Source organism: Dermochelys coriacea, chromosome 2 (assembly GCF_009764565.3).
Source record: "Dermochelys coriacea isolate rDerCor1 chromosome 2, rDerCor1.pri.v4, whole genome shotgun sequence".
Classification (NCBI taxonomy): Eukaryota; Metazoa; Chordata; order Testudines; family Dermochelyidae; genus Dermochelys; species Dermochelys coriacea.
Window position 1 is genome coordinate 16,510,151 of NC_050069.1, and position 576,716 is coordinate 17,086,866.

General features: G+C 42.6%; 6 protein-coding genes across 32 annotated transcripts; 3 read left to right on the plus strand and 3 right to left on the minus strand.

Annotated features, from left to right (window-relative positions):
• Window positions 1-15,012: 15,012 nt before the first annotated feature.
• On the minus strand, window positions 15,013-68,322 carry CCN4 (cellular communication network factor 4). Of its 2 annotated transcripts, XM_038391287.2 has the most exons (5): window positions 67,874-68,322; window positions 23,712-23,991; window positions 20,266-20,523; window positions 17,170-17,363; window positions 15,013-15,347 (listed from the first exon to the last, which is right to left on the minus strand). In XM_038391287.2, the coding sequence occupies exons 1-5, from the start codon at window positions 67,919-67,921 to the stop codon at window positions 15,048-15,050; spliced, it is 1,080 nt and encodes a 359-aa protein (XP_038247215.1). In that variant the 5' UTR covers window positions 67,922-68,322; the 3' UTR covers window positions 15,013-15,047. The 2 variants fall into 2 exon arrangements, with proteins under 2 accessions (XP_038247215.1, XP_043363246.1); XM_043507311.1 differs by lacking the exon at window positions 67,874-68,322 and having other exon boundaries at window positions 23,735-23,978.
• Window positions 68,323-136,442: 68,120 nt separating this feature from the next.
• Window positions 136,443-343,618, minus strand: TG (thyroglobulin). The gene is made up of 48 exons (XM_038391414.2): window positions 343,555-343,618; window positions 342,298-342,406; window positions 340,963-341,060; window positions 339,489-339,692; window positions 337,293-337,452; window positions 332,704-332,810; window positions 331,158-331,301; window positions 329,856-330,041; window positions 325,935-326,993; window positions 323,505-324,092; window positions 321,003-321,245; window positions 320,436-320,573; window positions 319,016-319,093; window positions 316,081-316,193; window positions 312,755-312,866; window positions 310,136-310,336; window positions 306,604-306,813; window positions 305,335-305,489; window positions 303,337-303,493; window positions 298,226-298,450; window positions 290,068-290,217; window positions 287,302-287,472; window positions 281,479-281,601; window positions 279,623-279,738; window positions 278,487-278,595; window positions 275,029-275,226; window positions 271,653-271,820; window positions 269,074-269,139; window positions 267,912-267,992; window positions 265,397-265,534; window positions 263,365-263,541; window positions 262,289-262,400; window positions 260,723-260,802; window positions 259,859-259,996; window positions 255,320-255,385; window positions 243,893-244,027; window positions 241,959-242,123; window positions 241,171-241,393; window positions 237,495-237,588; window positions 228,550-228,709; window positions 219,590-219,789; window positions 182,105-182,269; window positions 181,002-181,169; window positions 162,489-162,670; window positions 157,283-157,390; window positions 140,897-141,037; window positions 139,873-140,063; window positions 136,443-137,401 (listed from the first exon to the last, which is right to left on the minus strand). The coding sequence occupies exons 1-48, from the start codon at window positions 343,616-343,618 to the stop codon at window positions 137,280-137,282; spliced, it is 8,298 nt and encodes a 2,765-aa protein (XP_038247342.1). The 3' UTR covers window positions 136,443-137,279.
• Window positions 193,053-217,666, plus strand: SLA (Src like adaptor). Its single transcript, XM_038391415.2, has 8 exons — window positions 193,053-193,300; window positions 198,579-198,672; window positions 205,028-205,127; window positions 207,329-207,415; window positions 208,742-208,845; window positions 210,605-210,736; window positions 213,904-214,036; window positions 215,282-217,666. The coding sequence occupies exons 2-8, from the start codon at window positions 198,594-198,596 to the stop codon at window positions 215,499-215,501; spliced, it is 855 nt and encodes a 284-aa protein (XP_038247343.1). The 5' UTR covers window positions 193,053-193,300; window positions 198,579-198,593; the 3' UTR covers window positions 215,502-217,666.
• Window positions 343,619-354,173: 10,555 nt separating the features above from the next.
• PHF20L1 (PHD finger protein 20 like 1) lies at window positions 354,174-442,240 on the minus strand. 25 transcript variants are annotated; one of them, XM_043507313.1, is made up of 22 exons: window positions 442,016-442,236; window positions 439,782-439,895; window positions 422,665-422,836; window positions 421,306-421,390; window positions 420,167-420,255; window positions 416,792-416,854; window positions 412,425-412,632; window positions 411,650-411,778; window positions 402,748-402,830; window positions 398,840-399,092; window positions 396,598-396,783; window positions 396,189-396,395; window positions 385,364-385,582; window positions 385,115-385,171; window positions 382,957-383,061; window positions 374,633-374,797; window positions 374,020-374,201; window positions 371,876-371,975; window positions 364,354-364,549; window positions 362,786-363,158; window positions 357,923-358,088; window positions 354,174-355,921 (listed from the first exon to the last, which is right to left on the minus strand). In XM_043507313.1, exons 2-22 carry the CDS (start codon window positions 439,862-439,864, stop codon window positions 355,779-355,781), a joined length of 3,264 nt encoding a protein of 1,087 aa, XP_043363248.1. In that variant the 5' UTR covers window positions 439,865-439,895; window positions 442,016-442,236; the 3' UTR covers window positions 354,174-355,778. The 25 variants fall into 25 exon arrangements, with proteins under 25 accessions (XP_043363248.1, XP_043363250.1, XP_043363247.1 ...); XM_043507315.1 differs by having other exon boundaries at window positions 411,650-411,775; window positions 439,782-439,887; window positions 442,009-442,236; XM_043507312.1 differs by having other exon boundaries at window positions 439,782-439,887; window positions 442,009-442,236.
• Window positions 442,241-453,186: 10,946 nt separating this feature from the next.
• TMEM71 (transmembrane protein 71) lies at window positions 453,187-471,935 on the plus strand. Its single transcript, XM_043507337.1, is given in 11 exon segments — window positions 453,187-453,232; window positions 455,451-455,547; window positions 456,221-456,281; window positions 457,790-458,002; window positions 464,533-464,705; window positions 466,351-466,392; window positions 466,395-466,532; window positions 467,607-467,682; window positions 469,914-469,975; window positions 470,178-470,235; window positions 471,104-471,935. Coding segments are annotated over 10 exon segments (987 nt in total). The 5' UTR covers window positions 453,187-453,232; window positions 455,451-455,501; the 3' UTR covers window positions 471,222-471,935.
• Window positions 471,936-482,746: 10,811 nt separating this feature from the next.
• DNAAF11 (dynein axonemal assembly factor 11) lies at window positions 482,747-540,644 on the plus strand. 2 transcript variants are annotated; one of them, XM_038390832.2, is made up of 14 exons: window positions 482,747-482,881; window positions 489,772-489,939; window positions 498,306-498,383; window positions 498,945-499,117; window positions 504,256-504,488; window positions 508,301-508,492; window positions 515,387-515,464; window positions 518,613-518,678; window positions 522,070-522,139; window positions 523,340-523,435; window positions 530,382-530,467; window positions 537,808-537,925; window positions 538,434-538,475; window positions 539,162-540,644. In XM_038390832.2, the coding sequence occupies exons 1-14, from the start codon at window positions 482,872-482,874 to the stop codon at window positions 539,231-539,233; spliced, it is 1,482 nt and encodes a 493-aa protein (XP_038246760.2). In that variant the 5' UTR covers window positions 482,747-482,871; the 3' UTR covers window positions 539,234-540,644. The 2 variants fall into 2 exon arrangements, with proteins under 2 accessions (XP_038246760.2, XP_038246759.2); XM_038390831.2 differs by lacking the exon at window positions 482,747-482,881 and having other exon boundaries at window positions 489,753-489,939.
• Window positions 540,645-576,716: the final 36,072 nt, after the last annotated feature.

Below are 576,716 nucleotides of genomic sequence, written 5' to 3' on the forward strand. Positions count from 1 at the left end.
GGCAACTTTGTAATTGATAAACATAATATTCAGTGACTGTAAATTTAACAATGCATGATTCTGCATCTTGGTGTAACCTACTGATATCTCCAGGTTATCTTCTTTTGGAAGTAAGTGGGTATGGCACCTTTCTACCACCCACAGGTTTTCATAGTGTTCAGTTTTTCTTCTATACATACTGGGACAGTCTTTCATTTGCTTTGATACATATTTGCTACACCACAATTCTTATGTAGCTATGAAAAGTGAGATACTGAGTAGTTAAATAACAAGTGGTAATACCTAAATATTTTGGGTAGTTCTTGTTCAGAAGAACAGAACTTAATTTAGATTATTCCACATTGACTTAACTTAGTCTTGTGCAGAGTTTCCATGGTGGTTGGTAGAAAGAACAAACATTAAAGAGAATAAAGCTATTGTGTAAAGTCTCAAGTTTTCTTAATGAACTATTTGTATTTATTTCAAAACAAATAAATTTGTAAGTTTGCAGTGTCCTGTGTCTTAATCCTGTATCCTGATCATTTGAGGTGATTGCACTTTATCCTTTCCACATGCCTTAACTCTCAGGCTTGGTTTACCCTATCTGCTATCTAGCCCCTCCATAGCTGACATATACTGCTCTACATTTTCATGAGCATAGTATCTACTTTCTAAAGCCATCCAGTAAGTGTTTTTAGTATCCCTGCACAGTAGGGTGACTATATATACATCCTATTTTGGCTGGGACAGTCCCTTTTTTGGCAAAATGGGGGATGCAACCACTAGTGGGGTGTGGAGGAACATTCAGGTGGAGGAGCAACAACCCCAGGCCTACATGGGAGGGCTGGCTTAGCCTAGGTCCGCCCCAGGTGGGTGGGTGGCAGGGGGGCTTGTCCCATGCATGTGGGAAGAGGGGGGCACTTGGGCTGGCTCCACCCACTAGACAGGGGGCCTCAAGCCAGCCCGCTATGGTGTCCATTTTCCATTTAGAAAGTCACCCTACTGCAGTGTGCTACTTTATACTGGTGTGGGAGGGTTAAGGCATCCTACCCTCTTCTGAACTATCCTGGAGGAAGAACAGATGAAAGCCCTAGAGGTAGAGTGAGCAGCAAAGTTCTTCCCAGCTATTCTGACAGGATCTGGAAAAGTGATAACATGAAGTGCAGGGATGCAGCATCAGAGATCATTCTCTTGCTTCCCTTTCATTTTTTCTAATGCTCCTAGAATTCATTCTTCCTCCCCTTCAGGCTGCCCAGCCCTATTATACATTAGTAAACTAGCAGGTCTGATTCTGGATATAGTACAAGAGCAACCAAGGAGTAGTTGTGAGTGGTTCAGTCATGCTGAAAGGGCATAACAAGTGGGGTCCTGTAGGGGTTAGTTCTGGGTCTGGTTCTGTTGGATATCTTCATCCATGATTTAGATAATGGCATAGAGAGTTCACTTATAAAGGTTGTAGACAATACAAAGCTGGCAGGGGTTGCAAGTGATTTGGAGGATAGGATTAAAATTCAAAGTGATCTGGAGAAATTGTCTGAAGTAAATAGGATGAAATTCAATAAGGACAAATGCAAAGTCCTCCACTGAGGAAGGAACAATCAGTTGCATATGTATAAAATGGGAAATGACTGCCTAGGAAGCAGTACTGCAGAAAGGGATCTGGGGCTCATAGTGGATCACAAGCTAAATGAGTCAACAGTGTAAAGCTGTTGCGAAAAAAAAAAAGCAGCAGCCATAGTTCTGGGATGTATTAGGAGTATTGTAAACAAGATTCTTTTGCTCTACTCTGCATGGATTGGTTCCCAGCCAGTGGGACCTGTGGGGGTGGCACTTGGGCCAGGCACAGCCTGCGGAGCCCCTTAGCTGCCCCTATAAGAGCCCTGTGGAGCCATGATGCATGCGGAGCAGGGCAAGCCCCCAAGCCTGCTCCCCAACTGGAGCACCAGAGTGGGACAAGTCTGAGACTCTGCTCCCCAGCTGGTGCTTGAGGGCCAGCTGTGGCCTCTGGGCTGTAGTTTGTCCACCCCTGGTCTAGGTAATACTTAATCCTGCCTTGAGTGCAGGAGACTGGACTAGATGACCTCTGGAGGTCCCTTCCCGTTCTATGATCGTCTTCCCCCTTGTCTATTGTCGCTGTAAGCTGTTCAGTGCAGGGATTGTTTTCCCATGTGTAGGCATAATGGGGACTTTAAATGATCCCACACCATACGTAATACTTCAAATTTCTAATTTGAGGTCCTGTTGACCAAGTGCTCCACAGAAGTTGAATTCCACAACACCCCTGGGGGAGGGAGATGATGTTGCCACTTTATAAATAGGGAAAATACTTGGCCAAGGTTACATGGAAGTGAAGCTGGGAGTGGAATACAGGAGTCTGGACTTGCATTCCCTTGGTGGAGATCTGGAGAAGATCCCCTTAGTCTCTCTTTCTCCCCCCCCCACCTCTTTGCAGGCATAGGACAATGGTCTTGAGTGCTGAACTACACTTTCCTCAGTCCTATTGATAGACCTGTCCAGAACATATCTCAAATACAGCTTCCTGTTAACTAAAACCTAGGTCTGTTCTTAAGCCAATCTACACCCAACTCCATTTTAAAACTAATCAGAATTGTGTATTTTTCTAGGGCACAGGATGTTAGACATTGAGTGTCTACTGCAGAACTCTAGTTTTATTCTGCAGTGTAGTGGCATCATAAAAGTCACATGAAGCCTGAATTGGAGTCATTCTCCCTGGGACAGTCATGACCTTCACACTCCATTGAGGAGCAGCCCCTGCAAGCTCTAGTTAGCAGTGGAGTTCAAAAAGGATACGTAGAGCGAGCGTTTGACGGAGGAGAGCTGAGGAAATATTGATCAAGTTCAATGTGTGCAGGTTCTGTAGAGAGAACTGAAGTAGGTTAACAGATGAAGGGCACGGGTGTGTGTGTGTTGGATAAAAAGAGCTTAGTACATGTTGGATAAATCGACTGTCCTTGCATGGGGAGTGATTTAAGGATCAGGATTTTCAATAGATGGATTTTCAGCTTTGCTCTGACTTTATTTTGGTCCCATTTTTTTCTCCCTCTGATCTAAGTATAAATGATTTAAAAATCATTAATGTATCTGAGCCCAGTAACAACATTTCAGGCAGCAGTGATTAGACAGCATGGACCCTAAGAGTAGGACTTGTTTTTTAATAACCAGTCTATAAAACCTGAGTATGAATGTGTGCCAAACCATCCTATGAAAGAAGGGTACAAGTGTGCCCTTCTCTCATCTCTTCCAGGAATGGGTAAACACTCCTACCAGGTTTCAGAGTAGCAGCCGTGTTAGTCTGTATTCACAAAAAAGAAAAGAAGTATTTTTGTGGCACCTTAGAGACTAACAAATTTATTTGGGCATAAGCTTTCCCAGGGAGTATAGTCTGCCTGTTAAATAAAAATTAACTGCTTGACTTTAAGACAAGCAGGAAGTTATCCAATCCCTCTTGCAATATAGAGACCTCAGGGCCTCTATGATGAATGACAACTTTGCAACAAAAGCACTCATTTGGTAAGGAACAATGCTGAACTATATAAAGAGCTAGGCTTGATGCTGCTGAAGAACTGTAGATGTTAGGATGAGTTAGCACTTGGATCTCATATTAGGGTAACTTACAGATATTTAATCACAACCTGAATCAACATGCACTTTTTCTTCCCATAGTTCTTAAGTAATTTCTCATGATCCTGCTCCCAAGTCTCTGCTGCTGTACTTGGGATCCTTCTTTCACATCCCTACTTTACAAATTGTGTCGCTAGGGTGAATTTTTGTTCAATATGTACAGAACTAAAGAATCATCCAGACTCAAGATTTTTGAAAATATTGATTTTGGGTGCCCAAATAAACATGCCTTAAAGAGGCCCACCTGAAGCATCCAAAATTGCCAATCATTTTTCCAAATCTTGGCCAGAGGACTTTTCCTGTTGAGTTACGGCAGAATTTACCTAGCTAGCATCTTATAGTGATATCGGTCCTACTACGTTACTAAGGCTTTTAGTGTGTGTCTCAGGCATTAATGCCAGAGTTGGTAGATGTCAGTTTTCAATAGGCACATTAGCCAATACTATATATTTAAATAAATTTTCTTCTAATAACTTTATGGCAGGATGCAACTACATGTATACAAAAATTGTAGGTGTTCCCCAGTGCTTCTGAAAAGCTTAAGTCACTAGGAGAATGTGCCTTTCCTCTGATTAACAGATTTTGGGACTGGCCTGTCAAAGTTTTCTTTGTGTTTTCAGACGTTTAGTAGAGCTGGTTTAAGAAGTAACAGTCTCCTGCTCAAAGAGGACAAACTAGTCCTTAGGTGACTTATTCTGTGAACTTTCCTTCAGCAAGTCTCTTGTGGTGTAAATCAGCATACTGGGGTGGGATGGATCTGACTTTGTCTGAAAAATGATGAATTTCCTCTGTGATCAACTGCAAAATGTTTCCGGGCCCTAAGAGTGAAGGTGTGTGGTGACTCTGTGAAAGGGTTGGTATGTAGTCAGCTAAGACTAAAGTGGTACAAAGGGTAGGATATAACAATTCCCCAGTGCTGGTCTTCAAGTGACTTGTCTTTACTCCACTGAAGGTCATGGCGTGGCTTTTGAATGCATTTTAAAATATGTTTTAGGGCCCCTACCTGGAGCTCAGAAGATGTTTGCTCTGTGTTGCTTGCCTCATGGGAGGCAGAGGTTAGACTGGCTACTCCAGTATGGGGGTTTCCTATTAATTCACTTAGTGCTCCACTCTTCCTGGCCAGTCTCCAACAGTCCATTTTGGAATAGAAGCAGTTGTAAGAAAGGAATAAACTGGGATTGGGATTTGGGAACCACAGGGGAGGATCTTACCTGAAGAGAAGCAGTAAAAACTTTGACACAAAATTCCCCCCCCCCTTCCCAGCAATCCTTCCATACCTGCTACCTGACAGCACGAAAGGCGAATGTGGCCCTGGCAGGCTCACTGACAGCTCTGTCATTATGCTAGTTCCCAGATACTATACTGAGGGGGCCCATGAAAGATATCACTGGTTGCCATCTGGGGTAGCTGAGACATCACACTTTCTCTCCACACTCAGGAAAGGAGAGGCATTATCTCTGAAATTTGGGGGTGAATGTTGCTCCCCCCCCAGGGCCACCCCTTTGGAGAATTCTGAATAGATTTTTGGCCCACATTTCCCACTCTGTCCTTTTAAATGCAGAACAGTAACAGGAGGGCATGAGTTGCTACCTGGCTCCTGTTGACACAGCAGAGTGTGTGTGCTGAAGGGAGCTAGTGTACATGTTGCTGCAGGCCAAACAGCTGGAGAGCTCCAGTTCCAGATAAATAACCTAGATGTGATTTTTATTAGTGTCACATGTTGCTGTGAGTGATGGGCCAGGCGGGAGAAGCAGTTTTCAGTAAAGCTGCTTATTTTTCTCCCTGCTGTTTGGAATCCTCTTCAGGTCTGTCCGATACTTCTCAGGCAACAAGCAGCTGTTGCAGCATTTGACATGGTTTTAGTATGTTCTGCTTTCAGCTGTGCTGTCCCGTAAAGTTGTGATTCTAGCATGTATGGGTTATAACTGGCCACTGCACTGCCCTGTCTCGTGTGCATTCTGCTTTCCTGGCATCATCGTCTAGTACGTGTTACTGATGGTCTCTCTGCAGACCGGGCCCCTGCATATGTGAACAGTTGTTGCTGCCACAATAGGCAAGGTTTTAACATGTGGATATGGTATTTCCCCTGAGCCATATGCAGGTTTTATGTTTGATAACTAGTGACCCCTATGTCTGATATTTAAACAACTCAGAGCGTGTGCAACCCCCCCCCACACACACACACACAACTGCTGACTAGTTTCAGAGTAGCAGCAGTGTTAGTCTGTATTCGCAAAAAGAAAAGGAGGACTTGTGGCACGTAGAGACTAACACTGTGCTTGCTTCATCTGCTGAACACCCTAATCAGTTTTCTGCAAGTGGGCACAGGGGCTGTCTGACCGGCCCAGAGCCAATTGGACTATAGAGGAGACTTGCTGAGTCTTTTGGAGTATGGTCAAGGAAGCTTCCCCCCCACTGGAGCTTTCCAGAGTTAGGCATGTCTGGTGATGGAGCTCTTATCTCAGGTTAAACCCAGCCCAGCCAGGGCCCAAGGTGTTGGGGCTGTTGCGAGCTGGGAAGCTGAGATGCCAGTGGGACATGGCATTCCTGGGCCTCAGCCCAGTGCTGCCAACCTCTTTGATTTTTTTGCTGACTGGGCTACTTTTAAAATGCCTTAGCCAGTTAATCCTGAAGTGGCGACAGGTAACTTTTTGGCTTGAGGTGAAATTTGGGCAATTTTACCTAACTACCTGCTGCTCCCCGGTTCCTGTCTGTTTGCTGCCACCTGGTGGCCCTATAAATGAGCAACCATGAAGGTGCTTACACAGATGGACCAAATCCACCTTCCTTGCCCAGCAGAAGCCATGTGACACATACACTGTTTGGCAACAGAGTCCCTTTGGCCATGGCAAAGTGAAGAAGATGAAGAGCACAGTGTCCTTTCCATGTAGCTGAAGCTGGTGGATAAAACTCCCCTGTCATTTCACAGTGTGGGAGCCAGTGGGGAGAGCAAGACGTCTAATGGGATGGGGATGGTGGGGGTGGGGGGGTCAAGAGAATGTGTGGGGCAAGAGGAAGCCAGAGGGAAGTGGCTGGGACAGTGTGGGGAGCTGAGGATAATACGAGGATAGGGATCTGTGGGGACAAGGGAAAGGTGCGCCAGAGAGGGAGACTATGAGAGGCACCTGACTGATGGAGGAAGGGAGGGAGGGAAAATCTGGAGGTGATCAGTATATGGGAGCAGCTGTGGGACAGGAGATTGTGGAGCAACATAAGGGGAAATGGGACTGGGCAAGAGATAGGGAGGGAGGAAGTGACTGGAAGATTAGGGAAGGAGGCTACAGAGCGATAAGGAAAGCACCAGCTCCCCTCCTCCCAGAGATTAGAAGAGGGGAAATTCCTCTGAATATGTAGTTGGGGAGCCTGCAATTTTGGGCCTGCATTTCAGGTTGACTCTAGAATCAGAAAGGATCAGCCACAAACGGGAGGTGGGCTGCTCCGCACAGAAGGCTCAAAGGGGAGAAGGCAGGCATTATATAGACTGCTTTAACAGCCACAAGGTTCTGTGCCTATCTCGGCACTTTGGGTGGGAATCTGACTGGTAAAATTTGAATGCTTGGTCCTGACAATACTGGCCTGGATGAAAGTTCATTTTGCTCATCCAAAGAGCCCCTCCCAAGGCTGTTCCTAATCCACACTAATTATACTATCGATGTGGCTGTGCTCCTTTTTTGTTTTAACTAGTTGTGGGCTCTGCAAATAGAGAGTTTTACCAGGTCATGTTGTTTTAGGTAGTATTTTTGTGTTTTGTTGTGGTTGTGTTCATTGAATTTGTTCATTCTGAGGATAGTGAGTGATACGGATTGTGAGCTCTTCTGATAAATGCTGGTCTCATGTGCAGGGCTTAAATTCTTGTAATTTCCTGGAGGCCTCCTCTCCCCCCAACATGCTATAAAAACTCCTGGGGGGGTTGAAAATATTTACTGGAGCTCCACTCGGGTCAGCTCCTGCTCCGTCAGTGGGCCCTGCCCTAATAAAAACAATTCATTGTAATATCATTGGAAGCATGAGGATCGGGATCCCACTGTCTTAGACACGTGGGGTTTTTAGCACATTTGTGACAGGCATCGTTTGGGGAAACAAAATCTAAACGAAATTCTTGTTTTGCGAGGCAAGCTGAAGAAATGAGATAGCTCAGTTCTGTGACTTCGAGAGACAAGAATAAAGCCTTGATCCTGAAAAGCTATCAGCATGTGGGGCTTGATTCCCAATAGGGTGACCAGATGTCCCAATTTTATAGGGACTGTCCCAACTATGGGGTCTTTTTCTTATATAGGTTCCTATTACTCCCCACCCCCGTCCTGATTTTTCACATTTGCTGTCTGGTCACCCTGATTCCCAAAGACACTTAGGCTTGGTGATCCTGAGCTTTCCCACGCCTAAATTTTAGGTGCTTAGAAAAATCCCTGGGATTCACAAAGCCCGAGTTCAGCGCCTCGGCTCCCTGTACAACAAATGGGGAGAAACAGGCACCTCAGAAGGGGAGTCGCAAAAGCCAGCACCCTTGGAGGCTCCCCCGCCTAAGGTAGCTGCCAAGCCAAGGGGTGTACGCCAAGCTCTGCCCCTTTCTTAGATAGGCTCCCAAGCCTGGGCTGGAGGGAGGCACCTCCCACTGCTTGGGATTCTCAGCAGCAAACCCTCTCTTGGTGTGAGGTGCCTATTCCATTTTACCAAGGGTGGGGGAACAGAAGGCCACAGTGGCAGCCCTCCCCTTCTCTCTTAACTTTAGCCCAGTGGTTAGGGTATTCACCGGGGAGGTCGGAGGTCCCTGGTTCAAGTTCCATCCTCCACCTGGGAGGGAGAAGGGATTTCAGTTGGGATATGCTACTTCTCAGGCAGGAGCTCCAAGCACTGGGCTATGGGCCAGTCTGCTGTGGTGGTCTCAGTCTCTCCTGTTGAAGCTGTTCCACTGGATAAGCAATGAAAGAATTGTTGTGATAGAGAGGCCACTGTGCCAATGAGTTTTTGCACTGCACATGCTCTGAGGCAGAAATACAGGCACCTAAAGAGATTTTACTGCAAAAAAAATGTTGGGGGTGCTCAGTGATTTTAGGCACTTGTGGGCTCAGGGGGGTTTGTGAATCCTGGTGGGTCCTGACTCTGGGATTTAGGCACCTAAAGGGGCAGTGAGACACTCAAGTCCTTTTGCGAATCTTCATTTGAGCAGCCTCATTTGGTTCAGTGGAACCTTATCACACGCATAAAATGTGACAAGTGTGTCCCCCTTCCCAGAGACAGGGTCTCAGCATGCAAAGTGGAGATGACCCAGACTCAGGTGGCTTCCGTAATCTCGTTCAGATGTGGCCAGTGAAACAAAAGGCCGGTGGCTGTCAAATGGAGGCCACACGCTTTGGGGGCTGCCACGCGTCTGGGAAGGAGAAGCAGCGGACAGCTGTTTCTCATCTTGTCTGAGGAGCTGACAGACAAATTTGCTGAGAACCTAATAGTGACAGGAACAGTAGTGAAAGTAGCTGAGAGACAGCCAGGGCTATGCGTTCACTGTCTGGGGAATCAATTCGCTGGAGCAAGCTCCAGGATCGGTTGTTGCAAGGCAGTTCTGCCCACCCCAAATGTGGAAAAAAAACATGGGATATTTAATACATTTAGGTCTCTTATTTGTATTGTCTTATTTGCAGTTCCACCTACGTGGTCCAGACATCGAGCAGGCACCCATTGTGCTGGGCGCTGTGGCACAGTGCTGCTTGGTTGCTGTCTGGAGCCGAGCCCTCAGGGCGTGTTTTCATGCTTTTCCTTGCAACTACCAGATGTCTGGGCTTTGACTATGACAACGATCCACTGAAGCCAAAGCTGCCTTGGTTGAACAAATGAATTAATAGAGTCTGCAAACAAAACCTGGGGGGAGAAACTGAAGCTGCTTCTTCATGTGAACATCCAGACGTTTTCCACCGTTGGGGTGCCTGCACCTCCACCCCCATGTACTTGAGATCAGACTCTTTTGATCAGTAAAGCTGGGTGGAAGTTTTCCAGATGAATAATTTATTTGAGGGGAAAATGCAGCTTTGGTCAACCTGAAACTATTTGCAAATTTGACATGAGTAGTTTTGGCTGTTCACAAACTGGGCAGAGAGGGAACTGAGGGGTGATTGGGCAGTGCAGGGCCAACCACCCCTCAGGTCCCTCTCAGTGGCTGTGAGTCAGAATGCCCCAGTGTGCACCTCTCAAGGCCCTTTCTTTTGAACGTTAGTGTAAATACATGGGTCCCATCAGTTAGCACTAGTGTGTTAGTTCAGCTTGTCCATTTGTCTTTCATCGTGGAGTGATTTTGTTTGATTATTGGCCAGAAGATTTTCCCTGGTATCATGGTCAAGCCTCAGGCCTCAGCTTTTCCCTCTGATGGTGACCACACTAGTTCATGTTTCTGCCTTGGGGAAGGTTATATCCCTGAAAAGCTCCATTTGTAAGTTTTTTCTTACAAGTGCCCAAAGGGCAAGAGAGGTGGGCCTTAAACTCTCCCAGTTAGCTCACTCTGTGCGGCCTTCCTCTCATCCAAGCATGATGCACCCCTCCCCCTGCTCCCTCCGGACCATATCAGTCTAAGTCCACAATTGCATCAGTGAGCTCCAGATCAGCATCGAGGCCCATCTTCTAAGCCGGCCATGATGGGGACTCAGGTAGCCACATCACTCCTCTGGGGAGAGTGGGGACAAAGATCCATTGGAAATTCCCCAGCAAAAAGAGATTCAAAGTCACTTCCCACTCCAAGGGGACTTCATGGAGTGGGATGGGCACTGCTGGAGCCCCAAGGGTGCAGAGTACATCCTTAGCACCATCTCTGGCACCATGACTTGCTGCCTTGGATACCAAGCCATTCACTGCCCTAGTACCACTCACTTCAGTGCCAGTCCCTTTAAACCCAATCCCCAGGCTCCCATGCACCTTGACAGGGTTTGTTTCAGCATTGTTCACTTCAGCCCCACCCATCCTGGTGCAGTCTCTTCCTGCATGGAGATTTGTGGCACCATCGGTGAACTGAGGACCTTCGTGGTACCAGGAGATCTACATGTGATGGCGGAGCTGGCATTTCTATTAATCTTCATGGTAAGGAATACTCCACCCGTGGTGGTGACTGACACTGCTCCTGGGGTACGTACCACCATGCGGTACCATTGGTACCAGCTAGGACTCATGCTGTGGTGAAATCAAGGCCCTGAATTAGGACAGCTCCTCCTTTCGAGAAGGTGCGTTCCTCCTGTGTGTCTGATACCCAACAGCATTATATATTCTGCAAGGCACCCTCCCTCTTGAGTCTTATGGCTTGGAAAATGGGGTGAGAGTGTCTATGCCTTAAGGAATATTAATAAAAGATATTGCCTCACCCACCAGGTCAGTCTAATATCCTGGGACTGACACGGCTACAACATGCCTCAGTCATAGAAGTTATAGATATAGGCATCTGTCCTCATACTGTCCTCCTTGGCCTCCAAGCGCTTTTCCATAGAACAGTCGCTCCCCTGCAGTTCCCCTTGGTTTGGGTAACCTAGCTCGCGATGGGGTGGGGATGGTTAGTAAAAGCTGGTTTTGAGGAGAAAGGTGACCAAACTTCGCACAATAATGAGCTATGTCTGTAGTTAAGTGCCTTCTCTAGCGTAGGAGAAGTGTAAATCTAAATATACTAAGTAAATAGCTTCTTTTAATTCTTTTTTCTGTCTGTTGTTAATAAATCTTGTGTGGGGATTGCAAGTCATTCCTCCCTAGTAAGGAAAAGCCCTGCACCCTCGAAGGGGAGGTGTCGAAAGGCATTATGGAGCCCAAACTACACACTCAGGCTTGGGCAAACGGTAGGGGCTGGGTTGTCCTGGCCCAGTGACATGTATTGTACAAGGAAGGAGACACATAGATACAAATCAAAGGGTAGTTGGGGCATGAGGGGCCTTTTGCTAGAGGAAAGGATCCCATCACATTTTAAGTTTCCTGAATGATTAATTTTTTGTGTGTCTTTCATTTTGGGTCTTTGACACATGACACCTCACAGTTGGGCTCAGCAGGTTGAGAGGTACAGAAGAGAAGGAAGGAACAGGACAGATGTATATGTTTGTGCATACGCACACACACACGCTTTCTAAATGCTTCTAAATAAGGAGGCAGTTGTGTATTAATTCACTGTTTTTGCAGTTATTTATTCCCTTTAAAGTGTAGCTGTAGCATTTCAGCTGGGAAAACACACACCGTGTTGTACAGCCAAGTCCTACATTTACATTTGTTATGAAGCTAGCATAACTCAAAGGCTTCTTGACCCCAACCAATTGCACCTTCCCAACAAATTTCTAAATACCTCAGAAAAATGATACATACAAATACAGCTCTGGCAGTTCTATACATAATGAAATCACAGTTTGAAATTATATATGTGTATGGACAAGGCTGTGCTTGGATTTAATTTGTAACACTGAGCATTCTAGTCCCATCATTTTAATACGCTGCTCTTCTTAAAGTACCTTGCACATTTTGGTCTTCCTAAACAAAACAAAACAAAAAGCAGGGCGTGAGTAATCAGTGGCTTAATTTAAAATATCGCTTAGTATTTATGAGCTCTGTAACTTCCGACATTACCGATATACAATACAATGCTAGTGATCATATTACCGACAGAATGCAATGTGCTTGCATTTTAATTATGTAACACTGAAGGCCCAATCAGAGAGTCAACAGCAAAGATCAAACCTGGGACCTCTGGAGCTAAATGACACATGTCTGTTATCCAAAGCTGTAGCAGGCTCATGAATCTCTAGGTGGCCTAGCCACCACTGGAAGGGGACAGAGCGCCACTTCTAGCAAGCAGGGGTTACAATCCCATATACATTTCACAGTGTATTTAAGTTATAATTGACTCAGTGCAAAGGCACCTTGTTTAAGTTATATATTTGGTACTTTTATTTTTGCATCAGATATACTTATTGCTTTAAATGGTTCCAAACCTCTGAGGCTTGTGCCTTCAGTCCTTACAGAGGTAAAGCGCCCACAGAGAGTGAGACATCACAAATTTACTGACCTCAAAGCCAACCGGAGGTTTGCTGCTGACGGCAGTAGGAATAGACCCTCAAATTCCACACACACCCCTCCTCATACAAGCACATGAACATCCATGGATTATGTGCCTGGAGTGAACAGGGTTTGGGCCAAAGGGCCTTGTCTTTGGCCTCCCCCAGCACAGAGTATTTTAGCTTTATCTTTGCTGTAGAACGAAGCACCAAAAGAATGTTAGCACCAGTTCAGAGATTGGTATTTCCTCCCTAGTATTATTATTGTGTTATTTGTATTACTGTAACACCTCGAGGTCCCAACGGAGATCAGCATCCCATTGCTGAATGAGGGCACTGTATAAACATACAGCAAGAGTCAGTCCTGCCTTGAAGAGCTTACAGTCTAAATTAACTAGACAGACAAAGCATAGAGAATAAGATTCTTGTTGTTCCCAGATAGGGAAACTAAGGCACAGAGAGATTAAGTGACTTGTCAAAGGAAGTTTGTGGCAGAGGCAGGACGTGAACCCAGTCTCTGCACCACAAGGTTAATATTTCTCTCTGAAAGTATATTAGGAGAAGGCCTCCATCTCAAATCACAAATGGAGTTTACCTGCTTCCACTATTATTCTCTCAATTGGTACAAATGAAACACAGAATTGTCTTGACAAAAGCTCTGTGGCTGATAGGCATTCACTTCACTTGAAAACGGCCGTAACCTGGAGATGATGGTCGTGTATCAGTTCACAAGAGCGTCTTTCAGCCATTGATGTAAACAGTGCGTCACGTCCACTGCCAACAGTTCATTCTGGCATCTCTAACGTTTAGCTCATCACACTATGAAAAAAAGTTAAACAAATGCACCCTAGAGCATAATTCTGGTTACGTTATATCCCTTGATCATTTTGCCTGGTCGCTCTCTTTGCCACTCTAAGTGTCTAGGAGAATATGTTATGGTGCACTATATGTAAGTGTGTGTATATATCCACAAACAAGCGCCCAGGGTTATGGACATGGTTTTACAGATTGGCCTGAATCAGAACACTGGATTCAAACTCTCTCAGACTTTGGAAAAGTTTAGCTCCTGATCTTCACTTCATAGCTCAGGTACATCTAGCGTGAGGGATGACCTAGAAGCCCAGCCACAAACCTCTTCACCCCTTGGAGCCATTTGGATAGGGTTCCATTTCTTGGCTCTGGCCACCCTGCGTTATAGCACCATAAATCTTTTATGCTACATTATGGAGTTTTAAGTGGAAAAATGCATGATCATGTGGGTCTGGTATGAAGGTTCATGAGCACTGATTTGGAATGATTGGCACAACTCACACCTGCCCCCCATCTCTCCCAGACAGCAGCCCTTGCAGTCACTGAGTTCTAGGACTCCGACATTTCTGGGTTCCTAGATATTTCAGGGGGTGGGGGTGGGGATGGGGGGGGTAGAGTGGCTCTTTGCATCTGCTCCCCAGCTAGTGCACCCATGCAGGAGTCAGGGGCATGTGGGCTAGTTTTCTGGGGCTGGAGACTCAGAGCTAGAAATGCCAAAGTAGCACAGCTGCACCACTACAAACAACCCCTCCCGGCAGCATAGGCGGTATCTCATCGGCTTAGCGAATCCAACTCCCTGACAGGTGAAGTCTGGAGGAATGGACAAATTCTACACTGCGGGGTTAGGTCAGCATAACGCCACTCAGGGGGGATGGATTTTTCACATTCCTGAGCAACATAGTTAAGCCAACAATTTTCTAGTGTAGACCAGGCCCCAGTGAAACCTCAGAAAGCACTAATAGAGGGGTCTATAAATTAAAGAATGATTGACTGCTAAGGAGAACAGAGATTGCGGCTAATCCTCACCTCCTATATGGACCAAATGTATGGACCAAATCCTTAACTCTTTACCCTGGCAGAACGCCTATTGCAGGCCAATGAGAGTTTTTCCAGAATAAGGGTTAAGTAAAAATAAGTGCATCAGGATTTAGCCCAGTGGCAAGTGAAAAGCCAGCAGCAGCACCTCAGCTGGTGTAGCTTGTTATAGCTCCATCAGTTCGGCTGTAGGATCTGCCCCAACAGCTCTGGCTGGGATTTGCAGTGGGTTGGGGGCCAGATTTTGTTTAAAGGTATTTAGCTGCCTAGCTCCCATTATTTAAAAGCCTCTAAATATAGTGGGATAAACAAAGGAGACTTAACTCTGACTTTGTGAAACAAAAGTTACATTGGCACTGGATGGAAGATTCTCCTTTATTTTAAAACCTCTAAAATCAGAGCAGGTTTCAGAGTAGCAGCCATGTTAGTCTGTATTCGCAAAAAGAAAAGGAGTACTTGTGGCACCTTAGAGACTAACAAATTTATTTGAGCACCATAAATTTGTTAGTCTCTAAGGTGCCACAAGTACTCCTTTTCTTTTTGTAAAATCAGAGCAGTGGTTCATTCCAGCATTCGGCCAATTTAATTTGCTATTTCAGAGTAATCGTGGTAATGTGCCAAGTCAGCAAAGATGTCATTGGGGTTCTTGCAATTCAAGTTGCAAAAGCAGGCGTTGATCCACAAGATTTTCCGGAAAAATCCAGTTCCATCCGGGCACTCAAACCTCACTTCAATAGTCTTCGATTTGTATGGAGAGCAGCACCTGTTGTCTGTGCAGACACCACAGTATTTTGGCCTGTATGTACTTTTGCTCACACAGCCTGATATGGTGTAGTTCATTGGTTCGTCTGCCCTATACACGGCCAAGCATTTCTTCCCAGGCTAGATTGAGAGAGAGGACAGAAAGAGAGGCAAAGATTAATTTTCATTGCTGGGTGCTCCCAGATACTACTTTGTCCCACGTAGGCAGCACTTCCCTGAGGGTGGCAGTAAAGATGGTCAAAAACAGAAAACAATTAGTGAAAAATATTGATATTTCCAAATGGTTTCAAATTCACAGGATTCAAAACAAGTTTGCATTTAAAATATGTTTTTAAAAAAATTCCATTTTTTAAAATTTATGATTCTCACCCATCCCCCAGAGAGTGATTAAAATGAATAATGCCTATGGTCCATTTCTTTTTGTTTTTTCATTTTTCCCCCTTCCTTTTTCCACTCCAATTTTTCTAAACTTCTACTTTGGAAAAGTAACCATTTTTTTGTTTTTTTGTTTTTGTTTTTTTTGCTTCTCAGACACTTTTCCAAAGTTGGAGAAATTTTGGAAATTTTGAGTAGGAAAAGAAAAACACGAAGAGACAAAAAACACCTCAACGCTCCTCATTTTGAAAATTTTTCTGCTTTTGAAAAAACAAATTTTGAGTCAAAGCTAAACAAGCATTTGTTTCATTTTCCCACAGAAAACAATTGAAAAATTTAGTCAAATGATCTTTTCTCATGAAAAAGCAATGGGAAAATTTCTCGTACTGATAAATTTCTACAAACTGTAATTAGAAGTTAGAAGTCCTTGCCCGCCATGTGAGGTTAGCATTGCCACACCAAATACCACCCTATGCAGAGAGCCAACCGCCTTTCAGTCCTTATTTCAGCATATGAACATAGGCACTTGCCAACGATTGCATGTTTTTTGCAACATTTCTCAAGGAAAAAAAATACATATTTTGTTTGAAGCCATTTTAAGGCCCCAAAATCTAGCTGCTCAAAAGTTGTTCACAAAATGGCAATTTTTGCCTTGGAGCATAAAAATCTTTTCATGTGTTATTGCAAAGACAAATCTTCAGTGATGAAACGCTGACAATTTCTGCTAAAAACTAGGGCCGTACCTCTCGTGTGTGGAAAAAAATATTCACTGCTCGTTTTGATTTTCACAACACAGAAAAATCAAAGTAAAATGTAAAATCCCCTCTAATTTCAAGGACTTTTAACTCCATCGCCACCCTCACACACACACACTTTCTCACAGAATATTCCACACACCTGTCTCCTGTAGGTGCTGCAGATTTATATGCATGGACTTGCAAACTCACTCGTGACAGGCTGGATGCTTCCAAATGGCAGAGTTTACACCAGTGGTTCTCAACCTATTTACTATTGTGGGCCACACATGTAGATGCCTTTGTGCTTTGTGGGCTGCACTCACACAATATATATACTACTTGTACGGCCCTGAGGATGTCACATGGGCCTCAGCTGTGAGCTGATTGGGCCGCAAGTTGCCCATGGGCTGTGGGTTGAGAACCACTGTTTTACACCTACAGAGAGCACTGCATCATCACTTTCCAGCTAGCCCAGTCATGGGCACATCTGAACGAATGACTGGTTTGCTGTTGTCATCTGTAGGGAGCTCCTGGCGGAAAGCAAAGCAATCTTCCCGCAATGGGAGTTATTTCCATCCTGCAATGGAAGAATAGGGTTCCTACTGGTCCAGGGAGGAGAAATTACACTTATCTGCACTGGCCAGAGTGTATTTAGGCCACAGGCTGCAATTGCTAATCAGCAGGTCAGTGTTTCCTTATTTCCCATCCCATTCATTGTCAGAAGATCCAACTTATTACACTCTCCAGCACATAGCTCTCAGAGCCCTGCACCTGAGCAGAGAGGGGAAAACAATCAGCAAACTAAAAGGCGAGCTGTGAAATGGGCCCACCTTAATGTGTTTGTGTATATCCACCTCACAGGGCCGCATGTTGCAGAGGCGACTCTCTTTCATGAGCTGGCACTGGTCGTTGTCATTGGAAATTCTCGTTGATATCCCCAGTCCGCAGGTTTTTGAGCAGAGGCTCCAGGATGAGGTGTGAATAATGCAGTTCTTCTGCCAGGATTCATTCTCTCCTTTGTAAGCTACAGACCAAAGTCATATGACATCATTTTACCCCACAAACATCATTTCTAAGGCTCATTCTAACTGCCAGGCCAATACACTGAATGACAAATCAAATGAAAAGGGCTCCGTTTTCCTGCTTAGCTCTGTTCATTCATCCCATGTGACCTCCTAGATTGTGACTCTTTGGGACAGGGATTGCCTCCTTTATTTGTCTGTATAGCACAATGGGGCCCTGGTCTAAGACTGGAGCTCCCACATTCTACCACAATATGAACAATTAACAATGGAAACATGCACCAGTCGGTGTAGGAGTGAGATGAGATTTGAGTTTATTGTGAAAGTTTATTTCTGTACTGATTCAGCTGACTCAGGGAATGGTCCACAGTCTTTGTGGAGGGCTGGAGTAGCCCAGAGCCTTTCAATTGTAGATAGGGATGAGGGAATAGTCCACAGAGAATTTAGAAGGCACTCAGATTGACGAAGGGGTCAGGGTTTAATGTATTCACAACCATTAGCTCAGGTTTCCACGCAGTTTGCAGAACTTGGACTGGTCTTATCTGTAATTCAGTACAGCCTCCAGGTCCCAACAGAGAGAGAAGTCCCATTGTGCTAGGTGTTGTACAAACATAAAATAAGAGACAGTCCCTGCCCTGATTAATGTATATTCTAAATAGACAAGACAGACAAAGGCTGTATTAGGAGAACTAAGTGACTTGCCCAAGGCCACACAATGAGTCGGACAGAGGCAGGATTTGAACCCAGATCTGGAGACCCATCCAGAACCTAAGTTACACTTTTTGGTAACTTAAGGTTCAAGCCTAAATCAAGGTTGTTTGATGAAGAGGAAGGATTTCCCAGGGGTTAGGACACTAGTCTAATCCATATAAAAATCATGACTCAAGTCCTTGCTCCAGCACAGACTTCCTGTGTGACCTTCAGCAAGTCCCTTAGCCTCTCTGTGCCTCAGTTCTCCATCTGTACAATGGGGATAATAGCACTATGCTACCTCACCGGGTGTTATGAGGATAAATACACTGCTAACGACTGTGAGACGTCCAGCTGCCATGGTAACAGGGGTTATCGGTACCTAAGGTAGCTTTGGGCAGTCACCTCTCTGCCTGTTTTCTCAGCTACCATGCTTTAGCTAGGGCTCATACTTTCCAACCTTTTATGGCAGGATGCTCCATACACTCCAGAGAGCAGGTTAGTCAGACATGGTGATGTTGCAGTGCAATGGGAGTGTGTCACAGCTACACTGCTGCATGTGTCAGGGTCAATTGGAGGGGGGAGCCCCATATTGTAGTTTAGACCCACACTGTCCCGAAGTCTGGGGGAGGAGTTCAGATTATGAGGTGTATGTTAGGCCACTATAGTGATAGGCACCAATCCCCATCCAGGTTTCAGAGAAGCAGCCATGTTAGTCTGTATTCGCAAAAAAGAAAAGGAGTACTTGTTGCACCTTAGAGACTAACAAATTTATTTGAGCATAAGCTTTCGTGAGCTACAGCTCACTTCATTGGATGCATTCGGTGGAAAATACAGTGGGGAGATTTATATACACTCACAGAGAACATGAAACAATGGGTTTTATCATACACACTGTAGGGAGAGTGATCACTTCAGATGAGCTATTACCAGCAGGAAGGAGGGGGGAAGGAGGAAAACCTTTTGTGGTGATAATCAAGGTGGGCCATTTCCAGCAGTTAACAAGAACATCTGAGGAACAGTGGGGGGTGGGGTGAGGGGAGAAATAACATGGGAAAATAGTTTTACTTTATGTAATGACTCATCTACTCCCAGTCTCTATTCAAGCCTAAGTTAATTGTATCCAATTTGCAAATTAATTCCAATTCAGCTGTCTCTCGTTGGAGTCTGTTTTTGAAGTTTTTTTGTTGAAGGATAGCCACTCTCAGGTCTGTAATCATGTGACCGGAGAGATTGAAGTGTTCTCCGACTGGTTTTTGAATGTTATAATTCTTGATGTCTGATTTGTGTCCATTTATTCTTTTACGTAGAGACTGTCCAGTTTGACCAATGTACATGGCAGAGGGGCATTGCTGGCACATGATGGCATATATCACATTGGTAGATGTGCAGGTGAACGAGCCTCTGATAGTGTGGCTGATGTGATTAGGCCCTATGATGGTGTCCCCTGAATAGATATGTGGACAGAGTTGGCAACGGGCTTTGTTGCAAGGATAGGTTCCTGGGTTAGTGGTTCTGTTGTGTGGTGTGTGGTTGCTGGTGAGTATTTGCTTCAGGTTGGGAGGCAGTCTGTAAGCAAGGACTGGCTGTCTCAAAATTCAGGGCTGCATGGCTTTGGAATGGCCTGTTTCTGGGTATGTCTACACTGGAGTGGGAGGTGTAATTTCTGATCGAGCTAGTGTGCTAAGAATCGGCGTGCAGCCATGGCAGCGCGAGCGGCAGGAGGGGCTAGTCGCACGTGTACAATTCTGTCTGAGACCCTAGGCCCCTGTGTTGATAAACTCTTGCATTCTAACTCTAAGTCTGAATGTGACATGGGCAGAGTTAAATGAGGAAGCAGTCTATGGCACTTTCCCAGTGCTAGAAGTCTTAGCTTCAGTGACAGCTCCCCCCTTCCCTTCCCCCCCTCTTTTGCTGTGGTTAATGCAATTGTCAGTAGCATTGTTAATGCAATTGCAGAAACCTGTCCAGCAGCTGTGCTACAGGGTTTGAACACAGCAGTGGCCTGCACGTAACCCACTCTGCAGGGTGAGTTACACAGCACTCTCTCTGCTGCCTGATTCACAGAGGATAGGAGTCTGCTGCAGCTGCCAACTAGGGGGACTTAATTTTTTAGATCAAGCTGCAGAGGCTGACACTTTAGCTCTGGCAATCCCGGGGTTCAATTCCCCGTGATGACCAAGGCGATGCCCATTACCCACACACACACTCTACCTGCAGAGGAGATATGTCGTGGAGATGTCTTCCTGATCTTCTTTGAGCCATCACAGATCCACTGCTCGCAGCACTTGCCTGCTATCTTAACTTGCTTTGGGTTTGGGCACCAGACGAGCGGGGGGCGTGAGTTGGTGCACAATGGCATACAGCCCACAGCCCCATTAATGCATGTGCAATTGTACTTGCAATTGGGCTGGAAGGTCTCTCCGTTCTTATACCGGATTCCATTAAGGACACAGCCCACGCCCACAATTTCTGAAAGGGAGAGAGCGAGAGAGAGAGCGAGAGAGAGAGAACACCATGAAAATCATGAACGGTATTCAGAATAATTAGTTTCTTTAATGGGGAACTCCCCAGACTGACAGGGCCAAAATTTAAGTGCCAGCACCATTCTGCTGCAGAACAAAGCAGGTCCATATAATTTTAGGCCTTATCATCACTAATAGGGTAGCTCCCCCTTATGAAGCACAACTGGGGCAGTTTCCTTCTTAGAGGTCTGAAGAACATGTTTTATTCCTTGTTGGATCTGCCAGGAGTCACACATGGATGCACGGAGCTTTTCTTTGAGTTTCAAGTTCCCCTTACAAACAAGCAAACAGACATAAAAGGACTGTAATAATGATCCAGGGAATTGCAGCTTATGACTGCAAAGCTTATGACTATTGATTGCTCTATTATTTTATAAGACTTGAAGGAATTCCTAGCCTGAGAGTCAGGAACAATAGAACTACTGAGTTTTACCTGGCCTCATGAATGCTCCGCGCAACTTTTACACAAACAAATCAATACGGGTGCTCTTGGAAACAGGGCTTGTGAGCCTTTGGGGCAAAGTTCTGAGTTTGCAATGAAAAGCAGACTTAGGCATGTTATGGGCGCTCTCATTCTGTAATGAAGGCTAGCTCTACAAGGCTCTGACTGGAATCAACTGGCAGTCAGGGGCTTGTAATACAGTAGCAACTTAAAGCTGCAATTTCATAATTAGTCACAGGGAAGCAGTGTGCTACATAAAGCATTGCTGTCCCCCTTCTAGTCTCTTCATTGAGGAAGATATTCTTGCACTGGAACGATCAAAAAGTTTTAAGGTTGGTTAAAGAGGGGCCTGAACTTCAACTGCCAGGTGATTTGAAACTTTAGATTCACATTTTGCAAAAGCCTCTTATTTTTAGAATGGATTGAACAAAATCCCTGAATCCAGCTCCCGCCCCAATTTGAGTTGTTTGAAATCCAAATGCAGATTCAAGATGCTGTCTCCTGTGCCCACTTGCAGTTGTGAAGAGGGTGTTTCTGAGTGAAGGCACAGAGACAAATCTCAGGTTTCAGAGTAGCAGCCGTGTTAGTCTGTATTCGCAAAAAGAAAAGGAGTACTTGTGGCACCTTAGAGACTAACAAATTTATTAGAGCATAAGCTTTCGTGAGCTACAGCTTATGCTCTAATAAATTTGTTAGTCTCTAAGGTGCCACAAGTACTCCTTTTCTTTTAGACAAATCTCAGTCAGAGAATTCCAGTGATACGCTGCAATCCTTGCATACACACTATCAGGAAGCTGGGGTTTCAATTTGCTGGGGGGATTTGTTGCAAACCTTTTCTCTACATGATTTATGCAGGCTCACACCGCCTTGTACCCCTCACACTGAGAGTTTCATTTGGAGTGATCCCAAAGCTCAAACAGAAAAACCCATCCAAACCCTCAGAAGCTTGAAGGTTTTGACTTGAAACCACATGCAGTCACTGCGTTTTCCATAGGTTTCACCCCAAACCTCAAACTCATCCCAACACCTGTATATCTCCTTCAGGTGTTATATTATTATAAGATTATACTATATACATTGGAGGACACGACCAGATGCATAATACTCTCAATAAGCAGGGACAGATGCTGCTGCTGAATAAGGAGCTCTGCATGGCCTTTACATATAAGGGCCAATTCCTGGAACGTGCTGAGTGCATTCAGTCCCTGGGGCCCCCAGTCCTCTGCAGGATCGGTCCCGAAGTGTATTCGCTGAAATGCATGGAGAATGGATAGACAACCCCAAATAAGGAAGCAAGTGCCTTGAGAGCAGGGAAGGAGCCTGAAAGGAGTGTGAAGGCCCTTAAGGGAATTGTCACATGAGAAACCGCTGTGTCCTAATCTCCTTGATCAGCAGGAGACCCCTAGCCTCCCGCTACCTGGCCAGCCTCGGGATTTTCAGGGTCCCTTGAGAGACTTGAGTTGGGACCTCAAGCTGCTGAGGGTGAGGAATCAGGCCAAGAGATGACTGCCTCTCTGATCCTCTTGGCAGGGCAGCAGGCTGCATTCTCCTTTCGGCCCCCCTGGCAGGGATGAGTGGTGGGTCTCCCTATGGCCCACAGTCCCAAGCATGTGGCTGTATTGCTTTGGTCTGAAGCCAGCCATGTGTATCTGCTAGCCAGTCAAGACATCTTCCCTGCCTACTCAACACACTGAGCATCACCTACCATTCCAGGGAATGGAGGAGCATACGGCTGTAAATCGGAGGGTAGGATTGAGCCTCCAAATGCGGTGTCCTTCTTACCGCAGCCACAGCCAACTCAAAGAGCAAGACACCAGCAGTCACCTCTCAGCTGACCAACAGGCTGGAGAACCAGCAGATCTTTTTCAGGGGCAGGGGGAATGGAAGGTTTACAGTCAAGTATATCTTGACTTTAGTAAGTCTTTTGATACTGTCTCGCATGACCTGCTCATAACAAACTAGGCAGCATCGATGGAGCTACTATAAGGTGGGTGCATAACTGGTTGGAAAACCATTCCCAGAGAGTAGTTATCAGTGATTCACAGTCAAGCTGGAAGGCCATATCGAGTGGGGTCCTGCAGGGGTTGGTCCTGAGTCTGGTTCTGTTCAATATCTTCATCAATAATTTTGAGAATGGCATAGAGAGTACACTTATAAAGTTTGTGGACAATACCAAGGTGGGAGGGGTTGCAAGTGCTTTAGAGGATAGGATTAAAATTCAAAATGATCTGGACAAACTGGAGAAATGGTCTCTTGGGGGAAGGAGGGATGCAGACAAAGGCAAGGGTCGGGGGGTGCAAGGAAAAAGTCTGGGGACCACTGCGTTAACCTCTGATGAGAGGACAAGAAGCAATGGGCTTAAATTGCAGCAAGTGAAGTTTAGGTTGGACATTAGGAAAAATTTCCTAACTGTCAGGGTTATTGAGCACCTGGACAAATTGCCTAGGGAGATTGTGGAATCTCTGTCATTGGAGGTTTTTAAGAACAGGTTAGATAAATACCTGTCAGGAATGGTCTAGTTATTATGTAGTCCTGTCTTGAGTGCAGGAGACTGGATTAAATGAACTAATGAGGTACCTTCCAGTCCTACAAGTCTATGATTCTCTGTTAATAGACAAGTCTTGGGTACATTCAGAGCAATAGGAGGTGCCAAAGCTGTGTATCTAAGCCAAAAATATACATACATCACTTACGTGCACATACTCCTATTTCGTACCTCGGTCTGTCTCCACTGTAGTCACAGTACAAGCCCCTATGGAAGTCACAGGTATCAGCCTCCGTGCAATTCTCTCCAATCTGTTTGGCACACGCCTTGCAGCACTCGCAGCCATCGGTGATCAGGCTGACCCCTGCCGGGCACCGAGGGGGCCACTTGGGACACTCGCATGGCCACTTACAGTACTGAGTCCGTGTGTAGCCCTCAGTCACGACGGTGACAGCAGGGGACATGGTCGTGGAGTCCTGGGACACGGCCTACAAATGAACAAACAAGGCTCACAGTCCTTTTGGGAAGGGCTTTGAAAGGTTTATCCACTAATTAACCCATGTCAAGTTCAAAGGGACCGAGAAGGACTGAAGGGGTCACAGCGAAGAGCTATGGAGGTGAACCTCATTTGGAGAGCAGCCACCTCCCTCTTGTTGAGTAATCTCCATTACCAGCCTTTGGTAGAGAGTCAGGAGTTTGGAGAAGCACCCAGCTTGGATGGCCTTATCTGAGTGATGCTCAGCCTTTTCCACATGGAGATCCGTCTCCTACCCAGCTGGGATGTCTCTCCATTTAGCAATTGGAGGAGGGCAAAGAGATTGTTGACCCCCTGACACCTCTTCATGATCTGAAGGTCCAGGAGCCCTGGCTTATCTGAAACTCCTGGGCCTGTTTCTGAGGACAGGCTGGTCTCCTGAGATCCCTGCCACTTCTCATTTACAGTCAGGCTACAAATTGCCTCTTGTACAGTATTTCAAGACTTCAGCCTCAAATACGGACCCGCCGTGAGAAGAGCATTAGCTAGCAAGACGGAAAGATACGTTCATTCCTTCTCCGTTATCCAAACATTTGGTTCTTGTTTTACCAAGCTGGTTCACCCATGCCAGTCCATGAATTCTTAGCTCCCCCCCACGTCCCAGTTGTAGAACAAGTCACAGACAATCAAATTCCTTGGCAGCGTCCCACATCTATGTGGCTTTGATTTACGCTAGCTCTAACATTTACTTTAAGTCCTATGGGTGGGGTCCATGAAGGCACTGAGGCACGTAAGTCCCATTGATAGACACCTCTGCGATTCACAAAACTCTGCTTCTGCTGCTACTTGGCACCCAAGTTTTTCCTCTGGGCATGCCTGGGTGCCTATCTCCTGCCTGAGCATTTGCACTGCTTCCTCTCTCCAGGCATCCAGACCTATCTCCCACCTGGAAAAATGGGTGTTTGGCCAGTGTAGTAACATGCAGAGGCCCAACCTGGTAGGCAACAAGCCCCCATTCGAGCTTTTAGCCCAGTGGGAAGGGTATTCAGCCAGGATGTGGGAGATCCCCTTCCCCCCCTCCCCACAGTTCAAGTCTCCTCTCTTCAAGAAGGGGAGAAGGGATTTGAACTGGGCTCTGCCACACCTCAGGTGAGTGCCCTAGCCATGGGGACTATAGGATACTATGGTGTAGGGCTCCCTCAGTCTTTCCTATTGAAGCTGTTCCACTTTAGCTAAACAAGTCAACAATTACATATTATTTGGGCTAGTGAAAATGACTATGTAGGCCAGCGGTTAGAGCACTAACCCGAGAGGTGGTAGATCCTTGTTCAACTCCCTTTGTCCCCAGAGAAAGAAGGACTAGAACTGGGAGTCTCCCACATCCTAGGTGAGCACCCGACCACTGGGCTAACGGCTTTACAGAATGCTGTTCCCCACCCCCACTGTTTTGTTTTGGGTCCCTCACACAACTTGGGTGGCCAAAAGCCTGTCTTTCCCTGGTTCAGGGGAGGCACCTCCCTGCAGACTGGGCTTACGTGCCTATCTGCATGAGATACACGTGATGGCTTTGTGGAGCGCAGTCTGAGGTGCCTGTCTCTCCCCATTCCTTGCATTGGGAGCCTAGCTGCCTAACTCAGGCTTTGTGGATTACACTGGTTTCCTGTGATTTTCTAGGCACATGAAAGTTAGGCGCTTTGATGCCTGATTCCTTTTGTGGAGCTGGGCCTGTGTGACTTAGACCCTTATTCATCCGTGTCGGTGTCAAAAATACCATAGGTGTATTGCAGCCATCTCTGCCTAATTGTGATTCACACTGACATCAGGTTGCTGTCACAATTGCATATTCCTCTTTGATGGGCTCTTGAGGCACTCACACTGAGGGTGCCTTGTTTTCTCTTTTCTCTTTTTTCCCTAAGGCTCCACAAACAGCCGCTGGGACATTAAAGAGGTGAGCTTCAGCCCTTGCCACTCGGCACATGGGTGAAATGCCCTGCACATCGGAAGAGACAAGTATCATTGTTTGCAGAGCTCCCCAAGTTGCTGGCATACACAGACCTCCCAGAATGGGGCATGCTGAGGCAACAGATCGTGCAGTGAAAGTGCTGCCAGGTTCCATTTCCCAACCTCCCCTGTCTTACAGGTAAGAGTTGAACCAATATCCTGTAAGTGTGTAAAACTGAGAGACCGTAAGCCTCCCCACAGCCAAGAAGAGGAGGGTGACATCACTTTCCTCAAGCAGGAGAGGGGATGGGGTATGGAAGAGACGGGTATAAATCTTGACACTGCCCTATTATATATTGACGTCTCACTGCAGTAATATAACATCATGTTGCAATGCGATATCTGGTTGTCCTGAGAGTATGGAGGGGCCCTCTGCTACTACAGTAGTTGAATGTTTCCTCAGCTGTTACAATGTGGAAGATCACTGCACTGAGACACAATCAGAACAGGAGACAGTCAATGAAGAGACTATGAAAAAGTGTTTGTGCTGCAAAGTTTAGCCTTGAGAGACTGCTGCAGGGTGCATTAAGGGCCGCTATCCTACAGAACTTTAATGACAAGTATCTAATATATCCCAGCCTGCTGTACTTTCCATTTGAAAAGATATATTAATTATCACTATTGCCAACACTGGCAATTACAGGAGTTCCAAATCCCACTCAACCCTTTGGTAAGGAAATTCTGCATGGCTGTCTGTGGGCTACAGATTGCTCCCTTCCTTGCTCTGCACACGGTGGCTTTGTAAAAACATCTCCCATCAATCAGAAATGGACAAGCTCCTTTGGGCCTGGCTGTCAGTGGCCTCTAAATCCAGCCTCCGTTTGTGCACAGGCCAATTTGCAATCGCTTTCCAAGTAGCTCGACACACAAATGTGCTAGTGAAAAAGTGCAGGCACGTGCACAGAACGTCACTGGCACAAGGGAAGGGCAGGGTAAGGAAACCAGGCACTTGTGCTCACCTAGCCTAATGAGAGAAAATCTTTTCAAACAAGAGAAGTCTATTTGCATTGTTTTTAATCATTAGAACCATTAACAATCAAATCCAGATATAAAAAGAAACTATACAGCAATTTAATGAGCGCATACTCACGGCACAACCCTATAAGCAAATGCATTTGCAACGACTGCTGCCAAGCTATTGCTGGTTTAGACAAGAGTGAGCCAGCAGATTGGCTGACAAAGGTTGCACCCTGTGCAGCTATGAAACTACAGCTCAGTGAACATAAATAGCAAAGGCAAAAACAAACAAAACCCCTCAAACCATAGTTCTTCTGGTTTTAGTTCATAGAAGATCATGTTTATGTTATAATTTGTGCACACACCTCCCTTGTCCCCCACAGTGAGGTATTAAAAATGTCCACCTCTGACAATACATATCACACTGGGGCATCATAGTTTCTGGCCATCCTTTGGATAGGAAATAACTGGGGTGGCTCCTGGCATCAGGTGTGAAGATGAAGTATATGTAATTGTTTGCTCAGAGGCCAGAAGTAAAATACAGATTATGCTGGAATTCCTTCAGAGCTCTAAGAACTCCTTGTTTCATTAGTGTGCTGGAAGATATGCTTTAGTGGTGGGTCTGAGCACAGGCTACAGTTCCTGGGATTTGGAGAGGCTATGCCAGATTCAGGAGAATTTATCCACAAGGTACGTAGATACAGTAGAACCTCAGAGTTACGAACACCTCGGGAATGGAGATTGTTCGTAATTCAGAAATGTTTGTAACTCTGAACAAAACGTCATAGTTGTTCTTAAAAAGAAAAGGAGTACCTGTGGCACCTTAGAGACTAACAAATTTATTTGAGCATAAGCATCCGACGAAGTGAGCTGTAGCTCACGAAAGCTTATGCTCAAATAAATTTGTTAGTCGCTAAGGTGCCACAAGTACTCATTTTCTTTTTGTGGATACAGACTAACACAGCTGCTACTCTGAAACCTGATGGTTGTTCTTGTAGAAGTTTACAACTGAACATTGACTTAATACAGCTTTGAAACTTTACTGCACAGATGGAAAATGCTGCTTCTAAACATCTTAATTTAAATGAAAGCACAGAAACAATTTCTTTACCTTGTCCAATTTTGTTTTAAACTTTCCCTTTATTTTTTAGTAGTTTGCATTTAACACTGTACTGTACTGTACTGTATTGGCTTTTTCCCCCTCCTGCTGCTGTTGCCTGACTGCATACTTACAATTCCAAATGAGGTGTGTGGTTGACTGGTCAGTTCGTAACTCTGAGGTTCTATTGTAATTCCTCACAGGAAGAATAACTGTAGTATCAGAACACACTTCCAGTAAGTGATAGTACCGGACATACTGGAAGACCATTACGGCTCCCCCCAAAAGTGTCTGAATGGTGTTCTGGAGCGTTCCATCACTACTTGAGCCTTGAATCAGAGTGTAGCCCACACTAACGCATCCGATGAAGTGAGCTGTAGCTCACGAAAGCTTATGCTCTAATAAATTTGTTAGTCTCTAAGGTGCCACGTGTACTCCTTTTCTTTTTGCGAATACAGACTAACACGGCTGCTACTCTGAAAACTAACACAATGTAGTTCTGTCCCCCTATAATGGCTAGCCTGCCAAGTGAGGTTTAAAAGTCTGCTACTGGCTTCAAGTTAATGGCTCTGGTCATGCTTTCACATACACAGGTCCAAGGTTTGAGTCCTGTAAACAACCTGGTGACTGGGTGAAATTCTGTGGCCAGTGTTACACAGCTGGTCAGATTAGATAATCTAATGGTTCCCTCTGGCCTAAAATGCTAGGAATCTATGACCTGACCAGGGGAGTTGTGTCTTATATGGAGAATTGAACTGCTGTGAATCTCTGTCACTCAGGACAACACTTCAGAGACATTAGCAAACTCAAAGCTCTATCTGTGGTCTAGCCAGAGCCACCTTGCGTTAGCATGGGTTGCATCACCACCCCACATACATTAGTGGATTTATCTTCACAACATCTTTGAAAGGTACTGGAGCATTATTAACACCCCCATTTTACAAAGAGGGAGCTGAGGCAGAGAGATTGAAGTGATTTGCTCAAGATCAGGCAGAAAGCTGGCTGCCTTTCTTTTGTCAGCACCTTCACCACACAATTGTCTTTGGAAACCGATTTACTGAACTCAACCTTATATTTACAGTAGAACATCAGAGTTATGGATAACAGAGTTACAAACTGACCAGTCAACTGCACACCTCATTTGGAACTGGAAGTACAGAATCAGGCAGCAGCAGAGACCAACCCCCCCCCCCAAACCCAAACCCACAAATATAGTACGGTACTGTGTTAAATGTAAACAACTAAAGGAAAGCAGCATTTTTCTTCTGCAGGGTAAAGTTTCAAAGCTGTATTAAGTCAATGTTCAGTTGTAAACTTTTGAAAGAACAACCATAATGTTTTGTTCAGAGTTAACGGACATTTCAGAGTTATGGACAACCTCCATTCCTAAGGTGTTCGTAATGCTGAGGTTCTACTGTCGCTGTAATACTCTGATTACCTTTCCCAACCTGAAGAAGAGCTCTGTGTAGAAGAGCTCTGTGTTCTCACCAGCAGAAGTTGGTCTAATAAAAGATATTATCTCACCCACTTTGTCTCTCTGGAGGCTGATGTCAAACAACAGAACAGGTATCTTCCTCTTATTGCCCCAAAACACACCTCAACCTTACCATGGAAGAGCCAGCTCTGGGCATCAGAGAGGAACTCGGCCTCCAGCTCGTTCAGTCAGCTACTGCAGCAAGTTATCTATAATGCATTTAAGCATCTATTCAAATACACATCCCAGTAGCAGTTGAGAAATTCAAAGGATGCCATTCAATCCCCACAGTGGGGGGCGGGTTTTGTGATGCAGATAGTGACCCCACTAATAATGGCTGTGGCTAAATACTGTGGATAGTGACACTTTATGAATACCTCGACAGACAGAACTTCTTTCACATACGCCACCCCACAGGCATCATGATGGTTCTGACTTTCATTCTTTGCCATATTTTGATTTAAAAAAAAACACAATTTCAGATGCTAGTTGAGCTTTTAGAAATCCCTTCATTAGAACATCAGTACATACGGTGTCCATAAGACTGGGTTACGGAGCGATTCAAAAAGGCGGGCTAAGGGATGAGGTTGACTCCAAAGTCCCAAAGGGCTGAGTTCTTTGTCATCTATACTCTGGAACACCCAGAATGCCAAAATCAATTTCTGTTTTCAGCTTTCAGTCTTTAATTTTGCATGATTACGCTCCAATCCTGTAGTCTGGGAATACGCCATCTTGGATGCACAGGAGAAAATATTTCTAACACTAGTTATTTATGATCACTTCTGATTTTATTTCTTCCAAGTTACCAGCCTGTGCTCATGTAAGGAAAACACAGGGCGCCTCTCACTCTGTTATGGCTGATAATTCTCTGTTAAGGTCACTTGTGACTTCTATTTGGCAGGCTCCAATCTGAACTGCCTTTTGCACCTGCAGAGAATAACACATCTCCGGCACTCAGCAGCTAGCTATTTAATATGTACCCATTCCAGGAGGGAAGAAAGAGAAGATGATAAGTGATAGCATTACATGGCCACAGTCTCAGTGTTTATAATGGCCAAGCATTTTTACGTACAAGTCTTATTTAAAGGAATCAAGTAGATGGCAACTGTTCAGTGGTATGTCTTACATGCTGGCATTGCTTTTTACCAGTTCTCTAGGAAGCACGGTTATTGAAAGTTAGTTTTGTTTTTGAAACCTTGAAAGTCTGAGTTATTGTGCTGAAACTGCTGTATAGCTTGGCTTTCAAGCCAGTCACAGCAATAACGGGTGGCTTTTACACCAAGCATAATGAATCTCCAGCCTTCTTTCTTCAGTAGCAAAGTCCCAGGTTTACTGCTGTATCATCATTTTGCTTTCAGTTGTTATGGCCTTTTAAACAAGTTTATTCCCTCAATTGCCTCTGTGTTGCTTGAGGTGTTCTTCTTTCATGTTGTTTTTTCTAGAGATAAGCCTAGACCAAACCCTGAGTCACATGGGAGACCAATGAGATATAACAATCTGCAGTGCCTCTCGATCATTTTAACAAGGGAAGGCTGTTTACCTAAAGAACATTAATACCTTGCACTTACTGGGAAAAATCCTCAACTAGTGTAAAGTGGGGGAACTCCAAAGATCTCACCCTATATATGTAGCCCCTTTCATGGGAAGATGTCTAAACACTTTAAGTACATTATTTCAGCCTTGTAATATCACTGTGAGGAAAGCAAGACTTTTTATCTCCATTTTACAGATGGGGAAATGGAGGCATAGAAAGGTTAGCATGACTTGCCCTAGATTATATTCATATCATTGACAGAGCTGAGACTAGGATCCAGGAGTCTGGATGGATCTTGTCAGTACCCTGCTCAAATCACATCCTCATACCCCACTCCTGTTTTGCTCCTTGGGATGTAAATGTTAAAAACCATTCAGAATTTACTGACACTCCCTTCAAGGTGCAGTTTGTTGCTCTAACAGGAGGATGTTGCCAGAGCTACCTGTGAATTTTATAAAGACTAGATAGAGGTTCCCAAACTGGTCTGTGGAGAGCTGGCTATGTATGCATTTCCAGCTGTAGCCAGGTAATATTTATAGTAGGAATTAGTAGATAAAGGGTAAGGAACCAATAGCAGGAACTCAAGAGACCTGCAGACCTAGACCTATAAGAATAGTTTACACAGTTAGCATAAGGCCTTATAGCCTGAGTAGCAATAAATTAGCATGAGTAAGTAAACCAATGGTGACCTTAAGTCACAAGATGGCACAAGAGTTTGTTTATTGTTTTGTAATACTCATAAATGCTGCAAACTGCTGGTAGGTAACCACAAGAAGGCAGTTTCAACCAGTTTAGAGTATTTTGGGAGAGGAATATAAGCAGATGCTCAGCTGTGGGTAATCACAGTAATCCAATTGACATCTATGTTAATAAGCATAAGCTAATTAATATACTAACCTATAGAATAAGGACTCCCCAACACTATAAGGGTGAGGAAGGTAAGATATGGTAAAGGATGGAACAGCTATACATACATATGTATGGGTGACAACAAGGCCTATAGAACATCTGGTCTCCAATACAGCCATTGGAGTTCCTCACAGACATGCCAGAGTCGGACTAGGATCTGTCTCAACCTTTAGCACTCTCCCAAAGGATAGAGTGAGCGTATACATGTAATGGTGCCGGTCGCTCTTACAGTGTTATATTATCTCATTTTACGTGTTTGGGTTGTTTAACTTATTGGACTAATCATTGTCATAATAAAACTTTCACAGATACAAAAGGTCTGCTGTGAGTGTTGTTGTCATTGCTGTGCCAATGGGGCTGCCAAAGCAATAACTCTGATAATACTGGGCCTGATCTTGAGACAAGACCTACCAAATTTACAGTGTGCTACTTGAGCAAACTAAATCAATAACCTAATCAATAAACAACCAATAGATCAGGCAACTAAGCTCATAAAACATGGCTGCTACTCTGAAACATTTCTACTATTCATTTTCTATGTAAACACTTGCTATAGTTGATAGAGGACTGCTATGGGATCGGAGAGGAGGTGGTCCGGGCAATCACAAGTTGAAGTGGTAAATAGTGGGGTATCTCATAAAACTGTGGACCCCACTATAAAGGAGTTTAAGACTCCCAACAGAGACTATTCATTTAATTGGACTGATTTGGGGTTGGATCCTACAAGTCCTTTGACCTACAGAACTCCTAATGGGAGGAGCATTTGCCAAGGGCTTGCAGAATCAGGCCTGTTATTAGTTAAGACATTACTCTGTATTCCTCCAAATTTGCTGTCCTTAGTAATTATGAAGCAAATAAGCCTGGGATTTCAAACCATTCAAGATAGCAAGGCAAGTGAAACCTCAAAAAAGGTCCATGTTTTTATGCTCCATATCCACTAGTCACCACATACAGTTGAATCGCAGAGTTATAAACACCTCAGGAATGAAGGTTGTTTGTAACTCTGAAATGTTGGTAACTCTAAACAAAACATTATGGCTGTTTTTTCAAAAGAGTGCAGCCAAACGTTGATTGAATACAGCTTTGAAACTTTACTATAAAGAAGAAAAATGCTGCTTTCCCTTTATTTTTTTAGTAGTTTACATTTAAACACAGTACTGTACTGTATTTGGCTTTTGGGGGGGCGGGGGTTGTCTCTACTGCTGCTTGATTGTGTATTTCCGGTTCCAAATGCAGTGTGTGGTTGACTGGTCAGTTCATAACTCTGGTGTTCATAACTACGAGCTACTATTGTATCCCTTTTCTATTGGTTCCACCTAGTGGAATGAAATATCCTAAAATATATGTGCAGAAAGTTTAGTTGAACCAGCTGTAACATGATGCAGCAGCTGCAAGCCAGGTCTTCAGTGATTTAGAATTGTTGAAAAAGCACCACATCCCTTCTGTACTCACGAAATTGAATGTTTCCTAAAGCTGCCCTGACTTGGCCTCTCTGGAACAGGGTTGCTCCTTGGAGTATTAAAATAGACAGACTGGTCAAGCTACTTGATGACATAATATGTCTGCAATTCAGCAAGCTATTACCGTGACTAGAGTCTCAACCTCTCTGCTCAGGCAACAAGGTGGCCACAAGAGTGCTAATTTTGGTGGTGGTTGGGTGATTTGAAGGCTTATCTCTTTAGTCCATCTGCTCCAAGGCAAGTACAATCCTTTAAACCCTGCTAGGAAAGGAGTAACTGCCCAAACACAGTCCTAAAGTACACTGCTGTGATTCAAAACTTCTGTCTCTACCAGCTGCCTTGTGGCTGTCTGACAGCATCAGGAGGCAGCAGTCCCAGATTCCCCAGTAATGCTTGGTGGATCTCTGGAACATTGCATCTATACATATACACCCAACTACTAAAAGTATGTTGGAGTTTGCACTGAGTATGAGGAGGGCTTTGATCATGACACACCACACCAGTTACACTGTTAGGAACTTAACAGAAAAGCAATACAAATAATAAAATAAATACTAAGAAACTTGTAAAAGCTAAAGAATGAAGGATGTTTCAGTAGGACTATACAGCTCACAGAATGTCTGAGAACCCTACTGGCCTAGAATCAGTGGAAATCTGGCTTGATCTAAACCAAGAACTGAAACCACACACGGACAAAAAGAAAAAGAAACAAAGCAATTGGAGCTCTCCATTACTTAGCCAGCATGACTGGTCTCAATATATGAAGGTTGCAGGTTCAGCCCAGAACAGGAGGAAAAGCCTGGCAGCACATAACCCTGAGTCCCTTCTTTCCCTACTAACATTTAAAATTAAAGACTTAGATTTCCACTTCCAATCTATATTTGCAAAGGAGTTTGTGTCATTATTCAAAACAGGGAAAGTGACAGATGTCATAGAAAACAAGACAGCAAAGTCACAACTTAATTACTTTCTAAAATATGTGCATTCGTATCTGACACTGATCGATGCTATTTTTTAAACATTTGTATTGATTTGGGTGAAACTTCAGGAAAGTCTGTGCTAGGTAGGGAAAACAATTTAGTATAAGTGTATCGCTATCTAAGGGCCTCTCTAGTTGATATAGCGAGGACTCAATCATTGTCATCATGTTTTACTTATAGACTAGCAACATTTGCATTCACTCCCACAGTCAAGGAGCAGAAGAAATAACATGTGACTTAGCTGATCAATCACACAGCATGAATAGTGAATTAAAAATAGTGACCACTCTAATCAATAATCATAGCAAATTGGCTGCAAACCACTAGAACCTGAAATATGTTTGTATAAACCTAATTATGTAAAATAATGAATATGTTTGGAGCAGTTAAAATCTGACCTAGGATGATTTGAAAACAGAAAATGGGGTTGAATGTGTCAAAAACAAAACAAAAATAACCTCATCAGCCCCCCACCCCAACCCAAGTTGTTAACTAGGAAGAACTCATCAGCTACACCAGTGATTAAGGGTGAGACTGAAGGCACGAATGTAACATACCCACAGATAACCCCCTGCATCAGTATTTACAGCAAACTTAAACAGACCTTTTCCACACTTGGTGCCAAAGACACTGAGTAGTGTTCCGCGAATCAAGTATCACATGGCCAGTTTACATCAACTGTGCATAAACACAAGAGTTCACTTCACATTCACATCTGAATGGCTCAGGGCAGCTTGGTAGTTTCAAAAGAGTGAAAGATAAAACAGAGAACACATCATCGAGGATACTCCTCCTTGAAGAGGCGGCAAAAAGTCCTGTGGCACCTTATAGACTAACAGACTTATTGGAGCATAAGCTTTCATGGGTGAACACCCACTTCGTCAGATGCATATAGTGGAAATTTCCAGAGGCAGGTATAAATATGCAAGCAAGAACCAGGCTAGGGATAACGAGGTTAGTTCAATCAGGGAGGATGAGGCCCTCTTCTAGCAGTTGAGGTGTGAACACCAAGGGAAGAGAAACTGCTTTTGTAGTTGGCTAGCCATTCACAGTCTTTGTTTAATCCTGAGCTGATGGTGTCAAATTTGCAAATGAATTGAAGCTCATCAGTTTCTCTTTGAAGTCTGGTCCTGAAGTTTATTTGCTGCAGGATGGCTACTTCAAATCTGCTATTGTGTGTCCAGCGAGGTTGAAGTGTTCTCCTACAGGTTTTGGAATATTGCCATTCCTAATATCTGATTTGTGTCCATTTATCCTTTTACGTAGAGACTGTCCAGTTTGGCTGATGTACATATCAGAGGGGCATTGCTGGCACATGATGGTATATTACATTTGGGACGTGCAGGTGAATGAACCGGTGATGGTGTGGCTGATCTGTTTAGGTCCTGTGATGGTGTCGCTGATGTAGATATGTGGCAGAGTTGGCATTGAGGTTTGTTGCATGGATTGGTTCCTGAGTTAGAGTTACTATGGTGCGGAGTGTAGTTGATGATAAAAATATGCTTCAGGTTGGCGGGTTGTCTGTGGGCGAGGACTGGCCTGCCTCCCAAGCCCAGTGAAAGTGAGGCATCATTTTCCAGGATGGGTTGTAGATCACCAATGATGCGTTAGAGAGGTTTTAGCTGAGGACTGGATGTGATGGCCAGTGGAATTCTTTCTTGGGCTTGTCTTGCAGCAGGAGGCTTCTGGGTACATGTCTGGCTCTGTTGATCTGTTTCCAGAGCCAGATGTGTACCCAGAAGCCTCCTCAATGAGTGAAGGGCTCCCAGGGTACCATCTAGGGTGATCAGATGTCCCGATTTTATAGGGACAGTCCTGATATTAGGGGCTTTTTCTTATATAGGCACCTATTACCCCTCTCCCCCGTCCCAATTTTTCACACTTGCTATTTGGTCACCCTAGCAAGGTCTGAGTGAGGGAGTCTCTCTACCGTGGGGGTAGGGGGAAATAGGATAGGGTCTGTGGGGGGGTAGGCAGGGTCCATGTGAGGGAGTCTCCCCTGCAGCAAGGGGGGGCAGAGTCTCAGGGATTATCCCCAGGAAGGAGTGGGAGGCCGCACTCATTGAAAGACCGCGGTGCCTGTGAGGCGCTGGTTCCCCCAGGACTTGGGAGGCGGTGGCTGAGATGCCATCTCCTCTGCTCCGGCTCCACTGCGTGCAACCGGCCAAGTGACCCCAGCCCAGCCTCCTCCTTCCCCACCTGACTCTGGGCCAGGCTGTGCCTGCAGATTGACATCACTGGCTGCCGCTGCTCAGGCCTGCCTCAGCTCGGTGGGTTTGCTGTCTCCTGTCTGGACACTGTGCCCCCGTCTCAGGGCTCAGGGCCGCTGGCAGGATCATGTAGTGTGAAGAGCGTGGAATGGATTTTATTATGATTTTGTGACTATACACATTGGCAACTTCTTTCTCTGAATATCACTAATCAGCAGTGGAAGTCGCTAGTTTTGTTGCAGGTCATTTTGGCACTTATTTCCTCGATAGGGAAACCAAAAAGTCTCTAAGTCTAGCAACAAAATCATTAAGTTAGCAACACCATTTACTGCATCTGGTACACAAGGCTGGTTCCTTTTTGTTACGCCGTTGAAGAACAGACTGTCAGGTCACGACATGTCCTAACCCTGCAACCTTTTCATGGCAAAGTTGGTTCTGTTACTCTGACAGCAACACAAGGCCAAAACCACTCAGGCCCAGAGCCTCCAAAAGAATTTAGGAACCTAATTCCCAGTGATTTCAATGCCAGTTAAGCACCGAACTAAATACTGTGGAGGATCTGGGCCTCATCGGCTATGTGGAAGTCCATGGTGATCTTATTATGGAAAATTAACGCTTAGCACCCCCCCAGTTTCCAGGCAAATGACTCTGGGTGATTTCAGAGGGCTGGGAATATGTACAGAAGAGTGGGGACATGTCTGTATTCTGTGATTATATACAGGAAACTGGGTGCCAGGTAGGACAGGAAAAGGAACATTTCTGTGGTTAGCAAGGTTTTTTGGGGGAGTTGAGGGGGCAGGGTAGACCCTGCGAGCTAAGCAGTGAGGTGGGTTGACCTGTATTTCAGAGGGGAAGCAGGTGAATGCTGCAGCTAGGAGAAAAGGCATGTCAATGTGTTTCTGTGGGTGTAGTGGAAGAGGTTCTGGCACTGGGTAGTCCAGGTGAACTGCAGTGCATTTCTAGGTCTGTATTGGGAGCTTTGCTATTGACCTCAAAGGAAGTAGGACCTGGCCCATTTCAGTGGGCATTGGATCTGGCTCTTAATGCACAATGTTGCCTGCTGACCTGGCTCCAATTTGGACCCAGGACCTAGAGCTGAATGTCATTTATTATTTGTATCACCAAGGAGCCCCAGTCATGGACAAGGACTCCACTGTGCTAGGTGCTGCACTAACGCAGAACAAAAAATGGTCCCTGCCCCACAGAGCTTACAGTCTAAGTATAAAAGACATTGGGTGGTTATAGACAGATGGATGGGGAGCATAAGGAAACAATGAGGCAATATTAGTCAATATGAGGCAATATTAGTCCGCACAACTGCTGCCAAGCTGTTGTTAACCACAGGAATAACGCTAATTACCAACCTGCTGAGCTATTTGACATTATTAAACTGTAGGCAATGCTGAATGCAGGACAGCTTGCTTGCTGCACATGCATGAGCATCAGAAACAACAAACTATCAAGAGATCTGGATGAAATACAAAGATATGGAACTGTAAAAGGCCAATATCGCTATAGAGATTTCATTCTCCTCTAGACACATGTTCCACCAGTCTGAGATGCTGAGGACCTTATAGAAAGGGATCCAGACATGAAACTCCAGAACCCTCAACAGTCTGTAAATTGGCAGATTCCAAAGCCAGTCACCCAGTAGGTAAGGGGCAGTCGCATAGAGTTATCTGACTTCAGATGGCAACAGGATTTATCCTAGCTCTGCACTGTACACTGTGCTAAGTAGAAGGGACAGGGAGAGGAGAGAAGAAACTGTGTCTGTCTTTACTGAAATGAAATGCTCACTAAGCTGAGAAAATAAAATCACTTATCAACCCAGTCATTAATATTTCCATGGATTTGATAGCAATGCGCAATTAATTTCCAATAGCATGAGCTGGGAAAGATATCTATGTGAAAAATGCAAGCGAATGCTGGGAAGTATTCATCCCTACTGGAACTCATCTATTTAAAATGTAAGGATTACATATGTTCAGCTGTTTGCCAAAAATATTGCTTGTGCTGGCACAAGCACTGTGGCCTCAGAATTCTTTCACATTTTCCCAGAAAAGTATCCTTGCATATTTTTCTAATTGTTTAGACAGAAAGAACTTGGCCATTAAAAAGGAGACTAGATGCCTCCTACAGGTTTTCCCAATAAAGAACAGCATTTTATTAGACCACGGTCACCTAAAATTCTGTGGTGTCACTGGCAAGTTGACAGCCATATAAAGGTCACACCTAATGTGCATATGAGATGGAATATTTTATGTGCTAAGAACATGTAAGTTTCTATCTCTGGATTTGTTTGGTTTATGAGCTCATCTGGCAAAATCAACAGAGATTATAAGATATTTGCTTTGCACAGTTTATTTATTCAGTAACAGGATGACTGTCAGATACAAGTCAATTGGGAAAGTCTGAGAAGCAGCAAAGAAAAGTCTCCAGTAGGGATGGGTGAATCATACACTAAATGTGGAGAGCCGCACAAACTTTGGTGCCATTTGGCAATTCAAGTATTATGAATAGGTTACAAATGCCCACCTTAAACCTGCCAAGAACAAGAGATTGACGAATGAGTCAGTGGCAGATGTTGGGTTTCCCTCCTAATTCCAGCTCCAGAACTTGACCACATGGCTAGTTTATTGGTGCCTGGGGATCCTTTGCACAGTATTTATGTGCTGCATTTACTTCTCCCTTTGTATTGCAATCATTGCCCCTCTCCAGTTTCAACAAGCCAGAAGAATTATTCCTCCAGATCACCCTGCCAGGTAGTAAATCATCAAAGCACCATCTAGCACCATCCCCTCATGCAATACACCCTATAAAGTTGTCTAGTAACTGCCTATTATCTTATTCAACAGCAGAAAAACTACTGGAAGGATGCTCTTATAGCTAAAACATGTGACAGGGAGTCACGAGATCTAGTTGTCATTCGAATCTTTGCCGCTGATTGGTTATGTAACCTCAGACAAGTCACTTACCCTTCTTGTGCCTTTGTTTTTCCATCTGTAAAATGAAATAATACACGTCTACCTCCCAGGACTAGGGCTTATTTTGGTTACATCTTCCATTTGCTTTGAGATCATTAATGGAAGGTACTAGACTAAACTAGTGCAAAAGTTACTATTGTTCAGCTACTCAGGGGCCGCAGTAAGAGCAGAGGGGGAAAAGGATGATCTTGTGATTAAGACACTGGACTGGGACTCAGGAGACCTGGGTTGACCTCCATCATAGTCTTCTTGTGAGACCTTGGACAAGTCAATCTCTCTGTGTGCTTCAGTTTCCCAGTTGTAAAATGGAGATAATACTTCCCTATTTCAGAGCGGTGCAGGATAAATCAATGCAAGTTTGTGAGATATTAGATATTACAATGACAGATGCCATCTAAGCACCTATCTAGACAGATATTTCTGGGGGACTGACTGACTGAGGATATTACACATTATCCTGGCAAGAATCTGGCATAACCACAGCTGCAGTTCCTCAGCTGGTTTTATAGACAGCATATGGTATGTCTACACTGTGTTTCAAAACCTGCAGCAATGAGTCTCAGAGCCTGGGTTTACAGATTCAGGCTTGCACTCTGGTGCTAAAAACAGCTGTGTAGTCAGGTGGACTTGGCCTGGAGCCCTCCCCAGGCTTCAGAGCCCAAGCTCCAGGCTGAGCTGCAATGGCTATGCAGCAGTTTTTAGTGCCGTAGTCAGAGCCCTGCATGCTCAAGTCTGTAGACCCCAGCTCTGAGACTCGCTGCCACAGGTTTTAAAGTGCAATGTAGACATACCCATACAGAACCAGGCTCATGCTTGAATATTATGCCAGTGCATGCATGCACCAATGCTCCACAGCTGGACTGTAAGCTGCATGGGGCCGGGATAGTCTTTGTTTTCTTGGTGTGTAGCACAATAGGGTCGTGGTCCATGACTGGGGCTCTCAGGCACTCTGATAATGCAAATAATAAATAGCTTGCCGTTTAAGAGAGCTACACAAAGAGGAATGTCTGCCTGGCACAGGCTGTGCATAGATTCTTCCTGGATCCCTAAGAATAGCTGCTGTCTTTGGGTCACCAATAGCCTCGCTCGAATCCTGGCTGAGGCAGTACTCAGAACACAGCAAGTTCTGCCAGCAGCAGATGGAAACCTGCCGCCTGGTTAAATCTGCTCCAGTGGGTGTGGTCAAACACACGAAATTGGGAAGGTCTGGCCTCAGATTTTTTTAAAAAGCTTGAAAATACGGACTGAGCTGCCCCTACTAGGAGTTGAATTTGTATTTTTTAGAGACTGGAGAGATGCTTAAACCCCTTTACTATCCTCAACAGCTTATATACAGATACATTCAGTCTCTCTCCCCAGGGCACTCACTGCTAGTTGCAAACATGCAGAATGCCTGATTCAGGGTATCATTTTTATGCAGAATGGGAGATACAGCAACTAGCCGAATGTATACTTACCACAAAGGCCCTGAAATTCTCTGCTTTAAGCAAACAGCAGAAGGACAGAAGGTGGAAAACATGCCTTAAAAACCAGCAGTGGCAACTTTTGTAAGTCAGACAGTAATGGGAAAGAACACAAGAAGCCCGCTGGTCAAATAAAGGGAAACAAAACTATTTCAGTGTTAAGCTATTACTCATTGTAGGTCCCCTTTGGGGGGGGACATGTTTGTGTTCTTCCATAAAGCACAATTGCAATTTAATAGACTGCCTGCCTTATCCCCATGCCAAAGACATCTCAAGGCCCTTTGACAAAAGATGCACAGGGAGTAGAAACCAAAAGGAGTCTGCAACTCCTAACTCAAAAGCAGCAGCTCCTTTGGGATGGGAGCTCCAGAGGGAGACCTGCTCTGTGGGACAGATATGACAATATTCTGGACAAACCTTATGGAATTACATTAAGTCTTCGTGGATTAAGTATTTTAGGAGTCCATTGTACTGTTTGTGTGTTATTGTGGAGTTTGTCAAGCTGTCTGGAGTAGCTCATGACCATGAGTGCCAACCTCAGGGCAGACTGTTAAGAAGCAGGGCAGAAACCCAAACTGGTTGTGTGTTCTATAATTAGATTTCACCTACCAAGTATCTGTGAACTCCTCAAGCACCATAACAGCCTTATCATGGAGTCACAGACAGCCCCCTGGGGTACTCAGGTCTATCTTGCGACCTAGGCAAGCCTGCTTTTGTGATAGATGGTCTCTTACCCCAAAAATCATGTCAATATTCAGGTTACTCCCAGTCTCTAAGGACCAGTCACTTATCCCAGGTCAAGTGCAGCCCAGATCTCTCACCAAAAACAATGCTTGTAGCCAATCCAATAATAAACTAACTAAATATTTATTAACTAGGAAAAAGAAATGAGACTTACAAGCTTCAAGCAGAGAAACACACACACACACACACAAATGAGTTACACTGTTAGGTTTCAAAAAGTAACAGACGCTGCTATAATGCGTCAGCTCAGTATGTCCTTTAGGGTTAACCCAAACTAAACAGCTGGGGATCCCTAGCTTATGCTTAGAAGTCTTGCCCTCTCTCTGATGTCCATGCAGCATAAGGATAACAATTTCTTCTTGACAGGGATTTTTATTCCCTTCCCCCATCCAGTGTTTCTGCATGTCTCCCCTTTGTGGGTATGGGGGTAGCAATCAACAACAGGTTTTGTTCATTGATGTTCCACATTGGTTTGTCTGGCCTCCATAGGCCTTCTTTTGTTGGGCTGGAGATGACACCTCCTGTGGTAATCTAGTATTTCATACTTGGTAATGCTTCTCTCCTGAGTGTGGGAGATGCATTTTTAGAGCAAACACTTTTATAGTTACAGAGCAAACACTTAAATATTACCTTATAACATGGGGTACACATATTATAAGAAAGATTTAATACATTGGGCATCCTACAAGCATTTCATAAAATCTATGAAAATCTAAACACATTCTTATAACTCTAATATATATGTTAACAATACCAATACACATAAGGGAGACTGGTTTTCAGTTGTGCATTTGTCATTGTTCAGTGAGGCCTGGGGGTTGGCATGATCTGACACCTGGTCTGCTAGCATCACATGTAGCTTCTCTAGGAGATGCAATTAATGCAATCTCTGGGAAGTGTTAGGAAGTTCAAAGGTCTTTTGGGGACAATACATGTGAAGTGGATTTCCTACCCAGGCAATACTTGGAGTGAAGGGAATGCAAGTGAATGAAATCTCTTTGAAGCTTCACCTTCAAACCATCATCTGGCTGCTTACCCATTCGTAGTGTCTTCAAAGGCCCAAACTGGATAAATGAGTGACTCAGAATCATGAGTGTGCTCGTTCTGAGCTGAAGCTGTGGTGAACTTGTGAGCACAGGAAAAACCCCTGTGTGGGGTTTGAAAGATTCACCACCACCCAGAGCCCATGCTGGGGTTGAGATGATCTCTGCTAAGTTTATTAGCATGCATGTAGATTCTTGTATTGTTTTAATATTATTTTTCTGTATTGCTGTTACCTTCAACGAGGAGTAATGGTCTCAAGTTGCAATGGGGGAGGTTTAGATTGGATATTAGGAAAAACTTTTTCACTAAGAGGGTGGTGAAACACTGGAATGCGTTACCTAGGGAGGTGGTAGAATCTCCTTCCTTAGAGGTTTTTAAGGTCAGGCTTGACAAAGCCCTGGCTAGGATGATTTAACTGGGACTTGGTCCTGCTTTGAGCAGGGGGTTGGACTAGATGACCTTCTGGGGTCCCTTCCAACCCTGATATTCTATGATTCTATGATTCTATGATTCAGAATAAAATGTGCTTGCTTAGAAATAACTGTGTTGCTTAACTATGTCATTTACACTGTGTACCATCTCTGAAGAGAAGGCAAAACAATCTTTTGCTGGGATATCACAATTCCGTCACCAGGCTATGCAGCCTGGAAATACGTTGGTCAGAAGGGAGAGAGATGAGTGACTGCACCCAAGAGAAGCTACGGCTGGGGAGCCAGGAGCCTAGAGTGGGAGCCTTTGGTGGATCACAGAGGAAGAACACAGGTGTAAGTGCCCTGAACTGTGATCTTCAGTTGCATTAAATGTGGCATGTTTTTGTACCTGTAACTCAAGCAACAGTCATGCTCAGGTATTATTTTATAGCTGGAGGAAGTGAGGAGGAAGATGAAAGGGATGTGCAGTCAGCAAAATATCTGGAACCAAGATAAGATGGTACATCAAGAGGCCCTGAAACTAACCCAGAATCTGAGCCTGCGAGACTCAACTTGAAATTCCTTAGCTCATTCCATCCTGCACCAGGCAGAGCTGTGGCAGCAGTCTCTCAAAGCAGCTGACTTCTATTGACTATGAGTGCAGATAGATCTGTAAAACAGCATTAACATGTCTGAAACAAGACAAACCACAGGCATCCACAGGGACTGCTACACCAATTCGAACATTTGACCTTGGTGTAGTCTGGCCATATTCGTGAGATGAAAGCAGTTTTCATCACAGAAACATGGAAGCCAAATGTTAAACCAGCATCCAACTGGCACCTTAGGCTACTAGCTAGAAAGCAGCATAAGCGATCCAGTGAAACAGAGGAGGAGATGAGTGTTTGCAGATTGTGTCTAGAGCCCATAAAAGGGTTAGCCAGGCAAATGTCCAGAGATTATGGGCTCGATTCTCCATTGCCTTGCACTTTCTGTAGACATATACACCAGTGCAAAGACACTGTAACACGCTACCAAATCCGGAATTGTTCACAACTCCCAGGTAGAAGTGACAATACAAGGTGGAGGGCAGTGGAGAAGCAAGCCTGTGTTCCTGCAGCCAGTATTGATAATGCATTACATGTGGTCAGCCTGCATGCTTTTGCAAAGAGATAAGGTCTGATTCTCATTTACACTGCTCTGGCAATGTAAAGGGCTCTCAAATTGCATGTCAATGGGGTATAGGGGCCTTACTGTGAAATCAGGTCCGCTGACAAATGGGAAGGAGTTGAGTGAAAACCAGTCCAAGCAATTGATTGGCTGGAGGGATAAATTGATGAGGAAGATTAAAAGTAATGTATACATCCCTTGGCTCAGCAATGACCATGCAGTCCCGTCTACCGAAACATGGAAGGAGAAAGCTCAAGGAGGGAGAGGAAGTATGTAGGGTGTTAAAAGGCTGTATAACTAGGAGTGATGGTATTACGTTAAGCAAAGGAAGAATGTAATCTGAAAAGCATGAAATACTTCCAGATATTGATAATATTAGGTTGTGGCATAGTCTCCCAAGGGAAGCAATAGAAGCTGCAATGCCTGGAAACACCTAGAATTAAACTAGTCTAAGATACTAAAATATGTGATTAAGGGATGGATGAGACAACCAAATTAGACGTTTCAAGAAGGAAAAAGATGCATATAATTCTATGTCATTAAAAATCCCTTCACAAATACAGATGCCTGGTAACAGGAGAGAAAAATGATTCTTCTAAAGGACTTTTAGGGTTTGCATCAAGTCCCAAGAGAACAAAATGACTGTGTTGCTATGGGCAGAATCATAGAATCATAGAATCATAGAATATCAGGGTTGGAAGGGACCCCAGAGGGTCATCTAGTCCAACCCCCTGCTCAAAGCAGGACCAAGTCCCAGTTAAATCATCCTAGCCAGGGCTTTGTCAAGCCTGACCTTAAAAACCTCTAAGGAAGGAGATTCTACCACCTCCCTAGGTAACGCATTCCAGTGTTTCACCACCCTCTTAGTGAAAAAGTTTTTCCTAATATCCAATCTAAACCTCCCCCATTGCAACTTGAGACCATTACTCCTCGTTCTGTCATCTGCTACCATTGAGAACAGTCTAGAGCCATCCTCTTTGAAACCCCCTTTCAGGTAGTTGAAAGCAGCTATCAAATCCCCCCTCATTCTTCTCTTCTGCAGACTAAACAATCCCAGCTCCCTCAGCCTCTCCTCATAAGTCATGTGCTCTAGACCCCTAATCATTTTTGTTGCCCTTCGCTGTACTCTTTCCAATTTATCCACATCCTTCTTGTAGTGTGGGGCCCAAAACTGGACACAGTACTCCAGATGAGGCCTCACCAGTGTCGAATAGAGGGGAACGATCACGTCCCTCGATCTGCTCGCTATGCCCCTACTTATACATCCCAAAATGCCATTGGCCTTCTTGGCAACAAGGGCACACTGCTGACTCATATCCAGCTTCTCGTCCACTGTCACCCCTAGGTCCTTTTCCGCAGAACTGCTGCCGAGCCATTCGGTCCCTAGTCTGTAGCGGTGCATTGGATTCTTCCATCCTAAGTGCAGGACCCTGCACTTATCCTTATTGAACCTCATTAGATTTCTTTTGGCCCAATCTTCCAATTTGTCTAGGTCCTTCTGTATCCTATCCCTCCCCTCCAGCGTATCTACCACTCCTCCCAGTTTAGTATCATCCGCAAATTTGCTGAGAGTGCAATCCACACCATCCTCCAGATCATTTATGAAGATATTGAACAAAACGGGCCCCAGGACCGACCCCTGGGGCACTCCACTTGACACCGGCTGCCAACTAGACATGGAGCCATTGATCACTACCCGTTGAGCCCGACAATCTAGCCAGCTTTCTACCCACCTTATAGTGCATTCATCCAGCCCATACTTCCTTAACTTGCTGACAAGAATGCTGTGGGAGACCGTGTCAAAAGCTTTGCTAAAGTCAAGAAACAATACATCCACTGCTTTCCCTTCATCCACAGAACCAGTAATCTCATCATAAAAGGCGATTAGATTAGTCAGGCATGACCTTCCCTTGGTGAATCCATGCTGACTGTTCCTGATCACTTTCCTCTCCTCTAAGTGCTTCAGGATTGATTCTTTGAGGACCTGCTCCATGATTTTTCCAGGGACTGAGGTGAGGCTGACCGGCCTGTAGTTCCCAGGATCCTCCTTCTTCCCTTTTTTAAAGATGGGCACTACATTAGCCTTTTTCCAGTCATCCGGGACTTCCCCCGTTCGCCACGAGTTTTCAAAGATAATGGCCAAGGGCTCTGCAATCACAGCCGCCAATTCCCTCAGCACTCTCGGATGCAATTCGTCCGGCCCCATGGACTTGTGCACGTCCAGCTTTTCTAAATAGTCCCTAACCACCTCTATCTCTACAGAGGGCTGGCCATCTCTTCCCCATTTTGTGATGCCCAGCACAGCAGTCTGGGAGCTGACCTTGTTAGTGAAAACAGAGGCAAAAAAAGCATTGAGTACATTAGCTTTTTCCACATCCTCTGTCACTAGCTTGCCTCCCTCATTCAGTAAGGGGCCCACACTTTCCTTGGCTTTCTTCTTGTTGCCAACATACCTGAAGAAACCCTTCTTGTTACTCTTGACATCTCTTGCTAGCTGCAGCTCCAGGTGCGATTTGGCCCTCCTGATATCTTTCCTACATGCCCGAGCAATATTTTTATACTCTTCCCTGGTCATATGTCCAACCTTCCACTTCTTGTAAGCTTCTTTTTTATGTTTAAGATCCGCTAGGATTTCACCATTAAGCCAAGCTGGTCGCCTGCCATATTTACTATTCTTTCGACTCATCGGGATGGTTTGTCCCTGTAACCTCAACAGGGATTCCTTGAAATACAGCCAGCTCTCCTGGACTCCCTTCCCTTTCATGTTAGTCCCCCAGGGGATCCTGGCCATCTGTTCCCTGAGGGAGTCAAAGTCTGCTTTCCTGAAGTCCAGGGTCCGTATCCTGCTGCTTACCTTTCTTCCCTGCGTCAGGATCCTGAACTCAACCAACTCATGGTCACTGCCTCCCAGATTCCCATCCACTATTGCTTCCCCCACTAATTCTACCCGGTTTGTGAGCAGCAGGTCAAGAAAAGCGCTCCCCCTAGTTGGCTCCCCTAGCACTTGCACCAGGAAATTGTCCCCTACGCTTTCCAAAAACTTCCTGGATTGTCTATGCACCGCTGTATTGCTCTCCCAGCAGATATCAGGAAAATTAAAGTCACCCATGAGAATCAGGGCATGCGATCTAGTAGCTTCCGTGAGTTGCCGGAAGAAAGCCTCATCCACCTCATCCCCCTGGTCCGGTGGTCTATAGCAGACTCCCACCATGACATCACTCTTGTTGCACACACTTCTAAACTTAATCCAGAGACACTCAGGTTTTTCCACAGTTTCGTACCGGAGCTCTGAGCAGTCATACTGCTCCCTTACATACAGTGCTACTCCCCCACCTTTTCTGCCCTGCCTGTCCTTCCTGAACAGTTTATAACCATCCATGACTGTACTCCAGTCATGTGAGTTATCCCACCAAGTCTCTGTTATTCCAATCACGTCATAATTCCTTGACATCACCAGGACCTCCAGTTCTCCCTGCTTGTTTCCAAGGCTTTGTGCATTTGTATATAAGCACTTGAGATAACCTGTTGATCGCCCCTCATTCCCAGTATGAGGCAGGAGCCCTCCCCTCACAGACATTCCTGCCTGTGCTTCCTCCCGGTATCCCGCTTTCCCACTTATGATCCTTATGATAATGATCATTCTGGACTAAGGAGGTTCATTTATATGTTGGGGCAGAAAGGGTGCAGTCTACATCTACTGTACTTTCTACTCAGGTTCCATAAGGCTCCATGTCCTAAATTCCTTGTGACTGCATATGTTTCTAACTTAGCTCCACAGGTAACTTTTCCCTACAGCTTTCAGAGCCTTGCTGAGTATTTCTAGCCCATTTCCCAATTTCTGTAAATCCTTGTGTATCTGTTACATTAGAAAAACCCGCTGAAGATTCAGTGATCTGTAAGACAGTATAGAGAAAGTATGGCATGAAGTGGATGCTGCTTTAACCACTTCCTTGAAAACATGTGTTGTTTTATTTCCTAGAGATGTATCTTCCCAATCTGCTGTGTTGCTAGATCTCATAACAAGCTTTCTGTTGTCCTACAAGGATACTGATGTCGAACCCCTGTCTCTTAAAGCCTCTGATGCTGGATTTAATTAATTTTTTTGTCACTGTGTTTTAGTACATGCCAAAATAAAGAGTTAAAAAGGAAATATGAAACCCCATGTGACACTGCTCTTTGACATTACATGGGAGCAGCAAGCTGCAGAATGTGAAGCATACAATCTGCTGAGTTCTTTGCCTTTTGACTCATGACAACATAAAAGAGAACAAGTCAATGGAATCTGGGAGAGATTTTCTGATTTGAGATTCCACTGAAAATGTTGGTGCAAGCACTGGGAGATGTAAGACATCCTCTGCCTCTATCTTTTTGCAACTGCTTATTCCTTCCACAGTGCAGTTGTAGAATTAATGAACTTTAACATCTGGTGTCCCAGTTATTACTCAAAACCTGATTGTACCAGATTCTGCTCTCACTTTCACCTGGTACATCGGAAATCAAATCAACCTAAATATTCCTCCAACCCACACTGGCAAGACAACTATGGAAACACTGAATCGTTGCTGGAACAAGTTAGAAATTAAAATGAGATCCAAACATAGTTGATTGTGAAACTAACCCACTAACTTTAATGTGGTTGTCGTGACTAACTGGAAACCACCTCCCTCGTGATTCTACTTCCCTCCACAGAGCTTATCTGGTTCTAGTTTTTAAAACTAAAATGGCCTAAGAGAGGCTGTTATGTAAGAGTGTTGAGATTTATGTATCTCCTGCTGTGAGGTCTGCATGAGGCATGTCCACACATACTATGGTGGAAGTCATGTGGGTTAAAGCCATATGGACTGTGATTTTTTTTTCTGAGAACTGTGCTATCTAAAGCTGCCTCTGTAGCATGCAGAGAGCTGTTTACAGATCAGTTTTGTAATCACAAGGGGGTAAGTGTGAGGGATGCTTAGTGGCCAACCGAACTCAGCATCCCATTGTGCTAGGCATTGTAGGCACAGGTAGTAAGAGACAGGCCCTGGCCCAAAGAGTTACAGTCTAATAGGCAAGACAGACAAAGGGAGGTAGAGGAAAGTGTTATCCCTGTTGTACAGGTGGGGAACTAAGGCACAGACACACTAAATGACTTGCCCACAGTGACAGGAAGTCCATGGTAGACCTAGGCCTCTTTATCCAGATCTCTCAAATACCAATCCAATGTCTTAACCATAGGAGCCTCCTGATATAATGTAGGACTGGAAGGTATCTTCTGGGTCAGTAAGTCTAGCCTCCTGCTAATGCAGGCAGCCAAGTTGTATAATCCTGTCCTTAAACTGATCAGACTCCATTTTAAAACTAGCTAGCTTTTTTGCCCCCACTACTCCTTTTGGAAGGCTGCTCCATGACTGATCCCTCATTAAAGCCTCTGACTTGTCTGGATAGTTAGAGCATGAAGAAAAATACTCCTGCTCCTTTTCCCAGGCCTTGTGGGGACATCATTTTGCAAAAAGAAAACATGGAGAAAACAACTGTCAAGACACAGCTCTGACAGCAGGGAAAGAACATTGAGTTCCATTTTCTCTATGAAACTTCTGAATGTCATTATTAGCAGTCTCTCAGTTAAAGAAGAAACTCCCCCAAATCTCAGCTGGGAAAGGGCACTTAGTTACAAGGGGAGCGTTTGGAAGGGCAAAGCCTTTGGGTCAATGCAATTTGTTTCATCATTCGAAGTGACATTTGTCTTGAATGACATTTTTTTGGTTTTTCATTTTGGCGAGAAAACCTAAAAAAAAAAACCAATTCACTTTTGGTTAAAAATTAACTGATTTTTTGGAGCTGGGGTGGAGGGGTCAGGCACTGAACTGAAAAAAAGTCAGTTATTCCCTCAGCTTTACTAACTAATGTTGTATACAGAGGTAATGCCACCTCTCTGCTCCTACTTGATAATACAAGTCCCCTGTTAATACATCCTAGGATCACTTTTGCTCTCTTTGCTGAGCTGATGAAGTGAGCTGTAGCTCACGAAAGCTTATGCTCAAATAAATTTGTTAGTCTCTAAGGTGCCACAAGTACTCCTTTTCTTTTTGCGAATACAGACTAACACGTCTACTACACTGAAACTAGACGGGCATGTTCAGATGTTAGCTACCATTCCACTCAAAGGAGGGAGTGGAACAGAGGTACAGGCAGCCTGGTGCTGTTGATGAAGACCCATGCTGGGGAAGAGCCTTCTCATGTGTGGGTCTAGTCCCACCATCAGTAACTGTCTCCCTTTCCCTACCAGTGCAGTTCTCAGCAGGTTCCCCTTCATTTACCCCTTCACATAGGCAAGCCAATGGGAGCCACTGCTGCCCCTTAGCAGAAAGAGTGAGGAAGATATTTCTCTTCCTGTCTGCTCTGAGCATCCTGCCCATGACTTTACCAGAGCAACAGCCCCCACTCCTGTCTTTGCAGAGGCTGGAAAAGGGAATACCCAGTCTCACATGGAAGACTTTTAAAGAGCCACCCATACCACTGGGGCTCAGTACACAGCTTCTAATCTGTACAGTTTGCTACCGTGTGCTATTAGTGACACCGGCACAGGATTTTTGGTCATCTTAAATATTATTTATGGCAGAAGTGACCCTCTAATTTGAAAGAAAGCACCACAATAATCCACAAGAATAAAGACCCAACTGGGGAGCAGAAGCAAAAAAAGTCATCCATGTATTCGAAGACAAAGGACACCAACACTTTTGCCAGTGGCCGTAAAGAGGCTAAACATTCATTACATAAATATTATTTTAATGTTCCTTTGCTGTCTCAGGCAGAGAGGAAGGATGGGAGCTAGCTGGGGATTCAGGAAACCCAGGTTCGTGTCCTGGCCTCACCACAGACTTCCTGTGTGACCTTGAGCAGGTCAGTCTCTCTTAGCCTCAGTGCCCCGTCTGTACAATGTTGATAATAGCACTGCCCTACTCACCAAGGAATTGGGAGGACAAATTCTTTGAAGACTGTGAGGTTCTTAGATATTATGGTGATGGGGGTCATTAATGTTGACGATAGACGGATTGGCACAGATACACTATGCAACAACCAGTGTAAGAGGAGGTGACTCCTGCTACCGTGACTAGGATGGGAAGGTGCCTACAACACCTCTATTAATACCGGTAATATCTAGCTATTATACGGTACCTTTCATGAGCGGATCTGAAGCTCAGATTGTAAAAAAAGTCAGGTTTCAGAGTAGCAGCCGTGTTAGTCTGTATTTGCAAAAAGAAAAGGAGTACTTGTGGCACCTTAGAGACTAACAAATTTATTAGAGCATAAAGTGAGCTGTAGCTCACGAAAGCTTATGCTCTAATAAATTTGTTAGTCTCTAAGGTGCCACAAGTACTCCTTTTCTTTTTTTAAAAAAAGTCAGAATCCCTGAGCTATTTAAAAAAAAAAAGTTTTGTATCTGTAGCTACGTTGGCCACATGCCAAACAAGTAAACCCCTCTGTCTCAGTTTATACACGGATACCACTATTATACCTAGCATTCAGTTTTCTGCAAGCTAACCTGTGCAGGGTGTGATTTGCAAGGGTGCTCAGTTAACTTGAACAGAAGCAGACAGACCCAGGGTAAACACTTTGGAAACTTTCAGCTCTAGGCAAGAAGACAGGTTTCCTATCCAGAATTCCAACATTTTGTGTAGTAGCAACACTCGTCCGGGGTAGGAAACATGATGTTGCTGCCTGGCCACCGCAGCCACTCACAGCTCCACAGAAATAGCAGAGTGTGACTGGTAGGTTCTAGTAAGATGCTCATGCTGACCATGGCAGGCCTGCTCACAAAATGTGTGTGGATACCGCAATGGCAGCAGGATCATCCGTGGAACCAGGCACAGCCATCCACAGGTCTGCTTGGGCCTAATTTTTAGGCTGGAACCAGACACAAGTCCACCAAACCTGATCCAACCCCAGCCCTTTCCCCCCTGAACAAGAGCCAGCGCTGGCACCACTTCCTGCCCATGGGGCTGGCATGGCAGTGGCCACATGCCCTGCTTCTACCAGCCACTCCCCCTGCTGAGCTGCGTGTGGTGCTGAACGAGAGGCTTCTTGGCACACTCACTCCACAACACAGCAAGATGGTGGTGGTAGCCGACAGTAGTAGGACATGCAGATACTGCTCTATTGACCCCACAGGCAGGAAGAGGAGAGCCAACCCCACGAGCGTCCAATTTTCTTCCCACATGACTCATACCCAATAGCTGTAGTCAGGTCCCAGGGCTCTACAGCCATAATTAAGTTCATTTTGATATGACGAAGGTCTATGAAGTATCTAGTCCCAAAATAGTAGAAAAAAAGAAAAAAGAGGAATTAAGAGCTAAACTCCCTTTCTCTGATCTGTTGTAAGTTTGCTAAGATATTAAGTAGCACTCATACAGCTGTATCAACAGGAAGATGGATTCTGGAGTCAAACCACATTTTTAAAATTGCCCTTTTCTTTCCCCCCTTAAAAAATTAACAATGGAAATTTAAAACAGAGATATTCAACAGGAAACTCAGCAGCAATATTGGCTGTGCCAGAGCTGCCCTGAGGGGGTGGAGGCCAAGCTTGAGAGTTGTGGCTTTTGGACTGTACTCACCAGCACTGGATTCTGTTTTCTAGATTTTAACTAAGAAAAATATCTTTGTAACAGTCAGGCAATCCCACTATGAGAATTTACTGGCCTGGCGACCGGCTCAGAACTAGCAGGGGCAGGAGACCAGTACTTCTCTGATGGCTCCCCATCAAATTCTGTGGGTTGACATTTGAACATTTCCCATTTCCCAGAAAGGAGAAGGGAAAAGTTCTCTTGGATCCTTATAGAATGAATGCTGGTTTGGTGCAATATGGAAGATTTGGATTAGTATCAGACATGCCAATTCGATGCCAGTAGTAGTGTTTGCAAGGCTAACCTTTATGCCCAGAACAGACACATAATGAACAAGTAGGTTAAAACCAAGTGAGATGATATTTTGTCCTGTCCATACCAAAGAATAAATCATCAATGATCCACTATGCTAGGACTCTTAGAGTACATCTACACAACAGCTGGTAGTGAGGCTCCCAGCACGGGTAGACAGATTCATGGGGCTTGAGTTAGTGCCCTAAAAATAGAAGTGTAGACGTTGTGGGTCTGACAGCAGCTCAGGCTCTCAAGCCCACCCAACTCCCTGAGCCTCTGCCCGAGCCACAGCGTCCACACTGCTATTTTTAGCATACCAGCTCAAGCCCTACTCAGAGTCTGGGTCCCAGCTGCAATGCAGATATACCCTTAGTGCATCACTGCTCCCCAGCTCTACTAATGATGACAGCTTCAATGACCCATTTGTCCATTTCTTCCACAGCCACCTCTGGGCCTTTCTCCCAAAGCATGGCATGCCATTATTGAAGTGACCTGCCAAGACACGACCTTTCACTCATTAAGATCCACTTTCCCCCATGACTCCTGCAATACGCAAGTCAAACAAGAATTTTATTCAGAATAAAAATGACCTACACACCCACCCACCCACCCATATACACCCTTTGCCGAGTCCCCTTATAATCTCAGGACTATGATCTCTGTTCCTCCCTGCCCACCTCTATCCAATGTTTTGTTATGATATTTACTCCTTGCACTAAGCTTCCATTAACTACCCAAAAAGATGGTCTAAATTCAGTTTATCCTTATTAGTAATTAACCAGCTTCTAGGGTACAAAAGTCTTTTTCTGCTTTTCTACTGGAAATTACTTGTTGGTCCAATAATAGGCAATGTTCTTTGTATACCCGTAAGGAGGGTAATTATTCACTGTTACTTTAAAACCTACACATCTGTGGAAAATTTTAATGAAAGGCAAGAGATGCTCTTGGCTCTTGTTGGATTTATCATGAAGGCAGTATCGAATATGCATTTGCTCACTCAATTGCATGGCAATTTGAATCTATTTCCCACCTAGCCTCTCCAGGAGAAGAAATGTTTTTACAATGGGATCATTACAGTGAGAAGAATCTTAACATGTTAAAATATATTACTGTGCCTCTCTCTTTTGTTCACAGTTCATGATTTCAAAGTAGTTACAAATCAGGGGAGTTTTGAGTTTGACTTCAAGGGAAGCGGGATCACACCCCACATTAGCAGAGTGCACAGCCACCGTGCATAAGAACAGAAAACAACAGATCTTGGTATCTGAATGAGAAGAGACTGGGAGTCAGGTCTCCTGGACCTTATTCCCACTCTGTAGTGTGTCCTTGGACAAAGCAACTTCTCCTTGCCTCAGTATATGAATCATAGAATCATAGAATCATAGAATATCAGGGTTGGAAGGGACCCCAGAAGGTCATCTAGTCCAACCCCCTGCTCAAAGCAGGACCAAGTCCCAGTTAAATCATCCCAGCCAGGGCTTTGTCAAGCCTGACCTTAAAAACCTCTAAGGAAGGAGATTCTACCACCTCCCTAGGTAACGCATTCCAGTGTTTCACCACCCTCTTAGTGAAAAAGTTTTTCCTAATATCCAATCTAAACCTCCCCCATTGCAACTTGAGACCATTACTCCTCGTTCTGTCATCTGCTACCATTGAGAACAGTCTAGAGCCATCCTCTTTGAAACCCCCTTTCAGGTAGTTGAAAGCAGCTATCAAATCCCCCCTCATTCTTCTCTTCTGCAGACTAAACAATCCCAGCTCCCTCAGCCTCTCCTCATAAGTCATGTGCTCTAGACCCCTAATCATTTTTGTTGCCCTTCGTTGTACTCTTTCCAATTTATCCACATCCTTCCTGTAGTGTGGGGCCCAAAACTGGGCACAGTACTCCAGATGAGGCCTCACCAGTGTCGAATAGAGGGGAACGATCACGTCCCTCGATCTGCTCGCTATGCCCCTACTTATACATCCCAAAATGCCATTGGCCTTCTTGGCAACAAGGGCACACTGCTGACTCATATCCAGCTTCTCGTCCACTGTCACCCCTAGGTCCTTTTCCGCAGAACTGCTGCCGAGCCATTCGGTCCCTAGTCTGTAGCGGTGCATTGGATTCTTCCATCCTAAGTGCAGGACCCTGCACTTATCCTTATTGAACCTCATTAGATTTCTTTTGGCCCAATCCTCCAATTTGTCTAGGTCCTTCTGTATCCTATCCCTCCCCTCCAGCGTATCTACCACTCCTCCCAGTTTAGTATCATCCGCAAATTTGCTGAGAGTGCAATCCACACCATCCTCCAGATCATTTATGAAGATATTGAACAAAACGGGCCCCAGGACCGACCCCTGGGGCACTCCACTTGACACCGGCTGCCAACTAGACATGGAGCCATTGATCACTACCCGTTGAGCCCGACAATCTAGCCAGCTTTCTACCCACCTTATAGTGCATTCATCCAGCCCATACTTCCTTAACTTGCTGACAAGAATGCTGTGGGAGACCGTGTCAAAAGCTTTGCTAAAGTCAAGAAACAATACATCCACTGCTTTCCCTTCATCCACAGAACCAGTAATCTCATCATAAAAGGCGATTAGATTAGTCAGGCATGACCTTCCCTTGGTGAATCCATGCTGACTGTTCCTGATCACTTTCCTCTCCTCTAAGTGCTTCAGGATTGATTCTTTGAGGACCTGCTCCATGATTTTTCCAGGGACTGAGGTGAGGCTGACCGGCCTGTAGTTCCCAGGATCCTCCTTCTTCCCTTTTTTAAAGATGGGCACTTTTAAAGATATGCATCTTTAAGAGAGATTTTGGGCCATACCCGGTGTGCCTTACACAGGTAAGTAGTAGTGTTGCCATTTTTGGTTGGACGTATTCCTGGAGGTTTCATCACATGACAATCTGTAATTCCTGGAGATGCCAAGACAATCCTGAAGGGTTGGCAACCCTTGCAGGTAACTTCACTGAATCTAATTCACTGAGTAAAACAAGCAGGATTTGGCCCTTAATAAAACCTACATTCTATGTTTGCCATGAAGCTTAAACAATGTTTGTTAAGCTCCTGTGTAAGTACAGATTGTTACCATTCTAGCAAAGAGCAGACACACTCTCCCAGGAAGCACTTGTGGCATTTAAAGGTCTGGGCTCCCCTATCGCTTCTGGGACAGAATCGTCGTCTCCAAATCTAGGCCATTCATACAGCTCTCTCAAAATGCCCAGTGGAAGTGTTAAAACAATACTGTTCCCCTTGCATTTTAGAACTGGAGAGACAAGGCTTTATAGTAAGCAGCATTTTGGGGCAACAATCATCAGTTTGGTGGTTGCAGACAGCATGGATTTGTGTAATAATTTTAAAAAAAAAGGTAGGTGAAGACTCAATGGGGGAGACAGAACAGACTGTTCCTGAATAGCTGGCACAGAAACAGCAAAGGAACAAACTCAGACACTGGGAAGGAGGGGACTAAGAAGAGGCCAGATTAGGCTGTCAAATCATCCTTCACTTTCAAATCCAAAGGCTCAGGACAAATGCTATTCCAGAGCTGTTTTGAACTTGGATCTTATTTCTGTGTGCAACAGAGAAACCAAATATTTATTTTATATATATATATAAACCATCCAAACAAATGAAAGTTGACACACTGGGAAAAATATAACTATAGATTCGCCTTTGGCTTGTATGTGGCTTTTGGGACGAAATGGTTGCTTTTCGATGAAATAAAATTGAAACTAGAATACCACCTGGAATAAATTCACAAAAAAGGAGCAAAGTTGGAAAGTTACAAACAGCACTGTAGACCCCCTCCCACTTCCAGTGAAGTCAGTGGAAACAGAACTGAAATGTGGCATTTAACTAAAAAGATGCCAGATATCAGACAGCCTGAAATAAAAGTTGATAACACCAAAATGAAGTTCAAGCTAGACAAAGAGGATATCTGCCTTCCAGAGAGGTTTGTGCATGAATTATCTGAAAGGGTGACTAACGTACCTCAAAACGCTTCACATTTTTATTAGTGCCTTCTCATTGGAGGAATTCAAATCAGTTCATAAACATTTTCCAGGCATGTCACTCTTAACTTTGAGGGAAGAAGTATTAAATACCCCTATTTTATGGGGGGGGGACTGAGGCACAGAGAGGTGAACTCAGACAAGATGTCTGTGGCAGAACCTAGATTTCTCACTCTCATGCCTTACCCACAATACCAGCCTTCCTCCACACATATTTAACAAACTAAGTTGTTGAGTTCTACTAGTTGCAGAAAATAGATCCACTCAGTTGATCCTCACAAATTTTATGTGTAGAACAATGAGGAAATTGCTTTATTTTTGCATCTTGTAAACAAAGGGCATAGGAGGGTCTGAATGATGAGGGGATTAGAGCCATTCAGCACCACAACACTGGTTCAAATCCAACACAAACTGGCAACAAAAAAAAAGTTTACACCCTGATGGCTGTGTGAAATGGGGGGCGGGGGGGCTGCTTAATCCATTGCCTGTTAGACATGCGTCCACCACAATCTGCACAGGTCAGTAATGTCAGAAGGGGCCCTGGGTTAAATGTACCTGGAGATTAATTCCCCTCCCAGCACAAGAGTTACTCTAATGCCATGGTTGACAAGCATGGCATAAAAACCAAGGGCCAGGTCCTCAGGTGAGTTCCATTGAGTTCAAACAAGTTGTGCCATTTTATAGCAGCTGAGGACCTGGCCTCTAGAGTAAGTGGTCCCTCCAGGTCAGAACTGAAGCACACTGGTGGATCGCATGGATCAGTTGTGCTATGAACAGAGGTCTTCAGACTATTAAACTGGGACATCTAAAAAGCACTATATTCATAATTGCTATCATTTCTCCACTGCCCTATATAGCCATGTTCCAAGTGAATGGAAGTATCTTAGTATTTAAATGGTTAATGTACTCACAAACTTTCCCAAGGGACAGACAAGCAGCGCTGGCTATTTGTGTGTTTGTCCTAGCCTAGTAAAGAAAACTTCAATCACACGAGCATTGAGATTTTTCTTTTTTAACATAGAATTTTATTGTAAAATTGGCTATTGCTGGCTGTCAGTAGCCCACAGCAATTCATGTTGCAGTCACAATTATAAACAGAGAGCCTATGTATCGACATCTTTGGTTGTACCAGTAGTCTGTTTCTTAATTGCACAACACCTAAACACAAGGGGGCAGTATTGAGGTAGGAATGACAGAATGCTGAATGGTTTCAGAGTGGTAGCAGTGTTAGTCTGTATCAGCAAAAACAACAAGCAGTGCTTGTGGCACCTTAGAGACTAACATGTTTCTTCCCAGCTAATAGTTTACAGCCTAAGGTAGGAACAGTCAATTATTTTTTTGTCAAAGTCCAAATTTCTTGGTCAAGGTATAAGCAAGATCCAGATTCCAGATTAAAATATTAAAAAAGAATAACAATAACGATAATAATAAGTAAATAAAAAGATTCTGGGGTCCGTTCAAAAGTGTCTGGTGGTCCAGATTTGGCCCGTGGTCCACCTATTGACTACCCCTTGACTAAGGCCAGGGTTACACTTAAAAATTGTACAAGTATAATCATGTTGGTTAGGGGTGTGATCAGCTATTGCAGTATTTATACCAACAACCCCTAATGAGGATGTGGTTATGCCTTTCCATATGGGAATAAGATACACCAACATAAACACCTTTCAACTGGTATAACTGAGTCCATGGTGCAGGTGAGGGGTTGTATTGCTTTAACTATACCTGTAGAGATAAAGTGGTACAACTTTCTAGCACAGACAAGGTTTTAGAGAAAAAACGAGAGATTTTGGCTGTGCAGCCTGCATGTTCCTTTCATTCATCTAATTAGATTCTGCAGCTTCACTCCCTTAATCAAGAACACAGAGTGTTGCATGTCAGGATGGCATCACAGAAAGGATTTTGATCTACCTCAACACATACACAACCAAAAATAAGTCATGAATAGTGACTTTGTTGAAAAGCTATTGGCTCTCTTTTAGGTTTCCATAAGCGGCATTTTAAATATATATCTGCTCATTAAGCATCTCATCTGTGAGAAGCAGAAGATTTCATAGCTGAATCTGAAAGCAGATGTGTATCACATACACATTACAAACTCGGACGTCAGCCTAGGTTCAGTGAAGTCCTCAAACTTAGAGATGGGCAAGAATTCAACAGCCTGATGGCGCACCTTGGAACTTCCCTTCTCAGGGAATCCCCAGGGTAGAGGGGGCACTGCTGAAAGAATTAAATACAGACTCTGGGTTATGTTTCAGTTGGGTGAGGTATGGAGAGACATGCACCCCTTCATCTCCTGCACACCAGTTTCTCATGCCCCCAGATCCACAGGGAGGCTTCCCTTATAGAAAAGCCATGTAGAATTTAATAGGTATTAAACATACCAGGTATTACTCTAAAAGCCAATGACAGGGGTGCTGGAACAATTTGTGTAGTGGGTGTGCTGAGAGCCACTGAACTAAACTGTAAACCTTATGATGGAAACCACTTCAAGGCACGGGGTGCTGCCACACCCCCAGCACCCCTAGTTCCAGAACCTCTGGTATGATCTGGCCTTGGGTGACTATCCAAATCTTCAGTAACAAGCTAGTCAATTTCCAGGAGGTTTGCTGGTGAAGCCTATATCTCACTTGTTAATGGCCAAGCTCTGATTAATGGAATAGGGATATTCTCCTAGCTGATTTTCCACCACTTAACTCATCATAGTGGAACCCAAAAGGTTTATAGTGTAATACATTTGAGGACTCTAGGCACTGTAGCACTGGCTACAAGTTTTGTGCTATACTCCTTCCTTGCAGCTCCTAAAATTCCACAGCTGTTACTCTGTCAAACCTGGACCTCTTTTTTCCCCCACAGCCAGCCAAGCACATGTACCTGCTTTCTTGAACAGCATTTATTTTTTCCCATATGAATTCGGATTTCTCTGCCTGCTTATCAAACCGGAAATTCAACCTAGCAAGTGCAGAAAATTCCTTAGTGTGATAGCAAATCTGCTTTTACAAGTTACAGTACAAACTCAAGATAATAATTAATTAGTTATGATTTACATCCAGCAGGGTCTTGGAAGATTTAAAAACCCTCTGGCGGTACAGACAGGCATTTACCATCTCATTCAAAATAACCAGCTAATATTCTAATATATTTGTGGCAACCTAAGATATCATGGTTGTAATAATGCTAAATACAAAGACCTCTTGGAACATTACAGTGACATTGATATTAGAATTCTGATTCTCCTGCTATAAATGTAGACTCCTCTTCCATTTAAGGTGAAGGAGACTCTCTTCCAGCAGTTAGCTGTATAGGGCCATGGCATACAGTTCTGATTTGAGACAGTGGTACACAACACTAGCCAGCTTGTTACAACATAATTTTAGTGTAAAGCAAATAGGAATTTTGTTCTATTAGTTAAATGTGAAAGGTATCGTATTTTCCCTAGAATCATCTAGGCATAGAGCTTGACAAATGTTTTCAGATTTTGAAGAAATTTTCATCAGTCCCCTCCCCCTACCTCTACATAGGCTTTTACTCAAAAAGAAGTTTCAGTGTGAAAACATGAAATAAACAGGAGCATTTGTAACCTAAGAAAGTGTACAGTACATAAAGAAATCAAGCCTTTAAGCAAAGCAGAAAATAGAGTTTGATTTGGTGGTGCAATTCCTAGAGAGGGAAAAAAGTGCTGTCTCTCACACACAGCTCATTTAAAAGTTGCTACATTTTAGTCTAGATCATCCTTCTCTGAGTCATTCAGTGCAGTTTGGATCAAAATTGTTTAGTCTACTTAGATTGTAACAGTCCTGCTAGCAAGGAACATATTTTCTGAGGGGTTTTCTACAGAACTAAGCACAATGTTGTTGTTCAACTAAGTAATGTATTAAATTCAGTAACTACTGTAGGCAGTAGTCTTGTAATCTAATTCTATCTGAATACCTGGGTAAATTTGGTTAGATCATTATATATTTGGGTGGGTGGGGAATAAAGTCAATACTTCATGTCCAGTCTGGTTTCTTAGTCTGGGATGAATGGCTCATAAACCAAGAAAATAAAGACAAACCCCATCTAAAATATTTGTGATCATTCAGTGACCAGCAGGAGCAGACGTCTGCCATGTATATGAGCCATTCACAGCATTCCAGGTGCTGTAAACTTTGTCTACTTGAATATAAATGGCACTGGATTACTCTGCCATACATCCCCATCACTGAATGTGTGTAAGTCATTTTCTCTTATGACTTTTCCAAAACGATAAGCTCTTAGATTCCAAACCAGGCGGACGGACCCCTGTGCCTGCACGGAGCTTGGTGCAGAAGGCGAGACTTCCTGTGCTGAGCTGACTCAGTCCCTGATGCACTCAAGATCCTGCAGAGTTTCTTTGCACAAACCCCTAAAGCCTTTCTTTGGCCTTGCCACAAGACATCCCACAGGACGTGAACCATAGGCTTCCTTACCCACTCATCTCCCATTTTCATTCTCCTTCTAGGCTAAGGATAATGACAGACCCAGACTAATGGAAGAGAAGACGTCTTGTAGACTAACCCGGGGAGCTATTGAGAGAGGGCAAACTGATATATAGATGACCGCCTGGGGCTGGAATGTGCTAGCAACCTGAGTATTAGAAATTCGTTATTTGGATTTTGTTGCAAAATGTATCCTTAATGTCACTTTTCTCCTGCAGCTGTTCCAGCCTGAGCACTCCCCTCTCCTTTCTACTCATTTGGACAGTTAACACACACATGCCTTCTCTCCCTCCCCCACATCTGGGACAGAAGTGAGGCTCAGAACTAGTAACAGGCCAATATAGGTCTATTAAAAATAATACAGGGCAAAAGAAGTTCAGAGATTCCTGGAAACACTGCTCTCACGTCAGGAATAAGCAGCACCTCGCACATCTAAGGAGACCCTTAGGGCTTCTGGATAGAAGCAAAAAGAAAAGGAGTACTTGTGGCACCTTAGAGACTAACAAATTTATTAGAGCATAAGCTTTTGTGAGCTACAGCTCACTTCATCGGATGAAGTGAGCTGTAGCTCATGAAAGCTTATGCTCTAATAAATTTGTTAGTCTCTAAGGTGCCACAAGTACTCCTTTTCTTTTTGCGAATACAGACTAACACGGCTGTTACTCTGAAACCTGGATAGAAGCAGTAGAAGGAGGAGGCAGCAATGGGGAGAAGGCTTTTCAACAGCTTTGGGGCTAGGAGGGTAGATAAGGATCAGGACTTCCAACTCAGAACTAACAAGGAGATCAATTACCCCTGGGTATTGCAACATAAATCCCACCCTAGAAGGGAATCCTTATCAATCAACCCATGTTGGGCTACTACTGACTCGGATCCTCCATTTTTGCTTTTAAATTAAACACCCAGAAAGTGGGGATCAGGGAGCCAGCCATACTCTAAGGAAGTAGGGAGTGTGTCTCAGGAGACTTGCATTCTATTCCAAGCCCCATCACTGCCTCATTGTGTGATCTGGGGCAAGTCACTTACAGACACCTTTTTTTTTAAGAGCCCTGATTTTGAGCGCCCAGCACGAGTTACCTGATTCTCAAAGGGCTGAACATCCCTTGTCTTTAACTGAAGTTGTGATTGCACTGTTTTACTGGAAAAAAAATTCAGATACAGGGGACAGATTTTCAAGTACTCAGTACCAATTTTTGCAAAGAAGTGCAGTTCCCCTTCAGGTGTCTAAAGCTATGACTACACTACAGACCGTACAGCAGCACAGCTGCGCCACTGTAAGGTCTCCCGTGTAGCTGCTCTACACCTGCTGGCATAATTAAACCACCCTCAATGAGCAGGGATAGCTATATGGGTGGGAGAATGTCTCCTGCCGATGTAGCATTGCACACACCGGCACTTTTGTCATGAAACTTATATCAGTCGTGGGAGGGGGAGATGCGTGTTTTTCACACCCCGACTGACAAAAGTTTTACCAACAAAAGTGCTAGTGTAGACAAAGCCTAAGCAAGAGACAGGCAGACAAGTGGGCTCAGGACCCAGCAGTTCCCATTGTGACACATAGAACCAGACTCTTCAATAAGGTCAGCACTCAAAATGATGAGGGGTGTTTTTGTTTTTTGCTATTTTTTTCCTTTTAAATCTGATCCAGTGTTTATTTAAAAAAAAAATCAGACCCCAACTATGTGGTCTGGACCCTTCTGAAAACTCTGTCCCAAGTTGCCCATTTTGGGTTCCCAAAAATGAAGACTCCCAAAACCATGATGTCATTGAGATCTTTCCATGAACATGCTAGGTAAGTGAAAGCAGGCTTATTAAAACCAATCACTCTTAGCACATTTCCTCAGAGAATCTCAAGACCCCTGGAAGGAGTTCTCCAAAGAGGCACAAGTAGTCAGAGGCAGAGCTGGAAAGAGAACCCAGGAGTCCTGGCTCCCAGGCCTACCCTGCACTCTTTGCAGCTGCTACAGAATGAAGCTGAAGGCAATCGGCACATCCCTAGTTTAGGGATGGATGACAGACGTTATGAAAAGTACAAAGAAGCCCTACTACTTCTGAAGTCAATGGGGGTTTTGGGAATGGTTTCAGTAGAAACAGGACTCAGTCCCAAATGAACTTCAAGGAACCATCTCAACCTCCAGGCAGTGACATATCCCGGACTTTGCATTTGAAAGGGCAATTATTTGCTTGTGCATGTGTGTGGGCAAAAGGGGAGTTTCTAAGGCTATGACTACACTAGGGAGCTTACAGTGGTTCACAGGTTTCAGAGTAGCAGCCATGTTAGTCTGTATTCGCAAAAAGAAAAGGAGTACTTGTGGCACCTTAGAGACTAACAAATTTATTAGAGCATAAGCTTTCGTGAGCTATGAAGTGAGCTGTAGCTCACGAAAGCTTATGCTCTAATAAATTTGTTAGTCTCTAAGGTGCCACAAGTACTCCTTTTCTTTTTACAGTGGTTCAGCTGCTCTAAATGTAGCTGTTCTAAGCTGACAGCTCCTATTGACTTAACTTCTGCAGCCCCTGAGAGTGTCAGTATCTATGTTGGCAGGAGAAGTTCTCTCTCTGACATAGTGCTGTCCACACTGGCTCTTATGTCGATGTAACTTCCATAGCTCATTGGAGTGGGGTTTATTCACCCCCTGAGTGACAAATTATGCTAACATAGGCTATAGTGTAGACACAGCCTAAATCAAAAGCTTTTTAATCCAAATCAATAAACAAGGTGCAGTTAGTAGGTGCACTTTAGGGATGCCATTTACCAGGTTTCCACTACAGCATATACATTTTCAAGGCAGCTGAATAAAATAAGCTTGATTCTCGGCTGGTGTGAATCAGTGTAGCTCCCAATGGCACTTTGTCAATTGATATCAGCTGAGGATAAGACCCGTTGTCAAGAATGGAAGCATGACTGCTGTATGTACGGGGGGAGCAAGTCACTATTGAAGTGTTATTATTTGCATTGCAGCAATGCCTAGCAGACCATTGTGCTAGGTGCTGTACAAACACAGAACAAAAGGACAACCCCCGACAGAACAGCAGTGGCAGTGGAGATGCTCTGGGGTGAATGTGACAATTCAAGCTCTTCTCACTTTGAACACACACTGCACGAAATTATCCACATCCCAGGCTGTAAGCTCCAAATACAAAATTGGTGACCAAACCTGAGTTTATCTCCTTCTAACATCTGTGTTTTGCCAGGTCCCTGAAACTCATGAAATGATTAAACACTAGACAAGCTGCCAGTGAAAAAAAAATAAAATCAAATCCAGGCTGTTTTTTTCATTCAAGATTGGTCAAAATGTGGTTTCCTTTGGAGAAGGAGTCCAAGAAAACACAATCAGTTTTTCCTGCCACCAGTTCCAAATATTTTACAAATGAAAACTTCTTGGACCCAAACCCATGGCGGTAAATCCGAGAAAAAGGAGAAGGCAAAGTTACACATTACTCTTCTCAAACCACCCTACCCACAAGTCCGCTAGGGCAGCCCATAGCTCAGATCAATGGCAATGATTATGAAGATCTAGAGATGTAAAGGGAGGTTGGCACATACACCCCTGCTCCTCACAAACAAAAACCACAAAGTTAGTGTTTGGTTGGTGCTCTTTCTGCTGTCCACACCAGATATAAGTGATGATGTCCCCAAATAAACTATTATCTTTCCTGCTGCTAGCATAAGTGCCTGCTTATTTAGGGGGGCAATAGCACCATTTACTCTTTGCCCGTGGGATCTGTTTACCAATGTGATTTGAGGAAAAAAAGTCTCAAGCACACCCCCTCCCTCCTCACAACCAACTGCATGGATCACACACCATTGCACTTCAACTGCTAACCATCTCCAACAAGGCCACTTCTAACATTCCAAACCTCTGAGCAACTTCAAAGAGTTTCCTGTCCCCCCACCCCTTAAATTTTGATTGCTTTATTTCTCCTTATGTGTGGAATTTCCCCCTCCCCAAAATCATCCTGCTCTGAGGCCCAAGACAGGAAATATTCAGTCCTGTGGAAACAACAAGATTCAAATCTCATGATCCATCAGGGTTAGAATCAGAAGAAAGGGAAGATTCTTGGTCTCCCAGTGAGAAGCACAGCACTTGCGGGTCGTGTTATCAAACTCCCAAGTCCTGCCATTATAAGTCCCACTTTCAAAAGTGACAGACACTTAGAAGAATCAGTTTTGTTGCAGGTCAATGGGAGTTGGGAGGCTAAGTAGCTAAGGTCCTTTTTAAAGTTTTACCCTATGTCTAGAACAATCTATTTTAGGAAATATTTAGAAGTTTTATAGGCAATAGAGTGTTGTAGTTTTTTCTCTCTCTCCCTGTACAATTGCACTCCTAGTACTAGGAGAGTTTGGTCTTAGAAGTGGAAGGGGAAAAGATAATCCCAATAAAATGTTTAAGAACTCTCTAAAACGTTAATAAGATGGAGCAGAATGTGATACATTTACAGAATACATCCACTGTGCTTTACTGCAACCCCACATCCTCATGTGCGCTCTCATACACTGACATACCAGCCTTCGTGTCCCACTATGCTCCCGGCATTTTACCACGCTACCCCCTACGCAGGGAATACCTTCCTTGCCACAGTCTGCCAAACCCCGTTCCTTTTTCATTCAAGACCCTCTCTGTAGAGGAGGCCCATGAGAAGTAGTTATTAAAAGGAAATCTTCCCCACCTCTGGATTTCCACATACAGTCTGTCTTTGATGGGTCTGCCTTTTAGGGCCTGATCCTGCAATCCGATCCACACAATCAGACCCACTTAGAACCCCAAAGATTTCAGTGGGACACCCCACAGGCACAGGGGTCCAGCTGCCTGGATCTGATTGAAGGATCAGGACCTTGAACTGGAAGGTCTCCTGGCCAGGGACTGGCTTTACTTTTGTGGGCTAATCAAACCCAAACACGTTACCAGAAGTAAACAAACAACATTTACACATTCACCACCACCCTGCCCCCCAGACTCATGTTGTGTCTGGTTTTTAAATACAGAGCCTTTCAACATCAAGAAAGTGGATTACAACAGGTACAAGACCTGTAGTCTTCACCCACACCTACCATGAGAATGGGGAGGAGAAATACCCACTCATGCTATGTTACTTGCTCATCAAAACAAGTTTCTTGCCTTAAATGAACAGGCAAGTAGAATTTTTTTCCTAGGGTGAACCTTATATCTGTCTGTCTATTGATTTATACCATGCTTATCACCTTGTTATCTGGTCTCACACAGGCACATTAGATACACTAGATGAGTGATACTCAGACCTCAGTGGTTCAGGAGCTAAGTTAGCAATCAACATTACCCCAAAGAGCCAGATCTGGAGAGATCAGAGCCAGAAATACACAGAGAGTTTGATCGAGGCCCACTCCCTGCACAGCTGTCCCGCTCCCTCAATCATTGGCCATCGCTCTCGTTGCCAGCCAGGTGGCTTCTGCATGATGCACAGGCCAGATCCTGTGCCTTTAATCATTTTACACTGCTCTGCAAACTCGTTTGATCTCTGCTAGCCGCTTTCCTCTCCTCCCCACGCCCCTCCAGCAGGGCTTGCAGTCTGGGCTTGCCCCCCTTGATCAGTATCTTTTCTGCTCTCTTGTGTACTTGAGCTGCTGCCACATGTGGTGTGTTCTGACCCATTGATTCACTCAGCAGGCTGTTCCTCCCCACCCCCTTAAACGTTACTGCTGGACCTTTCCTAAGATACACATATTTTGTTCTTGATTCCCTCAGACTCTTTCTTAGTTCCCAATTGGCTTCTAATCCAATTCCCACAATGATGTTCCACTGACACATTTAAACTGTCAAACAGGAATTTATGCACTCTGTGCAAAAGGATTGAGCAACTTGCAATTGCTGCTGCTTTTCTGTCCTCAAAAACTGGTCCCAATTTTGAGATGGTGAAAGATTAGGGTCAGAGGGGCAGCTCTGTTCTTCTCTAGATATGTCCATTCCTGCCTCATCTCACCTTTATCCTTGACACTCTCAGATCCGATCTACCCAGTCCTTATCAGGCGGCTCTTGCATTTTCCAGCATGCACCAATTTATGAACACTAAAATCCTACCAATAATAGTTTGCAGAAAACATTTCTCTCCTCCACTTTGCCAACTCACCTGCAAAATGCTGCTTGTTGCTAGAAACCAGGGCAGAAGCCACCTCATCACTGGAAGCCAGGATTAAATACATTGATTGAACCCAGATTTAGAGCCGTTTTGTACAAAAACACCACGTTGGAAATGCAGAGCAATCCTCAACTGGCAGCCTAGCGAGTCAGGCAGATCTGCATTTTTCTCCTGGCTCTTCAAGGATTTTATTAAAGACAGATCTGACGTCAGGGCAAAGGACAAACCCTGCATTTTTCCTCTGAAGAAACTTTCCCTGCCTTCACGTCTTCTTCTTCTTCTTTTTTTTTTTGTCCCCACCTCCTGCATTTCACTATATTGCCTTTAGCCAGAGGACTCTTAAAGGGAAAGTTACAATGCAGTGGTGCATCAACCTATAATTTTAACAGAGGGTTTAAATACTCAGAGTTTACCCATCATTATGTTTATGGCTGTCCCAGGCTTGCAGGTTAGGTGGCATGGACATAAGAATCTGCAATAGTCTCGGTGATTGCAGTAAATTACCCCCCATCCCCAACAGAAAATGGTCTTTTAAAAATTCTGGTTATTTTTTTATTTGAGAGACAGGGAGAAGTTCTGGTCTTCCATCCTGCAGACACACATGGGAGGAGATCTGCCAAGTCTAATGGAACTATTTGCTGCACAGTTACCTACATGTGAATGCACAGGGAGGGTCAAGGTCTGATCCTCCACATGGCTATATGCTGGTGTCACTTCATTGATTTCAAGTAGAGATCTGGGCCCTGTTTTATACCTGTCATTTTATTGCTCTGCTGTTTCAATTCAGTAAGATTTTATCTGCATGACGAGATGTACTAGGGGTTGCCAAAGTACCCACAAGAGAGGCAGGCCCTTGGAATCTCTATTAAGTACAAACCTTCCCAGATAGGACTGACCACGCTGCCTAGGGTTCGGTCCCCTGGGTCCATTTGTCATTACTGTCTGCTCCTGGTCTGGTGGCTCCCTAGTGTGATGCCATCCCTGTCGTCTTGCTATTTTCCTCCAGGCAGAGGTGTCATTTCAGAAAAATTTGGGGGGGGCAAAGTTGTGTCAGCATCCCTAGTTCCCTCTCCCCACAATGGCCACTACTGCTCAGGAGATGAGCAGGCTGGTCCCATCCCAGAGAGGGGCAGGGAGGTGGTGGGCAAGTCCTGCCATGAGGAGTAAGGGGCATGGTGGGCCAGGGCAGTTGTCACACCAATGGCAGGCCATGGCTGCTTCCTGCCAGGTTGGTGGGAGTTGGAGGTGGGGCTGACAATACAATGATTAGGAGGCATGGCCCACCCCACAGCAGCCTCTGCAAGACCAGAAAAGACACTACAGCACCAGCTGGTGAGGAGCCAGGAAAAGTCTGGGGCAGGGAGTGGCAATGATGTCCCTGCACCAGGGCCAGGCACAATATTCCCTCACGCCTCTAACCTTGTGCCTGTGTGAATTCAGAGTCTGTCTCTTCCTTAAAGTGAGGAAGAACAGTACATGGTCAATTCATTCCCCCAAAGATGAACTAGGTTAAAATAGCTTTTACAGATCCAGCTTAAACTGACTAAAGTCAGGGGAGTTAGAATCCAGATAGCAACTCTGAGCCAGATCCTGCAGCCTTACAATTAGCACTGCCTCCACAAACCGTGCCATTCTTTTCAATGCAGCTGCAAAATGTCCGGCTTTAATGCGAGTATTGGCCCTCTGGCGGGGAGGACAGGTGTGTGTCTCAGAACATGGGGCCTAATGCCACTCATCTACACCAGTGTAAGGCCATGGACTTCAATGGTTTGCACCAGCGTATGTGAGAAGAGAACGAGGCCCAGCATCTCCATTGCTGCAGGAGTGGCCTAATCTGGGCATTGCAGGAAGAGATGGAACCCTCGGTGCACTTAAATGTGTTGTAAAAGGTGCTTTGTGCTCATGAAAGGTGCAGGATGGCCGACATGGGGCCAGGACAGGTAGAGCATGGGGACCAGGAGCAGTTGTTAGCTTCCCTCCATATGGGGAACAGATTTTCCTTGTGAAATACTAGGACACCTTGGTATACTGGGGGAGAGCTCAGCTGTCTGTGGGTTGGCAGCTGGCCTGGGGGAAATAGTTGTCCTCTCCTCTCTCCTTTTCCTCAGCCTGCTACACTCCTTCCCCCTTCCACAATGAGAGTCAGGGACACCATAGTAAAGAGTGGGGTGGGAGAAGCGGCTCGTTGTAACTGTATTAGCTACCTCCTTTAAAATTGTTATTTGTCTCCTCTGCTACCAGTTTCTAGATACAGACTCTTATCCACCTGCGTTGTTTTCCTGTTCTCCATTTTCTATGTTCTTCTCCTCCCATTCCTCATTTCAACCTCTTCTCATCTGTCTTCTCTCCCCCACTCACTATTTACTTCTCTCTGCTGCCAGCCCCACTCTCTCACCTACCCACATTCCCTCTCATCCACCAGCAACACTCCCTCTTTTCTTCTCAGCCGCCCACATTCCTTTCATTTGTCTTGTTGCATTTTCACTTCCACCTGCCTACCTGACCCAAGCCCTTGTCATCATAGAATCATAGAATATCAGGGTTGGAAGGGACCTCAGGAGGTCATCTAGTCCAACCCCCTGCTCAAAGCAGGACCACTCCCCAACTAAATCAAGAGATAAGATCTAGAGAGGAGTCCAGAATGTCAGGTCTGAGAAGGAGACCATAATCTTTGCACCTCCTCATACCTCTGAACCCTCAGCAGCAGTGCCTCTCTTCTGCTCCCAGATGTGGAGGCAAGCAATGCCAACAGCATTCAGCAGAAATGTCCTGAGTAAATGCAGGAAACAGAGCAACACTCAGCCCCAGACACCATCCTGGATTACAAAATCAGGGATGAAGAACCATTTTTGTGAATGTAACCAGTTGGTTAGGACAGGCCCCAGATATTGGGCCCATGGGTTTTCCAGGGCATTTGGTCATTCTATTAATCTCTGACTATTCATCCTGAGTGTTTCATTCTCCAGGCTCATTCATTAATTTGCATTTCTCCTGAGGCTGCCAGTGGTAATGGCAGCTTTTGTGATGTGGACACCTGTCCACTGGGAACTCAACAGCTCAGCACACACAGATCAGTGGATGGTCATCACATGGTAACCATACTTCAGTCAGAGCTTTCAGACTCTATTGATTTGGCTAGGATTAGAGCCAGTGTAACCCCATTACAGATCCCCTGGGGCATCCAGCCCCCTTACCAATATTTTCAATGTACGTGTGTGAGTGTGTGTGAATGCTTTAGTTAGCATAAGCACTAACTGGTTATGTTTATCCAATAAAACAGACACTGACTAGGAAATTCAGGTTCTCATTTAACACAGACTGCAGCAGTTCGTAGTTTGCCAAACTGCTGCCAAGAGCCATTAAGAGTTTTCATAGCTCTTCAGGCCGGGAGGGACCATTATGAGCATCTGGTCTGACCTCACATAGGCCATAGCATTTCACCCAGTGAATCCTTCCTTGAGCTGAATAACTGGTGGTCAAACTAGAGCTATGGTTTGTAGAAAAACATTTAATCTTGATTTAAAGACCTCAAATGATGGAGAATTCACCACATGCCTATCTAAGGTTATTTCCCGCCCCCCTCCTCTGAAGCTTCAAAGATTGGCCACAGTTAGAGATAGGACACTGTTTGGGGTGGACCAGTGCTCTGAGCTGGTCCAGAAAATCCTATTTTTAGGTGCTTGGCTGGTGTGTTTTGTTAAAATGCCCAGGGTCATACTGATCACCAGATTTGGGGTCAGGAAGGAATTTTCCTCCATGGCAGATAAGCCAGAGCCCTGGGGCGGGGAGTTTGCCTTCCTCCACAGCATGGAGCACGGATCACCTGATGGGATTTTCTGGACATATCCCACCTAATCAATTTCCTGCCATTGAAGGGGCCTTGGGCACTGGTGGCACCTTGATATTAACTGTTCTGTGCCTGTGGCGCATGACCCTTTAGTGTCCTGAAGACTGAAATGCTTTAGTCTAAACCACATTATTGGGTATTAACACAGTGTGTAATGGGCTGAAATTGAATAGCCTGTGATATATAGGAGATCAGACTAGAACAGTGGTTCTCAAACTTTTGTACTGGTGACCCCTTTCACATAGCAAGCCTCTGAGTGTGACCTCCCGCCCTTATAAATTTAAAACATTTTTTATATATTTAACACCATTATAAATGCTGGATGCAAAGCAGGGTTTGGGGTGGAGGCTGACAGCTCATGATCCCCCATGTAATAAACCCACAACCCCCTGAGGGGTCCCAACCCCCAAACTGAGAACCCCTGACTAGAAGACCTAATGGTCCCATCTGGCCTTAAACGCTATGAAATTGAAGTTGTTCCAATTGTTAGTTATCTTCACTGTAAAAAAAGGTGCACTTCACTTCCAGTCTGAGTCTATCTAGCTTCAAATTGCAGAGACTGGGTCTCGTGATGTCCATATCTGCTAGCTGAGAGAGCATCAAATACCTTCATCCTGTGTATGTACTTGCAAAGCTTGATCAAGTTACCTGTTAACCTTTTTTTAAATAAAATGAGTGCACTGAGTTCCTTAACTCTCACTGTTAAGTCCTGTAGTTTAAAGACTTCCACTCCTCACTTCTCTCCCTGAATGAGCAGTACAACTTTGAACTCACTTATCCATTATTCTAGATGTGTCTCACAATGAAATGGAACAAAGTGGTTAGCAAGTGATAAATCACAATGTACCTCAGATTCTATCTAGGCTCCAAAGCAGGGGTGGGCAAACTACAGCCCGGGGGCCACATCTGGCCTTTCAGACATGTTAATCTGTCCCTCAAGCTCCTGCCGAGGAGCAGGATCCAGGGCTTGCCCAACTCCATGTGTGCCATGGCTCCGTGTGGCTCCTGGAAGCAGCAGCATGTCCTCCCTCCAGCTCCTATGTAGGGGCAGCCAGGGGGCTCTGCACACTGCCCCCGCCCCAAGCGCTGCCCCGCGCATCTCCCATTGGCTGGCAACCACAGCCAATGGGAGCTGCAGGGGTGGTGCCTGCAGATGGGCAGCATGTAGAGCCACGTGGCTGCGCCTCTGCATAGGAGCCAGAGGGCGGACATACTGCTGCTTCCGGGAGCAGCTTGAGGTAAGCACCACCCTGAGCCTGCACCTCTGACCCGCTCCAGCGATCCAATCCCCTGCTCCAGTCCTCACCCCTCCCGCCCTCCAAACCCCTCGGTCCCACTCTCCTTCATCCCAGAGCCCACACCTTGGTCCCACTCTCCTTCATCCCCTCCCACCCCAGCGGGAGCCCTCACCACCCATCCACACCCCAACCCCCAGTTTAATGAGCATTCATGGTCCACCATACAATTTCCATACTCAGATGTGGCCCTCGGCCAAAAAGTTTGCCCACCCCTGCTCCAAAGCAATGATATTAACATCCAGCTCCTCCTTAAATAAGGTCCCAAATTATGCTGGACACATAACAGGTAAGTATTTTCTTGATTTTTAATCCATTTTACAAGGTTGTCTTATTTTCCTAACAAGATAGAAAAGTAGATGATGTTCTACTGATAGTCAAACGCAAGTTGATCAGTGCTCCACAGCTGGTAAAAGAAAGATAGGATTCATTAAGAACAGAGATGGAGCTCATGGAAGCCAGATTCTGATCTCAGTAGTTTTTGAATTGTAGAAGGGTAGGTCTGGAAGGTACCTCGTTAATTCATTTAGTCTGGTTCCCTGCATTCATGGCAAGACTAGGTATTATCTAGACCATTCCTGGCAGCTGTTTGTCTAACCTGCTCTTAAAAATCTCTGATGATGGAGATTCCACAACCTCCCTAGGCAATTTATTTCAGTGCTTAACCACCCTGACAGTTCGGAAGTTTTTCCTAATGTCCAACTTAAACCTCCCTTGCTGCAATTTAAGCCCATTGCTTCTTGGTCCTGTCCTCAGAGGTTAACAAGACAAATTTTTCTCCCTCCTCCTTCTAACATTTATAAACTGTTATCATGTCCTCCCTCAGTCTTCTCTTTTCCAGACTAAACAAACCCAATTTTTTCAATCTTCCCTCATAGGTCATGTTTTCTAGACTTTTAATCATTTTTGTTGCTCTTCTCTAGATTTTCTCCAATTTGTCCACATCTTTTCTGAACTATGACACCCAGAACTAGACACAGTATTCCAGTTGAGGCCTAATCAGCATGGCGTAAGGTGGAAGAATTACTTCTTGTGTCTTGCTTACAACACTCCTGCTAATACATCCCAGCATGATGTTTGCTTTTTTTTGCAACAGTGTTACAATGTTGACTCATATTTAGCTTGTGATCCACTATGACCCCCAAATCCCTTTCCGCACTGCTCCTTCCTAGGCAGTCATTTCCCATTTTGTATGTGTGCCACTGATTGTTCCTTCCTAAGTGGAGTACTTTGCATTTGTCCTTATTGAATTTCATCCAATTTACTTCAGACCATTTCTCCAGTTTGTCCAGATCATTTTGAATTTTAATCCTATCCTCCAAAGCACTTGCAATCTCTCCCAGCTTTGTATCGTTCGCAAACTTTATAAGTGTACTCTCTATGCTATTATCTAAATCATTGATGAAGATATTGAACAAATCCGGACCCAGGACCGACCCCTGTAGAACCCCCACTCGATATGGCTTTCCAGCTTGACTGTGAACCACTGATAACTACTCTCTGGAACGGTTTTCCAACCAGTAATACACCCATTGTATAGTAGCTCCATCTAGGTTGTGTTTTGCTAGTTTATTTATGAGAAGGTCATGTGAGACAGTATCAAAAGCCTTATTTTCAAGATATACCATATCTACTGCTTTTCCCTTTCCACAAGGCTTGTTGCCCTTTCAAAGAAAGCTATTAGGTTGGTTTGACATGATTTGTACTTGAGAAATCCATGTTGACTATTACTTATCACCCTCTTATATTCTAGGTGTTTGCAAATTGATTATATGATTATTTGCTCCATTATCTTTCATAGATTCATAGATACTAAGGTCAGAAGGGACCATTCTGATCATCTAGTCTGACCTCCTGCACAACGCAGGCCACAGCATCTCACCCACCTCCTACGAAAAACCTCACCTATGTCTGAGCTATTGAAGTCCTCAAATCATGGTTTAAAGACTTCAAGGAGCAGAGAATCCTCCAGCAAGTGACCCGTGCCCCATGCTACAGAGGAAGGCGAAAAACCTCCAGGGCATCTTCTAATCTGCCCTGGAGGAAAATTCCTTCCCGACCCCAGATATGGTGATCAGCTAAACCCTGAGCATATGGGCAAGATTCACCAGCCAGATACTACAGAAAATTCTTTCCTGGGTAACTCAGATCCCACCCATCTAATATCCCATCTCAGGGGATTAGGCCTATTTACCCTGAATATTTAAAGCTCAATTAATTACCAAAATCACATTATCCCATCATACCATCTCCTCCATAAACTTATCGAGTAGAATCTTAAAGCCAGATAGATCTTTTGCCCCCACTGCTTCCCTTGGAAGGCTATTCCAAAACTTCACTCGTCTGATGGTTAGAAACCTTTGTCTAATTTCAAGTCTAAACTTCCTGGTGGCCAGTTTATACCCATTTGTTCTTGTGTCCACATTGGTGCTGAGCTTAAATAATTCCTCTCCCTCTCCTGTATTTATCCCTCTGATATATTTATAGAGGGCAATCATATCTCCCCTCAATCTTCTTTTAGTTAGGCTAAACAAGCCAAGCTCCTTGAGTCTCCTTTCATAAGACAAGTTTTCCATTCCTCGGATCATCCTAGTAGCCCTTCTCTGTACCTGTTCCAGTTTAAATTCATCCTTCTTAAACATGGGAGACCAGAACTGCACACAGTATTCCAGGTGAGGTCTCATCAGTGTCTTGTATAATGGTACTAAAACCTCCTTATCCCTACTGGAAATACCTCTCCTGATGCATCCCAAAACTGCTTTAGCTTTTTTCACAGCCATATCACATTGGCAGCTCATAGTCATCTTATGATCAACCAATACTCCAAGGTCCTTCTTCTCTTCCATTACTTCTAATTGATGCGTCCCCAGCTTATAACTAAAATTCTTGTTATTAATCCCTAAATGCATAACCTTACACTTCTCACTATTAAATTTCATCTTATTACTATTACTCCAGTTTACAAGGTCATCCAGATCCTCCTGTATAATATACCGATCCTTCTCTGAATTGGCAATACCTCCCAGCTTTGTATCATCTGCAAACTTTATTAGCACACTCCCACTTTTTGTGCCGAGGTCAGTAATAAAAAGATTAAATAATATGGTCCCAAAACTGATCCCTGAGGAGCTCCACTAGTAACCTCCCTCCAGCCTGACAGTTCGCCTTTCAGTAAGACCCATTGTAGTCTCCCCTTTAACCAATACCTTATCCACCTTTCGATGTTCATATTGAGCCCCATCTTTTCCAATTTAACTAATAATTCCCCATGTGACAGGCTATCAAATGCTTTACTGAAATCTAGGTAAATTAGATCCACTGCATTTCCTTTGTCTAAAAAATCTGTTACTTTCTCAAAAAAAGAGATCAGGTTGGTTTGGCACGATCTACCTTTTGTAAAACCATGTTGTATTTTGTCCCATTTACCATTGATTTCAATGTCCTTAACTATTTTCTCCTTCAAAATTTTTTTCCAGGACCTTGCATACTACAGATGTCAAACTAACAGGCCTGTAGTTACCCGGATCACTTTTTTTTCCTTTCTTAAAAATAGGAACTATATTAGCAATTCTCCAATCATATGGTACAACTCCTGAGTTTACAGATTCATTAAAAATTCTTGCTAATGGGCTTGCAATTTCAGGTGCCAATTCCTTTAATATTCTTGGATGAAGATTATCTGGGCCCCCCGATTTAGTCCCATTAAGCTGTTTGAGTTTTGCTTCTGCTTCAAATATGGTAATATCTACCTCCATATCCTCATTCCCATTTGTCATGCTACCATTATCCCCAAGATCCTCTTTAGCCTTATTAAAGACTGAGGCAAAGTATTTGTTTAGATATTGGGCCATGCCTAGATTATCCTTAACCTCCATTCTATCCTCAGTGTTTAGCGGCCCCACTTCTTCTTTCTTAGTTTTCTTCTTATTTATATGGCTATAGAACCTTTTACTATTGGTTTTAATTCCCTTTTCAAGGTCCAACTCTACTTGACGTTTAGCCTGTCTCTCTTTATCCCTACATGTTCTGACCTCAATAAGGTAGCTTTCCTTGCTGATCCCTCCCATCTTCCACTCCCTGTATGCTTTCTGCTTCTTCTTAATCACCTCTCTAAGATGCTTGCTCATCCAGCTTGGTCTACAACTCCTGCCTATGAATTTTTTCCCCTTTCTTGGGATACAGGCTTCCGATAGCTTCTGCAGCTTTGATTTAAAGTAATCCCAAGCCTCCTCTACCTTTAGATCCATAAGTTCTTCAGTCCAATCCACTTCCCTAACTAATTTCCTTAATTTTTGAAAGTCAGCCCTTTTGAAATCAAAAACCCTAGTTGCAGATTTATTTTTGTTAATCCTTCCATTCAGTTTGAACTGAATTAGCTCATGATCACTTGAACCAAGATTATCCCCTACAACATTTCTTCTATGAGGTCCTCACTACTCACCAAAACCAAATCTAAAATGGCATCCCCTCTAGTCGGTTGAGCAACTACTTGATGAAGGAATCCATCAGCTATCACATCTAGGAAAATCTTAGCCCTAGTATTATTACTAGCACTGATCCTCCAGTCTATATCTGGGAAGTTAAAGTCTCCCATGATCACGCAGTTTCCATCAGTATTTACTTTATTAAAAACATTAAAAAGGGCTCTATCCATATCCAAATTAGATACCGGCGGTCTATAGCACACCCCAAGCACTATGGTACTAGTTTTCTTCCCCAATGTAATTTTTGCCCAGATGGACTCTGTCTTATCCATTGCATCGCTTCTTATTTCTTTACATTCTACCTCATCATTGATATACAATGCTACTCCACCACCTTTGCCTTTATTTCTGTCTTTCCTAAACAGCATATACCCTTCAATGCCTGTAGTCCAGTCATGACTACTATTCCACCATGTTTCTGTTATCCCTATAATATCTGGTTTCACTTTCTGCATCAGTAGCTCTAGTTTCTCCATTTTGTTACCTAGGCTCCTCGCATTGGTGTACAAACATCTTAATTTTTGCTGTTTGGCTTCGCTCACACTCTGTACCTGATTAGGCATGGTCATTCTACATTATCTTTCTGGGTACTGAAGTTAAGATGACTGGTCTGTAATTCCTTGAGTTTTCCTTATTCCCCTTTTTATAGCTGGCCACTATATTTGCCCTCTTCCAGTCCTCTGGAATCTCTCTCATCTTCCATGAGTTTTCGAAGAGAATCTCTAATTGCTCAGATATCACCTCAGTCAGCTCCTTGAGTATTCTAGGATGTATTTCATCAGGTCCTGGCAATTTGAAGCCATCTAACTTGTCTAAACAACGAAAAGTCCTTGTGGCACCTTTAAGACTAATAAATGTGTTTATTTAGTCTCTAAGGTGCCACAAGGATGTCTTGTTGTTTTTGCTGATACAGACTAACACGGCTACCACTCTGAAACCTGTAACTTATCTAAGTAATTTTTAACTTGTTCTTTCCCTATTTTAGCCTCAGATCCTACCACATTTTCACTGGTGTTTTCTATGTTACATGTTCAGTCGCCATTAACCTTTTTGGTGAAAACTGAAACATAATCATTTAGCACTTCTGCCATTTCCTGTCATTGTCTTTTCCCCCTCATTGAGTAATGGGCCTACCCTGTCCTTGTACCCTCTTTCTTCTAATATCTCATTGCCTTTAGTGGAGTTACTCTGCTCTTACAGATCAGAACGAGATCAGAATGTGGCTCTGTATATTTGGAGGAAAGAGGCCATCTCTGAGTTTATTGTCTCATAGAAGGAAACAGCTGAGAGCCATTCTCTGGCATTAAAAGAAGCCAGACAGGCAGCAGAGCTGCTCTTTCAACTGGGTTCCTCCAGCTGTCATTACCTTTTTGCTGCAGCCAGTCTGAGGGAGGTGGCTTCCTTCCTATTTAGTGTTTAGCTGCTTAATAGAGGGAACAGTGTAGTGCTTGCAACTGGCACTCAGTGCTGGGGCCCCTCCTACTGCACCAGTTCCAATGAGCACAGAACTGAATGGAAAGGGGGAAATTAAACCATTAATAAAAACATCAGGTAATGGCAAACAGGGGAACGAGTCCTCATCCTTAGAGATACCAAAAGGGCCTCACAGACAAGAAAATATCACCCCCACCCCATTATTATCAAGCCTGTGAGTATTTGGACAGCACCGGTCCAGCACATGCCAACATTGCATTTCAGCTTCTCAGGGATAGTAGTTATCTCTGCCAATAAGAATGTGTCCCACTGAAGTAAAGGAGCTAAAATATAGCAGGAGGGCTCTCTCATTTGCTTGTTAAGCAGCTATTTGTCAAGGAAAAAGTGTGCCAAGATGGCTATATGGGCTGGTAGCCATGAACTCCTGCATTCCTGGCTCTCTCAATGGCCTAGGCCAACTTACTTAAAAGCTGAACTTTAAAGCAATATAGATCTTGAAATTCTGACCATATTGAAGTCAGTGGGAGTTTTGCCAAGGGCTCCGAGGAGGGACAGGATGTCTCCCATTGCCCTTTACTGCTTTGTTATGTCTAACAATGGCCTCAAAGCTCGTTTTTGTTTATAAAATGCTCCACTTGTTTTTTCCACATCGAATTCTCGCTTCCCTCCCTTTTCTGGAAGGCCACCGTCGGTCCTGTGGGAGACTTGAGCAGTGCCGCCACTTGAGGTTCAACTGAGCTGCCGCCTGCCCTCCCCACAACTGGAGGCTGAAAGGATGCACAGCCTTAAAGTCAGTGATCCTACTCACTCAGGACCTGATTCTCTTCTCACAGATGCTGGTGAGAATCAGGAGTGACTCCAGTGACATCAGGAGAGTTGCACATGTATGAATCCAGAACATTGGGCCCTCACTATTTAATTAGTTCATGCAGGCAAAAACTGACATATTCCAATTAAATTGCCAAATATTTACTAACCAAAAACAGAGACTAGACAGCAGTTAGACTACATGACCCTTGCATGGTCCCTACATAGTCCCTTCTCATTCTATGGTTTTCACTCTGTATTGAGTCAGATCCCCAGCTGGTATACAGGGGCATAACCCGACTGAAGTCAATGGCGTGTTACCGATTTACACCACCTAAAGATCGGGCCCATTATTAATCACAAATAGTTCAACCCCCAAGACAGACATGTGGGATGTGGGGGGAAGGGAATTTAACTTTGTGTTTGTCTCCTGTGAAATTGTTTCTCTTTTCAGATGAAAGGGTAGGAAAAAAATGTTGACTAATCCAATGTGTTCAGCTGGAAGCCTGAAGAATGAGTGCACACATGGACACATATTCCCAAAGGTGGGCCTGTGCACTCGTCAGTGATGCTATCCCACTGCAGAATCCTACTATCCTTGAGAAAGAAATTCTAAGATGCCCAGTGTGGGTGAGGTCATCTTTTGGAATGTATAACACACATCTCTGGTATTAGCCATTTTGTAGAGCGGAGACCACAGAATCTATTAGTTCATCTGATACTTTTCCCAGCCTCTAACACAGGAATGTTCTTTAGGCTTTGGGCTGGATTCTGATCCCACACTATGGCGATCTCATCCATGCTGGTAGAACTCTATAGGCTTCAGCACAGTTGCTCCTGGCTTACCTCAGATGCGATCAGCCTCAGGCACTGGTTTCAAGTGCCTCACAGTATTACATGCAGGGTTTGTCACGGGTGCATCTGTGACCAAATGAGAGTTGCCGGCATTGTAGGTATGTCAGTGTAGCTACAAGGGTAATTTTATATTCCACATAGTTTTATTCACAAATGCCTTCAAAATAGCATAAAGAATATGTGAAGGGGTCTTCTCACTGCAGGTGGACTTTCTTGAGGCTAGGGCTGGGCATTAGCTCTCACCCCATCTGGTGCCACCTTCTGTCAGTTGCTCATGCTATAGTCCCTCTCTTTCTGTGAATCAGGGTTCTCCCTCATATGACTCAACCCTCTGGCCAGGTCACTATGCAGTGCCCTCCCCCCGCTTCTGGGGTAAAAAGGTCCCACCAGAGAAGCTGTCCAGTCCAGATGCCACCTCAGATGGTCTTCCATTCCACATCTCCAGATCCTATGCCACTTCCCAGTGGCTGGTAGGAGACCTGGGCCCACCTGCTACTTTAGATTTTAACCTGTGACTAGTAAGCCAGCTTTGCTCAGTCTCAGATCCTGTTGCAGCTTCCCTGGGCTCTTTCATACCCCACCTCTCTATCTCCTCTGCTCCCTGTGGCTACTTCACCCCTCAAGGCCTTTTCTAAGACTCCCCAGACCAGACCAGACCAGTCCAGTCCATGGCAGGGCAGGGCCGGGCCAGGCCAGGCTGGGCTGGGTCCCAGGGCTCACTCTCCTCCCTGAATCTCCTCCTTGTCTCTGGCCAACTCCCTTTCCCTCCAGGGAGTGACTGCAGACCTCCTCTCTGCAGTCCCTTCCTGCTCTCATTTCCTGTCTTATATGCCTATCCCAGCTCCTCCCCCAGATGAGTTTCAGCAGCCATTAGGCCCTGTCAATCCCTTGTTCCCCTCCTGATGCAGCATATAAGGTTAATTGGCCCCTCTTGGCCCACATTATCCCACTCAGGGCTTGTGTGGGGTGAACACCCCATTACAGACTAGAAGGACTGGGGCTGGAAGAAATAGCAAAAGCCATCTCTGATCTCACTGATCTTCCTGGGAGGCAATGTGACCTAGTGGATTAAGCCCTGGACTGGGACTCTATTTCTGTCAGTGACCTTGGGCAAGTCACTTTGCCTCTTTGTGCCTCAGTTTCCCTATATGGAAAATGAGGATAATGATATTTTGTAAAGCACTTGGAGGTCTACTGGGGAAAAGCACTATGTAAGAGCTGGGTATTATTATTACTAGTGTTATGATTTTCCATTCAAAGAGCATTCACATCCTTTAATCTAAAATGACTTGTTTTATTATGTATATTATTTATATTAAGGAAAATAAGTAAAGATATGATGGGGCAGAAATAGACTATTTGGAATGGAGCCATGAGCAGATTCACTCAGGAGGAAGATCAGCTAATGGCCACAAGCAGATTTCTACTTGTATGCAAGAGCCGGCTACAGTCAGCTATACAGAGGCTGGAAGGGACTTCTCTAACCCCAGCTGGTCAAATGTATAAATGTTTTTATTCTTAAGGGAAGAAAAAACACTGGGTCTCTGGGTCCGGCAGCAATTCTCCTGTTTGACTGAAGGAAACATAGCCTCAATCCACCTCCCTTTAATCATTTCTAAAGTCATGAGTATCCTCTGGCAGCTGGTAACCAACATCCGTAACCCAGCACAAGATTCAGCACAACTGGAATTGTGATCGAGGAGATGGAATTCCGAGGACATCACAGGTGGGACTCAGGTACAACACATGCACAGAGAAGGGCTGTGAAAGGCACCTGCTCACACTATGTTTGCCTCATGCCAATGTTTTCACTATCTCCCGTTCTCAAGCATCAAACTCACGTGGAAGGGAAATTCCTGCATCACTCACAAACTTCAAAAATTGCAGACCCAGAGGTCCATTTCCCCATTTCTGAGAAAACAGCCTTCTATTGCTACTGTACGGGGAGATTTTGGCAAACCAGTAAAGTGCCTGAAACCACTAGGCTTATTACTAAAAGCAGCCAAGTCAGCAGGCTGTAAATTAGCCAAGTCAGCAGGCTTAGCTTAACCAAGGCAGGAGGGGAAGGGGTTTTTTGGGTGCCACAGAAAGGGCAGCTTGACGCCGCATCCTTCCTGATAAGAATTGTGTTGAAGTTGCTGATACATGCATCTTAGAAGAGCAGAATGTGCCCCAGGAATGTCTATTGGGGCCTCAAGACTGCAAATTCTGGAAAAATCCACATCTGGTTAATCGATAATCAGAAGGAGCCTCTTGCTTGCCCATTGGAACTGCTTGCTTAACAAGTTTTCTTAAGGTACATGTCATTCTATTACTCATGTATAAATAAGGGGGGAAAGTTTGAGGTAGGGGGACTCTTCATGACCGGACTCTCTCTCTCTGGATGCATCTTGTGTTTCCCAGCGGCAGACGGGCTGCCGCTGTGCCACTCGAGAGCCACGCTCAGCTTCGGTAATGATCAAGGGTTGGGGGTGTTTTACTAACCTCTTGCCGACGTGTGTATAAGTGCTTGAGACTAAGTAAAGTTTAGCTTTAAGTGAAAGCACTCTTGTGTTGTCCTGTTTGTGCCAGCCATCTATTGGTCAGACAGCTGTGTCTCCCCTGATTTATTTCCTGACACCACCTAGCACAGAGTAAAAGTTACCAAGAGCTTTGGGTTGAAAGAACCCTGGGTAACACTACTATCTAATCTTCTTCTTCTTCGGCTATCCCTCAATGTGAAGATGATGTCTGCCCATGGGGTTCATTGGTGTTTTTAAGTGGCTGAGGAACCCAATTTATGCCCTGCAGATTTTCCCACAGAAGTGACAGATGTAAGCTTGGAGGAGACATAGTCATTGGTTGGACTGTTGTGCCCTTTCTTTCCTCCTTTGTCGCTTTTCTGTCTCATGAGCACCCTGTAGCTCAAGTGTTACAATACTGAAAATTCAGGGTTCAAGCTCTGACGATGATGCGTGATGGTGGGAGCATTACAGTTGCAATTTGTCCTTATCTTTTTTCCTTTAAAAGTTAATAAAAAGGGGATAAAAAGTAAATGTTATATAAATCAGTTTATGTAAGTGCTCAATGTTCTGAATTTAGAAATCCCTTTCATGTTAATAAAATAGCTGCAAAGAAGCCAGAAGTGACTCCTTTACTATAATACCTAGGGAGGAAGGAATCAAACACTGCTCTCTAAAAAATCTGCAAAGCCGTTACCTCACCCCCTGTCAAACCTCTGCTTAAAACGCACCTTTGCCATGACACCCACCATTCACTCCACAATGGCTAGGCAGTGCATGCTGACACCAACTTCTTATTCCGTTAATTTGGATTGTGTCCCCATTTACCGGGTCCTCCACCCCTTTGTTTTCTCCACCTCCAAGCTTTTTGTGCCAGGAACTGGTATTTGTTTGTACAGGACATAGCACCCAATTCTTTATCAGGGCCTTTAGCCACTACTGCAATAGAAATAATAGCTGTGCTGAAACTGACTCCTCTGTTTACTTAGATTCCGGTAGGCTTTTTTTCTTTTTCTTTTTTACTCCATGCATTCTCATTCACGGTATTCTATTCAGTCCATTTCAATGTGCTGCTTGTATATCCAGCTGTCAGTCAGGAGCTCCACGAGAATATCTGTCAGATCCAACTGCACACACTCCAAATTTAAAGGAGGAAATTGGAATGGCTAATTCAATTTAGTGCATGTGAAAGCTGCCTCATTTCGTTCCTGAGGAATCTCAGCCTTCTATTCATGCAGTGCTACTATTCCCACACTGCACCTCCAATGGGCCTTAGTCCTGCTCTGAAGCACCTCTATGACTACAGCTACACTGCAGCGGGAGGTATAATTTCCACCTCGGGTAGACATACCTGCACTAGCTTTGATCTAGCCAGTGTGCTAAAAATAGCAGTGTAGCCGTAGCTGCATGGGTCCCTCCACCTGTGTACTGAGCCTCTCAGATGGGATTGTCCTTGGAGCAGCTAGCTTGTGCTGCTGCCTGCACAGTCTCAGCTATGCTGCCATTTTTATCATGTTAGTTTGGTCAAAGCTGGCGCATCCATATTTCCACAAGCTGAAAATTACAGCTCCAGCAGCCATGTGGCCATGCCCTAAGAGAACACAACAGTCTCCAAGCCTTGCAGCTGAGACTACCAACAAGGTGGTCAGTTCTGATGGTGGCTTTCACATACTGGATCCTTGTCCATCAGCAACTGAATAGAATCCGCTTGCTCATTTCTCGTAGACCAGCAAAGAGCTGTCAGACTGGAACAACTTCCAGCCGTGACCAGCCCACGCTGGATTTTCACCTCTAGCTTGCAGGTTCAAGGATCTCTGACCCATTATCAATTCCTCTTCACCATAACGAGGTTTCTGAGAAGAAAATATTGCAAGGCCCCTGCTTCTCCAGATAAGTCAAAGGGCAAAATTATGCCGTGAGCATCACACAGAGGTCTGCTGGGGTGGTGAAGGCGTGTTATTCCTACTGTATATTGTGCCAGGGTCAATCCTGGTGCATACCTCTTCTGTTGCATATTTTCTAGCCCAGGGGTTCTCAGATGTCATTGCACCATGACCCCCTTCTGAAAACAAAAATTAGTAACACCAGGAGGCGGGACCAAAACCTGAGCCCACCCAAGCCCTGCCACCCCGGGCAGGGGAGGGAGAGAGGGACAAAGCCTGAAGCCTGAGCCCCACCACCAAAGGCTGAAGATCTTGGCTTTGGCCCTTTGGACTCCTGACCCACAGTTTGAGAACCGCTGTTCTAGCCCACTGAAGAGGAGACATGACACTCTCCTCAATGGACACCAGGAGGATGAGGCTCGGGGAACAATCTTCTCTAGCAGTGCAGTTGAAGGAAGGATCTAGCCCTAACTAATTATTGTTGCAAGGAATTTTCTTCACCCATTTTAAATGATGCTGCCAGTTGAGCTCTAGTTTGTACATATAATTACACGCACCAATTGTGCTATACACATTTTCCAAGAACCTCAGCTCAGGGGCCATGTGTGACCAAACAAGGCTGCAGGTGCAAATCATTTGCATACTTTATTTTTATGCAGTTTATACCAAAAATAGTATTTACTGGCCAGATTCATCAGGGTACTGTAGTCTAGCTACTTTGTGCTGCCCTGATGATACAAAGCAATTGCAAGTCCAGCTTAATGGGCCACTTGAATGAGGGCTACAACATCTCTGTGTTACCAGAGCAGTGCGGTGTAGCTGGTACATAGAGATGGTCATTGGCTTGCATGCCTCAAACTCTCACAAATGGATTTTGTGAGTGTAAATACTACCAACAGTGCAAACAGATGATTGAAAACACAAAGCTACCAATACTCCAGTCCTGCGTGTTTTAAAAATGTGGCCCTTGATAGCCATGAAATGACTCAACTGTGCAGGAATTTATTTTTGACTTGTAAATTTTCCAAATAATTTGCCAAATGTCTCACTTTTGACTAAAGATGGGTAAATAAATGCTGTTGGACATGCAGAGATTAGTATATGTGCAGTTTAAGGGATAAGCCCTGGAACAAATTATGTCATCAGGGCTAGCTTTTGGGCCTATATGGCCATTACAACTTCTTGTTCCATCTGGTATTTGGATCTAACATTTTGTAGCCAGAACAAAGCTCAGGATCATGAAAAGTTCATGCAAGCAAAACATCTATTACATCCTTCATTGTAATAGCTCACAATAGGTAATTACTCAGGCTCAACCCTTGCTGCTTTTAGGAGCAGGAAAATATACTGGAATAGACTTTACTTGTAATACCCTGTAATATCACTTGAGCACTGATGGGAATTATGGATGTACAGCAGAAGTGCAGACTTTGGCCAGATTGGTGAATGTGTGCTACCCATTTCGATTTGTCACTCGGAATGCCTGTCAGGGCAGGATTTGGCCAACAGGGTTTTAAAGCCATTGACACGTCTCTTTTGGTTTTGGCAACTGCCGTTGTCTGTGCAAGTCTTCTTTTTAAACTGCTTGGGCTTTGTTTTGATGCTGTGTCAGACCCTGTCCTATCAGCATTTCGCACTGGACCATGGGGGAGAAAGGCTGTGGATTGGAAAGAATGTTCATTGGGGCTTTGCTACACCCCAGAACAGGGAAAAGCTAAAGTTGTATAAGCTAGAAAGCTGAAATACATCATAATTCCTAGCTCTTCTAAAGTGTTTTACACCCATAGATCTCAAAACCCTTTGCAAAGGAGGGGAAGTATCATTATTTCCATTTTACAGATAGGGACACTGAGGCACAGAGCAGTGAAGTAACTTGCTCAAGGCCACCCCACAGATCAGTGGCAGAACCTGGGAATAAAACCATGAAAGGTTAGAAGGGGTGAACATTCTCCTGTGTAGGGCCTCAATTCTGTTCTAAATTATACCAATGTAAATCCAGGGTAATTCCATTAATTTGCAACAGTAAATGTGAGCAGAATTCCAGTGTAGGATTGGGATTTAAGTCTCAACTGGCATTACACGACAAGATATATACATATCACAGATGTAATTGTGACTAAAGATGCGCACACTATTTCACAGTATAAGTGCATGCTTTGATCTGTTTAGAAGGGCTAGGATGATCCGAGGAATGGAAAACTTGTCTTATGAAAGGAGACTTAAGGAACTTGGCTTGTTTAGCCTAACTAAAAGAAGGTTGAGGGGAGATATGATTGCTCTCTATAAATATATCAGAGGGATAAATATAGGAGAGGGAGAGGAATTATTTCAGCTCAGCACCAATGTGGACACAAGAACAAATGGGTATAAACTGGCCACCAGGAAGTTTAGACTTGAAATCAGACGAAGGTTTTTAACCATCAGAGGAGTGAAGTTTTGGAATAACCTTCCAAGGGAAGCAGTGGGGGCAAAAGATCTATCTGGTTTTAAGATTCTACTCGATAAGTTTATGGAGGAGATGGTATGATGGGATAATGGGATTTTGGTAAGTAATTGATCTTTAAATATTCAGGGTAAATAGGCCAGATCCCCTGAGATGGGATATTGGATGGATGGGATCTGGGTTGCTATAGAGGGTTCTTTCCTGGGTGTTTGGCTGGTGGATCTTGCCCATATGCTCAGGGTTTGGCTGGTTGCCATGTTTGGGGTCGGGAAGGAATTTTCCTCCAGGGCAGATTGGAGAGACCCTGGAGGTTTTTCGCCTTCCTCTGTAGCGTGCAGCGTGGTTGACTTGTGGGAGGCTTCTCTGCTCCTTGAAGTCTTTGAACCATGATTTGGGGACTTCAGTGGCTCAGACATGGGTGGGGTTTTTCATAGGAGTGGGTGGGTGAGATTCTGTGGCCTGCGCTGTGCAGGAGGTCGGACTAGATGATCAGAATGGTCCCTTCTGACCTTAGTATCTATGAATCTATGAATCTATGAATCTCTACCAGTACATTTTCACTCAGTATGGGTTTTGCAGTTTTGCAAGTTAAGTTAATGAAGGTAATAAAATCATCCATTTCAGTACGCTTGCTGATTGGCTGCAAAAGGCTAAAGAAGGAATTTTCCTTCATTAACACCCATTTCCTTCATTGCCCAATTGAGCTGATTTTCTTTGGGGAAGATTGATCTTCTGCTGGAGTATAAGATATTAGCCACAGTCAGAGGTAAGAAACTACACGAGACAAACTAATGATCTGATCTAGTAAAGCAAATCCTGTATTTGAGTGGCAATTCAAATTTCACTTCTAGATCTACTTTACATTCAGTTTGGTTGCCACATTCCCTCACTTGAACAGGATATATTTCGATATTAGTGACTATAAACCCTAATCATTCTTTGCAGCAGTTCCTCTAGAGTAGCCTGGTAATCATGAGGTTAGAAAAACACTGTTTTAAAGATGTTGTAAGAACTTGGACCTCAGCACAAGCAGTAAAATACTTCTAGGATCGGAAGGATTAATGTATAGTCATTCTCCCACAAAAACGGCATGACTGCATAGCATACGCATTAGCACATTAAAACCACAGAAAAGAAATTGTAATACATCATCACATTGTCATGTTACTAGCAAGAACTTTGGGCATCATTCCCTATGCTAAGTAGTCATCCAGAGTAAAAGAGGAGTGGGAAAGAAATAGCTGCATGCAGAAATCTACTTCGTTAAAAGTTCCTTTTTTAACTTTTCTTCTGAAAACAAAGGCGACATCATGAATACTTTGTAAAATGTAAGGCCCCATCCAGCAAGGTGCTCCAGCACAAGTTTATGTCTTCAGTGGGAATTATGCATGTGCACAAGTGATTTACTGAACTGCAGCGTAAATGAGCATGGGCTTTCATGTTGCTTATGCAAGCATACAAAATAATGGCAATTGAAACAATCTTTATGGCAATTTTCTCTCAAAGGCCCCTCCTACTCTGAGAAGTGTTCTCACTAAGGCTCTGACCAGCAGCTTGAAGGAGGAGCCCTTTGACCGACAGAATCTTATCATCTTCCATGGGTTACACATGGGTACAGGCATCTGTCCACAGGACCCACTGTATAATCTGACCCTATGGCCACATGTAACTTGGATTTTTTCTGATAACAAAAGTGGGAAATTTTATCACTGGATGAACTTCAGCCTTGGTAGCAATGGTGGGAGCGCTAGTGTAGGCAGGGATCAAGGTGGCTGTTGCCATTTTCTGTGCATGGTTGCCAGGGTCAAAGTAAGGGAGAGTGGGAAGGGAGAGTGGATAGGGAGAGCAGAGAGACAGCTCCCCTTCTTCTTTGGCTAGTGTGTTGAGAACTCTCCTTCCTGTCTCAAACTTTGTTATTAACCAATGTGTGTCATCTAATTGCTCAGAGAACAACTACATTCATAGATTTTAAGGCCACAAGGAACCATTAGATCATCTAGTTTGACCTCTTATATAACTTGTGATTGGCTAAAGAAGATCTTGCAGACAGCTATGCAAGTGATGGAGAATCCACCCCTTCCCTTGGGTTGTTTGTTCCAATGGTTAAGTACCCTAACTGTTAAAAATGTGTGCCTTATTTCTAATTTGAATTTGTCTGGTTTTAACTTTCAGCTATTGTTTTTTGTTATACCTTTCCTCACTAGGGTAGGGAGCCCTTTAGAACATGGTATTTTCTTCCAAAAAGGTATTTTTACACTGTAATCAAGCCACCTTTCTGTTAAGCTAAACAGATTTTGCTCCTTACATCTCTCCACTATAAGGCAATTTTTTCCAGTCTATGAATCATATTTGTGGCTCTTCTCTGCACCTTCTCGAGTTTTTCAGAAGCCTTTTTAAAATGTGGTCACCAGATCTGGACATTGTCCAGCTTTCCAATGCATTATATAGAGTTTAAAAATTCACAGCCCTATTTCTACTCACTACTCCCTTCTTTATACATTTAAGTATCACATTAGCCAATTTTGCCACCACATTATACTGGGAGCTCATGTTCAGTTGTTTGGCCATAATGACCCCTAAATCCTTTTCAGAGTTACCACTTTCCAGGATACAGTCCCACATTCTGTAGGTATGGCCTGATATTCTTTGAACCTGGATGTATGACCATGCATCTGACTGCATTAAAGTGCATTTTATTTGAGTGGGTCCAGTTTAGCAAGTGACCTGCCCTCACCATTTTTTAACTCTGCCAATTTTGATGTCATCCTCAAATTTTGATAAGCAGTGATTATATATTTACTTCCAGGTTATGGATGAAAATATTGAACAGAATGGGCCTACTATCCATCTCTAGAACTCCGCTGGAAACACCCCCATTAGACAACTGCTTTCTGACTTCTGTCATGTAGCCAGTTTTTAATCCATTTAATGTGTGCATCATTAATATTATACAGTGCCAAATTTTTAATCAGAGTGTCAGAGGTACTAAGTCAAACACCGTACAAAAGTCTAAGTATATCTATGACGTTATCTTTATCAATCAAACTTTTTATCACATCAAAACAAAACAAAAACAAAAAACAGCCTTCTTTGACAAGATCTATTTTCCACATAATGATGCTGGCTGGCAATTATATTCCCGTTCTTTAGTGATTGAATCCCATATCAGCTTTTCCATTATTTAAGCCAGGATTGATATTAAGCTAACTGATCTATAGTATGGGTCATTTTGCATGCCCGTTTGATTAATGGCATAATATTAGCATTCTTTCAGTCTCCTGAAATTTCCTCAGTATTCCAAGATTTATTTAAAAATAACATCAGCTGGCCAGAGATCTCCTCAGCCAGATATTTTAGGACTCTGGGTTCAAGTTATCCAGGTCCACTGATTTAAATATGGTATTTAACATCCTCCTTAGTTACAAACAGACTGGAAAGTAGTTCATCATCCTCGTGAATGTCGTATGATACCCATATATCATCCTACTTCTTTCCAAATACAGAAAATAAATAGTTTTTTAACACTTCTGCCTTTTCTGTATCATTAATCATGTTACCATCTTTTCTGCAACATTATTAATAATGTTATATCTCCATCTAGTAGTGGGCCTATAACATCTTTGGAATAAAAGAAATCCTAAAAATATGTAAAAAAACTCCTTATTGTCCTTGATCCTCCAAGCCAGGGTCTTTTCCCTGATGTCTAGCTTCTCTTATCAATTTTCTACTCCTCATAACTTCTAATTTATATTGATTGCTATCTACTTTCCCTTTTGTGCCATTTGTTTATATATATATAATTTCTAATTGTTGCTTTCACTTTCCCACTTAATTAGCATGGGCTTTTAACCAAAGAGGTCCTGTTTCAGAATTGTGAAATCATGGCTTTTTGGCCATCTAATAAACTCTTCTTAAACAACTCCCCATTTTCATTCACATTTTTTATCTTAATTTTTATGGGACACAGTGTTTCCCAGGCACGTGGTTGCCAGCAGCCAGTATGCATTTACACTATCACCATTACTACTACTGATAGAGCTAAACTGGTGGCAGCAACAGTGAGAAACATAAGCAAGAGTTTCTTAATGTAGAGAAGACCTATCACAGTAGGAGCCAACGTCATTTCCATTAATTTATCTGTGCAATTTCCAAAGGGCCAGAGAGGGAAAAAGCAGCCACCTAAAGGTCTCAGGGTTATACTGGCCAGTGCACAGGGCACTATACTGGTTATTAGGAGACCTGAGTTCTGTTCATATTGAGTTGCTGTGTAACTTTCTGCAGGTCATTTCACTTCTGTTTCCCCACCCACCTTTACCTGTTTCTATTGACAGGTTTGTGGGCCAGGAGCTGCCTCTCACTGTGTGTCTATGCAGTGCCTAGTATTATGGGTCCTCAAGGTGCTACTGTAGTATAAATAATACTTATATGCAAATAATAATGCTAAAAGAAATCTAGGAATTGTCAGTTTTGCCCTTGCCCATTCAAGTTTAATTCTGCCTCCTTGTGCATCCATCCTTGGCACTGAATGAAGCAGGGATCCAGAGGGAAAAAATGATGTGATCATATGTAATTGAAAAAATGGTATCATAATGCATATGCATAAGGGCCAAACTCAGGGACAACCATAAATCTAGCATTTTCACCTATCTAGTGCTTCATTTGCAACCTAAATAACCCTTTTTTAATATAGGCTTTTTATATGCAATTTCCTTGGGTTATTTTCAAGGGAAAAAAATCTTATATATACAACACTCCTCTGGCCCCCACCATGCATCAACATGGTCTGAAGCCTGAAGCTCCCCTGCCACAGCACAGACTGCTACCACTTGAGCTATAGGACTAAGGTTAGCTGACTGTAGGAAATGGCTGTTATCCAGGTGGAAAATGAACCATCAGGTGCATGGGAATTTACCGGGAGAGCCAGCCTGGCCTAGCATTTCCACCCCCCTCTGCAACTTCAACTGCTTCTGTGGCTCCCAATCATTTCCAGTGTGCTGCTGCGGCTGAGGCAGTAGGGTGGGCCCACTTTGTTAGAACGTTCATGTTCAGGTTGCCAACATTTCTCTGAGGAACACAAATGAGAGAAGGGAAATGGTGATTTTTAACAGCTTATGACTCAGCTAAACTTGAATGGAATTGCATAGCATAAAGAAAAGATACTTCTTTGGCCCCAGAGCTTTCTCCCTGCCATATTTCAAAGTCCTGCAGCAAACAATAGATGTGTTAGAGCTTCTAAATACAGGAGATACTACAATTCCCCTAAAATAATAATAGCTGCCGGTCCAGGTAAATATCTCTATTTACTTACTTTCTTATGTTGAATGCCCATCAACATAGTATCTGACCACACTGAATTTAGCAGGCATAAATGCAATGTAGATAGCTTAGGAGAAGAGAAGAGGGAAAATGTAATTCCCTGGCTGGGAGGTTGTTGAACATTGAGGCCCAGGAACAGCAAGTTTAGAGACGAGAGGATTATTTCTTGGCTACTCACCCACCTCTTCCATAAATCAATCACTAGTTGATTCTTTGAAAGCCAAGTGTCCCCAGAAGCCCTGTGATGTGTTGGAGCGCTCTTTAGGAAACTATTAGACACTCTGGTTCTACAGTCATTCAAAGGAATTATAGATAGAGTTTTGTATAGGAAATCTAAACTCATGGATACATTTTGATCACACTCAGTGTTTCTGTAAACAGGACTTGGCCTGAAGTCATTGGAACAAACTATGTGTTGGAAGTTCTGTCCAGCAACTGTAAATAGTATATCATCTCCTGAGCATATCTTGACGCTGTTTATGCTTTGTTCACAGGCCACTTCATATGTTATACATTACTCCTGGGAATCTCCCACTATTACATTGATGAGGTGATATTGTTCCATGTGGCTCAGAATTTGGACGAAACACATCTTTGTTAACTGCCCCTATTTAGCAGGGATAGTCCCTATTTGAGTATTATACTTGCCTTCTCCACCCTCCTCATTACAGAATCACACCATCACTGAACTGGCGTCTAGGGTCACAGTGATCCCAACAGTGGTGAGTGTAAAGTCTTCCCATAAGATCTATGGCCTTGTTGGTGTCCAGGGCTATGGCCTTGAGAGGAGGATTTTACCCTTATTCTCTGCTTCTGCCAAAGTATTCAGGGCCAATATTTTCAGGTTTGGGTGCTGAAAATGAGACACCTAAATCCATGTTTAACATATCTGAATAACTTGGTTGGTTTTGCACTGAGCAGTCACATCTTGCATCAAGAATATACATCCATAAAAGGAAATAGTACCTTAGAAATCTCTGAAAACCTCCAAGGGTAAAAATATCCAAATGTTATTATCACTAAACACAATGTGAATATTATCTGAGATACATTTCTTCCCTCTTTATGGTCTGCAAGAAGCATCCAGTGCTGTTTGAGTCCTACCACTTCTCTTGGAACAAGATCGTGGGATGAAACCACAAATCCTATGTTCAAATAATATTGAGAGACTGGCTGTAACTAGTGACACTAAGGAAAAAATCAGAACTAAGGCTTCTAATTCACTCTACATTGTTTAGGTATTGCAGCATATGGCATGTACTATATTTACAATGTGTCACACTAGGTTTGCAGAGCCCCTCAATACACAGGCATTCTAGGCAAGTTAAAAACAGATTTAATCGTAACTCTTGAGTTTTATTACTCCTGTGGGTTTAAACCAAATCCTTCATGCTATTTGAACACTGCATTTTATGTGGTTTAAGCTGGGTTTCTTTTTATAGCAATATTAAAAAGATCAAAGGAGAAGGGATAAAGAGGGAACGTTATTTAGCAAATTTATTTGGACCCTTTTTTGTTTTTTTGTCTCAGATAATCTGAGGAAAGATGATGGTCTTTTGATTAAAAAGAAAAGGAGTACTTGTGGCACCTTAGAGACTAACAAATTTATTAGAGCATAAGCTTTCGTGAGCTACAGCTCACTTCATCGGATGCATCCGATGAAGTGAGCTGTAGCTCACGAAAGCTTATGCTCTAATAAATTTGTTAGTCTCTAAGGTGCCACAAGTACTCCTTTTCTTTTTGCGAATACAGACTAACATGGCTGCTACTCTGAAACCGGTCTTTTGATTAAGGCATTGGATGGGGACTCAGATTCCATGCATTCACTATGCAGTTCTGCCAAGTGATCACCATGTGCCCTCAGGCTAGTTGCCCAAGTACATACCCAGGAGGTCTGTACCTCAAGTGGCTAGCCCGAGATGCTGCCCATACTATCCCAGCTACCCTGCTATTTTGGGGGAGCTTCTGTCTGCCCAACCTGGGAAGCCTGCTCCCAGCTGCCATGTAGATGTACCCACAGTCTCCCTTAGTTCCCAAAAATGGGAGTGATGATGCTTCTCTGCCTATAGGGGTGTTGTGAGCATGAGCTCAATAGTGATCATGAGATGGTGATAGTAGGAACAGTATAAGTACCTAGATAGTGGTTTCCTCAATATGATATTTATATGGTACCTAACCCAGCAGCAATGGGAATCTTTTCATTTCCTCCAGTGGGTATCAGATCATGCTGATAAAAGCATGACACACCTTACCTTTGTTTGCAAGCTCTTTGGCACAGGGATCATCTTTTTGTTCTGTGTTTGTACAGCCCCTAGCACAACGGGGTCTTCACCCGTAACTCGGGTTGTAGACACTACCACAATGCAAATAATAATAACAACAGCAGCACTCTCTCTCTGTTATCCCAAGTGGAGTGTTCAAAAGGTAGTGTTATATTTTGAAATCATGTTGCTGAAGGAGAACACCTTAGTTTGGCAGCCTGCTTCTGACAGGAGTATGGATTTTCTATTATTTCCAATGTACTTTTGGGTGAGGCAGGTTCTTCTTGGCAAACAGCCCTATCTTTGTATGGGAGTTTCTAGGACATCGCTCACTACACAGAGAGTGAAGAGAGAAGCTTGAATGGTTAACTGGACACACTGCCTTTCTTTAGTAAAAGCACTGGAGAAGATACTGTAGGGACCAATCCAACACTAACCCCAGGAAATGAGGTCCATGACTTTCTAAGAAGTCTCTGCTATGTCTAAGTTTTGTTAGTCTCTGATTTCTTATTCAAGATCCATATAGTACCCCACTAATAAAGTGATGAGTATAAAACAAAGGTTGGGCCATGCCACAGGGAGAAATTGTGGGTACTTCCTAAAGCACAGAGGTCTTCTGACAAATAGGGGCCATATCTCCTTAGTAGCCAAAACCAACAAATCATCCCAAGAAGCACTGCTCCCAGATCCCACACCCAAGCAGAATTTTAAGCATCCCTGTTATGTCTAAGGTCTATCTACTCTCTCTGTGGGTGGCCTTGCCTTGCATATTTTCCTCCGAGCTTTGACTCAAAAGGGTCAAGTTCAGAGAGAGCTTTAGACTCACAGGAATCCAGGAAGCTCAGAGTTTGTCAAAAACCAAATGTCATTTCATAGTAATCTGAGGGTTTACAAGACGTACAGTAAAGTGAAGGCACGTGGCCAACAGCAGATGCATTCATTTACCCCAGCATTGTGTCACTCAGGAAATCCCATTGAGAGACGACGTTGCAGCTCAGCAGCAAAATGGGTAATTCAGGTTTTTTCCTCCACAGCTACCAACCCTGGCATAATTGCAAAGCATTTCCTTCTCTTTCCTTCTTCATCCTTCAGAAAAGGGCATTGGATACTATTCTCGGAGGGAGGATGGAATATCTGTTGTGTCAAAAGAGGGGCCTGTGCATTGGCTCAGAGTTGCTCTGTGGAGTGTAAGTTTATGTAACTGTCATCTTTAAACATTTTACAGCCATTCCTCAAACAGGACAGTCTCAGTTTATACAATGAAGCTTGTAGTGCTGAAATATTTTGCATTGTGGGATTTACAACCGCTCTTCTTTCAGGGAAAGATTTAATAAAAGTCCTTGGCTCATAAGGGCCCACACGGTCTTGGGGGGGAGCCATGCAGAGTTTTGTACTGAATGAGGCCTTTATTATATAATGTTGACTGAGATTTCTGAAGATCTTCCCAGTGAACTGGGTTTAGATGACTGAATAGGGGCTTCAGCTTCAAAGCTGGGATCTGGAGGTGGGGTCCATTTTAAAGATCAGGGTTATTTGCAAGATTCAAATCTGGACCTGGGTTTTTGAACACCTCTAATGTATTGTCACATCTCTGGCTTTAGGATCATATTTCGATTCTCCTGTAGCTATCGGGGCAGAGTTATCAGAAAACCCCTCTGCAGGCGGGGATCTCAACATATGTATTATGAACAAAATACATTGGTGCTTGTAATGGAACTCTTAGCTCTCTGATGTTGTTTCCTCAGTTTTCTCACTGGCCCTCCATTTCTCTTCTAGGTCCTACTCTCCCCATGTGGTCATTTGGCTCTCCAGCCATAGCAAAAGGCCACCCCTTCTGGGGTACAACCAACCTCCTAACACAATCAATGTCCTTAATCATTCCTGGCCTTAATAGCCCTCTCCAGTCTCAACAGCCCTTCCTTGGTGTACCCCAAGCTACAGTCTTCACGTCGTTGAGTCCGGGCTGCCGCAGGACCCATTTTATCCTCCCCAGGGTAAGCAGTCCTGCAATCCTTCCCTCTGCCCATAGAGTTTTCCCTCACAACCACTTAGTGACATAATAGGGGAACCCAGCTCCTGCCCTAAATGTAAGGCTTCCCTGCTTGACAGTTGCTAGGGCCACTTCCCACTACTGCATGTCAAAATCCTCCCTCTTCTCCAGGGCTCACCAAAGAGGCCTCTCTCTATAGCCACTCTCACCCAGCCATAGGGTTCCTTCTTCTCATCCCGACCTCCTCACAAACCCTTTTCAGCCTTCTTCTGACCTCCCTCCCCTACCCCCAGTGTAGGGCCCACTAAGCCAGGTCTTGCTTTTTCCATGGTCTCTGTCAACATGAGCGTTATATACTCCTGAACTCAGTCACGTGTTCCCTATGCCTTACAAATAATCAAGATATTTAATCTTACTCTACTGACATTTTATGGTGAGGTTTCATTCCCCTTTCTGGACTAAAAGAAGTCAAACTGAATCATAGTTGTGAAATCAACAACCTCACAGCAGCTGGAGGAGCCCTGGCCAAACCGCCCCAAGCACTGGCCTGCCCACCCCAGCCACCCCCAGCTGCCAGCCAGCTGCGTGGGCTGGCCTGAGCCACCCCAAACCATCCATTGCCCCGGGCTACAATCTGGCCACTGGCTGGTCCGAGCCACCAGCTGGCTGAGCTCCAAGCTTCAGGCCACCAGCCCGAGCTGAGCCTCCGCCAGCTTCTGGGGAGGGGGGAGCAAGGGTGGGGCCTCAGGGCAGAGCATGGGCAGGGCCACGGCCTGAGTTAGGGGAGACTTAGCCTCTCCTGGACTATCATACCTGCCGCCCACAGGGATTGTGTTCATTCCTCTCAGCATCCTATGCCCAAGAGTGGGCTGGAATGTGTCACAACCAACCAAAAGGAAGAAGAAAACATTATATTAATGCAGAAAATGTAAAATTCAGTGAGATTCTTTCCATTAGTGTAAATAACTCTTCTGATAACCTCAGCCTCCTGAATCGACATTTCTGACATTTACACTAAAAGTGAGAGGAGTAGTAACTTTGGGACTAAACTGAGCAATGCCCTTCAAAATAAGCAACATTTGAGAGGCATAACTGCATGTGGATTTATACCCAAAGTGCACAAGTAGCACCTCTAAGAGTAGCAGCTAGGAACAATGGATACGAACTCCTGGCAGGTGGGAGGAAGTATCATGCCAGCGCTCCTTCACACTGCAGCTTTAGCACAATGTTCAGACAAACTAAGGATCAACTCTGTTTCCTTTATTTTTTTACATTGTGAAGTTATTGTTTGGTGGGAGCGGGATGCAGACCGTTGTATTGCTCCCGTTCTTGGATTTATTTGGGCAAGGTACTGATCTTGTTATTTGGTATTGGCATCCTTTCAGGGAATGGCTTTTTCAGACCAAAGCAGGACTCTGTTTTCTGTCTGGTCTTCAGATTATAAATTCCTCCTTCCAGTCCCACTGAGCATTCCTTTTGCTCAGTTATTATTATTTATTATTATTTGTGTTGTGCTAGCATGCCTAGAAGCTTCAGTCGCGGACCAGAACGCGATTATGCTAGGCACTGTACAGATATAGATCAAAAAGATGGCCACCTTCGCGAAGAGCTAAACAAGTAATCATTCCATCGTTTCTCTGCACCAGAGGCCTCATTCACATTTTAATATTCCATTATATGGTTCAAAAATCCCCCAAGGAGCTATCAAGACATATACCTCACAATAAGCACACCTCGGGACCTTTCACTGATGGCCCTCTTGTTCCCCTGTGACATCCTCCTAATTGTCAACCCTACACACTCAAAGTCATGAGTCAGGCCCAAACACATCATGAGATTGGTTTAAAATTCATGAGATTTAAAAAAAATAAACAACCCCTCTCCTCATCCCCAGCATTTCAAGTTTTTTTCATTTGCCTTCTGGTTTTGGGGCCTAAGGTTCATGTTTTGAAGTTTCTCTTCACAAACATGAGGGCTAGAAATGTATGTTTATTTTCAAAGAAAGCACAGATCCTCACAATTACCTGACTCCAGGAGCTGGGGTTTTTAAGAAAAACCCCAAATATCAAGTTGTTTGCAATGACATTGTGGGAACTAAAAACACTTTCCCCTTTCCTCTAATATTTGTAGAGTCATCCATTGCAATATTAAGTCTAACAGATGATCCATCCTGACCAGGTGCTGAGCCCTTCTTGTGAACTGTGGAGTGCCCTCAACCACCGTCACATGGAAGTCACTGAGCTCCTTGCAGTATAGAGTCCTCAGGGTGAAATTCACTTATGTGCAAAGTGTCAGCACTAGGAAAGGCCTCAAAATAGGGCCACACTGAGATGTAAACAATGCATAGATTTAGGACTGGCCCTCCATCACAGGGCTGAATTTCACTGTTGTATGGCAGTCTGTATGGGCCTATAAAAATTAAGAGTGGGATTGTATAATGGGGTTGTTTGTGATGGTGGGGGGCAGGGATTGGCAGCCTGGTGGGGGGGGGGTCCTTTCTGGTTTATGTCTTATGTTCCTAAAATCTCATGCTTCAGGGCTCCAGCCAGTCACCTGCAGGGGTCAGGAAGGGATTTCTGGTTTCTTTTTTTTGTTTCCTTCCTCTGAAGCATCAGAGATGGACACAGCTGGAGATGGGATATGGTCAGGGTGGGCCAGTGCACTGAGCTGGTACCAAACAGTCTTTTTTTAGGTGTTTGGATGGCTAGTTCTTGCTCACATGCTCAGGATCTAACTGATGTGGGGTAGGGAAGGAATTTCCCCTCAGGTCAGATTGGCAGTGATTTTGGGGTGTTTTTCACCTTCCTTTGCAGCATGGGGCACAGGTCACATGTTGGGATCTTCTGAGGATTTGTCTCATAGTTACTTCCCTACCTTTGTAGGGGCCTCGCGTATCGGTGCACCTCAGTCTCTCCTATTCTCTTTATAATCACGGCTCTCACCTCCAGAGTGCCTCCTAGTGTCTGAGTGCAGTGTTGCAGGGGTTCTCACTTTAGTGACCCCTTTAGTTGTTCTGGTGCCACAACAGTCTGTCGTTGTATATGGCCTAGCCCTCCAGCCAGATAACAGCTAAGTCCCTTCCCCTTCCAAGGGTCAATAGAAAAGGCCCCAGTAGGAAACCTCAAAGTCTAACGGCTTTCGAGCCCAGTCCTCAACCTCCATCAGGGACCCGTGATATTTGGCCTTTTCTCCTTCTGAGGCCCGTACCTTCCCTCGTGGTGTTTTTTTTTGTCTTGGTGAGTACCTTAGTGTTTGTTGTGGGGACAGTTTGACAGTTTGACCATGTGCTTGATTGGTTGTTTGTTTGAAAAGTGTGAATTGGGAGTGCTTTATTCCAGGTGAGCCTTGAGTGGGCCTGACTATTATAAAAAGACAGTCAACTGTGAACCAGCTAAATGGCGAACAGCAGAGAGGCTAACTGAGGGAGTTTGCCTGGGAGTTTGCATGGGGAGAGCCCACTGAGGCTTACATCTTGCCACCTTCTCTGAGTAGTTACTACAACTCCTGAGGAAGCTCGTAGAAGGAAGGTAATATGGATGGGGAGCGTTCAGCTGTTGTGATCTGCACTGGATGTGCCATGTTTGTCTTTCTTCCACAGGACAGAAGCGATGTTGTCTGTACAAAGTGCAAGCTGGTCTCCATATTGGAAGAGAAGGTTCAAGGTCTGGAGAAACAAGTATCGACTCTGCGTTGCATAAGAGAAACTGAAGTTTTCCTGGACAGACGTCAGGATATGCTTCTACGGGCACAATGTTCTGAAGATTCAGAGCAGGCTGCACAGCGGGGATAGGAGGACGGTGAAGAAATTTGGCAGCATGTGATCTCCAGAAGAAGAAAGGGGAGCGTCCATGTACCAGCAGTGCAGATACAAGTAAGCAACCGTTTTCATGTTCTCTCCACAGGTACTAATGCGGAGAGTGGACTAGATGATACATCTGAGGGAAGGGAACAGAAGGAGACTCCGCTGATTGGAAGGCATGAGATGCACTGTCCTAGGGTTGGGGGTTCCACGACCACCACTCCCAAGAGAAGGAGGTGGGTGGTGGTGGTCGGGGACTCTCTCCTCAGGGGGACTGAGTCATCTATCTGCCGCCCTGACCGGGAAAACCAAGAAGTCTGCTGCTTGCCAGGAGCTAGGATTCAGGATGTAATGGAGAGACTGCTGAGACTCATCAAGCCCTCGGATCGCCTACCCCTTCCTGCTTCTCCACGTGGGCACCAATTATACTGCCAAGAATGACCCTGAGCAGATCACTGCGGACTACGTGGCTCTGGGAAGAAGGATAAAGGAGTTTGAGGTGCAAGTGGTGTTCTCGTCCATCCTCCCCATGGAAGGAAAAGGCCTGGGTAGAGACCGTTGAATCGTGGAAGTCAACGAATAGCTACACAGGTGGTGTCGGAGAGAAGGCTTTGGATTCTTTGACCATGGGATGGTGTTCCAAGAAGGAGAAGTGCTAGGCAGAAATGGGCTCCACCTAACGAAGAGAGGGAAGAGCATCTTTGCAAGCAGGCTGGCTAACCTAGTGAGGAGGGCTTTAAGATAGGTTCACGGGGGAAGGAGACCAAAGCCCTGAGGTAAGTAGGGAAGTGGGATACTGGGAGGAAGCACAAGCAGGAGAACGCAAAAGGGGAGGGCTCCTGCCTCATACTAAGAAAGCAGGACAAACAGCAAGTTATCTCAAGTGCCTATACACAAATGCAAGAAGCCTGGGAAACAAGCAGGGGGAACTGGAAGTCCTGGCACAGTCAAGGAATTATGATGTGATTAGAATAACAGAGACTTGGTGGGATAACTCACATGACTGGAGTACTGTCATGGATGGATATAAACTGTTCAGGAAGGACAGGCAGGGCAGAAAAGGTGGGGGAGTTGCATTGTATATAAGAGAGCAGTATGACTGCTCAGAGCTCCAGTATGAAACTGCAGAAAAACCTGAGTGTCTCTGGATTAAGTTTAGAAGCGTGAGCAACAAGGATGATGTCGTGGTGGGAATCTGCTATAGACCACCGGACCAGGGGGATGAGGTGGATGAGGCTTTCTTCCGGCAACTAACGGAAGTTACTAGCTCACAGGCCCTGGTTCTCATGGGAGACTTCAATCATCCTGATATCTGCTGGGAGAGCAATACAGCAGTGCACAGACAATCCAGGAAGGTTTTGGAAAGTGTAGGGGACAACTTCCTGGTGCAAGTGCAGGAGGAACCAACAAGGGGCAGAGCTCTTCTTGACCTGCTGCTCACAAACTGGGAAGAATTAGTAGGGGAAGCAAAAGTGGATGGGAACCTGGGAGGCAGTGACAATGAGATGGTCCAGTTCAGGATCCTGACACAGGGAAGAAAGGAGAACAGCAGAATACGGACCCTGGACTTCAGAAAAGCAGACTGACTCCCTCAGGGAATTGATGGGCAGGATCCCCTGAGAGAATAACATGAGGGGGAAAGGAGTCCAGGAGATCTGGCTGTATTTTAAAGAATCCTTATTGAGGTTACAGGGACAAACCATCCTGATGTGTAGAAAGAATAGTAAATATGGCAGGCAACCAGCTTGGCTTAACAGTGAAATCCTTGCTGATTTTAAACACAAAAAAAGAAACTTACAAGAAGTGGAAGATTGGACAAATGACCAGGGAAGAATATAAAAATATTGCTCAGGCATGCAGGAGTGAAATCAGGAAGTCCAAATCACACCTGGAGGTTCAGCTAGCAAGAGATGTTAAGAGTAACAAGAAGGGTTTCTTCAGGTATGTTAGTAACAAGAAGAAAGTCAAGGAAAGTGTGGGCCCCTTACTGAATGAGGGAGGCAACCTAGTGACAGAGGATGTGGAAAAAGCTAACGTACTCAATGCTTTTTTTGCCTCTGTCTTCACGAACAAGGTCAGCTCCCAGACTGCTGCACTGGGCAGCACAGCATGTGGAGGAAGTGACCAGCCCTCTGTGGAGAAAGAAGTGGTTCAGGACTATTTAAAAAAGTTGGATGAGCACAAGTCTATGGGGCTGGATGCGCTGTATCCAAGAGTGCTAAGGGAGCTGGCGGATGTGATTGCAGAGCCATTGGCCATTATCTTTGAAAACTCATGGAGATCGGGGGAGGTCCCAGATGACTGGAAAAAGGCTAATGTAGTGCCCATCTTTAAAAAAGGGAAGGAGGAGGATCCTGGGAACTACATGCCAGTCAGCCTCACCTCAGTCTCTGGAGCAGGTCCTCAAGGAATCAATTCTGAAGCACTTAGAGGAGAGGAAAGTAATCAGAAACAGTCAGGATGGATTCATCAAGGACAAGTCATGCCTGATTAATTTAATTGCCTTCTATGACGAGATAACTGGCTCTGTGAATGAGGGGAAAGCAGTGGACGTGTTGTTCCTTGACTTTAGCAAAGCTTTTGACACAGTCTCCCACAATATTCTTGCCAGTAAGTTAAGAAGTATGGGCTGGATGAATGGACGATAAGATGAATAGAAAGCTGGTTAGATTGTCGGGCTCAACGGGTAGTGATCAATGGCTCCATGTCTAGTTGGCAGCCGGTATCAAGTGGAGTGCCCCAAGGGTTGGTCCTGGGGCTGGTTTTGTTCAATATCTTCATTAATGATCTGAAGGATGGTGTGGATTGCACCCTCAGCAAGTTTGCAGATGACACTAAACTGGGAGGAGAGGTAGATACGCTGGAGGGTAGGGATAGGATACAGAGGGACCTAGACAAATTAGAGGATTGGGCCAAAAGAAATCTGATGAAGTTCAACAAGGACAAGTGCAGAGTTCTGCACTTAGGACGGAAGAATCCCATGCGCCATTACAGACTAGGGACCAAATGGCTAGGCAGCAGTTCTGCAGAAAAGGACCTAGGGGTTATAGTGGACGAGAAGCTGGGTATTCAACAGTGTGCCGTTGTTGCAAGAAGGCCAATGGCATTTTGGGATGTATAAGTAGGGGCATTGCCAGCAGATCGAGGGACATGACCGTTCCCCTCTATTCGACATTGGTGAGGCCTCATCTGGAATACTGCGTCCAGTTTTGGGCCCCACACTACAAGAAGGATGTGGAAAAATTGGAAAACGTCCAGCGGAGGGCAACAAAAATGATTAGGGGACTGGAACACATGACTTATGAGGAGAGGCTGAGGGAACTGGGATTGTTTAGTCTGCGGAAGAGAAGAATGAGGGGGGATTGATAGCTGCTTTCAACTACCTGAAAGATGATGGATCTAGACTGTTTTCAGTGGTAGCGGATGACAGAACGAGGTTAATGGTCTCAAGTTGCAGTGGAGGAGGTTTAGGTTGGATATTAGGAAAAACTTTTTCACTAGGGTGGGTGGTGAAACACTGGAATGGGTTACCTAGGGAGGTGGTGGAATCTCCTTCCTTAGAAGTTTTTAAGGTCAGGTCTGACAAAGCCCTGGCTGGGATGATACAGTTCGGGAATTGGTCCTGCTTTGAGAGGGGGTTGGACTAGATAACCTCCTGAGGTCCCTTCCAACCCTGATATTCTATCATTCTATGATTCTAAGGGGAGGGGAATCCCACCCTCTCTACTGGGTTCCAGCTCAGGGCCCTGTTTGCGAATTAGGACTATTCCTTCAATCCCTCTGCCATTTTCCCTGGACTGCTCCTACCTGTGCCCTGCTTGTTGAGGTTTTTCCCCTAGGTCCCTGGAGTCTATTATTCCTTCCTGATGTTACTGTGACCCCTGGAGTCCCCTCAGTGACAATTGGCAAAGGGCACCACATAACATAACTCACATCAGGCCTGACACCCTCACTGTTGTCACAATCTGTATTGAAAGGGTGTCCTTGAAGTATCATATGCAAACTGGTAACATGCCGGTCATTAATATTATTGCCTGAGGTATATATGGGAAGTGTATAAAGAATGATAGATGTGTGATGGAAATTGTATTTAAAAGGTGTTTTGCAAGCACTGCATAAGTCCAGACTGCCTGAGAGAAAGGAATGATGTTTTACCTGTTTTCTCTGTCTCCATCTAAATAGAAAGCCAGATAACTCCTCAGAGGATAATGACAAATACATCCATGTAGATGGTAAACAAAGCCATCAAGCTTAACGAGTGCAGGGAGGAAGGTTGGGGAGCGAGAGGGAGGCTGCTTAATGATCACAATTGGGGATGGAGGCTGCAACCCCAGGAAGCCTTCCTGGCTCTTGAAACAGAGACAACAGATTTTGGAAAATACGAGCTGAAGGGGAAAGCCATTTTGGCACCCATCACTAGGAGGACCAAAGAGACCAAAGTTCTTGTAATCTGTCAAAGTTAGATCTTTCTGCAAAGTGGGTGAAGTCTCTGGGAACTAACTAGAGGTGAAAACCCTGCTTAGGCAAAGATTGTAACTTGCTGAAGTTACTTTTTAGTCACTAGGAAGCATGTTTTGTGTTGTTTTACTTGTAACCACACCTGTGTCTTCTGTTCTTACTTGTAATCACGTAAACCTGTTCTTTGGGAATACATTTATTCCTGTTTTATTGCAAAACCATCTCCGTGCTACGCATTAAACAGAACTGCAGGTCTTCAGCTAAACAACCAGGCTGGTAGATACTCTGTCTCTTTGGAGGCAGTGAATTTAATAACTTCTGTGCGTATCCAGTGAGAGGGATGGACGCTTCAGGGGAGAGGATTTTGGGAAGACTCAGGACAGGAAGGGCTGTTGGTGTCACCCTGCAAGGAGTAACCAGGCTGGGGAACCCAGGGTGAGGCCATTGTGCTGTGAACAGGCTGCTGGTGTCAGCCAAAGCTGCACAGCACAGAAGCACTGAGAGTTACAGGACAGGCAGTGACAGACCCCATTACCGGTCAGGGTAAACCCTCAAGCATCGCAGTTATGACTCTAACTGTACTTTATTTGTCTCTAAAGCAGCATGCCTGTCACCAGGCTGTGCTTCGCCCCAGCTCCAAAACATGCACTGCCATGCCCAGTCTCAGTCAAGGAGGTTTATTTCTTGAACAGAGGTTATCAAATACATAGACAACAGTCTTAACTCGGTCCTTGGCCCCAGGCTTCAGTGCCACCCCTCCCAGGGCTTTCTGGCTCTCCAGCTTCCGGCAACTTCTGAGCCTCTATTGGCTTTGCTCCCTTACTGGAGCAACAGCCACAGGGCTGCTTCTCTGAGCTCCCGGCCCAGTGACCCACCACAGGAGCTAGCTCCTTCCCAGAGTGGCTTTCCCTCCACAGGGCTCCTCCTATCTCAGTCCTTCCTCCACCAACTGCCTACTAGCTGCCCTTTATAAGCCCAGGTGTAGCCCAGCCCTCTTTAATTGGCTGGATTGGGCTCACCTGCTCCAGTCCAGCGGTGCTGGGTGCAGTCAAGCCACAGGGACCAGCTACCCTGTGACAATGATAGCCTAAGTGCTGTGCACTTTCAGTAACACACAATAATAGTTCTCAGAGTTCTCTGGTTTATATATATACATAAGAGTTCTATGTTCTGAAACTCAGCAGAGAAAAAAAATCTTGGCTGGGATTCCTTACCAGTTCATCATGAGTTTGACTATTTCTCTTGTGTATTTCTGAGGTCATACATCAAATGGGAATGTCTTGCTTAGGGCCAGCTTGAGACCTCTCCTGGGTAACTGCAAGGGAGTAAGACGCCCCTCGCTCCCCTGTGCTAGTTCCCACACTGCAAGTAGCTGTGCAGAAAGAGGACCAGCCCCTGTTTCTCCCACACTCATAATGGTAGGGAGTGGGCAGAGTCTTAGCTCCTTCCCCCTCCCAAGTCAGTGCAGCTGGCACAGGGTGTGGTCGCTATTGGGACTCAGGGAAACCAGGAGATAAACTGTGTTCCCTGCATCATAGCCAGCTCCCTGGTGTGTTTCTGGGGCAGTGCAGCTAAGCACTGCTCCATACACAACTACAACTGACCCCTAATGCACGATGCATGGTCTTAGTAATGTCTCCCAGCCCTGGTCTACACTAGGCATTAAGGCTGAATTTAGCAGCGTTAAATCGATGTAACCCTGCACCTGTCCACATGGTGAAGCCCTTTTTTTAACTTAAAGGGCTCTTAAAATTGATTTCCTTACTCCACCCCTGACAAGGGGATTAGCGCTGAAATTGGTTTTGTTGGGTCGAATTTGGGGTACTGTGGATGCAATTAGATGGTATTGGCCTCCAGGAGCTAACCCAGAGTGCTTCCATTGTGACCTCTCTGGACAGCACTCTCAACTCAGATGCACTGACCAGGTAGACAGGAAAAGGCCCACGAACTTTTGAATTTCAATTTCCTGTTTGGCCAGTGTGGCAAGCTGCAGGTGACCATGCAGAGCTCATCAGCAGAGGTGACCATGATGGAGTCCCAGAATCACAAAAGAGCTCCAGCATGGACTGAACGGGAGGTATTGGATCTGATCGCTGTATGGCGAGAGAAATCCATGCTATCAGAACTATGTTCCAGTTTTCGAAGTGCCAAAACATTTGTGAAAATCTCTCAGGGCATGAAGGACAGAGGCCATAACAGGGACCCGAAGCAGTGCCACGTGAAACTTAAGGAGCTGAGGCAAGCCTACCAGAAAACCAGAGAGGCAAAGGGCCGATCCGGGTCAGAGCCCCAAACATGCCGCTTCTATGATGAGCTGCATGACATTTTAGGGGGTTCAGCCACCACTATCCCAGCCGTGTAGTTTGACTCCTTCAATGGAGATGGAGGCAACACGGAAGCAGGTTTGGGGGATGAGGAAGACGATGATGATGAGGTTGTAGATAGCTCACAGCAAACAAGCAGAGAAACCGGTTTTCCCGACAGCCAGGAACTGTTTCTTACCCTGGACCTGGAGCCAGTACCCCCCAAACCCACCCAAGGCTGCCTCCCAGACCCGCCAGGTGGAGAAGGGACCTCTGGTGAGTGTATCTTTTAAAATACTATACAAGGTTTAACAGCCAGCATGTTTAATGATTAATTTGCCCTGGCATTCGTGGCTCTCCTGGATATATTCCCAAAGCCTTTGCAAAAGGTTTCTGGGGAGGGCAGCCTTATTCCATCCAACTTGGTAGGACACTTTACCACTCAAGGCCAGTAGCACATACTCGGGAATAATTGTAGAACAAAGCATTGCAGTGTATGTTTGCTGGCGTTCAAACAACATCCGTTCTTTATCTCTCTGTATTATCCTCAGGAGAGTGATATCATTCATGGTCACCTGGTTGAAATAGGGTGGTTTTCTTAAGAGGACATTCAGAGGTGCCCGTTCCTGCTGGGCTGTTTGCCTATGGCTGAACAGAAATGTTCCCCGCTGTTAGCCACGCGGTGGGGGGAGGCAAAATGTGACCTTATAACGAAAGCTCATGTGCTATGCATGTAATGTTAACAGCAAGATTTACCGTGAAAGAGTGTACCCATTGTTCTATAAAATGTGTCTTTTTAAATACCACTGTCCCCTTTTTTTTCTCCACCAGCTGCATGTGTTTCAAGGATCACAGGATTTTCTCCTTCCCAAAGGCTAGCAAAGATTAGAAGGCAAAAGAACGTACTTGCAATCAAATGTTCTCTGAGCTCATGCTGTCCTCCCACACTGACAGAGCACAGACGAATGCATGGAGGCAGACAATGTCAGAGTGCAGGAAAGCACAAAATGACCGGGAGGAGAGGTGGCGGGCTGAAGAGAGTCAGTGGCGAGCTAAAGAGAGGGCTGAAGCTGAAAGGCGGTGGCAGCATGATGAGAGGAGGCAGGATTCAATGCTGAGGCTGCTGGAGGATCAAACTAATATGCTCCAGCATATGGTTGAGCTGCAGGAAAGGCAGCAGGAGCACAGACCACCGCTACAGCCCCTGTGTAACCAACTGCCCTCCTCCCCAAGTTCCATAGCCTCCTCACCCAGATGCCCAAGAACGCGGTGGGGGGGGCCTCTGGCCACCCAGCCACTCCACCTCAGAGGATTGCCCAAGTAACAGAAGGCTGGCATTCAGTAAGTTTTAAACTTTTAAAGTGCTGTGTGGCCTTGTCCTTCCCTCCTCCACCAACCTTCCTGGGCTACCTTGGTAATTATCCCCCTATTTATGTGATGAATTAATAAAGAGTGCATGAATGTGAAGCAACAATGACTTTATTGCCTCTGCAAGTGGTGATCAAAGGGAGGTGGGGAGGGTAGTTAGCTTACAGGAAAGTAGAGTGAACCAAGGGGCAGGGGGTTTCATCAAGGAAAAACAAACAGAACTTTCACACTGTAGCCTGGCCAGTCATGAAACTGGTTTTCAAAGCTTTTCTGATGTGCACCACACCCTCCTGTGCTCTTCTAACCGTCCTGGTGGCTGGCTGTGCATAACCAGCAGCCAGACGATTTGCCTCAACCTCCCACCCCACCATAAACGTATTCCCCTTACTCTCAAAGATATTGTGGAGCACACAGCAAGCAGTAATAACAGTGGGAATATTGGTTTCGCTGAAGTCTAACCGAGTAGGTAAACCACGCCAGCGCACTTTTAAACGTCCAAATGCACATTCGACCACCATTCTGCACTTGCTCAGCCTGTAGTTGAACAGCTCCTGACTACTCTCCAGGCTGCCTATGTATGGCTTCATGAGCCATGGCATTAAGGGGTAGGCTGGGTCCCCAAGGATAACTATAGGCATTTCAACATCCTCAGTGGTTATTTTCTGGTCTGGGAAGAAAGTCCCTTCCTGCAGCTTTTGAAACAGATCAGAGTTCCTGAAGATGCGAGCATCATGTACCTTTCCTGGCCATCCCACGATGATGTTGATGAAACGTCCCTTGTGATCCACCAGTGTTTGCAGCACTATTGAAAAGTACCCCTTGCAGTTTATGTACTCGCTGACTTGGTGCTCCGGTGCCAAGATAGGGATATGGATTCCGTCTTTGGCCCCACCACAGTTAGGGAATCCCATTGCAGCAAAGCCATCCACTATGACCTGCACATTTCCCAGGGTCACTACCCTTGATATCAGCAGATCTTTGATTGCGTTGGCTACTTGCATCACAGCAGCCCCCACAGTAGATTTGCCCACTCCAAATTGATTCCCAACTGACCGGTAGCTTCTCGACTGACCGGTTGCAAGCTTCCACAGGGATATTGCCACTCGCTTCTCAACTGTGAGGACTGCTCTCATCTTGGTATTCTTGCGCCTCAGAGCAGGGGAAAGCAAGTCACACAGTTCCATGAAAGTGCCCTTACGCATGCGAAAGTTTCACAGCCACTGGGAATCATCCCAGACCTGCAACACTATGCAGTCCCACCAGTCTGTGCTTGTTTCCCGGGCCCAGAGTTGGTGTTCCACCACATGAGCCTGCCCCATTAGCACCATGATGCCCACATTGCCAGGGCATGTGCTTAGAGAGAAGTCTGTGTCCATGTCCTCATCACTCTCGTCACCGAGCTGACATCGCCTACTCGCCCGTTTCGCTTTGCCAGGTTCTGGTGCTGCATATACTGCTGGATAATGTGTGTGGTGTTTAATGTGCTCATAATTGCCAAAGTGATCTGAGCGGGCTCCATATTTGCCATGGTATGGCGTCTGCACAGAAAAAAGGTGCGGAACGATTGTCTGCTGTTGCCCTGATGGAGGGAGGGGCGACTGATGATATGGCTTACAGGGTTGGCTTACAGGGAATTAAAATCAACAAAGGGGGTGGCTTTGCGAGAAACTGAATGGCCGCCTCAAGGATAGAACTCAAAACCTCAAGGACAGAACTCAAAACTGGGTTTAGCAGGCCGTTGATTTCACAGAGGGAGGGAGGGAGGAGAAAATGAATACAAAACAAATCTGGTCTATTTCTTGTTTTGAGCCACTTCATCTATCTTTATACATCTTGCTGGCAGCAGACTGTGCAGTACGACCGCTAGCCATCATCACCTCCTGGGTGCTCGGCAGAAGACGGTGCAGTATGACTACTGGCCCTCATCTTCTGCTGGCTGCAGATTAAAAGACAGTGCACTGCTGGTAGGATTCAATCGCCATGAGATGAAACAAAGGAAATGACCTGGCTGAGTCACTCCCATGTTTGCCCAGGTGCCCGGTTAAAAGAGCACCCAGGACTACATCGACGATGGCTACCAGTCATACTGCACTGTCTGCTGCCAAAAGGCAATAAACTGCTGCTGTGTAGCAATGCAGTACCCGTCCGCCAGCACCCAGGAGACATACGGTGACGGTTAGCTGAGCGGGCTCCATGCTTGCCATGGTATGGCATTTGCACAGGTAACTCAAGAAAAAAGGCGCAAAACGATTGTCTGCCCTTGCTTTTATGGAGGGAGGGAACGGGGGCCTGACGATATGTACCCAGAACCACCCGCGACAATGTTTTAGCCCCATCAGGCACTGGGATTTCTACACAGAATTCAAATAGGTGGTAGAGACTGCGGGAACTGTGGGATAGCAACCCACAGTGCAAAGCTCCGGAAGTCGACAGTTGCTTCAGTACTGTGGACACAGTCCGCCAACTACATGCACTTAGAGCATTTGTGTGGGGACACACACACTTGACTGTATAAAAACGCTTTCTACAAAACTGACTTCTATAAATTCGACCTAATTTCGTAGTGTAGACATACCCCCAGTTCCATTCCTGATGTACTCTGGTCAGTCAGGTAACCAGTTGTCAAATAGTCATCATGAATTAATGTCTCCTGGCAAATGACCTCTTTTATATCTACTCTCTCTAATGCAGTTGTTCTAGAAAATCATTATTGGATGCTGAAATCGTAGCAGGGCCTTTTATTAGTGGATAACTTGGACTCTTGTAACCTTCCATTCGACCTAGTGTAGGCTAAACATGGGCTATACAAAGGCCCACCTCATTTGTGAGGGTGTCAAGCTACAATGCCCTTATATTCAATCCTGGCTCTGACACAGACTTCCTATGTGATCACGGGCAAGTCACTTAGTCTCTCTGTGCCTCAGTTCCCCTTTTGTAAAATGGAGAAAATAATACTTCCTTTGTTTGTTTTAGCTGTTAAGACTGTGAGCTCTTCCAGGGAGAGGTTGTCTCTTACTCTGTATTTGCACAGTTCCTGACAAAATGGGGCTCTGATTTCAATGGGGGCCACTAAGCACTACTGCAGCAAAAAATAATCCTCTACTACAGCTTCCTCTTTACAGAGCAGGGGACAGGTGGGTATTTATGTTCCTCAGATTATGCTTGTAAATTGCAGGTGACTTCAGCACCCCCTGGTGTTGGCTTGCTTGGCCTAACCAGCCCTCTATGGGTATTGTCCAGCCTGCTTCCCCAGACCATTGTCCAGAGAGGGAAGTCTCCTTGCTCCTTTCTCCTGGGTCTGCTTCCCAGACTGAGTTCCCCCTTCTGTTTAAGCAGTCCCCTCTGCAGTTAGGATCAGTCATTATAATTGTCTCCCTCACACTCAGCTGGGGGCTTGCAGTCTGGCTGAGCCCAGCTTTCCTTAAAGGGCCAGCCAATCTGTGACACCACCCTTCATTCAGCCTAGATGTAAAAAACAAACCAAAACTACTCAAACAAGGGCACACGTGAGTCTGCCCTTGGGTGACCAGACAGCAAATGTGAAAAATTGGGATGGAGAGTAGGGGGTAATAGGAGCCTATATAAGAAAAAGACCCAAAAATAGGGACTGTCCCTATAAAATTGGGACATCTGGACACCTAGTCTGCCCAGGAATTAGAACTATGCGGGCAGAGGGTTTTGTTCAGTGGACATGTATGGGGGCCCGGGAAGGGAGAAACAAAAGAGAGGCAGGGAAGGATCAGAAAGAAGGCTGAGGGCAGATATGATTCCTCTCTCTAAATATATCAGAGGGATAAATACTGGAGAGGGAGAGGAATTATTTAAACTCAGTACCAATGTGGACACAAGAACAAATGAATATAAACTGGCCATCAGGAAGTTTAGACTTGAAATTAGATGAAGGTTTCTAACCATCAGAGGAGTGAAGTTTTGGAATAGCCTTCCAAGGGAAGCAGCAGGGGCAAAAGACCTATCTGGCTTCAAGATTAAACTAGATAAGTTTATGGAGGAGATGGTATGATGGGATAACATGATTTTGGCAATTAATTGATCTTTAACTATTCATGGTAAATAGGCCCAATGGCCTGTGATGGGATGTTAGATGGGGTGGGATCTGAGTTACTACAGAGAAGTCTTTCCTCGGTATCTGGCTAGTGAATTTTGCCCACATGCTCAGGGTTCAGCTGATCGCCATATGGGGGTCAGGAAGGAATTTCTCTCCAGGGCAGATTGGAAGAGGCCCTGGGGGGTTTTCGACTTCCTCTGCAGCATGGGGCAGGGGTCACTTGCTGGAGGATTCTCTGCACCTTGATGTCTTTAAATCATGATTTGAGGACTTCAATAGCTCAGACATAGGTGAGAGGTTTATTGCAGGAGTGGGTAGGTGAGATTCGGTGACCTGCATTGTGCAGGAGGTCAGACTACATGATCATAATGGTCCCTTCTGGCCTTAATATCTATGAGTCTATGAGAAAGCCAGACACAACTTAATCAACCAGCAAGAGCACCTCACCCCCCTACCACGCCCCAAAAAGATGAGAAAGAGCACTGGGGCTGAGTGCCAGCTGAAAGGGGCTTTGAGCTGTGAGCAAAGAAACTGTCCTTTGTTGTTTAATTCCTCCTATGTTCAGGGAAATAGAAGATTGTACATTGTTTGTAAACAATCAGGATTGCACAAAGGTACCTGACTCCATCGTCAATTTCTCCTCCTAATGGAAATAACCTGTATTGTCCCAAACTTTGGCTACCTGCTTGGGTCAAAAGGGGTAACTTACATTATTTTGTATTTTTCGTCCTGCAAATCCACGCTGCCTCAGAACCAAGAGTCTTATTCTATAGGGCTCAAAAGTAAAGAGAAAATGAAATTAATCCTTTTTAGAACATATTACATTGCTGTTTTATGCACAGAAATGTGGCAGTTTTGAAAGGCCAGTTTCTTGGGACTTTCCAGGGCTGACAATATGAACTGAGTCCTGTTAGAATATTCCCTTTAAAGTAATAAAACGCTCGCATTTCTAACCCCAAAGGGTCATAAGATATCAGACCTCAAATGTATGATTATTGTCCATTCCTATGCCCCTTTATTTTCAGTTTAAACTGATTTTTACAAAAAAATTCCAGAGTTTTACAAAAAGTATTATTCAGTTTTTTTCTGATTTTCACCCTATCTTTGTATTATTCAAATATATATAAAAAAACTTGTTTTATTAGGAAAATACAATACATTGCATGAGCTATGTGTATTATGATAATACATTAGTCTGTGCGGCTATGCAAAGCTGTCTGTTGAAATAAGGCTGTGTATTAATCTAAATTAAGATACATACACTAAACAAACAGGCATGCACACAAGCTCTGAAGTGCATGCGCATCTGAACGTACTGATGACTCTCACGCCCACCAAATACACATTTCAAGCTTTTTGCAGATAACGGCTTAAAGATCTGACACACTCAAATGGGAAGAAAACGAAAATCTGTATCAAAATACATTTCAGAATACAAGGAAGTATTCAAAAGTTTAAAAAAAACAAAAACAGGAGAAAAGGATAAAATTGAATGTATCCACTGCAAATGGTGTGGCCCAATTATTAAATGTAAATATTTATAGGCTAATATTTCTAAGTCCACAGCAATGAACTGTTTATTCAAATGAAAAGTTTTATTTAGGGATTAGAGCTATATTTTTTTCTTAAACTCAGAGGTGGCATTGTGTTTTCAGTTCTGTTTTAGTTCTGCAGCAAACCACATTGATGAACAGAATTCAAAGCATTAATCTACTGAATACTTCCCCCCATCTTTCCATCCACCAAAATAAACCCCAATATTAACCCAGAAAAATTAATAGTTTTTGCACTGATTTTCACCTGTTTTTGTTATTGTGGTAAACACTGACAAATTCCCAGGAAAAAAATAAAGAAAACAATCTGAAAATGAATGGCCCTATCCATCTCACACCCAGACCTGTGTATTTTTATGTTGGATTCCGTATTTGAAGGGTGATGGAACAAGGATAACTTTTCTATGATTTTTGGCATCTCTTTGAAGCCACATCTGGAATATGAGAACAATATTCTAGTGGAGATGGGAAAATGGGCATTATGCAGGTTAGATGCCCTAAAGTTCATGAGAAATGCGATTTATCACTTAGGTCTCCAGTGATGCTCAAAGACTTCATTGTACCATACAAATAAAATTAACTATATCTAATTTATATGTAGAAAACAGCTGGTTAATTAACCTTCTGATCTTTACTGGAATGTGCTTATAATTTAAATCCACTCATGTCAAATAAGTGGCAATGTGTTGGTGTGTTTTATGACAATGCTGAATTGTCTGTAGTAGTAAACAGTTCACAGCTAATCCACACAAATAATCCTATGTTTAACTAAGAATTTAGAACAAAATCTGATCCAGCAGTGAGATGCTGCTGTCGGCATTCTGAAATGAGCAGACAGACAGACCTGTCCACCTTGATCAAAATAATTTTTTAAATGTATTTCTCACTTTGGCCTGCAAAGTTGTTTACAGGTTTCTAAGCCTCAGCCTTTAAACTAGTATAGTCAAACAGCCCATGCCAACAGCTTCTTCCACGCTGAAGAGTGTGTGTATTAGGATTGCCAGATATCCGGTTTTCAACTGGAAAGCCCGGCTGAAAAGGGACCTTGACGGCTCTGGCCCAGAAGTGGCCGGCATGTGCCTGCAGCCCCTAGGCCCAGGTGCAATCAGGGAAGCGCCGCACACTGCCCCTGCCCTGAGCTCCGGCTCCACAGCTCACATTGGCTGGGACCCACGGCCAATGGGAGCTGCAGGGGCAGCACCTGCAGGCACAGGAAGCACGCCCCAGGCAGAGCTGCCTGGCCACACCGAGGAGCTGGATATGCCGGCTGCTTCTGGGAGCAGCATGGAGCCAGGGCAGGCAGGGAGCCTGCCTTAGCCCCACTGCACCGCCCCTGGGAGCCACCTGAGATAAGTGCTGTCCAGCCGGAACCCACACCCCAACCCTCTGCCCCAGACCAGAACCCCCTCCTGTAGCCTGCACCCCCTACCATTCCCTAACCCCCTACCCCAGTCCTGCTCCCCATCCCATACCCAAATCCCCTCCAGGATCCTGCACCCCCTTCTGCACCCCAACCCTCTGCCCCGGCCCTGAGCCCTCTCCCACACCTAAACTCCCTCCCAGAGTATGCACCCCAAGCCCCCTCCCACACCCCAATCCTCTGTCCTAGCTCTGAGCCCCCTCCTACATCCCAAACTCTTCGTCCCTAGCCCCACCCCAGAGCCCAGACTCCCAGCTGGAGCCTGCACCCCTTCCTGCACCCTAACTCCCTGCCCCAGCTTGGAACCCCCTCCCGCACCCTAAACCCCTCATTTCTGGCCCCACCTTGGAGCCCACACCCCCAGATGGAGCCCACACTCCCTCCTGCACCCCAACTCCCTGCCCCAGCCCAGTGAAAGTGAGTGAGGGTGGGAGAGAGCAAGCAATGGAGGGAAGGGGGCTGGAGTGAGTGGGAAGCAGGGAGGGGGGTCCTCAGGGAAGGGGCAGAGCAGAGGGTGGGGCACGGATTTTTTATTTTGTACAGTTAGAAAGTTGGCAACTCTAGCGTGTATGTGTGTTGTGGATATACTCTGTGCTGTCCCAGCTGGTACTTTTATTGATATTAATCCATTGAGGGCTCAATCCTATTCCTCACTGAAGTCAATTTGCCTGGTCACTGCAATTATTTAAGGAAGTGGGTGTGACTGCAGAGATCAAAGGTCATCTTCCATTTTGGAGGGCAGGGATCTGCCCTTCAGGAAGCTACAGGCTGAAGTCAACCCTGGGTTCTGGCTGCTGTTGTGTTTAAATACAAATACCAAAGTATTAAATACAGGTTCTCCATGGACATCATAGTCTATGGGAGTTCTTTTCATTAACTTTGATAGGAGAGGGACTCACATTTGATATATAACTAGAGCCCCACTGTGACATTATCTGATTAAGATATGACCATGCAAACCGTTGTTGCTACCACTGTTATATAATTGCAGAGAATCTTATACAAAGTATGACACACGGCCAGAAAGAAGTAAGCAGCTTGCAGGCTAAATAACCCAAAGTCAACCTCTAGAGACATGTTAGAAGAGTATGCAAATGGTAATTAGGGCCATTCCATGGTAGATAGGCTAGAAGTTTGAAATGCAAACCTATATTGTTAGAAATTAGGGTTGATAATAATTGTATGTGTGTACTCATATCTTGTTAAGATGTTAGCCATGTAAACAGACAGTTCCTGTCTGTCACTATAGCTATTGATTCAGAGATTAAAAGGAAATATTAACATTTAGATGAATCTTGGGTGCAATAATGTCATTGTCTATATGTCTCTTTGACATTTGTGATAGATTGCCTAATGGATAAATTGCCTTGTGTTAATTTGGACAATTAATTACAGGCAATGGCTAAGAAATAAGTCTCCATAATTGCCTATTGGTCACCGAAGGACTCCAACCTGACAAAGAAGGCCTGAAACTATATAAAAAAGGGCTTCTGTCCTGATCCTTTTTATCTCAGATCTGCTTAATGCTTCATGCAGGGGAAGCTTAAACCCAAGATTGAGATCTCCAGTCCTAACCTGGAATCACCCTGAATATACAAATTGGATTATAACCTATGAACTAATTCTGAAAACTCTTTGCAACTACAAAGCTCATCATCTCTGCTATGAATCTGAATCTTAAGAATTGTACTTATGGCTGTATGTATACTTATCTTTTAACCAATGCTCTCTCTCTTTTCTTTTTAAATAAATTTTAGTTTAGTTAATCAGAATTGGCTGTAAGCATTTATATGGGTAAGATCTGGAATATTCATTAATGTGTCCTGTCCTTTGGCATTGGTAGAACTTTTTTATATGATGAATAAGATTTTCAGTAATCCTCCTCATATTTGACTTGGGTGTCTGGGTGGAGGCCTGAGGCAGAGTTACTTCAAGGGAACTGTGTTGTTGGCTTCTGGGTAACCAGTGAGGTATTGTAGAAGCTGTTTTATGCTGGCTTGGGAAATCTAAGTGTTGGAATATCCACCAGCTTTTGGGATTGTCCGCCCCATTCTTTGCAGTTCATCCTACCAGAGGCAGGATACACAACTAGGTGGGCCAATGGACTGATCTATTGTGGCATTCATATGCTTCTCTTCATGGGTGCCTGTGTCTGATGGTTATGTTCATTGCATACACACAGAGACGTTTGATAAAACATAGATCCTCTTGCCGGAAGTCTGCAGCGTAACACAACGTTATTTCTTAGAATTCAGAACGATAACACACAAGACCCCCAAAATAGAAGATAAATGCGGCTGCGTCAGGTAGTGAGGCACAGCCCACCACACCTTGCTGTAAACTGGGCTCATTCCATACTGACTCTGATCACATGCTTTCCTACAGAGCTCCCTAGGCTGCAAGCAGGACCAGGAAAAACTTCAGTGCTCTTAAAGTTATAGCTTGTAATTCCAACACAGCCCTCAATATACCACACTGGTTTGGATCCAACTCTGTTGGCTTACTGGTTTGGTCACCCTGTTGGTTACTATTTAGCTAACAGAAAGATGGAGTCAAAGAATGGCTCCAGCAATTCAGACTCTTGTTTGTCTCACACTGTACTGAAAGCCCCTTGATTTCTTTAAATGCACTGTTAATGATTGGAAATTTTGGTCCTTCCCTTCCCTTACAAGTTGTTGTAATTTCCATTTTGATCAGCCTTTGTCCTGTCTACCTTGAAACTAGAGGTTGAGATGACCCTGCTGTGACACTGGCAGGCCAGATGCCAGCTCCTGCCCAGGTTGCAGGCATTCACTAAGAACTGACAAACTCATAACTGGAGACGAGACCAGTTCACCTGTACATTAGTTTTGCTCAAAATAGCTATTAGTCTTATAAGAATGTATTTAGCGCTTAGACTCTATGAAATGCTTATAAGTTGCAGCAAGCACTAATCTCACTTGCAATCTCTGTATTCTGTGCTATAAGAAAATATGTCAGTTTTGCCTTATAACTTTGAAAATGCATCCGATGAAGTGAGCTGTAGCTCACGAAAGCTTATGCTCTAATAAATTTGTTAGTCTCTAAGGTGCCACAAGTACTCCTTTTCTTTTTGCGAACTTTGAAAATGTTTGCTCTGAACTGGTGAACCTAGGCATGAGAATCACCCTCCCCCACCCCCACCATCCAGACAGACTATCAGAATCAGATGAGTCATCAAGGAACACCGCAATACAAAGGACTGGTTAATGGCCCTATCACACCTTGGCAATGCTACGTACAAGAAAGCTTGTCCTGGGGACTTGGAAGCTGAATGAAGAAAATAAAACAAAGTCATAGGAAAATTTTCCATTTCTTTGCTGTTTGAACTCTGATGGGGCTACAGACACCAAACTAAAGCCAAAAGAAAAGGAGTACTTGTGGCACCTTAGAGACTAACAAATTTATTTGAGCATAAGCTTTCGTGAGCTACAGCTCACTTCGTCGGATGCATGCAGTGGAAAATACAGTGGGGAGATTTATATACACAGAGAACATGAAACAATGAGTGTTACCATACACACTGTAACGAGAGTGATCAGGTAAGGTGAGCTATTACCAGCAGGAGAGCGGGGGGGGGACCTTTTGTAGTGATAATCAAAGTGGGCCATTTCCAGCAGTGGACAAGAACGTGTGAGGAACAGTGGGCGGGGGGGGGGGGGGAAATAAACACGGGGAAATAGTTTTACTTTGTGTAATGACCCATCCACTCCCAGTCTTTATTCAAGCCTAAATTAATTGTATCCAGTTTGCAAATTAATTCCAATTCAGCAGTCTCTTGTTGGAGTCTGTTTTTGAAGTTTTTTTGTTGAAGAATTGCCACTTTTAGGTCTGTAAGTGAGTGACCAAAGAGATTGAAGTGTTCTCCGATTGGTTTTTGAATGTTATAATTCTTGATGTCTGATTTGTGTCCATTTATTCTTTTATGTAGAGACTGTCCAGTTTGGCCAATGTACATGGCAGAGGGTCATTGCTGGCATGATGGGTGGCAATGGATAGTGTGGTGTGGTCTGGATGAAAGCATGTATGTAGGAATAACAGTCAGTAGGTTTCTGGTATAGGGTGGTGTTTATGTGACCATCGCTTATTAACACCATAGTGTCCAGGAAGTGGATCTTTTGTGTGGACTGGTCCAAGCTGAGGTTGATGGTAGCATGGAAATTGTTGAAATCATGGTGGAATTCCTAAAGGGCTTCTTTTCCGTAGGTCCAGATGATGAAGATGTCATCAATGTAGCGCAAGTAGAGTAGGGACATTAGGGGACGAGAGCTGAGGAAGTGTTGTTCTCAGTCAGCCATAAAAATGTTGGCATACTGTGGGGCCATGCAGGTACCCATAGCAGTGTCGCTGATTTGAAGGTATACATTGTCCCCATATGTGAAATAGTTATGGGTGAGGACAAAGTCACAGAGGCTGTCTCCAGAGGCTGCCCTGAAAGACACTTTGAATTGACAGATCCCTTCAACTCTGTCACGCTTAGGATTTAGATGGTAACTCATTTGAGTGTATGCGTTTGCTTGCTTTAATCTGTAGATAACTCTTCTATTTCTTTTTTCCTAGTTAATAACCTTTGGATTGTTTATTACAAGACTGGCTACAGGTGTTATCTTTGGCTTAAGATCGAGGGTACCAATTGATCTGGGGTAAGTGACTGGTCTCTTGGGACTGGAAACAACCTGAATTTGGTGTGATTTTTGGTGTAAGGGACGATTTTTTACTAAGTCCAGTTTGTCTGGGTGGCAAGATAGACTGGAGAGTCTAAGAGGGACTTTTGGTGACTCCGTGGTAAGGCTGTTATAGTGATCCACGAGTTCACATTTGTTACTGGCATGGTGACATCTAATTATAGAACACACCACCCGTTTGGAGGGATCTACCCCTGGTTTTGACGGTCTGTCCTAAGGCAGGCACTCTCCGTCATGAGCCACTTCAAACAGCCCGTCACCTGCATGAGCTCAGATTCTGGTGCGGTGGTCAAACACGATTCCCTTCATCGGCGTATTCAGACAAAACGCTTGATCATTTCCCACTCACTTAGCTCCAGCTGAGTAACAGTGTCAGAAATTTGCACTTTTGAATGGTTCTCCCTCCCCTGGACATGTCTGCTCCGTGAAACTTCCTGCCCAATCCTGCTGCCACTCAAGCCAAAGGCGAAACTCCCTCCGTGTTCCGTGGCAGCAGGACTGGGCTGTTTGTGGGTCTATAAACATAGCAGACCCTTTCAGAGGCTTTTCTTGGCAGTGCAGGGGAAGCCTAGCTGGTTAAACCAGGCACTTCCAGATGTATCTGTCCCAGCCAATCATGAGCTGAGTATTTTCTTTGTTAGGGTTGGATCTTTTGTAGGACAGGGTGGGTATACTCCCACAGTATGGGAGTCTAGCGAGTTAGGAAGGAGAGAAGGATGCTGCGGGAGAAAGGGGGGACCAGTAGATATTTTCTGCTACATTCCATGTGTAAAAAATGCATCAGATACACAGCAACGATATAAGATCAATAGAAGGTTTAGGTAGGATTTTCAAAAGTATTCATTTCCTGGAGTTGGGTGCCTAAACCCCTTACTCACATCTCAGAATCCCACCTGTGACAGGGCAGGCTTCTCTCCTGCCCTGGGGTCCTTCACAACTGTCTTGGATGCCTCTTGCTTGTCCATCGCCTCTGCCCCCCTCCCCACTCCCCAAAAATCACACTTTGCAGGTGGGGTCATCCGCACAATTCTATCTCAGCCCACAGGTCTTCACACCAAGGGCAACTCTCGCTCTGGGGGTCCCTCCCAGTCTTGGACCCCACTTACTTATCAACACCTCAGAGTTTTCTGAATGTTACCACCACCAAGTCCCTGTCCCATTCCCTATGCAGCACGTCTAACTGCAGTGTCCTTCAACCCTTTCTTCAGGGAGAGAAAGCAGGAGCAATCTCACCAGCCAGAAACCTGCCTTCCCATGGTCTCTGCAAGCCCCTTTTTCTTTGCACTGCCTTCCTGTCCTTTTAATGAGCCTCCCCAGCTGGTGGGATAATTAGCTCCTTAGCTCATCAACCACCAGTCTGCTTAGGCAATTAACTCCTCCACCATCAGGCCTTTCCTGGTGGAGCTAATTAATCCTTAATTGATGAGAATGCTGGGTCAGCAACTGCCTTTGGGCACTCTGTGACACCACTTTATGTGGAATTATGCATTGCTGATCGGTGAGATTCTAACTACCTAAGAGTTCCCTGGAGTTTTCAAAGGTACTAATTTAATTGAAAGTCCTTGCAGCCTTCAAAATTCACCCAAGACATTTTGCCAGAGAATCCATTGGGGTGTCTGTGATTTGATAGGCCCTACAGGACCTTAAGAACTCCAACATTGTAAGTGACAGATCTGTGCCTGAAGACAAAGCACTGATAGTATGGGAGAATGGGGCATTTGCTAGCTCAGCACATTTATTTGTTTCTCTATATTAAATGTATTTAACAGTGGCACAGAATGAAGAGCATGTCCTATTACTTGTGTCACATAGTGAAGCCCTGTAACTGACGTAGGAAGGGTGTGACGAACGGGAGGGGTAGTGTCTGTGAGAAGATTGCTGTCCTAAGATGTGGTCCACTGAACTTGGCAGTGTAACATTTGGAGGAAAGAGAAGACGCGGCTCCCAGATTCCAGGTTACGCTAGTCACATTGAAACGAACAACATTCAAAAACAAAACACCTTTGTGCAAAAATATGAATTTACCCTAGGTCAAAGTCTAAATGTTTTTATCCAGGCGGGTGCCAACTATAGCCACAATAAATCAGCTCCATCCTGTGTGTGCCACACGCGAAGCAGTCAAGGTGCACGTAGTCTCTGGTATCTGTACTTGCTGTATCCGAGATTGAAAGGACCATATTGCCATGAGTTCAGTGGAATTTCCAGGATCGCAGACCAGCAGCTCATGTTTTCTCATCGTAAAGAGAAAAAGCGATCATATGGCTTGGAGTTGTGAAATGTTATGTTTCAAAGAAGGCTTAACGGCTGCAGCTGCAGCTCAGCCAAACGCCTCAAGCCAGGAATCCTGGTGTGTGTAGATTAGAACAGAGGGAGTCTGGCATGCTCCTGGCAAAGTGCATCTCCAGGTGGACGGAGTGGACAGATGAGCCACTCAAACAGCCGGAAACACTGCGTCATGTCATGTCTGTGAAAACAACATGCAGATGAATGCCCTGCACAAGGAACTCCTGGCAAGGCCACGTTGAGTGAGCCCCTTATACTTTTTTATTTTTTATTTTACCTCCATTAACTACTTGCTTAAGACACAAATTCAGGACTGATTGATACGAATTAAGCTGCCCCAACTACAGAATAGTCAAGCAGACCCTTGGCCTTGAAAGATGGATAAAGCATGAGTCCTAAGGAAAAAGCCCCTAAGGGAGGAATGATCTCTGTGGAATGAAAATTGTCCTGTGAGAGAGACTGGGACCACACTTTCCCTTATACTCTGTTCCCTAGATTGATCTCTCTGTCTCTTTCTCTCATACATGTGTCAATTTACTTTTCACCATGAAAAATTCAAACAGTGCTCAGAGTTTGAAGTATGTGTTTTGCATTACAATGAGATTTTTACAAAATAAAAGCTTAAAGGTCATGTTAAACTGAAATCTTCTGATTCAACCATTTGCAACTAGCACCTCCATCATAAAAACTCTTCACACTGCCAAGTATTTATATAAGAGAGTATCTCTGCCTCTCCTTCTTCCTCTTATTTCTCTTTCTCTGTCTTTCATGAACCATTCATTTAAACCAACACTTCGTTTTTCTTCACTGATAGACATAGCATTAATCTTCAAGGACTATAGTGCTGCGGCTTGAGCGTTTTCAGATATTTGAACATCTGGATTCCGTATGCAAAGAAAAAAACAAAAAGAAAACTTTATTGCCAGCTCTTCCTTTAAGGATCTGATTCACCAACTACTGCACAACAACCCAGAAAGTTTTAGGTTCTCCTTGCTGTTTTAGATGTTAATAACTACAGGCTTTTCTGCAGTGCAAGCAGCCTCCTCTAGCACAAGCCTTATGCTGGACTTTGGGAGCGATTCCTGTAGTACTTGCAAAAAGAAAAGGAGTACTTGTGGCACCTTAGAGACTAACACATTTATTTGAGCATAAACTTTCGTGAGCTACAGCTCCCTTCATCGGATGCATCAGCTGTAGCTCACGAAAGCTTATGCTCAAATAAATGTCAGTCTCTAAGGTGCCACAAGTACTCCTTTTCTTTTTGCAAATACAGACTAACATGGCTGCTATTCTGAAACCTGTAGTACTTGGTGGGTCTTTTTACAAAGAACATTTTGTGGTATGGTAGAACAGTGCAAACTATTCGCAGCAGGGCCATGAGAATCACAGCCTTTTGGAGGATTCAGTCAGAGACATGAAATCAACAGGTTAGAGTAAAAATGGTGTGGGGAGGTGCATAGTCATGGTCTGTTCTTCACACTGGTCACCAAGACCTCCATATCCTCTGTGGTGATTGTATTCAGGAAAGTTCTGCCCTCAAACTATAGATTCCTGCTGTAACGTGCAGGTTTTGCATACCTGAGAAAGTGGAATGTTGGTCTCTAGTGGAATGGATAAGAGACCTAATACTACTGGTAACAACTACAGGAGTGCTCCATTAGCTAGCACAGTGGAAACCTGTGGTTTTTTGGATCCAAAAGGTAAAAGTTTTAGCCCTAGCTTTTGTGGTTACAAGTGATTTACACATTAATTGGGTTTGCCATCTGCAGGCATGAATTTCTTATATAGCTGCCGTAGAAATCATGGTTCCTACCTACTACTAAATCACTACTGTTTAAATCATATCTAAAGAAATAGTAGCCACTATAGGGTGACATGCTGTCATATTCTTGAACAGTTCTAATTCCCTCCAATAGAGGGCAGTGGGGCACATATATATGAAGCTGCGTGTTACACTGTGTAAAGGCTACAAAATGTTATTTGGAAAAAGTGTGCCCCACTTCCAAAAGCAATGCCAAAAAGGGCACAGTGTCCCATTAGATACTCCCCTATAAGGAGAAGGGTAAAAAAATTAAAATAATGTTTTACAGTATCACAGTTCTTCCCAGGATAATAATAAGGGGGTTGGTGGGGGAGGGGGTTGGTGTCTCTGGGTGTGTAAGGATATAAAGATAATTAAGCACTGGAATAGGCTTCCAATGGAAGTTGTGGCATCTCCATCACTGGAGGTTTTTAAGAAAGGATACACAAACACTTGTCAAGGATGGTCTAGGTATGCTTGGTCCTTTCTCAGCACAGGGGGCTGGACTAGATGACCCCTCATGGTCCTTTCCAGCCCTATGTTTCTATGGTTTGAGATAGCTATAAATATATGTTTAAAATTGCTTTCTTATTACAAAGAATAACGACTTTATTCCTAGCTATGATTTTCCAGAAGTGCTGTGTCTTGGACGCAGGGTTAAATTATACTAGCAAATGGCAGGAAACCAGCCATTCCAGCCAAGTGCAGCATTTGAAGAGACACTGCAAATAGCAGCTAATCATTTATACCTCCCCCCGTGATCATAACAGCTTCGGTTCAAAACCATAATTCAATTCCATCACGTCATTGGGCTTGACTGCATGCATGCAGTTTTGGAGGCTGCTCTAGCATGGGGGATTTCTAACTGCCAGAGGCATAATCAGTCTGGATTGATGGCTCAGGTTAACTATTGGAAGGCTGGGGGCAGGAGGGGGGGTGTTCAGTATACTCCCAATTATCCGAATAGCAGGGAGACACCAATTTTATTCAGATAATCAGGAGTTCAGATAATTGAGAGGGCAGGAGCCATTCAGCAGCAAGTGGTCTCTCCCGCAGCCATGGGCTTGTCCTCCTCCTCACAGTCCTGGTTGGGGGGGGGGAGGTGTCTCTGCTCTATGCCACCAGGACCACAGCCTCCTTGCCCTCCCGGCCTCCATACCCTGCACCTGCAGTGACTGGATGTCGCCGGCCCTACAGCAGTGCAGGGAGCCTTCGGCAGCCCGCTGTCCTGACCCTGCTCACAGAGTCCCATGACAAGGGGCTGCAGAGGGTTCCCTGCACTGCCGCAGGTGCCATTCAGCAGCGGGCTCGTCCTTCTCCTCCCAGTCCTGGCCAGGTGTCTCCACTCTATTATCCGAAATGCCATATTTTCCGAAGCCCTTCCTCGTCTCCCTGCATGAGATCCTTGCTGCAGCATCTCATGTAGTTCCTCCACGGGGACAACGAAGGGATTCGGATAATATGGCATTTCGGATAATAGAGCAGACACACCCGGCCAGGACTGGGAGGAGAAGATGAAGGTGCAGCTAATAGGATTTTGTTTAAAGGGGAGTACACTGTACAGATACATACACCTAGCACAGCTCTTTCTCACCACTCATTTGGAGGGCAATCTGCTGCAAGCTAGGGTCTGTACCTGTCTCGCCACTGCTACCGATCTCAGCGCCCTCCTCTCTGCCGTTTGGCTCGCTCGCTCCCCTGAGAGCTCTCAGACCTGCACACACAACCCTCCCCAGATTCAGTGAGTGCAGGAGGCACGTAAGCAAGAGCAGGGCTTTGCCAAGATGCCCTCTTGCATTGACTTTTATGCTCTTTGTAGTCTCTTTGTCGGTAGCCCACTGGGTCTCTCTCTTAGCTCCTTTTGCTTCTCCCTCCCTCCTGGTCCCACTCTTATTCTCCGCCTTACTGCTCAAGGACCCAATCTTGCTCCCAGCTGATATCAAAGGGAGAATGCATCCGATAAAGTGAGCTGTAGCTCACGAAAGCTTATGCTCAAATAAATTTGTTAGTCTGTAAGGTGCCACAAGTCCTCCTTTTCTTAAAGGGAGAATTGCCATGGATTGTGATGGGAGCAGGCCCATGTTCCTTCAGACTAGCTATTTACTTTGACATCTTGCAAAAAATAATAAGCTGCATGAATTCAAGCTGATCCCAGCATCAGACACTTGCTTGCCTATTACAAGAAGCCTTCCTGAGTTGGCTGGATTACAGCGGTCATAATTTCACTGGGATGAACTATTCATGAACAGTGTCTCCCATGTATTAGGCTCCAAAAGGCTTTTCTCTCCAATATCAGCTGCGACACAGGGTTTATAGCTCAGCATCATTTTCTCTCACAAACATATTTTCTGTGGTTATTGTGGGAAAAAGATCAGTGGAGCAACAGCCCTTTAGCCTCTCAGGCAGTTTTACAAAGATAAAAATCCACATTGTGCAGTGTTTATGGTAGCGTAGACAGGTTTCATTTTCCACCCTGAAATACAGGATGTCACTCTCCAGGACTGAGAGGCAAGCACCTTTCACCAGCTCCAAATTCACTTTTTTACTAGCACCAATTTCACTTTCCCCCTCGCTGTTGGGTCAGCACCTTTCAGCAGCGCTACGTTTACTTCAGGGGTTCCTCCCCGACCCGCCATGTTATTGTGCATTCAAAGCCATCATAACATGTGGGTAAACTTTCATGACAAATGAAACAGCTGCAAAACTCAGTCGCTCCCCACAGCAGAAGCCCAGAGTAAAATTGCAAATTGTTGTCAAAGACTTTGTAGCAGAATCCTGACAGGACAGTTGTGGCAATTTAGTCTTGGCCCCGGAGTGTCACTACAGCCAACGCCAGCTCCACTAAATAGGCTGCACCATCCAGTCGCCGCATCCCTGACAAGTGTCAGTGGTGTGAAGTGGCGGGCGCACGTTTGCCTCTGCTGTCACTCTATCACACGCCCCAGCTGAAGCACAGCTCACAAGCAGGGCCTGCTGCACAGGAAACCGGTCCCCAAACCAGCTGACAGGCAGTCAAGCTACCACCTCTTCCCCCTTTTACTGCACCTCTGGCTGGGTCAGTGGTCCCCGTTGTGCCTCGTGGGGCAGCACAGGTAGAGGGCAAGTGGAGTAGTGCAGGCGGTCCCTAGCTGCCCTGTGCCTGCCACCCAACCTGGAGCAGCATTAGCACAACCAGCCCCCACCTCCTGGGGGAGGAGGGTAGAACGTGTATTTGTGGGAGGGGAGGGGAATAACACTGGGGGAGAGACATGACCTGGGGAGGAGGAGGAGGAAAACCAGACCCGAGTGAGGGCAAGTTGGGGCTAGGAAGGATTGCGAGGGAGGAGCAGAAGAGGATGGCATGAGGACGATCTTGTGCTATAAGGGGTTACTCTTCAGCAGGAAAGCTAAAGCGGATGGGACAGCCATCCAGCAGGGTTGGCTGCAGTGCTACACTTCCTGTTGACCCACAGAGACAGGAACCCACTGTGGGGACTGAGGCCAGGTCTGCACTAGACACTTTGGCTGGCATAGCAATTTGGGCTGGGGGTGAGTTTTTTAGCCTGGTAAAAGCCCTAGTGGACAGAGTTAGACCGTCATAAAAGGGCTTTTCCCCAGAGCTTAGTCTCAGGGAACTGGCATAAACTATATTGGCAAAAGTACTTTTTTGCTGCTATAAACTGCATCTGCATTAGCAGGGTTTGTTGTTATAGCTCCCTGGCAAACCTTTTCTAGGGTACACTTGGCCTGAGACAGAGAACACAGCATCAGTGCTGTGGTTACTAGTTATTGCTTCTGATTACTTAAATAGGTAAGTTGCTATCTGGGGTTGTCCATAAATTGTGTAACACTTTTTTGGTGATTTTCAAGACCCACCTACCCTTTGTAACACTGAAACAAACACACATAATTAAGGCCCCACCTTTCCCCTCTGCATTATGTAATTCATGGACAGCCCCTACCCTAAAGCCTGCCTCTGTCACCAATGAAATACTAGATGTGACCCAATGTAGTGAGGAAAAGAGCAGGTCATGGACCGGGTGGAAGGGGGAGAGAGAGAGAGAATGGTGGGGGAAAACACAGATGGAGCTGAGGGAGGGAAAGCTTGTATGGCTGCCTCCATCTTGGCCAACACCAGGATTGAACTGGTGACCTCCAAAGCTATAAGAATAAGGGCATGTCTACACTTAAATGCTACAGCAAATCAGCTGCAGCTGGGCTGTTGTGGTTCTTCAATGTAGACACTCACTACAGCGATGGGAGGGGTCCTCCCATCAGTGTAGTTAATCCACCTCGCTGAGAGGTGGCATAGGTCAACAGACGAAGTCTTCTGACAGCCTAATCTCTGTCTAGACCAGGGATTAGGTTGGCATAGCTACAGCTCTCAGGGGCGTGGCTTTTTCATGCCCCCAAGAGATGTGCTATGCTGAAGTAAATTCCCAGTGTAGACCAGCTCTAAGTCGCTACAGCTTGAGCTAATGTAACCCACACACCTCCTGGGTGTGGTGTTCTGTCCCCTCTAGTGGCACCGAGACCATTTAGAGATTAATGAGTCTGCTCTACAGCCTTAGCTAAGAAGCATGTGGCTTTTAGCTCCTGCAGTAGAAGTGCATACACTAAACTCCAGAAGTCCCAGGTTCAATCCTGCCTGCCAATGACTGGGGTCGTAGGTGTTACACTAAGAACCAGACACTCACTGGGGGTGGGGCAGGGTGGGAAAGGATCTGTAAAAGACCCTTGTCTTCTCAGATCGGACACAGCAGGGAACGTGAAACACACACTGACCAATGGGTCCAATGGGTTACACTTGTCTATCTGTAAAATGGGGATAGTAAAAACTATACCTCACAGGCAGGAAAAAGCATCATAAAGCCATGATTTTTAAAAAATAATTAATGATTTTGAGGGCCCCACTTAAAAAACCTTAAAGGGGCCTGATTGTCAGGAAGCTTTGAGCTTCTGCTCTCATCTTGGCCTTGAGACCCTCTAGATGGAAGATGTTATGAACGCACCATATATTACCATTGATTACTATTAGACAGGAGAGCCAGGCCAAGTCAGGAAAAGCTCCCACACACCTGAGATATCTCAGCCAAGGTGCTGCTTAGAACTTGGCAGCTCCTGGGGTGTAACTGAGAATGGTGAGGGAGGTGTGCCAGGTTGCCTATGGCAGCAGAGCCTGCAAGGTAAGTTCTGGGTAGCTGACAATTTGGGCCATGCTGCTCTTGCAAAAAGGGAACTTCAGGCACTCTGTCTGCCAAAAAACATTTTGTCATACTCTGGGGAGCAAAAACTCCTATGAAGCCAAATATAACATGAAGGAAAAGCTGGCAAATTAAAAAGAACTAGGTACTGTAATAGATTAAACTTGCCTGCTCCAACCCCTGCTGAAATCCATGGCAAAACTGACCGATGTCAGAGAGAGTCAGGTTCTAAATATAGCCTTCCATGGAGACCGGTGCAGTTCTATGGACTTCCAGGAGGTGTAAGGGAGGGAATTTAGACCAGTGAGTCCTAGTCTATGTAATACAGAGCCCCACTGAGAGCTAAATATAGCCTGTGAGCTCTATTTTTAATCATACTAAAATATTTATAAAGGGAAAAATGAGGTTTAAACAGGGAACTGGATTCCAAGGGGAGGTTTTCGTGAAAAAGACCCTCTCAGAGGGATGCCTGCTGTGGGAGAGAGGGTGCTGATGACGCATCAACACAGTCATAATTCCTAGTTCACAAATACAATCGATACCATGGGTGTAACTAGTGTAAACGAGTATAATGCCATTGACCTCAGTTGTGCTATGATAAAGCTCCAAAGCTAATCTATTGATGGAAAAACAGATGAGTTTTCAAAGGCTTTGTGTAAGAGCCGGCAGGGCTGGAAGGACCATGTGGGTCTAGACCACTGACATCTCCACATGAGCTTTAGGCTAAGCTTTTATGAGAGCACCCCATGAGGTTGGGCCCAGCAGGAAGTACCACCCAGCAGGACCTGAATGGCAGCTCCTCACAGCCCACTGGTTGGCTAACACCAGTACTTAAGCCAGGAAGTCATGGCAGGGAGTTGTCTGAGCAGCAATGCAGGCTGCCTGCCTGTCTTGCTTGCTTCAGACCCTGTGAGTGAGACGTTCCCAGACTTCGGCTTCTGACCCTCCTGGTTTACTCCCTGGCTTATCTTGGACTCTGACCTCCTGGTAATTGGACCCTGCCTGCCTACTGCTGCCTGGACTCCTGTGTAGCCTTTTATTTTATTTAACCTGAATTTTGTAATGTGGTATTACGCCACTGTGGGTTCAGCTCTGGTTGTTACAGTTTCAAGCTTAACAGAGTGAAAGTCACCTCTGCTACTTGCTGTAGATTTAGAGTTTCTAGGAACACATAAAGGCCCAGGGTATTGACCACACAGACATTCACCAATACATGTCTGTTTTATTAAAGTTACAATTAAAGTTATGATTACCCAAGCATATAGAAATTCTATACAGACCCATGCACAAGATACAAATATAGTTATACTCACATCCTTAACAACACTGTTACAGTCTGATGTTTCTCTCGTGGATTGATCATCAATAGAGGGGTGGTTCCTGCTGGAGTTTCCCATAGGGAGCTCAATTTTCCTAATCGAGGCACCCTCTTTTATAATGTAATTCTGACTATACCTCATTAGCATTTCTGCACATAATGCATGCTGCAGTTAGGGCATGTATTAGAAAAATATGATTACCGGGTATCTTGTAAGCAAAGATTACTCTTGCTGTTAATTTTTCACAATATCACCCATTGGTGCATCTTTTCCCATAATCTTAGGGCATCAGGTTATTCTTTGGTCACTTACTTATATCAGATGTCTTATCTCCAAGGCCTAAAATAGCTAAGCTAAAATCTTGCAGGTCTCAGCCTACAGGCCTTGTGTTTCAGTTACTTACTTAGGTATCTAATACATGATTATTCCCTCTACATACTGATGGATCTTATACTTCTATAATTCTACACCTTAACTCTATTTAACATACAATGATTATATATGACATATCATGTTAGTTAATAATAACCACACAATAAATGAACAATAAACTAAAATCAATAGCTACATCTGGCCTGTCTTGGCCTCTGACTCTCTGGTATCTGACACGGCCTGACTCCTGACTCCCACTCTGATCACTAGGTCTGACTGCCCAGGACTCAGTCATGACACTTTGTCCCTCATTTAGTCACTTCTACTTGCAACAACTGAGTGCAAAGTGGTATTGAAGAGATTTGGGGAAAACATGCCACTATTAGTTTTGCATCACCGTAGCATGGTCCTGAATGAGGAAATCCTGCCTCTGAATGCACAAGGTTGTGCATGTACATTTGAGGGCACAGTTTAGCAGGTGGTGAAAGAGTTAAGGGTTTTAAAAACTTCAGAGCATTCAGTCTTCTGAGATTATTTTTGGTGTAATTTCTCCCCAACGTGCACTTCGGATTTGAAATAGGAGATGTATTCGATACTGGGCTTATTGAGAAAATGAAGCACTTCCTACACTGCTGCTGCAGCAAAAACTGGGTTATAAAGCTGCACAGATGATCTCAATCAGAAAATCTGCATAGCCCTGTTAGTGCTGCATCCTACCGTTACAGAAGACCTTTCATCGCAAAGGTGTGATACAATTTAAACAAGGACTCAGCCACCCACCAATGGGGAATAAAATGCATCAGGACCCTCTTCTTATCTCAGGCACTCAGTAGTCCTTTGAAGAGCAAGGAAGGAGCTGATTGTCCCCCCTTCCCCCATTCTGGAGTTCTTGCTCCACCACTTCCTACATGTTCCCTCCCTTAGCAGGTGGTAGATGTGGTAGAATTCAACTTCCCATGGGGTAAGGTGACTGTGTAAGGTGCTCTCCTGCAATCTCTGTACTCAAGCAAAGCTGGTCAACACCACAAGCTGCTGCTAAGGAATCCTGGATGTGCTGAAATGGACTATAAATTATATGTGGAGATCTAACATGGGGAACTGCCCCAGTGTACTTAACTTACCCGAGCTATGAGGTAGAGATGGTCTTGAATTGAAAATGCCAGATCTGAAATTCCCTGAACGTTGGGGTGGGTTAAAATGCAGATCCAAATGATGTATTCTCTGACCTATCTCTGTTATAAATGCACTGCTCCCCCTACAAATGTATCCACTAGAGAATCAGTCCCTTTAACTTTTGGTCTCTTCATCACCATACTCTCAATTATAGGTAGCTCAGTGATCTCATCTCGTCCGATATTTCCCTTCTCACTTACTGCACTCATCCCATTGCTGGTCTCCTTTCAGTTCAGCGCTCCCATCACCTTTGCTACCACTACACCAGCCATCTAGCAGTCTGTCCAATGCTTTAATAATTGGACTCCCCCTTTTAAACTACAGTTCTAAAGCAATACATCTATAGCCTGTGGCTGACCACCCTTTGTATCCTAACTACCTCTCCTTGACTTCTGGCCAAAGGGACTAAGGTGCCTAAAACCCAGATGTAAGTGCCTAAGTCCCAGTTCTAAGCACCACTGCAAACCACAATTCCTGGTTGGCTGCTGCCAACCCAGTAGGTACTTAAGCTCACTCAGTACCTACATTCTCACTGTAAAAATTCCCCAGGTACCTAGGTTTCTCGCTCTGGGCATGTGCACTGTTGTTCCACTCTAGGCATGTGGCCATCTATCACCTGCCTAAGCCCCAGAACACCCCATGAACCCTGGGAAGATGGCATTCTTCTACCTCTCTTGCCTCTGGGGCCTGATCTGGCAGGCAAAATCTGACCATTGAGCATTGCAATGCCTGAGTCCCTTTGTGGATCTGGGCCTCTGCCCCAGTGGCTTTCACACTTTTTCATCTCTGGTGTGCATTGCAGAACACTTGTATGAATGATGAATTATACCATTACGTGGTGTAATATAGTTGTAAGACTTGGACTGCCACATCAACCAAAAGGCTATTGCCCTTGTAATGGAGAGATCCCACAGATTCTGACTATCTGTGGCTCAAAGCTCACCTCCCTGAAAAGCTATTAATAACAAGAAATAATAAATAATAAATAATAATAAAGTTTTATGCTAGAGAGCTGATCAAATTGGTTTTGAAGGAAAGGCTTTTCATTGGAAAGGTGGCTTTTTTCAGTTTAAACATTTTGTGGGAATGTTTTATTAATGCCTGCTGCAATGGTGTTTTTCAGAATCGCCACTTGACTAGGAAGAACTGGAGTGACACCCTCTAATTCACTTTACACAGGCCACTGCACAGCTGTAGGGTAAGATTTTTAAAGCCACCAGGGGATTAGGAGGCCCAGGTCTCTCTTAATTTTACATGGATTGAATGTACAAATTCCTTAATCGCACCCATAGCTTTTAGGTACATCTAAACTTGGCTGGATTAGAGCCACTAACCTAGAGGATAGTGTCATGACTTTGTTGTTTTGTCCTTTACTAGAGAGTGCTGAGTGATGGCCTATGAAGCAACTGGAACGGTTCGTAAAAGATGCCATCTCTTAGCGTGAGAGAATGGATGAGATACAGCATCCATAAGAGAGGGGGAATATGCTTAAAACAATAACACATACCAGCTTTCATAATGAGTCAAGCTGTGCTGTGCAGCGTGGTATTTTCCACACCCGACCATATGGCTAGGCTGCTAAACTTCTGAGTAAGCCATTTGGCAGGGACTCTGATGAAAAATTTAAACCATCTAACTCTCCGTAGCAGCACATTGGATCTCATCTGAGGTTTGCTGAGTTCTAGCACTGCTAGCGTGGAAAGGTCTTTTCCCAGAAATTCCCTGAAAGCCTGGACTGAGGCAGCTAGAAAACAGGGAGGTGGCGCTCACATCAGCATGACTGGGTGTCGCTAAAGAGGAATCAAGCGTGTATGTTCAGGGAGTCAGATCATCTGGGTTTTGGATTAAATCAGTGCCGTGGAAATAAAAAAAAAGTTAAAGTTGTTGGTTAATCTCTAACTCTTTTTAAAACTGGCTTCTCTCTCTCTGCCAGAATCTTAAATCTTTTTTAGGATCCCTGCTATGACACGCTCTCTGCTCAAAAGAACAGATCAGAACCAGGAAGGAGATTTATGGCTTTGCAGGTTCTCTGTGATTAGGTTTGCTTTTCATTATGTTGCCTTTGGGGAGGAGCAGGGATGGTGGGAGAGCAGTGGCATATACCTCCACAGTTACTACTGCATTAAGTCTCTGCTATGTAAATTACAAAGGATACGGGGCTATGTCTTTAATACAGTACAATTGCTGGAGAGCAGCTACAATGAAAGCAATTACAGCTGCCATTTGGCCCAGGAAAAGAAATCAGCACCTTTGCTGGCTTTCCATAATAGAATCTTTCTCAATATGCTTTACCATTGCCTAGCATCTTCCATACAAATGTATCACAGGATGTGCCACGCCCTAATAGTCAAAAACTTAAAATGCAGATACAACCCAGCCTCATGTACCCAAAGCCTGGATAACTTGTCTGTCAAATATGCTCTTCAGATGAAATTTCTCATAGTTGGGGGGTAAGTTTCAAGGCAGTTTTCACTTTTGATAAGTTGTAGATTTTTTTTCTTTTCTAGTCATGTTATGTCTGTGGGGTATTTTAGTCTCTGATCAATTTCAAATTGAAATCTGATGATCTTTACTCCTCAGGTGAAGCAATATCTTATGCTGCACGCTCTGCTATTGATTTCACTAGGGCTACTGTGGAGTTAATTACTGCTCCTCCTACATGGAGTGGGGGGGCAAAGTCAGACCTACCACTACAGTAATGAGCTACACTGTACTACTGCTCCTTGAAGTCTTTGAACCATGATTTAAGGACTTCAATAGCTCAGACCTGGGTGAGGTTTTTCATAGGAGTGGGTGGGTGAGATTCTGTGGCCTGCGCTGTGCAGGAGATCGGACTAGATGATCAGAATGGTCCCTTCTGACCTTAGTATCTATGAATCTATAAGAAGGGCACAAGACAGCACCCATTATGGCGGCAACACTCTTCCAGCGGGAATGTCTCATGGAAAGTTGATCTCAGCTCTCTCTGCTGGACAAGCGATGTATGGACTGACCACTGGGTGAGAAATACCTTATCAGACAGGAAAGAGATTTGTTCATATGTGTAAGCTCTAGACTGTGTTTGATATTTCTTACATCTATAAGCATATGTTTCCAATCCTTCTACTTGCTTCTATTTTTGAATCTTTGTCAATGGCATGTGGCCCATCTGTGACTGTTAGCAACAAATATCCCCAAAGGCCAGTGATGGGACACTAGAAGGGGAGGACTCTGAGTTACTACAGAGAATTCTTTCCTAGGTGTCTGGCTGGTGGGTCTTGCCCACATGCTCAGGGTCCAATTGACCTCCATATTTGGGGTGAGGAAGGAATTTTGCCCCAGGTCAGATTGGTGAGACCCTGGGGGGTTTTCACCTTCCTCTGCAGCATGGGGCCTGGGGTCACTTACCGGTTTATATTAGAATAAATGGTGGATTCTCTGACTTGAAGTCTTTAAATCATGATCTGAGGACTTCAGTAACTCAACCAGCAATTTAGGGATCTATTACAGAAGTGGGTGGGTGAGGTTCTGTGACATGCAATATGCAGCAGGTCAGACTAGATGATTATGATGGTCCCTTCTGACCTTAACAAAAGATAAATTTCCATGTGTTTTTTCTAAAGGAACAACCAAGTGCTGTGTGAACTGAGGTGAACCTCGTGAACTGGGAGGCATGAACACGGAGGCAGGAAATGTGTATGCACTATGAAGTCAAGGGACCAGGCACTTGAACGTACAAAGTGGGATGTACAGACAGGTTGGGACTTGTAACCTGCGGCCAGAGCGTAACTCTGGGAGCTAACTCTCTCCATAGATTTAGCAACAGGTTACCTCTGCTCTGCCCCTAGGAGTTACTTAGGCAGCTTAAAGGTTGGGGTATTCAAATTGCTGGCCTGTAGAGGGAAAGGGCAGGGCTTGCCGAGACCAGAGTGAGCTGCTCGTGTTGCCAGCAGCCAGTGGCTTTGGGCGAGTTTCCCCCGGTGAGAATGGATAAGGCTCCTTCGCACTGTAAGAGGTGGTAGCAATTCACCCTGTACCCCTTGGTGACCCCAAAGGGACACAGATACCCAGTCGGTTTGTCTATTTTGCAGAAACTTCTTGGTGCTTCAGTATAAATGCTGACCTTGTACATGGCACTGCTACTAGCATTGCATCCTCCATTAGGTTTCCTTTCATTGACTAAGTGACTTTTTTAGGGTTGCAAGTAACAAATTCTGACTTTTAGGGCTTGGTTTTTTGTTTGTTTTTTTTTGCAGTTTTATTGCACACTTACATCATAAAATACAGTTTCTTTTGGCTTAACATTATTGCTGACAGACTACTTTGCTGTGTGTCACTTAATAACGCACATATATTTACACTGAATGTTGCTGTATCTAACTTACGCTTTCATGATTGGAAAGATATTGCAGTAATGGAAGCAACTGTGCCTGTGTGCTGTGACACTGTCACACAGATGTACAATGACATGATTAACCAATCTAACATGCAGTGTGACATTCTATTTGCTGTAAGCCACCTTGTCTTCCAATGACTGGCTCTGTGGGTCTTCAGAATTAAACGCTGCACCTGGTTCTTCACTGGGACTGCTTTCCATGGATTGTTCTCCAATAGCTGTTCTGCCTGAAATCACAATATAAATAGGATTAAAATAAATGCAATATTTTTTCATTGAGGCAGCATTTGAACACAGCGGGCTAAGAGCAATATGCTTTGTCGACGACATTTTAATAACAACATTTTTATACAGATCTAAACCTCTCAGTCAGCTAATTTGCATTTAGCAGCCCACACACAGATTGTATTGCAGAAATTACAGATTCCTTAATGATAAAATTAATTATCAAGGTGTTAACATGCTTTAAGTAACTGTCACTGGAATGTAAACCTTCATTTGCAGTAATTCTGTGGTGCAGTCTTGACCCTCCTGCGTCAGAAGTGGAGGTTGCCGCAAGAAGATTATAAAACATTGTTTTTGCTTCCTGCTATTGATGTTTAAACCAATTGAGTCTACACACTAATCATCCCGGTGAAAAAACAAGTTCCTCCTAAAGCTCCTCTGAGCCTGGCCTACCAGACTGTAAATTCATTTCCCTTTCCTTCCAGAATCTCACACATCTCAAAACATTCTGGGGCATCTATAGTCTTCCCATTATACATTTAGATAGAGTGTTTCATTCATGTCCTATACTAAGTCAGCTCCTGTCGTAGTTTTCCTTTGTGGGGGGGGAGGTCCATGCTTGAATTTCAGACAGGGGCGACTAAATGATTGGACCTGCAATTTGCTGAATTGTAATAAATACCCAGTACTAGTTTTTCTAGCCTCCATTCACTGTAGTCTTAGAACCCCAAAATCTACCTGCTGTGCAGGAGGGAAAGCAGGATTGTAGTGTTATTCAATGGAATGGACCCTGTCATGCAGATGGAATTTGAAGCCCTTGCAACTATCTCTGGATACCCACAAATATTCTATGGCTTTTGTTTGCGGTTAATTTCAAGTCAGTAACATGGGCACTGGAAAAAGCCATCTAGCACTTTCCATTACACGTCTCACTTCTGGTTTTGGTGAACCCTGGGCAAACCCATGGGAGCAATCACGAACCTGAACACAAAATGTATGTGTGGGCTCACTATGAAATTCAACCCTGAAAACTCCATTGGTTGAAACACACACCATTTCAAATTCTGTGATCTGCCTGACCCCATTTGAACTGTTCCCTACATACACAGTTTGTAAACCAGTTTCAAACCAAACTTGGAAGCGTTCATACAGCTTTGGTTACAAATCATTTACAATGAAATAGACCCAGACTTTTCTCAATATGGTGCCAATGGCAATAGTAGTAATGAAATAATCCTTTGCACTATTTATAGAAAGTGTTTCAATAAATTATCTTCAAATAAAGATAATAAGACACATTTATTCCAAATATATGCTAACTACAAACAGTATGTTTCATTGTATGTTCTATGGTCTGGGTCACATAATCACCTATTTCAAGGTGGAGAACTTTTTATATTATTTCAGATTTATTTCATGGAAGTAAAATTACAGAGAGCAGCTCAGCGGTGTGTATGTTCAGCCATTTCTAACCCAGTCATGAATAATTTTAAATACATGCAACTACAAAGCTTCAACTGATTCTATATGCTGGAGGTTTGATTCTAGAAGGTGCTGAGCACTGACTTCAATGGGAGATGGGAACACCTGACAGGAGCACTCAGTGTCTTGCAGGATCAAGTTCTAGATATTGCTGAAGAAACACTGATTACTGCTAATTTGACATTTCTAGGATACACCATTTCGGGGGGGCAGTTAAAGTAGCAAAGCAGCACGAAAAATGTTCTACAAGCTAATTACACCCTATTTTTGGTTTATGGTCACCTATGGCCAATGATTTAGCCAATTCACCTCCAGTTTGGCCAAAAAACCCAGTGTTCTCTCCCTCTAGACCACACAAGTAAAAGTTGAAGGAGAAAGGACTCTGATCTGAAGATTCTGGAAGGAGTGAAGCAGCCAAAATTAGATTTAGAATGGAAGCCTGGTTATAAGCTTAACTACAGAGAGGTTATCCCACACTCCTACCTTCCCCCACCTATCTATGCACCCGCCCATATATATGACCCTCATCACTGTAGTATCTGAACATCTCCCATTAATTAAAAGATGGGGATATTCCATACCTGGGCATCACTAGCTTTCACGTTTCACTTTCACAACGCACCCAGCAATGGTTGCTATGTTTTCCCTGATTCACGTGGATAAGAATTTTTTTTCTTGTAACTATTATAATAAACCTTTATTGTAGACCATATGAGAAGAGACGGGGAACAACATGCTTAATGCAGTTGTTGTTGACATGGTTTCAACTTTAGTCCCTATTCCGCAGTCTCAAGAAAAGTTTTAAAAATCAGTTTAAAGAAAGAAATTATGCCATTACCACATTGATCAGCACAACCACGTTAGCAGAGGCAATCTGTGAAAACTATTTGGTAGCACAAAGGGAATTATGGTGTAGATAGGGCCATAGCAAGGACAGGACTTTAAACAGAGGCTCCAAGACCTACTAAGTGACAAAATATTATCTACTTACTTGTAGAAACTTTGAGAGTTTTGATATAATCAGACCAGAAGGAACATTCTGCTCTTTTCAGTCCTTTATGATTTGGCAAGGAAACAGTGAATTCCTTATAGTTATCACCATTAGCGTGTGACAGGAACATAGGCCATGGGAACACAGCTCCAGTTAATTTTCTTGAGAAGTTATGAGGATAGTTCGGATTCCTGAATGAAGAAATAGAAAACATTATTAGAAAACAATGCATAAACATCACCAGTTTATAATCTGGACAGTGTATAATGGGGATTGGTTGGCTCAAGGGACTGGAGCTTTTCACCTCTGGGACACTGAGTCAAATTCAAGCCTGGTTAGCAAAAATGTTAGGCATGGTCACCTAATAGCATTTGGTGATTTCTGATCAATTCGTACTGGACAAGCCATTCATCATACAAACACCATCATGGCTAGCATATTCACTGACCACCTCAGCAGGCTTCAGACTCAAGACAATCCTCTGAAACTCTCAAAGGGGCACAGAAAGTTGCAGTTTCCAAGTGGAGACCCCACACAAGCATCTCACTAATATTTCTCACTCCCAGAAATGGGCCCACCTGACAAGTGCAGAGAAATATTCACAGGACAGTGTGACAAAGCTTGCACAGCTACTTCCTGTGCTTCTGAAAAAGGAATCCAGGCCAAAATGACCCTTGTGGTCCCTTCTAACCCTATGGTGCTATAGTCAGACATAGCTGCCTAAAGTTGAACTCCTAAAACTGGATTTAGTCACTGGTTGCTCCTATTTATTTCAATGGACTTTATGCGTGCTCAGCACAGCTAAAAGTTTGGCTATTTTTATGTAGGTGACTGATTATTTTAGGCATCCAGATTTGGCCACAGCCTTCTAACACTACTGGCCGAAGTCTTACACATCTATATAGATCCTACTCCTGTGACTGGAGTCTATTTGAATAAGGGTAGAATTGGACCCTAAATTTGTTTTTAATATATACCCCCACCCCACAAGATAGTAGATAATACTTTAAAGTCACTCACTTACCCAGATTTTATGAAGTTGCCTATATATTGCATTATTTTTAAGGAAAGGCTCTTTTCTTCCAGAGTAAATTGTTCTTCATACTGTGGGTAGAATGGCAACCCAAAGGCATACTGAACATCAGGCAAGAGCTCCAGGCCTGAACTGAAAAATACACATACAAAAAAAGTAATGACCCACCCCGCATCCATTTACTTGTGGGGTGGGGGTGGGGGCAGAATAAAAAAATTAAAATTAAACATCATATTCAATTTTTCAATCATTAAAAAATATTAAGCTAGAGCATTCAACTCTTCTGAAAACAAGCCATAAATATACACAAACAAGGAAGTGGAAGCAAAGAGAATTTACAAGAGATTCATTCAGGAGCCTGTACCAATATGCTATAAAAGCAGTGGAAAAAAGGAAGGCACAAATTTGCTGAATTAAGGATGCAGATAAGAGATGGAGGAAGGAACAAAAAACAAAACAAAAGGAAAGCACTTAGCTGTTGCTTAAATGTTCAGTAAGATTGGACCTACTGCATAACCAGGCCTCTTCCAAAACAAAGCTCAAAGAGGAGAAACCAAAATGAAGGGTGACATGCAGTGGTGAGCAGGAGCTGGTTCGTGGAAACCGGTTGTTAAATTTAGAAGCCCTTTTAGAATTGGTTGTCCACCAAATGCATCCGATGAAGTGAGCTGTAGCTCACGAAAGCTTATGCTCTAATAAATTTGTTAGTCTCTAAGGTGCCACAAGTACTCCAGTTCTAAAAGGGCTTCTAAATTTAACAACCGGCCAAAAGTGGCGTCTTCGGCGCCGACACCGTGGGTGCTCTGGGGCTGGAGCACCCATGGGGAAAATTTGTTGGATGCAGAGCCCCCACCGGCAGCTCCCCGCCCCCAGCCCCAGATCACTTCTGCTCCGCCTTTGCCCCTGAACCCACCCTGCTACTCGGACCCCCCATCCCCCGGCTTCCCACGAATCAGCTGTTTGCACAGGAAGCCGGGGAAGGCTGAGAAGCAGGCGGCGGCTTCGCACTCAGGCCCAAGGAGGCGGAGCGGAGGAGAGTTGGGGCAGAGGGGGCCCGGGGTGGGCCACCCGCGCCACAGCAGGTAACCCAGGGGGTGCGCATGGGAACCGCTCCCCGCCCCAGCTTGCCTCTGACTCCCTGAGCCTGAGCACGAAGCTACCGCCTGTTTCTCAGCCCTCCCCGGCCTCCCGTGCGAACAGCTGATTCGCGAGAAGCAGGGTGGGGGGGCAGAGAAGCAGGGCGGGGTGGAGCATCCGGGGAAGAGGCAGAGCGGAGGTGAGCTGGGGCCGGGCACGGGGTGGGGAGCTGCCGGTGGGGACTCTGCACCCACCAAATTTTCCCCATGGGGGCTCCAGCCCCGGAGCAATCATGGGGTCGGCGCCTAAGGCGCCACTTTTGATGTTATCAGTGGGGGGAGCGGTCGCTCCCTCTGCTCCCCCCCAGCTACGCTATCCCGCCCCTAGGAGCCAGAGGGACCTGCCGGATGCTTCCCGGGAGCCGCCCCAGGTAAGCACCGCTGGGACTCCCCAGCTCGTCCCCCGGCAGGTCCCTCTGGCTCTTGGGGGCTGGGTGGGGTGGGCACCCACTAAGGTGGCCCACAAAACCCTCCTGCCCGGTTCTGGGGGCAGTCAGGGGACAGAGTTGGATAGGGCATGGGTCCTGGGGGGGACATCAAGGAACATGGGGGGTTGGATGGGGCAGGAGTCCCGGGGGGGCGGGGCAGGTGTCCTCGTGGAGGGGGGCGGGTCACGACCTCCTCGTGGCGTGAGGAGGGAACCGGTTGTTAAGTTTTTGGCAGCTCATCACTGGTGACATGGATTGTGGCATTAATGATGGAAGAATAAATCTCCGTTTATTTCAGAGACATGGGATGAAATCCTGGTCCTACTGAAGTCAATGGGAATTTTGCTTTTGATTTCAGTAGAGCCAGAATTCCACCCGTTAGTCTTTGGATTCCAATACAGGTTCTTTGTAGGGACCCTGGGGTGTAAATCTACCTTGCACTAGCCTGCCTGCCACACAGTAACTAGAGCCTGATGCCATGCACTAAACAGTTCCCTAGTGCCTTTGATCTACTTCCATTTCAAAGCGGGGTCAAAGTGCACTACTAGGGAACTGTTAGTGCCTGGAAGCAGGGTCCACATGTCCAGTTAGCATGCAGCAGGCTTGTGTGAGGTAGCTGTGCATCCCAGATTGTTGTGCGCTCTTTGTGTAGACAAGCCTGGAGATGTTTATGCAAATTTCTTTTAAACTTAGTTTTATTCTAGTTTCTTGGGTGGGGGGGAAAGGGAGTTGGTCTCTGCAGCCAAGTTCTCCTTGAATTCTGTGTGGTAGCCTAGCAAACACGCTGTAGATACCATTGTCGGTCAGATTAGGCCTTTGCAACTCTCTTTTATGGCAGTGGAATGATTTCTGCATGCAACACGGAGTGTTCCAGCAGCGACAGAACTCTGGGCAGGCAGGATGATGCCAGACTTCCAGGACCTAATAGTTTGGGATCTGTTTACTAGTATATCAGGACACCCACCAAAATAGGTTGCTCAACAGAAGTAATCTTCTAGTAAAGCGGTAGCAGAACTGTGTTCAACGCAGAACTGTGGGTCACAAATCAGAGATGTCGTTTTCCGTACCCCTTACTCTGTCTTGGTCAAATATTGATAACATCAAGGCAGTCTGCAGCAATAGGCTTTGGAGCAAGGCTGGGATGAATAAAACCTAGAGGCACTCAGCAAGATTCTATCTGTGAGTGACTGCACAAGATTGCTATCAAAAGCAGTAGCTGGGTACACAACTGAAACTACTTTATTTATGGACATAAAGTGCTGCAGCATTGATAAATCCCAGATGCTGCCTCCTCTGGAACAAGGCTTGCATTTCAAAACACCCTAGGCAGGCAGACTGAATGGAAGATGACTCTTTTATATGTCAGGGTCAGAGGGAAGGTGGTACTACTCTGTCTCCAAATTCTCTATTTCAAAAAACATCCACCCATCCTATTAAATGAAACACATCTTTGCTCTTATTTTCCTTAGTCCTATCATAAAACCTCAGTAATACTTTGCATCTGGAAACGGAATTATTTACAGATTTTTCACCAAAAAAGTAGGTCCGATACTAGAGTAAAGCATACTTTTCTTCTCCAAATGTTTATAAAGGATTAAGCAAGATGAAAGTTTAATAATTCTGCTTTAAGAATAACTTGCTTGGCCTTCTACATTTATAGCAATTTTTGGCATCAGTGCTGTGGTCAAAGTAGTAGATACATAAAGGAACCATTATGTTTAAGAAAAAGAGTCAGTTTGGAATATAATGGCATCCATCAAATCAGTGATGAGGTCGTTAAGGGACAAATTCATCCACTTAATGGAGTTACTCCAGGGATGAAATTGTCTCTCAACAGAAAACAGGCGGGTTGTTAGCCAAGGCCTCTTGCACAATTAAATAATGTTCTCTGCATTAGTAGTCATAGATATGGAGTTAGTTATGTTCATAGCAGTATGTTTAGCAAACTCTTAAACTGAGATTTAAGTACGATTTTGTTTATTGTTCTTGTCTGAAGTACTGCACTTTGGCCAGAGGACAGGGAAGATAAGACAATGTTGAAGGGGAGGGAAGGAGGGAGTGTGAGTATGTCCCCCAGATGACCAGGGAGCAAATATCTGGGGAACTTTTCTTTCCCATGGGTAAAAAGCTTCCCAAAGCCTTTGTATTGTCACTCATCACCACTGTATCTGAGCCAGAGCACTAGAGATTGCTAGGAGCAGTAAAGCGCTTGGAGATTGGGGTTGACCTGGGGTCAGCAGGAGCTCTGAACAGACAGGAAACCAGCAGCTAAGGGAAGTCAGCTGAGGCAGCCACTGACTCCCTTTGCAGTACAAATGAAGGTGGAAGCTGAGGGTTCAGAGCTGAGTGACTGTAATAACCTGTCTATAGTTTCCCTGTAATAAATTCATTAGTTCTTTCAGGAAGTATTTCTTTGCTGTCACTTCCCTTACAACACTCCCCCTTTTCCAGAGGGCTCCCCACATTAGCTCTTAACTGGCCCGCTTCCATCCTGATTTTAAGTGGGGAGGTTCAGAGCCCAGTGGAGGGTGATTTAGCGGGTACCTTTATAGGATATTTTGATGAAAGGACACACTGTAAAGAGCGGTAGCCGTGTTAGTCTGTATCAGCAAAAACAACGAGGAGTCCTTGTGGCACCTTCCAGAAGGTGTCACAAGGACTCCTCGTTGTTTCTACTGTAAAGAGCAACAGCAACTGGGACTTTTAAACAATATTTTTTTAGATGCAGACATTCAAATTAAAATATATCCCTCTCCAAACTACTGTTCATAAAACAGCACCATCTAAAGAAACCTCTTTTAAAGCAATAAATCAGTTATATGAATAAACCTCTGATGAAGAGAGTCAACTGTAATGATATATGTAATGAGTGAAATCCTGATTCTATTGAAGTCATGGGAGCTTTGCCAATGGGTACAGGTGCAGGATTTCACCCAATAATATTACTATAGTACTTTTCATTCAAGGATCTCAAAGCATTTTCCAAACATTAATCGACTCAGCCTGATAACTCTCTTATGAGAAAGTGTATCTGCTTTACAGATTGCTAAACTGAGCCACAGAGAAGCTAAGGGCTGTTTTGTACTACCTGTATTGAACTGTACCTTGCTCAGGACTTGATTTCAAAGGGAGAACTCACAGAGTAGGCCACTACTCAATATACGTAAAGCCAGGTGGCACAACCTGGCACTAAGAGACTTCCCCAAGGTCAACCAGTAATTCAGGAATAGAACTGGTTGGGGATTTTTCAATGAAATATTTTTCATCTGAAAATGCCCACTGACTCCAAAATGTATTGGCGTTGAAAAAATTGTCCTTGAATCTAAAATGGAATTTCTGGAGAGAGCGAGCGACTCCCAGAATAGCCTGGGGTAAGGACTTGAACAGGGCCGTCCCTAGCTATTCTGGGGCCCTATGCAGCCCTCCCGTGGGGTGGGGTGGGGTGGGGTATGAGCCCCCAGGCCTCCGCGGGGGCAGGTGGGGGGGCAGGGCTGGCTTGGGAGACAGAGGGGAACTGCCCCCCAGCACTCACCAGTGGCACAGCTGGGGCCGGGCCACTGCACTTCCTGCCACCAGTGAGCACAGGCCCAGCCCTGGTGCAGTCCCCAGGGGAGTGGGAATGGGGCTGTGGTGGAGCAGGGCAGGGGTTTTGGGGAAGGGGCGGAGTGGGGGTGGGGCTGGGGCAGAGCAGGGGTGGGAACCGGTGGGGCTGAGGGGGAGCCGGGGTGGGGGCCATGGGCAAGAGGCGGGGCAGGGGCTGGAGCAGCACACAGCTGCGCAGGGCACCAGGAAATTTGGTGTTTGGTGAAATTTCCTGGTGCCCTTCGCAGCTGTGCACTTTGCATATGGGTAGGGACGGCCCTGGACTTGAAGCTAGAACTCTCACATCATAGGTGAGTGTACTAATCACTGCATTAGGGCGTATTCAGTAATGGAGATCTCAGTCTGTTGCAAATGCTGAAAAGTCTAATTTTCATTCTCCCATGTGGAACAAAAACAAATGTCAAAACTTCAGAACTATTCATGAAGTAGAGTTCTTGTTTTCTGTCCAGCCCTACTAAGGGCACACAATTAGAACAAGAGAGTGTGATGCGACAGACCACAATAATTTCCTTGAGCAGGATCTTAGCTACAGCTATTGTTGCCCATTCAAATTCTGACTCATTCTGTATTATTTCCCCTTAGCAGATATGCAGATAATTCTGAACTTTATCCATGTCCAGTATCTAGTTTATTATTTCACCCTAGAAATTCATTTTTGGATTGTACAGTGGTTTGAATTTTAAATGAATGATGGACTCTGAAATGGAACCCTTCTCTTTTGTTCCTCTCCATCAAATGTTCCTTAACCCCATTATCTAACAATTTGAGCTAATCTTACAGCATTCGGAGTCACATATTCTTCTACTTTTCGGTTGGTTTTGTGAATTTTTTTTTGGTTTCTTTTAAAAATTTCCATCAGACAAAGATATAATCCAACATAAATCAATGTTGCAATTCAAAGACAATGAATTGTAAACTATTTTGCAGTCATGCTAAAGTTGAAAATAACAAGATAACCATAATTCTTTAGTGAGAACTACTGACAAACCATGGAAATAACCAGGTGAACTAAACCTAGGTCAGTAGCAAACTCACCAAAAGGATGTTTATTTGCAAAATGTCTTTCTGACTGCATTGAACAAGGATGATTAATATCATCCTCCTTGAAAGGCAGAGATAACTATTAACAGGATAGACTTAGAATAGTCTAAGCTGTATGACTCAGAACAGGACAGACATGTCTAGCAATATGTTTCCATTCTGTTTTGTGCTATTAAATTCTTATTGATAACTACACAATGGGAACAAATAGATGGGGATTTAAACTGGGGGCGAGGGTGGGGAGTGCCACAGCTCAGATAACGTGTGGATGGAATTTAGTTGATATCCTCTCCCCAAAATTCATGCCGTCTTAATCAGTGTGAAGAGCTCTATCCAAGTTTCCTGATATGGTACTAAGTAACTTATAGGCAACAAAAGTCCCCTGCTTCCCAAGCTATATTGTTTTGAACCTTGCTCTTTCGGGTAGGGAGCGTGGTAGGATCTGGGTGGGGGAAATGCAAAGCAAAGAGAGAGCGTGATAAGATGTTTGAGGCAAACATGGAATAGCAGCTGATTTGGAGAAGCTTAGATCTTCAACCCTGCCGTGGTTTTGGTTGCAAACATTGAGCAAAATCAATAGTCTGATAGTGTGGCTGACGTGATTAGGTCCTATGATGGTGTCCTCTGAATAGATGTGATCTTGGGAGACAGGCCAGTCCTTGCTTACAAACAGCCCCCCAACCTGAAGCAAATACTCACCAGCAACCATACACCACACAACAAAACCACTAACCCAGGAACCTATCCTTGCAACAAAGCCCGTTGCCAACTCTGTCCACATATCTATTCGGGGACATCATCATAGGGCCTAATCACATCAGCCACACTATCAGAGGCTCGTTCACCTGCGTATCTACCAATGTGATATATGCCATCATGTGCCAGCAATGCCCCTCTGCCATGTGCATTGGTCAAACTGGACAGTCTCTATGTAAAAGAATAAATGGACACAAATCAGATGTCAAGAATTATAACATTCAATAACCAGTCGGAAAACACTTCAATCTCTCCGGTCACTCAATTACAGACCTGAGAGTGGCTATCCTTCGACAAAAAAACTTCAAAAACAGACTCCAGCGAGAGACTGCTGAATTGGAATTAATTTGCAAACTGGATACAATTAACTTAGGCTTGAATAGAGACTGGGAGTGGATGGGTCATTACATAAAGTAAAGCTATTTCCCCATGTTATTTCTCCCCCCCCCCACCCCCCACTGTTCCTCAGATATTCTTGTTAACTGCTGGAAATAGCCTACCTTGATTATCACCACAGAAGGTTTTCCTCCTTCCCCCCCCCCCCCCCCCTTCCTGCTGGTAATAGCTCATCTTAAGTGATCACTCTCCTTACAGTGTGTATGATAAAACCCACTGTTTCATGTTCTCTGTGTGTGTATATAAATCTCCGCACTGTATTTTCCACCGAATGCATACGATGAAGTGAGCTGTAGCTCACGAAAGCTTATGCTCAAATAAATTTGTTAGTCTCTAAGGTGCCACAAGTCCTCCTTTTCTTTTTGCGAATACAGACTAACACTGCTGCTACTCCGAAACAACTCATCTATGTCACTCATGGGTCGGAAAAATTCACACCCCTGAGCCACATAGTTAAGCCAACCTAACCCACAGTGTAGACAGCATTAGGTCAATGGAAGAATTTTTTCATTGACCTAGGTACCACCCCTTGGGGAGATGGATTACAGCGATGGGAGAACCCCTCTGGTTACTGTGTCTACAAAGAAGCACCACAGCAGTGCAGCTGTAGCACTAGAGTGTGCCACTGTAGCATTCTAAGTCTGCTTTCCACAACCAAATCTCTGTACAATTTTTCATGAGTGATTTATCCTAGTATTTGGATTCTAATATCTAAACTAGATTATTAAATCTATTCACCTAAATTTGGGTTACTGCTGATTGTGTATGCTATGTATCATATTACTTTTAGATAACTAACTTTGTATTTATGGATAATCTAAGCACTATTCCCAGATGTACAGACAATCTTTTCCCAACTTATGTATTATATAACTTTTTTTAACATTAGCTTTAATAAGATATAGCATTAGCCTCGGTGGATTTAACTGCCAGCCTTGCAATCTTAGCTGGGGAGCTGAGCGTCAAGCTATGTTCTTTTCTCCTCTTGGATCATCACCAGTCATGAACGTTCTGCAGGCCAAATTATTCCCTACATGGCACGTGTGCAGACTCATTTGCATAGGTGCAACTGGACCTCTAATTGGAATGTAGTAAACAACCCTGTTGATGCACAAGAAGAAACAGAACCCTGCACAGTTTCTTGGCTGTGGTGGGGCTAACAGGAGTAAAGCAATGTACTAAGATTTATACTAGTCATTAGATGTGGATCTGCAGTAGATCTGGGGATTGAAAAAGTATCATTTTTACATAGTCCTTTGTAACAGAAGAACTGAATTTTAAGTGACTTTGCCCCAGGCTACAGAGGGAATCAGTGTCAGAGCTGAGACCAGAATTCAGAGTTCCTGGTGCCCAGCTTCATGCTCAAGGCACTAGATTCTATGTGATTAGAAAAGAATCACAGGTAATTTATGGTTAGAAGGTAACACTTTCAGACTGATTTGACAGAGCAACATGGGTGAAATCTAGGCCTCTATGAGATCAACAACAAAACTCCCAGTGACTTTAATGAAGCCAGATGTATAACTGAAGAATATGATTCCAAATTTCATTTATACGTAATGGATCACACATTTGCACAATCTTTTGGCCACTTTGAAAATCAGATCAAATGGTACAAATGCAGAATTCTTTTCTCAAGTATCGGAAATGATAAATTCCCTTCTTTGTACAGACTTCTAAATTCCCTTTGAATGAATACTGATAGATTCACGGAGAAAGAATCAGTGTCTGGTGATGACCTTGGCAGCAGCAATCTAAATCAATCTTATAGAAAAGGAGCAATCTTCCAGCACTTTAAGCATTTTGCTTGTATTTCTATGTTCATCCTTATGACTAGCCAAAAAATAAAACCAACCGCCTAGTGAAGAAGATACTAGTTGGCTGCAGACAAAGAAAAAAAAAAGCAGCTAAACATTTATAGCAACGTAATGGGCCAAATTAATCCCAGGTGTGACCTCATAGCCTCCAGGCATACAACTGGCTTCTTGTTCTCCACATATTACATAATCCTTTCAGACAAGTGGCAGAATATATAAAAGAGAAAAACATTTCTCTTGGTTCCTTTAAGGAAAATAGGAATGTATGGAAAAAACTTACAGGAATGACAATTCCTACTGGCATAAAACTGTCACCGTTATATTAAACAGGCTCAAGTGAATACATTTGAATTGCAAGAATATCCTGACCTTTCTTGTGTATTTTCCTATGATTCAATCACTATATACTATTTACTTCTAATATATAAAGTTTTCAACTATACAGTAGGGATGTACAAATTGAATCAAACAGATGTTAGCTAATGGAAACAGTGGTCCAAGACAAGAATGTGAATGTTTACGTTATTAGATTTTAATTCCAGAATGGGCCATTGTTATCATCTAGTCTGAACTGCAGCATAACATAGGCCATGGAATTTTATCCAGTAATTCCTGCATTAAACTGAGTAAAATGTGGTTCAGCTAGAGAATGTATTTAAAAAGACATCCATTCAGGTCAAGCATGCTCATGACACAGACTCTGAGGGCCAGAGCTCCAATAAAGGGCTGGGAAGATGGATGCATTTTATGCAATCCAAAATGTGGATTCCAAATGCCAGACTGCGCATATGGAAACTGAATGCTTGAAAATTTGGGACTTTGGTTGATGTGTGCAGTTTCAAAGGATACTTTTGCATTTTTTGGTCCCCCGAGACTTTTAGCTTGGTGTTGCTGTGACACTAGATTGCTGCTGTCTTCCCTGTCTATCAGTATGGCCCTACCAAATTCATGGCTGTGAAAAATACATCACAGACTGTGAAATCTGGTCTCCCCCATGAAATCTGGCTCTTGGTGGAGGGGGGAGTTGTGGAATTGCAACCCTTACTTCAGTGCTGGTGCTGCCTTCTGAGCTGGGCAGCTGGAGAGCAGTGGCTGCTGGCCGGGAGCCCAGCTCTGAAGGCAGTTCCATCGCCAGCAGCAGTGCAGAAGTGAGGGTGTCATGGTATGATATTGCCACCCTTACTTCTGCGTCGCTGTCAGCAGCAGCTTGCTGTAGCCAGAGGAGGTTCCCAAAGGTGGGACCGTGGAGCCCGGCGTATGGTAGAAGCCCAGCACATAGTAGGAGCCCTCGGCCGGGGTGCCCTGAGCCCTGCCCCTCCCCGGCTCCAGGCCCAGCACTCGTGGGGTTAAAGGTTGTTAAAGGGCCTAAAGGGGCATTGGGCTGGCTGTGTATGTGTGTGTTGGGGGACCACAGCGCCACCCTTACCACAGCACCATGGGTGGTTGCCCACCCCTAAGGCTGGCCCTGCTGCCTCAAAAGTGACGACCCCCCCGTACCATGCCACTCTCACTTCTGTGCTGCTGCTGGCAGTGACGCTGCCTTCAGAGCTGGGATCCCAGTCATCACCCACAGAGCTTCCTGCAGCTGCGGGAGGTTCCCGGAGGTGGGTCTGACCCAGCCCCAGGAGTGGCCCATGCAGGGAAAGAGGAAGTCCTGCCCCTCCCCAGCCTGGCTGGGATTAGAAACTGGATCTGCTGAGTAATGAGGCCCCCAAATCTGAACATGACCATCCTAAAGGAAGAAATTTTAGAAAAAAGATTGTATTTGGACCTGTAGACCAGATGTCAGAGAATCAGCAAAGGGACTTGAGGAGATGTGACATAGATTAGTGGGAAAGGAGGATTATTTTAGTGGAAGCATATGGGATAGATAGAAGAGAAGTGCGGTTTGAGCAGAGTAGATAATAATAGTCCAAGGGGAAGAAAACCAAGTTTTAGCAGAAGCGGTGGAGAGAAAAAAAATGATTTTAGAAGGGTTTTAGAGGGAAAAGTGACAAGACCTTGGCAAGTGTAAACGTATACTCTGATTACTGATCCTGATTGGCTAAGAACTCCACATATCCTCCAGTGTTTGTTACCATGTCCCCCTGCCCACCATCTTAATCCACCTGTTTGTCTCATCCACCTGTTAGGCCTTGTCTTGTACATAAGAAGTTCTTAGATGCAATTTCCTTGTACAGCGCCTAACACAATGGGCCTCAACGTGGTAGGCTGCTGACTGCACCTGGGCCTGTTATGCAGAAGGTCGGATTAGATCATCATAATAGTCCCATCTGGGATCATTAATTAATGAAGTAAGTAAATACATTTCTTAAAATATATATTTTAAGAAATTTATATATTCTGTTAAATATAGAATGTCTGCTTTTATTCTGTCCTATTATTGGTAAGTTTTACAGCCAACATTTGTATTATTGTTATTAATCAGAAAACCAATATACTTCACAGTTGAGAAGATTCGCATCTAAACTGAATCTGAATGAAGAACTCTTCCCAGATGTTTTATTTATGAGTATCCTATCTACTGCTACTGAAATGCAGCTAACCTTGAGTATGTAGCAGCTATTCAATAGCACACAGCAACCCACACAACAATACAGAAGTGAAGAATACAGTATCCCAAATAAAGTTACAGAAAGTAAGTAGAATGCAATTCCTGGTACAGGAATTTGGGCAGGACATCAAGGTTAACAACAATTACTCTTGTAAGAACTATTATGGAATTTTTACGGACTGTGGGACAGCTCCTAAACTAGCGTAAACCAATGTAGCTTCACTGACTTTAATGGAATTACATCGATTAACACCAGCTCATTATCTGGCCCTTTAAGTGAGAAGGACCTTGATTTTTATACACCATCTGAAAGACAGCACCTCCGGCTGCACAGTGGGCCTGAAAACCGTGTTGAGGCTTTGCTATAGTAATAATTCAATGAGAGCAGCACCACTTAATGAATCATCAACAAGCCAGATCACATCTGGGATTATATAGAAACAGCCTAAAGGGTTAATGAATAGCTTCTTTGTTGTTATCGGTACTATTTACAAAACCAAACAGACAGAATCATTGTGGTCACGATGTATTTATCCTGTTTCCGTTTTCCTATAACTAAAATTATACCCTGAATTTCTACACTCTAAACACAAACAGCACTGCACAGCTACATTCTTGCTGCATTGTTTGGAACCAATGTTTAATCTAAAGCCTTACGTCTTCTGCAAATGGTAAAAAAAAAAAAAAGACATCTGGGTTATATATTTTTGCTGCAGATCATTAATGCAGGAGTTGGCTATGCATTATGTTCCTTACTCAAATAGAAACTGAAGACTAAAACAGACACAGTGTCACGCCAAACTGAGAGAATTTTACCATATGGATAGTGATATTAGTTCACCCTCTGTAAGTCCCACTTCGTTACTTGAGAACCCCCAGCTAATGGTTTCCTGTAATTCTGCACATATATAATAAACAGAAGTATCAACTGTTCTTTCCATCTAGATCCGTGTGTTTGTATACGTATAAAATAATATAGCACAGACTATGTGTGCATATATTCATATCAAAAACATTCTAATGCAAGACAACATTCTCTTTTTACCACCATCTCTATACTGTAATGCCTCAAGCCTTCTGCAGTTATTTATTAATTAACTATAAAAAGTTTTGGGAGCCCTAATGACTTACAGTGGACCAGGTAGTGCCTTTTAGTGGACCAATAAAATATATTATCTCACCCACCTTGTCTCTCTAATATCCTGGGACTGACACGGATACAACTACACTGCATATTACAGTGCCCACACACAGAGGACTTGCAACATGTTAGACTCTGTGATTTATGCACAAGGTATGTGTAAAGTATCAAGACATATGTAGCAGGACACTGAATTTTGACTCCAGGGTAGAGTAGGAACTAGAAGACATGCAAGGATCATTGTATTGTGCAACAACCTGTTTGAGAACAGCTATCTTCACAGTATGATGATTACTGCTATCTATGAAACTTAGGTACTTATATGGTCCCCAGTATTGTCGTACTTGATCACATGACAATGTTTAATGTATTTATCCTTATAACACCTCTGTGAGGTAGGGAAGTGCTGTTATCTACATTTTACAGATGGAGAACTGAACTGCAACACAGAGAGGCTAAATGACTTTGCCCAATGTCACACACAAAGTCTATAGCAGATCAGGGAATCAAATCTGTCTCTCTCAGTCCCAGGGTAGCTCCTAACCACTGGGCTGTCTTTCCTCTCTTCCATGTGAAATTATTACAGCTTGTACAAAACACTCTGCAAGTCAATAAAGTTGAGTCGTATCATGCAGCTTCCCTGTCTCAAACATTTCCATATACTAGAGTTAGGCTCAAGATGTAAAAACTAGACACAGGTGCAAATCTGAACTTCTCATGGCTTGAAGGAAAGCTGGGGAAATAGTGAAAAATATACCTGTAAATATGTATTCAGAGATTTATGGAAAAATTTCTCATATTCTGGGAAATCTATAGAGGTAGCTAAATTATGAGAAACTGTGTTTATGAATAGTGTATTCAAATGAATATTCCAAAATGTGTCATCTAAATTACTCAGATTCAATCATTCAACTGGCTCTGAATTCTGGTATTTCCTAACATTTAAGGGTTTGACTTTGCAACCTAAATAAAGCTCTTTTAACATCATTTTTGTTTCTTTTCTTTTTTTTTAAATTAAAGCATAAGTAAAGATGTGTCTGGATCATGAAGTTTACCTCCAACCTGAACCTGATACTTGGAAGATTCAGATCTAACATTCCAGTTTGGGACCAGTTCTCATTATAAGCGACTTAGCTCCTGGCTACTCAGAGAGCCTGAGATTCTAACTGAGGAGTTCCTGGCTCCCTGTCTTGTGTTTTCACCACTAGACTACACCTTTCTACCTCCTTAGTGTCAGGCACCAGATTTTTTGTAAGTGGCTATGGGAAAGTGAACTAATAATCTTTGCTCCAACTAATTTTCTTGTATGATCTGTTCTGAACTGACCAAAAGGGTGGCACAAAGAATGTAATACATTTGGCTGGAAAGCATGAAACAAGACTGAAAGAGCTGGCTTAGATGAAGACTGGCTAACATATAAATATTTGAAGAATGTGTACTCAAGCCAGGAAAAGCTATATAAATGCTTACTGATATGGGGAGTTTGAGAAGTAGTAAATCTTGCAAATACAGGCAAGATCTCTAATGGGACAAGATGAGGGGGAAAGTTTGCTGAATCCTCCTTGATTTCTGTGGTTCTAAAACACTTCCTATAGGATCCACAAACACTATCACATCTACCCCCCCAGTATAGCCAATAAGTGAGCTACTTCCATTCTCCCACAAGATGAAACTTGCTGGCTAAATTGAGAACACACCTTCCTTTTTATCCTGCTGGGTTTTGGCGGAGTGCATCTCTGTTCCATTTGGCGTCTTGTAAAAGTCACTTATCTAAATACATTGGTAACCAGACAGAACATTGTGTGACTGTTCCTGTAAGAGTTCCTGATGAAATGATGGATTCCCAGGGAGTCAGCTCTTCTCTGCTTTAAATAAAGTGACTGTATCTGCTACAGCACCACAGTGGCCATCATCTGTAGCCCAGATCTCAGTTGGTTTTAAAATGCTCTCTGCCATGCAATCGGAAACAAATGTATTCACATCTTGTAGCCTAACTTCAGCTACAACGCTCTCCCGACCCACCAAAACAAAACCTCTACCCACTCAGCCATCCCATCTCCTCAGGGAGACACTGGGAAAAGAGAGCGCTCTAGCCACAGTGCCGCATATCTTAAAAGACACTATTGGACCAGGTGAATGGAGGACATGGAGAGAGAAAATTGCTGGAGAAACACCATGGCCCCAATTCAAGAACGCACTCTAAGCACATGCTTAAGAGTAAGTATCTGCTTAAGTGCTTTGCTCATTCAAGGTCTTTAGTAGCAATGATGTGAGAAGTTGCCTTTACTGACTCTCTAACACTTCTGGCCTGGAAAGAAAGGAACCAGGATCAGAAACCAATGCAGCGGGGTGCTTCTCGTGGTAGTGAAAAGCCCCAACCACTAGCTGGAAACTAGGCTGCCCAGCATTCACTTCTCTGGAGGGACATGTTTAAACAAGTTTGAAAATCTTCAGATAAAACAAGTAAAAGCTGATTAACGTTCATAATGTAGACTTATCCACTGTGGAAGAGGATACTTGCAGCCCAGTAGAATTGGGGGGTTGGGCTTCAGTACTTATCAAAACCATTAAAAAAATTGTTTGAGAAGCTGTTTCTAATTGGAGTTTTAACCTTTTCTTTTAAAACTTGATGCTGCTTCTCCACATAATGTGAGTAACCCCCTAGAGTCACAAAAAGGAACCCCCTCATGCTAAGGTCAGATATGCTTGGCTTAGGCCCCAATCTTGTAAACACGCACGTATGTGAGTAACTTTCCCAGTGAACTCTCAGAAGGTGCAGCCAAGGCGCAGAGGAGAGAGAAAGATGGCTTTAAGTGACTGTCACATCCCCCCAGGTTCAGCTTGCTCTGGAAACTAATGCAAACCCTGGTTAAACTATAGCATCCCAGAAGGCTGCTCTAACATATGGCAGTCTTGCTACAGCTGCCATGGGGCTGCTCTGAAACCAAGAATGGCTGCAGCACAAAGTGCTCCTGCACTGGGGAAGTTTTCCAGGGACCACTGGAGTTATTTTGTGGCCTGTTAGTGCCACCAGAGAGGTGGACAGGGACTGGTTCAGGGCCCAGAGTCTGGTGCAGTGACCTGCCCAAGGTCACACAGGTTATCTGTGGCACAGATGGAAAATGAAGCTAGATCTCCTGAGTCTCAGTCCACTGCTTTAACCTGGTCATCCATCCTCTCTAGTCGGAAGGTGATCATTAAGCTCCCCATCATTGGGCAAACAGTCAATGGTAAAGCTCCATTGACTTTCTCAGGAGCAGGCTTAAACCAATGCTGATCGCATCTCAAAATTCCACCCCTTTCCCTTTTGTGCTTTATCAAGAATCATCACCCTTAAAAAAGCAAGCCTATTGACCATGGATAACTTATGCCCATCACCATACAAAGAAGAGAAAGCTGGTCCAGTGACTTATCCAATGTAGAGCAGAGACAAAACCAGACCAGATTACCCTGGTTTTGGTTTCACAAACTCCACATCCAAACAACAAGGTAAGACAGATCTTACCTGCTCTGAGAGGAGCTCACAGGCACATGGTACATGAAGACATTCCCTCTGGAGTTATCAGCCCAGTGCTTGGCCATGTTGATAATGGGACAGGTGATAAAGTGGTCACTGAAAAGAGGCAAAGAAGTGAATATTCTCATATGGAAACATTTATTACGCAACTAGAAAAGACTTTAAATAATCTTTCTATTTTTGACAGCAGGCTTCCTCGGGTCTCCCAGAATGGCTTCTGCCTTCCTTCCCAGTGGGGTCAACGAGATCCTCTGTGTTCTCATGCTCTACTGGGAGAAGGAGAGGGCAGTTATAGCCAATGTTATTTAGAAAGCTCTAAAAATTATGCTCTTCCATGCTTAATAATGTTGCATATTTAGAATCTGATATCTCAGGAGTTTGCATGCCTAGGAAGCATTTTCTCATTGATTCTTGGCTTTCTAATGGTATAGATCTCCTATTTCTTGCTCCAGTGATTTGCAAAATATGTATTCAGTGACATTTTGTGAAAGCACTTAAATAGCTCATTGATTAAAGCTGAGTATCGCCCATTCTGAATCTCGGATCTGTGTAATTTTGAAGGGAACTTCTGCGTTTGGGAGAAGGAAAGGAACATTCATTTGGCATATCTTAAAGACATCCATTTGACACTACTTGGGGATACAGAATAGGATAAGCAGATGTCTGGGAGAGATGGTTTTGTGGGAAGAGTAAAGCATAAAGTGATTCCAGTTGCATGACAAATCTAATTTACCACATGGCTCGGAAATGTATCACATAGAAATCACCACCACACATTGCATTATATGCACAAAGACTTCACACAAGACAGTGTGTATGTATATATCCAGATCTACATAGATATATATGCATACATGGTATGAAAGTCAGAGAGTTCAATTCTTGTTCATTGCAGTGAATATGCTACTCTTGCTGCTACATAGAGCTTTTCTAGGAACTGCCATAAGTGAGCGGTGAGGGGAAAGAATAATGTAAGAGGAACACAACAATTTCTTTCTTTCTTTAAGCATTTCAACTACATGGCCCCTCCCTAGGGCAGCTATTTTAGTTCACCAGAATTTATTTTAAGTTCACAAACCTCAGCTCAGAGACCACAAAGACACGGGCTGATTGACCACAACTCTCTGTAGGAGTAACGGCAGGCAACACCCATTAAAAACTAAAGCCGCTATTCTTCATAAACCTGTAAGCATGAGGTTTTATCAGATATTTTGAAATATCAGAAGCTACACCACTTGGAGGCCATTAGTTCTGGAGGAGGATTCTGAAATCAACGACCAATAAAAACTAAATTATGTGCAGGTGGAGCAGGGAAAGGAGTCAAATATTCTAGGACAATTTTAAACAACAAAAATGAGACACTGCAACACTTTAAAACCTGTGCATCTCTGCAAACATCTGTTAGGATTCTAGGAGCAGAAGAAGCTTGGATAATTGAAAAAAAAGTTTCCTTGTGTATTTTAAGAATAGAGACAAATAGCATGGAGAGTATGTGTGGGTTTGTGTACCTTCATATAGCTCAGAAAATACTGTATAGAAAAAAAGGGTGAAACAATTTAAAGCTGGAAAAGAGATCTAAAAACACTATTCCAAAGCAAATTAAAACCAAAACCAAACCCCAGAAATATTCCTTCATCGTAATACATAGGGCATGTGGGTCACAACTTAACCACTTAGGCTTCTTTCTCATGGTCTGTGACCCCACTAGAACTTGACAGAAAATTATAGCCCCGTAACATGAAACTGGTCTGGGTTTATATATTTACCCCATTATTTTTAAACCTTTCTTCTTCCCTATCTAGCTGTCTTCAGTATTTATAAGGTATGTATAACCACCTTCTCCTCTCTGAAATGTCTGCCATAGTCTGGAGTAAACACTTCCACCCTAGTGGTTAGAACAAGGGACTAGAATTTTGGTGACCTAGGTTCTGTTATGGGACCTTCTACTTACTCACTGTATGAGTTTCCGCAACTCACTTATCTCTGTGAATCAGTTTACTCATCTGATAAATGTGGGTAATAATATCCACTCCCCCCCAAGATATTGGGTGTTCTGGGGCTTGTTTAGTATTTATAGCTAGGGCCCTACCAAATTCACGGTCCATTTTAGTCAATTTCACAGTCATAGGATTTTTTAAATTGCAAATTTCATGATTTTAGCTATTTAAATCTGAAATGTCATGGTGTTGTAATTGTAGGGCTCCTGACCCAAAATGGAAGTGTGAGGGGAGGGGGGCCACAAGGTTATTGTAGGGGGAGTTGTGGTACTGCTACCCTTATTTCTGTGCTGCTGCTGGCAGCGGCGCTGCCTTCCAAGCTCGGCAGCTGGAGGACAGTGGCTGCTGGCCGGGATCCCAGCTCTGAAAGGAGAGCCACTTCCAGCAGCAGCACAGAAGTAAGGATGGCATGGTATGGTATTGCCACCCTTACTTCTACACTGCTGTCTGCAGCACTGGGCCCTCAGTCATCAGCCGCCACTCCCTGGCGACAGCGCTGCCTTTAGAGTTGGGCTCCCGGCCAACAGCCATCAGTCTCCAGCTGTGAAGATTTGAAGGCAGCGCAGAAGTAAGGGTGGCAATACTACAACCTCCCTAAAATAACCTTGAGGCCCCCTGCAATTCCCTTTTGGGTCACAATTTGAGAAACGCTGGTGTCCCCGTGAAATCTGTATAGTATAGTGTAAAAGCACCCAAAAGACCAGATTTCACCGGGGGAGACCAGATTTCATGGTTCACAACACATTTTTCATGGCCACGAATTTGGTGGGGCCCTAATAGATAGCACATTTTGAGGCAGGCCTCAGATGAAAGATGTGACAGAAGGGAAGTTCCAACTTTGATTATTATAATGGCTCCTTGCTGAGGTAGCCATCGCACGGGCTGAGAGGTGGTGCTTCTTATGAGTGACAGATTTACCTATACAGGAATTTCCATGCTACATTCCCACAAGTTATCATAATTCTCCCCAAGTTTTTTAGCATGTTTAATATTAAGATCCATACTGGAATAAGTTGTATGTAGACACTACAGTGATTGGCACCCCATAAATATGCCAGACAGATGGATGACATGGCAGAAAAACCCAGTATAGTGGTATTCTTGATAAAAAAAACCAACCTCCAAATATCATTTCAAGAAGCAAACTGCAACCTGCCATCTACTTCTTGCTTGTTTTCCCCTGGGCCGCAATGCAAAGGCACACCAGGCCCACCCAGAGGCCTTTCCCAAACACATTCATTCATTGGATTGTTGGATCAGATTTTCTAAATTAACCTTGGCTCTTTTTCAGCTCCCTCTCCCGAGGCAGTGGCCTGCAATGCAAATGAAGGCTGACAGCTACTGAAAAGAAAAGCATGCCTCCGGTGGTATGCAGAGTGACACAAGTGGAGTACCATACTATGTAGCACAGATACTGGAAATCAAAACACTGCAGCTGCAAGGGCTCCTGTGAGCTGTAGCTCACAAAAGCTTATGCTCTAATAAATTTGTTAGTCTCTAAGGTGCCACGGGTACTCCTTTTCTTTTTGCGAATACAGACTAACACGGCTGCTACTCTGAAACCTGTAAAAGCAAGTGTGAAACAGACGGGACTTCACATTGACAATGACATAGCTCAACACATTTAACTAACCCACTGCTAAATACATCTACTTGGGAATAAGGAGAAATCTTCACAACAAATCTGTATGCTAACCAAAGATAGCAAAGAGTATATTTTGCAAAGAGGAGGGTGTTCTAATCTATTCCAATTAAACACGAAAGGGCCAGATTTTAGCCACCTTTGCATGGGTGCAGTGGAGGAGAAGGTACATGGAGGGAGCCAGGAAGTAGTTAGTGCACTAATTTAGGAGACTGGCATTTTACAAAAAGAAAAGGAGTACTTGTGGCACCTTAGAGACTAACAAATTTATTAGAGCATAAGCTTTCGTGAGCTACAGCTCACTTCATCGAAATGCATCCGATGAAGTGAGCTGTAGCTCACGAAAGCGTATGCTCTAATAAATTTATTAGTCTCTAAGGTGCCACAAGTACTCCTTTTCTTTTTGCGAATACAGACTAACACGGCTGGTACTCTGAAACCTGGCATTTTACAGTCACTGTGCACTGGTGTAAATGACTACACAAGGTGCCAGAAAATGAAGCATCAAGCTCAAAGGCTTTCTCTGCCTTAGTTTAGCTGTCTGTTTAATGGGATCAATAATACACAGAGGTGGTGTGATAATTAGTTAATGCCCAAACCTGCAAGTCTTCTGTGTATGCAGATCCCATTGTTTTCCATAGGAGAGCCATTCGTGGAGAACTTGCCAGATGGGATAAGCTATATTTTTATACTTTGATAACATACATATGAGTGGAAAGGCCAACATTTTGAAATCTGACTCTGAAAGTAGTAGGCATCTAAATCCACACTCAGCCACCTAAATAAAAGTTACCGGTTTTCAAAGTTTTTGGACTTGTCTAGTTCCTTCAAGAGCTGCGGTAAGGTGCTCAGAACCCCTGAAAATCAGGCCAGTTATTTAGATATCTAATTGTGCATGCTGGTGGCTAACATCAGTAACCTATCTTTGAAAAATGTGGCCCAGGAACTGTCATACTCTGATGAGGATCACCTGGGTGAGAAAATCCCTTCTTGCAACCAAATCATCTTTAATAGCAAAAGGTACCCTAGACAAATACTGTCTGGTAACCTTTTTGGTCTTAATATTTTTTTTACTCCAAAATGCACCTGATGCGGAAAACCTATTTTCAAAAGGGCACCAAAATCATTTCATCTCCCTCCTTTTACTAACAGCATATGGCTATTGGGGGGAGGGATAGCTCAGTGGTTTGAGCATTGGCCTGCTAAACCCAGGGTTGTGAGTTCAATCTTTGAGGGGGCCATTTAGGATCTGGGGCAAAAATTGGGGATTGGTCCTGCTTTGAGCAGGGGGTTGGACTAGATGACCTCCTCAGGTCCCTTCCAACCCTGGTATTCTATGAGTAGAAGATTTAAAATAAAGAAAAAGAAAAAAGAACCCCCAACAGCCACCCTACTATGAAATCCAGATCCTACAGCCTCCCTTTTTCCATCTCTCTATGCAGGTGCTTGTAAGGTCCTCACCACCATAGTATCTGAGTGTGTATTTGACAACGATGAAAACCCAAATCTGTTTAACCCCAAATCACACAATAGAACCCTAAAATGAATTTCTTACCGTGTGGCATTCTCCAAAGCCCGGGAAAATGATGCATAATCGGCAGTCGAGTGCTGGAGGGAATAGTACCAGGCAGCTGCATCTTCAGTGAAGGAATTAAAGTCCTCTCCTCCGAGGGAATTCTGCAGAGCCTGATAAAAGGCTGTTTTGCTATTGGCTCTTCCTTGACTTTCTTCAAATTTCTAAGAGCAAAATCAGGGTCTTTTTAAATAAACAAAAGTTAAATATTTCACAGAATGTCCTGTACAGAAGCTCAAACCCACCCCCTGCAGAATCACACAGGGCGACAGCACTCTTCATGCTGACCTCTGAACTCCCATGGGAAGGCAGAGTGCTGTCTCACACCCCTGTGTTGTCACACAAAGATGCCCCTCTACTGGGGGTTTACGGGAAGATGCAATAGGGAGATGCTGCTCTCTGTTGCATAGTCCTTAGATCTGCATCTGGACATCAAAACAGGAGGTAATTCAGCTTGGAGCTGCATTACCTCCCTCTGAGTCCTCTTCATGGCTACTACATTAGCAGTGCAGCTGTACTTGGGGCTATACTGCCAAGGTGAGGGGCAGTTCCAGGATAGAGAGGAAATCCCTTCCCCACAGATGCCCGATATATACAAGGGGGGCAACCTTCACAATCCTCCAAGCCCTCCCCCTCATGCTGGGAAGCTCCCTGCCAGGAAGCCCTCTCATGGCTTCCTCCAGGGTGAGTCAATATAGCCCAAAGAAAATGGGGGATCAAACTTCAGTTATACTAAAGAGACCACAGGTCAGATCCTCAGCTGGTGTAAAGTCAGAGGGTGCACACATGTGACCACAGGAGTAAGAAGGGGTGGAGGAGACAGGGCCAAGGCAAAAATACTCTTGTTCCCATGGGAATCCAGAGATCAGCATGCAGAGAACTGTCTCAGCCATGCCCAGTTTCCCACCCCTGTTCTTGATGGAGCCAACAAGTCCTGGAGGCTTTTTATATCTCTTATTTGGGGATGAAAAGCTTGAACCAAGATTTCCTCTCTGCAGGAGACAATTGCACAGGTGCATGGGGGCTGAAATTTGGGAAGATATTTTTAAAACATTCCAGATAGAAACATCTAATAAGCTGTCTTTATCATCATGGCTGGCCCTCCTGAAACAAAACAGATCTAAATCTGCCCAGTCAAATTACTATGGATACTTATACTGAATATTTTATTTTGTTGACCTACGTCTGGTTTTATAGATTCATAGATTCATAGATGCTAAGGTCAGAAGGGACCATTCTGATCATCTAGTCTGATCTCCTGCACAGTGCAGGCCACAGAATCTCACCCACCCACTCCTATGAAAAACCTCACCCATGTCTGAGCTATTGAAGTCCTTAAATCATGGTTCAAAGACTTCAAGGAGCAGAGAAGCCTCCCTCAAGTCAACCATGCCCCATGCTACAGAGGAAGGCGAAAAACCTCTAGGGCCTCTACAATCTGCCCTGGAGGAAAATTCCTTCCCGACCCCAAATATGGTCATCAGCTAAACCCTGAGCATATGGGCAAGATTCACCAGCCACATACTACAGAAAATTCTTTCCTGGGTAACTCAGATCCCATCCATCTAATATCCCATCTCAGGGGATTTGGCCTATTTACCCTGAATATTTAAAGATCAATTACTTACCAAAATCCCATTATCCCATCATACCATCTCCTCCATAAACTTATCAAGTAGAATCTTAAAACCAGATAGATCTTTTGCCCCCACTGCTTCCCTTGGAAGGCTATTCCAAAACTTCACTCCTCTGATGGTTAAAAACCTTCGTCTGATTTCAAGTCTAAACTTCCTGGTGGCCAGTTTATACCCATTTGTTCTTGTGTCCACATTGGTGCTGAGCTTAAATAATTCCTCTCCCTCTCCTATATTTATCCCTCTGATATATTTATAGAGAGCAATCATATCTCCCCTCAACCTTCTTTTAGTTAGGCTAAACAAGCCAAGCTCCTTAAGTCTCCTTTCATAAGACAAGTTTTCCATTCCTCGGATCATCCTAGTAGCCCTTCTCTGTACCTGCTCCAGTTTGAATTCATCCTTTTTAAACATGGGAGACCAGAACTGCACACAGTATTCTAGGTGAGGTCTCACCAGTGCCTTGTATAACGGTACTAAAACCTCCTTATCCCTACTGGAAATGCCTCTCCTGATGCATCCCAAAACCGCATTAGCTTTTTTCACAGCCATATCACATTGGCAGCTCATAGTCATCCTATGATCAACCAATACTCCAAGGTCCTTCTCCTCTTCCGTTACTTCTAATTGATGCATCCCCAACTTATAACTAAAATTCTTGTTATTAATCCCTAAATGCATAACCTTACACTTCTCACTATTAAATTTCATCCTATTACTATTACTCCAGTTTACAAGGTCATCCAGATCCTCCTGTATAATATCCCGATCCTTCTCCGAATTGGCAATTCCTCCCAGCTTTGTATCATCTGCAAACTTTATTAGCACACTCCCACTTTTTGTGCCAAGGTCAGTAACAAAAAGATTAAATAAGATTGGTCCCAAAACCGATCCCTGAGGAACTCCACTGGTAACCTCCCTCCAACCTGACAGTTCACCTTTCAGTAGGACCCGTTGCAGTCTCCCCTTTAACCAATTCCTTATCCACCTTCTGATGTTCATATTGATCCCCATCTTCTCCAATTTAACTAATAATTCCCCATGTGGCACGGTATCAAATGCCTTACTGAAATCTAGGTAAATTAGATCCACTGCATTTCCTTTATCTAAAAAATCTGTTACTTTTTCAAAAAAGGAGATTAGGTTGGTTTGGCACGATCTACATTTTGTAAAACCATGTTGTATTTTGTCCCATTTACCATTGACTTCAATGTCCTTAACTAATTTCTCCTTCAAAATTTTTTCCAGGACCTTGCATACTACAGATGTCAAACTAACTGGCCTGTAGTTACCTGGATCACTTTTTTTTCCTTTCTTAAAAATAGGAACTATATTAGCAATTCTCCAATCATTCGGTACCATTCCTGAGTTTACAGATTCATTAAAAATTCTTGCTAATGGGCTTGCAATTTCAGGTGCCAATTCCTTTAATATTCTTGGATGAAGATTATCTGGGCCCCCCGATTTAGTCCCATTAAGCTGTTTCAGTTTCGCTTCTACCTCAGATATGGTAATATCTGCCTCTATATCCTCCTTCCCATTTGTCATGCTACCATTATCCCCAAGATCCTCTTTAGCCTTATTAAAGACTGAGGCAAAGTATTTGTTTAGATATTGGGCCATGCCTAGATTATCTTTAACCTCCACTCCATCCTCAGTGTTAAGCGGCCCCACTTCTTCCTTCTTAGTTTTCTTCTTATTTATATGGCTATAGAACCTTTTACTATTGGTTTTAATTCCCTTTGCAAGGTCCAACTCTACTCGACTTTTAGCCTCTCTGACTTTATCCCTACATCTTCTGACCTCAATTAGGTAGCTTTCCTTGCTGATCCCTCCCATCTTCCACTCCCTGTATGCTTTCTGCTTCTTCATAATCACCTCTCTAAGATGCTTGCTCATCCAGCTTGGTCTACAACTCCTTCCTATGAATTTTTTCCCCTTTCTTGGGATACAGGCTTCCGATAGCTTCTGCAGTTTTGATTTAAAGTAATCCCAGGCCTCAACTGCCTTTAGATCCATAAGTTCTTCAGTCCAATCCACTTCCCTAACTAATTGCCTTAATTTTTGAAAGTCAGCCCTTTTGAAATCAAAAACCCTAGTTGCAGATTTATTTTTGTTAATCCTTCCATTTAGTTTGAACTGAATTAGCTCATGATCACTTGAGCCAAGATTGTCCCCTACAACCATTTCTTCTATGAGGTCCTCGCTACTCACCAAAATTAAATCTAAAATGGCATCCCCTCTAGTCGGTTCAGCAACTACTTGTTGAAGGAATCCATCAGCTATCGCATCTAGGAAAATCTGAGCCCTATTATTATTACTAGCACTGGTCCTCCAGTCTATATCTGGGAAGTTAAAGTCTCCCATGATCACGCAGTTTCCATTAGTATTTACTTTATTAAAGACATCAAAAAGGGCTCTATCCATAACCAAATTAGATCCCGGAGGTCTATAGCACACCCCAAGCACTATCGTAGGAGAGGCTTTACTAGTTTTCTTCCCCAATGTAATTTTTGCCCAGACAGACTCTGTCTTATCCATTGCATCGCTTCTTATTTCTTTACATTCTAACTCATCGTTGATATACAATGCTACTCCACCCCCTTTACCTTTGTTTCTGTCTTTCCTAAACAGCACATACCCTTCAATACCTGTAGTCCAGTCATGACTACTATTCCACCATGTTTCTGTTATCCCTATAATATCTGGTTTCACTTCCTGCACCAGTAGCTCTAGTTCCTCCATTTTGTTACCTAGACTCCTCGCATTGGTGTATAAACATCTTAATTTTTGCTGTTTGGCCTCGCTCACATTTTGTACCCTATTAGGCACAGTCATTCTACAGCCATTATAACCTATTAGACTAGTATCCACACCGCCCTCGCTCCTTATATACATTCTCCTACCCATGGCTGTATCCTTTCTTACTTCATCTTCTTCCCTCTCAATGCTAAAATCTGGCGTGGAGATTTTCCGGACATCTCCCATCCATCTCCCCCCAATTCCTAGTTTAAAGCTCTCTTTATCAGTTGTGCCAGCCTCGATCCTAGAAGTCTATTTCCTTCCCTACTCAGATGAAGTCCATCCCGAGAGAACTGACCTCTGTCTGTGAATGCCTCCCAGTGGCCATACATCCCAAAGCCCTCCTTATAGCACCACTGCCTAAGCCATCTGTTGACAGTCATAATCTTGTCACACCTTTGTTGCCCTTCTCTAGGAAGAGGAAGGATCCCACTAAAGATCACCTGAGCCTCAATTTCCTTAAGCGTCTTCCCCAGCCTAGCATAGTCTCCCTTGATACTTTCCAGCGAGAATCTGGCTGTATCATTTGTTCCCACATGAAGGATAATTAGGGGATTCTTTCCCGCTCCCTTGAGGATCCTTTTCAATCTCAGGTCTACATCCCTTATCTTAGCACCCGGAAGACAGCACACCCTTCTATTCTCAGGATCAGCTCTAGTTACAGGCCTGTCTATTCTTCTCAATAAAGAGTCCCCGATCACATAGACCTGCCTTTTCCTGGTGACAGTGCTATTCTCCAGTCTCTCCCCTGTTCCCTCTGGCTGCAAGTTCTTTCCATTCCTATTTTCCCTTACAATTCTCTTCAACCCATCCTGTATCCTCCTGGGGCTCATATTTGGTGTAGTCTCCCTTGACTCTTCCCCTTTTTCTATAGGGCTAGCCTCTCTTCTCTTCTTCCTTACCCTTCCACCTTCAGCCACTACCTGCTGAGCCCCTTCTTCATTTTCCAACTCTGCAAACCTGTTCCTAAGCTCTATTTCTCCTTCACTAGCCCGTCTTTTTCTCTGCCTGGTTCTTTGAGTCACATGTTTCCACTGACCACTTTCCTCATCCAGTCTCTCCTCAAAATTCCCCAGCCCTGCTTCCATCCGTGAGTCTGAGCTTTTCCCTTCAGATACCTCATATCTTTGCTCCATCATCTGCTCAAATGCCTTCCTAAACTCAACGAGACTTTCCACCTGCATCTCCAAACCTCCGATCTTTTCCTCCATCAGCTCTATCAGACGGCATTTCATGCAGACAAAACTCTTACCCGTTCCCCCCTCCAGGATCATGTACATACCACAGCTTCCACATCCAGTCATCCTCAATGTGTCTTTCACTGCAGGAGTCACTCCCACAGCTTCCTCTGTATCTGTCATCTCTTTTCATCAAACACCACAAAAAATCTTTCCACCACCCTTCATAGAATGTACCAAAAGCTACAGAAGGAATAACTGCTTTTTCCAATAGATTCACAGAAATTAGAGATGGGAAAAAAAGTCTCAAGTCACAAAATCCATCCCCTGTTGCCATCATAGGATGGTCCTTACTACTCATTCTAGTGTTCTTTCCAGTCCAGTTTTTAATGACCACTATCACGGGATCTGAAAGGCCCATAGATAATGGGTAGGTGATGGGATAAAACGCAAAGAAAAGTGACAGAGTGGTAATGTGTCCCGTTATTGCACAATTTCAGTGCAGCTTGGTTTCTTTCCCTTTTTTTCCCCCCTCTTATTTTTAGGAGGTTCTGTCATCTAATTTGTTTCCATTTCACTGAGTGAGAATTAATGGTGTACATAAGTGCACATTTTTCAGCAAGAAACTGAAACATTATCACTAAGGAACTGATTCAAAGCCCATTGAAATCAGTAGCTGTCTTTCTATTCACTTCCATGGAATATCAGGTCTTTAGGGGCTGGCTGCATCACTGCATTTCTAATGATCTGCTGGCATCTTTCACTGAAGAATTGGTGCTGATGGATTTGAGCAACTTAGAAAGGGATGAGTGGGGTAAAGAGGATAATATTTTATGGATAGTGCTCAGTCCTGCTAATTGCTGAACACCTTGCATGATCCAACCCTTATTCCATGTTTTAATTTTATATTTAGTGATGGACACATTATATTATTCAACAACTGCCACAGATGCTAAGGGAATGATGAAACATCAGGCTCATTTGCTTAGAAGAACACTTTACAGTGCTTGGCTTACAATTTTTGTCACCCCCAAAATGTCCTAAGAATTTTGGTGCCCTTGCTCAGCAGTCAGACCATAAAACTGAGTCACTAGGGTTTTGTGAGTCAGCTATCACCATGGGAACAGAGCTGGCTGAAAAATGGAATTTCTGTCTCCTTTGAAATTCTGAGATTTTGAAATTTGGTTTTGTCCTGATTTGAAAAGTTGAATTTTCCACAAAATCAAATATTCCAAAATATTTTATTTTGACCACATTGTTTTGATTATATTATATTATGTTATATTATATTATATTATAAAGAATCAGAATGATAAAGTCAAAATCAAATGTTTGGCCTTATTGAAATGAAACTTTTAAATAATTTCTCAGTGAAAATTTCAATGAAGTTGATACATTCCCACAAAACATTTCAATTTCATCAGCTCAGCATATTCCAGCAGAACAATTTTCCACTTGAAAATTTTCAGTCAGCTCTAATAGGAAATATTTTCCAAAGAGGACTTAACATAATAGACAGTAGCAGATAGATAGAAAGAAGTGCAGCCTATATCAAATAATCTAAATTCTACAAATTCTTTCAGAGCTAAGGTTTACCAAGCTCAGGAATTATAGCCTTATGGGCCTTTCTCCAGTATTATAAAAAAACTAGGTAAGAAAATCATTAAAAACCATGGGCCAGATTCAGTGGTATGTTGCTTTACACTGTTCTGGTGACAAGAAGCAGTCATAACTGCATAAGCATGGCTTAACTGACTGTTACCCTGAGTTTACAGTTTCTTTCATTGTGGAAGCAAAACTCTAGTATGTCAGTGAATTTGGCCCAATATATTATAAAGCACTTAACTGATTAGCATATGTAGAGACAAACCATCATATCTTCTGTAAGGCTAAATGTGCCTCTCCAACGTGTTAGAATAGCGTTAAGAGTTAACCTTCAAACAGAGGTGCTAAGGGGAAACAGTGTATATAATATTAGTTTTTCAAATGGCTTTTGACTAAGTCCCTCACGGAAAACTCTTAAGAAAACTTGCTAGCCAAAAGGTGAGAGTCTCAGCACAACCCTGTCATGGATTCAAGCTAGTTAAGAGACAAAATAAAGAGTTGGAATTAAAGAGTCAATTCTTATCATAGACGGAGCTTAATAGCAGGTTTTCCCCTGAGGTCATTACAGTGACTAACTCCTGCAATGGGTTCCATGCAGGTGGGGTCCTGTGCTCTTGAGAAGCCCCACTGACAGCAGATGCTGTGGGTATACAGGATTGCCTGCACAGCTCAGACTACATATATGGGATAAATGCATAATATCGCTAACTTTCCATCTATCCACCCCGTTTCCTGGCTGCGTACAGGGTGGGTGTACCAGCAGAGAAAAAGCCAGAAAAAGCCAAAACCTTAGTCCACCAACTAAACAGAATCCAAACTCCCACAATGGCTACGCATCCCTCCTGGCAATACATGTACTGTCTACTGTGTACTAAAGAAACTACGTGTACACACACACACACGACTTTAAGACCAGAAAGGATCTTAGGTCATCTAATCTGAGGGTATGTCTACACTATGGGGACTATACTGGCATAGCTACATGTTGCAGTAGCTATGCTGGCATAACCCTGAAGCATAGAGACAGTTTACACTCCCGCACGTGACAGCAGCTAATTGATGGAAGCTTTCTTTCATTGATGTAGCTGCACCGACACTAGGGGTCAGGTCAGCATAGCTATTTCAGTCAGGGATGTGTTTTTTTCCACACCACTGACAGACATAGGTATGAGGAGCTAACTCCTGTGTATCACAGGGTGTAGATTTTCACCCACTTTCTCCTTTATTGAGCTCAATAACTTACGTTTGACTAAAGCATATCATCCAAAAGGCATCTGAGTCTTGATCTGAAGACTTTAATAGATGTGGAATCCACCACTTCCCTTGGTAGTCTGTTCCCATGGTTATTCACCCCCACTGTTAAAAATGTGTGCCTTATTTCTAATCTGAATTTGTCTGGTTTTAACTTCCAGCCATTGGATCTTGTTCTGACTTTCTCTGCTTGAGGGAGATATTAGGTTACTTCAACCCACCCTCTGGCCAGTGCCTGGGAGGATGGAGCCATGGCTCCACCTCCTTTCCACCATTTCCTCAACAACTTATTAAAAAGGAGGGAAAGGAAATATCAGGTGCACAGCCTCGGCTCTCCCACCAAATACCCCAACTTTGATCGAGGTATCCCTGACAGGGCTGAACCAGTGCACTGGGGGGAGACCTTATTTCTGTATATTGCTCTGTGCAGCCTTGCTGGGACTAGTCAAAATCTAGCCCTTACATTGTGAGCTCTTCAGAGTAAGGACCATGCCTCCTTTTATGACTGGAAAGCATTGTGGGCACTAGTGGAAAGAAATTACAAATACCACCCCCACCACCAGATTCTGTAGATCTACATCAGTGGTTCTCAACCCGTGACCCAGTTAGCACACAGCTGCGGTCTATGTGACATCCTCAAGGCCACACAGGTAGTATATGTATTGTGTAGATGCCACCCACGTAACACATAGAGAACTGCATAAGTGGCTCAGTGGTAAACAGGTTGAGAACCACTGTCCTACACATTCTCAGTACTGTCTGGGGTACAGAACTCCTTGATAAATATTTCCCAAGGGCTGACATGTTACAACACCTGCTATAGGGGAAGCACGGCGGTTTACCCTTTTTTTTGCACTGTTTCATAAAACAATCAGGATCTTAAAAGAAGACTTTAAATTAAACACAAACAGAAAAAGTCTTGTCCCACTTAAGCCCTATGGTGTGGGTTTTCCTAAACTGTGGGTTTTCCACATCCCTGAGCAACGTAGGTAAACCAACATAATTTCTAGTGCAGACCAGGCCACAGGTATTTATATGGCCCTCATTACCACAGTATCTGAGTGCCTCATAATCCTGTGGAGTAACTATGCTGACGGGAGCAGCTCTAGTAGTGTCTTCCCTGAAGTGCTAAAGTGGTACAGTTTCACTGTATGTGAAGACATGCTCCAGATTAAGAAATATCTGAAGTCCCAAGGATACATAGGAGGGATGGAGACAGTGTAGTTATGTGCTGTCAAGGTTCCTTCCCCACTCTGAACTCTAGGGTACAGATGGGAGGACCTGCATGAAAAACACCCTAAGTTGATTCTTACCAGCTTAGGTTAAAAACTTCCTCAAGGTACAAACTTTGCCTTGTCCTTGAACCCTATGCTGCCACCACCAACCGTGTTAAACGAACCACAGGGAAAGAACCCACTTGGAGACGTCTTTCCCCCAAAAGATCCCCCCAAGCCCTACACCCCCTTTTCTGGGGAAGGCTTGATAATAATCCTCACTAATTTGCATAGGTGGACACAAATCCAAATGCTTGGATCTTAAGAACAATGAAAAAACCATCAGAATCTTAAAAGAAAAATTTTAATTAAAGAAAAAGTAAAAGAATCACCTCTGTAAAATCAGGACGGTAAATACCTTACAGGGTAATCAGATTCAAAACATAGAGAATCCCTCTAGGCAAAACCTTAAATTACAAAATGACACAAAAACAGGAATATACATTCCATTAGCACAGCTTATTTATCAGCCATTTAAACAAAACAGAATCTAACGCATTTTTAGCTAGATTACTTACTAAAAAGTTCTAATACTCCATTCCTGATCTGTTCCCTGCAAAAGCATCACACAGACAGACCCTTTGTTTCCCCTCCCCCTCCAGCTTTGAAAGTAACTTGTCTCCTCATTGGTCATTCTGGTCAAGTGCCAGCAAGGTTATCTTAGCTTCTTAACCCTTTACAGGTGAAGGGGTTTTGCCTCTGGCCAGAAGGGATTTTATAGTTCTGTATACAGAAAGATAGTTACCCTTCCCTTTATATTTATGACATGTGTTCAGAAAGCACTGCTAGTTCTAAACGTACCAGAACTCACAACACAGAAAATGTGTGCAGTGTTGATGTAGCTGTGTCCGTCCCAGGACATCAGAGAGACAAGGTAGATGAGGTAATCACCAACAGAAGTTGGTCCAATAAAAGATATCTCACCCACCTTGTCTCTAACCCAGAAAATGGGGAGATAAACACGGCTTGGTTCACATGCAGAAAAACAAAACATAATTCAAGTAACAACAGAGGCATCAGTGATTAAACAGCTCTCCCTTCTCCCCCACCGCAAATCCTTGACGAGTTTCAACCTTACTAGTGATTATCCATAATAGCCTTTAAGTGCAGTTAGCAGTGCTGACAAAAAATGGATAAAAATGAATGGGCATATGCACACTCCTGCAAAACAAATGCAGGTGTAAGATTCTCAGAGATTAATTGCACTTGGTAACAGGTTTGTAGAGAAGTGTGAACAGTTAGGGCAAAAGCATTGCACAATGTCCACATGACAACTCGGACACCACCATGGCAGCACAAATCTAACCCAAAAGGTGTTAACACAGGGGAAGTGCCTTATTAGAATTATCTGTAATGTGTGAGTAGTCACAGGAAGGAATAGCTAACAATTTTCAGCTACAGGGAAACAAAACCTTCACAAAGCTGTGTAACCACCGCAAGTGCGTGCCCATGTCCCCTCATGCTCTTCAGCGGTTGCACAGGGTGCGAAGCAGGGGTGCTGGAACCATTTTTATAGTGGAGGTGCTGAGGGCCATTGAATCAAACTGCAAACCCTGGATATGATGGAAACCACTTCAAGCAACGGGGTGCATCAGCTCCTCCTGCACCCCTAGTTCAAGCTCCTATGGTGTGAAGATGTCTAGAGTTCTTCATGAATACAAAATTTGTATCTGCATCCGATCAGCAAAAATGAGCCTCGGATATAAAGTGGATATCTGTGGATTAGCTAATGACCTTCAGATACAGGGGAACAAAAGCCTCACAAAGTACCCCCCTATGCTGTTCCGAGAAGTGTGCACATTTGGAATCCCTGATTTCCCTTGCCTGTGTACATGATTTCCCTCCCATGTGGATGGGATCCAGCTGCCTGTACAGGGTTTGTAAACCAGACTTGTGCTGTGCCCACTCGGGATGGAAGCACTCCCCTTTACCCTCTCAAATGTTAGGGAGCGTGCAGCAGACAATGATTATATGAACAGCATTTGTCACATTGGCATCCAGATGGGGGCACAGGCACTGCAAACAAGAGTTCAGCCTACCAAACACACACTCCATGACCATTCTACAGCTACTGATTCCATAACTGAATTCCCATTGATGCTGGGGTATGGTTTCATGAGCCAACTTAGGAGCGGTAATGCCAAAACAAAAGCTGGCACAGACACACTGTAGAGAACCATATAGTTTCTGGGGAATAATGTACCTTCTTTCCCCCTTCAAGAACAATCCCAATCTTCTCAGCACCATAGTGTCATGAACCTTTCCAGTGTTTCCTGTGTTGGTATTAATGAATCTGCCTCAGTGGTCCACTAAGCCTTGCAGAATGAGTGAATAATAAACTTTTTGGTTCACAACCACTTGGCCCCTTTGGTGGGCAAAGTATTGGGATATGGGTGCAATTAATGGCCCCTGCACAGTTTGGAAGCCCCATCTTCTCAAATTCAGCTATTATTTTTGGAACTTTTCTTATGGTAGCCACCTGTGGATAGATCAGTGTTAATAGCATCACAAACCTGCACAAACACGACCCCAAAAATGGATTTTCCAACCCTGAAATGGTTTGCAGGAGACCTACAGCTGGTGCTGCCAGCTTCCACAGGGCAATAATCACCCAATTTCCTGAGTCGAATGTTCTGGCATTGGAGGTTTGGTGCAAGCTCCTCACACAGCTCCACGAGGTGTGATTTCCTCGTTTGGAAGTTCTGAAGTCACTGCTCATCATCCCAGGTTTCCAAAACAATACATGTTCTCTTGCATCACAAGCAACGGTCCAACCATGGGCAACTGTGGCAGCACCAGCATTATCATATCTCTACCATGGGAGTGAATGAACTGTCATTCACCCTCCAGGTCAGCCATCTTTGACGTGTCAGAAAGTTCTTCCCAAATCCCATCCAGCATCTTGTGATCACCAACTCCACTGCATAAATGTCTGTCCTGTGATAAGGAACAGGAGCAGAACCACATCATCATCCCATCACTCCATGTCTTCCACCCAATTTGGTGGGGCAGGCATGATCAGGAACTGCCATGGGGAAAGGTATGGGACAGTACCAACAACACACAACAAAGTGGTTCCTAGAGCAGTGGTGAGCAACCTGTGGCCTGCGGGCCGCATACGGCTCATCAGGGTAATCTGATTGCAGTGGACGTGCTGGCTGCCACTTCCCACAGCTCCCATTGGCCGGGAACCGAGAACTGTGGCCAGTGGGAGCTGCAGGGGGCTGTGCCTGCAGACACTCAATGTCAGCAAAATGTCTAGCGGCCCACAATCAGATTACCCTGATGGGCCGCAGGTTGCCCACCACTGTCCTAGAGCGTTCCCCTGTGATGCACAGAACCCCGGCATACCACCTCTGAAATAATAGCGCTAACGTTCTGTAGCAACAGCAGCCACATGGAGGTGGGGATACACATGTGCAAGCATTATATGTATGCCCAGCACAGCGTATCGGGACATTCAGCATGGATATAGGGAACATGCATGAGTGTATATATTGGGGTGGACAAACTTATCGAGCCTCCAACCTACGACAATCTTCAGAAGTTCGAGAGCCAGGGTGTGCCTGCTGGGGATTGGGACTTCTGTGCCGTGGGAGGCACCTGTGGGAGCTCAGGGCTTTAGCCCCGCTCCTGCTGAAGCCCTGAGCCCCAGCGGGTGTGCCCCATGGGGCTGAAGCCCCTAGACCCACCTTCCCACTGGGTAGAAGCCCCTACCCCACCACCCTGCTACAAGACAGAGATCCAAAGCTCCCCACTGCCCAAGTCTGGTAGGTGGCGAATGGGAGGGTGTGGTGGGGGGCTCTGCAAGCTGCACTTTAGCTGCAGAAGAGCAGCATGCAGCTCACCCCGGTATATACAGCCAAGTAATCGAATATGTGCGCCAGCATAGACATAGCCTCGGACAACTGCCCTGGGGAGAAGTGTAAAGCATTCCAATCAGTAATACATCTGCTTCAGCTCATCAAATAAATATCTTTGTTAATATCAGCAGACAGTCAGATTCACGAGGTCGAATTCAGCATCCGCTGGGCAAGAATTTTCATGTTCAGTTGCTACTATAAATGACCACCTGAAAGGAACACAGCTCTTAAACAGAAGTTAATCAAACAAATGTTTAGCCCGTATGTAACTAATTGGTCTCTCTCGTGGCTTCTGACGCTAGATTTTACTGTGAACCGTAACAGTCCCAATAGCTGGAAGACCCAGCCAACAGGGCGTATATTTTTATGCACCCCCTGTCTGCAGTTGGCTATGATGGAAGCAGTTATTCTGTAGTAAATGGAGGAGCAAGCTCTTACCAGCTTCACTCTTTCCAGGATCCTATGACACAGCTATTTCTCTCTAGGTACTTATCTAGGTACTTCGCATACTGTCTGAGCACCTCACAAGCACTGATGGATTTTCTCCTTTCAACACCCCTGTGAGGAAGGGAAGTATTAACCCCATTTTACAGGTAGGGGACTGAGACACAGGATAGATTAAGTGACTTGCCCAAGGTCGGAAAGAAGGTCCGAGGCAGAACCATACTCATCACATCACTTTCCCAACCTGGTTGGAATATGAAGGCAGCAGGACACAATGATAATCTCCTTCCATCCATTACAAAGAGAGCAGGCCACTACCAGTTCTCATCCTCCATCTAATACAGGAGAAGGGGGTAAGTGGGAAGGGCTCTATCAGATCCTTCTGATGCAGGAGGAGGAAGAGGGAAGCAGGGCAGCGTGACAAGGCCTCCTCATGACATACTCCAGAAGGAGGGGAACAGGCTGACACTGGTCACCCTCAACACACAGACAGACACACGTAGGGTGACCAAATGTCCCGATTTTATAGGGACAGTCCCAATTTTGGAGTCTTTTTCTTATATAGGCTCCTATTACCTTCCACCCCCGAATTTTCACATTTGCTGTCTGGTCACTCTAGACACACGCTAGGGTCTACTAATGCCACTAAATGATTTTGTTGCCTGTGCTGGATTTTGTCACCAGGCTTTGATTCCATGCAGGTGATCATGGCTGTGAGGCAGCATAGCACTTTGGGCGCTGGCTGTAAGAAACAGTATGAACAGTTTGTCCTCTGTTCTGAGATAGAGGACATGCTATGATTTTGCAGCAGTGAACCCATTAGAGCTGAGATACTGAGTGTGAAATTGGAAAGCTTTGCAGCAGCTCTTCAATAAGGTATGCTGATGCCTGCAAGATAGGCTGGAACCTAGAGCATTTGAAAGAAACTAAGGACACGAGAAGGTAGAAACAGAACCTGAGCAGATGAGAATAAATCAGCAGTTATTAAGAGGCAAAGGAGATGAAAGGGAAGGACTGAAATGCAGCCTGTCTAACATAGAGAATGTGAGCTCACTGGGGCAGAACTGTCTTTGTTACATATCTGTACAGTGATTAGCACACTGAGGCCCTGGTTCTTGGTTGGGCTTCCTTGGCACTACTGGAATTATTACTACTACTAACAGTGAGGAATTACAAGGACTTTCCAAATTCTCATCTCAGAAGTCCAAGTTCTGTGTAAGTACTTAACAGGAAAGAGAAAACATCTGAACATCAGAAAAATCTGGCAGCTTTCAGCTGTCTCCCTTATTAACACCCTGGTTTGCTGCATAATCTTCTGTTAGACAACACAGTGGGATTTCACTCACTGTTTATAATTACAGGTTTCAGAGTAGCAGCCGTGTTAGTCTGTATTCGCAAAAAAGAAAAGGAGTACTTGTGGCACCTTAGAGACTAACAAATTTATTTGAGCATAAGCTTTCGTGAGCTACAGCTCACTTCATCGGATGCATTCAGTGGAAAATTTGGTGGTATTTTCCACCGAATGCATCCGATGAAGTGAGCTGTAGCTCACGAAAGCTTATGCTCAAATAAATTTGTTAGTCTCTAAGGTGCCACAAGTACTCCTTTTCTTTTTTGTTTATAATTAAGGTGTGATGCACAAAAGTGGTGGTAACACACAGGGGACTTCATTTCCTGGCCCCAGCCAAATGACCTGGGCCAAGGTTACAAAGGTTCATTCCCCTGTCACAACACAGGGATCATTATGGGCTGACTCCAGTGGTTGCTGTTACATCCTTGACCTTGGCCTTTTTAAAGTAATTTTTAAAGAATTTAAAAGGAAAACATGATGTCAAAGCAAAAGCAAAAATATCCTGAAGGGAACCAAGCAGTCACTTTGTCTCTGTTCAGAATTGTGGTAACACACTCTTTCAGGAGGTTCCTGCCAAATCCTTTGTTGTTATTTCTGAATGTATAAATGTCCTATGTTACACAACCAGCTATTGGGCAGCACTGGGGTTTACCCTTTTCTTGCACTGTTTCACAATGGGTGAAATTCACCTCTTTGCAGACAGACAGCAACAGGCCTTGTTCCACTTAAAGCCCTATTTTGAGGTCTCTGTCTTTTGGGGCTAGTCTACACTTGAAATGCTACAGTGGCACAGCTGTGCCGCTGAAGCATGTGAGTATAAACACTACCTACACCAACGAAAGGGGTTCTTCTGTCAACGTGGGGAATCCACTTCCCCAAGAAGCGGTAACCAGGTCAATGAAAGAATTCTTCCATCAACCTAATGCTGTCTATGGTGGAGGTAAGGTCAGCTTAACTATGCCGCACAGAGCTGTGGGTTTTTCACATCTCTGAGCAACGTTGGTAAATCAACTTAATTTCTAGTGCAGACCAGGCTTCAGGTACTTATATGGCTCCTCAGTACCACAGTATCTAAGCACCTCATAATCTTTAATGTGTTTATCCTCACCACACCTCTGTGAGGTAGGGCAGTGCTATTATCCCCATTTTACAGATCAGGGCTAAGACACAGAATAAGATTAAATGACGTGCTATAGGTCACGTAGGAAGTTTGTGGCAAAGTAGGGACTTGAACCCAGGTCTCCAAAGCTCTAACCTAGTGACCTAACCTCTGGACTAGCCTTTCTCTTCAAATGGAAATTAAGTAGAGTCTGGCTCTCTGCACAAGTGTGAAGTTTAACCCTTTGTGTCTCAAGAGCCCTTCCTCCCATTCCTGCTTTCTTTAAATCTCACATGAAAACTTTCCTACTGTTTTAGATTCCTTACTAAAAATATGTCGGTATCCAGCATTAACAGCCAGAATGGACTTTATCTCTGGGCCCCATGGTAGCAAGCTTCAGTGTTTTGGATCATTATGATCGAGCACTGTAGCAATGTTAGTAAGAGTTACATTGACTGTTTGAAGTTCTGTTGCCTTGGGTAACACAGGAGGTCAGAGCGGATATTCTAAAAACTCCCAGCCAGTAGCACTGCTGAGCCCATTTCTCCATTTCGTACACAACCCAAACTCCCATTAACTCAGTGGTTATGCTCCACTATTGAGCCCACTGTAAGTTTTTGTTTGTTGTTCTGGACAATTAGTGAAGAATACTACATTCCTTCTGTATATACTGCTCTGCACTGATACTCTTGCATAAATGAAAAGGAGTATTTGTGGCACCTTAGAGACTAACAAATTTATTTGAGCATAAGCTTTCGTGAGCTGCAGCTCACTTCATTGGATGCTGTAGCTCATGAAAGCTTATGCTCAAATAAATTTGTTAGTCTCTAAGGTGCCACAAGTACTCCTTTTCTTTTTGCGAATACAGACTGACCCGGCTGCTACTCTGAAATCTTGCATAAATGGTCACTGAAGTAAATATGGAAAGAGAGGAACAGACAATGAGAGAGGAAGAGAATGTCTCCAGGAAGTCTGCTCACTTGTAAACAAAAATCACTAGCTTAAAGGGAGTTTGGCATTATGGGGCACGAATGTACCTCGCTCTTGAATGCATGTGTTAATTACATAGCAGGGTAATGAAGAGAAAACTGAAAGGGACAGGCTGGATGGTTTGTTCTATCATTTCAACAGGCTGTAAGAACAGAGGAATTTCCATTAGGTAAAGGAACTATTTAACCACCGGGTCCAGTATTCTGTCTCCAATGCGGCCAATGCCAGATGCTGCAGAGGAAAGTAGAACATCCTGTAGTAGGACTATTTGTGTAATGCTAGATAATTGTCCCCAGTGGGTGATCAGTTTGTGCCTTGATGCTTGAGGATTGATAACCCTTTTCATTATTATCCTAGCTTATGTATCCTCAGATGCTATTCCTATTCATTGGCAGTTCTAATTTGGAAGCCTCCTTATAAGAAAGGGGAGGATTCACAAAACAGAAAAGCACAAGCAATAATATAGGAAATAAACCAGTGCAACAATCCATGAGCAAAAACATAAGATAGGAGTTGAAGAGGGGAATAATCTGTGAATTTTGGACCCATATCTGGGTTTAGATTCTGAATCCTCCATAAAGTTCAGCAGGGTCTAAATGCAGGAGTTTGACTTGGGCCCATCCCTAATCTAGAGAAACCCAACAGTCATATTAATATTAAAAGTATCAGCTACATAATAACATACAACAGGAGAAATGAATACTACGTGCTTTTCAGAGACCCACAATACATGCAAACTATAAGCTAAAACAACCTGGTCTCCCAACTTTTTGCCCCTTCCCTGAACTACAGTATTATTGCATAAATAGGACATATATTTCCATTGGCTAGTCAAAACAGGACTTCTTTATGAAGGACAGTGCTTTGGTGTATTTGCAGGAGTCCAATTCAAGAATTATGAAAGCCAAAAAGTCTCTCTCCTGATAGCACAGACCCTCTTTGTTAATATTTGCTTAAGTGCTTTAAGAGTTGATAGTTCTTTTGCACAGTAAATCTATGTCTACCTTAATTGCCTTAGCTCTGCTGATTAGCCCGTCTTGTTGAGAACTTCCAATGAGCAGATCCACCTTCCTAGGTCGAGAACGCTGCATGGCTGCAGCTAGAGATTCCCGAAGGTAGACTCCATCAACCACTGGGCCCCAGTACTGAAATGGCCCACTTATGGCTAGGAGCTGTGTTAAAAGGGAACAAAGAATAGTACAGTACAATCATGATCAGGATTTTCAAAAAAGTGTTCAGCTTTAGCTGTTGGGGCTATTGAAGTCAATGGTAAAACTCCCATTACATGGAAAATGTGCACTCCTAGAGACCAAGGGATTGGTAAAGAGATACAGGGCCTTACAGTGGTAAGCAGCTGGACCAGATTAGGAAGGGCTTTCCATCATTCCCAGCTGACCACAGCTTGTTTGCCTGTCTGTCTGAAATGATGAATGGAGCTGATGGTCTCATAAGGAGTAAGTGTCCACGTAACCCAGTCCAAAATCACAACTGGAAGGAACCGGTGCCCGTGCTGATAGCCTCAGCAGAGGAGCCAAGAGCTGAACAGGCAGAGAGAGTAAACAACTCTGTTGTTCCTAGCGTTGTTACTTCTAGGTTAGGGGTGAGGCCCAACGCTATGGTGTGATTGGGAAACTTGTATTGCTGATGCCTCTTCTTTAGCTGGGGGTGAAGGGTTTCATCCTCCAGGACTGTCAGCATGGCATCTTTCATACGAATTACGTTTTGTTAAGTTAAATGCAAAGCTCAGTCATCTTTTCACGCTGCCTTTTCTGCAGAGAACTCTCATGGCAACTAGGGGTCTGATTCCCATTTACACTTAGGTCAGGCATTCCCCACCCTGACAGGGATCACTGAAACTCAGTTCCAGACACGTTTACACTGCCAAAGCGATGCAAAGGAGCCTTAGTTTAAATGAGAATCAGGCCATAAGTATCAATGGGCCAAAGCCTCAGTTGGTGGATATCAGGGTAACTCCACTGAAGTCAATGTCAGTTTACACCAGCCAAGGATCTGGCCCAACTTTTAAAAAAATTCTTCCTGCAAGTTGCTGTATATGCAGCCTACATTTCAGTTATAATACACAGTCACATATATTGCTATGGCTTACCCTAGTCTGTGCATCGTTGAGAGCATTGGCAGGCAACTGGCGGAGGCAGGATACAATTTCCTCACTGCTGGATGAAGGGCATCCAAGTTCATTAGCCAGAACTGCCACTTGGTCCTGAGCTTTCTTCTCACTAATCACCGACACCGGGGAAAAAGCAGATCCTCCCTAGAAGAGAAAACAGACAACGAGTCAATTGATCCTCTCAACATGTACTTCCCTGGTGCATGATGGGAAGATGACAGAAAAAAAAATGCTCAGTCACTGACTGAAAAAAGGAATGTGCAAGAACTGCAGCATGGTTTAGAGATTAAAGCAAAGGATGGGGAGAGAGCAGGGCTGGGTGCTATTCCCAACTCTGCCACTGATTTTTGTGCGACCTTGGGCAAGTCACTTAATTTCTTTGTGCTTCAGTTCCCCCATCTGTAAAATGGGGACAATAATCCACTTCATGGCATTTTGAAACCTTTAGATGGAAAGTGGTATATATTATTACTGTGGTCTCACAAATCTCAGAGTTAGTGGAGTTTAGCTCAATGAAAGTAGTAGCCATTGCTTAATGTCACTTATTAATTATTACTTATTCCTTCTTTGTGCTACATAAGCAACCAAAGGTTGCAAACCAAGATCAGTACTCCCTTGTGCTAGGCACTGTGCAAACACAGGTGGGAATGAGCCCCCACAAAGGTCTTACTAACTAACTATCATAAGCTGTTGGCCTCTTATATCTGTAAGCACTGCAATTCCAACAATGCTAGGGGAGCGTGATATGGATTCTTCACTAGCGATGATGAAGCATGAGCAGGAAAGAAGCCAGCTTTGACTTTCAAAACTCAGGGTGAGTTTGCAGGACTAACAATTGCAGAGGTGGGGAATCTCCTTTGTACTTTAAAGCTTGATGTGGAAGTTTTTGAGATACAGAGAATATAGAACATTACAGTGCTCTTCAGAGTAGAATCAATATTTAAATCATGAGCCAAAGCCACAGAGCCCAGACGAGAACTCAGGAGTTCCTTGCTTCCAGTTCCATGTTCAGACCACTTCCCCAGACCTGTCACAGCTGGGGTTGTGTTTGGAAAAGAGCTCACTGGGAAAGGATGTCATAATGTCGTTGAGTAACCACAAAAGCCACTTATTCAAAATGGTATGTTAGCATAGCCTGATAGCATCTGACCTACAACATCAGGGCTGGAATAAGCAGTGACATGGTTAAAAATGACTCAGTTCTATTTCCAAACGTTTAGAGCAGTTTACTATAATAACTGCTCAGATGCACTTCCGTCTTTAAAAAAAAACCCAGAGAAGCTGATCACCTTTGCTGATTAGCTTTTTTCAATATAGAACAAGTTAAATACAAAACTATATACCCAGCAAAACACAAAAACAGAGGCAAAGAAAAAAAAAGTAAATATTTTTAATATTTGGTCTCTGAGAAGCCATGCATAGCAGTTAAAAACATCCACGTCCATTTCAGTGTTTCTGGCAAGCATATACATTGATATAGTAGTGAAGCATCCTGTCTGATTCCTGAAGTAATCTGTTTCCAGATATACTCAGAAAGGGACTATTGTTTAGATGCTGAGACAGTCTTGCAAGCTCGCCACTTGGATAGTTCCTGCAGATCCATTATTACTATACTCCTTAATGATTCTTCTCTTTTGTTAAGTTAAAATAAAAAACTTCAAGGATCTAGAAAGACACTATAGTTATTTATTCATTAGTTTAGTGGTAGACTACAGGAGGGCTGTAGCTAAGTAAAGAAAATGTCAAAATATCAAGAATGTAGCTTTTCTGGTGCTGAAGAAGTTACTGTAGAAAGGGATCTATGAGATGAAACAGGCCAGGGGGAGTAAAGAGGCATGGATTCTATTCCCAGTTGTGCCACTGACCTGCCAGGTGTTCTTAGAAATAATTACATGTGTAATAATCCCAGCCTTACATGGACATTGTGAGGATAATTCATTAATGATTGCAAAGCGCTTTGAAATCAGTGGAGGAAAGGTACCAGGTAGGCCAGATTCTCTAGCTTGCAGCATTGCCTGAGTGGGGCAAAGGGAGAAGAAATGGTCCAAAACTTCCCTGAGAAACCTGTGCTTTTAGTAGGGGTAGAACCAATATAACAGGTTCCTATGCCCCCTGCACAGGGGATATGATAGAGCTGAGGAGAAGCATCGTGGGGGTGGGGAGGATGAATATCACACTTCAACTATTCCCAGGTAGCACATGACTCTTTAGGGACAGTTGCCAGCAGGTGCAAGTTAAAGCAGTCCCCTGGTTGCTCTAGCTGAAGCAGAGAATCAGGCAACTAGCTAAAAGCAGCTGAGAATCTGGCCTTATGACTGCCACAGTACTATTATCACTTAAAATTGCCACCCCTGGGAGTGGAGGGTGCTTAGCACTTTTCAAGGAGTGCTCAGCATCCACTGGATGGCACTCTCTGTGATGCTGGACAAGTTACGTAACCTCTGTGAGCCTCAGTTTCCCAGTCTGGGAAATGGGGCTGATGTCAAATAGCTCTTTACAAAGGTGGGTGTTTCAATGGAGGGGGTGGATAAAGAGATACAGGCTATAATTATTAATAATTTGACTGACAGCCAGGACTGTAGTTTTGGTGCACCATGTCTAGCTCGCTGTTTAATGCACTTCAGGATTTTGTTTGAAGCAGTTCAAGGAATCAGAGTGACTACTTTTTCCCAGCAAGCTATTCCCTCAGTTAATCAGGAACCTCAGGTTTCAGAGTAGCAGCCGTGTTAGTCTGTATTCGCAAGAAGAAAAGTAGGACCTGTGGCACCTTAGAGACTAACAAATTTATTTGAGCATAAGCTTTCGTAAGCTACAGCTCACTTCATCGGATGCATTTCGATGAAGTGAGCTGTAGCTCACGAAAGCTTATGCTCAAATAAATTTGTTAGTCTCTAAGGTGCCACAAGTCCTCCTTTTCTTTTTTCATGAACCTCAGTTAATCAGGACTATTGTGTCCCTCTGGCATGTTGCTGTGGTGTGGATTCCATTGTATTAGATGTGCAACACAAACTAACTGTGGAACAGAAGCCTTCATGCTGATCTCCTGCATTTGTACTTGTTCAGGTGTGTTACATATAACAATAGACTGAACCACAACCCAGACTCCACAACTTCTCTCCTTCCCCCTCCCTCCCTCTCGTGCATGAATATCCCTTGATCTTAGGGAAACAAGGTAGGTGAGTGTAGTGGAGTGATCACCCCGCTCCTGCCCGGAGAGATTAAAAGCAGCCCCCGGGGGGGGGGGGGACTGAGGCTGGGGAAGGCTGAATAGAGAAGCAGCCTCAGCTGTGGCCACACCCCAATCAGGGCCCAGTTGGCCCTTATAAGAGGACAGTGGGCCAGGAGCATGGAGACACTCCCTCTAGCCTTTTGAGAGGGAGGGACCTGACAGTTGCGAGCTGAGTCGGGTACCTAGATTGGAGCAGGGCCAAGGGAAGGCTAGAGGAGCTGGGGAGCCCCGGCCTGGAAATCCCCCATGCTGCAGGCCTAGTGTAAGGCCAAATAGGTACTGGGGTTGCAGGGGCAGCCCAAGGGTAGGTAGAGGCAGCAGGTCCAAACCCTCCTTGGAGGTGATGAGTGGCAATTTTACTGCAGTCCGCCCCAGGGAACAGAGGCTAGATGGTGACTGGCAGTAGCCATATACTGAAGCGAGGTGGGGATAGGGGGTTGGGGGCTTCCTGGGGAGGGGAGACCCAGAGAGACTGTGGGGCACTGCAAGGGGGCAGAACCCTGAGGAAAGGGGCACTGGGGTATGGGAGGGACACAGGGTCTGGTGGCGGCACCGTCCTGCAGAGGGTGCTCCGAAGCTGGAAAAAGAGCTAATTCCCAGACATCTAGCAGGAGGCACCGCAGGGGTGAGTCTCGCCACGTTACAGTGGGGTAATATCTTTTATTGGACCAACCTCTATTGGTGAGAAAGACAAGCTTTGGAGCTCTTCTTCAGGTCTGGGAAAGGTATTAAGAGTGTCAGAGCTAAATACAAAATCGAACAGATACTTTCGCATAAGTAAGCATATTCTAAGGAATCATTCAAGGTGAAGTGGCCTGTTAACACTGATTTTAAGGCCATGATTTTTAGTGTGTAGCAAAGTTATGAATTTAATAAAGACACTGGATTTATGGCTTATTATAACAATCTGTAACCCACTAACTCCCCTCCCCCCCAGATCATTTTTGTCCTATGACTACAGGGGTGCTAACGGGCCACTTCACCTTGAATGATCCCTTAAAATATTTGCTAACTACTTATGCTAAACTATTTGTTCAGCCTTGTGTTTAGCTATGATACTCTTAGCCAAGGTCTACACTACAGAATTACTTTGGTATAACTACATGGCTCAGGGGTGTGAAATTCTCCCCTCAGCAACATAGTTATACAGACTGAAACTCTGGTGTAGACAGTGCTATGTTGGTGGGAGAGCTCCTCCCACTGACATAGCTACCGCCATTGGCAGAGGTGGAGTTAAGCCAACAGGAGAACTCTCTCCTCTTGGCTTAGAGCATTTTCACCAGAACCACTGCAGCTGCACAGATGCAAGTTTCTAGTCTGGACAAGCCCATAATACCTTTCCCCAGACCCAAAGAAGAGCTCTGCATAGCTCAAAAGTTTTTCTCTCTCACCAGCAGAAGTTAGTCCAATAAAAGATATTACCCCACTAACCTTAATGACAGGTTTCAGAGTAGCAGCTGTGTTAGTCTGTATTCGCAAAAAGAAAAGGGGTACTTGTGGCACCTTAGAGACTAACAAATTTGAGCATAAGCTTTCGTGAGCTACAGCTGATGCATCCAATGAAGTGAGCTGCAGCTCACGAAAGCTTATGCTCAAATAAATTTGTTAGTCTCTAAGGTGCCACAAGTACTCCTTTTCTTCCCACTAACCTTCTCTCTCTAATATCCTGGGATCAACACAGCTACAACCATACAGCATATATCCCTTGATCTCTCATTTAAACTGAATGGCTTTCTAGGTGCCCACCTTTACTGCATTTTCATATGGCTATTTTCAGATTGGCCAATTTTTGAGGAGGACTGGAATGAAAACAATTAACTGAGAAAGCAACTGACCAGATCATCCTCTTGGGTAAATCATCAGAACCCCCTTACTTCACATCTTAATAAGGGCTGAGTTTGCTTTTACTCCTACAGAAGTCCAAACCTTTGTTCCAAGAGCTCAGGCAATAGCTATGTTATGACTATTTAACAGAGTTATTATGGTAGCGCTTAAAGGCAAGTAAGAATAGGATCCTGTAATGCTGGCACTGTACAAACACAGAGTAGTAGACAATCCTTACCAGCTTCAAAATTAGTTGTGGCCCAGCAAAGAACTTGTGTGTATGTTCAGTGTGAAGAATGGGAGTAATCCCATTGACTGACTTCAGAGCACAGGCTAAAGTTCTGTTCTGGAGTGGGGCTATATGAGCAGGAGCGTTATGTGGGGTATTGAGTCAAGATGTGTGAAATGTTCACAGTGAGATCAGAAATGACACACAACTCACCACTAACTTGAAACACAGTTCACAAACCTTCCCTGTGAACCCGGTCCAGTTTTGAGAGACCTGGGCCACTACATGGCTTGGCATGAAAATATGACCTCTCCCCAGCCTCTGTCTTTGCCTATTTGCATTGCAACTCTTTAGGGTCAGGGACCGCTTATTACTTTATGTTTGTACAGCGCCTAGCACAATGGGGCTCCTGAGGAACTACTGTAACAAACATAATTATTAATCATCCTGTGAAATCCAGGGAAAGCCAGACAAGCAGACCCCTACATGGCCTGTGCCTGAGTTGATGAGCTCAGCTTCCCCCTTGGCACTGCAGAACTACACCCTGGAGTTTTCAGAGGAATCCCTGGACATATGGCTCCTCTGGGAGCTGTGCTCTCCACGGACCAACAGGAGCTAGTGGACGCTGCAGAGCAGAGCAGAAGCAAGAAAATCCCTTGCATTCCCTCCTGATCTCTGGGTATTTACATGCTCTGCGAGTGGGATCTCCAGCTTCTTCCACAGGGAAAACCCCTGCTCTCCCCATCCCAGCCAAACATGAAAGTTCACAGCCAACTCCGCAAGCTGAAACTCCCCATAGGTTATTCCTGCAGAGGAATTCCTGCTCCATTATATAACAGCTGATCCCAAACCACAAAATTCAAATGAAGATCCAAACTTCCCAGAAGTTTGAGGGGGTTGCAAAGGTCAGGGCCATTTCAGGGGTTTTACTCTGGAATCCATGTCTAGCAGCGATCTCTTTTCCCTTCCTCTAACAGCAGCAGTTTTGCAACAGGCTCAGTGACAGAGTTTGCTGTGCTGTTTTCCATGGTGGTGACCATTTCCTCAATCTGCTTTTTTTGATAACATTTGTATTCAGGAAGTAAGTCTTGCGCTTTGGCTTTAAACCTAATATAGGATCCAATGCTATGCCTCATGGTTAATCACTTCTTTTTCGGAGGGGGACCGTAATTCAGTAATATTTGAAAGTGATAAAATTATTTTCCCTGTTGGAGTGTTCCTTCTGAAATTTGCTTGAAGGTCAAGGGGTGGGGGAAATTCCTGTTAACAAAAGGAATTAAAATTCAAATTCACAAACAAAATTTGTTTCATCATTTCTTCATCCGCATCTGCAGACCTCAGGAGCAAATGTGAGAGCAGAAGCTGGAGACTACCCACAAAGAAGGCTTCAACTTTGAGCTAATTTTCATATTTAACAGAAATATACTATATATACACACACCAGCACAGGCCTATGATTTAAAGAGAGACGCATGAAAAAACAAATATATGTGAAGGGTCTTGCTTTTCTCTTAATCATGTTCACCATAGAAAACACTGTCTCTGTATGATTATTAATAACAACCAGGGATAAATTGGACATGGCTTAAAAAAAAGAGGGCCTGTTTAGAGAGATGCAGAAACTTTGAATGAATTGTTCACTCACACTGGTTGAAATTCCCAGTATCGCCAACTCCAAACGTTCAAACATCACGAATCAGGCACCAAAAGATCATGAGATTGGCTTAAAAATAATAAATGTGGGGTTCTTTTATTTTCCTTCTGATTTTTAAGTCTTTTTCTGGACACACATGGGGGCTAGACAGTTATTTTAAATGAAAGCTGAGATTCCCACAATCATATGATTACAGGAGCTGAGGCTTTAAGAAAAAAATGTCTCACGTATCATGCAACTCACAACAAAATCATGAGAGTTAGCAACACTGCCCCTGTGCAGACGGTCAATATGAGACCAATTCACTGTATAAATCTGACTCAAAATTGGGCTTAAATGGAATTTAAGTGACATACAGTTCTTGCTCTGGCTATCTGCACTGGGGTGGCTCACTGTGACCTGTGGAAAGCCATTTGACCTCTTTGTCAACCCTTTTGAAAAAAATAGGAACTATTGCCTCACTGAAAATGAATTCCTGCATTCGAGTTAAGCAATGCTAGCTAATATCATTGCACCCCCTACGGCCCCAGCCCCATTTACAGGAATAGTAGGAAGCATTACACTGAATGTTGTGCAATTGTACAACGGGTAACGAATGGCCATTTCAATGACAAGATGGCATTATGCTAGCCACCTTAGCCTGCAGTGTCTGCACAATAATACTATGTGCCTCATGTATGCCTGGAACTGGCAATTTCTTAAGACTGCAAACAATCACACTTCTCTTCATTCACATGGACTCTGAAAACCCACTTCTGCAAAGTCTTTCAGTGGTGAATCACCAGTGAGCTATAGCCAAAAACCTGCACTGAAAATGGCTTTTACCACCTGCACTGCAATAGAAACTGTACTCCCAGGGAGCAGTATCCCTCCATCACTGTCCTCCGCACAGCCTCTCATGCACCATGGCCTCTTTGTTCTTTTCTTGTGCTTTTGGATTAACTGTACATCCTTCTTGGACTGCCTTTTGCCCTGAGATACCCAGATTACCATTGAAGATAATGGAATTACTCTGGATGGGTATGATGGAGCAGAAGCTAATTCAAGTGGTCTTGAAGACTAAACAAGCCCAGTTCCCTCAGCCTCTCCTCGTAAGTCATGTGCCCCAGCTCATTAATCATTTTCATTGCCCTCTGCTGGACTCTCTCCAATTTGTCCATATCCCTTCTGTAGTGGGGGGACCAAAACTGGACCCAATACTCCAGGTGTGGCCTCACCAGTGCCGAATAGAGGGGAATAATCACTTCCCTTTATCTGCTGGAAATGCTCCTACTAATGCAGCCCATTATGCTGTTGGCCTTCTTGGCAACAAGGGCACACTGCTGAGTCATATCCAGCTTCTGGTCCACTGTAATCCCCAGGTCCTTTTCTGCAGAACTGCTGCTTAGCCAGTCAGTCCCCAGCCTGTAGCAGTGCATGGGATTCTTCCGACCTAAGTGCAAGAAGTGTTAATGGTTAACAGTGCCCATAGAGTGCTAGGTGTTATACAAAGAGGCAAGAAGGCGCAGCCTATAAGTCATGAAAGCTCACACGCACACATAAGTGAGGGGAAGCAGAACAGCATGTTATACAGCAGTTAAATGGCATTTGGCCATGCCCTGAAAAAAGAACGTTAAGGTCTTCCACATTCCCAGCACAGCAGAAGCGGATCTTCAAGAGGGACTTAAATGTGGGAAGAGTCTATTGGATGAGTTCAGGAAGATCACACCAAACATAGGGGGCTGCAGTGAAGAAGACACAAAGGTGATCAAGAAAGATACTAACGAACAGATGAGGCTGGGAGCGTTGGCAGATGAGTGGGATGATGTTGGGGAAATATGGTGGGTCAGAGCTAGGGATGGTTTTGCTGCACAAGCATCTGCCTGTGAACGCTGAGATTTCTGAAAATGGAAAAAAAAAAAAAGACAACGACTTTTTTCCACCAATTCTGACATTTTGCAGGGAGTAAGGTTTTCTTCTTTTTTTTTATTTCCTGCACAGCTCTCGACAGATGCCATTTTGCTAGTAACAGAGGAGATTCTGCAAAGCACAGTGTTCCTGTATCTCAAATGACTCACTTGCTGCTTGCCTGATTGTTACTCTATCAAGCCAGTAACTTTCAGTAACAGGATATGAACGCCTTTAACACAATTTACAAGCCCCCCACTGAATTCAACAGCAAAACTCATTGATTTAGAAGGCAGCACAGCCACGCCGGTATCAAATCTAATTGTTTACCATATTCATAAATATGTCATTAGCCTACAGTGCTGGTATTATCCATTGCACAGATGCAAGATGCATAGATGCAGTGCAGAATCCATGAGCCCAACCTTAGCAATCAAAAGTGTGTACATAGAGTAGGGATTTTCATTTAACTCCCTCCAACAAGAATTGATCTACTTCTCTTTAAACATGTTACCCTTGTAATCTGCCTGATTTTGGATCAGACTGTGCCCTGTTTTGGCAAGGACAGGTGTGTTTCACTCCAGCTTTGTGAATGCCATCTGTTGATCAGTGCCATATTCCTTACACAGTATGCTCTCCTGGCCCTCTCCAATAGAAAAATGTTCGTTTCATATTCAGAGTCCTTGTCAGCCTTCAAACTGCTACACTCTGTGCTAGATTCTGACTAACCCAGTGCAAATATACATGGGGAGGAGCAGGGATGATAGCCCTGTACACAAACCCTGTCCTTGCCCTTCCTTGACACAAGAACTGCACCAGGCTTGGACTGCTGTTAGATATGAAGTAGAAGGGTGAAGGCAAGACATAGCCCTGCCCCTCCACACACAGTCTGATACAGAACCTGACCTGGGCTCCTCTGACGATCCCAGAGACATGATGCTTCAGTCTGGAAAATTCTAGGAGGTGCACCTTCTGCCGTAGAACTGTGGCTTCCAGAAACAGTCAGATCCTACAGTCGGACTTTAACTGGCAGTAATAATGATGCAATGCTAAAGTAGCAATAGCTGCTGTCAAAACCTCCCTCTAAGAGCACTAGTTGTGAGAGCTCACCCTTGCAAATCCACTTCCATTGCAAACCTCCCAATCCTTTACCCTCTGGTCAAGGTAACAACCACTAGCATAGCACATAAAAATAAGGAAACTCTCCTCTAATTACTGTGGTTCAGTTTTGGCACAACCTGCTACCAGAGGAATTTAACCACTCTCCCTTGGTTGCAGTAAGTCCTATCAAACAGCTTCTAAGGCTGTTGAGCTTTTCCATCTCATTAAATGTCATGGCTCGACAATTAAATTCTAACCTGCAGCAATTCTAAGGCTGAAACATTAATCAACAACTGAACTCTAGTACGGTTTTTTAAATCCTGCCATATGACTAACATTTCAGAACCCACGCTGGTCATGAAAACAATGGGTATATTAAGCTACCTTGAATAACCTACAGACTTTTATGTATAAGCCTCTTCTACGGGTTCACTGAGTGATCTTGAGCAGGTCATTTGATAACTTTGTGCCTCAGTTTCTCCCTCTGAGACATAGGGATAATACTGAGCACAACAGAGGTGTTCTGAGGTTTAGTTAATTACTTGGTATAATGCAGTCTGAGACGTTGAAATGAGAAGGTGCTCTATGTACAGGCTTTTGTTCAACATTGTTTATGTGTTGTAGTCTGCTCAAAAACATTAAATATTTTGCAATAGGAGTGGGCTAGTGTTTGGACCAAAAGGCTGAGAATAAAGGAGGGTCTTGGGATATAGTCTGCCTGGAGCGAGACTCAGCATCTGATCTTGGGCAAAGCTTTGTGTTTCAGCCTGCCAAACTGCAGATCAAGAAAAGGCAGGACCTTACAGAAAACAAGCTATAGGCTTTGGAGGTTGAACTGTATTGGATAAATTCATTAAGAAAACAATAACAACACTTTATGTATAACTATCATAAAACACAGATTATTTTGCTCATTTTCATTATGTGATGAAACAGACCCTCGTGTTAAATACTCAAAACCTCCCTGTTTTCCATATCCCACAGAGAAAAAAGCGTCACTGACACCTTGAATAGCAACAGGAACCACATCTGTTGCAAACACTTCATGCCTTCCTTATTTCTCTCAGAGGAAGTATGTGGCCTGTTTGGCCAGTGCCGTTCTACATGATAGGGTGAAGTTCACAACACTCATTTGGCTGGCTGCTTCTCGACCTGATCAGCTAGATACTGCAGGCAACATGAAAACTCCATCATGCTTGCTCCTTTCGTGAAACATTCTGCAAAACGGAATACCATGCTCAGCATTTAAAGGTAATCATTGCTCTGATGCTTTCAGGATAGCATTCTCTGCATACTGGGCCAAACCTTCCAGTCCTTATTCAAGCTAAAGCAAGTTTTGTCCCAGTAACTAGTGCAAGATTTGGACTTTAAATATAAAAAGCCATCAAAGAGAGAGATGCAAAGGGTCCATTAGATCCTCTAGTCCCTCTCCTTGCTGGTGTTTGTAAACATGAAATGAGCGTAAATTATATATTTCTACTAAAAATCTTAAAATAAAATGAGAGGCAGACAGATGACCAATGGTGAAGCAAACGTTTGCACGCGATAACCTATGAGAAACATCACAGATAGAACAGCAGGTTCATTTTTTAAACTCAAATTGTCAGGGATTCACAAATGAGATTTCTCTGTGTTTTGCATGGTACTTGGATTTCACCACTTGTGCAAACTAGTAAAATGTGTTGTTTCAAATGTATATGTTATGGAATAATGACTGTGCTGAATAAAAGTGACACACTCCCCTATGTTTCCCAAAGATGTGTGGGATTTAGCCATACACTTCCCATGATTAATTCTTTGCAGATGCAGGGGTTTAATAAGCAGTTAATGGAGAAAAAACACCCAGCATATTATAAATGATGAACCATGGAATTCCTCGTTTGAAATGTGCTAGTTTGTAAGCAACTTCCTTGGAGAACTGGGATTAGTCATGTTCTTGCTTTGGGCAATATCTCTTGGGAGTTCTGAATATAGCTTTGAAAAATCTCTGGGAAAAAGCAGACTACTTGCAGATATGCAACACTAATTGAAGTACCCCAACATGACATTGTCTTAAAAATAGATATTGTGTGTGAAAAAAAACTGATGGTACATATATTTTGAGCCAAATTTAGATCCATTTCTGCAGGTGCAAATATTTGGTACAAAACTGTGCTCACAATTATTTGGGCCCACAATTTAGGTTGCTAAGTCCCAAGTCCTTCAATGAGCTCGATATGACCCCTGTGCCTGTACGGCGCCCTGTTGAAGTCAAAGGTGCTCTGTTTGGCACCATTTGGAGAGCTAACTGCAGGATCGGGGTCATAGGCCTTTAAATACCTGAGCTGTGGGTGAAATCAAGAAGCAAAATGCCAAAGCAACCTGAATTGTGCTTTCAGAAAATTGTGGCCACAATTATTTGCAGATGTAAGGAAGGCTATGGAGTTGGGACTGAAAATGCAGCTCTTATGGTGAAATTCAAACTTTCGTTAGAGCCTGAGTAATTGGTCTCTGTGTGGGGAAAGCCACTCCTAGACCTGCAGACAGACTAAGTGGCGTCAGTGCAGCACCTCAATGGCTACCATGCCTATGGGTTGAAATAAGCTTAATACAAGAGTTTGAACATGTTATGAACAGGACTATCTGACAGGGTTGCCTACAATAGCAGGGGGCTGAACTTGATGACCCAGGAGATCCTCCCAGTCCTGTTCCTAAATAGCAGCTCCAGCAACTCCACTTCTCTATGCAGGATATTGGCCCATTAGAGCCATGTAAGCATAGCTTCTATAATCACGCCTTACCCTACATCCAGTAGGCCTCTCTGCGCCATAGAAACATATGAGATGGGCATAGAAACCTGCCAACATAGCACATAGGGGATGGAACCCTATGTGTTTGCTCTGCCCATGTACCAAGCTTACACAGGGTTTAAATGGTACATAATGCCTGGAGTAGACTCTCCACTCTCGGGTGAATTTCAGCTAAACAATTACAGTTTCATAGGCATTTAGTTAGATGACAGAGAATCTGCTCATCCATAAGGCCACAATATATGCTGCTATGCAATTTTCTGCCTGTCGTCTAGTGGTGTATGTTATATGTAAAATTCAGGAAAAATAGCTTAGCTTATTATATCTTGATGCAGCGCACTGTTTGTAAATATATACTATTTATCTGCACTGAAGAACCATGTGTGCCACCCTTTATTTAGACTAGTGGTTCCCAGACTTGTTCTGCTGCTTGTGCCGGGAAAGCCCCTGGCGGGCCGGGCCGGTTTGTTTACCTGCCGTGTCTGCAGGTTCGGCCGATCGTGGCTCCCAGTGGCTGCGGTTCGCCGTTCCAGGCCAATGGGAGCTGCTGGAAGCGGTGGCCAGTACATCCCTCGGCCCGCGCCACTTCCAGCAGCTCCCATTGGCCTGGAGCAGCGAACTGCGGCCACTGGGAGCCACAATCGGCCGAACCTGCAGACACGGCAGGTAAACAAACTGGCCCGGCCTGCCAGGGGCTTTCTCTGCACAAGCGGCAGAACAAGTTTGGGAACCACTGATTTAGATGAATGAAATACTACCCACGGCTGCTACCCATATACTCTGGACTCCCTTGAACTTACTTAAAAATACAATTTAGGAGCTGCGGTACAATCCAGGAGCAATTTGAAAACACAAACACGTCCCCCCTGAACAGCTCCCTTCCCATTTTCAAATGTCTAGGAGGAAAGAGGAGCTTTGGAACATGCCCTAAAGTGCACAAAACGTGCCGTTACTCTGGATAAGTGCATAACGGCAAACTATATTTTCTGCCAAATGAACTGAAGTCCAAGGGCTGCTCTTTGCACTTTGGATAAGTGAATTGTGGTAAAGTCACAACTTTTCACTCACTGCCCAAATTATTTATTTATTTTAAACAACTGTCATTAGTGGCAGTGAAATTTAACATGGAAAATGTCACTGAGATATATTGTAAAAACTAGCTCTGGTGATATAAAAATCCTAGCTCTAATTGCATGAATGCACAAAACTTTACGTTCAGAACTTTTTAGTTTTCTAAACGCCAGGTTTTGCCAACTTTAGCCTCACTGAGCAGTTACCTCTGGTGAGTAGTCCCACTGATCTCAGAAGGGGCTACTTGTGGAATAATGTGACAACTGGGACAAATGGAAAGCACTACGTTAAGGGAGGGATAATCAATTGCACAAATACAAAATGGGAAATGACTGCCTAGGAAGAAGTACTGCACAAAAGGATCTGGAGGTTATAGTGGATGACAAACTAAATGAGAGTCAACAATGTAATACTGATGCAAAAAAAGCGAACATCATTCTGGACTGTATTAGCCAGACTTTTGTAAGCAAGACATGAGAAGTAATTCTTTCATTCTACTCAGCACTGATAAGGCCTCAACTGAGCATCACACATCTCAGGAAAAATGGGGACAAATTGGAGAGAGTCCAGAGGAGAGCAATAAAAATGATTATAGGTCTAGAAAACATGACCGATAAGAAAAAAGATTGAGAAAATTGGGTTTGTTTAGTCTGGAGAAGAGAAGACCGAGAGAGGATATGATAAGTCTTCAAATATGTAACAGGTTGTTATAAAACAGAGGTTGATAAATTGTTCTCCTTACCCACTGAGTACAGGACATGAACTAATGGGCTTAAAGTAAGTAAGGGAGTGGGTGGGTGAGATTCTGTGGCCTGCGTTGTGCAGGAGGTCAGACTAGATGATCAGAATGGTCCCTTCTGACCTTAGTATCTATGAATCTAGGTTAGACATTAGGAAAAAAATTATGACTGTAAGGGTAGTTAAGCCCTGGTAGTTAATTATCTAGGGAGGCTGTGAAATCTCCATCTTTGGAGGTTTTTAAGAACAGGTTAGATAAACCCCTGTCAGGAATGGTCTACAGAGTACTTAGTCTTGCCTCAGTGCAGGGGACTGGACTAGAGGACCTAGCAATGTCCCTTCCAGTCCTACATTTCTGAGATTCTAAGAAGGATGTAGAATCTGGCCATATGTTCTTGGTTTCAGGCAACTGTATGTTCTGCTAACGTGCACATTACATTCAAGAGGTATATTCATCACTATGCACAAAAGTCTTACATACAGCTCAAGTGAACAGTTTTCATTTCCAACATTTGTAAACCTGAACATTCAAGAACACTCTGCATATCTTAATGTGGGGTTTAAGCAACATAACTCCCACTGAAGTGAATGAGAGTCATGAGACTAAAAAGTTTCATATATTTAAAGATTTAGGGTAAAATTTTCATTAGGGTCTAAGTGATTTAGGAGTAAAACTTGCCGGGAATTTTTTGACATCTTTTTTGTTGGAAAATCCTGATGTGTCAAAATTGAAACTTTTAGTGGAAACATATCAATTTCAATGAAACTTTCACTGAGAAGGACTCTCAGGAGCAGGATGGAATTTCTGGTCAAAATCTGAGAGAGAGAATGGAATTTCTGGTCAAAATGAGAGATTATCTAAATCTAGCCGATTATGAGTATGGACAGCAGACTGTGGCCCCAAGATTTAAGGTGTCTTTGAAATACCTAATGTAGATAAGATAGATGAAATCAGCTTTTTCTGCACAGTTCACAGACTGTTTGGTAAATACAGTAGGCACTGTGCTATAGGATTTTGTTAGGGCCAATGCTGTCGGTTTCTCAGACTAACAGCTGGAAAGAGATAAAAATCATCTGACTTTAGGTAATGGTGTCAGGACATTTTGTTTTGTTCCTATTTTAAACAAGGCATTACTTATCTATTCTGACTGTGAAACTAGGCTGTAACATAAGCCAACGTCTGACTAATGGTGGTTCTATTCTATTCAGTTCTAGATAAGTTCTTATACCAGGTCACAAAGGAACTTTCTAGATAGGGTTTAGAAGGAACTTTTTCTACAGACAAGTTCCATAACTGCCCACTGCAGTGTTTCATGCAACTTCCTCTTAAGCATTTTGTACTGACAAGACAAGATACTGGACTAGATGGACCCTGGTTTCATCCAGTTTGGCAATTCCTATGTTACTATGGGACCTTTCAGAATCAGAAAATTTTTGAGCCATTTTTTTTTTTAATTTCTTTGAGCACCTACAGCAAGACCAGAATTGCATCAAAAGAAAACTGCAAAACAATTCTGCCTATACTTGGCAATGAAACATCAAAGCCGGCTTTGACAACAGATACGTCAATCTAATCAATTGCTTCATCACTTCAGAACTCCAAATGTTGAGAAGTATATACAAATAGAAAATACACGAGTATATATTCACCGTTTTGCTCTGACTTCCTATTATGCTAAGGTAGTGGTAATGGAAACTTTTGCTTTGTACAGTACTTCTTAGCAACTTCCCTAGTTGTGGTTTTCTGCTATTCCCCTGATAAAAGCACCGAAGTGGTGAGAGTTTAGCAAATAGATACTCAAATGCATGTAAAACATCAGCTTTCAAAAGTCAACTATATAAAAACCTGAGAGTCTGAAATTGGGTCATTTTTATGCATTGGCACAGTGGGTGCTATCCTGAGTCCACTTTTTATGTCTCCTTTGTTTTAGTTCTGAAGTGCATTGATGAAAATAAAGAGAGCAATGGGAAATACTATGAAAACAACAAGAGCCTCGGCAGAAATAAACGTGCCACCCCAAACTGGTAAGCACTTTTTAATTTCTTTGAGAAAAAAAGTTACTGGAAGCCCAGGGTACATTCATATATGCATTTTTATTCACTGGTCTGACAAATGAAAAAGTATGCTTGAGTGTGCTATGCAAGACCGGAAGTGTACAGTATAAGGTGTTTACTTTTAGGTGAGTTAGAACTCATTCTCTAGGTGTCATTTTTTTAAAAATTGTTTTTTTAAAAACAATTGCCCTTTAGTAGCATTCTTTGTGATGAGCTTCCCACAATTCAGGAGGCCCGGATCTTCTCCATAAACAAGACATTGCACATTTCGGGTGCTTCCTGTGCATGTTTTATAAAACCTATTCCCACATTTAGCTTTGCTCAGGTTTTGTTGGTTTTAATCCCAATCTGGGAATCCTAATAATAATTTTGCACTCTCACTGATCATTTCAAACGTTTGCACCAAAATTAATATGCAGTCAACTTTCCATGCTGCTAAAAGTTATATGAAGCAATGACACATTTCAAGGATGGCAGCTACCAAAGGGGTTGGGGTGGGGGCTAGGTTGTCAATTGGCCCTATGTAGACCCACAGGGAAAAAAAAATGTATAAGGCCTTCCACTATGCAGCCTGGATTGTGAGTCCGGGTGGGAGGGGGAAGATACTCGTGGCATTGCTACTCCCCACCGCAAGCAAGTAGGTGGGGAATGGGCAGAGCTCACATGCCACAATGTGCCGGCCAGCTGGTACAAGGGGGAAGTAAGCTAGTCTTAGAGAGGGATGTAGAAAATTATGCCCCCTCAGGTGCAAAAAGAGAGTAGGGGAAATAAATATGACTCTGAGTTATACTCCTTTCCCAGGGCTTCTCCAAGGATGGCCCAACTATGTGCCAGTTCTTCCTCAGGGCAAAGGATCAATCTGGCCAAGAGGGTCAGAAGCTCCAGCACTATTTTTAGCATGAGCCAAGAACCAGCACGTCTAAAGTATCGACGTTTTGGGAGCTGAGCAGCTCGGGGATTGGTAATGGCATAAGGAGGAAGGTCCCCAGTTCAAATCCAGTTTAGACTGATACTTACTGAAAGTTGTTACTGTCAGATGGCTGGGTTCGTGGTCTGTGTGAAATGAGGTGACAGTCCCAGTCCCAGTCCAGTTCTTTGCAGAGGTGTCCAACTTCCATTCAATGCCCTTGTTGGTCTTCCCAACAGAAAGCAAGAACTGAATGGCCTTGAAAAATGACCTATTCTTTCTCTCATAATCACGGCCCTTTCAGGCTGGCATTGGGGAACACTGAATGGGTAGGGCAGTGAAGTTTGCATTGTTACTGATCATGCTGTACTTGTTCTGTGGATACATCCAGGATTTTAGGGCTTGATCCTATGCCCATGGAAGTCAACAGCAATCTTTCCATTGACTGAAACAGGCATTGGACCAGGCCCTTAGTTTCTATGGCTGGCAATCCAGCATCTTTCAGACAATAAATTCACATTGCCAAAAACTGAATTTCTCCCTCAGTCGGTGTTTTAATGTAGTAAAGGGTTTCAGGATTCGGTCCACAATTTTATAACATTTTAAATAATTTGGAAAAAATGTTTCATCCTGGCTCTTTTCAACAAGACACCAGTGATGCTGAAACTGAAGGAATGAAACAGAAGGGTAAAGGAAAGAACACAGAAGAGAAAGGAAAGGCAAAGTGGACCGTTACTTTGAGTCTGACTAGCTGTTCTGAGGTGATAACCTTTGTCTTCTGATCATCAGTTTTCCCTCCCATTCAGACCTGCACTCAGGTCATACCCCTACATTTCCCCTCCACCCCCAGTTTTAGTGCTGCTCAAATGCACAAACAACAGAGGATCTTGTATTTTAAGCACAGCACTAAGCTAGGGGTATTGCGTAAGTGGCACTACTCTAGCAGGCACCTCTGAGTTACAATTCTTCCCCTGCTTCCTCCAGCCTATGCCAGCAGGATGTTGCCAATTGAGCTGTGCCAGCCAGAAAGCAAGGGTGTGGGTGTGCCAAACCTGTGAAAAAATGCAGAAATTGGGCTTGTTTTTGGCTTAATTGGCTTGTGAATTGCTTGTTGACTAGTTTTTGGCTTGTTGCTTCTTTTTGTTGATCGGCTTCTGGCAAGCAGGGGCGGGGGAGAGGAGAGAATCAGGGTGCACAGCAGGCCCACCACAGTCCCAGACTGCACACCAGGGAGATCTAGACACAGAGTGTTGGGGTTCTTAGGGACTGGTTTGTTTTGGCCTTGTTTTGAAATGGGATTAGCTTGATTTTTGGCTTATTGTGAAAGTCGGGGTGCTTATTTACTGTGTGAAAGTTGGCAACTGTGTGTGGGACCCAGGCTTTGCCCATTCTTTGCCCTTTTCTGCCCATTTACTTCAGAGAGGGAATCTGCTGGTGTGTAGGTAGGCCCAGTGTCTAGGTAGCCAATGCATGGGTGTTACAGGTATTATGTCCCCTTACTTCCATATATGGGTGCACAGTGGAAGTCACAAGCTAGTCCTTATTGAGCAGGGTAAGGATATGACTATGCTACGTCTGGAAATAAGTCTCCCAGTGTGGGACCACATACTTGTGCTAGTGGGACTTGGGCTAGCCGGCTAAATATAGCGGTGTGGCCATTGCAGAATTGGCGAAGCCTTGGGCTAGCCATCCAAGCTAGGAGCCAGGGGGTCAGGTTTTGACTTGCGTGACTAACCAAAGCTGGTGCCACAACATCCGCACAACTATTTCTAGTGCGCTACTTGGAGCCCCGATAGCATGAATCCATTTACCCGGCCGGGGAGGCCGACTTCCAGCTACAGTATAGACGTAACCTAAAATATTTCATCTTTAACTTCATGCCTCACAAGACATCTAGGGGATATAGGCACTGTTCCCTCTAAGCTGTGCGCGCATGTGCACACAGATCCTAAACCCTGTGCACACAGTGAAACACTGCACGCACAAAAATTTACACAGAAGAAATTTTTTGCGCACATCGTCTGTCAAAAATTAGAGGGAACATTGGATATAGGTATCTAAAACAACCATGCACCATGTATTTGGGCATAAATATTGTAGAGAGAGCACCCGATTCAGTGGAAATAACTGTTCTTAGATTTTTCCTTTGTAACTGTTGGACTGTTCCATTTTAGAGACTTCTTATATAACTAACAAACTGCTAAGGAAAGGATGGATTTCAAAAACCTCGCTCAGGTTTTAGTATGACATAACCAAAAGCTTTTTGGGTGGGGCTGGGCCAAATGTATCAGATCCCTTCAGAGTTTGGATTAGGGGCAGAAGCATGGGTTGTATGGTCCCTGCATGGAAGTACCAGTGTTTGAATTAGCCACTGGCAAACCCGAGAGTGATTTTGGTTTTGCAAAACCAAAAGCCAGGAAGATTTGGATCCAGATTTCATTTTAAATGGAACCCCAATGTTTGTGAAATGGGGGGGGGCAGCCGGGAGGGTTCAGATAAATTGGGTTATTTTGTACAATCTCTAGTGTAAACACAGGCACTTTAAAAGAATGTAGCTGGTGCCATGATCACACCTCCCAGTTCAGAACTAGCAAATTAATGTGCAAAATTGAAACAAAAACAGAAGACAAAAGTGTATGTCAAATAAATACAGATCCTGCAGCCTAGAGACAAAGTAACACTTCCACTGGTGCATAGCAGAATGCAAGCCACCATGTAAGCAAACAAGAAGGGCTGATAGGAACAGTTAGTTTTCCACTACATATCTCAGTATGGAAACTAAACCTTGCATAAATAGCTTCATGATTTTAAATTGTGATACTAAGATACTTTCATAAAATGCAACCAGTTTAAGCAAATGCCATTTAATTTTGAACTGTCACTTGTCACTTTGCTTTGGTAGTTCAGGGCAGCAGCATGCATTTTTCAGTGTATCAGTGTATTCTTCCCTATAATTTATCTCCTTGCATCTATTTAGTTGTGGATTGGTCCTGCTTTGAGCAGGTGGTTGGACTAGATTACCTCCTGAGGTCCCTTCCAACCCTGCTAGTCTACGATTCCTCTGCCATTCCTGAAGAGGATTCTACATTATGCACTATGTACACTAAGTCAGGTCTTGTAAGACTAATGTACAAGGCAGCCTTCTCGTGCCAGCCCACTTAACTCATTGGCACTGGCACGAGAAGCTTCTGACACCATTTACGCACATGCAACATGTTGATCAATTCATTCCTCCTTTAGAGCTTGACTCTGCAAGTCCCTATGCAGAAGAATCCTTGTGCAGAACCTAAGGTTATCCTTAAGAAACTTTACTGCTCCTAACCGCCAAACAGGGCTACTTCCAAACGTGAGGGTTTACAGGGCCAAACTCTTATAGAACAGCAATCTGTCCTTTGCTGAAGCACCCCCTAAATATATATCCACTAAACAGATCATCTCTCCCCTGGGCTCTGGTGTGAGAACAAGTATCCATCCAAAACTGATGTAGAAATTATTGGGGGTTTTTTCAATTATTTTCATTCCACCAAGGTACCCCACCCACCAGCCTCAGTAATACAAGAATAAGAATAACCTCTCTCAGCTCCTTCAAATCCCTCTTCCTCAAAGCCCACTACTTTTGGTTCACCTTCCATTAATATTATTAATTGTCATTATTACGAAGGATTATTTGTAGCGTGGTATTGTCTGTCCAACTCCCTCCTTGCCTTCGTTCATGATGCTAGCCCCAGATTTTAATACATTGTGTGGGTTTAAAATAATCTAAAGAGGAATTAGAAAGAAACAGACCTAGCAGGAAGTGTGTGTGTGCACGCAGGTGTGTGTGCGTGCGTGCAAGCGCACGCTCGTGATCTTCCTTTTCCACTCCCGTAATGCATTTTGTTTCTTGTAATCCCTTTCTGTGCAAAGATGAACTGAGACAGCAAGCGCGCCAGAGGCCAGGGAGCTGACTCTGTCGTTGTTAAATAAAGAATATTGTCGTATCACATTATTTGAAAATATGGTCAGTAGCTGTAATTTACACTGCGTTTGAGGCAATCCCCATTACAGCAAATGGGCACAAATTGTCCCTGCCAGTCCCAGCAGAGGCTGCTAAGGCCCGGGTGTGGGGAGGGGAGCAGGTAGCATTTGCACCATTATCACCCTTGCCAGCTATTTTGCCAAAGAGCAATTTTAAACTACCACCAGGGCTCCAATGGAAGTCACAATGTACCATGCCGCTCTCCCCACACCTATTTAGTGCTTTTCTGGCTGGCTCCAGGCCCCTCAGTAGAGGGCACTGCAGTTGCCTTCCACTGCCACAATCTTTCTCCACGCAGAATTTCCACCACTCAGGAAACCTGCACTCTAGGGTATATTGGAAGAAGCCAGAGCATCAAGCCCCACATCTGCACTGCGTGCAGAAAGATCCCCACTAAGAGTTTGATCCTAGGAAGCCCTGAGCAGCCTCTCACGGGGAGCTGTAGAAGCTTGGTACATTTTGGGTTCAGTCCTATGAAGATGTGAACACTTGCAGAGCGTAACTCCAGTTGCTGCAGCTTCACTTGCAGTGCAATTCTAGACTGGTGCAGGACATTCCTCCCAAACTTCCTCCTTTTTGACTTCAGTTCTCAGACTACGTTTGTGCGTGAATGAGGAAACCACACTAATTTACTTTCCTTTTTTTTTTTTTTAAATGAAAAAGCCTCTCTCTTCCATCACCACGACAGCTGCAGTGTGGGGGTAGGAGCAGCATGCAGATCATTAGTTACTCAGTCTAGTAACAAACCATAAACGTAATAGGAAGGAGACACTGATTTTCTGGTTTCCTATTATTTTATGAAAAGTTCCCCATCTTACTACACTTAAGGAATCTATTTTTGTACCTTTGAAAATATTAGTAAAGATGTATATTGCAATGAAAGATGCCTTTATCTAATATAATACATCTGATCATCAGCATTACTCATATTGTAGTTTAAGTTTCAGAGTAGCAGCCGTGTTAGTCTGTATTCGCAAAAAAAAGGAGTACTTGTGGCACCTTAGAGACCAACAAATTTAGTTAACAAAAGCTCATGAAAGCTTATGCTCAAATAAATTTGTTAATCTCTAAGGTGCCACAAGTACTCCTTTTCTTATTTAAGCCATTCACACATGATGGTATTATTCAAAGGAGGCCATTTCCTAATACTATGCATATTTATTCATTTTGCTACTTTCAGACTGAGTCTCTTATTTGCATATGGTAATTATTAAACAAGGTCAATCTGCAGAAGCTTTTGGCTAACTAGAAGTAAATAAAGATCTACAAACTTACAGGTGCTCCTATTCACACTGGCGTAGAGTAGGTTTTGAGGGTAACTTTCTGAAGACATCCACCCTAGCTATAAATTTTATAGTCTTTTAAAAAAAAAAAAAAAGACATTTTCATCTTTTCCCTAGGTCAGGAGAGCGATATCCTTGCTGTCCTCTGTGATTATCCTTCCCCGGATATAAGCCAGCCAATATTTCACACAGGAGAGAAACTACGCGTGATATCAGAGTAAGCTGTTCCTTTTTAAATTAACCCCCGATACAGTTGATGTGAGATAGGGAACAGCTTCTGGTTTATGCATTTGATGCTAGATAAATGCTGTGGTTTTTGTTTCTATTGAACAGGAGAAGGTTCAAGCCTATTGTTGCTGGGAAAACTGCTTATAGCTCAATGTGCAGTTCCAGATGGAGCACCTTTCAGGGACTTACATAAGCACTCGCAGGATCAAGCCCTAACTCCCACTGGTAACTCAGGCCACCCAGCACCGCACAGGATTGAGCGATAGGAAATTCCAGGTGCCGAGTCAATGTACAGGGCCCAGTTCTAAAATATGGGCTCATGCTGCAGGATATAAAATGGGATTACTTACATGAGACCGATTCAGCTTTGGATAGACATTTGAGTACTTAACCAAATTGAACCAATTTTAGAGTTGGGAAGGAAAAAACTCTTTATCCTTATCCAAACTTTCCCCATAGGCTGAAGGTCTTTGGACTTTAGACTCCTGTTTGGACCCTCAGATAGAGATTACTCTGAGCCATGAATTTCAGATGTGGATCCAGATCCTACTCATCACTTTCTCAGAGTTCCGAGGGATGCAGACTTGGAGGTCCCATTCCAACCCTTCCCTAATGTATTACAAACAGTTAGTCCCACACACAAAGACATATAGAGCCAGATCCTCAGCTGGAGTAAACTGAAGTCAATAGCCCTGATGATCCACTATACCCATATTTCAGAAGTAGTGGAGAGTGGCAGCCAGAGGAACTTGGCTGTGGCTCCTTGATCTTTGTCCACCCAGTCCAGACAAAAATTAGAGAAGTAACCAGTCTCTTCTAACTTTCATGAGTGGTACAAAGGACCTTACAACAGTGGAGGATCTGGGTCGTGGTGCTCTGTCAAGCATTCCCCACCTGGACCATGCCCTACCCTGGATGTCCCATAAGGGGAAGGAAACATCACTGTTGCTCACCCATGACAGTAACAAGTATGCCAAAAACTGGAACCTTTTGCTTATTCTCAGTGGGTTCTATTCACTCTCAGCCTACACTCGGGCTGGATCCTAGGCTGGTGTAAACTGGCACATCTCTGCTGATTTCAACAGAGTGATGCTGATTTACACAGCTGAGGATCTGGTCCACAATAAATGTGGTACCAGAAATCAAGGTAGAGCCCAACGCTGATTTTCACTCTAAGCACTGTGATGAACCTTCTAAAAGAACTTTCAATTTGCATGCAGTTCACAATTGCAATACAGGTACAAAAATTCAGAAAACAAATGGTTATCATTTCTGTAACCCTCTCCATTAATGACTTAAGCTTCACACCATCCCTGTGAGGAGTAATATTGCTATTGCCTTCTAACAGATGGGGAAACTGAAACACAGGTAAGTGAGGGCTTGTCTTCATGTACAGCACTACAGCAGTGCAGCTGTGCTGCCGTAGCACTTTAGTGAACATGCTGTATGTCGATGGGAGAGCTTCTCCTGTCGTCGTGGTTAATCCACCTCCCTGAAAGGCGGTAGCTATGTCAACGGGAGACACTCCCATTGACATAGCACTGTCTACGTGGCAGGATAGGTTGGTATAACTACTTCACTCAGGGGTGTGGATTTTTCAGTAGTTACACTGATATAGGTTGGTAGTGTGGACCTGACCTAAGTGATTTGCCCAAGATCACAAAAAAGTTTGATGAAAAGCCAGACACCCAGGTGTCTCGACTCCCAGTTCTATTGCTTCAGCCACCAGGCTGTCCTATTCATTAGTGCCTGATCTGCAGTTCATTGAAGTAAATGAAAAGATTCCCATTGACAACAATGGGCTGTAAATCTGTCCTATTAGACTGTAAATCTAATTTCCAATTAGACTATACTAATGCTCTGTTTCTAGCTGTACTAAAGATGTTCAATATGGGAAACTTATTTTTGACTACAGGAATAGGCTTCACTACTTAAGCAGCAAATGGAACAAATTTATTGTTTAATATTTAGCTTATTTCTGTGACCAATTTAAATAATAATGCAGCAAACAGTGAGATTTAGAAGATGAAATAATGTGAACAAAAGAAACAGATCTATGCATGTGTTTCTGAATACTCAGATTAGTTAACAAATATTGCATGTTAGCCCATTTTCTGCCTTAGCACGTTTCTAAAATGAAGGAAGGCTCCCCAAACACTTTTGACCATACCCATCTTCTTGCTTTGACAGTGAAGGAGGTTGGTGGAGAGTCCATTCCCTTACTACAGGTCGAGAAAACTATATTCCAGGAAAATGCGTAGCAAAAGTTTACCATGGGTGAGTACATGTTTTCTCCACAGCATTCCAAAACTACAGGTGCTGTTATTTCACACATACAATAGTTTATCCTTAATTAGGGGCCCTACGTACTATCATAATCCAAATAATATAACCGCCACTAACACCACCAGCAGCAGCAGCCACCGCCGCCTGCTAGAAAAATCTATGTCAAGCAGAGATGACCTGAATTAAATATCTACATCTGAATCTCTTTTCACTTTGGGGATATTTCAATCCAGATCTAAATTTAGCAGCTGTTTTTACCAAAGCAAAACTCCAGTTCCAAATACCCAGAAAAACTTCTGATCCACTTCTGGATCCAAGCTGTGAGCTTTGGGCCCATCTCTAATTTTAAGATACTGATAAAAAGATCCAACTTATAAGAATTCGGGTGAAATTTACTGCTATGCAAAAGGCCTATGCACTATTTAAGTCTCAATTAAGACAATGTGGTGGCTTGAGTGGGTGCCTGGGCTGGTCTTCTGCACAGGGGTGAATTCCCCCCAGTGAAGGAAAACTCAGTCCGAGACAAAACTGGAGTTCGTATGAAAAATAGACCAACTAGAATAAAAGGGGAACTTCAAAAGGTTAATGAGAATTCAAGAAGTGAATCCCTGCACATTAGTATAGATACTGAAGGTTCAGAGGTTGGTTATTATCCTCAGCCCCAACTGTGGAAATCCATTAAAGCATCTGCCTAAGTCTGTCACTATTCAGCAAAGCATTTTACCTGCTTAACTTTAGGCATGTCCTTAAATTCTATTGACTTCAATGGGAATTAACCCATGCTTATAGCTAAGCATGTGTTTAAGCCTCCTACTGAAGGTATCAGATACCTAACAGTAGGTGAGAGAAAATCAGCATTCCTGATTCTACTCTCCCTTCGGTAAAGCCCATTGGATTAGACTGGTGTAAAACCAGAGTAAAGTGAAATCAGAATCTAGCCTAGCATATGCAGAATAATTACACCTTTGTCCATGGATTAATAAATGTGGGTAATGATTCATAACAATAAGAGGTTTAGTTATTTAAACTCAGTGACTTTGTTTAACACTAGTAAATGTTAGTGTTTCAAATTAAATCGAGCTTGAAGGGTTTTTCCCTTTCTTATAGGGCGTTCTTAATGAAAGTACTGGCATGAGTGAGAAGAGCAAGATTTACCCCATAAACTGAGAAATAATCTTGGGAATAGTTAAGAAAGTAACTGCAGAATGTTAGTGTCATTTTTGCAGTCACTTTTCTAGCTAGTCCTGCACTTTAAGGGCCACAGGCTGCTCTCTTTCTCATCCATGTCATTTTAGAACTTCTTTTCCTGTTTCACAGTTGGTTATTTGAAGGGCTGGGAAGAGAAAAAGCAGAGGAACTTCTTCAGCTTCCTGACACCAAGGTTGGCTCCTTCATGATTAGAGAGAGCGAAACTAGGAAAGGTGAGAAAACATAACATTCCCCCCTACCCATCTTAGACTGTGGCATCTCCTTTCAACTGGGCTTTCCATAGCTCTTAATTCTCTGCCTTTTTCACTTCACACACATCAGTCCAGAATTCTAAACCTTATGTAATAAAAAACCCAACATATTGCACAGTGCAACATCTTCAGCAATCACCTACATAACAAGCAGTGCTGGAAACATGGAAAACTACATCTTTGGAGAGTTCCCTAATCACTGGTGCATACAAAACATTATTTAAACGTTGTTTATTTGGGTTGTAGCACCCAAAATGCCTCAAGGTCGCAAGGCATTTCAAACAGAAAGGAAAACCCAAAGGATGGGCAAAAGGGTCCCACCCTTTGCCTCAGTCCACAAAGATGCACAAAGGTGGGGGTGGGAGTGGAAAGGAATGCAAAAATACATAAAAAGTAACTAAACACATTTCTTAGTTAGTTGTGTGGTTGTTTGTTTTAAACTAAACGCTTGACATTTTCTTCTGACCATCCTTCCACCACCAGATTGGTTGGTCAGAAAATGGGCTCATCCCCTAAGGAAAATTTAAACTTTTTGTCAAAAAATTAAAACCTAAAACATTTCAGCCAAAACCCAAAAAACATTGATTTGGGTGGTGCCTCAGGGGAGTTATGTGGGTATCTCTCACCTTCATTCTCCTCTGTAGGCTCGGCTCCCTGGCTGAACTACATCTCCCATGATGCACAATGGTCTCCTCTCTTGCTGAGCAATACATCATGGTGTCCCTGACCATAGTATTTCATGGGAGATGTAGTCTGGCTGGGGAGCACAATTTCAGTTTTTATGGGTGTGTTTGACAAATCATCAGAGTTTTCCTCAGAAACCAGACTCTTCGTGAAAAATTTTGACAATAAATTAGGTTTTAGAACAAAACAAACTTTGGAAATTTTTCATCCAGCCTGAATTTAAAGCCCCTCACAGCAATTCCCAGCTTCAGTTCTAATAAGCGTACTCTTCCTTCCTAACATTCAGTCCCTTTCCTCCTCACATATGAGTAGCTCATTTATAAGTTGGATAGCAACACGAAGTGTTTTCATTTTACAAACACACAGAAGTTTCACGCCCAGAGGGAAGGACAGTGAACAAACTTTACTGAGTCACCTTGCCTATTTTTAAACTTTGCAAGGTGCAGGGTGATGGGCACAGTATAAGAACATGAATAGAATAGGGCCCCCTCTGGCCTGTTAAGGAATGGTATTAATGGGTTTCAAAGGGAGTGTCCATAGTAGTTGTCCTACTCACATGGCTCCGATATAGAGTTTCCAAAAAGTGCAGGGGAAGAATTAAATGGGAAAAAATCCTCAGAGCTCCATGGAAAGACAGCAAGGGGAAGAAATTAAAAACAAACAAAAAAAAACAAACAAACAAACAGGTGGGGATTTTCAAAAATTCCTAAGGACTCTAATTCCCATCTAACTCTTTCGGGCCCTTTTGAAAATCCTGCCAACAAGCATAAAGGAAAAATTGTTGGAGCTTTAGAATGACTCACCTTCAGGGATTTAAGGCTATAACGCCGACCCTTTGCTCCGTCTATATTTGAGATCTATAAATCAGAAAGGTCATTTAGCTTTTTCAGATTCTTCAAGGGCACACCCGTTACTGTGGCACCACATTTTAGAGCTGGTCTGGCTTTAGTCAGCAGCCACAGAGGTCTGTGAAATGCGCCTTTGTTTTCCTAGGATTGTGACTACTTGATGTCATTTGGTTCTCCTGTTTCTGCAGGATTATATTCATTGTCAGTCCGGCACAGGCAAGTGAAACATTACAGGATCTTCCGCTTGCCGAATAACTGGTATTACATATCTCCACGGCAAACATTTCAGTGCCTTGAGGACCTTGTGAATCACTATTCAGGTAAGTCCCTTGAGACTTGTAATTGCAGGAACACAATATGTTTCACCAACAACTGTAAGGTATCATGCAGTGCATGACTCAGGTGGGTCCTGAGACACAACTCAGGATCTTAGGTGTTACTGTAGTACAAAAATAAATAATAATCAATAAGAGAAATTTGGCTTCTGCCCACTGTATTTTTTTTTTTACTTCACTTCATACCTCAATTCATATCTCCCCCGTTCCTCCACTATTCATCCTGCAGAAAGACAGACTATCGCTCAGCAGAGTGCAGGCAGTACAGAGAGAAAGCCATGTTACATGAAACCAGACTGACAGGGTTACAGCTAACATTGTGCAATGAAGCTCCACAACAGCATTCCCCCTTCCCCCCGGAACCATGCGTCACCCTGTATTAGCTTGTTCACACCTACCATACTACACAACCTTGTTTGTATCAGTGCATGCCGGGAAAATTAGTCAGTTACTCTGTTACTGCCTTCGCTGCTTAGTTCTGGATTTATATTAGTGTAACTCAGAGCAAATATGGCCTAAGACCTCAACGTTTGTGTCATCATTATGGACTAAATTCTGATCTCAGTTATACTGGCATCAGTCCCGAGAAACTACACTGGTTTTAATGGAGTTGCACTGACATAAATCTGGAGTAACTCAGATCAGCAAGTAGTCTTATATCAAATACCACAATTAAGTAAGTGCTGCAATGACATCATATGAAAACCAGAAAAGTTTAAAATGAAAGAGGAAGGAGGACTGGAATAAACTAATCATACCATACTTGTGAAGAATAAATGGTTCTAGTCTTTCAATTAACAACAACAATGAAATAATTTAAAAGGTGTGAAGCCACAATATTTGCATAATGCTGGCCAAATTGAAATACTGTGTGTAGGCCCAAAAGCCTACTTTTAAGTAAGGAAGGAAAATGTTCTGTTTAATGACTTGTATGTTGATGTAGTAATATGATAAAAGGAATTTAGACCAGTTTGTGGAAGGAGGCAGTAATAAACTTGACAGGATACTAATCTCTTTTCTGAAGTGTTTTAGTTAGTTGATTTTTCCCTTTTTTTAAAAAAAAAAATGTATTTCTGTAAAGGAAGGACATGAGAATCTGGAACTTTATAATCCACAATGATAAACATTTTGTCTCTGAATGACTTTCCCCTCTCTGAGAATATACAAAATTGATAGTGAAATAAGTGTATGGAAACCCACCCCCAGAATTTACCAATTTACATAGTGCTATTCATTAGCACAGGTTAGAGCAGTCAAGGGGCAGCTCTACTTTGTACATTGTAATATTTTACAGTGTTCATAATGGTGAACATGTGTTGATGCTTTGGTTGGATAAATTACACACGATGGACCCGATTGTCTGCAGCTTTGTCTTTTGCATAGTCATGTACAGCAGTGCAGAGTGAGAGCAGAGTAGGTAGAAGTACTAACCAGTCAGAAATAGTAGCATTTTACACCCATGTTGTGCCCTAATGGTTAGTGCACTGCCCTAGGACCAGGAAGACCAACGTTCAAATCCCTGCTCTCCCACAATTTGTGTGTGAGACATTGGGGAAGTCAGTCTCTCTATGCCTCAGCTGCCCAACTATGAAAGGGGGATAATAGTCCTTCCCTCCCCACAAGGGTTTTGGGAGGCTATATGCATTAACGATGATGAGGTGTAAAGTAATGGATGCCATACAAATATCTCAGTTAGGTGTAAGTGACTATGCAAATGGCAAGGCAGTGCAAAATCCGGCTCTATTTCTCCAAATCAACACCCCTCTTTTGTCTGATATACCAAATCAGAGTCCACATTCTTCTACATAACCTCAACAAGCTATGTGATACAAGGTGCTTCTGAATACCAACACTTTAACAATATAACTAAATCAAAAGGCTCATACACATTTAAACGGTGCTAGAATCCTGTATGTGCTCTTCTCAAAACAGGAAGCTAATTAGGAATAGAACTAAGCTTCTCAAGAATACGGCATAGTTATCAACTTACCATGTGCATATTTCAATCCATTCTGCCCCCATGCACTTTACTGCACCAATATTCCCACTAATTTTTTACATCCATGTGCGGAATGAATTTTGGTATGTGCACCAGTATGAGGTGATGTGTGGTGGAGGTGGGCTGAGGAGTTCAGAGTGTGGGAGGGGGATCAGGGCTGGGGCAGAGGGTTGGGTGTGGGGGAAAGAGGGCTTTGACTAGGGGTACAGGCTCTGAGGTGGGGCTAGGGATGAGGGGATTGGGGTGTTGGAGGGGGCTCAGGGCTGGGGTAGAGGTGTGGGAGGGGGGTGCGAGCTCTGGGGTAGGGCCAAGGATGAGGCGTTTGGGGTGCAAGCTGCCCCAGGGCTGTGACGGGGAGAGAGGACTCCTGTCAACCCTCTCACCGCAGCAGCTCAGGGCTGGGTGAGAGGTACCTGTTTTGGGCTGCAGCAGCTCTGGAAGGCTTGGGCTGGCCTAGGGGAGGGGCTCTTCTCCCCGGCAGCTCCGGTGGATCTAGACCGGGCCAGGGGAGAGGCTGGGCCCAGCCAGAGGTGGGACTCCTCTCCCCAGAAGCTCCAGTGGGGCTGGGCTGGGCCGGGAGAGGGGCACCTCTCCCCAGGTGTGTGGCCCTTGATAGTCTGCTGCATGACCGTGCAGCTTACGAGGAACTTAGCTGCATACCATTGTTGCCACAAATAGATCTATTTTTTACTCACTATGGCTACTATTCACCCTGAGCCCAAAGCCAGCACAAGGTTCAACCACTCTCAAAATAGGGCTTAGGTGGGAGATAAGTGTGCATAGGCCTAGTATGGCCTTATGCTCAGGGGTGTTATCATTAACAGGAAGGGTGTGGTTAGCTCTAGAAAGTCTGATGCCCTCAGCAGTTACACTGGAGTTATAGCAATGTAAAAACTGTGGTAAGCAAGTAGGCCCAAATGTAAGAAGCAGCATGTTACAATAAAACAGCTAGTAACAAAGAACAAAACCACCTAACAGTATGCCATAATCCAATTCGACAATTGTATGCCACAGTGTCCAGCATCTAAATGACTACCCTACTTACCACACACTCATCTCCAAGAACGTTTAGTGGAGAAAACATTGGTGATGGTAAGTAAGACGCTATTGCGCTATATCGGATAACTCATCCTATATTGGTTTCTTCATTCAGAGGTACCTGACGGTCTGTGCTGTGCCCTTACAACACCCTGTCTTGCTCAGGGCACTAACAACAATGCAGCGAGGAACCAAGAACTGCCTGTCGTGATGAGGAACAAAAACTTCAACTGGAAAAACATTCACAGGTACCACATCTTCCATACAGCATCTGAGTCTACATGCTTATTTTCAACATGTTAAATATATACTTGCAATTACAGAAAAAAATAAAAACTATTCACTTCTGCTGATGTCAATAATAAGGCTTAAGGCTGAAATTTCCCAAGCCACTGGGGGCTTGTAACAGGGGAATTGGGCATCCAAATCTCTCAGTGACTGAACATTTCAGTCTAAGTGTTCACCGATGCAAATTTTGCTGCATTTAACTGCCTCCACAGGTTCGTCTTAGCAGCCCTATATCTGCCATGGGTAACGTGGTTGACAATGAAGTCTGCCAAGGATATTCCCCCAATAAAGACACATACAGTTTACACTGGCTGAGAATCTGGCCTACTATATCTCAGAATGAATCCACAATCTGAAAAAGCTTCAGCTTGCCCAAATTGCAGCAACACAGGCCACCATGAACACATTATCCCAGAGTTCAGCTCTCTGCACTAGCTCATTTAATACAGAGCCCAGTTGAACGTCTTTGTCATGATAGTCAAAGCCCTCCAGGGGATTTGTAGAACCATGAGTGGAACTGGAGAAAGAGGGTCAGGTTTCAGGAGGGAGAGTTTGGCATCACACCAGAGGCTCAGATAGGTACTATCAGACAAAAAGCAAGCCTTTCAGCATAGAAAACGTCTCTAGGCATGCTCAGTAGAGGATCTTTCCTACCAATCTAGCTGCCTGTAGCTAGATCTAGCCACCTGAGAGATCACCTCTCCCTCCCCAACTAGATCCTACCAAGACAGTTATTATCCACCTAACCTGTGACGCTGTCAACCAGTGTGAGAGGGGATCATGAAAGCATAGAGCTGGGCTTGGACAGAGGAAGCTACTCCCACAAGAAATAAGAATGACCATACAGAAATAATCAATTTCAGAAATACATACTCAACTCATTTCTTCAATTTAACTTTCTCTCAATAAGCTATGCAGCTCCCTCCTCTCCTCAAAGCCACCTCATTCACTTGCTCACACAGACAAAACCCACACTACTCAAGCTATTTCTCCTACAAGCTGGGAAGAAAGATTTTCATTCTTTTTTTTCTCCTGTATTTTATATACATCAAAGTTGCTCAGACATTACTGTGATGGGGGACATTTAAGGAAACAGATGAGACACAGAACTGATTACAATCAACTGTGAGCCAGGAGTTTTCTTTTATGCAACCATGTAGCACTAACAAACTAGTAAATCCAGTATATGTATTTTTTTTTTAAAGGCTGCAGATAAGTAACGAAGAACCAGAAAACACACTGGCCATGGATGATTCCTGTCTCAGCTATGGCCTCAGGGAAAGTATTGCCTCTTACATCTCTCTAGCAGGGGAGGATAACTCTTCTTTTCCGAGTATTAGAAAGAAAAAAACCCAGTCTCTCATATACACTGGAAGCAAACGCAAGAGTACCCTCCATTTACCAACTACATATTATGAAGAATGAACCTGAGACAGATGCAGTCCACAGAAAGAGAACTGAGATACAAGAGCAAACCATGATCAGGCAATCCTACCACAGCTGAAAAACACACACATACCAGCAGATGATCAAAGAGGAGATTGAAAGAAATGAAGCCAAAATTAATGCTGGTTTTGTCTTCGTATGTATTTTGAATGTTAACCAGATACTTAAAAAAAAATCAATCCATCTCAGTACTGTGTACATAAATAATAACACACTGCACCTTTAATTTGCTCATGCACAGATTATAATTTGAGAGAGGAATCTAACTAAAAAAATGATAAAGTGAAGCAAATGACTACTCAACAAAAAGGTGAAATCACTGCACCAAGGGCCAGAGCAAGGTTTGGGCACCACTTAAGACTCACTTGAGCCTTCATACTAGGCCTTATGTTGGCACCGTCCTCGAGAGAGGATATCACAGTGTTATTAGAAAAGGATGGGTTTGCTGTTCATCACCTTTTCTGCATCACTAGAAGACTCTCAGAAATAAAGCTGTTCTCTTCTGGATGCAAAGTTATTTCCATCTCTGCTGCAGAGAAATCAGGAGCTCCCTGGCTCCCGAAAGACAATTAAAACGCAGCTGGTATCTAGCTTCCAAGAACTGCTTTGACGACACTGAATCTAGACTGAATTTTGTCTTCTTGGGGGAAACAAAACAAACCAAACCTGCTCTTCGCAATGGTTTAATTCAGCTGCTGGCAATGCCAAGTGAAATCACAAGACAGAGCAATCTTGGAGTTGTTCTTCTCAGTGAGCTAAATGGCTTCAAAGTGGATACATGGTTGTAACAGAGTAGAATTCAGCTGCTCAGACCCAATCTAGTAATATACACCAGGAAGCAAAGGTTTTAAAGTGAAATTTAAAATATGTTCGGATTAGGTCCTACAGTCACAATGAGTTGCAGTATGTCTGAAATTTGTGTGAAAGTGCTCAGATTTCAAGTTAATTTTTTGAAAGCTGCATATATTTATGTACAATATTTATATTAAATGCTTTTTATTTTAAACTATAAAATAGTTTAGCAGCAACAGGTACAAGAGTTTTTTTTTCCTGAACATCTTCTGAAAAGATGCATGAAATAGCAATAAGAGAGGGGTTCCCAAACTTTTTAACTGCATAACCCCATTTTAATGAAGAATTTCCTGCCAGGACTCCAGACAGCATGGAGGATACCATTTTGAAGAGCAAAATGGCATCCTCCATACAGAGTGACCTCACACACACACACACACACACCCCATATGTGAAGTCACACCACAGAGAGGATACCATTTTGCTCTACAAAATTGCATCCTCCACACACTGTGACCTCATATATATGGTGCATGTGAAGTCACTCTGAGCACAATTGCATTCTCCATGCATTGTGACCTCACACACACTGTACATGTACAGTCATGCTGTGAGGATCAAAATGGAGTCCTCTGCATAGTGGGGATGGCCATGACCCCATCAGCTGATGGCATGACCCCATTTGGGGTTGCAACCCACAGTTTTGGAACAACTGCAATCAGATATTATCTAAAGCCATCTAGTGACCAATAGATTGAACCAACATAGACTAGAGTATCTTCTGATGCATTCGTGTCTTTTTTGTAGTCTGTAAATGAGATCACAATTTGGCCCTTTGAACCCTGATTCTCCAGCACCTTCAGCTTCCGATAGTCATTTACACCTGTAGGAATAAAACTGTACCATCCATGTACATGAACTGAGATTTTTTAAATTTAATACAGCCACTCTGCACCGGTCTAAATGACTATCCAAGGTAGGAAGCATTGGAGAATTGGGTCCTTTATGGATATTTTCTGTACTTGTCTTTTAGCACAATCTGTGTATGTCTGTATTTTTTAGATCCTATAACAGATCATCTACACTAGTGATGAAAATTCACAGTGATCTATGTAAACAGTCCATAGGCTGATTAAAAACATTTGGGAACGTTAAAATGTGAATGTAACTTACTTACAAATAGTGACCACCACAAAACAAAATGGACTCAGGAACTCTAGATGTTTGAACACTCTAATATATTGCTACTAAAGGGTCCGGCTCTTAACCAATGAAGCATATATGTGAAGCATTACCATTTTCTAAATCACGTCTTTGTATTTATTCCCCATTAAAATAAAATGTAATCGCTATTTAGCACTATGTTAAGTTTGTCGTCTATGGTAACCTGAGGGATCATTAGCATATAGGCATTACAACACATAGCTTACTAGCAAACGCCCCACTTTGTGTGTGAATATTTCAAGAAACTATTTTAATATTTACAGTACAGTAGTGAGCTGTCAAACTCATTCTAATGAAAGGGACAAGTTACATTTTAAATTACGGTTTGATGATTGATACTACAAAGTTAGGATCATATACCACCCTCCATCCACAACAGATCTCTGACTGATTAGTCAGTGTTATGCACAAAGACGGAGGAAAACTATATTTTTAGTTAGGCCTTGTGTACAACTTTCAAAAGCAGGTAAATTACTGTGGAGCATAAGTCCCAGTTCCAAAGTGACTTCAATGCACATGTCTCATCAAAAGTCCCTTGTCTCTATCAAAGTTCCACTAGTTTAACTAAAGGTGGATATTCACTGACTTAGTTATTGCATGCAGTGTAGTTGTAGCCATGTTGATCCCAGGATACTAGAGAGACAAGGTGGGTGAAGTAATATCTTTTACTGGACCAACTTCTATTGGTTAGAGAGACAAGATTGTCCAATAAAAGTTGGTCCAATAAAAAAAAGATAAAGATAAAAGGCTCCATCAAGACTCTTAATTTGATTTAAATCTTGGTCATACATTTCTTAACTCAATTCCTTACCTCATTAAGCTAAATGGATATTAGTCAGGTTTAAATAAATCAGAGTCCTCTCAGAGTTTTGCACTGGTTTAACTAAATCGGTTTTCAAATGAATTTGGTAAATCTGTTACAGAGCAGACACTCACATTTCCTGTGCTCTCTCGGGTGCAACTTTCAATATAGATAAGGCCTTGGTTATGTCATACCTCTCAACATGCCAAGATCAAAATGTGGGATTCAACATGTGAAGACCATAATGAGGGGGCAAAAATGATTCATTCAGGAAAGTTAAAATGTTTAAAGGGATTTATTCATTTCATTAAAGTAACTCTTGCTAGAAACTTAGTCTCATGGTTCCTTATTTCTGGCATAACGAATATTCACCCCTCCCCACCCCCAAAAAAGAGAGAGAACACAATATTGATGTTGAACTTTGGGATAAAAATAAGTAACTTTCCTCAAAATGAGGTAACTTGGAGTGGTACGACTCTAGTCATAGTTGAACTCACGAAGAAAAAAAATCAGTGCACTTTTAGGACCAGTGCTATTTCTGCCCTTTGTTCGCTCAGCCATTTGCAAATTCAATTATCCATTTAGTATGGAAATACTGCAGAAATTGTACATGCAAATCAACTGCACCTTTAAATCATTGTTAGTTTTAAGAGTTAACTTCAAGTTAAGATGAATGGGGACGCGTCTTTTGCTGTGTAAAAGAGTGGCACATGCAATCTCTGTCAGCAAGTTACTATTACAATCACAAAGACTAGAAACTTCCTTTTTTTAAAAAAAGTGAAAATTAGAATGTGAATCTGTCATGGGACTGGCAACATACCTCAAGGATGACAGAGTCCTTCAAAGAGGCCGGATGTTTGGCAAATCAGCTCTGTAGTCTAAAAAGTGCTGAATAGCAATGATATTTACAGAATGGAAACTATAAATTATGAACCATTTCTATGTACACACACACGAAAAACAACAGTGACAGGAATCAAAATGTCAGTTTGATTAAATCAGTCACTTAAATGGGTCTTACCATGAGTTTGTAAAATGCCTAGCACAAGGCAATCCCAATCTCAGTTGAGGCTGCTAGGTGCTATTATACAATAATATATTTTAGTGAGGCTAAAATAAAATAAAGTAAAATATATAATGTAGATATGTATAAAATAAGACCAGCAAGCACACTCCTTAGTTCTGTTAACATTAATTCACGTCTTTTCCGTTGGTATCCACTACTAAGATAGAGAGGAATGGGACTCACCATCAGCAATGCCCTCTTGAAGAGATTCGAATCTGCTGCACCTGCAAGTAGGTGGATGCTGGTAATGTCTGCCCCACTTCGATCAGCTGCTATTGAAATTTGACTTGGATCTCCTCCAAAGCTAGCAATGTTCTTCTGCACCCATTTCAGAGCCGCCACCTGATCCAGAAGGCCCCAGTTTCCACGGGCCACACTAGAACCTGTTAGACGAAATGGGAAGAAGGCAATTACTGCTCTGCAAGCAGACATGAAATACATGCGAGACCCTTGAACATTTAAGTGGTGGAATGATGCATTTTTAATATCAGGCCCACAGCTTATAGCACCTTCCTCCATGGCAGTCACTGTATAGACAACCCCCTTAGAGCTGCCTCCATTACAAGAGACAAAAGGAGACAGTTTTCAGTGCTCTGTGTCTTATTCCGTAGGGGCTCAATTTAACCAGTCATTAAAAGCAACTGGAATGTTTCTATTGACATCAGTGGGATTTAGACTGGGCACTGAATGGCAGAATGGGAGCCCTGGAAACAGAAATCTCCCCTACCAAACAGGTTAGGCACAGACCGTGACCATGTAAGCTTTTCCATTTCAACTCCGGTGTGGGGGCATCTTATCTAAGGCCTGGTGCACACTTACAATTTAATCTGACATAGCTGCAGTGCTCAGGGGTGTGGAAACCCCCCACCCCTCCCGAGCTCTGTAGCTATGATGACCTAATCCACAGTGCAGATGCAGCTCGGTCGATGCAAGGATGATCCTGCTGACCTAGCTACCGTCACTCTGAGGGCTGGGGTGTGGGTGTTCCTACACTGACAGAAAAAAACCTTCCATTTCTGTAAGCAGCGCCTACACTCCAGGGTTATGACGGCATAGCTACAGCACCATACTTGTGCCGCTAAGCCCTACTAGTGTAGATACAGCTTAAGAGCTCGGCTGCATCACTGTTACAACCAAGCCTGGGGACTCTGTGGTTATTCATTATTTGTTTGGCACTGGCAACGTACTTGGCCCTGTACCTGACACAAAGAAATGACATACCCCAAGGAGCCTAGGATCTAACAGACTTAGCTAAGGCAAATTGCAACGGAGAAGCGTCATAGGGCAGTTCTTCAGCTACCCAGTGAGCATCACCACCTAGCCTGCTTTTGTGGTCTCCTACTCACAAACACACAGAGTGTTTCTTTTGCGCCATGTGTACCCTCAATCCTCAGTTTCCAAACATAGCAGGATGTAGCACGGGTATACAGTAAACAGAATCTCCTGAACAGCTTTCGTTCATCCCCCAGCTCACCCACTGAGCTCCTCCCAATTATATCTCCTCCCTGTTACTGAGCTAATTGTCTCATTAGCCCAGCAGTTACCAAGTGTCTGCCATCCCCATTAGAATCAGGTTGTTTGGCTCACTCTAGTCAAGTATGCACCCTTCTCTGGGCTACAACAATTTCAGTGCATGGGGTGCTACAGCCAGCACTCTGTCACAAGAAGCCATGGGATGGTCTTCCCTTCGAATCCCCCCTCCCTAACCCCCCCTCACTTTATACCACTTTCACTCTGGGGGTGCAGAAGGCATTTGGTTGGGAGGCCCAGATGTGGGGGAAGGGGTGAGACTGCAGCTAGATGGAGCAGAATAGGTGAAAGAGGATCCCCAAATGCAGCATATCATAGAGAGACCATATTAGGAGGTGGAGGGGGTAGGGAAGAAAGTGGATGAGAAATCAGAGGGGCAGGCGTGAGTAAACCCATAGAGAGCACTGGAAACCCTGAGGACAATTCAAATTGGACTTGGAGACAGCTATTGGACATCCATATACTGGAACTATGTAATTTACAGTTTTGTGTACTGAACCTTTAGATTTCTAGTGGTCTGCTACACACTGATGCCGTTTTGTGTTCAGTTCAGATGCAGCCAGGTAAGGAGGGGACACACACTGTGTTCTCTGGGGGAGACTTAGTGTTGCTCTTTTTTTGCTTTGTGTCTTCCCTCATTCTAAAATAAGTAATTTAAATTTAAAGTATATGGGAAAACAAAGACAGAAAGCCTTTGAATGTGATGGAAGATTGGGGGGAGATATGGTCCCATTTCCCAGTGCAACAGAACAGTAACAGTAGTGATAATACATAGATCTTATCAAGTGCTTTTCTTCAGTAGATCTCAAAGCACTTCACAAAGAAGGGCATTATCATAATCCCCATTTTACAGATGGGGAAACTGAGGCACAGAGGGGAAGAGACTTGCCCAAGATCACCCAGCAGGTCAGTAGCAGAGCCAGGAATAGAACCTAGATGTCCTGAGTCCCAGTCCAGTGCTATAATGTCTATAAAAGGAGGAATGGAGGGGGGAAGTGTTGAGGGCATCACTGACAAGTTCTGCAGCAAAGTCGAGCCAAGCACATGAGATGAAATCCTGGCTCTGTTGAAGTCAATAGGAGCTTTATCGCTGACCTCAATGAGTTCAGCATTTCACGCATTCTCTGGCAACGTTCTGAAGATGACTGGAAACAGCAGGCTAACAATTAAAACACCATAAAGAAAAGGAGGACTTGTGGCACCTTAGAGACTAACAAATGTATTTGAGCATAAGCTTTCGTGAGCTACAGCTCACTTCATCGGATGCATTCCGTGGAAAATACAGTGGGGAGATTTATATACATACACATACACATCACACACAAACACACACACACACGAAACAATGGGTTTTATCACACACGCTGTAAGGAGTGTGATCACTTAAGATGAGCTATTACCAGCAGGAAGGGGGGGAGGAGGAAAACCTTTTATGGTGATATCAAGGTGGGCCATTTCCAGCAGTTAACAAGAAAGTCGGAGGAACAGTGGGGGGTGGGGTGGGGGTCATTACACAAAATAAAACTATTTCCCCATGTTATTTCTCCCCCCCACCCCACCCCACCCCGCACAGTTCCTCAGACGTTCTTGTTAACTGCTGGAAATGGCCCACCTTGATTATCACCATTAAAGGTTTTCCTCCTCCCCCCCTTCCTGCTGGTAATAGCTCATCTTAAGTGATCACTCTCCTTACAGGGTGTATGATAAAACCCATTGTTTCATGTTCATTCTCTCTCTCTCTCTCTCTCTCTCTCTCTCTCTCTCTCTCTCTCTGTGTAAGTAAATCTCCCCACTGTATTTTCCATGGAATGCATCTGATGAAGTGAGCAAAAGCTTATGCTCAAATAAATTTGTTAGTCTCTAAGGTGCCACAAGTACTCGTTTTCTTTTTGTGAATACAGACTAACACGGCTGCTACTCTGAAACCTGTAATTGAAACACCATGAGAGCAGCAAACTATGGATGAAACTTTTCTTCAAAGCCTCTGTGATATATTAGCAGCATGTTCCACTCCCAGAGAATATTAATGAAAATAAAAGTTGCCAGTTCATACAAAATGAATGGCTTTTCCAGCTGCATGGATTGCCATGAGAAAGAGGTTTATTTAGTAGTAACACCACCACCACACCTCTCTTTCTGCAAATGAAAAAAATCATGAATGTTGTTCTGTTTTCATTTTGTATTTGCCAGCTGGGACTTTTCTGTCTCAACGAAATTAAACCAAAAATCTACCATCTTCTATTCAAAAATAAAATACAGTACTACAGTATTTCCCAATAATAACCCAAAACATTACAGCTTAGAACGGAGATACTGCAGCTATGACTCTACAGTTACAGGATGGGTGGATTTGTTTGTTTGTTTTGTTTTTAAACTATAATAAGGAAAGGGCAGCTGAGCTAGTCGACCAGCAAGCTATAATACTATCTACAGACCAACGCCAAAATTTTCTAAATTGAGTGCCTCAAGTTAGACTTCTCAATCCATATTTAGTTACTTAAATAGGTAGCTTCATCTTCAAAATGCTGAGTATCTGCAGTTCTCAATACTTATATTCTTGTAGTATCTTTTCCTCCTGTACCCATCCTGTCCAGCCCCTTGCCATATAAAATTACAACCCTCTGGATTCCCTTGCACCCCCTTACAGTCTAACTAAAATACAATCCCAACGAATACACCTCCTCTGAGTTTGGCCCCATATAAATGTTTGGCATAACATGAATTTTACAATTCACCACTCACAGCCCTTTTGAAAATGAAAAAAATCTGAGAACATTCTAGTACCATACATTCCCCAGGACTACCCAAAGGACAGCCAACTATTCAACAGTGCCTGACAGTAACCTGATATTTTAAATGCGGGACAGTTTTGGCATTAGTTTCCCTATGACACTGATTTCTAAGAAACTGGAACTTAAAGCAATAAAAGCAGAAATAAGCAATTCCTTGTTAAATATCAAAAAGGAAGTGAAAATAATTGTTCATTGCCTATGACTGATTCACAATAGGCCATTTATATTTACCTACCTGTCTTCAAAAGCTTCATATTCAAAACTAGAAAAGCTTTAAAAGGAGACAGAACAGCCAAGAATAGCAATCTAGGTGAAAATATTTGTTCCTTCCATTGCCAAGACCAAAATAATGTATCTTTAAAATAAGGATTCATTTAAAAACACTCTGGGGAACAAATTAGTAATGGAATATGAAGCCTTCTGGTTTGTAGATCAATAGTTCAAATCCAACCCTGACCAATAGTGACTAAAGCTCTCCTCTTGTAATAGTTGTCCCCCAACATAATATAATGAGGTGCTTCGATACCACAGTGATGGGTGAAATATAAGAATCAAAATAGAATAGAACTTTAGTGGTCTCAATATAGTTCTTAAGGTGTCTACACCACAGCTATTGGCCCCTCTGCTAAGAATGACAAGGACTGAATGAGCATGGAGACTAGAATTTCTTGCCTATAGCCATGTTGGGTTGAGAGATAATGGCAGCGCAATGGGGAAAACTTTCACTTCCATAGCCTGTTTTATGATAGAGATCATAAGTATCCAGAGCTGTCAATTCAACACTCAGTTCACTCATTCTAAATATTGCTGCAACTCTCATGAGAGCTCACCTAAGGAAGTGAAATCCATGTAAATTCTTTAACCACAGAGACAGACCTAGCCACTAGTACAATGAAAATACTGCAAGGGGAATATGACCAGTTCCTTGTGTCTTGGCAAGAGTAAGACGGGCTGTGAAATGTATTTAATGAACCAAAGAACTCAAGCAAAGGATTTATGCACCAACATTTACTGTAGTTAGACCGAAGACCCATGTCCACCAGGAACTGTTTTCACTACTTTGGTGGTGGGTCTCGATATAAATCTTATGAACAATCTATTCTGAGACAAAGAACACATTCCTGAGGAACACAAGAGAGTGAAAAGAAATGGGTGTCAGGACACAGATGACTATGCCAGACACAGACAGTGACTTTAGTTACGAAGACTCCACTCCTGAGAACACTTATAAATGGGCTTCACTTTAACATCTAAGTAATCCCACTCTATCAAACTTAAAGGTAAGCACTAGCCTATTTTCATTGTCAAACCACACAACACATAATGGATTGGCTTTTTCAGATTTGTTCAGCTCTAACCACCCCAGGTGTTGTTTGTATCATAAATGAGGAAAGTTGTTTTCTAACAATATCTTTTTTTGCCTATATCCCGACATAGCTACAACAATGCCCTTTCAATATGTACAGAAAAGCAGGTGTAACCCATAACTGTGTTTTCTCTACACTCAAAGCAACCACCACGTGTATATACCCATGACCCACCTAGCCCTAGAACAGCTCTGCCACATAAGAGAGTCAGGAATAACTGCAGAGCTAGCAATAGTAAAGGCAGCTTTTTTGTTGCAAGAAAATTACTAGCTTTAACCCATTTTTTCCTGAGTTTGCAATTTATGATAAGTAAACAAAGGATCCAGAAGTTGCCTTTGCTTGGAGAATCAGAACCTTCATTTGTGGTGTTGGGCCCTTTATATGGCGTTTTAATATTCACACTTCTATATTTAGCCAGAATCAAGGGGTGAAAGCCTGGCCCTGTTGCAGTTAATGGCAAAACTCCCATTGACTTCAGTGAGGCCAGGATTTCATTCAACAAGTACTTGAAAAGGAAAACCTCCCAGAAGTTTCTATTTGGGTTGTGGGGGGGGGGGGGGCAAAAGTTCTTAGGTATCTGAAGCAGCTGGGGACCCTTCACTATAATTTTCTGCTGCTATACATTAGAGAAAAGCACCTTAGGGAGTTCTGCATTATGCTACAGAAAGGTAAAGGGTAACTACAATAGTGGCAAAGTTTCTAGCTGCAATGAATGCATGAGCTCTCCCCTCAGATTAGATCAAAGTGTGCCATTTTGGCCCTGGCCTGCAGTGAGGGTGAGGAGGAGTTGCCCTGCCCACAGGAGATATAGGAGTGATTGTACTCAGGGAGCTCCTCATGCTCCCCACTGTGCAGGAGTTGCTCCCCAGTCTCCCTAGGCTGCTGTGAAGTGTGGCCCCATCTCCCCTTTGGGCCCCCAGGGGTATGCTGAGGAAGCACCTCTGAGCTCTCCCAGAGATGGTACCAGTCCCTGCGAGAACTGGACCAAGGGGCTGGGGGAAGGTTCCTGCATTCTGTCTGCCAACACACACACACACACACACACACACACACACACACACACACACACACACGTACGTCACTGTCTCTGTGGACAGCTGCAGCAGTGGCAAAGAACGCTACAGATGCTGCTGTTCACTGGCGTCTAAGTGGTGAGTTTGTGCACTGCCCCTTTTCTCCACCGGAGACCCAAATTCTAATTCCAACTGGAATATGGGTGAAAATAGGCTTGAAGGGTTTGTCCGAGTACTGAGAAGGACATCTGACCACACCACAATGCTACCATGCAATATTCAGCCCTGCTAACAGACTCCTCTCAGGAACAGACTAAGATAAGATGAGCTGGGTTGAAGGAAGTTAGTGGCAGATGTGTGGGCAGTGCTGCGTAATGGAAGCTTGCACAATGCCTATCTACCCTGTCTAGCTCTAGCCAATATGAAGTGTCAGTTTCATAAGCATCCGGTTCGCAGAAAACTAACCATATAGTGATACTTTCCCCAGATGTAGCCCTGGCCAACCTCAGACCAAAATGCACAAGGAGTTTGCAGTGTGTGGCTCTCAGGTGGCTGAACTAAAACCAGGCATTGCTGGGGATGAGCTCCAAAAACACCTGACACCCTAGAAGGGAAATGCTGCTGTAACGCCGTACCAGGCAAAACTCAGCTGAGTCACTACACATGCAAAACTCAACCTCAGGATCATCAGAAGTGTCATGTGGCAAGGTGCAGCGGCCTTAACCAAGACCAAAGGGAAAAAGTTAGTTCCCTACTCAGATCCCCACAGATGCATAGGATAGATTATTAATTAAGCAGTGGTGGGGACTGAGGGTCCAATGAAGAAATCCAGGAAACTCTATAAGGCATGCAGCAAGGACTCAAAGGTACAGTATAAGACCAGGGATATAAACAGTGTTCTAATAGCTAGAGGAAAGAGGGACCAGAACTCCAGACTCAGTCGTTATGTTTCCTCCCCTCATCCCTTTATCCACCCCCTATTTAAAGGCAAATAAACCTTCCAGGCAAATAAGGGGAAAGAAAAATATTTTTAAGTGTTTAAAATGAATCTAAAAGACCTAATAAAAGCCAAGCCAAACAGCAGGTACCTGCACTGCTGTCAGACAGACATAGATAGGTGCAAACGTGTATTTGTGCAGGCAGACTGGGTACTTTGTCTGTGCAAGGTTTTCTGGAAATTTGGCCAAACAAGCCATCTATTTATAGGAGTTGGGATCAGTGGGCACTGGGAAGCAGAAGTCCCCAGCATTACAGAGCATGAGGAGGAAAGTGTGCTAATTTCCAGCTTGCAGTAATGAACCATGTGATTTTGCTGTAGTGTCTGGAATGGAAAATGGTAACAACTCATTGATGGACGGTATCTCCATATCTGTCAGGATAACGTGGGCGACCTCTGTTGGCTCTGTGAGGCATAGACATGGTGATAGTGAAGCTGTCTTTAAGAAAACCCTTAACTGGTCACTGAACATTATAGTGCCAAATCCTGTATAGGAGACAAAGGGCTGATTTTCAGAGGTGCCAAGCAACTACCCATCCCCATCTTTAATCTTACACAAAGTTTAATGTATTTATTGTCACAGCAGTCCCATGAAGTAGGGAAGTACTGTCATTTTACAGATGGGGAAGAGAGGCACAGAGAGATAAAGTGACTAGTCCAGGGTCACACAAAAGTCCATAGCAGAGCAAGGAACTGAACCAGTGTCTCTCAAGTCTCAGGCTAGCACCTTAACCACTGGGCCATCAACTAGGATTACAGTCAGGCAGCACTTCTGGAAAATCAGGCCCTAAGATTTAAAGCCAGAACTTCTCTTTGGCCCACTTCCCTTTATAGTAGAGCCTCAGAGTTCCAAACACCAGAGTTACGAACTGACTAGTCAACCACACACTTAATTGGAACTGGAAGTACACAATCAGGCAGCAGCAAACAAAAAAAACAAAAAACAAAACAAAAGCACCAGTACAGGACTATGTTAAATGTAAACTACTAAAACAATAAAGGGAAAGCAGCATTTTTCTTCTGCATAGTAAAGCTTCAAAGCTGTATTAAATCAATATTCAGCTGTAAACTTTTGAAAGAACCACCATAATGTTTTGTTCAGAGTTACAAACATTTCAGAGTTACAAACAACCTCCATTCCTGAGGTTTGGAACTCTGAGGTTCTACTGTACATAGAAACATCCAGGATTTTATCTGTAAATAAAAGGCAAGCTGCTCTTTTCAAATGGGATGATTGCTTTCTGCCCCCTTTTGCCTCATGCTACTCTCCATGTCCCTTTGACACAATGATCCGGACTTTCCTTGGATAGATCTTCCAAAACACTTATTCAAAGATTCTGGCTTATGAAAAGGCAGCACACACACACACACATACTTTGGAAGCAAACATTGCAGAATGTGATTGGCCTGCAGTTCATAGATTCATGACAGCATACAGACTTACCAGTGCTAAGGAAGCCGAAAACTCCGACACGGTAACTTGCAGTTACAATGATGACATTGCAGACAGAAGCTAGGTATGATCCGTCTATGACCATCCTCCCTTTCTCAGCCTCACCACTCACACCATTGTGGAAGAACAGCAGCACAGCCATGTTTCTGCCCTGTAATGATCACAGACAAATTAATGCAACAATGAGTCTGTCTGAGAATGAAAGCAACTGATACTTCTATGGCTATAGTCTCCTTCAGGTCATTGCTGTGAACCTGATTATCCTCGCTTCTGAACCATTCCAAGCAATGCAAAACTGCCTGGCAATGACACTGATGAGAGGAGAACTGCCTGCCTGGCAGCAGTCCTAGAATTAAATTCAGTTTGTTGAATGGACTATGCCATTAAGCTGAATCCAGCGTCCTAATCATAGGGCTTGTCTACATGGGGATACTCAAGAAAGTTAATCTGAATTAACTCAATGTGAATTTAAAGTGGATAAATTAAACTGTATTAAATCCCTGTGTGGATGCTCTTATTCAGAATTAAAGTGTCCTGAATTCAATTTAGCTTATCTTCCAAAAAGTGCATTAAACTAAATCAAATTAAGACCACTTTAATTCTGAATGAGAGTGCCCACAGAAGGGTTTAACACAGTTTAAATTCACACCTTAAAATTAATCTAGATTAATTTTCCTGAAGGCAGGTCTACACTTAATTCACACCCCTGAGCAGTGCAGTTAAGCGGACCCAAGTCCCCGTGAAGACAGTGCTAGGTCAATGGAAGAATTCTTCTGTCAACCTAGCTATCACCTCTCAGGGAGGTTGATGTATCTGTGCCAATGGGAGAATCCCTCCCGTCAGCATAGGTAGGGTCTAAAAAGCAGCATCAGCTCTCCCTAGGTCCTCTCTGCACTTGCTACGGAATAACTACAGGGGGACTCCCTCCTGTTGAGGCTGCACCGCTAGGGAGCAGAGAGGCCACCACAGCAGAACAGAAACAAGAGTTGGCTATGTGGTCTCTGCAAACCCTAGTGGACCTCAAATCCAGTGAAGGGATGGCTCACCTAAAGACTCATGGGATGTGTCTTTTGGAGTTCTCCTCTCTTTATGGCTCCCTTCAGTGGGCTTTTCTGCATGAGGTTGAAGCCTGGCCCTAATGTTAGGAATTATTTTCTGATATGCAGCCTCAATTTTCCATTCCTCAGTTTCTTCCCATTATTATATCCCCTGGGACCTTCCTACATCATTCTCCATCCTCTTTGCTCAGTGAACAGGCATAAACTTTAAGCCAGAAGGGAACATCATGACCATCTAATCTGATCTCCTGCACGTTGTAAGCCACAGAATCTCACCCACCCACTCCTGTAATAGACCCATAACCTCTGGCTGAATCATGATTTAAAGACTTCAAGTTACAGAGAATCCACCATTTACACTAGTTTAAACCAGCAAGTGACCTATGCCCCATGCTGCAAAGGAAGGCAACACACATACACACACCAGGGTCTCTGCCAATTTGACCTGGGGGGAAATTCCTTCCTGACCACAAATATGGGGATCAGTTAGACCCTGAGCATGTGGGCGAGAACCACCAGCCAGACACCTGGGAAAAATTCTTTGTAGTAACTCAGAGCTCTCCCCAGCTAGTGTTCCATCACCAGCAGCAGATCAGCTACATACCATTGTAGGCAGTCTCATCATACCATCCCCTCCATAAGCTCAGTCTTGAAGTCAGTTAAGTGTTTTTCCCCCCCACAGCCCCCCTTGGAAGGCTGTTGATTATAAACCTTCTGATGGTTAGAAACCTTCGTCTAAACTTCTTGATGGCCAGTTTACATCCATTTGTTCTTGTGTCCACATTGGTGCTTAACTTAAATTTTTAAGTCCTCCCCCCTCCCTGTGATGTATTTGTAGAGAGCAATCACATCTCCCCTCAGCTTTCTTTCGCTTAGGGTAAACAAACCAAGCTCTTTGAGTCTCCTCTCAAAGTACGTTTTCCATTCCTCTGATCATCCTTCTCTGCATCTGTTCCAGTTTGAATTTATTTTTCTTAACCATTGGAAACCAGAATTGTACACAGTATTCCAGAACAATTCCTTTTCTCTACTGGAAATACTGTGCCTGATGCATCCTAGGACTGCATTAACCTTTTTCATGACCACATCACATGGGTGGCTCATAGTTATCCTGTGATCAGCCAATACACCCAGGTCTTTCTCCCCCTCTGTTGCTTCCATCTGATGAGCCCCCAGCTTATAGAAAAAATATTGTTGTTAGTTCCTAAGTGCATGACCATTCACTTTGCAATATTCAATTTCATTCCATTTCTATTATTCCAGTTTTCAAGGTCATCATCCAGATCTTCTTGTGTGATATTCCGGTCCTCCTCTGTTTTGGCAATACCTCCCAACATCACATTTTCTTAACTGACTCCCACTTTTTGTGCCAAAGTAATTAATAAAGATGTTATAAGATAGGTCCCAAGACCCAATCCTGAAGCATCCCACTAGTAACCTCCCTCCAGCCTTTGGTGTTTTTCAGAGACAGGCTGGTGGTCTGTACACCAGCATCAAAACACATCTGGGGTTTGTTTTTGCCTGGAACTAGATAGCACTGGCCTCTGCTGCTGTCATTTTGTGACCAGAATTAACTAAACAGGACGATCCCATTTGCACAGGCAAAAGAGATGGCTGAGCATCTGTTTCCAGCGAATGTGTGGCCATCTGTGCAGGAGGAAACCATCACAGGAGTGTCAGTTACCAGCAAAAACAGAGGCCAGGCGCAAGTCGCAAACTGCCCTCAGCTTTCTCTAATTGTTAAGGGGTGATCTTGATTTATGAACTGAAAATGTGTTTCCACCAGACAGAGGAAGGTGCAAGTCAGTTCAGACGTTTTTTATTATGAGCAAAGTCGCATCAAGTTTGACTGGGAAATGTGCTGCCTTCATCCAGAAGTGCTGAAAAGTGCTGCTATCTCTGAATCTTCTGCATCTTCTTCTCCAGAGAAAGTGCCTAATTCAGACTGTTTCATCCCCAATTTCCCATTCAGAAAATTATGCAGGTCCTGGCCAAGGAATTGGAGGGGAGGAACAAAGGAAGGAGAGAGCAGATGTGAGGGTTTGTCTTCACTTGAAAATCTGGTCTAACACACACCACTTTGCGGAGTCATGTTAGCTAACACAATGTTCAACATCATGGGGCAAATCTTACATAACATCATGTCAGCTGGTCATAGTGGTTCCAGTAGAGAGTCCCTAGAAATGGTCCCAGTCTCACTGACTCCTCAGTTGTGTTTAAAGTCATGTTAGATAACATGACCTAATTTCCTAGTGATAACAAGGGGGAAGGAGAAGAAATGACGGGGGGAAAGCAGAAGCTTTGCTAGCAGATGTGGAGCACCTTACTGAGAAGATTCAGCCTTCAAGTATTGAGGGTAAACAGAATGCCACCCATTCTCCACATCTGCCCTACAATACACAAGGTTTAGATACACTTGTTCCTTTTCCCTATGGTTATTCTTCACAGAGAAGTGGCAAATTCCTCAGTTGGTTTGTCTTGTACATGAATCCAACCTTTTGAGAAGCACATGGGATAATCTGGGTAGTGATCCCCTGATGAGCACAGATTTCAAGAGCAGAGCTACTGGTTCTTAGTGCTGTCATCTAAAGCAGATCTTTATATTGAATTGTAGCAACCACTAATCATCTCTCCTTCACTTTTTGGAAGTTAATCATTTCAGGAGGATGCTACCATATTTTTATATTAAAAATGAACTATTCCATACAAAATGTGAGATGTGTTGTACTGTCCAGGTTCTTATTTGGTATCCAATTAATTTTATACTAGATATTGGCTATCTGATTATTTTTTAAAAAAAATTGGGAATCTATCACATTCTTTATTCTCTATCCTGAGCTACAGTCAATTAACCAGAGCCAAGACACGTGGCAGCTACATATTAGGGCAGAGAGAATGTAAGGCCTGGTCTAAAGCCAAGTGAAGCCAACCCTTTCCATGGACTCTAAAGGCCTTTGGTTCACACCAAATTTGGACCATAGGTGGAAATCTGGAGTAACTCCACTGAAGTAAATGGCAATGCTCCATTGTAAATGAGAGTAGAATCTGGCCTATTACATGCAAAACAGAAGAATACTACAGAAAACACTGCAGCTAACTGGAAAAACTGGCCAGAAGTTCCTTACACGCACAACACTAGCACCAGCCAGGATTGCCATGTGGCTATTGACCAATATTGTTTGATCAGTTCTGGTTTTGCATTTAGGAATGACACACGGATGGTCAAACTGTTATCAGTAAAACACGCAGAGAGACTTTCAAATGAGACAAGCCTAGCACAGCTCCCACTGGCACAGCTAGTGGGAAAGGTGCCTTTTGGTTCACCCAGGGGAGCTGCTGCCGCCGCCTAAGGACTCAGAGGGCTTGCCCTTGTGCTAATGTGCAGGGCACACATGCAAAGTCATCAGCTGGGGTCCACACTAATTGGCTATGCGCCCTCTAGCAGCTGGCCTTCAGCTGGTAGTCCCAATGGGCCTGATCCTGAGAGCAGAGGGTGCTCAACATTTCACAGGAGCAGATTTGTGCCTGGCAGGATTGGGCACAAAATTAAGCCTAACTCATAAAAAGAAAGAAAGTGAATGAGTTAGGACTAGCCAAATTTTTACACCAGTGGGTCCTTTGTGCCCAGTGCCAATGCCAAGACTGTAGTTTCGTGAAGTCTGGACACGTTTGAACTCAGGACAGGATAGAATGTGACCCAAAAGCCAGGAGCAGAGCCCTCCTGAATTTCAGGGACTAGGATGCAAACACAGATCTGAACTCTGCAGTTAAAGCTCACATACTACAGTGATGGGCAGCAGCATAAAACTGTCCTTACCTTCCACAACTAGGCTAGGAATCATGATCGACCTGAGCCTTGACACCTTTGGTTTTCATGAAACATGGAAAATAAAAGGCAGTTCTGACAGGCTTTCTGGAGTTCAGAAGTGTTTTCAATTATCCTCTCCACTTCACTGCAAGGCATTTCAGAAGGGGCTTGGCAGGAGCATTTTAACCCTGACAGAACCAGTCAAGTTCCAGGATATGTAACAGTCCTTAACAGGATTGCATTAGGAGCTGTGCACCACACTGACGGCACAGTAAGGCTGGGGAGGTGAGGAAGATTCTTCCCTGAAGGGTGCACAGCTGACATTAATCCAACTCTTTATTTAGGCCAGCAAAATGCTACAATAATCCCTCTGCTTGAACTGCATCAGGCAACCCGAGCCAAAAGCCAGCCCTGCTTTGCTAGTGTGACAAGCAAGGATGGTTACTGGCAGGAAAAGGAGCTCAGAAATACCAGCTGTACGTGGAAGTTTACGTGATGCACGTAACTGTGTGTTCTGCTTTCTGGGCACTGAAGCTTTAAATTTTAAAGTCCCTTCCCAGCTACAGGAGGAAGCTCCCATTTTGTGTTTCACTTCAGATGCAGCATGTTACTGTGCAAGCCACTGGGCTCGGTCTCTCTCTAGGGGACATCTTGGTTGTTTTAACTTCATCAAGACTGAAACTATCAACTATTACTCTCCGCATGTGGGTAAACACAACAGTTTACCACAATAAGCAGCAAGAAAATGACAGTCTGGGGCATATTATCCTGTTTCCACTTTCTGCTGTAAAAATAAAGAGCCTGATTCTTCTCTCCTTTACATTAGATTTATCTACGTGACATTCCATTGACCTCAGTGAAGCTACCTCTGATTTGCACCCATAAGAATGACAGGAGTATTAGGTCTACAAACTCTTTCAAAAAAAAAAAAAAAAAAAAAAAAAAAAAAAAAAACACACCACACCCCAAACCACCCATTTGGATAAGTTGGGGTTATTGTAAACACGATGCTTTCAAATAAGCCCCTGCTCTTCTGAAAGCAGTAGCTAAAAGGAGCTGGCAAGCTTCCCAAGACAATGACCTGAAGTTTTTACAAAGCAATGACTTTACACAGAAAGTTAATAACAATCTGGCGTTGCAGTGGGAAAACAGACTGTTGGCCACTTCTAAAAGATACATGAAGTTGCATTCAAGCAGCTCAAAGAATACTGAATGCAGAAATTCATGCTTATACATGAGGCACATTGCCCCCAGTCCCTGTTTACTCTCTTGTTAAAAGCTCAGCTAGACTACCCAGGTCAGTGGGAAGGTTTATTTTTTACTTGTTATAAAGATGAACTTAAAATTTTCAGTTGACAGTTTATCTGAGTGCAGAGGCTCCCGTGCCCATTTTCGGAGAGGAACACTTTTGTGATCCGTGGGCTGGGGCATAAATTTAGCACTGCTGACAACTCTCAATCCACTGCAGACCTCCCACCGACATCAGTGGGAGGTTTCCACAAAGATCAAGGGTAGATTATGGCCTGTATATAGTAACTAAACTGCTAGTCATCATCACTATTAGCTGTGTGGCATTCAGCATCACCCCCTGGGAAAAGAGCCTCGTTTTTAGGAACACTGCTATTTCTGCCCTTAGTTTCCTTCTTTTCCCCACTCTCTTTTCTCTCTCTTTCCCTGTCTTTGGCCAACTCTACACTGCAACATGTTGTTGGCATAACAATGTCCGTCAGGGGTGTGACTGACATAGCTGTGCTAGCAAAACCCCAAATACGGACACAAAAGAGAAGAGTGCATCTGTCGTTGGCATAGATAATACTGTTCAGGGAGGTGCTGCTACTGTGCTGGCAGAAAACCACCTTCTGTTGATACATGCTGCATCTACACAAAAGAGTTGTGCCAGGATAGCTATTCCGATATAGCAGTTGTGACAGATACAACAATTTCTTGCAGTATCTTTAGATCTTACTGCATTAAGTTTATACATCATTGTGGGCCAAGGGTTGTATGTAATTCCAGAGGGGAGGATGACTGCAGCCCTCCAGGAATTAAAAACAGCTGGAGGGGGGTGATTAGGCAAATTGCCTCCGTCAAATTGTAATGCCACCAGAGAAGTACCACCACCACCTGGTGAGGCTCGCATGTATTGGTTCAACAGACAAAGACAGGACTTTTGGATAAATAGCCTGAGTTTAAACCGATTCGGAGCCTTCTTTCTGATCCAGCAAATGGACAGGACCTGCTGTCCAATGGGGGCCCCAAATCCTTAGGGAAGGGTTGAAAGGACTGACACCTGCCAGAACCCAAGGCTGGAGTTGGTGTGACCTGTGTAAAGCAGTTTAGTAGGCGCACTGGTTCTTTCATTGTTTTTTAGTATGTATTTTCTATAATGCTTTAACTTTAAGAATAAACGAACTTGCTTAGAAAGGGCTATGTATTAACTTATAACTTCTCACAATTGCAGTGTTTGTGGCCTCTGAGGAGAGAGCAAAGTGCAGATGCTGGTCTGTTGAGGAAGACTGGCTTGCCAGGGATATCACAGGGTAGGGAGGGAATTGTGCAGACTGGACAAACCCCAGTAAAGAGGGAGAGACATGAGTCTCCGCTGAAGACGCAATGGCTGAAAAGCTGGGAATCTAAAGTGGTGGACCACGGTGGCGAAACACAGATCTGATTGACCCGAACTGTGACAGCTGCATCTGCAGAGCCTCTGTAGTACAGACTAGCCCTTTGTGTATCTCCTCCTCTCTGCCCACTTGCCTTTCCTGCTCTGCAGACGTACTGAGACACAGCTTAGCCAAAGCACAAACAACTATACTGTAAGGCAGAGTTCTGCACTGGCAGGAGACTGGACTAGGTGACTTACCATTGCTAAGGCTTCTCCAACTCTTACTTCAAGGATGCTATGGATACCACTTTAAACTCTTCTGCTTATCATGGTTAAAACATTTTCAAATGATTCAACTGTGACGCTAGCAGACCAGCTGCCAAGACCGGTAGGCCTCACTTAATACTGACAAATGCACAGCTGAGAAACACTCTGGCTTGCCTTTGGGTTAGTATAGTTATAACAGATATTAATGTTATAAAAATATGTTTAGTGTTTTGATGCTGTATGTATTAATCCTATTTATAATCTCTGTATCCCATGCTATAAGGCAATACTTAAGTATTTGCTCTATAACTATAAAAAGGTTGTTTTGAAACCGTAACTCAAACAGGAGAAAAAACTTCACCTAATGCAAAATGCTGGATTCCTACAGAAGGTGATATCTCCTGCCCATCAGGAAGGACTACTGAATCCATTCGGGCCATTATGGAACACAGACTTGTCAATTGCTGCTCCCCCACCCCACCCAAAGAGATTACATGCAGAAACGCTCATCTCATCAGCTTGGACTCTAAGGAAATGAGAATAAAAATTCCTGACCAGAAAGAATGTGGTTTGGACTTTAAGGGGCAAAGATTCCTAAACATAAGCAAGAGATCCCCAGAACTAAGCTGAGTTAGCCCTAATGGACATATTTCAACAGCTCTATCACCACCTGAAACCTAAGACTGCAACTCATTTATATGGGCATGTTTATCTGTTTTAACTTCGTAAATAATTTGTTTTTATTTATTAATAAATAATTTATTTTTTCCTAGTTAATAAACCTTCAGTTAGTGTATTACAGGATTGGCTACAAGCGTTGTTTTTGGTGTGAGATCCAAGGTGCAAATTGACCTGGGATAAGTGACCGGTTCTTTGGGACTGGAAGCAACCTGAATATTTTGTGACCTTTGGTGTAAAGTGATCACCTACCACAGAGTCAAACTTGCCTGTGTGGTAAAATAGACCAGAATGCCCAAGGAGACTGTCTATGACTCCATGTTAAAGCTGTATAGTGCCTGAGGACATGACATTTGTTACTCATTTGGTGAAAACTAATTATAGAACTCTCAACCAAGTTGGGGTTTGTGCCCTGCGTTTTAACAGTCTACCCTGAGGTTGGTATTCTCACTCGTGGGCCACTCCAGACAGCATGACAACAACATTTTGCTACACCATGTTCTGGTAGCTCAATACTTACAATGCTGGCAGGCACAAACACATTCAGGTACAAGCAGTCTTCACTGACAGGAGAAGATTGGTGCAGTCCATCTCCAGGTTGCCAACAACTAGCCCTAAAGATACAGGCAGTGTTCATTTTGGCTGACAAACCAGCATTACTTTTGTACTCTTGCAGCTCGTTTTATTTTGAGCTGAAGTTCAATAAAATAATTTTTTTACCCTTTAATAGCACCTTTATATCTGTGCATCTCAAACACATTCCTAGCATCCATTTAACAACCCCCTTTGGAGGCAAAGAAAGGATATATTTATTTATTTAGATTTAAAACAACAAAAAGGATGTCTATCCAATGTCTGAGGTGCCCTAACAAATCATTAACAATAAATACAACAAAATCCCAGCAACATTCAAACAGTTCTTTCAACAGAAACTCAATCAGCCAGACACCTGCAGACACTCCTCTCCATCCCTTCATCATCAGAGAGCATACTGTCAGACCTCTCCAAAAACCCCATCAAACGTGTGTTGAAAGATCACCACCATTTGGGCTATTTTGGACTAAGAGGAATCCCACATACTGAATTGCAGTCACATCTGTGCTGTTTAACCCTTTATGGACTTACAAATTTAATAAGAATGGAACTGATAAGGTTCTATAGAAACTACCCTAAAAGCCTATGGAATTATCTCTAAGTTGTTTATAAATTGTCTGGCAAATCAATATCAGGGATGTAATTCGCTATTAAATTCTTCAGGGTGGTTCAAATATATTATAGAAAAATCATCGTCTTTTGTTAAATTCTACCGAGTTTTCCCACAAGGGAGATGTGTAGCACAACAAGGCCATGCAAGAGTTTAAAACAGAAACTGAAGCAGCACATTGAGTTGACTTTGCAGGGGAAAAATCTGGGTGGGCAATATACACATTCCTCAGGTCAGAACATGGGTAGGACACAACCCTAATGAGCTTATTCATGAAAAACACCATGGTTGGATTTTTTTTTTAAACAATCACAAGTAATCAGAGGCTCATGTTTACATCTCATCAAAAATACGGCAACTCCAGCACCAGAATTCCCCTAACATACAAGAGAAGCAGTTCCGTACTGATGCAGAGGAAATAGCGCCACCTACTGAATTAACATCATAGGTGCTGCACCAACCCGCTGTTTCTTGGAGAGCTCTTATCCAAGTATGACCCAGCTCAACTGTGATAATAAATATATATGTGAAACTGGTCTCTCATATCAGTAATGTTGGCCTCCTAATTTGATTTTTTTGTTATAAAGAGACAAAAATATTGTGCAATAATGATTTACAGGCCCTAATAATGATCTGCATTATTACTTGTACCAGGAGACCTGGCAGTTTAAGGTCTGTGTGATTCTCCATGGCAATCCTCCTTGCATCTAAGTTTACAATTACGAACAGTGCTTTTGATCTTTAAACAAACAAAAGACAAAGGCTGAGATTTTTAAAGTCAGCTAAGGATCTGGACAGCCAGTTCCCATTAATATTAATGGGAACAAGGCACCCACGACCCCTCAACAGCTTTGAAAATCTCAGCCAAATTCTTCATGCTGAGGAAAGAGATGATTTTTTTAGATGGAAGCAGTAGAGGCAGATAGCCCTTACCAAACATGTACTGCAGATGACTGTACACATCATTTTGGCTGCAGTCACCAAGAATTGATGCTGTACATGTTACTGCAACAGTTTGTGTATATCAACCATACATAATCACTGTGCAGCTGAATAAACAAGCTGCATCTCATCAGATCCCTTGAGCATCTGTCAAGCTGCATGGCTAATGTGGTTACGTTGCTGACACCCACATGGCTCAGGTGCATGTTGCAACACAAGACCACCAAACACCAAGCGCTTTCGACTACCCACAAAACAGTCTCTAGTTGTATTCACTTCTTGAGTGTGTTATTTAAAGACCTTGATAACATAGATCCGAAGTACTGGAGCTATTACCTGTCCCCCACATGGCTGGCACAGGTCTGCTCTTGATTACTAGACTCATGGGTCTTGGTCAATGGTTTTTAATTCTTGGACTCTCTCCCAGAAAAGGTCAGCTGGGGCCCTTCACTGGGTCTGTCCATGTCCCTTTTATGCAAGTACAGAAGAATGGCCATACTGGCTCAGACCAATAGTCCATCTAGCACAGTATCTCACAGTGGTCAATGCCAGATGCTGCTGAGGGAATGAACAGGGCAATTATTGAGTAATCCACCCGTCTCCAATCCCAGTTTCCGACAGTAAGAGGTTAAGGGAACCACAGTATGGGGCTGCTTTCCTGACCATCTTGACTAATAGCTATTGATGGACCTATCCTCCATGAACTTATCTAGTTCTTTTTTGAACCCAGTAATATTTTTGCCCTTTACAACATTCCTGTGTTAGGCTTCCTCCTTTGTTTTTCTCAATCTACTAAGACAAAAGTCTGCTGCTCTCTGTACCAGCTGGGAATTGATCACTTTTGCTCAAGCCAAAGGTCATGTCTTGTGACAATCTCATAAGAACGGCCATACTGGGTCAGACCAAAATTCCATCTAGCCCAGTATCCTTTCTTCCAACAGTGGCCAATGCCAGAGGGAATGAACAGAACAGGTAATCATCAAATGATCCATCCCCAGTTGCCCATTCCCAGCTTCTGGTAAACAGGCTAGAGACACCATCCCTGTCCATCGTGGTCAATAGCCATTAATGGACCTATCCTCCATCCTCTCATTTCCTTCTGTGCCAGCTTCCTGTGTGTTGGTGCAGCATGGCTCAGTTTGATTGGTTTTACATGTGTTGTATGGTGCTTTCTATTTTATCGAATGTAGATGTTTTGCGCTAGGAACCCTTTTAATAGTTTAAATATATATCTACTTTCATGACATTTTTGTTGTTGTTGCTGCATTTTTTTAAACTAGTTGCCCAAGTTCAACACTTAAAGATTCCAGATGCACAGATATTTTATACAACAGTATTAGAATCTCCTGTCTTTCATTAATCCATTTATATTTGTGACAGGTCACTTTGGCTCTCCTGGACTAATGATAACTGGCTTCCCACGACAAAGATGAATGAAATCCTGCAAGGTAACATGCCCAATGCCCACCAAGCCCTCCTCTCACTGAACATCAGTCTGTGCATTACAAGTAATGTTCAGAATCTTGTATTTTACTCCCACCATTTCAATCAATATTTGTGTTTTTACAGAATTTTAAGGCGAGGAGGGACCCTTCTGATTATTTAATCAGACTTCCTGCATAGCACAGGTCAGACAATTTCACCCAGTAATTCCTGCATCTAGCCCATGACTTCTATTTGAGCAAGAGCCTATCTGTTGGATTCAATGAGTTAAAAACCAATCACCTCAAACTGCATCAACCCCCTCCAGATCTCAATAAGGCTGAAATATGAGAGATGTAGGAGAAAAAAAAAAAGAAATAAAATGGAAGCCGCACTAATTTTGGAATCTCAGTATTATTTATACTATACGGTGTACAGTTAAATACAACTTTTGGGCAGTGTGTAGTGTAGGGTGGTTTTTCTGTTAGCACCTAAATGTAATCATTTATCAACATATCTAGTCATTTATACAATGCTCATCATTATGGTATCTGAATGCCTGAATGGATTTAGAGCATCACTGCTAAATAAAGACATCACAAAACTATTCCACAATGTGCCTTCTCACCGAACCATAGTAGCATTCCAGGATTGCAGCCAAGTAAAGGGCTCTGGAGGATGAAACCGGTTCTCTGCTATTGGAGGTACTGCATATGGAATCCCAAAAAACTGGGTAACATTTCTCCACTCAGAACCAACCCGGATTACTTGGGACCTGCCGAGCAAAACTCCATGGGATGGAATGTACACGGATGAAGTTAAATCAGGTGCAGAGATGGGTGTGAATGAATCTATTTGTAGAGGGGGGAAAAAAGAAAATTGTTTTCCTTGGAAGCTTAAATCTCATTTTCAAAAGGGATTTAGGCACTCAGGAGCCTAAATCTCTTTTGAAAATGAGATTTAGGTTCCTAAATCAGTTAAGAGTTGCTGATCTTAGCAACATCTAAATACCTTTTAAAATCTAGGCCTCATGGATCCTGTCTCTTTAAACGTTAATGGAACTTAGGCTTCTAAGTAATTTAGATATGATGAAAATTTTACTAAATTATTAGGGATTTATCCTCTTTTGAAGTCTTTTTGCAGACCAAACTTATTGCACCCCACTGCTGTGATGCAACATCACAATGATGAGGATTTTGGGCTTCACCACGAAAGACATTTTGGGAGGTGTTCACATGCTTTTTTGGATGCAGAACAACCACCCCACCCAAACTGGGACCATCCCATACAAATCAGATGGGTGGCAACTCTAGTGCTTTGCTTCTACCAGATACTTCACCATTTTCCCATCTATCGGAACAGCCCCCCAAGCTTCTACAATGGAGTCTACTCAATATGGTACTGCCTTGCACTTACCTCGCCTCCAATAGATGTAAGTCGCTGGCTCCTTGAGTAAAACTCGACAGCTGTGGCCTTGCAGGCCATGTGTGCATATCTGTGTGTCAGGGTAGAAAATGCATCGTATCGCTGATGGCTGGATTTCAAGAGTAATCACTGTGCAGGACTGGTTCTTTGAACAGGCTGTGGAGAAAGCAAGCAAGCAAGGAAAGCAGATGCCATGTCTTTTGAAAATATTAGGGTGATCATATTTCCCCAAAGGAAAATGGGACACCACCTGGCGCTAGTCTGAGCCCTTCCCCCCACAACACAGGGCTGGCCCGAGACTCACCTAAGCCCTGCCTGCCCCCTGTGTGAGGCTGGGGCTGACTCGAGCTCTGCCAGCCTGCCCCCATGAGGCTGGAGAGGCCTGAACCCTGGCATTGCTGCTTGCCCTCCACACATTCTCCACACCCGTTTTTTTGGCAAAAGTGGGCATCTGTCCCATTTTGCCAACTGATCCAGTCAGTCAAAGCAAATGGGACGAATGCCCATTTTTGCCTGATGGTTGGGCTTAAAAAAGGGACTGTCCCGGCCAAAAATGGGATGTATGGTCACCCTAAAAATATCAAACCTCCCAAATAATCTAAGAGGAGATTTTTCAAAGGCACAGAGGAAAATAAAGCTCCTAACTCCCTCTAACTTTCAAATGGAGCTGAACCACTGTCTGCCATCTTTTGGCTTTGTAAATCACTCTTTCCAATGGTTAAAAGTATTTAAAAAATAAAATGGAAAAGCCCAGTAGTGCACTGCAGCTCGGAGGTATAATTCCCAGTGCCAATTGACAGATAACTCGATCAGAACTATAGCATAACACAGTAAAATGAGTAAAAAGAAAAGGAGTACTTGTGGCACCTTAGAGACTAACAAATTGTTAGTCTCTAAGGTGCCACAAGTACTCCTTTTCTTTTTGCGAATACAGACTAACACGGCTGCTACTCTGAAACCAGTAAAATGAGTGTAGCTGTGGCAACATGGCTCAAACTAGGAACCTGAGTATGTACTTAAGAACTCAAATGGGACTGTATGCGGGTGGCTACCCTAAGCCACCGCCCATACTGCTGCAGCCACGCTGCTATTTTTAGTACACTATCTCAGAGCTAGCGACTGTACATCTACCCAAGCTGGGAATTACAGCTCCAGCTGCACAATAGGAGAGATGACACTGCAGAGACAGAGAGAGAGAGAGAGAGAGAGAGAGAGAGAGACTTCTGCAGCAAATGGAAGCTTTTATTTAAACTCAGAGCTTCCCCTTCTCATATTAGCCCCTCTCCCAGGACTTGTTGGGAATAAAGGTTTATTGAGCATAGGAAGTTAGAGAGAGAAGACTTTGATATACTGTTAAGTAGGCCTTCCCATTGGGGAGATTTGTCCCTGATATTCAGGCCCAGCTTAAACATACCTTTGCTAAATTTCAACCTATTACTCCTAACTATACCTCCCCCCCACCTCCTTGTGCCATCCTAAACAGTTCCTGGAGCCTTCAAAAAGTTGTAAGTAGTTGTCACATCTAGTCTTAGTCAGTTTTTAGCCTAGCTACACATAGTTACCTTTTAATTGTTACTTATAATTTAATCCCATCAGCTCCTCAAACATTTTTTGTTGGTGTTCGTCAAATTGCCTGGTGGCTAGTAGATGCTAGAAGGTCTCTGAACATGTGAGATGTCAAAGTTATCCAAAAGCAGCTGAAAAGTATGCCACTTCACCAAATGACTTTCTGTTAGGCCTTTCATTAGGTAAATTATGTTAGGTCCCTCTTCTCAATTCAAGTAATGCTACGGTAGTGTTATATTAAAAAAAAATATATATCAGTTGTTCTCAACAAACATGCTTCACTGTCATAAGCGAGTACATCATGTTCCACAAAGCCAAAGAAAACAACCATCTTCAATATAAGAAAATCAGTTCCTCACCTGACAGACAAAAATCTCTAGCAGTGGAGATGTCATCAGAAATCTCTCTGCTGACTTGTGCAACGTCAAAGTTTAAGATGGACGGATCAGTAAGTACGGAGGAGGCATCCAAGAGCAGCCAAGAGTCCACAGGCACTATGAGACAAAGCATAAGAAAATAAACAGAATAAGCAGACAAGCACAAACTTCAGAGGGAATAGCTAGTCAAGGAGGAAAAGCGGTGTGGTGCATCAGCAGACCTTGATTTACCTTTGGGCTGACTGAGAAGATCTTGGGTAAACTTTTCAAAAGCAAACTTAAGTGACTGAGGAGACCAAGTTCCATTTTTAAATGTAACTAAGGGCCAGATTTCTGAAGGTAGTTAGGCACCTAAAGATACAGATAAGCGCCTAGTGGGATTTTTCAAAAGCACCTAAGCAAGAGAGGCATCTAACTGCCATTGAAAGTGATGAGAGTTAGGCATACAACTAACTTAAGAGCTTTTGTAAACCCCTCTGGGTGTCTGTCTGCATCGTTAGGCACCTTCATACCTTCAGTCACTTCTAAATATGGGACTTAGGTGCTTTGAAAATTTTACCCTTTGACTTATCTTAAAATTTATAAATAGCATCTGCTCTAACTCTCACTGAAGTCAATGGGAGTTTTTCCATGGATTCATAGATTTTAAGGTCAGAGGAACTGGTTTGATCCTCTAGCCTGACCTTCCATGTAATGCAAGCCATAGAATTTCAGGCAGGGATTCCTGCATCAAGCCCACAACTAAGTATGGACTTAGGATCCAACTCTTGGGCACCTGTTTTTTTTTTTGTTTGTTTTTTTAATTTGGCCCTAGTGTTTTCCACAGAAGTTTTCAAAGGAAAACACCCAATATATTCAGAATTTTTTTTCATATACAAATGGAGAAAACATATGTGGGTCCTTTAGAAACTGACATGCAGAAGTAGAAAAAAATTATGGGCCAGGATGGGCCTTTAATTACTTTGGTTTCTTTCACCAGTTCAGCAGGTTATAAAGCAGAGGGGCCTGCAAGCCTGGGACTACCCTCTCCATATAACTGTAGGGTGAAGGAACGCTGTTCCAGCTGCTGTGTTATGATTGCTGGTGAACAGCAATGCCTGCTGTTTGAGTTCACCACCATGAAAGATGCAATTTTATTGCTGTGTATGTTTAATAAAGATTGGATTTAGCCTGTTTCAAGACAGCTGGTCTGTAAAGATGGCCAGCGTTCTCCTCCTGACTCCCATCACTGGAAGAGAGCCTTTTCTAAGTTGGTCAGCGGGTTCCTCCATTATCCGAAGCACCTTATAGCTGAAAGTTTTGGTGGTTCACATAAACAGGGCTGTGACAGGGCTCCACCCTAGCAGTGAAACACCTTGCTAGTTCATGAGAAAAAGGAAGTGAAACTGACAGATTGGTCTTGTTCCACTGTTCACAGTATAATAGAAGAATTTATCTAAGATGGTATGATTAACACAGGAGAAATATCACAGCTCAGAGTTTCACCTTGACACTGCCCTTTGAACTATGTAAGTAACCCAAGAGGGGAAGGTGCAGTTTGTGAATTCAGAATAATATGTGATTACACTGGATTATTAAACCAAAATATATTTTGTTAAAAGTCCCTTGTTATTAAGGACTAATCCTGTGCTAAAGTGTGAAGCCCACATGGTCAGGATGTCCTATGGGGGTCCCGTAGGAAAATCAGACCGAATGAATTGCACCCCACTCTTTAAAGAGCTGCTGCAAAGCTATGCCGTGGCTGTCATTTCAGCCTGGAAGCTGCAGATGCTTCAGGTGCTCCTCCACTTCCACTCTTTGGGGAGCAGTGCCAAGTGGATTCATGTAGTGATGAATCCATCTACCTACCCATCCCCCTCCCTCAGCCTGTTTGCGCTTGAGCGGCACATTCCTCGCCAAAACTGCAAGCAGGGAGTGCAGGAAGAGCTGTGAGCCATATACACAACCTCCACTAATCTTCCTCCCACGCACTTTGGAACCATGCTGCTTCTCTTACACGTCAGGGTCCCTGTGCCAATGATAATGGAGGCCGATTGTCCCTAATTAACTAAAAATAATTAGTCAGTGAATTTGGTAGTGTAGTGATATTTAAGAAGGAACACAGAATTATTTCACGTTACAAATGAGTGTAGCCATCACTAGAAATACAATCAGTGGGATTCGCAAAAAGAAAAGGAGTACTTGTGGCACCTTAGAGACTAACAAATTTATTTGAGCATAAGCTTTCGTGAGCTACAGCTCACTTCATCGGATGCATTTAGTGGAAAAAACAGAGGGGAGATTTATATACACACACAGAACATGAAACAATGGGTTTATCATGCAAACTGGATACAATTAATTTAGGCTTGAATAGAGACTGGGAATGGATGAGTCATTACACAAAGTAAAACCATTTCCCCATGGTATTTCTCCCCCCCACCCCACCCCCCACTGTTCCTCAGATATTCTTGTTAACTGCTGGAATTAGCCTACCTTGCTTGTCACCATGAAAGGTTTTCCTCCTCCCCCCCTCCCGCCCCCCCCCCCCCGCTGCTGGTGATGGCTTATCTTAAGTGATCACTCTCCTGATAAGCCATCACCAGCAGGGGGGGGTTGGGGGGGGGAGGAGGAAAACCTTCCATGGTGACAAGCAGGTAGGCTATTTCCAGCAGTTAACAAGAATATCAGAGGAACAGTGGGGGGTGGGGTGGGGGGAGAAATACCATGGGGAAATAGTTTTACTTTGTGTAATGACTCATCCATTCCCAGTCTCTATTCAAGCCTAAGTTAATTGTATCCAGTTTGCAAATTAATTCCAATTCAGCAGTCTCTCGTTGGAGTCTGTTTTTGAAGCTTTTTTGTTGAAGGATAGCCACTCTTAGGTCTGTAATCGACTGACCAGAGAGATTGAAGTGTTCTCCAACTGGTTTTTGAATGTTATAATTCTTGACGTCTGATTTGTGTCCATTCATTCTTTTACGTAGAGACTGTCCAGTTTGGCCAATGTACATGGCAGAGGGGCATTGCTGGCACATGATGGCATATATCACATTGGTAGATGCGCAGGTGAACGAGCCTCTGATAGTGTGGCTGATGTGATTAAGCCCCGATTGTGAACTTGTCCCTGCATTGCATACCAGGTACAGTATACTTTGGTTTTCAACTTCGCTCGAAGCACTGAGTATTGGCCAGAACAAGAGGCAAAATGCTCAGGGGCCCAATGATATGAATCATAAGGCAAATCTTATTTTTTAAGATTCGTAAGACTTCACAGTTTGAAAGCCAGGAGGGACCATTATGGTCTGACCCTTGTAAGACACAGACCAAAGAATTTCCCCCACCAGTTCCTACATCTAGCCCAATACTCCGAATATTTTTCAAAATTATGCTCTAGTTCAGCCACAGTCTTTATTTAAAATCTCCAAGTGATGCAGAATTTACCATTTCCCTTGATAATCTGTTCCAATAGTTATTTGCCTGCACTGTTAGAAATCCCTGTCTCATTTTTTGCTAGGTTAAATTTTGGTGACTTCTTTTTTCAATTCCCACTTACATAATTTTTCAAAAATTCTGTTATTATTGTTGTTTGAACAAAAGAAGCTTTTTAGCAATGTGTCTTAAACTACAACTAACTACATGTTACATAATCATTACACTTCAATTTTGCAGAGCCCAGAGTACCAATAATCCAGTTCTGACAGAATGGAACTGGTGATCTGTCTAGCTTCAGACACAAAGCTTCAAATGACTAATTATGTTCTAACAAAGAGAGCTTTGTCTGGATTCCATTGCAAGCCAATATATCTGGTGTGCATTGCTGAGGTTGGAAGCTATTTTCACTAGGATAATTATATTTCCATAACATCCACTGTATGACTTCAGGCAAATCATCTATCCCTTTGTGCCTCAGTTTATCCATTTATAAAATATGCAAAATAGTTCTTAGTAGGCCAAATTCTGTTCCCACAAGAGTAAATCCAGAGCAATTCTAGTAAAGTGAATGGAGTTACTCTGGATTCATACCAGTGTCGAATTTTGCCCAGTATAGCTACCTCACAGCAGCTGTGCTAGGTTTATTCCTAGGGTATGTCTACACAGCGACCCATGCCAGGTGACTAAGGTTCGTGGGGTTAGGGTGGCAGGGCTGTTTCACTGTGTGTAGACTTTCAGGCTTCGGCTGGAGCCCAAGTTCCGGGACCCTTTCATTTCGCAGGGTCCTAAAGCCAGGGTTCCGGCCCAAGCCCAGACATCTACACAACAATGAAACAGCCCTGCCGCTCAAACCCTGTCAACCCACATCAGCTGGCATTGGCCTACCGTGGAGGTCTAGTTGCTGTGCAGACATACCCCAAGGGAAACAAGGAATACAAATGGCTTATTTATCTTGATTAGGTTAATGGGTAATTGATTTTATCCACCTGTGTGATATATGTGTATGTGCACGCGTGGTCGTGTGTGAAAAGGAGTGATCCAAACATTTCATTTCAGTTTAAAATACAGAGAATTCAGCAGCTGCTTTGCAACCCATATTAGGAGCAGTGCAAAGATCATACAAGCACAAACATACAAGGAGCACACATGGTGCATGAAGAGTGTCCTTTTCTAGGCACAATCCTTGTTCGTTCTTTGCCTTAATCCCCAAAGAATTGACCCTGGAATCATTCATGTATGATCCTTTCCATTTTACAGCTATGGGAATGTTTTCCATTTCTCAAATAATATCTGTCAAAATTACTTTCAGCTTTGTCTTCTCACTGTCTCCCTGCCGCTGAGTTCAAGTACAGATACATGCAAAATCATGGCCATTTGGATGACGAACATAGCATGAACTCTGGGACAAACCCCTTTAATTGCTGTGCTGTTGATCACATTGCTGTAGACTTGGCCGATTAGTAGTCCCCTTCTTTCCCCCAACTGGTAGCTAACTACCTGTGTTCCTGGTTCATTCCCACCCACTCTCCAATATGACCCAAAGAAAGGCCTTCCCAAATCTGATCTAAGCTTGTCTCATGCGGAAATTGCTTTTTCAATATCTTACAAGGCACAGAGGTCAACAGAAGTACTGCTTTGTTGAATGTACATAGTGCACCAGATGGGAGAAGTTACTATTTTATGTATAGGCTAGATGCCACTCTTCCTAACCACATTCTAGCAATTGCTTGCATTGCATAATTATAGTGGTCTGAATCCATCCAGCTCTGTAACTTTTATTGAAAAATTATAGATGTCGCATACAGAGGTCTTCTGTCTTCCAGATGTTTTATGGTTAGGGTACGCAAGGTTTAGGGTGGGATTTTCAAAAGCACTCAGTATTGTTCTCTCTCTGCTCCCAGTGAAGTCAATTATGGATTCCACTGACTTCAGTGGGAGCAGAGAGAGGTCAAAGCTTTGGACAATCCCACCCTTATGTCTGAAGTAGAGGCGCACACGCACACTGTAATGAATAGAGTTCAATTCAGAGAAAAATGCATGGTGTGCTTAGAGATGGGCATAAACCAAATCCCCGAATCTGACATGCCTAATTTATGTTAGAAAGACAAACTCTGAATTTCCCAAATGGCCCCTATATTTAAACTGGGCTAAACTGAACACCTGGATGTAAGCAATCCCAAACTTTTGGGGTGTTTTAAATTCACATCTAGAACTGAATTTTCCAAGTGACCTCTGATTATATAGTAATGGATTAAGCTGAAATCCCAAATCCAAAACCCCCTGAACTTTGGGGTATTCTGAATCTCTATCTGAATTTTGCAACAGGACCCTGTCTCTTATAGTTGTTCTTTCCCACTAAAAGTTGGCTGGTTCATTTTAAAACATAGTGGAGGGAGATTTCAAAGCTTAAGGACTTTAATGTAAACATCACTTGGGGTACACAAGATTACTGCAAGTCACTCCCTTCTACGCACAGTACCAGATCAGAGAGACTGGATATTTTCTGTACAACATGATTTTATGGTATCTGCACTTCAAATACTATGATGTTGAATTACACCACATCCTATTTAAGCACCAACATACCAATTACACAACCATCAATATCTGAGTTACTCAGACTAGACAAATTAATGGCAGATTTGCTACTATCACTATTGATACAGAAAGAAAAGGAGTACTTGTGGCACCTTAGAGACTAACAAATTTATTTGAGCCTAAGCTTTCGTGAGCTACAGCTCACTTCATCGGATGCATTTCGATGCATCGGATGCATCCGATGAAGTGAGCTGTAGCTCACGAAAGCTTAGGCTCAAATAAATTTGTTAGTCTCTAAGGTGCCACAAGTACTCCTTTTCTTTTTGCGAATACAGATTAATATGACTGCTACTCTGAAACCTATTGATACAGAGCAGCATTGGCTAGGGTTCTTTAAGAGGATTATAATGAAAGAAAGTGTCAGCTGTCTTTACTAGTGATGGACAAATCTCAAAAAATTCAGAGGTTTGATGCCATAACACTTCAAATGCTTTTCCAAAGCATCTTCCTCCTGACACTGCAACACGGAATTGAAAATCTCATGAAAATAAGTGGTCTTGCGAGATTTCTGGCTGGGAAGATCATGGGAACAGCTTTTCCCCATAGCATTACAGGGTCTCTACACCAAGGGGCAGAGCCAGGAAGAAGAGCAAAGATGCATGATAATGAAAAAGTCATCCAACCTTTTTGAACTTCAGAGTCAGTTTGGTTTGCATTTTAGAAGGTGGTTAAGGCTGATTCACCACTACCACCACTCAGAACCAATTCATTCATCTCTAACTTTATGACTGGAAAATACAGATTTAGAGGGGTCCAGAACTTTATGTACCTCAGTGGTAGGAAACAGTGAAAATTCAACATAGTTGGTGTATAGCATATGGTATATGCCTTCAGGCCCAATAGTGATGCCTCTCAGAAAATGCCGTTATTCTACTGCTCTCCAAAACCAGCTCACTGGAGAACATCAATGCAGCGTGGATTCACTTCCCTTTTAAAAATAGATTTTGTTCACATTTTTGCCAACCTACTTGGCTATAAATGAATCGGAATAAACCATTTTCTTAAACCTACCACATAATAACTATAATCACTTTAACCTACACACAAATTTGTTATTTATGGCACTGAGACACAGTAATGATGTTGCACACATGTGAAATGGAAGCAAGTGTCCTTTCAGAGGTGCCAGTTATAGTAAGTGGTGTAGAACAATAACAGAAGTGCACCAGATGTTTATCCAGTTTTTAAAAAGGGTAAACTCCAACTCTTCAAACTATGACAAGGAAAGTGCCAAATACATTGAAGGAGAAAGTTGAGAAAGGGAAGGTTCTTACCTTATCTAGACCTCTGATATACTCACAGCATTTGGAGGAAGGCATCAGACCAATTAAATTCAATAACTTCCAGGCACATTCCTGCAACTGTTTCTTGTGTAAATAATCCTTAATCACACAACTAGTCAGTGGGATAACATGTGAACAAGGATTACTCCTATGAGCAAGATTGAAGGATTGGGCCTATATTGACATGGCAAAGTGTCTCAGGGTCACCCAATTTAACACCTGCAAGTATAAGACAGGCTTTGACCATAATGGGGGTGAATGATTTTGTACAGCATGCCCAGGTTTGCACTACTGCCCATTTCTGACTTGGTGGCAGAATGCCACATATTGTGAGGCTGTGTAGCAAGGCGGGACTCACCGGTGCGGCGCCTCCCGCTGCTCATCCTGGGAATTAGCTCTCTAGCCTCCAGAGCACCCTCTGCAGGCATGTGTCCCGCTTGCCCTCCCAGACCCCAGTACCCCTTTATCTTGGGTGCTGCTCCCTGGCACTACACCATCTTTCTGGATCTCTCTTCTCTGGGAAACCCCCAATCCTCTATCCCTACCTCACCTCAGTCTATGGGTACTGCCAGTCACCATCTAGCCCCCACTCCCTGGGGCAGACTGCAGTGTACAAGCCATTCATCATTGGCAAAGGGGGGGGGGGGGTTGGACCTGCTCTCTTTGCCTACCCTCTGGGCTGCAGCCTCTGCAACCCCAGTACCTGGTTTGCCCTTGCACAGGGCCTGCAGTCTGGGGAGTTGCCAGGCAGGAGCTCCCCAGCCCTGCTCTGCTCTGTTGCCTGCACCCTCAGCTCCCAAGCAACTAGGTCCTTCTCCCTCTGAAGCTGGAGGAAAAGTCCTGACCCAGCTCCTCCCTGAACCCTTATAACAGGGCCAGGTGTGGCCTGATTGGGGTGTGGCCCAGCTGTGGCTGTTTCCCCCAATCAGCCTAGCCTTTGCTCACAGCCCCAGCCCTCTCCTAGGCTTTAACCTTTTCAGGGCCGAGCAGGTGACCACCCCTCTACAGGCTGCCTCACAGCAGTCCCTTTCCTTTCTCTGGACCAGTTAGTAAAGTGAGATGCCCTTTCTCAGCAGTGCAGCCCCAGTTAAATCAATGGGGTGGCTTACAAGGATAAGGACTATAGGGTTTCTCAGGATCAGGCCCTTTAATTTGGGGCTAATTCACAAAGTAGAAGATTCATCCCACAGCAGAGGGTCAGCACAAAGCCTAGGCACCACTTTCATCTCTGTGGGCTTCAGCAAGACATAAGGGTGCTTGCTCATGTTGGCCCTCTGCAGAAGAGCAAATTTCACCTGCTGAGAATGAAAGAGAGAGATAGGAGAGGGGGAGAAAGAAAGAAATTGGTCCCTCCATTCCCCTTGGCTTTCTGCTCTCCTGTGACCTCAGTCAGGCTGTCTCCAGCATAACATACTGCTCCCTCTCCTGGTTGGATGCTGTGGTGCATCCACATTTTTTAAACATTTGTACTGAGGTGGGAGGCGTCATGCTGATAAATGTATTCTCATGGGGCCAGTTGGACCTTACAGCCATTGTTCAGTTCTTCCTTGGGGAAAATCTCCCATTAGAACCATAGGAGATGATGGCAAAAGACCTAAGGAATCATCTAAACCATCCCCTGGCCAGTGTAGGACTGTTCCTTACTATACATTGAGGTAAGTGGGAGATTTACCTGAGTTTGTACTGGGTGGGGCCTGTTTGATTTGGCCATGAATATCATATTTCTGTAAAAAAAGACTGACATAGTATATAGATGTAGAGGTCACCATTTAAAAAATGAACCTCTATTAATGGTCACTACGTCACGGTGTCTGAAATATGTAGTTAACTAGTTATATCCTATTCTAAGTAGAGAAAAAAAAATGCAGTATCTCAAATACCACGGCGAGGAAATGTTTTTTAACCAAATTTTCTAATTTGTCAAGGTTGTTTTGAATTCTAATGCTGTCCTCCAATTGTTAGCAACCCCTCCCAGGTTGGTCATCTGCAAATTTTTAAATATCATATGTCGTAGGATCATAGAAATGTAGGGCTGGAAGGGACCTCAAGAAGTCATCAACTCCAGCCTCCTGCACTAAAGCAAAAGAATGAAAAAGGAAGCTGATGAAGTTAGGATTTCCAGGTGAAAAGATAGTTTGCAAAGGAATGGAATTTTCCAGTTTGACACTGATCTTGTTAGCTCACTTCAGTATTACACCAAAGGAGTCATCTCTGTACGTGCCCATCTGGACACCTGTTTTTCTTCCTGTTATACAGCGACATCTACACAGACCTTACAACCAAGTTTAAATAATACGGTTAATAATAAAAAACAACATTTAACCTTACACACTGCTTTAAATATCTACAAAGTGCTCTACAAGTGTTAGCTAATTCTTGTGCGCTAAGTCAGTATTATTATCCCCATTTTCCTGATAGAGCAATGGAAGCAAAGAGCTTAAATGACTTTCCCAAGCCCACACTGTGAGTCATTGGCAGAGAAGTTTAAATGTAGTTGGTTCCAGATGTGTTTCTATTATGGTATAGTAATGGAAAGCCATTTCTGCAAAGCCCCATACCTGCTGACAGTCCATGTGCATTTCTGGAAGACAACAGCTGTAAAGTCCCAACAAACAGCAGTTAAAGGGATCTCTCCATAGTCAAGATTCCATTAAAGAGATCTCTCCATAGTCAAGACAGATTGTGTCAAACCACAGAGTTTTCATTGGGATTTCTAATTGATCAATGTAATTTAATATGCAACCAACAGATCAATATTTGTCATGTTATTTCCACCATCACAGGAAATAACAAAAGAAGAAACGGTGAAAGTTCTGATTCACCACCACCCTTCTTCTCTGATTTCAAAGAGAATCTTAAAAAAAGACAATGCTTTATGTGGAATAAAATAGATTTCAACTTTGAGTTGCAATTATGTACAGTCATTACAGGCTACTGTATTCCTCTCCCTTCCATTAATCCCATAAAATGGGCTCTGCTCTAAGAGCCCACTCCCTCCAATGCCATATCCTCCATCACACTACATGCTAACATGCCTTCCTTTATGACATCCCGCCACCACTTCTTGGGTCGGCCTCTCTGTCTTCCTCCTTCAATATTGATTTGTTGGACTTTCTTACCTGCCTTACATGGTCCTTCTTCCATACACCACTCATTCATCTTAACATTTGCATTTCAGTGGAACAGATCATTTGCTCGTGTTTCTTCTTTGTTGCCAAACACTCAACACTACATATTAAAACTGGTCAAACCACTGTTTTATAGACTTCCCTTTTCATCTTACTGGTACCACTTCTCTCTCTCCATTTGAGTCAAGCATTGAGGTTCCTAGCTCTAATTTCATCCTCCATTTTCCCAGATTCTGGAACCCAGATACTTTGAAACTGTGTTTTTGGAATTGGCTACTGTACATTACAGGTTCCTGTATATCACCTGAAAACTCATTTGGATTCCCTTTATTTGGAAAAGCCTCCCCTGAACAACGTAGTAATATAGCAATTGTGAGTGGTCTATCTAGTCCAGTATGGTGTTTCTAACAATGTTTCAGGGGAAGGTTCAATAAACCGCACAGTGAACAATAACAACTTATCCAGAGGACATTTCTTCTTCACCTCATCAGTTAGTGATTGGCTTATGCACTAAAATATGAAGGTATATATCCCTTTAAAATCATCTTTAATATTACGGTAGATGTTACCATTCCACTTATAAATGATTAATTCCTTCTTGAATCCTAGGTTTCAGAGTAGCAGCCGTGTTAGTCTGTATTCGCAAAAAGAAAAGGAGTACTTGTGGCACCTTAGAGACTAACAAATTTATTAGAGCATAAGCTTTCGTGAGCTACAGCTCACTTCATCGGATGCATGAATCCTAATTCTTGGCCTCAATAATACCTTTGTGGTAATGAATTCCACAGGCTAATCATGTCAGCCAATAGCTCATCTATTTTGGTTAAATGATACATAAGAAAGAAATTACCTGCTATATCTGTACAGAGTAAGAAAAGGAAACATAAATGGATCGTTATAAAAGTGGTTGTTATGCAAAGCATGAAAAATAGAGGTTACACCTTTCCTCAATTCTTTTCTTTGCCCTAATACACTATGACACTCACCATTCTCTGGGCTACGAGGTAACAGAACAGGTGGGCACACACTGGGTATAGTATTCGTCATGGTTGCTAAAATTTAAAAAAAAAAAGAGTTTGATATAACAAGGTAAGGTAGATAGTTTTTTAAATCTAACTATATCATCTCTGAACCTGCAATATCATTTCTGGGATTTGCATATCCACAATGCAAACCAAACAGACTTTAATATCTTTGCTTCCCAAACACTGGCTGTAGGGTGAGAGCTTGTTCATATTTGCTGTTATATTAGCTCTTTTTTTATTTGCATACCAACACATCATGAAATATATAAAGATTTCCGCAAAATTTCCGCAGCAAAATAAATATTTTATCGTGGGCTAAAGCCAGAGGACTTTATTTGAGCAAATGTCCATCAGCGTCTGTAAGGCCCTCCAGATTTCAGCCACTGACTTTACACTTTCTTTTTCAACCTCAAAACTTTCATCATAATTGTTCCACTTCTAGTGCCCGGAGCCGGAACACACCTGCACAAGTGATACAAATTTTTGTCTGCAAATATCTTGATTTGCATTAACATCTGTGCAGACTTTTGTCTTGATGCATGGCAGTGGGAACGCATTAAAACTTCCTCCCCATCAAAAAGAAAAAAATGCTGCTAACTCCATTCTCTCTTCGGCTCCCCATTTTGCCTATGCCATAGGCTCCTCTCTGCAGTGCCTTTGTTCAGTAAGAAGTGACATCTTCTGTTGATGGAACTGCCGTATAATACCTAAGCCTGGAGTGAATGAAATGAAAAATCCTCTGGATTTTAACAGGGTTGCTTGTTAGTGAGAAGAAGGATGGTCAAGCAGTTAAGGCACTAGCCTAGGCGATGTGAGTTCAAGCCCCTGTTCAGTCAGTGGCTTCCTATATGACCTGAGGCAAGTCACTTAGCCTTTGTGTGCATTGATTTCCCCTCTGTAAAATGAGAGTAATAGTACTTCCTTCCCTCAGAGGTGTTGTAAGGAAAAATACATTAAAAGCTGCATATGTATCCAAGTTTGATAGTTTTAAATTATCTGCCCTCTTAGAATGACGTACCCTTTAGGAAGAGTGAATCATTTTAACTGCTATTGAATTATGTTTTATGGATGATTACAGAGACAACAGGGCACCTACAAAATGGGGACAAATCCTTTGATGTTTTTGCCAGTCAAGCTGCAAAAGACTAAGGAGGACATTCTGTGTCTACTCTGTGCAGCTGGAACACAGAAGCAGGTGTACCTTCAGCCTCCACTGGGCTTTCTGCTATGGCAGAACCCTAGAATTTACAGATAAAAAGGGACCCACTAGGCCATCTAGATTATATCCCCGCCCAAGCAGAATTGGTCCCTGCAGCACATTTTATAGTTTAAATGTTGTGCCAGTGCATGAGAACCAAACAATAAAAATCTACCAAAAAGAAAAGGAGTACTTGTGGCACCTTATATATATAAATATAAATTTGTTAGTCTCTAAGGTGCCACAAGTAATCCTTTTCTTTTTGTGAATACAGACTAACACGGCTGCTACTCTGAAACCTAAAAATCTACCATAAACCATTACTGACCAGCTTAATTTCAATGCCCAAGCTGAGTGGAATGCAGAACATAATGTAAATAGTGGATTCATTGCTCAGTTATTTCAATACTAATAACCAAAACTGTCAATAGTCACCCAGAGAAGGATTTTCAAATGCTGTTTCAGACAATTAGCTCAACAGCCTCCCTTGGAAAGAGGAGACAAGAAGCGAAAGCTTTCTATGTATTACAGAGGAGAAAGGAAACAGACTTAAAAATAGCAGTAATGAAGCAATCGGCAGTGTGATCCTGCTCTAAATGAAATTCAGTGGCAAAGTCTTCATTGACTTCAACAGGTGTGGAGCAGGACTGGGTCTTTACTCCTGTCATTTGGTACAAATACAGGCCTTGATCCACCCTAGCAGGCCCTTGCGCCCCTGTGGAGCCCTGTCTTCAGTGGGATTCTGCACAGAAGCAAAGCCTCCCTCCCCCCCACACCGATTGGATTGCATATCCAGTAGATCCTGCTATAGTAACCCCTTTTCCACATGAACAATCCTTGCATATACCTCTACTGGGCTCAATAAGGGGTGATATTAAATGGGCTGTGGTCAAACTAGATGATTTAATGGTCCTTTTTGCCTTAAACTCTATGGAACTAGTCCCACTGTAGTCTGCTTGAGTAACGCTAGCAGGATTGGGCTCAGGCATGCCTCCATTTTCTCTTAGTGTTTCTGCTGCATCAAAGAAAAGCCTGAGAAAGTGGAACCCCGCCCACATGCTGTGGTCAGCTAGTCAGACAGCACAGAGCTTGTTGCTCAGAATAATTGAATACTTTCCAAGAAGACAAAGAAAAAATAAACAATTTAGGCTCCAATGTGGTACATGCAGAACAGCCACCTGCAGGCAGGATTCTAATTAGCTTGGCAAAGCTAAAAAAGAGACTGCAAGTCTAACCGAGTTCAGTGACCCCGCCAGCAGGCAGAAATCTCCCCCCGTGTTCTCTAAGGTCTATGGAGCACATTCTTTAGGCCACACAGAGAGAATTCAGGGTGGCTGAGCATTTTAGTGTAAAGCAGGGCTTCCTAAAAACAATACTACCCCTCCTTCCCTGTGTCCCACCACCAGAAAAAAAACAAACTAACAAACAATATTTTTATGCAGAAATGAGCCTAAACCAAGATCCCAGATGTTTTCCTAAAAAGATATGCTCCAGGAATTATTTGGGGGAAGTTCTATGGCCTCTCTCTGGCTGTGTTATACAAGAGGTCAGACTAGATGATCACAATGGTCCCTTCTGGCCGTGGAATCTATAAACATTTCCAGAATCCAGGGAAGTTTGAATCCAGATCTGGAGCTGACTTTGTAGCTAAGGTCAGCCTGTCCACTTCCTAGAAAACAGGTGACCAGCAAGAGAACATTCACTCCAAAATGCACCATTCCAGGAGTGCTGGAACAATTTGTATAGTGGGGGTGCTGAGAGCCATTGAATCAAATGGTAAATCATGTATATAATGGAAACAACTTCAAGCCAGGGGGTGCAGCAACACCCCTATTTTCAGCACCTATGCACCATCCCATTACTCTACTCCTCCTTCTCCTGCCATTGCCTCACCCCAACCGAATTAGAAATTATCCTCCCCAGGACCTCCCCCCTGGAATATAAAGTAAAAAAAAACCACATGACTATAGTTTTCCACCAGATAAATGGACAAGAGGATTTCGGTGTTCCAAATTATTTTACATTTTTTTGCAATCTTGGTGTCAAGTGCACCAATATAGCTACTGTAAGCAGAGTAACTGAAAGTCATCAAGAAAGATTTTGCATTATATAGGCCATTTAGCTGTGGAAAGGTTATGTCCATATTTCCTGTGTAGGGCACTTAAATATCTAAGTGCTAATAACTGACAGCCATGTTACTTTTATTCTTTCTTGTGTTTTGTTCTCTTTCTCTAAAAGAAATGCGACTGTCACTGAATTGCTCTATAAGTAGAGAAAAAACACCATAAATTATATTTTTGAGCTACTTGGTAGCTTGAAACTCTGATTTTATTATTGCTGACTGAAAGATTTCCAGCTTTTTTATTTTTGGACAAAAAATGGCTTGTTGATTAAATGTACATCTTCCCAAGAAAATTTCCATTTTCATTTACATTTTTGATGTTTTTGTTAAAAAAAAAAGTTTGGTTTGCAGTTGTTAACCTAAATTATCCTGGTTTTAGTTTTCCGAAACGGAAAATTATGGGGTTGTGAGTTTTCTTTAAAAACAAAAAAACCAAACATATAACCCCTGACCCTAAACTAATTCAGTGAAAATTTTCATCAGAAATAATATTTAGTTTTGTTGACATTTTTTATGGAAAATAAAATAGATTTTGACCAGTTCTAATAAACTTCCCTCTTTATGTTGTTCTTGTCTTCTGGAAACACTTCCTTCACCTAAATAGGCTATCTTTTATCAATGGCTGAATTATTTCAAGGCACATTAGAAATGCGGTATTATTTGTATTTAAACTCTGGACATAATCCTGCCTTCACTAAACATAAGAACAAAACTCCCATTGACAAGACCTAGATAAGAGAGTATTGGCCTCCACATATCCCAGTATAGCTTCTAAAATTGATACGGTTTACTGACTGGTGAACCTTAGTATAATCTGGATGGTGGGAATGAAGTATGACCTTGTAACTAAACTGAGGGCTTAGACTGGGATATAAGAGATCTTTGTTCAGTTCCTGGCTCCGTCACACACTTTCTGTTTGACCTTGGGAAACTCACTTAACCTCTCTGTGCCTCAGTTTCCCATCTGGGGATGGGATAAAATGGAGATAAAATACATCCTTTGTCTGCCTCCTCTAGCTGTAGCCTCTTTGAGGCAGGGCCTGTCTCTTACTATGTGTTTATCCAGTTCCTAATACAATGGGTTCCCAATCTTGTTTGGGGCCTCTAGGCATTACTATAAAGCAAATAAATAACATTATGCAAAAGACACTCTAAATGGCAGACCACCTGCATTACTCACCAGGCTTCTGATACCAGCCAAATGGATATATTCTGACATCTGGAGAGCTGCAATCGGAAATCTGCCAAGTGCTTCCCGTTTCCTCAGAGCAGGTCTGGATTCCTAAACTGTTCAGAGTCAAGCAGAGCACCTCACCACCTACTGGGAAAATGTCCAGTTACAAAAATCACCATGACAGGTTTCAGAGTAGCAGCCGTGTTAGTCTGTATTCACAAAATGAAAAGGAGTACTTGTGGAACCTTAGAGACTAACAAATTTATTAGAGCATAAGCTTTCGTGAGCTACAGCTCACTTCATCGGATGCATTTGGTGGAAAAATGCATTTGGTTTTTTTCCACCAAATGCATCCGATGAAGTGAGCTGTAGCTCACGAAAGCTTATGCTCTAATAAATTTGTTAGTCTCTAAGGTGCCACAAGTACTCCTTTTCTTTTTGAAAAATCACCATGGTAACTTTGTTTTAAATAAGATTTTTAAGAAAATTATTTTTTCTGGTTCCACTAAGTATTATATGAAAGTTCCTTAGGCTCAGAAATCAGGGAAGGAAAAGACCCATTAGGTCACTTAAGGCCAGATCCTGCTCCCATTAAAGTTAGTGATGAAACTCTTCTGATTTCAATGGGGACACCATCAGGTAACTAGGGTTAGTTCCAAAGCCCATTCATGTCAATGGGAGTCTCTCAGCTAACTTTTCAGCACCTCTGAGAAATCAAGGGCCTAGTCCAAGGGTGGGCAGACTTTTTGGCCTGAAGGCCACATCGGGTTTCCAAAACTGTATGGAGGGCTGGATAGGGAAGGCTGTGCCTCCCCAAACAGCCTGGCTCCCTCCCACTTCCCACCCCCTGACTGCTTCAGTAAAGAATACCTGTTGATTGTGACTCATTTAAAAGCCCAAATCCTGTGCAACAGGGGTCAGCATCACATTGGCGCTCACACTCAAAAAACCTAACAGGGGGAAGAAGAAAAAATACTTCACTTTAGTACAATTGACAGCCAGTTGAAACTATAGCCTTGCTCACAATTCCGACAGGGGTGTGCCTACAGTTGCCAACATTGTAATTCAAAAATACAGAACTGTTTTCTTAGCACCCCTGGGGGGGAGGAATATCCTGTACCCACGGGGGCCAGGGGTGGGATGCCCAGTACCACAAAGGGTAGGGCGTACTAACCATGTGGCAGTTGAGGAAACCTTCCTCTCCCTGCAGGCAGGCACTCTTGGCTGCCGGGACCCAGCTCTGAAAGTGAACAGGGCTGCGCTGAAGGGCCAGGGTTGGGACGGGAGAAAGATGCGCCAGTGATTACTGCCGACTCCAGTCCTTGAGAGCAGCCCCATCTGCTTTCCCTGCCCCAGTTCTATCTGGCAGGGCAAGTGGATGAGGCTGTGTGGAGCTGCGCTGAAGGGCAAGGGTCAGGAAGGGGCTCTGTCTGGCGGCAGAGGGGGAGTGGGGCTGTCAGTCCTCCTAGGGTGTAGCCTTCTGTTCCCCACTCAGAGTCTCTGCCAACGTCCTCAGCAGAAGAGCATAACCGCTGGCTGGTGGTGGCTACTCCAGCTGCAGCAGTGGGGGGACAAGGTGAGTAGGGAGCCTGGTCCTGGAAGCCAAGACCACCTGCACAGAGCCATGTCTGCTTCCCCTGCCGGACAGAGCCCCCTTCCGACTCCAGCCTTTCAGTGTGGCCCCATCAAGTCTTCATGCCCCTGATAACCTTATTGTGCTCCCCTAGGGGGCTGCGCCCCATAGTTTGGGAACCTCTGTGCTAGAATTACATTGGTTCAGTAAATCCTGGGACCGACTCTGCATTACTACATTGTCTAATTTTACAAACTTTGTCTCATGGGAAGGTAACGTCATAATAAAAATGGTTTTGCATACTGATAATATTTTAATATGTTGAGGTATGGGATAAAAGGCATCCTGCACTGATTTAGTAGGGGACAGGCAATTTTCTATTTAAATAAGGAATGTCCCTTGTAATATGGGACTGTTGGCAACCCTAGGTCTGCAAGTCCCTAGGGTTTAGCCAATTCACTGCAGTGAAGAGTTGTGCAGATTCTGCAAACTCTGACTGCACTATCTAGTTCTTTGTATTGTATGTATAAGAGTTCAGTTGTTGTTATTTAGAAGAGTGACTGTACTGAAAACATTAGTATAGATGCATTTTGTGTGTTATTGACAACAGTTCTATCCAGCCAATCACTGATTTTGTGGTGTCGCATTATACAGACTAGATAATACAATGAATACATTATAAATTCACTTAAAATTGTGTGATTAATATTTGTAATATATTGGTTATTCTCCAAAAAAGATATACTGCTTTTTTATATTTTTAATGAATATGCCTGATCCTCTCCATTTACATGATATGGTTTTGATATTTTGGATGTGGCCAAAGTCCCATGCTAACAAAACTGAGTTGAGTTGAATCATACCCATTGGAAATGGCTTTCCCGCTCATATCAATCTTGTTTCTCACTGAGATTCCAGTGACTTTACGGAACGGTAAACGTGTGTAGAAGCTCTTCACAGTCCCTTCTAGTGTGACTGAAAAAATCAAAGGGAAAGTTACTTCTTCCTTCAAATGATTTATACTATCAAGCGAACATAAAGAGGAAAGAGAAAGCAACATTTCTATGACACAGTGGTGATTTCCCAGTGTATTGGAAGATAAATTTAGACCAACAATAAATATGTTTGACGGTTAGATTTGTTTCTACACAGGATGAATGCCCAACAGGCATTATAATGGCAGCAAGATGGGCTGATAAGTAAGGGACTCAAGTTCAGGTTCTGAATTCCCAGGCTAGCAGGGACTTGTATTGAAGTGATTTCAGTCCACTGAATTACGCAGTCCACTTTGGACTGAATGCAGCATCTCTGGATAGACTGGGAGAGTGCAGAGTGGGTATTTTATGCAGCTTCCCCTTCCCTTTGGGCTCTTAATAGAGTCAATGTTGAGTACTTCGGGTGTTGTGTTCTTTCATTTAAAACAGAGCATATTATGGGGCTGGAAGCAATAAGGAAGCTAAAAATACTTTAAACACTTTTCTAACATTTCTTTTCCCATGAACGCAATTACTGTAGTTGCCACAGGGATGTCAATGATTGTGAATGGGAAGGGAGACATCCCAAAGACAATCTCCATACTCAAATACTGTTAAGACTAGGAAAAGGTCTGAGGACTCCTGGTGCAGCTTCATTTGGCCCCTCTGACATAAATGCTAACAGGGATGCGTTATGAATATCCTTCCAACAGAAACTGAAGGGAGATCACCAGCACATTGGCCACCACATAGACATGGTGCCTTTCAGTTACTAATGTTAGTCTTTCATTGCTACTTTATGTTATTTCCAGAGCCACCTAATCTTCTTTGTTGCAGTTTATAACATTCCTACATTCCCATTTGACATCCTTCAACTTAAAAGCTGAGATGCTGATCGATGCTGCCAGGAATACAATATACAACTGTCTGAAATATACAATTTAAACACAGAAATTAAAGCTCACCAATTTTGTGATACACGGTCTGCAGTTGCTCAGGCAATACAGTCTGACAGTTTTTGGGGATGTGATTGATGTAATTATCACAGATCTGAGCCTCTGGATAGAGAATGCAGGCAAAATATGTGCTTGTGGTATTCCGAAGAGCTGTCAGCTGACAAAATGCATCTTCTTGTGCACAACCTAAGAGGCAGAAAGCAGCTCAGTTTTATAAACTTAGCTATTTGTGTTCCCCTTCTCTCCATTCCCATCTCTCACTTGTTTATCATTCTTAATATTAAACCTTTAGCACTTTGTTGAGGTGTTTATTATTGTTCATATTATGCTATTACTGTATAAGAAAAATAAATAGGGACAAATTCTGCTGTCAACTGGTGTAAACTCAGAATAATTTCTTGGCATGAGTGGGGTTACTCCAGGTTTACACAGGAAAAGCTGAGAGTAGGGTCTGGTTCACAAATCTTTTTTTGTTTTAGGCAATCTTTTTATAAAAACAGGGATCAGAACACCCAAGAAACAGATATGAGGATTTCTAAACTAATTCAATATATTAAGCCTGCAATAACAATTGCATATTTCTTCTGGTTTATAAAATAAAAAAGGCAGTATCAGCAAACATTTTCCAGAATGTCCTATGAAAAGTTTGTAAAATTATTTTTGGAGAGTTTCTCTCATACACTAAAAATGCTTTTATGCAGATTGACCATACGAGTTGCTTCCTTTTACTGGTTTACCTTGAAATCCACACCCTGGCTAGCTGCCTGCCTTCCTTGCTATAGCAGAGGAATTTTGCAAAACTCCAAGGTGCTAATGCACTTTTAAAAAAAAATACAAGAAAGAACTGATCAAGCCAGTTTGCTAATTATTGTGCTACTGGACTGATGCCCTGGGCAGTGTAAACATAGCCAGAGACGTAGCAACCCAGCTTTCCAAAATGTGGAAATATGTTATCCACCAACATTTCTACACTGCGCCAGCGTTGTTTCATAAAATATGTACTATAGACAATAAACTTGATTTGAATGATGTCTTGCAGAGCTAAATAACAGAGGGATAACAGGTGCCAGGAAGATGACTTGAGAAAACTATGCAGTGATTGCCTTCTTTATTCTTTACTACCTTTTACTCCATTTCCAGGTCACACTGTGGCTAAAAGAAACCTTTCAGGGTTTGTTTATGCATCATTAAAACAGCAAAAATGGCTGCAAACCATTTTTTTCTCATTTGCAGGTCACCTTTCTTTGGTGTTTTAATGTCTTAAAATCAGTCACTTGGGACATCACAATGGATGAACAGGCAATAAACAAACGGTCCTCTCTCTTACCCCATTGTTACCCTCACAGTATAACTTCACCGATGTCAGTGGACTTACTCTGTAGTATGAGAGGAGCATCAGACCCATATCTGAACCCCAGCATCATGGAAAACTGGAGATATTTTCACCTTTTATAACAAACATTTTTGAGCATTACTCCATGACTTTTGTCCTTTTCTTTACCTAGGGGCTAGGCATTCACTCAAGTTTTTACCAACAAGTGTGCCTACCCTGGCAAAAATCCATGTTCTGGAATTCACCACTGGTGCAGCTCCACAGCATTAATGTAGGCAAGACTCAGATGATTTTAACACGTCATCTAACTTGGTAGTAAGAACAGTTGGGTACGGTCTACGCTACTCTATAGCTTCCACTGCTGCTACCGCCAGTGGAGATGTGCCAGCAATGAGTGTGTTTTTTGCCACAGTTGACAAAGCCACTGAGCGGCAAGGGAGTGGTACCAGCCTGCCAGCTTCATCATGGGCTGGGTGGCTTCTCATTGAGGCTGACGATTACATGACTCCCATGTGAATTTTTGCGCTTTCCCTGTGAAAAAAAATCCATAAATGCTGCGGCTTCTAAACCTGTGAGGGTAACAATGGGGTAAGAGAGAGGAGAATCAGGCCCCTGCAGGTTCTAACCATGACTAGGGTAGCTATCGAAACTCCTGATTAATTATTGTTTCCCTACTAACATGTAGAATAAAAGTCTAAGATTTCTTACGTGTGAGACACCAGAGCGTTGCCTGCTCCGCTGAATACTTGTGTTTGAAGAGCCAGTACTGCTGGGATGGGAGGGAACGGCTTTGGTCTAGTTGTAACAGGCTGTTGTCCATTAGGGAAAAAAGTTCCATTACAGAATCTGATCCACATAAAAAAAAAAGATTTATTTACAATCTGGGATACATTAGGATTGTTTATATGTAAAACTCTGAATTCTATAGTGTGACAGCTGTAACCTTTTCTCAGGATTAATGTATATCCAGGTTGGTTTTAAATAGGACTGTTCCAGGGATAATACCTCTGTATTTGAATTGTGTTTGGGTTAGTATTTTATCTTTTTTCTCAAGAGTCTATTAAGGAGCTGAAATAAAGCACAATATGCTCATATCACAGCATCTCCATCAACCAGGAATTAAAAAAAATAAATGCACCAGCAAGAAATGGAAAGGCTGTTAACTTTATCCAGTCCATCTGCCTGCCATTGCAGGATCATTGCTCAAAATATCTTTTCTTGTATGTTAACCAAGTTAGTTTTAATGACCTGCAGTCATGCAATTTCCACCAGTTCCCTTGGGAAGCTATCCAACAGCCCACTATCAGCAAGTTTTCCCCAATACTTAGCCAAAATGCTCCTTTTATTAATTTAATCCATTTCTCCCAGTAATACTTCCACATAGCACCTTAAGTAATTCTTCTCTACTCCTGGCATATGCTGTCTTCAAACTGTGTAGACTGTGGTGCCTTCCCATTGTTGTCCCTGAGCTATTTTTCTCTCTTTTCAATTGTTCCCCTTAAATAAGCCCATGCAACTCTTGGGACATTTTTGTTGTTTTTCCACTGATCTCCTTCCAGTTTGTCAACAAACACTCACTTATTTGTCAAAAGAGAGGAGAAGACCACACCACACATTATTTTGGCCCTGTACAACTCCCATGTTCTTTAATCCATGAAGCACTAAAATAGTCAGCGAAAAAATGAAACACAAAACCAAAGAAACCCTAATACTTGGATCACAAATGCTAAACCTCACACATATCTCAGGCTGAACATATGCAGGGTGTTTATTGTGTCTATTCATTTTCCCTTATCATAAAATATTCAGAAATGTTGCCATGTGCTCTAAACATGATCGTGCGGTAATAAAAAGTCTCACTCTTGTAGATATTTCCCCAGATTTCTCAGTCACTCTGTATTTTTAACGGTGACCTGGAAGTCTTTTTACTTGTCAAGACCCAAGCCTTCAGTCTCGTAGGTTTCTCTGGGGCTGTCCATAAATTGTGTAACACATTAGGGGGTGAGTAGGTCCTTAAGTGTGTGTGTTTGTTTCAGTGTTACAAAAAGTTACAAGAGGTGGGTGGGTCTTGGGAAAAAAAAAATCACCAAAAATGTGTTGCGTAATTTTGGGACAGCCCCTCTTGAAACAGTAGCTGATATGACTCATCCCTAAGGCATGGTGCAGAAAGCTGCATTCCTTACATTGCTTCAGGTTTTAATGATATCCTCAGTCGTTGCAGGGAAAATGTAGAACTCAAGTCTTGGCAGTTAAATGAAAATAATTTCAGTCAATGTTTTAAATGTTTTTATTCCTCCTTTTAAAGTCTAGACCTATGGTCCACTAATCATATGGGAGCTTAGACAGTTAAACAGGAATTTTAGTTCATCTTTCATGGAAATTATATGAGGTAAATCAATAACAGTTTGCCCTGTTTTACCATTTTACCTGCCTTAAATCACACCTGCATCTCCCATAGACATTCATCAAAGCTTCACAGAGGGATTACAAGTTGGTAAAGATGAACCAAACACTGCCATCAAGGGGCCACATCCTTTTCTCAGTTACACTTGTGTAGAAACTCTAGTGACTTCAGTTGAGTTGCTTTGGATTTACACTGGAACTAACCAACAGCAGATGGCTATGGACAAAAGGCCTATGATTCTAGTTTCAGAGCTCAGGCTTGGTTCCATTAACCTCCCAAAAGTCTGTGGGCCAGAACCTCAGCTGGTGCAAATCAGCATAGTTATGTACCATTATGTTCATTCAGAATCTTATCAGAAGAAGCCAAATCCTCTGAGTCTGTACAGTTGTCATCAGAACAGGCTCTCCTCTGATATCCCAGACCTTTTGCTTCTGTCCTAGCCATGGAAGTGCAGGGACATGCGAAAATGAAAAAGGAAGAGAGACTAGGGAGAAGGTTCAGGGGGGTTCTTGTTTTGTCTGAACCAATCTGCCCAAACCCACTCATTCCCCATGCATGTAATTCAATAAAGAGAAAAACAATAGGCTTGACACCAAGCGTTCTGGGCACTCGCAGCTAAATTCTGCATTCTCCTACGTGGTCTTAAACCCATCCTCCTTGTTTGTCACATGAAATATATCAAATCTGAAGTTTCCCCTTGTTATTTCACAGAGTCATAGAGTTTAAAGCCAGATGGGGCCATCAGATCATCTAGTCTGACCTCCTCTACATCACAGGTCACCAACACCACTCAGCATATACTGCAGTACTACCCAGTACCTGGTAACATCAGCTCGGTCTGTGTTTGTAAAACAGCAGTATCACATGCAGAGGATTTCATCCGGGTAATCATATCCGAACCTAGGACACAATCAGAGCTATTTATTATTCTGTATTATTGGTATTAATATAGTGCCTAGAAGTCTTAGTTATGGACTAGGACCCCAATTGTGCTTGGCGCTGTACAGACACAGAACAAAAAGACTGCCCCTTAAGCTCATACTGATTCCAGATGCAGTTCTTTTATGAAACACACTGACTATTCATTCCTAAACAGTTTGCTGGTACTGAGTTTTACACAACAAGTTAACAAAGAACATTTTACAGTGCAATGTTATTATCTAAGCAAACAGCTTAGGAAGTTTCACCGAAGGATGAAACAGTTGTGTCAGCACTTAGCCCCTGTTTTGAGGCCAGTTAGTGTATCAGTTCCCATGTTTCAGGGTACAAGCAGTTCACCAGCTGGATTTAGGAAGAAATTCCTCTCTGTTATATATACTGCACAAGTGAATTACACTACAGGAGGCTTTACAACTACCTCCAAAGAACTGAGCACTGGCCACTGGCTGAGATGGGCACCAGATTAGAATGATCACTGGTCTGTTCTGATAGGGAAGTTCTTATATTCTGAGTGTTGGATTTTCAAAAGCTCTGGAACTGCCTTAGGTGCTTTTGAAAATCCCACTACGCTGAACCAAAATGAAGCCGCTAAACTCAGTAAATATCCATAATCAGGAAATAATCAATACCAAGGCTCTAGAAGCATGTCGCCCTATGTACTCCTAGAGCAGTAGCAAAAGAGTGTTTGGGGATATTCATGCAGTAAATCTAATGAGAACAATGGAAGCTTGCGATGAGTCATGATAATTAAACAAATCTATCTAGATATTTGCAAAGTGCTAAATTATCATGGTATCTAGGGGTGACAATGAGATAAATGGCTTTGTCTCCATAGCTTCTTGCACAGATTTCAGAAACAATGGGCCTAATTCACCTCTTGCTTACACTGATTCTACACCAGCATCATCCCAAGTTTTCTACTGGTGTAGCTCCATTAAAGTCAAATGGCTTTTCCAGTTTACACTTGCAGAGAAAGTGGCCCCAATATTTTTGGTCTTTTATTTTTCCAACCTCTTATAACTGACAGCAGGATAAAACTCACCTCTCCACAGGTAAACCCGCTGAAAGCTGCTAAAGGCTCCTTCCGTTTCTTCTGAGAGCTCAGAAGCTGACAAAGAAAGAAATGTTCATTAGTGCAATTGCTAAAATTAATTAAATGGTTTATGCTGAACGGCCAGGAAATTCCAAAACCCATTCCAAAGCTTAATACAACTACGCAATAACAATTACAGTATGACACTAAAGGAAAGATGACCTGGTAGTTTGGGTGCTAGCATATGTCTGGTGAGCCTTGTGCTGCCACAGACTTCTCGTGTAAACCTGGAGAAGTCACTTGTCTCTCTGTGCCTTAGTTCCCCATCTGTAAAAGGGGGAACATCCCTACCTCACAGGGATGTCGTGAGACTAAATACATTAAAGGTATGAGGTGCTCAGATACAGCAGTAATGGAAGATATATAAGAACCTCCACCAGATGTTTGTTGAGAAGTCATAAGTACCGTAAGCAGCATTTCTCTATCTGTCCATATAGATTCTGATACTGCACCCATCAATATAGCAGCTAAGCGCTGCAATAAGAATTTTAAATGCTGTCTAACCAGTCAAAGCATTGGTAACAGATTGTATTATAATAGTTAGCACCTTTTATCTTAAAAATGCTGTAAAAACATCAACTGACCTACACAGCACCCCACCCCCTCACCCCCCGGAAGCATAATTATTCCCTTTTGCACATGGTGAATCTTTGGCAGACAAGTTAAATCCCAAGGTCCTGATCCTGCAACGGGATCTATGCAAGCTATCTCACTGAATTCAATGAAACGCCACAGGGCCTGGGTCTCTGCCCAGACAGATCCAGCTGCAGACTGGGGTCCTTACTTTCAAAAGCGTTCACTCATTTTTGGTGCCCCAGTTTTTGGCCACTCAAGCTGAGATATTCGGGGCTGGCTTTTAGAGGTTCTGAGCATTCATAACACCACTCAATGTAAATGGTAATTGTTGGTATCCACACCTCTGAAAAATCAGGATCCTGAGAGGCAGCTAAAATTGTGGACACTTGTGATAATGCTGGGTTTAAGTTTTCAGAACCTGGTACCTGAACTACATATACATAATACATGGTGATGGGTAAAAACTGGCAACTGAACACTGTCAATATATAGTTGAGGGTACAAAAGCAGTTGCATACATTCATCTGTTTGCTCATGCAGTTATCCTGTTTAAATGTGAGACTCCATATTTTGAGCATGATTCACTGCTATATTGCTCTGCTTTTACCCAGCTGTCACTCCCGTAGAGTGGTGAGTCAAGATCTTTATGCACACAATTGACCAGTTGCATCTGCATGCCCATATTTTAAACACATAATTAATTTACACAAGCAGTTGCGGTGCCTCTCTATTTTAAAAAAAAATCTAACTATAAAAGCTGAATATGAATTTTTAGTTCCTCTAGACCACACAAGGTATCTGTCTTGCGTATCGTTGCGTATCTGTCTTGCATTCTTCTGACCTTTGTATCTAAATAAGTAACAAAAACATGTAACTGCACAGTCACAGGATCTCTTGGCTTTGAAACATGGTTTTGAGTTTACAAACCTTGAAAATTAAATTGCCATAAAATTAATTTATGCCAAGAGTTTAGATCACATGAAATCTGGAAGCAGCCATTGACTACAGTAGAAATGAGACAATGGATACCTTTGTCTTTAGATAGATGGTTTACTTGAACAGACCTGAATTAAGTGTTCAACAAAGCCCTTGTAGAACAATGTACAACAATGTGTTTTGAACTCTGTTCATTTTCATTAACACAGGTAGCCACAATAAAGTACAAGGGGCCCATCTTGTAGGTTAAGTCATAAAAATGCCAGAGCCGCCCGGTGGGGTGGCGTGCAAGTGGGGCAATTTGCCTCAGGCCCCAGGCCCTGCAGGGGCCCCCATGAGAATATAGTATTCTATAGTGTCTTCGGAGGCACTTCGGCGGTGGGTCCTTCAGTACAACCGAACACATCTGGAGCGAGTGAAGGACCCACCACTGAAATGCCGCCGAAGACCTGGAGCGCCGCCGGGTGAGTAAAAATTAAAAAGGCGCTTAATTAATTAAAGGGCCCCTGAATTGCTTTGCCCCAGATCCCCTGAATCCTCTGGGTGGCCCTGCAAATGCACCGGACTAAAGGATAATTCATAGAATCGTAGGACTGGAGGGGACCTCGAAAGGTCATCTAATCCAGTCCCCTGCACTCATGCAAGGGCTATGTACTATCTAGACCACCCCGATAGGTGTTTGTTTAACCTGCTCTTAAAAATCTCCAACAATGGAGATTCCATAACCTCCCTGGGCAAATTATTCCAGTGCTTAACCACCCTGACAATTAGGAAGTTTTTCCTAATGTCCAACCTAAACCGCTCTTGCTGCAATTTAAGCCCATTGCAATTAAATTCATTCTACTTGGCTCATACATAGCCAGACCCTGCAGTCCTTATTCCAGCAAAGCTATCACAGAAGTCAGGGAGAGCTTTCACTGAGTGGAATGGAGAAAAGGGCTGGAGGGTCTATGTGGACAGAGAGTATAGGATAATTTAGCAAACGTAATTTAAGATGAAAGAATATATTTACTTACTTCCAGCGAACTCTTGTCCTCCCAGACTGAATAAAAACTGCTGCTTTTTTTCATTGTAGTTCACCCCTTTACATATTCCATTTCCTCCAGGCTTTGAGTTTCTACTCCAGTCATTTCTGTGGCAGAACACCACATCTGGGTAGCTCATCAACCCACACAGGATAGTACCTAGATTCAATTGAAGAGAGAATTGTATGTTCGTAATAATACTTTTACTGCACCTTTGAAATCACTAAATAAACCTCAACACCACAGTGAGACTGGTAAGTGTTATCCCCTTTTTAAACTGAGATAAGTGGATGCTCAGAAAATTGGGCCAGTTTTTACAAATTTGAGTGCCTAAAGCTGAGCACCTAAATTCATGCCTAAGACATATAAGCTTGTAGCCTGGTTTTTAGAGATGCTGGACACCCACACATACCTCCTACTTTATCAAATAACATTGAATAATAATTAACAACACCCAACTGTGTGCAAGGCATTTCATAGCAGACCTAGAGAGACACACTCATGGTCTCAGAAGTCTTACAGTCTTGGGCCCTGAACCAACACAGCACTTAGGCATGTGCTTGAATGCTTTATTGGACAGGGGCCTGAATTCAGACAACTTAGGTATAAATCTTCCCCAAACTTATACCGTAAGTCAGCGGCATGGCCAGGTCTAGAATCCAGGAATTCTGGCTCCCAATCTACTCCAATAATATCTAGACTCATTGCATTCTTGGTTTGTGGCTGCTGTCATGGCTCAGACATAAAGGTATTCTACATGTACTTAAGGTGTCCTTTAATAATTCACTCACTAAGTAAAATAAGTATTTCCTACTAGCAGTGAATGTGCTAAATTTTTAACCAAAAATACCAGTCAGATCCCTGCATTTTGAGACATTATTGACCCAAACATGCTATCAGAAGTAAACAGACAGCTTCATAATGTGCAGACATTTCATAATTCTTCCACACATTCAGATAGCAAGACCTTAAACACATAAAAGGGAGGCCAACTCATTCTGACAATGAATTCATGCAAAGAGTACAAAACTATACTGGGTGCTTTTTGTTTTGTATTGTCCTTAACAGAAATATGATGGTTCTGATTCACTACTGCATTACTCCAGTTTGTGCTGATGGCAATCCAATGGTTTCACTGGAGTTATACTGGATTACACATTAGTTAATCAGGTCTGCTGTGCTGCCACTTTGTTGAATGACTTGTGACTTATACAGTAACTTCTGTGGTCTGCATCATTAGCTCTCATTTTAAAATGACATGAGCCAAAAAACTAAGCAATGAAATATATCATGAAGTTTAACATAGGAAGTCGAAATGAAAAACAAATATCAGGGTATCAATCCCGAAAGAGCAGAAATGTACTTACTGTACCACATCATAAATAAAATTGCAAGTATATTAACAATGAATTTGAAACATCAAAGGTTGTTCATCTTGGCATTTTGCACAAAAAATACACCCCAAATCTGCCAACAAAATCAATCTTGGTAAATACACTCTGTTGGACTTTCATTAATAACTTGGACTTTGTGTACAATACACATAATCCGTTACCAAGAATTAAAGTTCCAGAAAAATGCTAGCTAAAATGCTAGCCAAGATTCCTTTAAAAATTGACTTTCTTTCACATATTTATTGCTGCATGGGACACTAACATTTTTTCCATAATTATGACACGAAGGAAAGTTTATATTCAAAGCCATTGATTTGCAAAGCACTGAATTTTCACATGGCATAAATAAATCCTGTGCTCGGAATAATGAAGATGTTCTTTGGGAAAAAACAGTATTAGCCCATCTAATCAAAGACTATATTATAATGCACAAGGGGCAAAGTCATGATTGCACAGACAATCCTAGATCTGGCATTTTCTAACTTTTAAGTGCTGCAGTCTCAGACTCTATCTTGGAAAATCAGGCCCTTACAAGTGTATTTAATTTTATACCTATGAACATTCCCATTGAACTCAATGGTACTATCCATGTGCTTAAAGTTAAGTATACATATCATCCTTTGCAGAATTGATGCCTTAATAATGATTTGTTAATGCAGTTTTTTGTATGTATTACACTACAAGAGTGCATGATTCTTTAGCGATGTTCAAGACATGTTGTCTCTGTCCCAGTGAACAAACCCCATTCATAGCACTTTCTACCATGAGCAGCCCCATTGCCAAGTACAATCAACTGGTTGGAAATACAAGAAAGAGTCGAACAATTCTTGGAGAACCAGTGTTGTAAAATCAAATGCCTCAAAGAGGCCCTGATTCAGCACAGCTCTTCAGCACATGCTTAACTTAATTAAGTCAATGGGATTTAAATGTGTTTATAATAAAGCACATCCTTAAGTGCTGGTGCTAAATGGGTCAGATTGAATACCACCATTTACATCAAAAGGTATGACCTCTTGGACCATATCCCAATATCCAAGCCAGGATACACTATATTAGCGAGCAACAGCTACAGAAATGTACATTGAGTAATGAATATCATCATGACAGGTAAGCATAGCCCTTAGAGATGATACAGCAGATAAGACCATAAATCTGATTGATTGACTGACAGAGAATCAATGATCTTGCCAAGATATTTGGGATCAGTCTTGAAGTCAGTGAGATGCACTGCACAGGATGATACGTGTTTGTTTAGTGGGCGTGCTGGATTGAGTTAGTGGCCTATGATATACAGGAGGTCAGACTAGGTGATCTGATGGTGCCTTCTGGTCTTAAACTCTGTTATTCTAACTCTAGGAAGGACTGTAGGGGATATGGATAAGCAAGGGAGAAAATGCATGAGAGGACAGAATGGACAAGACTGCCCTGATCAATGTAATAGCCTTTGCACATGGGTTGGGCTTTGCACTCCATCCATCTCACTGAGTTCTAGTTTGACTCCAGTGATTATGGAGTATCTGGGAAACCATAACCTGGTGTAAAAAGTTGAAAAGCTCCTTTTCCTGCTCATAGAAAAAGGTAATCAGTTTATATTTTAAACATTTCATATTATATTTTAATTCCCCTATCAACAAACAAGTACCCACTTCTGGCAAACTTGCTGATAACCCTTATTATTGAAGTATATGCCATTTAAAAGATGTATACAAATACAGAAAGGGGATTACTACCATAGACATCCAGTGTTTAGACATTCTGCCTGCCCACATAATGGAGTGAGATTCACCCCTGGACAAAGAGCAGCCCAAGGTCTATGCGCCACTTAAGTCTCAATTAGGCCAATAGGATTTAAGTTGCACATAAGCATAGCCCTGGCCCTCTGCACAGGCACGAATTGCACCCAGTGATTTGCTTTTGTTAAGTTTCCCATTGTATGGGATAGCATTTTGCCTTTGCAGTTTGAACAATATTACCTCCATCAAGTACAACCTGGCTGAGGATAAAGCCATCACAGCAAGGATCCTGGCTGCAAGCCTGACGGCAGAAGAGATGAACGTCTGTCAAAGACGTGCCAGCTGCTGAGAGAACCACTGAGCTGTACACGCCAGAGAGCACATTCTGAAAATCCGTCAGCTCAAAGATCTTGAGACCAGATATGGTGAATTCTTGTCCTGAACAGAACAGGAAGAAAAAGAAATGAGTGTTCCAACAAGTGCAGGAGGCAAAACAATAGCCGCAGAATATCTCCAGACCTGAGCTGGCTCTATGTTTTATAATAAAAGCCCAACATAGTGAAATCGTTCTAGCCTTTAAGTTTCATTACAAATCTGAAACTCACGCTAGGTTCACCAACAGGTTTACATATTCAGGCTACCATGATCTTTCTCAAACCTCAGATAGTCTAAAACACCAAGATGCAAGGCAGAAGTCTCTGCCCAGGTTCAAGTGGGACTTGACTTAATTTTGAGCAAATCTGAGCTCAGTTTATGATTTCTGATAGAAATCAAATGAAATAGTGAAAGGAGATGTTTTGGACCCATGCCTAGCAGAACTCTGCCATTTGGGATGGTTTGTTTTGAGCTTTGGAGTTTGTGCAAGGAGTAAACAAAAAACCCACATGAACAAAAAACGCATAGGAGAGATAATATTGTGTGGCTGAATGGTACCTTACACCATGAGTAAGTCCTGTTGAAATCAATAAGATTACCTGGGGAGCAAGGTATTTCTCAGTGTAAGAGTATCACAATTTGTGTCAAAATGAGCCAAGATAGCCAAACAATGCAGTTCTACAACAGCCACAATGAAGTGACACATCAAATACAATTTGTTTTTGCCAAGAACTTTCTTTTTGTGAAATATATGTATTTCTGCTCCAAGCAGATTCTAGAGTTCCTTCTGATGAGACATTAAGGGAGACAGGTGTGAATGGGGGTGCTTATCCACAAGATTGTCTGTGCACTCTCTGTACACAGAAATGGATATTTTTAAGCAAGAGGTGCAGGTGCAAATTTTGTGTGATTAATTTAGATGTTCATGTTTGACATTAAAGATTGACTCAAACTATAAAGGAAAAGGCATCAAAGGTGCCCTATTAAGTGTGTTTGTAGGTCTTTGGGCAGTGATGAGCTGCCAAAATCTTAACAACGGGTTCCCTCCACACCCCACGAGGGGGTCATTACCCACCCACGCCCCTCGGGACTCCTGCACCATCCAACCCCCTCTGCGTTCCTCCCCCCCCCCGACCCCTGCCCCATCCACCCCCCTCCCCTGACTGCCCCCGGAACTAGGCAGGAGAGTCTTGTGGGCCACCGTAGTGGGCGCCCATCCCACTCCTAAGAGCCAGAGGCACCTGCCGGGGGCGACGTGGGGAGTCCCGGCGGTGCTTCTCTGGGGCAGCTCCCAGGAAGCATCCGGCAGGTCCCTCTGGCTCCTAGGGATGGGGGGCGTAGTTAGGCGGGGAACAGGAGGAGCGGCCACTCCCCCCATTAATCACATCAAAAGTGGCGCCTTAGGCACCGACTCCCTAGGTGCTCTGGGGCTGGAGCACCCACGGGGAGAATTTGGTGGGTGCAGAGCCCCAACCGGCAGCTCCCCGCCCCGCACCTGGCCCCAGCTCACCTCACCTCACCTCCGCCTCCTCCCCTGAATGCACCGCCCTGCCCTGCTTCTCTGCCCCCTCTCCCCCCAGCTTCCCGCGAATCAGCTGTTTGGCGGGAAGCCGGGGAGGGCTGAGAAGCAGGCGGCAGCTTCCCGCTCAGGCCGAGGGTGGTGGAGGTGAGCTGGGGCGGGGAGCGGTTCCCCTGCATGTCCCCCCCCCCCCGGTTACCTGCTGCGGCGGGGGCGGCCCTCCTCACGCCCCCCACCCCAGCTCACCTCTGCCTCCCTGGGCTTGAGCGGGAAGCTGCAACCTGCTTTTCAGCCAGCCCCGGCTTCCCGCACAAACAGCTGATTCGCGGGAAGCCTGGGGTGGGGGGCGGAGAAGCAGAGCGGCGTGGCGTGTTCAGGGGAGGAGGTGGAGGCAGAGCGGAGGTGAGGTGAGCTGGGGCCTGGGGTGGGGAGCTGCCGGTGGATGCTCTGTACCCACCAAATTTTCCCCTTGCGTGCTCCAGCCCTGGAGCACCCGTGGAGTCGGCGCCTAAGGCAACACTTTTGGCCGGTTAAATTTAGAAGCCCTTTTAGAACTGGTTGTCCCTCATGGAACAACCGGTTCTAAAAGGGCTTCTAAATTTAACAACCAGTTCTAGCGAACCGGTGCAAACTGGCTCCAGCTCACCACTGGCTTTGGGTTTGTTTCTGTTTGGTTGGTGCGGTTGCATTTATTTTGTTAAAATAATTAACTTTGTGCTGTCTTGACCTGAGAATTTAAGGAAATAATATAATTAAAATAATCAACCTAGAAACTTTCAGATATAATCACTTTCAGTCACACTTACAACAGAGCATTAGCTGATCCTGAGATATGGAATGAGGCACTACATAACATAGTAATTCTACGTGCCCACATGTTACTATGAATTTCAGCCAATGGAATTGATAATTCTTACAACATTTTGTAGTTGCTTAAAAAGGTGAACAATGTTGAGTTTTAGGCCCCAATATTTTGATATTATAAAAATGGTTTTGCTAAATCTAATCTGAATAGACATATTTTTGTGATATTATTGAAATTTTGATGACTTTTTTAAAATTTGAACATTCCCCTGAATGTTGTGTTAATACAGCACCTAGTACAATGAAGTTCTGATCTAAGACGAGGTGTTACAGTAATAATAATTAATAATATTAATAATAGTTTTAAAACTGACCAGTCTAGTATTACTGCCCAAGCCAGGAGAAATGCCAAATGTATAGAGCATAAATGGTGAAAAGCAAATTCCATTTTAATGATCTAAGGTTTTACTAAGGAGAAAAAATTAGGACAAGATTTTAATTTTGTATATGATTCTTTATAATATTGTGTCGGATTTCTGTAATTAATAAAAAGACAGAAAACCTAGGCTAACTAAAGACTCCTCATCATACAGAAACACAGAAGTAAGAGAATAGGCTAAGAATGATCAATGCCTTTCTACTCTTCTCATCTGCCGCGCCGTCTCACCCTCCACCCCCAGCCCCACATTGCAGTTACAGGGAACTAATGGTGTGGGACATACCCACCTAATCCTAAACTCCTGCTCAGCACCCCAGAGGATGGTAAAAAAACCCACTCAAGCTCCCTATATATAAATCACACTACAAGAAAATAAATCTTAATAGAATCAAAAAACCTTTATCCGTTATTTCTGGAAGACTGACAGAGGTTGTCGCGCTGCTATTCAGTGCCTGACCCTGCAAAGACTCATGCCCTTATGGAGTTGAGGCCTAACTGTTGGCAGGGTCCATTTTTCACTTTTCTAGACAACTGACTTATCAGTGGAGGTTCAGTACCTACCTTTTTTCAGATACACAGTCACTTCATCCTTCTCTTCGTTCTTCACTTTAAGCAGGCAGCTAAGATTAGCAATGCTAGTGGCAGCAGAATTTCCCATAACACCTTTCAACTGAGACAGACAGACATTATAAAGGTGCTTTAATTCATAGCCGGGAAAAGTCTATTCAAGCTTATGAAGATGATGAATTAGTATATACTGTTCATAGTTGCCACAACTCCCTTGGGGCCCTCTAGTTCTGCTGTTTGATCACAACTCCATCGGCTCAGGGCATGATTCTTTGATGCTACTCTACCATATTAACAATGACAGCGTAGTTTCGTAAACAATGAGTTGCCTTAAGAAAGTGGCAAAATGCCATCTAGCTCAAGACCCTGGACTGTAGGAATGGACAAAGATCTGACAAGTGACACGATTATCTGTTTCAGTGTTAGCATAGCCTAAATCTTTGAAGAATGGGAGTTTGTGAATGGTGATTTGGTTGGAGTTGTAGCAGATCAGCTCAGGGGAGGCAAACATCTTCTAGGAAAGACCAATATAGGTGGCAGTCCAGCAAATTTAAGATTAGTTTTCTTATTTCACATGCAATAAGGGCAGGCAGTGCTGTCTAGGAGTTAGAACAGGAGATTTGGAGCCCAGATTGTTGTGTTTTATTCCTGACTCTACCACTGACTCAGTGTGACACTCTGGACATATTAATTCATCTCACTGCCTGTCTTACTGATACTCTGATGCAATATGGGGGGGGTTGCTATTCATGACAGGGATGCAGGAATTAGAGAGCACTCTGCTGTTTCCAAAATGTTCAAAAGTGACTAATGATTTTGGGTACCTCCATTTTAGGGTGCTCAAATCAAAGCTCCTTAAAGGGACCTGATTTCTAGTGGGTGTTTGTCCAGCACTTTCTAAAAATCAAGCCTTTTTAAGGTGTCGCAACCAAACACAGAGGCACCCAAAAATCACTTTTGGAAAACCTTGACTCTCATTTCTTTGCTAACCCACCAGCACTTAACCATTACCATAATAGAACACAGCATCTAAACTGTCAGGAAACTCCCTGGCATTCTGACAATGGGTTCTCATACTGGCTATCAGTTATTGTCCATGCTATGCATTTTAAAGACGTGTCATTATTTACCAGTCCAGAAGTAGTACAGTTGAAGTTGGTTTCAGCAGCACTGTGCAGTTCACACAGCACCTCAGAACCTGGAGCAGATACTGTGATAAAGCCACATGACTCATCCGTCTCACAGTCTGAAAGCATGAAAGAAATGTAAAGGTTCACCATTTCGTTTACACAATGCCACATGTTTCCAGCTGGCTGATAGCTATGTCTTCTGTATACACAAGGACTCCTCTTACTGGATTTGAACTAGAGCCCTCAGCTATATTACAACTTGCACCAGTTTAACTAAAACAGGTTTTTTAATCAATTTATACCAATTTAACTAAACTGATGCAAAACCCTGTTTGGACACTCTTAAATCACTTTAAGATTTAAAGTTTTAATCACATTTAGCTTATATTGAGTTAGCGTCACTGGGTCACGAAGCTCCTTGAGCTAAATTGACATAAGCCAGGTACAAATTGATTTAAGTTTCCACACAAGTTTTGCAGGAGTTTAGTTAAATCAGTTTAAAATCACACCTTTAGTTAAACTAGTACAATGTGTAAAAGAAACAGGAATTTCCAGACTGGATCAGACCCCCCACATGTCTAGCTAGTCTAGTAGTCCGTCTCTGACAGTGGCCAGTTCCTGCTGCTGCAGAGGAAGGTGCAAGAAACCCAGGAGCAGGTAGATATGGGATAACCTGCTACCAGGGCTATAGACCAGGCTTTAGTTACTCATGACTGAGCTGGAGGACAAACTATCTTGATTGCTGTAGCTCACGAAAGCTTATGCTCTAATAAATTTGTTAGTCTCTAAGGTGCCACAAGTACTCCTTTTCTTTTTATCTTGATTGAGAATAGGTATGTAATGTAATGAGCCTGGCTTGTAAGAGTGCTGCGGCCTTTGCTCAAGAAACCAAAGCCGGTCAAAGGATTCCTGGCCAACTATTTCTCCATTGAATTTAGCCCCTTTTTCTTTCTCCACTTATTGCCTGCCAAGAGACTGATGCAAGACTGTTACTGGAAGTTGTTCAATGAACATTTTGTGCATAGTGTATTGCAGCCCTGAATGGTTTGGCACAAACATTTTTTTAGTAGTCAGAATTCCCTATCCGAACTGCGTGACTAGTCTCACCACACTTTCTGGGGCTGAAACACATGTCAAGTGCCTCCAGACCAGGATCCTTTTTGCTGCTCAGCCACCATCCCCCTCCACCTCCCTTTCTGTGCCTCTCCTCCTCACTGCCGCCCCTGCTGATGTTGTATTCACTTTCCTGCGTGATTTTAAAACACTCTCCTATCTCTTTCTGCCTTCTAACTCCCTCACTTCCAAACATAAAAGGGCTTGATCCAAAGGCCATTAACATTAACAAAAAGATTCCCAGTTGGTTTCAATGGGCTTTGAATTAGCCCCAAAGTTAGGACACATGAAGTGATCGTGCAAACAGAGGTAATCATGCATGAATATTAAAACTTACAATGTCCTGTGAGGTAAACAAGGATTGTTTTTCCCTATTTTATAGGTAATGTACAGAGCCAATGTACTGAGAGATGAGTGGTCTGATTTTTTAGGGGTACTGAAACCCATAGTGTCCAGCCATAGTCAACAGGAATTATGGGCATTTAGCTTTTCTGAAAGTCAGACCATCGATGACTTGTCCAAGGCCACATGGTAATTGAAAGCACATTCACAGACAGAGATGTCCTCTCTGATATGAGAGGAAGGTCAACAAACACTGTGGTCCTCCCACAGTGAATTTGCTGCTGAATGGCAAGGCAGACAATGCTAGGCTAAGGCATAGCAGTAAATTCAGTCCTTGAAAGCTGTCTTCTTTGGTGACCTCCACTGTATGCCACACACATTTGCTGAGAGCCATCCCTTACCTGAAATGCACTGCAAGAGAGCACTCTGGGAGTCTCCTTGGATGGTTTCCGAGCGAAGGATCCTAGCGTCTTCTGCACTGTAGATCAGTTTGGATTCAGGAACTCTTTCAAATTTTCTGAGCACTAAAAGGCAGAAAGCGTGGGCAAGTCTCCTGCATGTTATTTCCATTGCTCCTCAGTTTCCAGAGAAACTCAATACAGACTTGACTTAAAAAAAGAAAACTCATGGTGTGTAGGGGGAAGGATTCGTTAGTTAAATGGACAAACAGTATCAGGTTTCTGTGAAACAATCAGAAAAAATGAAAAAACGTCTGAAACAAACTGTTGCAGAACTCTCATTGGAGATATTAGATGCTCAGGGCCAGGTCTCTGTTTGGAGCAGAATGTATTAGAACGAGGCCATAAATGGGCAAGAAAGGTGACTTCTTGCTTTTCAGTCTTCAGGTTTACGCAAACTGTGAGCTCTATTTGGGGATGAGCATTCATTTTACTGTTGGGCTGAGTAGAGAAAAGGGAGCCAAGGAGTTAAAGAATAAGGTTATTAATCTGACGCATTGTGTGTACGTAGGATCTGCAACCACCCAACCTAAATGTGACCACTTTCACTGGTTGAGACAAACCTCAAACGTACAGAGAAGATTGTAGTCCCCTTTGAGTGTAAGATATTTGGGGTAAGGAGTCTCTCACCACACACAGTGTCTAGCACCATGGGGCCTCAATCTCACTTGGAGCCTCTAGGAGTTACTGGAGTATAATTAATAATAAGACTTAATTTATATCTTGTTATAACTCTCTTTGTCCCCTTGGCATGTAAACTTAGTTTTCTTTACAGATCAGTCAGTAGGTCAAAGGGAGTTTAACTGAGTCCAAGTTAATTTAACGTGAGATAAATTTACAATATTGTGTGTGTCACATCTGAATGTGGCCCTTAGCATGCAACTGGGCCCATCAGAGAACCAGGGCATCTTCCCTGTTGTTATTCTCAGATGTTAAAGGATACACCGAAAGGGAGCTACCTTCTCTCTGAGTGAAGATCATAAGAATGGCCATACTGGATCAGACCAAAGGTCCATCTAGCTCAGTATCCTGTCTGCCAACAGTGGCCAATGCCAGGTGCTTCAGAGGGAATGAACAGAACAGGATATCATCCAGTGATCCATCCCCTGTCACCCATTGATGGACCTATCCAGGTCCCTCCAGGTGAGAGGTGTGCTTGCACTGTAAATCAGTGATTGCAGTCTATAGCAGTACCAGTTAATCACTTTTCATAGCCATAAATTCACTTGTGATTTTTTTTAAAGGGGGGAAAAAAAAAAAAGAAAGCCCTGGATAGCATCCCTCCAAACCTGGTAGGTTTTTGGTTCATCAAAGCCAGATTTATTCCCATGTAGATGGGAAAGTGAGAAATAAATGCTTCTTTTCTTTTCCTCCAACTGAACATGACCCTAAAATAAAACCTGATTGTCATATTTGTCCTTGAGAGGAGGAAAGGAAAACAAGACAATTTAATTAGTCATGCTGGATATATAACAACTCCAAATAATACAATCTTGTCATGGAAGCAGAGTCCAAATCATTTTACTACACAAAGCCATTTTGCTAAAGCAAATATCCCAGAAATGGTCTTCAGTACAACAGCAAGTTCTGAAGCAACAGAAAACTGAATGTGGAAATGTGTGTGGAATATCCTGACTTTCTTTGGTCGTTAACAGAGATTCTATTACAATACAGGAATACTAGCTAAATGGAGAGAGTGATGTTAGAAGAAAAGTCACCAGCAGGTTGGTAAAACCCTTGGATGGGGTAGATTGAAAAGTGCTGGTACTGATGTTTTTACTCATTTCTTGTGATGACATGAAACACAAAGGCAATGGAGCAAATTCTGCTCTCAGACACACCAATATAAATCGGAACTAAGTCCACTCCCCTAAGAATAACAGAGTTACTACAGATTTATCTTAGTGTCACTAAGAGCATAAATTGGACCAACTTGCAAAGATTTGGAGAGAGCAGAAACTTCTCCTCTTGGATCCTTGCAAATCCTTCAGCCACTCGACAAGGGGCGGGGTGGAGGGGGAGAGGTCAGACCACAGCTCCAAGAGGTTTAAATTATAGTCTGGTTCTCATGCCAGCTAATTCCCTTGTGACCTGGTGAAATGTATCCTCCCTTTGGGTTTCCACCGGGGTAGGAGTGGGGAGATATCCTCAGAGGGTGCCAATCAGTATAGCAGCATTGACTTCTGCCCCATAGTATCTGCTAAGGTCTCTCCGGGAGTGTAGGGAATGAGCTGAGCCAGCAGCATCACCCAGTTGGCCTGACCACCTCCTTTCCTTGGCCTACCACCAACTGAGGAGAGGTTTCAGACTGATTGTCAATAGAGCCTCCCCTGGGTCTAACACAGCCAAAGCAACCAGGCATCCTGAGCTGGACTCAGCCCCTAGAGATCTGTGCATGGAGTAGCTACACATCCCTTGCACATCCGAGTGGAATAGCGAAGAAGAGAAGTTACACCAGGATCCAAGAGCCGAGCTCTTGTCCAGAAACGTCTGGATAAACCACAGAATAAAAGCTGAGGATCAATTTTTAAAATAATCATTTGGCCTCTTAAAGCAAAACAGCCAGCGCTAATTGACAACAAATGTTTGTTGTTGTCAAAGCTGAGTCAACAGATGCTTTTGATAAAACTGACATTTTCTGCTTGGAAAGAACAAAGGAGTAAGCCAAAAATATAACACCAAAAAATCCTGCACTTTAATGAGGCTGGGAAGAGGGTTGAAACGCAGGGGATTGAGGGGGGTAAGAGGGGGGAGAAAAGTTTTCCTTCTTAAAATACGATGCCAAAACCATTACACACAGAACAGTTAATTCCTTCTATTCAAATGCACAGGATGAATGAGTGTTGTCTTTATGGCTGGTTAAAAAAACAAAACTTAAACAGATTTCAATTTTCAGGAAAAAGTCAAAATAAACTACATTTTTAAAATTTTGTTTGAAAATGTTCATTAAGGTTTTACATTTTGGGATGAAAATGTTTGATGTTTGTTTAATGAATTTTTCCTTGGGGAAGGAGCTTCCCATTTTCTCTTTACAACAATTAAAAAGAAAAAATTTCCACAGGAAAAGGAAGAGAGTAAAAAAAAAAAAAGTTAGGGAGTAGTGAGACAAAAAAAAAACCTAGACACAAAAACATTTTTAAAAATTAAATACTTTATTTCATGAAAAAATTTGAAATAAAAAATGTTGAAAACTGAAAATTTTATGTTTTTTTTCAAAAATACATTTTCTATCAAAGAACCCTGCATAATGAAAAATGTTCAACCAGCCCTAACGTTAATGAATTTGCTGTTTGTTGTTCATCACTGTCGGGATGGAAATAGAACTGCACAGCTGTGTGTCATAGGCCCTGTTCTGATAACTGTTAATGAAGATTCCTTTTTAGCTCAAATGATCGTGGTCTGTACTCTTGGTGGAGGAAGATGTAGATTCCATCCATGCTGTTGCCATACAATTCTGAATGCCCATGGTTTGCAACATAGGGGGAATGAGGACACCCCAGGTGGGCCCAGATTTTGTTATAATTTATCACTTTCTATTTTAAGAAGGAGATTTTTTTTCCCCAGAAGAAAGATAGCTTAGCAAAAGAGAAGAGCTATTGGGTCAATCTTATCCACCCCCTTCCACTATCAATCTTCTCTCAAAGCAGTATCAGCCACCCCAGATTACACTGTTATATCCCATTCTACAATATAGTTAATGGAGCTGGTCAAGATGGAAAAAGTAAAAGCACCCACATTCCCCCCCCCCGCCCTATTTTTAATTAAAAAATTGGAATTTGTTTGAAATGCAAAATATGGTTGAAATTTCAAAAAAAAAAACCCAGCAAAACACAAGTTCTAGAGTTGCTCAGAAATCAGGGGGATTTTATGAAAATGCCATTGACATTTTTCCTGAATTTTAAAGTTTTGAAGCGTCAGCATTTTGAAATTTGAAAAAAATTAGATAGCTCTTGTTGTTGGTAATGTGTAAGGCTAGTACACATATCAGCTACTGGCCTCTACTGGATGGAATCAGAACTGCTTAAGCAGCAGTGATTTTATAACTGTCTAGGTGTGTGAGGGTATTTCTACACCACAAAGAAAAACCTGCAGCACCAAGTCTGAGCCCAGGTCAATTGACTCACACTTGCAGGGCTTGGGCTGCAGGACTGAAAATAGCACCACATTTCAGGAAAGATGTGGAGAAATTAGAGAAAGTCCAGAGAAGAGCAACAAAAATGATTAAAGGTCTAGAAAACATGTCCTACGAGGGAAGATTGAAAAAATTGGGTTTGTTTGTTCTCAGCATGGAGAAGAGAAGACTGAGGGGGGACATGATAACAGATTTCAAGTACATAAAAGGTTGTTGCCAGGAGGAAGGAGAAAAATTGTTCTTTTTAACCTCTGAGGATAGGACAAGAAGCAATGGGCTTAAATTGCAGCAAGGGAGGTTTAGGTTGGACATTAGGAAAAACTTCCTAACTATCAGGGTGGTTAAGCACTGGAAGAAATTGCCTAGGGAGTTTGTGGAATCTCCCATCATTGGAGATTTTAAGAGCAGGTTAGACAAACACCTGCCAGGGATAGTCTAGATAATACTTAGTCCTGACAGGAGTTCAGGGGACTGGACTAGATGACCTCTAGAGGGTCCCTTCCAGTCCTATGTTTCTATGATTCTATGAAATTCTTCTGTCAATTCCTTCACTACTAAAAATGTTCATTTCATACATCTTTCATTCAACACATACCAAAAATGTGTTACCAAATTACTGGTAGAAGACAATACCATGCCATCATTTTTTAAGTAGCGATCCTCAATAATTGCGCCATTGATCGCATGATAAAGCCCAGAGTTACAAAATTATAGGCTGAACTGATCACTTTGGTTGAGGGGGAAGTACAAGCTTTCTGGATGAGGAACATGATTGCAGATGACCACAAACAAGGTTTGGGTTGTGTGATGGATTATTTCCTGTAGTTATTAACATCTCTTTATATATGGTATGATCAGCATGTTGAAATGCTGCTTTTCCCAACTCTGTCTGTGAACTTTGAATGGATTGTCTCCTAGCCTTCCATAGTGACAATCTGTTTTATTTCATAATATGTTTGACATTCCTGTTCCGCTGCTCTGGAGGCTATATACAATCTAGTCTGTGGCCGTAGCTTCGTATCTTGGCAATAATGCAACGTTTATAAATAACTTTTTAAAAATATCACTTAAAATCTAATTATTAATCATTAAGGGAGAGATTAAAATAACTTTATGCATGCTGCAGTCCAGTCCCCTGACTTACTTAGGATCACTCATGGAGTAAGGCACTACACAACATGAGCAAGTGTACCAAAATCTGATAACAAATAGTGACAATGTGTTTATTTGTCTAACACTACAGAGCAGGTCTTATGAGAGCAACCGTGAGTGCTGTTTACATTAGGAAATCCTTCGCTCTGCCCTAGTCCTGTTACATTATACTGTAATGACTCCACCAGACAGAGAGCAAGAGATGATCATACAAACAATTTGTTAATTATCCAAGGGTACCTATGAACATACTTCACCCCCTTCCCTTTCAAAAATAATGTTTTCTCCAGTGTAGTAAATAAACCCACCAGCAGGGAGAATGGCAGGCATGTGGGATGAGGAAGAGAATAAGAGACCAGACTTATAGTTAAGTGAATTTCCATAACTTTTCAGACTCAGCTGTCCTTAGAAACCAGAATTTTGTTAAGGAGAAGTTACTTGCATAGGATCAAAGTGAATGCAATTAGTTTTCTGATACCTACCTAGGCACTGGGAATCTGTCAATGGGTGGTCTGTTTCAGTCCAGTCCAGTGTCATTCCAAGACTATCAGCACAGAAGGATTTCTTAGTGATGGGATCAGCCTGGGAAGGTTTATACTGTCCATCTTCACTGCACTGTAAACCCTGTCTGTTTCTCTCACAATCTGTGATACCTGTCACATGAAAGGGAAGAGTTGGGCCACTATGTATCTTGCATTCAGTGTATGAATAGGACAAAAACATTCTAGAAGAAATGGATGCTTATTACTGCCTGAAGGCAGGGGCTCTCTCATGTCATTTACAGTGAGCATTTCATAGTTGCCATTCCATCACTTTAAATGATTTTATTGTTATTTGCATTGTGGTAGAGCCTAAAAGCCCTAGTCATGGACCATGTGCAAACAATGGACCATTCACAAACACAGAACAAAAACAAAGTCCCTGCCACAAAGAGATTACGGTGGGTTCCTTAGGATCCTACAGCACAGGCAAGTTCTTCAGAGATGGAAGCATGTTTTTATGTGTGTTTGTGCAGTGCCAACTACAATGGGAAGCTGAAATATCAAGAACAGTAATAAGGAGCCACAAGATCTCATCAAACCAATTTGCTGCTGCTATTTTTTTTGATTCCCCTGTTCTTGGAGAACCAAGTCCTCCCAGATATTCCTAAATTGCAAAGGGCTTTGCTTTATATTTTAAGATGCTTTTCCCAGTGCTAATTGGAGCTTTTAAGGATTCAGAAGTGACCAAAGTTCTCCTCCACTCCACAAAGGAACAAATCCATGACAGTCAGGATTTCACTCTTCTCCCCGTACCCAGCCCAGCAAATCCTCAGTACTTTTTAAGAGACAGCACTCTACCTACAGCAAGCTAGAGGAGAAAGGAGAATAAATCCAAAGGCATAACATTTATTGTTATGCAAAGGGCCAGTACTAGGCCAATGTGCTGTTGAATCCCACCTCCTACTTCAGAAAATGACTTAAGTGGGATTTAAGCAATGCATATGCTTTGCTCTGGTCCACTGCACTAGAAGGAAATTCACCTACAGAGGGCAGGCCCATATATTTAAGAGTATGGTTTTATTATTATTATTATTATTATTATTATTCAAAAATTGGTATAGCCCAATTAGCTAAGAGTATTAAAGAAACCCAGTAGCTTTGTAAAATGAGAAAGCAGTGTGCATTGATGTCTGAGATTGCAACTCACTTTTTCATTAATCATAAGCTGACTGGATAAAGGGGTCATGCTTTAAGTGACAATAATGCCCAAGGAATGCATTGACTAAACCCCTCAGTTCATACACCCTGTGACAAAGCTCTGTCCTTGCCTCCGTGGGTCCCGCATTTCCTGGCAGATTTCACTAGCCTCAGAGGCTCACTGTGACCCTCCACATAACCATTCTCTCTCTAGAAACAAGGGTCACAGTCTACTGAGCCATTTTCATCATAAGCCAGCGAGGGAGGTGAGGAGAAGTTATCCTTCCTCGCACAGTCTCTGTTGTCTCCCAGTCTCAGTGATTAAACGGGGCAAAGATGGAGGGGAGGGAAGCCCAGGCCCACCGTCTACTCCGGGCTCCAGTCCAGGGACCCTAATAGTATCAGCTATGGTAACTGACCTTTTAGAAACATGACATGTACAATTCCCTGGGCTACTTCCCCCACAGCAGCCCTCACTTCCTCAAGCTCCACTTCACTCTTACCTCAGGGCCTCCTTCCTTGTGCTTGATACGGTGTGTACTACTCAGCCTCTCCAACAGCACAACTTCTTCCCACAGCTCCTGACATGCCCACCCACCCACCTGACTGACTGGGAGACTTTTAACTAGTTTCAGCCAGCCCCTGATTGGCTTCAGGTGTCCCAATCAACCTAGCCTTCTCCCTGCCTTCTGGAAAGTTCTTAATTGGCCCCAGGTGTCTTAATTGACCTGGAGCAGCTTCCACTTCTCTTAACCTGGTATCAGGGATTTGTTTAGCCTGGAGCTAATATATTTATCTCCCACTACTTTTCTATAGCCTTGCCCCGTCACACCCCATAGAAAGTAAATTTGTATTGAGAGAGAAGTTTTCCCAAGGGGCTAGTCTACTCTAACATCAGTCTCCTCACATGTGTTTTGGGGAGTAATGCAGAAGGTGATACTAATGGAAAAAGCATAAATGAGAAATATGCCCCCTTCCTTATCAATCCCAAAGAGCTACCTATACAAATAAAACCATGGGACAAATTCACCCTAGCATAACTCCTTGACTTCAGTGGAGGTTCAAACTAAACAGATACCAGCCAAAATGCAAGAAGGTCACTCCTTCAACAATTCAACCCAAATATCTTCCCCCACGTTATCAACATACCTCTGCTCTCTGCTTCTTCTCTTTTCTGCGCAAGGGCTGATACTGAAAACAAACTGATGTATTTAATCTGTGCATTCCTTTAGGCATCATTGCTTTTATTTTCATAGGTCTGTGGGCCAACAGACGCAATTCAGGTTGATTTTACTAGTGTACAAATTACTAAGTATATTGATCCCTGCCTTTTGGGCAAAAGTTGTGCTACAGAAGGGCACAGTTATCAAGGAAAGGTTTTAGTTAGGTCCTTAGAAATTTCAGTGAAGTGAACTGCGGTAGGTGAGGTAATATCTTTTATTAGAGTAACTTCTGCTGGTGAGAGAGAGAGTAAGCCCAGACCTGAAGAAGAGCTCTGTGAAAGCTCAAAAGCTCTCACCAAGTAGATACTGAATGACATTCCTCCATGATGATAATCAGGGCACTTACAATGATCAGCTCTGAAAGCTCCAGCGGAGATGGTAGTTTTTCCCACAGGACACCTGATGCACGAGGAGCTTCCTGTCTGCAATTGATAGAACCCAGGAGGACACGGAATGCATTCATCATTCTGAAAGGAGCTGCCTGAAGGACAAACAACTACAGAGGAAAAAACATTATTAGTGCTATGGAAATTCAACTGAACCTTTACCATTTCAGACATCCACACACATGTTCATAAGCAGAACACAGCTTCAGTAGACTTACCATTGACTTCAATGGGTTTTGGAGCAAGACCTTGATAAATACATGTGCACCTTAGGAGGGTTTACCAACACTGCCCCACTTAAGATGTTCACTTAAAGCCTCCAGTGACTGGAATCCAGGGAACCTATACCAGGGTCCTAATTCAGATGGGTCTAAAAGAAGACCCTCAAACCAGAGCACATCAAACTCTGATGGACCTGACTCCAAGGGTGAATATTGAGGATCAGGTCCATCTGTAATAAGATACAATTGTGGGGGCAGATTGTGAAATGCAACAAAGACTTCAGACAAAAATAGGAAAATTCACATTAACAGAAACTCTGAAAAACTCAGGGAAAAGTCACCGTATGGTAATGCTTTCATTAAAAAATTCTGGTAATGAAATTGTTGGTAAGTAGTTCCAAGCAGGAAAGTAATTGTTGGATTAAAGACAACTAACTTATTGTATACATGAAAACCACAACACAAAGATTTCCTCTCCATAGGTTAACAATACCTTTTTGAGTTCAGCATTTCAGAACAAACCAAGAACAAGTTTTCCAGCTGATAGTCTGCATATTAAGCAGATGACTAATTGTCTTCTGGGCAATCATGTAATACCATCTTTCCTTTCAGATCACTCAGACCAGTATCACCACCACAGATGAGCCTCAGACACATTTACCAGACAGTGTGTTTACTTGCTATTTCACAGCTGTTTTCCAGATGTAGGTCTCCTTCAAAAACCATCAAATGTATATTTTGGGACAATGATATGGTGCAAAATTTCACTTCTGTTCTTGCCCAGTGTGTTGACAGCAATTTAAACCTGTACCAAAGAGTAACTCTAGTAGAACATTGGCCATTACCACTATAGTCCACAGGGTGGATGTGCTGTATTTGCGTTTAATCAGCCAACATGCTGCCTTGTGAATTAACTAACTCACTGGAATGTCTCAGTGATAAATCAGAATGACAGACAGCTTAATAACAACCATCTTCCTTCATTCCTCTTCACATTTGTCATGTTCCAGTAGGAGAGTCTGGGATAGTCATGGGACTGGAGGATTCATTTCAATGGGCACCAAAGCCCGCAAACCAGGCACGACACATATCTAAAATCAATTAAGGAAGCACAAAATCCAGGAAGAGACAGGACACTCATCTCTCACGTATGTTCAGAACACCAGCCTATTTGTTCCATTTGTTAAAGAGGTTTTCCAATGTATGTAGAAGGGATCATACAAATAAAAAAGAACCTCAAGGGAAGAAACTATTTTTTTTTACTTACAGATGAAATAAAGAATCTACAAGCCATTGGGGGGAAGAATGCAGAGGATCACAGAGAGATGAGTTAAAGTATTTAAAGTTTTAAAAGGAGAAAAACTTTTTAGAACTCTCTCCTCTGTTTCTTGTTGTAGAGTCACAGAGTGAAAGTTGTATGTGCCTGATACCACATGTATGTAAACAGGCAGAGTAGATTTATGTCTGGTTTATACTCTTAATTAATAGAAGCAAAAAGTGAACAGCAAGGAAAAAAGATGAAAGGTTAAAGCAAAAATAAAGCTGTCAAGCCTGGATGTCTTTCTAAAAGATATGCCCTAGTTCAACCACAAATTACGCTCAATGAAGCAATTAATAGGTACAGTTCTATGGCCTGTGTTATTCAGGTCAAACTAGATAATCATAATAGTCTCTTTCTAGCTTAAAATCTATACATATTAACCAGGCAAGAGGAGAGCCTGAACGAAACCCCAGATCTAAACTGCAGCTCTGGACTCAATCTTTGTACCCCTAAAATGGGAGAAACCAAAACCTTGGATCTAACACTTCCATATATGAGTTTGAAACTTGGTGCTGTTCTATCTAGATTCAGGTTTCAGAGTAGCAGCCGTATTAGTCTGTATTCGCAAAAAGAAAAGGAGTACTTGTGGCACCTTAGAGACTAACAAATTTATTTGAGCATAAGCTTTCGGGAGCTACAGCTCACTTCATTGGATGCATTCAGTGGAAAATACAGTAGGGAGATTTATATACATAGAGAACATGAAACAATGATTGTTACCATACACACTGTAACGAAAGTGATCACTTAAGGTGAGCTATTACCAGCAGGAGAGCGGGGCGGGGAGGGGGGGAAACCTTTTGTAGTGATAATCAAGGTGGGCCATTTCCAGCAGTTGACAAGAAAGTCTGAGGAACAGTGGGGGGTGGGGAATAAACATGGGGAAATAGTTTTACTTTGTGTAATGACCCATCCACTCCCATTCTTTATTCAAGTTAATTGTATCCAGTGACTCTCATGAGCCGGGGGCACTGCATTCTCAATCGCAGGACCCAGACTATAAAGCAGCTCACAGGGGAAGAACAAAGTGAGACCAAGCCTGGCTGTATTCAGGTCTAGGTGCAAGAATCACCTCGTTTGTAAGCTCTTCCCCCAGGAATAGCATTTATTCTGCCCCAGGACCAGCCCACAGTGGAATGATTGCAGGGGATGTGCAGGTGAACAAGCCTCTGATAGTGTGGCTGACATGATTAGGCCCTATGATGGTGTCCCCTGAATAGATACATGGACACAGTTGGCAACAGGCTTTGTTGCAAGGATAGGTTCCTGGGTTAGTGGTTCTGTTGTGTGGTGTGTGGTTGCTGGTGAGTATTTGCTTCAGGTTGGGGGCTGTCTGTAAGCAAGGGCTGGCCTGTGAGAGTGGTCATCCTTCAGGATAGGTTGCAGATCCTTGATGATGCATTGGAGAGGTTTTAGTTGGGGGCTGAAGGCGATAGCTAGTGATGTTCTGTTATTTTCTTTGTTGGACCTGTCCTGTAATAGGTGACTTCTGGGTACTCTTCTGGCTCTGTCAATCTGTTTCTTCACTTCAGCAGGTGGGTATTGTAGTTGTAAGAATGCTTGATAGAGATCTTGTAGGTGTTTGTCTCTGTCTCAGGGGTTGGAGCAAATGTGCTTGTATCGTAGAGCTTGGCTGTAGACAATGGATCGTGTGGCGTGGTCTGGATGAAAGCTGGAGGCATGTAGGTAGCCATAGCGGTCAGTAGGTTTCCGGTATAGGGTGGTGTTTATGGGACCATCACTTATTAGCACTGTAGTGTCCAGGAAGTGGATCTCTTGTGCGGACTGGTCCAGGCTGAGGTTGATGGTGGGATGGAAATTGTTGAAATCCTGGTGGAATTCCTCAAGGGCTTCTTTTCCATGGGTCCAGATGATGAAGATGTCATCAATGTAGCGCAAGTAGAGTAGGGGCATTAGGGGACGAGAGCTGAGGAAGCGTTGTTCTAAGTCAGCCATAAAAATGTTGGCATACTGTGGGGCCATGCGGGTACCCATAGCAACATTCAAAAACCAGTCAGAGAACACTTCAATCTCTTTGGTCACTCAATTACAGACCTAAAGGTGGCAATTCTTCAACAAAAAAACTTCAAAAACAGACTCCAACGAGAGATTGCTGAATTGGAATTAATTTGCAAACTGAATACAATTAATTTAGGCTTGACTAAAGACTGGGAGTGGATGGGTCATTACACAAAGTAAAACTATTTCCCCATGTTTATTCCACACCCCCTCTCTTCCCCCCACCACTGTTCCTCAGATGTTCTTGTCAACTGCTGGAAATGGCCCACCTTGATTACCACTACAAAAGGTTCCCCTCCCCCCGCACTCTCCTGCTGGTAATAGCTCACCTTACCTGATCACTCTCGTTACAGTGTGTATGGTAACACCCATTGTTTCATGTTCTCTGTGTATATATATCTCCCCACTGTATTTTCCACTGTATGAATCCAATGAAGTGAGCTGTAGCTCATGAAAGCTTATGCTCAAATAAGTTAGTCTCTAAGGTGCCACAAGTCCTCCTTTTCTTAGTTCCTTTAGGATATGCTAAATTCTTCCTCTAATTGTTGTCTGGTGCTTAGACCTCATGGAGATAGGCATCTCAGAGATACCCCAAAGTCTGGGGATACCAGTGTTTGGGTAGAGCCTATCAGAGAGAAAGGGTTGAACTGCTAATTCAGTTGTGAACCTAGCAGCTTTTTGATTCAGACTGATCTCTGTTTGAAACAATTTTAATACAAATTACAGAAAATTCTAAATGGAAAAGGGAACTAGCATGAATTCATACCACCACCAAACACAAAAGTGACTGATAAAAAGGTGTCATGAAAGGCCTCAGATTGTCCTCCTTAAGTTAAAAGCTTTTCCAAGCTCACAAAGCCACCAGTTGGCTGTATTTAAAATTATTTTTCCACTAACGCCTTAGACAATCATGAGATTTCTGTTGCCACACTCATCAAGGTTCAATTATGAACAACAAACGATCACCTCAAATTGATATAGAACTATATCCATAAAATACTCTATAGATTAGGATTAGTCAATGTAATGATAATGCAGATAAGAGTAAACTAAGACATGGCAAACACGAAAAAAGAAACATCCATCTGCCAGCCACGAAAAAATGCTGCTATAGACATCCAATACATGCAAACCTGAAGCAATAAATTCATGGAATCCAAGGTCAGAAGGGGCCATTGTGATTATCCAGTCTGACCTTCTGAATAACTCACCACAGAATTTCCCCAAAATAATCCCTAGACATGCCTTTTAGAAAAATATCCAATCTTGATTTTAAAATGGTAATGATGGAGAATCTACCATGACGCTTGTTCCAATGGTTATTTAGTCACACGGTGAAAAATTGACTCCTTATTTCGAGTCTGAATTTGTCCAGCTTCAACTTCTAGCCATTGTATCATGTTACACCTTTCTCTGCTAGACTGAAGATCCCATTATAAAATATTTGTTCCCCATCTAGATACTTACAGACTTTAATCAAGTCACCTCTTTCTTTGTTAAGCTAAATAGATTGGAACTCTTTGAATTTACCATTATAAAGGCATGTTTTCTAATTCTTTAATCAATCATTCTTGTGGCTCATTCTCAGAACTCTCTCCAATTTATCAACATCCTTCTTGAATTGTGGGCACCAGAACTGGACATGGTATTCCAGCAGCGGTCACACTAGTGCCAAATATAGAGCCAAAGTAATCTCTCTACTCCCAGTTGAAATTCTTGTGTTGATACACTCCTGGAACGCAATAGCTCTTTTGGCTACAGCATCACACCTGGACCTCATGTTCAGCTGATTGTTCAACATCACCTCCAAATCTTCTTCAGAGTCATCGCTTCCCAGAATACAGTCCCCTATCCTGTAAGTATGGCCTACATTCTTTGTCCAGATGTCAGGAAGAAAAATGTAATGGAGATGAAAAGGAAGATTAATGTGCAGTGCATGTCTCGGAAGGAATACACTAAGCACAACAAATTCCTGAGACCACCAGAATGGCTCACTGCCATCAAGAGCTATCCAAACTGCCCTGTAGCAAGGGGGAAATGTCATGGAACAAGAGAAATAAAACAACTAATTAAATAAATAAGCTCAGGATCTGAAAAAATATTTTGTAGCTCAACAACCAACTGGACTAGAAAAGAGAAAAGAGCATGGAAAATCGCTTTCACTGCTAATTATATTTAGCATGTAAAGGTAAATCTATTGAGGTTTTGACTGAAGAATCAGCCTCAGATGGAGTTTTTTTCATCTTCACAGCACTTTACAAAGACTCCTAAGTAATAAGTTACTAATATTATTATCATCCCCATTTTACGTATGGGGAAACTAAGCCAAAGAGGATAAATAACTTGCCATAGGGCACATCTGTGATGCTTAATAGTTAGTAACCATAAACAACATATAATAGCAGAATCAGGATAAGAACTCAGGAGTTTCTACCTGCTAAATCCTGTGTTTAGAGACTCCTAGGCCATGACCTACTAGCTTCACTAAGTAATGGTACAGCTGCATTTCTAGACTAAGAACTAGAAAATGAAATCCCTATAAAAGCTGGACCATGAAGCATTTTGCCCCACTCAAGAGTTCTTTCATAAGCCCATTAATACATTCTTTTACAAAGGCAGTTGACCGTTTCTCAAGTTTGGTAGAATCACCACAATACAAAACAGGAGCCATCAAAATTAATTGTACTTTTAATGCTACAGCTAACACATATTCCTGATCTTCACTTTCTGTAGTATTTATACATGATAGGTATAAAAGGTCCACTACATTTAAAAGTCCTCCTGCTCTGTGCACTGAATTCCATTAAATTCAATGGCAAAAAATTACCTTAACACCAAGTTAAGTTTACTTGGTGGTCTGTCAGTCCCTTGCAGAATGTTGAGCTGAGCAAAATTCAGACTTCTGAAACCCAGGATATGTACAGTCCAGGCTGTCCAAATATTTTGATTACATTCCCCCAGAATAAAATTGACACCCATGACTAAAAAATGGTAGCAACTTCCAGTGTTGGATCATATTAAAGAAGTTCCATTTTAAAATCACAAATGAGTTTGATTCCCCACAATTTAAATTCCAGGGTATCACTAATTAAGAGGTCTCTTGGTCTCTTATTTTTACTGTTTCTCTCCCTCTCTGTCTGAAACTTGCAAGCTGCTAATTTTGTTAGTACATCCTAAAACAGAGTCTGTTCTCAAAGCAATACTTTGTAACAACTACTCACATAAAGAGAGACTCAAAGCGATATTTTGTAACAACAGAAACAGCACCCAGAGACTCCCCGCCCTTTTGTTGTATTTATCTCGCTTTGTTAACAATTGTGATTAAAATAGAGATAGAGGATGTATGTGGATGGACGCTTAGTGTGGACAATAACTGAATGATCAGGGAGGTGCCAGCCTAAGAATCCAGCGTCCATCGGCTGAAGAAGGCGTCAAGTGGAAACAACCAGAGGACCCCCGGAGGGCAGACTGGAATCCACCCAACAGCCTCAAGAATGGGAGAACCAAAGAACAAGATAACATCTGGCAGCACGGAGCCGTCAGGAATGTGCCATCTGCTGATTGATTAGGCAACAGCATGATGAAGCAATTCCCATAGACTGGCATAGGAATCAATTCCTATAAAAATGGACTCTAGAAAGTGAGAACTTTGGGGTCTGATTCTGCAAACCAACTTTGCAGAACCCCATCTCCTGCTCCTGCACCAGAGAATAGCCGTCCCTGCTCTTACCCTGTAGTTCTGAGGAATTTCTGTCCAGCTGGGAGATGTGGGCCCTGGGGAAGTTGGGGCTCAATGGGCCATTGAGAGTGGAGAAAGGTCAGAGTTTCTGGAGGGCTGGAGCATGCAGGAATACTGGGGGAAAATGACAGAAGGAGCAAAGTCACTAAGGGAAGGGGAACTAGGGGGAACGTGAGTCAGTGTCCAGTGAAGAAGGAGATACTGGAACCTAACAGCAGGGGAATGAGGGGGCAGAGCTGCAGTTAGGTTGTGTGTTGGCCGGGGCTGAGAGAACTTCCATCTGCGTCTTGTACTGGCTCATCCAACTCCCTGGGACTTTGCTCAGGAATACAAGATCCCAAGACTGCTGGCACCTCTGCAGCTGCTCAGTGAGCTGGATTCTATTCTGGTTCATGCATCATCACCAGACATTTTAGCAGAGTCTTTATTACTAGTGGTGGTGCACAAGCCAGAAAGAGCCTCCCCTGACTTTCAGATACCAGGCTGAACTTCCAAAAACATGATCTTCTTATTTATAAACTGAGCACATTTCAGATGAAGTCTGAGGGTCAGACACAGAATCTAATGCTGCCCTTTGCAGAGAGTCACTTTTCAGAGTGTAACTGCATTTTAAGGATAGCAAGAGTAGCATAGGAGTGGCTCCTGCCTCAGCGAAGGCCTTGAATTCATATTGGTGCTTCACACATCCCACCCATAGCTAAAGACTGACACTTGAGAAATGTGCCAATGAAAGTTTCTTGTTAATGTTCCAACTGTAACTTTGCACTGACTCACAGTAACCACAGCAACAAAGGAGGGAAAGTCAAAAGGGAACATACCACATCCTTGGGAATTTGGGATTGCTCTCCCAAGAGAGGAACTTCTTCGAAATCCACTCCTACATCCGAGCTGAACACTGGGAGATAGGTCAAAATCTTCATCTCGGGGGAAATGAATGGATGTATCTGCTGGGAACCGTCTGGAGTCCAAATGTAGCACAAAGCTACCATTTTCAATCAGTGCTACAAAGCGTCCAATGAGATTTTCCCCAACAATTGCTTTTTCTAAAGGAAAAAGAAATAGAGCAGCACACTTATGATATTGGATCTAGCTGGAAAAAAATAATACGAGGCTGATAAACTTTATACAAAAGGTACAGATAGATTCAGATTCTCCAGATGCCTCAGGGGACAGCTGACATGTAGACATCTGTATAATGCTTCCACAGTGGGGCCCCAGCCAGGTTGGGGGCGCTTGGTGCTATTTAATACAAACAATAACCAGTCATTAGTAACACCCCTGGGTAATTGGCATTTCAGATGAACAAAATTCAATGTTTAGTATTCTATCAGATTTGGGACACAGAATCCAGTTCAGGATAACATGAATTTCAGAGAGTTGAAGTTTGGATAATTAGATTTAACCTGTACACATTGTTTCAGTGGATATTGCTTTCTCTCTCCTAGAATCATAGAGTCATAGGGTTTAAGGCCAGAAGGGACCACTAGATCATCTAGACTGATCTCCTGTATATCATAGACCACCTCCACCACTCCAGCACCTGGACCCTAAACCCAACAACCAAAATTAGATCAAAGTATTACAGCCCACAGGAGACTAAGCTATTATGTGCCACAGGCAGAGAATAGGAGGGACCAAGATGCATCAGTGCTCAAGACTTCTGCAGTGTCAGGGAACCAATTAAGTGAGATATACCCAGATAATCCTGGCAAGTCATCCACACCCACATGCTGCAGAGGAAGGTGAAAAACCCCCAAGGTCCCTGCCAATCTGACCTGGGGAAACATTCCTTCCCAATCCCACCTATGGTGACCAATTAGAATCTGAGCATGTGAACAAGAACCAGCTAGCCAAGCACCTGAGACAGAGAATGCTTGGTGAGACTTCAGAGTGCTGGCCCACCGCAGCCAGTGACCCATTTCCAGCCATGGCCATCCCTGATGCTTCAGAGGAAGGAGATAAAAAAAGAAGCCAGATTACACTCGGCGGGGCTGGGAAGTAGCAAATCACTTCCTGACCTTTAACAGTGTAGCAACCGGCCTCTACTGCCCTGCAACGCCAGCATTGGATACCTATCTGTGCAGAGATGACCAAGCCCCTCTGCCCTGTAGCTCAGGATAAAGATTAATTGGAGACTTGCCTTCCAGGAGAACGCAAGTATCCTTCCCTTTCCTTTTTTCTGTGACCAAACAACCTGGCTATCCTATTGCTTCTGTAAGGACAGTCTCCTACACTAAGTATGTGTGGATTCTTTGGTTTGGATGGGCCAGGAGAGAAACAGAGCAGGGCTCTTGGAGGAGATTTTGTTTGCTAACCCTTGCTGAGAAGCTTTATGGCTTCATTTGAAATGTTCATGGATTTTGTTGCTATGAATTTGCATGTTGAGAACTTCCAAAATGGCCTCCCAATAGCTATAACTGATGCCAAGGGTGGTAATTCAGCAAACAGAAAGCATCCCAGGAGTACATTTTGTACTGTACTTGGGTTCTCCTGAATTGAGCGACAGCTTCCAGACTTTGAATCCTGGGATTTCAAAGACAGCAAAATGTGCGTAAACAGAGAGTTAGGTATGCAAAAGCGTGCATCCTACAGTAAAATTATTTTCAGCAGAGCAGCCAACTCAAATCAATCATTGTACTTCTGCACTCTTCTGTGTCTAGTTTCCCAACTATGTGCTGTAACCTAGGAGCATCTTTCTGGCTAAACTAAGTGGGAAAATTTCACAACTAGGTGCAGGCAGCCAATGACGCAATTCTGTACAGCTGGCTGCACTGAAGAGTCTGTAGTATTATTATGCTTATTCTGCAAGAACACTCTATACCTGCAGCACACGTGTATGGGTGACCCCACTTTCTTATCCATAGTCTATAAGTTATTCTGATATGAGGATGAAATTCACACACATGCAGAGGATCTACAAAAGGCTTATGCACCACTTAAGTTTCACTTATGGTTAGAGTGGTTCATATGCACAGATCTTATGCTAGGACAACAGAGGGCCAAGTGCTTATGTCCTCACTGCAACAGTTCCTTTAATTTTTACCAATACATTTTTCCAATGTTGAGATACACATTGAATCAACAGTTGTGTTAAATCCCAGACATAAAGTATAATATTGAGATCAACAGCAGGTAACTGGAATTTACCATATAACAATTAGCTCTCTGCAAATGATTTTGCCAAAAATTGTCTAAATAATTGAAAGCATGAATAAACAACTTAGTCTCTTACACATGCAGATACCCCTCTGAATTTTCCAGTAAAAAAACTATAGCAGCAGAAAAATAATCTCTAAATGACAGCTGGAGGGAATTTTCATGTAGGAAAGCAACAGAAAATCAAATCACCAAGCACATGTCTAAATTTCCTTAAGTTACAGATCATTTTAATAAGTTGCAGCAGTCCTTAGAACTATCGTATTAACAGATTTGTAACTTGGACAGAAATTAACAAACTAAATCAAGCAAAAACAAGAACACAGATACAGTGACTCCAGGAGAAATACGCCATAAAGAAAGAAGAGGCTAAAAAGAGTGTTAGGAAAGACAACAAGACTTTATATACAAAATGGCAAAGGATGCATAGATCACTGTAGCACAAAATGACATGAAGACACTCTGCAACATGACTAGACAGTTGTCGGGAAGAAAAACAATACCAACCAACCAGAGGCAATAAGGGCAACTTAAAAACAAAGTCATCAGAACAATTAAATACACGGAGACAGTACTTTAGTCAACTACTGAATGGCAAGTCAGTGATCAATCCCCCAGGTACAAAGGAAGGAGAAGATCTGGATGTCAAATAAAGACCTAGCCCCAGAGCAGAAATAGAGAGAGGACAGTCAATGACTTGAACACAGTAAATATTTTGAAAGGCCTCTTACAAAAGATATGGGAAGAAGAAAGAACACCAAGCAAATGGGAAAACGGTTATATAATGAAGCTACCAAAGAAACGATACCTCAGTCAGTGTTAAATCTGGAGGGGAATTCAATTGCTGTTTATCCCAAGTAAGGTATTTACATGTATTATTCTAGACAGAATAAAGAAAGTGGTAGATTCAAAGTTAAGACAAGAACAGACGAGGTTCTGACAGGAGACATCATGTATAGATCAAATAGTAACCCTATATGTCATTGTAGAACTGTCAGTCAAATGGCAGTCACCGCTTTATATGAATGATAGAATCATAGAATATCAGGGTTGGAAGGGACCTCAGGAGGTCATCTAGTCCAACCCCCTGCTCAAAGCAGGACCAATCCCCAACTAAATCATGAATTGTATAGCCTTTGATACAGTGGATAGAACAATTTTATGGAAGTTGCTATGCCACTGGGGAATCCCTAGATTCTCTGATCAGTGAATCATCTAAGAACTTTTGGGTCCTTGGATTCCAGTGGGATAGTAAGCCATCCTCAAGACAAAAAGAAGAGAGGAAGAAAAATGGTTGGAAATGTTTTGTAATGCTACTGACTATGTCATGATAGGAATACCTTCTTGTGAAGCTATTTTGTGCTCTAGGGATGCAGGTGAAAATTCTTCCTGTCTTCACAAACTGTACATACAGTACAGCCAAGGTGAAGACAGGAGAACCAAGATATTTCTCTGTGAGTGTGCAGGGAACAGTTACAATAGTAAGAAAGTGAAACTGGTGCAACTTTAAGTGATCTTTCTGCTCCCCTTGCAATCGTTCAGGTATATAGAATAGCTCCAGCATGAGAAAAATGGGACATTTTACATCAATTCAGGCTGAATTCATATTTTCATCCGTACTGTTGTAGTGTTCAATCATTCCCTGAAAAGCATTTCAAGACGGGGGGGCGGGCGGAAGGGGGGGAAGGGAGAACTATAGCGTGGACAGGGACAAAATGTAGTCTCAATACTCTAGAAGACTTTTCAGAATAAACTTGAATATAAAACTGAACATAATTGTACGCTGATCCACCATACGCAAACAATTTAATATTTATGTTTCCCCGAATGTATGTAAACACAAACAGACCGTGTAATTGTACGGTAACCACACAATCACTCCACTCAGAGCCAAGTTCTAAATACTTTTGAACTCTGTTCTGATCAAGCAACAGCACTGGAGGGCACATGGAGTTTTGAAATCCCCAAATTAGAAGAGGGAATTTGTGGAGGTAGGGTTGTTGGTTTTTAAATGCTGGGAATGGCATTCCGAAGCCACAGTACTGCAGACAGGCCAGCATGAGGGGCATCTGAGCTTGGAATAAATACTCTGTCTCTTGTTTCTACGTTAGTAGAGGCCAGCAGTGTCCATAGCTTCTAAGCAAGAAAGGATTGCCTTGCCCTGATTCTGTACCTGACTCGGCAACCACAGTGATGGACTGTGCATATTTGACACAGGATTTAGGATGTAAAGAGTTAGGCACGCAGATACTATGGTGATGAAGGCAGCATAAGAACCTATATAGAATACAACAGTATTGGGGAGGAAGTTTGACAACAGGTGCAAACTATGGCTTCCACCGAGTCCAACTCAAGTCATATGTAACACAGCTGTTCCCGCTGTTGGGGACATGATCAGTGCAGTGCAACAGCTGGGATGAGCCTTCCCTTGTCAGAAACACAACAGTTCTCAACACCAGCTGACGGAGGCTCAGTTGTGGAGCCCTGTTTAATAAGTATATTCAAACATGATTCCTTTTCATAGTGTAGTCACAGCCTGAAAATAGGCATGTATTGATTCTTCTCAGAGGCAAATTTTGAAGGCCTTAAACTTCAACTCCAATTCAGAGTGAGGGGAAAAACATTCCAGGACTGCCCCCCCAATGCCACTTGGCATTCCTGACAGTTTTTAAGCTCATTATTGTCTCCCAGGAGTAGGCAGAGGAGTAGAATTAACAGCCAAACAGGCCTCATAAATAGAATCATCAACGGGGGGCGGGGGGGAAAGACATACCAATATCATGTAAATCCGGGAGACCCTCTGCTGGGATGTCTTCAAGCTGAGCTTTCCACGTGATGTTCACCCCCAGTCGGTTCACACTCAAACACTCCACCAGCACAGCAGAATCATCGCAAACAGAAACTGAGCCCGGGTTTCCAAACGTATTTACCTTAATAATAATTTTTAAAGAGAGACAGATTTTAAGGTTTGCGGCCTTGTCACTCTCCCTGCTGCCTCTGTATCAGAATATTTACACAGGCCTGTGCTCAAAACAAGCATTTGACAAGAGGGGATGTTTTCAAAATCATTTAAGTCCCATTTTTAAAAATGACTTATGCACTGAGAAGCTTAATCTACGGACTTTCAGTGAGAGTTAGGCTCCTAAGTGCCTAAGTCGCTTTTCAAAATGGATCTCGGGCTTCTAGATCACTTGGATGCTTTTGAAATTTTTATCCAAGATCTTTTTTATACACAAACCAGATATTGACTCTAAGATGTATTGCGTTTACTATACTTATTGTATTTACTGTTACTTGTACCAGAATAAGAGTGCTTAACTGATTTTCCTTTGTCACAATATCTGTGGCATAGACAATGCAACACACAGGAGATTTCACTCCCTATCTAAGGTTTTTGAACTGGCCCCCATCACCCTCATGTCTGAGTAATTTCCAGTTTATATGACTGGCATGGCAAAGTTCCTAGTAGGCTCCATGGAATGTTCTTACCTTTTCTCTTTTCCGATGATACACATCTCAGCCTTAGGTAGGTGTGGGGCTAAAAGCTGGGTTCCCTGGTTGCTGAGAAACTACCACATCAGTGCCACCACCCAAGAGCTCTGGCAGAGTAGTGATTGACGGTCTGTGAGCCTCATGGGGTCAAGCACCACAGGATATGCCACGCACAGAGAATCTGCCTGGCAGCGCTCCCCGGATCCCTGATTGGTCCAGGCATGCTAATTAAGCCTGGACGGGAAACCTGGAAGTTGTCTGTGCACCTAGCTAGATCCCCAGCTGGCTGCTATGACAGACCCTGTTCCTTCACCTTGCTTTGGTTTCTGACTTTGGCTCTGATTTCTGGCTTCCAACTCCAGCTCTGATCCTTGGCTGCAGCTCTACCCACTAGACCTAACTCTGTCTCCACCCACTAGGCCAGACCACTCACACCCCAGCTGTGACAGAATTCACTGGTATTGTGGGAGTGGACTGGAGGGTGTAGGGTAATTGTTGTAAATGTCATGCTGGTTATAGTAGAAAAGGTCTATCAAGCAGGAAGAATCTGCAGCTTGACCTGAAGCTGCCCACCACAGTACAGCAACTATTTTAAGCAGCATTAATGGAATACTGTAAGTATCAAACTGGTTCATATTCAATATTTAATACTGATTGAATTTTATATTGTAGGAAACCTTAACATGTAAGAGACAGTAGAAGAACTGGAATTTTGCATACAAAATGAAATAATTGTTATGCATGGTGGAGTGAAATTCACCCCTCTGCAAAGGGTTGTCATAGTGTCTATGTACCACTTAAGCAATGCATAGGCCTTATGCTGGTCTTCCACAAAGGGTTGAAGTTCACACAGTAGAAAGGGTTAACATAAGAGAAGCATATCATAGTTAGGTGAAAGCCACTGCACTGCACATTTAGGCAAGACCACCTATGAGAAAACATACTAGTAATGAAATGAAATTCAAGAATGGTTAATTTGATCCTGATTATCAAAACAAATGTCCTAACGCTGAGACTTATTATAATGTGTAATGTTAGCTGATGCTGCATGAGTCAGAATATAATCCAGCTCACTCTTCTCCATGGCTAAAAGTCTGTATAAAGTCCTGGAAGTCTGTGGAAAAATTCAGACTCCAAATGATCACTGGGAAATTTTTGGTCTGTGATCAGCTGTAAATGGGTTATCTATAAGACCCCATATTTTTTGTCTCCACCTTTTCATGTTCAGAACATAAGATGCTGCACACTTTTTCCATCCAGAAAAAGAGAAGTAAAATACCTGAATGTGACAGAAACCAAGGGCCTTCAATGCATCTAATATAAAGATCTGGAATGACTGCAGTAAACCAGTGTAGTCAGAGCTGCAGGACTTCTCAGAAGGCAGCAATAGCTCAAAGTGTGTTTGAGCTTGGACATTCTGAAATAACTGGAGTTCTGAAAAAGAAAAAAGGGTGTTTAGTACCCTTAATATTTATGACACAACATGTACCAAAGCTGCCTTTCAAAGTTACCTAGGTGAGGGGTATAGAAAAGCCATTGACACCGCAAGCCAAGTTTTGATCTTGCATCAATCCCATTTGCAAACACTAAAATCATTCAGAACATGTTTAAAAATAAAGAGAGACAACTGCTTAGGCTTAGGGTGAAAGATGGATCAAATTTTAGATTGAGACCAGAATCCAGATCCAAATGTGTTTAACTTTTTATTTTATTTTTTTGGGTGGTGGGCCATGTGTGTGTATGTGTGTGTGTGCTGGGGTGTGTGCAGGAATGTTTGAAACCAGCATTTCAATTTGGCCTATTGTAGAGACAAGGGTCAGCTGCAGTTCCAGATCTGATCCATATTACCTCAAACTTCAGTAGTATTCAGCTTTGACATTTTGATCAGACCCCATTTTCTGTCCAAATCATTGTCAAGGCCAGTGGTAAGAAAGAACTGGCCACATGAGCTCAGAACAGACACATGCGGCTTCCAAGATTTGAGGTGATTTTTATTCTTGAACACAACAAAAACACCAAGCCGCAGACAATGAAGATGGCAATAACCTTAGGGAACAGATTGCTGCAGAAAGACACAGAAGTAACAGAGTTACTTGATTATGCAAACATTTGAGTTCTGCCAGATTCAGATATCTGGGACTCATCTGTTCTTTCAGAAGCAAGTGATTCCATCAGAGCCATTTCATGACACCCATGTCTCTTCACTTACAGAGAAAAATCTGCATGTAGATTAAATATCCATCTATTTATATCTCTATTATTACAGAATAAGAGGACTGTTCCAGGTATGGGAGCAGGTGAAAGGCAAAGATGAAGATGAGGATGAAGACAGAGAGCAAGATCGACCTACTGCACATCTTAATTAGAAGCCACGGATCTAAATACTTCCTCCTCGTATTGCAATTCAAAATTAGTACAGCTTCTGATAAATCTATTTACTTTCTCTTGCATCCTCCCTGGTGAAGGTGCAGGAACTAAACATGGGTGGCTTCTAAACATTGATCTCTGGTTAAATAAGAGAACACTCCTCTGTAGCAGCTGTACTTACTCTGACAGCTTTGAGAGAGGGGGGGTTCTGAGATCCAATGGCGACTCTCTCTATTACACAGGAATGTCACATTAGAAAAGGCGCTATGGAAGCCTTGACGACAAATCAGCTGGCACTTCTGAGAACTCTGGTTTTGATCAGAGACGTTTGCACAGAAAAGTGCTCCACTGACCACATAAGACACATTGAAAGGTAGGGGGCACTGGGGACCTGGGAAGATAGAAAGAAAAGGAACATGTGAAAGATAAAACTATGAAACATTAATTCAGGATAAACTCTCCAAATAACCCTCATCACCTCCAAGGGGAGCACACACAGTGTACTAGACCTAGGCATGTAGTTCCCACTGATGTCAATGATCTTGGTCCAATGCCCTTTGAAGCCAATGAAATGACTTACACTGACTTCAGTGGGCATTGGACTGGGCTCAGAGACTCCTGCATACATGGCTTGAAAGTATTATTTGGCCTTCATATCAATTTCATCCAACTCTCTTGACCTCTCATCAGAAAGCTCATTTAGCCAAATATAGCTTGTTTTCCCAAACACTAACTGTGTCATAGCACCTCTTCTTCATGTCACTCTTCAGTGCTGAACATTATGGTGTGGAGCGAAGAGAAGAATATCAGTTGCTCATTATCTTAATTTCCAGCTCTTATGCTACTTTACAAGTTTCCCTTATTGCACCTTTTTAAAAAATGAAGTTACTATATCTCAGTAAAAGGTCATTGCAAGGTTCCCTATCCTCTTAGTGATTCCAGATCAGCTCATAAGCCCAAAGCCAGAGGCCAGGAAGGGAGGTGGTTGCTTGCTTTACAAACTCCCAGAGCAATTCCTGAGACTTCTGGAGACAAATACAATCGTCAGCACACCACCATCAGTTCTAACTCATAATACAGGTAATTTCTATTATCACCAGTTTAACTGTGGTCATCGTAGGCATTTAGAGCAACCTCTATTAATAGCTCTTCACACAGGTCAATGTAAAACCAATCTGTTGTCTTCTGTATTGCTCTAATATTTTTCACAACCAACAGGCCACATTGTGCTCTCATCTATACTGGCCCAGTATGGTTAATTCTAATGGGGTGTACTGGTGTATCAAGAGCAGAATTTTCCCCAAAGAACCGTAAAATTTGGAGTTGTTGGCTGTACTCCCTTTGTTTTTTCTGTATCATACATAGGTTTCAGCTTGGGTCCCTCTTTACTGAGCCCAATCAGTAACTTCCTTATTTGGTCCAGCCTCCAGCTCCTTCCTCATTCTTGTTAGGCTGACCAGCAGCTCACAAGAGAAAGGGTGTGTTATCATTCTTACATGTCTGAAGCCCATTTGTTGTTGCTGGAGGAATGAACAGTGCCTTTCACCATCCATCCGGTCACTGGCAATTCATCTCTGTGGCTTAATGGTCACTAAATAGAATGTTGACTCCTCTCTCTCCCAAGCACTTTTAACAATCTACCTAGGAAAGTCATCACATCCAGGGACTTGTGTCTGAATTTACTCAGAGCTTTCTGTCTCTCTTCCCCCCCCCCCCCCGCCCGACTCCATTTATGAGTAGTGGAAAGATGAAATGTGGGTGGTGTGGAATATGAAGAATACTTGGAATTAACATGACATACACTTCAACAAGAAAATATTGGATTCTATCAAACTCTATTATATGGAGGCAGAAAATGAGCTATGAGAACCCAGATATTATGGAACTGATTGATCTAATAAAAACCATATTGTATTCAATGTGCACTTGGAAGTTACTGCTGTCTTTTCTGATATAGGAATATGGATTTATTGTACTTGCCCACTATTCATCTGCTGACAGGCCATCTTCCCATCTTGGTAATATGTCCAGGGTAGTGATAAACACTTGGGCTACTTCTCAGGCCTATTCCAGAGCTCTTAACAACCAGGAGTTACAGGCTGGATGGACAAGCCATGTGTTGGAATACAAGAACCCCCTGAACCTTCATCCTAAACTCTAACCAAATTATTTAAGTGCGAAAACATTCCATTAACGTTTTTTATCCATTGTTTTTTATTTTTTTCTGTGCTTCCAGAAATAGATGTGACAAAATTCCAGGAGAAAGATTGTTCTCGCGGTATCTTCATAGCCTGACCATACACAGAAGGTAACAGAAATCTTGCAAGAAAACCTATTCTTGTGAGATTTTATAATATGTCTTTCTAACAATTTGGGGCTGGAGAAATATCTAAATCATGAATTGTTACTGATCACTCTTGTGCCTGGAACCATTAGAGGAAAACCTAGTGGACATTGGAGCCTCCAGAATAATACTGGCACCCATGCAAAGCCTGCCAGCATCTTCGAGTGTAACTTCTGAAGTCTATTTTCAGCCCATACTCAGGAAAACCTACTATTGACCTTCAATGGGAATAAGGACAGAGAAAGGACTTCAGAATTTAGGACCTAGTTTGGATCTTCTCCACTCATCCTTTCTGCCAACTCATACTCTTCCTGGAGCTTGTCGAAAGCTCTTCCACCTTTCCCTGCAGCTCTTCTGGCACTCTCAAAGCATCCTAGCTTCCTAGGCTCCCTAAATGTCATGATTTCTCACAAGATCTCTCCTACAGAATGCTCTGTTGCTGCAATGTAATATAGTACATTTGCTTCCAAGTTTCTAAAGGATTCATCCATGTGACTAACATACATTGCAGCAGCCCTGTGTTGAAATAGTTAGATATGGGAGAACTCTGCAAATCCCAGAATCACATAGGGAATCCTAAATACTTTCTTGTAGTTTGGTCTTTTTTCAAATCTAAACAGCATTCATTTCAAAAACAGAACAAAGTGCACAAGACTATCTAGCAGGGGATAATTCTGGCTGTGAAAAGGTTTTTCTAAATCTAATTTCTGTGAATTTATCATTGCAATTTGGACCATATTATTGAAAAATGTTTAATTTGTTCCGCTTCAATTCAGTGATGGGGAATCTATAACAGTTATTGGAAATTAAGTTTATCCAAATCTCCCTGAAATCATGCTGGAAATCTTGACAGAATTGCAGATCTTTGTGGCTTTGGTGAGGCAGGAAATACACCGTGAACATGTAGTGTTTTGGCCAATATACTTTACCATCCTGGTCAAAGGCCAAAAGTAGAAATTGCAGAAATATACCTTTTTTTCCCCAGCCAGTTAAATTTTTTTCAATCCAAGGGCAGGCTGAAACTGGGCGCAGTTGAAGTCTTGGGCAAAGTGTTCAGGGTGGTTCTTAGATTAGCATAACTGGCTCATCTGTCTTGACTATTCTTTATCACTAAGATTGGCCACTGAATCCAAAAGCCCTCTCCCCTGCCCAACCTAACAAAACCCTCTGAACTTTAAGGGAGTTTGGAAAATGTGCCCAGCCTGGCTGGAGCCTCTAAATACATAGATAAATAAAAATAAATCTCTATAATAGATTGAACAGGAACCTTAAATCTCAACACAGCTAAATGTTGGGGAAGTTTAGATGAGGGTCCTGTTCTGGATCTGAACCTTGTGTAAAAGTTATTTTGACTGTTGCCACAACTCACTTTCACATGCTGGCCTTTCTCCTCTTACTCGTGTTCCAGGCACCTCCTCTCCATTCTCAAAGACACACCAACAGCTTTCCTGATCCTGGTCGCACTGCACTGGTGAGAAGTTCCCGTTGTCCCCTTCACACTGAGGGATGTATCCTTTGCCAATTTCTCGTGAGCGAACTTTGGACTTCAGCATACTACAAAAACCAGGACCTTTAAAGATAAGAGAGTGATTACAAGGGAAAGAAGAGCAGAAAAGGAGAAACTCTGAGCACCTACAGAAATGAACCTCAGTATTGTCCAGTAATTGTACAAAACATTACATCTTACCATAAGGGTACTTTAAATTTGGGGCTATTACTGAAGGAAACAGAGAGATTATAATTGACAAATCGTCATGAGACCATAGTTAAGTTTGTATCAGTATAGATATACATGGGACTTTACTATCTCTACAAAATGCTGCCATTTTGAACCATTAATATGCAAGCTATCCAAATCTTCATAAAGTGGATCTTGTATAAATAAGATACTGATGATATGGATATTTGTTCATATTTAAAACAGTTTTGCTTCAACTGTGCTTGAGCACTTTCTGTGTTCACTTTCCATGAGTACTGCCAACCTGAACTGGTACAAATAGTTGAAATCTCAAAATTTTCTTGCAAAACAATAATCAAACTTTTTTGGATCATGTCAGTGAAAATGTTTCATTTTAACAATTTCAAAATGTTATATTTTGATTTTGACCTTTTTATATATTTAACTTATTCTCTTTTTTTAATCCTTATTTTAGTATAAAGAGGCTTGGGGGGAGTAGTTTGTTTATTAGTAAGTATCAGTCAACATTAATTTCACACACCTATGAAAAAATATTTCCATCAATAATAATCAAAATTTACAGATAGTCAAAGTGAAAAAAAAATGCTGCTTGAGAACTTTTTAGAGTTTGATTCAAGGATATTTACTTTGTACACTTTGACATAGGGGTGTTGACAATTTGCGTTTTTACAGAGCTTTAACTTTTTGAATTTCAAAATCTACTGTTATTAAGTAATTAATGTCTGCCCTCTCATTGCCTCACTCACACACACCATAATTTATAGCAACTATGAACATTTTGACTGATTAAAATTTTGATCAAAGATAGACATTGATATTATCCATCAAAATCATACAAAAAATAAAAATCGAATTCTGTCAAACCTAAATATAAATTAATTAATTTTTTTAAACAAAAAGTCATTTTGAACCAAAAAAATTAATTTCTCATTTTGAAAATGCTTCATCAATTTCAAATTTTTGTCCCCCAGATTTATTTGTTTAATTATTTTGAACCTGGAGATCCATCAAAACCAAACCCAGAGTTCTGAGTTCAATCCCTGAGGGGGCCATTTTAGGGATCTGGGGCAAAAATTGAGGATTGGTCCTGCTTTGAGCAGTGGGTTGGACTAGATGATCTCCTGAGGTCCCTTCCAACCCTGATATTCTATGATTCTGTAACTCTTTCCTGCAAACTGTCTTGGTTTTGACAAATTGGCATTTTCTGACTAAAATATTTCATTAGAAGATTCCCAACAAGCTCTATTTATTAACACTAATACACACAAAAAAAATCTAATTTTAAGCTCCCAACCCAGCCAACACTTATGAATACATAACCATACACTCATGAATAGTTCCAATGAACTCAATCTCAGCTTGGGGCAAAGTGTTCAGCCTGGTTCTTACTCAAAGGAATGATCATGTATGTAAAATTACATAGATGTAAGATCTTGCAGAACTGGGAACTACGCTTGTACTCTTGCATATGTAAATTGTGTATATTCACAATCCACTGATAATGAACTGTCTGATAGCAGAAATTATTCACAAACAATTTTAGTGAAAAGAATAAATTCAAGGTTTTTGCAATCTTTTTTGTGGACACATTGCAAATGTAAAAAAAGCAAAATTTTTTAAATAAATTATTTGTAATGATTTATTCAGCCAGTAGCAAGACGTATTGAAGGCATCTTGCAATTTTTTTTAATAAAAAAACTAAATGTATTTTAATGTACTGAAAGCCCTAAATGGCACAGGCAAAAGGAACAGATTCACTCCTGTCTTTTAAAAACATAAAAGGTTCCCAGATGTCCAAATAGGCCTGTTCCCTATTCCACTGAGCTATGGGGCACAATTTTGGGGTGTCATAGCAACTGTGGAATCTCACAGGAGCCTGGAGCTTGTCCACAGATTGCCATGTAAATAGATGATATTTTGTACATCCCGTGATTTTGTGTATATGCTATTTTATACCCTTTGGAGGAGGATATTTTAAAGTTCAATGGTACTCAGAGACTTCCTCATAATTTATACCTCAGCATGAACCAAGGGGCTGTAAAATCCAGGAACCAGAGCTCCAGCTGATATAAATCAGTGAAGCTCAATTAAGTCAATTTACAACTATTGAGTACATAAGATTAAGGAGGTTGACTTGATCAAGGGGACACTGCAAGTTAGTGGCAGGCCCAGGAATAGAACCAGTCCTCTCAACTCCCAATTGTGTAATAGAGAACCTGTCAGACTGAGGCAATAAATGTTGAGTTTCAAAATGGTTTAGCCAGCAAGTTGGTGAATACCAGTACTTACACTGGGGGCTGCCATCTGAATCCTTGCTGCTCTGTTCAATTATGGCTCCTGATGTGGGATCCACACACCAAGCATCTGTGTCTGATTTCTGTAGTATAGTATATTCTCCAGTCTAAGATGGATCAATTACAATATCACTGTAGGATTATGTACTTTACACAGGGCTGTTGTTAACATGCAATGTGCAACAGAACCCACATTTCAAAAGCCTCGGCCATAGAATCATAGAAATGTAAGGCTGGAAGGGACCTCAAGAGGTCATCAATCCAGCCCTCTGCATTGAGGCAGACCATGTAAACCTAGACCATCCCTGACAGGTGTTTGTTCAACCTGTGCTTAAAAACCTTCAGTGATGGGGATTCCACAACCTCCCTTAGAAGCCTTTTCCAGAACTTAACTACCCTTAGAGTTAGAAAGTTTTTCTTAATATCTAACCTATCTCCATTGCTTCAGATTAAGCTAATTATTTCTTGACCTATTTTCAGTGGACATGGAAAACAATTGATCATCAACTTCTTTATAAAAGCTCTTAACATATGTGAAGACTTTTATCAGGTCTTTACTCAACACAAACCATGGCCAGTTGTCCTCATAAGTCAGGTTATCTAAACCTTGTATCATTTTTGTTGCTTTCCTCTGGACTCTTTCCAAGTTGTCACATCTTTCTTAAAGTGTGGCACCCATAATTGGACACAGTAATTCAGGTGAGGCCTCACTAGCATCAAGTAGAATGCTACAATTACCTCTTGAGAGTCTTATGTCTTAGTCCCATGGGGAGTGATGGGGCTTGGGGCTCCAGCCCCACAGTTCCACTCCTGGTTTCAGCCCCATGGGGGTGCCAGGGCTTGGGGCACGGGCTTCAGCTGCAGGACCTCACAGCCCCCTGAAACCGGCTCACAGCCCCTCAGGGAGCCATGGACCCCTGGTTGAGAATGTTGTTTTATGTTTCTTGTGCAAGCAAGAGTCTGAATGAATGCTTCCCTGACAACTAGCTGGGAGGGGAAATGTTGTGGTTTGGTTGTGTTTATTTAAATACTGTTTGCTCCTGATCTGCCTATATATTCAGCAGATACAGTGGTGGCAAAGTGATCAACTTTGGCTGGTGTTGGGTACAAATCTCCTTATTACTGAATGCAGGGGTAGTAAAATATGGTTGCCAATGTTGTAATTATTGTAGGAACACAGGAAAGCAGGACTGTGCTTTACCTGTCCCAAATGAGGGGGCCACCTTCAGTTGAAAGAACCTCGTTAAGCCAGGGGTTCACATGTCAGAGCCCTGTGAAAGTAAGAGGGCTGGGTACAGGTATATCCAGCCAGGAGGCTGCACTCATCAAGGGTTTAACCTGTTCCTCCCCACTGTTCAAAGAATAGAGCTAAATAGGCTTCATTAGGAGCCTCTTTGTTATGTTAAATGCTCAATCAGAGCTAAAATCACTTGTGGTAAGACTGTGTTTCTGCTCTGCCTGCTAAGAGCTAAAAAACATTGAGAGCTGAAATCACTGGAGATGGGACAGTGTTTCTGCCCAGCCTGAACAGAGCTGAACATTACTAAGAGACTGGAGTGCAGAGGTCATAGCAGAAAGGCGACTGACAGTCAGCGGGTGAACAAGTGGCTGGTGCCACTGAGAGGCAAATGAGCAGGCAGCAGGCTGGTGGAGAGGCATGACAAGAGCAGTGAGTGGGTGGCCAGCAGGGCAGCAGCGGAGAGCCGTGACGAGTAGCCAGCAGGGCAAGTGGTGGAAAGGCACAGTGAGAGCAGTGAGCAGGCGGCTGGTGGAAGCAGCAAGCAGGCGGCCAGCAGGAGCGGCCAGCAGGGTAGCTGGCAGAGAGGGGCAGTGAGTGAGTGCCCGAGCAGTGGAGTGAGTAAGGTACATCTTTAGGCCACCTGTGGGGGAGGTGAACTCTGCAGATATACCTCTGAATTCTGGGTCTGCACTGACCAAGGACAGCAACTTTTAGTGGGGTGCAGAGAAGGGTCGGGCATGTGAAAGGGACATTTGGATTGCTGGACTTAAGAACCTGAGGGGGAAAGGACACTGCCCAATCTACTTGGGAGTGGGTCTTTTACTCATGGTTTATATTTATGAACCCTGTTTGCAGTGTTTTCCCAAATTAACAGCAAACTACTTCCCTCCTTTTATTAAAAGTTTCTTTTCTACACTCAGACTCTGTGCTTGCAAGTGGGGAAATATTGCCTCTCAGAGGTGCCCAAGGGGTGGTGTATAAATTTCTCAGGTTACTGGGTGGGCGCTCAAGCCGGTTCTGTGTTGTAAGAGTGGAAAGGAACCCCTAGATATTGAACTCAGCCCTGGTTGCTCCTGGCTCCCCCTGGCAGAAGGGTTACACTTTCTAGGGGTAACTCATTATGCGCCTTTCTGATTAGGTTCCTATATGCTGGTGCTATCCTTTTGTAATTCTCTTTAGCAATTCGTCCATGTTTCCACTTTAGAAGCTTCTGATGGAGCCGTATTGGCCTCCTTTTATTCTTCCTGTTTTTCCTTTGCATCAGGATAGTTTGCAGTTGTGGCTTTAATAGTGTCTCCCTGAGAAACTTCCCGCTTTCCTGAAATCCTTTATCCCTTATATTTTCTTCCAATGGGACCTTACAGTGAAAAACATCTTCCAGTTTCATGTAAGAAAGAAGTGACAAGATGAACCACAAAAATCAAATAAAAGCTGCTCTTAAGCCCACAAGCTTGATTCAGCAGAGAAAATTGGGCCCTGCAAGAAGCAGCACTTACCTTTACAAAGAATTCATATGGAAATCCTATAAAAACCTGGGTTTAAAATTACATTTTATCCTTTGTCCCCTTCTTCAAAGCCCCATTTGGATCCTTGTACTAGAAAGCACTGCGGAGCCTGTCCTGGGGCCAGACAGAACTAATTTCTGTTTCTGAGGCCCAAATCTTCCCCTCCATTGGAAGAAATGATTGGAAAGCTCCTCTTAAAATTCAGTTAACTGAATAGTGTCATTTAGGCACATTTCTTCATTGGGGCCAGAGCAGAGCCCCATTGTCCAGAAAAACCTTCATCAGGAATGGCAGCTCAGGAGACACGGTCACCTCCCCAGCTCCCTCTGTGGAGGGTGAGCACATTAAGCCACCCTTTAAGGAGGGTGACATCTACTCTCCTTTGGGCACAGACCCCGCTCAGCACCCTGCCTCTATGCCCCCACCTGAAGGGTGATGTGAACCCCCGGGGGGGGTGTGGCGGAAGCACCTCAGGCCAGGAACTGCAACTGCCTGTGTCCTTGCCAGGGCATTAAACAAGGTGGGGAAGTCTCAGTTTGCCCCTTCCCTCCCCATCCCCCAGTTATATTCAGTTACCTCAAGACAGGAGGGGATGAACAAGTCTGCAGCAGTAGTGCTGAGCTTTGATCCGCTCTGTTTCCAGCTGGAAATTAACGCATTGGCTCGAGATCGCTGACATGATGTCTGGCCTTTGAGAGAGAAAATGCACAGCTGAATGAAGGACATAAATCTGATCTCCTCATGCCTTCCTGAATAAGACAACATATGACTAGGGTGACCACATGTCCTGTTTTGGCCAGGACAGACACTTTTTTAAGTTCTATCCATCCTGACTTTTTTGGCAAAAGTGATCAGTTGGCAAGAGCAAACAGGACAAATGCGGCGTTTGTCAAAAAGTGAAGTGTGGAGGAATGTGTGGTGGGCGAGTAGCAATGCCAGCCCCGTGCAAGGAGGAGGCAGGGCTCAGGCAAGGGGCAGGCAGAGCTTGGGTGAGCAGCAACTCCAGTCTCGTGCATGGGGGTAGCAAGGCTTGGGCAAGCAGCTTGGGCCAGCCCTGGCAGGAAGTGGGGGGGGGGCTTTGAGCAAGCCCCACACAGTGTTCCCTGTTTTACTTTTGGGAAATATGGTCACCCTAAACATCTCAGATCTCATACACATCTTCTTTGTACCCATGGTCTCAGATTGGCAGCTGCCATATGAATTTTTTGTTAAGTGTTAATTAAGTGTTAATTCTGCCTTCTATATTAGCAAACGTGGCAAACAAACAAGGACTAAGTGGTAATGGGACAAATTCATCCCCAGAGTAACTTCATTGACTTCTGGTGAGTTGGCCCAATAATCTCTGCTGGCACCTATTCAAAGAAAATCAGAACCTACAAACACATGTCTTGGAGCTGACCAAGAAACTAAATCACAATGAATGGAATCATAAGAGAAAATATTCCAGGTTTTTCAAATTTTATGTCTCCTGGCAGAAAACTCAGTATTATCAGCCATGCAATATGGAAAGACCAAATGACTTTCACCAAGTTTAAAAGTGGGAAAGTTCCTAGATATTGAAAGAATTTGAGAGGTCCTACAGAAAAGGAATGCATCTCGGATGCAAAAGAAATTATACTCTGTTGAAACAAATCTATAGCCACCTAAGTTTTCATTATTATCAGTGTTCTGCAGACCATGCCATCTGCAACTTCACAACAAGAGCAGTGATAGAATTCAAATCCATATACTCCAAAAGCTTATGTCTTTTCCATTTGAGTTACAACCCCCATTCGGTAAAGTACGTAAGCACATGATTACCTGAAAATATGTGACAAGTCCCACTGAAGTCAGGGACCTACTCATATGCTTAAAGTTAAACACATGCTTAAATGCTTTGCTACATCAAGGCCAAGAATTGTTATTTGATGTTAGCAGTAAAGGGTCTCTGAAGTTCAGCAGAGCATCCCAACTCCATGCAGTAGAGAGCAGGAGTGCACATACACATTAGCCCCGTTAATTACACTGTAGATTCAATTTCTGAGGAATGAAATAGAAGACTTCCTTGAAAAGAAAACACATCCATTCCTAAATTCTATCAAGCAAAAGGGTAAATGTAGAAGTCAAATATTGCAGATTTTTTAAAAGGGCTTCAGAAGAGATCCTGGCAATTACAGGCCACTGAGTCTAACTTCAGTACTGGACAAATCTGTAGAAACTATAGCAAACAACAGAATTATCAGACACAGAAAAACATTATTTGTTGGGAAGAGTCAATTTTACTTTTGTTAAGGGAAGTCATGCCTCAATCTATTAGAATTCTTTGAGGGAGTCAACAAGCATATGGATGAAGGGTGATCCAGTCAATATGTGGACTTGGATTTTCAGAAAGTCTTTGACAAGATCCCTCACCAGAGGCTCTTAAGGTAACTACGTAGCCAAGGGGTAAGAAGGATGGTCATCTCAAGTATCACTGATGGTTGAAGATAGGAAACAAAGGGTAGGAATAAATGGGCCAATTTCACAATGGAGAGAGGTGAACAGTGGGATCCCCCAAGAATCTGTACTAGGACCTGTGTTGTTCAACATACATATTCATGATCTGGAAAAGGCAGTGAACAGAGAAGCAGCAAAGTTTTCAGATGATACAGAATTATTCAGGACAGTTAAGTCCAAAGGAGACTTCGAGGAGTTACAGAAGGAACTCACAAAACTGGCTGACTGGGCAACAAAATAGCAGATTAAATTCAACAGTGATAAGTGCAAAGTAATGCACACTGGAAAAAATAATCCCAAAAATACATATACATAGATGGATTCTAAATCTGCTAATTGCCACCCAAGCAAGCAATCTTGGCGTCACTTGAGGATAGTTCTCTGAAAACATCTACTCAGCGCAGCAGTGGTCAAAAAGGCTAACAGTATTTTAGGAATCATTAGGAAAGGGATAGAAAATAAAACAGAAAATATCATAATGCCACTATGTAGATCCATGGGGCACACAATACTTGGAATACTGTGTCCAGTTCTGGTCACCCATCTCAAACAGGAAAGCGTGGAACTGAAAAAGGTTCAGAGAAGAGCAACAAAGATGATCAAGGGTATGGAACAGCTTTCATATGAAGAGAAACTAAAAAGAGCAGGGCTGTTCAGTTTAGAAAGAGGGGATAAAACCAGAGGTCACCCAATAACATTAACGGGCAGCAAATTTAATACAAATAAGAGAAAGTACTTTTTCACACAACGCACAACTCACCTGTGGAACTCATTGCCATGAACCAGGAACCCAATATGGCTGTTTTTATGTTCTAAATAGCCTACCAAATATTTGAGACAGACACACAGAGTTCATCTTGCTACAAAACAAAACATTCATCTTCCCTTTGCTTTCTTTTATGAAGGTTTTATAAAAAACAACAATCTTGTGTTATGCTATATGTGATTTACTAAAAATCTCAATTAAAAAAACCTAAAATATATGCATGTGTCAGCTAAGAATAGGGAAAATTGTAGGAAGAAAAGATTAACTTACATTTTGGGAAGTGTGCTGAGCGTATGATCAGAGAATCTGTAATGTAGCGTCCCCTTTCATCCACACACCAGCAGTGACCTAGGCAAGAAATAACATCAGCCGTACGTTAGAAAAACGTATGTCCCTTTCCTTTGTTATTATTATCACATGCTGATCTGAACTGCAAGAGGATTTTGTTGTTGCTGGCTGGAATACTGAACACAGCCCATATGGCAACATCATCATGAAAACAATATAATGGCTAGTTCCACAATCCAGATCAGTGAAGAGCAAGCTCGGTGAATTTTTTGGATGAATAGTTTATTCACCAAAATAATAATAATGCAGTATCTGTGAATTCAGGACAAATTCAGCTAATAGTTTCCTCCAAAAAATAGAAATATTTGTTATAAAAAAAGTTGAAACATTTAGCTTCAACGTTTTTTAAAAGAAATGTTTTGATTTTTTGCTTAGAAATAACATTTTGTTTCTAAATTTAGCGACATAAATTTAAAGGATAAAAAAACCCACAAAATTAAACAAAACAAAACCTAAAAAAAATAATTGGGGGTTGAACAAAATGTTTCTTTGCACCGAAAATTAATTTTTTTTTTTTATCAGTTTTTCATTTTGGCAAGAAAAACCAAAAAGTTTCCAATTTCTGCATCAGGGCTCTGGTTTGTACTTTAGCTGAAGATTCAGGGTATTTCTTATTTTATACGATCCAGCACATTTTGTGAAGAGTAAACCACGTGATCAGTGCAAAAACACATTGGGCTCAGTTAACTCACAAGACTTTACTGGAATCACTTGAATTATTATAGGGTAATAAGTCGGGTGAAAATTCGACTGATTGCCTGTAAGGTTTATAAGAAAATTAATTTTAAAAATAACATAAGTTCAGAATATTATTTCCGTTGTTGCTGTACGAACATGTAACACTCAGTCTGGCCAGCTGCAGTCAACAATGGGCCCAATGTCAGAGGGAAAGGGGACTCTAAGCCTAACTAGAGCTGAGCGGCAGCTGAGCCATTCCCTGCCATAATTTAGATTAGCCTAAAGACTGTAATAAATTACTTCAGGTAAAACAGACCTCAAGGGGCTACTTGATTGCCTTCCCACATCTGGTCCCCAGGAATACGCCCTACACCTGGAAGAGTATGGGTGACAAAGCCCGGTATGCCAGCTTTATGCTACCCAGGGATTCCTCATAACAGAGAACCAGAGGGGCAGAATTTGGCCAAGTATCTTCATGCTGCATCCATAGTCTTTCTCCTAGCAATACAGATATATATTTAAAATAACATGCAGCAAATATATTTTTGGTTAAGAAATAACTTGTGATGTTATTTCTTCTAATTTTATTATATTATATGTCAGTCTGACCTGCCTTTACTTATCTCAACAAGAAGCAGTGAGTATTTAGCAAATGATGCCTCACCAGTACTCTTGTAGCATTGGACCGGTTCCCAGTTCCCCAGGCCATCACACTGGGGAATGTAAGGATGAAATCCCAGGAGCGTAGCTTGTCCAGCAGAACCTTTTGAAGTAAAGTGACTCCGCCAGTAGAAATGCAAGGCTATAAAAAAAAAATAAACAAACCAGGATATTTTGGATGTGGTCAAATTCCTTATACCTATTCCTCAAATGGATGCTATTTAAAAATGCACATGTACGACACCCTACTCTATTTCCTTTATTTAGAAGGGGAAATACTACAAATACACTGGTAAATTTAATGAATGGGAAATGTCCAGATTCTAATGTCACCCATTGTGCTACATAAGAAAAAGGGTCAAGCTCAGCCCTGATGTAAGCAGTTGAAACTTCATTAATTCTGATGGATTTACATCCACTTTCAGCAAGGCCGACTTTGGCCTATAGAGCTTTAGTACAGACAGATCATGTTTGGGGCTAGTTTGTGCACTACTCCCCTTTAAGCAAAAGCCCTGTTCTCCAAAGGTTTAATTTCAATCAATTTTACCAACTTCTACTCCTCCCAACCTACTTGATTGTGCTGCCAGTCGGACTGCATAGTCACTTCCTGCCAACAGCTTTTCAGAGAATGCGATCCCTGATTGAAAGGTCTCCGCAAAATGAAGAAGATCGTTGTCTGTTAGTTGAAGTCCTTTTGCCATTAAAAAGCTCTGTCCCAAAGGAATGTGGGAGCCATTCGACGCTAGGATGAGTTGTTCTGCTTCATCAATGAACTGTATAGCTTCCTTCTTTACACTTTCACATGCACCAGGGCCTGTATGTACAGCAAAGGGTTGTTTTAGTAATCTTTATCTTACTCCAGTAAAGATTCAAACATTCATATTCAAGAGTCTCTTACTTAACGTTTCTTGTTTCTTTCTATATTTACTTTGGTTTGCATCAGTTAAAAGAAAAACCTGCTGTACACCCCCCCCCCCCGAAATAAGTGATCAGTAATAGTTATTTATTATTATTCTTTATTTGTATTACAGCATGACCCAGAATGTGCTAGGCTCCATATAAACAGGCAGAAAGGCTCAGTCTCTGCCTTGAGTCAGTTAAGACAAAGGTTGGGAGAAAGGATACAACATACAAGCTAAGTGTCGAGGGTGATGACTGGCATATGGTCTGTCATTTGCATTTTTTATACTGTGTCTTTTACTCATTTCTTGTAGACAGGCATACTATGAACAGCTTTCCATGCAAGCTTCTCTGCAGCTATATCTCTGTGTTAATCTAATATCTCCCTCCTTCCAGTCCTGCCCCCAAAACCCATAGTTGAGTTTTCATGTGCTCTTTCCCCCACTGGAAGTTTTCCACCCTTTGTCCTTTCCTCCACCCGCTTGAAAAACTAAGATGGTGATTCTAGTTCCCAGGGCCATCTCACAGCTCATCTACCCAAGTGGTGCAGTGAAGAACACCACAGCTTTGGTTGCAACATGATATACAGGTGGGCATAATCCCCAACTCCGTGAGTGCTCCAGCCCTGAAACACCCACGGGAAAAAATAGCGGGTGCTTAGCACACACTGGCAGCTCATCAATAAGCTCCTTCTCCTCACCCACAGTGCTTCTCACCTGCTGGTGGGCCCCACTGATCAGTTCTTCCCCCTCCTCCCAGCACCTCACGGCTGCCACAATCAGCTGTTCAGCAGTTTAGCGGAGGGAAGGGGGCGGAGCGAGGGCAGGGTGTGCTCAGAGGAGGCGGCAGAATGGGGTAGGAAAAGGCAGGGCAGGGGCAGGGCACAGGCAAGAAGAGATGGGTAGGGCATGGGCAGGAAGAGGCAGGGTGGGGGTGGGGCCTTAGGGGAAGCAGTGTTGTGGGGGCAGGGCCTGGGGCAGAGCAGGGATCAAACACCCCCCCAGGAAATGACAAAGTCAACGCCTGTGCAGATGGGATTTTCAAAAGCATTCCTCACTGGCCTTTCTCTTCTTCAACTGACTTCCATGGGAGTTTTGCCACTGAGTTGATGGGAACAGGGTTAGGTCACTACTGTATGCTTTTGAAAATCCAGCCCATCTATCTAGATACTTACATGGTCCTCATCGCTGCAGCATCCTACTATACCATGCTAACTAAAGCCCTAAATCAGGAAAGCATTTGAGCATGTGTTTGACTTTAATCACATGCTTAAGTCCCACTGGCCTCAAAAGGACTTAAGCACATGCTCAAGTGCTTTCCTAAAGAGGTTTGCTTTTCTGAATCAAGCTGATGGCAAAAAAACACTGAGTAATAAGAATGGCAAAGAAAATTCCTCTGACCTTACTTTATAGTGCTTTTATTTTATCATTAACATAATGCTTGTATGATAAGTTCACGTAAAAAATCGCTTTCATAACTTGCATTTATTACCTCCATAAGACCCACACCCACCTGTACTTGCTCAACTCCTTCTCATGATCTGTGTTTTGATTGTGTTCAAATTCCAAAAATGGTAACTATTATAAAATCTATTTGACCCTGGTATAAGGCTGTCTGTCATTTTTTTCCACAAAAAGGATTTGCTGTATTTTATTTCTCCATGTTATGTTCACAGCATACACACACAGAGTTAGAAACAAAACATAAATACTCTCCCGGAAAGGCTGCAATTTAATACTACATTTTTTAGAATCCAGAAATCTAACACACAACAATCAATGGAGAGAGCGAGAGAGAGAGAGGGCAGGCTGCTACCTAAGGCAGAAAGGCACAACTCAATCCATCTTGGACCCAACTGGGTCTTTTGAAGACTGACTGCAGAAAACCCAGGTTTCATGCTTGCCTACAGAGTTCCCTAGCCTGCAAGCAGAAGTAGGAAACCCCTTGAAACTTAAAGTGATAGCTTGTCATTTGAACAGTTTTCAATACACCACACTCCCTGATACTAAAGTTGGGGCAATCTATTCTTTTCCAAAAGACAGTTGTTTGCTAGCGGTGATTGTGGAACCAATGGGTCCTTCCCTGAGTCAATAAGCTTCTACTTTGTAGTTCTCTAAATGATTTTTTCTTACTGGAGTAAATAAAGAACCAGAAACTCTATCATGTTACTTACATGCTGGGATCTTGTTTGCCTCAGCCTTAGTTCCTTGCAGTTCTTCTCCCTTGCTGTCAACACACCAACAACTGCGCAGTTCAAAGTGGCCTAAAAGGGCATTGAAATCAGTGTAGGACCCCGGGTAATGGGTGACCTGACCATGCAGAAGCTGCCAGAATGTATATGGATCCAATAAAATGTTCTCTGACACAACTGTCACATTGCCCTCCAGCACTCCAGGGGGAAGAGCAGCAAAAGAAGAATACTTGGCCAATGCTGGGAAGATATTCTGGTGGCCAGCCACATACAAGCCTTTAATAAAGGCTGCAAAGCCTTGGGAAGATGATTCTTTATATTCAAGTAGTATGTTCAAGAGGTCAACAACAGGCAGAGTTTTGCCTTCATTATTCTGGGTGATCCACCTTTGGTACCATTCAAAAGCTTGCTCAGGGGGTCCATTGCACTGCACTTGTCTCCAGTTACCGTTGGTGGTGCATTGTGGGACGTAAACACTGGACAGCTGAGATAGCGCACGTGGGTCTGACAACAGTAGCTGCACCGTCTTTAGAAAAACTTGAGCAGCAGTTACTTGGCAAGCACTTGGACCTAGGGAAAGGAAAATATACATTCAACCATCTCAGGAATGCACCATAGGTATGTGATGCAAGCTGACCTGAACTTGGTTACTTTGCAAACACATTTAGAGAAATTTCTTATTGCTGCTAATGATTAGTATGACTATTTTGGGACAATTATTATTATTTGTCCCATTATTAAAAGAGGACCAAATCCTGAGGTTTTTACCCAGGGCCAGATTTTCAAAGGCATTTAGACACCTAAAGATGCAGGTAGGCACCAAATGGATTTTCAAAATTACCTAAGCAGTTGAGGTGCCTACCTGCATCTTTAGGTACCTAAATACCTTTGCAAATCTACCCTCCATCCTTATTCAGATAACTCCCACAGGAGTAAAAACCAAACCCCATAGATACCACTGGGAAAACTTGTGTAGCAAGGTCCTACTGAATGTGTTCACCCCAATCTAAAAAGAAATTTCAACTCCTAGCCTCACCTCTCCCACCAACTAAATTTTACAGCCATTTGTAGGATGTACTTTCAGCCCTCAAACAAAGCACAGATGTCAGTTTCTCTCCTTTGGAGGCCACGATTGCCAATGTCAGGGCCAAATCTCATTTTGTTAACACTTGCTAGTGGCTCAATAAAAACAGCAAAAATGTAATAGCACATCTCTTTGAGTCCAGCAGAGCATTATGAACCTAAAACACCAGTGTTCCATGCTCTCCCCTGGCTATGGTATCTGTTTGCTTCTGATTATGGGCCAAACAGGTAATAGATTGCAATCAATGAACCCCTAAATGCTGCAGGACATAGTTATTAAGATCTCTCTCCCCCCGTCTGGACCATCGTGGCAGTGATAATCTGCCCGCTGCTTTGCTACTGTTTTCTGCTGCTGAACTCTCCACAATGTGAAGCAGGTTATTCTCAATAAGGGTCTGGGCCTCTGGGACCAGCTTCCTCTGCCCATCTGCCATTGTTCGAGCCCACTGAGCTTTAGGTGTCAATATAAGACCTCTTTTTTTAGCCAAGGCCCTTCACTCTGCCATTGTATCATATTAATATAAGAGCGGAGGAGGGCTGTTATTATATTTTACAGGCTGATGCCCAGTGTCATACTTAGGCACGAGAACATTTAATCATCAGATTCATTTATGATGAAAATCACTATATAAGAGACAGGTAACATTTGACACTCAATTTTATGACCTGACTGTGGGACCCACATTAGGTGTTTTGGCCTTTGTCCCCTTTAGTGGCTGGTGCACACATGAAGTTAACGTGTTTCCTACAGCTAGCAATCGAGGGACACAGTCTTGTAGCTCAAGTAATACCAGCTCACAGTTTTAGCTCAGAAGGTCCTGGGTTCAGCCCTAGGTGGGTCAATGGCAGTTGCATGGATTATTTTGTCCCATAAGAAAAGCAGCTTTCCACCCTATTGAAAGACAGGCTATTCTGGAGACAGTGAGCAGAGCATGGACTCACTGGGTTTCATGGTGAGTAACTATAGCACTCACACTAGCCATAAGGATATCAGCAGGGACAGAACTCAGAGACATGCTCATTAACAAGGATAGAGCTCACATCCTTCTGCTCAGAATGTGCAGGCCCTACACCCACTTGTGCTAAGGGGGACTCTTCCTTATCTCTAGGAGTATTTGAGGATACGATATTCTCTGTGATCCCCCAACCATTAGAGGGCTACATGAACACGTGCTGAACCACTTCTGATTCTTTCCAGCAGAGGGCAGTGGTGCGTTCACATACTAGCCCATATATTTTCGGTATCGAATAAGAGGAGAAGCAGCATGAATAGCAGCACAATCCCTACCAAAAAATAAACCCTTCTAAAGCACCAATCCCCAGACTTACACTGCATGGGTTCCCCAGCTTTTCTTGTTATTCCTGGAATAGCCCTGCCTTCCAAATCAACACAGATGCAATTCGTTCCATGGCACTGGACTGGTAGGAAGCCTCCTTCCTTGGTACAAGAGGGAACAAACAGATCAGACCCTGCAGGTTGGCTTTGTTTCAAGCTTTGCAGACTTTTCTTTTGCTTCTCACATGCAGTGGGACACCTTGGACGTTCGCCTAGCACTCTTGAGCCTGGGACTTCCTTACCCCGCGAGTCCACACACCAGCACGTGGCTGCATAGCACTGAATTTCCTCATACCTCCCCTCCTTGGTGCACGTTGGAACAAACAAATCCATGGGCTGCTCGGTGCAATCTTTGGACTTTAAAGCTATTTTTACCACCTCACCTAAATCTTCAGCGATGTTTTCAGGGACAGAAACAACATGTTGTAAAAAGTCAAAAAATTCAGGAAATTCCAGAAGAGAAGCAAGAAATTCCACTCCATTCTGATTGTCCTGTAAACTAACTGTACGGCCAAAGCTGTCCACAAGAGGTTGACTCAAATTGAAGCTCTCTGTTTCCAGTGACAGCCCCTCAGGACGTTCTGCAAAGCTTCCTCCGTTGTCCATTCCCATCAAGCTTCCCTGCTGGAAAAACTGGCCAATGCTGAATTTCCCTCTAGTGCCAAGCGCTCCCGTAAAGTTAAACTGAATCAGGTTCTTCAAGAACTTTCCTCCAAACAGGTTTTCTTGGAAGCGCTTTGGGTTGGTGGTGAACCGAAGGGCAACTCGAGCTAATTGTCTTGATGGAAACAACCCTCTGACAACATCACTGAGGATGGATTCTAGTGCAAACAGCTGGCTGGCATCCTGCTTTTCTGTGATAGGAGATAGCAATCCAGAGTCCACAAACAACTCCTTGAAGGAAGGAGGACAAGCTCTCGAAAACCTGTCTATATTCTCTAACTTCACATCTGGGGTGTCGAATAAACTGTGTTGACTGAAGTGCCCAATGGGTCCATAAAAAAGCCTCGACAGAGCCTGCTGTCTCTCTGAGGCACATGCTTGTTCTTCACCTGGACACAGGAAAACAAGGAGACAAATATTTTTGAATTGGTGACATAGAATGAGCTGTCACATGGGGAGGGGAAATAATCCCCAAGTAGATGATTCCATCAGCAATCTTCTCAGAGGCTGGTGGGAATAGGAGGGTTTTGGGGTCGGTCTATATAAACCAGACCCAGCTCATCCTGGGGGCGGGAGGGGAGGGAGAGAGGAGGAGAGGCAGCATCCAAGAAGACAGAGAGGTGAAGGAGGGCTAAAGGAAAAACAGCCCCAGAAAGGGGCAAGAAGAGAGGCAATCACCCTGGGGGAAAAGGAAATGAGTTTGGGGAGGGTAGGGCACCAGCTGAGACCAGCCTCCCTAGGAAACTGTGGACTAGCCTGAGAGGTAAGTGAACTAATGGGGAAATGGGACTAAAGACTTTGGGTGTAGATGATTATAAACTAAATATTGACACACCCCTTTTCTAAGTACTCCTTCTCTCCCCAGTCCCAACCCCTTTCTGTGGTGGTCAGATCACCAGGCAATGGCTTGGTGACATTCAGAGCTGTAGGATTTGGGGCTTAGCTGGAGGGCCAAGTCACAGTAGTGATTGTTTGCTGAACTCCCTGGGGCAGGCGAGAACCCACCATCTCACAAAAATCCTAGAATCCACAGTCATCATTGTTAGTGTTCATGGCAACCTCTGCTGAGGCCACATAGAGACTAAACTACTATTTCATCTCTACAGCCCAAGGCAGATTTGAGGCACATGGGTGGGGTAGCTTGCACGGATCCTGCACACGTCATACCTGCTTTGCAGATAAACATTTCAGTCCTTTAGGCTACCAATCCAGCAACTTGTCCAAGATTCTCTGGTCAATGTCCCCATGCCAGACCCTCGTTTTGAACTTTTAACTCTCACTCCTGGTTCTTGTTTTTTCATTTGTTGTCCCCCAGGTCATGTGACCTTCCCCTCACCTGAGGGGCTGGGCCTTTAGCTCTGGTGGAATCCACCTACCACCTCCTAGGATTCCAGTAGGCCAGCAACTTGATGGAGGATCTGTGCTTGGTGTCCCCTTCTGGTTCCCTCATTTGCATACTCTAGCCTGCACTCCCGTTCCTGCTTTTGGATTCTCTCCCTTAATTTGTTGATCCTTGTTCTTTTGTAGCTCTCCCCTTCCTTATTTTTAGTGGCTATTTGCGTTACTTTTCGGGGAGGTCCTTCAAGGGATCAAATAGGGCAGCACCTTTCACTCATACAAAATTCACATCCCCAAAAATGTCAATAAGAAACAAATACATGCTTCTTAAATGTTCTCCCCTCCCCTCATTGAAACAAATCACACCAGCATGTAAAGAGAAGACAGTCTGCCTGACAACACACTACTGTAATATCAGAAAGTGGTAGTTTAAAAAAATGCGATGATTGTATTGCATGTGGCTGCTAGAACAGTCTCCCTAAGAATATATCCTTGTGAAAATTCCTTTTCAGTGGTTCGTTGGCAGAACCTCCAATTTCTCTGCTTAGATTTCCTGAGTCTGCCAAAAAAAATCTGCATAGCTGAGTTTCAAGCAGCCTCAAGTTATGTCACAAAAACCCATCAGCAGATCTCAGAGGAGCACAGTCAGAGAGAAAACAATCAGCCCTGCCAGATGCAGAGGCCTCTCAGAGGCTCTTTCACAGTATCCTTGCTCATCAGCCTTGAAGGCGTGCAAACATTTTCCTTTTACAGTAAGCCCATCTTTGCCTAAAGATTATAGTGACTCTGGATCATGAGTGACACCCAGAATTGATTGGTTCTTTGTCTACATGGAATAACTATGTCTAGTAGACAGAAAACTAATTTTTCCGAAGGCTGCCTGTGTTAAGCCTTTGTAGCCCCAACCCTACAGCATGAATCTGAACATTTAGGCATTTCTCCCCAGAATGAAGGGTTTTACACAAATCCTTCCCTGCCCCCATCTGACCCCTTTGACATTTTCTGCTGTCATCTTCCATTTTGGGCTCCAGCTTGATGCATTTTTTTCCTTAACGAAATCTCCCTCGTTTCATGACATGGCAGCTCACACACCTTTTCTTCATTTGCTTCTATGGGATTTGGCAACCTTCATGGTCAAGTAACACAGGGACAGAAATAGGGAACAAGGTGGCTGGAAAGAGATCAATGCAATGCACCCCCACACCAGAGGCATTACAGAAGCAATGCACCTCCACACCAGAGACATCATAGCAGAAAAAGAGGGTTAAACCACAAATGCAGTGTCACCAACAGTTGCAATTTTGTCACAAGCCTTGTGATATTGGGTGTTTTTCTTAAAGTCTCAGCTCTTGGAGTCAGGTGAATCTCAGCTTCTATTTTAAAACAAATGTAACTTTCTAGCTGTCATAATTAGGGGAAAATGCTTCAAAATGTGAACCCAAAAGGAGCCAAAATCAGGAGGTCAAATAAAAGGAATCCACCATTTATTATTTTTAAAATCTCAGTGATTCATGAATTTCTGAATGCTTGGGCTTGGCTGACAAGAGAACAGGTGCTGCACCTTTCACTCAGGGAACACTCCCATTTCAGGATAAAGGCTAGGAGAGAGGGAGGCTGACATGAGGTCCTGGATAGGGGGCCATCACTGGGTTGGGTGGGCAGGAAGTGAAGTCTATTTGGTGGTGCTGATGTTCTCTCACAGGACTGTGTATTGTGCAACTGTGGGGCCAGAGAAGAAAAAGGGGTGGAGAGAAAATAGAAGCCTGCAGGAGATTTTGACAATAACTGTAGTATTTTGTCCCAAAATCTAACAAATCTTCCAGGAGGATTGGGGAGGATACATAATGTGCATTTGTACACCTTATGTGAAAATTAGCGCCAGGAATTTATTACTATATCACTCCAATACATACCACAAGTCGGGAGCTGCTCTTGCCTCCTCGTTCCTTGGATCTCCCGCCCCTCAGGGTCCACGCACCAGCATGGCCCTTCCTGCTCACACTGCACAGGGGCATAGTCCCCATTATCCTCACAAGATGGACTATAAGCATGTCTGAAGCGAATGGCTGCAAACCTCTCAACCTCACATTTAGAGGGGCCTGGAAGAGAAATGCTGCTGGTTAAGGATGAAAAGTGTTAAGTGTTGGAGCAAATCTGCATTCTGTCCTGGTTCTGTCATGTCTGAATAACTCCTTGACAATTGTTCAGGGAAGGGCCCGATGCTTAGGTTTTTTTAAATTGTTAAAAGTTACTTCCTCAAAGTAAATGATACAGACTAAAACTTCAACACTTTTCAGCCATTTTAATAGCTATTGCATAACTGTAAATGCAGTAATTTCTCATTCAGTGGGCAATGGTGCAGGGCTACACAAGCATTTGCTTTTAAAGTGGATTTAATGGTAATGAACAGTACCAAGTGGATGGACAGGAGTATACAATCTCTCTTTATCCATGCAATGGGTCCAGAGTAGGCAATGGCAATATGAGCCAGTCCCACATTTTCTTATCCTGGGCCTGGTAGGATGGTATTTGTATTTCCTGGACAGGACAATCCCTAGTCTCTCTGCTGCAAATATTAAGAAGAATGCTGTCTGTGCTGTGGACAACTGTACATTAGGAATGGATCCGAGGCCACCAACGCATTTTACATATGCCAGAGGGTATATAATGGTCTATACCTGTAGCAGCTTTAGAGGATGATGTAAAACTCCCATCATGCACCTACCCATTTGTAGTACAGTGTCTTAGCACATGCAATCAAGCCTTTCTCTAGTGGCTGTTACGGTGCTAGAGGTGCTGAGAGTCTGTGTTTTGTTCTCTTTTGACAACTGCCATGTCTGAATATATGCAGTCAGGGTCTATTTCACAATGCTAACCACATGAGAGGGAAAAATTCCTTCTTGAGCCCAAGAGTGATCATCTAACACCAAAAATATGAAAGGCAAAATGATTTCCATGTAGCCGAAAGAATACCTGCTTCAGTACCGAGGCATTACATTCTCATCCTGAGTGTGTGTTACAAGTCCCACACTGTGCCTGGTTGGCAGAGCCCCAGCTAAAGAGGCTTATCTCTTCATTTCAAACAGAAACAGCTTATGCTTTTAGCTCTGGAGGTTTCTGGTTCAGTCCCCAGTGTGCCAGCCAAGAGAGTGGTGATCATACTTACATTCCAGAATTCTTGTGTCACCCATGCAATTCAGTCTGGTGCTACTTACATCTGAACCTGCCAGAGGTCGCTAGCTGAACCCCCAGAAACCGTCTCTGCAGAATCCGATAGATGTTGGTCTCAGTAAACGTGTGGGCAGGTTGCAATGCGGTGAAAACTGTATCATAAACTTCCTCAAGCAGCAATTCCAAGCCTGTGAGAGAAGAGAGCCTTTCAGCACAGGGGGGCATTTTAAAAAGAGAGGCTTCATCTGCCATTCATACACATCTGAGAGGTGACAGAAATGGATGCCTCCTACCAGACAAACATCAACTCTTCCATCCGTCGAACTATGAGGCTAGATGATGGACATTTGCTCACACAAGTAGCTCCACTGAGCTAAAGGACACTATTTGTGTGAGTAAGTGCCTACCTAAATGAATAAGGGCTGCATGATCTACCCCTCAGGGGCTGGGTTGAACTGCTCTGTGATAGCTAAGCAAGCTGTAACTGTGTATGGGTGACTGGACATACAGTGTAATAATCACAAAAATGAAGAGCTGGAAAGGACCTCAAGAGGTCATCTAGTCCCTAATCACCCTGATGCAGGACCAAGTAAGCCTAGACTGCCCTTGACAGGTGTTTGTCTAACCTATTCTTCAGTGATGGGGATTTCACAACCTCCTTTGGAAGTCTATTCCAGTGATTAACTACACTTATAGTATGAACGTTTTTCCTACAGTCTAATATTTTTACCTAAATCTCCCTTGCTGAAGATTAAGCCGATTACTTCTTGTCCTACTTTCACTGGAAATAGAGAACAGTTGGGCACCGTCCTCTTTATAACAGGGGGGCCCTGTTGATGGGGCCCAGGGCAGAAAGCCGAAGCCCCAGTGCATGGGGCTGAAGCCCGGGGACATGAGCTCCACCACTTGGGGCTGAAGCCAAAGCCTGAGCAACTTAGCTTTGCAGGGCCCCCTATGTCATGGGGCCCCGGGCAATTACCCTTCTTGCTACCTCCTCATGCTAGCAGAAAAACAGTTGTGGTGGCACAAGTAGGCTGTGGAGTTTTTATAGCACGCTGTGGGGGAGTGGGGGCTCAGAAAGAAAAAGGTTGAGAACTCCTGCTCTACAGGGAAGGGAGTAGTTCAGTCTCCAGGTCCATTCAGTTCTGCACCTCTCTGCTGAGATTGCTAATGAGATGGCCGGTTGGAATGGTGGCTTTCTGATATGCAACCAGCCCAGTAGGAACTGGACTATTGACAGAAGGGACTCAACAACAATGGGAAAATAACTTCTGATCACAGCTAAACTGGGCTGGGCAATGCAACTGAGAAAGATGCCAACCTGGGCTGGCCAATGCAACTGATGATGCTGCGGTCAGACATTTTCTTAATGAGAAAATGTAGCTAGTAATATCCATCCTTAGGTGATCTTGCCACAGATATGTATCTGGTACAATCGGCTGCTGTGCCTGCTCACAGATGACTCCAGCTTAGCCCTTAGCTTTCTCACTGAAATGAAGCTGTGGTCCTTGTGTTTGTTCATTATCTACCTTTCTCTGAGGAATTCTGAGTCCCATTGCTAAGACGTACCAGATTTTGGAAGGCACTTACCAGTCTCTGCTAATTCCCGCCCCAGACTGTCAGCGCAGTAACAATACCCAGAAACCTCTGGGAACATGCTTCTGAAGGAGCTAAATGTCTGGAATGCATCTGGGAACCTAAAAGGAAAAGCAGCAGGGTTATGAAGTGGAAAGTTCGTGGTGACCCTTTGACAACAACAAAGAAATCAGATTCTTCTCCAGACTCCCACTGCAGGGATCACAGCACAAAAGCATTATGGCACTTCTGGGGCTAGTTATGTCAACCCTACTCCACCGTGATCCAAATTTTAGTGTTTCCTTTTATTAACAAGGCCTTAGGCTATGGAGCAATGTGTCCTGGCTCCTCACAGATCAGGATTAGTCCAAAGATTTGCATTGCTCACTATATGCTACAAGAGTTTATACAGGTGTTTCCTCAACAAATTAGCCTAAGCACCATCGTTCTGGATAACAGAACCCAATGAGCAAAGGGCAATGAGGTCATTTCTTGGACTGATTTCAGGCCATTTTTAGTCTTGTTATTAGCACCTAATGTACTACAATGATGAAGGTGGTAGAAATGTTGACAGATAATTTTGGATCCTGGTCCAACCTTTGAAAGCGCAGCAAAAATTGTAAAATATATGTCAGTGAGGCTAACGTAATTATGAATACCCACTCATTAGAAGCTTTCCACAAAGCCACACAAGATGGCAGAAAGCCTAAACAAAGAGGTTGTTTTTTCCCCCCACATCTGCTTTCCACACTGAATTAAGCATGGAACAGCAGATAAAAACTAACACTAATCTGTTATATTATGAAAACATGGGTCAATGGATTAAAAGGAAAGTTTATTTTTTAAACGTATTACAAGTGAGACTGACTCTTATTTCTGGAGATCAAAGGAGCTCTGGATTCTTTTAACATATTCTAGTACTGACAATAGCCAGATTCCAGCAAAGGAATGATTTAAGAAGGAAACTTAATACAGTCAGAGTTGAAAAAAATATCTGTGTGATCTTAGCTGACAGATATATCAGGGCTTCTTCAAGCAAATAGAAGATACAACATTCTAGGTTCAGGCATTATGGCAAATAAAACAATTTCCCCATGTGTTAATACAATGAGATTAGCATTATACATACATGCTCATATTCCTAAATGTGATTTAGGCACACAACTCCCAGCTGTGTGCAGTTGTGTGGCAAAATCCAGCAAAGGGCTGTGAAATTCACTACCAAAGAAGTAAACAGAATCAAATAATCTAGTCAGGCTTTTCAACAACGATGGATGCTTTTATAAGCAGAAATAATGTATTACAACCTTAGATACCATGGTGATTCGTGCTGTATAAAAACGTGAGACCATGTAGATGGAGGGGTAGATACATACTGGACTGGACCCTGGGATACTGCTCAGGGATGTTGCACAAAGGCAGTTTGAAGCTCCTCTTTGCACTCCCCTGGTCCTATTGCAGCTGTATACAGGGCTGGTCCCCCATGCAGTAGCTTGTGGATACTACAGTTGGCTTGGGGCTGCTCTGACTAACATCAGGCTGCAACGTTCCAAGAGGCTAAATATACAGCCAAGTATCACTCTGGCATAGGGCTGTCTTGGCCATGCTTCCAGAAGTGAGATGGGAGGAGAGATGCAAGAGCCCCTATGTCAACTTCACACCACACATGATCACTCATACTCCATTGGCTGGTTAAATCATCTTTGGGGCCCCTTTACACTGGTGCTGCTTCCACACCCCAAGAGAGAATTTGCCCACTAACAATAAATCTGGCATGATAAAAGAAGAGCAATCAAACGTCATGCCCCAGGACATAGATGGATTGTTATTGGGGTAAGGAAGAAATTCAGTAATAAATTATTAAGGCCAGAAGGGACCTGTATGCTGATCTTGTCTGGCCTCCTGAATTCTGCTCCTGTCCCCCATGTACAGAGTGGCACAAGTGACTTGGTGCATTGCTGGTGCTTTCAGGTTCCTCTTAAGCACGAAGCATTGGTCATTTTCAGAAGAAAGGTCACGACACTTGTTCAACCAATGGTGTGCTCTTGTGTGGCACATCCTCTGTTCTTATGAGAGTAGTGTGACTAAATGCAATGGGAGTCTTCTAGTCAATTCAGGTTCTTATACTGTGCCTATCACCTTGGCATCTGAACATGTACGGCTTTCAAACAGGCTGCTGGGTAAATACATTTCTGCACATGATTTTTTTTAATAATTCAATTTGAAAATGTACTACACACCAAATTATGCCATGTGTAATGTGTGGATAGACACATGGTCATATCCTGGTATCGGTCATTTCTGTCCTGAGGTCTGAATATGACAAAATAAAATGCAAAAAGTACAGATCAGGCCTACATAAGAATGCGTCTAGGACTGCATGCACCTAGCTTTGAAAATCCACCCCTTACATTCTCTGTTCCTTTTTTTATCATTGTTCCCATTATTTGCTTGTCCTTGTCCAGCAGTGGATAATGACAAAATGGCCAAGATCTTAGCTCTCATACCATCACAAAAATGGCTGAAGCAAATGTGTGAACTGTGGCCATGTTCGTGTTTCTGTCCTGTGTATGTTCTGAGACGGGAGCAGATGTAAAGAAAATGGAAAAGGAAAGGAGATAAACATAGATTTATTGGTAACATCAGGGGTCTTGTGGGGTTTTGGCTTACATTGTTATTCATTTTTCAGTGATTCTAAGAAAGCCCCCTTTCACCATCAGACTGTGCAGCTCCAATTGTATCTACCATTTACTGACCACACCCAGTGTCAAGAAAAATGGCTGAGTTGTGTTCTGTACATCAACAACTAAACAACACAGAGAGGCAGAACCTTCATGGAGCTATGACAATTTACAGCAGCTGAGAGATCTGCCCCAGAATCTTTACTGCGGAGGAAATAATGTGGGAAGCAGAAAGAAAATAGTTCTCAGCTCTCCAACTCTTACCTTTCTATCTCTGGATTTTGTGCTGCTGCTCATCGCCACAGCATCTGAGCAACTTCCATGGAAAATCAATAGCAATAGCGAAGTCCCTCATGGACTTCTTGAGTCCCTGGCTCCTCTCCTTATTATGCTTGGAGTAGGATTTCTGGGTTAATTTTATTTATTTCCATTCTTGTAAGATTGATCTGTTTCAGGGTAATTTTGATTATTGTGGCTGGGGGGGTTTTAGGTAGAAAAGAATGTTCATGTCTTCAGTATCATTCTTAGGGTGCAAAAGAACGATGACCCAGTGGTTAGGGCACCGTGCCTTGGAAGACCTGGGTTCAAGTCCCTGTTCTGCCACAGGCTTGTAGCGTGACCTTGGGCAAGTCTCTTAGCCTCTCTCTGTCTCAGTCCTCCATCTGCACAATGGGGATAATAGCACTGCCCTACCTCACTGGGGTGTTTTGAGGATAAATATATTAAAGACTGTGAGATGCTCAGATGCTGCAGTAACAGGGTCTATGTAAGTTCCTTAGAGAGAAGGGTAGAAAGCTGGAAGTAAAAACAATCTTGCTTAGATTTATACGGTGGTAATGGAAGCTACTCAAACCCAGTCCTGAAGCCACTTTCCAAGCAAAACTCCCAATGGGAAGAACAAAATGTCATTTTAAAGCATCACTTTCTTCACACTAGTTGCCTTTTTGGTAGTCCATACCCACCAGCCAGCTAGTGAAACAGGCACATTATCTTCCACTTACCAAAATAGCCTCCTCTGACACATTGACAAATTTTCACCAGGTACTCGGCCTGCCTTGCAGTACTTTTATTTTTGCTTAAATTAAAGACCAAAACTCAGAAGAAGAAGATTCACTGGAATAAGCTTTAGCCAGAAGTGAGGCATTAGGTTTACTTTACTGCCCTCTAGTGGAAAGAGACAAGCCATGAGTCTGAAGTCATGACCATTTAGCCGCAATAGAGAGAGGCAAGCAAAACTGTTTCACAGAAAAATTGGACTCCACTTCAACAGCAGCTGTGCAAAAAGAGAGCACCCCCTCTGTGTGTTTTAATGTTTTAAAGCCCACCAATGGCCTGCTTCAGCCATGAAAAAGCCCTGGCCTCTCTCTGAACTCCTCTTTGCACCCTCTGTTCATCTCTCACTGGCTGACTTGCTGCCATGCCCTTTCATGCACCCTCACCACTGTGGGTGCAAGAGCCTCTGCGCTGCCACCCCCGAGAGCTGAAACAGCCTCTTTGTATTTTTCCTCCTCACTGACTCTGCATCTGTGTCCAAATCTCCAGTGGAAACATTTTTCATCTCTTACCCCTCCCTTCTTAATTTCTCTTTCTCGCTGCTCTGATCTAGCTCGTTCATTGCATTATTTATTTCTGTATGGTGAAGGCTGCCTTGGATGACAGACACTGCACAAAAGACAATCATACTGAGGTAGTTGAGAGTGCGTAAGGATACTCTGGAGTTCCATGGCCTGTGGGGTTGATGAGCTGGCTCTGGTTTTTAAAGCATAAATGGCTACTGAGCATATGTCTACGAACAAACATATGTCTATTCGCTTTTGGGAAACAGACGACCCATCAAGCTCCTACAGCTGGAATGTGCAAGGAGGTAATGACTCCCAGAGGTCTGCAGAATTGCCACTCAGTTGCAGAAATGTCTGCTCCTACCTGTTATAACTGTGAACAAGATCAAAGACCATCATGTCCGTCATGTTGACAAATTTGCACTGGACAGGCAAAAATTCTCCATCTGCTGAGCACTGTGGTGGGCTCCTTTCTCCAACTCCATGCAGAATGCGACGGTCTCGGATCTCGCAGCTCCCCGGACCTGACGGAAAACAAGTATCCACTCTCATGAATTCACCTTCCCACGAGTACCCTTCACCTTCTCTTTGTTAAGCAAAATAGATTGGGCTCCTTGAGTCTGCCATTATAAGGCAGGTTTTCTAATCCTTTCTAATCATGAATTGTGGACACCTGAGCTGGACACAGTATTCCAGCAGTGGTTGCACCAGTGCCCAATACAGAGGTAAAATAACCTCCGACTTGAGATTCCCCCGTTTACGCATCCAAGTATCACATTCACACTTCTGGCCACAGTGTAGCACCTGGGAACTCATGTTCAGCTAATTAGCTCCCCCATCCCACCCCAAACTCGTTTTCAGAGTCATTGCTTCTAAGGATAGACTCCGCCATCCTGCAAGTATGGCCTATGTTCTTCGTTTCCAGACACATACATTCACATTGAGAACTATTCAAAGGCATATTGTTTGCTTTAGCTTGTAGTAGGAAGAGAGCCTGAGACATAAGCCCTTGTATCAGAGGCCTGGTGTGAGGCCCGGGCTAAAGTAGTGGCCAAGCTTTGCTGATATAAAGCAAAATTAAGTTGTGAGCAAGAGGCAGGCCCTGCTCACAGGATCTGGCAAGAACAGGGCTGATACTGCAGAAATACACATTCCTAAGTAGTGCTAGGCACTCACGTAAACACATTCCAGAACGCCTCAATACCAAACACATTCACCAAAGGTAACAGGAACATGCTGACCCATCCTAAAGATAAGGTCAGGATGACAGCATGATGACTAGAAATGTTTTGATCGAGCCAATAAGTATAACGCAATAGGTGGCACCCAGATATGTCAGAGGGGCAATACGTAACTCGTTCGTATCGGTGTATAAAGAGGTATCTCAGAGGGAGTGTCTTTGGCCAGTCTAGGGGGTGAATGAAAAGTCCCACCATTCACTGAGCTGTATCTATTGTCACGGGCATATACATGCTAGTGTAATTGTAGACATTGATCCGGGGAGCTAGGACCGTGGTTTGTCGACAACAAACCTGGCCAGGTGCCTTCGTACCTTAACAGATCTTGTGGCCATTGGCTGGTTCGCTCGAGGTCTGCCGTGCCAGCTGTCTGCGCAGGGCTGGGGGCAGCACATAGAGAGAACACACACACACACACATGCAGCCAAACACCTGACAACACAGCCCAGTTTGCCAAGCGAACCACATCACTTTGTATCAGCGAACTGATAAATATTGGAAGAGTGGTAAATAATGTATGTCATCTGCAAACTTTATCAGTGATGGGTTTTTTTGTTTTCTTGCAGGTCACTGATGAAAATGTTGAATAGTGGAGGGCCAAAAATAGATTTCTATGGGACCCTCACTAGAAACACACCTGAGCAATGATGATTCCCCATTTACAATTACATTTTCAGATTTATCAATCAGCCAGATTTTAATCCATTTGATGTATGTCACGTTAATTTTATTTGTTCTAGTTTTTTAATCAAAATGTCATGTGGTATGAAGTCAAATGTCTTACAGAAGTCTAAGTATATTATACCAACATTAGTACCTTTATCAACCAAACTTGTAATCTCATAAAAAAAAAGATATCAAGTTCATTTGACATGATCTATTTTCTACAAATCCTGTTAATTTGCATTAATTTTATTATCCTTCTTTAATTCTTTATTAATCAAGTCCTGTATCAGCTGCTCCATTATCTTGCCTGGGACCAATGTCAAGCTGACAGGCCTATAATTACCCACATCATTCCATTTACCCCTTTGAAATATTGGTATAACGTTAGCTTTCTTTCAGTCTTTGGGAACTTCCCCAGTGCTCCGAGGCTTATTGAAAATCAACATTAACAGTCCAGCAAGCTCCTCATCCAGCTCTTTTAAAACTCTTGGATGCAAGGTATATGGACATGCTACCATCATCCCATGATTTGGGAAAAACAACCCTGAAATTTCCTGGCAGCCAAGCTTATGACCTGCCATTCATCACACACAAGCTTTTTATTTCCCTTTCTCCAAACACAAAATCAAATCCACATTTTGTTGAACTTCACTTACATTGCATTGGCTTCCCCGTCTGCCTTGTGCCATAAATCTCCATCCCTTCAGAGTCCACACACCAGCACTGCCCCGGCCCCACATCACACTGCACTGGGTCAAACTCCCCTGAATTCAAGCACTCTGGGACGTAGGAGATGGTGCTGCTGTTGATGTAATGACTTACCAAGATCTGCTGTTTCTGGAGCTGACAAAAGGATAAACCTACAATACCAAAGAGGCATCATTAACAGAAGGTGATTGCTGGGCACAAAACCATTTATTTTTCTAGAGGACATCTGAGTTTTCTCTGGGCCACATCGAGACCATGAATTTGTTCCGTCGCTCAGCCAGGTTTGCCCAGGAGAGTGATCAAATATTGCAAGAGAGCCTGGGATAAATTTCAGATTAAACTCACCATTCGTGGGGACCAGGGAAGGATTTATGGTTTTAGTTACCCAAGAGAAACACAGCAATTCTACCTGACATCAGCTGAAATCAGGCAACCCCTGCATCGTTCAGGTGAGTTCTACTGTGTGTTTTCAAGGGCAGATTATCAAACTGAGTTGAGATCAGACTAGATGATCACAGTGATCTCTTCTGGCCTTTAAATCTATGACTCACCAGCTAGCCTAAATGAGAATTGACCTGTTCATATCAGTGACATTACTTCATGTTACACCAACCAATGGTCTGAGCTTCAAAATCCAAACTCAGGGGGGGTGAAGCCATGTGAAGTGAAATTGTACCAGAAGGTTGGGAGTGACTAAAGCCACAACAAAGCTGTATCATGTCAATTTCCTGCTCTTTCCCATAAGAGCCTGAGGAGGAGCAAATTTTCCTCCCAGCTGCTATTAAAGCCATAGTCACTCGGTTCCTATTAAAGACAATAGGTGTTTTGTAGTAAATTCCTTCCAGGTCCTTGCACCCAACCTGACTACTTGGGTGTGGCACTGGAAGGCAGATTTAACCCTTAGAAAGTAAATGAGTAATTGTTCCTACTAAAACAAGTAATTGATCATGGAAGTGCAAAGGAAACAGTGGGAAATCCCACATGGAGCTTACACTTGCACATGCTATTGCCACATGTTACTTGTATTTTTTTTGTATGTGAAATTTTGGCACCTGCTTTTGAAAATGTATGCCCCATTTAGGCTCAAACTGTGAGGGATGGGGGGCCCATGGTGTGTTTCACCACACACATGCACACACACGCACACACACACTTTCTCCTTGTGCCCTTGCAAGGCCACCATTGATTACACTGGGATAACTCACACAAGAAGGGACTGCTCAGGTGAGTAAAGTTTGCATGATCAGGTCCTGAGTAACTTAAAGAGCTTCCGCTGAGGAAGATCAATAAATCACCAGGAGCCTGCTGTTGCTCTCATTGCTGTCAATGGCCAAAGGCCACTTGACTTCATCGGTTGTCACACTGAGATGTAAATAGCTTTTTTACCACCACACATGAAAAAAGTGATGACCTCTGACTTACAGGCTATTGGAACTCCAGTCTGTTTAGTGCCTGGTACCTCAATGCCATTGGCATCTACACACCAGCAGGAGAGGCCATTCGTATTGCACTGCACAGTCCTGGGGAGAAGACACACATCATCATTTTCTATTGGCAACAGAACTGTCCATCAATATGAAATATACCTGTCAGCAATGGGATGGTCACAGAACAAAGAACTATGTGACCACACAGCAATGGCATGAGGAAGAACTGTATTCTAGAAAGGGCTTCTAGCCTATTCAGATCTAACTGATGGGATCTCTTTGGAATTCTCACAGGGCCCCTCCTGTCTTCATTCAGTTCAGTGCCCAGCCCATAGTATGATGGGTCCGTAGCTGTGCAACCTCTTATCAGATCTACAATATGTTCATTTAGATTCAGGCCTGAGCAGCCCCAAATAGTGGGAAAGCTCAGATTCATTTTTGTAAATAATGCATTAATTTTTAATTATAGGCTTTTCTATCACTCTTGTATCTAAGCACCACACACACATTAATGGTCTTATCCTAACAATGCCCCATGAGATTGGAGAGTGTTGTTATCCTATTTGGGAGGAGTGGGAACTGAAAGACAGTGAGATTAAGGCCAAGATCTCCAAATGGTATTTAGGCGCCAACTCCCATTGATTTCAAAGGGAGTTAAATACATCTGAAAATCTGGGCCTATGTGATTTGTTCATGGTTGCACCGAAAGTTGATAGCAGAACTCTGACTGCTAGTCCTGTGCCTTAACCACAAGACTATTCTTCCTTTCTGGATCCAGATCCAGATCCGGATCCAGATCCACTCTGCACAGGTCAGTCTCTTCTCTAACTCAAATCTAGGCCAATCTGGTCATTTGAGAGTCCCAATCCAGTTGCTGGTCTCCACCTTCGCTCCAAGGAAGTCGTGAACTGTGCTAGCCCTATACCTGGTACAGATTACTTCCCCCGCACCTCGCTCCAGCTCAGCAATGCAGGCTAGCACATTGGGGGTGGTAAACCTTTGGCTCCAACCCCTCCCCACCGCATTTGTGGGAAGGAAAGTAGCAACCACATGTAGGATGCTCTCCCCTCTGTGTTGGAACCCACCAGGTGTGTTATGCAAAGGACAATCTGGCCCACCACATTTAAAACAGTCCTGTTCTTTTTTATTAATAGTAGGGACCCCACAGATAATTGCAGACGAGAGAGAGACAGAACTCATTCAACAGAGTCTGAAGCTGGAGCCCAGCCCTCCTTATCCACTACGTTGGGGTCCAATCCCACTCAGCCACAAAGCTCCCTTTGCCCTCAGTGGTACAGGATTGGGTCCCCAGGTGGCTGTCCTATCTTACCGGAACTGGCCATCTTCCAAGCACTGAGGGACGTAGACTTCTCCTTCCAAAAAGGCCTTTTCCCTCTGGAGCTCACAGGGGCGGAGAGGCTGGAATTTAGCCTGGTATTCTGCATGCAATAAACAGGGAAGGAGATGACTGACATTTCTCTACCTTCTCTACCTGTTAGGTCCCGAGCCTGGCTTAGCATCTTCTCCAACAGTATCGTCTGTGCCGTCGTTCTGAGTTTGGTTTTAAACACCACCGTGGGGTTTCCCCTTCTTTGGTGAGAGTATTCCACAGTCTAACAGAGCTCACAGTGAGGAGATTGTACCAGCTATTCCCAACTCCTAATGATCAAAAACCATGAGCTAGTTCCTCCCCCCCAAAATCATGAGATTATCTTAAAACAATGAATTTTGAAAAATGATCCATTGGGAGTTATGTTTGCCTGATGGCTGCCCACTTGGCCAATACAGCAGGGACTGAATCAGAGGCCACTGGAGCTAAAAATCTATGAGCTGCTACAGTTTGACCTAAAGAACCAAGCCTCTAGGACTTGGGGCAGTATCAACTCATATCTGCTGTGGATTAGCACAGAGGGGGACAGGTAATAAACACTCACCAGTGCATGATATTTATTTGTCTTCCAGGGTCACATTTTTGAGCTTCTCTCTGTAACTATGAGGGCTAGAAACTTTTTTTTTTTTTTTAATAACGCAAGTTGAGATTCTGGTGTATTCACATTAATGCACCAGATATCACGAGTCTCATCATAAAATGGAATAATGGTTAATCAATATGAATAACTGGGTGCCTAAATTTGAGGGCATCCTCCAGGATCCTTTGTATTTCCTCCCTGCCCCATACTTTTCACCCAAGCATCTGTGCTGGCCAGTCAGTCCTTCCAGCAGCTTCTTTTGGAGTCAGCAGCCCATGTCACACCTCCGAGACAGGTGCATGCTGACGTCACAGAATCGGAGCTTTTGCTGGCCCCAGGAGCGTGGGCCGTAGCTTGGAATCCAAGCTCAAAGCCCTGGCAGTGCAGTGACCACTGAGTCAGTGGCACATTTCTTTGGTAAATAAGATCAGTCTTGTTTCATGGTGTATTGCCCAGCGCAATGGAGTCCTGCTCAAATTCTGAGCCTGTAGGTGCTGCCATAATACAAATAATCAATAATAGGGAAGTATCAGTGCCAAGTTCTCAGGCAGAGGCAAGTGCAGCGTGGCTCCAGCCTGATACACATAAGGGACAAGAATGAGTAAAGGTAAACTTACCAAATATATTGGTGGATGCTGTGCTAATAAAGCAAAAAAGGGTGCTGAGAAGTACGGGGCCCATCTTTCAATGCAGGAGCTATGATCCCTTCTTATGCTGAGGGATCAAGACCCTGCATGCTCTGCACTAGCTTCTGGCAGACTTTTATAGCAGCCATTGTTTGAACAGGTTCACTTATGAGCTGGTAGACTGGGCACTAAATAGGGTGACTGACGCAGGTTATATTTCTAAGAAAATCTTGAGAGCCTCATTCACCTGGAACGTCCCCAGTGGATTTCTTCATCAGTCAGCTCTCCTCTCCTCTCCAGGGAGCACTTGAAAACCTAGTCACCTGAAAGGAGAACAAGCAAAACAAACAGCCAACACACAAGGGAGGAGACTGGAGGGCTTAATTTAACCCATGTGCAAATTAATTAAAGCACAAAGGACCTAGACTTTGCCGAGTGGGAGCTTAGGCTATCATCTGCTATATATTGTGTGCATCTGAACTAAATTATATAGGCTGTGGCTAACTCAGATGAATGGACAGTGCTAAGCATGTTGCTGGCAGGCAATAAGTGATAAATGTTGCAGCACAGCAAGGGATAATATTTTTCATCCCAGCTGGAAAATGTTTGGCTCCAGACCAGATGCAGTTTAGTTTCTTTTCGGGACTATACCTGTGTGTCTTCACAAAATGATTCAGTGTCAGTACAGTATAGATCTGTATCTGAAAGACAACCAGACAGACACATAACCAACACACACTGTCTGCTGTGTTACTACATTTACATAACTAAAGCTAAACCACCCTTTATCTGTCTTATCTAGTTAGAACGTGAGTTCTCTGCAGCGGGGACTGTTCGGTGCCTAGTACCATGGGGTCCAGTGGGAGTCGGGGCCTGCAGGCACTATTGCAATACAAAAAACACAGAATCAAGTTACCTGGCTTCTCTTCTTTCCACTGCCACATGCTTGCTGTGTGACCTTGGGCAAGTCACTTAGCAAAACTGAGGCAACAGAGAAGTTATCTATAAAATAGGAATAGTAATATTTAACTACTTCACAGGGGTGACGTGAGGCCTATCTTATTAATACCTGTGAAATATTATGAGCTCCTGGCACTGAAATCCCCCTAATGTGTAAATCATCATTAAAATCTGAGGACTTGCCTGTGTAATGCTTATTTCATTGGCAAGCTCTAGTTTAAGTAATTCCATTGGGACTTGTGTGAGCAGTACTGACTTTTGGGAAGAAAGGTGGCACAGCTGGGCTCATAATCAATATCAGGAGAGGAATTAATTGGCACAGGCAAGAAGGCAATGATGTGTTTTAAGATGAGATTTGAAAAAGAGATGGAGACAAAGAAGATGAGGCATGGAAAGAGTTGAGAGGAGAAGGCTCTTGCACTAGCCGGGGTGAAGATTGTATGTAAAGCAATTAAAAGGAGACTGGGGCTAACAGATGAAGGAATAAGGAGGGGAGGAAAGGGGCAAGACTGTGGAGGGTTTTAAAAGCAAGAAATGTAGTTTTGAAAGGGAATCTGAAATGAATAAATACCCAGTGGACAATATAAGGAAGGGTGAAAGGTGTACCTATGAGAATGGGGGGAAGGTTGGTGAAGGTATTTCGTGGATTGAGGGTGAACTACCTCAGGAGGTGACTTTGTATAGCTTGTGCATTTTGATGGCTTCAATGAATTTTATCCAAAGAAAGTGGTGTTATTACCTTCTGTGCCCAAGACCCAGGACATGAGGGCCAAGACCAGCTGTGACTTCTGCAATACAGAAGAAAGCTTCTATTGTCTGACAATAGAAACGCCAGCAGGTCCTGACTTTTGGGAGCAGAAAGCCGTGTAAAAGCTGACTATAGAACATACCTAGCTGAACCAGCCAGGATCACTGATGCTTCTATTACTTTTAGTTCCTCAAAACATCCCCTGGACCATCCCAGTTCAGCCAAGACTGAAACAAAAACCCTTTCAGGGATAACTGACTTGGTGAGTTCTGGCATTCAGCACCACTTGAGCAGAGCTAGATCTGCGTCAAACCCCAGACATGAATCTTGGTACAGGCATGTTCAATGGGATGCAACAGCTTGTTGGGGCAGGCGAAAGTAGTTTACAGAGCAATTTGTGCAATCCACATTCTTCAAAAATGGTTAAAAGCATTTGAAGTCTATGGCCAGCCTGAAATTCAAAACAAATGAATCTCAGCCAATAACATGATAAAAAATGGAGACAGGATGGACTGGTCCACAATATTGTCATCACCTCAGCCCTATCTCCACTGAAGATGGAAGTACCCCTTAATTTAGTGTAGAAATGATTGGGGGCAGGGGACAGGGACTGGGAAAGGGTCTCTGTTCACTGTTTAGTAGACCATATTGGCAGACTTCATTCCACGCAGTAATGATTTAGAGACCCTGGAAACAGTTTCTTAGACTTCCAATAACTATTTGCAATGACTAAATAAATATAGTGGCTCTTAAACTCTAGACTATGAGCTTTGTTGGGCAATCTCTATTGGGGTTGGGGAAGAAAGGGAATGGAAGGTGCATTGATAAGATGACTTCCTAAAACCATGAAAACTTTAGGGATTTCCGTGCAACCTCAAGTCTCCACTTGTGCAAGCACAGTTTTCCCACACACTTTCCCAGCACCAACATGTCTGTGCAGTTGTGATGGTGTCTGCATGCACAAGGCTCCATTGAATAAAAGATTTTCGTGCACGAAAAATGTTACCACCGGTGCCCAAAGGTGCCTGGCTGTACACCAGCAGTGTACAAAAAGAGGCCTTGATCTGATTACATGAGCCAAACAAAATGGGAGACTCCAGTGTGGCTCAGGGAGAACTTTGAATTTTCAGTGCCAAATGGCAATTTTGTCAAGTGATGAATACACAGTGGCTGTTTTTTAAAAATGCCATCGCTTTTCCAAGTCTATGAAACCAAACAAACATATTTATAACTGAGGAAACAGTCCTCATCCCATTCTGATGATTCCAGGGAAAGTAAAATCGTAGACTGATGTTACTGAGTACCACCTTTAAAGCTCACCAAAAAAAAAAGGAGTGGAAAGATACATACTATAGCATACTGTAACAGGCAGGGGGGAGATTTATTTCTGAGCATGAATCACTTTTCCCAGGCTCGTCAGGTTTGGTTTCATGTTGATTTTTGTTTCTGGCTATGTTTTTTTAAAATTAAGATTTCCAATTAATCCAGTTATATAAATTACAGATGATTTCTTTGTCACTATATTTCTAAACAGCCGTTTTAAATTTGAAATACAGTACAGTACTGTATTGCATAATGTAATGTTCATTTATAAGGCAATTAAAGTTAAACATGAAACATCGGAAACAATAGTAGCCTTTCTGTACATTGTAAAAGTGCCCATTTTACAAGAAACCTTTGAAGAGAGACCATCTCTTACAAGCGACCACTTTTGCTAACTCCCATGAGTGGTTGTTCTTGGTAGGTTTTACTGTACTACAATCCTCAGGAGATTAGATCTTGTGTGCCACAGGCAGAGAATCGGAGGGACTGAGGTGCACCAATGTGCGAGGCCCTTGCAATAGAAGGTAATTTAGCAAAGCTTTTGATATCGTCTCCCACAGTATTCTTTCCAGCAAGTTAAAGAAGTATGGATTGGATGAATGGACTGTAAGGTGGACAGAAAGCTGGCTAGAAAGTCTGGCTCAACGGGTAGTCATCAAAAGCTCGATGTCTAGTAGGCAGCCAGTATCAAGAGGAGTGGCCCAGGGGTCGGTCCGGGAGCCAGTTTTGTTCAACATCTTCATTAATGATCTGGATGATGGGATGGATTGCACCCTCAGCAAGTTCACGAATGACACTTAGCTGTGGGGAAGAGGTAAATACATTGGAAGGTAGGGATAGGGTCCAGAGTGACCTAGACAAATTGGAGGATTGGGCCAAAAGAAATCTGATGAGGTTCAACAAGGACAAGTGCGGAGTCCTGCACTTAGGATGGAAGAATCCCATGCACTGTTACAGGCTGCAGACCGACTGTCTAAGCAGCAGTTCTGCAGAAAAGGACCTGGGGATTACAGTGGATGGGAAGCTGGATACAAGTCAGCAGTGTGCCCTTGTTGCCAAGAAGACTAATGGCATATCAGGATACATAAGTAGGAGCATTGCCAGGAGATCAAGGGAAGTAATTATTCCCCTCTATTCAGCACCGGTGAGGCCACAACTGGAGTATTGTGTCCAGTTTTGGGCCCCCCATTACAGAAAGGATGTGAACAAATTGGAGAGAGTTCAGCGGAGGGCAACAAAAATTATTAGGGGGCTGCAGCACATGACTTATGAGGAGAGGCTGAGGGAACTGGTTTTAGTTTGCAGAAGAGTGAGGGGGGATTTGAGAGCAGCCTTCAACTACCTGAAGAGGATGGAGCTAGGCTGTTCTCAGTGGTGGCAGATGACAGAACAAAGAGCAAAGGTCTCAATCTGCAGTGGGGGAGGTCTAGGTTGGATATTAGGAAAAACTATTTAACTAGGAGGGTGGTGGTGAAACACTGGAATGAGTTACCTAGGGAGGTGGTAGAATCTCCATCTTTAGAGGTTTTTAAGGCCCGGCTTGACAACGCCCTGGCTGGGATGATTTAGTTAGGGTTGGTCCTGCTTTGAGCAGGGGGTTGTACTAAATGACCTCCTGAGGTCTCTTCCAACCCTAATCTTCTATGATTCTATGAACTGAGACATACCCAGATGATCCTAACAACTAACCCCGCATACCATGCTAGAGGAAAGTGAAAAAACTCCAAAAGGTCCCTGCCAATCTGACCTTCCCAATACCACATATGGCAATCAGTTAGAACCTGAGCATGTCTGCATGAACCAGCCAGCCAAGCATCTCCAACCAGGACCATCTCTGATGCTTCAAAAGGAGAGAGATAGGAATAACGGTTTTCCTCTCATGTATCCATTTGGTGACCCTGTGCAGTTTTTCAGATTGCCATTGTATCCATCTTTTAGCTATTACAAAAGCTAAATGTATAGAACTGTATGTATTCACACCCCTGGGTATGTCTGAAAAGGTGAAGGAAGCAGAATCCACTGGAGTTTCAACCCAAATGGGAGTGTATTAAGGAAACAGTCCAGACATAAAGAAGCAGATGCACCTCCATTCATTTCAATAAAGGTGCAGCTGCTTACAGTAGGGTCTGAATTTGGCCCAGCCCCACCATCTTTCATATTTGAAAGGCCACTTCATTTGAAGATACCCTCCCATTTTACATCTCTGACAAATTTGGTTGAAAGGAGGCAAGTATTAGAAAGGTTAAGTAGACTTGTTGCAAAGTGCTGTAACAGTAATCAATGTCTTGTCTCTCTGAACGTAATCAATGAATAATGTGCACACAAAACTAGTTGACAGGCTTTATACAATTAAGACACAGTTCCCTAATGCTCCAAAGTATATAAGCATAGATCAGCTTGTTGAAACTATTAGTTCACCAAAAGGGAGCCCAGGCACTTAACCAATCTCAATAGGCCTTTATTGTGAGTATATTAAAATGCAATCAACATTATTGCTATTATAAAACAAACCGTAAAAGAAAATACCTTGCTTCTCTCATGGAAGATTAAGCCGTTCAGTGCTGCCTCTCTCAGACCTTTCAGTGACAATGCATTGAGAGGCACTAACAGAATGGAGATGGTTGTGAGCAAGTCTGAAAAAGACTGAGTAGCTGTTTAATCACTTAATTTGCATTAGACTAGATTTTAGTTAATCAACCAATCCCTAGAAAACGGTGTTAACTCATCTACTGTTAATAGCATCCCAAATGCACATACACACAGTCTTGATTATATGGCATGTTTTGGAAGTTCATTATATTCATGTTTTCTCCACTATTCATTTTCTCCATGTACATTTCACATTTTTCCAGTAGTTATGAATTGCCCAGGCTGGTGCAGAACATCATCCAGACAAATACGCTTTTCTTTATTCTAGTGTATTTTCACCATTGTCAAGTGTTCCATACTTATTCTCCAAGTATAACAAATACACACAGTGTATATAATGCTTATTGCTAAAGAAACCACCCCCATCCCCAGTGCTTGGGACACTACATAACAAAACCATTTTTAAATATACATGAAAGCATTGTTACAAAAATCACCCTTGTTAAAGTGATTACATGGTGACTCAATACAAAAGAAAAAAGATAAAATAAAATACAGGAGCAGTGGTCATCCCCAAAATTAAAAAAAACCTTGACTTTAACAAATGCTGTCTAAAAGGAGGTAATGTCCTGAAAGATTTCACAAGGTATAAAGTGCGGGCAGGGTAGAAAAGAAGTTCCATGCTTGGGACTCCCCCCAGCAAAGATACATTGTGGTGTGAGGGTAGGATCACTACAGGCAACTGTGAGAGAACTTATATATCCATCAGGACCTGCAATAAAGTTAAGGCTGCCAAGCATTTCCATTATAAAGACCCTATTTTCAGCTGCTTATAACTGCAAACTTTAACCATCCAGGCTGAAATTCTCCAAGCCAGGGTCTCTCTGCCTCAGGCTGATTTTTTTAAACCTTTCATCAAAATAGTTCTTGTTTCTGTGATCAAGGTTACATGAAATATTGTTTTGCTCATGCTAAAAAATTCTTATAGCAGTTTAGCTGAGAAGCTCTAGAGCAGTGGTGGGCAACCTGCGGCCCAGCTGCCGCTTCCCGCAGCTCCCATTGGCCGGGAACAGCAAACCGCGGCCACTGGGAGCTGCGGGCAGCCGTGCCTGTGGATGGTCGATGTAAACGTCTTGCAGCCCGCCAGCGGATTACCCTGATGTGCCGCAGGTTGCCCACCACTGCTTTAGAGCCTCTATGCCTTGGAGCAAGGGCTAGGAATTTGGCAAGGGGGGGTGTCAGAAAGATGTTTATTGCAGTTAAAATCCACCCAAATTTGGCCAAATTACAAGCCTTTGAAAGTCACCCTGTGCATGTGCTCAGCAGAGATTTGTTAGAGACCTACCGAACAATAATCTCAGAAGATTCTGTTTACGCTGCATATTTCACCTTCACAGAACTCACCGAGCATGCTCCAGCCCAAGGCTGCAGGGGCGGAGCAGAACTTTCCCTACAATTGCCTCACACCTCCCCTCCACCAGCCAGAGGCTGATGGAGCAGCAGAACAAAGCATGGAAAACCTTCTCTCCAGTGTTTAAATGGTTTCTCACGTGACACCCAGGCAACAGGTGGAGGACACAGCCTAACTCAACTGCACAAGGCTGAGGAGCAGAGGGGTGACGGGGGGAAGCAGAGGGGAAAGAGGTGTAAGCTAGAGGATGGACAGGAGCACAGAAACAAGATAACAAGGGGAGATGCTAGCAGATGAGCAAAAATAGTCAAGTTGGGAAGTGGGGGAAAGGGGCAGAAGAGTCTGTATCCACTTGAGAATGCTCCCCTCTGAAGTGTAAAACAAAACACATGGACTTTGAGTCCCAACATTCGCTGTCTAGCAAATATCTGTGAAACCCACTTGCAATGTCTCTCATCTTCCTTAGCGGTTGGTCCAGCGAGGATAACAGCCAACTACTATTACTAGTTACTCTATGAACTCAAGTGGCAGAAGTCTGCTGTGGATTTAAAAGTTCCAACACTGCTGAGTAGCCCTGTGTGTGTCACAGTATGGCTTCATATGATGGAATTCCTTTTTGTTTTCTTTTCCCTTGTTTGTTTTTTTAAAAAAAACCCTTAAATTAAGTTAAAAAACTACATTAAAAAAACACTGTAAAAGACTGCAAAGTCAAGCATCCTGAAGTTAGGAAACGGCAGAAATAAGCTTGTGCAACCTTAATTTTGTCCCTTTGTGCACATGCATTGTGATACAGTCTTTAGTTACAGCATCACATACTATTTTTTCCCCCCGCACTTCTGCCTCATTTAGTGCACAGTGTAGATGGTGCTTTGGGAATGAATCAGAGTTGTGTAGTGAATGAGGCAGTTGATTGTAAGATGCCTGCCTCATTTTTTGAGGAAGGTATGTGGTGAATGAGGCAAAGAACTGCAGGATGAGAAAGGATAGTTGTCATAAATATAAAGGAAAGGGTAACCACCTTTCTGTCCACAGTGCTACAAAATCCCTCTTGGCCAGAGGCAAAACCCTTTTACCTGTAAAGGGTTAAGAAGCTAAGATAACCTTGCTGGCACCTGACCAAAATGACCAATGAGGAGACAAGATACTTTCAAAGCTGGGGCGGGGAGGAACAAAGGGTCTGGCTGTCTGTGCGATGCTTTTGCCAGGAACAGATCAGGAAGGCAGCTCAGAACTCCTGTAAGAAGTTAGTAAGTAATCTAGCTAGAAATGCGTTAGATTTCCTTTTGTTTAAATGGCTGGTAAAATAGCTGTGCTGAATGGAATGTATATTCCTGTTTTTGTGTTTTTTTGTAACTTAAGGTTTTGCCTAGAGGGATTCTTTATGCTTTGAATCTGATTACCCTGTAAGGTATTTACCATCCTGATTTTACAGAGGTGATTCTTTTACCTTTTCTTTAATTAAAATTCTTTTAAGAACCTGACTGATTTTTCATTGTTCTTAAGTTCCAAGGGTTTGGGTCTGTGTTCACCTGTGCAAATTGGTGAGGATTTTTATCAAGCATTCCCCAGGAAAGGGGGTATAGGGCTTGGGAGGATATTTTGGGGGAAGACGTCTCCAAGTGGGCTCTTTCCCTGTTCTTTGTTTAACACGCTTGGTGGTGGCAGCATAGGGTTCAAGGACAAGGCAAAGTTTGTACTTTGGGGAAGTTTTTAACCTAAGCTGGTAAGAATAAGCTTAGGGGGTCTTTCATGCAGGTCCCCACATCTGTACCCTAGAGTTCAGAGTGGTGAAGGAACCTTGACAATAGATCAAGACAACTGGATGACATTTTGAGAATTGGAACCGATCCTTGCTTTGCCAGAGTTCCTATGTCATTTAGACCAAAATTCACAGGTGGCCACTAATTGTGTTTCTCTCTTTTTCTAGGTGCCCACCAGGGAACATCTGGGGCCTGATTTGCAGAAGTGCTGAGCATTTACAACTATAATTGAAGTCAGTGCACCCACTGAACATATAAAGTGCTATAAAAATGCTCTGAAAAAAATCAGGTCCCAAGTGTTTCACAAGTTGGGCGCCTGACAATTTTGGCCTTAATCTCTCAATTAGTCAGTTTCCCATCTTTAAAGTGGGGTTGATGATACCAAGTTACCTTTAAGTTTATGAAAGCATTCTGAAACTACAGTGATGTGTGTCATAGAAAAGCCCATGAAGAAATGAATAATTTTGTATGCAGTGCAGGGTTTAAATGGTATGTGGTAAATATTATGCATTTGGCTACCAAACGAACGAGGATAAACAGAAATATTGAAAAGTTACTCATTCAGGGGGCTCTACCTATTCTGTGCACTGAAAGAGGCAGGGTCCTGTGGGGGTTAAAAAAAAAAGTGACACCTTGCAAGTTAAAAGACTAACACAATGCATATGGCAGAAGGCTGAATTGCATAGGCAACCTTAATTCAGACATTGCCTAACTTTTGATTACTTAACTTTGACACCATACAATACTTTACAGTAGTTTTTTATATGTAATATATATTTAAAAGTGTAGGCCCTGTCTACACCAGTGACCACCTCCCAGTACCTGCAGCTGAGACTACCTCCGGGTCCTCAGCTCATACAACAGCCACCTTTTAGGGATAATATTCTCACATCTCATTGTAACTTTGCTGTGATGGGCCTAAAGCAAGGAACCTCCTTCCTACAACTTGAAACCTCAGTCCATCTCTCTGTTCATTACATTTACAGTTATATGGTATCTCACACATGCATACACACATTGTATAACATAGCACCAGTATGTACTGTATATATTATGTAAATACTATATCCTTTGTTTCAAATTGTGTATTAAGATTTACATTTATTCTATACAGTACACACAGTACCACATTTAAGGATATGCAGCAAGTGAATAATATATAACAGTATCATGCATATCCAAAGAGCAAGTAGATCACTTTCAACAGCTGTTAATACTGTGAAATGTGTCTTAAGTAGTCATTTAAGCATCAAATTATCCTGTATAAAACATCAGGTATTTTGTTAAACATTGTAGTGGTTGCCATAAAAAAAAGCCAACATTCCTTGACAGATTCCTCAGTTATTTTATTTCCTCTTTAAATTATGGAGATGCCAATCCCTGCTATATAATTAATATTGAGTTGAGTTTTGGAATTAATATAGAGCTGTAATATCGCCAATACAATTGTGTGGTAACTGCTGTTGAAGAGACCTTTTAAATAGGTATCATTCTATAACGGATGTTGACACATTTAGTTTAGAGTTAAAATATTAATAGCATTAACTTACTTCAGACATGACAGATAAATTAGAGACTTTAGTGTAGGCATTTTTCAATAAGCACCCGGGCATGCTACTTTCTCTCTCAATGATGGTTTTATAATGAAAGTTCAAAGCACTAGTTTCAACATCTTTTGTACATAATCCATTTTTGGCACACTTTTCGATTATCTGAATCCTCAACAGGCATACAAAAAATTCAAGTTTTTTATGGTCTGTACATTATTTTAATCACTTTTTTACATTTCTGTATAGGACAGGAAGAAAAGTGGAAAATGTAGAGTATGCAGAATAGTTTTAATAAACAGTTTTACATACAGTACCTTACATATAGAACAGTGTGTTTGCAAATTTAAATAATTTTTGAATGTACAGTGGCTTGTACTCTTATCAAAAGGTAAATTCAAGTTTACTGTCTATCGGTTCTAAAATGCATTTATACAGAAAACTAGAACTGATAAACAGTTGTGAGGCATAAAATGTTCAAGTATCTTATGTCATCAATTAAATAGCCTCCTTTTAACAGTCATATTTTACAAATTCCAAAACCTGTACATACATTATTTTCAATTTTATAAACTGCTTGTTAAAAGGTAACATTTCATGTTAACCACCAGTTCTTATAGTCTATAGTAATAAAACTAGACATGTGTAGATATAAATATGTATATAGTATGTACATATGCATGTGTGTGTATATACACATATACCTACACATACATATGTAGCACTGGGTGCAGTGACAACTTACATGAGCACAGGCAAACAGAAGGTCCTGAGCTCAAAATCCAGCAAGAGCTAACAGAGCAACTAGGTTGCCTTTGGTTTCATGATGTTTTACTCACTTATGACTGAAGCTAAAAGTTTTATAAAAACATCCTAGATAACGTATCTTTGCGATATTCAATCTAGTGGTTTAGTAATTCACAGCCACAAACAAGCAGTTTTGCTGCTTTTGTCATTCCTCATCCCAGATGAGGTTGGTAAAGATTCAGAGGGCTAACACCAAGCTGAACTACCCAGGACAAAAGTGTACTTTGAATCCTGAATACTGCAATAGAACGTAAAAAAATATAAACTAGATACAATTTTGGATGGATTGCTGGCACCAGGTAGAACTTTGAAAAAAAACTCTTCATGTACTTCACTATCTTCAAACTGTCATCCCAGTGGTTTTAGTATTATTTGGCACATCTGACCACTGTTCGCCACTTAAGTTTTTAAAAGAGCCTAAGGGTGCTATAATGAGGATTTCCATTTAAAAAAAAAAATATTGATAAGGAGACCACCATATCCTGTTTCTTTCAAAAGTGAAGCAAATGTTTTCATTTTCCCCGAACAACACTAATTAGATAAGAAATAGTTCATGGACTGCAAAAGATCAGTTACCTGCCTAAAACTTTGGGGGTGGACCAACTGTAGAGAGGCTATGGATCTCTCTGTGTCTGTATTTTCACTAGCAATGGAAGAAAAAATAATTATGATTGTACATTTTTCCCACTGACATTTGAGAGTTTGGCTCTTTCTACTACCGACTATAAAATTATAGCATTTTCCATTGCAGAGATTTCTTGAACCTTCTTGTATGACCTGAAATAGAAATTCTGTCACTTCACATGTCTTATTTATCATATTGTAGACCATATCAATGTTCCTCAATATGTGACATTATAATTTGCATCTTGAATACAGAGTATTTAGCTTTTCAGTGTTAATTTCCTTATTCTAGATTTCCTTTCCTTTCTTCAAAGCTTCAGGCTAAAAATGTAATCAGCCCAGAACCAGACAAATATCCAGCTTTTTGCTGTCCTCCTGTCAGTCTTGTGGCTAATAAGAAAATTCACTGTAGAGAGCCTATTTTTATTCCTTTATTCTTCCTTTTGTCATACAGAGCACAGTGTGGCTATTTGCTGTACTTTCCCCATGTCAATTAAGAGCTGTTTGATACGTCGCTTGAGTTGAGGCAGTCTTGCAAGAGGATCTGGTGGTTCCAGCTCTCCAGTGAAGTCAAGCCAGCTTTCTAAAACTAAATCGGGAAAAATGTAAAAAAGAGTTTGATTAGAAAGGGATCTTTGGAAAAAGAGTGCTCAATCCTCCAAAGCTAGGTGTGTTGAAATGCAGTAAGGGCCATATCTTAGTGCCCTCAAAGTCAGTGGCAAAATACTTGAGGACTTCAACCCGACTAGGATTTGGTCCTAACTTGTCAACCCAAATTTAAATGGCTATTGTGCCCCACCCATGGCTCCATGTAAACTAGGTGTGTGACTGCCAATGATGCACCTCAGGATATTTCATGGCCAAACTCACTGCCCAGATGAAGAGCAACCTATCATAAAAATTCAGAATACTTACACTGTTTGTTGCTAGACATTCTGTATTTGAGTTTTTAGGCTCATACCCTTTCCAAATCTACTTCTCCTGTATGCTATTGAACATGGACCAACAACTATCCTTGTAAATGCTATCAACTTGCCAAGCCTGAGGACAGCAGGTAATCTGCATAAAATGGAGCATGCCTCTGCCATATGCATCATTAATATGAAGATGCAACTTACAGATACTCAGATCATTATTTAAATGAAGACATTTTCTGAAGAACCAAATTCAGTGCTCCATGGAAATTTTCATTCTTTTACGAAGTTTAAAGTGTTCCCCTTATTAATCATTCCAATTACCTTGATAGTTAAATTCCAGTAATATAAAGGTCTGTTAGACAAATTAGCCAACAATGTGTTGATGATACACATACAAAGAAGAGACTCCAGCTCACTGTCTCAGCTATCATGGTTTTGCGGTAGTAAAAACTCAACAGGAATAAAAGGCTGTGAAGACTCACTTCTGTCACTAACTTTAATGTATCACTAAACAAAAACAAGGAGCAGGTGATATAAGACAGCCACTTTCAGAGTGGAATCACACTAACTTCTGAGTGAATTTCAGTGCTCATAAAAAAGAGGGAGAGCAAGAGTCTAATCCCAGTTTTCTAGAAACATTGTCAATGTACATGCAATCTGCTCATAAACATTCCATCAGGGCTAACATTATTTTGTTTTAGATAAGAAATAATTAAGGACACAGTAACTACACTTTGTTCAAACTCTCTTCATTTGTGAAGTGAATCTCTCTACATGTGAAAACCAGGGCTGTGAAGCGATTAAAAAAAATTAATAGCGATTAATCAGTTTTAATCGCACTGTAAAACAATACTAGAATATCATTTATTTAAATTTTTAGATGTTTTCTATATTTTCAAATATAGGCTATGGGCTCAGAGCTTCAGACCCTGCTGCTGCGCCCGGAGCTCTGCGCTGGGGCTTCACCCTCTCACCCGACCCAGAGGTATGCAATTAACATGTTAAAAAAAAAAATGAACAGGTTAATTTTGTTTTCAGTTAACTTCAGGAGTTAACTGCAATTAATTTATAGCCCTAGTGAAAACTGAATGCATTAATCTACTACAACACTTAGTTCTATTGCATCATCTTTGAGTAAATTTGTTGTTATAAAGCCTGGTCTGCCTCCTTAATCCAGGCTATTACCAGTTAGTTTCTAAACCAAAACACAGTAAACCACAGCTGAAGATGACTTTTTTCTTCTTCCTCAGGTAACTGATTGATACTATTGCCCAAACAAATGCTATCAACTTCAGGAGATGCTGCAGATTAGTAGGCAGAGCATGGGAGCAGGAGCCTGCTATTTCATGGTCTCACTGTGTGGCCTTGGACAAGCCATGTTGGCCCAGGTTTTTGAATTATTGTTAATGCTGCATGCCTGGGCTTGACTTCAGACATTCTGAATACTCATTACCTCAGTGGATGTTGCAGATGCGCAATATCTCTGAAAAATCAGACTCTGGGAGTCCCAGAACACCCAAAATTATAAACACCTTTGAAAATCTGGGCCTTAATCACTGCCTTAGTCATCTACACGACAGGGGTAATGGGAGACTTCTTATTGTTCATTTAATGCTTTGAATGTTCAAAGCTCTATACAGATAAACGTCAATACTTTGTAACAACGTAATTACCATCAACTTCCTTTTCAATAAGGTCCATTCTGCTGGTGACTTCATTCTGTACATTCTCTATGTGGGTAAGGAGATTTAGCTGCCATTGAAGATGTGAATCCACTTGTTCTTCTGATCCTTTTTTTTCATTACAAGCACACACCACATTCCCTTCAGCAGTGTTCTTCTCCATAGGACCAACAAAAAGCAACAAAGTTAGCACTTAATAAATGCTTTATTTTCAATTTCAATCCACTTGGATTCTGGTTTTGATTACAATACTTGGTACAAATGCCCTGAATGATGGAGTTTTTAATTGTACCACTATTTTACAAAAACATAAACATGCATATTGGTATGCAGTTTTTAAGAACATTAGTGGAGAATAAGAGCAATAAAAATGTCAAACAAATGAGTACATCTAGCTTTCAGGATTACCACAGAGACAGAAGAGCATTAGCAGAAAGCACTGAGGGGCGAGGGGTAGGCATTGTTACGTTCACAAGATCTTGTACTCAGTTTAGTGCAATAGGAGTAGCGCACGTCTCACCACTCTGCTACATAAACTTCTAACTCTTAATTCATGAAGTGCTGAATGCACCAGTGAGCCATTATCCAATTCAAGCAAGAGTCCAGGATTTTTTTGTGTTTTCTGTCCAACAGAGGATGAAGTGAAAATACAAAAATGGAATTATATCTAAAATCCCAAAGTTTGCCTGTTAAATTAATTTCAAAGTTCATAGCATACTGACAGATTTAAGAAAAAAGTACATTCCTTCTTCAGACTGCTGTCATCCTGTATAACTTGCTACCATGGTTAGATCATATGGTTGGAGTATTAAAAGGGGCCACATAATTGTGTAACCAGTAACATGTATAGCTATGAGAACTAAAAGCAAATCTAATCGTTTTCTTCCCATGTGTATTATTCCATAATGTGTCAGGTACATTCCTATGAACTATCAAGTAATAGCTATGACCAAAGACAAGATACCTTATTTAACAGCTCAAAGGGATGAGCTAGAAGAGCAATTCCCATAAATTTATATGAACAGTTGATTTTAATTGTAGAATCCGATAATCCCACATATGCTGAAGCTGTCTGACTATCGGTTATTATTGCATTTCACAGACAGAAACTCAACGACAGTATTAGTTTGATAATACACTTGTTAGTCACTATCAGTGCAAGCCAGCTGCCACAGAAAAGAGTGAACAGTGTTATAAATATATTGATAGAACTGTTTGAGAAACCCACATTCTTGAGACTATTTGCATCTGAAAAGTTTTTTTTTTCTGAAATGATTTATTAAACAAAAATGTTCTCTTCTTGTTTTTCTGAAGCTTTAGAAATATGAATCCCACCAAATCTGGACTTTCCTGCTTTTGCTGATCTATGGGTGGGTCCTGGAGATGAAATACTGGGATTAACACTTGCAAGGGGGACGAGCTATTTAAGATTATGGACATTGTTGGCATAAGAACAAATGAGGGGGACCTATATGACATGTGAGATCAGGGAGGGCATTCTATCAGTAAGGGGCAGTGCAGAAGAAACATTTGGTGAAGGATACAAAAGGAACATGATGGAAGTGTGCAGGGCGGGGCAGGGCTGTGTAAAGGCTTAAGAGTCAGGAGTGAGGAAACAATGTTAGGGGCTGTCCATAAATGACAGAATATGTTTTGGTGAGACACGGTGGGTGAGGTAATATCTTTAATTGGACCAACTTCTGTTGGTCAAAGAGACAACCTTTCGAGCTACACAGGGCTCTTCATTTTCTGGTAATTTTCAAGACCTCCTCCAGCCCCCTGTAACACTTTGTAACACTGAAACAAACATGCAAAATTAAGGACACACCCACCCCCAATGTGTTTTGTAATTTACAAACAACCTATGATGTTTAAGGAGAAGCAGAACTAATAAAAGGGGACTCAACATCAGATATCATCTGAGTGTGTGAAAGAGAAGATCAGCAGAAGAACTGTGCATAGACTGGAGATGTGGAAACAAGAATCTGAAAGGCCAAAGGTTGCAGTAGTTTAGGAGGAACATTGCCAAGTCATAGTCAAGGGTTTGAGGAACAGGGTTGGAGAGAAGAACTGTAGCAAATATAGCTACTCTTGAGTTAGTTCAAAACAGTTACAAATAATTCAAATCGTGTCTCAAGCCAACTTGAAAACAGAGCTGAAATTAAAATTAGAATAAATGCAAAATGGTTTACATAGGAAATAGGGATGTAAAATCTTAACCAATAAGCATTAGTCTTACCAGTTAAACCACCTTAACCGGCCAGCCGGCCCCAGCAGCCCCACCCGCCAACCTCATTCAATACAGAATACAGTAAGGTTAGACAGACAGTATTTTATGGTGCTGTGAAAGTAGTGGAAAGGAAAAGAAAGGACTAGCTGACCCAACAGGTTCCCCTTCCAAACTTAATAAATTGTAACCAAAAGACAGTAAAGTCATAGCTGAGATTCCCAAGGAAACCTGAATTCTGCATAAATGGATATATGGATTGTTTTTCCAAGTTATGACCCTATTCAGCAATATTTCATATTGCTGCATGTGTCCCTACTGCACACACTCAATATGTAAACTATATTATTTAATAAACAATTAACTCCAAACAAGGTGAACTGTAATTTTTCATTAAAGAATATATAAAACTTATGTGCCACCTTTAAAACCAATCTATGTTTGTGACACCAGAGTACCAAGAAAAAAAAAGTAACTGAATAATTTTTTTTAATGGGGGAGACAAGTGGGTGAGTCTAAGTGTTTTATTTATTTTCAAATACTTGGGTATCTCAAAAAGCTTAAGAAGTTTTTTTTGTTTTGTTTTAAGTCCGCTTCTAGAGTAAAACCAGACACTTTCAGCCCTCCTGCCCAAATCAATGGTATAAAGAAGTTATAAGCAACCGAAAACAGGTTTAGACATGTGGGCACAACCTTTACTATAGCACAGGGGTGGACAAACTATTTGGCCTGAGGGCCACATCTGGGTATGGAAATTGTATGGCGAGCCATGAATGCTCACAGTTCTCGGCCAATGGAAGCTGTGGGGGAGGTGCTTGGGGTAGGGGCAGCGTGTGAAGCCCCCTAGCTGCCCCTACGCGTAAGAGCCAGAGGGGGGCGCACATGCTGTTGCTTCCGGGAGATGTGCGGAGCAGGGCAAGCCCCAGACCCCGCTGAGAGCTCGAGGGCCAGATTAAAAAGTCTGAAGGGCCGGATGCGGCCCCTAGGCTGTAGTTTGCCCACCCCTGCTATAACATCACTAAAATAAAATTATAGAAAAATCAGCACTGTATATATTAGATGGGATTTACATTTCAAAGAACTTTGCCTAGAACATTTGTTAGAAATCTTTACATGAGCAGAAACAAGCTTAGTTAATTGTTAACCTATATGACTGAATTCTGGGGAGAAGTCTGGAGTTAAAAAGAAAAATACAGACCAATGGTAAATATAATTAGAAATCCAGGTTTTAAAAACTGTTAAGAGACCAAAAGACAGAGAGAAACTAACAATTTGCTCTTCAACCAATTTCTTCTGTTACGAGAAAGACAACAGGTTCTGTTTATACTCTTGATTTTAAATACAGTGAATCAATCTCTCTCAAACCAATAGAATTTTTCAAAATGGAAAAAAAAAAATAAGTGCAACCACAAATTTTTCTTGAATACAAGAAATCTAGATGTACTGGAACTTCTTAGTTATATTAACAGAACAACCTCCCTGTAAGCAGAAATCCACTGTAGCTGGGTTTACAAATTAACAATTAATGAATTAAGACTATAAGAACGGCCACAGTGGGTCAGACCAAAGGTTGATCCAGCCCAGTATCCGGTCTTCCGACAGTGGCCAATGCCAGCTGCCCCAGGGGGACTGAACAGAACAGGTAATCATCAAGTGATCCATCCCGTCACCCATTCCCAGCTTCTGGCAAACAGAGGCTAGGGACACCATCCCAGCCCATCCTGGCTAATAACCATTGATTGACCTATCCTGCATAAACTTATCTAGTTCTTTTTTGAATGCTGTTATAGTCTTGGCCTTCACAACAGCCTCTGGCAAGGAGTTCAACAGGTTGACTATGTGTTGTGTGAAAAAAATACTTCCTTTTGTTTGTTTTAAACCTACTGCCTATTAATTTCACTTGGTGACTCCTAGGTTTTGCGTTAGGAGAAGCAGTAAATAACAAACACTAACTTACTTTCTCCACATCAGTCATGATTTTATAGATTTTCAGTCATATACCCCCTTAGTCGTCTCTTTTCCAAGCTGAAAAGTTCCAGTCTTATTAATCTCTCCTCATATGGAAGCCGTTCCATACCATTTTTGTTGCCCTTTTCTGAACCATTTCCAATTTCAATATATCTTTTTTGAGATAGGGCAACCATATCTGCATGCAGCATTCTAGATGTGGGCGTACCAGGATTTATATAGAGGCATGACGATATTTTCTGTCTTATTAACTATCCCTTTCTTAATGGATTCCCAACATTCTGTTCACTTTTTTGACCGCTGCTGCACATTGAGTGGATGTTTTCAGAGAACTATTCACAATGACTCTAAGATCTCTTTCTTGAGTGGTAACAGCTAATTTAGTCCCCATCATTTTATATGTATAACTGGGATTATGTTTTCCAATGTGCATTTATTTGCATTTATCAACTCTGAACTGCAACAATCTGAATCCAACTACTTCACCATAATAAGTTTCACTACATTAAACTTCATTTTAAGTGGGTTGTACTGATCCATCTGCCTACCAACAGAACACATATCACTTGATAATTCAGTAATGGGCATGCATTTCTAACTATTTTATGAGTTTGATCTTTTTAAACTTTAAGTCTATACACATGAATAATAAGTTTTACCTGCTCACTCACGCCATCTTCTTTTAAAGAATATTGTAAACAGTTTTTATCATCTGAACAAAATTCATGATCTTCCTCAAAACTACTCATATCTTCATCATCTGAGCTCACCAGGTCAGTAACTGATTTGCAGTCCTGACCAAAACTCTGTGGTTTCTGGTAACTGTGCTCGCTTATAATATACGTTTCTTCCATCTTCTGGGGTAAACTAGGAGGTGGTTCTTTATGGCTTTGGTTGTGACATGTCCTTTCAGATGGATTAACAGTATCTGGCAAAGTCACTGTTTTCTTCTCTACCCCAAATGTCACTTGCTCTTGCTCTTTTCGCACGCCTGAGCAAGCCCAAAGATGAAGATCAGGGTGATGTGTATTTCTGGAAAGAAGGGGAGAAGAAAAGTTAGAATAGAACAATCACTTTCAGCAATGAAATCTTTTAAAATCCTTATTTCAGCTGAACTGTATTTATATTAATAGGCAATTTTTAGGGGAACATAATTGCCAAATGTTTCACCCAGCATTGCTGTGGACCTCTTAATTTTGGGTAAATCCAGTATGCCCTGGTCATTTTTAATAAGTGTATTATGATAAAACAAAAACGCGAATGCTCTCAAAATGTCCAATCCTGTCAGGTGCTGAGCACTATCAACTGCCATTGTAATTGAGGGTTTCCATCGCCTGGCATGACTGGACCAGTAAACAGTAGAGTGGAAGTATAATTAGAAAATTATATAAAAAGAGAATGTTAAACATTCAGGCTTTGAAAAAATGACTGTATCCCAAATTAGCCAATCACATAACAATAATAACAATTGTTCAGAGACAAAGCACGGTCTACTAGCTAAAGTACAGCAATGGAGATCTTGGCTCTGTTCTGTACTGATTAATTGTTGGACCTTGAGCAAGTAACAACCAATCTGTGACTAAGTTTCCCCTTCTGTAAAATTGGCATAGTAATTCCCAACTTCACACAAATATTTGAGAGAATTAATTTAATACTATTTATTAAGGACTCTGAGATGATTAGATACAGGGGAATAGACTGCAGGTGGCAGATTTAGAAGCGCAGAAGTCTTCATTTCACTTTCAAACTGGAGTAGACAGATACTACTACATGCAAGTTTTGGATAAAAAATAGTCTTTAGCCTCTTCAAATATTTTTCCTTTGTCTCAGTATTCATCAACAACAGTCAATAATAGGAGCACAAATTCACATTCTAGTGTTTAATGGAGAAAACAATTACATTCCCACTTACCAATATTTTTTCCCCTCAGGTTTTGTCAAGAAGTGCAGACCCTGGATTCCTCCTCACTGAGCTGAGAGGAAGAGGAGGAACCCAGCTTCTGCCCTGTCACAGACTTAGCTCCAGAATGCATCATCATCTATCCAAAAAATTCAAATTGTGCCATGACATTTTCAATAATATACTGTCTAAATGTGTACTGATATACATTTGTTTGGTCTTTAATATAAAAATTAAGAAGAAAATGATCTTGACATACACACTGAGCTCTCACTTCCTCTATCTAAGGGTACACAGATGGGGAGGAAACACCAGACCCACACTTACTTTAGTATCCCAATCTTCAGCTGCAGTCCATGTAGTATTTCAGTTACACTATACACATCAGCCAGCAGGTGGTGTGTTGACACTATCTTTCTGGCATTAAGGTGAGAATAGTTTTCTTTTAAAAATGATAATCCACACATATGCCCATTGTTTAACCAGTCCTTATCATAAAGATATTTGGCACTCCATCTCTGACCTATGGGTAAACAACAATCAGAATTTATTCTCCAGAAGTGACAACAGCAGTCAGGAGTGCTATACTTAAAATATCTTCTGACATCCTTTCTTTAATCATGGGTTTTCAAAGAAATTCACATAATCAAGTATATGATACAGTATACTGTCCGACTGCCATAAATGACATTTTAAAAGAAAATCAAATAAATCAATTCAGTACTCAAGCGTGAGGAAGTAAAAAACATGCTATACCATGATACACCTGTGAACTGAATTTGAAACTGAATTAAAGTTGTGAATTATAATGGTCTTTTCTAAAAACATATCCACTTACTGAAAAGATAATTTAAGATACCAAGAACTTAAGATTCAAAAAGAGATGGGACATTTAAATGGATATCAAGAATATCCAGAGCTATGATAAACAACAACAAAAAATTTGAAAAGCTATTAAACCTTGTGCTTCAGGGCAAGACAATCTAACCTTTAGATCAGGATTTACAGCAGGATTCTACACTTTCCTCTGAAGTATCGCATACTGACCCCTGTCAGAGACAGATATTGGACTAGATGAACTTAGATCTGATCCAGTCTGGTGACTTCTGTTTCTATACCACAAGTATGAGTGAACCCTAAGTAACTTAACTAATCATGTTACTTTTATACCAATTTAATAATCATAAAAATAATTGTATCCCTAATTATTCCCAGAACTATATAGTGCTTTCACTCTGCAACTGTTAAAAATAGTTACTCACCTTCCTGTTACTGTTGTTCTTTGAAATGTGTTGTGTGTATCCAACACACTGTAGATATGTGCGTGTCACAGCACGGTGCTGGAGTGTTTTTCCAAGTAGTACCTGGAGGGGAGGCCCTGCTCATTCTTTGGATTCCTCATGCTCTGAACTGAGGGTATAAAGAGTGGAGTCGCTCCAACCATCCTTCAGTTTCTTTGCACTGGGATCCCAGCTATAGACTCCAGTGCCTGGAATGTGAGGATGGGCCATGTAATGGACATGTGCAACACATCTCAAAGAACAGCAGTTACGAGAAAATGAGTGTTTGCTTTTTCTTCTTCGAGTGCTTGCATATTACCATTACACTGCTGGCAACCCCCAAGCCATTGTCATTGATTCCAAGGCCAGAAGGAACCATTGTGATCATCTAGGTTGACCTCCTGTGTAACACAGGCCATAGAACCTCCCCAACATAATCCCTGGAGTAGATCTTTTAGAAAATCATCCCATCTTGATTTAAAAATGGTCAGTGATGGAGAATCCACCACAACCCCTGGTAAATCGTTCCAATGGTTAATTACTCCCACTGCTAAAAATTTACACTTTATTTCTAGTCTGAATTTGTCTAGCTTCAACTTGCAGCCATTGCATCATGTTACACCTTTCAGCGGTGGTGTGGCTTGGAGTGTCTTCAGAAGAGGGACTGTAGGACTGCTTTCCCACATTCGTGTCTTGCCTTGATGCTGCAGTAATTGCACAGTGGCTAGAAAAGGTGCGGACAGAGGACCATATTATTGTGGACATCTGCAGAGCGGCAGACACATTTCCACAAACGAAGCAGAGGCCAAGTGAACTCTTGTTGAGAGAGATGACAGCTTCTCAGGAAGGAATACTTTGGGCAGCACAGCACTTCACAATGATGGTGTTAATCCATTCAGAGAGTTGGTGCTCTGTAACAGGGTGACCTCTCATTTGTTCTGCATAGGATATAAAGATATGGGGGGAAAACCTGAAAGGGCTTTGGTCTGTCCAGATAAAAGGTTAGAGCGCAGCACACATCTAAAGCATGTAGTTTTCATTTGTCCTTCTGAGCGTACGGCTTTGGGAAAAAACCTGCAAATATATAGGCCGATTTAGGTAGAAATCAGATACCACCCTGGACAGAAACGTGGGGCGTGGCCTAATCTGGACCTTGTCATTATACAAAATAGCACATGGAGGCTCTGTCACAAGGGCATGCAGTTCCCCCATACTTCTAGCAGAGGTGATGGCCACTAAAAAGGCTATTTTTGCTGAGAGGTATAATAAGGCGCAGGAGGCTAAGGGCTCGAATCCCAAATACCTGGGGACAAAATCTTAACTTTATTTATCGGAATAAGATGAGGACTAATCAGTTGGAAGTGACAGAGGAGAAGAAAGACCTTGGTGTACTGGCTGATCACAGGATGACTGAGAGCCACAAATGTGATGCAGCCGCGAAAAAGGCTAACAGTCCTAGGATGCAAAAAAGAAAAGGAGTACTTGTGGCACCTTAGAGACTAACAAATTTAACAAATTTATTTGAGCATAAGCTTTCATGAGCTACAGCTCACTTCATCAAATGCAACTCACGATGCATCGGATGCTGTAGCTCACAAAAGCTTATGCTCAAATAAATTAGTTAGTCTCTAAGGTGCCACAAGTACTCCTTTTCTTTTTTGCGAATACAGACTAACACGGCTGCTACTCTGAAATCTGAGTCCTAGGATGCATCAGGTGAGATATTTCCAGTAGAGAGAGGGAAGCGTTAGTATTATTATACAAAAGGCACTGGTGAGACCTCATGTGGAATACTGTGTGCAACTCTGGTCTCCCATGTTTAAGAAAGATAAATACAAATTAGAACAGGTGCAGAAAAGGGCTAACTAGGATGATTCGAGAAATGGAAAACCTACCATATGAGAGGAAACAAAGAGCTTGGCTTGTTTAGCCTAACCAAAATAAGGCCGAGGGGAGATAGGATTACTCTCTATAAATACATCAGAGGGATAAATACCAGGGAAGGTGAGAACTTACTTACGTTAAGCACCAATGTGGACACACGCACAAATGGAAATAAACTGGCCATCAACAAGTTTAGGCTTGAAAAGAGTGATGTTCTGGAACAGCCTACAGTGGGAGCAGTGGGGGGAAAAAACCTAACCAGGTTTCAAGACTGAGCTTGACAAGTTTATGGAGGGGATGGCATGATTTGACACAAGAACAAATGGGTATAAACTGGCCACCAGGAAGTTTAGACTTGAAATCAGACGAAGGTTTTTAACCATCAGAGGAGTGAAGTTTTGGAATAGCCTTCCAAGGGAAGCAGTGGGGGCAAAAGATCTATCTGGTTTTAAGATTCTACTTGATAAGTTTATGGAGGAGATGGTATGATGGGATAATGGGATTTTGGTAAGTAATTGATCTTTAAATATTATGGGTAAATAGGACTAATCCCCTGAGATGGGATATTAGATGGATGGGATCTGAGTTACCCAGGAAAGAATTTTCTGTAGTATCTGGCTGGTGAATCTTGCCCATATGCTCAGGGTTTAGCTGATCGCCATATTTGGGGTCGGGAAGGAATTTTCCTCCAGGGCAGATTGGAGAGGCCCTGGAGGTTTTTCGCCTTCCTCTGTAGCATGGGGCATGGTTGACTTGAGGGAGGCTTCTCTGCTCCTTGAAGTCTTTAAACCATGATTTAAGGACTTCAATAGCTCAGACATAGGTGAGGTTTTTCATAGGAGTGGGTGGGTGAGATTCTGTGGCCTGCGCTGTGCAGGAGGTCGGACTAGATGATCAGAATAGTCCCTTCTGACCTCAGTATCTATGAATCTATGAGACTGCCTATGATGGCATGTAGCAGATCTACAACTGCTAGCAGCAAATATCTCTAATGGCCGGTGATGGGACATTAGATGGGGAGGGCTCTGATTTAATACAGAAAATTCTTTGCCACGTGTCTGGCTAGTGGGTCTTGTTCACATGCTCAGGGTTTAACTGACTGCCATATTTGGGGTCAGGAAGGAATTTTTCCATGGGTCAGATTGACAGAAACCCTGGGAGTTTTTTGCCTTCCTCTGTAGCATGCCACGGGTCACTTTCAGGTTTAAACTAGTGTAAATGGTGGATTCTCTGTAACTTCAAGTCTTTAAATCGCGATTTGAGGATTTCAGTAGCACAGCCAGAGGTCATGGGTCTATTACAGGAGAGGGTGGATGAGATTCTGTGGCCTGCAATGTGCAGGAGGTCAGACTTGAATAGATGATCACGATGGCTCCTTCTGGCCTTAAAGGTCTACAAATCTGTGAGGAAACATTGAAGGTTTCCTAGCTATTGGTACCGTGCTATGACATGGAGGTTTAGATATTGTCATGGAGAAGGCAGATGAATGGGATACTGGACCAGAGACAGATCAGGCCGAAACAGACCCTACTGTCAATGTCGATAAGTATGGCACCTGCAACAGGGCTTGTGGAGGATCTCTGCCCTTAATCAGTGGTGAGGTCAGTACTGAAAAACACAATACCTCTCTCACAGCCACATAGGCCTTTGGTATTGTCAGCATGGGTCTCTAACATGACCCTTGTCCAAGCACTTTAAGCAGTGGAGAGTGCAGGTTACTGACAGGCACTGGCAGATAACAGCTGGAGCAGGGCTTAAAAACAGGGACCTTAACATAGGCTTCCCTAGTACTGGGCAAGTCCCAGAAGCCAGCCGAATCCACAGAAAACAAAATAAAATTGATTAAAGAGAAAAGAAACATCTAAAGGATGAAACAATAAGTATCACTATGTAAAAGCTAACTAATTGCAACTTAGTTCACAAAGGAACAAAGCTGTAAACACAGAAACGCTCTCACTACCAATCACAGGAAGTAAGAAGGAACTAAAGGATGAGCGGAGTGATTCCACTCTTTATACCCTCGGTTCAGAGCACAAAGCAGCAATGGTGTGGGAGGGGTCGCCCCTACATGTGCTGCTAGTGAAAACTCTCCAGCTACAGTGCACGAGAAGTATATACACCTGTAGCATAACGGAAATGCACAAGCACTAGAAGAACAAAATTAGATGGAAACTTGCCGGTCCTTACACTAAAATGGTATGCACAGAATTATCTGTAGATAAAAGAATCAGCCTGATGGTAGCTATTAACACCTTCCAGCATAACACCCTCCATTACCCAGCCCATTCTCCCAATACAGTGTCAAATGCAGACATCCTGAATGATTCATCTCCTAGACAGAAAGAACAGAAAAGAAAAAAAAAGAAAAAGTGGAGTCGGAGGAGGCAGGTGGGCACGGAGGATTGGGTTAAACTGTGTCGTCAAATGAGTAGCTCCAAATACTTTAAAGTCAGTGGCACACACTAATTTTATACCTTCAAATGCAAAATTCAACAGTGTCGCATATACACACCAGATTATAAAACTCAAGTGTCTTACAATCAAAAACGTAGGACTGAATTTTCAAATGTCTGTGCTTAAAGTTAGGTGCCTAAGTCCATAATGGAGGTATCTAATTAAGTGGCCTATTTTTCAGAAGTACTAAGCACCTTCATCTCCCATGGAAGTCAGTGGCAGTTATGAGTACTTATCACCCCTGCAAATTAGCCCACTTACTTAGGTATTTACATATATATTTAAAATATGTATATTTTGTCCTCATTTTTCCATCTGAGAAGACTAAATTGTTACTTGAATCTCCAGATGGGTGGGGTAGTAGGTATAGGTATAAAACTTGCCAGAAAGAACTCTAAAACTTTCCTCCAAAAACATTTGTTTCTGCTCCGAAGAACTGTAAAAATGGCATTGTGAAGTTATTTTTATTGTTTCAATTACTCCCAGATCAAATACACTCAGGTTACAAGTAGAATGGTTTTCAAATTGCCAGTCCTTGAAATTCCTGCTAAAATCTAAAATTTAAGCTGTGTTTCTTCTGACTCATGCACCATCATCTGCAACAGCGATTCTACAGGTAAAATTCAGCCATTGGTTACACAATGAGGTTGCACAGATGTAACTGAATGCAAAAGTTGTCTGGCAATTTGCACTGCCTCAGGATTCATGTCCAGTGCAGAATTTTTTTTTCTCCGCGGAAAATACATTCTGCCTGAGAAGCACTGCATTTCCACCTTTCGCCCACCAGAGGCCGCTGTTGCACTAGAACAGACAGCAACTCACTGACAGGCAGTAACAGCCAGCTGCGTTCATCACAGCACCCCACCTGCAGAGCCAGAAGGCATGAGATATGGGGGGAGGGTACAGAGAGAGTGTGGCACATGGGGCTGCTGGGGGGGAGTCACAGACTGGGGTTCAGGAAGGCTAGTGGGGAGACAGACTGGGGTGCGGACTCAGGAGCTAGTGGGGTGACAGCACTGAGACAGGGGCTGAATGGGAGGGGGTGCACGGCCACTTGGGAACAGAGGGACTGCAGGTACATATAGGGACTGGGGTCAGGCACATAGGTAGATGTGCCTGACTGAATAGGAGAGGCTAGAAATCAGTCAGGGTCTGCATGAGGGAGGCTCCACAACTCCCTAATAATCTGCCCCCGCAAAATAACCCTGTTCCATACTTCTCTCATCCACACCTAACAACCTTCCAGGTTCACTCCCAGGCTCCTTCCCGCTCCCTCACCTTCTCCGTTACCCCTGACTCCTGCAAGCCTTTGCACTGCTTCTGAGGGGTGCAGGAAATACATTTCTGTATTGTAGTTTAAATGAATTACTCAAAGTTCTGTATTAATATACCTAATAAGGAATCTATTTGTAACAAACAAAACAAAACAAACAAAACCCCAACATTTCCTGAATCTTTTTTTTGTCTGTACTGTTACAGACATACTTGCTGACAGGTATTTTGAAATAAATTACTAAAATAATTGAAACTGGCATGATTATATTGTGTTATTTTAACAACAACATATGCAGAATTTTGCAGCATTTTAATATATTGTGTGTAGATTTTTTAATTTTTTGGCGCAGAATTCTCCCAGAAGTAAAATACACGCAGGGAACAGATTTGGTGAGTAGGAAGGTACTATTTTTACACAAAATAGTCACTTTTCAGAGTAGAACTGCTCTTTAAGAGCCTACTCTTTGTGGGAAGTAATTTCTCAATAAGAAAAGAGAGCACTCACTTCTTGTGAACTCATGAGAATGGTAAGTTAACATTTTGAACAAAATTTAAGAATTTAGTAACAGAAAAATAAAAGCGGCAAAGAGTCCTGTGGCACCTTATAGACTAACAGACGTATTGGAGCATAAGCTTTCGTGGTGGGTGAATACCCACTTCACCTTATGAAAGCTTATGCTCCAATACATCTGTTAGTCAATAAGGTGCCACAGGACTCTGCCGCTTTTACAGATCCAGACTAACACCGATACCCCTCAGAAAAATAAAAGTTTTCACGCAGAACCATACAGAAGCAAATGTTATAGAAGACTCATCCAGAAAAGCATAATGTATCAAACACACAAAAATAGGTAAATCCTATAGTGAGTAATGGTTTTACAATACCATCTGTTTTAGCAAAAATGTAACAAGTAAATAACAATTAATTTTGCATGAACCAGTGATTTAACTTATACCTGGTGGGTCCCTGCAGATGTAACAGATGTACTGCTCTGGAATGCTGTCCTCTAATAATCCCATACATACACTATGTTGCCAGCACAGGCATTCTTCACACTACCGCCCAAAAGAAACAAGGTAAATTATTATTTGTAGGTCAGTACTATTTCCAGCTTGTTCAAAATAGAGGGAAATAGCAGCTTTCCGTTAGCAGGCAGCTTGAGTTATGGTATCGTACTCATGCAATTCGTATTTTCTGTAGCAAAAACAAGCCATAATTAAGCATAATTTTAACTTTGAAAGTGACCCCATGGCCACAAATTCCAATCTGGAAAACAAAATTGAGGATTTAACATCTAACAATATTTTATTATAATAAAATCAAGTACTTTAGTACTAAATATTTAGTAGCTGAGCATAAAGACACTAGTATAGGACTTTGGCAAAATAGAAATATATAGCAATATATTATAGCACAGGGATCGGCAACCTTTGGCATGCGGCCCATCAGGGAAATTCGCTGGCGGACTGGGACTGTTTGTTTACCTGCAGTGTCCGCAGGTTTGGCCGATCACAGGTCCCACTGGCTGAAGTTCACCGTTCCAAGCCAATGGAGACTGCGAGAAGCAGCGCGGGCCGAGGGATGAATTTAGCCAATTCTTTTTTGAACCCATGAATTTAGCTAATTCTTTTTTCTAATTTCTTTTTAACCCCCATGAATTTAGCTAATTTTTTTTTAACCCAGTTATACTTTTGACCTTTGTAACATCCCCTGGCAAGGAGTTCCACAGGTTGACTGTGCATTGTGTGAAGAAGTAATTCCTTATGTTTGTTTTTAAACCTGCTGCATATTAATTTCATTGGGTGACCCCTGATTCTTGTGTTATGAAAAGAGGTAAATAACATTTCCCTGTTCACTTTCTCACACCATTCATGATTTTACAGATATCTATCATATCCCTATTTAATCATCTCTTTTCTAAAATGAACTGTCCCAGTTGTTTTAATCTCTCCTCCTATGGAAATTGCTCCATACCGCTAATCATTTATGTTGCTCTTCTCTGAATTTTTTCCAATTCTAATATATCACTGCAAATGCATTTATCACAGCACCCTACCTGCAGAGCCAGGAGGCATGAGATATGGGGGGAGGGTACAGAGAGAATGGGGCACATGGGGCTGCTGGGGGGGAGTCACAGACTGGGGTTCAGGAAGGCTAGTGGGGAGACAGACTGGGGTGCGGACTCAGGAGCTAGTGGGGTGACAGCACTGAGACAGGGGCTGAATGGGAGGGGGTGCACGGCCACTTGGGAACAGGGGACTGCAGGTACATATAGGGACTAGGGTCAGGCACATAGGTAGATGTGGAGTTCAAAAAAGATTCAGATGACTGAATAGGAGAGGCTAGAAATCAGTCAGGGTCTGCATGAGGGAGGCTCCACAACTCCCTAATAATCTGCCCCCGCAAAATAACCCTGTTCCATACTTCTCTCATCCACACCTAACAACCTTCCAGGTTCACTCCCAGGCTCCTCCTCTCTCCCTCAGCTTCTCCGTTACCCCTGACTCTTGCAAGCCTTTGCACTGCTTCTGAGGGGTGCAGGAAATACATTTCTGTATTGTAGTTTAAATGAATTACTCAAAGTTCTGTATTAATATGCCTAATAAGGAATCTATTTGTAACATACAAAAACAAACAAACAAAACCCCAACATTTCCTGAATCTTTTTTTTGTCTGTACTGTTACAGACATACTTGCTGACAGGTATTTTGAAATAAATTACTAAAATAATTGAAACTGGCATGATTATATTTTAACAATAACATATGCAGAATTTTGCAGCATTTTAAATATATTGTGTGTAGATTTTTTAATTTTTTGGTGCAGAACTCTCCCAGAAGTAAAATACACGCAGGGAACAGATTTGGTGAGTAGGAAGGTACTATTTTTACATAAAATAGTGTACATTCAGAAGTGCCAAGAACTGAATGCACACAAACTGTACCAACCTCACTCTTAGAGAGGTGGTCCTGCACAGAAAAAATAGAGACATTGTGTGGAATGCAACCACCTTTTTCTTACCTGGTGTATAGATAGAGAACTTTAGGGATGCCAAAAGAGCAAAAATTCACAAGAAAGATTGCAGAGCAAGTGCCTTACCTGAATCATGAAGCCATTTTCCTCATCCATTTCACAGATGCATCTAACTATTTCATTGAGAGCATCCTCTTCATCCTGAGACTCTTCAAAATTGGTTGAATCAAAGTCCTGATTGTATTCATCACCACTCAGTAATAAGCTTTCTGTGGAGGAATCATCTAAGAACTCCACATCCGAGAGGTCTAATAAAAATAAATAAATCTGAAGTTGTATATGCAAACCGATTTAACTTTTTACAAGAACATAGAACTTAGATGCTGAATGATCCTGCACTACACATAGCAGAAGTCACTCACAGATTTACTGCTGGAAGATTACACTTCTTGGTGACTTCTATTGTATAAACAGCAATGCAATGTAGCCACCTTAGAGGTAGGAGTGGCAACATCCAACCAGTGCCCAACACAATGCAGAACAGCATGAGGAGGGTAAATGTTTTGTTCAATCTGTCATGAAAGTATATATACGTTGGTTTAACAACATACAAGCATAAAAAGTTTCATATTTTTATGCCTAAAGTAAATTATTTGGCTTGCATTTGGCCTTTTTAATTCACCTTCTTTGGGAAATAATAAATTTTAAAACAAAATTTCCTACTGTTCAGCCAACCTACTTTCTCCACTCAGGTCGACAGACAGAATGGCTCTTGGATACTGGTATGATGTGTTCTTCTCTGTAAACATGCTTCGCAGAGTCAGAGAGCTCCCAGAAGACCGTGTGAGTGGAGAGGAGCACCTTTCCAAAAACTCAAGAGAACTATCTTCATAATCTGAATAATCTACAAAATTAACATGAACAATTGTTATCTGCTGTTATAGTACTCAAGAAAAAGTATGTTTGTAAGAGTTCACAAGGCCTGAGAATGACGATTATGTAACAAAGTTACAACATTATGTGCAAAAGATAAAGAACATGCATTAGTGCATAAATACCAAAATAAAGGGAAATGTATAAATATCTATATCACACAAACCCCTAAACGGTCTTATTTTACATCTGTATCAATAAGAAAAAGAGTACTTGTGGAACCTTAGAGACTAACATATTTATTTGAGCGTAGGCTTTCGTGAGCTACAGCTCACTTCATCGGATGCATCTGATGAAGTGAGCTGTAGCTCACGAAAGCTTATGCTCAAATAAATTTGTTAGTCTCTAAGGTGCCACAAGTACTCCCTTTCTTTTTGCGAATACAGACTAACACGGCTGCTACTCTGAAATCTGTAGCAATGTAAGCGATATTAAGAACATTATGGTTACCAAGTCAAGCAGCAGAGTAAAATAAAAATGTCACACGTGATTTCAACTCTGCCCCCTCTTTTATGTACATACACTACACCACACTAATTATATAACTTCTTTTTTCTCTCTTCATACATATCTGAGATTGTGAGAAAGTACCTTGTAAGACTACAAAAAGGAACGAATATTGCACTATATCTATAATCAGAGTTCTCCAATTGATCTTTGATTGACTTATCTGTCAGTTCTTTTCTATCAAACAGTATTGTGTGTATTCGACACATCTTAGAGGGTTTTCATAAATCATGCCTCATCCTCACATGGCTCTCCTTCCTTCCCACCTGACAATCAAATAGTATCCTTGTGGCAACTGCAACAGACTTACATGGAAAATAAAACTACTAACAATGAATGTTTAGCTCCTTCTGACGTGTTCTAGAAATTATGAGACCCAGTTCTTGTGTTTTTCTTGTTTTGACACTGAGAAAAAACAGGATTCTTTTTGTCTCACGTTCCTCTCCTGCTTCCCAAATTTCATGCCTACATCTGTCCAAACGTCTGCTGCTAAGATGATCTTCCTTTTCCAACACACAATGCTTGCCAAATTTTTAAAAATGTTCCCAATTAAGCCATGAACCTGAGGTCTGCTGGAGAGTTATGCGCACATCTCTGCAAATATTAGGTAAATTTTTTTTTAAAGATAAATACTTAATTTTCAGAGATGCAGAACTACACCCTTGTGCAATATTGTAACCTCCGCCCCCCACTCAATAAACTAGTAATGGAAGAACTTTAAAAAGTTCTGAGGTTTGGCTAAATATCTGGTTTTGATGTCTCTTTAAAACAATGTAATCCTCTACACAATTTTCAATCCTCTGTTTCCAGCCTTCTGCTAACTTCTACAGCAGGGATCAGCAACCTCTGGCATGCAGCCCACCAGGGAAATCCACTGGTGGGCCGGGACGGTTTGTTTTCCTGCAGCGTCTGCAGGTTCAGCCAATCGCAGCTCTCACGGGCCACGGTTTGCCGTTCCAGGCCATTGGGGGCTGCGGGAAGCGGCACCGGCCGAGGGATGTGCTGGCTGCCGCTTCCCGCAGCCCCCATTGGCCTGGAACGGCGAACCACGGGCAGTGGGACCTGCGATCAGCCAAACCTGCGGACGCTGCAAGTAAACAAACTGTCCCAGCCTGCCAGCAGATTTCCCCGATGGGCTGTGTGCCAAATGTTGCCGATCCCTGTTCTACAGCATCTCCCATACATTCTGTACTCTTGAAGTCCTGTTTCCTTCCCCTAGAAGTGATTCTCTCCATCCCTCTTTCTTCCACTTTTATTTTTCTCTCTACTCCCATCCCCAATTCATTCTGTACCTCTTCCCATCCCTGCGTCTCCTGCTGCCACCTTCTCTCCCTTTTCCCTGGAGATCAACACCACTACCTGTAAGAGTGGAGACAGCACATCTACACAGAACAGCTATGCACAACTGGCCCAAGCCTGCAGCCACAACAATCATAGGGAACAATACATGGATGGATATTATCCGAGCACAGTCAGACTACATGTCCTAGGACATGAGTTAAATAATTGTACTCACTGCTCATTACTTGAACCTTCTCATCTTCCTTTTTAAAGTATTCCACAGCCCTGCTACCACCATCTACAACAGCCCCACGCTGAATGCTTTGTTCACACTTCTCTCCTACATTCTCCCTTTCCACCATAATCCACTGTCAATTCTGTGCTTTCTTCCATGTCCCCTCTAAGCTTAGGGTAACCTCCCAGTCAACATTCCCCAAGAACCTTTACTATCCTTCACACCTACTCCCCGATACCCATGATCAGTGACAACCACAATTCCACTGAGTAATTGTGTTAATTGTGTCATCTTCTGTATTGTCCCAAGGTGCTGTGCATTTAGATAGTAACTTTTTTGCCCAGTGTCATCAGTGTATAGCAGCATATCCATCTATGATGTGACTAATAACACAGAATCCCTTGTTGCAATATATTTCATTCTTCTTCATGCTCCCACACTCTTAGGAGCGCCCATCAGTTTCCACCATTTATTTTGGTCTTGTGCTGGTCTGTTCAAGCTTCTGAGTGTCATATACTTTCTCTATTGTTCCGTGTAAAGTTGCTCTAGGTCGACCTCTTTTTCTCTTTCCAGGTGGTGTCCATATTATCACTTGCAATGGAAGTCATATTGCTGGCACCCTCAAAGCATATCCAAAATATGTCCATCGTCATCATCTTACCATATTCGATACTTTAGATTGGTTTGTTCTACTTGGAATTTCTGATACTGCAAGAATCTCTTTCCAATGGATTCTGAAGATCTTCCATAGACATTTACTTTCAAATGAGATATCTTCTTAATTTCTGTAGTAGATTTCCATGACTCTGCTCCATTAAAGAGGACAGAATTCATGCTGGTGTTAAAAATTCATGTTTTTATGTCATTGCCAATCATGCTACTTTTCCAAATCTTTTCCAGTTTATGAAAGATGTTTTCTGCTTTTGATATTCATTGCTTGACATCTAGCCTCAATGACAAGAGCTAACTGGAAATTTGAAAAGGAGTATTTGTGGCACCTTAGAGACTAACAAATTTATTTGAGCATAAGCTTTCATGGGCTACAGCTCACTTCATTGGATGCATTCAGTGGAAAACACAGTGGGGAGATTTATATACATAGAAAACATGAAACAAAGGGTGTTACCATACACACTGTAACGAGAGTGATCACTTAAGGTGAGCTATTACCAGCAGGAGAGCGGGGGTGGGGAGAACCTTTTGTAGTGATAATCAAGGTGGGGCATTTCCAGCAGCTGATAAGAACGTCTGAGGAACAGTGAGAGGTGGAGCGGGGGAATAAACATGGGGAAATAGTTTTACTTTGTGTAAAACACCATCCTAGCCACTATGGATGTAGAAGCCATCTATACCAACATTCCACACAAAGATGGACTACAAGCCGTCAGGAACAGTATCCCCGATAATATCATGGCAAAGCTGGTAGCTGAACTTTGTGACTTTGTCCTCACCCATAACTATTTAACATTTGGGGACAACGTATACCTTCAAATCAGTGGCACTGCTATGGGTACCTGCATGGCCCCACAGTATGCCAACATTTTTATGGCTGACTTAGGACAACGCTTCCTCAGCTCTCGTCCCCTAATTCCCCTATTCTACTTCCGCTACATTGATGACATCTTCATCATCTGGACCCATGGAAAAGAAGCCCTTAAGGAATTCCACCAGGATTTCAACAATTTCCATCCCACCATCAACCTCAGCCTGGACCAGTCCACACAAGAGATCCACTTCCTGGACACTACGGTGCTAATAAGCGATGGTCACATAAACACCACCCTGTACCAGAAACCTACTGACCGTTATTCCAACATACATGCTTTCATCCAGACCACACCACACGATCCTTTGTCTACAGCCAAGCGCTACGATACAACCACATTTGCTCCAACCCCTCAGAGACAAACACCTACAAGATCTCTATCAAGCATTCTCACAACTACAATACCAACCTGCTGAAGTGAAGAAACAGATTGACAGAGCCAGAAGAGTACCCAGAAGTCACCTACTACAGGACAGGCCCAACAAAGAAAATAACAGAACGCCACTAGCCATCACCTTCAGCCCCCAACTAAAACCTCTTCAATGCATCATCAAGGATCTACAACCTATCCTGAAGGACGACCCATCACTCTCACAGATCTTGGGAGACAGGCCAGTCCTTGCTTACAGACAGCCCCCCAATCTCAAGCAAATACTCACCAGCAACCACACACCACACAACAGAACCACTAACCCAGGAACCTATCCTTGCAACAAAGCCCGTTGCCAACTCTGTCCACATATCTATTCAGGGGACACCACCATAGGGCCTAATCACGTCAGCCACACTATCAGAGGCTTGTTCACCTGCGCATCTACCCATGTGATTTATGCTTACATGTGCCAGCAATGCCCCTCTGCCATGTACATTGGTCAAACTGGACAGTCTCTACGTAAAAGAATAAATGGACACAAATCAGGCGTCAAGAATTATAACATTCAAAAAACTGCCGGAGAACACTTCAATCTCTCCAGTCACTTGATTACAGACCTCAGAGTGGCTATCCTTCAACAAAAAAACTTCAAAAACAGACTTCAATGAGAGACTGCTGAATTGGAATTAATTTGCAAACTGGATACAATTAATTTAGGCTTGAATAGAGACTGGGAGTGAATGGGTCATTACACAAAGTAAAACTTTTTCCCCATGTTTATTCCCCTCCCCTCCCCCCACCGTTCCTCAGACGTTCTTGTCAACTGCTGGAAATGGCCCATCTTGATTAACACTACAAAAGGTCCCGTCCCGTCTCCCCCCCTTCCCCCCGCTGGTAATAGCTCACCTTAAGTGATCACTCTTGTTACAGTGTGTATGGTAACACCCATTGTTTCATGTTCTCTAGGTATATAAATCTCCCCACTTTATTTTCCACTGAATGCATCCGATGAAGTGAGCTGTAGCTCATGAAAGCTTATGCTCAAATAAATTTGCTAGTCTCTAAGATGCCACAAGTACTCCTTTTCTTTTTGCGAATCAAACTAACGTGGTTGCTACTCTGAAACCTAGAAATTTGAGTAAACAAAATAAATGTAGAAAATACAATGTCAATTTGATACATCAAGTACTAGCAGGCTTTCAACTAAATGAAATGGGAAATCTTCATTAACCGTGTTTTCATTTGTCCAACTTACACTAAAGTTATCCTTTCCTATGCAGTATGCATGAATGTTAATCATTTCTTTATTGCAGATGCCAGAGTATCCTTCTAGTATTATCTGTTTCACTCACTAGAAATATCTGATAAACTGAAGGTTTCAGCTAACATACATAAGGGTTTTCGAAAAAACTTTGCTCTCTATGCTCAGAAGAATATCATGTTCCACTTGTTCCAATTACAATATCACATTTCCAGAAGATATACTTGCAATTCCAAATCAATAACATGGCCTATTAGGCCTATTCAGTATAACCTGTACAGGACCCACTATAAACTAATACAAGACACCAAACTATATTCAGTTTAAATTTGTATCTGACTGCTATAACAGTAATTCTCAAATCTGTCTGCTCAAGTGGATTTGTCATCATTTTGACTATTTTTATGTAAAACTTGCATATTCTTTAGTATTATTATTTATGCAAGGTTTTACATTAATACTCTGATCATACTTTCAAAGGGCTAAACAAACAGTATTACACTTTTAAAAAATTATTAAGAAACTGGTTTAAACTATAAAAAGATCTCCTGGGCGTGTGTTCTGAATTATTGCAACTTAGGTGCTGGTGACGCTCTGCCTTTGGCTTTATTCTTAAAACCACATCTGTGGGGAAGTGAAAGCACAACTCACCCTGCAGTGCCTTACTGCCTACCAGATGAACTAATTAGGACTTACTAGACTTAACTAAATGACAGCACCTCTATGCATCTAATATTTAATGTCTCCTTGCATGCACATAAGGGGTCACACCTTTCCCCACATCCAAACCCAACAATTTGCAGATAACAGAAACTACTGAAAAGTTTATCGTTTTAAATTATGTTGACTCAGATAAATGTAGAACAGTAGCATTAAACTTGATTTAGCTGAAGTGTATACCACATTCTTTGGGATAATTTTTGCTGTACAGTGTGTTATTTGAATGAATAAGTGTTTGCTCACTTCAGAAATCTGCAGTTTATCCTCTAGAAAGTCATGGTCAAATTGTGATGAACTAGGAAGGGCTTTACGACACTATTTTGTCACATTTCTGTTTTACTATATTATAGCAGCAGCAAAGAACTGCTAAACACAAATGTTAAAGAGACATCAACAAAAGTTGTCCCATTTCCATCACTCCTCCCCCTCCCCTTTAAAAAAAAATATAATTATACAAAAATACAACCTTCCCCAGGTTTCCCTTTGTTTCATATTGCCTGCCTAGTTAGACTGTAACCTCCTCAAGAGCAGGGACTGTGTATTCTTTTGTGTCTTGAACAGTGTTAGGCACACTGTAAACAAAAAGCTGAGAAAACAGGAAATGAGGCCAGAAATCTTGTGGTGCAGAATGTAAAAAACACACTTGAAACCACATGCTTGTGAGCAGAAGTTCTCACTAAAAATCCTTGTCCTAGGAGCTCTTAAATTATTAATCCCAGAGTTTTTCCAGGAATCTTGTCTGGATTACACTAATATTTTAATCACAAATATTATGACTGACATCTACTAAGGTACACTACAGATTTGTTAATGAGGTAAATCAATCTGAGGGGCATGCCAGAGGCAGCCAATAGTTTTTGTTTTCCATTCTTCGTCTTTTATATTACAGAGAAAAGAAGAGCATATCCGAAAAACAAAAGAGCAGCAGAAAGGTAAGAAAAATACATGGTATAATCAAATGGCAAGTCCCAAGACATTTATGGTAAACAGGAATTTTTCACAAAATGGATATCTTATCACTGGGGTGAAGAAAAGATCAGAGAGTTTTGGCCATATTATTATTATTTGTACTACTATAGCACACAGGAGCCCTAGTCATAGACCAGGACGCCACTGGTCCTAGGTGCTGGACAAACACAGAACAAAAGGACAGTGCTTGCTCAAAAGAGCTTATAGTGTAAGTCTAAGACAAGAGGCAACTGATGGATATAGACAGACGGTGGAGGAAACAATGTGACAAAATTGGGCAGCAAGATAGGCAGCAATCTCAGCACATCAGCGGCCTAACCATTTGTTGCAAGCAACAAGCGAAAGGAGAGTTTCGAAGGAGGATAACGAGTTGGTTTTGCAGATGTTTATGGGGAAGCTCTTCCCATCTTGAGGGGCAGAATGGGAGAAAGCACAAAAGTGATTGTTTGAAAACAAAGTGTGGGCTATGAAGGCTGGCATCGTGGGCTGATCGGATGCAGAAGTGAACAACTCGATAGTGAATTAGAGATAAGAGGGTAGGAGCTGGCCATGAAGGGTCCTGAAAATGAAGACAAGTAGCTAGTGTTTGATACAGCAGAGAAGGAGGAGCCAGTGGTGGGATGCAAAGACACAGTAACAGTCAAAGTGACAGGCTAGAAAAATGATCTTCACAGCAGCATTCTGACTGGATATGAGCTGGGCAAGATTGCATTTGTCAAAGCCAGCGAAAAAGACATTGCAGTAACTGAGACATGAGATGATGAGAGCCTGTATGAAAGTTTCAGCTATGAGGATGAATAGGAAAAACTGTATCTTAGAGATGTTATGCAGAAAGATTTGGCAAGATTTAGACACAACCTAAATATGAAAATAAATGTAAGCAGTGAGATAGTCAGGGCTGGATGTGAAAGTGTCTGAGATGCAGAACTAGGTGGAGGGAGGCTGGAGTGGAGAAGTGTATGTATATGTCATTGGTGTGAAAATGGTAGTTAAAGCCATGAGTGGACATGATCACCTGGAGACAGAATATAAAGGGAGGAGGAGAGGAGATACCAGATCAAAGTGCCTTTGCTATGTGAAATTACAAGACCACCACCTCATTTTGGTAATTTCTGAAATTTCAGAACTTGTTTCTGAACTGTATGAATGTTCAATATTTCAGTCAGTAACAACAACCAATCAGAACCAGAAAGATAGTATTTGATCTTTATTTTTTGTCTTAATTTTTCTTAACTCACCATGCTGTTTAGCTTTCTTCTTCTTTTTCTTCTTCTTCTTCTGTTTTGATTTATGATCTTTTTCCTTTTTCTCTTTTTTCTCTTTATCTTTTTCTTTCTTTTTACCTAATTAAAAATGAATATTTTAAAATATTACCATCATCCTTGAATACTTTTTTCTTTCAGTTACCCTAAAAGCAACATTTAAATTTTAAATCAGTTGTTCCAGTCACCTGCCCAGAGTGGAATGAGTCAATTAATTTGTTCAGTGCCATGAGTATAGCCCTTGTGATTAACTGATTTTGGAACAGCACTGGGGTTCCTCCTTAGCTGAGACACCTTGAAGTTAACACAGATATTAGTGAGACTCTTCCTAGCAGAGTAACATAATTCAGCTTCTCAGTGTCAAGAAGTCAACTGTATCCCACATCTTGACAGGTAACATTGTGTAGCCTTCAGAATTTCCAGATGTGACCCACACATGAGGAAAAAAAATAAAGACCCAGTTTTAATAAAGCTTATATTTTTAAAAATGTATATTTTAAAAATACATCAGTAGTACATCAATTAGTTTGCAAGAAACAGAGTAGACAACCCATTGATTTTCCAGGTTTTGATCATGCTGTAGAAACAGGGAAGATGAGAACAGAAAGAACTCTTAATTTAAAAAATAACATCCTCTAGCAAAGCATGCTACATGATCTAGTATGGAGCTTAATGATAAACACCTGAAACTGTAGCTGCCATAAATTCTTTTAAGAACAGCTAGCTGTCCTCTCACCCAAAATTTTATCAGCAGAGTTTGTTCTGAATAAAATTAAAGTTACATTTTTGTATGTCTACTCCTTTTTAAGTACTACTGACATCTACATGTGAATGGAGTCTTTGTTTTATAATAATTCATCTGTCCCTGCTACTTGCTTCTCATGTGAAGCCATAATCCACAGCTTCTAACTTCATAGTTATTTCCAAAGCAGACAGTTGTGAGGTCAGAAAGAGGGACTTGACTTCAGCTGGAAAATAAACTCCAAAGACTGACTGTAAGATAATACTCTTTTTTGTAAAAAGAAAAGGAATACTTGTGGCACCTTAAAGACTAACAAATTTATTAGAGCATAAGCATTGGTGAGCTACAGCTACAGCATACAGTCCCACCGCCCTCCCTCCTGCTGGTAATAGCTCACCTTTCCTGATCACTCTTGTTACAGTCTGTATGGTAACATCCATTGTTTCATATTCTCTGTGTATATAAAATCTCCCCACTATATTTTCCACGGTATGCATCCGATGAAGTGAGCTGTAGCTCATGAAAGCTTATGCTCTAATAAATTAGTCTCTCAAGTGCCACAAGTACTCCTTTTCTTTTTACGGATACAGACTAACACAGCTGCTACTCTGAAACCACTCTTTTTTGTGTACATTTCCCTTAGCCACACAGAATAAGAGCAGATATAGTGAATGTTTCAATTAGAGCTAACTGGGCTTATTTCTATTCCTTCTTTTCTTCCATAGATTGATGAGCAATTCAGACACATATAGGGCTGAATCTGTCAAAAATGAATTTGTTTGGGGATGGAAAATTGTGAATCGTGGCAAAAGTGAAATTTTATGAATGAGTCCCTATCTGACCATCTCTGTAATATTTGAAGAGTGAATACCCCAAACTTCCTTAATTTATATTTCATTTTAGGAGGCATTGCATATTCTGTTGGCTACCTAGCCGTTAGACTTTTCCTTTATTTATTCCACCTCTAGGCACAAGTTAATAACCACACATACCATTAATTTAATTGAAAAAGGTTATAAAAGGTATCCTATCATTATTCTTCTCCTCTCAGGCCTCATGCTCCACCCAGTTGGTCTAGGAATGGACACACAAAATTATAGCCCTACTATAACTTACTACCGGACTTGTCTCTCTGTGTCCTTGCAATTTACACACAATCTCTTAGGCATACATTGTCACACAAGTTTATTTAATTTCCAAGACCTTTTGCATCAATTTAGGTGTTCGGGTTTCAGATTTTTTGTTTTTTAAAAGCTGGCTGCTTTATAAATATTGAAACAGCTGAGCATTTATACCTAAAAGAGCATAATAGGTAAAAAGTTAGGGACAGGCTATGTTCTTACTCTCTCAAGCTTTAGACTTTTTGCTTAAAATGTGATTTTCTGTGCATACCAAATGATGATGAGCTTTTCTCTTCCAATTTCACTTTTTTTTCAGTTTTCAATATACCTGTAGGTTTAAGAAAAACACACAAGCTTAGTGGAACCACCGCGGACGGTGTACTTTCTTGTTACTTGGTTGTAAACATTCCTATCAATACATAATTAAAAGAAAGACACAAGTAACACATTGATTTTTAAAGATGCTTTATAATTACTTTTACGGTCTTAAGCACTGGAAACAAAAAGCATTGTAGTTTACCAACTTCTGAATGCTTGTCCTTCTCAATGACCTTCTTTAACATTTTCTCCTGCAGATTCTCAAAACATTTCTCCTTTACAGGCACAGAGAACTGTATCTCTGTCCCTTCAGAGCTGACTGACGTGGAGGACCTCTTTTTTTTACTATTCCCTTTGAGTAACTTTAGACTACTGGTTAAAGGCATTTCCAGATGTAAGGCATGTACATGGGACGAGGGTGCTGAAAACAAGAAGACAAATTTACTGGGCATTCAGTAAGGATTTAATCCTGTATATCAGCATAGCAGCCAAGTCACTGGCTGAGTCAGGCTGCTGAAATGACAAGTACAGGAAATATTTTCATAATAGTGAATATATTGTTAAGTTTTGAATGCCTAGGTCTTAGTCTTACTATTTACTAAATGCTACATGCCAAAAAAAGTCTGTTCTCTCTACTTAAAAAAAAAAGAAAAAGAAAAAGAAAAAAAAAGAGATATAGATTCCAAACAGAGAGGTTAATTTCAATTTAATTCTCTCCTGCTTTAGATATTTTTTTTTCCTTTTCTTCTCTTTCCGTTACAGTGGAAGTCACTAGTAACAGTCAAGGAGTTGATGTCACCACAGTTAATTAACTGTGTCTTACTTTGAAGGGACAGCTATCTTCAATAGATTTTAGGGTTACAATGCTACTTATTAAAAAAACATCTGGCTCAATAGAAAGTCTACAACATCAAAGTTTATTGCATTCAGGAGTTATTTTTAAAAGTGGTATTCTACCTCTAATCTAATAGACGCTCATGAGGTTACCTCTGGAAATCAGTGTCCATTTAAAATCGGAATCTAAAGAAAATAAATTTGAAGTATATGTAAAGCAGAAAGATTTGTGTATAGATCAGAATTTGAAGTTACACTTGCATACGAAGAGTGCTTTGAAAGATTTACTAATCCTTGATTATTCCCTAAAGTGCTCAGTATTTAGAAAATTTTTCTCTTCATTGCAAGCTAGGAAATCATAAAACTAACTAACTGAACAGAGATGAAAAAATATTTTAATATTGTAACTCTGATATTTATTATCAAAAGCATCAAGGCAATTTTCAAATAATCAAACCAAATAAGACCCAAAGTTATTTTGATCTAAGGAGGATACCTATTTTACTCTCTGCCAGGGAAAAAATATGTTGCTCAATAAACAATTACCAGCATCACCTAGATCTCCCACCAACTTTACTAGCCAATGCAGTGCAAGCTCTAAGTCTCTTCCCTAATTACACAACAGGAAAGCTCTAGATGTAGTCTAAGGCCTCCCTGGCTAACGCTGCAAAATACTAAGGAAAATATAGCCGTACAAAATTATAAGGAGGTATCCGAGTTTTTTAAACATTTAAAAATCTATTTATCATCCTTTTCAGTTTAACAATCACTCTCACAAGAGTAGCTTGACATAATTTGTGGTTAGGATCCTCTGATGCTGAGGTTAGTAGAGTAACAGCTGTTTGGGTGTTTAAATCACTCTTTTGGGTAAAGTTTGTGTGTACACATTCTGGTAATAATTCAGGCCAAGTTTTTCCAAAAGTTATTAATGATTTTGGATATCCAATTTAAAAACACTAAGTGGGACCCAATTTTCAGAAGGCAGGTACTCGGCACTTTCTGAAAAAATCAAGTACCATTATGGAGTCTCAAAAATTGGGCCCCCAAAAACAGCATTCAAAATCCTTAATCGCTTCTTAAAATCTTGGTGTCTGACAATAATGCAAAAGATTAACCCTGCAGAAAACCTTAAAGCAGCCAGAACCACTATCTTTAAACTGAATATGATCCAAATAAAGAGGAGGTTCTTTTGGGGTTCTTTGAAGTCCCCTTTTATAGAGTTCATTACTATAAAAGAGAAAACAATTAAAGAAATTAAAAACAGGATTAAGAAAACTATGTGAATTTAGTGCTTATGAAAAGCGATGGATTGAGAGGCCTGAAAATCGAAGTCCTCTACTTAACAAAAAAGACTCGGTACAGAAAGCGGTAATGCTCTGGGGATATGTATGCGGAGAGAGAGCACAGAGCCTCCTCCTGGGCTAGTTTTCCCTCGCTAGACAGAGCTCCACACACTTCACATCAGCTTCCCCCTAGCACTCCAGCTCTTGAGAAGCCTCTTCCCTCAAGCAGTAGCCAAGGAACTTCACAGTGAACAGGCAGCAGGAGCAGCTAGGGCACTGGTACACAAAGCAGCAGGAATTACCCAATACAGAGGTTACTATGTGGAGGACCTTCCAAGCTGTCTGGTGTAAAGGCAGCTTTAGATCCCACTCCCCATCATGCACCCTGGCCAGGAGCTGGAAGCAGCTACTTGTATTGGGTAGAGGGAAGGAGCCAAAGTGCCTCTAGGTCTCGGGGTATGGCTTGGAGGTGTTTTCTCCAGTTGGTGTTGTTAAGCCCCATCCAATAGTTTGAACAGACTATTCCTGATGCCCCAATACCCTCAACACTGGCCCCAGCCTGAGCACCCACTCTGAGCAGCAGAGATAGGAGGGGAGGAGGGATACGTAAAACACCTTTTGGGTTAAGTATCCCTAATACATATATTTGTTAGCAACAGAAAACATTATCTGAACTATTTCCGCCTCTGAGCTTCCCAGCTTGTGTGTCTGTCTTGTTGGACTGTAAAGTTCTGCAGGGCAGCAAGAGTCTTCATTTTGTATTTTTACAGAGCCAGGAGCACATTGTCAGCATATAACAAATCAACAACAACGACGACAACTTCCCACATCCCATTCTACCAGCAGGCTTCACTCTAACCTGCAAGGACCACCTCTAGAGATGGAAGCTTATTTTTTAGTATTCTATGGACAATCAATACTTGGCCTCTCTGTCAAGGCTAACAAAGGTTCCAATTAGTGCTAATGTGGTGGACATGCCGCTACTTTTTTGGGGGGGGGGGGCGCTTAATGTGGGCATGTGTACTGTAGAAACTAAAATGAGATCACATAACAACACATCAGATAATCTGGTTAGGCCACTACTATTTTGAGCCAGGACATTGAGGGCTCCACATCTGAACAGTCCCTTGAATAATCTAGTCCCAAGTCATCTTCCCAAAACAGTACTGGATTTAAACTAGTTATTTAAAAACAATTTTTCTATGTCAGCGATCCAAACCTATCAAATGTCATTATTCCAAAATTACCTTAAATCTTCAACATCCTGAAATTAGACCATTAAAGCTTAAATACCACCTGACAAACTAATCAGCTGGTGACTAAGAAAGCTGGCTGATGGCTCCAGGAGGTATTTTTTATAGAAAGAATTCTGCTACAGTGACACTAATGTCCTTTCAAATAATTTACCCATGTAAGCTCCATTGCTACAGTAACAGGAAAGGAGAAGATAACACATACAGTTACACTTTTCCTAGTGAGCAACTTTATCGAGTCTTCACTTAGAGGTCCATAAGAGGAAGTGGATAATCATATGAAATAAAAGCCTAGATATACTTCCTATTAGTAATCACTACATGTTTTGAAAATTATAATTTTATTTGTACCTAAATAAATGTATTTCATAAACCTGATATTTTAATTTCAAATGTGTAAGTTATCATATCTTATAAAATAAAATGTTGATTTACACTAATAGCCATAAAATTAAGTAAGAGGTGATCATTCAGAGCCTTTTAAACCAATGTAACCAACAGAGCAATACAGTTCATAATTTAATAATTTGTACAAACTAAATACTGATAAAAATGAAACACGGTAGTGACTCTGTAAAGGAGTTTTTAATTGTCACTTGTTTCCTCTTGAGGTAACCAGATATGACCTCCTACCCACACACAGCGGCAGTGTGGGAATCTATGCAGGAAGTGCTATGCATGCTGTGTGTTGTGTGTGTACACCAAAGACACTGAAGGACCACATGTGAGCAATTGATGTCTATATCATTACCTCAAAGGTGAGTTTTGCCACCTCCATGAAATAATGGAAAGACCTATTTCAGCTCAAATATATGCAAACTACATCAGTTTTGCTGCTTTAATTATGCCAGCATAGTTAAAGCAGCATAGACCCTCAAGTGCAAATACATGTATATTGGTATAAAATAGCTTATTCTGGTAAAACCTATTCCAGTTTGAAAACCCATAGGTTCTTAGGTATTGCCACCAGAATAACTATGCCAGTTTAAAAAAATCACATCCCTTAATTAAAGATTGTAATATCTTTAAGCATAGATAAGACCAGTACAGTCAGAGCTTTCCAAAAAAATATGGATTTTGTTTTTTTAATTTTTGGAGCTTCTGTCACTCAAGTATTTACATGAAAATATATTTTCAAATACATATCATGGACATTTTAAACAGACTCTTAATTTCAATCTGTGCATGAAAACTAACTCTTTTAAAAGTTTAAAGGAGTGACGAGAACATTAAGGTTCTTGTTTGCATATTAGGAAACAGAAGAACTCCACAAAACTGACTGTAATCCTTCAGGGGACAAGCAATGGCAAAAATCATTGGACAGAAGAGCATGACTAGCAACTGGAATGAACTCTCAAAGAATGCTGAAGACAGGGGTGTAGATAGATCTGTGACCTGCTGGGAGGCTTAGTTTGCTAGTATCAGGAAACTTCCGAAACACTGGGTAGATGAGAACACTGATAACAATTCAATATACAGAAATGGCTAGCTAATCTCATTTATAGCCTTGAGTATTAAATTCAGTAGGTAGTGGTTTCTCATTCTAGCTACAGCATATGTGAAAGCTGTTGATCAATAATGAATTACTGTAATCGAGCGATCAAAATTATCAATGAATGAATTCATCTGACTATCTAATTTTGAAGGAAATGGTAGCAAACAATGGACTGGATCATTAAAAATAGATAATTGTGTTAAAGTATAAAAATTGTCAAGAGTTGTTAAATTGCAAGATAGGAAGATTGCATGTTGACGTTTGCATTCAATTTCCATAATCATGTAAAATTTGCAGAGTATAAGGAGGTTTTTGATCAAAACAAAGCCTGTATTTTACACAAGGAAATCTACAATGAAGCACTAATGGTACAAATGCAAATGCAAATGCAGGTTTCAGAGGGACTTAACAGTTTGCAGGCTGTCTCTGGATATTTGTCAGTCTCATTGAAAAGCAGACTTGTTTTAACTCACAAGAGCCAAAGACAAATTTGGAAAAATAATTCTGATAAACTATACACCTTTTCCATTACTTAGTCAACTTTAGGCTAAGCCCAGAACAAGTAGCAGCAGCTGAGATACAGAAGCTAAAAATGTAACATTGAATTCCCTCCTTGCACATAAAACTGAAGATACTGTTCACTACTCCAAAGAAGAAAGTGGTTCTGTTTCAGTTAGTGGCATCAAAATGGTGGAAAACTGTGGAAATAATGGAAGACATGACAGTTGAATTTAGAATTTTGTCAGAATTTCAAAAGAACTGCACTTTGTCCTGCCAGCTCAATATCAATCAGGCATCTTTTTAATACATTTATATTGATCAGGTTTTGAACGTCTAAGTGCTGGAATAGGCTAAGTGCTGGAAAAGCAAATAAAATTACTTAGATTGTCAGCATTTCTGGTAGGGGACTGTCTTTTCATGGTATATGTGTGTACCTTGTCTAGAATGCACAGGGGGACACCATCCCCATCCGGGGTCTCTGGGCACTTCCTCAATACAAATATTAAATAATAAGTTGACGAAAGTGTATCAGTATCTATATGCAGATACCAAAGAGAGTGGTAGATGTAAGTAGTTAATAGTCCGAGGAACTAAATTATAGTGTTCTTGTGTTTTACTTATAGAATCACAAGCTATACATTTTGGACAACATAAGTGCCTTTGCTTGAAGCATACATGTAAGAAGTTAATTGCAGAGCATGTGTTTTGCACTTCATTGCAGAAAAGCTCAATTTTTCACTGCCCTCCCCTTTGAAAAGCAACATGTTAATGGTTTGACAAAGGAAAAGCTTTGCTATAAATGAATAAATATTTAATTTTCTTTTTCCACAATTAAATATGATCTACTTCTTTTTTTTTTTTAAATGGCTTATCTCCTACACTAGAGCCAAACACTTCCAGGCCCACAAATGGCATCACTTTGTCCAAATGGCCCCTCTATCTCTAGCCTCAGAAGTCATGATAAACTTAATACATTTCAGTTTATTCAAGATGAGAAAAATAGGTACCATTTTTCTTTGAGTCTTGGGGAAATAGCATTTCTCTCTATCTAAATATTACAGGTCCATCTGCTTCTGTACATTGTGGACAATAATAGGAATACTGGTAATATCTTGCACTTTTATAGCACTCTCTATCCCAGGACCTCACTGTGCTTTATTAATATTAATTTAGCCTTATTACACTTTTCTGAGATAATGCCATTTCACAGATGAGAAAACTTATGCAGAGAGGGAGAGATAAAGTGACATGCTCAACATCAGAAATTCTTTGGCAGAGCTGAGAAGCAAACCCTGGTCTCTTATCTAACCGTAAGTCCCCTGAGACAAGAGCACACTGAACTTTCATGTGAGATCATTTTCCATATGTGGTACACTGTAATTTAGTGCATCAGGTTCATGGTAGCATGTTTGAAATTTCAAACAGAAACTCTGGCAGATTTGACTGCTGGAAGGTTATCTGTAAGTAAAACTGGCTGCCACTGGCAAGAGCTATATAGATATGCACTCTTGTCTTCGGAAGATGATTTATTGCAGACGCTTGGCAAGCAAAGGTTTTACAATACTAACAGAGAAGATGATAAGTTGACTATTTTTTGCCCTGGGTCAGCTCCTTTTCACTTTTCTCTGCCCTCATATGGGTATTAAGCTCTACTTTAGAAATCACAAAGTCTTTCACAATCCTGTTCACAGTTATGATATACACGATCACTTAATGAAACCTATCCTGACCCTGACCCACTCCTAGCAGTTTCGTGTCATCTGCAAACTTGCTGAGGGTGCAAACCATGCCATCCTCCAGATCATTAATGAAGATACTGAACTTGACTCAACCCTTTTTTTAAGATCTGAGGATGTCAAAAATCAATGTGTATTTTCTGGGGGTAGTTGAGAAACATCAGATTCAATACGTCAGCCAGTGCTCCCAACAGATTCTGAAACTGCAATCCTCCAATGGTGACATTGCCACCACTGGCTTCTCAAAGGATGTGGAAGAAGACAGCCTGAATTCCGTACAATCCATGATTTCCATATCATCGGCCATCCTCCAATTTTGACAGGATTTCTGTCTAGATTATCCTCATTCCTGATCAAAGAAGGTAACAGCCCTCAAGATGGAAGTGTGGTAAGACAACATGGGTAAAGAACTCTAGTTTTCCACAGAGAGAAGAAGCTAACAGGAATAGATGTGTCTGGATTCTAGGGTATTCAGGCAAAAAAGGAACCAGTGGTGATTGCTCCTCAAAGAGCCACATTGTCCAAAAGCTCCCCAAGGAAAGGAAATCTGCAGAAAGTGGTATGGGAGAAACCCATGTAAGTAAATGCCTATCTAGGAGAAGACCAGACCCCTTCAAAAGTGCATAAGGGTCTTCCAAAGATGAGAGTAGACCAAATGAGCTTCAAAGCCTGTTCCTGATGATGCCAAGGCTAAGTTGGGTAGCCCTTGGAAGGAAGGACTTCTTCAAAGATGAAGAAGGAAAACTATAAGGCAAACTCGAGTTGTCGGGCTCAGAAGACCTATGACAAGTCATGGATGAATATTGCACAGGAGCCAGGGGCTCCCTCTAATTCAAAAACACAGGTTTATCAGGTCACCCAAAGATGGGGTCCTCAGATCCAAGACTCCCTATGGAAGCTTCACATCCAAATAGCTCAACTGCCTCAGACCTATCCTTCCAACCATAGCACATGTGCTGTTCAGGTGGCTGGTCTGCAGCATGCCACCTAGAAACCCATGCTGGTCTGCAGCATGCCACCTAGGACAGAATCCCGGGGGCGGTGGATAGAAGGGGCAGCAGCGAAGTCCTGCAGCCAGAGTTTAAATATTAACTGTAATACCTTACCAATAAGACTGATACTTATCGGTTAATCGCTTAACCAGTTAACATTTTACATCCCTATTCAGAACAAGCACTGCCATCTCCAAGAAGCAGAATGATCAAGTCACAGACCCAGAGGTACAGATACAACAACAGGTACCTGGCACCCACGGAATGATTCCCTCAAACCTGAAGCAGACTACTTTGAATCTTATGTGGAGCCAACAAGCACTGTTAATCTTGGAGAGACCAGGATCTGTGGAAATCAGATCCATCAAATTAGCTTTCACAGCCTTCTGCAGAAGGAAGAGCTGTAAATACTCTCATATATTCTGGGCCCAAGATGTAAAAACCTCAGACAAACCAGCACACCTCAGGAAACAGTCTTCTCTGAGACAGAGTAAACAATACAAGTACTGACGTGTCAAATATTTCTCATCCACAGCACGCTTTGTTCAAAGCCTGCATTGTTTTTTGTTTGTTTTTTTTTGGTCAGGATAATCCATAGCCTGGACTAAAACCAGGCCCATTCACAGAAGCAGTTTTATGACATTCACTGAGTGAAGGAACTGTTAGTGACCAGGACCAAACCACTCAGACCATAAGCTGGTGCCAAGAGGATACTCTGCAACAAAGCAAACACCTAAAAAACAACACTAATTACACTAAACTAACCAGCAATCGCACTACCCAACACAGATTCAGCAGGAAAATCAGAATAAATAATGAAATTGTAAAGCTGATGGTCACAACACTTGCAGCGAGCTATGACAAAACAGGAACAGATGCTAGCTGGTGCGGCTGGTCCCTCTTTTGTAACCTGGCTCTGAACACACAGATTCCTTGATGTGGGGATACATGCAGCCCCAATGGACACTGCTCTTCAAAATAGTTCTGAGCTCAAGACACTGGGCATCCACATTCAATGAGTGGGTTTCTGTACAATTCTCTATGGAATCTCTAGCTCTCCTTTTTAGCACCACAACGGAAGTACGATATGAAAAATTGTTATAGACTCTGACGTACACACTACATTTCAATGCACTGGAGAATTCTTATAAATTACTGTTTGTAATATAGCACGATCAGACAAGAGAAGACTGAGTCACATGCATGAAGTTTCACTGGAGAAGTAGAGAAGAGCGTTTAAAAAATTTTAACAGATGAAAATTGGAAATATTTATGGTCCGCTTTATCTTAAAAATATATCTATTTTATAGATTCATAGATTTTAGTGGCAGAAGGGGCCATTATGATAATCTAGTTTAATCTTCTGCCTAATACAGGTCACAGAGTTTCACCAAATAATTCCTGCATGGAACTAGGTAACTAAGGCTGTGAACGGGCAAAAAAATCAACCTATGTTCTTATGTTCTATGTGGAGTCAACAGGAATCTGCATTGGGTGGTATCTTTCCAAGAGTGGGGCCATGGAAGTTATTCCATGAATATATCACTATCTACACAATGACATTTAATTTTTCCTGATAAGAATGTACAGTCTCATTTGAACACAATACTTCAAATAGTGAGTTACAAATATTTAAGAATGTTTCTATATTTTTAAAAAGAACAGGAGTACTTGTGGCACCTAGAGACTAACAAATACTAGATAGCATTAACTTGGGTTTGAATAGAGACTGGGAGTGGCTGGGTCATTACACATATTGAATCTATTTCCCTAAGTTAAGTATCCTCACACCTTTTTGTCAACTGTCTAAATGGGCCATCTTGATTATCACTACAAAAGTTTTTTTCTCCTGCTGATAATAGCTCATCTTAACTAATTAGCCTCTCACAGTTTGTATGGCAATTTCCAACTTATCTGTATGTGTATATATCTAGATCTAGATTCTATGCATCTGATGAAGTTGGCTGTAGCCCACGAAAGCTTATGCTCTAATAAATTTGTTAGTCTCTAAGGTGCCACAAGTACTCCTGTTCCTTTTGCGGATACAGATTAACACGGCTGCTACTCCGAAATCTATATTTTTAATAATTTATTGCACAAAATTTTATTTTAGAGAACAAGATGGTCTCCAAATTCATTTTTCAGAACAGTAAAAAGTTCCTACTTTTTGCATTTTTAATGACTTTAAAAGAACTCTCGGGCCTTCTATACTGCATAAGTAAACTGAATGCATGGCTTGAGTGGTGGGACCCAACTCTGGCCACCTACTACATGCAGGTGGGACCCCCTGCAGAGCCCCAGTGTGGGGCTCTACACTGACACCAGGGAACAGGTTGTAGGATCAGGGTTATAAACTTATAAATTACAGGGGGATTTTCAGAAATGCTCAACTTTGGCGTCACATATTTCTCCTGTTGTGGTCACTGGAAAAAATCCAGTGGATTTTAAATGAGAGCAGAGCTAGACCAACATTGACTGCTTTTGAAAATCCTACTCTACAAGCATTACTGTATTTTCCCAATCAAACAAATGAAGAAAAAAGTCAAATCGAGACCAGCTAAAGAAAGTTAAATTGATATTCCTAAATTTTAAACCTAAAGCTAAAAGACAAATGGGAATTCCCGAGTTTAACATTTCACAGCAAAGTAGCTCTATTGATATTTATGCTCCTTTTCAAAATTGCTGCTCTTGAACTTTCGATCCCTATCTGTAGTATAAAATCAGATCCACCTTGAAGAACATTAGAACCAAAGCACTAATGCAGTTCAAAGCTGGGAGAAGACAGAGAATCTAAAAGGATCCCAGAAGGAATGGAAGACTTGAAACCTTGTAACAGAAAACCTATCCCTTCATTTTGTATAACTGAACATATACAATACACTTACATATCCTGCAGCTATAAACCTAATTGCTTGTGAACTGAATCTCTTTACCTGATGCTGTTGTAGCTACTCTTCCATCAGTTACTGCTTTGGAAGAATGATATGTAATCATCTGAGTATCTTCCTTTTCTTTACTGGGGTACTCATTACGGAAAGTGGATTCTGTGGATAATGGTGCTGTAACTTCCAAACTACGGCTTAAGTCAAGAGGGAGACATGGTCCACGCTTCTCAAGTGACATATGAGCAACATCAGGTACTACACAAAAAAAAGAATGTAATATTAACAAAGATATATAAGCCCAACAAACAACAGTATGGGTCGCAGTGTTACAATAAACGAACAGCATATAGCTAAAGGTACTCAATGTTAGTGAAAGATATGGTGAAAAAAATGTGAAAGGTCTTATTCTTTATGATTGTTTCTCTCGGGGTGTTCTTTATTAGATTAAATACATTACCCTCTGATATTGATGGCTGTTGATTTTGAGCACTGATGGAGAACACTTTCCCATCAGTGACTGGAGAGGGAGAAGGAACTTTTTGTATAGACTCATCAGGCAACGAGCAAGTGGCTAAACGCTGTGATCTTCTTCTCCTCTGGCTATATTTGTAGGATCTAGGGGGATTCACTGGCTGTGATGGACCTAAAAAGAGATCTTTCAATGTTCATGAAGTAGAGATACGTCATAATCTTACGGAAATATTTTAAGATCTAGAGAAGGGTCATGCTTTAAATAGTTCTCTTCTGCGGAACTGCTAATCACATTGTGCTTTGTAAAAATTATTAAAATCTATGAATATCAGATGAATGTTAATGTTTGAGGCAAGATTTTGGTTTTTTGCTTAATATATTACTATATGAATTTGAGGATCTAGCCTCCATGGATATAGAGGAGGTTCTTATGCAAATAACCGATTTGCATTAAGAGGAGCCACCCCATAAATCAATGAGAAGTAGACTGCTTAAAGTTTAAGAAACAATAGGATTTCCAGTATAGCAAAATAATTGTCACAGTAAGACTTTAAAAAAAAAAAAAAAAAAAGCATGGACAGCATTAAAATAAAACTTTTAAAATAAATTCACAAAAAGTAATGGAGAGATTAGAACTAAAATGAACCACTTTCTGCTAAATTGATATTAACACCCTGATAACAGCAAATACAGAAACATTAACTGTTAATGCACTACATAGCAAGAAGTCTAAACCTCAGCACGAAGAATCTCAAATGAAGAGAAATATATGTAGATATTATAGGCCTGATTCATTAAAAAAATAAAACTTCACTTATGCATGTTTCATATATTGTACTTGGGGAAATTTACTTTATCTGCATAAATTAGAGTTTTGTAAATCATTAATTCTTTTTCCTCCTTGCCTTACCTAGACTCCTCTGTTTCATACTAAAGATTTGCAGTAGCAATAAAAATTACATTTCTATTTTAAAAAAAGTCAAAAGAGGTGGGAGCTGTTACAAACCATAATAAAAAAACTAGGTAACTAGGCAATGAAGTTACAGTTTGTTTTTTTAATGGCAAGCAGATGTATAGCTTCAGTCGAAAACACAAAACCTCCTCAAGCAAAACTACTTACCGACATTTTGGGGATATTGCAACATGTGTGGATGATGGTGTTTTGTGGGGGAAATTTATAACATGATTTAAAACCAATGATATTTATTGAGAGAATACAGAAAACTGAACTGACTCATCTCCCTCTGCCATTCAATTAAAATTTGCGACAAGTTTAAGAGACTTTTTTCTCTTCAAGAAGATGTCAACTGTAGATGTAAGGATGCAACATGTGATGAAGGAGTCTTCTTCAGGCCTTATTTTGTCACAGCTCTGGGAGTGAAGCAAAACTTAGGCTTTTGCTTTACAGAAATCCATGTTAGTTATAATTGTTGACCACATGACTTTGTCTTCTTTGAGCAACAAAGTGTCTTTAAGAGATGAAGCTCAAAACAAATCTGAAAAGGCTACACTATCCCTCTCCAGCAAAAATAAAATATAGAGAGTGAGCTTGTAATTGCTCAAAAATGTAATAAAATCATTCAAGGATGTTATGCAGCAGATAAGTTTCAACAACTCTTCTGTCCACCAACTATATCTTGATATTTTGCAAACCTGTTCCATGCTTTAAAAAGGCTGAACTACTAAGGTGTCACCATACACAGGACGACTTCCTTTATTTTCCCATCAAATAAGTTGACCCCATCTTCTCTTTCACATCAGATTTAGAGGAAATATCATGTAGTGTGAAGGACTGTGCAGCCAACAGGTACATCAAAACAGTCCACTGAAGGCAGAGTTCCTCAATGATGGAAAGGAAAGATCCGCAAGAAAATTGCACATATTTTTAATGAATCAGGCCCTTTAAGAAGAGGTGTTTGTTTTCTCCTGTATCACTAGTACTATTAGTGTGGATATTCATACAATAGAACTTAAAATCATCAAAAGCCATGACTTTCTACTACCATAAAAGTGCCATTATTACTTGCACCATAAATTCACATACCACACTACGCGACTTTACTTTTTATAAGTTTGAGCTATCCCTAATGCACCCACTTACGTTTGAATTTTTTTTATAAAAAGTAGATTCATTGTAAAAAGCAACATTAATTTACAATCAATTATTTTTCTGTATATTTCTTATGACTATAAGTAATTATGGTATTTTTTAAAATGTCTGTGCTCACTAGTTTTATTTATCACAGAAGAAGGAAGCTGAGAGACCAGTGTCAAATCCTCGACTTGTATTAACTCTGGGGAAAGTGGTGATTTAGGGGGCTTTATACACCCAGAAGAATCTCCAGATTCTTGTTTGCATTTCTTGCTGCGAGCCTTTCCTGAAGACAAAGTTGAGGATAACAGTGCAGGTTTCTGAGTGTTGGCAGAACTGCTAATATCAGCTTCATTTTTTTTCTGACTTTGAGGTTTAGGTGAAATCTCCTGAATAAATAATAAGAAATTGATACTTTTATTTCAGTTTCTTCACTGTGGTTCTTGTATTCTACTTTGATCTTTTTTAGCATCTTTAGTATTCAAAAACATTTATTCAAAAACATTTTTAAAGCAACATTTAACATTTCCAATACAAATGAAAAACAGACTCAAATGTATCAAAGTAAAAGTTGAGCAATCTGTTTGCTGTTAAAGGGACACTGCCAATGACTTTCATCCTTAAAAGTTTCTCTTCATTTCTCATTGCTTGCAATACCCTCAAAAAAAGCTTAAACACATTATTTTCTCCTACCAACTATCTAATATCCATTTGACAAATGGCATTTTGCTGTTTTTCTAATGCAATAAAACACTTTTCATGTCCATCTGTCTCTCATTATGAGCCATCATCATCAATGTTTTCAGCAAGAATAAAGAATGACTTAGAGAAGAACACTATTGCTACTAACCAGAATGGGAAGTACATATATTAGCTTTGTTGTGATCACACCACAAATCAAAAGTTAAGTTTCGCAGCAAGAGTCATCAATTTAAAATAAATATTTAGAAGTTGGATGTCATTTTCCACAAATTTACTTCCATTTTGAAGAAGAACCTGAAAAGGTTGACAGTGCCCCTTTAAGGAAAGTCTTAGAACAACAAACAATGATGAAATTTGAGCACAACTCCTTGCAGTGCTGGGAGTCTGGATTTCACCACACTACTTGCTTGTGCTAATGTTTCATGAAATCGCAACTTCTAGCACCACAGGGTTAAATAGATTGCTAACTGTAAAAAAACAAGCAGATAAAATAGGCTAAAAAAACCCACTTTTTGAAAAGCAAAATATGCTGCATTTTCTAAAGCCGAAAATGTTCACCCTTCCTTTTAATGCATGTACTGAAATATTTAAAAATAATTAATCTAAATTTACAGCAATTAGCATTTTACATTTTTTGCTAGAAGGAGGTTCTCCTAAAAGCTGAGTAATCTGTAACAGTGTTAGTACTTGCCCAATAATGGCAGCTTGTACATATCTGAACACATGACCTCAAATTTGTTCCATCTATTGCCCAGTTAAATATGCATCATGGTATTATGTTACCTAACAAAACCATAATTATGAAAGTGTAAACTTTTGTTTCTTGAATGTGTGTGCCACTTTCTCCAAAAAGATTTCACTCCACTGATGATTTCGGGGCATTTCCCAGTTTTCAGACCTCTGCACTTCAGAGGACTGCATTCTCGGTATTGAATAGAAGCTTTCTTTTACACTGGAACATGGGAGCTGCAAGTTCCAGTGGAAATATAAAAAAAGCAGCACACACTACATACTTGAAAAAGGGCACCCTTGCGTGCTATATGAATGGCATGCTCGAAGTACCACGTAAAATTCCGGTGCAAAGTGTCCCATTCAGTTATCCCCAGTTTAATCCTTGAATCAGCTCATTATACACGTGAATTAAGTGCAGTTTATTCATTTAAATAAAATATTCCATGAACTGTAGCGTATACCTATGCTGATTACAAAAGGTATTACCAGAAATTAATTAGAGCCATAACTTGTAAATAAACAATTTTATTGTTCATCTTCACATATGTGAAAGACATTACTACAGCGTCCATTACTTTCAAATTACAAAGTTATTTTAAACAAGATTTAAAAAAATTAAATTAAATATTTTGATAAGGTGCTTAACCTCTTAACAAGGACAAACTAACATTAAAAAACCTTAATGAATTAAAGTTATTCATCTAAGCAGGTCTTGCTCAAAAGGAAATATAACATTACATAACCCTAATACACTTAAATAAACTACTGAATCTACATGTAATAGTCTGAGGTTTTTGGGCTTCAGACAGTTGTAAATTTAAAAAAGTGTTATAAATATAATTTCATCAGCACAGTATGTTTTTGGCTGTTGGCCTGAATATTACTGTGTCCTGTATTACATTATTTAAAACAGACTACAAGACATTTTACCCAATCAGTATTACAGTGGTAGCAGACAGTACCTCTGTCAGCTTTGCCATTTTAGGGGTTTATAACTCGGCCATTTTAATTTACATTTGGGCTGGAATTTAGCAAAAAAAAAAATTTGAGCTCAGACACTCCCACCCCCACTTAATCAGTTTATGTTTGACTGGTTTTTTGTTTTTCTTTTCAGTTAGAAGAAAGGGGAGAAGTAGTACATTTGTTGGGTTTTGGATGCTTTGCTTTTTAAGAACTCATAACTAAAACAAGTGTTTTCAAAAATGTTTTGCAGACCATTAGTCGGTGACAGTCCCTTCTGAATTTTTTGTTGTTATTTCTAATCAACAAAGTAAAAATAGAAACAGCCGAGTTATTTTAGATTGAGAAGTTACTATTCAGAAGTTTCTTTTAATATGCACTGTAATCTATACTGTTGCATACAGTCTTAATAAATGGCAAAATCCCTTTCATTTCAATGGGACTCTGCACAGTAAGATTTACAGTGTAATGAGTCTTCCAGAAATGTCATGCTGTCAGACATTTCAGTTTTTTGCACACAAAGTATTATACAAAAGTACTAAGAAATTATAGCATCTTTAATATGCAAAAATTTGAGAAGTGGAATATCATGTCAATATATCATAAACCATTATGCAAAATATCAGTCAACGCATTGACACCTTAGTAGCTCAGAGTTAACCATTACAGTGGCAGCATTAAAAGTAGAACCATAACTTTCCATTGACAGCACTCTGGATTTGAGACACTCAGATCCAATACAGTGTCAATGGAAAAACTATAGCAATACCACCATGCATCAGGACTAACGAACCAGTTACAAAAAAACACAGTACCAAAGTTTGGGGTAGGGATTATTTTAAGAGTGTGGTGGGGCTTGTGAAGAAAAGAAGTGCTCTTTTTAGATGGTTTGTTTAAAACAAACCATTAAAAATGAAAATGAATACAAAAAAGCCATATTAAAACTACATTAAGGATCTTATTTAAGCCAACAAAAGCAAAAATATCAAGAGTTAAGGCTGCCACTTCATCCTTAGCTTGCTTTACTGTGCTTAGGTAGTCAGCCCTTTTAGCATGCAAGATCATGCACAATTCCGAGACTCAAGCAACACCTGAACACAATGGAATGAGCCAAAGATAGGGAGGCAACCTTCAATTCTTCAAATAAGTGGTTTTAAATCAGACCCCTAACATTAAAGTTTCTTTTTTGTACGTATTAAAATATACATCTTAGCAAAATGTATGGCTCATTGAACAGTTCATAAAACACACACAGTCTACAACACCAATTCTTACAATAGAAAAGAAACTTCTTACAAAAGAAGTTTTACTAGATGCCAAAAACCCTGTTTCAAACCACAGATCAAATTTGTATAAGGGTCTTTTTCTTAGCCAATTCTGAGCATGGTTCCAGCTATAAAACCTTGGGACCGCTGTTTCCTAGCCTTTGATTCCTTGGAGACAGTAACTCATTTATGAAAATTAAAGTTAACACTGTCATTTGTGTCAATTTACTTGTATGCTTCTGGCTATGCAGAGATGTAAACATAAGATCATATATTTAGTTCCCTGTTACTGTTTCTGAAGGGGCAATTTTGTTATGGATACTATGTCTCCATGGCACACTCCAGTGGGAACCTTGCAAAAGAATCAAACTCTACCATTTCATACCTGCTCCAGGACTGGAGCTGTTTCTTTGTTGCCTTCCTTTTTTTCAGCACCATCCACAACAACAGCTTTGGATGCCAACAAACCTTAAGAGAAAAGTTGCACAGAGACATTTAGAATGGGTTGGTTTTTTTATTTTATTATTTGCAATCATCAGGTTTTATGAAAAACATAAAATGTGAAAAAAATTAAACCATTTTCATCTATAAAAAGATTCTCTCTGAAACCCCCTTGTATGGAGTCTTTATTTAAAAGAACAAAACTTATGAGATCCTGCCTACAATTCACAAGCCTTGTATTATAAATGAGGATTAGCACCGGCCATTCCAATTCCACCCCCTGAGAGAAAAAAGGAGCTTTAATGCTATGACCCTCAATCCCAAAGCAATTGTGCTTCAAAACCAGGCATTCAATCAAAATACATTTTCAACCTTTTGATTTTAGGAGGTTATTTAGAATTCCTCCCTTCACTCATTCCCCCCACATTTGGTCTTTGTGTGCTTTCCTAACGGCTATAAGTTGGGCTCTACCAAATTCATGGCCATGAAAAACACGTCATGGACTGTGAAATCTGGTCTTTTGTGTGCTTTTACCCTGTACTAAACTTTTACCCTATACAGATTTCACGGGGGGAACCAGCGTTTCTCAAATTGGGGGTCCTGATCCAAAATGGACTTGCAAGGGGGTTGCAAGGTTATTTTAGGGAAGTCACGGTCAGTGGCGGATTAGCTACTGGGTCAATGGGGCCCCAGCCAATTGGGGCACCCCCATGCCCCATTCTACCCACCCAGTACTCCTGCTAGGGAACAGGGTTGGGGCACAGGGGCTTGTACCGCTCTGCCCGATGCTCCTACCGGGGAGCAGGGGAAGCCCCCGTGCCCTGACCCCACTCCCCAGCAGAAGCACGGGGGGAGGGAGATGGGGGCAACTGCAGTTGGAAGGGGTGTGGAAGGGCTCCCACTTGTTCTGGCCCAGGGCCTCAGAAAAGCATAATCCGCCACTGGTCACGGTATTGTCACCCTTACTTCTGCACTGCCTTCAGAGCTGGGCAACCGGAGAGTGGCAGTTGTTGGCCAGGTGCCCAGCTCTGAAGGCAATGCCCTACCACCAGCAGCACAGAAGTAAGAGTGGCAATGCCATATCATGCTGCCCTTACTTCTGTGCTGCTGCCTTCAGAGCTGGGCAGACAGAGTGGCAGCTGCCGACTGAGGGCTCAGCTCTGCAAGCCTCAGCGCAGAAGTAAAGGTGGCAATACCATACCATGCTGTCCTTACTTCTGTGCTGCTGCTGGCGGTGGCTCTGCCTTCAGAGCTGGGCTCCTTGCCAGCAGCCACCGCTCTCCAGCTGCCCAGCTCTGAAGGCAGCATCACAGCCAGCAGCAGGATAGAAGTAAGTGTAGCATACCGTAACACCACCCCAAAACAATAACCTTGTGGATCCCCTCTCCCCCACACCTCCTTTTGGGTCAGGATCCCTACAATTACAACACCATGAAATGTCAGATTTCAATAGCTGAAATCATGAAATTTATTATTTTTAAAATCCTATGACCATGACATTGACCAAAATGGCCTGTGAGTTTGGTAGGGCCCTGGTTATAAGTTACAGTTGCAGAGTTCCAATCAAAGTTCGCCTGTTATGTAGTCTCATCTTTTTAACAGGTTCATGCAAATCCTTTATGGATTAAACAAAACACTGAAGCATCTAACTGTTAGGTGCTAACACAAGGAAAAATCTTACAAAGGCAAGTGGATAGATTAGATCAGAGGTTCTCAAACTGTAGTCCCCGGACCACCAGTGGTCTATGAGCTCCATTCAGGTGGTCCATGTATAGTTCCCTCTAAGGTGCATGCCTGTGCGTCCGTACATGAGAAAACGAAGAGCCACCCACCTAATTAGTGGAGCTGCACAGGCATGGCTCCACTAATTAGATACCTGGACCCTGGAGAAGATGCACATGTAAGGTGAGGTGGTAGGCTTGGGGGAAATAGGGAGTAGGTGGAAGGGGGAAAGTGGGATGAGAAGAAGGGGTGGGGGAAATTTGGAACGTACAGGGCTGTGGTGGCCAGAGAAATAGGCAACTTTCCCCAGCTCCAAGGCTGCGGCTGCTGGGGAGGGACGGCCCTCCTTCCCAGCCCCAGTTTGGGGACTGCTGTAGTGGGGGAGAGAGAGCACATCCATCGTATCATAAAGGTAGGACTACAGATATTAAAATAGGAGCTGTGTGTGCTTTTATATGTAGAACCAAAAAACAATTATTATTAAGTTTTTTTTTTAATATAGCGCTTTTATCCAAAGCGCTTTACAATAGTTAGCTAAAGGTACAAACAACATTTGGAAAGATCATTAAGTGGTCCGCCAAGACCCTCAGCAATTTTCAAGTAGTCCGTGAAAAAAAAGTATGAAAACCACTGGACTAGATTACCTAATCAGAATTTTCATTCTCTATGATTTAAAAACATAAGAATGGCCATACTAGATCAGACCAAAGGTCCATCCAGCCCAGTATCCTGTCTGCCAACAGTGGCCAATGCCAGGTGCCCCAGAGGGAGTGAACCTAACAGGTAATGATCAAGTGATCTCTCTCCTGCCATCCATCTCCACCCTCTGACAAACAGAGGCTAGGGACACCATTCCTCACCCATCCTGGCTAATAGCCATGAATGGACTTAACCTCCATATATTTATCCTGTTCTCTTTTAAACCTTGTTATAGTCCTAGCCTTCACAACCTCCTCAGGCAAGGAATTCCACTCATTGACTGTGTGCTGTGTGAAGAAGAACTTCCTTTTGTTTTAAACCTGCTGCCCATTAATTTTATTTGGTGGCCCCTAGTTCTTATATTATGGGAACAATACCTTTTTCTTATTCACTTTCTCCACACCACTCACGATTTTATATACCTCTATCATATCTCCCCCCCGGTCTCCTCTTTTCCAAGCTGAAAAGTCCGAGTCTCTTTAATCTCTCCTCACATGGGACCCCTTCCAAACTCCTAATCATTATCCGATGAAGTGAGCTGTAGCTCATGAAAGCTTATGCTCAAATAAATTTGTTAGTCTCTAAGGTGCCACAAGTACTCCTTTTCTTTTTGCGAATACAGACTAACACGGCTGCTACTCTGAAACTAATCATTTTAGTTGCCTTTTCTGAACCTTTTCTCATGCCAGTATATCTTTTTTGAGATGAGGAGACCACATCTATATGCAGTATTCAAGATGTGGGCATACCATGGATTTATATAAGGGAAATAAAATATTCTCTGTCTTATTCTCTATCCCTTTTTTAATGATTCCTAACACCCTGTTTGCTTTTCTGACTGCTGCTGCACACTGCGTGGACGTCTTCAGAGAACTATCCATGATGACTCCAAGATCTCTTTCCTGATTAGTTATAGTTAAATTAGCCCCCATCATATTGTATGTATAGTCGGGGTTATTTTTTCCAATGGGCATTACATTATCCACATGAAATTTCATTTGCCATTTTGTTGCCAGTCTCTTAGTTTTGTTAGATTTTTTTTTGAAGTTCTTCACAGTCTGTTTTGGTCTTAACTATCTTCAGCAGTTTAGCATTGTCTGCAACCTTTGCCACCTCACTGTTTACCCCTTTCTCCAAATCATTTATGAGTAAGTTGAATAGGATTGGTCCTAGGACTGACCCTTAGGGAACACCACTAGTTATCCTTCTCCATTCTGAAAATTTACCATTTATTCCTACCCATTGTTCCCTGTCTTTTAACCAGTTCTCAATCCATAGAAGGATCTTCCCTCTTATCCCATGACAACTTAATTTACGTAAGAGCCTTTGGTGAGGGACCTTGTCAAAGGCTTTCTGGAAATCTAAGTACACTATGTCCACTGGATCCCCCTTGTCCACGTTTGTTGACCCCTTCAAAGAACTCTCATAGATTAGTAAGACATGATTTCCCTTTACAGAAACCATGTTGACTTTTGCCCAACTATTTATGTTCTTCTATGTTTAAGTAATAGGGACTCCAGGTGACCCTAATAATAGGACCACTGGGAAACTAGTATTTTAAAATAATGCTCGTTCTTCATTCACAAATCCATATACAAGACTACTAATATACATTTAACAACCAGATAATAGAAACAGCCAACAGTTTTAATCTGATATTCAGATTATTTTTTTTTCCCGTTTTATGCACAGTTTGTTGTTGCCCAGGCAATAAGTAGGTGTTTCAGAGCTACTTTGTCCGGGAATTTTATTACTTAATATCTCTACTAAATAATGTTGGTGAGGAGACCCAGCCCGCTTGAACATGCCTAAAGGAAAACTAGGCATGCAAGCAAGATATTTTTGACTTCAAAGTCTTCTGCAATCAGTAGCCCCAAGAAGAAGCTACTTCGTAAGAGAGGCTGTTATCCAAACTGAACAGTCTGCTACAAGATATAGGTACTGCATTCCATGGAAAATTAGATATCCTCACAACCAATTCAGAACACACTAAACTGGAGGCATATCACTTAGTGAACTCTGGGCTCTCCTAAAATAATACATTTAGAACACTGGAATACTGCAAATCCATCAGTAACCCAGGTGATTTTTCATTAAGGAGTTGTTATCAAGCTTCTGTGCCCCACAAGGATCTACTGCAAGAAACTGTATTATATTCCTTACCATGTGTGTTATATCAGTTTGCTGGATTTTTTTTTAAATTAAGCAGAACATTGTCTCCAATCCAAGATGTTCAAAGACATTACTTAAAAAAACAAATTAATCAATCATGAATTTACTGCAAAGCAGAACTGAACTAATTTGCAGTACTGAGTGGAAGTCATTAGGAGTTCATGCAATTCATAAATTAACAAATAAGATCTCAATTCTGCAGCTTGCTCAAGACAGGAGAACCCCTGCACTTATGTGGGCCCCAAATAACATGCGTAAGTGCACAGATCCTTTCATATAGAACAAGTTGCAGAGCTGGGACTTAAGTGAACCAAAATAACCATTACAAAATGTACGGTTTAATTTTACAAATTTAGTTTAAGTATATGGGACACAACTTGAAATAATGATTTTTTTAAACTGAGTTAAAAGTAGTTTTAGATATTTCAACTTCCCCTGAGTCTGGCCACCAGATTTTGTTTTTACAATTACATTTTATTTTTTTCCCCTCTCACTGTTGTGTTAAGAGAGCCAAAAAAACATCAATAGGAAAATGACTGACTACATGGAAGAAAGAGTTAAACTGACAATATACAGGATACTGGCAAATGCACAAAACACAAGCCAAAAAGGTTAAGAATATTTTCCTCTAACCTTTTAATTACAACTCTTGGGAGTTATAAGTTGATGATATCTCTTTATTTAAGATAACACTTCACAGTTATAAAAGTTCAGAAGTAATACATTTTCTAAATAAGCTAGGTCAGAACATTGACCCAAAGTTTTCCCCTATTCTCCTTCTCCTAAGGATTCAACTTGTAGGAAAAATGTGGAAAGGGAGGCCAGGGAGCCTAAGTTCAAGTAGAAGCAAAAGATACAGAAGATTGGTTGAGAGAAAAAATACTAACGATGGGAGTTTCTTGAAACAGTGCGCACGCGCCCGCACACACACACACACACACACACACACACACACACACACACGTACCTCACTTACTGGCAATGTTTTCAAGAGTTAGCTCTTTCCCTCAGGAGGGAGGCATGATTCCTGCTATCTTAGGGCAATGAATGCCATAGGGTACTAGGACCATAGTAGATAAAAGTACCCTCTGCTACTAATCATAAATGATCTGGAGGATGGTGTGGATTGCACTCTCAGCAAATTTGCGGATGATACTAAACTGGGAGGAGTGGTAGATACGCTGGAGGGGAGGGATAGGATACAGAAGGACCTAGACAAATTGGAAGATTGGGCCAAAAGAAATCTAATGAGGTTCAATAAGGATAAGTGCAGGGTCCTGCACTTAGGATGGAAGAATCCAATGCACCGCTACAGACTAGGGACCGAATGGCTCGGCAGCAGTTCTGCGGAAAAGGACCTAGGGGTGACAGTGGACGAGAAGCTGGATATGAGTCAGCAGTGTGCCCTTGTTGCCAAGAAGGCCAATGGCATTTTGGGATGTATAAGTAGGGGCATAGCGAGCAGATCGAGGGACGTGATCGTTCCCCTCTATTCGACACTGGTGAGGCCTCATCTGGAGTACTGTGTCCAGTTTTGGGCCCCACACTACAAGAAGGATGTGGATAAATTGGAAAGAGTACAGCAAAGGGCAACAAAAATGATTAGGGGTCTAGAGCACATGACTTATGAGGAGAGGCTGAGGGAGCTGGGATTGTTTAGTCTGCAGAAGAGAAGAATGAGGGGGGATTTGATAGCTGCTTTCAACTACCTGAAAGGGGGTTTCAATGAGGATGGCTCTAGACTGTTCTCAATGGTAGCAGATGACAGAACGAGGAGTAATGGTCTCAAGTTGCAATGGGGGAGGTTTAGATTGGATATTAGGAAAAACTTTTTCACTAAGAGGGTGGTGAAACACTGGAATGCGTTACCTAGGGAGGTGGTAGAATCTCCTTCCTTAGAGGTTTTTAAGGTCAGGCTTGACAAAGCCCTGGCTAGGATGATTTAACTGGGACTTGGTCCTGCTTTGAGCAGGGGGTTGGACTAGATGACCTTCTGGGGTCCCTTCCAACCCTGATATTCTATGATTCTATGATTCTATGATTCTATAATCAAATTACAAGTGCTTCTTCACACAGCTTGAATAGACTTCTCTTCAAATAGCCTCCTACTACTAGATTGTCAGTTCCTATATCACCCTCAAACCATTCATGTGCTCTCCTTGGCCTGCAAGCCCCTCTTCTTCTTCCCCTAGCTAGATCTTAAGGGGAAGGAGGAGTTCACTCATTGCAGCGTCTCAGTCTAATACCTAGCATGCTTTATCACTGCCTTAGACATGTTCTGCTGGGTACAGCAGAGTGACCTCAAGTCCCTTACTTCAATCAGGAAGAGAAGGAAAAGGACGGAAACAAAAAATACAATATAAAATTAAGGGTAAGAAGTTACTGTTTATCAAAAGAAGGTTAACTGTTAGCAATTACAGCACACTTCATCTTTAAATTCTCTATGCCGATTAGTTAATCATTAGATACTGTAATCACAGAAATCTACAGTATGAGTTGTGGGAGGAAAGTACTAATAATTTGAAAACAGATAATATAATAAACCATCATAATACTAAGATTGTGCATGCCAAATTTCAGCCTGGAATTGATTAAAGTACTAAGTGAAATCCATTCAAGGATTGTCTAGAAATCCTCAGCTAGGAGAGCGATAACTGATACCGAGTTAACAAACAGGGCTCTAAAATTCACTAGCCCATTCACCAGGGGTAACAAAAACGGTCTTTGGCAAGTAGGTAAAAAATCAGCAGCTGCAGAGTAAAACTAACTCCATTGACCTTGGGAAATGAACAGTCTTCTCCGTTTCACTTTGCAGCTATTGCTCAACAGTTCCTTGGAAGAACTGGACCCTCCCCTCCCCAAAGAAGATCTCATCTCCAGCAACTCCGGACTGAGTATTTGCTTTGATTGCTGCCAATAGAATTCCAGAAAACAGCAGAAGGAAACTGACTAAACTCCAGTCAGTCACACTGCTGCTAGTAACAACTGGACGGCAATTAAGTTGACCAGAACTATGTACATTTCACTCTGTTACTGCCTGGAAAGAGTATCTTTCATAACTGGCCTCTGTTTACGTAGTTTAGGCCTCTGGGTATTATGACACTAAAGGATTGGCTGACAGCATGGTATTTTGGGTAAGATCCAAACTAATACTGACCTAGTAACGTGGCTGACCCTTTGGGGTCAGAAGAACATTTTGTATAGAGAGCAGAGTTTTTTAAATAACTTCTGAATCTATGTGCTGATCGGGAGCCAGAGAACTGGAATGCAATGAAGGGGGCTGTGTAATTTTTTTTATTTGTTTTTATTTTTTTTTGGTGCTTCTTGATAACCAGTGGGAGGAATCAGAAGCACTGTTTGTGACTGGCTGGTGAGTTTAACTTCAGTGTTAACCACCAGTTTTGCAACTATCTACTCTCCGTTTTGCAGCCTGCCCTGACCTTGACATTTTCAGTGAGGGCTGCCCCAGGCACACCAGGTCACAGTCCTCCTATGGAAATTTATTTTGTTACTGGTTTCAGAGTAGCAGCCGTGTTAGTCTGTAGTCGCAAAAAGAAAAGGAGTACTTGTGGCACGTCTCTAAGGTGCCACAAGTACTCCTTTTATATTTTGTTACTGTACACTTGGTTACCCCTTTAATACCTATGGATAGTAACATAAGGTATACATTTTTTTAGAAATGATGAAGTCTTTTCTAGTGCTTCAGTGCATTAATAAATGTTTATGCTTTTTAACCTTTCCTTTAAGACTCTTCCTAGTCTCCTTCCAGCAATGTAATTGCCATTACTTCATAACAAACTGGGACAGAATTTTTGGTTGTCGCCAAAGCCAGTGGTATTGTTACTCCACTGATCTACTAGCAATGTTTCAGTGCGCGTAATATACACAGAATGTCACATCCAGAGCCCATGTAGATAACATCCCTCATAAGATGAAGGGAATTATACATGAGATAAAAGGTGTTATAAACTAATGAACGCACTTGTTCCAGGAAGAGGTCTATTCAGAATGATCAAGTTATCATGACATTGAATTGAAGACATAGTTCAAATCACAGACCTTACGTCAAAATCTTGGAATAGGGTTGGCTTTATTACTCTTTGTGTAGTGCTTTGAGATTGTCAAAAACAATAACTGCAAAGTATTAATATAATAAACAGACATGTACTGATCTACCGTAGCACTCTATGTACACGCATAAACATTTGGATATGTTAAAAAGTAATGATGTTCTCAATAAAAAGGTAATTTACCAGTGATTTTGTTAAGACGAGCTCTCTTTGCCTGAAATGAGTTGCCTAGATTACTTTTCCTCTTGTGCGATAATGTATTCTCTGCCCGCACAAACGCCATCTTTGGAACGTCTACTACTGGGAATCCTACTTTTAAAAGAACAGACATGGAAGAGTTCATCTACAAATTCACATTTCATAAACATTTCTTATCAACTGTAAATATTTCAATGCAAAATATATTCTAAAATGAATGAATAGGCTTTTATGTGCCATAACGGGCAGTTTAAAAGATTTACAATTAACAATATACAGAAAAATATTACCTTGAAATTTTAAGTTATAAGTTAACAGATATTAACTTTGTTGAAGTGATCAGGATTTACTGATTCAGAGGTAAAATCTAGATGACCCTTAAAACATGAAGGCATATGTATTACATTGTCTTCAAAAATATCTAGAAATCTCCATTATAACCATGAATCTTTAGAATTTTAGTTTTTAAAAACTCATAAGGGAAAATGAAATAAGAGATCTAGAAAAACAAACTTTTGATCTCTTCTGAACCACTTAGGAAGCAGAAATTTGCACATAAATCTAAATGATTAACACTGTTGCAGACCTCAGTATTGAAGTCTACTAGGATACAAACACCATCTTCCTATAGTTTAGAACCATTGGCAGTACCATTTTGCAACATGAACAAAAGAGATTCTGAGGCCAATAGTAACTGGGCAGGCAGGAAAAACAGCATTTGCAGCCTTTAGAAAAATAAGCACTAGAATATAGTTTGTACCGAACGTTTCATTCGATGTAGGCTCCTCTTCCTTTTTCTGGACTTCCTGTATGATCGTAGAGGTTGAGGTTTCTTCCTTCTTTGAAGGTACTTTAAACCATTTTCTCTCCTCTTTATCTTTATTGCTGTTTGCACTGGTCCGTGGTTTACTTCCTGCTTTGTTCTTGGCTGCTGCTGCTGCTGCAGCTTTGACCAAAGCTATCCAATCCTCCAAAAAGAAAACAAAGGTGGAGGAGCATTAGTAGCTGTTTGCGACATTCAAACAGAATCCATTTACAAATAGTGACCAATCTCATCCAGAACTGACAAGACCATTTATGTTTAGTTTTATGACTATTGCCCGTGATGCAGTAAAATGTACTTTCCAAATTGTCTACATATTCTAACTAGAATCTACCTCGTGGATTTAAAAAAAATAACAAAAACACTGCATATGGAAATTAATCTCTATGATTAGCCTTTCAAGCACTATTGTGCCCTAATAACTAATCTGTATGCTATAAGAGTTACAGAAATACAGGAACTGTCATACTGGAACAGACCATTAACTCCATTATCCTGTCTCTAGTTGTGGCCTACACTAATCTAGCTATTTCAAATGGAAGACCAATCCCTCTGTGCCCCATATATGTCTATCAAACTACACAATCCATGGGCAGGAGAATTCTTTCTAACCTAAGCCGAGGATCAGGTAATGACCTGAAACAATGGTAACTCTGGTACAATAATTTCTAGAGTAACTGCAAATACTGCTCCTACTGTATTCAATTTTCAAGCTTCATCCAATAATCTCAAATGGCTCTACAAACAGCAATTAACTGTCACAATCCACCTACAAGGTAGGAAGAGATTATTACCATTTTAGAGATGGGTAGGTAAACTGGCACACAGGGAATTCAAATGACTTGCCCTTGGCCACACAGTGCACCTAGGTGTCTTGACCCAGATCCCCTCTTCTAACAACTTGACAACTCTACCACAGTAAGCCAATTGTCTTAACATCTTGCAGCAGTGTTTTCCATAGAAAAATTTTGTTATATGAAAACAATTTTATTCATCAACTGAATATATTTTTAAACTTTTTGAAAGAAAAGATTTATTGACCATCTGACTGTTGATCTCATTAATGTTTTGTATCTGTATGTACATATGTTATGTTTAAATTGTACTGTGTGTGCATATGCATGTGTGTGAAATATGGATTATAAATATCCCTAGAGCAAAGATCAAATTTTCTTCTCTGTTTGGTGGAGACAGCACTCAGTAAGTAATAAAATATTTCCTTTATTCATTTAAAATGTGCTGAATTTAATCTGGATTATTTCCTTGTTCCTTGTTACTGTATTATAGAATATATTAAAAAACAATACCTGATTGGCTTTCACTCTTCCAATCATACTTGACTGATTTCTAAACTAAACTAATCCTTTTAATCTCTTTACATATGGAAGCCTCTACATCCAATACCTCTACCATTTTTTCCAATTACCATTCAGTGGACCTTTTCTATTTTCTGTGCCCCCTTTAAGGTGTCATGAGGACATACCTTCAGTTAAAATCTTTTCCTGCATTATTCTCTATCCCTTCTTCATACAGCCCAACTGTTAATTTACATTTCTACCACTGTTCTGCACTGAATATGCATCTCCACTGTGTAATCAACTACACATTTTGTGACAGTGATAGTTTCAACACATCAATAGTAAGCAAGGTCCCTTTTTCAGGAATTAGACAGTGATGCAAGAAGATAAGATAACTTTCCTGTGACGTTAACTGTTTCTTCTCTATGACATTACACCTCTACCCCGATATAATGCTGTCCTTGGGAGCCAAAAAAAAAAATCTTACCGCGTTATAGGTGAAACCGCGTTATATCAAACTTGCTTTTGATCAGAGCACGCAGCCCCGCCCCCCTCGGAGCACTGCTTTACCGTGTTATATCCAAATTTGTGTTATATCAGGTCATGTTACATCAGGTCGCATTATATTGGGATAGAGGTACATTTGCTTCACATTCTCCCCTTATCCTGCGGTCCCCCAGGATAAAGTTAGTTATGTATGTGTCTGAATATCACTAACTTAGAATTCACCTCCACAGATTTAGATACCAACAACTACGCATATTAAAAAGACAAAGCCCCTGCCCCAAAGAGTCTCCAGTATGAATCTCTTCTGAGCTAACCTATGATACTAACTGTAAAAATGTAGACATGTGGATCTTCAACAACGTATACTATACTCATTTGTGCCCGGTCACAAGATTGAAAAAAAATCTTTCACTTGGTGCTTCATACAGTAGCATTATTATTTATACAGCACCAGAGATATGGATGGTACCTTATAGATGGGAAAGAAAAGACAATTCTAGTAACAAAGAGCTTACAATACAAGAGACACAACATAGGAAAACAATAGTAAAAAGGAGAAAGGGAGAGATAATGTCATGAAGACACTTGTATGTATACGTATGCTGGTAGACCCCCTTCTGCAATTTATATTTAAATTTGTATTTACTTAGTGCAGTTTAGGTAAACCAGTTGATAGATGTGAGCACGTGATGGAATGTACAGATCCTTCGGTGCCCCATAGGTGGCACTGCCCGAGTGATGTCCATAAGTGGGGGTCCTGCTGAGTCACACAGTGGCATGGTGATTTGGGGGTTAAATCCCAGCAAGGTTTCTAAGGTCAGGCTTTCAAATTCCCATATGAAAGTGCCACCCTGAGAGGAGGGTGACTGGGGCTTGGTTTCTACCTTTAGTTGTACACGTGCTTTTTTTAAGCCCGGGCCATTCAAGCTTTTGGAGGTGCAGGTAGGGAGGAACCACAGAGAGACTGCATGACTAGAAGCCAAGACAGGAAGATCTGGAGACAGAACTGTCCTATTTATATTGTTCTGTGTTTAAAGACTGTTATACACAATGAAGGAAACTGTCCAGAGACTTTGCTAGTCTATTTTTATTTTGGTTGAGTGCCCTATGACAGAACATTTCATGTGTAAGAAACTAAGGGATGTATTCTTCTCTCGATAAGCACAGAAATTCCTGTTCAGAAAGAACCCATCTTCAAATGTAAGCTCAGAGTTTATTTATAACCTTTTATAAAACTTGTATAAGGAAAAATAAAGAGAAGAAGAAGAAAGGTGGACTCTAAATCTGAATGAGTTTGAAATCTTTCTTGAATTGGGATTGTTACCAGGTTTCTAACTAACAGCCAGCCACAATACTGAGATGTAGCCAGACTCAATAACCTGTCATTCAAATAATTTTAGTCACATCAGTAACAGCAGCATTTTTGGCATGCACTGTATATACAAATCCCAAGATCCAGTTATTACCAAGTTAGAACAGAGCAATCTCAAGTACAGTTCTCCTGAAATAAGTTCATCCCCAGTGCTCTGAGTAGCCATTATAAATCACTTTGTTCTGATTACCCATTGCCTTCAGAATTCCCTATGATCAAACCGCAGCAAACATGGCGGCCTCCACTTCTGAGCCACAATGTTCACCCCAAATGACCTTTTTTTCCCCTTCAGTATTTCCTCCTTGCCACTTAAGAAAGGCTTAGTTCCTTTCTTTCTCCTCCTATCCCCACTACAAACATCTTTTTAATTAACCTGTCCAGGGCTATATGGGATAACAGAGTAATAGGAAGCAGTCAGAAGATAAAGCAGCAGTTCTGGTTTTGGACAAATGGATGGAATTCTGAGAAAAGTCAAAGCAAAAAGATTTTCATAATAACTTATCATTAAGGAAATTACTGCGCTCTAATTGGTTAAAAACGGCCCTTGCTAGAGTTCAGGGACTGGCATACTGCATGACTGTATAGCAAACCATAGTCATTACAAAAATCAGATCAACTAAGCCAAACTTCAGGAAACTGCATAATAAAGAAATAATTTAGCAGGAACCATCCAGCATACCTATAAATTGACTGGCTAGAACAACTGCATTTTAATAATCATATAACTGCAACAGTGGGAAGGCAAAAAGCAGTAGCATTTCTAAAATCCATCCCTTCTGCCAACACTTGGATTTATGTCCTGACACCTCTGTCTTCAGCTATCACAACTACCACCTCTTTACTTCTCTAGCTTCCTCTTCTGGCACTCCTACCACATTACCCCTCCCACCATGCACATCCACACCCACGCACCCCTTTCTAGTTCACCGGCTGTTTCTAAATCAAGACTGGATTCCTTGCTTTCACATTCAACACCCGATACAGCTCTGCCCTACCTACGTCTCAGCTCTTGTTTTCTCCTATCATCTCTTCTTTGTCTCTGTCCCAATTGTGCCTTTTTTCCTCAGCTTCCTCTTCTTATGTACCAAGTTCCCTCCCTCTCCTTCAAATCCCTCCTCAAAACTCACTTCTTTTGGTTCGATTTCCGTCACTAATCTCAGCTCCGGCGCTATCTGCTCCCTCTCGCGCGCCTAATTATATTGAAGATAAAACAAAAAAACATGAAACAGAACAAATAAGTTATCTGAATTATTTGTAAGTGCTCCCCAAGGGCAGTTTTTATTCTCCCCCTTTTCCATTTCTTCTCTTCCCCACCTCAGTTGCATTTCTGTCTAAATTTTAAAACATAGCTAATCCAAGTAGGAACCTCTCCATATAAATAAGAATACAAAAATGTTTGTATAGTTTTTGTTTTTGCCTTTCCACCCTCACAGCTGAAACTTTTGAATACACACAAATACTGTAGTATTAAAAAAAATTACTTAGCATGTTACAAGTTCTACAGTATCACTCACTTTAAAGAGACAATGTGAACTTGAAATCACATTTCTATCTGAAAATATTACACCTATTTTTGTTACAAATAACTCCAAAGATTATTGGAGTAAAAAAATCAAAGAATAGTCTCTTCTTCAATTTACTCAATTTGTGCATTTGACAGTACTTTGGGTATAACCACTTTCACTGTTCTAATGGTCACTTTCATCACTCATGCACTGCTCTTAGGTACACACAAGAGACGACACAAATAACAAGGGGAGCAGAAAAAACTAACAAAAATGTTAATGAATGTTATATTTTATATGGACTCACTATTTTAAAGGTGATAGAAAATGAATTTGTTGGCAACTTTTAGTGAATTAAAAATATCAAAATGTTGCCTCTATAATTCTCACATCAGTTTGCACACTAATGGACAAAATTATTTTTGCACACATTCAACATTTTCAGAAAAAAATGTTGCATGTTAATACCTTACTGTTATTTTAAAAGTAATACAATTTTAAACCTAAATGCCAACTCTCTCAGGGTGGGGTTTCTATACAAGTATTTGGGGGGAGTGGGGGGAGGGCAGGAGGGGGAGAAATCACAACAGGAAAAAAGTTCTGGGTCTGAATTTAACAAATAGTATCACAGGTTCATCTGATGCATGACTTTCATATCAAATTATGTTGGGGGGGTATTCTTTGAGAAATCATACAAAAACCTATGCCTGTCCAATAATTCCTGGTAAGTGCCTTTTTTTAGAATAAAAGAACAGTTTTAGTTTGAAACAAAGCTTAATCTTAGATAACTTTGACCTTCAAACCAATCTTAGGTTGTATTTTTATTTTTACAACACAAATACTTCTGAAATAAAGATAAATATTTTTTGCCATAGCAGAATAGATTTACCTAGCCTCCTGTCCAGCAGTTATATTACTACTTAAAAAATGAAACCCAGAGCCTGCTTTGAGACCAAGAGATTTGTACTCCTGCCTCTGATTTTGGGGACTTAGAAATGTCAACTTTAATCTCATCTTTCATTTTAAATGTGAATGTTTTCTAGCCCGTGTAGAAATCAAAATTAATTGCCAAAAATACAAGTTTGTCCCAAGTGATTATTCCTCAAGATCTCCACTATAGCCACTCAGGTTTGGCCTCAGACACATGAAATCCAACACCACAAGTGTCTCAATATTTGAAGAAAAGAAGAATAATTTATTGTGTTTATAAGAGTGCCATTTGTGCTGCCATATATAGCACTAGCACTCCTACAAACTTCCTCCCAGTTATTGGCTGGTTGTTTCAACTGAGTTTTTGTTTCTCTGCTGAGAAGCCAAAGTGGTCTTTAGCTACAGAGTAGTATCTCAATAGTGCAACAGACAACATGATTTAGTGGAACAAGCAAAGGATTGAGAGCAAGGAACTTCGGAACTCTAATCCAAGCTCACTATTCTTCTTTATTCAAGTCGCAACTTCCCTGTCTAAGTTTCCCTATTTGTAAAATCAAAGAAAATAATATTTAACGTCTTACCTCATTGGGTTATACACAATTAATGTTTGTACAGAAACTCAACAGAATGCACATAACCATCCAGCAAGAGGCTGATGGTAATGTGAGTAGGGATTTCTGTGCTTAAATATTAAAAAAAAATAAAAAAAAGGATTCAAGTCTGAAGGTGCCCCAAATAATCCATTGCCTGTCCGTCTCCAAAGTCCTAACATTCTTTGCGTGATTGTCATATCATGATTTAAAGCTATCAGTTACACAGAAGCATGAACAAATTATTGTTTAAAAGGCCCTCCCATTTCTCCATTTGCAAATAGTCGTATAAAAACCAAACCCAGTAATTTATTCATTTTTATAAGTCATTTTCCAGAGCAAATTAGACATTTGAATTCTGCTCTTCTAAGTAAAAGAACAATTTCTTGAAAAATTGGGGACTATAACTATTTGCGTTTTATCAATTTACTCGTTTCTTTTTAGCAACTTTCGACAATCATTTCATTTTTTTTTTTAAATAGCAAAAATTTCTCATTACCAGCACAATTACTTTAAAAAGATTAGGAGGACTTGTGGCACCTTAGAGACTAACAAACTTATTTGAGCATAAGCTTTTGTGAGCTACAGCTCACTTCAAAGCAGGCTTCATACAAACTTGAAGACTGGATAAAACTTGGATAAAATTCCTAAGTATTTAAGTTAAAATCCTGCTATTTATCTTAGATTGTATCTCTGTATCTCATAACCTGTCTCTCTTCCTGGTTGGGTGCTACTCTCTTCTGTGACGGCATTGAGACTGTCACAGATAAAGGATTCAGAGTAGCAGCCATGTTAGTCTGTATTCGCAAAAAGAAAAGGAGTACTTGTGGCACCTTAGAGACTAACAAATTTATTTGAGCATAAGCTTTTGTGAGCTACAGCTCACTTCATCGGATGCATTCGGTGGAAAATATAGTGGGGAGATTTATATAAATATAGATATAAATTTATACAGATAAAGGAATATCTGCCCACCTCCAAAAGGTTTGGCATAGGGAGATAAAAAAAATGAACTAACTCTGAATTAATAGAAGAAGGTGGTGGAAATCTGACATTGTAACAAATCCACCAGCAGCAGCCCACTGATGGGCTATGGCCTCTTCTAAAGGGTCATAAAGACCAAGAAGGAGAGAACCTGTTAGCCCCTATGTGGTCCTGGGTTGGGACCATTGGAAAGAGAATGGTCAGGGAACAGATGAGCCAGTGAGGAGAGCATACTGCACTCAGAGGTTTCAAAATTGAGATGACATCACTAGCACAGCACATGCTAGGGCATCCCCTGCAGTTAAGAACTGGTGAACCAACATACTGAGGGACCTAAAGAGAAGGCAGCAGCAAGTTTAAAATCATCTGTGTTACATGACCCTTCCTGCACTGGGCATTCAGCAGATAATTTGTTCTCAGGTCACTGTTAATATCACATGCCCTGTTTAATAGTCAACACAAACAAGCAAGAAAAGACGCCTAATATCCTCACCTGCCCTTTGGCATCCTCGGGCATAGATTTGATATGCATCCTTTTTAGACATCGAATAACTCCATCATAGAACTGTACCGTGAAGGTTCCTAAAACAGGATTGATGCAATCACTATGAGTAGTTAGAAACATACGTACCTTACTTCTTCCCTAAAATGCTACAAATACACAGTCATTTCAGACCCGGTCCTGCATGTGACATCAGTGAGTACTTTGGCTCTGCAAATACTATAGGACTGAACATCTATTTAAAATTCTTCCCTTTATAGTTACAGTCACATATCCTCCTTGAATCACATCAAGATTAAAAAGGGACACAATCAGACAGAGGCGCTTAAAAAAACCCCTATTTACTCACAATGAAAAACTCAGTGCTGAGTTCTATGGGACTATGTGACAAGACAAGTGCATAAAGTTACTGAGATAAGTGTTTGTGGTTTCAGGACCTTGGACAGTTGAACTAAAACTATAAAACCTATTTTATAGGATTACATTTCTCACAGCTTGGACAATAAGTAGTGCTTCATTTTTGTTTATAATTTTCCAATTTATTAATCCAATGATGCCATGTATTATCAGTACATTTAAACCCACACCCAAACACAATTTTCATTCATTTTTAAATGCAATAAAAACATTGCAATAGATTTAAAAACAAAACAAAGCAAACGTCAAACTACTTTAAATTTTATGCCTAAGCTAGCTGGCATTTTCCTTTTAATATTGCATTTACTTTATCTTATTTCACTGATTACCAAAGCTCAAAAATGAGATTTTGAATGTTTTCTAGAAGAATTGAGGTACTGTAAGCATATAAATATAAACCTAAACCAACAGTACTGTGAAGGGTTCTATAATATTGAGGCAAGGATGTTCATCTCATTACTATAAATGAAAGTTACATTACTACTGAGTGGAGGAGGTACCCCAAGTTTTTTAATTTCATAGAATTAAAAGATGGTAAATGCTCACTAGATCAAACCCATTCCTCCCCGCATAGAATAGCAATGCTTCCAACAGTATGTTTAACGTAGTGAATAAAACTGTATGTAAACACGTTTTGATTTTAAACAGATTATAGCAGTGTTCCTGGTAAACAAACAGAAGTACTTACAGATGCATTGTATTTATATACATACCCTCCTTGTTAATTGCTTCAATCTTAGCAGGGTAATATCGACAGTCTGTCCAACGAGCTAGCACCTCTTCTCCAGGTTTAAAATCCTATTTTAAACAATTTTAACTGTTAATATCTTGCCCTGCAAATCTTTCCTAAACAAACTTAAGCTTTATAACTTAGCGATATTTACCTTGAAAAAAAAAATTAATACCATTAGGTTTGAAATTCAATTTTTACTTTTTATAAAACTTTGACAGATAATATTGATCTTTATTTTTAAGCATTTTTAAAATGCTTATTGATCAAAATTTTGACAATTCTTGGAAGTGGGGGGGGGGTCAGAATTATTTATGACAGTAGCTGCTGACATTCATAAAAGTTAAAGCTTTATAGCTGTTAAAACACAAATTACCTACATCACATGTCAAAATATACAAATTAAAATTTACAAAGTAAATATCCTTAAGTTCTCAAGCAGCATTTTTCTTTTTTCCTTTTTTTTTTTTTTAAACTTTGCCTATGTGTAAATTTTGATCTTAGGGCTGTCAAGCAATTAATCACTGTTAAACAATAATAGAATACCATTTATCCAAAAATATTTAAATGTTTTCTACATTTTCAAATATATTGGATTTCAATTACAACACAAAATACAAATATGAATCTTTAGCGCACCTGGCACGTAAATACTTTGCAATGCCAGCTACAAAAGTGCCATGCAAATACCTGTTCTCACTTTCTAGTGACATTGTAAATAAGAAGAGGGCAGCATTATCTCCTGTAAATGTAAACAAACTTGTTTGTCTTAGCAATTAGCTGAAGGAGACGTAGGACTGAATGGACCTGTAGGTTCTGAAGTTTTACTTTGTTTTGGTTTTGAGTGTAGTTATGTAACCAATAAATTTTTTTTGTTAAAAAAAAAAAAATCTATATTTGTAAGTTGCACTTTCGCGACAACGGATTGCACTACAGTACTTGTTTGAGGTGAATTGAAAAATACTTTATGATTTTTATAGGGCAAATATTTGTAATCAAAAATAATATACACTTTGATTTCAGTTACAACACAGAATACAATATGTATGAATATGTACAAAAACATCCAAACTATTTAATAAATTTCAATTGGTGTTCTATTGTTTAACAGTGTGATTAAAACTGCAATTAATCGTGATTAATTTTTTTTAGTTAATCACGTGAGATAACTCGATTAATCAACAGCCCTAATTATCATTGATGGAAATATTTTTTCATCTGTTTGTGTTTTTATGGTGAAATCGATGTTTACAAGCATTAACTGAAAAAAATCTAACCCTTCCAAGCCTAAATAAAATAATTTTCACAAGGAGTCAGAAAAAAAAATTATCTTGCTACTTACAACAAATTCATCATCATCTTTTAGCCCTTCTTTCCTTAGTGCTGGTCGTTCCAGGGGCCGTAATCTATTGCTGTCCCAATAAATCCACTCATCATAGCGATGACTCCAACGTTCAAAATGGACCAACATCTTTCCCTCTTCATAGTCTATTTTCTCAATGCGAGATGGATACCTTGAACAACAACAAAAGGAAAGGTGTCAATTGTGTCATAAAGACGTATTCATGTAACAGTTTAAGCTACTTTGGTTGTGTTAGCTGCACCAACATTTTGTACTAAGCATTAGTTTGGATTTGAAAGAAGTTTTAAACATGTAAAATTGTTGATATGACAATACCTAGCTGCAAAACCTCTACATACATTAAAAGTGGGTGTGAAAATTCAGATTTAAGGATCAAACTGCTAGGTAATGTTAAGATGGATGCCTTATTTGGGTTAAATATTGGAAGTTTCATGCTTTATATTCATAATTTTGTTGATTAAAGCAAGGAAAGAAGGGTTTGTTTCTTTTGCTGGAGAGATAGAGGGTGGTGAATTGGCTTTAAAAAAAATTAATTCATTACTCTTAATCTGCATAATAAATGTTCCACATACTTGCTTCATTGATTTCAGACAAATCCAAGCTGCTGACTAATCAAAAACAATTGGAGTTGACAGAACATCCCTTTTGAATCGAAGTGGCTGGCTAATTTGCAGATCAGCACCACGGACTTGTCGCTACTGAATCTAATGCAGAGTCATTTTTCAATATTAATATTTTTTAAATTGCACATTTATTAAAACAAGAACACCAGTCTTAATTAAGGACTGTAGGTTCTAATTGCCCCTCAGACTTTACATATAATCAGTCGAACCAACTACATGTGGCCCTCAGTCAGAACATCTCTTCATCATCAGAAGTTAGAACTTAACATGGATTTTAATTACCCCCTACTTTGGGATCTGTATAACCAAAATGATTAAGTTTGGCAAAAAGACTTCCCATTTTTCAAATCTTGAGCATCTGTGGAAATAAATAACGATCAGGGTGGTGCATTTAGATTCCACAGGAATCCAAGCCACATTATTTAGTTTTGAATTTCTAAGGGCTATTTTGGCTTTAGGAAGCCACTAGTTGGGCAGAAGAAATAAGGAAGTATCTAGTCTTCTCACAGAACGTCCACCATCGATATAACCGGATTACATTATTTCAGTTCCATAAAGTGCATACAAGGTTGGTGTGCTGAAATTCATCTGATTTTTTTTTTTTTTGGTAAATAAAAGAGAATATATAAATAGATCTGAAAACACAAAGAACCTTCTAAAACTATCTGGTGGATTTTTTTAAGTTTAAGAAATTTCCTCCCAAGTTAATATTTTGGGAATCCAGGTTAACCTAAAAACAATTTCTTGGGAAGTTCTACACTTCCAAAAAACAGGAGTGACAATGGAACAGAAGAGGACAGAGATCCTGGAGCTACTGAAACATTTATGAAAAAGAAATGTTACAGTGAAAGTAGGGCTGTCTATTTCCAAAGCAGGAGATTCAATCTACATTCTGCAACAATGACAATGTTCCCTCAACATTAAAGGGTGGCAGCTGCTGCAGTCATTTTCTATTCCTACTGCATATTCCCTTACCCTGAAGCACTGTGCTACCTGATATTGAAAGAGATACTATCAACTTTTTTATTTTCAAAATTCTGACAGAGCAACCTTTAAATAGTAAATCCTGGATTTAAAAAACAAACAAAAAGCTTTCTTTGAAGTTTAGGGATTTTCTTCTTCCCTGCTGCTTACCAAATTATTTTTCAGCAAGAGTGAGCAGACAGACACCGCAATACATGCCTGGGCCTGTCTCAATTCCCTCCTCTCTCTGTGCTCATTCCCGTCTACCTTTTCTTCAACATCAGCAACTAAAGGTCTCCCAATATCTAAACTCCAGACCTGCAGAATGATTCCAGGGTGTGAAGAACTCCCATCTCACTTGCAATTACCTGATTCTATTTTCCAGATTCCTGTTGTTCCCTAGTCCCAGGAAGGTCTCTAGGAAAGGAAGAAAGTCTTCCCAGATCTCAAATTTATATCACTTCCTGATCTCATGTGGGAAGGAAACAGAGCTTTCCATTCCCAAAGCAGACAGTGTGTGTCCTCATCTAGACGTTGTTCTTATACAGTGCCCCTTCCCTATTTTGTATTGTTCTGTGGCTGGTAGATTTAGTTCTCTAGCTACTAGCTGTCTTGTAAAATTTCCAAGCCCTACTGGGGGTGCATATATTGGTCTGAGCAGAACAGAGGGAGGGAGGGATAAACTGGTGAAATACAGAAGTGACCATGCTTTTGGGAGAAATGGAAAACAATAGGAAAGGCAGAAATTGTAAATGAGGCAGTAGAGAACACAGTATATGGAAAAAAAAGGCGAGAGGAAGATGACACTAAAGACAACTTAGTAAAAGGTGCACCAGTATCTAATACAGAACAAAAAAAAAGGGAAGACTGAAGCCAGAGATATAACAAAAAATAAGATGCTGTAAGTAGGATTGGTTGAGTATTATTCAGAAAATCTATTACTTGAACAAAACCAGTGATGTTTGTTGAGTATCATCTTCAACAAAAATATTTTTCTGCTGGTTAATCAGCTTTAGCTGTAGGATACATTTTAACAAGTTATTAGCTAGAAAACTGACTGACAGTATTCTTATTGTTAATATCTTATACTGAAATAAATGTTACATTTAAACATAATGCTGTGAATTTATAAGGAATACCATTCCTATGGGGTCAGAGGAGTGTAGCTGGCTACATTCCTCTGGGGTCAGAGGCGTGCAGCTGGCTGATTAGCCCTGCCCACACCTGAGAAGAGAGCTGGAACTTAGTTACAGTATAAAAGAGTACAGCAGGAAATGCAGGGGCAGGGGAGCACCCTGGGCTGCCTTGGTCTCTCTTTATAGGCTTATTGAAACAAATTTCAGTTAGAGTCATTCCTTAATGGGGCACGCCCCCAGGAGGTAGCTCAACAGCTCCAGGCCTTAGCTACCCAATGGCTATACCTGGAAGCCAAGATGGTGGTGAAGCTCATGGACAATATTGTCTTGGAACAATACCTGCACATTCTCCCTATGGCAGTTCAAACACATCTGCTGTGGAGGAAGTGGAGACAACTGAAAGGTTCTCGGAGGCAGAACTGCCTAGGAGTTAGAAGGGCAGTCTAACTGTGAGCCAGCCACACTTAGAATGGCAGTAAGAGATGATAACCTACCAACCCAGCTAGATTCACAGTACTGGTCTCTCTCAAGCAACAAAACTTTACCCCCCAATATGAGCCTCCGAAGTCCCAGACTTTCAAGGGACCACCACTGCCCACTCATGAAGGGCAAGTGGTATGTTATCACTGTGGCTAACCCAGGCACATACAATGGGAATGCCCTATGATGGAAAGCACTATTTGACCAAGCAGGGGAGAATCCAAACCAACCAATAGAATGGACTCCGAGGTCCTTCATGATCCCAATAAAAATAGGACCAAACATGGTGGAGGGGTATGGACAAACTCTACTTCAACAGGACTTAGTCTGACCCAAAGTCATGGATCCAGAGTGGTCAGTCCAGATTTCCTACATCCATGGAGAAATCCGTATGTACCCAACAGCATCCACCATTTTGCAGGCAGCACACCAGGCAGGGCACCTTCAGAAAGGATCACCTACCCTGGCCAGTGATCCTGGGGTGCAACTGCACATATCTTCGGACCCTCCTGGGAAGAGAATCTGTTCCCTCCACCCCAGACATCCTTCAGATGCAAGAAAAGCCCCCCACTCTCAGATGTCTAGGACCTATTCCCCATTGCTCACTCTGATCTTTTTGAAGTCTCATGGAGTTCCCAAGGCTCACAGAAATAGCCAAAGTCATCTCAAGGGTACCAGAAGGGAGGACGAGCCTAAGTCTGTGGCAGAGGTGACACCATGGAGCCTGGAGAAGAACCTTCCCAAAGGATAGGCCCTGGAGAAGAAACATCCCAACAGTCTGTAGGTTATCCCCTACCCACAAGGCAGAGCTCCTTCCCATCCTAGACTACAGCATCCTGAGTTACACCTTTGACATTGTGGCAACTCAACATGATGACCAGAAACTCTGGGAACGTTTTAACCAGCACAGTCAACAAGATGGTCACCTCTGAACACATACATCACCAGTTGCCCCGCTTTGAATTCCATGAGACCTGTCCAAATTAAAGGACCCAGATATCAACTCCTAGTCCTCAAGCCTGATCAGTGGGAGCTCTATGGCTAGCCCATACTCTTCTCATGGTCAGACACCTAGGTAAGGTGAACACCCAAGGAAGACTGTTGGCCGGATTCTTTTGGACAGCGAGTTATAAAGAGGTAGTCGATTTCTGGTTACTGTGCCCCAATTGTCAAAAAGTAACCCCAAAAGGTTGGGGCTGGGTCCCTTTCATGCCCCTTTGGAATGGATAGGGATTGATATAATAGGCCCAGTCACTTTTGGTACTTGTGGACAATGCCACTTGATATCCAGAGGCAATGCCCCCATGAAACACCTCTGCCTCCACCATAGCACAATAGCTGAGCTCCAAGTGTTTTCCCAGGTTGCCCTTCCATTGGAAGTCATCACAGATCAAGGAACAAATTTCACGTCCCAGGTGCTCCAGTAAGTTTAGGCACCATTGAAAGTATGACCTCTCCAGACCACAATCTACCATTCCCAGATGGATGGTCTGGTGGAGCAGTTCAGTAAGACCCTCAAAAATACATTAAAGGTTTACAGAAACAGAGGCCAAAGACTGGAACCAGCTGCTCCCCTACATTTTGTTTCCCGTGTGAGAGGTACCACAAGCCTGAACGGGCTTCCACCCTTTCAAGCTTCTTGATGGGAAACAGCCTTGAAGAGTGTCAGACTTGGTTAGAGTGTCTTGATAAACTAAACCCACCCACTCTACCACTGTCCTTCAATGTCTCGTTCAAATGAGGGAAAGGTTAGAATGCTTGAGACCCACTTTTCCAAAACTAACCTCTTTCAGGCCAAACAGACCCCAATGTGACAATGTAGTAAAGGGTCTAGAGCCAGAAGACCAAGTGCTCCTATTCCTTCCCAGCAAGCTCCTGGCCAAATGGCATGGCCCGTAGGAAGTGTTCCACTGGGTAGAACCAGTAGATTACAAAATTCATTGTCCAGAAAAGAGAAAACAAAGGCAGATTTATCATGTAAATCTGTTAAAACCCTGGAAGGTCCAGGAAAGCCTCTTCATCCATCTGGAGGAAGGAGAAGAGGTTCTGGGGCCTCAGCTTCCTAAACTGGCCAAAACAGGGAGTGAGGAGGTGCTGAGGAAGAGCTGCCTAATAAGCAGAAAAAGCAAACAAAACACCCTCCCAAGAGCTTACGAGGTAGTGTTCTTCCCCACTAACAGAACAAACCACCTTGATGACTCTCCACATCTGCATAGGGCCAGGAGCCAAGTCTATTAGAAAGTCCTATCAAATCCCAGAAAGCGTGAAACCTGTTAGTTCAGGAAGTAAAGGAATTGTTAAGATTTGGTGTAACTGAGGAATCTCATGGCCTCTGGCATAGTCCAGGGATTTTGGTACCAAAGCCGGATGTGACCATCCAATTCTGTGTAGATTTCCATCACATAAATGTCATTTCTGACTATGATGCATATTCGATGCCCTGAGCTGATGAACTGCTGAATCCACTTGGTCAAGCCTACTTTAATCACAACATTAAATCTAACTAAGGGCTATTAGCAAATTCCCCTTACTATCAACTCCTAGGGGAAAAAAAGCCTTTTGTACTTCAGTGGACCTATTCCAATTTGTTGCCATGTCCTTTGGTTTGCGTGGGGGTCCAGCCACTTTTCAAAGGCTGATGGACCAAGTGTTATTGCCCCACCTTCATCATGCTGCAGCCTACCTAGATTATGTGACGGTCTACAATCAGGACTGGCCCATCCACCTCCAGAACCTAGCAGCCGTTCTTCAAGCCCTAGGAGATGCCCATTTGACAGTAAACCTAAAGAAGTCCAGGGTGAGAAAACAGGATATGAAATATTTGAGGAATCTAGTGCGGAACAGTAAGGTATAACCCCTAATGGACAAACTTGAGGTGCTAACAAACATCTCCATACCAAAAACTAAAAAGCAGGTCTGGGCCTTCCTAGGTCTATAAAGGTACTATAGAAGATCTATGCCTGACTTGCCTTATTAGCAACTTACTGACCTTGTGGAAAAAAATCAGTCCCTCAACAAGTCACGTGGTCACCCCAGTGTGATTAAGCATTTCAGAAAATTAATCTGATTCTATGCAACAGGCCAGTATTGCACAAACCTGATTTCTCTTGAGAATGCATTCTACAAAGAGACATCTACCATCGCAGGTGCAGTGCTATTCTAAACCTTCCATGGATAAGAGCACTCTAATCATTTACTTAGGGGAACCCCAGTATTATGTCATCAAGAAAGAATGCCTGACCATACAATGGGCCATAAAGCCATTCAGACACAACTTGTGTTTGGAACACCCTTTGTCTGGGTCACTGACATGTGGCACTGAAGTGGCTCCAAACAATGAAAGACCTGCATGACACCCTGGTACTTAGCCCTACAGCCCTTTCAAATTTCAAATAAGAGTATCAGTCTGGATAGGACCATAGGAATGCTTCTTTTCAAGAACTGAAAAAGACTGGGTGCTTGGCAGTGACAGACCCAAAACTCCCACTCAAGAGGGGAGGGGGAAAATATGGGAAGGTATAAGGGATACCATTCCTCTGGAGTCAGAGGAATGTAACTGGCTGATTAGCCCCTCCTACTACACCTGAGAAGAGAACTGGAACTTAATTAGCTGATCCTTACAAAAGACAGCAGCAGAAAATGGAAGGAGGGACTGCAACACCCTCCAGAAAGCTAAGGAACAAGGGCTGTGCTCCCAATAGACTGCTGCTATTGGAGTGACAGCAGAGAGAAATTGCTCCAGAAACCAAATGGACAGAAGTTGCAACTGTGTGAAGTGCTTTGTTACGGAGACTCTGAGGTAAGCGCCAGGAAGTTTTAGGTTGCTGAGGTTTCTAGCATGAGGGGGAGATTTGGGAGACGGGACTACTTGGCCTGCACAGACTTTGAGGAAAGAGTCTATGAGGTTTTGATTTGTTTTGTTAGGATGTCTTAAAATAAAACAATGAACCCTACTGGAAATTGCTTCCCTGGATTCTCTGGGAGAGCTCAGATAGAACTAACCCAGGGAGTGAGCTGGCTCAGCAAGAATAAATCCTGGTCCAGTAGGAGGAGGCAGCTATAAGATAAGCCTCAATCCTTTACAAATACACAGTGGTATTTCCATTAAACAATATTTCTCAAGCATAGATTTGTAGGCAGGCCAGAATGATGAGTTGCAATACAAAAAAAACTGGAACTTACTATTAGCTAGAGACAAAGGCTAACAAGAAAACTCAAATACATTAGAAGCAAGAGGAAGACCAAAGACAGGGTAGGTCTGTTACTCTATGGGGGAAAAATAACAGAAAATGTGGAAATGGCAGAGGTGCTTAATGACTTTTGTTTCAGTTTTCACCAAGAAGGTTGGTAGTGATTGGACGTTTAACATAGTGAACGCCAGTAAAAATGAGGTAGGCTCAGAAGAGGCTAAAATAGGGAAAAAATTACTTAGACAAGTTTTTTTTTTAAAAAAAAGGAGTACTTGTGGCAGCTTAGAGACTAACAAATTTATTTGAGCATAAGCTTACGTGAGCTACAGCTCACTTCATCAGATGCATCCAATGAAGTGAGCTGTAGCTCACAAAAGTTTATGCTCAAATAAATTTGTTAGTCTCTAAGCTGCCACAAGTACTCCTTTTCTTTTTGCGGATACAGACTAACATGGCTGCTACTCTGAAACTTAGACAAGTTAGATGTCTTCAAGTCTCCAGGGCCCGATAAAATGCATCACAGAGTACTCAAGGAGCTGACTGAAGAGATATTTGAGCCATTAGCGATTATCTTTGAAAAGTCATGGAAGACAGGAGAGATTCCAGAAGACTGGAAAAGGGAAAATATAGTGCCAATCTATAAAGAGAGAAATAAGGACAACCCAGGGAATTACAGACCAGTCAGCTTAACTTCTGTATCCAGAAAGATAATGCAACAAATAATTAAGCAATCCATTTGCAAACATTTAGAAGATAATAAGGTGATACGTAACAGTCAGCATGGATATGTCAAGAACAAATCATGTCAAACCAACCTGATAGCTTTTTTTTGACACGGTAATAAGTCTTGTGGATGGGGGGAAGCAGTAGATGTGTTATATCTTTACTTTAGTAAACCCTTTGAGACTGTCTCGCATGACCTTCTCATAAACATACTAGGGAAATGCAATCTAGATGGAGCTGCTATAAAGTGGGTGCAAAACTGTTTGTTTGGAAAACCATTCCCAGAGTGTAGTTATCAGTGATTCACAGTCATGCTGGAACGGCATAACAAGGGGAGTCCCGCAGGGATGAGTTCTGGGTCCAGTTCTGTTCAATATCTTCATCAGTGATTTAAATAATGGTATAGGAGTATACTTATAAAGTTTGTAGATGATACCAAGCTGGAAGGGGTAACAAGTGCTTTGGAGGACAGGATTTAAAATTCAAAATGATCTGGACAAATGGTCTGAAGTAAACAGGCTGAAACTCAATCAGGACAAATGCAAAGTACTCCATTTAGGAAGGAACAATCAGTTGCACACATACAAAATGGGAAATGACTGCCAAGGAAGGAGTACTGTGGAAAGGAATCTAGGGGTCATAGTGGATCACAAGCTAAATATCAGTCAACAGTGTAACGCTGTTGCAAAAAAAGCAAACATCATTCTGGGATGTATTAGCAGGAGTGTCGTAAGCAAGACACGAGAAGTAATTCTTCCGCTCTACTTCATGGTGATTAGGCCTCAACTGGAGTATTGTTTCCAGTTCTGGCAGCCACATTTCAGGAAGGATGTGAACAAATTAGAGAGAGTCCAGAGAAGAGCAACAAAAAACGATTAAAGGTCTAGAAAACATGACTGAGGGAAGATTGAAAAAAATTGGCTTTGGTTAGTCTGGAAAAGAGAAGACTGAGATGGAACATAAGTTTTTCAAGTACGTAAAAAGTTGTTAGAAGGAGAAGGGAGGAAAAAATGTTGTTCCTAACCTCTGAGGACAGGACAAGAAGCAATGGGCTTAAATTACAGCAAAGGAGGTTTGGGTTGGACATTAGGAAAAGCTTCCTGTCAGGGTGGTTAAGCACTGGAATAAATTGCCTACGGAGACTGTGGAATCTCCATCATTGGAGATTTTTTAAGAGAGAGTTAGAAAAACACCTGTCAGGAATGGTCTAGATTATACTTAGTCCTGCCATGAGTGCAGGGAACAGGACTAGCTGACCTCTAGAGGTCCCTTCCAGTATTATGATTAAGTCTAAATCCCAGTCTTTAGAGATGAGACTATTAATCCACTGAACCACAGTGTCTATAAAATGACTGCCTGCCAAATTCAACTAAGAATAACTTTGCATGGATCCAGCAAACAAGACCAAAAATATTGTGATTGAATCTGCTATTTTAAGACCATTTGCCCTGAAAGTCCACACATTGTAACATTTTAGATCCTACATCTTCAAGCTAGGGACGTTTGAACGGTTGTCAGTATGTATTTGCCAAGAAGGCCAATGGCATTTTGGGATGTATAAGTAGGGGCATAGCGAGCAGATCGAGGGACGTGATCGTTCCCCTCTATTCGACACTGGTGAGGCCTCATCTGGAGTACTGTGTCCAGTTTTGGGCCCCACACTACAGGAAGGATGTGGATAAATTGGAAAGAGTACAGCGAAGGGCAACAAAAATGATTAGGGGTCTAGAGCACATGACTTATGAGGAGAGGCTGAGGGAGCTGGGATTGTTTAGTCTGCAGAAGAGAAGAATGAGGGGGGATTTGATAGCTGCTTTCAACTACCTGAAAGGGGGTTTCAAAGAGGATGGCTCTAGACTGTTCTCAATGGTAGCAGATGACAGAACGAGGAGTAATGGTCTCAAGTTGCAATGGGGGAGGTTTAGATTGGATATTAGGAAAAACTTTTTCACTAAGAGGGTGGTGAAACACTGGAATGCGTTACCTAGGGAGGTGGTAGAATCTCCTTCCTTAGAGGTTTTTAAGGTCAGGCTTGACAAAGCCCTGGCTAGGATGATTTAACTGGGACTTGGTCCTGCTTTGAGCAGGGGGTTGGACTAGATGACCTTCTGGGGTCCCTTCCAACCCTGATATTCTATGATTCTATGATTCTATGTAAATAGGTATGCCAAAATTCACTGCTGGAAAGAAGGAAAAGTGTTGCTTCTGCAATATGTTTTTTAAAAAAAAATCGTAATTGAGTACACAAATGTGACTATTCTAACTTTTTTTTTTTTTTTCCTTGATTGGATAGCTCACTTCTCAATATCTCACTAAAGTTCCCAGGTCCAAAATTTGCTGCCCTAGAATTGCTATAGTGTAATCTGAAACCTTACAGTAGTTCCCCTGCTGGTTTTCAAGCAATAATTAACAAACATTCTACCCAGAGCTGTGCTGACAAATGTTGATGAGTCACATAACATAAGCAAAAGCTTTGTCAATAAGAGCCACGTTAACTTCCATTTCATTTAAAAGAATTAATAGAAAAATTATGTCTGCTATATAGAATAAAAACACATGAAGTTCCCTCAAACATAACAGACTATTATAAATGGAAATTATAAAATTACCATATCTTGATGATCAATGGTAGGTGTTTTTGAATGTATACTTTCCAATCCAGTCACAATTTCCATTTGACTAAATGTTCGTTTTTAAATTAGAGTTTAAAATAGATTGTCCAAGAGTTTTCTTTACTACAGCACAAACAGAAAAGACATTATACAGATGAAGTTCTGAAATAATGAATAAACCTGTTTTCCTTAAAAAGAGAGAGTATTTGTGGCACCTTAGATACTAACAAATGTATTTGCTCAAATAAATTGGTTAGTCTCTAAGGTGCCGCAAGTACTCCTTTTCTTTTTGTGGATACAGACTAACATGGCTGCTACTCTGAAACCTGTTTTCCTTAAGCTGTTTGCATGAAAACAGTCTACTTCTGCTTGATAACACACAATTGTTGTTCAAAAACAAAAAATCCTCATTTGGTAGCTTTCAATAATTAACTCAACAGGTTGCAAACATATTTAAAACAGTATTCACTAAACCCAAAAAGGCTCACATGACATTTTGATTAAAAAAACTAGTGATATAAAATTAACATGGCACACATTAAATGGATTAAAAATGGGCTACCTGATAGGTCTCAAAATATAACAGTAAATGAGGAGTCATCATTGAGTGGTTATGTTTCTAATGGGGTCCCACAGGGATCGGTTCTTAGCCCTACACTATTTATCATTTTTATCTATGACCTGGAGGAAAAAGTCATTACTGATAAAGTTTACAGATGATACAAACTGGGGGAGTGGTAAATAATTAAGAGGCCAGGCCACTGATAGAGCGATTTGGATCGTTTGAGAAATTGGGTTGAGGCAAACAAATACGTGTTTTAATATGGATAAATGTATACATCTCAGAACAAAGAATCTAGACCATACTTACAGGATGGGGGACTCCATCCTCAGAAGCAGTGACTCAAAAATATTTGGGGGAGGATGGTGGATAATCAGCTGAACATGAGCTCCAGTGTGCTATTGTGGCCTAAAGAGCTAATGTAATCTTTGAATGCATAAACAGGGGAATCTTGAGTAGGACTAGAGAGATTTTACTTCTCTATTTGGCACTAGTACGACCATTCCTGGAATACTGTGTCCAGTTTTGGTGCCTACAATTAAAGAAAGATGTTGATAAATTTGAGAGCTCAGAGAAGAGTGACGAGAATGATTAAAGGATTAGAAAATATGCCTTATAATAATTTCAAAGAGCTCAATCTATTTAATTTAACAAAGAGAAGGTTAAGGGGTGACTTGATTACAGTCTACAAGTATCTACTGGGGAACAAATATTTAATGATGGGCTCTTGAACCTAGCAGAGACAGGTATAACATGATCCAATGACTGGAAGTTGAAGCTAGACAAATGCAGGCTGGAAATAAGGTGTAAATTTTTAACAGCAAGAGTAATTAACCTTTGAAACAATTTACCAAAGCGGATTCTCCATCACAATTTTTAAATCAGGATTTTTTTTTTTAATAAAAGATATTCTAAGCATTATTTTGGGGAAGTTCTATGGCTTGTGTTATAGAGGATTCAGACTATATGATAACAATGGTTCCTTCTGGCACTGGAATCTGTACATTTATATTATCCAAACGTCACACTGTTTTACAGAACTGGACTACTACTGCTGGATAATGACATCTGCCAGTTTTACATATTATTCACTTCTCTCTCTCTCATTCTAACACTTACATCCCATATGAATTACAGAAATTGTAAGGTAAAATTGGTAAGGACAAGTTTTAGTTACATGATTTAAATCTTAAACAATGGCTCAAAGTTTTTCTTCCAACCTTAATATTCACTTTAAAGTTTACATATTAACACACTTAATTTTCAGTGTAATAATTCATACAGGGCCTTTTTCTTCAATATAGCCATTTTTCCAGTATACGGTATTCTTTATGTAAGAATAAAACAAACTCAAATATAAGACACTGTAGAGATACAAAGTATTCGACAAACAGTCTTTTCCCCCTAGTGAGGTGGAAAGGGGCTCCATTTTACAGATGGGAAAACTCATGTACAGAGAGGTTGAGTGACTTCTTTAAAGTCACATTGAAGTCCAAGGAAGATGCAGAAATAGACCCAGACTCCTGACTCCCAGTCCTATGCACTGAATACAAGCCTATCCTTCCTTCCTTACCCATAGGGCATATAATCCTATATCTGTTCCATGGAGAGACCTCCTTCATGGACAGACTTTCACCCCCTCCATTGAGTTAATTAGCCCAGTACTAGATTTCCCCCCCACACACATACACCCCTTCTTCCATTCTAGACCTTCCACCAAACAGAGACAATCAGGTCTCCTAGTCTGCTAAAACTGAAAGAAGACTACAGAACTACTTCCTATTTGTTGCTGTCACTCCAAATCTTACAGAAAAAAATCCTTTGTATCTCTACCCTGTGAGGAAATAAAAATCAACCCAGACAATCTAGTCTCTTCAGTCAGTTCTGTTAACAAAAGATAACCTTCTTCATCCGATGAAATGAGCTGTAGCTCACGAAAGTTTATGCTCAAATAAATGTTAGTCTCTAAGGTGCCACAAGTACTCCTTTTCATTCTTCTAACAGGCACACACTGGCAAACTTTTTCCACCTGGCATCTACTACATAGGCCAACTGTCCTTTTTCTGTCTCCTTCAGTACACACTTTTCCTGGATTTGCATCCTGTCATTATTTGTACTACCATAGCACACAGAAGCCCTAGTCATGGACCCAGATCCCCCTGTGATAGGCGCTGTACAAACACAGAACAAAATGATAGCCCCTGCCCAAGGAGCATACAATCTTAGTATGAAACAACAGGTGATATGGACAGACAGAAGAGAGATCAGGCATTAGCAAGTTGCTCATGGGAGAAATAATGGATCCACAGGATCACAAAACAAGAACAGAAAGGAAGGAGAGGTCACATGAGTTTTATAGCACCAATGTGTAAGCCATGTCTCCTATGCCAGAAAGCTTACAGTCTAAGGCCTGATCCTGTAAACATTTAAGTGCCTGCAGAATCTGGTCCTGAATGGACACCATTGCAAACAAAAGCAGAACCAAAAAAAGGACTTTTTAAAAACTTCAAGACCAATATGTACTTTTTTTTTAAAGCATTCCATTTTAAGCTATTTATACACCCATTTCTTTATTTGATTACCTTTACCTATTTGTTTTGTTCTTAATATTCCTATTAAACCTTCCTAGATGGCTTTTATCTATTTCCAAATGCTTAAGTGGACTTTGGATAGAGTTGAATTTATGACTAATTTTTAGTTGAGTTTAAAACTAAAGAAATTGTAAGAATTGTATCTGTTCAGACAACAGCCTTGTGTAACTGCATATCATACATGTATTTCATGAAAGTTTCTGTGTAACTGAATACATCATGTCTGTCTACAAAGTGGTAAACCCATGCAAGCAACAAACAAGTTTAAATATTCTCACTGACTTCCTTGTCCTACAACAGTTGTAGGACAGTATTTGATCATTATGATCAGGGATATCTAACATGGCTTCAGCCACTGAGTAGACAAGGCCTACAATAATTTATGAAAATGAATGGCCTCACCAAAAAAAACCACAAAACCACATTTCATGAGATGAGCTGTAAATAACTCAATTACACTGATAAAAGTTTAAGATCTGGTGTAGTAAGTCTCATAAAGCAGGTGGAAACTTTCCTAGAAACTCCTAATTATTTATTTGAACTGTACACCTGCTATTATTAAGCTCAGAAGAATTAGACTATATTGGTAAATGTTGGAAAAGGTCTTTCACTGTACACACACAACCCAATGAAAAAATATTTCATGCAATAATGGAAATTTACAAATAAGCAAAGTAAAAATGTCACTTGAAAACTTAGGAGTTTAAGACTAGCTACTTTGTATATCTTGACATGTGACGCTGACACTTTATGTTAATAGTTACAAAGCTTTAACTTTTTAAAAATCAATGTCATTAAAAAATTGACACCACCCATAATTTTCTGCAAATATGAAAATCAATAAAAAAAATTTAAAATGTTTACAAATAAACATTGATATTATGTGTCTCAATTAAAAAAACTTAATTCTGTAAAGCCTAGTTGTAGTTAAAGTTGGATCAATTTAAAAACCGGTGTAAGGCTTAAAACGTATGTATACGTTCAAAGGATGATAAATCTATTTTTGAGCAACTGAGTGTTGACAAAATAGAAAGATTTAAATTGAACCCTAATCTGACATGGTTTTTTGTTCCCTTCAAGAAACAATTTTTGTTAGACAGAAATGCAGTAGATAAATGACTTGTGCAAGTTGCATAATTTTTAAAGTATGCTCAGTACAATTTCTCTGTATATAGCCGAGATGGATGCATTTTAGTTGGAAAACAGGCAAATTTTAAAGTCAGCAGGGCCCCTTAAGTGACAACTGAGCAAATTAGGTGTAAAAACATATGGACTACTAAAATAAATCGTACCTTGGGGTGAAACTATCTTCACAGAAGGACAAAATTTTCTCTAACAAGCTCCCTGGTTATTGATACAAATTCATTTTTTGAAAAAAGAACGTACATCTTCTAGTTTCCAGTGTTTTAGCTGCACAATTTTAATATTTATTCCTGTTGCTATGTGTAAAGTTGTTACAAAATTTGACTTATTTATATAACTATGTGCTAGATATGGTGAACCCTGTTTAGATATTAAATTGACACAATTCTGTTTTTAGCTCCTGTACATACTGGCATATGTCTATCATGACAGTCTGTATCATCTTTTGTGTCAAATATTCTTAAATGACTATTTGTTAGTTTTACAGCACTATGTTGGCAGTCTCAACCTTTTTTACATTCTTTGAACATAATGTGCTAATTTTATGGAGAACAATTTATTTTAACTTGCCATATCTCTGTAGCACTAACTAAGAAGAGTAATGTACCATGGAATGTGGTTCAAAAATCAGTTCTATTTTCTTTTCAACATACACTGATTATTTCGAAGAAAAGGATTTGTTTGAACAAAGTACTGCTGGTAAAATGTGCTAACTTGACAGCCCTGGAAATGTAAACCCTCTTTAGGTACATACTCATGCAGTATTTCCTCTGTAGACAATTCAACCCACGGAACTCACTGACATACAATATTATTGAGGGCAACAGGATTAGACATTTGTGAATAAGAACATCCACGGTTATATCAGAAAAAATGAAAATATGCAAGGGATTTTGACCCTTATGACCAATGGCATCAACCACTTACTAACTCATAGGAGTCAAGAATAAACTTCTTCTGAAGCATAGAGCACTAAACACTGTTAGAGACAGGAAGAGACAGACTATTAGTCTTATCCACTATAGCAATAACTCCTTCAAACTGACAGACAGTATTTCCAAACAAACAAGATTGCGTTACTAAATTTTGATTAAATCTGACTTTTCTCTCTGAGTAAACAAATAGTGCAAGACTGAGCCCTGGTCTACCCTACAGAATTACTTTGGTATAACTGCGTTGCTCAGACGCTGTGAATAATCCACACCCCTGAGCGACATAGTTATACCAACCTAAGCACCGGTGTAGGTGGTGCTAAGTCGGCAGGAGAGCTTCTCCAGCTGACATAGCTACTGCCTCTCTCAGAGGTGAATTAACTAAGCTGAAAGAGCAACTCTCTCCCGTCGGCTTAGAGCATCTTCATTAAAGCACTAAAAAGGCTGAGGCAGCATTTTAAGCAAGTGTTGATCTGTTCTTCCAATCCTATTTTACTTCTAATCCTAGCTCTAACAGAGTTGGCGTGGCCAAGTCATAACTTTGCTTCCGTTTCTCCACTGTCAAATGTAGTTACCTACCTCAGTGTACAGTAAATTAATTTTAATGCTCATGAAGTTTTATTACTGAATGTTACATCAAGTTTTCACTTTTAATTTTAAGGTGTAAGCAGATTTCACAAATTTTAAAACAAAACTGAATCCTTGAGTTATTACTGGAGTTACACAAGTGTACTTGACCATCTTGCATGTGACACTGCATGCCAGAGTATTCTGAATAAGTTTTTCATGTAATACCACAGTTAATAAATATTTTAGCAGATACAGACTGTCATGATAGAAATATGCCAGTACCAAAGAGAACAAACTAATATCTAGAAAAAGGATCATGACTAGAAATACAAGATAGCCATGCAAGAAGAAAAATAACATTTTCTTTCAATTTGATTTTTTGGAGGGATGGTTTCCTGAAATTTTATAATTGCTTTAGTTTCCTTTAAAATAAGGATATTCATCAAATTAGTATATGGACTGATTGGATTGTATTAAAAATTAATGTATCAAACAACTGAAGCTAAAGACAGATCACAGTACAGATGAAATAAATTTGACCTAATTAAACATTGCATTATGTCTTCCTTACCATTTTTGTAAGTAGTCCAGTGCTTCCAAACGAGCACCAATCTCGAACGTGATCCCTGGACGACTTGGAGGCTTTTTACTCATCTTGATAACTTCTATTTTCTCTTCTCCCTACTTTCAGAGAAAAATATTTTTTATATTACAAAGCAGAAAGCACCATTAATTAAAAATACAGATAGCATTCCAAATTAATATATTTTAACCACGTGAAGAGAGATAAATCATAGCACTTATCACTATAGGATCTAGTGGTGCACTAAAATTGGAAATGTTTAGACTGTTGTGCATAATATAAAAAGTATATACAAATAGTATTCCTTAATCCCCCTCCCACACAAACAGCTACACCATCAACCTGCAATCTATTTACTTTGAAAAACTGAGATACAAACGTGTTCTAATAATACACGTGGCCCTCATTCCCCATCAGCTTTAGTGATAATCACATTTTCCTAGTTTTAAAATGTCCCCCTCCCTCCCCACCCTGTTGCTATACTAAAGGCCACACAAACAAAAGGGGAAAGTGACTGACTATACAGAGGAAAGAATAACTATAGAAATGTACTTGCTAATGAACAACGTAAACTGACAAATATTTTCCTATGTATTTTTTCCTATAAGCTTTCTGTCAATCTTGAATCTTACGTGCAATGATAGCAGGTAAAAAGAAAAGGAGGACTTGTGGCACCTTAGAATAACAAATTTATCTGAACATAAGCTTTCGTGAGCTACCGCTCACTTCATCAGATGCATGCAGTGGAAAATACGGTAGGGAGATTTTATATACACAGAACGTGAAACAATGGGTGTTACCACACATACACACTGTAACATGAGTGATCAGGTAAGGTGAGCTATTACCAGCAGGAAAGGGAAAAAACCTTTTGTAGTGATGATCAAGGTGGGCCAGTTCCAGCAGTTGACAAGAACATGTGAGGAACAGTAGTGGGGAAATAAACATGGAGAAATAGTTTTACTTTGTGTAATGACACATCCACTCCCAGTCTTTATTCAAGCCTAAATTAATTGTATCCAGTTTGCAAATTAATTCCAATTCAGCAATCTCACATTGGAGTCTGTTTTTTGAAGTGTTTTTTGTTGACTTGCCACTTTTAGGGCTGTAATCGAATGACCAGAGAGATTTAAGTGTTCTCCAACTGGTTTTTGAATGTTATAATGTTAATTCTTGACATCTGATTTGTTTCCATTTATTCTTTTACGTAGACTGTCCGGTTTGGCCAATGATATATGCCATCATGTGCCAGCAATGCCCCTCTGCCATGTACATTGGCCAAACTGGACAGTCTCTACATTCCACTGTTCCTCACATGTTCTTGTCAACTGCTGGAAATAGCCCCCCCCGATTATCACTACAAAAAAATTTCTCTCCTTACCTGATCATTCTCCTTAGTGTGTACGGTAACACCCATTGTTTCATGTTCTGTGTGTATATAAAATCTCCCCATTGTATTTTCCACTGCATGCATCTGATGAAGTGAGCTGTAGCTCAAGAAAGCTTATGCTCAAATAAATTTGTTAGTCTCTGAGGTGCCACAAGTCCTCCTTCTCTTTTTGCGAATACAGACTAACATGACTGCTACTCTGATAGCAGGCAAGAGCATTTCATCCAAAAGGACCAGTTTTAAGTTGACAATGTCACTATTTAAAGTCTTACGGTGCATAAAGGGCCCCCTAAGGGGCTTGGCTGGTCTGTTGTCCATCTGGGTTCGGGGTGCTGGAGAGAGCGCCCCAGGAGCTGGGCCATTCCGTTTATCTGGGTTGGGGAGGATGTAGGGGATCCCTCAAGCCCTGGTCTGTGGGGGTGACTTTCTGGGGAGGTGGGAGTGTGTAGGGAAAACGCCCAGCCCCTGGGCCAATGTGCCTGTCTGGGTTGGGGAAAGGTGGGCTGTAGGGGATGCCCTGGACCCATCTGTTCCTGTTGGGGGTGGAGGATCCCCTGGGTCGCTCTGTCTCTGGAGGGGAGCTGCCAGGCCGCTCTGAGTCCCGGGGGGAGCCGAAGGAGTCCCCAGACATCAGCCACCTCTGGGGCACAGGGAGGTTTAAAACCCCCGGCCTCGGCCCCGCAGGGGAAGCTCCCCAGGGACCGGCCCAGAGGAAGCCTCAGGGCCACGGTTCTGCCTGCGCCGGCGCAGGGGAAGCGGGAGACGCCCGGGGCCCGGGTTCGGCTGGGGGGAGAGAGAGGCCCGGGAGCCCGGCCCGTACCCCGCTGCCCCGGACTCCTTACCGCCTCTCGGGACAGCAGCTGGGCCTGTCGCGGCCCCGAGCCCGATCCCGATCCCGGCCCGGAGCCCGAGCCGCAAGCCCAGCCGGCTCCGCAGGCCGCGGCGCCTCCCGCTCCGACCGGGGACGGTGGGTGAGCAGCTCGGTGCGGCGGGGTGCACCTCCCTCAGAGCCCCATCGTCCCCTCTGCCTGCGCCCCGCCCCGCCCCTCGCGCCCCAGCGCCCAGCCGCCCCGTCACCTCCCCGCGACAGCCCGAGGCGGGACAGGGCGCCGCCATCACCCCCTCACGTGACCAGGGAGCTGCGGCGCGACAGCCGCTTTACGGCGGGGCGGGCGGCAGGAGCCGGAAGAGCGCGGGAGGGGGCGAGGGGGAATGGGGGGGGGGGCTAGGCTCGGTGCTGTGTGGGGCGGGGTGGCAGTTATTAGTGGGGGATGCGGGGGGAGGTAAGAGCTATGCTGGGGCGGTTTGGGTTGAAGCTTTTCGGGGGGATGAGGCTAGTGTTATGGGCCTGGGGTACGGCGGTTTGGGGATGAGGTCGGTGTAATGGGGAGGGGGCGGTTTGGGGTTTAAGGGAGCAGTGGGGGGATGAGGTCGGTGTAATGGGGAGGGGGCGGTTTGGGGTATAAGGGAGCAGTGGGGGGATGAGGTCGGTGTAATGCGAGGGGGCGGTTTGGGGTATAAGGGGGCAGTGGGGGGATGAGGTCGGTGTAATGGGGAGGGGGCGGTTGGGTATAAGGGAGCAGTGGGGGGATGAGGTCGGTGTAATGGGGAGGGGGCGGTTTGGGGTATAAGGGGGCAGTGGGGGGATGAGGTCGGTGTAATGGGGAGGGGGCGGTTTGGGGTATAAGGGAGCAGTGGGGGGATGAGGTCGGTGTAATGGGGTGGGGCGGTTTGGGGTATAAGGGAGCAGTGGGGGGATGAGGTCGGTGTAATGGGGAGGGGGCGGTTTGGGGTATAAGGGGGCAGTGGGGGGATGAGGTCGGTGTAATGGGGAGGGGGCGGTTTGGGGTATAAGGGGGCAGTGGGGGGATGAGGTCGGTGTAATGGGGAGGGGGCGGTTTGGGGTATAAGGGGGCAGTGGGGGGATGAGGTCGGTGTAATGGGGAGGGGGCGGTTTGGGGTATAAGGGGGCAGTGGGGGGATGAGGTCGGTGTAATGGGGAGGGGGCGGTTTGGGGTATAAGGGGGCAGTGGGGGGATGAGGTCGGTGTAATGGGGAGGGGGCGGTTTGGGGTTTAAGGGGGCGGTTTGGGAATGAGGTCGGTGTAATGGGGAGGGGGCGGTTTGGGGTATAAGGGAGCAGTGGGGGGATGAGGTCGGTGTAATGGGGAGGGGGCGGTTTGGGGTATAAGGGAGCAGTGGGGGGATGAGGTCGGTGTAATGCGAGGGGGGCGGTTTGGGGTATAAGGGAGCAGTGGGGGGATGAGGTCGGTGTAATGGGGAGGGGGCGGTTTGGGTATAAGGGAGCAGTGGGGGATGAGGTCGGTGTAATGCGAGGGGGCGGTTTGGGGTATAAGGGAGCAGTGGGGGGATGAGGTCGGTGTAATGGGGAGGGGGCGGTTTGGGGTATAAGGGAGCAGTGGGGGGATGAGGTCGGTGTAATGCGAGGGGGCGGTTTGGGGTATAAGGGAGCAGTGGGGGGATGAGGTCGGTGTAATGGGGAGGGGGCGGTTTGGGGTATAAGGGAGCAGTGGGGGGATGAGGTCGGTGTAATGGGGAGGGGGCGGTTTGGGGTATAAGGGAGCAGTGGGGGGAAGAGGTCACTTGTGGTGGAGTGGGAGGAGAGGTGGTTTGGGGGTCCAAGTTAGCTGTGGGGGGATGAGGGTTAGTGTTACAGGGGTGGGGCAGGTAATGGCTGGGATGAGTAAGGAGAGAAATAATTATTAGTGGGGTGAGAGTCAGTGTTATGAAGGGGTAGAGAGAGGTGAGGGGGGTGGGATTACCCCTGGCTTTTTTGTGTAAAGGAAGGTAAAGTGTTGCCATTTGTAGGAGAGGTTAGGGGTTAAGCTTGTTGAAATCTTTTGCTGGAGAGATAGTGAGGGAAGGGTGCATGCAGTAGTGATGCTAAGCTTACACAGACTAAGGCCTGGTCTACACTGTTGGGGGTGGGGGAATCGATCTAAGTTATGCAACTTCAGCTACGTTAATAACGTAGCTGAAGTTGACGTACTTAGATCCACTTACCGCAACAGTAAGTCGACAGCTGTCACTCCCCCGTCAACTCCACCTGTACCTCTTGTCCTGGTGGAGTACAGGAGTCGACAGGAGAGCGCTCAGCAGTCGATTTATTGTGTCTAGACGGACGCAATAAATCGACCTCTGCTGGATCGATCACTACTCATCGATCCAGCAGGTAATGTAGACAAGCCCTAAGCAATTGCTTAAGGCCCTTAGCAGGTCATGGGGGTCCTGATTTAGTATTACCCCCAAAATACCACTAATCTTATTTAACATGGAATGTTGAACAAGTGTATTAGTATGTGTTGGTATATTGTTAGGTTTGTGGAAATAAAAATTACTTATTGCATTTGGGGGGGTGAGAGGTAAAGAGTACACCTCCAATGGGCCAGCACTGCCTCTGAGTACATGGTCTATCCTTGGGGACTGGTATTTTTTTCTGTGAAACATTATTATGTTTTATTGGTGTCTGTTTCAAAGGACCCCACCCCCATGAAGTACTTTGGGGTACTGGGTGTTTGATTTCTCTCCCACTTCCCTGCCCTGCCCCCGCCTTCCTTGGGAAAAGGAGGAGAAAAATGGAGGAGGAAGAAGCGCAAAAAAAAAAACCTTTCAAATCAATTTTTTTTTTTTCAAAATAATACTTGTGGAGAATATGGACTGAACAGAAAATTGCACCTTTTAGAAATCTGCAGAATGAAAGTGATTTTTAATTTTTTCATAAAAGGACTTTACCATTTTTGACCAGTCCTAGCTCAGAGGGAACTGGGTCTGGTATTAGGATTGTTGTATAGCAGTGATAGAATTGCACGTATCTGAGAAGGTAGCTTCAGTGTTTAGAGGAAGGGATGCTTATGATATGAGTGGAGGTGAGGACGGTGCTGGGGAAAGGGGGTCAGGGTTTAATGTTCTTGGGTGGTTGATGAAGAGGGGAGCAGGGAGAAACTCTGGGTTTTGTACTCTTGGTGTCTGGGGTTAGGCTTGCATGAGATGAGGAAGGGGCTGGGGATCAGTTTAGGGTTTAATATTGTGAGGGACACTGGAGGAGTGAATTGTTGGTTGGCTCACAGCAGGTTATAGCAGGTTTACAATAGTAGGATGACAGCTCGTAATGGGAGTTTTCTAGATGCTGAACTCGGGCGAAGAAGGAGCACAACATTTTTTTTTTTTTTTTAGGTGCTGCTGTCATCACCTTGGAAATAGCAGTAGGAGAAAGTCTGACGTGTTTCATCTGATACTGATATGGTAGCTTTCATTCCTAAACAAATCTACACAGACACACCCCCAGACCCTCGACCAGACGTATTCTATCTGCTACCCAAGATCCATAAACCTGGAAACCTTGGACACCCCATGATCTCAGGCATCGGCACTCTTACAGCAGGATTATCTAGCTATTTGGACTTTCTCCTCTGACCCTATGCTACCAGCACTCCTAGCTATCTTTGGGTCACCACCGACTCTCTGAGGAAACTACAATGCAGTGGTAATCTTCCTAAAAAACACCATCCTGGCCACTGTGGATGTAGAAGCTCTTTATACCAATATTCCACATGAGGATGGACTACAAGCTGTCAAGAACAGTATCCCTGACGAGGCCATGGCACACCTGGTGGCTGAGCTTTGTGACTTTGTCCTCACCCACAACCATTTCAGATTTGGGGATTTATACCTTCAAGTCAAGGGCACTGCTATGGGTACCTGCATGGCCCCACAATATGCCAACATATTTATGGCTGACTTAAAACAATACTTCCTCAGCTCTTGTCCCCTAGTGCCCCTCCTCTACTTGCGCTACATTAATGACATCATCATATGGACCCATGGGAAGGAGGCCCTTGAAGAATTCCTCTTAGATTGGGGGGGAGGGATAGCTCAGTGGTTTGAGCATTGGCCCGCTAAACCTAGGGTTGTGAGTTCAGTCCTTGAGGGGGCTGTTTAGGGATCTGGGGCAAAAATTGGGGATTGGTCCTGCTTTAAGCAGGGGGTTGGACTAGATGACCTCCTGAGGTCCCTTCCAACCTTGATATTCTATGCTTATCTAGTGTGTTAAGCTCAGTTTGCAGTTTTGTTTATTTACTATCACTTGTAATCACTTAACATCTATTTTTTTGTAGTTAATAAACTTATTTTTGTCTTAAAACCAGTATGTGGAAATAACTTGGGGCAGAAAGCTGTTGCAGGTCTCTCTCCACATTGAGGGAGGGGGTAAATTTTATGAGATTACACTGTACAGTTCCCTGTGCAGCACAAGACGATATAATTTTAGGTTTACCTTCCAAAGGGAGGTGTGCACTTTAGCAACTGGGAGGTGCCTTAGCTGAGCCTTCCCATGCAGAGCTGATCTCAGCAGCTGTGTGTATGCTGAGTATGTGTATCGGTGTGTATGCTGGTGAAAGAGCAAGCTTGGAGAGTGTGGCAATTTATCACAGCACCACAGTGTGAAAGGGAGCCCAGGCTGGTAGGTTAGGTGGGCTCAGTGGTACCCCAGTTCCAACTGGCACCGCAGGGAGAACCCATCACACTCTATATTATCAAATATTTGTTCCTCATGTAGGCACTTATAGACTGTAATCAAATCACCCCTTTTGTTTAAGTGAGATGTGGCCAGATCCCAACAGATGAATGACACCCCATGTTGCAGAGGAAGGTGAAAAATTCCTAAGGGCCCAATCAATCTGACCTGGGGAGAAAATCCTTCCTAACCCCAAGTCAGGTGACCAGTAAGACCTTCAGCATGTGAACAAGGCACACCAGTCAGGCATCTAGAAAGAGGATTCTTTGTACCCGTTCAGAGCCCTCTTGGGTGCCCTGTGGCCAATCTTTGATGCTTCATAGGAAGATGGGAGAAACAAAACAAAATATATCTAGTTAGTTGTGCAGTGAAGGAAAAATTCCTTCCTGACCACTGCTGGTGACCAGCTATAACCCTGAAGCATGAGATTAGATTAGTCATCTTTATGCAGAGTTGCAGATGTTAGCATATTGAGTGCTATGTAGGCAAACCCATGAAAGAAGGGGTTGAATGGGAATCATAGATTCACAGATTCCAAGGCCAGAATGGCCTATCAGAACCATTCAGCATGAGCTCCCCCACATACTCTGCAGAATTGTACAAGTGCTTCTAGACCAAGTCTAGAATTGTTCAGCTATATAATTGAGATGGAAAACTCTCAACAATTTAACTAGTCTGTCTTTTATACCTGATAAAGATCTAGTGATATGTACATTATAGATCAATCTCCTTGTTGAGTAAGCATTACAAAATTTTCATGAGAACTACAGGTTTAAGGCTTGAGAAAGTATTAATGAAAATTCTCAATTTAGATGAGAGTTTTTATAGCAGGGAAGAAATTATTAGATGACACTAAGTCTAGTTGAACAACAATGAACAAGAGCTGTCAAATTTAAACAGTCAGGAGGTCTTTGATAGAGTAGAGTGGGGTTTTTCTTTCTAACAGTTGAAAAAAATCGGATTTGGATTTTTTTAAACATTTTCTTCATATAGTTGCATACATGCAATTATTAAGATCCGAGCCAATATGATGTTCCTGAACTCCAATTATAAGTTGGTTTTACACAGTTGCAGACTCTTCAAAAGCAAATATAAATGGCAAAAATCCAGACAACTGGGACACTGACCAAAGCATCTCAAAGGCTATGAAATGGAGCTGTCAGTTTGATATCTAATAATTCTAAAAGAGGAGCTGAAAGGAGTTTCAACTAACCCTGTCATTGAGTCCTGTTCTGGGGCCAATTTCTGTGATGATCCAATTCTGTTTTCCAATATTTCAAGATATTTTTAATTTCCTGATGCAGTGTAACAGCTCTGTACAAATTACAGGGGGAAGGGCTAGATCCACAAAAGTATTTAGCCTGTTAGCTGTGGGGTGGCATTAGCACTTAAGCGGGTTAACTAGTAGGCCTGCTAGTGGTAACTTTGGCACCTATGGGGTTAGATGGCAGGTGAGCAATTGTTTTGATAATGTCCCTAAAGAAGCAGTTAGGTGCCTAAATACCTTTGTGGATCTAGCTCTAAGGGCTTGCTTCAACATCCATCAAAGTCAATAGAAAATCTCTCACTGAGTTCAGTGGGCTTCGGATCAGGCCCTAGCTGACTTTGCAGAGAAGAAGGGCTATACAGTGAAACTAACTATACACAAAGCACAGTATATACACAAAAACAACAAGGAGTCTGCTGGCACCTTAAAGACTAACGTTAATTTGGGCAAAAAGAAAAGGAGTACTTGTGGCACCTTAGAGACTAACATTTATTTGAGCATCAGCTTTCGTGAGCTACAGCTCACTTCAATCGGATGTAGCTCACGAAAGCTGATGCTCAAATAAATTTGTTAGTCTCTAAGATGCCACAAGTACTCCTTTTCTTTTTGCGAATACAGACTAACACGGCTGCTACTCTGAAACCTGTCATTTATTTGGGCATAAGCTTTCATGGGTAAAACACCACTTCAGATGCATGGAGTGAAAATTACAGATGCAGGCATTATATAATGACACACGAAGGGAAGGGAGTTACCTCACAAGTGGAGAACCAGTCTCGACAGGTCCAATTTGATCAGGGTGGATGTAGTCCACTCCCAATAATAGATGAGGAGGTATCAATTCCAGGAGAGGCAAAGCTGCTTCTGTAATGAGCTAGCCACTCCCAGTCCCTATTCAAGCCCAAATTAATGGTGTTAAATTTGCAAATTAATTTTAGTTCTGCTGTTTCTCTTTGAACAAAAAAACTTCAGAAACAGATTTCAAGTATAGCTACTTTTAAAACTGTTATAGAATGTCCAGGAAGATTGAAGTGTTCTCCCACTGGCTTTTGTATGTTACCATTCCTGATGTCCGATTTGTGTCCATATATTCTTTTACATAGGGACTGTCCATTTTGGCCAATGTACATGGCAGAGGGGCATTGTTGGCACATGATGGCATATAAAACATTAGTAGACGTGCAGGTGAATGAACCCCTGATGATGAGGCTGATGTGGTTGGGTCCTCTGATGGTGTCCCTAGAGTAGATACAGGGACAGAGTAGGCAACAAGGTTTGCCACAGGGATCGGTTCCTGGGTTAGTGTTTCTGTGGTGTGGTGTGTAGTTGCTGGTAAGTATTAGCTTCTGGTTGGGGGGCTCTCTGTAAACAAGGTCTGGCCTGTCTCTCAAGATCTGTGAGAGTGAAGGATAATTTTCCAGGATAGGTTGTAGACAGTGGCGGCTCTACCAATTTTGCCGCCCCAAACAGCTGCCGCCGAATTGCCGCCGTGCCCGGAAGAGTGGCAGAGCTGCCGCCCAAAAGCTGCCGCGGCAGGAAAAGCGGTGGGGCTGCCACCAAATTGCTGCCGCAGAACACGGACTGCTGTCCCATTCTGAATGCCACCCCAAGCATCTGCTTGGAAAGCTGGTGCCTGGAGCCGGCCCTGGCTGTAGATCGTTGATAATGTGCTGGAGAGGTTTTAACTGGGGGCTTTATGTGATGGCCAGTGGTGTTCTGTTGTTTTCCTTGTGGGGCCTGTCCTGTAGTATGTGATTTCTGGGTACCCGTCTTGCTCTGTCAATCTGTTTCCTCACTTTCCCCAGGTGGAGGAGTTTCTGTGTCGAGACAGGGTAACTTGGTAAAGCGAGTGATGGGCAGCTGACATTGCAAGGGGGACATAGTTATGGCTGCCGCGCATGGTCTCCGATGTACAGCTCTTTTGGCAACAATAAAGTGTGTGTCTGTGGGATGAGTACAGGATATGTACTATTAGGTTTCATTTTCTTGCTTTTGTGGTTTTGTGTCAGATATGCTATGTGTGTAGAGCCTTGCTACTGCTTCATAACAAAGCTTTTTGCATACTAATTTCCTATTTTTTTATTGTTTAAACGAAGAGTGGGCCTTTCAAGTGTGAGGTGGCTTGGGGGCAAACTGAGGAGTAAAAATGCAGCTGTACATAAACCTTCTTCTATTCTGTGTATCTGCTCATGAAACTTTTTTTTTTGTGCTTGAAATGGAACATAAAATCCTTCCCATTTGTAGTATAAAATCTGACAGAAAAGCATGACTTCTGAAGTTCTGAGGAAGAAGGGCTTAGACATGATCCAGCGCACAAAGTTTATGCGTCAGCAATCCTTGGCACATTGATTATAACTGAAAGTTAAAGGCTAATGTTGACCCTAAATCCAGATTATTTCTTTTCAAAAACTACCCATTGCACCAGACCTAGTAAGGATGCACATCTACCAAAGTTTGTGCAGATAGACAATATTTTTTTTTAAAGATATAGGCTGTCAGGGTTCCTCCCCACTCTGAACTCTAGGGTACAGATGTGGGGACCCGCATGAAAACTCCCCTAAGCTTATTTTTACCAGCTTAGGTTAAAAACTTTTGCAGGGCACAAATTTCGCCTTGTCTTTGAACAGTATGCTGCCACCACCAAGTGATTTAGACAAAGAAAAGGGAAAGGACCACTTGGAGTTCCTATTTCCCCAGAATATCCCCTCAAGCCCTTACACCCTCTTTCCTGGAGAGGCTTGAGAATAAACAAGATGAGCACAAACCAGCCTTGGATTTTTAAGACCCAAAAAACCCAATCTGATTCTTAAAAAACAGAACTTTATTAAAAGAACAAAAAAACAAGAGAACAACTCTGTAAGATCAGAATGGAAGATAATCTTACAGGAAGTAAGATTCAAAACATAGAGGATCCCTCTAGGCAAAACCTTAAGTTACAAAAAGACACAAACAGGAATACACATTTCCTCCTGCACAGCGAATTTCACAAGTGAAAACAAAGAAAACCTAATGCATTTTCTCGCTAGATTACTTACTAACTTTACAGGAGTTGGAGGGCTTGCATCCATGATCTGTTCCCGGCAAAGGTATCACACAGACAGACCAAAGCCTTTCTCCCTCCCCCCTCCAGATTTAAAAGTATCTTGTCCACTCATTGGTCATTTTGGGTCAGGTGCCAGCCAGGTTACCTGAGCTTCTTACTCCTTTACAGGTAAAAGGACTTTGCCTCTGGCCAGGAGGGATTTTATAGCACTGTATACAGAAAGGTGGTTACCCTTCCCTTTATATTTATGACATCGGCCAACAATGAAAGGTCAGATTACCCAGGAAATAAATCAGTCAGAGCACATTTTCAGAGACTTCCTATTGAAAATGTATGAAGGGGAAAAAAAATAAAACAAAAACTACACAGAAAATTCAGAGCATAGAAAACATATCTACAGGCCACCTATTTTTAGAGAGAAACAGGAATTTATGCCCTATTTTAGAACTCAATCTAACTGTAGGGACACTACCATGAGTTACCACAATAAATATAAAACATTTTCAGATAGGAACTTGATTTTTTTTTAGAAGTTGATGATGCACCTTTAATATAGACAGATGTGTATTTTTTTATATATGTGTGCTTAGTAAAATTACAGTAAAGGCATATTTTTCTAGAACACAAGACATTCGGATCAAAACATATAATGGTTTCCTTCGTCTTTGTTCCACTATACAAAGACTTCATGCTGCTGGTGGTTTTATTCAGACTGTTGCAAAGTTCATGCGACCATGGAAGCATTACTCATTTGGGGCTAAATTTAACCCTTGGGGTAAATGCACTGAAGTCAAGGAAGTTCCACCAAGGATGAATTTGGCCCTCAGTTTTCAGTCTGGAGTGGAAGGACCTTAAGTGAAACATTTCAGATGGGTGAGGTAATACTGAAATGTTTTGCAATAACCTGTGTCAGATTACTGCTGGTTATTTTTTTTTAACTCAGCAGATTGTTTTCATTTATTGTGACTATATCAACAGAAGGAATTTTTTTCACTTTCTTCAGGAAGAAAATGAAGTCAGATATTACTTATTTGTTTTTATAGTACTACTCATCTATTACCCTTCTGTCTGACATACATAAAGTCATAGCAGTCAGAGATAGAAAATATTTATCAGGTCATTTTATTCCTCTGCCTGAATAGGATTGGTCCCTACAACAGTGTAATTTTAAATGACCCAAGTGATGGGGTTTTTCCATTTCCTTTTGGAGACTGTTCTACAATCCAGTAATTCTGCTTGTTAGAACTAGTCATTCAGACTAAATTTATTTCAATTGGAATTAGTGGTATTCTTTCTTCTGTTGTTTTATTCATCATTGAAGTGTAGTGGCTATGGCTTTGTTTATAAATGTTTCCCTGGCCATATTTATTTCATCTTCCAATGTACTTTTACCTAACATTTGCATAATTCTGTTAGGATCAGCCACGGTGTGGTTGTTGAAAACCAACTGAACTGCTACTGAACTATGAAATATTAACTGATGTTTCTTCTGTACAACAGTGCTCTTGGATGGGATTTTGTTAACATTCAGGGATTTTGGGGGGTAAAATAAGATTATTTTAGGCATACTAATACAATCAAAACCTTCAAGTCTCACAACATTAGTGTTGTACTAAGTGATATGACTACCTGACTGTAAAGTATACTGAGTCCTAACTGTATCAGATTTATAAATAAAAGATATGGTAAAAAGTTGTATCAGTTGTTTTTACAAGCATCACAGACAAGATGCTGGTTTTGTGCATCACGATATAAATAGAATAGACCGTTATTTAAAGCTGGCATATCTTGCATTTTGCAACACCCTGCAGGGTTGTTCACTTGCCTAATCTTAATCTTAATCTTCAAAATGAATGCTTGTGATGTGAGGCTACTTAACAGGAAGAATGACCTCATTCTGCCTCTTTGCTTCTGATTGCACAATCTGTTTTTGAAAGGAAACAAGGGGCTTTATAGACCTGCCTTTTCAAAGACCTCAGAGCTATTCTGTTCCAGGAAGCAGCATAAAGAGCACCCTACAGTTGCATTCCAGAGACTCTTTTTGATGGAAAAACTTCTTGCATATGTTTGTTAATAGTGAAATGGCTTTTTCAGGTTTGGAAGATTTTACACATGTTGATGTTTTTTATTACGTTGATCAACGGAGGAATAACTGAGCCCTGGATTTCTCCATTTACAGTCAGCTCTTCAAGAAGCTTTACATTTCGGTGAATGCTTTCATCATTACCAGTAAAGAGAATAGACTAAAATACCCTTCAAACAGTGACGTGTATGAACAAATAAAATTATTTCTCATAGACATTTACTGTATTTCAAAAGATGAGAGCAATATTTGTTATCTGAATAGGTTAAATATTTGGGCTTAAATAATTTTAACTGCTAATTATGTGTGTTGATACATATTGATGTAAATATTTACAGTGTAGAGTGCAACATGCGCAAGGGATTGGCTAGTTACCAACTGAGGGTATCATTGTTTTAAGGACCAGTTTGATTATCACCAAGGAAAGTGATTAAAGTAAATTGTTTTCTACATTCAGAGTAGAAAGACAGAAGCTTTCATGCTTACATTTTAGTGATTTAAATTTCAGAATTGGGCAGTGTTGTAAACTCAATAAACTTTGATTTGAATGATTGCCATAAAATGTTGCTGACTTGCCTTTAGCTTTGTTTCATTTTCAGTTAGGTTGTTCATATTTGGCCTTTCGTCATATGTTCGTTTCAAAGATATTTGTTGAACTACAGGCCTCTTTTGACGTGTTGTGGGTCACATATATTACTTACTTAAAGTAATTGCAAAGTGGAAATTGATATGCTTTGTTCTGATTTGGTTACATTGTAATGGTAGCTTATGATACTATCAGAACATAGAAACTTACTTTAAGTCATGAATAATTGCATGGCAAAATTAGATTTTTTTTTTTAATTTTGATGGATAAATCAATGTTTATTTTACAGACAAGGTGGGTGAGGTCGTATCTTTTATCAGATCAACTTCTGTTTGGTGAGAGAGACAAGCTTGGTCTGATAAAACAGACCAAACAGAAGTTGGTCCGATAAAAGATACCACTTGACACACCTTGTCTGTCTAATATCCTGGGACCGACATGGCTACAACTACACTGCATACAGGTATTTATTTTAAGCATTTTTTAGAATTTTTGTCTATTTACACTTTCACAGTTGTGTGAAATTATGGTTTAAGCATTTTTTTTTCTATTTTTAGTTATTTAAATTTTCAGTTGTGGGAAATTATAGGTGGAATCACATAATGGGGGGCAAACAATTATTTAAACGATAGTAGACATTGAGATTCTATAGGATAAAGCTTTATAACCATTAAAACACAAAATATCAACATCACATTTCAAAATATACAAAGTAAATATCCTGAAATCAAACGTTAATAAATTCTCAAGTGGCATTTTTCTTACTTCGCCTATCTGTAAATTTGGGATTATTATGAGTGAAAATATTTTTTCATTGGTGTGTGTACGTGTGTACAGTGAAGTCAACGTTGACTGACTTTTACAGACAAAAACCTAATCCTTTCAAGCCAACAATAAATAAAAGTGGGGCTGTGTAAAGTACTGGTTGCAAAATGAAGTGAACATTCTTTCTCCAGTGTTTTCAAGACTCTGGGAAAGCAATTCTGTGTAAAATCATTGCACAGAAAAACATTGCTTTGTAAATCACAAGTGTTCTTAAACTGTTCTTGAAGTTGTGTATAACTGGGAGAAATACACCACATTCCCACTAATCTGCATATGGAGATGCATTTCTCCCTCGCATCTTAGCCTAAACGGATTTGTAGTGTTGCTACATTCTGTTAAACAGCTGTTATGTTTCCCCTCAAGTTGTCCTGCCTCTCAGTGGTGGGTGATGTGATCCCTACATATAAACCATGGTCACTTGAGTAACTTTAATGAGACTACTCACAGATCTAAGTATTTGCAGGGTAGAAACCATAGATTGTATACCAGTTTGTAAAGTGCACTGTGATATTCTCTCATGCAAGGCACTAGAGACATGTAAGATATTGTATGTAAAACTTTATTTCTCATTCAGCGCTTTTTATTTTTCAAAACGGTGATTCAAAAGTATATTATTGAAAAAATAAAGTAAATACTGTAGTGCATGTGTAAGCCTATCTATACTGTACATCATGGATTTAAATATTAGGAAAGAGATCACAGTTGCAGATTGCAAAGGGACTGCAATTGACCAAATAGAGTTTGAGCCTGGGCCTGCAGGCCCTATTTGAACAAATTTTGCTCTTGAAATCAGTGAGGAAGTATAGCAGGATCAGACTCGCATCTAATGGAATACAGCATTAGGAATTAGTAATGTAATGTCCCTTCCTGATTATACCTTGCAGCTCTCTCTTTTCAATAAATACCAACTTTCCTTTAAAATTTCTTGCAGATAATCTGTGATGCATGTAGCTCCAGAGTGTGTGCAACAGACCTTCTCAAGATGTATCGAATATCCCAACTAATGTCAACACCAGCAGCAAGTAAATGTATGGGCATTTCTCTGGGCTTTCTTAACTGAGATTTTGCCATTTTGGGTTTATACTGGAATCTAATAACCACCTGTCAGGGATTGTGTCCTTACATGAGGGATTGCCTTCTAAAGTGAATATGAATTTCTTACTTTGGATGTAATGTTTTCCCATTGATTGAAAAGTTAAGATTTTACAGAGGTTTTTGTATAAAATTGTAACGAAGAGAATATATCAGCAGACTCTAATGTATATAAAATACAAATCTGTAATATGTAAAGAATCAATCATTGAGTGAACTGTTCATGATGTGAATCAGACAATGCCATTAAGAGTACTGGACCTATTCCCTTGTATGTGCCTGGATTTACTTCCCACAAGACACTAAGCTGTGCAGTACATTGGCAACTTGGATTTATTGACTGTAATCAGCTTTGATTCATGCTACTCTTTTTGGAATGATGCTATATAAGTCTAAATTATGAGGTTTCATTTTATCTACCCACCATCACTCTGTTTTCTTTCCTTTAGTCTCTTTTCCTTTCCTAATTTTCTTCTCCTTTTTTCTTCTTTCAATTTCATCAAGGCATATTGTTAGTGAAAACCAGTCAGCTGGTTCTATTGTCGCTTGAAATGCCTGTGTGGTGAGCTGATGCTGGGGCGTCTCCTTATCTGGTCTTTGTCTCAACAGGTTTTTCAGTGTTTGATAAAGAGCCCAGGCAAAGTCTGTCCCCTGAACATATTTTGCCGAGGTATGAAGTAAAACTATCCTTTGTTTCATTTTATTTTTCCTTTGTGTTTGAAAAACATTTCTAAAATTCCTATTTAAACTATTTATGATTAGGGTGCTATTACCACACTAAAGCATGGCCACATTGCATTTCACAGATATCATTGCTGCAAATCCATGGCCACTTGAAACTTCAAAGCTACAGTGGGGATAGAATTCAGATACTCCTGCTTGAAAAAACACAAGCCCCAACCACTTGACCTAAGGTAGAATCCCCATAAAGTGACTGTAGCATATGGTATATGACACAGTTGTTCATTTCAGATTCTGTCCAACAGAGGGCAGTGGTGCATGCCCACCCCTAGCCCTTGCATTACAATACTGTCATCTCTTGTCCCTGGTAGAGATCTTTGTACAATTATCTATTACTCACCTCTTGCCAGTTTTCAAGAACTTGATGAGTTTCCCATTATCTCTGTTTGCTGAAAGATCAATACCTGCTTGTACCGATACTGACAAATGTATATCGGTATTCGTGCCTGACCCTGCAAAGTGCTGGGCACCCTTAAATCCCAATGAAGTCACTCAGAGTTGTGGGTACTCAGCATCTCGCAGGATTGGGGTCCAATTCCAAAATCAGGAACGTACGTTATGCCTACCTAACAGTCCCCTTGTGTTCCAGTGGGAAAAGTTACCCACATCTGTCTTAAATACTTGTCTGGTGTGTGTTATTCAGCAGTTGCTACATTTAACTCCGGAGATGGCTGCATTTCAGTAGCAGGTGAAGTGATCTCTGTGTATAGTTTGTATATCATTTTGTTACAGCTTGTGAGTGAGTGAGCCTCCTCCATCCTTGTGACCTCAGGGTGGCCCTACAAGCAGCCCCTTGCCTCAGTTTCCCCCTTCAAGGGGCTTCTTAGATAAACTCCACACAGGCTTTCATGAATCCAATAATAACGGCCAACCTTAGGGGCTGATTTTGTTCACAAATAAACAGACATCTTCCACTCCAGTCTTAAGCTGGGAACAGCCCCTCCTCCTGAGAGCTATGTCTTTTTTTTTCTCTCTCTGAGCAGCTGGAGAAGATGCAAGGCCTGGCCTGCCTTCTTTGCTTTCTTCTCGTGAGAAAACAAATCTTCCAGCCGGGCTTTCTACCCAGCCATAACTCCCAAAGTACCCAGCTGGAGAAGGGAGTACAGCCAGAGACTCACTTCCTGCAGCTTCTTCCCTCTGTCTGTTTCTCCCTGAGCATTCACCTCTTCTCTGAAGCTTCCTGTTGCCCTTTATAGGGCAATCAGGCGAGCCTTGCTCCCATGTGCCTCCTTAGTCATTGGGGCTGGCTGTCTCCAGGCTTCTAACCCATAAGGGCAAGTCACCCTGTTACACAACTCTATAGTGTTCTGGGAACTATTAAAATGAAAAGTGATGTGTAATCTAAAAACATTATCATTCAATCGTGTTTGAACATTTATGGCCCTGTGCTAAATAAACATATACTAACTTAGAGGGTTTTATTTCTTTCCTTTTCAGTTACACTTATGCCTTTCTGGATAGTGACACCTCCTATGAATGTTGTTCCATAAATCCTTTGACAGGGTCTCTTTTCACATGTCGCCGTAGTCCTCGGCTTCTTACTAATGGCTATTACATTTTGACGGAAGACAGTTTTGTGTCTGATGAAGATGGTAATGTAACACTGACCCCATCACAGACAAGTGTTATCTATAAGGAGAAATTAGTTAGGTAAGTGAGTCACATACATTTTACTTAATATTGGATGTTGGCTTTTTAACTCTGGACTTAACTTGGAGATTTCTGGTTGGCTGTAAGAGTATGATTATAATGCTCAGTACATGCAGGGGACTGGACTAGATGACCTCTCGAGGTCCCTTCCAGTCCCATGAGTTTGTCTAGCTCCTTCCGTTATTTCTATATCTGGATTCCTTTTCCTAATAGCAATGGAACATACCAAGTAGTATAATTCAGAGAGACTGCAGTGGTTAAAATCACTTGGTCTTCAGAGTCATGCCTTATAACATTATCTCAAAAGTTTTAAGCACACAGATGTTACTGTGATGGGAGCTCTCTGCAGTAAATATAAAAGAGAGGTACAGTTACTCAGAAATTTGTGGCTTTTCACCTGTTGCTGAAATATTTAGTGTTCTAAAAGGGTGACTTCAATTCTTCTAAGTATAAAAGAAGGATAAGAGCAAATCCAAAAGTAGGTATAACAAACATTTTAAGGAAATTCAAGATTTTTTGTTTCTCACCTTCAAACTATCATAATTTTCAAAATATAGCAAATGTGTAATTTTCAGTGGGCCATTAGGAGGTTTGCCTGATTGAGGACTGAGCAAAAACTGAATTGTGCTTTAAGATTTTGTCCAATAAATTCATGCTATATTACATATGGAAGGCTCCAAATTGTATTTGCTATAAAACATGTTTTATTTGATATGGAAATTACTCTGGATTTTAAATATCAACTTTTATTTTTGTAATTTCATCATTCACTTGCCCAGAATTAAAAAAAATTGAGGGTAGTGGTTGATCCATTTTGTTATGGCCATAACCCAATACATTTGTGATGTGTCTCCTGATGCTCATCGGCAGCTCAAAACTAACCAGCACTGTTTCTATGTGTGGATGCCTTTCTCGAGAGTTAATCAATAATGGGACATGAGCAGAACAGTAAACCTAAAGCTGCAGTTTTTAGAAACACAGCAAAACAAATGGTTTGCCCAAGGAAGAGGGACACTCTGCAGAAAAAGAAGTGTTACTGTCCTGCTCCCAAGAGGGTATTACCATGACGGAAAATAAAAAAGAAAATTAAAAGAACAGATTCTGTCCTGCAATCCTTATTCAGGCAAAACTCCCACATGACTTCAATAGTGGTGTTACCTGAGGAAGGATTGTAAAATTTGGCCCTATAATGTTACACTGTCTAGTGGTTTTTCACCTAAGGAGCTCAGGGTTGTTTGGAAACTATTAAACCACAAAAAGAAAAGGAGTACCGGTGGCACCTTAGAGACTAACAAATTTATTCGAGCATAAGCTTTCGTGAGCTACAGCTCACTTCATCGAATGCATTTGGTGGAAAAAACAGAGGAGAGATTTATATACACACCACAGAGAACATGAAACAATGGGTTTATCATACACACTGTAAGGAGAGTGATCACTTAAGATAAGCCATCACCAGCAGCAGGGGGGGGAAAGGAGGAAAACCTTTCATGGTGACAAGCAAGGTAGGCTAATTCCAGCAGTTAACAAGAATATCAGAGGAACAGTGGGGGGTGGGGTGGGAGGGAGAAATACCATGGGGAAATAGTTTTACTTTGTGTAATGACTCATCCATTCCCAGTCTCTATTCAAGCCTAAGTTAATTGTATCCAGTTTGCAAATTAATTCCAATTCAGCAGTCTCTCGTTGGAGTCTGTTTTTGAAGCTTTTTTGTTGAAGTATAGCCACTCTTAGGTCTGTGATCGAGTGACCAGAGAGATTGAAGTGTTCTCCAACTGGTTTTTGAATGTTATAATTCTTGACGTCTGATTTATGTCCATTCATTCTTTTACGTAGAGACTGTCCAGTTTGGCCAATGTACATGGCAGAGGGGCATTGCTGGCACATGATGGCATATATCACATTGGTAGATGCGCAGGTGAACGAGCCTCTGATAGTGTGGCTGATGTGATTAGGCCCTATGATGGTATCCCCTGAATAGATATGTGGACAGAGTTGGCAACGGGCTTTGTTGCAAGGATAGGTTCCTGGATTAGTGGTTCTGTTGTGTGGTGTGTGGTTGCTGGTGAGTATTTGCTTCAGATTGGGGGGCTGTCTGTAAGCAAGGACTGGTCTGTCTCCCAAGATCTGTGAGAGTGATGGCTCGTCCTTCAGGATAGGTTGTAGATCCTTGATGATGCGTTGGAGAGGTTTTAGTTGGGGGCTGAAGGTGATGGCTAGTGGCGTTCTGTTGTTTTCTTTGTTGGGCCTGTCCTGTAGTAGGTGACTTCTGGGTACTCTTCTGGCTCTGTCAATCTGTTTCTTCACTTCAGCAGGTGGCTATTGTAGTTGTAGGAATGCATGATAGAGATCTTGTAGGTGTTTGTCTCTGTCTGAGGGGTTGGAGCAAATGCGGTTATATCGTAGCGCTTGGCTGTAGACAATGGATCGAGTGGTATGATCTGGATGAAAGCTAGAGGCATGTAGGTAGGAATAGTGGTCAGTAGGTTTCCGATATAGGGTGGTGGTTATGTGACCATCGCTTATTAGCACCGTAGTGTCCAGGAAGTGGATCTCTTGTGTGGACTGGTCCAGGCTGAGGTTGATGGTGGGATGGAAATTGTTGAAATCATGGTGGAATTCCTCAAGAGCTTCTTTTCCATGGGTCCAGATGATGAAGATGTCATCAATGTAGCGCAAGTAGAGTAGGGGCATTAGGGGACGAGAGCTGAGGAAGCGTTGTTCTAAGTCAGCCATAAAAATGTTGGCATACTGTGGGGCCATGCGGGTACCCATCGCAGTGCCGCTGATTTGAAGGTATACATTGTCACCAAATGTGAAATAGTTATGGGTCAGGACAAAGTCACAAAGTTCAGCCACCAGGTTAGCCGTGACAGTATCGGGGATACTGTTCCTGACGGCTCGTAGTCCATCTTTGTGTGGAATGTTGGTGTAGAGGGCTTCTACATCCATAGTGGCTAGGATGGTGTTTTTAGGAAGATCACCAATGGACTGTAGTTTCCTCAGGAAATCGGTGGTGTCTCGAAGATAGCTGGGAGTGCTGGTAACGAAGGGCCTGAGGAGGGAGTCTACATAGCCAGACAATCCTGCTGTCAGGGTGCCAATGCCTGAGATGATGGGGCGTCCAGGATTTCCAGGTTTATGGATCTTGGGTAGCAGATAGAATACCCCAGGTCGGGGCTCCAGGGGTGTGTCTGTGCGGATTTGTTCTTGTGCTTTTTCAGGGAGTTTCTTGAGCAAATGCTGTAGTTTCTTTTGGTAACTCTCAGTGGGATCAGAGGGTAATGGCTTGTAGAAAGTGGTGTTGGAGAGCTGCCTAGTAGCCTCTTGTTCATACTCCGACCTATTCATGATGACGACAGCACCTCCTTTGTCAGCCTTTTTGATTATGATGTCAGAGTTGTTTCTGAGGCTGTGGATGGCACTGTGTTCTGCATGGCTGAGGTTATGGGGTAAGCGATGCTGCTTTTCCACAATTTCAGCTCGTGCACGTCGGCGGAAGCAGTCTATGTAGAAATCCAGGCTGCTGTTTCGACCTTCAGGAGGAGTCCACCCAGAATCCTTCTTTTTGTAGTGTTGGCAGGAAGGTCTCTGTGGGTTAATATGTTGGTCAGAGGTGTGTTGTAAATATTCCTTGAGTCTGAGACGTCGAAAATAGGATTCTAGGTCACCACAGAACTGTATCATGTTCGTGGGGGTGGAGGGGCAAAAGGAGAGGCCCCGAGATAGGACAGATTCTTCAGCTGGGCTAAGAGTATAGTTGGATAGATTAACAATATTGCTGGGTGGGTTACGGGAACCATTGTTGTGGCCCCTTGTGGCATATAGTAGTTTAGATAGCTTAGTGTCCTTTTTCTTTTGTAGAGAAGCAAAGTGTGTTTTGTAAATGCCTGGATTTCACCTGGTGGCAGAACTTTGTGACTTTGTCCTGACCCATAACTATTTCACATTTGGTGACAATGTATACCTTCAAATCAGCGGCACTGTGATGGGTACCCGCATGGCCCCACAGTATGCCAACATTTTTATGGCTGACTTAGAACAACGCTTCCTCAGCTCTCGTTCCCTAATGCCCCTACTCTACTTGCGCTACATTGATGACATCTTCATCATCTGGACCCATGGAAAAGAAGCTCTTGAGGAATTCCACCATGATTTCAACAATTTCCATCCCACCATCAACCTCAGCCTGGACCAGTCCACACAAGAGTCCACTTCCTGGACACTACGGTGCTAATAAGCGATGGTCACATAAACACCACCCTATATCGGAAACCTACTGACCGCTATTCCTACCTACATGCCTCTAGCTTTCATCCAGATCATACCACTCGATCCATTGTCTACAGCCAAGCGCTACGATATAACCGCATTTGCTCCAACCCCTCAGACAGAGACAAACACCTACAAGATCTCTATCATGCATTCCTACAACTACAGTACCCACCTGCTGAAGTGAAGAAACAGATTGACAGAGCCAGAAGAGTACCCAGAAGTCACCTACTACAGGACAGGCCCAACAAAGAAAACAACAGAACGCCACTAGCCATCACCTTCAGCCCCCAACTAAAACCCCTCCAACGCATCATCAAGGATCTACAACCTATCCTGAAGGACGAGCCATCGCTCTCTCAGATCTTGGGAGACAGACCAGTCCTTGCTTACAGACAGCCCCCCAATCTGAAGCAAATACTCACCAGCAACCACACACCACACAACAGAACCACTAACCCAGGAACCTATCCTTGCAACAAAGCCCGTTGCCAACTCTGTCCACATATCTATTCAGGGGATACCATCATAGGGCCTAATCACATCAGCCACACTATCAGAGGCTCGTTCACCTGCGCATCTACCAATGTGATATATGCCATCATGTGCCAGCAATGCCCCTCTGCCATGTACATTGGCCAAACTGGACAGTCTCTACGTAAAAGAATGAATGGACACAAATCAGACGTCAAGAATTATAACATTCAAAAACCAGTTGGAGAACACTTCAATCTCTCTGGTCACTCGATCACAGACCTAAGAGTGGCTATACTTCAACAAAAAAGCTTCAAAAACAGACTCCAACGAGAGACTGCTGAATTGGAATTAATTTGCAAACTGGATACAATTAACTTAGGCTTGAATAGAGACTGGGAATGGATGAGTCATTACACAAAGTAAAACTATTTCCCCATGGTATTTCTCCCTCCCACCCCACCCCCCACTGTTCCTCTGATATTCTGGTTAACTGCTGGAATTAGCCTACCTGCTTGTCACCATGGAAGGTTTTCCTCCTTTTCCCCCCCCTGCTGTTGGTGATGGCTTATCTTAAGTGATCACTCTCCTTACAGTGTGTATGATAAACCCATTGTTTCATGTTCTCTGTGTGTGTGTATATAAATCTCTCCTCTGTTTTTTCCACCAAATGCATCCGATGAAGTGAGCTGTAGCTCACGAAAGCTTATGCTCTAATAAATTTGTTAGTCTCTAAGGTGCCACAAGTACTCCTTTTCTTTTTGCGAATACAGACTAACACGGCTGCTACTCTGAAACCTACCTTGCTTGTCACCATGAAAGGTTTTCCTCCTTTCCCCCCCCTGCTGCTGGTGATGGCTTATCTTAAGTGATCACTCTCCTTACAGTGTGTATGATAAACCCATTGTTTCATGTTCTCTGTGTGTGTGTATATAAATCTCTCCTCTGTTTTTTCCACCAAATGCATCCGATGAAGTGAGCTGTAGCTCACGAAAGCTTATGCTCGAATAAATTTGTTAGTCTCTAAGGTGCCACCGGTACTCCTTTTCTTTTTGCGAATACAGACTAACACAGCTGCTACTCTGAAACCTGTTGTTAAACCACAGAACACCCTGATAAAAGAAGTAAACATTGTTAGACCCATTTTACAGATGCCGAAACAATGGCATTGAGAAATTTAATGACAAGCCCAAGAGTGAACCTGTGGCAGAGCAAGGAACAGACCGCAGGATGCCTGAGTCGTAGGCCTGTACTCTAACCTCTAGACCATGTTTTTGTTTGTTTCAGGATGCTGGCTGAGAAGCTCTTAATCAGTTCCTGCCACTCCAGCCCCAATCAAGGGAAATGGATTGGGAATGGGTGAATAGCCCTGTGCCTGCCTGGTAGCTGGACGCACCCGCCAGTCTTATTAGTGCAGAGCTATAAAGGCTCAGAGGAAGCCACAGAAGGGGGGAAGGGAAAAGGTCAGGGTCCGGGTCCGGGTCCGGGTCCGGGTCCGGGTCCAGATCCAGGTCCAGCACAGCACAGAAGGAAGTGGGAGCCTCCTAGTCTGTTGTACGCAAAGTAGTTGTGAAGCCTGTATATAGTTGGGAATTGGTGGTGGGAAACCTTTTGAGAATAAAGAGCACGGGTGTTGCACCAGACTGAAGTGTCCCTGACTCATTGAAGGGGGAGGCGCAGGGGCTAAATACTCAGGGGCGTAACATGAACCCTGTTACACTGTATTATAAATAAAAGTAGTTTGCCTCATCCCTTTAAAACATAGTTATTTCTTTCCTTTCTAGAATATTCAGGAGACGGAAGAAAATCCGTCGCTCTCTTGCTAGTCTGTTCAGTCTCAGTGCCTCGGATTCATGGCTGAACAGCAACGTCCTTAGCAATATGGATTCTCCTCGTGTAGAGGAGATTTGGAATGATGGAGATAATAAACTAGATGCCAATCCACACTATGGCAATGGTAAGCTCACAGTAACATCGCTAGTATGTGCTGTATTTAGTTAGGCTTGTCTGTTAATGATGGGATCACTGTAGGTGGATAACTATTTCCTTGGTTTTGCGAGGGGACTCTGCTCAAATCAGCATTTAGAACAGTGGTTTTCAAACTTTTTTTCTGGCGACCCAGATGAAGAAAATTTTTTGACGTCTGCGACCTAACGGAGCTGGAGATGAGGAGGTTCGGTGTGGGAGGAGCCTCAGGGTTGGGGCAGAGGGTTGGGGTGCAGGGGTCAGGGCTGCAGAGTGGAACTGGGAATGAGGGGTTCAGGGTGTGGGAGGGGGCTCTGGGCTAAGGCGGGGGTTGGGGTGTGGGAGGGGGTCAGGGCTCTGGGCTGGAGGTTCAGGTTCTGGGGTGGGGCCAGGAATGAGGGGTTTGGGGTGCAGGAGGGGGCTCTGGGTTTGGGGGGGTTCTGGGCTGGAGCAGGGGTTGTGGTGTGGGAAGGGGTCAGGGCTCTGGGCTCGGGGTTCAGGCTCTGGGCTGGGGATGAAGGGGTTGGAGTGCAGGAGGGACTCTGGGTTTGTGGGGGGGCTCAGGCGGAGGCAGGGGATTGGGGCATGGGGTTGGGGTGCAGGCTTACCTCCAGAGGCTCCCGGTCAGCGGCGCAGCGGGGTGCAGAGGCAGGCTTCCCGCCTATTCCCGCCCCGGAAGCGGCCAGCAGGTCTGGCTCCTTGGTGGAGGCACACAAGCGACTCTGCGCAACTCTCGCCCGGTTCCTGGCCAATGGGAGTGTGGATCCGGTGCTCAGGGCGGGGCAGCATGCGGAGCCCCATGGGCCCCCTGCGTACGAGCTGGACCTGCTGCTGGCCGCTTCTGGGGCGCAGCACGGTGTCAGAACAGATAGGGACTTCTAATTTTTAGTGGCTGGCCGCCAGGGTCCCTGGGTGCTGAGCAAGGAGACAGTGCCTTGCATTCTGCGACCCAGTACTGAGTTGTGACCCGAACTTTGAAAACCACTGATTTAGAGGACAGATCAGAGACAGGTTTCAGAGTAGCAGCCGTGTTAGCCTGTATTCGCAAAAAGAAAAGGAATACTTGTGGCACCTTAGAGACTAACAAATTTATTTGAGCATAAGCTTTCGTGAGCTACAGCTCACTTCATCCGATGAATCCGATGAAGTGAGCTGTAGCTCATGAAAGCTTATGCTCAAATAAATTTGTTGGTCTTTAAGGTGCCACAAGTACTCCTTTTCTTGGATCAGAGACAGAGTTTTGCAGAGCAAATTGAGCCAGTAACATGAGATGGTAACAGTGTTTGAATCCATGGGGATCTTTATAACCTAGGAGGGCCTTTTGAAACTGACTTTGGATAGGAAGCTAGTGAAAATGAGATACTTCTGTATTAAATCTGATCATTTGGCCCATTGCTGTTTTCAGTTTGAGCTTTTTATATCCTCACTGTGTTAAAATTTATGAAGCTTTGTCTTTAATCTGCTTCTTTCCCTCTGCATTTTCCTACATATAATGGGTCTGTGCCAATTCCATATCACTAACAATTCAGAGAAATCCTTGTGATTAGTCATTTCTTATCTTAAAAATCTGTCAGCACAGATTCTCCACCCCTTTCCATTACTGTGAGCTAGAAAAGTTGCACATGTGCCTCTTGCAGATGACCCTGAATTTTCTTCTGAATGCAAAACCTGGATGTCACAAAACAAACACTAGCAGCTAATGATTCCTCTTTTTCTAAAGATGTGTTCATTCAGTCAAGAAAACAGTTCAGTGATTCCTCTCCTTGCTCCCAGTTTATGGTAGATGGGTATTTCCATGAAGAGACTTTGGATCATTCAAGTGAGTTATGTTCTTTCCTTTTCAGTTTATTTTTAGAGCTGGTTGACCTTTTTCAAATGGAAAAACATGGTATTGAAAAATGGCCTTTTTTGAAACTGGAGATTTTTACAATATTTTAATTTGGAAAAAGAATCAATTTTTTTATACTAATAAATTAATAATAATATATAGGGGCCTTAACTGCTCATTGGACATGGTTGTATTGAGATTTTCACTTTAGATTTAATGCCTGTTTTAAGATTATACTGTTCTATTAACTATAGTAAATCTTCCACAAATTTCTGGCACGTTGGCTGAAATTTTGGCTCTGCCAAAGTTAATGGCAAAACTCCAATTGGCGTCAATGGAGCTAGAATTTCATCCTGGTCTTTGAATGTAAAAATATTTTTTGAGAATTTAAAAATAAAATCTGTGAATAAAAATAAAAATCCTGTTAATTTGTTTGAATTATGGACATTTTAAAAAGACCCATTGACATTTAAGCTTTTCTTGGTCCCTTTAGCAAATAAATTCCCAGATTTTGAGATTTGTAAATTTACACTGTTCTAGTTATTGCAAAATCTAAAAAACAAATTATATTTTAAATTTGTTAAGGTGATTATTTTGCATTTATGAATACTTCTCATGGCCATTTCCATGTACATCCTTATGTCCATTGTCAAAAATATTTGTCCAATTAAGGTAAGGAAGATTTTGTGGGAGAATATATTTTTATATGACACTTAGAATTCGATTCAGCAGACTTTACAGCTTTAAAAAAAGAGAATGCAGATGTATAGTCTGTCTATATGGAGAATAGAATAATTGGGTTTGCCTCTAGTGGGTTTGATTTTAACCCCCCCCCCCCCCCCCCACTGAAGACTCCCATTGACTTCTGTGGAGCTCACCCGTGGTGAATATCATAGTAAAGTTTTTGGTAAAGCATCTTTTTTTATCACAAATACTTCTTCCTTCACTGAATTTCAGGTTCATAGTTTCAGAGGAGGGCAGCTGGAAGGAAGGAGCTGCTTCTTGTATTCTAGTATGTCCAGAAAAAATAATTATTATTCCTAATTTGTTTCCTTTTTTTATTAGAATCCAATGCAGTGAGAAATGTCATTTATCAAATGATTATGCTGTCCATGTGTTTAATCATTTCAGTGTGTGCAAGGTAATTTTGATTTTATCTTCATTATAATCATGCTTTATTTATTTATATAAAATGCCAACTGATGAATAAAACATGACATTTACGGCCTGCTTTTCAAAGTTAGACATGCACTATTTCAAAGATGTATTTGCAAGCAAATATTTGATGTGTGTACACATATTAGGTGTTTGGATACAGATATGACACCTAACTGGCTCTGTGCAAATGCAGGATATGTATGCACAAATCTGCTCTTAGCCTGCATAAATTTAGGTGTACAAATATATATTCCAAATTGTGCACAATAATTTAGCATGTCTGGTATATGAGTTATGCAATTAATTATATAGGAAATACTACCATTTTCAATTTTTTTTTTTAGTTGTATTAAGTTGTAACGTACTTCTTTCAAATTTTACAAGTAAATATCCTCTAAGAACTAAACTGTCTAGTTAGGCTAACTTTCCCTTTTGATGTTAATCAAGTCTAATAAAATTAAGTGTAATTTTATGTATCTAATTTTAAAATTTAGAAAACAATGAACCCAAAAGACAAAGATGATCTTTGAGAGCTATTCACTGCACATATTACAGATTTTTATTTCTTTGACTTGATGCGTAACCAAACATCCCAATTAGCAAGGTTTCTGTAAGCTGAACAAAAGAGAACTGGTGCTTCGGGAAATCCATTCTTGCTTCCTTTTCCATTCTTTGGTGCTAATTTGCTGTCTGTGGTCTGTATGGTTTAGTTTTATTATTATAGGTGGAACATAGAGCACTGCTTATAATTAAGATTGTCTAAGCTATTTCATTCTAATGGGTCATTTTCACATACTTATAGTTTTGTCAAGCCATTATCTTTCAGGCTGAATTTTTGCATATTTATTCATAATTTAGGAACACTTTTTTGTTATTTGGAAGTTTGAGGGGAAAAAAAGAGTTTAACTGTTTTCAAGGCCACATGGAGAGACACCCCTGGACCTCTCCTTCCCCCGCCCCCCGGACCTATACACACACTTCTGGGATTATGAACCTGTTTTGCGTTGTTGTTGTTTTAAAGTAATCGCTATAAGGGCCTGATTTTGGTGGGCTTTGGATCATACCCTAGTGAGCTCAGTTGGGTCTGGAACTCTGAGTTTGAGTCACTGGGAAAAGGTTAGTTTCAATGTCAGTGATGGGAATAGAAGAAATCCATTGAAACTGGTATCACTTGTAATGCCGACAGATTCCTGGTGGCCAGGATCAAACTTGGGAACTCTGGAGCTTACTGCATGAGCTAAAAGATACATCTCTCTTAGCTAAGGCTATAGTAGATTCATCAGTCTCCAGCTGGTCTAGGCACTAGAGGGGACAGAGTGCCACACTGAGCAGGCATGTGTTACACTGGAGAGGAAAATTTCAAAACCTAGTACTATATATTCCTTGGCATTTGTTTTTTCTTAATTCATACTAGCCCAGATTCAGTATATAAGAATATTGTCATATGCAATAAAAAAGGAATGCACTTGTGAATGCAGAAGTGATCAGCATCATAATGGAATTTTTGAGATACCTGGCTGCAGACAGGTGCCAAGTTTGAAATTATAGTCATGGCTCACCTGATTCTCAAAAAACACAAATTTCCCTATCTCCTGTGACTTTCATCTATTTTCCCAGGATTCTGTATATTCAATACAACTTGCATTAGCATCGGGATGCTTTTTTGGGTTGTGCAAGACATATATTTGGACAAGATATTTGAAAGTTTGAGAAGGGTAACAAAGGCCAACAAACTAATGTTCGAGACCTTGTATCAGGTCTTCAGCCTAGACTCTGGGCCCCATTGTCCTCCCTTGCTTTCCTTGTCCCCTTCTCTGGCCTCATGCTACCATACAAGTGGCTGGTAGGGGAACCTGGGGCCTCCCACTACATTGAAGTCCAGCCCAAGACCCTATAACCAGCTGCCAGAGTCTGCTTAGTCCAACTCCTTGCCGCTGGTCCCCTTGGTTTCTTCCTACCATGGCCTTTCTCAGGCCCATATTAACCCTTTCCTGGCCTGTGTGAGGTAAACATTCCATCACATTTCATGACACTGGTCCCTTCCCAGCCCCCGCCTCCCATTACCAGTCTGGGAATATTGAGGTCCTTAACTGAAGGATCAGAATGGTAGCTGACTGAAGGCTGATCTTGAAATGTGTCCAGTTATTTTATTGTGTTGACCCAATGTCTGTCCATCGTACAATCTAAAAACTAGGGTATTTGTTATGATTTCAGATGCTTTCTGGGAGGATGCTTTGCCACTTTGTTGGCCTTTTTGCTGCTGATAATTTTAGTTTGTAAGTAGAGACTTTCTTTATACTTGACATACAATATTTTAATGGGTTAGATTCAAGGGCCAAATTCTGTCACAAATTAGATGTGTGTGTACAATTCTCCTTGGTTCAATGAAAGCTACATGTGTGCATTTGAGGGCAGCATTTTCCCTTTAATCACCTGTAGAATCATACATTTAAAATTGACTGTTCTTTTGCTCCAAAGATGCTGCCAAGTCATCTTTTATCAATCTTGTCACATCTTCCAAAACCACCAGATTACGGTAAGCAGTGCAAGAGTATTTCAATATACTTTAGATGAAGAGATTCTATCAATACTCCTTCTGGTCAAAAGATGACAATGAGTGATCAGTAGGTATTGCAAGAGGCTTTGGCTATTCTTGCTACTTTTGTGGTCATGAAAATATCTTTGTGTTTGAATGTTGCCTTTTCATGATTAGCAGTAAATGCAGCAAAAAAGAAAAATGTAACCTATTAAACCATCATCTAGTGGGTCAGCATGAATGGCATAGAAGGAAGTGGTAAATTAGCCTGAGGAGTGGAATAAAGTCTGTTTCTTCATTTCTAAATGCATTTCTAAATGCGGCTCTGTTTTAAATTGATTTAATTCAAAGTTTTGTCTATGATTAAAACTTCTCAGCAGGCGCGCCAACAGCAATTCCGGCCCCTGGGCAGAACAGTTAGTTGGCATGGCCTGGGCTTCCACATGCCCACCCAGCTGCCTTTGCCAATGCCAGTACCACTCTGCATGCACCTAGGAGCCCTACAGTAGTGGCGGCCGGAGGCCCTCGGGCCGTTTTAAATCTCCCGGGCCCCATGGCAATTGCCCCCTTTGCCATCCCTGTCATTGGGCCTGCTTCTCAGTACAGTAAGTGGAAAGGTTAATGTGTAATAAAGTCCTGAATGATATGAGACCAGCACAGATATAGGCCCCAATCCTGTAATCACTTCTACACATGCTGGACTTTACAAAAGGTAATTCCACTGTCCTTCCACACAACAGAAGTCTGTTCTTAGTTTGTGAAGACCATTTATAGGTGCTGCTGAGGCTAAAAGTATTTGGGAGCCTCTGGATTTCAATGTGTCGCAAGAGGGGGGATCAAAAGGGCAATATTTCTTTTTCTCAATCAGGGGTAGGCTTTCAAGAGTGCAGTGTAACCTGAGGGAACAGGAGAAGACAGGCAGAAGTTTTGTCTTTTGGAATCACAGATCAGTATGTTGGAAGCAGAGCAGTGGAAATGGAATATAAAGATTGGAGATCAGTGTTGAAATAGTAGATGCTGATATTGTGGGAGGCCAAGATTTTCTTAAGAATGGTAATTTGTGCACACTTTATACAGGTAGGGACAGATTATGTCACTTTTCCTCACAATGAGTAAGTAGAAAATTCCAATAAATCTACTGGCACTATTCACAGAGCAAGTTACTAGTCAACATGAGTAAGGTTGACAGTATCTGGCCCTTAGGGTTCTCCTGATTCTCCTCTCAGTTTGACGCTGATGTAACTCCACTGAAGTCAGGCTCTCCCCAGAGATTTCAGGCTTTCAGACCTGCCTACAACCCTGTCTGTTTTATTGGCTGTCCTTCCCCATTCCCCATCTCCTAAGGAAAAGAAGATATTTGGGGCACCCACATGCTAATGGGCTTCCTCCTTCCTCTGCACAAGGAGCAGGCAAAGCCTCCTCCTCTTCCTCTTTTAAAGGGCCAGAAGCGCTTTTGAAGGCCTCTTTAGCACCCAGCACTGTGCCCCTCCCTAGGATGAGATGGGGATGGAGAAGGGAACTAAAGAGACTCCCTCCAGGCTTCCTCTCTCCTGGGAGTGAGAGACTGGCTGTTCCAGCCCCTCCTGGACTTCATCCTGCACCACAAGAAGAATGAGGAAGCAGAGCAGCTGAAGGAAGAAGGGAAACCCAGCCCTAAGGAGAGGAATGGGGCTGGGAGTAGCAGCAGAATCTGAAGGAGGCATGTTCGGAGGGCATGACTGATGGTGGGACTGTGAAAGGGCTGAATAACTCTTTGGAGGTCACTGTGTGAGGGCAGAGCAATGAACTGGGAGGTGGAATTAGAGCAATTGGCAATGGGGCTTGTGGTTCTTCTCCTATGGTTGCGTATGGACCTCAAAAGTATAGGGAATGCATTGCAGCTCCTCTCCCAGTGGGCTAAGGGCAATCATCAGCAATATCTAGACTGGGTATTTGCTCCAACTACAGCCAACAGTGTAGCTGCCAGCAATCAATGCCACCGTTTACACAGTGGTGTTTACCTGTTTGAAACACCAGGGTCACCACCATTGATACAAATAATGTCTTTGCCTTTCTACACTAGAGATTGCATTAGTGTAGCTACACCAATGCATGTAATTAAGGATAGTAGTGTAATCAAGGCCTGATTCAATTTGTCAATTTATGCACATGTATGATCTACTGTTTTAATTAGTAGATATGTTACTCATTATACCGTGTAAATTAGAAGAGAAGCAGAGCCTTAAACTAGATTGAAATCTTACTAATTTTTCTTCTGCTGTGACTAGGTCATGAACAACCGTGTACTACAAAGAAAGAAAATAACCTTAAACCACAAATGGCCTCTAATGAGACTTTTCAGTTTGCTACATACAATTAGAAGATTAGAGTCTTCTTTTGCCCGAATTCATATTGAATAGTACCTTACTCACATGAGTAATTCTGTGGAGTAAAATGATACAATTTGTGTGAGAAAGGTACTACTCCACATGAGTAAAGATGGCAGAATCGGACACTCTTTTTGTATATTGGTTGGCACAAAGCACTGTGAATCCCCATGTTAATTCCCTTCCTTCATGGACTATTGAGAAAAGAAGAAGCTCTGAATTGCCCTCAACATGTCCACAACACTTGTGCCTCTGAATTAAAATGATGATTATCATCTAAGCTCATGCTTCAGGGCTTCAGCTACACACCTGTAGGGATCAGGGATGAATTTTTCTCTCAGTGCACAATTGGCCAGATGTTTTCGGATGCAGGTTCACCTTTCTCTGAAGCATCAGAGATTGGCGACAGCTGGAGAGGGGACACTAGACAAGGCTGACCAGTATTCTGAGGTAGTACAGAGAAATCTTTTTTTTTTTTTTAGATGCCTGATTGGTTGGTCTTACTCATATGCTTAGGGTAAAACTGGTCACTAGATATGGGTTTCGGAAAGAATTTCCCCCCATGTCAGATTTTCAGACATATCGGGGGTTTTTCGTCTTCCTCTTAGATGGGGTGTGGATTGTCTGCTAGGATCATCTGGGAATATCTCACCCAATTAATTTTCTGCCATTGCAGAGGCCTCGGATATTGGTAGCACCTCACTTTGTCCTGCTTTCTGACTGTGGAACACAACAGTTTACTCTCCTGAGAAATGAAATGCTTTGGTCTACCTAAAGTCACTGGGCTCAATCTAGGAATATCTGGATGAAATTTAATGGCCCGAGATATGCAGGAGGCCAGACTACATTGTCTAGTGGTCCCTGTTGGCTTTAAACTCTATAAAAACTGTTGGAATCAGGACATACAAAAATGTACACATTAATTTTGACATTTTCTTGCAGGAAATAATTGAAAGACTGACTCGGTAAGTAGAATGCTATAAAGGATTGTAGGGTACGGGGGAAAAATACTCCAGAGAAGAGTGAACCATTCATTCAGATAACCAAGTCTGCAGACTCACCAGCTCAGCTGTGACTGTCAGATTTTTATGAGCTAATTCTGGTTAGACTTGCTCAGTACTGGAATGGAAGACCTTCAAAGAAGAACCAGGTGCTTAGGAAGAGGATTGGGTGATTCAATAGATTGCAATCTTGACTCTTAAGTTTGCATTGTGTTAATACGCTGCTGAGGGTGCTGTCTGTAGGATGAGCTGTACAACTAAAGTATTGTCCATTTGTGCTGAAAAGATCCCATGGAGCTTTTCACCAGTAATGGATTTTAGCCCTACTATCCTCATCAGATTTCGGTATAACTAATTCCATCTAAACCTCCTTTCTGGTTTCATTTGGATAAAGTATTCTTCATTTTCTGCCCTAACTACTGAATAGTTGGGCTGTTAAACAATTGCTGTGTCTCAGCCCAGAGGTGGTTGCATTTCAATTTGCTGGATTTAGACACAGAGATGCAGGGCCAGGTCCTGAGCTGCTGTACATTAATGTGGCTCCAGTGAATGAATAGAATTACATTATTTACACCAGCTGAATATTTGGGGCCTAATAGCTTACACAGCCCTCAGAGATCTTATCCACTCTAACTTCTCTCCTTCAAGTGCCATCCCCAATCCTGTGCCTTATTTCCAGCTCCCAGTTCTGCAGCACTCCTAATGCTTAGCTCATTGTAGATCCAGGATCCTGAAACCAGTTTCCCTATGCTAAGGGGAGATAAACTGGCCCTTGCAGTGCAGCCCTCTTGCTCTGCAGTGGAAAGAGATAAGAAGGGATGGTGCTAATTTCAAGATACCCTCTAGTACTCCCTCCTCCTCCCATTTGTCTAGTGAGGAGCAGGAGGAAGAGTGGGGCTGTGGTCTGATCTATGTTCCTTCAGTACCTGGAGGTAACAGCCCTGTTTTAGGCTCCCTTGTTGAGCCCAGTTGAGGAACTGAACTGCGGCTGCATACTTGCAGATCCCACTTGGAGAACCGTGAGTTAACATATATAAAAGGACTTGCACCCTGAGAAAGAAGTATCTGAGAATTTCACAGAAAAATTTGACTATTCTTTCAGGTTTCGTCAAGGCTGGGAATTAAAATTTGCATCCCAGTCATCAAGTGTGCCAATTAGTTTACAGCATCCCTTGTTGGAAATTAGATTGTAAACATCATCCTGCAAACATTGTCCCTTGCTTTTCATAGACACATAACAGCAGACAAATTCTCAATGTAATTTTCAGTATTTAATTAACAAATTTCACTCTTCCCTCCTCACCAAATCTAGGTTTGCCAGCATGTACAGATCACTTATCTGGAGCCATTTTCTTTTGGCAGTGAAAAAACAATCAGAAGTTTCAGAGTGCTTTCCTCGCAAGAACACAAAGTCATTTTATTTGGACTGTACTTGGATCCTTTCACAGTTTAGTGTAAAGCCTGGCTTCTTAGCAGTCTTTTTTGCACCCAATCTGTAGCAGACCCATGCAGACAGACCCCTATGCCCACATAGAACGCCCTTGATGCCAGGTGGGTCTCTGCATAGGCAGGGGGTCACCCAAGCTTTGTAACTTGCAGAATTTGGGGTCTTGGAGACTAAGATGGTGGGGGAAAAATGTCTAGCGAGCCCTACAAATCAATCTTTTGTTGATGTTTAAACCGTTTTCACTAATGTTGCTACTCTGGCCATAGAACATGCATTACAGTCTTGAAATAACTTCTTGTCAAACTGTTTAAAATTTGGGAATGCTTCCGGATAGTGGTGAATTGGATAATATTCTTTTGGCCTTTATTTCTATTCTGGATTCTTTCCCAGTGATTTTGAAGACAGAAAAATTAGTGTTAGAAACACAAGAAAAGAGAGTGGAAATTAATTGTGCCAAAATAGTGTTTCCTGTTAGAGAGCAGAAGTGCTACCTTCAGAAAAGTCAGGAAGTCAGAGGGTTGGACGAGCAGCTGGAGACGCCAGAATCATATGGTTAACATAACAAATAGAGTCCTTTATTTTTCAAGCATGGATCCTTATTTTCCTGATATTGGATTTAAGAGACAATGCTAAACATTAATCTCCTTGAGTGACCAGTGATCACTGATCTGCGACTACACTGTTTCGTAACTAGTTTGTTATACCTACCAAGTATGCCAATTTAGCTAACACAGTGTAAAATTTCATCTCCCCGTGCTATAAAATGATGAAAATGTGATCGCGTAGTATTATCTATAAAAATTCTATTCTGCCATCACTGCTTCTGGTCTGCTTATCCCCCATTGTGCTACAACTGGTACCAGTGGAGCCACAGTGTGTTAAATCTGACCCATAATGCTGCCTGTGGAAGGTCAACTCTGGCAGGTGGGATGCGAACAGGTTGGCAGGCATAGTAGAAGTGTCCTGTAAATTTCTGTAAAAAATTAATTTTTAAAAAATTGAAGGTTCTGATGAAGGAAAAAAGGAAATGATAAATCACTGTTCAGCTAACTGTATTTTATCATTACTCACTTTTATGGCCATCCTCAAACAGGATACATTTGTGTTTGTGAGAGAGAATCCCTGGAGATGTGGGGAAATGAAGGAAGGCATAGTTGCAATTATTTAAAGTGAACATGCCAACCTTTCAAGGGGTAAATATTATTTTGCTTTGATTTTGAATGTAAGACTCAGCACCAAAAACTCAAGGCGGGGAAACAGCCATGTTATCTATTTTTATATTAAAATACTGTTGCTGAGTATGTTAAATATTTCCCTGATAAAAATAAACCAGGTGAGAAACTAAGAGTCCAGTATTTGTAATTTAAATAAAGACACCATGGTGTACTTCAGGCAGAGAATCCTGAAGTAAAGGAAAATTGCTTCACATAATAATAATAATAATAATAATAATAATAATAATAATATAATATAATAAATACAATTATAATAGTAAATAAAAACATTGAGAGGCTCCTCACAACTCCATATTTTTCTTGTAGTACAGATGATACGCTTGAATAATTATATGAATATTACATAATTCAGCTTCTTTATTCACTTTGACTCTAGAGTCTACTCCAAATTGACTGATTACTGTGTGGTATTTATATATATTTTGTTACTTATGATATGCTTGTTATAATGGGCCCTCTTTTAAATGTACTTTTTATCGCAATGAGGAGAATTGTTTATTTTTAAAATAATTTCTAGGAGTTCCTCATGAAAATAGAATCAAACTTTTTATTGCCTTGCTAGAATGAAACACTGGGTCACAGTTAATCAAGGTTGATGAAAGAGTAAAACCAACATTTTGTAACAGGGAAGCCTAAATCCATATTTAGGCTCCTAAGTAAAAGTAGATTGACTTTTGAAGTGCTGAGCATCTGCAGCTTCTATTGATTAGGAGAATCAGGCTCTCAGGGTATTTTAAACAGTATCTCTAGTGAAGTATAAACACTTATTGACTATGGGTTAGTGTGACATTTTGTGTACTATGAGATGGCTACTGTAATCTAAAGTCTCTACCTTTAGTAACGGACCTCTTGTTCAATTTTAATGTATTACATTAATTAAAATACAAATCCAATGAGGAATTTTCAAGATGCACATGTAACAATAAACTTATCACCTTTTGCTATTGTAATCCTTGTTCACCATGCCCTGATCTTTTGTTTGGTCATTCCTTGCTGTGTAAAATCAAATTTCAGGCCCAATCCTGCAAACACTTGATACCAGACATATTGCTTACTCTAGTGAGGAGGCTGGGTTCTCGACAATAGCAAGCATTATGCCCAGCAGTGTTTGTAGGAGCCCTTAGATTGTAAGCTCTTTGGAGCAGGGACAAATCCATTATTATCCATCTGTGGAGCACCCTATACACCTGTGGAACTATACTAACAATAACAGTAGCCCTCAGAACTGAAGGATGTGGTAAAAAAGAGTACCAGTACATAAAATAGGAAAAGACTTTTGGCCCAGTTCTTTGGGATCTGGCCCTTCACTTGTCCTATACCTTTATTTTATAATATGCTTATATATTAGAAATTGAGAACAATTACTTGTGCGGGTATTAATAAAGAATCTTGCTAAGCATTGCACACATTTGTCACCTCAGTGTGCTTGTTATATCTTGTTTAGATTGTAAACTTTCTGGGGCAGGGAATGTTATTCATTCTGTGTTTGGACAGCAGCTAGCACAAGAGAGCCTAATTTGGTTGAGGCCTTTAGAAATGCTAAATAGTAATTAAAAGTCATATAGAGATTTGATGAAAAGAGAGAGATGCATATCATAAATTGGCATAAACCAGCACGTGGCCATCACCTAAGGTTCTGACCCATAGTGTTTTAGCAACTGAGGATTGCAGAGCCACATCAAATGCTATAGGGCTCAATCATGTAGTTCTTACTCAGATGAACAGTCTCATAATGGAACCCAATATATATTCAAAATATTTCTCATGAAGAGTTACATTAATGGTATAAAGCTTATTTTGTCATGCTTCCGTAGACACTTTATGTTGCAGTCTATCATTTGTTTTAACAAATAAACTTTTTAATATATTAAAATGACAGAGTGAATTTATTCAGTTAGTATACCCCTATCATGAGCAACCAGGACCATATCGCTGTATAACCCCCATCTGCTGTCTATTGTTTGTCATGCTGCTCGTTGTGTCATCACTGACATCTAGATTTTAGGAGCAAGGACTATGTTGTTCTAAGTCTTGTGTGCAGGTTCTAGCACATTTTAGGGGTGGTCACCCGCTCCTGCCTTAAAAGGCTTAAAGCAGTCTGGGGAGAGGGCTGTGGCAGGGAAGGAAAAGCAGGGCTGATTGGGAGAAGCAGCCCCAACTGGGGGCCATGCCCCAATCAGGCCATGGCTGGCTTAATCAGGGCCCAGCTGGCCCTTATAAGAGGGCAGTGGGCCAGGAGCACACAGAGTCTCCTCTAGCTGTGGAGGGAAATGGGCCTGGCTACTCCGGTGTGTACTGGGGTACCTGAGGTGAAGCAGGGCTGGGGAAGGCCAGAGGAGCTGGGAGGCTCCAGACTGGAAAAGCTCTAGACTGCAGGCCTGGCAGACGGCCTAAGACAGGGTACTGTGGTTGCACAAGAGCAGCCCGAGGGTAGGTGGAGGCAGCAGGTCCAAACCCCCCTTGCCTATGATGACTGGCTTATACAGACTGCAGTTGGCCCCAGTGAAAGGGGGCTAGTTGGTGACTGGCAGTAGTCCATAGGTTGAGGCAAGGTGGGGATAGAGGGTGGGGGGTTCCCTGGGGAGGGGAGACCCAGATCTGTGGGGTATTGCCTGGAGGGGCAGCATTCCAGGTAAAAGGGCACTGGGTCCGGGAAGGACAGAATAAGCTATATTATTATATTATGCTAATGTCTAAGAGCCCATAACAAAATCAGGGCCCTGTTGTCCTAGGCATTCTACATATACATAGGTACAGAAAGTCCCTATGCTGAAGGATTTACTATCTAAATAAGGTTCCAGCCACTGGCAGCATTTTCCCCACTATGCTGTCTAGTCTTGCTCTGAGCAGGGTTAGATGATACAGTGGTAAAAATGCCAGGGTCCTGTCTACACAAGCACTCCCACCAGGAGAGTTGCACCAGTGGGGTAACAGTAGGAAACTTTGAGGGGGAAAAAAATGTAGTGTAAAGACAGCCTTAACAAAAAAGAGGGAGAACTTCTGTAATTTCACTTACCTAGAAGATGCACCTCTCTCTCAGAAGTTTCTGACCCTGATTCCCTCTGTTTTGATCCTGGTGACTGAATGATCCTGTGGTCTGAAATAGTGTTAGGGCATCTGTCCCACCATCTCTGCTACTATCTCTCACTCTCACAGCATGCTCTCTGGAACATCTATTAGCAAGCCGTCTTTTATGTCCCCTGCATACCAAGCAAAATTCTGTCTCAAGTTACGTCTCCCATTTCATAGGCTGATATGCGCCTCGGTGAGCCTTAGAGTCCCCCAAAGTCATGAGAAACGTAGACAGCTGAACTCGGAGCACCTCCTGCTGAAGAAGAATGCCTTGATGTCACTTTGCTGACTCTAAGACTATTCACAGGAAATAATTGTACAGAGAATTTGTGTGAGGCTTGGCCCCACTGAAGTTAAAGGGATTTTTGCCATTGACTTCAACGGGACCAGAGTTTTACTTCATGGTTGATTTAATTCCTGCATTTCTGTTCATTCGCACCAATTAGCCACTCACCACCTAAGAAGCAAAATTTGACATCTCATTTTTGCCTAATCTGGAACATCAACATGGGCACTGAGCAAACCTTATGCTTCTAGGCATAAATCTCCTTCAGGGAAATCAGGAAGGAAATGTGTCCTTTCCTGCATTGTAAATTAGCCAGATTCGTTATGGATTTTCTTTTTCTTTCTTTTGAAGCATCAGATAGAATGCCTGCAGAAGGTTGGATACTGGCCTGGATGAACCAATGATCTGGTCTGGTGAGATAATTTAGAAGATTTTGTATAAAATTTACATTTTCAACAATGTAGTCAAAAACATTTAAAACATGCTGCTTTTAATCTTCTCTTTCTGAGTGGTGTGGAATAGCCATCAAAGAGAAGAGAGAGAACCCTATTGCTTGGGAGACTGAAACAAGACTGGACAAAATCCTATTAATTAGTATTATTTATTGTATTATGTGAGCACCAAAAGGCCCTGTTGTGCTAGGTCCCATACAAACAGACACACATTGAATCCCTGCCCCTAAGAGCTTACAATCAAACTTGAAACAAAACACAACAAGTGGGTATGACAAACAGTAGGAGACAAAGACAGAAGTAAAGTATATTGCACAGGCAGGGCATGGTCTAGGCTCTTGCCATCTCTATGGCTCTGTAAAGTGCACCTTGAACCACCAGATGGTGCCATATAACTATATATTTCTTTGTCCTTTATAAAAAAAGGAGGACTTGTGGCACCTTAGAGACTAACGAATTTATCTGAGCATAAGCTATCGTGAGTTACAGCTCACTTCATCGGATGCATTCGGTGGAAAATACAGTGGGGAGATTTCAAAAATGAGATATCAAATTTTGCTGCTTAGGTGGTGAGTGGCTAATTGATGCGAATGAACAGAAGTGCAGGAATTAAATCAACCATGAAGTAAATAAATTTGTTAGTCTCTAAGGTGCCACAAGTACTCCTTTTCTTTTTTGCGAAAACAGACTAACACGGCTGCTACTCTGAAACTTTGTCCTTTTATGTGGTTTTATTAGTTGTGGGCCAGATAGACAAGGAGAACCAAGGAAGTTAAACTACATATGTGTAATGGACTGCCATCCTCCTTATATCTCATTAGCTGTGCAAAAACATAGAACATTTAAATCAGTGACCCCTTTTTTCTTATCCACCTATGTGGTTATATAAATAAAATGTAAAATTAGAAAGCTGCCTAGCTGCCAAGTTTTGTACTCCATGTTTGGCATGATATGCAAATGATTTAGTGAGTGAATTTGCATATCTGCAAATAAATTGCCTATAATTTTACGGCAGTTTACAAAAGCTGTGTGGATTTATTGCTAGTGAAAGTGTTTACCTGGCCACCCGGAAATCCTCAGTTTACAAGGCAGCAACAGGCAGTTTTCCCACATACGCTGTTCTGCCAGCACATCTCAAGAAACAGGAGCCGTTCAGTCTCCACAGTTGATAAAAATCTTGGCTTCTGTGGTAAATCCGTCAATAGCATAAAGCTTGGTGATTATTTTGCAAGGTAGATAGTCAGATACTATGGTGATGAATGCACTATAAGTACAGAAAAGGAGCTGAAACTGAGACCCACAAGCATATCTCATTTAGGGGCCACCAAACATCCATTAGGTGGCAACAATTTTTAATACCTAGTGAGTTGGACTAGATTTAACCTGGTGAAAGGCTCTATAGCTCTTTAGCAATATCTTGAGGTATCCAGTCCCCAAGTAAGTGCTAATGCGTTCTTCAAAAATGAGTCTTGCTTTCTTGAAAGGTACATTTATTAAACCAAGTTCTGACATTTTTGGAAATGGCACAGGCAGTGTTTCCACTCTCTGTACACACAAGCAAAATCTCCAGCCACTGTCCTCAGTCTTCTAGAAACACACTTTACAATCAATTGCCCCACCATGTTCTTAAAAAGGACAGCGTCCATTAATCAAAGCACAAACAATAAAGATACAACAATAAAATAAATATTAATGCAACATCCAAATCCGTGCCTGAACACAAGATTTTGCGATTTAAAATCATTTCAACAATGACAATTATTCCCCGGGGCCTCAAAGAAACCTATATTCATATACAGTTTTGTGTACTTTTAAAATATATCTAAATAAAAAACTTTAAAGTTGCAACATCAAGAATTCAGAAGACAGTAAATGCCAGAGTTATGATTACCCAGGCAACCTTAATACTACAGATTCAGATAAAAAAGGATGCAAGCTTCAGTTGCATGAACACATGCAGTTTCCCCCATCTGAGTAGTTAGTAAGGTGTCAGAGTAGCAGCCGTGTTAGTCTGTATTCGCAAAAAGAAAAGGAGTACTTGTGGCACCTTAGAGACTAACAAATTTATTAGAGCATAAGCTTTCATGAGCTACAGCGATGAAGTGAGCTGTAGCTCACGAAAGCTTATGCTCTAATAAATTTGTTAGTCTCTAAGGTGCCACAAGTCCTCCTTTTCTTTTTGTTAGTAAGGTGTGAACCCAGAACCTTCAAATCTGCAGCATAGACCGTTACCAGGGGGGTTGCAGAATTAGGATGTTATTTTGTGTGTGTACAGTGGGTGGACCAATTTGTGAAAGAGGACATATGATCAAATGTGTCACTGGGACTGAGCTCACACACGGAGGGGTGCTTTGGTGAGGGGTGACGTTTGGCAGTCCTGGCTGAGGTGAGGTGAGCTGCAGAGCCTGGATTTTAAAGTAATTCCCCTTCATGCGTTTAGAAAGACAACAGGAGCATGAAACCCGCCCCCGCCCCCCCGTTGCCGAGCTGGAGACTCTCCGGGGCCCCGGGGGAGAGGTTCGCACCGGAGGCTCTGCCCCGGGCTCCGGGCAGCCGGCGGGCTCCGCTTGGGGGAGGGGGAGAGGTTCGAAGGCTCTGAGATCGCCCCGCAGCCGCCGGCCCAGCCGCGGGGGGAGGGAGGCAGATCGGCCCCGCCCCGCGCCGCTCTAGGGCCCGCCCAGCCCCGTTGCTATGGCTGCGCCGCGTGGCATCCGGTAACGGCGGCGGCGCGAGGGCCCTGAAGCTCCCGGGCGGGCCGGGCCGGGCCGGGCCGGGCCATGGTGCGGAGTGAGTGTCCCCGGCGCCGCCCCGCCGACTGGCAGCCGGGCCGGCCCCTCCCAGCCGCCTCATCCCCCCCCCCGCCCCGGCTGCCCCCCCACCCCGCCCATCGCCTCCCCATCTCCCCCCCTTCCCCCGCCCCCCACCGGCTGCCTCATCACCCCTCCCCCTCCCCCTGCCCCCCCACCCCGCCCATCTCCCCCCCTTCCCCCGCCCCCCACCGGCTGCCTCATCACCCCTCCCCCTGCCCCCCCACCCCGCCCATCTCCCCCCCTTCCCCCGCCCCCCACCGGCTGCCTCATCACCCCTCCCCCTCCCCCTGCCCCCCTCACCCCGCCCATCTCCCCCCCTTCCCCCGCCCCCCACCGGCTGCCTCATCACCCCTCCCCCTCCCCCCCCACCCCGCCCATCTCCCCCCCTCCCCCCGCCCCCCAGCGGCTGCCTCATCACCCCTCCCCCTCCCCCCTTCCCCCGCCCCCCACCGGCTGCCTCATCACCCCGCCCATCTCCCCCCTTCCCCCGCCCCCCACCGGCTGCCTCATCACCCCTCCCCCCCACCCCACCCATCTCCCCCCCTTCCCCCGCCCCCCACCGGCTGCCTCATCACCCCTCCCCCTCCCCTGCCCCCAACCCCGCCCATCTCCCCCCCTTCCCCGCCCCCCACCGGCTGCCTCATCACCCCTCCCCCTGCCCCCCCACCCCGCCCATCTCCCCCCCTTCCCCCGCCCCCCCACCGGCTGCCTCACTACCCCTCCCCCTGCCCCCCCACCCCGCCCATCTCCCCCCCTTCCCCCGCCCCCCCCACCGGCTGCCTCATCACCCCTCCCCTCCCCCTGCCCCCCCCCACCCCGCCCATCTCCCCCCCTTCCCCCCGCCCCCCCACCGGCTGCCTCACTACCCCTCCCCCTCCCCCTGCTCCCCCTTCCCCCGCCCCCCATCGGCTGCCCCATCACCCCTTCCCCTGCCCCCCCTCAACCCCGCCCATCGCCTGCCCCATCTCCCCCCCCGCCCCCCACCACCGGCTGCCCCATCACCCCTCCCCCTGCCCCCCCTCAACCCCGCCCATCGCCGGCTCCATCTCCCTCCCTTCCCCCGCCACCGCCCATCGGCTGCCCCATCACCCCTCCCCCTGGCCCCCACCTCAACCCCACCCATCGCCTGCCCCATCACCCCCCGTTCACCCCGCCCACGCCCCCACCACCCTGCTGCCTCATCACCCCCCCTTCTCCCCGCCTCCACCACCCTGCTGCCCCATCACCCCTCCCCCTGCCCCCCTCAACCCCACCCATCATCTCCCCCTTCTCCCCCCTTCCCCCGCCCCCCCCACCTGCTGCCCCACCACCCTTCTCCCTGCCCCCCACCTCAACCCCACCCATCCCCTGCCCCATCTCCCCTGCCCCCCCATCAGCTGCCCCATCACCCCTCCCCCTGCCCCCCCCTCCACCCTGCCCATCGCCTGCCCCATCTCCTCCCTTCCCCCGCCCCCCCACCGGCTGCCCCCCCACCCCTCCCCCTGCCCCCCACCTCAACCCCACCCATCCCCTGCCCCATCTCCCCCCGCCCCCGCCCCCCCACCAGCTGCCTCATCACCCTTCCCCCTGCCCCCCACCTCAACCCCGCTCATCGCCTGCCCCATCTCCCCCCCTTCTCCCGCTCCTACCACCGGCTGCCCCATCACCCCTCCCTCTGCCCCCCCTCAACCCCGCCCATCGCCTGCCCTATCTCCCCCCTTCCCCCGCCCCGCTTCCCACCGGCTGCCCCGTCACCTCTCCCCCTGCCCCCCACCTCAACCCCGCCCATCGCCTGCCCCATCTCCCCCCCTTCCCCCGCCACCGCCCATCGGCTGCCCCATCACCCCACCCCCTCCCCCCCACCTCAACCCCACCCATCGCCTGCCCCATCACCCCCCGTTCCCCCTGCCCCTGCTCCCACCACCCGGCGTCCCCATAACCCCCCCTTCCTCCCACCCCCCCACCTCAACCCCACCCATCGGCTCCCCCATCTCCCCCCCTTCCCCACAGCCACTTCCATCTCCCCAGCCACCACCCATCAGCTCCCTCATCTCCCTCCCCTTTCCCAGCCACTATCCATCTCCCTAGCCACCACCCATCACCTCCCCATCTCCGTCCCCTACCTTCCCGTCCCCCGCCACTACCCATCGGCTCCCCCATCTCCCTCCCCAGCCACTACCCAGCTCTCCAGCCTTCTCCCCCATCTCCCCAACCTCGCTTTCCCTCCTGCAGCCTTCCGTACCCCTTAATTCCCAACCTCCTTTTCCCCCTCTCATCCCCAGCCACTACCCATCCCCAGACTCCCCTCCCTGCCCCTCCATCCCCAGCCACTACCCATCCCCAAGCTTTCCTCCCCTTCATTACCAGCTTCTCCCCTTCCCCCTCCACCATCCCCAGGCTCTCCCTCCCCCCCCCATCTCCAGGCTCCACCAGACTCCCATCCCCTCATCTCATCCCCAAACTTTCCTCCCCTTCCCCCTTCTCTATCCCCATCCACTACCCATCCCCAGGCTTCCCCATCTCCCCTCCCGCCCTCCTCATCCCTAACTACTACACATCTCCAGGCTCCCCCAGAGCCTGGGGAATCCTACTTGGAACATAATTGTGTACTGCTCGATGGAGGGAGTTTCCCTTTTTAGCATTTTTTTCCCTATTGTTCAGCAAAAGTGGTCAGTTTCAGAAAATCAAACATTGTCTCCCCAAGGACATTTGCTAATGGAAGAACTTCAGTGTAGGGGAGAATGTACATGTTGTGGCCTAAAGATATGATACTGACTTTATAAACGTCTCTTTTTCTTCTTCCAAACCAAAAATAGACAGCACTACGTCATAATTACAAATCTTAAATAAAAGTGGAGAAAGTAAACTGTTATCATTAATTCATGGAAATAATCCAAAATAGGTTCCAGTCCATGTATTTAATGGCATTCAAAGTAACTGACATTAAAAGTGACTCTGTGTTATGAGATCATGATTTTGAGGGGTAAAATGGTGCACTCTGAAAGGTGGTATCTGATTACTCCTGAGGGAATTCTGCACCAAAAATTTAAAAATTATGAACACAATATTTTAAAATTCTGCAAATTTTATTTGTCAATAAATAAATGTGGCTCCAGTATGGCAGTGGGAAGCACAGGCCACTGACTGCATTGAATTGGGAGATCACCCTGAAGCCCCCACCTCCCCCAGTACAGGGACTCGGCAGTGGGTCTGTCCCAGAAACACCCTGGGGCCCTGCCCCTCTGTGCCAGGTGCACCAGGTGTAGCTGGGCAGGCTCAGACCAGTAGGATTCAAGTGTGGGAGGATCGAGGTGTGGGGTGTGAGGTTTCTGTGGGGGGCAATCTGGGTGCAGGTGACTCGGGGGGAGATCTGGATGCACAAGGGCCCGTGGGGTTCAGAGTACAGGGGCAGTGGGACTCTGCAGGGGATGTTGTGCTCAGTGGGGGGTGGGTCTGGGTGTGGGGAGATGGGGCTTGTTGGGGGGGGTCTGGGTGCAGGGGCTCAGTTTGTGTGTAGGGTGCTGGGGGAGTGCAGCTTGATGGGGTGGGGGTCCAGGTGCAGCTGGTTGGGGCTTAGTGGGGTTGGGGGTCTGGGTGCGGGGAGTTTGTCGGAGGGGTCCAGGTGTCGGGGGCTAGGGCCATTTTCTGCAGGGAACCACAGGAATTCTGCTAGGCGGGGGGGCATTTTCTGCAGGTGCGCAGTCCTGCAGAATTCCCCCCGGAGTAACTTGATCTAGACCAATTAGGAACAGGGACACTGGGAGATTCTAGACTTCATGGCTTTCCCTTACTCTATGATTTTCCACTTTCTCTTAATCTATTTTAATTGTATATTGCCACTGCTGTTATGCTGCCAGTCCCCTGCTGGGCTAAACTAGTGCTTTGGAAATCAACATCTCAGTGTGAAGTTGGCATATGCATGCTGAAACAAGACGTTGCTGTGTGAAGTAGCGTGGCGTCATTATCTGAACCTGTGGTATTTTCAGTCTTAAAATAATGTTTGAAAAGTTTACTGCTGCCTTAACTCCAGGTTTCCAATTGTCTTTTGATTTACCTGCACCCCAGCACCTGCTTCGATTTCTTTTGGCTTTCTCACAGCACTCCCTGATGTCTTCTCCTCCATGAATGAAAGCATCTCATTACTGGAACCCCACTCTCAACCACCTACAGGATAAATTGTCACCTGTTGTCACCAGTTGACATAATCACTCACTAGCTCCAATGGATCTTTGTCAGGTGTCAATAAAACCCTCACTTCCTAACTACCTTCCAGTTTCCAATCCTCTGACATTATTAAAGTTCTGAGGGAAATGTTTCTGATCACTACTTTTACTGGTTTCAGTTGACTTGTAACTTTTTCACAATACTGAGACTGCTTTTTCCTGGGATGTTAGTGCACTAATTGCCTCTGGACAGAAGTCTCTCTCTTTTTGATTTCAGGGTGATTTTTGACATTATCAATCTCTTCAAGCAAAATCAGGAAGCCAATAGGCCCAGTTCTTCATTGACTTGCACTTTGCGTAGTCATGTACACTTGTGCAGTGAGTGTAAAATGCTACCAAGTTAAGAGTAACTATAAAATGTACAAGGCAGTGGAGAAACAGACTCTGTATCTCCAGCATTCCCCTCTCTTGGTACCAATCTTTCTTTCTCGTTTTTTATTTCTAAAAGAGGCTTTATATCTTTCCCCTTTCTTAATTTGACCATACCTCTGCAGATATCTTTATCTGTGCCATAATCTTCTGATCTTGGCTATTATATTGCCTTTCCTTGGTTTTTCCAAATGTATACCCTTTAATCTTCAGCGTATCCTGTATGCCAGTGGTTCTCAAGGTGTGGTCTGCAGACCCCAACTGCTCTGCAGACTATGTCTAAGGCAGGGGTTCTCAAACTTCATTGCATCATGAGCCCCTTCTGACAACAAAAATTACTATATGACCCCAGGAGCGGGGACCAAAGCCTGAGCCTACCCGAGTCCCACCACCCTGAGTGTGTGTGTGTGGGGGGGGGGGGCAAAGCCCAAGCCCCACTGCCCTGGGCGGGGGTGAGGGGGAAGCCAAAGCCCGAGGGCTTCAGCCCAAGGCACGGGGCCTGTAACCTGAGCCCCAACGCCCATGGCTGAAGCCCTTGGGCTTCAGTTTCGGTCCCAGATAGTGGGACTCGGGCTTCAGCTTCAACTCGGTGGGACTTGGGCTTCAGCAAGTCTAAGCTAGCCCTGGTGACCCCATTAAAATGGGGTCGTGACCCACTTTGGGGTCTCTATCCACAGTTTGAGAACTACTGGTCTAAGGGGACCATGAAAGGTTGTCATTACCATAAAACAGTGGTTTTCAATCTGTGGTCCACAGACACTATGCCTAAGATTTCCAAAGGGGTCCCCACCTCCATTTGAAAATGTTTAGAGGTCAACAAATGAAAAATGATTGAGACCCACTGCTGAATGCTACCGCCAGCATTCCACTCTTACTATAGGAATTGGACCCATATTGCCCTCCTCTTCTGTCATCTTCACTGGTTTTCTAACCATGTCCAAACCCAATTCAAAATTACCCTACAAGTATTCAAATCTCAATTAGTTTGGTCTATCCTATCTCATGTCTACCTGCTGCCCTACGCAGTCTTCTCCAGTTTTGACCTCCTCTATGTTAGACTCAACATTATTATTTATTTATTTGTATTACAGTAGTTTCTAGAAAGAAAAGGAGTATTTGTGGCACCTTAGAGACTGACAAATTTATTAGAGCCTAAGCTTTCGTGAGCTACAGCTCACTTCATCGGAAAGCTTATGCTCTAATAAATTTGTTAGTCTCTAAGGTGCCACAAGTACTCGTTTTCTTTTTGCGAACACAGACTAACACAGCTGCTACTCTGAAAAGTAGTTTCTAGGAGTCCCAGTCATGAACAAAAGCCCATTGTTCTAGGTGCTGTACAAACACAGAACAAAAAGATGGTCCCTGCCCCAAAGGGTTTACAATCTTTAAGACAAGAGACAACAGATGGATACAGACAGTTGGTGGAGTACAAGGAAACAATGAGACACTATTGGTCAGCATGGTAGGCAGTGGTCTCAGCACACTAGTAGACTAATCTTTATCAAGTTTTTTTCAGGAACCATGGAAAAAAAGAGTTTTATAACGTGTTAGTTTTGCAGATGTTCATGGGGAGCACCTCCCAAGTGTAAGGGGTAGCGAGGTAGAAAGCACAAAGGTGCTTGTTTGAAAATGTAACAAGTGGATGATGGAGACTGACATCTCAATAGTGAATGAGAGATGATTGGTAAGGTGAGCAGAGGCCATGGTGGGCCTTGAAAGTGAAATCAAGTAGCTTATATTTGATGCAATAGAGAGGGGTGAGCCAGTGGAGGGATATGTAACCCTTAGTTTCTCAGCTTTCAGTGTGAAAGTCTGACAAATGTTCCTTTAACATGTCACTCCCCTTTCCCTCCATTGCACCCCACTCACAGTTGCTGTACTTGGTCAGCGAAGACCAAGAGTTCAGAGCAACCATACAACACCCCATTCCTCCTTTGTACCGCTGCACAAATCAGCCCATAATCTAGCCTATATTGAAGACAATAGGACTTGTACCAGTTTATGGCAGGATCAAATTTTGTCCCCAGGAAAGACCGCCAACTTCATTATTTCTCTTGTGTCAAAAATAATGTCAATTTGATTCATACAGTGATAGCTATCATGGCAGAATGTGCTGAGGCATCATGTCTCTTGCTAATTTTGTAGTGGTAGGTATTATTATTGGTGTTTGTGTTGAATGTCTGTTTATTAAGGACAAAGAAAAGATTTAATTAACTTCCTTAGTAGATTACAAGTAGATTACCAGAAAATTCCCTCCATAAAATCAGTTTCCATTAAATGGTAATGTGTCTTGCAGTCACTGAAGAACTTCTTAGACAACGTGCAGAGCATAACAACCGTGAACTTTTTTCACTGGAAGAAATCTCCTTGCACCAGCAGGAAATAGAAAAACTAGAATACATTGACAAATTGTGTCGAGATTTAAAAATCCTCTATCTTCAAAATAACCTAATTCCAAAAATAGGTAGGTGTTTTATTCATTGTTGTTTTTTAAACTGAGTTACATGCATGTATTTGAGGTCAAGAAAATGGCTGCAAGATTTTGAGTTTAAGGGAGTGGAAAGAAATGAGCAACAAGGGAGCAACAGTAAATATCCCAATCCTGAAAGATTCTGAGCACCCTCAACTCCTATTGACTTAAGTGGGAGTTAAGGTGCTCAGCATCTCAGAGGATTGGGTCCTAATAGCTGAAAGAGAGAACATACAGTTAAGAATTATCAGCAGTATATAGGTCTAAAATGTTCTTATTTAAAAAAAATTGATAGATAAAAAGGCATGGATCAGTTAATTTATTTTTCTAAAAATTTATTTTTTACATCTTTCTTGGAATGAATAAAGCAAACATTTTGATACACAGAATGAATTATGTTATCAGGGAACTAGCACACTCTATACCAGAGGTGGGCAAACTACGGCCCCGTGGGCCACATCCGGCCAGCGGGACAGTCCTGCCTGAGCCCTGAGCTCCCAGCCGGGGAGGCTAGACCCCGGCCCCTCCCCTGCTGTCCCCCTTCCCCTGTAGCTACACCGCCACACGGGCAGCGCAGCTGACTCCGTCTGGGCGGCAGGGCTGCGAGCTCCTGATACTCTGAGCAGCATGGTAAGGGGGCAGGGAGAGGGGTGGAGGGTTGGATAAGGGGCAGGGGTTCTGGGGGGCCGTCGGGGACAGGGAGCAGGGGGCGGTTGGATAGGGGTGGAGTCCTGGGGGGCCAGTCAGGGCAGGGGTGTGGATATGGGTCGGGGGGGCAGTCAGGGGACAGGGAGCATGGGGGGTTGGATGGGGGTGGGGTCCCAGGGGGGCAGTTTGGGGCATGAGGTCCCAGGAGGGAGCGGTCAGGGGACAAGGAGTAGGGAGGGTTGGATGAGTTGGAGGTTCTGAGGGGGGCAGCCAGGGGGCAGATAGGGAGCGGGGGCCAGACTGTTTGGGGAGGCACAGCCTTCCCTATCCAGCCCTCCATCCAGTTTTGTATTCTGATGTGGCCCTCGGGCCAAAAAGTTTGCCCACCTCTGCTCTATACTGATGCCAAGAAATCCTCCAGCTCAAGTACAATCCTAAAAAGAATTGGTTTGACCCCACTTGTTTCTTCCCTAACTCATAAGAGACATCAGAGGATGCTGATACCTAAAGGTGTACAAAAAGTTCACTTTTAGCATGTGTGAGTGAAAAATGTTATTTCATAAGTTCTTATAAGAATTCCTTTATGTTTTATAATGAAACTCACATTCATCAAGAAAAACAACTCTGCAAATGAGTGGCAAAATATTGCCCATAAGCATCCCACAGATGGATATGAAACTACTCTAGGCCTGGGCTTTGTAGACCTGGACCTACTTAGAATCTGTTGTAACTGAAATAGCTTCAAATGTTTACCAGGCCCTTTACAGCCAAATATAAGACAAAGTTCTTGGCTAAAAAAACTTAGAATCCAAAGAGAAGGTATATTGGTGAAGGATGAGGGATAGGAAGCAACAAAAGGAAGTCATTAATTAGAGGTGATTAGCATGTATCTTGTAAGTTTGTTTTTTTTTAAATGAGGAAACAGCTCAAGATTACTTTAAGACAGACAGCATCATGCCCTCCTGATCCTGGGCTGCTCTGAGGGCTAGAGAGGCCCCCAGAGTAATTTGAACAGACCTGGGGGCCTAAATTACAGTAGCTTTCCCAGGCTGCCCTGTGGGCTGCAGCACTGCATGAGATTTCTGCTGTGCTGTGTATTGTGGCCCTGCACCTGATACTCCCTTCCCACCCTCATCCCCCCAACCCTTAGCACATCCCCATGGGGTCTTCAGAGGGCCCTTTATGTGATTGTGTCTTTAGAGAGCATCCTTACAACTATCTTCTGCAGCACTTATGCTTGGATAATAATCCCCTAGTCAGAATCAGGCCTTTTAGGGCTCTGTTATATTGCTTTAGTGCATCAAAGGGCCAGAGCAGGGATAGTGAGGATCTCATCCTGGTTGTTGCTGTGTCCAACTCCTACAAGGATTTATCTTGTCCTTCTGATGGGCCTCATATTTCAGGTAGGCTAGTGTGGGGTATCACAGTGCTCTTTCAATTAATTAACTTACAGAACATCAGTTGCACAACAGCTCCTTGCATCTGATCTCATTTTTAATAAGATGCACATTTATTCTTTAATTAGCTTAATGTAGACCAATAGTAGATGGGAGTGCATGTGATTTCCAGATAGAGTTTGCACTACTGTGCAATTGATTCCCAAGAAAATCACATTGTTGGCAATGGTGGCTATCCCTTGATACAAGGATGATGTCTGCTAGGAGGAAAAAAGTCATTGATGAGACTTAAGATGGCTGAGGAGTCCAATTTACTTTACAGATTTTTCCACATATCTGACAGGTGGTTGCTTGGAGAAAGCACAACTGCTGGCCAGGATGCTGTACAATTCCCTTCCTCCTCTGCCATTTCTCAGCTTCTTGAGCAAGGTGATTTTCTTCAAAACGGGCTGAGGCTTGATGTATGATGCAACAGCATTGCAGTCTATTGACAGCCAGCTCTTCTCAATTCATGGGGTCAATACCTCCCTTAAGATATACTTTCAGGGTGTCGTTGTAGTATTTCCTCTCTCCCCTGCGAGTCCTCTTACCATTATTAAGTAGAGAAAAGAGGAATTGCTTCGGAAGACAAGTATCAGTCATCCACACACAGTGGCCAGCCCAGTGAAGTTGATGTTTCATAATCTTCACCTCAATGCTGGTGATATTAGCTGCAAAGAGAGCAGTGGCATTGGTGTGATGATCTTCCCATCTGATAAGGAGAATTTTCCTAAGGCAGCCTGGTGGTATCACTCTAGATGCTTAAGATGACTTCAGTATGTCATCCATGTCACACACCCATAAAGAAGAGTGGGGATGACTACTACATTGTAGACCAGGATCTTAGTTTCCTTCCACAGATCCACAACAAAACAACTTTCCGGAGGATGCGCTGGCACAATGGATCCTATGTTCAATGTCCACATTAAGATTGGCTGTCTGGGAGAGGTGGCTAAGGGAAATGCTCAACATTTTCCAGGACTTCACTACTGATGACAATTTGAGGGTGAAGGAGGGCAACTTGTGCTGGAGCAGGCTGGTGGAGCACCTTAGTCTTCCCAATGTTGAGGGAAAGTCCCAGGCTATGATAGGTGCCTGAGAAAAGATCTAGGGTGGATTGCAAGTCAGCCTCAGTGTGCGTGAGGATAGCACAGTTGTCAGCATACTGAAGGTTGGTAATAACAGTCCTGGTGACCTTAGTTTTAGAATGAAGATGCTGAAGAGCTGCCCGTCCATACAATACTCAGTCCCAATTCCAGAAGAAAGGTAGTCAATAATAAGAATCAAGATCACAGCAAGATAAAAAGGATTGGGGCAATAACACAGCCCTGCTTAACACCAGTACAGCTGGTGAATGGATCTGTCTCCAACCCATTACAGAGGACGGTGGTGGTCACCCCATCATGAACTAGCCTGAGAATGTGAACGAACATCAATGAATAATTGAACCTAGACAGCACTACCATAACACTTCATAATTGAAGGAATCAAAGACCTTAGGTCAATAAATGCCATAAACAATGGCTGGTGTTGTTCTCTACACTTCAGTTGGATCTGACATGTAACAAAAATCATGTCAGTGGTGCCACAAGACAGTCAGAAACCACTCTGGGATTCCAGAAGGATGTCTTTGGCAAGAGGGAGGAGACTGTTCAAAAGGATGTGAATAAGAATCTTCCTGGCAATGGAGAGGTGGGCAATGCCTTGATAATTCCTGTATATTGACTTGTCTCCTTTCTTAGAAATGGTCACAATATTGGCATTCTTTAGGTCGGGTAGAATTTCCTCATTAATCCAAATTCTAACAAGAAGTTGATGAAGTTTTTGCATGAGTGCTATTCCACCAGCTTTGAAGACCTCCATAGGGATGCCATCTGGGCCTGGTGCCTTGTTGTTTCTAGTCTGAGTGATGACATGCCAAACTTCCTCAGAAGATGGGGAGTCAACAAGAGGTTCTTTTACTGGATGCTAAGGAATGGACTCGGTGGCAGCTGAGACTTCAGATTCATGGTTCAATAGAGTCTCAAAGTGGTCCTTCCAATGTTGCTTGAGGGCTACATTGTCTTTAAGAAGGCTGGATCTTTCCTGAGATTGCAGAACGGTTGTGATGCTTGAGCTTGGCCCGTATATGGCTTTTGTCGCTTGAAAAAAGCTTCTCATATCATGTTGATCAGCAAAGCTCTGGATCTCCATGCTTTTGCATGCCAACACTACTTCTTGATGTCATGCAGCCTCCTTTGAACTACAGCTTTAAGCCTTACTTACCTAGCACATGAAAGAGGTGAAACATCCACGTGATTATGGACCAAAATCATCAGAGACACAACCTCTCCAGCACTGCAAAACATATCTAGTTGTTTCTCAAGAAACCAATGCTCTTGGCCAGTGAACTTGTCAGCTACCATACTGTTTCAAACCTCCCTTTCCTCAGTGAAAATCACCAATGTGGTGATGAGTAAACTCTAATACCTGTCCTTGCTAACATTCTGGACTCATCTCAGGGTTGGTTTACAATACAGAGTTAGTTGCCTTACTTTGATCTAACTCTGTAAATGTCTATACTACAATGTTACTCCCACCTGTGTAAGTTGCCCACTACATTGACCTAATAACTTCACCTCAATAAGAGGCATAGCACTTAGGTCGATGTAGTTAGGGTGACACAGTGTCTGTGCAGACACTGCGTTACTTACATTGCCTATTGGCTGTCAGCTCTGCTAGTGGGGATGGATAGCCAGGGCTGTCAGCCCTGGAGAAGCAGAGGTGCTCTCCAGCTGTTAGTGCTCCAAAATGCCCCACACAGTTAAATCAGTGAAAGCGCTCCTGGTAAGAGAGGACCACTGTGGAGGGGATGTAGTGTGGATGTGAACCACCGTAGTAATTACTGCAGTGGCTGTACATTGACCTAACTTAGGTCAATTTAATTTTTAGTGTAGACAAGGCCTAAGTTAGGCTTTAGAACAAGACATGAAGATAGCTGTGGTAGAGTTCATGAATAATTGTTTGACGGCTATGGACGTAACCTTATTGCTTATACTGTTAGATCCATCTTCAACTTTAAGGAGAGTAAGGTGATAATGAGCAGCATGAAAGACATAATAGGATTGGTGGTGCAACTGGCCAACGATTCAGTGCTTCATGGAACAGTCTTGTTTCTCTTGTCTTCAAAACATATATATGGAAGAGTTCATGAGATGCCATGGGCTCCAACACCATTAATATGTTGATTACACCCAACTTCACATTTTCTCAGCAGATGCAATTAGCGCCATCACATAAATGTCTCAGTGCCTGAAAGACATAAGCAGCAGGCTGAAGCTGTAGGAGAAGGGAATTACTTTAAGAAGTAGCTGAAAAATTATCCTCATCCACTATGAATGGCATCTGAAATCACAACAAAGTAGGGTCTTCACAGGGTCCTATTAGACCTATTACTTCCTCAGCAGGGAAAATATGTATGACAATTAAATGGTTCAGCTTACATACATTTTTAGACATTACAGGGTGGATTTTATGACTTAATTGGGTGCAACTTTCAGCCAGAGGTGCTCAAGATGTTATAGACCTATGATACGTATGACATATATATTAAAAATCCATGGCTTTTGCCTTTTTCTTTCCCTCTTTCTGGGATTGTTGTGGTAAAGTTTATTTGCTGTTCTGTTTCTTTTCCTCTTTCCCTCTCTTGTATCGGAAATTATCACTATTATTTTCCACAAGTAAGGATTGCCAGACAGTCTCATAGGACAAAGATGTATTTGGCTTACCTAAATGCATCCGACGAAGTGAGCTGTAGCTCACGAAAGCTTATGCTCTAATAAATTTGTTAGTCTCTAAGGTGCCACAAGTACTCCTTTTCTTTTTGCGAATACAGACTAACACAGCTGCTACTCTGAAACCTCCTAATTGCAGTTGTTTGTGGAGAAAAGAACCATTTTCTGGGATTCAGGTTGTTGTTTTATCTTGATTAGTTATCTTGGAAGCTCATTTGGGGAATGCCCAGCAAGGGAGGAAAGGACTTATGGGATACTCTTTTGCTTGACTGGCTGTCTGTACTATCTTTGGATTTGCTCAGCTGGTGGAACAACACATGAGTGGCAAAATTGCTGAATCTACTGAGTTAAATTAATCCCTGTTGTAACTGTTTTTTCCAGCAGAATTACACCTGGGATAAATTTGGCTTAGTATCTTGGAAAAAAATAAATTAGAAAAAGTTATCCATTTCTGCCACATTGTCACAATCTATCAGGGATGATTCTTGGACACCATGTCCATGAAGTTTGTTTTTTGCCTCAAAGGAAACAACATAACACCTTCTCCTGTGCCCTTTGCACTATATAGGTTTAATAATCTTTCTGTCTAATGCACTTCTTTGTAGGATTATTTTACAAAAAACCTCTCTGCTCCATTCTCTTCTGTGAACTCAAACAGAATCTCTCTCCTGCACATAGTGTGCTCAGTGAAATGCAGTACTCTGCAGTTTGAAAAGGACATGCTAGGTAATACAAATGACCTACAGAGATTACACAGTACTTTGCTGCAGAAAATGTCTCTAGAGTCTAGAGGGCTGTTACAATTTCTCTCACCTAAATGGGACTTCATTTGGAGTCAAGGAAAAATTCTCAGATATGGCCTTGAAATCTTGTTCAATATAAAACACACAGCAGGATGTGAACACTTTTGACACAAAGAATGATCATCTCCAGGTCAGCAGGATGCTATAATTCTAACTCCTCCCTAGTTCTTCAGCATTTATACTTAAACTCATAAAGCTAAACTTCTTTCTGAGCACCATCTGTCTGGGCATGTGCTAGGAATCTATTGCCATCAGCATTACAAGTCTGAGCTCCTTTCTCCACTTCCTGGATAGCATCTCAGCTTCCTGAATCATGATCACATCAAACCGTTCTAGAAGTACTTATTCAGACTAGTTCTGCTATAGATTCGAGTAGAAACATTAGAATGAAATTTCTTCGTCTTGTTACTCCATGGAAGGTCCCCATATAATGTGTGAAATAAGCTGTCCTATTTCAAACTAGTTTTGCTAAATTACCTGAGAAGGTTTTAAAGCTAAATCTGCAACCACACAAGCATCCTGCATTATAAAAGCCAGCTAATGTACTGTGAGATGTAGAATTTTCTGTGGATAAACAATTAACTTACTTCAATACATATTATATCAAATGATCAAGTACAGCAACTACAAAACACATTAGTGAAAAGACTAGACATTTTGCTTACAAAATGACTGTGCTTTTTGCAGGTTTAGTTTTCAGTCTCATGGAGGATAAGCAGTCTATTTTGAAAATAATTGCTGCTGTGTTCACCGTTACTATTTTTAGCAAAATTGTATGTTCTTGTGACTGATTTGTTTCCAGGACATTGGTACATTCACAAAAGGAAATGGCCATTAGGTGTTTGTGAGTATCTATAAATGGTCACTACTGTTTAGTTATGTACATTAACTTAATCCCAAGAGAAAATCTCATTCCATGATTCCTAACTTCCTCACCCATAGCCCACAGCATCACAGATCTAAATAAAGAGCTTTGGAAGCATCAAATGTAGCCAGTTTGGAAAGTTGAGATGCCACAAAAGAAATGGCAAAAGGCAGCTTCCCAGACCAGTTTCTTAGTAGTCTGTTGTCATGACATTTTATGAACAAAACCTAAATGGAAGGTAATCATGGTTACATGGGGCAGGCCTAGGAATTATTTACAAACAATCATAATTCTCTGGGTCTGGTATAATATGGACTTCTGTATTCCCAAAGTGGGTTATATTAATCTTTCAAAAACCTACAAACAAGAAACATCCTGAAAAGTATATACATATAGGTTAAAGGGGCCACTCTTGTGCCCATGGAAGTCAATGACAAAACTCCCACTAATTTCAGAGAGTAGGAGTGGGCAGTATGGGCCTGATCCATAGTTTATTGAAGTACGTGGGAATCTTTCCATTGCTTCAGTCGGCCTTTGGACCAAGCCTTTAATCTTTGAATGATTAAATAGCTGAATAGATGTCTGTGTTCATTGTCTTTACTATTTGATTTTTATTATACTCTCCAGGATAAATGTTTTGTTTTCTGTCCAAAGGAATTACTTTCTGTGCATTAAAATGTTAATATTTGCTATATTTTTATATTTATTCTGTTGTGAATCTCCCACTTTGCACATAATTTAATTTCTTTCAGAAATAAATTAAACAATCAGAGTAAAAAATGTTATGCCTTTCCTTGCAGATAGAATTGAAATAAAATATATATGTTTATTGCAGAAAATGTAAGCAAACTAAAGAAGCTTGAATATTTAAATTTAGCTTTGAACAACATTGAAAGAATTGAAAATTTGGAAGGTATGTTTTTTTTAATACAGTTTTTTTCTTTTCATATTGAAGTATATCTGTGGAGTATGAAAGTAAAGGAAAATGTAGATGATCAAATATACCCACCAACTAAGGGAATTTGTAGTTACTCAGACGTGCATTTTGTGTATGTTATTACAAGTAGTTATATCAAGGAATGAGAGCCAATGCCCTGTGACTTTTGTAATCAGTCTCAAGCAACCCATCTCTAAATGTGAGTCTGAATAAATATACCACAAAAAGATTTAATAGTAATCCAACTAGCAATACTTTTTTATAGTTTTTTTTTCATGAATTGTGAATTTTACTGCAACTTAGGCCATTTCACACACATTTAAAACATTTGTTTTTAAAAAAAAACGAAATGAAATATGAAAGAAACTAATGTAGACAAATCAAAATGATTAGTTATGAATTATTCTCCCAAATCGGGTTCTGAGAAGCAACATATGGTGTATCTATTTGTGTAAATGAGATAGAGGTAACAAGTTTGTGCCCAAGTGTGTATGTGTATGATATGCAAGGTGAATAAGAATATATTTTTCCATACAGGATGTGAAGAACTGCAGAAACTTGACTTGACAGCAAATTTCATTGGAGAACTATCCAGTATTGAAATCCTAAAACACAACATACATCTTAAAGAACTCTTTCTGGTGGGGAATCCATGCACTGAGTTTGAGGGTTACAGACAGTTTGTGGTGGCAACTCTTCATCAATTAAAAGTATGGGTTTTTAAAAGTATGGATTTTTTAAGATCCAAATGAGTATCTAAAAGTGATACATTCCTCCTTAATGCTTCGAGTCAGAATTGTTCACTGAACACACTAATACAAAACAAAATTATTGCTTGCGATAGGAATGCCCTACTTTTTTTCCATAGGAAATTATAGATTCATAGATACTAAGGTCAGAAGGGACCATTCTGATCATCTAGTCTGACCTCCTGCACAACGCAGGCCACAGAATCTCACCCACCCATTCCTATGAAAAACCTCACCTATGTCTGAGCTATTGAAGTCCTCAAATTGTGGTTTAAAGATTTCAAGGAGCAGAGAATCCTCCCTCAAGTGACCCGTGCCCCATGCTACAGAGGAAGGCGAAAAATCTCCAGGGCCTCTTCCAATCTGCCCTGGAGGAAAATTCCTTCCTGATCCCAAATATGGCGATTAGCTAAACCCTGGGCAAGATTCACCAGCAAGATACTACAGAAAATTCTTTCCTGGGTAACTCAGATCCCATCCATCTAATATCCCATCTCAGGGGATTAGGCCTATTTACCCATAATATTTAAAGATCAATTAATTACCAAAATCATGTTATCCCATCATATCATCTCCTCCATAAACTTATCAAGTTTAATCTTAAAGCCAGATAGATCTTTTGCCCCCACTGCTTCCCTTGGAAGGCTATTCCAAAACTTCACTCCTCTGATGGTTAGAAACCTTCATCTAATTTCAAGTCTAAACTTCCTGGTGGCCAGTTTATACCCATTTGTTCTTGTGTCCACATTGGTGCTGAGCTGAAATAATTCCTCTCCCTCTCCTGTATTTATCCCTTTGATATATTTAGAGAGAGCAATCATATCTCCCCTCAACCTTCTTTTAGTTAGGCTAAACAAGCCAAGCTCCTTAAGTCTCCTTTCATAAGACAAGTTTTCCATTCCTCGGATCATCCTAGTAGCCCTTCTCTGTACCTGCTCCAGTTTGAATTCATCCTTTTTAAACATGGGAGACCAGAACTGCACACAGTATTCCAGGTGAGGTCTACACCAGTGCCTTGTATAATGGTACTAAAACCTCCTTATCCCTACTGGAAATACCTCGCCTGATGCATCCCAAAACCGCATTAGCTTTTTTTCAATTAAATTCTCCCATAAAGGAGAACTGATACTGATAAATAACACAGTTATGATAATGGCTTACCCAAAATATATTTTGGCTATCTTTTATGTTTTTATCAAAGATCTTTGAATGAAGTCCTGGTTTTTCTTTTCAAAGAATTCCAACTCTGAGGAGGGAAAATATACTAAAGAGGTTCTAATTTTTGTATAAAAAAACCAGTATATTTTTACAGGTTTCAGAGTAGCAGCCGTGTTAGTCTGTATTCTCAAAAAGAAAAGGAGTACTTGTGGCACCTTAGAGACTAACAAATTTATTAGAGCATAAGCTTTCGTGAGCTACAGCTCACTTCATCGGATGCATTTGGTGGAAAAAACAGAGTAGAGATTTATATACACACACACAGAGAACATGAAACAATGGGTTTATCATACACACTGTAAGGAGAGTGATCACTTAAGATAAGCCATCACCAACAGCAGGGGGGGGAAGGAGGAAAACCTTTCATGGTGACAAGCAGGTAGGCTAATTCCAGCAGTTAACAAGAATATCAGAGGAACAGTGGGGGGTGGGGTGGGAGGGAGAAATACCATGGGGAAATAGTTTTACTTTGTGTAATGACTCATCCATTCCCAGTCTCTATTCAAGCCTAAGTTAATTGTATCCAGTTTGCAAATTAATTCCAATTCAGCAGTCTCTCGTTGGAGTCTGTTTTGAAGCTTTTTTGTTGAAGTATAGCCACTCTTAGGTCTGTGATCGAGTGACCAGAGAGATTGAAGTGTTCTCCAACTGGTTTTTGAATGTTATAATTCTTGACGTCTGATTTGTGTCCATTCATTCTTTTACGTAGAGACTGTCCAGTTTGGCCAATGTACATGGCAGAGGGGCATTGCTGGCACATGATGGCATATATCACATTGGTAGATGCGCAGGTGAAGGAGCCTCTGATAGTGTGGCTGATGTGATTAGGCCCTATGATGGTATCCCCTGAATAGATATGTGGACAGAGGTTGGCAACGGGCTTTGTTGCAAGGATAGGTTCCTGGGTCAGTGGTTCTGTTGTGTGGTGTGTGGTTGCTGGTGAGTATTTGCTTCAGATTGGGGGGCTGTCTGTAAGCAAGGACTGGTCTGTCTCCCAAGATCTGAGAGAGCGATGGCTCGTCCTTCAGGATAGGTTGTAGATCCTTGATGATGCGTTGGAGGGGTTTTAGTTGGGGGCTGAAGGTGATGGCTAGTGGCGTTCTGTTGTTTTCTTTGTTGGGCCTGTCCTGTAGTAGGTGACTTCTGGGTACTCTTCTGGCTCTGTCAATCTGTTTCTTCACTTCAGCAGGTGGGTATTGTAGTTGTAGGAATGCATGATAGAGATCTTGTAGGTGTTTGTCTCTGTCTGAGGGGTTGGAGCAAATGCGGTTATATCGTAGCGCTTGGCTGTAGACAATGGATCGAGTGGTATGATCTGGATGAAAGCTAGAGGCATGTAGGTAGGAATAGCGGTCAGTAGGTTTCCGATATAGGGTGGTGTTTATGTGACAAGCCGTCAGGAACAGTATCCCCGATACTGTCACGGCTAACCTGGTGGCAGAACTTTGTGACTTTGTCCTGACCCATAACTATTTCACATTTGGTGACAATGTATACCTTCAAACCAGCGGCACTGCGATGGGTACCCGCATGGCCCCACAGTATGCCAACATTTTTATGGCTGACTTAGAACAACGCTTCCTCAGCTCTCGTTCCCTAATGCCCCTACTCTACTTGCGCTACATTGATGACATCTTCATCATCTGGACCCATGGAAAAGAAGCTCTTGAGGAATTCCACCATGATTTCAACAATTTCCATCCCACCATCAACCTCAGCCTGGACCAGTCCACACAGAGATCCACTTCCTGGACACTACGGTGCTAATAAGCGATGGTCACATAAACACCACCCTATATCGGAAACCTACTGACCGCTATTCCTACCTACATGCCTCTAGCTTTCATCCAGATCATACCACTCGATCCATTGTCTACAGCCAAGCGCTACGATATAACCGCATTTGCTCCAACCCCTCAGACAGAGACAAACACCTACAAGATCTCTATCATGCATTCCTACACAACAATACCCACCTGCTGAAGTGAAGAAACAGATTGACAGAGCCAGAAGAGTACCCAGAAGTCACCTACTACAGGACAGGCCCAACAAAGAAAACAACAGAACGCCACTAGCCATCACCTTCAGCCCCCAACTAAACCCCTCCAACGCATCATCAAGGATCTACAACCTATCCTGAAGGACGAGCCATCGCTCTCTCAGATCTTGGGAGACAGACCAGTCCTTGCTTACAGACAGCCCCCAATCTGAAGCAAATACTCACCAGCAACCACACACCACACAACAGAACCACTAACCCAGGAACCTATCCTTGCAACAAAGCCCGTTGCCAACTCTGTCCACATATCTATTCAGGGGATACCATCATAGGGCCTAATCACATCAGCCACACTATCAGAGGCTCCTTCACTCTGCGCATCTACCAATGTGATATATGCCATCATGTGCCAGCAATGCCCCTCTGCCATGTACATTGGCCAAACTGGACAGTCTCTACGTAAAAGAATGAATGGACACAAATCAGACGTCAAGAATTATAACATTCAAAAACCAGTTGGAGAACACTTCAATCTCTCTGGTCACTCGATCACAGACCTAAGAGTGGCTATACTTCAACAAAAAAGCTTCAAAAACAGACTCCAACGAGAGACTGCTGAATTGGAATTAATTTGCAAACTGGATACAATTAACTTAGGCTTGAATAGAGACTGGGAATGGATGAGTCATTACACAAAGTAAAACTATTTCCCCATGGTATTTCTCCCTCCCACCCCACCCCCCACTGTTCCTCTGATATTCTTGTTAACTGCTGGAATTAGCCTACCTGCTTGTCACCATGAAAGGTTTTCCTCCTTCCCCCCCCTGCTGTTGGTGATGGCTTATCTTAAGTGATCACTCTCCTTACAGTGTGTATGATAAACCCATTGTTTCATGTTCTCTGTGTGTGTGTATATAAATCTCTACTCTGTTTTTTCCACCAAATGCATCCGATGAAGTGAGCTGTAGCTCACGAAAGCTTATGCTCTAATAAATTTGTTAGTCTCTAAGGTGCCACAAGTACTCCTTTTCTTTTTGAGTATATTTTTAGCTGATTTTCATGCATGAGAAAAGTATGGGATTGATAGTACCAGAAAATAACACTTCTGTAAAACCCTTCTGAAGTCAATAGAAAGATTATAACTGATGTAAACGGGAATTGGATCACACCATATATGAGATGGGTACTCTAAGCAACAGCAGAAATTACAGTATAGACTCCCAGATAGGATAACGTAAATATAAGCAGACCTCCCTACCCACAACCACAGTTTCAGGGAGAAATGTCATTACAATCCACATATAAGCTCAGGATATTATCCACAAAAATACACAGTACCAGAAGACTTGCAGCAATCGGATGCTGGTCCCTTGTAATGTTTCTAGCTAACTCCCTAGGTGGCTGAAGATGAAACTCATTCAGGCTTAAACTCTATGACTGCAGAACTTGAGCACTTTTCAGGAACCCTAGAGGACCAGCATCTCTGGGGGCAATTCCCTTTTACAACATGGGGTTTGGGCACTCCAGGCCATACTGAATCATATATAAGTGGAGCCTTTAACCCTTCCTAAAATGTCAGAAATGGTCAGCACATATACAAGTGTTTACAGTATTTTCAGTAGTATGCTACAAACGTTGATCCAGTTTAAGGTAGTCTGATAGCATGAACAATTTATTAATTACAATCTTAAATATTTCTGCTGTAGCCTAATTTACATAATACTAAGAAGTTACTGGAAGTCTTCTAAAGTCTCCATTTGTATATTAAGATGATATAATCAAAATTAACCCAATCCTTGATGGATTTATTGATTTGTGTGTGAGATTTTCAATTTTTGCCAATTGTATATTTTTTTATTTGTTTTTTTGCTCTTTTGAGAAGTGGTTGGATAGTAAAGAAATAGAACGTTCTGAGAGGATTCAGGCATTGCAGAACTATCGACAGGTAGAGAAGCAAATTAGAGACCAGGAACAGGTTTACCTTCTCAAAAGGGCCAGAGAAAAAGAAGAGGCCCTAAAAAAAATACAAGAAAAGCAGGAGAAGAAGAAAGAAAAACAAAAAGAACCTAAACCTGGATTTGATAGACGTTGGTACACAGACATCAACAACATCAAGTATGTAAATTGATATCAGTACTCTTCTTTTTCCTGTGTTTGGTAAGAGAATTTCTTTTCCTGAGAAAATAATAATTACCTGGTACCAGGGCCGGATTTCCCATTGGGCACAGTAGGCACGTGCCTAGGGGTGTCAGCATTCTAGGAGTGCCTAAAAATTCATATTTTGCCACTTCCGGGTCCCGGCAGGGGCAGAGCTGGCTGAGGGGGAGACGGCTCCACGCAGCCCTGCTGGAGCACTTCTTGCTCAGCCCAGTTAACAGAGTGACCTCCCAGCTGGGCCGGTGAATGCAGCCAGGGGTCAGGGCTTGGGAGAGTGGGTTTCTGGGGGCATTTGTGGGGGGGGGGGTTCTGGGCAGTGGGGGTTTGTGGGGAGTATTGGGGGGTAGGGGAGGTGTATGTGTGTAGGGGCACTGGGCAGGGTAGGATCTGTGTGGGGGCACTGGGAAGTTGTGGTGGGGGTCGCAGGGCAGTGGGGAGTCTGTGGACGGAGGGGTGCTGGGTGGTGGGATGCCTAAAAGTTAAAAGTGGCGGGGTACCTCCACCGCCCACAGTGATTAGGAGCTCTGAGCTGCTACAGGTGGTGGGGGTACCCCACAGCTCCTGGCTGCCTCCGGGCGGCGGGGGGTACCCAACAGCTCCCGGCCACTGCAAGCAGCGGGGTGAAAGCTCCGAGCTGCCATGGGTGGCTGAGGCACCCTGCAGCTTCCAGCCGCTGCGGGGGATGGGGGGCTCTGAGCCTCTGCACCTAGGGGCGCCCAAGGTGGAAATCCTGTCCTGCTTGGTACATTACTTTTTTACATTCTGATTTTAAAATTGTGTATGTTTATCTTCATTGCTGATCTCACTTCTAATAGTTTAGCCTCTTCAGGCACAATAGGAGAGCATAATCCATCAGAGAACAGAACAGAGGATTTGTGAATCTTTTTACTGGGAAACCCTGTAGATTTTTGTTTCCTGAACCCAGTCTACTTTGTGGCTCTAAACTTATTTGCACTGTGGAAGGAGTTTTCTTTGATTAGATGGATCCAGATGGTGGAATACCTGTTTAGAGTGAGAAACATTATAAAAGAACATTTGCAGTCCAGTTGCCATTCTTGTTTATGGATAGTAATGTAGTATCTTGTGTTCCATGGAGACAGTATTATGGACATTTGGGCTCATAAATGATAATTCAGTCAAAACTTCAATGCTCACCAGTCATAGATCCAAAAGTCCTGAAGGTTGTAGTGGTTTAGGCTCTAGAGAAGATTATCACTGCTGAAGCCATAATAGATTGCTTGGCTAAAGTTGCTATTCAGTAACTGGTCAGGTCTTGGAAGCATTATGGCTTCATTTTGCAAGTATTTGCTTTCCAGGAACACTTCCTGTCTCATACAATATCTCTATTTCTTCATATTGTTTTTATTCACAGTTCCCCTCCCACTTTCATTTTCCTAACTTTATTTTGAGTCTTCTCATGTGTCTTATGTATCTTCTCATGTGTCTCATTATCCTTCGGTGTCACACATAACACACACCCTTTCTTCTTATATTTACACATACTTCTCACCCCTCTCCTCAGACAACTGTTATTAGTAGGCTATCTAGGTTTTTATAGGTTTCAGAGTAGCAGCTGTGTTAGTCTGTATTCGCAAAAAGAAAAGGAGTACTTGTGGCACCTTAGAGACTAACAAATTTATTAGAGCATAAGCTTTCGTGAGCTACAGCTCACTTCATCGGATGCATTTGGTGGAAAAAACAGAGGAGAGATTTATATACACACACACAGAGAACATGAAACAATGGGTTTATCATACACACTGTAAGGAGAGTGATCACTTAAGATAAGCCATCACCAACAGCAGGAGGGGGAAAGGAGGAAAACCTTTCATGGTGACAAGCAGGATTGACAGAGCCAGAAGAGTACCCAGAAGTCACCTACTACAGGACAGGCCCAACAAAGAAACAACAGAACGCCACTAGCCATCACCTTCAGCCCCCAACTAAAACCTCTCCAACGCATCATCAAGGATCTACAACCTATCCTGAAGGACGAGCCATCACTCTCTCAGATCTTGGGAGACAGACCAGTCCTTGCTTACAGACAGCCCCCCAATCTGAAGCAAATACTCACCAGCAACCACACACCACACAACAGAACCACTAACCCAGGAACCTATCCTTGCAACAAAGCCCGTTGCCAACTCTGTCCACATATCTATTCAGGGGATACCATCATAGGGCCTAATCACATCAGCCACACTATCAGAGGCTCATTCACCTGCGCATCTACCAATGTGATATATGCCATCATGTGCCAGCATTGCCCCTCTGCCATGTACATTGCCAAACTGGACAGTCTCTACGTAAAAGAATGAATGGACACAAATCAGACGTCAAGAATTATAACATTCAAAAAACCAGTTGGAGAACACTTCAATCTCTCTGGTCACTCGATCACAGACCTAAGAGTGGCTATACTTCAACAAAAAAGCTTCAAAAACAGACTCCAACGAGAGACTGCTGAATTGGAATTAATTTGCAAACTGGATACAATTAATTTAGGCTTGAATAGAGACTGGGAATGGATGAGTCATTACACAAAGTAAAACTATTTCCCCATGGTATTTCTCCCTCCCACCCCACCCCCCACTGTTCCTCTGATATTCTGGTTAACTGCTGGAATTAGCCTACCTGCATTGTCACCATGAAAGGTTTTCCTCCTTTCCCCCCCCCTGCTGTTGGTGATGGCTTATCTTAAGTGATCACTCTCCTTACAGTGTGTATGATAAACCCATTGTTTCATGTTCTCTGTGTGTGTGTATATAATCTCTCCTCTGTTTTTTCACCAAATGCATCCGATGAAGTGAGCTGTAGCTCACGAAAGCTTATGCTCTAATAAATTTGTTAGTCTCTAAGGTGCCACAAGTACTCCTTTTCTTTTTAGGTTTTTATAAGGTCAGTGTGGAATCTGGGTGACTACTTCTTTCTTGATGAATGAGACATATTCTAGCTGAGGATTTGCATTCCCAATGGAAATTTCCTGCTCTTCATTCTTTCTTTTGAGCTCTTCTATTGTTTTAGCACTTTAATAAAGTTCTCTGCTTTTTTTTTTGTACTGAAGAATTATGCTCCTCCAAGGTTAACTTTGCTGTAATGTCACATTTGTAGCTAACTGATGTAAATAGGGTTTGAAGATGGATATGGTTCAGGCTAGTGAGTCATTGACTCTCATCCAATAAATCAGTCAACAAGACCCATTCAATGAATTACGAATGCAATATAGGGTGCTTATAGTTGTGTGATGTTTGTCTTTGACTTAATCGGTATCTGTGCATATGTTGGCATTGTCATGCAGAAGAATTGAAGGAAATCTGAAGATCTAATGGTTTAAGCACAGGACTGCATGTTAAGAAAGCTGTGTTTTATTCCTTGGTCTGACATAGACTTGCTGTGTGGTCATGGGCAAAAGTCAAGATGACAAGAAGGAACCACATATTGTCATTATTGAGTCCAGCTACTTCAAAGAAAATTAACAAGAAAGTAATGAAACATTAAGGGAAAAACAGAACAGTTAAATAGCTACCCTGAGTCTTATGGAATATTCTGGTATTGGTAGAGTGATAATTAATACTACTATAATTAATAATATTTAATTAATTAATAATAATTATTAATAATAAAATCAATAAATAAAATTAATAATACAAATAATTGATTTATACTACTATATAAATTGGTGTGAGGACAAAATTGCTGCAGGATCCATTGCCAAGCCCTGCTACTCTTTCCACATTTCAAGGAATACCATTCTGTGTACTCTTTTCTAGCCCAGATCCTCTAGAAGACAAAGAAAACAACCAGCAGAAAGAAACAGAAAAGGAATACCAAGAATGGAAAATAGATGAAGATGATGAAGAGGACAGAGCTTTTTGGGAGGAGCCCACACCTTATACTCCAGAGTCTAGATTAGAAGCTCACAGACATCTTGAAGAAAAACGGAGAGTTAAAGAAAATATTAGGTATCTTGATTTTTACATAAGCCCTAAATTGGTTAAGGGGTAGATTTTCAAAGGCATAAAGTCCAGGTAGTCACCCAAATCCTATTGAAAGTCCAGTGAAAGTTGGGTGCTTAATTCCCACTTGTGCCAAAATGAAATGCTGTCTACTCTGTTCATTGTTCACTTTTGTTTTTTTTGTATTATTCATGATACCTGATACTGTTTTTCTCCGAATAGGTTTTTTTTAAATTTTAATTGGTTGTTTCTTTATTCAGCTCCAGTTTATGTTTTAGAAAGTTCAGTGTTCAGTTATCTAAATGCTATCTTCATTGCATTTGAGTGCTTACTTCTGCTATTAAAAGCATTTAATATGAGGGCATGCAACAGAATTCTACAGAATTTTTTCAGAAGCAGCACTTCATGTACCTTTTCCATATGACTTACAAAATTCCATGCATGTCTCAACATGAAAATTGGTTCTCGAGTAACAAGATCCTGCATGTTGTATGTGCTGTTTGGGTCAGGAGAACAGTCTTAATGTATAATCCCTGAAAAGTCATCTAAGGCCTGGTCTACACTATGGGGGGAGATCGACCTAAGATGCGCAACTTCAGCTATGAGAATAGCGTAGCTGAAGTCGAGGTCTCTTAGGTCAACTCACCTCACGTCCTCACGGCGCGGGGGTTGACTGCCACTGCTCCCTCGTCAACTCCGCTTCTGCCTCTCGCCGCGGTGGAGTACAGGAGTCAATGGCTGAGCAATCGGGGATCAATTTATCGTGTCTACACTAGACGTGATAAATCGATCCCCAGTAGATCGATCACTGCCTGCCAATCCAGCGGGTAGTGTAGACATACCCTAAGTTTTTGTTTGTTTGTTTTTTAGGATTCCACTGGAACTCCACATAAACTGAAACCAATGCATGGATATTTTACTAGATTTTTTTTTATAGCTATAGCCCGACATTTCAAAGATGGTGGATGCCCAAAGTTAGGGTCTTAAATTCATATTTAGGTACCTGAATAAAAGTGACCTACTTCTCAAATGAGCTGAGCACTTTAAGCTCCCTGTGATTTCTCCCTGTGAACCCTGTGGGTACTTAGCTGTTCTGAAAATCGGGCCACTTATTTAGGTGTCTGTAAATGAATTTAGGAATCAAACTTAGTCATCCAGGTTTGAAATGTCAGCTACAGTATTTACACTAATATTCATTGAAAGATATCATAATCACTTATTTAAGACTTGAAACTATGCTACGTTGGGTTATGATTCCATCACATCTAAAACGCTAAAGATGTTTGGGTTTAGTCAGTACTAGGGAGATCTCCAAGGAAAATTACAAAAAGAAAAGGAGTACTTGTGGCACCTTAGAGACTAACAAATTTATTAGAGCATAAGCTTTCGTGAGCTACAGCTCACTTCATCGGATGCATATGCTCTAATAAATTTGTTAGTCTCTAAGGTGCCACAAGTACTCCTTTTCTTTTTGCGAATACAGACTAACACGGCTACTACTCTGAAACCAAGGAAAATTTAGATTCTGTAGAAAGTGGTGTTGATGTTCATTAGATAATACTTTTCCTACTGCGCCAATATTAAATCAATGCCCCAAGATAATGTTAGAAGCACTCTTCTGGTACTTTAAGTACTGTCTTTGGGATGAGTAGTAATAAGTTCTGACCACTTCTCATTAAAAATCCACTGGCATTTTTGACTATTAACTCCAGTGTCTAGTCCAAATTCCAGTTTGAATAATTATATTCTGCCTTTCTTAATTTCTCATGGAATTTCAATGAGATGATGAATCCTTCCTCTCCTAAACTAATGTTATGTTTCATTTCACTAGTGGCTAGAGTCACTCATATATACACTGTAAGTGGAGATTCTTATAGCCAGGGAATATTGGGGGATATATTTCAGAGTAGCAGCCATGTTAGTCTGTATTCGCAAAAAGAAAAGGAGTACTTGTGGCACCTTAGAGACTAACAAATTTATAGAGCATAAGCTTTCGTGAGCTACAGCTCACTTCATCGGATGCATTTGGTGGAAAAAACAGAGGAGAGATTTATATACACACACACAGAGAACATGAAACAATGGGTTTATCATACACACTGTAAGGAGAGTGATCACTTAAGATAAGCCATCACCAACAGCGGGGGGGGAAAGGAGGAAAACCTTCCATGGTGACAAGCAGGTAGGCTAATTCCAGCAGTTAACCAGAATATCAGAGGAACAGTGGGGGGTGGGGTGGGAGGGAGAAATACCATGGGGAAATAGTTTTACTTTGTGTAATGACTCATCCATTCCCAGTCTCTATTCAAGCCTAAGTTAATTGTATCCAGTTTGCAAATTAATTCCAATCAGCAGTCTCTCGTTGGAGTCTGTTTTTGAAGCTTTTTTGTTGAAGTATAGCCACTCTTAGGTCTGTGATCGAGTGACCAGAGAGATTGAAGTGTTCTCCAACTGGTTTTTGAATGTTATAATTCTTGACGTCTGATTTGTGTCCATTCATTCTTTTAGGTAGAGACTGTCCAGTTTGGCCAATGTACATGGCAGAGGGGCATTGCTGGCACATGATGGCATATATCACATTGGTAGATGCGCAGGTGAACGAGCCTCTGATAGTGTGGCTGATGTGATTAGGCCCTATGATGGTATCCCCTGAATAGATATGTGGACAGAGTTGGCAACGGGCTTTGTTGCAAGGATAGGTTCCTGGGTTAGTGGTTCTGTTGTGTGGTGTGTGGTTGCTGGTGAGTATTTGCTTCAGATTGGGGGGCTGTCTGTAAGCAAGGACTGGTCTGTCTCCCAAGATCTGTGAGAGCGATGGCTCGTCCTTCAGGATAGGTTGTAGATCCTTGATGATGCGTTGGAGAGGTTTTAGTTGGGGGCTGAAGGTGATGGCTAGTGGCGTTCTGTTGTTTTCTTTGTTGGGCCTGTCCTGTAGTAGGTGACTTCTGGGTACTCTTCTGGCTCTGTCAATCTGTTTCTTCACTTCAGCAGGTGGGTATTGTAGTTGTAGGAATGCATGATAGAGATCTTGTAGGTGTTTGTCTCTGTCTGAGGGGTTGGAGCAAATGCGGTTATATCGTAGCGCTTGGCTGTAGACAATGGATCGAGTGGTATGATCTGGATGAAAGCTAGAGGCATGTAGGTAGGAATAGCGGTCAGTAGGTTTCCGATATAGGGTGGTGTTTATGTGACCATCGCTTATTAGCACCGTAGTGTCCAGGAAGTGGATCTCTTGTGTGGACTGGTCCAGGCTGAGGTTGATGGTGGGATGGAAATTGTTGAAATCATGGTGGAATTCCTCAAGAGCTTCTTTTCCATGGGTCCAGATGATGAAGATGTCATCAATGTAGCGCAAGTAGAGTAGGGGCATTAGGGGATGAGAGCTGAGGAAGCGTTGTTCTAAGTCAGCCATAAAAATGTTGGCATACTGTGGGGCCATGTGGGTACCCATCGCAGTGCCGCTGATTTGAAGGTATACATTGTCACCAAATGTGAAATAGTTATGGGTCAGGACAAAGTCACAAAGTTCTGCCACCAGGTTAGCCGTGACAGTATCGGGGATACTGTTCCTGACGGCTTGTAGTCCATCTTTGTGTGGAATGTTGGTGTAGAAGGCTTCTACATCCATAGTGGCTAGGATGGTGTTTTTAGGAAGATCACCAATGGACTGTAGTTTCCTCAGGAAATCGGTGGTGTCTCGAAGATAGCTGGGAGTGCTGGTAACGAAGGGCCTGAGGAGGGAGTCTACATAGCCAGACAATCCTGCTGTCAGGGTGCCAATGCCTGAGATGATGGGGCGTCCAGGATTTCCAGGTTTATGGATCTTGGGTAGCAGATAGAATACCCCAGGTCGGGGCTCCAGGGGTGTGTCTGTGCGGATTTGTTCTTGTGCTTTTTCAGGGAGTTTCTTGAGCAAATGCTGTAGTTTCTTTTGGTAACTCTCAGTGGGATCAGAGGGTAATGGCTTGTAGAAAGTGGTGTTGGAGAGCTGCCTAGTAGCCTCTTGTTCATACTCCGACCTATTCATGATGACGACAGCACCTCATTCCACACAAAGATGGACTACAAGCCGTCAGGAACAGTATCCCCGATACTGTCACGGCTAACCTGGTGGCAGAACTTTGTGACTTTGTCCTGACCCATAACTATTTCACATTTGGTGACAATGTATACCTTCAAATCAGCGGCACTGCGATGGGTACCCGCATGGCCCCACAGTATGCCAACATTTTTATGGCTGACTTAGAACAACGCTTCCTCAGCTCTCGTCCCCTAATGCCCCTACTCTACTTGCGCTACATTGATGACATCTTCATCATCTGGACCCATGGAAAAGAAGCTCTTGAGGAATTCCACCATGATTTCAACAATTTCCATCCCACCATCAACCTCAGCCTGGACCAGTCCACACAAGAGATCCACTTCCTGGACACTACGGTGCTAATAAGCGATGGTCACATAAACACCACCCTATATCGGAAACCTACTGACCGCTATTCCTACCTACATGCCTCTAGCTTTCATCCAGATCATACCACTCGATCCATTGTCTACAGCCAAGCGCTACGATATAACCGCATTTGCTCCAACCCCTCAGACAGAGACAAACACCTACAAGATCTCTATCATGCATTCCTACAACTACAATACCCACCTGCTGAAATGAAGAAACAGATTGACAGAGCCAGAAGAGTACCCAGAAGTCACCTACTACAGGACAGGCCCAACAAAGAAAACAACAGAACGCCACTAGCCATCACCTTCAGCCCCCAACTAAAACCTCTCCAACGCATCATCAAGGATCTACAACCTATCCTGAAGGACGAGCCATCGCTCTCTCAGATCTTGGGAGATAGACCAGTCCTTGCTTACAGACAGCCCCCCAATCTGAAGCAAATACTCACCAGCAACCACACACCACACAACAGAACCACTAACCCAGGAACCTATCCTTGCAACAAAGCCCGTTGCCAACTCTGTCCACATATCTATTCAGGGGATACCATCATAGGGCCTAATCACATCAGCCACACAATCAGAGGCTCGTTCACCTGCGCATCTACCAATGTGATATATGCCATCATGTGCCAGCAATGCCCCTCTGCCATGTACATTGGCCAAACTGGACAGTCTCTACCTAAAAGAATGAATGGACACAAATCAGACGTCAAGAATTATAACATTCAAAAACCAGTTGGAGAACACTTCAATCTCTCTGGTCACTCGATCACAGACCTATGAGTGGCTATACTTCAACAAAAAAGCTTCAAAAACAGACTCCAAGGAGAGACTGCTGAATTGGAATTAATTTGCAAACTGGATACAATTAACTTAGGCTTGAATAGAGACTGGGAATGGATGAGTCATTACACAAAGTAAAACTATTTCCCCATGGTATTTCTCCCCCCACCCCACCCCCCACTGTTCCTCTGATATTCTTGTTAACTGCTGGAATTAGCCTACCTGCTTGTCACCATGGAAGGTTTTCCTCCTTTCCCCCCCCTGCTGTTGGTGATGGCTTATCTTAAGTGATCACTCTCCTTACAGTGTGTATGATAAACCCATTGTTTCATGTTCTCTGTGTGTGTGTATATAAATCTCTCCTCTGTTTTTTCCACCAAATGCATCCGATGAAGTGAGCTGTAGCTCACGAAAGCTTATGCTCTAATAAATTTGTTAGTCTCTAAGGTGCCACAAGTACTCCTTTTCTTTTTGGGGGATATAGTGACTTCAAGGTATCTGGAAGCAGTTTAAACAACTTCCTATTTTCTTTTGGATTTTTACAAATGCATTACATTTTATGTGTAAACCACATCAACTAGGTGAATATTGACAAATTGTGCACTAAGAGAAAAAATGTGATATTTACAACATGATATTTTTAAAAAAAAATCTAGTTAGTTTTTTTCCATTAGAGAGAAGCAAATTCTTCTGTCGTATGACTAAGGTTTCTAGCTGAAAGCAATAAAAATATCCATTAAATATGTAGGCATCTTAAATTATCAAGCAAAATACTAATGATGGAGATCTGGACTCTTTTAGGATGAATTGGTTTGGTCAAAAGTACTCAAGGGGTGGCTTGTTCATTGCACTAATCAAAAGGCTAGGTGCAGTTTCAGTACTACTATGTGGGATTGGGAAGGGAAGGTTGTAGGAGACCTGATTTTATCATAGATTTATCGTATTATTATGATAACTTTGAAGGAAGAGGAGAACAGTACACATGTGCCAAAAATACCCCAAACACAAACACCAGATAATTGTTCAAATATTTACATGGATTCACTTTGGTCATACTCGTGCCCTTTTTATGTTTACTTCCTGCAAACATTTGAATAGTCAAGTATGACTATCACAAAATATTCCCAGGAAGCATATTTCAAAGGTTCATGCATAAGTATTTGGGGAAACCAATTTTAAATTTACACACACTATTATTTGCATCAGAAATGCCTGCTGATAATAGTAATGAGACCACATGATTTATGTGAAAAATCATAACTAGCAGCGCACCTTACATTTCAAATATTTGAAATCCATCCATTAATTAAATTTTGGGGAAAATATATATACATGTCAGACAAAGCTGAGGAAATTGCAAGCTGCTCACAGATACTCTGTGAAAAGAAAAAGAAGTTAAGCTCAATGAATAAAGAAAGTGTTTGCTGAATATTTGCTCATCTTTACTGGCAAGTTAAAATAACTTTTCTAGAGCAAAAGACAACATTGTATAACCTGTGTTGTTATTGGAAGAGCTTGTAATTTTAAAATCAAAAACTAAATCACATTGAACTTGCTGCCATATTTCTCTTCATTTTTTCTTTGCTGCTTCACAAAAGGATAAGAATGTGATAATAAACCTTTGTTTCCTTTTCTTTCTCTCTTTTTTTTTAATTAAAGAGGGCAAAAAGTGAAAGAGAAGCCACCTAGGACTTTAATCACTGCAGAAGGAAAAGTTCTGAATATGAACGAGCCAAAGTATGTGAGGAAAAATAATAACTTTAAATGAGTGAACTAGTACTTTGCTTTTTATAATAGGTTTGTTGAAGATATTAATGTAACAGGTCTGACAAATCCTAAAATCCAGTGCTGTATTTTGTTTCTGTTAAGGACGCAATGTTAATTATAGCAATATCTTGAAGTTAGGGAACTAATGAATTATCAATCCACTCAAAAATATTTAGCCACTTGCTCTTTAACATTTACAGATCTATTTATCTATAAAGACTTCAGATATTTTACTATTTTCCCTTCTAAGGTGTAGGGATCTTGCTAATTGTGGAAATGGGTTAATTATGTTTGACCATTGAAGGTAATTGTATGAACAGGTACTTTAAATGTAGAAAAATACATCAGAGTAATGTTTCTGGACCAAATATTTGCTTCCACTTGTAGGTGGGATGGAAACCTGGCCGATCTAGGTGATGGAAACCCCCTCTATTGGAATCGGGTTCAATAGCAGGGGAGAGAATGGAGCTGGGGGAAAACTCACCTACATTTTATTGCTGACATAGTTATTATGTGATATTGAAACTTTTCTCAAAAAGAAAAGAAGTACTTGTGGCACCTTAGAGACTAACAAATTTATTTGAGCATAAGCTTTCGTGAGCTACTGCTCATTTCATCGGATGCATTTGGTGAAAGTGAGCTGTAGCTCACAAAAGCTTATGCTCTAATAAATTTGTTAGTCTCTAAGGTGCCACAAGTACTCCTTTTCTTTTTGCGAATACAGACTAACATGGCTGCTACTCTGAAACCTGAAACTTTTCTGGAAGATGTTTCCAGAAACATCAGCTAGGTGGGGAGCCAGCAGCATGGTTCCATTGGAGCTGGGCTGCCTTTTCTTTGGGAGGGGGTAAGAAATAGAGTGGCGGCACAGAAGTTCCCTACAGATTGCCTTTGTCCCCAGCAGCTCCCATAAGATAGCAAGCATCTCTTTCTCCTCTCCTGCTGGAGGGAATGAAGAAGCCCTGTGAAGGAAACCTCATGATGTTTCCTGATCCCTAGACAAGTTTTTCTCATGTAGGGGGTGAAATGACAAGGTGTCTTTTTCCTAAGACCAGGTCAGCTGCAAAAAGCAAAGCTAACATAGCTTTTGATGATTAGTGTGGAGAGAATGTTGTTACATCTTTGGAAGGACAATCTAAAGCCATGCACATTTAAGGGCCTTGGAAACTGGCATTTTGATTTTGAGTGGTATGAATGGAATGAAGAGCAGTGGCAGAAGTTTTGGTGTTTATTCCAAGTACATCAGAAGAAGCTCACCCTTGTACTGATGTCTTCACTTTATTATAAAAATGTGTTGACAGCAATACAAAAAAGAGTAATTTTCTGTGCAAAGACAAAGTCTATAATAGCTTAAAATTTTGTGTTAACAGTACTGAATTATGGTTCTGAGAGGTACAGACATTTAGAATAAAGCTCTAGCACTATTTCTTTAGAAATAATGTTGCCCAGAGTTTTGCGTTGTCAGTAGTTACTAGTGGTATACTATTCATACAGGTCTTCTGCATTGGAATTTATTCAGTGGATTTATGTATATAGGGCCAGATTATGATAGACAGTTGCACAGGTGGGTGGGAAGCACACAAAGAGCTTCCACCCCCAAATTTCATGGTTTACACCAGGGCCTGTGACAGTTCCGGTGCTCATTGCACCCCTGGTAGTGAATGGAACCCAAAAGAGAACATAGGAGATGCATTCACAACAGGCACTTGGAAGGCACATTCCCTCCCCAGCATGGCTTCCACATTGCATTGCAGAAGCCTAGTAGAGCAAAGTCAGACTTCCCTCAGTGTTGTCTTTGACTGTCTACCAGAAAAATAGCTACATCCTGCATAGAAAGGAAGGATATTTCTTTGCTAGATAGACTGCTATCAAGAGAATGTTGCACTTCCTTTTTCAGCTCTCCATGTGTTGGGGGAATCTGCCTTATAGGAAAGAGACCTGGAAACATCTCTAGTGCTCATGGGGGAAAAAAGGCATGGAGATTTGGAATCATTCTTTTGTAGTCGTCTTCTCTGCACCTTCCCTTCAAAAACACTCCTAATCTAGACGGCTCACTGCTTCATAAAGCCTCCTCAGTCTGACTGTATTGAAATAGAGAAGACTAAAAAGTAACAAACATTACTGGCACATACATTTTATAGTGGAGAGACCCATTTATTAAAACTTTTAAGAGCTGAATTTTTCCCATCAATGATGTGAAACCCCATGTATCCGAGCTAGCGTGAGTCTAAACAGCAGCGTAGCCACAGCAGCATGGCTACTGGCAACAGAGGCACAGCTTAGTTGTGCCATGTATGTGCCCAACAGTTTCACGTGGGTTTGTGCTCAGCCTCTGCTGCCACTACCCATGCCACCGTGTCAACACTGCCATCGAACTAGTGCAAGCATGTGTACCGGAGCAGAGGAATTACACTCCTAGCTAATAGTGTTGATGAAGCCACAGATATACCCACGTTTTCTACACCCACTAGAAAAGTTTTCACCAGCAGATGTCTCTGTTCCTACAGGTTTCAGAGTAGCAGCCGTGTTAGTCTGTATTCGCAAAAAGAAAAGGAGGACTTGTGGCACCTTAGAGACTAACAAATTTATTTGAGCATAAGCTTTCGTGAGCTACAGCTCACTTCATCGGATGCATTTGGTGGAAAATACAGTGGGGAGATATACACCTATTTATATATTTATATATAAATATTTATATATTTATCTCCCCACTGTATTTTCCACCAAATGCATCCGATGAAGTGAGCTGTAGCTCACGAAAGTTTATGCTCAAATAAATTTGTTAGTCTCTAAGGTGCCACAAGTACTCCTTTTCAGTTCCTACAGTGACAGCTGGATTTTAATGAAACTGACCTTGTACTCTACTTTTAATTAGGTTTTCAGTCAAGAAGAAAAAAACCCGAAAAATAAAACAGAACCCCAGTTCAAACATCAGTAGTGTATACATTCATGTTGTGAAGCTGTAGATGATTCTAAAAAGACCATATGAAGTATTTTCAAAATTATGTTGGTATTAATCTAAAAAATGCTAGAAATTGAATGTAAAGTTATGGAATTATATGCTCACACAAATCAGTTGTATTTATTCTGAAGATTTTTTTTTAATCATTGTTACTAGGCTTCATTTCTTTTTGAAAGATGATGAAGAAAACAACCAGTTCATCCTGGATCTTGCTGTTTATAGGTCAGAATTATTTATTATCCTGATATTTGGGAGCAATTGTCACTGCTGTCATACACTGATATGCAGTATTCAAAATTCACCCTTCCCCACACACTGGGACTTTGTGAATGGAACAAAGCATGGTGGGAATGGAAGGAATGGAATCCACCCCCAAACCTGTGGGCAGGTGATGGGGTCCTTCATGTCTTGAATAGCCATTGTCTTGTATGCTTCTTTTATAGGCATTCTATATTGTTGGATCCATGTAAGCCCAGTTGCAATGGGCCTTTCCTGAGTTCACAACAGGGGTTCCTTCAGCACCAACCTATTTAGAGTTATGCAAAATCTCTTCTGCCTTCCTCACCCCTGCAAAAACCCCACTCTTTAACTCTTCTATTCACAATCGCTACCCTCTGCACTGCAGTGGAAGAATTTTGCCCCATTTGAGCACCTGGTAGAGTAAAGCTTGTGCAGTTATTAGTTATAAAACATGAACCAAGATATGCTTCAGGAATTATTTTGAGGAAGTACTCTGGTCTGTGTTTTATAGGAGGTCAGACTAGATGATCACAGTGGTCCCTTCTGGCATTTGAATCTATAAAATACTCTTGTTGTGTTGGAGGACTTTTTTTCCTTATACTCCGGTATTTCTGAGTTATCAGAATACAACTTTGTTTTAAGCTGTGGAAACGCTGTTCAAGTGTTGACGACAATAAGACTTTGAAGCTGGTATGTAGTAGTATGTGCTCTTCAGTGAGGATTGCAAACTTTACAAAATTTGAAAAAGTTAACCAAGAAGTAAAGAAGTTATAATAGAAGGAAGAAGAGAAAGTGATACATTGTACCGTCAGTGATGGGCTGAAGAGTATATAGATTGCTCAGTCAATAGCAGATATTAATCAAAGTGGATTCTTTACAGCTTAGAAACCTTATTTAACAATATTGAAATGCAAAAATGCTGACTCTTGTGTTGGTGTAGGCCATTACAGTTCATTGAGTTCCTGAAAATTGAATGGAAAAAGTTATTCTTCATAAGGGAGTCAGTGTAGCCTAGTGGATAGAGGACTAGACTAGGACTCGAGAGACATGGGTTGTATTGTGAGCTTGGCCACTGGCTTGCTGGGTGACTTTAGGCAAATCACTTCACTTCCCAGTGCCTCAGTTTCCCAATCTGTAAAATGGGGATAATGATATTAACCTTGTTTGTAAAGCACTTCGAGATCTGCTCATGAATAGCGCTTCATAAGAGCTAGATATTAATAATAATAATTATATTACTAGCTTACAAATTAAACTTCTATAAAGGAGAGTGGCAAGATGGAAGATTTTCATTTGCAAATTAACCAACATCTATTAGGCATGAAACAGGGATAAAAAATATGAGATTAATACAAAAATCATTCCCACTTTTCATTGTAATTTCCCCAATTATTGTTTATTATTTGTATTGCTATAACAATCCAATGTCCAAATAATAATCTGGGCCCCATTATGCTGGCCACTGTAAAAAACGCAGTCCCAGTCCCAGAGAGTTTAAATTCTAAGATTCTCTCTAGGGCTGCCAATTAATCGCAGTTAACTCACGCGATTAACTCAAAAAAATTAATCGTGATTAATTGCAGTTTTAATCACACTGTTAAACAATCAAATACCAATTGAAATGTATTAAATATTTTGGATGTTTTTCTACATTTTTAAATTTTTTATTTCAATTTACAACACAGAATACAAAGTGTACAGTGCTCGCTTTATATTATTATTTTTTATTATAAATATTTGCACTGTAAAAATGATAAAAGAAATAGTGACAGGTTTCAGAGTGGTAGCCGTGTTAGCCTGTATCTGCAAAAACAACAAGAAGTACTTGTGGCACCTTATACACTTACAGTATTTTTCAGTTCACCTCATACAAGTACTGCAGTGCAATCTCTATCATGAAAGTGCAACTTACAAATGTAGATTTTTTCATTACATAACTGCACTCAAAAACAAAACAATGTAAAACTTTAGCGCCTACAAGTCCACTCAGTCCTACTTCTTGTTCAGCCAATGGCTAAGAGAATCAAGTTTGTTTACATTTACGGGAGATAATGCTGCCCACTTCTTATTTACAATGTCACCTGAAAATGAGAATGAGTGTTTGCATGGAACTGTTGTAGTGCCGTTGCAAGATATTTACATGCCAGGTGTGCTAAAGTTTCATATGCCTCTTCATGCTTCGTCCATTGTTCCAGAGGATGTGCTTCAATGCTGATGACGCTTGTTAAAAAATAATGCATTAATTAAATTTGTGACTGAACTCCTTGGGAGGGGATTTTATGTCTCCTGCTCTGTATTCTGCCATATATTTCATGTTATGGTAGTCTCAGATGATGACCCAGCACATGTTGTTCAATTTAAGAACATTTTCACTGCAGATTTGACAAAATGCAAAAAAGATGCCAATGTGAGATTTCTAAAGATAACTACAGCACTTGATCCAAGGTTTAAGAATCTGAAGTGCCTTCCAAAATCTGTGTGGGATAAGGTGTGGAACATGTTTTCAGAAGTCTTAAAAGAGCAACACTCTGATGCGGAAACTACAGAACCTGAACCACCAAATAAGAAAATCAACCTTCTGCTGGTGGTATCTTACTCAGATGATGAAAATGAATGTGCGTCGGTCTGCTCTGCTTTGGATCGTTATTGAGCAGACCCCATCATCAGCATGGACACATGTCCTCTGGAATGGTGATTGAAACATGAAGGGATATATGAATCTTTAGCACATCTGGCTTGTAAATATCTTGCTGTGCTGGCTACAACAGTGCCATGTGAATGCCAGTTCTCACTTTCAGATGATATTGTAAATAAGAAGCGGGCAGCATTATCTCCTGCAAATGTAAACAAACTTGTTTGTCTGAGCGATTGGCTGAACAAGAAGTAGGACTGAGTGGACTTGTTTTATTTTTGAATGCAGGTTTTTTTTGTACATAATTCTACATTTGTAAGTTCAACTTTCAGGATAGAGATTGCAGTTCAGTACTTGTATTAGGTAAATTGAAAAATACTATTTTTTTTCTTTTTTACATGCAAATATTTGTAATAAAAATAAATATAAAGTGTGCACTGTACACTTCGTATTCTGTGTTGTAATTGAAAATCAGTATATTTGAAAATGTAGAAAAATATCCAAAAATAGTTAAGTAAAAGGTATTCTATTATTGTTTAACAGAGTGATTAATCACGATTAATTTTTTAAATCTCATGACAGCCCTAATTCTCTCACATAACTTAATTACATTAGAGGAATCAAATGGAATTTTTTCAAATAGCAAACTCATTAATTATGAGTTGGATAGTCTTAACTGCTTTCCCCTGAATGACGATGGTAACTTACTGAAACTAAATTCACTTTTATTTCATTCTGAAGACATCTGGACAGCTCTCTAATTGATGTTGATGTCCAGCCAACTTACCTCCGTGTTATGGTGAAGGATAAGGTTCGTATTTTCTTGTTACTTTCATTTAAAATTGAGAATTCTACTTTTCACGTCTGTTGTTACACATTTTCTGGGTTTACTTTTGGCTACTGTAGGGCCTAAATCTTTTCCCATTGAAATCATGACAGGGCTCTTTCTTACATCAATAGAAGCAAGACTAAACTCTTAGGAACTGATCCAGTGCTTGGTAAAGTTTATTGGAATCCTGCCATTGACTTCAATGGGCATTCAGATCCTCAAAGGTATTTAGGTGCCTAACTCCCATTGAAATCAATCAGTTAATTTCAATGGAACTTAGGCACCTAAATACCTTTGAGGATTTGGGCCTTACTGGCTTGTAACTTCAGTTAGACCAAAAAAAAAAAAGGCATAGGTCTAACTGATTGGTAACCATATAGGTCTGAATAGAAATCAATAGTGTCATTAGGTTAGGAAATAAACATAAAAGTTCAAAAGTACTCAAAAACCCTTTTTAAAATGTATTACTCCAAGTGGTGTGTAATCACACAGAAAAAAGCCACTTTCCACACTGATGCTATTTGTGACTAAGACGTGAACTGGGGAGGTATGAACAGTGAAATATACTGGATTCTCCTCTCACAACTTTTTTACACCAGAATAACTTCACTGTTATTCAAGTAGAGATACTGCTTGTTTATACCAGGTAAAGTGAGACTAGAATTAACCTACAATCTGTAATTTACAGTGGACAGAGGAAACTAGATGTATATTCTGCTGAAAGTCCCTCTTAAGAGACCTTCCATTTTCTGTCTTTTTTGGTGATTTTTTTGTTTGTGTTTTTCAATTTAAATTGAAAACCAGAATCCCTATTTATAATTAAACCAATTGCACAAGCACAAATTTAAAAATTACTTAGACTAACAATCCATTTCAGATATTCTCATTTAATTGTTAGTATAACTCAAACATGATTTCATATCTTTCTTTAAAAGTGTTACTTTTCTATTACAGCAATTCAGGTATGCATAGTATATATATTATGCACACACATATATTGTAAAGGAAGGTTGTTTAACATGCAAATCAGTCATTTGGAATAGTATTAATATATATTACATGAGAGGATTCAGAGCTATCCTACCCTTCAGATCAAAGCATATGTTAATGGTATTTCTGTATGTTTTCTGTCTGGGTAAACAAATATTTTAATACGATATATTCTATCCTATTTTCCTTTAGCCATTTCAACTTGTGCTTCCTGCAGAGGTGAAGCCAGATAGCAGCTCTGCTAAAAGATCTCAGACAACTGGACATTTAGTTATCAGCATGCCAAAGGTATGTAAACAGTACTTTGAGACATTTATAGATTGTACCTGAAATATGTTACTAGCTAATGGAATAAGGTCAACATTTACTGTCAGAACTCATATCTATTAGAAAGAGCTTTACATACAGACAGAATAAATCATGTGGTTGAGACCTAAGATTTTCTTTCTTTCTTTCTTTCTTAGTTTTCAAAAAAATAATCCTATTAGAACTGTTTATTATTCATTTAAAACAAAAACTGCAGTATCTAGTATTTAAATATTTCATGAATAATTTGCAATCCAAACAGAGAAGAGTTGTGATAGCTCATGAGAACCAGAAAATTAAAAAAACAACAATGAGGAGTCCTTGTGGCACCTTAGAGACTAACCAATTTATTTGGGCATAAGCCCATAAGTTTATGCCCAAATAAATTTGTTAGTCTCTAAGGTGCCACAAGGATTCCTCGTTTTTGCTGATAAAGACTAACACAGCTACCACTCAGAAAATTTAAACTGACTATAGATAGACAAGTCTACTTTCTACTCTAAGCTGAGTGAAATGAGAAAAATACTTCAAATATATATGATGCAGACTACATTATGGCCCAAGTATGCTGGTCCAGCCAACGTTTGTTTGGCACAGGACTGCTGGGGAGGGGCAGAGTTACCTTTGTGCTTCCCTATCGTTTTAGCATAAATTAGACAATCCCCTGAAGCTGCTGTGACTTACCATAGTCAGGATTGAAGGATGACTGGAGAATTAGGTGCTCTGGCCACACCCCTTGCATCATATGAAATGCTCTTATGCTGTGCAGCCAGTAAAAGGTGGTGTTTGAACTGGCTATGCCAGCTATTCACTGTCCTGGGCATCCTCTTACACAAAAGGAATCCCCAGCTGCCCAACTAGGGCAGTTTTCCCTTTCCCTTTGCACCATGATTCATTGCTAAGGGGATGCAACTAGGGGTTGAGGATCTGGCCCTATATTTAAAATTCTTTTAGGGACCATAAGCTATGGTGGTAGCCGTAAGATAAGAACTGTATTTTTTTTAAATGTCTTTTATTCTAACAAAGTCCTTCTTAAATTTTTATTTCTCTTACTCTAGTTCCATGTCTTAGATCTAGTCTGTTTCCCTCAAGTTGCACACCATCTGTCCTCCCCTACCTGGAGAGCCCCTCATTAACTCATATACTGTAGCTCTAACAACAAGCTTGCAGCTTCACCAATAGCTGGAAGTATGCCTATGATTTCACTCCCTTGATCAAGATTCACATCTTGGTAATGTTCAAAATGCACTTAGATGAAAGCCTGATAAATTTGTGCTTTTCTTAAATTGATTTCTTTGAAACTTGGGCTCTGACATTAAGCATCTTGGTTGATGAACCTTCTGAATGTTTGTTTGAACAGTATGAATTTTGCATAGATATTCACTTATCCTTTCAATTTTTTAAAATACTAATACATGCCTATCCTATGCCCTTGGTGTCCTTACAATATATTAAAAGGTACAATATCCCAGATAGTCTCTAAATATATTCAAATATACTGTCTAAAATTACCTGCCAAGAAAGCCAGTCCTACATATTGTGACAGGGTCGGGCCAGATGGCTACAGGAGAGTAATAGAAGGCAGGTATATTAGCCCCAGGTTAAGTAGGTCCCTTTTCCCTGGGTAAGGTAACAGGGAAGGTTCCAGAACAATCAGGAACCTTCTGGAGACAGTTAAGACAGGCTGATTAAAACACCTGCAGCCAATAAAGAAGCTGCTAGAATCAATTAAGGCAGGCTAATCAGGGCACCTGGGTTTTAAAAAGGAGCTCACTTCAGTTTGTGGTGTGTGTGTGAGGAGCTGGGAGCAAGAGGCACTAGGAGCTGAGAGTGAGAATGTGGACTGTTGGAGGACTGAGCATTATGTACAAGCATTATCAGACACCAGGAGGAAGGTCCTGTGGTGAGGATAAAGAAGATGTTGGGAGGAGGCCATTGGGAAGTAGCCCAGGGAGTTGTAGCTGTTGCACAGCTGTTCCAGGAGGCACTCTAGACAGCTGCATTCCACGGGGCCCTAGGCTGGAACCCAGAGTAGAGGTGGGCCCGGGTTCCCCCCAAATGCTCCCAACTCGTGGTCAGACACAGGAGGCGTCAACCTGGACTGTGAGTTCCGAAAAACAGCCAAGCTGAGAGCTGCCGTGAAGCTCCAAGGCGAGCAAATCCACCAATAAACGCAAGACCCACCAAGGTAGAGCAGGAACTTTGTCACAATATGCTATGTGAATATTCCCTCTTTAATATTACAATTTGGATTGTATTTACCCTATGATTCACTTTGTGTTTTAGCAAAGTTATTTAGATGAGGGTTTGGAATTACTAAGTGCCTTGGTCATTAAGGGTGAAATCCAAGCTGCCAGATCACAGCAGAATCACGAAGAATGGGGAAGTCTGCTGAATAGAGGGCCAGAGAACAGGGATGCTGCACGGCCCCCTCCACATTTCTGTGCCATGCTTATGCATTTGTCCACTCCACACGTGTATGTGAGACAGGAGCAGGATGCTGTAAGGCATGCTGACCGCTGTTGCCGGTCCAGTGGGTCCAGAAACTGCATAGATCCACTGGCCTGAAAATGCATGTATGATAGGAGCAGCTTCTCCTGCCCATACCTTGCAGCAGTGGTGGCTCAGCAGATACACATTGGCTACTCTCTGTTGCAGTGACAGATTTCATTCTTCATCCTATGCACATGTGGCAAAGCACATAGCTTGTTTAGCTGGGATGTAGACTATTTTCCAGAATTGCAGGTGCCCTACTGATACTATGGAGACATACCCCAGGAAGGCGTCTCTAGGCTTTTTCAGGTGTTTTAAAAGCATAATTAATAAAGGTTAGCAATACTATGGAGAACACCAGCTAGGCTCATTTAGGCTAGTATAGCTGAGATCATAAGCATTACTTGTGAGTATTCATTTGGTAATATCTAGCTTAATATGTATTCCCAGAGTAAAGATGATTGAGAGTTCATGCAGAGTTCTCTCAGGATGTGTCAGTGATAAGGCAAGCCTAATAATTATCCTGCACTATGTTTAACCTTTGTATTCTAGATTTATAATTATTTCCAAAAGAAAATGATTTGCAAATAGATAAATGAGCTAGCAAATTATTTACATTACTGAAACTTAAAACATATTATATAATCTAAGTAAATAGGCTTCCTCCCTGTAGGCTTTCTGTAACACTCTGGAAAGGCCAATCACTTCTCAGTAGTGATCTGATCCAAAGCCATTTAAGTCAATAAGAATCTCTTCATTGTCTTCAATGGGCTTTGAATCAGGCCCTAACACCATTCAACACTCATCATCCTCCATTCTGTTCATAGCTTTCAGTTCTTTTAAAAGCAAAAATAAACGAGCCATTGTCTTGCTCTTCTGTGACCTTGGTGTAACTCGGATTCTGGAGAAAATAAATTCCACATGAAGTAAAAGAAAGAATTTCATGTTTCTAGTCACATTGCTGTTAATTCTGAGAATTATTATCCTTGCTTCTCTTTCAGCAAGGATAATAATTTTCAGTATATTTTCAGCTTGTACTTAGCAGTTCCTTTTCTACATCCCTCTGAACAATTATATTAAAATAGCTCTCTTTTCTATTCTCTTGCAAAGTCCTCTGGCTGTTTGAATAGTCCAAATAGCAATAGCAATTAACAGAAATCTCCTTTTGCAGAATCAATGTTGATAAAGTACAATAGTTACGAATTAATTTTTAAAATTTGTATGTGATTATTTACAAACATCATAATATTTTTCCTCAAGTGATTGTCCACATGTATTCCATAACTGGTGCACGTGCGCCACATGCATGTAAGATTGGATTGTTTTCAAATAACAGCATCCGGTGGGGCCATGCCTTTGTTTTGAATACTCTCACTCTTCATAGCTGAGGGCATAGAGGACTGAGTTGCTGGACTGCCCTCCAAGTCTTTCTTACCACCTGTGGCAGTGAAACAGAACCCTTACGGAGACCGCATCTCTGCCCAATGTGTGATTATTTATGTTTTCTGGTTGTTAGGAGTGTTCCATAGTAAAGTTAGTTTAGTTTAATTAAGCTAGTTGGCCGAAAAGAAGACTAAATCTTCAACTTTGGGGGTGCCTTTTATACCTGACCCTGGTGGACATGGCAGAGACGAAACCCCCCAGCATTCAAATCCTGTCCCTCTTGTGAGTCAGCTATTCCCATTGATGATGAATGCTCAAAGTTCCTCTTCTCTCTCAGTGAAGCACATATTCCAGATAAGTGCTTGATATGTGCTTTTTTCAAAAAGGGAACATAAAGCGAGGGAATCCTGCCTAAAATTATTCCACTTGGAGAGATTCATGCGGTCATCCTCTGAGCCCAAGGGGAAGAAGACTGACAAACAGGCCCCGACCATCTCTGTGAGTGCTTTGGTAAACCCTGGGTCCACTCTGATCTTCAGGGCTCATTTCTCATGAAGAGAATCCCACCTATTTCAACCCTATCTTCTAAGAAGAGAGAAAAGAAAAATCACTTCTCCTAGTGTGTCCATCCACTTCAGACTCACCCAAAGATATCAGTCATAACATGCTCAAACTCATGGGTCATCTGGCCTCCTGCAACTATGGGAAGCAGTTTGCCCAATTTTACCTATGATGCATGCAAGGATGGTTGAGATCAGTGTATCTACCCAACAGACACCACATAGACATGATGGTTGTGGTTCTATATGAAGTCCTCTCTTAGTTAAACTGCTAAAAGGATACTCTACACTTGTGCAGTGGAGTACCATTCTCCCCACCCCTACCTACCAAGCTGTTGGTGACAGACACTTCCTCTCTCAAATGGGGAACTCATCTGGACTACCTTCCGAATCAAAGCCTGTGGTCCTCCCAGGACATACATCTCCATGTAAGTTCCTGGAGCTCAGAGCCTCAGAGCTTGATTACAATGCACGGTGTATCGGCCCATGCTTCAAGGACCTGCAGCAATGTAGTATATCTACAAGTAGGGAGGGCATGGACATCACCATTCTGCCAACAAGCAGTCTGTCTATGGAAATAGTAGATTCATCATCGCATCACACCAGTGGCTCTGCAACTCTCAGGCTTACAAAACTCCCTAGCCAAGAAGCTCAGCAGGCAATACTCAGACAATGACAGGTGTCCTGCAGAACATCTTTTGCAAGTGGATATCCAAGAATAGCCTTATTTGTCATGAACCAGAACAACAAGTGTCAGATGTTCTGCTACTGAGGGGGTCCAACCCAGGCTCACTGTTGGATGCCTTCCTCATTCCTTGGGCATCAGACTTCATTGTATACATACCCACCTATTCCACTAATACTGAGGGTCTTGAGGAAGGTCAGACATGCTGCAACATGATGATACTGGTAGCTCCTGCATGACCCACACAGTTTTGATATTCAAACATGATGAATCTATCAACACAGCCCCCAGCCACATTTCCAGAGCCACCTGATGTGATAATGCAAAGCAAAGGCCAGATTCTGTACTTGGTTGCTGGCTGGCTGACAGCCATGGACAGATCCTGCTCCATGGATGTCCATATCCATTCTTGTTTGTACTAGAAAAGATTCCACTAGACTGACTTGTATAGCAAAATAGGAAAAGTTCTCTATTTGGGAACACAAAAACACGTACTCCAACTAGAAACCTCAGTACCAGCTAGTTTGGATTAAAGTCTTAAAGCATCTGAGACTTTCCATCCATTCCAGAAGAGTCCAGTCCATTTGGCAGCTATTTGTGCTCATCCTCTTCCTATTGAAGGTCACACAGTCTTCTCATACCCCACAGTTGCTACATCTCTTAATTGTCTAATTCATGTCTTTCTTTCAATCAGAGAGACTCCACCCTTCTGGAACTTCAACACTGTGTTATTGGCATTCATGTCAGCCATCTTTTGATCCTAAGACAACCTGTTCTTTGTCACCTGTCTGTGAAACCCACCCTCTTAGTGGATATCTCTTCAGCCCAAAGAATAGGAGAGACCCAAACCCTCATGGCAGGACTTCCTTGTACAGTATTACAGAAGGACAAGGTGACACAAAAGCCTCACCTGAAGTTCTTGCCTAAAGTTGTCTCTGACTTTTTCACCTGAATCAAGACAGCCATCTGCCAGTTTTCTTTCCCAAGCCTCATACTAGTCAAGGGGAGGCGAAGCTTCACATTTTGGATGTTGTCCAGTCCTCTTATTATCTGGACAGGACAAAACTATTCAGGAGTTCCCTAGACTGTTTCTGGCCTTTGCTGACAGGATGAAAGGTCAGTCAGTATCTATCCAAGACTATCTAAATGGGTTTCCAACTGAATCAGAACTTGTTATGTGATAGTTCACTTGGAACCACCGTAGATTAGAACCCACTTTTGCTCAAGCAGCCTCTGCAGCTTCCTAAGGGGCATTTCACCTTAGAGATTTGTAGAGCAGCTACTTGGAATTCAAGTCAGACCTTCATCCAGCACTACTCCTTGGTAGGTGGCTCCAAATCCAATGCTCAGTTTGGCAGAGCTGTCTTTATTTCAGTAGATTCTGAGCGCTCGCTTCCAGACAGAGGTCACTGCTTGTGAGCCACCAGAAAGTGAAATACACATGGGCAATCACTCAAAGAAGAAAGAATGGATTACTTACTCTACAGTAACTCTAGTCTCTAAGGTGCCACAAGTACTCCTTTTCTTTCTACAGTAACTGTAGTTCTTATAGAGGTGTATTGTCTACATTTATTCCATGACCTGCCCTCCTTCTCTGCTCTTATAGATCCTAGATCATCTGGATTCCATTTTGGTGAAGGAATTGGTTCAAATGTAATCACGTTGTTAAAAGCTCAAGACAGTCAGAAAAATATTACATAAAATGTTCGTGTTTCCACAGTTCTTTATTTAAAAGATTGTTTAAATGCTTTTGCGCATAAATCCCAGGATATGTTGTGACAGCTATGGTTATGTATTTTTATTTCAGGTTCAAGAAATAATTATGGCTAACCGAAAAACACCCACTTTGGTCAAACCTTCTGACAGCAACAAACTGCAGACAAATATAAAAAGGTAACTTTGTTTTTTTTCTTTACAGCCTATATGTTTTTGCACATTAGTTATTTACTCATCAGACTATTGCTGCCAAATGAGTATATAATCGTTCAAAGTATGAAAATATTGATTTGTACAAAGTAACACTTTACATAAAAGCTTTAGACTAATGGCCTGTCCAGTACTGTTTATAAAGTGATCTGTTCCAAAAGCAGAGCCAAAAAAGAGCTTATTACTACAGAGCAGTTGTGTTCCATCAACTGTCATTCAGACTATTAAGATAGAATGCAGTAAAACCAAAATCTTTTCTCAAGAATTGCCTCTATAGATCCTCTACTCTGCAGCACAAGTCCTAGAACTACCCAGAAAGCAATTACTTTTGGGACTGTATCACGAATCCAAATGAACAGTGGAAAATCATGGAGGCACTACAGTTGAACTACTGCACCAATCTCCACGTTTTTTCCCCTCCATCACCATAGGAAGTGGTTCTGGGAACCAATGCATCATACCAGCCCATTCTATAAATAAAAGCAGTGTTTGGTAGCAGTTTAAAAGTTCATTTTTAAGATTAAAAATAACTTGTTAGTTTATAGTAGATGTTGTTTTAAGTTTAATTCCGCTATTGCTTGGTTTCATTCTGTTCTAACATGGTACATCCAGATAAAAAGTCTAGGGGCAAATAGTGTCTGTCATGATAATAGGATGTCTATCATGGACCTGCACACTCAGGTTTCTGAATAGTCTAAGGTAGGGGCATTCCCTATGATAATCTCATTTTGCACTGGATTTACCCCTTGGCTTGTATTACTGCTGATAATGGGGGAAACCTTTAGTACCCAGCTATCTTTCTTCTGTTCAAATTATCTCAACGGAATGAACTCCCTCCCAAACTGGGACAGCTGTGCTCTAGAATCCAAGAAGCCAGTGCTCTTACCTAGAAACCCAAGGGTTCAAATTTACTAGCAAAGCCAATTAACAGAGCTTCTGTTCTAAATTCTTATGAAAAAGCAGCAGCATGGATCCTGGGCACTCCTCTTGAGCCCAGCGTATAGAACCAGTGGCCAAATAGTACTGTAAGGTCAATGAATTTTTAACTGTCAAGTAGTAGTGGTGAGGTACAGCTGCAAAGACGCATCTTTTTTTAGATTACATGCATAACGAGCAGAAGATAGAATCTTTACAGAGAAGCTAAATACGTCTAGATGTTCCTTGTGAGCTGCAAGCAATGCACTTAGCAATCAAACAATAGTGTGGCAGTGGCTAGGACAATCTGTTAGCATTGATGACTGAGGACTTCTAATCTCTTTCAGGAGGTCCATACCAAAGTGTATTGGACTTCCCTTTTTAGAAGCAATAGATCTTTTCAGTAGAAAGACAAATGAGACCCTAGAGACACTCAAGGAGCCCAGTCAACAGCCCAGTTTCTTCTTCAGGAAGAAATATACCATCCTTCTTTAGACACCTGCTAGCACAGTCATTTCAGTTCCGAGTGTTTCAGACCAGTCTTCCCAATCACCATGTGAGCTTTCAACAGGTGGGTGATCCTCTTTAGCTCCTTTGGTTCCACCTGCATAGTAGAGCATTAGACAACAGTTAAACTGGACATCTCTGAGGGCCTGCACTAAATCTGGGTACAGAATCCAGCCATTTTTCATTTGGAAACCATCTTTCTTTTTTCCTCACAGCATTAAGTGAAAGAAGGCTCGTCGGAGGTATGGGAAGGAGGCATATAGTGTGGTCTTTCTATAATTTCTGATACCTGATGATCCAAAAATACTCCATGCCACAAGGATAACAAGTTGTGCCCACAAAAAAGGAATCTGGGACTCAATCCAATTGATAATATTCTCCTAAATCCCCACAATACTTTTTGTAAACATGCCTTTTCTGAGTGCAGATATTGATTTACTTTGTTGGAGGCAAACTACACATTTACAATCAAAACAGAAATAGGAAAGAGATACTTTGAATGTACAGAGCTTATCAAGCAAAGAAAAAGTTTTGACCTCTGTAGCTGACAAGTAGCTACAGTAACTATACAGACATTTAAGAAATCCTGAATAGCTGTCTCTTAGATTACAGGAGAGCATTCATTACAACAATTACACTTGAGGGTTATAGAATTCTTAGCTAAATTCTTCCTCACACATACAATCTGTTAGACCAGTGTTTGAAAACCTCTTTAACTCCGCTATCTTGAATACATGATTATACAGTCATCACTTCTGCTACCTACACAAGATCTATTCTGAGATTTTATACAAAACTACTATTTTTAAAGGGAACATAACATTTTCAGCAATTAAAGAGACAACTTTTCCTTTTTGGTGGGAGGAGTCAGAGGGTCAGGTTGGAGGTAAGGCAAAAATAAGTTTTTAACTCCCCTCTCTCCCCAAAAAACACCTTTGAACATACAAGCATGCACCCTTGAATCTCCTTCAATATCCCGCGGGAGGATTTATTTAGCTTGTTTCCGCTGGAATTCAGGAAAATCCTGAGACTGTTTCTATTGGACTTTGGGTCAGTAATATTTTGCTTTTAAACATCCAAAATCCTTAATTTGGGGCCACATTTGACATGCTACCATCTCTTTAATCAGAAGAGCAGATTGGGCAGGGAAACTATAAAATGCTGCTTCAGCACAAGAATTCCTTGGGGCAGAAAGCTTGCAGATGAGGCCTCACAGTAGCAGAGGAGCTGTGCATCACCAGCCACTTACTGAGTATTTGGAGAGATGTATTTCAGTCCAAGTGTGTTTGTTCCAGCTTCAACTGTGGAATGGTAAAGACTCCTAGAGCTGGGTCAGGGCCTTTAAACAACAGGGTTACTGTTACAAAGTGATTATTTACCAGGTATATGAATTTGGACTCCTGGAGCGCCGGACGGGCAGAGTGGGGCAAGCCCCTATGCCCCGATCCTGCTCCCCAGGTGGAGCAGAGCAAGCCCCTGTGTCCTGACCGTGCTCCCCGACTGGAGCACCTGGCAGGCAGGCGGAGCAGGGCAAGCCCCTGCGCCCTAATCCCGCTCCTCAGCTGGAGCGCCGGGCAGGTGGGCAAAGTGTGGCAAACCCTGTGCCCTGACCCTGCTCCCTGGCAGGAGCATCGGGCAGAGCGGGATGGGGCACTAGGGCACCTAAATTTGCTGGGGCTATTGGGCACAGGCCCCATTCGTCCAGTGGCTAATCCGCTACTGATCTCTGAAGGACTATATTAGAAGAAAATGGTTTATGAATCATCTGACAAAATATGGACATACCATGCTTTGTTGAGTGGGACAATGAGAAGCCAATAAGACTCAATGGTATAGAGTTGGTTTGTGCAACAATTTAAATACCTTGGTTCATTGTTGAGCCATGATGGGAATGTGGATGCAGATGTTAGGGGCCGCTTTGAAGAGCGCTTGGTATAAATGTAGGGAATTGACAGAATAAGAGTATGCCGAGTAAACTAAGGAACAAAGTGTATAAAGTCACAATAAGGCCAATCATGACATGTGGGTTGGAATTCTGGCCAGTGAGGAACAGAGAAGAACAACTATTTCACACAGACAAACTGAGAATGCTCAAGTGGACGCTGACTAAGATTAGAGTTGAGAGGCTGCACAATGAAATGGTATGAGCTATGATTCAGTAGCCCCCCCTCCCCCCCATCACAGAGAAGCTGAGGGAGTAATGACGGAGATGGCTAGGTCATGTGAGACAATGAGGTGTGGGATATGTTGGCCAGAGACTACACGAACTAGTAGTCATGGGACAAAAACCACAAGGAGGATCTAGAAAAAGGTGGTTTAAGATGCTGAAGGAGGACCTGAAGAAGGTTGGTGTCAGCTTTGAAGACACACTTGGCAAGAACACTTGGAGATGAAGTACACAGAGCCTCTGATGGGACTAGGTGAAGAAGAATCAATCACAAATTACTGGGAATGGGTTAGAGTTTTTCTGTTTTTTCTAACTGAGGGTGCCCCCTGCTCCCTCTAGCCCTCCCACACAGGAGGCATCCAGAATGTAGATGTAGTGCTTCTTTAAAGTTATAATAGGAATTAATTTACATCACACATCTTCTAAACATTTTCAGATGATTAATCCATAAAATAGTCATCTTCTTAACCAATGTGCTCCAGTCCACTGATGTTTATTCAAAGGAAGAGATTTATTTCTATGCATGCCAACAAATTAGCTGTTTAATTTAATTAATTATTTTTAAAATGCTAGGTCTAAATACTACACTGCAGAAAGTATAAGAACACTTAATCTCTACTGATGGAGTGATAATGATATCAATGTATTCATTAAGAAAACAACAAATTATGCTAAGCGTTATTTCAAAAACATCCCTAACATGGATTGAATTAATATATTATGCATTCTAGTTTTTACTGTGCTTTGAATAATTGCTTGCTATAAAGTTCCAATACTGTCAAAAATAGTTAAGAATCATATTGTCAGAAATAAGCACCAGACATACACAGAACACTCAGTTTAAATATAATGTATTTGCTTGCTAAAAAAATGTTCTGTTCATTTCTGCTTTCCAGGGACTGCATTCCTGATCTGTTCCTGGCAAAAGCATCACACAGACAGACGAACCCTTTGTTCCCCCTCTCCCGATTTGAAAGTATCTTGTTTCCTCATTGGTCATTTTGATCAGGTGGCAGCCAAGTTATCTTAGCTTCTTAACCCTTTACAGTTGAAAAGGTTTTGCCTCTGGCCAGGAGGGATTTTATAGCACTGTATACAGAAAGGTGGTTACCCTACCCTTTATTTTTATGACAGGTACCAATGTCTCTTCTGGTACCTGAACAGCTGGTGTGGTCAAGATCTATGTCCTCTCAGCACTGCCAGTGGCACTGAGCTGGTTGGCACCACCGGATTTCCAGTACTCAAAGGACGTCTGCGTAACTGATGTTCTGGAATCTCCTCTACTCAGTACCAGGACCTCTACACCTAGTCTCCGCCCAGCACAGGAGTCTTTCCTGCTTCCTTGCCATGCTCCCCCAGTCTCCAGTTCAGACTCGGATAGTGAACCAGAGAACAGGATATCACAGTACTCCTCCCAAGCCCTTTATGGTGCCCGATTCCAGCAGGGGCCCCGGGCATATCTTCAGATGGCCCCAATGCTGCTGTCCTGGTATGGCCATCCATGGGCACCACCACCAGGCTCCATGCCATACTAGGAGCCCTGGCCTGTATACTGCACCCAGGCCTCTCAGGCTTCTAGTCCCACCCATGAGTCCATGAGACACATTTCCTTGACCCCAGCAACCAAGGCTTTGGAGTCCCTAGAAGGAATCTTGGAGAAGTGTGAGGGTGATGTTCATAATGAGAGGAACCCAAAAACTATATCCTCCTCTTCCCCAGATGAGGCTGTCATGCCTCTTCCACCATCCCTCTTCCACCATTCCTCTTCAAAAGTAGCCCTCCCTATGAATGAAGCCCTTCTTGATCCTGTGAGAACAATATGGCAGACCCCAGCATCGGTCGCACCGACTTACAAGCAAACAGACAAAAAGTACTATGTCCCAGTGAAGGAAACAGAGTTCCTCTTCTCCCACCCTCCACCCAACTCCATCATGGTGGATGCTGTAAATTCTTGTGGCCATCAACACCACATGAGGTCCACTCCCTACAATAGGTGCTGGAAGCATCTGGACCTATTTGGTAAGAGGGCGTAACTCCTCGGCCACACTTCAGTTTCAAATTGCCAACTGCCAGGCACTTACGGTGAAATACCATTATATGAATTACTCGAAATAGAACAACTTTATTGAGCAGCTGCCCAAGACACATCGCAAACAATTTAACACCATCATCCAAGAAGGGCAGCTAGTAGCAAAGACAATGCCACAGTCTGCCCTCAACATGGCTGATACTGCAGCCAGATCCATCTCCACGGTAGTGGTGATGTGACCTACCTCTTGGCTCCAACTGTCAAGTTGCCCAAAGGAGGTGCAGGCAACCGTCAAAGATCTTCTTCTCTTTGAGGACACTAAGCTTTTTGCGGAGAAAACTGATGTTTCCCTTCACACTTTTTGAAGGATTCTCAGGCCACTTGCCATTCGCTGGGCATCTACAGGACAAAAGAGAAAATTTAGTCTGTAGCCCCAGCGTAAGCCCCACACTTCCCAATATCCAGCTCAACAATACTACAAGCCATGGAGAAAGAAAACTAAATTCTCCAGATGTAAACCATCTGGCTAGCAATCCTCCTCGTCCCAGCCTTCCACATCTAAACACCAGTTTTGACGCATCGGTCGAATGCTGATAGACCACTCCCCACAACTGCTACAACCGACCATCACTATCCACCCATTTGGCCACTGTCTGGCAGTGTTCTGCGGCACCTGGGAGCATATAACATCAGACCAATGGCTCCTAGAGATCATTTGCCATGGATACTCTATCCATTTTACCTCCCTACATTCTCTACAACACCCTTCCCCGTCCCTCTTCAGGGAGCCTTCTCACGAGAGTTTACTATGTCAAGAGGAAGACTGTCTCCTCCAGTTAGAACCATAGAACCAGTACCTCAATACCTATAAAGCAAAGAGTTCTACTCTAATACCCAGGAAGGAGGAAGGCTGGAGACTCATATTAGACCGTAGCGCTCTCAACAAGTTTGTCAAAGCTTAGAAATTCAGGATGGTCACTTTAGCAACGATCATTCCAGCGCTGGAACAGGGAGACTGGTTTTTGGCCCTTGACTTCCAGGACGCGTATTTTCACATCTCAGTCTTATCAACTCTCAGACGATTTCTCAGATTCACCCTGGGACAAGATCACTACCAGTACAGGGCATTCCCCTTCAGGTTATCTTCGGCCCCGAGAGTATTTTCCAAAGTTCTCTCAGTAGTGGCGACCCACTTACGCTCACAAGGGATCATGATTTTCCCTTACCTGGACGATTGCCTCAGCCCTCCAGAGGGGACACTGCTCGGGAGTCACCTACAGTGAAGCATCCATAAGGACATTACTCAAAGAAGAACCCCCGCCCCCAGTGGAGACAGTGCTATGTCAATGGGAAGGCTTCTCCCATTGACATAGCTACTACCTCTCAAGGAGGTGGAGTACCTATGCCAAGGGGAGAAGCTCTCTCTTCAACATAGATAGTGTCTTCACTAAGCACTACAGCAGCGCAGCTTCACCAGTGCACGTGTGCTGCTGCAGTGCTGTAAGCATACACAAGCTCTGAGACTCCCTTTTGAATGAACAATCAATTCACAATAGTGAAATTTCTTAATCCTCCTCAAAACTCCTGGTGACTTCTATGGGAATTTGGGAAGCAGTCCCAAATTTCTGTTGCTACATGTGATGTTGAAATGAAGTTTTATTTATAACCATCTGATCTCCTTTGTTACAGAGAGCGAGCTGAGAAACTAGAAGTGGATCCCAGCAAATATTCATTCCCTGATGTGGCAAACATAATCCAAGAAAAGGAGCGAATTGGTCAAGGACCTATTAATCTGCAGCAACAAAAGGTTATAGACACTGAGAATAGTTGTGTTGACTTTGAAGATAACCAAGATGTTCCACCCTTAATATGAAATGTTACTGTAGGGTTCCATTGTTTGTTACCCATGTGACCCACAGATTACGTGAACAGTTTTCTTGACTCAAATTTTGCAGCAGCATCTTCTGAAGTTACAAAATATTATTTCAGCTCTTACTGTAAACTGACTTTTGTTATACTTGTGCTTTATTTTGCTGCTGCCTTTTGTTATATCAGGAACAACATGCCTTTAATAAACTGAATTTTCCAATTATTTATTTATATAGTGGTATGGCTCAAACGCCCCAATCAGTATTGGGGTCCCATTACATTTGGCACTGTGCAAACCCTCAGTCCAACTTCAGATGAGATGTCAAATGAGCGTGACAATCAGTGAGAAGAAAGAGGAGGGTAACAGTAATAAGATCATCATAGGCTGAGCCACAGGGTGCTTAGAAGTCCCCAAGTGTTCTTCCACTTTCTTCCCTCTTGTGCAGAGAAGCAGCAAAGAAAATCCATCAGTTGGCTATGAAGCATATTCCCTGATGTCCCTACATTCTGGGGCTGAGAAAAGGTTGCCAGGGCCTGCCCTTTCTCATTAATCCCCCATTTGCCATACCACATTCACCCATCAGACAAGATAGTTTCAATAGAGACAGGGAAGTGTTAGTACCATTAAAGGCACTGGCGAGACCTTATCTGGAATATTGTGTGCAGTTCTGGTCTCCCATGTTTAGGAAAGATTAATTCAGTCTGGCACAGGTGCAGAGAAAGGCTACTAGGAGGATCAGAGGAATGGAAAACCTGCCTTATGAAAGGACACTCAAAGAGCTTGGCTTGTTTAGCCTAACAAAAAGAAGACTGACAGGAGATACGATTGCTCTCTACAAATACATCAGAGGGATAAATACCAGGGAGGGAGAGGAGTTATTTAAGTTAAGCTCCAACGTTGATACGAGAATAAATAGATATAAACTGGCCAATAAGTTTAGGCTTTAAACTAGACAAAGGTTTCTAACCATCAGAGGAGTGATGTTCTGGAACAGTCTTCCAAGGGGAGTAGAATGGGCAAAAAAACCCGAACTGGCTTCAAGACTGCACTTGATAAGTTTATGGAAAGGATGGTTTTGACATGCCACAGGGTACAATCTGGACTGTGGAGCCATTGTGCCCCTTTTAACTTTCCTCCAGGCTGTCTCCTACACTGATATGCTAGTGAACAGCAAACCCTTCTGGATCTGGATCCAGGATCTGTTACTCAGCCATCAGCATGCAGAGGCACACCCAGCAAAGTTAAGTGAACGCTCTCCCAAGCCGCTCATGAACTGCATACAAGGAAACCCCAGCAAATTCCCCCAGCCCCAGTCTTGCACCCCAGTGCCGTCTTACCCTGCTCAAGACCTTCTTGATCAATGCAAGCACATTAATTAGTTCACCACTCCTTCAAAGGGTAGTGGACATGCACCAGCCTCTGTAATCTGAGCAGACCCCCCTCCAAGCACTTTAATCTAAACCAGTTAGTTTGTCTAAACCTCAAAATAAGTTTATTAACTAGAGAAAGATAGATTTTACATGATTATAAGTGGTAGGCATAAAGGTCAGAGTTGGTTACATAAGAAATAAAGCAAACACTCATTCTAAATCCTAAATTTTATCAGACTAAGCAAGATTTGAATCAACCAGTTTCTTTCATCCTACTGGACATTGCAGACACTTTTCAGTTCAGTTTATACTAACTAGAAAGCATTCTAGTTAGGATCATCCCTTCACCCCAGTTCAAAGAGACTTCTGTTTGTTTTCCAAACAATCTTGCTTCCAGGTGCGGGAGGAGAGAGAGGCCCTGTGGTGATGTCACTGTCCCTCATTTATACTTTTCACCAGGTGCTGGAAAAATCCATACTGTGTCATGGGCTTAGGCAATACCCAGGGTAAAAGGGAGCTGCTGACCATCCTTCATTATGAATGTTAAATTTTTGCTTGTAGCTTTTGTCTACGTGAGGTTTGGCATGTAAGGCCTCTGTGTTCGCAGTTTCTTTGTCCTCTCTGAGGGGCTAGTCTGTGGTCGTTTCCTGGACTCACAACATGTTTCAGTAACTGTGATATTCTATACCTGGGGGAATGTCCTGTAACCCCCATATTCCTCATTTTCATATAATCGTGGTCTTACATATAAAGCATGCCTTGTAAGGTATCAGGGGAAAGGTTATGATCTGCTGAAAGTTATTTCTCTATCCATATATGTATATCATTAATGCATATGAAATTATAAGAATTGTGTTGTTTGGTTGTCACTAAAACATGCTCTAAGTTGGGGAATTAGCCAGATAGTAGTTCCCCAGAGGCAACAGAAAGTAACCAACACCCGGGTGGGGTGTCAAACAACCCATCAAAAAACATTGTCCAGCAAGGGAGCTTCAAATCAATGACTCACCTGCATGAGGCCACGCCAGAGAAGTTGCTCAACCTGGCCTGGAGCCTCAGCAATGTCCCCAGATGTGCCTGGACTTGTGCTCCCTGAGCACATGGGACTGAGGTTATAAAACAGAACACAATGGCCACATCTTTCTCCTGCCTCCATCTATGCTGCAAGCAACAAAGACACTGAGAAGAGAAGACTCCAACAGAGGGATTGGCTCAGGTTTAAGGGACAGATCTGTATATTAAGGACTGCAATCTCCAGTGGGGTGAGAAAAATTGCTTAATCTAGATGTTGCCCAGTCTAATAGGATTGAGAGTTTAGACTGTGTGCTTATATTTTATTTTATTTTGGTAACTAACTCTGACTTTTCCCCCTGTCACTTAATATCACTTAAAATCTATCTTTTGTAGTCAATAAATTTGTTTAAATGTTTATCTTTACCAGTGAGTTCTCCACATGCGGTTGTGCTGAGTGATCATAGCGGCTGGAGGGGTTTGCTGCTGGTCACTAGCAAGGCATTGTGAGAGACAGCCCAGGCTGGAGAGAGTTAAGGGGGCACAGAGGTCCCACAGTCTAGGCTGCACCCTGGGGATCCTGTCACAGTAATAAACATAGAAAAATGTCATAACTTCATATACAATGGTGATACATAAATTTCAACAAAAAGAAAAGGACACCTTAGAGACTAACAAATTTATTTGAGCATAAGCTTTCGTGAGCTACAGCTCACTTCATCGGATGCATTTGGTGGAAAATACACTGGGGAGATTTATATACACACACAGAGAACATGAAACAATGGGTTTTATCATACACACTGTAAGGAGAGTGATCACTTAAGATGAGCCATCACCAGCAGCGGGGGGGGGGCGGAAAGGGGGAAAACCTTTCATGGTGACAAGCAAGGTAGGCCATTTCCAGCAGTTAACAAGAACATCTGAGGAATAGTGGGGGGTGGGGTTAATTGTGCTACATTGATGACATTTTCATCATCTGGACCCATGGAAAAGAAGCCCTTGAGGAATTCCACCATGATTTCAACAATTTCCATTCCACTATCAACCTCAGCCTGGACCAGTCCACACAAGAGATCCACTTTCTGGACACTACGGTGCTAATACGTGATGGTCACATAAACACCACCCTATATCGGAAACCTACTGACCGCTATTCCTACCTACATGCCTCTAGCTTTCATCCAGATCATACCACACGATCCATTGTCTACAGCCAAGCTCTACGATATAACCGCATTTGCTCCAACCCCTCAGACAGAGACAAACACTTACAAGATCTCTATCATGCATTCTTACAACTGCAATACCCACCTGCTGAAGTGAAGAAACAGATTAACAGAGCCAGAAGAGTACCCAGAAGTCACCTACTACAGGACAGGCCCAACAAAGAAAATAATAGAACGCCACTAGCCATCACCTTCAGCCCCCAACTAAAACCTCTCCAACGCATCATCAAGGATCTACAACCTATCCTGAAGGACGACCCATCACTCTCACAGATTTTGGGAGACAGGCCAGTCCTTGCTTACAGACAGCCCCCCAACCTGAAGCAAATACTCACCAGCAACCACACACCACACAACAGAACCACTAACCCAGGAACCTATCCTTGCAACAAAGCCCGTTGCCAACTCTGTCCACATATCTATTCAGGGGACACCATCATAGGGCCTAATCACATCAGCCACACTATCAGAAGCTCATTCACCTGCGCATCTACCAATGTGATATATGCCATCATGTGCCAGCAATGCCCCTCTGCCATGTACATTGGTCAAACTGGACAGTCTCTACGTTAAAGAATAAATGGACACAAATCAGACGTCAAGAATTATAACATTCAAAAAACAGCCGGAGAACACTTCAATCTCTCCGGTCACTTGATTACAGACCTCAGAGTGGCTATCCTTCAACAAAAAAAACTTCAAAAACAGACTTCAATGAGAGACTGCTTAATTGGAATTAATTTGCAAACTGGATACAATTAACTTAGGTTTGAATAGAGACTGGGAATGGATGAGTCATTACACAAAGTAAAACCATTTCCCCATGTTATTTCTCCCCACCCCCTCTGATAAAAAAGGTTCTGATAAAAAAAAAATGCATTCTAACCTCCATAAAGTGCTTTCTAGTTTTCCATAGACTGTAGATAAATTATGGATGGATGGTCTTTCTCAAATTGCTGTTTATCAACGCGAAACTGCGAGACTGTCCAGTCATCTTGGTTTGTTGGATGTAAATTGATTTTTTTTTTTCAGTTATAGTTTGAAATGGATATAGGATGTAAGAAAAGGAGTTTTATACTTGTGCTCTGTACGCTATTAGCTGAAAAGGAAATATAAGGACCACAAAGACGTTGAGCCAAATTATTGGTGGTGTCAGTCCCTGGCCTATAACCAGCCTTGAATTTGCACACCATATAATCTATTGCAGTCTCCTTTAGGATTTTTCCATTTCAGCCCTTAATTGACTTGATTTTTTCCAACATCATCTTCACTTCTGTTCTAATATTCTCCCAGTTATGGTTCTTCTGTAGTTCTCGACAATCCGGGGCCTTGGGTTTGGGGCTGTCTTCCTGGTTTGCTGTGTCTCACCCCCTGGGGTCTGGAACAGTTCATGGGCTGCCAGCTGTCTTTCCACGAGGGAGACCAACTCATCATAGGTAGAGGGGTCATTCTGGCCAACCCAAGCCTGAAGGCCGGTGGTAGCCCCCTCATGTACTGGTCCAGTACCAGGACCTCCATCATTTTTTCAGAGCTGAGGGCCGCAGGGCGCAGCCATTTCTGGGTCAGGTGGATCAGGTCAAACAATTGCGATCGGAGTGTCTTGTACTCTGTATTCTGCCATTCATAAAACCTCTGGGCTCGCAATGCCGTGGTTACTCCAGATCTGGCCAGGATCTCTGCCTTCAGGTGGGGGTAATCTTCCCCAGTCTCTGCAGCCATATCGTAGTAGACCTTCTGGGCTTCTCCACACAGGAACGGGATGAGGATACCAGACCACTGATCTCGGGGCCTGGCCTCCCGCAGGGCTGTTCTCTCAAATGCCAGGAGGTACACCTCTACAACATCCTCCGGTGTCATTTTCTTTCGGCAGTGGCTGGCCCGTATAGTCCGGGTTTCGTCACAATTGTGGTTCTGCTCCATAAGGGCCTTCATCTGATTTGCCAGCTCCTGTAGCAGAGCTCGGTCCTAGGCAGCCTGATTCATCAACAGCCGATTAGTTTCTTGCTGCACGCGAGTCGTCTCCTATTGGGCAGTTGCTTGGATTCGGGTAGCCTCCGGCTGGGCCACAGTGGCTTGTATTAGAGCCTTGACCACGTTGTCCATCTTGGGGATGGGATGGTTTTGGTTAACCCTGGTTTAAGTCCCCAGTGCGGAGATCCCACCTCTAACACCACATGTGGCAAATTGCCGGTACAATTATGATGGGTCCCGTGCTTCCTCTTCTTGTGGGGGGGGGTTAGGGTGCAGTTTCGTGCCCCTGAACTAGGGTATTTACTGTCCCACTAGTAACCCAGAGAAGGGTAGGGGAGAGGGAGGGACCTGGGCCCACCCTCTACTCCGGGTCCCAGCCCAGGGGCCCTAAGGATAGTGGTAAACCACTTGAACTAGTGCTTCCTTCCCCAGGCTACTTCCCTCTCCTGCTCTTCAGCTTGTGGGGCTTCCTGCCCTCTCTCTCTGCACAAGCCGGGTGTTTCTTTACCTAGGGTCTTGGTCTTCTAACTAGCCACAGCACTTCTCCAAACTCTCCTCTACTTCAACTCCTTCAAACTGCTCTCTGCTCCAGCTCCTTCCTCTGGCTGATTGAAGCAGGGGGTTTTTATCAGGTGACTAGCTTCAGGTGCTCTAATTGGCTTCAGGTGCTCTGTGATGTTATTGACTTGAACTGCAACCGTATAGAACATTGTTGCAACCAAGGTCCCGTAGTGACACAAAATCTTGTATAAAGGGGGTCAAATAAAGTATCTAAGACAAGGTTATGGGTTGCTGGATAGGATTATGCTATCTTTTTGCATGTATCATTTTTGTATTTAAAGATATAAGTATTGGCTCTATACTGTCTGTATTCCAAACTTATGCTTTGCTTCTGGGTAACACTCCAGACAAGTTGGTGTCAGCTCTGCCTAACCTGCTTGATGGCCAATTAAGGACCATCAGCTATACAAGTGACCCACTGAGAGAAGGCAGACATGCCTTGGGACTCAGCAAGGTGTGCAGGGACCTGCCTATGGACAGAACTCTGAGGTTTTTCCAGGCCATGTGATGGACAGCTTGTCTTTGGAACAAAGAAAGACAGACCACATGGCAAGAGAATATAAAAAGCTGCTGCAGCTCCTCCATCTTGTCTTCAATCCTGCTTCTTACCTCTGGAGGGACTTTGCGACACTGAAGCTTTGAACCAAGGACTGAATGACCCATCCCAGCCGTGGATGTACTCTAGAGACTTGATTTGAACCTGCAGTTTATTCCATCACTGCTGCAAGCCTGAACCAAGAACTTTGCTATTACTGTATGTAATTGATTCCATTTAACCAATTCTGGCTCTCATCTTTTTCCTTTTATGAATAAACCTTTAGATTTTAGATTCTAAAGGATTGGCAACAGCGTGATTTGTGAGTAAGATCTGATTTGTATATTGACCTGGTCTGTGGCTTGGTCCTTTGGGGTCGAGAGAACATTTTTTCTTTTACTGGGGTATTGGTTTTCATAACCATTTGTCCCCATAACGAGTGGCACTGGTGGGGATACTGGGAAACTGGAGTGTCTAAGGGAATTGCTTGTATGACTTGTCGTTAGCCAGAGGGGTAAAACCAAAATCTTCTCTGTTTGGCTGGTTTGATTTGCCTTGGTGTGCACAGAAACCCCAGCCTTGGGCTGTAACTGCCCTGCTTTAAGCAATTTGTCCTGAACTGGCACTCTCAGTTGGGTCCCACCAGAACCAGCCTTGTTACATGCTCTAATTGGCTTCAGGTGCTTTTAATTAATCCATAGAAACCTTTCTTCCCTCTACAGGGAATAAGGCTTCTCCTCATCCTGGGACTTGCATATCTCTCCTATATCACTCTCCTGCTGCCTTCTGGCCATGCTGTATCACAGTATATACTAAAATATCAATTGACCTATTAAAATTTTCTGTTGTCTGTAGTCTTAGAAATTAGGCCATTGCATCACTGAATCTATTTTAGGACACAAGATGTCTGCTCATCTGTTTGTTTCTGACATGGCTTTCCTCAGGAACAAGCCTGTCAATAGCAAACAACTTTTTGTTGGTTAATGAATTGTAAAAAGAAGCCTCAAGGTATTCAGACCATTCCTCTTTGTCGGAACACCCGCTGAAGATCAGCTGTTCGCTTTCAAACTATGCCGGGTTTGAAACTATAATCTCACTTCTACATTCCTGTTTACCCAAAACTTTTCTATTGATGTTTTCAAAGAGCAGTGTTTAGCACTTTCTAAGTTTTGGACAGACCCTTCCAGGTTCTTTTTCTTATATGCTGCTTTATCGATATCATGCTCTGCTCAGAGATCTGAAGTCTAGTGTGTGTGAAGCAAGTCACCAAAATAAAATCACCAAGATTGCTGTAATCCCAACTGAATCACAATGAGGGCCAAAGTCTGGCTTCCCAACCAGAGGCGAGCAGGAGGAGGAGGTGGCAGTTGCAATGTAGTGCTTGTGTGGTGGTGATCAGAAGTGCTTGGCCTGGACAGAGCAAATGCAGTCAAACTACTTTGGGTGCTGAATGGAGCATGCTGAGCAGTAGAAACATTTCACAGAACTGTGCAGCATGAGTTTGGCCACCAGCAGGTGCATAGGTGCACTGACCCCGGGCCACCAATCTAATTAGCTGCCCCCCTTTGCAAAGAGGAGAATTGCTATGTGTATCAACTGGCCATAGATCCTCAAATTCAAGACCACTGGGTCTGTATTCTGGAGTTCTCCTGTGTGAGTGGGCTAGGAGTGGGGACTTGAGGAGAGCTGAATATCTGGGCCTTACAGAGGGTGGGTAGTCGGTTCACTAGTTAGGATGTAGAGGTTACTGTATCTTCCCCCGCTCAATCCTCCGAACACACACACACACAGAGGGCCAGTCATTATTTATCCATAAATGATTTGGAAGTAAATGGATTTCTTCCTGTATTGCATCATCTCATGCACATTGGGCCTGATTATTTCCTCATTCTCACTGGCTGTACAGTGGTGCTTTAGTCTTATTTATCATTGCATGCTTCCAGGACCAAGATACTCGGTCACTGTTAAACCACAGTGAAGTAAAAACCAGCAAAACATAGTATAAATTATTAAATGTGACCTCATTTTAAAAAATGTAGGCAAGGACCTACACAGAGACTGACAGAATAGAACTGGAAATATATACTATATATGTTTCAAATGGGGAGAGAATGAGATAAGCTTTTTTTTATTATTTGTAATAGAGCACGTAGGAGCCCTAGTCATGGACCAGGACCCCATTATACTAGGTGCTGTACAAACACCAAGCAAAATGACAGTCCCTGCCCCAGAGATCTTACAGTCTAAGTATAAAACCATGAGACATTAGATAGATACAAACAGACGGGGAACTATCAGAAAACAACTGACAAAGTTGTTGTCTCAGCATATCAGCAGACTAACAGTTGTCAAGTTTTTTGTAGGCATTACGGCAAAGGAGAGTTATAAGGAGGGATTTCAAGGAAGATAATGCATTAATTTTGCAGACGTTTTCAGGGAGCTTCTCCCAAACATGAGGAACAGCATGTGATAAAGCCCAAAGGTGTTTGTTTGAAAATTTAGCAAGTTGCTGAAAGAGGGTAGCATTGTGGGGCTGATCGGAGGTGTGAGTCGACATTTCAGTAGGGACTCGTAGTGTATAATTGAATGATTGGTAGGGTGGGGATAGGCCCTGAGAGTGAAGAGAAGCAGATTATGTTTGTTTTATACAATAGGGAAGAGGGGTCCAGGGAGGGATGCAAAGAAAGGGATGATATAGTCAAAGTGATGGGTTAGGAAAATGACCTTTGCAGCTACATTATGAATGGATATCAGCAAGGCAAGATTTCATTTCTTGAGGGCAGAGAAAAAGATTTAACTGAGATGTGAGAGGATGAGAGCCCGAATGAGAGTTTTAGGTGTGTGGATGGGCAGGAGAAGTTGCATCTTACAGATATTATGCACAAAGAATCAATATTAGATATAGCCTGGATGTAAAGACCTAGAGAGATGTTTAAATCAAAGATTACGCTCAGATTATGGGTCTGAATAGCACTGTTCACAGTGATCAAGAAAGGATGTAGCAGGGAGGATTTGGGAGAGAAGATTAAGAGTTCTGTTTTAGCCATGTTGCGCATGAGCTGACGTCTACATATCCACAAGGAGAGGTTAGAGGGACAAGCCAAGATTTTGATTTGGACAGAAGGACAGGTCTGGAGTAGAGAGGTAGATCTGTGAGTCATCAACGTAAGAACATAAGAACAGCCATATAGGGTCAGAGCAGTAGTCCATCTATCCCAGTATCCTGTCTTCGAATAGTGGCCAATGCCAGGTACTTTGGAAGGAATTAACAGACTAGGCAATCATCGAGTGATCCATCCCCGGCCGTCCACTCCTAGCTTCTGGCAATCAGAGGCTAGGGGCACCCAGAGCATGGGGTGTATCCCTGACCATCTTTGCTAATAGCCATTGATGGACCTATCCTCCATGAATGTATCTAGTTCTTTTTTGAACCCAGTTATACTTTTGGCCTTTCCAACATTCCCTGGCAACGAGTTCTCCAGGTTGACTGTGTGTTGTGTGAAGAAGTACTTCCTTTTGTTTGTTTTAAACATGCTGCCTATTAATTTCATTGGGTAACCCCTGCTTCTTGTATTATGGGAAGAGGAAATAACACTTCCTATTTCACTTTCTCCACACCATTCATGATTTTATAGACCTCTATCATATCCCCTCTTAGTCGTCTCTTTTCCAAGCTAAAAAGTCCCAGTCTTTTTAATTTCTCCTCATATGGAAGCTGTTCCATACCCTTAATCATTTTTGTTGCCCTTCTCTATACCTTTTCCAATTCTAATATATCATCTTTTTTGAGATGGGGTGGCCAGAACTGCATGCAGTATTCAAGGTATGGCTGTACCAGGGATTTAACCCTGATCTACACTAGGCATTGAGGTCGAATTTAGCAGCGTTAAATCGATGTAACCCTGCACCCGTCCAATGACAAAGCCCTTTTTTTTTTACTTAAAGGGCTCTTAAAATCAATTTCCTTACTCCACCCCCGACAAGGGGATTAGCGCTGAAATCGGTTTTGCTGTGTCAAATTTGGGGTACTGTGGACGCAATTAGATGGTATTGGCCTCCGGGAGCTATCCCAGAGTGCTCCATTGTGACCGCTCTGGACAGCACTCTCAACTCAGATGCACCAGGTAGACAGGAAAAGGCCCGCGAACTTTTGAATTTCAATTTCCTGTTTGGCCAGTGAGGCAAGCTGCAGGTGACCAAGCAGAGCTCATCGGCAGAGGTGACCATGCAGAGCTCATCAGCAGAGGTGACCATGATGGAGTCCCAGAATCGCAAAAGAGCTCCAGCATGCACCGAACGGGAGGTACGGGATCTGATCGCTGTATGGGGAGAGGAATCTGTGCTATCAGAATTACGTTCCAGTTTTCGAAATGCCAAAACATTTGTGAAAATCTCCCAGGGCATGAAGGACAGGGGCCATAACAGGGACCCGAAGCAGTGCCACATAAAACTTAAGGAGCTGAGGCAAGCCTACCAGAAAACCAGAGAGGCGAACGGCCGCTCCAGGTCAGAGCCCCAAACATGCCGCTTCTATGATGAGCTGCATGCCATTTTAGGGGGTTCAGCCACCATTACCCCAGCCATGTTGTTTGACTCCTTCAGTGGAGATGGAGGAAATACAGAAGCAGGTTTTGGGGATGAGGGAGGCGATGATGATGAGGTAGATAGCTCACAGAAAACAAGCGGAGAAACCGGTTTTCCCAACAGCCAGGAACTGTTTCTCTCCCTGGACCTGGAGCCAGAACCCCCCGAACCCACCCAAGGCTGCCTCCCGGACCCGCCAGGCGGAGAAGGGACCTCTGGTGAGTGTACCTTTTAAAATACTATACAAGATTTAAAAGCCAGCATGTTTAATAATTAATTTGCCCTGGCATTCGTGGCTCTCCTGGATATACTCCCAAAGCCTTTACAAAAGGTTTCTGGGGAGGGCAGCCTTATTCCATCCACCATGGTAGGACACTTTACCACTCCAGCCAGTAGCACGTACTCAAGAATCATTGTAGAACAAAGCATTGCTGTGTATGTTTGCTGGCGTTCAAACAACATCCATTCTTTATCTCTCTGTGTTATCCTCAGGAGAGTGACATCATTCATGGTCACCTGGTTAAAATAGGGTGGTTTTCTTAAGGGGACATTCAGAGGTGCCCTTTCCTGCTGAGCTGTTTGCCTATGGCTGAACAGAAATGTTCCCCACTGTTAGCCACGCGATGGGGGGGAGGCAAAATGCGACCTTGTAATGAAAGCACATGTGCTATGTATGTAATGTTAACAGCAAGGTTTACCGTGAAAGAGTGTACCCATTGTTCTATAAAATATGTCTTTTTAAATACCACTGTCCCTTTTTTTTTCTCCAGCTGCATGTGTTTCAAGGATCACAGGATCTTCTCCTTCCCAGAGGCTAGCAAAGATTGGAAGGCGAAAAAAATGCACTCGTGATGAAATGTTCTCTGAGCTCATGCTGTCCTTCCACACTGACAGAGCACAGACGAATGCATGGAGGCAGACAATGTCAGAGTGCAGGAAAGCACAAAATGACCAGGAGGAGAGGTGGCGGGCTGAAGAGAGTAAGTGGCAGCTGAAGAGAGGGCTGAAGCTGAAAGGTGGCAGCAGTGTGGTGAGCGGAGGCAGGATTCAATGCTGAGGCTGCTGGAGGATCAAACTAATATGCTCCAGCATACGGTTGAGCTGCAGGAAAGGCAGCAGGAGCACAGACCGCCGCTACAGCTCCTGTGTAACCAACCGCCATCCTCCCCAAGTTCCATAACCTCTTCACCCAGATGCCCAAGAACATGGTGGGGGGGCCTCCAGCCACCCAGCCACTCCATCCCAGTGGATTGCCCAAGTAACAGAAGGCTGGCATTCAATAAGTTTTAAACTTTTAAAGTGCTGTGTGGCCTTGTCCTTCCCTCCTCCACCAACCCTCCTGGGCTACCTTGGTAATTATCCCCCTATTTGTGTGATGAATTAATAAAGAATGCATGAATGTGAAGCAACAATGACTTTATTGCCTCTGCAAGTGGTGATCGAAGGGAAGAGGGTAGGGTGGTTAGCTTACAGGGAAGTAGAGTGAACCAAGGGGCGGGGGGTTTCAGCAAGGAGAAACAAACAGAACTTTCACACCGTAGCCTAGCCAGTCATGAAACTGGTTTTCAAAGCTTTTCTGATGAGCACTGCAACCTCCTGTGCTCTTCTAACAGCCCTGGTGTCTGGCTGTGTGTAACCAGCAGCCAGGTGATTTGCCTCAACCTCCCACCCCACCATAAACATCTCCCCCTTACTCTCACAGATATTGTGAAGCACACAGCAAGCAGTAATAACAGTGGGAATATTGGTTTTGCTGAGGTCTAACCGAGTCAGTAAACTGCGCCAGCGCACTTTTAAATGTCCAAATGCACATTCTATCATCATTCTGCACTTGCTCAGCCTGTAGTTGAACAGCTCCTGACTACTCTCCAGGCTGCCTATGTATGGCTTCATGAGCCATGGTATTAAAGGGTAGGCTGGGTCCCCAAGGATAACTATAGGCATTTCAACATCCCCAACGATTATTTTATGATCTGGGAAGAAAGTCCCTTCCTGCAGCTTTTGAAACAGACCAGAGTTCCTGAAGATGCGAGTATCATGTACCTTTCCTGGCCATCCCACGTTGATGTTGGTGAAACATCCCTTGTGATCCACCAGTGCTTGCAGCACTATTGAAAAGTACCCCTTGCGGTTTATGTACTCACTGGCTTGGTGCTCCGGTGCCAAGATAGGGATATGGGTTCTGTCTATGGCCCCACCACAGTTAGGGAATCCCATAGCAGCAAAGCCATCCACTATGACCTGCACATTTCCCAGGGTCACTACCCTTAATATCAGCAGATCTTTGATTGCATTGGCTACTTGCATCACAGCAGCCCCCACAGTAGATTTTCCCACTCCAAATTGATTTCTGACAGACCGGTAACTGTCTGGCGTTGCAAGCTTCCACAGGGCTATTGCCACTCACTTCTCAACTGTGAGGGCTCCTCTCATCTTGGTATGCTTGCACCTCAGGGCAGGGGAAAGCAAGTCACAAAGTTCCATGAAAGTGCCCTTACGCATGCGAAAGTTTCGCAGCCACTGGGAATTGTCCCAGACCTGCAACACTATGTGGTCCCACCAGTCTGTGCTTGTTTCCTGGGCCCAGAGTCCGCATTCCACCGCATGAGTCTGACCCATTAGCACCATGATGCCCACATTGCCAGGGCACGTGCTTTGAGAGAAGTCTGTGTCCATGTCCTCATCACTCTCGTCACCGCGCTGACATCACCTACTCGCCCGGTTTCGCTTTGCCAGGTTCTGATGCTGCATATACTGCTGAATAATGCGTGTGATGTTTAATGTGCTCATAATTGCGAAAGTGATCTGAGCGGGCTCCATGCTTACTGTGGTATGGTGTCTGCACAAAAAAAAAGGCGCGGAACGATTGTCTACTGTTGCCCTGATGGAGGGAGGGGCGACTGACGACATGGCTTACAGGGAATTAAAATCAATAAAGGGGGTGGCTTTGTGAGAAACTGAATGGCTGCCTTAAGGATAGAACTCAAAACTGGGTTTAGCAGGCCGTCGATTTTACAGAGGGAGGGAGGAGAAAATGAATACAAAACAAATCTGTTCTATTTCTTGTTTTGAGCCACTTCATCTATCTTTATACATCTTGCTAGCAGCAGACTGTGCAGTACAACCGCTAGCCATCGTCACCTCCTGGGTGCTTGGCAGAAGATGGTGCAGTATGACTGCTAGCCATCATCTTCTGCTGGCTGCAGATTAAAAGACAGTGCACTGCTGGTAGGACTCAATCACCATGAGACAAAACAGGGGAAATGACCTGGCTGAGTCACTCCCATGTTTGCCCAGGCACCCGGTTAAAAGAGCACCCAGGACTACATCAATGACAGCTACCAATCATACTGCACTGTTTGCTGCCAAAAGGCAATAAACTGCTGCTGTGTAGCAATGCAGTACACGTCCACCAGCACCCAGGAGACATACGGTGACGGTTAACTGAGCGGGCTCCATGCTTGCCGTGGTATGGCGTCTGCACAGGTAACTCAAGAAAAAAGGCGCAAAACGATTGTCTGCCCTTGCTTTTACGGAGGGAGGGAGGGAACGGGGGCCTGACGATATGTACCCAGAACCACCCACAACAATGTTTTAGCCCCATCAGGTACTGGGATTTCTACCCAGAATTCAAATGGGCTGTGGAGAACTGTGGGATAGCTACCCACAGTGCAAAGCTCCGGAAGTCAACAGTTGCCTCGGTACTGTGGACACAGTCTGCCGACTACATGCACTTAGAGCATTTGTGTGGGGACACACACACTCAACTGTATAAAAACACTTTCTACAAAACTGACTTCTATAAATTCGACCTAATTTCATACTATAGACATACCCCTTTAGAGTGGAATTATGATATTTTCTGTCTTATCATCTATCCCTTTTGTAATGGTTCCTAATATTCTCTTGGCTTTTTTGACTCCCGCTGCACATTGATCAGATGTTTTCAGAGAACTATCCATAACTCCAAGATCTCTTTCTTGTGGCAACAGCTAATTTAGATTCTATCATTTTATATGCTTTGTTGGGATTATGTTTTCCAGTGTGTATTACTTTGCATTTATCAACATAGAATTTCATCTGCCATTTTGTTGCCCAGTCATTCAGTTTAGTGAAATCACCTTGCTAACTCTTCACAGTCTGCTTTGGACTTAACTATCTTGAGTAACTTTGTATCATCTTCAAATTTTGCAACCTTACTTTTTATCCCCTTTCCCAGATCATTTATGAGTATTATGAACAGCACTGGTCCCAGTACAGATTCCTGGGGCACACCACTAGAGATGACAGCTGAATTTGTGTATGCAAATGAGATTACACAGAGATAAGGTGCAGAGGGTGAGGAGAAGAGGACCAATGACAGAGCCCTGTGGAACTCCCACGGAAAGTTGGAGAGAGGATGAGAAGGTCCCTCCAAAAGACATGTTCAGTGAGCAATTAGAGACATAGGAGAAGAACCAGCAAGGCTGGAGTCATCAAAGACAAGAGAGGACAAGATTTCAAGAAGAGCAGAGTATTGAAGGAGGCTGACAGTGTCCAAGGATGATGAAGATTGAGTAATGGTTCTGAGTTTTGGCTAGGAAGCATTCATTAGAGATTTTGGCAAAAGTAATTTCAATGGAGGGCAAGGGGCAGAAGCTGGAATGGAGAAGGTCTAAAATGGAACTGGAGGAGAGGAACTCCAGACAATGTTTGCAGATAGTGCATTCATTGAGCAGAGATTTGTAAGTGAGATGAGGAAGTAGTTGGAGGAGCAAATGGGGTCAAAGGTGGGTTTATTTAATATTGAATCAATGGAAGTTACAAGCCTAACTACCTTTGTGGATCTGAACCTCAGACAGTACAGCGGTGAGGATTGTATAATACCTAACAGAATAGATGTCTGTCAACTGATTTTCAAAAGTTTCAGCAGAAATCATCACTGAGTGTTAACCTTGACCTTCATTTTAAGAAAAACTAGGAAATGCCTCCAGCATCAAGGGTCTTGTGGGATTTTCCCAGAGGGATGATAGAAGTTTATCTCCCATAATTCCTCTGAACTCCCAGAAGGCCTGTCAAAATATCCCAGAAGCCAGTGCTTCAGGGAACTGTGGTATAAATACCTAGAGTATAACAGTTATAGTGTATACACAAGGTAAAACGTGAACTAACCTACACCCTAAACAGCATGTCTAGTGTATACATTTAGCATAATTGGTGCTTACAGTGGGGTTAATTTGCCAGTTCAAAGGACAATGGTTTAGTTCTTTAGTGATTGAGTCACTCTCACTTTTCTCACATGAGGCCTGTCTAGAAGGGGGAAATTCCCCCAGAATTCTAACCAGATTTAAAACCAAGTTGGAGCTATAGCATGCACCAAGCTAAAGGTGGCCTGAGAACCTTTTACTGACCTGGTTTGAAAACCACCAGAACTGTCATAAAAATGGTTCCAGCCACCCAAAGTTGGTCTGTGCTACAACTCCAAATTTAACTGAACTGGTTTTAAAACCAGTTCAAATTTTGGAGAAAATTTCCCTACTGTTGACCTAGCCCTTATAGATACTTTGTTCTCCCCTGCCCCACACCCACCTGAAGTAAAAGTCAACCAGATTAAAATCACACATTGCTCTTAGACATCAATCTACACACACATTTTTGTGCCAATATAAATATTTTGTTGAGGATGTGACTTTTTAAAATCAAAATAGCTGTATCAGTACAGCACCTAGCGTGGACAGGTTACACTGGTATAAAGGTACCTTACAGCAGGCACAACGTAAGTTACATACTGCTCAGTAGTTCACTGTAAGGTCACCAGTGTGCTGTAAAGAGACCCAGTTGCTAGGTCTCATGTGCTTTCAAGCCAACTGGGTCTGGGTAGAGTCTAGTAACTGTTTCTAGCTCTGAGTATATAGGGCGTACTCCCAAGCACAGACCTCTTTGTCCTTGCCTTTCCTTGGAACATGGGACGATGACACCCAGCTGCCCTTGATCCTGAAACCAGTGTCTGAACTTCACCATGTCCCCTAGTCATTTACACATGTTCTTTCAGTATCTCACCAATGCTGTGGGTGCTCTGGGCTTCTAGATTAACCCAGCTGGAGACAACATGACAGGCACAGAAGGCACACAGGTTTAGCAAAAGAATTTCTTAACAACAGTCACTTTACTCCTAAAGCACTCAAGAGTGACAGACCTTTGAAAAATAACAGAAGTCCTGAGGCACCCCCTCCCCCACTCTGAGCTCATCCCTTTTGCGAGTCTGTGGTCCGTCAACGTTTCAGGCTGGGCACATTCCCTCCTGCCCTTGCTCTTTCCAGCATTCCCTGCTTACATGGGGCAATGGTGATCCCCTGCACCGAGCAGAGCCCCACTTTGAAATAGAGCCTCCCTCTCTGTGTCATGTGCTCACCCTGAGAAACTTCATATCTACCAGTAATACTTGTCCTGCCCTTGGGGTCCCTGTGTAGAAGGACCATTGCTCCAAGGGAGTGGGCCAATAGTAGAGAGTCATTCAAAGCTGATAGCCCCAGATTATTCTTAATAATGGTCCTTCAATGAAATAATAAAAACTCCTTTCCCAGGTAGGGCAGCTGTCTGGCCTGCAGGCCAATCAGCTGCCCTTGGGCCAAGCTAGACTTGTGGAGTCATGGTGCCAACATTTCCATATGTAGTATCATACAGAGGCCATAGTGATACAGACAGATCCCACTCTGTCGCTGATCATTTCCCCTTCTGTATGGGAATAGCTATACTAGTATAAAGCACCTTAATTCCAATATAACTGATTCCACACTAGGGGGGCTTGTACTGTTTTACCAATATAGTTTAATTTTCTAATATAGACAAGGCCTTAGTGTATGGAAAAACATGTTATAGTTATACTGTACACATTCTAGGAAGGGAAAGCTCCATGATTTTGAGTTGTCAGTGTCTATCCCCTTGGAAGCTTCCTTTAAAAAGTAAAAGTCTTTGTAGAACATTTGGTTAGAAAAATCTGAACTCTGCCTGTGGTTTGACTCTCTGTTTAATTGCTCCTCTAGCTAACATTGTGTGATACCACCTACAGTATAATTACAGTGACCATAAATTGGTCTTGGCACCTCCAGTGCTGCAACCATGCAAAGTCAGTCATCTGACTCTTTAATTAAGGTTTTCACTAAGATTGGTAAGAACTTTCTAATATTCCTCCTTATTTCAGAGAAAATGTATCAGATCTAAAAACTTTTACAGGGGAAAAGATCAAGGAGTGTTTTACACAACCATCCATACTGCACACTCAGAAACAAACCGATAGGTTAACCAAGAAATAATAGCAACCAAGTTTTCCAGATTTGTACCCTGAGCTTCATTCTACAATGGGAAATACTTTAAATGAATGTCAATACCAGTTCATTTTATTCAACTATGCATTTCACTCCCATTCCCATGACTCTGCGGCCATATTTTTAAAGGTATTTAGGTACCTAACGCTGCTGATAGAGGTACAGTGGGATTTCCAAAAGAGCTACGGGTGCAAGCCATGAAGCAACTTAGGTTGCTTCAGTCTCTTAAGTCACATGTGGGGCCCAATCCCCCACCCCCTCTCTGTCAGAGCAGGAGAAAAGATTTGAACAGGGGGTCTCCCACCTCTCAGGACTGGCAGTATTTATCCATAATGGAACAGCCATGGTGCCAGAGAGAGAGAGTGTGAGAATGATTCTGTAGCCTGGTGGTTCATGCACCCTCCAGAAAGGAGGGAGACACCTTGTTGAGATCCTTTCTCCTCCTCTGACAGAAAGGGGAGGAATTAAACCTGGGTCTCCCGTATCCTAGATGAGTGCTCTAACCACTGGGCTAAAAGTTATAAGGCCAGTGGCACCACCATCTCCTCTGGCCTTTTTGTTTGGAGCGAGGCAGGTGCCAAAGTCATTCCCACAACAAGTGGTTTAGGCATCTAAGCCATCTGCTTTCTTTTCATGTATTGCTAGCAGAAAAAGGCCCCTTCCTGCAGCCTAGGCTTAGGGATCTGTCTCCTAGAGAGGGGTGGGGCTTAGCACATTGGCTAGCTGAGGCAGGTCCCCATCTAGCATGCTAGCTTCTGAGGAGCCTATTTTTCTACATTCAGTTTATAGGAATGTAAGTGCCTGACTCAGGCTTTGTGGCTCGGACTGTTGTTTCTGTGGTTGTCTAGATGCCTAAGAGTTTGGGGCTGTGACGTGCAGCTTTGCAATGTCCAAGTCCCTTTGTGGATCCCATCCAAGGTGCTTAACTCCCAATGGACACCTATCTACATCTTTAGGTGCCTAAATACTTTTATATCTGCCCCCTTGTCTTTAGTAAAAAGTTGTACTGGTTTAACTAAAATTTATTTTAACTCAGTCTTGTTAACCGCCTAATGTACACACACATCAGTTTAAACTTTGTGTATACAATGTAAGAACTTAAGAACAGCCATACTGAATCAGACCAAAGGTCTATCTAGCCAAATATCCTGTCTTCCAACAGTGGCCAATGCCAGGGGCCCCAGAGAGAATGAACAGAACAGTTAATAATCAAGTGATCCATCCCGTCACCCATTCTCAACTTAATCTGCTACTTTACAAATGAAGCTAAATTGGTATAGGCAAGTTTTTAACTGTTTTAAGTCTGTCTACATTAGGAGGTCATAAGAGTGGCCATACTAGTTCTGATCAATGGTCCATCTAGCCCAGTATGCTGTTTTCTGACAGTGGACTGTGCCAGACGCTTCAGAGGGCATGAACTGAACAGAACAGGGCAATTTTGAGTGATCCATCCCCTTCGTCCAGTCTCAGCTTCTGGAAGTTGGTGGTTTAGGGACACCTAGAGCATGGAGTTGCATCACTGACCATCTTGGCTAATAACCGTTGATGGACCTATCCTGCATGCACTTATCTAATTCTTTTTTGATCCCACTTATTTTTTAGCCTCTACAATATCCCATGGCAACAAGTTCCACAGCTTGACCGTGTGTTGTGTGAAGAAATACATCCTTATGTTTGTTTTAAACCTGCTGTCTATTAATTTCATCAGGTGTCCTCTAGTTCTTGTGTTATATGAAGGATGTATATTATACTTCTCTATTCACTTTCTCCACACCATTCATGATTTTATAGACCTCTATCATACACACTGTGATCTCTTGTCTAAGATACACAGTCCCCATCTTTTCAATTTCTCCTCACATGAAAGCTGTTCCATGCCCCTAATCATTTTTGTTGCCCTTCTCTGGACCTTTTTCAATTCTAATATGTCTTGCATGCAGTATTCAAGGTGTGGGCATCCCATGGATTTATATAATGGCATTGTGATATTTTCTGTCTCATTATCTATCTCTTTTCTAATGGTTCCGAACATTCTGTTCACTTTTTTGACTGCCATTTCACATTGAGCAGATGGTTTCAGAGAACTATCCACACTGACTCTAAGATCTTTATTGAGTGGCAAAAGCTAATGTAGACCCCTTCATTTTGTATGTACACTTGGGATTATTTTTTTCAATGTGCATTACTTTGCACTTAACATTGAATTTCATCTGCCATTTTGTTGCAGTCACTCAGTTTAGCAAGATCCCTTTGTAACTCTTCACAGTCAGCTTTAACTACCTTGAGTAATTTTTTATCATCTGAAAACTTTGCCACCTCACAGTTTACCCCTTTTTCTAGTTCATTTATGAATATGTTGAACAGCACTGGGCCCAGTATAGATCTGTGGGGGGCGCTGCTATTTACCTCTTTCCATTGTGAAAATTGACCATTTATTCCTACCGTTTGTTTCCTGTCTTTTAACCAGTTGCTGATCCATAAGAGCACCTTTTCTCTTATACTATGATTGCTTATTTTGCTTAAGAACCTTTAGCCTTGTCAAAGGCTTTCTGAAAGTCCAAGTACACTAAATCATTCTTGTCCACATGCTTGTAGACCCTCTTAAAGAATTCTAATAGATTGGTGAGGCATGATTTCCCTTTACAAAATCCATGTTGACTCTTCCCCAACAAATTATGTTCAGCTATGTGTCTGACAATTTTATTTTTTACTATAGTTTCAACCAGCTTGCCCGGTACTGTTTTAGTTAGATTAAACTGGTGCAATTTTCCAGTGTAGCCAGTGCAAGAGACAGGATTTGAATGCTCCTGAAGTGCTAGAGAGGTGTGAAAGGCTCCTGAATATAGTTAATTTCTATCTTGTAGATGTGACTCTAATACTGGATTACTACCTGCTAACTGCATTCAAGTGACTGCCGTGCTGCTGAGGGTAATATCTCAGACTTTATCAGCTCTGATGAGGTGCTATTACCACCTCTATGATATGAAAGGCAAATTCTCCTTCCTTATCAGTGTTTGACAGTGGACACTTACCAAAACCAGATTATGCTATCAGAATTAATGAGAATTAATTGAAAAATCTGAATGACTAATGGAATCTTATTATGTAGGAGTTATTTAATTGAATAGTTGCCAGAGGTAGTAGAGAAAAATGTAGTACTATTGTTATAGTTATTCATTTGGGTGGTTTTCTCTGGCTTGAGTCCACTGTGGTACTTTGTACAATGGGGTTTACAAACCACACACTGGCCAAGAAAGGATTAACGAACTGCTACAGGCTCAATCTGCCCCTCCCTGATACATCTGGAGTAGGTGTGAGGCTTGGAGGATGGAGTTAAAAGAGGGAGAACACGAGTCAGTTGGGGGCTGACCGGGAAAGAGATTAGATCTCTAGTGCTCAATCTGAGAGAGAGGTTTGACTGGGCTAGTTTGAGGACTGCTGATGGCTAGAGCCTCCCAGAGGGAAGGTAGGCCTGATGTGGGACTATTGTCTGGTTTGTCACCAGTGACCTACCTGCTGGTAGGTCTGATCGATAGGTAGTGTCCTTCCTGAAAGGGGTGACAGCTGAATAAAAGATCTATTTTCTTATGTAAGCAGAGTCAGGATGAGCTCCACCCTGACATCTGGTGGTGAGTTGTGGCAAGTTGTGGAAAAGAACTTCAGGGGTTGATTTCATTTGCATAGGCACACCCACCCCAGTTAGCATGAGCCCATAGCTGCCCAAATGGTCACTTTGGCTGCTGTGGGATCCCCAGTTTCTCTGTTATTGGGGCAGAAAGAATAAATTGTTATTATCCTGATTATGTGAATCAAGGACAGTGGAACGTACTTGGCCTTTTGTTATGATGGAGGGACTCGCCATCAACTAAGTAGCACTCGCTAGGCAAGAGACATGGGTTCCAAAATACAGTTAATTGAGAGAGGTTGAGGACATGTATTAATACCTGATAGTATGGACCCCCTGGTGAGGGCCCTACATGCTGATTGCATCTCCTTTTCCCTCCACTGTGGAATGTCAGAGCTAATTTTGATTCTATTAAGAGTCTAGTTACAGGCTGCTGAGCTGAATTCACTTTGGGCCAATAGTGCACCAGCACTGAGTCTCCCCTACTACAAGCTGAAATCACAAAAGAGCTAAAATTACTAAGAGCTGAAATCACTGAGTGTTGTGCTAAGTAGTGGGGCAGCCTGAAAATATATTGAGGAGCAGTTTGTAGGACAGCTGGAGTGGCTCATGGAATGGCTAGTAGAGCAGAGCAGAGCCTCATAGAGAGGTGGGGCAATCGGCTTCAGACCATATAAGGTATCCCTTAACCCTCCCATCTCTGCCCAGGTTGGGAGATAAAACTTTGCAGATTAATTTTTGAACTCTGGGGCTGCACTGACCAGGGACAGAGACTTTTGGGTTATTGGACTTTTAGGACTTTGGGTGACTTTTGGGTTGCTGGACTCAAGAACCAAAGGGAAAGGACACGGCCCAATTTTCTTGGGATGGGTTTTTGCTCATGGGTTGTGTTATGAATCCTGTTGGTGGTGTTCCCCCAACATAATGCCACATTGTTTCTCTCTGTTATTAAAAGGCTTTTGCTACACTCAGACTCTGTGCTTGCCAGAGGGGAAGTATTTCCTCTTAGAGGCGCCCAGTGGGGGTGGTATATATTTGTCCCAGATCACTAGGTGGGGGCTTGAGCCGGTTTTGCATTGTGTTATTGGAATGGAACCCCTAGATACTGAACCCGACCCTTGTTGCTGCCAACTCTGATGGGCAGAAGGGTTACATTTATAACTGACTGGGGACCTGGCAGTAGTTTGTCCTGAGCTCAGAAGTGACCTGGCCACACCTGGCTGTTGAATAACTTAGATTGCCTGTTCTTTTAGTTAGACACAAGCTTTTCCTCCGCCCCAAAGCGTGTACATCTATTCCAGGCTGTTGGGTGATACTGGGATTCTAGAATGGCTGTAGATACCAGCCACATTAATCAGGTTGGAAATCAAGTGGGAGGAAGTTGGAAAGAGAAAACAGTATTCAGTGTGATTATAATATCTGACGTCTTGTGAATTGCCAGAGCTAGAATTAACTGGTATACGCCATTGGAAAATGGGGATTTCTGCCTTCATATAGCATAGAGCATTTGTTTCAGTCACTGGTGGTTCTTGAGATATCAGACCTAAAATTTGTCATTGGTTACTTGGATCATGGGGAAAAAGAACATGATTGTTACTGGATGGGTCAGGAGTCCAGTCTCTCCACTTTCTAAATAAACATTTTATGCCACATCAGTTGTCTGTGGTCTTTTGCCAGGAAGACCTGTTTAGGTTTCGGGGGAATAGGCCATCTTTCCCCACCCCCTATTCTCCAGGCCCAGGAGCAGCGGCTGCGAATCAACCAGAAGCTGGCTAACTGAGCCCACACCTTGCCTTGCAGGTCTTAGACAGAGCCCTCAGTGACAAAGGCCAACAGCTGAGGAATTGACTTCAGCCAATGATTGGCCTGAGCCTGAGTGTAACGACCTTCTGAACATTGTCTCTTTGGGTAGGTGTTTTCATAACAATTAGGCCTCACTCCTTTGAGAGTAGGACTTTTTGTAACTGTTGGCCTGGCTTTTCTCAGAGCAGGATTTTTCCCAGTTAAAGGTCCTGTGGTGGGTGGAAGGAGAGAAGAACTGCATGGATTTCATGGATTTGTTGTAAGTAGTAATATCTGTAGAGAGGCTATGAGATTTAGTGCAGAGGGCACAAAAGTGGGAGCCAGAAGATCTGAGTTCTATTCTTGTCTCGGCCATTAATTATGGACATTATTATGAAAGAGCCCCAGATACTATAGTAATGGCTGCTTTAGAAATGTATACATATTCATTGATACTGTTACACTCTGAGGAGAAAGGATTTAAATATATAGTGTAGATTTACCCAGTATCAGGTGATAGTAAAGGCTTGTTCATTTACTTCCCAACATATGGCTATGTGCCATTGGTTCTGCCAGTCATATTTCTAGCTGTCAGTTTCCCTACAATGTTGGTGTTCCTGTGTCATAGTTGTACCTTTCCACCTCCTCAGTGCTGATTTTAGGCTCATTGTAACTGCAGGAAATTAATTCCATTAACTTCTGTCAAAGGAGGGAAATAGATGAGTAAACAGCTCTGTAGAAAAGCGAGACTCACCAGTGCAGTGCCTCTTGCTAGTCGTTTTGGGAGTTAGCTCAACTGTAGATACAGAGCGCCCTCTGCTGGCGGGTATCTCACCTGCCTTAGGGCCTCATGTCCCTTCCAGTGCCCCTTTACCTCAAGGTTCTGCCCCAGTAGTACCCCCACTCTCTGGGTCTCCCAATCTAGGGGAACCCCCAATCCTCTATCCCCACCTTGCCTGAGAGGCTACTGCCAGTCATCATCTAACCCTCACTCACTGGGGCAGACTGAAGTCTGTAGCGGCCAGTCATCATTGGCAAGGGGTTAGGACCTTCTGCCTCAGCCTATTCCCAGGCTACACCACTGTAGCCCCAGTACCTTTCCTGGCCTTTAGCAATGCCTGCAGCCTGGGGGTTTACCAGGCTGGAGCTCCCCAGCACTGCTGTGTACAGCTTCAGGTACCTTACTCCCAGGCAGCTAGCCCTTCCCACTCCAGAACTAGAGTGAAACTCCTCTGTCTCCTGGCCTACAGCCCTTTTATCAGGGCCAGCTGGGCCCGAATTGAGCTGGCCACACCTGTGGCTGCTTCCCCAATCAGACTAGCTTGGCTGCTTTTAACCTGTTATCCAGGAGTGCAGCAGCCACCCCACTACAAGCTCCCATACAAAATAGCTCCTGAACTCCATGTGTGTGGCTTTACTGGGAGAAACCAGGCTGAAATGAGTTGCTCAGAGTAAATATGCTGCCTTCCAGAAAGAAATCTGCAGTTGGTCTCAGATCTGCTTGTGTGTCCTTTCAAACCCCCATATGTTGGAAAAATTCAGGCATATTTCTATGGCTATTCAAAAGGTTCTTGGTCAGGACTGAGCTCCAATAGTTCTTCCTGTTTGGAGAGAGAAGTGGTAGACCTTCTGCACACAGGTGAATTCTATCTCTAGCGAGGAAAAATCATCCACCACATGAGTTCAAACCCTTCTTGACTTCTCATGGGCTGGGACTGTGTTATTCTTATCTTACACATGTGCAAACTGAGGCCCAGAGAGATTAAGTGACCTGCCCCAGATCACCTAGTAAGGCAATGGCAGAGAAAGGAATAGAATCCAGAGGTCTCTTTATCTAATAACTAGGCTACAAAAGTGGTTTCTGGAAACTTTGGGCTGAATATGTGAATCTATATTATAAGATTTCAAGAATATCACTCTGAAGCCTAAAATATTTGTCAGTGTGAAGCGATGGAAGCATCTACAAACATGGCTGAGGGCTCATTTTGCTCAGAATATCAGGTTGAATGATCACTGGATTACATGATCTGTTACCATCCATTTTTAAGTTCTTAACCATTTTTCTTTGCCATGTGACAGCAAGGCATGTATCTATGCCATGCCAAGAGTCCTAGACCATTGTGATATCTGAGGTAACTCAGTCACTCAGTTGCTCAACTGCGAATCTGCATGCAACAGTTTCATTGTTTGTGTGAGGGAGTCTACACAGATACTTGGCCAAACTGCCACAGTTCTTCAAAACCATTCACACCACAAACACAACAAGTACACACAATAACCCCAAACACACAGCCCCTCATTTGCCACCTGCACAAGGCAACATAAAATCTTCCAGGACTGTCACTTTGAAGCCCAGAATGCATGTGTCTGTGTGAAGCAATGGAAATGGTTACAAGCATGGCTGAGGGCTCTCTTTGTTTAGGATATCACCAGGTTTGATCATCACTAGGCCCTGTGAGACCCATATGCATGCTGAAGTCTAAAGGTTCGGTGGCAGTTGGACTGTGACAGTTGATTAGAGAAGGTGGGAGTAACAGTTGTGTGGAGTAGCAAAGAGGTGGTTGCTCTGTGCACAGACTTTGGGGAACATGTACAAGCAACAACATTGTTCATTACAGCACAGTGCATGGAAACATGCGCTGCTCCCCCCCCATTTGCCTTTTTTATATGCATGACTTTATGAATGACACACATGAGAGACAGCTGGGCTTTCAGGTACTAATGGATACATAAAGCTGTGTAATGTAGTAGGAAGTCTGATTATGCTTAGGACTGTAGGAACTTTCCCGTCAATCTTTAAGGAACAGATTTCCAAGTTTTTCATTTTTTAAAAAGGTAATTGTAACAGGGTGCTCATCTCAAGTGCCTTCTAGCGGCTGGATGTGGTACTGAAATCTATTTCCTTCTGTAGGTTGCTGACCTCACTCTTCAGTAGTTCAGCCCTCCAGCCAAGTCACACAGTCACACACACAAAGGGACCCTTCCAGTGTAGCAGAGAGACTGGTAGCAGACCAAACTGTCTGCCCTCACTGAAGTTTTCATCCCTGTCTCTGGGCCCTTTAAATTCAGCCCTTCACTCAGCTTCTGAAGGAACCTTGTCCCCTTCACAGGGCTGAGACCACTTTGCCAGTGGGGGAATCCAGAACCACCCATATGCCGTGTTCCAGCCAAGGGACCCTATAAACAGCAACCATGTACTGCTGCCTTTAATTAGTTGCTGCTGCCTTCCCTGGGCTTCTGCCCACATGATTTCTTTACCTTTGCCTGTTAGGGTTACTATTATCAGGGCCTTGTTCTGCCAGGGCCAATAAATGCAGCCAGTCAAGCACCTTTTGATCAGAACAGAGCACCTTTCCTCACTCTTCTACTCCCAGCCAGGAAATGGCCTGCTCTGGCCCTGCAAGTTCTTTTATCCGAGCCAGCTGGCCTCTGATTGGCTGCTTCCAGCCTTTTTAGGCAGGCCAGGAGAACCCACCTTTGCAGCTCCTTTCCTGGGGGCAAGGTGAGTAGTACCACAGGGGCCCATGAAGGGCCGATATACCCCATCACAGTAATGCACAGATCATCCACACAAGAGGTTAGGAAGAACCTAGCATTCTCTTGAATTCTGTCCCTTTTGGAGTATTAAGAACATGACATCTAGATTCTTTCCCTGCAGAAGTCTTATGAGTGACAATTTTCATGTTGAGCTAGCATGTAGGTCATTTGCATGTATCTGATTCTGTGACAAGTGAGTATATGTCTGATGTCTTTTAGAGGAAGTTGTAACAGGTCAGTGAGACTTTACCACATTAATCAAAACGTTAATTGACACTTGTGGGAGAAGAAAATTACAATCTTCCCATTAGATTCATTACTGTAGTTGTCAGATGACTTAGAGGGTGACAGTTTGCCCTTGACAACTCTGAAAGGATAACATAGAAATACTGTGTGTCAAAAAAACCCAGGAGCTTTTTAGTGTGTGTTCAAGAAACTCAATGTGGTTTTTATTTTAAAGATTTAAAAAAAAATTAAGTATGACTGCAAATACTAAAAATAACCTTTTAATGTCTCTGGAGTGTTTGTCAATGTTCCTAGTGAGGACTATAAGCAAGAGGAAGAGGAGTGGACTGAATATGAGATTTGGAAGCAAATGCTAATCCCAACTCTGTTGGTTTCTCTGACCTTAGAACATTTTTCCATCAGAAAATGCTGATTTGTCAAAAGCTAAATGTTTTTTACATACCATTTGTACTGAAATTTGATTTAGAATAAAAATTGGAATAGGTAGCATTCCAATATGATCAAAAGGCTCCATTTTGATTTTCTGAATGGAACATTTTGACTTCCTGTTTCAAAACAACTTTTTGTTTCAATTTTTTATTTTATACCATATAATTGAAGTAGAGAACAAAACACCGCTTGTTGAATGACCTGTAATTTTGGGGGAGGATATCATTTCCAGGAAATCTTGAAAGTTTTTGTTCTCGTTCCATTTTGGAATGGAAAAATATTCAAAATCATGGAATTTCCCACAAAATAGAATAGCCCGTTCCTGTCTGGTTTTAGTCACAATCCCTGGTGGTGTCACAAAAGGTAATCAAAGTCTAAGAGGCACTGAACATTTTATTAAAATCTAAAGAAAAAAAAAATCTCACTTCCCTCACTCGCCAGACACCAACACTTTAAGGTTAATTGTCCTATCTTGAAACGTACACAGATAACAGAGATAAGCTGATGTAATTTATCTTTTATACATTTTTTTACTCTTGCTCTTTTAATATGTTAAGAGGGTCACAAAAAGGTCCCTGTGAATAAGGAGTCACCAATCTGAAAATGTTGAAACCAGTGCACTAAAGAAGTTAATAGGTGTCCAGCCTGTGTCATGGGAGGTAAAAATCCCCAGCTGAGGGTGAAAGAACCTCTCATTTGAAATGTATAGGACTCTCATTTGATTTACAGATTTAACATATTAGATCTTGAATGAGTACCGAAGATTTGCTCTGTACCAATTTACAGGAACAGAGCCCAGACTTGATAAATTAATTTGTTCTTTATGCAGACAAGCAGATAAAGCCTTGCTGCAATGGTTTGAGTTCAACACTGCACCCCAAATGCTGGTGCAAATCAAGGGGAAAATTCTCAGCAAATGGGGTATTATATTCTGAAAATGGCTGTCCTTTACTTCCATGCTCCAGGGATCTATCCAATGTTTCTGACAAACAAAGCCTTTGCTGGGAATAATTAATCCGTTAATTATATTTGAATGGGTTCACGCATTACCAATCCAGTGATTAATTTAATCCTTAAGAGGGACTGGGAGGGATCTGACTTTTTTTCTTTGATCTTTCTGTCAGGCAGGGCATCTGTCTCCCTGAAAATCTCAGAGCATGTACAGCATACATAAAACAGGTGAAGCTCTGTGGTCTGTGCTATGCAAGAAGTCAGACTAGAAAATCTAGATGGTCCCTTCTGGCCTTAATATCTATTAATCAAATTAGGAGGGCAAACACCACAACTCTGTGGGGATCAGGCTTAGAAATGGGCAAGATCTATTGGGTCTCTGGATTAGTCCTCTAGCAAGAGCACAATATAGTCCCCCAGATTCAGGACGTGTTAGATACTAGCATGTTGCTTTAGCCTTCTGTAAAGTTTTAAATACATTTAGTGCTGAGGTGGGGTTCCAGCCTGACATCTCCACGGACTGGAAATCTTAGGCAAGGTAAGTCATGGACAATAGCACTGCAATAGCTTCCATTGCACCATCTCAAATCCCATCTCCCCAAAACTCATCTTTCCTCCTAACCCCACTTCTCCCTCCATTGGGAACTCCACTCTCCATCCTCTCCCCATAGCTCCACACCCTCTTTCTCACTGATTAATGTATCCAGACACTTGCTACATCCTGCTGATTCTTCCAACTTCCAAATGGTCTCCACTAATAAAACCTTTATCTGTGCATTGCCTTCTCTGTCCTTGACTGGGCGGGGGGAGGCGCACTCTGCCTCTCGCCGCCTTAATCTGTGTAACTGCTGCTGCCTAAGGCCTCAGTTCTGCAATTAAGACCGCAGTTATACCACCAGACCAGCTGGTATTTCTGCTCTTTGCTCTTTGACACTAGGGACTACTAGAGTCTAGGCAAGTTGCTCATACAAAATGGTAACTGTGCATGCAGAACGAACCATTGCAAATATGAAAGATGTTGATTGCCACGCAGAATGGTAAGTGTGCATGCTCAGTTTACATGGAATTAAAAAAAAATATCTTGGGGGGGGATTGCTTTAAATTCCAGTTTTGTCACCTTTTTTTAAACAAAATCATGTGATTTATGTGAAACCTCTTTGTGATGGTGAAGGGCCAAAATCCCAATAATATGTAGGTAAGATCTTGACCACAGTCTCTGTTAAGATCACATAGGCCCAAATTCCACGGCTTGGTCTGAGGCATAAGGCCTAGTTAACAATGGACAATATATGGCTAAAGAAAGCTAGAATAAGCAGGTGACAACCTTGCTTGTTTCAACTATACATAAAATATGCTAAAGCAGCATAACTCCAGGCAGAGCGCAGTAATTGGGAGGTTTATCAGGAATTATAGGCACATACTCCCTGAAAGAAGCCTTAAAGTCTGCTCCCTGGTTCAGGAAGAAATAACGGTACATACTCCCCAAATGCTGAACAGGTTCAGGGAGAGGCCTAACATAATAGCATGAGTTATGGCATCCTCCTTCATGGATGCCAGTCCTAGTTCACAGAAATGCAGTGGTAAGCCACACACAATTGTCATTGCTATGTATTGTTTACTGTTCTTTTTGCTTTAAACCCTCCAGGAATGTACCCGTGGGCCAACGTGACTGGAAAGAGCCACCGTCATTTCTATGGACCCGAAATCAGGATTTAACTTACACATTGCAAAAGAAGAATTTTAAGAACTAACACCTGTGTATTAGCAAACATATTAACCTGAGCCATGGGCGGAGCCATTATGTAATCTTTTAGACTATTGGTTTATTGTGCTAATTTTGTCTTGCTGCTAAAACCTATCCAGGGACTCGGGAACTCCCACCCCGTCACTTCTCTCTACCCATTGGCACCCTATATAATCTATTGTAATCAATTGTTTAGCAGTGTCTCACTGAGCTTAATAAGCGAAGTGACACTCCGTCAGCGCTGTGCTTAATAAACCCTCGTGCTTAACACTACACGGTGTTGAACTTTTGTTCCTTCAGATGGGTTCCCCCTAGGGTGCCACATGGAACTGGGGTACCACTGAGACCTCTGACCCACCAGCCTGGGCTCCCTCTCACACTGTGCTGCTGTGACAAGCTGCAAAGCCCTCCAGCCTGCACTTTCACCAGCATTCACACAGCTAGGGACACACGCAGCTGCAGTTAAATGCAGGCTCTCTAACCACCAGCTTCCCAGCCTTGGACCCCAGAAGAGTACCGTCCTGCCCTGGTCAAATCTGGCCAGTATATGAGTTTAATACCCAGTCTACCTCTCCCTCAATATGAAGAGAACAATGCACACTGGTGGTAACCAAGCAGAGATTTTCCCCAAGCTCTCCAGTCAAAGCTCACTTGTTTGAATTAAAACATAAAATACATTTATTAACTACAAAAAGATAGATTTTAAGTGATTATAAGGGATAACAAACAGATCAAAGCAGGTTACCTAGCAAATAAACAAAGCACAAACTAAGCTTAATATACTAGATAGATTGATGAATAGCAGATTCTCACCCTAACTGATGGTACAGGCAGACTTGTAGATTCTTAAGGAACAAGTTGCATTGGCTTTACAGCTTGGGTTCTTCATGCACAGGCTAAAAATCTCTTTAGTCTGGGTCCAGCACTTCCACCTGTTCAGTCTTTGTTCATCAGGTGTTTCCAGGAGTCATCTTGTGTGGAAAGTGAAGAACCTCAGATGATGTCACTCCCTGCCTTATATAGCTTTAGAATATGGCGGGAACCCTTTGTTTCAAAGCTTGGTTCTCAGATCAATTTGTGGAAAAATACTGACATCCCAAGATGGAGTCCAGAATCATGTGGCTTGGTCACATGTCCTTGTAGACTCATAGTAGCCATTACTTACATTGTCTGGAGTATTCTCAGGAAGGCTCACCCAGTGGGGGATAAGCTTCTCCTAAAGCCTATTGTTCTTTCTAATGGCCCATTACCCTGAATAGACCCTTTACAACCAGCTATTTAGACTAGTGGGTGTTACCCAGTTGTGACTACATGTGAAATGCAGATACATAGTCAATATTCATAACTTCAGATAAAAAATGATACATACAAATAGGATAATTATGTTCAGCAAATCATAACTTTTCCAAAGACACCTCGCATGACCTGTCTTGTACAAAATGCATCATAATTATGCTATGATCATATCATAATAATATCACTGTGAATAGTATGGGGTGCAGTGTCACACTCTTAATATTAACACGTGCCTGACTGTCATACAAAATATCTCCCTGAAACTGAGCTTTCTGGAATATATAATACTCAAGATACATTTCCTCTGGCCTTGTAATGGGAATAAGCTATGCAATTCGTTCAGTGAACAGTGACTTTTTTAATAGCTCAGCATATTTAGTTGCTGAATAAACAGAAGTCTTTATTTTTACTGTCCTCCAGGGTGCAACTGTCCATGCTCTGATAGCAATGGATTTCAGTATTAACATCTCACTATTTTATGACTGCATCCAAGTCTGGCCAACAACAGCTATGATCAGCACAGATCCCCATTGCTAATTCAGAGTCCAAATCTGTGAGATGAAAGCGTGCAATCATTTTATTTTAACGGAAGCCCCACACTTTTAAATACAGCTTCCCAGTTTTGCTTCGTTGTACTTACATGAAATGCAGTCTCAACAACCAGCTCTTCACATACCGGCGAGTCTGTCTTACCACCTGCACTGTGCATTAAAAATGTACAGCTCTCGGGTACAAGCGGTTTATCCCATGTCCCTTAGGACATCTTGCATGATCTTTTCAGCTGTACATTCATCCAGTGTACCAAGTGTCTCTCTTCTGATTATCGACAACTGGAAGATCAAATTAATATCTTAAAACTAGACCATGGACCAAGAAAATTAAAAGTAACAAAATTAAAGAAATTAATGCAACATTAAGCTTGAAACATCAAGCAATCAAAAGTCAAGGGATGCTGAAAGTTAGGGCAATAAGGTTAACTCATTCCCATTGCACATGTCTAATATTTTCTATTATTCATATAACAAACTATTGTTAATATATACCATTAAAGTGATAAGATGTGCAACATGGCTGAATTTAGGTGGAAGAAGCCCTCTTTACTCTAGTTTACTCAAGTTTTATGCACTTGTCATATCATCCTTGAATTAATACTAGCTTTTAAAAAAATTAATTTGAAAGATAGCTTAAACTCGAACAATACCATGGAAAAAGTAACAGCCAGTTATCTGCCTAGTGTTTGACATCTAGAAGAAACAGAAAAGAAGCCATTGAAACTAACTATGGACTGTGCCAAGGCTCCAAATACCATCTCTAAAAACTAATTAAATCATGGTATATGGAGCCCCTGGCACAACTGTTCCAATAAAAATGAAGGACAAGAAAAAAATAATTTGCTGTATTTAAAAAAATAACTTACAGAGCAAAACTCCTTGGTCTCATGCTGTTTGCAAGCTGTTAATATAAAGCATAGAAGGGAATTTCCTAATTTAGCACGGACTATCTTCCAAGGACTATCAATGTTTTTAGAAGCTATACAAAGAAAAAGGAAGCACTACTGTCCAGGACAACAGAATAGGAATTGCTTTTGTCAGCCTCCAGTGAGTACCAGGAAATTACTCACAAAAATTAAAAGTTAAGCAGACATTCCTTTTTCAGAGTCTTAATATCTATGGTGATATCCTGGCCTCATTGACATCAATGGGAGCTTTGCTATTGATTTCACTGGAGCCAGGATTTTAACACTAGGCCCTAATTCAGAAGTCATCCACACTCAGGAAGGGTGCTCAAGTACCTTCTTAACTTTAAGCATGTGCTTAACTCCCATTCACTTCAAATCAGGGCCTGAATACTGGAAATATTACCTTCTGACACTTTTAATTAACAGTACATAAGACTGTTTGTTATGTATGTAATTTTTCTGCTATAAAAATAGTTAAAGTTATGAGATTATCCATATCTATGAGATGAATCATATATAACAAATGGAATATGGGGAAGTTGACAGTAATTGAAATAAATGAGAAGTTAGATAGGTTAGCAAATTGATCAGGGAAGCTAAAGGACACAAGGAGAAATGTATGGCCAGCAGAGTTAGACAATAAGGAGGTTTTTTTCAAGTATATTTGGAACAAATGAAACTGTCAATAATGCAGAAAAAGCAGAGGTATTAAATAAATATTTCTGTTCTATATTCAGGGAAAAAGCCAGATGACTTAGTTACATTATATGATGATGACTGATGATGATAATACACTTTCCATTCCAACAGTAATTAAGAAGGATGTTAAACAGCAGCTACTAAAGGCAGACATTTTGAAACCAGCAGATCCAGATAACTTGCATCCAAGAGTTTAAAAAGAGCTGGCAGAAGAGCTGTCTGGACCATTAATGTTGATTTTTCAATTAGTCTTGGAGCAGTGGGGACATTCCAGAGTACTGGAAGAAAGCTAATGTAGTGCCAATATTTTTAAAGGGTAAATGAGAGGACCCAGGTAATCATGGGCTTGTCAGCCTGGCATCGATACCAGGCATAATAATGGAAGAGCTGACACAGGACTCGATTAATAAAGAATTAGAGGAGGGTAATGCAATTCACGCCAGTCAAAATTGGTTTACACAAAATAGATCTTGTCAAACTAACTTGATATCTTTGAGATAACAAATTTGTTCAGTAAAGATAATAGTTAAGGCCCTGTGAAAATCACAATTTCATGGACTGCATAGAAATTGTGAAATTAGCCCAATACCACGATATTTCCAACACCAGTCAGTCAAAAGCAGGCATTCACATGTGCTGGTCTCATGCTCCATGTCGTCATGCTGGATCATCAGTTCTAGGGGGCAACTCAGCTTGGAACACATGTTATGAGCCACACTGAGCACAAGCTTGGTATGCATGGATGCCTACTTCTGCCTCCCCGCTGAGGCCACAGCTGCTCACATTCCAAGCAATGGTAGCAGCACTGGCTACTGCCCCTCAAATAAAAGCAGCTGGAGAATACACCTCTCCCTCCTCAAAAAACCCTGCTGCTCTGACATGACACTGCCATGGTTCTTGCTTCTGCCTCCCCAGGGTTGGAAAAATTGCAGCACTAAGGGTGGGTGGGGTGGGGAGGGGAAGGGGGGACTCAACAGCTGGTTTGATGCAAAGGAATGCAGCAGTGACCTTTCACTGACTACATTCCATCCATACATTGTTAAATTCATGTTAAATTAAATTCATTGTTAAATTAAATTTATCCATGACACTGCAGTGAATTTTCTAAAACAAATTTGTGATTTTCACAGGGCCTTAGTAATAGAGTTGTAACATACCTGGACTTTTGTAAGGCATTTGACTTGCTAACACGTCATTTTGATTAACAAACTAGAATGGTACAAAATTAACATGACCCACATTATAAATGGTTTTAAAATCCAGCTAACTGATAGGTCTTAAAATGTAACTAAATGGGGAAGCATCATAAAGCGGGAGTGTTTCTAGTGGAGTCCTTCAGGGATCAGATCTTGGTCACAAGCTATTTAAAGTTTTCATTAGTGATCTTGAAGAAAACATAAAATCATCACTGACAAAATTTGCAGATGACACAAAAATTGGACGGGGGTGATAAATAACGAAGAGGACACATCACCAATATAGAGCAACCTGGATGCAAGCAGACAAATGAACTTTCATACAGCCAAATATAAATGCATGCATCTAGGAACAAGAAGTGTGGGCCATGGAGGCTCTCTCCTGTGAAATCTTTAAATCAAAATTGGAAGTTTTTCTAAAAGATCTGCTGTAGTTCAAACAGGAATGAATCCAGAGTAGTCCTATGGCCTGTGTTATACAGGAGGTCAGACTACATGGCCATAGTGCTCCCTTCTGACTTTATAATAGATGAAATCTCAGGACTAACCCAGGGATCAGAAAATACCATCTCCTTGCGTTAAAACACAAGAGCTAGGACTGAAATTTGATAGAATTCCAATTACCGTAAGTTATCATATTACCCAGACAAATGCAAAATCCATATCCCAAGTTCAGTACATCACAGCCAACCGTACAATCCCATTGGGGGACACAGTGTAACTGAGAGCAAAAAGGTCCATTCTGGCCTTAAAATAAAATTCAGATATAAAATTGAACTGCTTGTGAACAATCTTCAGACCCAGAATTATTTGAAGAAATTCTTTGGTGAATAATTCTGAACAATGGATACATTTAAACAAATCAAAAGCAGCTCATAGACAATACGTGAACAGGGAAAAAGTCTGCATTCACTGTATAAATTATTTCCTACAAACTATTTGCTCAGCTCGATGTAAAAATATAATTAGTATTTCACTGCAATGCCTTTGAAACCATTTGACATCTTCCAGCCAATGTATTCCTCAGGTAAAAACAGAGTTGTCTCACAGACAGTGACCTGACGCATCTTTGCTCCTGATATCCATCAAAGTGACTAGCACCCGCATACTACATTCTGTAGTTGTAACAGCTACTTACATAATATTAATGCAGAAACTAGACTTATCTTAGGGAATGCCTGACGCTGAGATCTCCATGGGAGTAGGAAGCTGAGACCTTTCTCTTTGCATAGTGACAGGGGCTGGGCTTGCCAGGTTCATGCTCCTCTCTCAACATGGATGAAACTAGTTTACTACCTCTGCAGCTGGCACCATACGTGCTGAGTTTCATGAGATGACTAGGTTGCTAGCTATCAAATGTGTTATTCTTCAGTCTCTATCCATCTCCATATTTTGGTGGCTTTTAAATAGAGCTGGTTGTCATCCATTTATGATCTGGGCTGGTCTTTATTCCCTGCAACCTGATTCTCCCACCAGAGGGTAAAAGCGATTCCTGTTGAAGTCCGTGGGCTCCGGGGTAGGCTCTTATGTTGCTGGTAAGGCAATCCCCCTTGCTCCCCTGCAGGGTTTGCCCACATTGCTGGAGCCTAAGCAGCAGAGAGTGTGGCTGCTGCTAAGCTTCTACTCCCCATCCCACCAGGTGGGTAGGGAGTGGCAGGCGCAGGCAAGGAAATGGCACCTTGTTCCCCCATCAACATGCCAGCTTGCAACCCAGAGCCAGCCCGGAGGAAGCACCTGCAGAAAGCTGGCATAGCTTACTTCCCCCCGGGAGCAAGAGTGCAGCACCAGATAGTGTCCCCTGGGGTCAACATATAGTGCCTGCCCTACTCCTGGGGCAGCAATGGTATGTTCTGCCTCTTCCTCTGGCTGGATTGCCAGGTGAGAGAGCTGCTTCCACCCTGAGGAGGGAGAATGAGGAGCCTGGAGGTCAAGGCTTCCATCTCATACTAAAGACTCCCCTGAGCTATCGAGTCTCCCAAGGGAACTCTCTCATAGTTCACCCACCTCTGGTGATAGAGCCCAGTGACCATGGCACAGTGCGGTTCCTCCGGAGCTGGATTGGTGGCCTTGTAGGGATTGCAGTCTGTAACTCTTGCTTACCAGCCACCACAAAGCCCTTCCCAGGAGTCCTCACCACCGCTCCAAGGGCTTGGAGCCCACTCCATAGGGTGTGAAATGAAAACACAGGCAATTGAGGAGAGTAATCTCGAGGTGATGATTACGTGTATCTGGGATAGGAAGCTGTAAAGGAGCACACATGATATCATGTGGCAGGAGTCGCATCATGGAGCTGGGAATTAAATAATAGCAGTTCAGAGATACTGCAGGTCCAACAATGAAGTCCTAATTTGCCAGCAATATAAGGGGGGGGAATCCTTTCTCCTCCATGTATAGAGTGTGACAGAGGCTTTTACCTCCCCTTAGCCTGCCTGCCAGTAAAATCCAGGTATGTAAGTCAGCCTCCACTATTTACGGCTCGGGCCTTTGCCAAGGAGGAAATGCTGTACTATGGAGAGGAGAAACAAAAACACAGTTTGAAATAATGTCTGATTTAGATGAGAGACTGCAGCCTTATGCTGTGATCGTCTTGAATCGTGACTTCTCAGCTCCCACCAGGGAAAGCCGGCTGTGGAGCTGGGATTCAGTAGATGGTGCTTTTCACTCTGAGTCATGGTGCCAGAGGTTGCGGGCAGTGCTGTCTTTCTGAGACCTATCTATGGATGAAAAGTGCTATGTAGGAGTTTAAATAAAAGATGATTATTTCAACAAAATGGTTGGAATATCTAACTCAGGGAACAGCCCCTGGGGTACCTTATTAAAGAAGCCATAATGAACGTGACCATCTCTGGCCAGGGTGACTAACTTGAAATGATTAGAGTCAGAGACAGTTGTGCACCCACAGGATGATTATTTTCTCTGATACTGTCCTTTGAATCCTGGTGTCAGATGTAAAAGTCTTTTAATAAATCTTTTCATATAATCCATTAAAAACATAGCTGCATCTCGTGGTCTTCAAGCATGGATCTCTAGTGTCTATGCCTTAATGTAGCCCTGGCCTTGCTCCCTTTAAAGGAGAAAGAAACAAGGACCCCTCTTAAAGGGGCCTACAGATGATCCGAGCAGGATCTTACTATGACTTTCTTACTGAAAATATGAGAATGAAATCTGTTTGGGGATTAATTTCATTAATTAGAATCAT

What these genes read in the sequence shown, in the direction of transcription:
- CCN4 (XM_038391287.2), bottom strand. Translation starts at nt 67,921, where the DNA reads ATGAGGTGGCTTCTGCCCTGGTTTCTAGCAACAAGCAGCATTTTGCAG. An exon ending in ACGACATATCTCCTCTGCAG is followed by an intron (nt 17,364 to 20,265) that starts GTAGAGTGTGTG and finishes TTTGGTCTGTAG; the next exon opens with CTTACAAAGGAGAGAATGAA. An exon ending in ATATACACAAACACATTAAG is followed by an intron (nt 15,348 to 17,169) that starts GTGGGCCCATTT and finishes CTCTCAATCTAG; the next exon opens with CCTGGGAAGAAATGCTTGGC.
- SLA (XM_038391415.2), top strand. Translation starts at nt 198,594, where the DNA reads ATGAAAATAAAGAGAGCAATGGGAAATACTATGAAAACAACAAGAGCC. An exon ending in GTAGCAAAAGTTTACCATGG is followed by an intron (nt 207,416 to 208,741) that starts GTGAGTACATGT and finishes CCTGTTTCACAG; the next exon opens with TTGGTTATTTGAAGGGCTGG. An exon ending in AGAGAGCGAAACTAGGAAAG is followed by an intron (nt 208,846 to 210,604) that starts GTGAGAAAACAT and finishes CTGTTTCTGCAG; the next exon opens with GATTATATTCATTGTCAGTC.
- TG (XM_038391414.2), bottom strand. Translation starts at nt 343,618, where the DNA reads ATGGGCCCCGTACTTCTCAGCACCCTTTTTTGCTTTATTAGCACAGCA. An exon ending in GCGGGTTTACCTGTGGAGAG is followed by an intron (nt 267,993 to 269,073) that starts GTGAGTTTTATC and finishes ATTGTGTCCTAG; the next exon opens with GTTCGGATATGATTACCCGG. An exon ending in TCAAGAGGGCATTGCTGATG is followed by an intron (nt 182,270 to 219,589) that starts GTGAGTCCCATT and finishes TTTCTCTTCTAG; the next exon opens with GGAGGATCTGCTTTTTCCCC.
- PHF20L1 (XM_043507313.1), bottom strand. Translation starts at nt 439,864, where the DNA reads ATGAGTAAAAAGCCTCCAAGTCGTCCAGGGATCACGTTCGAGATTGGT. An exon ending in TGAAGCAATTAACAAGGAGG is followed by an intron (nt 420,256 to 421,305) that starts GTATGTATATAA and finishes ATCCTGTTTTAG; the next exon opens with GAACCTTCACGGTACAGTTC. An exon ending in TACATCGAATGAAACGTTCG is followed by an intron (nt 411,779 to 412,424) that starts GTACAAACTATA and finishes TTCTTTTAAAAG; the next exon opens with TAGGATTCCCAGTAGTAGAC.
- DNAAF11 (XM_038390831.2), top strand. Translation starts at nt 489,753, where the DNA reads ATGGTAATGTGTCTTGCAGTCACTGAAGAACTTCTTAGACAACGTGCA. An exon ending in AAGAATTGAAAATTTGGAAG is followed by an intron (nt 498,384 to 498,944) that starts GTATGTTTTTTT and finishes TTTTCCATACAG; the next exon opens with GATGTGAAGAACTGCAGAAA. An exon ending in CTGAATATGAACGAGCCAAA is followed by an intron (nt 515,465 to 518,612) that starts GTATGTGAGGAA and finishes CATTGTTACTAG; the next exon opens with GCTTCATTTCTTTTTGAAAG.